Source organism: Phascolarctos cinereus, unplaced genomic scaffold (assembly GCF_003287225.1).
Source record: "Phascolarctos cinereus isolate Bilbo 61053 unplaced genomic scaffold, phaCin_HiC Scaffold_2;HRSCAF=192, whole genome shotgun sequence".
NCBI lineage: Eukaryota > Metazoa > Chordata > Mammalia > Diprotodontia > Phascolarctidae > Phascolarctos > Phascolarctos cinereus.
The window spans coordinates 140,952,387-141,465,035 of NW_027555625.1; the positions used below are offsets into that span (position 1 = coordinate 140,952,387).

Sequence of the window (512,649 nt, forward strand, 5' to 3'; positions counted from 1 at the left end):
GTACTCCCAGAGCTTAGCACCGTGCCTAGCACACAGTGCTTAATAAATGTTTGTTTATTGATTGAAGTACTTAATAAATGCTTGTTGTTTAATTAATGTCCTTCATTAGTCACTGGACAAGGAATCCACATTTAGAGTATCAACAACTAAATTAAAGTTTATAGATTGTCTAAAAACTAGCTAAATGTTTGCACCTTTTGCCCCTCTTTCCATTACTCTCCATTATTACTGCAGGAGCAAAATGAGACTGCATAGCACTGAGGGTCATTTTGAATTTTTTACAATTTTATAGATCTCCATAGCCAAAAGATTCACCATCAAGTGGCCAGCTTCCTAGTGATGAGCCTTTCTACACTTAAAGTTAGTCCTCAGAAAACACCTTCTATTTGTTGCTTGCACCATACTCATAGCCTTTTCGGCTGGGGAGAACCAGCCAAAAATGGCACTGGGCTTGCAAAGCTTTTGAGAAGCCACTGTCACCTCCACATTATGATGAAACGTTGGAGTAGGACGTTGTTGATTACCATGTAGTAGTGAGGGCCCATTTGAGATTAGATAGCAAATCTGTAGTGGACCTAGCATTCAACCAGCAGCATAAGAAAAGGATCAGAGAAAATAAATGGTGGGAGGTGACGGTGATGATGATAATGATGATGATGATGATGATGATAACCAGTGTTTATATGGTGCTTTAAGATTTTCAAAGCATTTTACATACATTATCTCATTTCATATGTACAACAATCCTATGAGGTAACTGCTATTATTAGACCCATTTTAAGGAAGAAAAAACTAAAGTTGAAAGGTTAAATGATTTGTGCAGGGTCACAGAGCTAGCAAGTGTCTAAGGCAGGATTTGAGCTCAGGTCTTGCTGATTTCAAGTCCAACAAGCTACTCTCTATGACATACTACCTAGGTATCCTAGGAGCAGTATCCTAACCATCACTTCACTTTTGGACTATTACAATACCCTGCTGGTTGATCTCCCTGCTACACACAGCTCTTCCCTACTCCAGTCCATCCTCCATTCATCTTCCAAACTGACCTTCCTAAATCACAGGTCTGACCATGTCACCCCACTATTTAGTAAACTCCAGTGGCTCTCTATTGCCTCAAGGATCAAATACAAAATCCTTTGTTTGGCTTTTAAAGACCTTCATGATATGGCCTTTTCCTACCTTTCTAGTCTTCTTATACTTTCCTCCCCTCTACATACTCTGCAGTCCAGTGACATTGGCCTCCTTGTTCTTCCTGAAACTGGACATGCCATTTCCTGATTCTGGCCATTTTCACTGGCTATGCTCCATGTCTTTGCCTTCTTACTTTCCTGGTTTCACTCAAGTCTCACCTAAAGCCCTACCTTCTGCAAGAAGCATTTCCTGATCTCCCTTAATGCTACTTAGTGCCTTCTTTCTGAGATTTTCTTTAATTAATCCTGTATATATCTTTTTGAACATAGTATTTGCATGTTGTCTCCCTCCTTAGACTACAAGCTCCTTGAGAACAGGGACTATCTGTCTCTTTGCTTTTCTTTGTATTCTAAGTGCTTAGCACGTGGCCTGGAACATAACAGGTGCTTAACAAATGCTTATTGACTGGGATAGCTAGGAGGCACAGTGGATAGAGCACCAGCCCTGAATTCAGAAGGACCTGAGTTCAAATCCGGCCTCAGACACATAACACTTACTAGCTGTGTGACCCTGGGCAAGTCACTTAACCCCATTGCCTAGCCAAAAAAACAAAACAAAAAAACAAATGCTTATTGACTAAGTCAGGATCCCAAAAGATTGTGACAGCTAGAGCACTGAGTTTTATCTAATATGGTATAATTCAAAAGGGATAATGGTGAAGTCTTACATTTGCATTCAGAAATTCCACGTCACAGGATGGGGAATGCAGATTTAGACGGTGGGGGTACAACAGATAGGGCATTGGGCCTGGAGTCAGGAAGAACTGAGTTCAATTTGGCTTCAGACACTAGCCTAGTGTGACCCTGGGTAAATCAGTTAATTTTTATTTGCTTCAGTTTCCTCATCTGTAAACTGAGGATAATAATAGCACCTACTTTCCAGAGTTGTGAGGATTTAACATGTGACATTTGTAAATGGCTAAGCACAGTACCTAGCACATAGCATGCACTTAATAAATGCTCATTCCCTTCTCCTTCCCCTTCTGAAAAAGATATTGAGGTTTTAGTGAACTCAGTATGAGTCAGTATTTCGATGCGACGGCAAAAAAAAAAAAAAAAGGTAATGCTACCAGGGGCTGTATTGAAAGGCATAGACAGCTTCCAGGAATTTCATTGTTTTAGTAGTTTTCAGTCATATCTGACTCTTCCTGACCCCATTTGAGGTTTTCTTGCCAAAGATACTGGAGTGGTCTGCCATTTCCTTCTCCAGGAATTAGGAAATGATAATACTTTTGTACTCTGTCAGATCACAATTGAAGTATTGTGTTTCATTCTGAGCACCACAGTTTAAGAAGACTATTGATAAACTAGAAAGTAATGAGAGGAGAACAACACACATACCAAAGTGCCTTGAGTTTCTGTCATCTGAGGATCAGTTGAAGGAATTGGGGGTGCTTAGCTTGGAAGACAGACCCAAGGAGAACATGATAGCTATCTTTAAATATCTGAAGGACATGTGGAAGAGGTTATTAGGCTTGTTCTGTCTGGGCCCAGAAGGCAGAACCAAGAAAAATGTATAGAAGTTGCAAAGACACAAATTTAAACTGCATATCAAGAAAAATGTTTTAAACATCAGTGCCTTCCAGATGTGGAATGGGCTGCCTGGAGGCTGCCTGTTCATTGGAGGTCTTCAGGCAGAGGGCAGATAAGAGAAAGGGCCAGGGTAGAGAGGAAGACCATAAGGCAGGTACTGAATGCCTAGAAGAAATGGAGAGTGACCTGAAGTCTGGTAGATAACAGTAATAGGGACTTGACAGGATAACAGAGACAGCTGGGACTCAAAGGAGGTGAGGCTGCTGAGTGATAGTGGCACAATAAGGGTCTGGAAGTGGTAATGAGGAGCAAAGAGTACACCTACTCTTCTTTCTGGACTACTATGTGGCATGCCTTCCATGCAGCAAATGTTCTGGGGCTACTCTCCCATACCTCTATTCACACTGGCAGGTTGGGCCCCTAAAGAGTAGCTGCTACTTGTTCCCTGAATGTTCTACGGAACACTGAGGCACTGAGAAGTCATTTTCTTTCTTCTTTATTTTTAATAGATTTTTACATCACCTATATTCCTCCCTGTAGCCTTCCCCCTCCTCTCTCTCAGAAAGTTATTCCTTATTTAAAAAGGAAGGAAGGAAAGAAAGAAGGAAGGAAGAAGAGAGAAAGAAGGAAGGAAAGGAGAAAGGAAGAAAGGCGGGAAAGAAGGAAGGAAAGAAAATAGGATGGAAGGAAAGAAAGAAGGAAGAAAAAATAAGAAGAGAAAAAAAATCAACAACCAATTAACACATCAAAACACATCAAAAAATCTAACACCTATCCAGTGTTCCATACCCATGGACTCCAACCTTTTTCAGAGGAGCAGGGGGAGGTGTCTTTTCATATCTTTTTTTGGGGTCAAGCTTGTTCTTTATAATTTTCACAACGTTCATTTTTTATTGTTTTCTAGTTACTATTTTTTCCATTTACACTGTTGTAGTTATTGTAATATATTATTCTCCTGACTCAGCTTAATTCACTTTGTATCAGTTAATATAGTTATTGTAGGATTTTCCCATATGCATTGTGTTTTTTGTTTCTTATGACAAAGTACTATACCATTACACAAATATCTCACAGTTTATTAGCCATTCCTCAGTCAATGGGCATCTACTTTGTTTCGAGTTCTTCACTATCACCAAAAAAATGCTGCTTTAAATTTTTTGATGTATTTGGAACCTTTCTTTTGAACTTCTTGGAGTCTTTTTCTAGCTGTGGAATCTTTAGGTCAAAGGGTATGAACATTTTTTTAAAAATTTTTTGTTTTCCACATTCACTTCTATAAGATTTTGAGTTTTAAATTTTCTCCCCCTCCTTCCTCTCCTTCCTCCCCAAGACAGTGTGCAATCTGATATAGGCTCTACTTATACATTCGTATTAAGCATATCTTCCCATTAGTCATGATGTGAAGAAGAATTAGAACTGATGGGAGGAACCAAGAGAATGAGGCAATAAAACAAAACAACAAAAGAAAACGAGAGCAAATAGTATGCTTCCATATGCATTCAGACTCCATAGTTCTTTCTCTGGATGTGGATAGCCATTTTCCATTGTGAGTCCTTTGGAGTTATCTTAGATCCTCACATTGCTGAGAAGAGCTAAGTCTATCAAAGTCAGTCATCATGCAATGTGACTGTTACTGTGTACAATGTTCTTCTGGTTCTGCTCATTTCATTCAGTATCAGCTTATATAAGTCTTTCCAGGTTTTCCTGAAGTCCACCTGCTCATCATTTCCTATAGCACAACAGTATTCCATTACATTCATATACCACAACTTGCTCAGCCATTCCCCAATCGATGGGCATCCCTTTAATTTCCAATTCTTTGCCACCACAAAAAGAGCTGCTATAAATATTTTTGTATGTGTGGATCCTTTTCACATTTGTATGATCTCTTTGTGACCTAGAAGTGCTATTGCTGGGTCAAATGGTATGCACAATTTTATAGCCCTTTGGACATTGTTCCAAATTGATCTCCAGAATGGCTGGATCAGTTCACAACTCCACCAACAATGCATTAGTGTTCCAATTTTCCCACATCTTCTCCAACATTTATCATTTTCCTGTTTTGTCATGTTAGCCAATCTGATAGGTATAATGTGGTACCTCAGGGTCATTTTGATTTGCATTTCTCTAATCAAGGTATGAACATTTTAGTTCCTTTATTTGAATAGTTCCAAATTGCTTTTTTTATTTTTTAAATTAATTTATTTTGAATTATCAGCAATCACTTCCATAGCTTTTGAGTTTTAAATTTTTCTCCCCTTCTCCCCCTACCTCCCTCCCCAAGACAGCATGCAATCTGATATAGGTTATACATATATATTCCTATTAAACATATTTTCACATTAGTGATGCTGTAAGTAAGAATTAGAACCAGTAGGAGGAACTACCAGAAAGAGGAAACAAAACACAACAGAAGAAAAAAAAATAGCAAATAGTATGCTTCGATCTGCATTCGAATTCCACAGTTCTTTCTTCTTTGTGGATAGCATTTTCCATCATGAGGCCTTTGGAGGTGTTTCAAATTGTTTTTGAGAAATTTTTTTTTTTTACCCAATCACAGCTCTACCAAAAACACTTTAGTGTGCCTGTCTTTTACAACCTCTCCAGCATCGACTATTCCTATTTTTTATCATCTTTACCAATTTGCTGGGTGTGAGGTGAAACCTTAGAATGTTTTTATTTGCATTTGTTTTAGCAGTAATTTGGAATATTCTTTCATAAGGTTGTTATGAATTTGCAATTACTCTTTTTAGAACTGTTTGTTTATGTCCTCTGACCATTTATCTACCGAAGAGCGGCTTTTGGCCCTTCCATATTCTGTTAATTGTCTAGTTGTCTTGGAAGCCAAAGGCTTATCAGAGATATTTGAATTTATTTACACACATACACACATCTCATTGCTTCTTTTCTTAGCCTGGACGCATTAATTTTGTTTGTACAAAAGTTTTTCAATTTCATGTAGTCAAAATTATTTTATCCTTTATCTTATTTTATCTTGACTATATCCCTTGTTTGGTTAAAAAGTCATTTCCTATTCATAGCTGGGAAAGGTAGATGATCTGCCCATCTTCTAATTTTTTATGGCATTATCTTTTAATTTTTATGTTATATATTCGGTTTTAATTTATTATGGAATATGGCATAGGATGTTGATCTAAGCATAATTTCTGCCAGCCTGCTTTCTAGTTTTCCCAATTCTTTTATTTAATTATTTGTCTTGACAAACATTTATTATTTCTCCTGCCACTGATACCTCCCTCCTATTAAGCAAGGAAAATGAAAAAGAAAATCCTAATAAATATGTATAGTACAGTAAAAAAATTCCCACATTGTCCTTGTTCAAACTGTATGTCTCATTTTGTATTTGAAGTTTCTCACCTTTCTGTTATGAAATAGGTAGCATTCCAATTTTCCCACATCTTCTCCAACATTTATCATTTTCCTGTTTTGTCATGTTAGCCAATCTGATAGGTGTAATGTGGTACCTCAGGGTCGTTTTGATTTGCATTTCTCTAACCAAGGTATGAACATTTTAGTTCCTTTATTTGAATAGTTCCAAATTGCTTTTTTTATTTTTTTAAATTAATTTATTTTGAATTATCAGCAATCACTTCCATAGCTTTTGAGTATAATCTTCAGTCCTCTAGAGTCATGGCTTAGCATTACTCTGATCAGAGTTCTTAAATCTTTCAAAGTTGTTTTTCTTTATAATATTATTGTCATGGTATAAATTGTTCTCTTAATTCTGTTCACTTCACTCTGCATCAGTTTCCTCTAAAACTGCCCATTTAAGTAATTTCTTATGGCACAATAATATTCCATCACATTCACATATCATAATTTATTTATTCCCCAATAGATGGGAACCCCCTTCAGTTTGGGGCTATTATGTAAAGAGCTGCTATACATATGTTTGTACGTATGAGTTCTTTTTTTCTCTTTGATTTCTTTCAAGGTACAGTCATTCAGTCAATATGCATTTATTAATAGCTTATTATATGTCAAATAGGGCAGCTGGGTGGCACAGCGGATAGAACACCAGACTTGAAGTCAGAAAGACTTACCTTCCTCAGTTCAAATCCAGCCTCAGACACTTGCTAGCTATGTGACCTTGGGTAAGTCTGTTGGCCTCAGTTTCCTCATCTGTAAAATAAGGTGGAGAAGGAAATGGCAAACCACTCCAATATCTGCCAAAAAAAAAAAACTCCAAATGAGGTCACAAAGAGTCAGACACAACTAAAATGACTGAACTACAACATGTCTCAGATGCTGTGCTAAGCACTGTGGATACCAAAAAAAAAAAAAAGGCAAAAATAGTTCCTGCTTTCAAAAAGTTCATGTTCTAAGTGGGGTAGAAAACAGGCAAACAACTATATACAAAACATATATACAGGGTAAAGGTATATACAGAATAGCACTCCAGACATAGTCTGACCATCTCAACTGTTGTAATTTCACTTTTCTCCCTTCTCATTCTGAACCCTAGAGTAAACCAGGTCTGCCATTAAATCCCTTACTCCTTTGTCCTGTTTTGTTCAGTCATTTTCAGTTGTGTCTGACTTCATGACTCCACTTGCGGTTTTCTTGGCAAAGGTACTGAAGTGGTTTGCCATTTCCTTCCCCAGCTCATTTTACAGATGAGGAACTGAGGCAAACCCTTTATCAATGCTTTATTCCTTGCCAAACCTCAATCCCAGATCACTCCCACCATCTGCCTCCTCCATTTCTACTCGTGTGCTATACAGAATATCATACAAGAAAGACAAACAGGTTCACTGTATATTTGTTATCTAATGTCAAGTGGACCTTCAATTCAATCAGATATTTCTTTTTCTACTCTTTCCTAACTGATCTCTTTGGGCAGCTAGAGTGCTAGGCTTGGAAGCAGGAAGACTCATCTTCCTGAGTTAAATCCAGCCTCAGACACTTACTAGATGTGTGACCCTGGGCAAGTCACTTAACCCTGTTTGCCCAAGTTTCCTCATCTATAAAATGAGCTGGAGACGGAAATGGCAAACCACTCTAGTATCTTTGTCAAGAAAATCCCAAATGGTGATGAAGAGTTGGACATGACTGAAAGGATTCAACAATTGATTCTCTCTTCTACTTCCCTTCAGAGGCTAATTCCAACGCTTGCCTATTTTCTTTAAGTCTCCTGTGCCTCCTAAATGTGCATATATGCTAGGATCTCTCTTAGGCCTGTCTTTCTTCTCTCTCTACCCACTTGATGATTTTATCAATTCATGTAAGCATTTCCAGTCCTAGTCTTCCTTCTGAGCTCTTGTCATCTATTCCCAACTGTGCATGAGACATTTCAAAATGGATATACCCTAACATCTCAAACTCAACAATTCCAAAACAAAACTCAACTCTCTTCTGAACCTCTCTGAGTCTGTCAAGATCATCACTATCCTTCTAGTTACCCAGGTTCAAAATTTCAGTATCATTCAAGACTCCTCACTCTTCTTCACCCCATATGTCCAGATTTTGCCATTTGTGTCTCTACAGCATCTCTCAAATCTTTTGTTTTCTCTATACATACAACTACAACCTTAGTTCAGGTCCTTATCACCTCTCAAAGCAGTAGTCAGACAAGTAGGTGAAAAACCAAGAGAGAGCAGTTCTTGGAAAACCCAAAGAGAAAAAAAAATTTCTAAGAGAGGGTGGTTAACCAATCAACAAACATTTATTAAGTACCTATTATGTGCCAGGCATTATGTTGGGCTGGAGATAGGAAGACAAAAATTTTATGTTCCCTGCCCTCAAATATAAGATGCCTTATCCATTGGGAATAAATTGTGGTACATTAACATACTGGAATAGTACTGTGCTATAAAAAATGATGAATATGAATACAGAGAAGCATGGAAATATTTACATGAACTAATGCAAAGTGAAGTAAGTAGAGCCAGGAAAACAATACACATAAAGATGTAAACTATGTTAATGGCAAGAACAACCAATACAAAACAATCAAAACTGAATGTTGTGAAATTATATAAAAGCTGGCTCCCAAGAAGAGCTATCAGAAGACATTTTTTCCAAACTCTTTTGTAGAGGTGGGGGTCCACAGATATGGAAAATTGGATTTCACATCAGTTTTTTTCAATGTTTGATTCGTTTTGCTGAGAACTTTTTTCTTCTTCCTCTTTAAAAAAAAGAGGTGGCTTTTTTTGGAGGGAGGAGAGGAGAGATAGCAGAAATGTAAGCAATGTAAAAACAAAAGATATCAAGAGAAAAATTTTAAAGAGTACTGGTAATTTTGGAGAGAGCAGTTTTCATCTGAGTGAAGAGATAGACTAAGACATAGCAGACAGCTAAAAAGTGAGTGAGGGGGAGGAAGTGGAGACAAGTTTTTTCTAGGAGCTTGGCTATGAAAGAGAAAAGACAGATGACAGCTTTAGGAGATGGTGGCATCTAGTGACAGTTTTTTAAGGGTGAGGGAGTTTTAAGCAGCGGGGAAGGAATCTGCAGATAGGGAGAAATTTAACATGAAAAAGGGAAGAAATAATTGTGGAGGCAATCTTCTAGAGAAGACTAAAGGGGCTAGGATCAAGAGTCCATGAAGGGGGGTTGGCCTTGTCAAGGAAAACGGGTCACCTCTTCACTAGAGACTGGATTAAAGAAGGGGAGAGGGAGGAGTTATCAAGGGGTGTGAGCTGAGGAGAGGAGGGGGCTCACAGTGGAGGGGTTCTATTTTCTCAGTAAAATATAAGGGGAAGTCTTGAGTTATCCAAGTTAGGAAGGATGAGGCATGGGATCAGTGGTTTCAGTGCAAGGTGAGAGGAGGAGTTAAAAGCAAAAAGATTTGGGGGATATAAAACTAATAATGCTTGGCAACTGATAGGATTTGGAATATGATAACAGAACAGCAAGGCATAAAACATGAAGTCACATTCACCAAAGTTGTTTGCCACTGTCATGAAGATGTCCAACGAAAAGTCCAAATTGGAGAGGGCATACCTTTTATTTATTTGTTGGAGGGAGGCAATCAGAGTTAAGTGACTTGCCCAGGGTCACACAGCTAGTAAGTATCTGAAGCCAGATTTGAACTTAAGTCCTCCTGACTCCAGGGCTGGTACTCTATCCACTATGCCACATAGCTGCCCCATGCATACTTTTTAGATGGCAAGATTCTCTGGGCCCTCCTGTTCTGGAACATCATTGTGCCAACTGCACCAAGCCCCGTTACGATGCAGAAAATCCTAAGTGATATCTGTAATCACTCATAAGACTATTGTAATAATAATAAACCCTAATTATTCCCATAGTAAAAACTTTGAACAGTATACATGGACAATAAGTTAGGCCCAGAATTGAACAGGAGAAGACTACCTTAAATAGCCTTTGAGAAATCACATAGGGCAGCTAGGTAGCACAGTGGATAGAACACCAGCCCTGGAGTCAGGAGAACCTGAGTTCAAATGTGGCCTCAGACACATAACACTGACTAACTGTATGACTCTGGGCAAGTCACTTAATCTCAATTGCCTCCCTGCCCCCCCCCCCAAAAAATCAATAATTCTTTTTTACAATCTGTGCCCCAAGGAGCCCTCCACCACAGGGAGCTCCAGCTCTGAGCCCAAATAGATTTGGATTCAGTCTAGGAGCGCCTGACCCCAAAGAAGGAGCTCAGGCTTTCTTTTTGTCCATTGGCTTGTTGCTGTCCCAGTAGACTGACTTGAAGAGAATCTCTAAAACTAAGCTCAGCTATGGCCCATGTCTAGGTTCTCCCCCTAAAATGGGTACAGTGTAGCCATGACATGCCACCCTTGCTCTCTGGGCTGACTCTCCCACACTGGCAGATCTGGGGTTCCCAGGCTAGGGCAACAGCCATACTGCTATAATTCAATATACTCCCCTGTCAGGATAGTAGGGATAATCCTGCTATGGGGTGGGGGGGATGCATTCCTCTTGCTCACCATTGTAGCTCCTGAGCTCCTACCAATGTGCTTCCCATGTACACAAAATCAATCCCCAAGATACCATTATTTCTTTAACATAAAATAGTTTCTATAAATCACAGATGCAAAAATAAGAATAATCATAATATTTATTCATCAGTAGGCAAAAGCAGGAATAATTTACTCCACAGAAGATAAATGCAAGAACAATCACACTATAACAATATACCCATACACCTGGGTCATACTCTTCCACTAATACATACCATGCTCATGAGGCAGAGTAAGCACACGTGCACTTATAGAAACTTAGCAGACACATGAGTGGGGAAACCCTTGTCCTCCAAGCAGCTCACAACTCTTGTCTGAAGGCCCTGTTGTTACTGGTCCTTTCAGGAAAAATCTGCACCATGGGGAGCTGCTTAGCTGCTCCCTTCAGGTCCTCACTACTCCCCTGCCGTACAAACCTCTCTCCTTCATTCTTGAGCCCATGAAACAGTGACAAGCTCTTTTTGCTCCTAGAAACCAACAAAGGGCACTAAGAAAAGTGTTAGTGCTTTCAGTGATAAGCATTTCCCTTCAGCTGGAGAACTGGCAAGCTCCTCTTGCAAGCTCTGCAAATAGCAGGGGATGCTGCTTTGTCCAATCAGCTCTAAGCCTCTTCTTGCAGCAAAGCACGACTCATAACAAAACCTATGCAATGCTTATCTTCCCCCCCCCTCCCCAATTCCCTCTCTTAAACCAGAAAGGGCAGAAGAGGCCAACACAAGCATTCCTGGGAGGTTTCCCCTCTCTCAGCTGCTTATGACACTTAGGCGAGCAATAAGCTCAATAGCTCTTCACACAGTGGCAAGATTCATCTCTTATCCAATGAGCTTGCAGCAGGCAGCTCTAGCTTTCCTCCAAATTAATTAACAAAGCAAAGCCTCTCTTCCAATCAGAAAATGCCCAGCAAAGCAGCAGAAGGGTGAGCCGTCTCAGCTGGAGTCCTCCTTCCTAATCTATCCTATAGCCTCTTCTCAAAGCTTGTCCTCCCGCTGGCTTCTCAGCAGCCTTTAATGCCTCAAATCAGAGCCTCTGGGTAGTCAGTGACTCATCTTTGCCTTATAAGATAAAACTCAAGAAAATCCTTCATTCTTTCAGCTATGAATCCAGCATTCCTCATGTAATCTCCCCAGAGTTACCAGAGAGTGACTTGGTTTGTAATTCTGTCAGTCACAAACTTTGAAACTCTAAGGGAGAGAGGGATAGAATTTGGAACTCAAAACTTTAAATAAAAATGTTTTAAAAATTGGAAAAAAAAATTAAAATGGTAGAGATAAAAAAAAAACCAATCACATGCAAGTGAGATGATGAACCACAGTATGCAGCCATTATTTTCTCTGTCTCTGCTCAGCGTTTAAATAGCTCTCCTCAGGACATTCATCTGAGGGACAATTCTCTAACTGGTTCTTAGAACAGTCTGTCTCTCTCCTCATTTTCTCTGGGGCTGTTTTTTTTTCCATCAGTTTTCCTTATATAAATGTTCTTTTCCTACCAAAGAGGTAGTACCTTGCATGGGTTAAGAGTCTCTGCTAGAAAAGGGACTCAATTTACAATATAAATATGAGATAGCCGTTTATTTCCTCCACTACAGAAAATGCTTAAGGCACAAAGGAGCTCATGTGCACATATTAACAATTGTTGTTGTTCAGGTGACCCCATTTGGGGTTTTCTTGGCAGAGATACTGAAGTGGTTTGTCATTTCCTTCTCCAGCTCATTTCACAGATAAAGAAACTGAGGGAAACAGGGTTAAATGACTTGCTCAGGGTCATACAGCTGGTAGTAAGTGTCTGGGGCTGGATTTGAGCTTGGAAAGATGAGTGTTCCTGACTCAAGGCAGGTACTCTATGCCACCTAGATGCCCAAGATATTAACAAATACAAAAACAAAAAATAAGTCATAAAATACCCTCACTATCCCAAGAGGTAAAAAACAATTTCATTGTACTCCCAAAAAAAGTCAGGACTATTTCACATTCACCTCACATCTGCATTATCCGAGGAAGTCACAAGATAACAGATTCTCCTGGTCAGTAAGGCATGGTTCTTGAATCTCACAGGTTTTAGGGTGATCCCTTCTAAGGTCATTTCTTTCTTTGAGAAGAATGCCAATACAGGAACCACCTTCTACTGGGCAGTTAACATCCAACTCCAGCTGCCAAGGCTGGAAATCTCCATTTCTCAAAATTGCTGTTCATTGACCTGTGGTCAAGGAGGGAAACAATTGCAGATGAAGCAAATGGCCTAGGACTCAGAAATATCTGGGCAAGCACATGTTCTCACTGCCCTGGTGTTTGGGGTCACCAGTGTTACAAAGAGAAATCTCTTCCCTCTTCCCTATGCTAGAATTCCAAGGGATAGAAAACACTGGGTGCATCCCAAATGGGGATATGTTTTTTTTTTCTCCCCAGCTTTTTTTATAGTCCATGGAAGGGGCAGCTCCTTTTAACTCATCTTTGGCACAATCCATCAGTTATAGGGACCAATGAGGTGTTACTACATCATTTTAACATGGTCCATGTTCTTCAGCAAGGGAAGAAAGCACATACCCATCTTCCTGGCCCTAGACCAGGAAATCAGAGGTTCCCTTGACCTCTTCCTGCTATAATCTAACGATCCTAAGCTTTTCACTGAAATAAAGGCTCATCTTTTCATCACAATATTCTTCTAGTGATGCCATATGGTTATGAGTCATGGAAAATTACAATCCTTTATAAAATTGAAGTTGGGGTTCACCCAAAGGGTAATGGAAAAGCATATGGTGGGGTGTGAGCAAGCTGTAACATTGCAAATAAGGATTTGTGCAGAAATGGTGGCAAAAGAAATATCATCAGAGAAAGGTATGACCATAAAAAAAAGATGAGCTAGTCATAGAGGCAGCTAGGTGGTACAGTGGATAGAATGCCAGACTTGTAGTCAAGAAAACCTGAGTTCAGATTCCAGCTTCAGATACTTTTTAACTGTGAGACCTTGGGCAAGTGAAATGACTTCTGTCTGCCTCAGTTTCTTCAGTATCTGTACAAAAGGGATAATAATAGACCTTTCCTCTGAGGGCTGTTGTGAAAATCAAATAAGATAATATTTGCAAAGTGCTTTTGCAAATCTTAAAGCCCTATATAAATGCTAGCTATTATTACATGGCAAAGTAGAGGGATAACTGATGACTACAAACTTCACTGGATCCAGAGCATATCGAAAGAGTTAGAGAAAGGCCCTCAGCACATCGTGGATTTAGGAGAGGGTATAGATAAGAGTTTCCAGAATGACCAGGCATGGAGGCATTGTAATCAAACTATCAAAGTTAACAGTCCTTATTATACTCTGGTTTCATCTATATGGGCATTCCCTCCACTATCAAAGATTGTAATCCTTCCCTACTTTAATAGATGTTCTTCATGTTGGTGGCCTAACATTCAGGTAGTAAGAATCATTATTATAAGACAAAGAAAATAAATAATTTTCAAAATGTTAATGGAAGAAAGAAATTCTTGCATTTATGTAAGGTGAATTTTAGTGCGTGTAAGGAGGATTTTGTTAATTCTTTTTAGATAATTGTTCCAAGATCCTAGATAATATTTCCCACAAATAAGGGTTGAAAACATCTCCACCACACTTGTGTGGTGACATACAGAGATGACATAACGTATGCCTGTGCTCTGCTAGGTCATGACGATACTGCTAAAGTTAACCTGTGAGCTTAATTTTGGCAAGACACCTTCTTTGTCTGTTGCCCTATAACGTAAGTGGACACTGGTCAGTAAGTGGGGAACCCATTTTGGGATTTGGGTAATGCATAGAGGAATGCATGTACCTGCCTTGATCGGCTCCCACCAAGGCCTGAGGGGATGTAGGGGAGTGCACAAGCTGGAATGCTGTGCCTGTCTCAATGGACCCCATGGAGACTTAGGGGTAGTTGCCCCCCCCTTCTCATTGGCCCCTTCAGGAAGGGTGATTAGGGAAAGCTATAGGAGTTGGTCTTTCCATTATCAGCAATCCTCTTTTGAGAAGACTAGACTAGAATAAAGTAAGCTTATTTAACTCCTCCAAAGCTGTCTTCCTGTATGACCAGATCAAAATTCTAAACCTGCGCTAGAGTGAACCTGTTACTATTAGGAACCCTCCTGTGTTCTCCTGCCCAACAAATGGTGTTACTTGTGTGTTTATCTGTGAAACAATTTATAAAGCACTTTAAGATTCACAAAACACTATAATACACACAGAGACACTGACACACATATGATATATACATGTCTATATCATATATACACATCAATCAATCAATCAAAAAGCATTTATTAAGAGCTTACTATTTTATACCCTAGGCACTATAGAAGGCACTGGGGATTCAAGTACAAAGAATGAAACAATCTCTATTCATGAGGAACTTATGTCCTAATGGGGCAGACAAGTCATCAAAATGTAAGATGTGTGGGCTCTCATCTACTGATGTGGCTCATGTGGGGCATGGAGAAATATCATCTGAAGTCTAGCTTGCCTCTAAGGAGAGGAGAGCTCTGGTAGTGTTGTTCAGCCATTTCCCAACTGATGGGCATCCCCTCAATTTCCAATTCTTTGCCACCACAGAAAGAGTTCTCTTAAGGGGAAGCGTAGCTCCAAGCTTACTACACCTGCTAGCTTGATTCCTTCCCACCAAATAGTAGTTATATAAAAGACCATCATAAATAGTGAATAGCAAGTAAGTCCACCGGCAAAACAGCAAACAGAAAATATGCAAGAATAAACAAGTCCTTTAGATGGGTACATGATATGATCTAAGCTCAACCCAGCTCATTCAAGACAGTGGGCTTGATCTCACCCAAGGAGAAGTTCCCTTTCCAAAATCTCTACGGAAGAAAACAAGACATCTTTTTCCATGAAGAAGACATTCCATTGCTGGCTCCAGACATTTTCCCTCGCTGTCTTCCAATCCTGAAAGCTCTCCCTCCTCATCTCTACTACTGGCTTCCTTGGCTTCTTTGAAGTCCCAACTGAAATCCTACCTTCTACAGGATGCCTCTTAATTTTGGTGTCTCCCTTCTCTTAACTATTTCCTATTTATCCTGTATACAGCTTGGGTTTTTATACATATTTGCTTCTGGTCTCCCCCATTAGATTATGAGGACAGGGACTGTCTTTTGCCTCTTTTTATATTACCAGAGCTTAGCCCAGTTCCTAGCACATAGTAGACACCTAACAGATGTTTATTGACTGACCTAGAGTAGATGGAAAGTAATCTGAGAAGAAAAAGCACTAGAAATGGGGGGTGAGGGGTGGGGACGTGGTGGGGCAGAGGGAGAATCAAGGAAAGCCTTCTGTAGACTATAGGACTTGAACTGAATTCTGAAGGAAGCCAAGGAAACAAACCTCCCTATCAAGTGGTTTTTTCTCTACTGATTTAAAAAATGCTCATTCTTAAAAAAACCTCCACTAGATTTTGCTATCCCCTCAAGCCATCATCCTACAACCCTTTGCCTACTCAGTAAATGGTTTCCCAAATACCTCCAGGATCAAATAAAATTCCTCTATATGGTATTTAACGCTCTTTGCAACCTGGCCTCTGCCTCTTCTCACACTTTCTGTCTCTTGGGACCCCATTTGGGGTTTTCTTGGCAAAGATACTAGAGTGGTTTGCCATTTCCTTCTCCGGCTCATTTTGTAGATGAGGAAACTGAGGCAAACAGGGTGAGTGACTGGCCCAGGGTCACACAGCCAGTAAGTTCACTTTAGAACTCACGAAGATGAGTCTTCCTGACTCCAGGTCCAGCACCCTATTCACTGTGCCACCCAGCTGTCCCTTCGGGTTTAACTCAAGAGCTGCCTCCTACTGAAGCCTTTCCTGATTTTTTATGATCAGCACTACTCGGCCAGTACAACTACGCTGATTTCATTTCGCACATGCTTCGTACATGCTTATAATTCTGGGGCGTTCCTTTCGTTGGTCACCTCCAGCTGATCCTGCCCACGTCTCGTTTGTACACGCTTGTTCGCACATTGTCTCCCACCTGTGAGGTCCTGGAGAGCAGGGACGGTCTTTTGCCTTTGTCTCCCCAGCACTTGGTGTATGTAGTGCCTGCCCCACAGTGGTGCTTAATAAATGCCTGCTGACTGATGGAGTAAGGTCTCTGGGGGAAGGAGTTGTTTCGCTCTGGTTTTCTCATCCCCATTTATTGCCTGGGAGTGAGAAGAGGACTCAACTAACAGCTCAAGACCCTCCTCTAGCCTGCCAAGTGAACTCCTTAGCTCCCTCAGCTCTAAAAAAACGGTTTGGCGCATGCGCGTGCAAAGCGCGGCCCTTCCACCACAGCGCCCCTCCCCCTGCACAGCCGCACTTCCGCCCTTTAAGAAGATGGCTACACCTAAACTTCGTACTAAGACGAGCCACGGCGGCCGTGGAGAGAAAAGAAGCAAAGGATACTTGCATTTTCACTCCAGCCCTTTACTAACATGGCGACGCCCATTCGGGCTTACCAACTTCCGCCCCTCGCCGCGGCGCCTCCATGACCTGCAGGGGAACGAGACGGAAGCGGCGGGCCGGACTGGTTTCCGCCCTTCCTCAAGGTGGCGGCCCCCAGGAGCCGCACGCCAAGTTCCGCCGTGTACTCAGGCGCTGTTGCAGCAATGGCGGCGGAGGCGAGGCTGGCGTGAGCGGTGGAGGTGCTGTGCCTTCTGGGCCGAAGTTTCTCAGCCACGTGGCTCTTGGTTGTGGGCACTCTCAGGATGTCGGAGGGCAGCTCGGCGGGGGAACCGGGCCCCTCCGGAGGGGGCCGTCCTTCTCTGCCCGGGGCCCGGGGACTGATCGGGCGGCGGCCCGCGGCCCCTCTAACCCCGGGCCGCCTCCCCTCCATCCGTTCCAGAGACCTCACTCTCGGGGGCGTCAAGAAGGTAAGAAAGGTAGTTACCGAGGGCTGCCCGCCCGGCTCGCACCAGCCTTCTTTTCCTGCCACACTCGTCCATCCCGTCCGCTCTGTGGTCCCTTCCCACTGTTCTCGGTGCCTTAGCCTTCATCTCCCGCCTCCGAGCCTTTGTGCAGTCGGTTTCCCCTTCGTACTTTTCGTGCCTGTGTCGCTTTCAAAACAGCTTGGCGGCCCTCAAGGCTGCACCCCGATGTTCGTTGCTATTGGAAGCATCCTCCAATCCTGCCGAAGTTGTTAGTGTTCTTTCCCAACTCAAATCATATTTATCTATTTATGTCGTTTATCTCGGCTCTTCCCGCTCCGAAATCGCAAGGGTTTTGGTTTGTATCCTCATAGCTGCATGTAGGGAATGCTTATTACGTTAGGTGGATCCCTTGCTGCAGGGACCCTGTGTGAGTACTCTCTTCACAGACTCTGAGCCCTGTGCTTAAGACTTACAATGCTTCAGTGAAAAGAAGTTTTAAATAAGACAAAATAAACCCACTGTGTGCCAGGCACTGTGCTAACATATCTTAATCTTTATAAATATTTCACTCATTTGATCCTCACAACTATAGTGGGAGGTAGGTGCTGTTATGATATCCTTTTTACAGATGAGGAAACTGAGGCAGACAGGTGAAATGATTTGCCCCAGGTCAGACAGCTAGTAAGCATCATCTGAGCTCCAATGTGGTCTTGGGTCTTCTGACTTCAGGCCAAGCATTCTGTTTCACCACCTAGCTGCCTAGTGGAAAGCACATGGAGTTGGTATGGTTGAAAAATGCCATCTCCTTGCTGCCAGCCTGGTGATGACGCTCTCTGTCCTTAGCCAATACTACCCTGGTCCTTGGACAGCAGTGGTCTGTACTGGACATTTTCCAACATGGCAGGACCTACAAGAGCTTGTGTTCCTCTGGCATCACAGTTGCTTCCTCCCCAAGATAAAGCATCAGAAAAGGATTTGAATGAAGAAAATTCATTCCACCAACATTTATTAAGTTACATGTCAGATACTGAAGAGGTACTGAAAATGGTACTGAAGAGGTACTGAAAATGGTACTGAAGAGGTACTGAAAATGAGTACGGTTGTTTCCCTTTGGTGTTTACATTCTTTGTCGGAGGAAACCACATACACAGACAAGTCAATGCCAAATATGAAGTAGAAAGAGTGCTGGGCTTGGAGTCAGGAAGACTATTCTTCCTGAATTCAAATCCATCCTCAGACACTTATTAGCTATATGACCTTGGGCAAGTCACTTAACCCTATTTGCCTCAGTTTTCTCGTCGGATAGATGACCTGAAGATGGACATGGCAAACCAGTCCAGTGTGAACCCAACAAGGAGTTAGAGGAGAGAAGAGCCCAAGGGGACTTCCATTATAACCAGTCTATATACAGCTTGGCCAGAAAGGTTGGCACTTGAACTGAGCCTTCGGGTGCTAGGGATTGCAAGAGGAGGTGAGGAAGGACAGCTTTCCAGGCACTGGATGCAAGCCTGTACAAAGGCATGGGAGTCGAGTAAGTATTCTAGTTTAGTTGGAACGTAAAGTATATGAGGGGAAGTAATCTGAAATAAGTCTGAAGAGATAAGTTGGAGTCAGATTGTGAAGGGCCTTAAATGTCAAGCAAGAGATTTTATTTAATTCAAGAGGCAGTAGGGAGCCGCTGACTTTTTTTTTTTGGTGGCAGAGGCAATTGGTGTTAAGTGACTTGCCCAGGGTTACACTGCTAGTAAGTGTCTGAGGCTGGATTTAAACTCAGAGCCTCCTGACTCCAGGACTGGTGCTGTATTCACCACCTGGTTGCCCCCCTCCTGACTTATTTTTGAGTGGGAGAAGTGACATAGACCTCTGCTTTAGGAATACTGATTTGGCAGATGTGTGAATGTTAGGTTGGAGAGGGGAGAAACTCATTAGAAGGCTGTTGCTGGATGAAGGTCTGGACTAGGGTGGTGGCTCTTTGAATGAAAGGCATATATACAAGAGATGTTTAGTGGTAGAATTGCAAAGACTCAGCAACTGATTGTCTGTAAAGGAGAGGGAGAAGTCGAGGACATGTAATAAGCAGTAATGACAATAGCAGTTCTCTAATCCTTAAAGGATTTGTGATTTCACTGATTCAGATCAAAGCTCTTCCTCTACCTAGTAGGCAGGCCACCTTCATGTGTTGCTGTGGCTTAAAAAAAAAGTCATCCAACTGTCAGCCTTTTGGTGATGAGAGTGATGACTGTGGCTCACTGGCATGTACTGTGTTACAAAATGCTGTCCTCAGCATCATCTGTGAGGTGGATAATGCAGTGTTATGCTCTCTATTTTTGAAGGAAGTTGGCCACAATTCACCAGACAAGATAGCAGCCCAAATCTTCTAACTTCTAACTCTTAAAGGCCAGTTCTTTCCCCACCCCCAGCTTCTGTGCTTTAGAAACTCAGCACCATGGTTCTTGGGTTGTTTTCCATATCCACCAAGAGCTACACCAGACCAAGAAGGCCCTGCTGGGCTGGGAGGGTTTCCAGTACAGACCTGTGAAAGGCAGTCTCTTTTGTCCAAGGACCAGCCTTAAGTATTACCATAAGAGAGAGCAACTCACATTTCTATAGCATTTTAAGGTTTACAAAACACTTTCTTACAACAGCCTTGGACAGTAGATAGTGCATAGTATTATTTTCTCCATTTTACAGTGACTTACTGGGGATCATAATTGCTGGGGCTCATATGGCTACTAAATGTTGGAGCTGGGAGTTCTCTCCAAGTGCAGTGTCTTTGCCATTATGCCACCCAGCCTTGCCAGGAATTCATTTCACAGACATTAATTAAAGGCCTTTGCTAGGTGCTGCTAGGTACAGCCTGCATCTGGGGCAGGCTTCTCATAGATCAGGTGGCCCCTGACCTGAGCCTTGAAGAGCAAGTAGAGATGTGGTGAGAGTTTTCCCCGTGTTTGGGAGTAACATGAAAAAGACGGCATCATAGAAGAGTTAGAGCTGGAAAAGACTTTAAGATCTTCCCATTTTATAGGCTGGAGCCCAAAATGACTTGCCTGAGGTGACGCCATTCATAAGTAGTCCTTCATAAAAAGGACTTCACAGAATCAGAATTTTAGAGGTGAAAGACCATACTGGCCACTCAGTCCAACCTGTCTCCGAAAAAGCATGCCCTACCTCCTCTGATCTGCTTGTTTTATCTTTCATTGTTTGAGGGAGTTTTTTGTCACCTCAGGCATAAATTTGCATCTCTGCAGGCACCTATTGTGAAGGGCAAAGCCTGTGTCTTTTATACAATACATCAGAATTAAAAGCCAGATTCTGAAGGCCTTAAATATCAGGCTTAAGGAATGATTTACTTTAAATGGGAATCACTGAAGGATCTTGAGCAATATGGGTCATGTCTGTGCTTGGGGAAGATTATTTTGGCAGTTTTGTAAAAGGATTGATTAGAGGGAGGAGAAACTAGAAGCTTGGGAGACTAATCTAGAGGCTAATTTACTGATGATCCTGGACAAATTATTCTATCTCTCTGGGCCCCAGTCTGCTCGTCTGTGTAATAAAGAGGGTGAATTGGGCAGTCTCTGAGGGCCCCTCTAGCTCTGACTTCTGGGTTTCTGTTACAGTAACTTAAGTGAGAGGTAATAATAACCTGAGATACAGGTTCCAGGGAGTCATGTAGCTTACCATACAGACTGAAGCTCAAGGGATTTGGGCCTTTCTGGAGCCCAGGCTTTCTGGTCTTTGGCTACGTCCGCTGTATATAGAGTGGTTATAGTGGAAGTCCTGCAGTAGCTGTCCTCCCCCCTCATTGCTGGCCATCACTTATCTCATGCAAGGCACAGCTGTTGGATGCAGAGCCATGCCAGGGGCTGCAGAGCATGGAGCAAAACTCAGAGGGTGTCCCTTCTGTTCCCCAAACTTATTGAACATTGAGGCAACTTTAAAGGGGAAAAGAAGTCATATAAATGAATAGTCTGAGGGAGGCATCTAGAAAACCGAGTTTTCCTTAGGTAATTATGGTAATAGGGGCTTGCAGGCTGATTGTGTGTTACACGCAAGTGGTCTTGGCGTTTTAAACTGAGGTAGAATGACTTATAAAGCATTTATTAAGCACCTAACTATGTGTGAGACACCATGCTAAGCACTGGGGATACAAATATGAAAAAGGACAATCCCTGCCCTAAAGGAGCTTACAGTCTGAGGGAAGGCAGCACACAAAAGGAAGCTGAAATGCAATGGGAGAAAGGTGTGGTGGGGTCATGGCAAAGAAGTCAGTGAAGTCTAAAATGAGTGCAGCCAGGTGAGAAATGAGGCATCAGAGTGCTTTGGAAACCTTAAAGTGCTATATGAATGCTTATTATCATTATTATAAGATACAGACTCTCCCCTCAAGAATAAGGTTTGTACATAAATAGGGTATAATTCAATAAAGGCAAAGAAAAGGACTAGACAAGGTATTATAAGAAATTTGAGATTTCATGTGGGGAATTAGGGAGGGCTTCATGAAGGAATCTAAATCGGCACTTCAAGTAAAAAATGGATTTTAACATGTGGAGATGCTGAGAGGAGTTGAGAAGAAAGGAGAAGGTAGGACAACAAATAATAATTGACATTTATCAGGACAACTAGGTGGTGCAGTGAATAGGGCACTAGCTCTGGAGTCAAGAGGACCTCAGTTCAAATCTGGCTTAAGACACTTGACACTAGCTGTGTGATCCTGGGCAAGTCACTTAACCCTATTGATTGCCTCCCCACCCCCACCCAAAAAAACAAGACATTTATCCAGAGCTGTAAGGTTAGTAAGCTTGTCATTTTATATACATTATCTCATTAAATCTTCATAACAGACATCTACAGATATTATTATCCTCATTTTGCCACTTTATAACCGAGGCTAGAGAGGGTGACTTCCGCACAGTAACATAAGTAGTAAGTGTCAGAATTCTATTCCAAACCCAGCTCTCTCCTCACATCTGGTCCAGTGTACTTTCCCCTATGCTTTAAGATTAGTTTTATTTGACTGGAGAGTAGAGTACATGGAGGTAATATTTCAAGCTGAGTCCAGGAAGATAGGTTAGAACCAGACTATAGAGAGCCATAAATACTGAATAAATAAGATATTTAGGCTATATTTGGTGAGGCAAAGGTTTTTTAAAAGTAGAAGAGTGATGAGATCAGAACAGTTTATTAGGAAGATGATTGGCAGCTTGTGAATGATGGGTTGGAGATGGGATAGGAATAAAAATATCTGATTAGATTTCAGATTATTTTTAACAGCAGTGCTGTGGCTAGAGCTGCCACCTCTCTCCCAGCCATCCCTTAAGTCACTAAGGATCCACGACCTCAATTTGATGAACTGCTTGGTGTGGTTATGGTCAGTAGAATCTGCCTTTGTAATGGAATCTTAATCAGCATAAGATATTGCCCCTTTCTTACAGGTCTTTTTTTTTTTAACCATAAAGGGGCATAAAAAGGATGTTCATGTGAAAAAAGCAGCTTGAGACAGTTCTGAGAACCTGAGAGTAAACTGCCTCTCGAATAAATATACTTAGGGGACTTTTTTGAAAGGTGCTCAAAATCACAAGTTCTGACTAAAGGTGGAGATGGTTGTAAGGCGTTGTTGTCCATAAGCTCATTTATATTTCCTCCTTTTCAGCGTTTTAAAGGATATGTCTGAAAAACTAAAAATTGAAGAACTGTTGGGGAACTATGGGAAAATTGTATATTTTTTATTAGATATAGATATTGATAGAACTGGGGATTTTGAGTTTGTGAGTTAGAAGTAGATTATTCTTTGTAGAAGGTCCTGTTTTGAAGCCTTAGAAACCAGAAGTGACCAGGCAAAGACAGAAGGTGAAAAGGCAGATGAGGAAACAATAGCTACCTGCCTGTGTTGTCCTTTGCTACCCTCTGTGCCTTAAAAGAGAACCACCTAGGGGGAGAGAAAGGCATTGTTATCTGTGTTGCTGTTAGCTGTGCAGCTTAGAGGAGGTTGTTGCTTTGCTGAGAGCTGATTGGAGATAACAGTTCTTAGCTGTTTGAAGAGCTGGCTGGGGAACATTGGCATTGCCCTATTTGCTGTCTACTGCTTGGGTAGGGGAAGCCCTCTCATAACTCATAGAGAACAGAGCACACCATTAGGTTAGCAGATTCCAGGGTTAAGGGAATTATTGCTTCATGGAGAGTGCAATGGCTGCAACTTTTCTAAAAGACTATAACTTTGGTTCAGCAACCTGAAAGTAGAGAAGTAGTTTCCTATATCAGGAGACTAGAGAGGCTCAGAAAGGAGCAGATGATGCATGATGGAGACCTTTGCTTAAAAGACACTGCTGACATTCAGGCTTGCAGTCCAGAGTCATGAGTTGCTTTATTCATGAGTTTCCTTAATCATTTGCCTCATTGCCAAGTTTCTCTAAGTGTGTGCCTTTTCTCCCCCACAGACATGATATTGTGTGACTCAAGTTTGGTGATAAATTGTTATATTTTTACTATTTCTGCTTTTGATTTCTGTTGAGTAAATGTTGTATTATGATCATTATTGCTTTGCCCCCTTTTTCAAGATTAAGAGTTGAGCATCATTAGAGACTAACTTATTTAAATGGGAAGTACATCACCTAGGGGCTCAGAAGCTACAGTGGTGAGCAGGAGAGTATACCTCCCACACTCCAGGTTACCCTTAGTACCCTTAGAAAATGAATTTTAGCAGTGTGGTCATATCCTTGGCCCACCCCCCACTCTGAGAAAGCACACACTGTCCCCAGACCTACCAGCTTGTGTCCAAGTTGGGGTGGGTAAGCTAGCCCAGCGAGAGGGGAGGGATTGCTGGACCCCATACCAGTGGGGAATGCTGCCAAGATGAATCTGTTAGTGTCAAATTATCAAGAATAAACCTTTTTCCCATCTATGTAAAGCTGCAGATTTGGAAGGAGCAGGAAGAGTGAGGGGGCAAAATGAGGCTGAGAGTCGGGAGTTCCATGGATGGGGCATTAGGTACTTTCTCTTCCTAGGCCAATTACCAGTTCTGTAAAACTTGAATCTCTCTTTAGTTCATGATATTGTATATTGATGAATGGTTGATGTGGTGTGTTCTATACTTTATGACTTGTATTATTTTACTTCCAGAAAACCTTCACTCCTAACATCATTAGCCGGAAGATCAAGGAAGAGTAAGTGGTTAGGCCTCTTGTGAGGCTTCCCCCCATTTAACTGTTTTAGGATCTTGGGACTCTGTGAAGCTATTAAGGTGGTCTGAAGCTCAAGCTCTGGTCTATTTAGGCAAAGAAAAACCGAAGACTTTATTTTGGAATATTTTTCATTCTAGCATCCCTGTAGTCACAGAAATCCATTCCTGAAACACCTTGTGTTAGGTAACCACCTTAAATTCTGTATTTTAATTGTTACTAGTTAGTAAAGTTAAAAATAATGAAAATCATACTATAAGGGATTGTGCAGAGGAAGAACAGAAGGAGGTGGACTCCAGTTTGAGTTTGACTTGCTTTACCCTTAGAAATGAAATAGAAGGCCCTATGATTACTGAACCACAAAACTAAGGGAATGTTCCCCAGATTAGAAGAGTCCATATTGTTAAAGTGGGGAGAATAAGGTACAGCTGCTCTTAGGCAAAGTGACTCTTTCTTTTCCCCAGGCCAAAGGAAGAAATATCAGTCAAGAAAGAGAAACGAGAGAGGGATCGAGATCGACAGCGAGATGGACATGGTCGAGGAAGGGGTCGTCCAGAAGTGATCCAGTCCCACTCCATCTTTGAGCAGGGTCCTGCAGAAATGATGAAGAAGAAAGGTATCAGAATGTTGGGGGTCAGAGTGGAAGAAATAGGTGGTGGGTTTGAATTAAATCTTTGGGTTGAGACCTAGGGATGCTAGAAGTGGCCAGCCTTTCGTGAAGAAGAATAAGGGGTGATGTTAATGTTCCCTTGTTGTATTCTCTTCTTCTTGGACTCTTCCTTATCCCAAATGAGCTGAATGATTTCCTACAGGCAACTGGGACAAGACAGTGGACGTGTCAGACTTTGGCCCATCTCATATTATCAACATTAAAAAGGAGAAGAGGGAAACAGATGAGGAAACTAAACAAATTCTGCGCATGCTGGAGAAGGATGATGTATGTATCAGGGATCCCAGGGAGAAGAGGGCATCTCTGTGGTACTGGGGGAGGGCCTCTGGGAAGGCGTGACTGAAGAAGAGTTCTTATGTCTTCCAAAAGGCTGGACAGCATCTGGTCTTGGGGATTTTTGCCATCTGCCCCCTTGGTTGGAAAAGGACAAGGTGGTGGGCACCATTGAATGTTGTGCATTTCCTTCTTGCCAAGTTATAAGAGTCCTCTGATTCTTCCTTCTGACAGTTCATAGATGACCCAGGGCTCAAGAATGATACACGAAACAAACCTGTACAGCTTCCTCTGGCGCACTCAGGGTGGCTTTTCAAAGAAGAGAGTGAGGAACCTGATGTTAAACCCTGGCTGGGGAGAGCCAAGGAAGAGAGCATGGAGGTGGATGTGCCGGCACGGAAAGGTACCCTCTTCCCTTCCAGCTTGTCTTACTTTCTCCTCCACAGGGGATCTCTCCACAGAGTCCCTTCCAGGGCTCTTCATTGACAAGTGTTTGCCCAAGCTGGGTACAGAGAAATAGGACCCTGTGCCAGGAGATTGCTCAGCTGCAGCCCTATGCTAGGCGGGGCCTGGCACCAGTAGTTCAGCTGTCCATAACCATCTGGCTGCTGGCCCACCGACATGCCTACCTGCAGAATGGGAGGATGCTCAGAAATGACATGCATCCTCTGAATTCTGACCTCAGTTCAAGGGGTACTTTTCATTGGAAGCCCATGAAGGATTAATGCACACATACTGCCATGTCTCAAGGCTGGTACAACATGTATTACGATATATGTTGTGATACATTCTTTTTATGACCTTACCCTGGAATTAGGGAATGCTTCCCAGCTCTAAAAATTTTGTCAGAGAGGTTTCTTGAGACTGTTTGCAGCTTCTTTTCTAGATGTTCATTTGGTCAGATCCATTTATGGCTCTCCCAGTTAGCACATTTCAGGGTCAAAGATCTTTAAAACATTAAAATTTCATGAATGTATAAGTACTTTCAAGTGAGTTTTGTAATTTTTTTTTGTAAGTGCAAAGATTTCCAAACTTCTACACACACACACACACACACACACACACGTTTCCCAGTAGACATCCCTTCATTTTTTTCCCTGGTGCAGTGAAAGAGGAACCACAAGATGAGGATGAGGCCAAGGCAGCGGCCCTCTCCCGGCCCAGCCGAACGGCGCCTGGACTTCCTCAAGATGTGTCCGTGGCAGACTTACTCAGGGAACTGAGCTTTGCCAAGGAGGAGGAGCTTTTGTTCCTGCAGCTGCCTGACACGCTTCCTGGTCAGCCTCCTACCCAGGACATCAAACCCATCAAGACGGAGGTTCAAGGAGAAGATGGGCAAGTGGTGCTCGTGAAGCCAGAGAAAGACCGGGTATGATCATGAAGAGTGTAAGTGGGGGAGAGAGGTCCGAGGGTCACAGGTGGAGGGAGCCCTGAGTGTGTATCATTCTCATTCTAGCCTGACTTTTGCCAGGAATACTCATTATTTTCTACCCCCTGACTCATTTGGGGGATTTTGGTACAGGAGGACTCTTTGACAAGCCAAGACTTCAGTCCCTTTGATTCCTTGCCTAATAGTACTGTTTATTGGGGTAGTTCAAGGTCTTAGGGAAGGGGGTAGCTCACTTCCTTGGCACAATTGAGAATGACTTCTCTCTTCTTTCTCTTTCCTATAGGAAGCTAAACTGGCAGAGAACCTGTGTACACTGACTGACCTGACAGAGGGTCAGGTGGGAAAACTGCTTATCCGAAAATCGGGAAAGGTGCAACTGCTTTTGGGCAAAGTGACTCTGGATGTAACAGTGGGTACTTCCTGCTCCTTTTTGCAGGTAATATTTGAAAGGCGTAACCAATAAATTTCTAAGGGCCTATGGGGTGAAATTCTTTGGGAGGGATCTTGGAGCCAGGTGCTGAGTCAGAGACCCAGAGGTGGTTGGGTTTCAGGAAAAATGAGACTGAGCGGCAATGAGATTATTCTTCCTTCACTTGTAGGAGCTGGTGTCTGTGGGCATTGGAGATAGCAGAACAGGTGATCTGACAGTGCTGGGCCATGTGAAACACAAGCTCGTGTGTTCCCCTGATTTCGAATCCCTCTTGGATCACAAACAGCGGTAGAATCAGACGACTAAGGGTGAAAGGGTACCATTTGCTCTTTGCCCTAAGACTTTCATTCCTGAACTTCTTTGGGATCCAGAAGACCATTCTAACCTGCAACTCCTGCCTCCGATAAATATCATGCCTCGCTGTCCAGAGATTATAAGGGTTCAATGACTTCTTCTTCCCAAGTGGTGATGAGCGGCTTGATAGCCTTTGGAGAGAACAGAAATAATATACAAATGCCTGCTGCTGTATTTATGGGTTTGTGCCTGCTGTATTTATACTGTATGTTTATGTCTCCCCCTTTTATACTGACTGTATCCATATGTGCTGAAGGGCAGTGGAGACCCAAATGGAGCCATGGAAAATAAGACTATTTGTTTTGGTTTTCCTTTTACTTGACTCTCTTGGAGGGAAGTATGGGTGTTTCCTGTGCCTCGACCTCCAGCTCCTTCCCCTAGTCCTTCTTTGTCAGCTTTATCTCAAAGGAAAAGGCTCCAGCTTTACTCCTCTCAAGCAGGAAACACAGGAAAATCGACTACTTTTAAAGGTCCTAAATCACAAAATTGTGCAAGATACCCTTTTTGCCATGGACTCTTAAGCCAACATTTTGCTAGAGTGTAGGCTCTGTTGGAAGGCATGAATAGAGAAACTTCTGTCAACACACTGTTCGTTCCTCTCCATGTGCTCTTGACTGATTTGGGGGGGCCCATCCCAAGCCTAACCACTGTAGTACTTTTCCTCTGCTAGAGAAGCTAGGTTCCCCTCAGAGACGGATAATTGTGGTAGCCCTGAGGTATTAAAAAGAGGAAAAACGCAATGGGAGGCCCGCTCAAACGCCTTGAGCTGGACAGACTCGCCTCCTATTCCCCACTCTCCCACCACCATAGAACATGCCCACCCTTCTTGGGTCACAGTCACAGCCCGGCTTTTCTTGTTTGGCCTGTGGTATTATTACCTTCAGTGTACAGATTGTCCTGGATCACCAGGCATTTTATCCCTCCAAGGGATAGCCCCTGGAAGAGAAGCTCGCCTCTCCTTTTCCTTCCTAGTAGAATCTGTGTACCTCCTGGTTCAGCTGTACTGAGTTTCCTTCAACATTAGTTACAGGCTATGATGATACAATGTCATCGTGCATGCTGCATACCTCAGTTTGCAGGAAGTAGGAGATGCAAGACTTCCAGATATCTTCTCAAAGCATTGCATTGTTCAAGGAGGGTGTAGTGTTGCAATTCTGCATGGATAGAGGGGAAAATATGTTCTCTCTGGTCTCCAAAGGCACAGTTGTAGCTGGCCCAAATATATCCGAGATGCAAAGTGGAGTCTGGCATTGCATCTGTAGGCTGTTACTAATGGTCCTCTCCCCAGAAATGATGTTAGTGTTTAGTGCATAATTTCTTCAGAGAAGAGAGTTCCATGGGTACTGAGAAACTTGTGCACAAGAAGCCCTTTGCTGTGGAAGTACGGTCACAGTAGGCTGTGATTTCATAGAGATGACCCTCTCCCTGCTTCTAAGTGGCCCTGGTGAGGAAATTCATTTCCTAAAGCAAACTCTTTTCCTTCATTCTGTTCCAGCACTCTGTCAGTCATGGGTGAGATTTTCCTCGGTCCCATCATCCACAAACCTTCTGGTCAGTAAGTCCATTTGGCTATTGCTCCATTTGCTCACGTCCTTAGTAAGTCAATGCAGCTCTGCTTTGTCCTGGAAAAGCTGCTTTTATCCTAGGAAAGAATTTGGGATAATGGCTAGAGAGCTAGCCTTGGAGGCAGGAGGTCCTGGGTTCAGGTCCTGCTTCTGACACTTAAAGGCCGTATGACCTTAGCTAAGTCACAACTTCTCAGTTCCTCAGAATTAAGTAACAGAACACTTGCTGATCTGTGTCAATAGGGGAAGATTCATCCCTGGGTATTCCCTGTGCCCTGAAATCAAAAATCTAGACAAGTTGGGTGACTGGAGAGGACAGGTTTCCTTGGAAGTTCATTGTCAGTTTAGGCAGGATTTCCACAGATTGAGTGGGAAGCTGAGCAGACAAGAATTGCTGATGAACCTGGCTTCCACTTGACTCTGTGGGTCACAATTATTTCTCCTATTCTTTTAAAGTGGCTGGTGGCACTGTGGATGGAGCACTGAGTCTGGAGTCAGGAAGACCTAAGTTCAAATCCAGCTTTAGACCCTTACCATCCAGGTGACCTTGGGCACATTACTGAACCTCTTTCAACCTCATTTTCTTTCTGTGTAAAATGGGAACAATAACAGCAACTACCTCCCAGGTTGTTATGAGGATAAAATGATTAGTATTGTACGTGCTATATAAATGCTAGCTGATATTACTCTTTGAGAACTGCTAATGACTTTTGTGCCAGTGGATTTCTGTGATAAACTCAGTGGTTTCTTTCTGATGAAGAATAAGGACATTTCAGCTCTGAAACTAAATTCAAAGGTGTTAGGTACCCTCCAGGATTTGCTGTCTCTGACCCTGACCCCTTGGAACTCCTGGGTGGGAATATGGGGTGCCTGTGTCAAATGGCTCAGCATGCCTCCCTTCAGTATATTTTAGGTTTTAAGTCATGATAAATCAGTCATCCTGCATCACTATCCTTTTCACTTCTCTCCATCCTCCTGATCCACAAATTAGATGTCATCAAGGATAAAGAGGAGGGAAAGCAACATTGTCTTCCAGTCTGAGCCTCTGGATCACATAGTTTAACTCACTCCTTTCCATGCAATTAATAGAACAGAAGAGTCTGTATAGACTTAACTGCAGTTGTGTATATATAGTTTATGAAAACATAACTCAAATACAAAGAGAAGGGTATTTGTAAAATGAAATGGACTCAGCCAAGATTTCTGTTGGAAAACTATGCAAAAATGAAAAGATTGCCACATCCTCTCTATAACTAGATCTTTGCCTACAAAGCTATGAGGAGCTACAGTGTGTACTAGATGGATAACATGATGGGGGTGGGGGTGGGGGTGGGGATGCGGATGCGGCTGTTTAAGCAAGTACAAATAAGACAACTAGAGATCCTAAAGAAAGAGGTCATTTAACTTTCCTATGAGGAGCATCTCCAGGAAGGGATCTCTGTGGGGCAAGGCCTTTTGTAAATGTTACTCATTTAGCACCTGTCAAAGCACCTTTCTGTACACAGTAAGTACGTAGCAAATGTAAGAAACAGAGCATATAAAACGAATGGGGAAAGATACCAAAGGCGAAGGCCCTATGCTGTAGGCCAAAGGTGGTGTGCCAGATGCAGATTAAAGTGTAATTGAGAAATTGTTAACAAAATAAAGATATAATAAAACATGGATAACATTACCTTTTAAAACTAAGTTAACATGGCCTGGAGGGATTAGTACCCTTTGTACTTCAGTCTGACACCACTACTGTAGGTGACAGCTTGGTATAATGGAGAGATTTGTTGCTCTTGGCATCTGGAGTGCAGAATTGGAGCCCCACTTCTGCCACTGTATAGAATGAACAAGTCAGAACCTGAGTCTTGGTTTCCTCATCCGTAAAATAGGAATAATAATCAGATCTTGACCTGCTCTCAGAATTGAAAGGGTCCTCAGAGGCTGTTGAGTCCAGACCACATATGAGTAATGACCTGACAGTTGAGCGTATAGCTTTCTATAGAACTTCAGTGAGAACATCCTTAGACAGCCCACTGTATAGTACTCAGTAAGTTTTCCCCTATATCAAGCCTACATTTGCCTACTTACAACTTCTACTCATTGGCCCTAGTGTGTTCTTGGGGCCAGTTAAATCCATGTAGGTTCCAGCTGTTAAAATCTTTAAAGAAAGATCATGTCTTCCCTAAGAATGAGCACTGCACTTACGGGCAGTGGTTTAAAACTTAAATTTAGTAGATATGCATTTATTAGGCACTTATTATGTGCCAGGCACTGTGTTAAGTACTGGGAATATACAAAGAAAATCTGTCCCCTTAAGGATCACCTGTTTTAATAGGAGAGATGTGTAAATAACTAGCAGGTTCCTCACCCCTGGACTAGGAACACACAAAATGTATAAAAGTAGACAGAAGGCAGTCTGAGAGGGGAAGATGTTTGGCAGCTAGGAGAACTAGGGAAGTTACACACTTGCAGAAAGTGGGCTTTGACCTGAATTTGGAAGGAACTCAATGGGCATAGAAGAGAGAGTAGAGTATTCTAGGCAGGGCCGACAGGCTGTGCAAAGATATTGAAGTAGGAGATGTTTGAGGAATTGCAAATAGGTCAGTGTAGCTGGATCCTAGAATGCCTTGAGGTGAGTAAGGTGGGGGAAAAATGACAATAGAAAAGGGTCATTATATAAGGAGTTTTGAGTGCCAAATGATGCTTTTTTTTTGTTTTGTCCTGGAAGTAATAGGAAGCCATTAGAACTCGTTGAGCAGAGAAGGGACAATATGATTAGTTAGTTGAGTACGGATGGACTGGAGTGAGAAGAGGCAGGGAGGCCAATTAGAAGGCTATTGCAATATGGGATTAAGATTCAGGTCTTCCTGTCTTTAGGACCTTTGCTTTAGCCACTGCAGCACCTAGCTGCCTTCTCTAAAATGAAATGGGGTTCTGTTAGATAGTGTCTGAGGTCCTCCAAGATATTTCTTGTTAATGTTTTGCCTAAGAAATAGCAGGGCCAAGGGTCAGAAATACTCAACTAAGATTTAGTGGTTTTTGGATCTAGTTTTAACCCTGATTTGCCCTATGATTTTGGGCAGTCACTTATTGTATACCTCAGTTTTCTTATATTATCAATGAGGAAAATAAACCTGTCCTATATCAGACTATGATGATGATAATAGTAGCTAATATATTTTAGTGCTTACTATGTGCCAGGCATTGTACTAAGTGCTTTGCAATTATTTGATCCTTACAACAACCCTGAGAGGTAGGTGCTATTATTATTCTCATTTTCCAGATAAGGAAACTGAGGGAAACAGGTTAAGGGACTTGACCAGGGTCACGCAGCTAGTGATTGCCAGAGGCCAACTTTGAACTCAGGTCTTCTTGACAGCAAGCCTGGCATTCTATCTACTGTGCCACTTAGCTTCTCATATGAAATGCAAGGGGTAAAAATAAACAGATACTGAGCACCTATTTGCAAACTCTATTACATGGGTTAACCTGGGGTCTATGAACTTGTTTTTTTAAAAATATTTTGAAATTAGTTTGATATAATTGGTTTAATTTATAATAATATATTTTTATTTTATGATTTATTCATTTAAACGTTATTCAGAGAAGGATCCATAGGTTTCATTAGACTACCAAAGGGGTCCGTGACACTTGAAAAAGATTAACATCAACTTTTTTTTGGTAAATAGTATTTTATTTTTTCCAAATACATGCAAAGATAGTTTTCAGTTTTTTATAAGATTTTAAGTTCCACATTTTTCTCCCTCCCCTCCACCTTCCCCAAAACATCAAGCAATCTGATATAGGTTATACATATGCAATCATGTTAAACATATATCCATATTAGTCATGTTGTGAAGAAGAAACAGAACAAAAGGGGAAAACCACAAAAACAAACAAACCAAAAAGTGAAAATAGTATGCTTCAATCTGCATCGACTCCATAGTTCTTTTTGTGGATGTAAATAGCATGTGCCATCATGAGTTTTTTGAAATTATCTTGGATCGTTGTATTGCTAAGAAGAGTCAAGTCAGTCATAGTTGATCATCGCACAATGTTCCTGTTACTATGTACAATGTTATCCTAGTTCTGCTCAATTCATGTCAGCATCAATTCATGTAACTCCAGGGTTTTCTGAAATCTGCCTGTTCATCATTTTTTTTGCACAATAGCATTCTATTCCATTCATAAACCACAACTTCTTCAGCCATTCCCCAATTGATGGGCATCCCCTCAATTTCCAATTCTTTGCCATCACAAAAAGATGCTTTAAATATTATTGTACATGTAGATCCTTTTCCCATTTGTATGATCTGATTGAGATACAAACCTGGTAGTGGTATTACTGGATCAAAGGGTATGCACAGTTTGATTGCCCTTTGGGCATAGAAGAACCTCTGCTCTTGAATCTCTTTCCCTAATAGTCTCATTTCAGGATGGTGGGACTATGATAACTAATTTGACTCTAAGCTGACAGCAGAGTTATACATACAATCTTAATTCAACCAATTTCAACTGTTTAGCTAGGTAATATCTGCAAAATACTTTGCATAGAGCCTAGCACATAATAGATGCTATATAAATGCTAGCTATTATTATGATTAATTATCATTATAATTCTAATACAAGCCATTGAAGCTTAAAACTGAACTAAGACTTTTGGGACTTCCTATATTTTGGTATGTTCTTGTCTGACAGCTAAAAATTTAGAATTGTGCTGAGGAACTTACTTTCTGTTTCAGAATAATGGTTAGATTTATCTTAATTTTTAACTTTTTTACTTAATTTTTCTTTTTTTCCTCTCTAATCTTCCCTTTGCTGAGAGACACTTTGATGGTAGACTGTGAATCTAGCTGTGCACTTCTCATCTATCCTGCCTCTTTTCATATGGCTGTAGTTTTCTTATCACTTTTCTTCCTTTTCTCAGAGGTGTTCTATTCTGCCTATCCAGTTTTCTTCCTATTTCACTTCAACATATTATTTGCACGCTATGTGCAGAGTGCTATGCTACATACTGGGAGAAATACAACCAGATATCTCCTACTCATATCCAGTTCCCTTTTGACATTTTCTCTTTCAACTTTAATTATTTCCCTCCCCCATTCCATTTTCCTCTGTGGCTTTCATTTTTGAAACCTCTTGCCCTATATCCTATCTCCCACTCTACTCTTCTGATTTCTCATTTTCCATCTTTTCAAAGCAGTAATCATCCAGAATAGAAAGTCTTTGTTCTTGATTGTCCATTCTTTGCTACAGGGGGGATTCAAAGGTATAGGTGTTCAGGCTAGAGCTGTGATTGGGGTAGGATAACTATAATTCAATCAATCCAATTGGCCCAGGGTGAAATTTATAGCTTCAATAGACCTGTGGTTTATAATTCTTGTGCATCTTTGGCCCTCTTTTAATACCATACTCCAGCACTCTGCATCCAAAGTACAAGATTCCCTCTCTGCCTGACAGGCCCTGAGTCACCATCCCCATCTCCAGTAGCCTCCTGCTGCATCTGCCACAAATTCTCACCACATCCTAGGGTTGAGGGGAAAGTCCATGGCTGCTCCTAGTACTGCCTTACTCCTCCACTCTGCTACTCTGCCTCCTCACATAAAGGCTTTACTACCTGACGAATAGGCCCCTTTACTGCGTGTCCTAACTGCAAATGGTTTACCATTAAAGCCACCTGAACAGTACAATGAAAGTGATGCCTGGTAGATTGAAAGTGGGCTCTCAGGGCATTGCTGGTGAGGTTTTGCCAGGCCCAGTCCTTATTCCCAGCCTGGCTTGCCTGAGATTCCAAAATCCCTAGTTAGAGCACTGTGACAGATGCCCTTTTTAATAAATGGCCCTCACATTTCTGAAAATGTGTTTTACATGTGTTGTAGCAGAAAACTTGTACATTGTTACTGTAACATTCTTAGAACTTGCTCGCCTGTGTAGTATCTTCTTATTCCACAGAAAGCACTTTGTGAAGCTAGAATCAAGAGGAACGCCCCAGTTCTAGATTCAGTGGGAGGTAGCCCAGAGGTGGGCGTAAAAGGGCAAGGAAGCTCATGACAGTTCCAGCCAGAAGTAGGAGTGTAAGCATTTGATTAGAAAAGCATTATGACACTGGACATATGCTTTTCGGCTCTCTTTTATGCGCAGATGTTTGCATTTGTGTTAAGTTGTCTAATAAGAAATTTCCTAACAATGAGGACTGTATTAAAGTGAAATAGCCTATATGTCAAGGTTTCCCTCTCAGTAAACGTAAGAAAAAGGATTTCTGTTCAGGTATGAGTTAGGCTAGTTGGCTTTTGAGATTCCTTCCAATGCTAAAATTCTATGATTCTGACAGTAATGAGGACCATGAAAATGAAAAGATCATTTCCAGTTGGGGCAGTGCAGGGATGAGTGGTGGAGAGATAAGGACTTGGCTGTAGAGCTAGGCCTGTATGGAAGGAAAGAAAAAAAGAACTGGGAATGGGAATCTATTTCAAGTAGAGGGGGCAGTGTGAATAAAGGCATGAAACCTAGAGAGGTCACAATCATAATGGAGTTTGTCTGGAGCGTGGAGTATATAAAAGGGAAAACCCATAGAGGAAGCTGAAAAAGTAGGTGGAACCCAGATCACAGAAAGTCTTGAGTGCCAGAATAAGTTTACACTTTATTCCTGAGACAAAGGAAAGACACATTGGTTAACTTCATTTGTTCTTTGTAGCAACGTTATGGCAGATATTGATATTATTGTTTCACACATGAGGAACTGACAACTCAAGGCCTGGCGCGACTTGGCAAAATAGGATTTCCAACCCGGGTCTCCTACCTCCAAGGCTAGGATAGAATGGAGAGGGGGAGGGAAGGAGGAGATGAAACTTCACCATTATTCTCTCTAAGGGAAAGATTTTTGTAACTAAAGATTAATTAACTAATTAAAGTGCCCTTAATCTTGCAATAAAATTGGGTTTATGAGTTGCCTCGTAGTGTCCTGGGTTCTATTTGTTGGGCTGGAAGAGCCATGGGCCTCATCACCACGGCCCTCCTAACCTGCCCTTACTCTACGTTATTAACACGCTCCGTAATGTCCATCCCTCTTCTGGGCAATTTCTCTGACCTTGCCCCACCCTCAGTGGGACCAACCAATTTTTACAAACGTCACTGAACAGAATTTAGGTGACTTTTACTGACATCTCCAACAAAAAAGGTTATATTTTCGAAAGCCATTGCATGTAAGTGTTATTCCAGTGTGGTCTGTACTGAGTTTCAAAGTTAGAAGCACTTCGAAACTCTTCCCCACTTTCACACCCTTTTGGTCTAACCCAGTTAACTCGCTGGGATAGGTGGGAAAGGACGGTAGCTTCCCTCAAAGAGGGGCCAATGAGAGGCCCAGGAGAAGTGAGTGGCGTGCGTCAAAACCAATGAATGGATTTGGTGCCCTAGTTGCAAACGTTAGCGCAGGAAGGGGGGGAAGGAGGGGCCGGAGGTGGGAGGAGAAACGGCTACTTCGGTAAAAGGAGTGAGCACCGGTAGAGAGCTCGAAGCGCGAAGCTCTCTACCGTGCAGGTCAGCCATTGTCCGGCCCAGTTGAGGGTCCCGAGAATCCGGCTTGTGTTGGCGAGACCCAACAGGTGTGGGAGAATGGCACCCGGGACTGGGACGGGGGGAGGGGGGAAAAGAGTTTAGGGGGGGGGCTAAACCCCTCCACGAGCACGTGGCTGCTCGGGGGCCCCGACCTCACTGCTCCGTCCCTTCGCCAGCACGGGGACGCCGTCCGCCCCTGCACCTCTGAGTCGCTCGACATCCCCCCCCACCCCGCTCCGATCCCCGTGGCTCCCTTTCTGCCTCACCCATTCTCCTTTACCTACGGGAGCCAAAAAGGGGAAGGGACTTCGAAGGGGTGAGAGAGCCCCTGCTGAGGGCGACCGGAGGACTAGGAGACTGAGGGGAAGGAGGTGGGTGAGGGGGAGAAGAAAAGAAGCCGTAGAGGAGAGACAGGGCTGGGGGAGGGGAGGGGCGCTGGCCCTGGGGAGGGGCGTGACCTGAGGCGCTCCGGTCAGGAGCGGTTGGCTTGCTGACCGAGATCAGATAGAGGACCATGGCTTGGGAGTTGGGGGAGGGGAGGGAGCTTCGAGATCATGTCTACCAACCTTCTCCCACAGATAAGGAAACTTGAGGATTTGGGAAGGGGAAAGAAACTTACACAGCGTCACAGCAGACATAGGAGGTCTCCTATAGAATGAGAAAGGAAAAAAAAATCCTGGGATAGAGGCTTGTTTTAGGAGTATTTGAACTACAAGACAACATCCACTTCATCTTGCTTTTTATACGGATTGGGAAATTTAGGTAAAGACTCTAGAGCTTTGATTTTGATGTGCTCAGATTACCACAGAGAATAAGTAGCCCAAGGGGAATAGGCATTCCAACCCAGGACTCTTAAGACTAAACCCTTATATGTACACCACCCAGAGCTTCTCAACACAGCTGGGATTTTGAGGGATCTAAAATGCTTTCTTGCAAGGTTGAGCCCAAGTCAGAATTGGGAAGTAAGTAATGTACGTCTTAGGTAATTTCTCTTTTTTTTTAAATGAATTTTTATTGCTGTCTTTTGTTTTTACATCATCACCATTTCCACATATAGCTCTCCTCTCTGCCCTGCCCAGTGAGCCATCTCTTATAACAAAGAATAAAAAAAGAAAGGAAAAAAGTGAAACTAAGCAACACACAACCAAATCTGACACTGAGCAGTGTTCCACACCTGTAGTCCCCCCAACCTCTGCAAAGAAAACAGGGAGGTGCATTTTCTCTCCGAATTAATATATTTTCAGTTTTATTCCTATGTCCAACACTTGGGCTTGGTCATTATAATTACACAGTGTTTAGGTTTTTTCTTTTCCATTTATATTGTTGTCATTGTGTAAATCGCTTTCCTACTGCTGCTCAGTCTGAATCAGTTTAAGTCCTCCTGCTTCTATGAATTCTTCCTAGTCATAAGTTATTAAGACACAGAATTCTATTGCAGTAATATGCCACAGTTCAGCCATTTCCAGACTGGTATTTACTTTGTTATCATTTCTTTGCCACCGAACAAAGTGTTGCTGTGAACAGTATTGCTATGAACTTTTTGGTGTCTGTGGAACATTTCTGTCTTTGACGTCCTTGGGTGATATGTCTATAAATAGGATTCCCAGGAATGGACATTTTAGTCATGTTCTTAGTGTAATTACAAATTGCTTTCCCGATTGGTTGGACCAATTCACAGCTTCACCAGCGTTGTATTACTATGCTGTCTTTCCTATAGTGCATCAAATGTTGATTATTTCCATCTTTTGTCTTCTTTGCCATTTTGCTGGGTATGACATTTGAAACCTAAATTATTTGAATTCACATTTTGCTTGTTAGTTGACTGGTAGAATCTTTCGTATGGTTCATAAGGCAGTGTGGTATACAGATAGAGAGCTGACCTTGGAAAATTTCAGGAAAACCTCAGTTCAGGTACTACCTCTGACTTATGTTGGCTTTGTGACCCTGGGCAAGTAACTTAACTTCGTGGTGTTTTTGGCCACTCTCTAAGGAGAGTCTTAAGTTGCTGAGAAGGTGGCCCATCAGTATTGGGAGAGGGAATTTCCTCACCCCAGGGTTCCTACCCCAGTAAAATCACTGTTCTAGACTCTACCCTACTTTTAATATGGTTAATAAGTTTGCATTTTAAGGGGAACTGTTAATATTCTTTAACTACTTATCCATCCATTGTTTCTCCTATTTGTTACAATCTTAGTCATCCAGATTACTCATATACTCTCCCTCTCTTATCTCCCCTCTACCATCCCCAAGATCTTTTCTCAGAGTCATTATCATGCTTCATGTATTTTCTTCTCTTCTCATTCCTCCCCCACCAAAAAACAGCAATAACAGTAGAAACTGCAAACAACCACTGACCTATTCTGTGCTTTATTCCCACAAGACTTTGTTCTTTGCTTGGTAACTACCAATCAAGATGAAGTCTAGTTAGGTTCCATTATGTTCTTCTTACATGTACATTTTAATAAGATCTTTCTGGAGATGATGTCTTAACCCAAATGAGTGTCTCCAGAAGCAGTAATGTTAGATACTATGGCAGGTATGGGAGATATTTTTGAGTAACTTTTTAGTGCTGTTCAAGTTTTTCCACTGACATATTACTAGACTCTGGAAAGAGTATTCTGCTTGTAGACCTAGGTTCACATCCTAGCTCTAGTCCTGTGGTGGGCAGTACGCTTAACCTTTCAGAGCCTGTTTTCTCATTGGTAAAATATAGATACTTGTCCTACGTTCCTAGTAGTAGTTCTGGCTGGTTGTGAGCCTTCAAAGAGCTGTATAAATTTGAACTACACTTTTGTATGTTTGGATTGGGAAGTAAGGGGCAGGGATTAACTGGGAAGTATTGGGGAATGAAGGGAGACCCAGAGATATTACTGGGGCAGCTAGGTGGTAAAGTAGACAAGATATTGGGCCTGGAATCAGGAAGACTCATCTTCCTGAGTTCAAATCTGACCTCAGAAACTTATTAGCTCTGTGACCCCTGGGCAAGTCACTTAACCCTGGTTGCCTTAGTTTCCTTATCTGTAAAATGAGCCAGAAAAGGAAAAAGCAAACCATTCCAGTGTCTTTGCCAGGAAAATGCAAAAGAAAATTGGGTCACAAAGAGTCAGACATGACTGAGCAACAGATATTAACAATTCCTGGAAACATATGTGACCCTAGTTGTTACAGATGTCAGAGAGAATAACTTAGGGTGGACTTCTGTTAAGGGATTTAAAAATTCTCTGTAGCTCACCAATAGTTTTATCAGCCTTACCATATTTACTAGTATCATGTAGCTAATGCATCTGATTTGGAAGGAAAGAGAAGTAGGCATAGTAGAAGTCTGAAATGAGCATGATGCCTTGTCTTTTTAAATTCAGATTATTTCCTACTTACGACCACCTTATCTCTACCCCAAGAGTTTTCTTCTTCATGGTAACTTGAATTTTTTAGGCTTCTTTAGACTTTTCACAGGCTATATACGCTTGTTATATTTTGCATGACTTTTTCCTGAATAACAGTACTAGATTCAAAGTTGAAACAGCTTCTTAACAGAGGACCTTTTGGACAATGTAGTTAGTTCTTCGAAGCTTTATAGAAGTTTTGTGAAAAGGAAAAAAAGGGGGGCCAAGAGTGAATCTTGGAGAAGACCCTCTAATTAGGAGGCATGATATGGATGATGAATAGGTAAAGGAAGTGAAGGAGAGGTCATATAGGTAGGAGAACCAGTGTCATGAAAAGCCAGAGAGAAGAGAATATTGCTGAGGAGAGGGTGCTCAGTAGTGTCAAGCTGAGAAGTCAGTTAAATCAGGAAGGATGAGGACTGAACAAAGAGCATCAGATTAGACAATTAAGAAATCATTGGTAACTTGGGAGAGAGCAGTTTCAGTTGAATAATGAGGTTGGAAACTATACTGCAAGGGTTGAGGAGTGAGGAAAGAGAGACAGTGAATATAGGCAACTTTTTCAATGAGTTTGGCTAAGAAAAGGAAGAAAGATACAGGATGATAGCTTGAGGGGAAGGTAGAGTCTAATGAACATTTCTTTTTTTAAGGATGGGAGACTTGAGCTTGTTTGAAGGCATTAGAAAAGGAATCAGTAAATAGGGGAAGTTGAAGATTTGGAGGTGGGGAGAGGATTGAGGTTGCTGTTTGCTACAGAAGACAGTAATGGACAGGATAAAGGATACATATAGAGGGGACTCCACATTCTGAGATTCAGAAAACTCCAGTGTTCCAATTCTCTGTTTAGCTTTTAAAACCCTTCACAACTCAGGGCCAGCCTGTCTAGCTTCTGCCATCTTCCATCTCTGTGCCTTTGGAGTGCCACATGCCTGTAATGCATTCCTTCCAATCTTTTGCCTCATTTGAATCTCTCTCTTCTTAAAGACAAATCTTTTGTACTGTCTTCTGCATGAAACCTTTTTCTGATCCCTCCAACTGCTAGTATTCCCCCTCCCAAAGCTACCTTTTATTTAACTACTTCATATTTATTTGTATTTATTCTGTACGTACTTATATATGCACTTGTTTTCCCTATTAGAGTGTAAGCTCTTTATAAGTAGGGATTATTTCATTCTTTGTATTTGTATCCCAAATGCCTAGCAAAGTACTTCACATAAAGTAAGTTTTTAATCTGTGCTTGTTGACTGACTGATATTTTGCTCCACTTATTTTAGAGCCACTCTTAGAATAAGAATGATGGGCGGCATGGAATTGGGGAGGAGTTTGGGGGAATTGCGGTATTTCTTATATTCTTATGAACTTGTTTTGAAGGTGTAGAATGAATTAGGAACCTTTGTTCCTCTTTAATTTGTTGACAGGTGATTAACCAAAACAGGATCAATGCCAATGTCCTCTACAGCCAACCAATGGATCCTATTCGTCCTCCATTCAGAGGAACTCCTCCTTTCCATTCACTTCTAAGCATACGGCTGCCAGGGTCTCGGCCACATGTTCCCAAACTTATGGACACAGCTGTGGGCAGAGTAGGACAGGCAGTCCAAGGCAGTTCATTGGGGAGAGCAAAGGAAGCAATCCTGCAATATGAGCAGTTGCAACAGGTAAGAACATAGGAAGCCCATTAATGATGTTCTTCTTGTCTAACTGTGAACATACTTTTTGTCCTGCTGTTTTTGAATTTCTGATTTTAGAATTTAGTCATGAACAGGAAAATGCTTCACAAATAGGACCCTGAGATTTGTACATAACCACTTCCCTTTGGTGCCTTTCCAGATTTTCTAAGTAGTTTTGGAGACAAATCAAGACATGACCGCTTGCTGCTTTCTTAGAATTCTTTTTTCCCTGTGGTGTTAGTAGTATAGTGATGGCAGCAGTTGTTTTATAGTGTGCCAACATTGTAGAGATCATAGTTGTCAGCTTAGTGGGTTTTTTGGTTGTTTATTATTTTGATAAGGCTCTTTGCCCTTAAGCCCTAAAGGAAAGGAGTATAATTCCTTTAGTTACTGCTACTATTCATTTGTTTATATTTTTTAGCCAAAGTTTATTTGTTTTATAAATACGTAGTATCTTTAAGCATGTGTATGATAACAGGAACAATATTTGCTTACAGAAATAAAACTCAAAGAACAAAAGGATTTAAAATATCAAGGGGGAATCCTAACTGAGCCATTAGCTAGCAGTGTGTAAAATGTACTGTTGTTTTGCAGGAACATAAATATTTTCCAGTAATATAAGATCATACTCAGATTGCTTAAGGCCTCTGTATTCATGTGGCATATGATATTGACATTATTGAAGTATGGTAAGTGTAACATGAGACAAGGAATCTGTAAGCGGCTATAGTAAAAACCTTGTAGCAATCGAGGAACAGTAAGAGAAATGAAATCTTTGCTCTTCTTAAAGAGTCAACTTTACTGAAAAGTTGACACCAAAGTCAGAACGTCATTTAGGCCATTTTCCCTCTCTTAATTTCTTCTGTTTCAGTAACTCAGAAAATTCATGAAACTTAAATAGATTTTTTAAAAAGCCATAATTTGTTGTATTCTGTACTTAATATATATGGCTCGTTTTACGTATTCCAGCCAAGAGTTATATAATTCTTCTCTTACTGAAATTATTTTGCACAGATATTTGGTCTGTCCTCTTTGAAGTATGTAAATTTTTTTTCTAGATGACACAAACTAAAATTCAGGGGTATGGAGTACAGTGGGAAGAACATTGATCTATGAGGAATCAGGAGATCTGTTTTCTAGTGTTGGCTCTGCTCTTTGCCATGTGACCTTAGACTAAACACCCTCACTAGGCCTAATTTTCCTAATTCAAAAATAGGGAGGTGGCTGGACTTAGATGACCTGAGGTACTTGCTAGCTCCAGAAGTTCCAATAGTTCTATGAAATGATATGCTGGAGTTATTTGTAGAACTGGAAATAAAATACAGGTCTTTTCAATAGCATCTATGCTATTCCATCTATGCTTAAATATTATTGTTGTTGTCATCTGATTTTGGGACGTCATTTGGGGTTTTCTTGGGAAAGATACTGGAGTGGTTTGCCATTTCCTGTTCCGGCTCATTTTACAGATGAGGAAACTGAGGCAAACAGGGTTAAGTGACTTGCCCAAGGTCACACAACTAGTACATGTCTGAGGTAGGAGTTGGACTCATGAAGATGAGTCTTCCTGACTCCAGGCCCAGCATTTTATCTGCTGTACCACCCTAGCTGCCAGTATAGTTGTGCTTAAATATAATTGATCCCTATGATAATTTTTGGATTTTTTTTCCCTTTCAGAGTAGCTACTGTTAAATTGTCTCCCCACAAAATATAACTATTGGACAGTTGTCCGATTAGGTAAATTGGTTATTTCCCAATAGTAATATTACAAAGAGGTTCAATTATGCTTTTATCCCTCAACCTACAATACTACCATGATTGAATTAAGAAGATAAAGGACCTTCATTTCTGCCAGAAGCTTGAGAAAATGACTAGTACTTTTGTTCTCGAAAATCCTCTCACTTGATAATTATTTATCGTTTGCACTTATACAGGAGTCTGTTGGTTTGTCATCAATGTTCCGTGGGCTGGGGTTTGAGACAGCAGCCCGCCCCCCTTTGAGAAGAGATATACCCCCCTTTGGTAAGTGGCAGGCTGATCAAAGATTCCAGAGTGGTTTGCTTCCTCTTTTCTCATCCTTGTGCCTTCTGTCTCCAAGAAATTGATCATTTAGAAAATTCTTTTCATCCTATAACTCTAGCCAATATCTGACCTTTTTTTATTAAGGTAGAGGCATTTTAGGCCGAGGCTTGAGTTTTGATATGGTGTCTAAAGGCCAAGAAGAGCTTCTGAATCAACCAACTTTCCCAGGCCCTTTGGTGTTGGCAGCTGGGGACAGCAAGATGGCATCAGTCTCCCTTGGTTGGAATAGGTGCGTGTTATTGAGTTCTCAGACAAACTTACAATTCAAAAAGCTGATTTAACGGATCTTGAGAACAAAAGAAAAATTTTTGAGAAGGCTTGGTCTGCATATCTTTATGAAATTGTTTTAGTTAACAGACCTTAGGCATTTTCTAGGAATAGCAGGCAATTGCATTCCCTTTTTCTCACTAAGAAGAGGGGAAACATGCCATTTCCTGATAAGACAATGAATATATCACCCCATCTCCCTCTTAGAAGGTCTGATTCTTGTTCTAAAATAATTGTTAAACTGAATGAGGTACACTCATGTTCCAGTTCTGATATAGGAAGTAATCTAGAAGGTCAGCACCAAAAGTAGTTGGTGGATGTGACCAATTTATTCTCCTTTCATAGTGTGTTCTATTTTATATCATTGTTTTCTGAGATTTATTTTCACAAAACCGCATTCAGTCTACTTTGTAGACTATTCTAGGAATAAAGTAGATTTAGAGATGATGAAAATGGAACATAGATAAAAGTACTGAATTTTTAAAAAATCTGTAATGTTTATGAATTCAGGAATCTTGGAAGAGGGAACTTTGAGGTTCCTTTGGGAAGACCAGCTTTTGGCTTAGGCAGAGCGATATGTAAAGCACCAAGTGAGTTATCATCTCCAGATATTCCATTGTTATCATCATCATCACTACCATCGCCCAAATCCTCATTCCCCCTCTATCAAGATCACCCTCCAGATAGTCCTGTTGAACAGATGGAGAAAAAGTAAGTGAGGAACAGTGTCTTTGTGGCTTACCATGGCTATGGAGGCTTTCTAGTTAATTTGTCTGTTTAGGCCTAGGGAACTGGTATAGCGCTTTTCATGAGACCAGAATCCCAGTAGGATGGGTAATAACATTTTTTGGTTATTGGAGAGGTTATGTGATTTGTAAAGAAGAGTCAAGGAATGATGAAAGTTATTGGATAACAATGCTAGGGAGTAGAGTTATGATTCACTGTTTCCCCTCCAGCTCAGATTTGACAGGACAGTTCCTTTTGTTAAATATTCACAGAGCTTAGTATTTTAATTAGCATAGGTATTCTCTCCACTGATGAATATTTCAACATATCCACATTTTTAGTAAGTAGCTTCATGAATTTTTGTGGCCTAAGAAATCATCATCTTCTGTTGATAATCCTCTCCAAACTTAACTAGTCCAGTTTTAGGATGACATATACACAGTCTCCAGGCCTGTCCTTGAAGTCGTTCTGGAATTTTAACCTAAGGTTACCACTACACCCAAAAGAAGCAGTGTAGTAGGACTTGTAGAAGAGGAATTCCTTATCATAATACCAAATTGGAGAAGGTAACTAGGAGAGGGAGGAGAACGTTACTGAAATCCTTTGTGCTTAAACCCAACTAAACCTAACCATAGTCCTCATAGGGCTAGGGAGTGAGACTGGATCTATTATTTCATTGATAATGTGGAGCTCTTAGATGAAGAAACTCCCTTAATCAGTGCAGATTTGTACCATCTCTGCATAGTCTTACTTGCCTGGAGCATTGACAGATTATGTGCCAGGGTCATACAGCCAGTTTGTGTTAGAGATTAGACTTGATTCCAGGTCTTCCTGACTTTCTGACTCTGAGGCCAAGTGTCTATTCATTGTGCCATGCTGCCTCCCTCTCAGACTTTGTTTTCCACTTCTCTAATGTACTTAGTGTATAACATTGTATATTATAGCTATTTGTAGATGTATTATCCCTTTGCTAGACTGTAAGCTCCATGAGGGCATGGAGTGTTTTGGTTTTTTTTAAACTTTGTATCCTTTAGAGCCTAGCATGGTGGTCCACTCAGAGAAAGCACTTAATAAATGCTTGTTGAATTGAATTTTCAAAACAGATTTTGCTAAGAATGTATCTTCTGATGTTTGTGGTTCAAAATTTGCATCTGCATGCTATGATTTCTTAGACATCTGGGCAGAATCATAACATATTCTTCCTTCCTCCAGCTTGTCTATTGTGTTGTTTTTTTGATGTGTGTATTTTTTCCCAGAGAGCCCCTTATGAAACAAGGATCAAAAGGAATCCCCCAACCTTTGGGATTGAACCTTGTCAAAATACACTGTCAGAATGAAGCTGTATATCAGTATCATGTGACTTTCAGGTAACAGCAAATTTTTTCTCTTTTCCTCCTTTTTTTCCCCTTTTGCTCCTTCTGAAACTGATAATAATGTGCAATTCCTCTAATCTCTCTCACGCTTTGAAGTGATATGGGGCAGTCAAATGATAGGCAATCAGAGATTATAGATTTTACTTTAACTCAGCCAATTTTTATCGACTATTTTCCCATTCTTACATCTTAGTAATTAATTAAATTGTTATTAGTTCTCTCAATATGTCTAGCTGTACGGTGAATTTTTTGACTTCCAGTTTCACGTGTGAAACAGTATAAGAAAAATAACTGATGCCTGGATGTGATGTTTTTTGTTTATATTACTCCTTTGCCCTGGATAGGTAGGAGACCAGCTCCAAAGTTATGGAGAAATAGGGTAACAAAAATGTGACCTGTTATATGGCACAGAGGGGAATTAAAGGGAGAGGACCTGTCAGTCTCCTGAGTTATCCCCCTGGGACAAGTATGGGTAACTTTGGGGACCTGCTTTTGGAAAAGAGGGGAAGAATGAAAAATTAGAGACAAGTGGAAGAAATGGAAAGAATCCTGAGATAATTGCTAATGTTGTCAACCTTGTTCTCAAGCTCGGAACATCTTGCTTTACCGTATGCATTTGTGTGTTTGTGTGTGCCTGATGTCACAGTAGTACAGACATTTCTTTTACTCTCTCAGAACTGAAATGATTAATCTCAGGTCAGCATACTGAGGTGCTGCTTCAATATATCACAGAAGATCAATCAAAGCTGGGCACAGCTTGTGTTTTGGGGGAGCTCTGTCCATACCATACCTGGACTTTGGTCAAACCTACAAAAGATTTAGCCACTAAATGGACAGGTACAGGAACCTGGGGCTGGATATGGGTTCCTTTCTGTGGTCTGGTATATTATCTGTTGCAAATACATTGCCACAGTATAAGCACCTTTCCCTGTTTGGCTTAATTGAGCTAGTATTAGTTACTAACCTAACAGTGTAGATTAATAACTTGGGTGGGATGCAAAGGTAGCCTCTTCCTTTAAATAGCTTCCAATGTTATTGGGAGAAATAAGACATGTACGCCCATGGTTCAGTTAAAGAGCAGGTCATTTATAATTCTCATTACTTGGTGCAACACGAGCACAAATCCGCCATCTACTAGAGCTAACAATCCTGAGCCATTTTCATCTCCGTCCAGACATTGAGACGATGGACTACTCAGTCAGCTGATTCATACTATCCAGTGTCTAATTTGGAGCATTCCAACTATTACAAATAATAAACTGCTTCCAATATGTCTGCTACGTACCACCTTCTGCAGAGCTCTTCATTTGTCACATGATCATTTATGATTAAATGCTCAAAAAGTGTGGTAGATACAGAAAGTGTGATGAGAGGTCAAGGGGAAGGGAGACATCAGTGTGCAGTTGTGAGGAAAAGCTTTGTTTAAAAGGGAAGGCTTGATGTGAAAGATATGTAAGATGTGAGTAAGCAGAGAGTGTGTAGGGGAAGGCACACCGAGCCCTTGAATACTAAACAACAAATAAAGATTCAGAAATAGGGATAGACAGATTTAGGGGACAGTGAAAAGGCCAACTGGGTCTGGAACAAAAGATTTCTGTTGAGAGGTGGGGTTGGGGGCAATAAGAGGTAATCTGACCTCACTCATCGAAAACATAAATATCCACCCTCCTTTACCTGACAACAGGAAACTCATTATATCAATATTTATCCAAATTCATTCCCTCAATGAAGATAAGCTTTCTATATCCACAGGAAATAAATATAATGGAGGAGAAATCTCTAAAACATTTTTTTGGGTAGGCACTTTATAATCCAGTAAAGATACTTAGGTCTTACCAGATCACCTGGACATCTCACAACCGTAAGAGTGATTTTCATTGTGTAAAAGTGATTTTCATTAGTAGATCTTTTCTCAGTCTTCAGTATTCAGTTCTCTCTTGCTGATAACAAACATTTTTTCTATATGGCAACTTTTAAAATTGGTGTCCTTGGTGTTCTAATATCAAGAAGCCTGTGCCTGTAAGGTTCTTAACTTGGGGTTAGATAAACAAAATCTATTTTCTTTTCCTCTCACAACCTCCTCCCCCCCTTTTTGGAGGAAAAAAAGGACCTTTGTAGTAAATACAATAAATATACAAGCAGAACAGATTCCCACATTGGCCGTGTCCCAAACAGTGACTCATTTTGCACCCCAACTCTTCTGCCTCATCATCAGTCCTCTGGCATTGTGAATGGTCGTTGTATTGATCAGAGCCTTTCAGAGTTGTTTGTCTTTACAGTGTTGTTTTTGTTGCATAAATTGTTCCCTTGGTTCTGCTCATTTCAGTCTGCAGCAATTCATACAAGTTTCTTTGAAACCGTCCTTTTTGTCATTTCTAATGGCACAAGAATATTCCATTACATTCATGAATCATGATTTGTTAAACCGTTCCAGTAATAGCCATTTTTAAAAACCAGCAAAAGAAAGAAATGAAACATATGTGTATACCACAAAATCTAGCATCAACTGACAGAAAACTATCTAAAGGTGAGAGAATCCATTCAACCCAGGTTCATCTGCTCAATGCCAAATGTTCTGAGTCAGGCTGGGTGTCAGTAGAAACATACCCATGTATGTCCATTGCTGTCACAAAATGAAACCGTGTTAAAATGATTATTCATCTCAAGTAATGCCCATGCCACTGTGTATGTGTTGTCTCCTCCATTGGAATGTAAGCTTCTCAGGGGCATGGACTATTTTCATGTTTGTCTTTTTATTCCTAGCACTTAGCACAGTGACTGGCGCACACATATTATTTGTTGATTGATTGAATTCATGTGTTCCACATGGCCTATTATTGTTGTCCATTAGTCTTGCTGCTTAAGAAACTCATCTCATTGTCTGCTTGTGTATATCTTTAAAGATATCTTATGTATGACTTTTAGGTCCCAATAATATTTCAGCCTGTTTATGCTCATCATATAATCTTTTTATTGGAATACTCACAACTTTAATACTTTGGAGACTGTGGGCTTTCATGATTTGTGACCACAGAGCATTTTCAAAGAAAAACTGGTGTTAGAAAGATAGGCTTTGGGGTTGGTTTGTTTGTTTTTGTTTTTGTTTTGGATTTTTGAGGGGGAAGGATAGGAAAGATGAGGTGCTTTTACTTGAAGAGTGGAAATCTGTAATTGTCAAAGGCACTGCACAGTTTCCTACTGTAATTCAGCCTGCTTTCTTCCTTCTTTTCAGTTCTGGGCTGCATTTATTGTCCATTTTCAGTGTCTGTCCAATACGTATGTAGTAATGGACTAGTTCCATGGGCTATCCATTCAGTTGCATGTCATTGCACAATAACCCTTCTGCATACATTTGATTTTTCCAGTATGGTTAAATTAAATGCTTTTGGGTGATTATGGATCCCATTTTAGGAAAATTACCTACTTTAGCAAATTATGTTAACTGGAAATATTGTGCCTCCTTCCAGTCTCTTTTATGGCTTTATATTTAAATATTTTTATTTTATGTAGTTATAAAAACCATGTAAGCTTTTCAAATTCTGCTTTATTCCTTCTGCATTGTTTTATAGTCTTCCTTTATCATTTTTAGCAGGAAAATAACTATTCCATTTTGGTATATCATTGCAATTTGTTCAGCCATTTTCTAGTTGAATTCAATTAAACATTTATTAAGTGTATGTACTATGTGCCAGCCACTGTGCTAAACACAGGATATAGAAATGAACAGCTCTTGAATTGATGAACTATCCTTGCCCCCAAGGAATTTACATTGTACAAAGGCTCATATAATGTGTACACAGACAATTATAATACAAGGTATATATGATGGGGGCAGAGGAGACTTCTAGACAGAGTGTTCTAAGAAAATTTGAGGAAAGAAAGAATGATTTCATCTGGGAGATCATTGAAAGTTTTCTTTTTGAATAATTGGCATCTGAGATGAACCTTGAAGGAAAAAAAAGATTCCGTTAAGTAGAGATGAGAGAATATATTCCATGCATGAAGGAATTCCTTCATGAATGAACAGAGGCAAGGAATGGCTTGTGGAGTGCAGAAACAGCTAGTATTCCAAACTGGTAGAATTAGTCATTGAAAGAAGGGTGAAAGATAATTGTGAAATAAGGATCTGGAGAGGTAGATTGGAGTTAGATTATAGAGGCTCTTAAATGCCCTGTGAAAGGAATTTTCTTTTTATCCTATTTGTATTAGGTAGCCAGCCATAGGTCCTTTTATTTAGGAGAGTGAACAGGGGGAGAGGTTTTGCTTACTATAGTATCCTTCTACTTTAAAAAGCAAAACAAAATTCTGCCAGGTTACTCTATTTCTTTATGTCTTTGGGTTTTTATACCACAGACATGTCCCAATGTCATCCTCTTATTCCATATAGAGTCTTTCCTTATCACAAAGAAACAAATTAAGCAAAACCGGTCAAAAAACAGAGACCATGTGTGATGGTGTATGCAGCATTTGACACCAGTAATATCCCACTTCTCAAGTGAGATGAGGAAGATGTGTTTCATCATTTGGCTTCTGGAACCAGTATTGGTCATTGCCTTTAATTCAAGTTCAGTGCATTAGTGTGTTTGTATTTCTAAAATAATTCCTATAACACTTTTACTTTTATTATCTTTGCCAATTTGATGGCTGTGAAATGAAACCTCAGTTTTTTTAATATGCATCTATTAATATTAATAATATTTCTCATAATATTGAGTATTTTTATGTTTTACAGCTCTTATTTTGAAAAACCTTCATATCCTTTTAACACTTACTGGGGAAAGTCTCTTAATATTTATTAGTTACCTCCATATCCAATATTTATTCGAGATGTTTGATGCAATGATTTTTTTCCCATTTGATTCCTATTTGATTTTTCCCAAATGATTTCCCCTTTGATAGTTTTTCTCATTTTAGTTGCATTGATCTTGTTCATGCAAAAGCTTTTAAATTTTATATGATTTCAGTTGTACTGCCTTGCATCTTTCCCACTCCCACCCTGATTTGCAGTTCCCCTTCTCTCAGCCTTCCTGGATATTAAGTTTTAATCCATATTTATGCATTCTGTCACCATGGTTCCCATCCATCAGGTGCTACAAACAAAATTTGTGAAACCCAGACTTGCTAGCCTTGTCAGTTTCTTTTATTTGGAGCTCTTAAGCAGAGGAATAGTGTGATAAACAATAATTGTGCAGTATAAGTTGGAGGAAGGACATACAGGATGTAAGGACTCACTGAGGAGACGGTTGTAGCAGTTCTCAAAGTGATAAGGGCCTCAGTGAAGACACTGTGAATTCTGAAGGAATAAATTTGGGACAAGGGAAATTGTTGAGGCTTGATGATTGATTAAGAGAAGTCAAAGATGACTTCCAAGATTCTAAGTCTGGATGAGTAGATACAATCTGAAGACTGCGGGGCTTGTAAGTCAGGTTTGCATTCCTCTCTCTGCTGCCCTTCTGACTCTCCAGACTTTCTCTACCAGGTCATAGAAACCTCTTCACTCTGGAGTTCTCCCATTGGAAGAACCCCCTGGGACCTTGATGTTCTGCCTCTGATTGGCTAGTTCCTTCCAGAACTACCATTTTAAGGAGGGTGTCCAAGCCAATCTTCATTTTTTCTTCAGGCTACTGTCCTGACCCTTGGAGCTTTTTCTAGTTGCTAGGTCATCAAAATTACCTTCTCAAAGACCAAGCCTTAAACCCAGTTCACTCTGGAGCTCATAGGTTGGACAACAAAAGGTCCTTGACCAAGCGCCACTTAATGGTTATTTTTTGGGCCCTCCTGGCTCTGAGTGAATATAAATAATAGCTTTCTCTTTTAGCCAGCAAAATTTTAATCCATACTTTCCCTCCAGTTTGATTTTTTTAGTTAAAGGGGCCATCCCTTGACTCTCTTCTTAAAGAGGCCTATTCACTGAATGGGCATTAGCTCACTCAAAGTGAAAACCTGAAAAGACCTTAGCTTGAAAAGGCCAGGGTCTCCCACTGCATCATGGGCCATCTCCAGTCACCCTGATGAATATCTGGCCAATGGACCCGGATGGCTCTGGAGGAGAAAGTAAGACTGGTGACCTTGCACAGGGCTCTTTCACTCAAAACAAAGTCAATTGCAAGTCACATCATCATCTCCCTGATGTCATGGTCCTCTTCCAGATGAAGGACAAACACAACAGCAACTTGCTGGGTGCTTTCATCTCTTTTCTCCCCCCATCTCCTTCATGTGTTGTCTTCCCACGTTAGAATGTAAATTCCTTGAGGTTGGGGACAGGGTCTGCCTTTCTCCTCGGATTTATTTACATTGCCAGCATTTAGCACAGTGCCTGACACATAGTGAGCACTTAATAAACTAGGATGATCAGTAATATTACGTAAAAGTATTTTTATCAAGGTTATCTTCTAAGAAGAATCTTTGTCAAATACTCTCTACAGGCATAGGGGTGGGACTGGAGATTGCTAGAGAGGAACAGTAAGTTTGGGAGCCCGGTCTTTCCTTCTGTCAGAAACTTGATGGATTCATGAGCATAAATGAAAAGATTAGGTTTAAAGAATGGGAGGAGCATCTTGTCCTGCAAGACAAGAAGGAAGGATTAAAGAATTGATGTAGCGCAGATTGAGTAGAAAAAAAATATGGCAAGGGCACTTAAACCAAAACGACCTGGATCTCTGTAAAGTAAAAGATAAATTCATCTGAGAATAAAGATTGGAAAGAATCAGAAAGCATTTGGAAATTTAAGAATAAATACTCATAACAGCAGCCACAGTGAGTATACTAGGAACTCAAGAAGAGAATAATAGAATTGCTGAGTATCTCTTTATAGTGGACTTATGAACTTGGTTGGGATACAAGACACTTTGTATATGCATTTTTTGGAGGGAAGTGACTTTTAGCCCCTTGATATAATCCTTCTGGTACATGAGATTTCAGTGTTGGGAAAAATCTGTTGAAGTTACCGGCTTTGAATTTCCTTTAGGATCTTACCTTCATATCCTTCAACGTGCTCCCTTTTTCAGCTTGGGATACTGGCAGGCCCATAGAATGCCCACCTTCTGCGTTCATAAGTCTAGAGCCTCAGAGGCCATCCAGTCTAGCCCCCTCATTTTGCAGATGAGGAAAATGAGGCTCTGGGAGGTTGTGACTTGTCCAAGGCCAGGCAGGTAGAAAGTATCAGAGGTGAGATATATTCTTTCCTTGTGTAATGCTGCCTTTCTTGTAGTATCCAGGGTGTAATCAAAGTTATTACATGCAATACTTTTGGTCCTAGAATTAAAAGAACCCCATAGCTATCTGCCTGGATTATTACAATAGCTTGTAATTCATCCTTCATACAACTGCCAGGTCATTCCTTCTTTGACACAGATCTAGTTATGTTATTCCTACACAAAAATCTTCAGTGGCTCCTCCTGCTTAAAGGACAGAATTCAAACACTTTAGCCTGACATTCAAGGATCTTCAAGTCCTGGGGCTTCCTTACTTTCTAGGCTCATCTTTCTCTCCTCCCTTTCACGAACTCTGTGCTTCAACCACACTGAACTACTTGTCATATTCACCCTTGTGCCTTTGTTCACACCATTCCCTATGCCTGGAATGCTTTTCCCCTCTTCCTCCAACTGTTTTTGAAATTCTACTCATTTGTCTTAAAACCCAGTTCAAATGCTGCCTCTTTCCTAAAATCGTCACTGATCTCCCTCATCAGAAATAAATCTCCCTTCTCTAGGCCTTACATAGCACTCTATACCATATTCTATTTTGCATTAGAGTATGTTTTATTATATTTCACATAAATAATAAATATGGCCTGCTGTCTCTTTGCTGTCATATTTCATTCCGTTTTTGTTCCCCCAAAGCCCACTTTTAAATTGGAAGGTACATTAGGGCAAGGATGGTTCTGAGGATGGGGCTGAAATTGTCATCTAGTTAAGAAGTGCTTCTCTTTGTCCTACTCTGTGACTCATCTCTTTGATTCTTCTCTTGCAACCTTGTCTTGTCCTTCTCTGACCACAGCCAATGGGAACATTGGCCTTCTGGCTTCCAGTCTCCCCCTCCACGTGGCTGCCACAGTAATCTGCTTAAAGCATTTGTCTGGCCCTGTCACTCTTGTTCAAGAATCTTCAGTGGGTCCCGACTGGCTTTTCATAGTTGACTCTAGCATACTTTTCTAGGTAAATTTCATATTACTCGTCTTCTCATGTTCCCTTTCGCTCCAGACTGGCTGACTTGTGGTTCTGTGAACTTGATAGTCCGTATTCAGTCTCCTTGCTGTTCCCCATTCCTTAAATATATTCTCTTCTTCCTAATATTTCATAGAATCCCTACCTTCCTTTAAGGTTCACCTCTGGTGTCACCCTATGGAATGCATTTCCTAACCCCCATAGTTGTAGTACCATCCTTGCAATTTTGCAAAGGCAATCCAGTCCAGTCTCTTCTTGTTCAACGGCAGACTCAACTCGTTGGATGACTGTCCTTTCATTCCCCCAGACTTGCATCATAGGTGTCATCTTGATTCTTCACTGTCTTTCATACCACTCTCTCCTCCTTCACCACCCCCCATCCAATCTGTAACCAAGGCCTGTCGATTTTACCTTTGTAGTATCTCTCAAACATGCCACCTCTCTGCTCCGATATTGCCACCACCCTGGTATTGGTCCTCATTTCCTTACATCTAGACTATTGGAATAGCCTGCTGTTTGGTCCCCACTGTCACAAATCTCTCCTTACTCTAGTCCATCTTCTGTTCAGCTATTAAAGGTGATTTTCCTAAAATCCTAAAATTTTCCAATCCACGTCACTGCCCTATTCGATAAACTGTAATCAGTGGCTCCCTATCACCTCCAGGATGAAATACAGAATCATCTGTTTGACATTCAGTGACCTGGCTCCTGCCTATCTTTCCAGTCTTTTTACATCTTCCCCACCCCTAAACACTACCATCACATAGTCTTCCATCCAACAACACCAGACTCTTGCTGTTGTGCAAACAAGACATCTCCATCTGTCAGCTCTGGGCATTTTCTTTCACTGTGCCACCATGCCTAGAATTCTCTCCTCATCTCTACCTTTTGGCTTCCTTAGCTTTCTTCAAGTCCTAGCTAAACTCCCACCTTCTGTAAGAAGTTTTTCCCAGTTTCTCTTAACTCTAGTGCTTTCCCTCTATTGGTTTCCTAGTTAACCTGCATATGGCTTGTTTGCACATAGTTGTCAGCAAATTGTCTCCCTGTTAGATTGTACGCTTGAGAGCAAGGACTGTCTTTGCCTTTCTTGGAATCCTTGCAAGTGCTTGGCACATAGTAGGTGCTTAATAAATGCCTATTGACTGACTTACTATTCTCCCATATTACTTTGTTTTATACATACACACACACACGCGCACACACACACACACACACACACACATATACATATAGTATTTGCTTTTCTGAGTATATGTTGTACTTTACCATCTCCTTGAGAGAAGGAACTGTTGGTTTTTTCTTTCAGTTTTTTATCCTTCAAGATACTTGATACAATATCTTACACTAGGAGGCACTTAAGTAAATGTTTATGGAATTAATTGTTTTAATTATCTTTGTATCTAACCCAGTGTTGGGCTTCACACATAGCTAAATGAATATCATTTGCTTGGTTTCTAATTTTCTTATGTAATTATGAATCTCACACTAAAGTTTATCACAGCTTTGTCATGAAGGTGGTTCAGACTTTTGTGTAGCCACTAGATGGGGCAGCAGTTATGAACATAACTGCTTCTTACTAGTGATAATGTAAGAATGCTGCTTTGTTCACTCGTGCTGAATTTGAACCTTTTGCTTGATTCCTAGCCCCAGTGTGGAATGCAAGAGTATGAGGTTTGGCATGTTGAAGGACCATCGATCTGTCACTGGAGATGTCACTGCTTTTGATGGATCCATCCTCTATCTGCCCATTAGACTTCAGCAAGTGAGACGTAGAGGCATTGTTCTTTAAATGGCAACCTAGGCATGATCATGTGGTTTGAATGATGGGAAAACCTGTAGTCTTTAAATATTTTATTTGTAAATTCTAAATAATTTTCGAGAAGGCTTTTACATGGAATAGATTAGAAGTTCTTGCATATGCAAGTACTTGCATGAATAGTAACTCCAGATGTACCTTCTTGTTCTAGAAAAGTGGTTGAAAATTTTTTCATCCAGGAATTGAGATTTATTTTGAATCCCTAACCCTAACATACTCCTGCTTTGGGAATATGGGTAATTTTTAAATGAACTCTCTTGGAGCTTAAGAATTTTTCAGATCCAATTATGATTTTGCCTAGTAGTGTTTGCCAAAATTCGAGTGTAAGACACAATTGCAATATGTTAAGGCTTGGGAACTTGCCATTTGTAATTTTCATTCGAGTTTTGTTTCTTGTTAGGCTGTTGAGTTGAAGAGTCAGAGGAAGACTGATGGTACTGAGATCAGCATCAAAATTCAAATGACCAAGATTTTGGAACCCAGCTCTGACTTGTGTATTCCTTTCTACAACGTTGTTTTCCGACGGTGAGAACCAGTTGGGGATAAAGTAGTACTCATTCTCCTAGAAGTATTAGGCTACCTGGACACTTTTGTTCTTTTAATTTATTTGTCTTCATTCTCCAATTTCAAGTTAATACTAATGTTCTTGAGGAGGATAGTTAGCATTACCTACAACCTGAGCTTAATTTAAAGTTTTAAACAATTAGAAAAGATAACACTGATTCTCTTAGTTAAGATTGTATTCTCAAGAAGCCCAATAAGGAGAGTTGGGTCTGTGAAAACAAGTTTTGGATTAGTTAAGGAAACATGGGTCTTTTGGGTTCCAGTAGGGACTCTTGAAATTAATATACATAAAACACCACATACACATATACATGACTCCCCGTGGAAATGGTATATAGAAATATCTGCCAAAATATTTCTCCTTAATTGTATTAATTTTTCCTGCAGATTTAAAAAAAATTTATTTTTATTGATATCCTTTATGAATGTATCCATTCTCTTCCCCTATCCATCAATGTATCCCTTGCAAAGATTTTTAAAAGGTTGGGGGGAAGTAATTCAGCCTATCATCTATGCCTTACACTATATTTTTTGGAGATTTTTAATGACTGCTCTTATTTGCTTTCTCTTCATTTTAAGAATGTATTTAAGGAGGGGAGCTAGGTGGTGAAGTGGATAGAGCACCGGCCCTGGTATCAGGAGGAGCTGAGTTCAAATCTGGCCTCAGACCAAACACTTGACACTTACTAGCTGTGTGACCCTGGGCAAGTCACTTAACCCTAATTGCCTCGACAAAAAAAAAAACGTATGTAACTTTCATAAGGCCATCCTACTGATATACAGCCTTTCTTCAGTTTGCTAGAATACCATTTCCATTTTCTTTTTGGGAAATGGGAAATTTTTTTCCTTTGTCAAGGAAAAAGGACTGATGGATTAATCACCTCAAAAGTGAATGCTCTTCCATTCTTTTCTAGTAATGATAGACAGTTATATTCCACAAAGTAGGGAAGTAGATTGAATTTTTTATGGCAAAGTACTAGCAATGAGGTTGCAACAAAATGTATGTCTCATTTTATTATGGCAAATTATTAGCCATGAAGTTACACCAAATATATATAATGTGGGTAATAAGTTATACCAAACATATATATAAAGTTAATTAGTTTTGTTGAACTGTTTTTTTCCTCTTTTAAAATCTTTATTATAAAGGATGGCGTCCTAGATAAGGGAATGGGGAAGGTTCTCAATAAAAATAAGATTTTATACATACACACAGACACATACATATGTAAGTGTGTTTGTGTATGTGTGTATGTGTGTGTACACACACTTCTGCCTCAAGATGAGTATATGAGTAACTTTCATTTATCTTTTGGAAGTCTGTTTCAGCTGTATAAAAGTTATTACTTACAGGACAAAGGAAGACCTGTTAGACTTGGAAATTAATTGTTCTCTGACAGAACACTTATCCTGGGGTTTTCTTTTGGCAGGGTAATGAAACTTTTAGATATGAAACGTGTAGGAAGAAATTTCTATGATCCTTCAAGTGCTATGATACTACAACAACATAGGTTGGTAACATATTTCTCATTTTTTGAGTGTTCTTCACAGATTCAGACTTTAGAATATTATAGTTTGTTGGTATAAAAACAGAATGAATAATGGAATGATATGATAAAAATTTATAAAATCTAATCAAATGCTTTCCTTTCAAATTTTTAAAGTAAAATCAAACAGGTATTAGATTTGACTCTGTTAATTACCAAATTCCATTGTATTGTTACAAGGGAACAGTAATCTCTGTCTAGTATCATTGTTTTAAATGTGAGGATAAAATCTTTTTCCAAGATACCTGGATTAAAGAGCACTTCTTTTGAGTTTTTTTTTGTTTTTTGTTTTTTTTTTCTCATTTAAGGTTGCAAATCTGGCCAGGCTATGCAGCTAGCATCAGACGGACAGATGGAGGACTATTCCTTCTGGCTGATGTCTCTCACAAAGTTATTCGAAATGACTCAGTGTTGGATGTCATGTGAGTGAATGAGATGGTGGGACTGAGAATTTAGCAGTTAAGAATTATTAACCCCAGTATTGTAATGGTGGTGAAGATAGAAGCCAGATGGCAAGGGGTAAAGGAATGGATTAGTAGGATGATATGGAGAAGCAGATAATGATGGAATAAAAGTTACTCTTTTCAGTTTGGCAGTGCTTGAATAAAAGTCTGATAGTCCAAGAATTATAAAGAATTCACACACATATCTATTGTAGTCTAAGACTGAGAACCATTCCCTGATAAGTCATCAAAGGACATAAACAGTTTTCAAAAGAAGGATTGTAAACCAGCAACAGTCATGTGAAAAAATATTCCAAAATAATGAAAGAAAAATGCATTAAATTAACTGAGCTTTCATTTCATACCCATCAAAGTGACAGAAGTGATTAAAAAAAAAGAAATAGTATTGGGACTGTTTGGGAAGATAGGCATACTGAGGCACTATTGGAGTTGGGAATTGATCCCAACCATTTTGGAAAATTATTTGGAATTATAAGAAAGAAGTTACTAAATTATTCAGATACTTTGATCTATTGATGCTTCTATTGGGCTGTCAAGGAGGTCAAAGACGAGGGGAAAAAAAAGTTTCCCTATATCAAAATATTTCAAGCAATACTTGTTATGGTAGCAAGATATTAGAAAGAAAGCAGGTGACCATTGATGGTGAATGGCTGAAGAAACTGGTGTGTGAATAGAAAATTACTGAACTGTAAAAAGTTACAAATATGAGGAATTCAAAGAAACATGGGAAGACATAGGAACTAATGCAAAGTACAGTAATCTAAACTAGGAGAATTATATGCAGTGACTACAGCAGTGTAAATGAGAACAACACTGAAAGGCAGCTGAACTCAAATGAGCAATATTGGTCCCAGAGGAATGCAACCTATTCATCCCTTCTTACCAAAGAGGTGGAGGACTGATGGTGTCAAATGTTGCTTGTGCACTATCAGTTGGTTTTGCTTAAGTATCTTTATGACAATGGAGTGATTTCTGTTGGAGGAGGGACAATATTGGGAATTATCTGGTGTAAACAAGCACCAATAAAACTTTTTAAAAAGAAAAGAACAGAAGTTTCCTAATGAAAGAGAGTTAGTACTCAAGGAATTAACGGGGTAAGGGAAAAGGGTTTTGTTGTTGTCTTGGTTTGTTTTTGTTTTTGTTTTTGTTTTTTCAAAGATAGGAGACTTGAACATTTTTAAAGTTAGGGTAAAGAGCAATTGGAGTGAGACAATAATCTGTTTCCTCAGGGCTTATCATAGTGCCTAGCATTCGGTAGGTGCTTAATAAATGCTTGTTGACTTACCTAAAGATTAGCTTTATTATGAAGGAACGTGTCTTCTGTTGAGGCAGGAGAGGATGGGTAAAGAGAAGTTTTGAGGTATGGAAAGATTTGAGTTTATTTTGTTGGCTGCCCTTGGTTTTTCAGTGAAGTGGGAGTTTTCATTTGAATAAGATAGGCTTTTGAGATGTGGGCTTGGAATAGTCTCTGGGGAATCTGATGAGTTAATAAAGGAGGTATAAAAAGGTTGTTAAGCAAAAGTTTATCTGAGATCATAGAGCATGAATTTGTAATGGCCTTAGTGGGGAATAGTTTCATGACTTGTAGAGCCTTTAACAGCCAGTTAGGTGTTGGAAGAGAGGGGTTATCCAGAATTGGAGATCAGTAAAGCAAGTGTGGTAGAATTTCAGAGGGGTAAAGGGATTCTAGGGTGCTAATGAAACTATAGTTAAAAGGTGTGATGGCACAGATTCACTAATTCCACTGGTCTTGGTTCTAGGTATCAATCAACAAGCATTTATTTGGCACCTGCTACGAGTCTGGCACAGTGCTAAGCCCTCTGGATACAAAGACAAAAGTAAAAGTCTTTTCTTTTAAGGAGTTCACATTTTAATGGGAAAAAAAATGTGTATATGTATGTATGTTTACCTAAGACGTACATAAATCAAAGTAGCCTTAGAGGAGAAGGCAATAATAGCTTATGGAAACAGGAAATGTCTTCCACAGCAGGTGAAAGGAAACTAAAAGGAAACCAGGGATTCCAGGAGGTAGAAGTGTGGAGGAAGAGCATTCTAGGTATGAAGGATGACCAATACAAATGCCTGCAGGTGGGAGATGGCGCATCCTATGTGAGGAACAGTATGGCTGGATTGTGGAGAGTATCTGCTCATCTCTTGCAGCTTGCTTTGACTCACTTAAATTGAAAACTCTGTGAGGAGGAGCTGTTACCAACTAAAGGAATGCCTGTTGTAGCTGTGAAGTGATTTGGAGGACAGGATATGGGTATACTGGGAGGGGGTGGGGGGAATGGGGAAAGATAGAATTTTCCCAAGGTATATGCCCTGTTGCTGGTGAGGGTACCCTGAGCAAAGTTAAAATTTCCCTGAGGGGCCCACTTTGGAGCAGGAGGGAGAAATCTAGGGGAGTGAGCAGAGTGGTGGAGGTTTAGATGACAGTGAGTGAAAGTATGGTTGCCTTGGAGACAAGCCCCATGATTGGCTTTTGAGGGAAGGCTGGGATGTGACTTCTCTTCCCACCTTCTGATTAGTTCACAGCTCCCCACACTGCCCCTCAACACTTCCAACCTTGGAAACCAATTCATTAATCCACAGACATTTATTAAGCACCTACTTAGGCCAAGTATTGTGTTTATCTCTGGTGATACAAGACAGAAGTGAAGTCCCTGATCTCAGGGTGCTTATAATCTAAAGGGAGGCAACATGGAAACAATTGTATACAGACTACATAAATAAATGCAGGGTAAATTAAAGATAAGCAATAGAGGGGAGTCATTAGCATTCAGGGGAATACAGAAAGCTTTCTTGTAGAAGGTGAAATTTTACCTGGGAAGGAAATGAGGAGGCAGAAAAGAGGAATGAGGAAGAAGAGCATTCCAGGCTTGGTTAGTAGGGGAGTGGTGCAGCCGGTGAAGAGGTGGCATGGAGCACAAAGGGCAGGGTCATTGGTTGGAAGAGTCCATAGGGTGATGAGTAAAGTATAAGAAGCCTGGAAAGGAAAGAGGGGACCAAGTTAAGGAGAGCTATGAGTGCTACTAGGAACAGTAGTGGAAAGCAGAGACTGGGACTGGAACAGCTCTGCCCCTGGGATTCATAGCACAGGGAATGAAGATGAGAAAAGATGGAAGCTTTTCTTAGTCCTGATGACCTCATTCTTGGTTATGACTTCCAACCCCTCCTGGAGAAGCTGGTGCTATGACATCCCTCTCCAACTCTGACTCTTAGTGCTGAGCCATCAGAGCTTCTCCTCTTTACCCAGACCTGTTTCTCACCTAGTCCAGCAAGTATCAGGGTGTGCAAAGGGCAGACATTACACTAACAACAGAAGGTGGAGGGGAGAAAGATCCGAGAATGCTTCCTGGAGGAAGTGATAGCTGAAAAGAGCCTTGAAGGACATAAAGGATTCTAGAAGGTGGAGCTGAGCAAGGAGTTCACATTTTGCTTGGGATGTCAGATGCATGCAGGAAAATAATGTGAAGTTAAGTTGGAAAGGTAGGTTTAAGCCAGATAGTGGTAGACAGCTGCCACATACAGTTTTAATATACATATATTCTAAAACCTCTTAATATCTTTGGAAGCCAACACATCCCTTCTGTAATTGGCGACTCACTTGCAACACATTGTAGGCTTCTTTATTTTAGATAATCTGTCTGTTTGAAAAAAGCTTTATTTTCTCTATAATATCTACTTCTTTATTTTGCAGTTATTCATATATTATGTCTTTTTGAGCACTTTATCATTTGGATTATCATTACATGATGCGTCCTTCTGAAGAAATGTTCTTTTTTTTTTAAGGTCCCAGATTTCCTGTAGGTTATTTACTTGTAGTACCTTAAAAAAAAATTAACGATCTCAACAAATAAAAACAAAATAAGGAATAAAATCACAAATAAAACCTGACCTCTTTTCAGAACCAGATAATCTCAGACTTGAAATGAACCAGAGAGGCCATATAACCACAAGGATCTTCTCTACAAGATCTCCAGCAAGTGTTTTTTCAGCTTTTCTTTACAGAGAGACCTGTAGTTAGTAGATCACACTACCTCCTGAGACAGCCTGTTGTGAGCATGAACCACAGTTGGAAGAAAGTTTTTCCTTCTATCAATCCTAAGTCTGCCTCTCTGCAGCTTCTACTCATTGTCCTTAATTATTTTGCCTTTGTACAAATCCAAGTACAATAAGTCTGATCCTTTTTCTCTACCAGATTCACTACCCCTTACACCAACTTAGTCTAACAGCCCTTCAGGTACTTGAAGACAGCTCTCATGTCCTCACCAGAGTTTTCTCTTCTCCAGGCTAATTATTCTGTCTGTCATTTCATGCTGTTTACTCATTGAGCTTACAATCCATGAAAACTCCCTAAGTCCTTTATCTAGTCACATCTTCCCCAGTCTGTACTTTTACAGTTGCTTTTATTTTTTTAACCCAAGTATAGAACTGTATGTTTCATCTTGGTAGTTTGGTCCTTCATTTTAGCTTAGTGAGATCTTCTTTGAGTCTGTCACCCATTTTTACTTATCTCTTTTAGCTTTGGTGCCATCTCCAGATTCCATATGAATGCCTTCTAAGACATTGGTAAATGCCCTGTGGCGGGGTCTGGACAGATCCCTAATTACATTACACATTACACTGGACAGCTCTTTCCAAGTTTTACATGAATCCAATAATGACTACTCTTTGGATTTGGTCATTCAGTCAATTCTGAATTTGTCCAACTATAGTTTCTTCAGCCTGCATCTCTTGCTTTCCCTTCCCCTCCTCCTTGTCTTTCTGTTCCCCCTCTTTCCTGGCCTCCTTTCACTCCTTCCTCTCTCTCCTTTGCATATAAGGTGAGAGACTTTGTTAAATGCTTTCCTGAAGTCCAAGTATACTATATCCATGATATCCTCCTGATTTACTCAAATGCATGTTTAGTTTCACACATATGGATGTTCCCTCCAATGCGGATCAAGCCCATCCTGTGCAGCTTAACCATGTCCTCCTCCAAAGAAGGTCCATCTAGCATATGGGAGGCAGGGGTCTGGCCTTTTTTTTTCTTCTGACATTTGAAGGATACTAGTAGACAGGGCATCCAAACAGTTAATCCTCACTCTTACCATTTGACTAATCTATCTTTTAAGGTCATATATTTCTTTATTAACCTCTGCTCACTCCCACCATGTCCCTCTCCATTGTTTTTTGAGTAGTAACTGAATTTTAGTTCTTTAAGGTCTGTAGTGCTCCCTGACTTTAAGTTGTATAACAACACTGGAAGAATTTTTTGAAGTTATTTTAAAGTTCTTGTTCTTGTTTTTTCTTTTTTTTTTTTTACAGCCCTGTCACTTCCCAGTGAGTGCCTCCTCCCCCCAAAAATAGAACACTGTCTTGTTGTAAATAAGCACAGTTAAGCAAAACAAATGAACGCATTGGTTATGTCTGAAATTGCGTATCTTATTCCACCAACTTGTAGAATATTGGTGTTAAAAAAAATGATAAGCCTTCTTTTCAAAAACAAGTTTAGGATTATTAAAGGAGTTATACACACAGGCAATCCAACCTACTGCCTTCCTTCTGTTTAATTCTGAGCCCCAGTCATTCATTTGCATTATGATGCCTGAGGTATAGCTGTCATGGACAAGCTGTACAGGTTGTTTATCTAACTGCAAGCCACAGCCTGGACAATATCATTTTTCATCCACTTATTTTTCCTATGTGGATGGTTAGGCCTAACTGTTTGAAATGGTTATGCATCTCATCCAGGAGGCTTTGTAGTGTTGCAAGGCTTGATGCAACATGCACAATGCCAGTTGCAAACAGCCACAACTAGAGGACCTCAACATCTATAGGGAATCACTTTTCAACTTGGACTCTGTACTGGATCTCCTCAATGAGGTGAACATATTTGGTGAACGTTGGTCTTGTTTTATACTTCACGTGATATCAATGATCCGAGGGTCACTGAACAAGATTGTCTCTGCTGTATCTTTCAAGGAATCCTGAGAAATTTTGATGTATACTTGGAAGATGCTTTGTTTTAAGAAAACCTTTTAAGGCACTGTTTTGCTTTATCAAATCGAAAACTTTTTTGTAGCCAACAAAGAGGCAGTATGATAGAGAGCTGGCCTTGAAGAAAGGAAGACCTGGGTTCAAATACTACCTTTGACACAGGCATCTCTTGAAACGATAAATTGCAAAACAGTTGCTAGTCTGCATTGGTAAAAGACGTTTCCTAACCAGAAATTCCTTATGAATAAAAAAAATGATAAAGCATTTATTAAATGTGTGTTACGTGTCAGGCTCTGTGCTAAACACTGGCTACTGATACACATCAGCAAGATGGTCCCTGTGCATTATGTGTTCCATCTCCCATCTTCACGTGTTGTCAGCTGCTCTCTATGCTAAGAATGTACTCTTCTCTCTTCTCTGACTCTTATGATCCCTAGCTTCCTTTAAAACTCAGCTCAAGGACCATTTTTTACCCCATCACCTTACATTACTTTATGTACGTATATATGATATATACTTATGTGTGTACATACCCCCATATCTCTGTCTCCCCAATAGAAGATAGACTTCTTGGGGGCAGGGACTGTTTTAGAATTTGTCTTTACATCCCCAGCTCCTAACCCAGGGCCAGCCGGCTACCTAGGAGACTGATAGTGGTAGCTGGTGGATTGATCACCTATATCCAGGCTAGGGAAAACTTTCCCATCCCCATAGTCATAGAAGAGGAGCATCTCACCAAGGGGATCCCTCATCAGCTCAAATCTGGGTGCACTACCATGTTCATTCCTGTCTGTAGTGTAAAGAGTACAGGACATGGAGTCAAAAGCCTTGGTTTCTTGTTTTGGTTCCTCCATTGACCAGCTTTATGAGCCTCAGTTTCTTCATCATGTAGGGATAATATTGCTTACTTTCATGAGGTGAGGTATGAGGGGATAGAGAGCCAGCCTCAGAGCCAGGAATCCCTAGATTCAAGTCCTGCTGATGGCGTATTCTGTTTTTGAGACCCCTGCCCAAGTCAGATAACCTTAGAGTGTGTCAGGCAACTCTCTGAAGTCTATAGGTGTTGGTTGAGCTGCATTGGCAGAGAATTCCTTATATTAGTGAAGTCACAGGTCTAAACCTTATGCTTATTTTATCCTTGTAGAATTATTGTGAGGAAACTCTTAACAGTAAATTGAACAGCAGCTAAGCACAAGCAGCAAGAAACTTAGATCAACTTTGTAATTCATGACGTGGAAACAGTACGAGAAATATTTAAGACAAAATAGGGGGAATTAAGTGCTAACTAGATGCTAAGCTCAGTTGTTTCTCCTGAAGGACTTAGGTATAGATAGATGTTTGTTCTCTGTAGGCAAAACCCAGGTTACCCAGTCCTGGTTATAGTTTTGATTAGAAAGCACTATTATTTATGCTGCTTTTCCTGGTAAATTTTTCACTGCTCATCTCTCAACCAGAGGAAGTACTTAGTCCATACTGATCAGGGAACTTAAATGCAAAACAACAACAAAGTAAAAATTCTTGTGCAGGCCCCTCAAAATGTAATTCATATCCAGTTATTGAAGCTTTGAGCTCGAATGAACCAGACTTGATGTTTTATTGTGTTTTAATGTATGTTTTGTTTTGATGTAATAGATACTTATCAACAAACTCCTTTAAAGAGTATATGCCCTAAAATAGTTAAATTATTATGTACAAAAAAGAGAGAGAGATTCTTTGACTTTGTCAATATGATAGTAACAGTGAACCATTATATTTGATAAGTTAGTTACCTTTCCATATTGACTTTATTTACAGTATTGTAGTCACATATGTGTATCTTCTACCTCTGCTTTTTTCACTTTGCATTACTTCTGGGTTCAGTCTTGAAGACTTCTCAATAAATTCCTCCATGGCTTGTGCCCCTGTTGCTGAAAGCAGCCAACATATCACTGTGTTAACATAGAGTGGGTTTATTAAATATATGTAAAGATGCAGGTGGCAGTGTATTAGTTATATCCTATTTTCAAGTGAGTGCCAGGCCTTCCTCCTTCCCTCCAGAAGATGAGTCACAGCCCCTGAAAGTGAACTCATATCACTGATAGGTGAAGTTTCAGTAACATGGGTGAAGTTGAGGACCACCAAATTGGTCCTGTAAACGTGAAGAGCAAAGGCAGAATCGAGGGGGAGGAGGATGAAGAACAGTTTAGACTGTCTGGATAGGAATTTCTCTAGTCTCTCCATGTAGGCTCATTTCATTTTTTAATACAACAAACACGAGATCAGATCAAGTCAACAAGCATTTATTAAGTGTTTACCATGTGATAGCACTAGAAATACAAGTAGGACACTTAACCCCATTGCCTCACCAAAAAGCCAAAAAAAAAATAGAAATACAAGTAGGCAGACAGTCCCTGCCTTCAACAAGCATTATAATGGCAGAAGATAACACATAAAAGGCAATTGAAAATGAGGGGTAGGAGATGAAGGCAGCATGGTAGGAGTGCAGCCTAGAGAGGAGGGAAAATATGATTGGCTTGGGTCTTTTAAAATGGAGGTTTGGGGAGGAACCAGCTAATTGGAAGGGAGAGGGGTGCCTTGCAGTGTGAGAAGTACCCGGGGGGAGTGGGCATCCAGGCTGAAGAGATTTCTGAGAGGGTTAGGAGTGCAGCCTGGAGAGGATTGACTCCAAACGGGGAGGAATGTGGCACTAAACAGATTTTTAAAATTTATGCTGATGTTTATTATTTTTCCTTTCTCCTCTCCCATCCCTCCTAGCCCCAAGGGTAGGACCCATATCCTGTCACAGCTGTGAGTTGTGGCAAATTTTATGATACAGAGGTAGTTAGGTGGCATAGTGTATACTTCGTTAGACTCAGAGTCAGGAAGACCTGAGTTCAAATTCTGCCCTCATCTGCTTCCTAACTTTGTGATCCTAGGCAAATCACTTAATCTTTCTCAGCCTCAATTTCCTCATCTGTAAAATGGAGATAATAAAATGGACTGTCATAAGGGTCAAATGAAGTAATATCTAAAGTGCTTACAAACTTTAAAGCACTATATAAATGCTCACTATTATAATAGAAATGTTCCTGATTTGGGAGAGTATGTAATGCAATGGGTGGGAAATCCTACCAAGTTAGGAGCTAGAATTTTCATATGAAAAAAGCAAAAATTTTTCTCCAGGTTATAGTGTAGAACCTGGTGCAGTTGCAGGGTCCACAGGAAGATCAGTAGAATCTAGGGGACTGGAGAAAACTGAAGCCCAGGCTAAGCTGCAGAGATTTCTTTATCAGAGGAGGCAACAAATATAAGAGTTTAGCAGAGACTTCTCTAAGTTTGCTATACTCACTGTCAGACTGTGGATGCATACAGATGGCTCTGCACTCCAGCTGCTGAAAAGCCTCAGCAGGATGGCTGAATTCTAGGGGCATCTAACCCTCTTCAGTGGTTTGCCTTGGCATTACTATTACCTTCCACCCTCTTTATATTCCACTTCTTTTCCTTGACTTTTTTTCCCTTAACTTAATTTCCATTTTAATTATAAATTATATGGGGGTGGGTAGGTGGTGCAGTGAATAGAGCACTGGGCCTGGAATCATTGAAAACCCAAGTTCAAATCCAGTGTCAGACGCTTAACTAAGTATGCGACCCTGGGCAAATCAGTGAACCTCTGTTTGCCTCAGTTTCCTCAACTGTAAAAGGGAGAGGGGGAAGTTATTCTAGCACCTGCTTCCCAGTGTTGTTGTGAGGATTAAATAGGATAATAAATTTGTAAAGTGCTTAGCACAGTGCATGCCATGCAGTAGGCACTATATAAGAGCTTATTCCTTTCTACCACATGAGATGTTTGCTGGACTCTTAAAAATCTCAAATTCTTTCCTCATTTGGTGGGAGTGGGGAGGGAGGGGAAGGATGCAGTGAGGAGGTGTGGAACCGGCTATAATCCCAGGGTGACGTTGTAATTCTGGACCAGTAGGCTAGGTCCCTGGGAAAGGTAGGGGCACATGATGGGGTAATGTTTTCTTGTCTACCCATAGGCTCGGATTCATGTCCTTTTTGGAATTCTTTGTTGTAGGAATTCTTGGTAGAACAGTCTAGTTCTTTGTTCCACACCTTTATTTATTTGGTACTAGCAAAGCATATATTCTCAGGGGAACCCTGTGTGAGGGACAGGAGTTGTAGAATAAAATGTGTAGTTAAAGCAGTCTCTCTGAATTTGAATTCCATCTCTCCTTTTAACAACCCTAGAGCCATGGCAGGCAAATCTGGGGAGACCCTGATTCAGGAGAAATTTGGTGGCTTGAAAGATTCTTTTGTCTTTGAAGTCATTTTAAAGTTTGGTGATGATAGATATGGGTAAGTTAGTTTTTAGCTTCTTATTTTTAGAGTTCTGTGGATTTTTCTGTTGGCAAAGTATCATTTGTTTTCCTTGATTCTGGAAAGTTCTTAAATAATTTTTTTACAATAAGTGATCAAAGGTTGACAGACATGAATCAATCAGTCATTCTAGATGTTTCTACCTGTCTTCTTTTCAAAAGTTAAAAACCAAGGGATGGATTTGACTTTTTGTCATTATGGTGGTGGGGGGGGGGTTAATGCAATTTAAAAAAAATTAATTAGAAAACGTTTTCATTAAAAAAGACTAATTCTAAAAATGAATTAATGTAATGGGAGTCTAAAGCTTATTTGGCTGATATATTCTCTCCATGTAGAGGACTCTGGGTAGATGGCTTCTGGGAGAATTGTGATGACATGTAAGAGACTATAGAGCATATACGGATAATTCTGTAACTGGTTCCACTTCATGTGATGGAGGAGAAGCTCTTTGATTGGCTGTTGAGGCAGAGAGTTTCAAAATGTCAGCAAGCAAGCCACAGAAATCCCAGAGTCAGACCAGGTATTGCAACCAGCTCAGTACTGATGTACCAAGGAGCAAAGAATGGTCTTTAGGTCCCTCCTCCCCTAATCTTCTAGTCCTCCTCACAGTGGAAACTGATATGAGGACCTGTCCAGCACCACTTACTGCCTTTGGATTTGAATGTGGTAGGACCACTGCTATGTTGGAACTGAGCTAAGATTTGAACCTCCTTTCCCAGAGGCTAAGGTGTTAATAGGCAGATGTGCCCTTGGAGGTATTGGGGTAAAGGGGGACACCTGTACTTGTTCTTGGTATATCTTTGAATATCCTTTTGTAAAAGTCAGTCATTGTTAAATGGTTAAATTGAATTGAGGTGCTAGTCACTGGCCCCTAACAATGGGGAGAGAAAATATCTGGCATAGACCATTAGAAGAAAAACATGCCAACCCTTCTGGAACCCTTAAAGGCAAATGTGGCAGCCCTGGCCAGGAGAGAGGGCCAGAACATGTGTTCCATTAAATTTTGAAATAGAGAAAAGCTTCTTTATAATAGTGTTTTTAAGCCAGTTTTCCTCAGAAATATTAGGCATAGGGTCCTGTTCTCTAAATTGGACTGTCAGGGTCATTTGTGGCTACTTTTTGATAACCCTTCCTTAATCCTGTTGCCTTTTTCCTGACAATCTTTCTGTCTCTTTCTTCTCTGTCCCTACTTAATTTCATTTCAATAGACATTTATTAAGTGCCAGCTTTGTGCTGGATACAGAGATAAAAATGAAAAAAAGTTCCTGCCCTGAAGGACTTTCCATTTCAGTGGAGGATTGTAACACACATTTATAAAAGTAAATACAAAGTAATTTGAAGAGGGAGAGAGCATTAACAACTAGAACGGCTGGGGTGGGGGTGTGGTGATGCCTGAGCTGAATGATGCCTGAGCTGAACCTTGGAAGAAGATAAGGATGCTGAAAGTGAGGTTTAAGGAGAAGTATGGGAAACAGCTGTGAGCACATGGACAGACAGGAGCTGAAATGTCAAGGACAAGAAATAGTTTAATGGAGTGCAGATGTAGGAATCATGGGAAATAAGTCTGAAAAGGGAGGGTGGAAGCCAGATGATTAAAGCCTTCAATTTCAGGTCAAGAAATTGGTATTTTATCCTAGAGGCAGAAGGAAGTCACTGAAATAGGAAGGCTATTCTTAATCGCTATATGGAAGCTGTATTGGACAAGGAAGAAAGTAGAAATTAAATTAGAAGACTGATATAATAGTGTGGGTGAGAGGTGATGAAGCTTTCAATTAGGATGATGGTTGTGTTAATGGAGTGGTATATATATGTGTACACATGTAGATGTAAAATATATATACATACATATTTCTCTGTTTTGTACGTGAGGCCTTACTGAAATCTAGAAATAATATAACATTTTCCTGAACTACCAGTCTACTAACTGAAATGAAATTTAAAATGATTTGTTCATAGGAAGTCTATGTTGGTTTCCAGTATTATTGTTTCCTGTCATATATAGACCATTTATTTAATAATCTCTTCTGTAATTTTTTTTTTGGCTAAGCCATGGGGTTAAGTGACTTACCCAGGGTCACAGAGCTAGTGTCAAATGTCTGAGGCCACATTTGAACTCAGGTCCTCCTGACTCAGGACTGGTGCTCTATCCACTGCGCGACCTAGCTGCCCCATCTTCTATAATTTTGCTGGAAATCAACAGTAAACCTTAATAATGAAAAATCTACCTCTTTGCCCTTCATGAAAATTATAGGCAAATCAAGGCAAGAATTTGTTACTTCTAATTTTAGTGGAATAAGATGTACAAGAGATCAGAAAATCACAGAATTTTGGAGTTGGAAAGGGTCTGTATGACCATCTAGCCTATCCTACATCTGAAAAGGAATCCATATGGTCACATGTCCAAAAAGGGCTCATCCAGCCTCTGCCTGAAGACTTCCACTGGGGGAGAATCCAGTACTTTTTGTGGCAACCCATTCTACTTTGGGGTACCTCTAATTACTAGGAAAGTTTTGTAGACACAGTGCTTAAATTTGCTTCATTGTGACTTCTACCAATGACTTTTGGCTCTGCCATCAGGGGCCAAACACAAGTGCAATCTCTCTTCCACATTGTAGCCTTTAATAAAGTGTTTTTATAGCATTTTGTGTACTGTGTTGGTGATTTTCAGTTTGGTTAATTCAGTAATACTCACATGAGAGAAGTGATTATCATTCCCATTTTGCAGATGAGAAACTTGAAGCCACAAGTAGTTGACATTGCTGAGAGACAGAAAAAAAAGACAGAGACAGGGATAAAAGGGGAGAGAGAAGGGGGGAGAGGGCAGGGAAGGGACAGATCACCTGCCCTGTTTCCTATTAAATTGCTCTGGCCCTTCCGTGTTTCATTTTGTTTTTTCTGTGTAGTAATGTAATCAAAACTCTTTGATTCGTTTTCCCCAAAGGCATGCCATATATCAGCAGAACAGTGAAAACTTCCAGGATGAATGTGCCAAGATGCTAGTTGGCAACATTGTTATAACCCGATACAACAATCGTACCTATCGTATTGATGACATTGACTGGAATAAGACTCCAAAAGATAGCTTCATAATGTCTGATGGGAAGGAGATTACATTCTTGGAATACTACAGGTAGGAAAGACTAAGTGTGGGCCCAGAGAAGGAAGAGGATGAAGGAACTTGCATCTCATTGTAGAGCATGCCTGTGTTTCCTCATCTGTAAAATGGGGATAATAATAGCAAGTGCCTCCCAGAGTTGCTGTGAGGATAAAATGAGAATTATTTGTAAAACACTTCACAAACCTTGAAGTGCCATATATTTAAATGGTCACTATTATTATAATTATTATTTTGGTATAGCTGGTTGGGTAAGGAGGCTGGATGAAGAGATCATTAAAATAACTGAGCTAATGATTTGTTCATATTTAGTCCTGTCTGGTTAACAAAGCCTTGAACCTGGTGGCAGTAGATTACAAACTCTTTGTAGATTAAATATTTTACCTTACCGCCACTTAATTTACATAGAAAATTGATTTTTTTTTGACACTATTGCTAAATGATGAGCTCTTCCCAATGGATTCCTGACAAGGACTGTTATGAAAATGTTATGCCACACAACTGCTTAAGAAGCTCAGTTAGTGGAACTTGTCACTTTAGGAACATAAATGTTCTGAACACTTCTTCTGCCTCTGCCTTTCTCTAGCAAAAACTATGGAATCACAGTCAAGGAAGAGCACCAGGCACTTCTGATCCACAGGCCCAGCGAAAGGCAGAATAACCAAGGGAGGGTGAGTGGGACTGACATCTACACTTCTCTGTTAAGTTCTTGGCTACTCTCAACCATCTCCAGAACAGTCTGATAACTTTCAAGAACCATGGATTACAGTGTAGTTGCAAAATTAGGTCCAGTATTTTTCATATGACATGAGTTCCTTAAGCTTTGCAATGACTGCCTACCTCATGAGGGTATGAGGAATATATTTTGGGGATTGTAAAATGCTGTATACATGTGAAGAATAATGTAGTCGGAGCAGCCCCTTGACACTTTCTCATAAATAGTGTCTGTAAAGAAGCATTAGAAAGCATCTTGAGGGATCCAAGTTAAATAAAAGGAAAAATTTCCTGAGCATGAATGATAAAATATCAGACCAGTTTAATTAGGGAAGTTGTAGAATCTCCTTTCTTTCGAGAAAGCAGTCTTAACCTTCTACATACACCCTCCAGATTGGCTTCATCACATGTCATCAGATGCAAACACTGAAGGCAGAAAAAAGTAGGAATGGAGGAGATGAGCTATGTGCCCCCCACACACATACTGGCTAGCCACACTGTTCACCACGGGATGGCTGTAGCTGTGTCTTGGGACTTAGAACTGAGACAAGTCTCTTTTCCTAGTTTTACCTTTTCTCTTGATAACATCAATATTGTACAGTCTACTGGTAACTACATGCTTTTTAAAATAACAGCTCAAGCTAAGAAAGTTTCTGATGTATTAAGGAACAAAATAAAATTACTGAGATTTAATGCTTTCTTATTCAGAACCTTGTAATGCTGGGTATAGCAAACCAAAGGATGTACCTGAAAACCATGATATATGCACAGCTAGGCATGTAGTCAACAGTCACCAAAAAGCAATGGGAATTGTATGGTTTCCCACCGTGTCTCTTCTTCATTATTTCCTCCTTTTACTTTTTTCTTCCCTCAGCTTTTAAAAGGAGAGATCTTACTACTTCCAGAGCTATCCTTCATGACTGGGATCCCAGAAAAAATGAAGAAAGACTTTAGAGCCATGAAGGTTAGAATCCTACAGTCTCTAGCACATTATTATCATGATGTAACAAGACAACTCTTGCTTTAAAGGAAGATCTTTAATAATTGAGCTGAGAAATTAGTGATGTGTATATACTGATCTCCATTATGACTTTAAGCAAGCCTCTTCATTATTTAATGCTTCAGTTTTTCCCCCTTGTAAATTAGGGCGAAATTATTTTCTTCCCAAGGATACAATGAATGTTTGAATTCATAGAAAACTACTATTTTAGAAGTGCAAGGAACTTGGAGATCATCTATTCCAACCTCCTTATTTTATTCCAAGAGGTAAAGCGATTTGCCCAGTGTCAGACAGGTAAGTAAGAGTGAAGGAATTTGAACCTAGTTTCTGTGATTCAAAGTCCTGTGCTCTTGTCACTGTCCCACACTGCTACTTGGCTCTTTGAAGAAAGATGTTGGAGAAATAGAAGGAGCCATAAATAATGTTGGTTTTGAGCAGTGAATTCTTCTAACCTTTGATTTCTGCCTTCATTTCCTTAATTTCTTTTAATATATTCTAGCCTAGAAGTCCTGCTAAGGACTTGACTTTTTGAAACTTTTAAAGGCTCAAACTGGATTAAAACCACATTTCCTCCAAATTCTATGCAAGCTGCCTATAGTCTTCTGCCTAGCCTATGTTAGCTTCACTTGTTTTCAAGTACTTGTCTCAGATGACAGTGGTTTGCTATCAGTACTATCATATAGGATGTAGAATGATGTCAGAGATCACTATCTAGTAAAAGGTTTCTTTCCTTTTCCTTCATGCCAAAGTTCAACCCTACCTACCGCTCCAGTTGCCAAATGAATTAACATCACAAAGCATTTTTATAGGAGTCACACACACATTGACACTGATAACTGCCTTGTAGGGTGTGGTAAATGTAAATTTATCAGTCTCACAGAATAAAAATAATTTACAAAGAAATTCATTCATGCTTTTTATACCTTCATATATAACTGCTGGCAGGAACCTGTCTCATGCTTAAAGCTGTCATTTGGTAAAGCTAAATAGCTTGTTAGACCTCTGAGCTGGAAGCTGTCTAGACGCATAATTTCTAGGTAGGGGTTCTTAACCTTTTTTTAATGTCTTGGATCCCTTTGGCAGTCTGTTGGAGACTGTGGGTCTTTTTTTTTTCTTTTTCTTTTTTGCAAGGCAGTTGGAGTTAAGTGACTTGCCCAGGGTCACACAGCTAGTGAGTATCAAGTGTCTAAGATTGGATTTGAACTCAGGTCTTCCTGACTCCAGGGCCAGTGCTCTATCCACTGCACCACCTAGTTGCCCCTATAGGTCCTTTTCTCAGAAAGTTTATAAATGCGTAAAGTAAAATACATTGCTTGCTGTCCTTTGTTCTTGAAGAGGACCAAAATGATATCACTATGTTAGAGTCAACTTACAGTGTGTTCAGCTGGCTGATCAGATCAGTATGAGCTTGGAATATTTTACCACAGGTTGGGCACAAATAGTCCATGTGAACATTCAGGGAGAATTCTCTAACTTTGTGCATCTAGAGTTTCTTTTGAGCTACTTCAATTCTGCTTTGCTCATAGAGCACAACACTTTATTTGATGAGGGCATGCCATGCTGGGTGGTCCTGTACCAGCATCTCCCATGTCACACAAGCAATTCCAGAATTCTTCAGAGAGACCTTGTATGCTTCTGACTTCCATGTGAGCACTTGCCTGTGTGAGTTCATCATAAAATAGTCTTTTAGGCAAGCCCATCAGAGTTGTGCTCTCTGCAATAGAGTTGGAATGCTTGGCAGTTCAGTTCAAGAAAGGACCTCAGTGCCTGGTACTTTATCTTGCCAGGTGATTTTCAGAATCTTCCTAAGACAATTTAAATGGAAGCGATTCAGTTTCCTGGCACGGTGCTGGTGTACTGTCTAGGTTTCACAGGCATATAACAATGAGGTCAGTACAATGGCTCTTAGACCTTCAGTTTGGTAGTCAGTCTAATACTTCTTCTCTCCCACACTTTCCTTTGGAGCCTCCCACATGCTGAGCTAACTCTGGCTAATCAACCTCATTATCAATGTGTACATCCCTGGAAAGTACACTGCCAAGGTAAGTGAACTTACCCACAGTATTCAAAACTTCTCTGTTTGCTGTAACTTAGGGTTCCGTGTATGAATAGTGTGGTGCTGGCTGGTGGAGCACCTGTGTTTTCTTGGTGTTAATTGTTAGGCCAGAATTAGCATAAGCAGTAGAGAATCGATCCATACTTTGTTGTATCTCAGCTTCCGAGGCTGCATTGAGTGCACAATTATCTGCAAATAAAAAATCATGCACCAACACTCCCTCCACTTTGGTCTTGGCTTATAGCCTTTCCAAGTTGAAGAATTTACCATCAGTGTGGTAGCTGACCTTGCTGCCATGTTCATCCTCATTGAAGGCATTTGACAACATGGCTGAAAACATCATGCTAAAAAAAAAGCATGGGAGGGAGCACACAGCCTTGTTTTGCTCCATTGGTGACGGGCAAAGCGCAGGAGCATTGTCCATTATCTAGAACTCAGGCAAGCATGCTGTCATGAAATTGACTTACAGTGTTGATGAACTTCTCCACGTAACCACATTTTGACGTAATTTTCCATAAGCCCTCGTGACTGACAGTATCAGAGGCCTTGGTCAGATCTACAGACATTGTGTACAGACCTCTGTTCTGCTCCTGGCATTTCTACTGGAGTTGTTAGGCAGCAAAAACCATATCAAGCATTCCTTGACCCTTTCTGAAGCCACATTGGCTCTCAGGTAGATGGTGAAGGATCAGCCTATTAAGGCTGCCTTACAGCTATTAAGGCCTATTAAGGAGGGCTCTGGCAAGAATCTTCTCAGCAATGACAGAGAGAGAGAGACCCCCTGTGATTGTCACAGGACAATCTATTTCTTTTACCTTTCTAAACATGGGCATTGGAGGCATCCTTGAATTCCTGGGAGATAATCTCCTCTTACCATATATGCCAGAAAATTTTAGTCAGCTTTTTTATGAACAATGGACCTCCCACCTTGTAAATCTGAGCTGGAATAGAGTAAGCACAAGGTGCTTTGCTGTAGGAGAGGAGACTAATGGCATTCAAAACCTCTTCTTCAGTTGGCAGTTTGTCTAGAGAAGGATTTACTGCAACCTGAGGTAAATGGTCAGTGGCTTCAGCATTGATTGATGATGGCCTGTTGAGAACACTATGGAAGTGTTCAGCCCACCTCTTTAGGATCATGTCCTTATCACTAATCAATGTGGCTCCATCAGCACTGAGTAGTTGAGATGCACCATATATCCTTAGCCCATAAATAACCTTCAGGACATCATAAAAACGCTTTGGATTGTTACTATTCTGCCTTCCATTAGTATTCTGCCTTCTTACTGACCCAAGAATCCTGCATCTCTCTAAGCTTCACACGTACTTTACTTTTGATGGAATGAAATGCTGCCATCTTAGAGATAAATGAATTATCCTGCTGGTAAACCCTGTGGAGTTCTCATTTTTCATTTAGCAGCTTCTGAATTTCCCCATCATTTTCATCAAACCAATCTTGATGTTTGCAAGTGTTCTGACCCAGATGAGCAAATGCAGTGCTGTACACCAACTCTCTGAAAGCTGCCCGCTCCTGTTCTGCTCCACTGTTGCCAACTGTGTGTTGGCTCAACTTTCCTTCCAAGTTAGCAGCAAACCGTTCCTGCTCAGAAAAGTGTTCTAATCTGTTGACATTAAGTCTTCTGGTAGTCATTTTGCCTTGGGGCCCCACTGCTTTTGTTGAATGTGAATATTTAGCTTAAAGAAGATAAGTCTACAATTAGTCTAGCACTCTCACACATTGCCTTCCTCACTCTCACATCCTGTCTGTCCCTTCTCCTTACATAGGTTTATGAAGGAAGTCAATTGTATTGAAATATAATTTTTAAGAACTTTTTTTTTTGCTTTTCAGTGAGGCAGTTGGGGTTAAGTGACTTGCCCAGGGTCACACAGTAAGTGTCAAGTGTCTGAGGTCAGATTTGAACTCAGGTCCTCCTGACTCCAAGGAGCTCTATCCACTGCACCACTTAGCTGCCCCTAAAAAACATTTTCAAACAAGTTCACAAACGACAGGTTAAGAACCCTTTCTTTAGATCTGGAAGTGCTAGGTATACTGGGTAATGATAGAACTTGTCTCTCTTACAGTTTATTACATGGGCATAATCAAATCCCCTGGCTAATGATTTATATCAAATAGAATTTAATATAGAGGCATCCAGGTGGTATAGTGCTTATAGTTCCTGGGCTTAGATCCAGGAAGACCTAAGTTTGAATTCTGCCTCAGATATTTACTTATTAGCTATGTGACTCTGGGTAAGTCACAGTTTTTGTAAAAGGGACTAATAACAGCTCCTGCCTCACAGGATTATTATGAAAATCAAATGAGATAATATCTGTAAAGCACTTCACAAACCTTAAAGTGCTATGTAAATATTGGCTATTATTATTGTTATGTGACAGACTTTAGATCTAGGAATTGAAAATGTACCTTTTCTGGAAATTATCTCATATGATTAAAGTAATATTTTTTTAAAATATTGTTAAAATCATTAACACTCTGCACTTTATTCACCTTTGTATTTTCAGGAGGGGTTTCCCCACACACACATATTGTTTTCAGATACTCTTAATAAATGTTTGTAGGACCAGCCCCTTCCTAAGAGAAAAAGAAAAAATTTTAGCACATTCTTTTTCTCTGTGTGTGTGTATGTATGTGTGTATGTTGGTTAGATCTTTTTTTCCTTGGAAAAGTTTTATTGGCACGTCTTTTTTTTTTTTTTTTGAAACATCATTTCCCCTTCCCAGTGACTAAGCCCACCTTGTAACAAATTAGTAGTTAAACAATACACTGGCATGTCACCAAATGTATGTCTCATGTTGGATCATTTCTGTGCTAAATAGTAGGAAGTATGCTTCCCCTGTGTTGCTCAGTGTACATCATTAATGTAGTCATTGTGTAAATGTTAAAGGGCATTTTATAAATCTTTGAGGCCCTTGTAAATCCTTGCTAATTTTATTGGGAAGGAGTTTTCACAAATCCACATTTTGAAAGCAGTGCTGTTATGTAGCCCTGAATTAGGAGAAACAATCCTCATGATGCTTTATTCTTCTTCCAATTTTATGTAGGATTTAACCCAACAGATCAACCTAAGCCCTGAACAGCACCACACTGCCCTGGGAAACCTCCTGCAGAAAATTTCAAAGAATGAGATGGCCAGCAATGAAATGATACGATGGGGGCTCTGTCTGGATACAGATGTGCATAAGGCAAGCTGGAAGAATGTGGGAGGGGAGTCAGAATCAGTACTAGAGATTTAGGGAGCATTAGGAAAGTGAAAGGCGCGATATCGGGATGTTAAATGCCTTTGATTTGTTCTTGAGCATCTTTTCTAGTTGTAATGTTTCTTTCTGGGTTTCCATCAAACTTGAATTTCCTTAATCTGATTTTTCAGTGTCTTTTATAATTTTTTTCTGGGTTTCCCAGGGATATAGGCTATATTTCATCAAACTAGAACTAAGGATGCCATTTGGCATTTGTTATATTTAAATGTTCTTTAAGGCTTTATATGACGTTTTTTGCTTCCAGGATTTCTGTGGGTCCTTTTTCTTCTCCTTCCTCTAAATATGGCTTTTTTTTTTTTAAATACAGACCATAGAATTTTCAGACTGTCCTCTTTTCTAATTCTGTTCTGATCTTTCTGTCCTAAATACTGTTTGGATCTGTACTTTACAATTTCTTTTTCTTTGACAATACTTACATTTGCCTTTTGTGGTCTTCTGTTCTACATCCTGTCCTTTCTTTTCATTCTTTATATATTAATTGTGGTTTTCTTGTAGTGCTCTTACCCTCAGAATCTCTGGATTGGAAGAGCCCTTAGAGACCAGTTAGTCTTACCTCTCCCTGGCCATGGCAGCTTATGCCACTTTAGGACAGCTCTGTTGGTTAGAATGCTTTTCTTTACATCAAGCCTGAGTGTACTTTCTATAACTTCTCTCTCGTAATCCAAGTTCTGTCTTCTGGAACTCAGCAGAACAAGTTTTTGCCATGAAAACCTTTCATATACTTGGAGATAACTGTAATGCCTCCCTCCACTGTAACAGCAAACAAACCCATCAACTTGTTTCTCCAGATTAAAAATTAGTTGTTTCTTCAGAAGATCCTCATGTCACATTATCTTTAGTGCCTTTGCTATCTTAGAAACACTTGAGTTTGTCAGTGTCCTTCCTAAGACATGACCCCCAGAATCCATGGAAGAAGGTCATATTCTAGATGGGGTCTGACCAGGGCAAAATGCAGTGGGACCCACTAGCTGCCTCATGCTGAAGACTGTGACTCAAGCTAGCACTTGTTTTGGCTGTCATGTCACACTGTTGACTAGTAATAAGCTTCCAGTCTACCGACACTGAGACTTTGTGCCCATGAATTATTGTCTGGTCATGCTTTCCCCAGCTTGTATTAAGCTTTTGACAGATAAAGAACTCCAGCAGATAGGCACATAGTTGAAGGTTCCATATTGGTACAGGTTTGTGATCTCTTTCCTGAACTTCTTTGTCTAATTCATGCTCATGTCCAGGTTGTATATAGTCTACTCTGCCCCCATGACAAGTTCTGTTTCTCCTGCCATGTGGTAATAGAGCAGAAAGAGCACTGGCTTTGGAGTCAGAAGGGCTGAGTTCAAATCTTCAGTTACTTACTATGTATCTCTCAAGTTCAACACATCTGAAACATTATCTTTCCCCTTAAAATCCTCTTGTGTTTTAAACTACTCTATTACTGTTGAGTGGACCACCATCCTCCCAGTCACCCAGACTTTCAGTCTAGGTGTCATGCTCAATTTCTCATTCACACTCACTCCACATAGCCAATCAGTTGCTAACATTTGATATTTCTACCTTCACAGCGTCTCTCATGTAGGTCCCTTCTTTCTCTTCATGTAGTTGCCATCTTAGTACAGTTCCTTATCAGCTCATGCCTGGACTATTTCAGTACCCTGCTAATTGGTCTCCCTGCCTCAAACCTGTCCCCACTCCAATCCATTTTCCACTTATCTGCCGAAGTGATGTTGCTAAAGCACAGGCCCTGACCATGCTCTTACTCAGTAAAGTCCAGTGGCTCCCTATTACCTTGAGGATCAAATATAAAATCCTCCTGCTTTTAAAACCCTTCACTAGCTGACTCCTTCTACCTTTTCCAGTCCTCTTATACTTTATTCCCCTTATAAGAACTTTATGATTTAGCTATGCCGCTTTGAACTTGAACTCAGCCTCTCATCTCCTAACTCCAGGCTTTTCCCCTGGCTGCCCTCCTTGCATGGAATGCTCTCCCTCCTCATCTCCACTTCCTGGCTTCTCTGGCTTCCTTCAAGTCCCAGCTCAGATCCCAGCTTCTGCAAGAGGCTTTTCCTGGTTTCCTCCACTGCCAGTGTCTTCCCTTGGAGATTCCTTTCCATTTACATTATATGCATTTTAGTTGTACATAGTTATAGCATACTGTCTCCCCCATTAGTATGGGAGTTCCTTAAGGACAGGGACTGTTTTTGCCTTTTTTGTGTGTGTCTCCAGTACTTAGCACAATGGCTGGCATGTAGTAAACATTTATTAAACACTTGTTGACTGATTCAATCTCTTGGGGCTCTAGTTTTTTCATTGGTAAAAGGAGAGTTTGGACCAGATAGCATATTAGGTCACTTCGAGCTTTAAATTTGTGACCCTATGGAATCCATTCAGATGATCAAATGCTCTTCACTATGTGTTCTTCCTTGAGTCCCTAGATTTTCATATACATCTTAATATTAAAAAAAATCTTGATCTAATTCATAAGAGTTTAGGCAAATTTATTTTTATGTACCTTGTTGGATATATTCCATTCTAGTCCAAGAGCTCTTCCTTCCTGTCTTTCTGTATCCCTTTTGTTCTTAGCTTGTATCTATTCCTTTTTGTTTACATTAGCTGTTTTTATTCTAGTATTTAGAGTGTGACCTTTGTTTAGCATTAGCCTTTAACTTCATAAAATATTGCCCTGAGACATACTCTTTTTCTCCTTTGCTTTTTTCTTTCATTCCAGTATTTATTCTTTGAAAGGCTTAATCTCTTTACCTTGAAGAAGCCCTTTGGAATCCAGTTGTTATATCCATATAAAGCACCAGTAGGTTCTAGTTAAAAAGATTTCTTTTCTCTTAGGTGGCTATAATACATAGTATGTGATACTTTTCATATTATCACATAACTTGAAAAATAAAGTATTCATCAGGTCTGAAGGAGAAAGGTTGTTAACTGAGTAGGGATCAGATAAAATTTCATGGAAGAAGTATCATGTGAAATAGGCTACAAATATTGTATAGGAATTCAGCAGGTGAAGAGGAGAAGGAGAGGCATTCAAAGCACAGAAGACAATGTGAGCAAAAGAAAAGGGGGTTGGAAAGTAGTGCTCCTTTGGATGGCAGGAAATAGTCCATTTTGCAATGTAGGATACATGGTGGGGGCAGCATGAGACAAGGCTAGGAAGTTAGGGTGGCACGGGTTGAGGGGCCTAGAATACCAGGCATAGGCATTTGAACTTCACTCAGGAGGCTCTGGGGAGTTCCAGAAGCTTTTGAACAGAGGGCTGGCATGAGAAAAGATTATTCTGGCAGCAGTAAGGATGTCTCTTGGGGGCATTGTTGGAAGTGGGGGGGGTGGGGGGAGATTTCCTAGAAATTTCACCTCCATTTGGAAGGTGATTATATGCCCAGGTCAGCATTAACACATTCCTTAACAGTTTCCTTATTTCTCCTGACTCAGTGACTGTGTTTATCCTGAAACTGCCAGTCTCAAAACCCCTAATGGGATCAGTACACTGTAATTGATCTGCCTACATCTCTATTGGGCAATGTCAGACTTACATTTAAGTGATTTCGGGTCATTTGTTCCTTAGAATTATTATTTTTTATTTAGATTTCAGGGCGTGTTCTACCAATGGAAAGAATAAACTTGAGAAACAGTTCATTCATCACATCTCAGGAATTAAACTGGACTAAGGAAGTAACCCGAGAAGCTTCCATTTTGACAGTAAGTAATTTGTTGAACTGACAAAGAAAACATTAGCATTCCTGAGGCTCTGACAGGCGAAGCAAGAAGATTTGGTAGCCATTTTTGTAAAGAGACTGCCAGCCAAATGGTAAATTGTGGATTCTGATTTTCCATCCCAAAGGACTCACCTCCTGTGCTAACTCGCTGGCTGGTAAGGCAGCAGAAGCAGCACTCTCACTGATTGCTGGCTCCTCAAAGTGAACAAGAGCCGTCCTGTGAGAGTTTTTGTTGGTCTGGCTGAAGGACAGTGCGTGCATTGTATTTATGCCTGACAGGGGAGTCCGTTGCCCTCTTTTACACTTTTTTTCCCCAAGGATATAAAAAAGGATCCACTAGAATCCAGAGTTCACCACCATATTACCGTGAAGTTTATCGGAGAAGACAGCAGGGAAGATATGCTCAATGCTTTGTTGGCTACCTGGTCTTAATAGCTGTGTCTCTGATAGAGTACAGCAGTTCTGTGGTAGCAGTTAGGTAAGGCAGGACCTAAGCACAGAAGCAAGGAATGTATACTCAGTGGACAAATCATAAACCTGAAAATGGCCCACAGACAGTCCGCTTGGACTGTTTGAGAGTCTTTTCTAGTGTCTGCTCAAACCTATTTTGCAGACTTCTGCTATACTTAAACATTTGTGGCTGTCCCCAGGTTCCTATGCATTTCTGGGCACTGTTTTACCCAAAGAGAGCTGTTGACCAAGCCCGAGAGTTGGTTGGTATGTTGGAGAAGATAGCTGGCCCCATTGGTATGCAAATGAGCCCACCTGCCTGGATTGAACTGAAGGATGACCGGATAGAGACCTACATTAGAACCATTAAATCCATGCTGAGAGTTGAGGTAAATAAGTTGGAGTTATAACTCTTTTAAAATTGTATTCATAATAGTCACGTATTCTAAAGTCACTTGCTTTTATTGGCCTTCAGTTAGTAATGCATGAGAGTTTTCTTGCTCATGTCTACTTGAAATATTATATACGTGCAAATATAGTTGGTCTTTTTGGCTTTTAGCTGTTGTCATCTTTCTTATTCCCTAACACTACTGCAGTCTTTCTTCCTTATGGACCTTAGCTTCAGGTGTTATAATTTAGTGTCCAAGAGAGAGCACCTGATATGGCTTCTGTTTATTATCTGAGAGATCAGCTGCGCTAAGAATTGTGGTGAGTGAAAGATGAAATGATGGAGGAAACAAAGGTTTGCTTTTCTGAGCATGTCGATTTACTAAGCAATGTATGCCAATCACCTAACAGGTCAGGACCTTCTTCAGGTTACGGCTGGACCTTCAATACCAGGAAAAACAGACTTTTATACATTGAAAACAGTCAAATAAGGCTAATTAATTAGAAAGAAACAGTAAAACATTCAGTAATTTGATTTCTAATGGGATGAAAGATTAGGGACTTTGCATATTGGGAGGGGGAGAGCAAACCCACGATTTCCTGAATTCAGAAAAAGAGGTCCCCCAAGTGTCTGTAAAAAAAGAAACATGGAAACATAACTGATTGATCAGTTCAGGGCCAGTTTTCAGATAAGACATATGGGTTTCTTGAGATACACAATTGTGAGAAAACTCGGGCATCAGTCTTTGGGTGTGACTGGGTTTCTTTTCAGCACGGTGTAGGTCCTTGGTTAAGGGTCTCTAAACAGTAGGCAGAGGTGGTGCAGCTTCCTAGCCATGCAGGGCTAGGTTCAAATAATATAGTAAGGTTTTCTTCTAGTTTCCACAATTGAATAAACTTTTCTCACAGGACAGAATTTGGACTAGACCCATAATTGAATGGAAAGGGAACTGAGCAAGCTCCAGAATTGAGTCACAAGATGGACTCAGTCTGGTTCACTCAATTCCCACAGTTAACCACTTGCTGTCCTAATCCCCTCAGTTCCCACAGAACAGAGCTGTTGGTCCCAGGAATCATTTTGTGATGTTCATTGCTTAGCTGTTACAGCCTGCCCCTGGGTCAGGATTCATATTGTGCCAGTCTAGACTCGTCCATCAGACAAGTACCCTGATTAGCTAGCAGTAAATAACTTTTGTAGTCGAGCAGGTCATGGCACACACAACTTCTTTGACTGGTTAAATAGTCAGTGAACTAGCTCTAGGGAAAGGAGAGAAAGGAGCAAGTTTTGAGAAGTGGATTTAAGTCTGATGGAGGGTAGTGATAAAAGTTGATTACCTTGATGCAAAGAGAGATCAGGTGATAGACTCACAATACAGATTGACATCTTTTTTTTTTTTTTGGACATAGCCAGTGCAGGAATTTGTTTTGGTCTACTATATATGTTTATAATAGGGGTTTTCTTTTTTTTTTTTCCCAGTGGGATTAGGTAGAAGGTGAGAGGAAAAGAAGGCAGATCTTCAAGAAGATAAAATAAAATTTAATTTACAGAAGAATGGCAGAGAATAGTACACTTGGGGTGGTGTGTAGAGTACACAGGGACAACATAGGATGAGGCTGGGGATTTAGAGTGGCAGTAGATTGAGAGGCCTTGAGTGGTAGGCAAAGGAGTTGGAACTTTACTTGGGAAGCTATAGGGATTTGCAAAAACTTTTGAACAGAGGAGTGTCCTAAAGAGATTTGTGCTTCAGGAAGATTGCTTTGGAAACAGGAAGGATGGATTGCAATGAGAGAAGACAGTAGAGCCAGAAAAACTTGCTAAGAAGCTGTTGTGCAATAATGGAGATGAGTAACAGGGAGAACCTCTACTGAGGCAAGCAGATGAGTGGTGAGGCAGTTCACAGAATTAGACAGGGATTGGCATCTGGCTATTCACGAGAAATGGGTAAGAAACTGCTGATTTGGGATAGGTTGGATTCAAGTGGGTGCCTTGTAGGCAGTGCGTGATTGGTGCCCAGAGCTGAAGACAAAGGTCACTACTTGACCTACAAATGAGAAAGAAGATAAGGAGGAAGAGGAGATGGGCAAGGGCAAACCTGCGTTCAGGGTGGAAAGATTATGGGAGACGTGATCGGTCTGGATGGTCTTTGACCCATGAGGCACCCTATGCAGAGAAGGAAGAACATGGAGTTAGGAGGCCAGGTTTAAGTTCTGCCCTGAACTAGCTCTGTGACAGTCTATGAGTCTGAATGGGGTGATGGAGACCTGGTTACAGGTACATGAAGAGACAGGAAGGAGGCATCAAGGATAAGAATTGTTTCAAGAAATTTAGCAGTGAAGGGGAAGGAGGAGATGAATGGTAGGCGTGCAAAGGGAAGGGTTTTTTTAGGATTAGGAAAACCTGAGAATCATGGTAAAGAGATGAGGAGCTAGTGAAGAGGGGAAGACTGAAGATGTATGCAAGAGACAGAATGTTGCTAGAATTAGGCTTTAGAGGGAAAGGAATCAGGGATATTGTTAGAATAATTAGCCTTAATGCAAAATAGCACCATTATCTATTCTGTGAGGTGAGAAGAGAATGGACTAAAGATACTAAGATGGTTTGATGAATGGAGGAAAGCTGAGGGAAACCCACATCACATGACCTCAGTCTTCTTAGTGAGATAGATTATAAAGGGAATAGTTTCTTACACTGTAACAAATTTCTAAGTGCCTACTCTGTGAAGAGTATTGTGCTAAGCCCTGAGAATATTGTTAGGGTATTCTTGACAGTATCAGAATTTACTCTGGGGTGTGGTACTCCTGGTTTCTCATCTATAGTATCCATTTAATTTTTTCTCTTTGAAGAGAGAACATTAAGTAACACCCATGCTAGCTGGAGAACAACTTTACCTAGCACAAGCTTTATTTAACTTACTTCACATTGGCCCTGTTGGTCTTTCTACCATTCCTTAGGGCAAGCAGATTCTAATTCTGCTGTATTTTCTGTCTGCATAACTAGAGAAGTATTCTGATATAGCATGGGGACATTTGTTCCCTGAGAAATAACTTCCTTCCCTCACTTCTATTAGTAGTAGTTATTTGTTAAGGAATCATTTTTTTTTGTAGGTGCAGATACCTTACTCTATAGTTTTAAGCGTTAAGATGTCGGGGATTCTGATAGGAAAAAAAAAACTATATTCCCTTTCTTAACAAAATTAAGAGTGAGGGTACTTATGGAGTTTCTCTTGAAATCTGGAATTTGGAAAGAGGCATTTACATATTTTAGAAATGGCTATTGAAGTCAATCTGGGGAGTGAATATTCCACTGGTGAATGGAGCTGAGACAGATGTATGTACCTATTTGAATTAAGTCTTCCTGAGAATCTCTACTAGCTATTTTCCTAGCCCTTCTTCACCCCCTCTTCCTGTAATGGGGCCCTTAGGATTATGTTCATAAGAGGCCATTTGTGGGTTCTAGATCAGAGGTTGAACGGTCCCAAGTAAGAATGGTTTTTATATTTTTAAATAAAGTTTTGTTGTATTTTAAAATGTAAAAACCATTCTTAGCTTACAGGCATATAAACACACACTGCTCCAGATTTCTGACCCTTACTTGAGGAAAGTGGTAGAAGATATTTCATATTACTCTTTGGTTTGATCCTTAAAGACCCAAAGTGACCATTCAGACATTTCAAGTGTAGATGGATGAATTTCCAGACCAGCACTCCCTCAAAGATCTGCTCCCAGTATCATCAGCTCCAGAAAATTTATCCTTGTAAATTCTGAGAGACTAAGGCAGTTCTGCTAAGATTGCCATTTTAATTCTTGACAGCTGTTGCTGAGATCTGAGTGCCTTCAGCACCACTCTGTCACTTACTACAGCTATTACAATGGCCTTCTAAGTAGGGTCTTAAAAATGTTTCTTGGCCAGTCTGGATTTCCATCAACACCTGCCTGAAGAGACAAAAAACAAACAAACAAAAAAAGACTTCATCTTCTCATCCTGGAGGATCTCTGGGATGATCCAGTGAACCTGAGATACTCAATTTATTGCTCACTGTTAAGGGCTCTTTTGTGTTAAAGAGCAGTAAATGCCCCAAATAAAGGTCCCAGGAAAGGCCCTGGTCTTCAGTACAGAATTCTGACATGTCTGTTTTGTCTTCCAAAGGGGAAAGTTCAGATGGTGGTTTGCATCGTCACAGGCACACGAGACGATCTGTATGGGGCCATCAAGAAGCTGTGCTGTGTGCAGTCTCCAGTGCCCTCACAAGTGAGCTGGGGTTAGCGTGGGAGAATCAAGAAGCTCAGGCCTCAGGTTTCTTGGGGATGTTGAGGAGATGGAGAAAAAAATATTTTGTAGGGTACAGTCAGAACTCAGATTGTATACTGGTCCCCGTTATTGTTCCTCTGATTAGAGGGGTCTAGATGAGCGGCATATATTCCTTCATGAATGCTCAGTTTTGCCCAAATTTAGTTAGTAATTTTGCCTCTTGAGAAGATAAACCTCTGATTGGTTTTACAAGGCTGATTCTTGAGAATGTGGACTTTGCTTTGAAAAAGAGAAGTGGTTTTTCTCCATCAGCTTTGCTCAGAACTATTTTCTCATTTTGCATGAGATCCTTTTGAAAGTTTATTTCCAGATAGAGCACCAGCCCTGAAGTCAGGAGGACCTGAGTTCAAATCCAGCCTCAGACCAAACACTTGACACTTACTAGCTGTGTGACCCTGGGCAAGTCACTTAACCACAATTGCCTAAAAAGAAAGAAAGAAAGAAAGAAAATTTCATTTGAAAACCCAGACTTGAGGTTGTTGATAAGATAATAGCATCTACCAACTATAGTATCTTGAATAAAAGTAGTAATCATTATTTTGTATTGATTTCTGATTGGATTAGTATAAAATGATGTTCTGGGTTTGTTTTTTTTATTTCTTTTGGTCTTAGGTAATCAATGCCCGAACTGTTGCACAGCCCACCAAGCTATGGAGTGTAGCCCAAAAAATTTTGCTACAGATTAATTGTAAATTAGGTGGAGAACTTTGGGGAGTGGACGTTCCATTGGTGAGTGGAACTTAGATACCCAGTTCCTGGATAAACATGAGATACTTGTACCCATTCATGTTAGTCTCCTTAAGGGTCCAAAATAGTTGTTTTAATAGTCCTAAGGTATCTTCTTAGCTTTCTTACTTCTACTTTTTGTTATTAGCATTGACCATTTACCTGAGTGACCTATTTCTTTATATAGGAAGTGTAAAAGGTAGGTAATAATTTATCCCATTCTTGCTTTAAAAATAACTCTTTAGTATATAAAAGATGCAAGGTGGGATGCTTTGGGGATCAGATATTAAATGAAGTGAAGAAGTGATAGGCTGTGCTTTTTCTCTCCCAGAAACAACTGATGGTGATTGGGATGGATGTTTACCATGACCCCAGAAGGGGGATGCGTTCTGTGGTTGGCTTTGTTGCAAGCATCAGTCTGTAAGTGCTCCTTATCGTTATTTCCTCTAACGCTTCACCTTATTTTGGTCATGTGTTATATGGGCAGCTATTATATGGACACAGTGATATGCCTTGTACTCTGTTTATTTGAGGAGCTAAGATCAACACATAGGAAAAAATTATTATGAGAACATATAAGACATTATATAATTAATGGGTGAGTCCTGTAACTCAGAAATGGGTGAGATCTCTCTGGACGGTAATACTCAGTAACAGAAGTAGTCATCTGTGAATTGGGCCCTGCAGAATAAGTAAGGACATCTCAGGCTAGAGCAGTAATCTGAAGCAGAGATGAAGATGTGGAAATCAGCAAGATACATTCCAGAAACAGTGAAGAGGCAGCACGATGTGGTAAGAGTAGCTTTGGAGTAGAGTCTAAGAACTTGAGTTTGAATCTAAGTGTCACCTCCGTGGCCTTGGGCAATCATTCACCCATTCCGGATCTCTGTGTAAAGTGAGAGGGGGGACTAGTGGATACCAAAATTCCCTTCTGTCTCCAAACCTATGGCCCCGTGAGGTGTTCGTAACTGGAGTGGACAGTGTGTGTTGTGGGAGAGTGGGTGAAAATTAGGTGAGTAGAGTGAAGGCAGATTTTGTGGAACCCTGGAAGCCGGTCAGGGGAGTTTAAAGTGGAGGTGGTAAACAGTACGTTACAATGTTAGGCTTTGAAATAGAGGAAGAGAATTATATTCTGGGAGCAATATTGAGGGAAGCCCAACTGTGGTATAGAAATAGGGAAATTAGATTAACTAGGGAGAGATTAGTCAGAAGGACCTATAAGGGTTCATCTTTTACAGCATGTAGGGGGCTATTGTAAAAATCAGTTATTGAAGGGGCAGCTAGGTGGCGCAGTGGATAGAGCACCGTCCCTGGATTCAGGAGGACCTGAGTTCAAATGCGGCCTCAGACACATAACACTTACTAGCTGTGTGACCCTGGACAAGTCACTTAACCCCATTGCCTAGCCTAAAACAAACCAAACAAAAAAATCAGCTATTGAAGTAGTGTGAGTCTGGACTAGGGTATTGCCAATGGGAATGGAGAAGAGACAGATGCAAAAGAAATCTTGAAGGAAGAACTCATGAAATTTAATAACAGTCTCAACGATCTCAATATAAGATAAGAAATATTAATTCAACAAATATTTTCTATAAGCCTGAAGTTTTGATGTTTCTGAGAATCACAGTATCCCTGAGTTAGGGACATCAGAGACCATTTAGTGGCCAACCCATGCCTGGCCAGTGAAACCCTCTACAAATACTTCTAATAAGTGGTCATCCAGTTGAATGTTTATATTGTCATTAACATTAGCTATTGTCCTAAGGGCTCTGTTTCTTTGTATAGGAAATAAAAGTCAGGTGGGTAATAATCTTCATTGAAGTTGTTGAGAGACAGGAACAAACACACCACCTACCAAGTGCATTCTACTTTGGGACAATTCCAGCTACTAGGAATTTTTTCTCTACATTAAACCTAAATTTTTCTTATGCATCTTTCCACTCAAGTGTTCCTAGTTCTGCTTTCTGGACCCATGGAAAACAAGTCATTCATCTTTTCCATGAAAACCTTTCAAATTCTTGAAGATGTATCATTCTCCCATAAATCTTCTCTAAGTTAAATATTCTTAGCTTCTTAAGCTGGGGCATGATCTCCACTCTACTTATCATCCTAGTCACCCTCTTTAAGACATAACCTACCTTGTCAATGTCCTTCCTAAAATGTTACCTCCAGATCCAAGCATAATCCAGAGGTGTTCTACCCAGGGCAAAAAAAGCAGGGCAATTAACTTTTTTTTTTTTGCAGTGGGGGTTAAGTGACTTGCCCAGGGTCACACAGCTAGTAAGGATCAAGTGTTTGGTCTAAGAATGGATTTGAACTCAGTTTTCCGGTGCTCTATCTACTGCGCCACTTAGCTGCCCCTGACAATTAACTCTTTTTTTTTTTTGTTTTTTTGGTTTTTGGTTTTAGGCAGTTGGGATTAAGTGACTTGTCTAGGGTCACACAGCTAGTAAGTGTCAAATGTTTGGAGGCCGGATTTGAACCCAGGTCCTCCTGACTTCAGGGCCGGTGCTCTATCCACTGGGCCACCTAGCTGCCCCGACAATTAACTCTTAATCCCAGAATACCTTCTTTATTAATGCAACCTAGGAAAGCATTTTTTTTATTGTCATTTCACACTATTGATTCATACTGTTCTTTCAGGCCGCTAAAGCCCTGAGACCTTTTTCACATGAACTGCCAAGCCTTCTCTATCTTGTACTAGAGAAGGTGATATGTAACCTAAATGTAGAACTTTACATTTTATTTTATTAGATTCAGTCTAAGTGGCTGCTAAGTAGTGAAGTGGATAAAGTGCTGAATTTGGAGTCTTGCCTAAGACACTCATTGAGCAGCAGCTCTGACCCTGGGAAGTTCTTTTACTTCTTTCCACCTGTTTCCTAAATTGCAAAATGGGGATAATGCTATTGTCTACCAGACCAAGGTTATTGTGAGGATCAAATGAGATAACATATGTGAAGCATTTTGTAAACTTTCATATGCTCTATACATGTAAGCTATTATTATTAAGATCATCTATCCTGGTGAGGCCATTTCATCCAATGCAATGAGTTCTTCCTCCCAGCCTCATGAGGGTTTGAGATAATGAATGTAAAGTACTTTATAGATTTAGCTGTTCTTTTCCACTTCTTGTTAATTGTTTTTGTCCTGTAGAGAGAGTACTGTTGCCAACTGGCAGATGAGGGATCTGGACAGGAAGTCAGTTTGGTTTTTTTTTAATTTTTTTTATTAATTTATTTTGATTTATCAACAGTCACTTCCATAATCTTTTGAGTTTTAAATTTTTCTTCACCTCCCTCTCCAACTCCCTCCCAAGATGGTGCACAATCTGATATAGGCTTTACATATACATTCCTATTAAACATTTTCACATTGGTCATGTTGTAAGGAAGAATTAGAACCAATAGGAGGAACCACCAGAAAGAAGAAACAAACAAAACAAAACAGAAGGAAAAAAAATAGCAAATAATGTGCTTCAATCTGCATTCAAACTCCATAGTTCTTTCTTTGGATGTGGATAGCATTTTCCATCATGAGACCTTTGGAGATATCTTAAATCCTTTCATTGCTGAGAAGCTCTAAGTCTATCAAAGTTAGTCATTGTACAATGTGACTGTTACTGCGTATAACGTTCTCTTGGTTCTGCTCACTTCACTCAGCATCAGTCCATACATGTCTTTCCAGGTTTTTCTGAAGTCTACCTACTCATCATTTCTTATAGCACAACAGTATTCCATTACATTCATATACCACAACTGGTTTAGCCATTCCCCAATTGATGGGCATCCCCTCAATTTCCAATTCTATGCCACCACAAAAAGGGCTGCTACAAATATTTTTGTACATGTGGGTCCTTTTCCCATTTGTATGATCTCTTTCTATTGCTAGGTCAAAGTACGCACATTTTTATAGCCCTTTGGGCATAGTTCCAAATTGCTCTTCAAAATGGTCGGATCATTTCACAACTCCACCAACAATGCAATAGTGTTGCATTTTTCCCACATCTTCTCCAGCATTTGTCATTTACTTGTTTTGTCATGTTGGCCAATCTGATAGGTGTGATGTGGTGGAAGTCAGTTTTCTAAAGAGGATAAAAAAAAAAAAGATAAATTGAATTTGAGGTAAAAGTATTACTTCCAAATGAAACTATAAGTAGTCAAAGATAGGGGCATTGAAACACTGATTAGAGAGTTGTGGAGGTATGTGACTTAATAAAATCTTGAAATTAAATGAGACCTTAAAGGTTATCTAATTTAACTTATGTCATTCAAAATCCCTCCCCCATCCCACTTAACATTCTTGGAAAGTAGTTATCCAGCTTTTGCTTTTAGATTTCTAGAAAGGGGAAAACTTATTACCTAGTGAATCAGCCTGTCCATTTTTGTACCACTCCAAATAAAATTCTTGTATTAAGCTAAAATTGTTCTTATAATTTCTTTCAAGTGCTTGATGGATCCATACAGGTTGAGTTAGTCTTTCTTCCAAATAGCATCACTTCAAATATTAGACACCAGTAATCTTGTTATGCCTAGGGGGTAACATGTTTTTTTTCTTTTTTTTTAAATTTTATTAATTTTTTTTGATTTATCAACAATCACTTCCATATGCTTTTGAGTTGAAAATTTTTCTCCCCCCTTCCTCCCCCCCACCCTCCCCAAAACGGCGCACAATCTGATATAGGCTTTACATTTACATACCCATTAAACATATTTTCACATTAGTGAAGTTGTAAGTAAAAATTAAAATCAATAGGAGGAACCATCAGAAAGAGGAAACAAAACTCAAGAGAAGGTAAAAATAAATGATAGCGATTCAATTTCCATAGATCTTTCTTTGGATATGGACAGCATTTTCTATCCCGAGGCCTCTGGAGATGTCTTAGATCCTTGTAATGCTGAGAAGGGTTCAGTTTAACAATATTAGTCATCGCATAACGTGGCTGTTATTGTGTACAAAGTCCTCTTGGTTCTGCTCACTTCACTCAGCATCAGACCATTTAAGTCTTTCCAGCTTTTTCTGAAGTCAGCCTGTTCATCATTTCTTATAGCACAATAGTATTCCATTACATTCATATACCACAACTGGTTCAGCCGTTCCCCAATTGATGAGCATCCTCTCAATTTCCAATTCTTTGCCAGCACAAAAAGAGCTGCTATGAATATTTGTGTACATGTGGTTCCTTTTCTAGAGGGTAACATGTTAATATCATCTAAGTTTTCTTTTATTCCTCCTTGTTTCCCTCATACAATAGGTACAGTCCTTGATCTAGGAGCTCTGAAATTTAGCTATGATATTCCTTAGGGTTTTCGTTTTGGGATCTCTTCCAGGAAGTGATCAGTAGATTCTTTCAGTTTCTATTTTGCCCTCTGGATCTAAGATATTGGTGCATTTTTCCTTTATAATTTCTTGAAATATGATGTTTATATTCTTTTTTTGATCATGGCTTTCACTAATTCTTAAATTAACCCTCCTTGATCTCTTTTCCAGGTCAGTTATTTTTCCAGTAAGGTATTTCACATTTTCTTCTCTGTTTTTCATTGTTTCATTTTTCATTTTTCATGGACAAGAAATGTCCATTTTTCCAGTTCTACTTTTTAAGGAGTCCTTCTCTTCAGTGAATTTTGTGCCTCTTTTACCATTTGGCTAATTCTGTGTTTTTTTCTTTTGTTTTGTTTTGTTTAGGCAATTGGGGTTAAGTGACTTGCCCAGGGTCACACAGCTAGTAAGTGTCAAGTGTTAGGTCTGAGTCCAGATTTGAATTCAGGTCCTCCTGACTTCAGGGCCAGTACTCTATCCACCGTGTCACCTAGCTGCCCCTAATTCTGTTTTTTAAGATGTTATTTTTTCAGTATTTTTTGTGCCTCTTTTACCAAGCCATTAGTTCTCTTTTTCGTAATTTTCTTGCATCACTCTCATTTCTTTCCCATTTTTACTCTACCACACTTATCGCTTCAGGAATTCATGTTGGACTTCCATACAATTTGCATTTTTCTTTGAGGCTTTGCTTGTAGCTGTTTTCACAGTGTTTTCTTCTGGGTTTGTGTCTTGACCTTCCCTGCCTCCATAGTAGCTTTTTATGGTCAGGTGTTTGTTTATTTGTTTGTTTGTTTCTTTGGGGGGTTTTTTGCTTATTTTTTAGCACTTTGAACTTTATGGGCTTTTTTTGTGATGCTGTTTTCAGAGTTAGTTCTGAAAGTCTTCAAGTGTTTGTTGCTTCCAAGATGGTATGCTCCAGAGAGAGGTTTGGTCACTGCTTTCCTGGTCTTCATTATGGTCTTTACAACCTGCTCCCCTGCAGCTACAAGTGCTAAGGCTCCTCCCTGCCCTGGAACTGCGACCAAGGCCACTGCTCCCTTGTGACTGACTACAAGTGGTCCTCTCTGTCCAGGAATTTTGGCCCAAAACTGAGGATGGCCAGTGGAGTTGCCAAAGAGCACCTGATCCTACACTGTGTCAGCTCAAGAGTCCCTTATGAAAAGGCTGTTTCTGACCAGTTGTCCAGTCCCCTTAACGTCTCAAAGCTAAGAGCTCTCAGAGCGGCTGCTGCCAAGAGGCGCCCCCTGAGCTAGGCCTCGCCCACTCCAGAGCTCGATTTAAAGGGTTGTCTTAAAGTTGTTAGGGAGGAGTTGTTGGGAGAGTTCAGCAGCACAGGAGGCTGTGCAGAGGGGCAAGACGAGATCCCAGGGCGCGAGAGCAAGTGCCCAGCTGTCAGTTTATTACTGACTCTTCGGTTCTTGGTCACAGCAGAAGGCAGGCTGGAGAAATGATCTGTACCCAAGAGCGGCATTCCTGAGTGGGCAGCAGCTGTGGGCCATGCACTACGCACTGAGCAAGGAGCAATAGGAGCAATGTGGCACTGACCCTTGGAGTGGAGCAGGGTCTCAGCTCTGACTTTTATCTCTGTCTGAAACCTGTAGAGGGATATTGAGAGCAGGGATCTAGACCGAAGGGAAGCTGTGGAAGGAGCTTGAGTTGAGTTTTGAAGGAAATGATTGCTTCTGAAAGGCAGGTAAGGACAGAGCATATTCTAGGCAGGGGAATCCCAGTGAAATTGATGGGGAGGGATGAAATGGAATCTAGGTAGTGTGGGGGAACATCAGGAAGGCATAAGTGGGCTGGAAAGGTAAGGGGGGACGAGGCTGTCAAGGGCTTTGAAGGCCAGAGAAGTTTCTATTTTACCATGAAAGTAATAGGCAGCATTGTAGCCTCATTACCTAGCACTGCATGTAGTAGGAGACTGATAAATTTTAGCTAAATTAAGGTGAGTTTCTCAAATTTACGGTGAAATCTTTGGGAATGAGAAACAAGAATTTTTTTTTGTCTCCCCCATAAAGCCTGGTACATAATAAATGTTGATTGGTTAATTACCAAACCTGCCTTTTAGTATCTGAGATTCAAACTTCTATTGATGTATTTTCTCTTCTCTGTCTTTCCTTTACCAGCTCCCTCACCAGATGGTATTCCCGAGTGGTGTTCCAGATGCCTCATCAGGAGATTGTGGACAGACTGAAACTGTGCCTGGAGGATTCCTTAAAGAAGTACTATGAGGTGAGGAAAGCCAGACTTTTGTAATTTCAGAATCTCTTCCTATTTGACCTCTGTAAATTGACAGGAAACATGATTTAGTAGAAGTAAACCCAAATCATATTTATTGGACTTATTAAGCAGGTTCAGAGTCCAACAGTCCTAAGTTCAACAGTTGAACAAGAAAGTTTCAACCTGTGATAGTGTGTATCAAACCGAGGGGAATAAGGTTGCAGTTTGGCATTATTGCTTTCCATGTTTTCGACCTTATGCCCCTATACCACTGCTGTTACCAGAGATTTAGTTTAAATAATTAGTATGGCATACAAATTTACCTGATTCTTATGAGTAGGTCATTGCCAGCTGAATCCTCTCATCTTTTCATAAGACAAATATAAAATTAGTCCTCCACCCCAATTCAGATATCCAAAGTATGCTGAGCCATGAGAATCGGCACGTAATTTCCATTAAGCTGATACTGGGCTGGAGAAGTGGGCAGAGAATGTTCTCAGCCCGTCATAGAGGTATTCAAAGTAAGCCTTGATCTATGTGGCTTGGGCTTCTTAAGGATGGATTTAGCCCTTGTGAAAAGTAAGCTATCAAAATTGTTGTTTAAGACTAAATCTGGTCCCTAGAATTGTTCCTTTCATGCATATAAAGAAGTTTTCTACTGCACCTCCCTGCAAACAAATTTTAATATCATTCTAAATAGCAGAAGTTAATGATCTGTAGTATGCTTTATTCTGTAAAGAGACCTATGAAGCACGCTATCATTTTAGAGCTGAAAAGGATTTCATTTTACAGATAAAGAAGGTAGTAGGGGCAGCTGGGTAGTGCAGTGAATAGAGCGCTGGCCCTGGAGTCAGGAGGAACTGAGTTCAAATCCGGCCTCAGACACATGATACTCACTTGCTGTGTGACCCTGGGCAAGTCACTTAACCCCGACTGCCTCGCAAGCGGGGGGAAAAAAAAAGGTGGTAAATGATTTGTTTCATGTCATACAGAGGCAGAGAGAGATAAACTAGAACCCAGGGCTCCTGAGTACAGGCCCCATTCTCTTTCTGTAACATCATGTGACCACAGTGTAGATGCAGGTACAAGTCTTCCTCTGTTTCTTGGCTTTGCTTCTTTCTTCTATTCTCAGAGTCACAGTCCAATTTCAGCTCCTAACCACCTCTTTAATTACTGCCTAGGACAGCAGCTGAATCCAACCATGTACTAAATTCAGAATGAACCTGTTATTTAGCTGAGTCTCAAAACAAGGCCAAACAGTAGTTTATCAGTTGTGGTTTTTCAGTGTGGAACCAAACCAAAACTTGGGGGAGAAAAATCCTACTTTGCCATCATGTCATATGGAAATTTAAAATATATTTCTAAAATTGTTGAACTAAAATAAACCTAGATTAAAAAATCTTTTCTGAATTCAGTGATTCCTTCCATTTGCCAAATCTACCTGCCTCCGACCTTTTGGCCTCCATTCTGTGTTATGCGTAGCTGGAAGGATCATTTTACTTAAATATATTTTGATATCTCCACTAAGTTTGACTCCATTGCCTCAGAATACAATTTATTTGTGGTCTGACCAAACTGGAAAGCCTTTGGTTATGAGTCTGGAATAGCCTATAGACCTGTTATCTGAGGGGAATCAGAGGACAGAGGCATCCCCTGAAGTTTGGCGACGGAGTGATGAATTTTTTATTCTGTACCACTCATGAAGATCATCCACTAAGGCAAAGAGGGGTTAGGATCTATGTTAGGGGGGAGGACCCATGCTGATCCTTAAAGTATTGAAGTATGTCTGTTTTTATCATGGGATTTAAAACTGAAGAGACTTTAAAATCTAATCACTAAGCCCAGCACCCCCATTTTACAGTTGAAGGAAACAGGCCCAGCAGGGTTGTGACTTGGCAGTCATCACACAGGTCATAAACAACTAATTTAGAATTTGAACCCAGGTTCTCTCATTTCAAATCTAGTGTTCTTCCCACTTCTCTACTGCTGCTCATGTCACTGAATGGCTCCCAAATAAAATTAAAACTCCTAATGATACATAGGTTTTAAAGTTCACAATCTTCTAGTTAGTCATACTTCTGTAATCTTAAATGCTGAGTTTCTGGTAAAGGAGAGAGATGAGTGATCAGTCTGGCTGGAGCATTAAAGAAAGCAAGACTGTTCATCCTGGATTTTCCAGTGTATTCCTTGTTTTAAGAAAGGAAAAAAAAAGGGACATTCTTTATCACACATACCATGTGCCCTGGTTTTCTAATTTACAGAATATGATCATCATAGGCATGGGCAATGGGGCAATGAGGATTACTTCATTGGGGCTCACAGAATCAATATCTCATTATCTTATAGTTGTACCTTATATTTAAGTAGAGTAGCATTTAGTAATATATTAGTTGTACTTAAATTTGCTTTTTTCATATCTATATTTCCACCTTAGATTATAAATTCTTTGAGGTTAGGAATTATGTCCTGCATTTTCTTTGTAACTAAAGTTTCTACAAGGCAGAAATCACACATTGTGTCCAGTAAAGGCTGCTAACTAACAAATGAGATATCTTACTCAATGGTCTATTTCTTACCTTCACCAAAGAAAGTTATGACTTCTTTGTGCCTCTGTTTCCCTGTCTCTGGCATAAAGAGAATAACAAGATCATAGGCTCAAGACCAGAAGGGACTTTGAAATCATCTCAGCTAATTCTTATCTTACATATATACAAACTCTGAGAGCCAGAGAAGTCTGACTATTTGCCCACAGTTACACAGGTAGTAATTGACAGGGTCAGGATTTGAACCCAGTTCTTTGGATTTCAAAGCCAATGCCCTTTCCAATGTACCCCTGTCTCAGGATGTGCAAATAAATTATGTAATTGTAAATTAAGTATATTGAGTTTCTCAGGAAAATGATATTATAGATATATATAAAAGTATGAAATATGATCTAGGTAATTATATTGCAAAAGCGTTCATTGCAAGGTTCCTTTGATTTCAAGCATATATATACTTTCAATTTAGGTACAATGTGTGTGACGCATTATGCAGAATAAAGTTCAGAAATTGTCCAGTTTTATCTGTTTGGGCCAAATGTACCTTCAGATGATAGGGAAATAATGAACTTTGAATTCAGCATCACTGAATAAGAACCAAAAATATCTTTTCCAATAAATTGTGAGCTAAACTATTTAAAAAAAAAAGACACACATATACAACAAAAACCTAGCGAACTAGCTCATACAGGAAAAGAACTTTAAATATTTTACTATTAAATAAGAACCTCAAAACATTCAACAAAGTGGGTAGTTATTTTATTTCATTTCATTTTTTCCAAGTTATTCTCTGGTGTGTTGTATAGTTACAATTTTAAAGAATTAAACATCTGTATTCCAAAAGAGATAAAAAAACAAAACAGAAAAGGACCTATATTTACAAAAATATTTATAGCAGTTCTTTTCTGGGGGTAAAGAATTAGAAGTTGAGGGGATGTCCATTAATTGGGGAGTGACTGAACAAGTTGTGGTATATGATTATGATGGAATACTATTGTACTGTAAGAAATGATGGAGTAGGATGCTCTCAGAAAAACCTGAAAAGACTTGCATGAGCTGATGGAAAGTGAAATGTGCCATGTACAAAGTAACAGCAATATTGTAAGACGATCAGCCATGAATAACTTAGCTATTCTCAGCAATACAATGATCCAAGACAGCTCTGAAGGACTTATGATGAAAAATGCTATCTATCCCGAAAAAGAACTGTTGGTGTCTGAATACAGATTGAAACATACTTTTTTTTTCTTGTCTGTGTTTTCTTTCACAATATGACTTATGAATATGTTTTGCATGACTACACATGTATGACCTCTATGGAATTGCTTACCTTCTCAATATGGGGGGGAGAGGAAGGGAGAGAATTTGGAACTCAGAAGTTAAAAATAAATGTTAATTGTTTTTACATGTAACTGAGGAAAAATAAAATACTAAATAAAAGCTAAAAAAAAAAAGAAATTAAACCTCCATAATATTTCAGGGTGACTAGTACAAGAATGTTTTATTTAGCTATATTTCATCACCTTTTGAGTCTCTGTCTTTGGGTATGCTTGCCACTTAGTAATCTGAGGGAAAGATAGGTTAAGGAAGCCAAACCCATCATAAACTGTTCTTTACTAGTGGTAGTTTACTTGGTATATCTATGCCAAAGAAGAGTTTTGTTTTATTCTATATGTGGATTAGGAATTTACTAGCTGCATGACCATAGGCAGGTCCTTAACCTCTGTTTGCCTCAGTTTCCTCATCTGTAAAATGGGGACAATAACAGTATCTACCTCCCAGGGTTGTTGTGAGGAACAAATGAAATGATACTTGCAAAGTTCTTGGCACAGTACCTGGCACACAACAGGCGTTATATAAATGTTAGCTAATATTATGATGATGATGATGATGATGAAGGCTTAATATAAATTCCAAGTTGACAGGCAGATGAATTGGGACCATCATTTTTCTGAACAGTCTTTCAACTTTTCCTACACATTTAAATCAGGAACCTCTCAGCTCTAAATCTGTAATCCTATAATCTGCTTGACTCAAGTTTGCTTATCTTTCTTTATGTACTGTTTGACGGCTCCTTTTGATATTCCTGACCTCTCATTATCCTGTGGAAATCTAGAAATGAACACGAACTTTTTTCAGCAAAACTAACTCTGTTTGGACCTGTCTGTCAAATATATCTGATGTCATATGCCCAAGAAATGCAAGTTTGAATCTTTCTCGCCAGTGAGTACTGTGTCTGGTGAGTTCCCTTTTCTCAGAGATAATAGAGAATTTGTATTATTTGGTGTTTCACTTCAGGTAAACCACTGCCTGCCAGAGAAAATTGTGGTGTACAGAGATGGAGTATCAGATGGTCAGCTGAAGACGGTCACCAGCTATGAGATCCCTCAGTTACAGAAGTGCTTTGAAGCTTTTGAAAACTACCAACCCAAGATGGTGGTGTTTGTGGTCCAGAAAAAAATTAGCACTAACCTGTACTCGGCTGCTACAGATAATTTTGTGACTCCCTCTCCAGGTACTGTAGTGGACCACACCATCACAAGCAGAGAGTGGTGAGTAAGCTGCCTTTCAGCTCATCTTTGGGGAAATATGGGAGATCAGCTTTTGGAGGACTCTTCTAGATTCAGGATGGAAGGGTTGTTCTTAGAGACTATGTGTATAGAAAACACTTTTTTTTTCTTCTTCTGCCTCCTGCCTATGGTGCTTGAGGGAATAAACTGGTGGGGGTAAAGAGGTTCTCCTAAGCTAACAAAACATCAGGCACAGACCTCCCTCTGTAATGGAGATGGAGATGATGCAAATGTCTACCAGCTCTCCAGGAAATAACACTGGACTAGGTTTCTCTTTTTTTCTTATCTGTAAAATGGGGTGGTTGAGCTAGATTTCCAAAATCCCTTCTAGCTCCAAAGATAAAAAATAGAGCCATCTGGGGCAGCAAGATGGTGCAGTGGATAGAATTCTGGCCTTGGAGTCAGGAGGACCTTAGTTCAAATCCAGCCTCAGACACTCGGCACTTACTACCTATGTGACCCTGGGCAAGTCACTTAACCCTGATTGCCTCACCAAAAAAAAAAAAAGAGCTATCCAAAAGTCTTCAGGGACTGCCTGAAGATGTAGTGAGTTCTTCATTTTTTAGAAGTCTTCAAGCTTCTAAGGAGATATTGTATGGAGAGTATTCCTGCTTGGGTATTGAATAAAATGCTTCCAGCTCTTGAGATTTTGTGATTCTGTAATACAATCCGTGTCACAAGTTTGATCGTTTTTCTTGCCAGGGTGGATTTCTACCTACTTGCCCATCACGTGCGGCAGGGCTGTGGCATTCCTACACATTATGTATGCGTTCTCAACACTGCAAATTTGAGCCCTGACCACATGCAGAGGTGAGCCCTTTCTTCCTGTAGGGCAGTAGTTCTCAAAATATGGGCTTGAGAACTGGAGACTTTCCTTGGAGTCCAGGAGGTCAAAACTATTATCATAATAATACTAAGACATTTTAATTTCCAGTACTGTAAATATTGGCAAATGTAATACGTATAACAAAAGATGATTGGGGGTTCTCATTAATTTTTAAGAGTGTAAAAGGGTCCTGGGACCCCAAAGTTTGAGAATTGTAGCTTTAGAAGGTAAGTCTGGAGCCAGCTAATTAAGATAGAGCCAACCACAGGAACAATTGCCAGTTGAGTTCCTTGAAATCTTTGACTAGTATTTTCAGGGGGTAAAAATATAGTTTGAATTTGGACAGTACAAAAATACTTAATTTTCTCAGCATAGTTGTAGTCTCTTTTTTTTTTTTGAAAACATTAAATTTGGCTGACTGGAAGAATTTACTCGTTTTTGGTAGAAAGTTTCCTTGATTTGGTGAACGGGAGAGCCAAGCTACAGGTAAATTAATTTGTCCAAGGCATTTGATTAAGTTAATGGTAATATCAGAAACATCTTCCCTGTTGGGAAATAATTAGGAAGGCTTCCAAGAACTTTTCAGCACATTTGAGGTTTTAGTTTGCTAAGAATAACTCAGGGAATGTGATGGTGTATGATAATTGGCGTTCCCAAGTGGACAGATGGATATTTTTAAGCACAAAGTAGTCCTGAGTGCATTGTTCTGTTCTTGGCCTTCAGGTTAACATTCAAGCTTTGCCACATGTACTGGAATTGGCCTGGCACCATCAGAGTCCCAGCTCCCTGCAAGTATGCCCACAAGCTAGCTTTCCTGTCTGGACAAGTCTTACATCATGAACCAGCCATCCAGTTGTGTGAGAAACTCTTCTTCCTGTAACCCAAAGTGTCAGCAAGCAAGTTGAGAAAAGGGAAAAATGAGTTTTCTGGATTTGTGTAGAAACCCGAGCTATGACTTCTCCAGTATCAACAGAGACAAAAAGTGGCATTTTTGAGTTGCTGTTTTCCCCTTCCTCAGCCCAGTAATATTTACTTCATTTTATTTTTTCAACTGCTACTACCAAGAAAACTGTAAGTCATTTCAGCCCTGTGTGACTTGAAAATTACCATTCCCCATTTGGGAAGGAGATAGAACATTGCCACTTTTGGAGGTCTAGGAAAAGTTTAAAAAAAAAACCAAACCAACTCGTAAGCCTCCAAGCCAGATAGAACTGTAAAAATCTATAATATCTCTGTTTTCCAAACCCCATCATCCTTTCTGGTGCCATAGGTGAGAAAATATGTGGTCTTTGCAAGTTCCTTAAGGAGACATCTGGACAACTGGGAAAGGCTAAACAGCTGTTTCTTTAAAACAGGCATTGCTCCTGCTGGCCTGGTGCTTAGCCTTTCCGTGGAATTGGGCTCAATTCAGCAAGCATTTCTCAATGACACTTCTGACATAAAAGCCTATTGTATTTTTTAATAAATTTTTATTAATATCTTTGTTTTACATCACCTAAATTTCCCACCGTTTAATCTTGTCCTTCCCTCCCACAGAGAGCCAGCCCTATAATAAATGATAAAACAGAAGGGGAACAAAGCAGTTTAGCAAAGCTAACCAAATAACCTTGAAAAAACTCTGATCTTCACCTCTAGTCCTCCACCTCTAAAAAGAATTGAGGGAGGTATGTTAAAACACTATTGTCAACCTTCACTTTAGATGTCTCTGGCACTCCAGATATTTCAAATGGACCCTTTCTGTGTTTTGTGTGCTTTCTAGCTCTCTTGGTTGGGCTTAGCAGCAGAGTTGCCAGCCTAGGGATTTAAATCCTTCTATTTTGAATTTTGCCTTCCAGCCCCAAATACTTCTGCCTTGTTTTGGTTATTAATATGTTAAATCCATTTCTTAAAGAAGAGATTCTTGAACTTAGAAAGGAGACATTTGGCATATGGGATACCTTTTTTAGGGATGTTCAAGTATAATACAATTTTCCCACAAGTCTGGTTAATTAAGTCTGTTATTTATATGTGGAAGGGAAATATTTAATTGCCTTGAACAGTGACCTCTTGTTGGCCATTCAGTTTCCTAGAAAGTTTTCTAAAGCTGGGACAAATTTTTTTAGCAACTCAGCTTTTAAAAATGTAGTACACACATGAAAGTCCAGATATCAAAATTTCCATACATAAAGAAGGCTGATATTTCTTCCCTCTTTAGAATTAGGAGCATGCCAATCTGTTTGCATGTACTCCTCTTTGTTTTGGAAGGGCCAATTTGGTCTCCCATTTAACCTTTCAGTCTCTCACCTATACTGTATTTTTTTTTCTGTTTAAAAGAGTTGATTTTATTTAATTCCTTCCTCTTTTCTTCTTGTCCTTTCTGTAAGGAAGGAAGGAGACATATATTTTATTTGTGAACTGTGAGAAAAAGAAACTTTAGCCAAAAACCCTTTAGAAAAACAAAATTAGGAAGTTGTTTTGGTTTACAGTAGAGTTCACAGGAGGTTGGTGAGATGGAAGCTCTTGGGTACATTTCTGTCTTTATTGAGATGTTGGGGGTGGGAGAAGAAAAGAAGCTAAGAATTTGGAATTTTAAGAACATTGAACTAAATGTGTTGAATCACTGGTCTATAACTTGACAGACAGCTTTCTGATCTGATTCTCTCTGCAACCATTTTGAATGTTTCTTTTGAGGTTGTATTTCTTAAGATCTTGTCTATCTGATATAGTCGGAAAAGTTAAAAACAATACCTGAGTGCAATGAAAATCTGCCTTCATTTTTTGTTTCCAGTTTCTAGCCTCATTTTTCAGTCTTGACATTGAGTAATTAGAAGTAGAAGGCAAAAAAATTGTATAATTTATTATTTAAGATTGATGAAACACGTAAATACTTTCCTAGTAGATGGTAGATTCATTAGCATTATTCCAGAATGTCAAGTAGCTCCTGGCTAAGGAGCCTGTGCTAGCATATGGTAGCGATTGTAAACCACTGGAGTTTTGTTTTGATTTTTACAACCGATGCTTCACCTTCTGGTGTTGGGACTGTGTTTTATCACAGTGCCAGATGAAACTGAGGCACTAGTTGTTTACTTATCAAGAACAATGTCACCTGCAAAACAAAACGACAAATAAGTTGATAAATAAACCCCTCTTATTATGGGTGCTTTGTCCTGATCACCAGCTGCATCATCAAGACTCTTTACTAGAGTACGTAAATAAAGCTTTTTTTCTCTACCTTAGTTACATCGCTACATAATACAGCCCTAGAGTCTTTCTCAGTGCTTCTGACCACATCATTATTTATAAGCCTGCAAGAGCAATATGAAATATTGATGCCATGGGCTCCCTGCCACTGTAGATCCCACGTTGTGTTGTGCCTCCACTGGACATTTTGATGTCATTTAGATCTTCCTCCTCAGCTTGTTCACCTTTTCAGATTATAAGAGTCTCTCCTCATCCTGCTCTTGGTTTGAGTGTGGGGGCCATGGCCAGCAGAGAAACTGCCCTGCATAGTCAAACTATTCACAAGCCATGATGAGTGAATGTTACTTCTCTTCTAATGTGTTTTTTATACTTCAGTCCCTCCCTTCAGTTCAGTAAGTTTAATTGAACACAACAAGGGTCTATCTATGTACTGATGAGCAAAAGACAAAGTCCAAGGGGAAGTCATTCTAGACTTTTTTCCTGATAGCCTCTGAATAAAGGGCCAGCCAGTTTCATTGTGCAGAATGTTTTATTTGAATAAGAGGCTAAATTTTATAATCCAATTATAAAAACTGAAGTAAAATTTTTGCATATATCTCTGAAAATACAGTATTTAACAGTTAAAATATAATTATGTTCATGCAGTAATGTGAGTATAATCCATGTGAAGTTGCTCCAGCTGACACCACTTTCTAACAGAATAATTAAAAATTATATAGCTGAACCCCCACTATGAAAACCCCCAGCTATGAAAAGCTGAAATAATGTAATTCATCTAATCATCTATTTATGATTTGGTTCAGTATGTATTTATTACGGCATGCAGGGGTATATGCTGAGTCTGCTAGTCTATCCTCTCTGGGCTACTAAATAGTTGGGGAGAAGAGTTATGATATATATAAATAATTAGCATATGAGAGACACATGAAAAAGATGTATAGTACTATGTGAGGTCCTAGAGAAAAGGCAGTAATCAAGGAAGAACATCGTGGTGTAGCAGAAGGAATACTGCACTTGCAGGTGGGAGATACCTGGTTTTTAAATGCTACCTCAGACACTACCTTGAGTGACCTCACTTACTCTTTCAGAGACACATAGTACTTAGCTCACAAGGCTGTTGCGAAGAGCAAATGTAGTAATGCATGTAAAACACTGCAAGGTGTATAAGTATCAGCTGCTGTCATTCCTGGAAGAGGTAGCATTTCAGATGACCTTTAAAAGATAGTTGGAAATACAACAGTTGGGTGACAGGGAGCATTTTAAGTACAAGGAATAACCTAAGCAAAGGCAGAAAAATATCATGTATACCAAGAACAATGAGTAGTGTAAATTGGCTAGAACTTCATTTACGTATAAGTATGAGAGAAGGCTAGAAAAATAGGGTTGGTGAAATTAAAGCAATTATTAGGAGTTATTTTGGCCAATTGTATGCCAATAAGTTTAACGATTTAAGTGAAATGGAAGAATATTTACAAAAATATGGACTGCCCAGAGTAATAGAAGAGAAAATAGAATATCTAAATAAAAACCTATTTTAGAAAAAGAAGTTAAACAGGCCATAAATGAGCTTCCTAAAAAGAAATCATGACCAAATGGATTTACAAGTGAATTCTACCAAACATTTAAAGACCAACTAATTTCAATATTAAATAACTATTTGGAATAATAGGCAAAGAAAGAGTCCTACCAAACTCCTTTTATGAAACAAATATGGTGCTGATGCCTAAACCAGGAAGAGCAAAAACAGAGAAAGAAAACTATAGACTAATTTCACTAATGAATATGGATGCGAAAATGCTAAATAAAATACTAGCTAGGAAACTACAACAATATATCACAAAGATTATACATTATGACCAATGGGATTTATACCAGGAATGCAGGGCTGGTTCAATATAAGGAAACTGATTAACATACTTGATTATATCAATTAACAAAAGTAACCAAAATCATATGATTATATCAATAGATGCAGAAAAAACTGTTGACAAAATACAACACTTAATTAAAAACACTTGAAAGTATAGGTATAAATGGATTTTTTCCTTAAAATGATAATAAGCAAACTAGCTAAAACCATCAGCAAGCATAAGAATAAGCTAGAAGCCTTCCCAGTGACATCAGGAGTATAACAAGCATGCCCATTATAGCCAGTTTTATTCAATATGGTACTAGAAATGCTAACGATAGCAATAAGAGAAGAAAAAGAAATTGAAGGAATCAGAATGGGCAGTGAGGTAATAAAGTTACCTGTTTTTGCAAACAATAGGATAGTATATTGGAAAATCTTGTAGATTCAACTAAAAAGCTAATTAAAACAATAATTTTAGCAAAGCAATAGGATATTAAATAAACCTAAATAAACCATCAGTATTTCTACATATCACCAACAAAGCCCTGCAGAAAGAGATAGTAAGAGATACTTCATTTAAAATAACTGTAGACAGTATGAAATACCTGAGAGTATACCTGCCAAGACAAACTCAGGAACTTACATAAAGATACTTATAAGACATTTTTATGCAAATAAAGTCAGTTTAAATAATTTGAGAAATATTGTTCACAAGAGGTGGAATTGTTCACTAGCCAAGCCAATATAATGAAAATTCTACCTAAATTCATCTACTTATTCAGTGCCATCCCAATTAATTTACAAAAAAAAATTATTTTATTGATCTATAAAAAAATAATAAAATTCATTTAGAAGAACAAAAGGTCAAGATTATCAAAGGATTTAATGAAAAAAAATGCAAAGGAAGGAGGTCTAGCTGCACCAGATCTTAAATTGTATTTTAAGGCTATAATTATCAAAACCATCTAGTCCTGGCTAAGAAACAGGATGGTGGATCAGTGGAATAGACTAGATAAACAATACATAGTAGCAAATGACTATAGTAACCTTGTATTGGATAAATGTAAAGATTTAAGCTTTGGGGATAAGAATTTACTATTTGGTAAAAATTGTTGGGAAAACTAGAATGCAATCTGACAGAAACTAGGTACAGACCAATATCTTACAAGATAAGGTCAAAATGGATACATGACTTAGACATAAAGGGAGGTATCATAAGGTAAATTAGAAGAACATGGAACATATTACCTATAAGATTTATGGATAGGAGAAGAATTTATGTATAAACAAAAGACAGAGAACAATGAGAGAGGTAAAAAGGATAATTTTGATTACATTAAATCTAAAAGGTTTATATAAATAAAACCAGTGTAGCCAAGATTAGAAAGAAAGCAGAAAATTGGGGGAAACCTTTTTATAGGCAGTTTCTCAGATAAAGGCCTCATATCTTAACTGTATAGAGAACTTTGTCAAATATATGGAAAACTTTGTCAAATTTATAAGAATGTGAGTCATTCCCCAGTTGATAAATGGTCAAAGGATATGTACAGGCAATTTTTGGATGAAGAAACCAAAGCTAAATATATTCATATGAAAAAAATGCTCTAAATCATTGCTGATTAGAGAAATACAAATTAAAATGACTTTGAGATAATATCTCACACCTATCAGATTGGCTAAAAATGTTAGAGAGGATGTGGAAAAATTGGGGCACTTAATACACTGTTGGTGGAATTGTGAACTGATTTAACCATTTTGAAGAGCAATCTGGAATTAGACCCAAAGAGTTATAAAACTGTGACCTGTCAACCCAGCAATACCACTGTTTTCTGTTTTGTCTTGTTTCCCAAGGTGATCAGGGAAGAAGGAAAAGAACCTATATGTTATGAAATGTTTATAACACCTCTTGGAAATCGAGGGTATGACCATCAGTTGGGGAATGGCTGAACAAGTTGTGGTATATGAATGTAATGGAATACTACTGTGCTGTAAGAAATAATGAGCAGGGTGATTTTAGAAAAACATAGAAAGACCTGCATGAAATAATGAAAAGAATGTTTTATACAGTAACAGCAATGCTATTTGAAGAGTAACTGTAAATGACTTAAGCTATTCTGAGTTGTATGACTATTCAGATCAGCTACAAAGGACTTATGAAAGAAGATGCTATCTACTTTCTGAGAAAGAACTGCTATACTGAAGTATATATTGTATGGTTTCACGTATGTGTATGTGTCAAATGTTAGCCTTCTCATGTGGGGTTGGGAGGCAAAAAGGGAAACAGCTTGGAACCCAAAATGTAACAAAAAAATAAATGCTAAAAAGAAAAAGAGGATGGGTCTAAGTTGTGGAAAGCCTTAAATCTCAGGCAAAGAAGTTTGTCCTTATTTAATAAGCAATAAGGAGCCAATGAAGGGTCTTGAGAAGAGCAGGATGTGGCCAGCAGTGTTCCTGTGCAGCTGCTTCCTTGATCGTTTCACTTAACGTTCAGCCAGTTGAGGTAGGGTATGCTTGTTGAGGTCATTGTACCTTGATGTATCTAAAAAGGGGGTTAAGAGGTTAATAATTATGACCACTTCAAAAATGCTTCATAAATGTTAAAGCACTATGTAAACGTGGGTAATTCTCCTGCAGTCAGGTAATCCCACTCCTACCTCTAAAAGCACAAGCCAGTGCACACAGAGCACCAGATCTAGCTATGCTTGCCCCACAGCAAAAAAAAAAAAAAAACATTTTTGCCATCACAGACCGAATGAAGGTTAGCCTTGATCAAGAACAACATGAACACACCGTGCCTTCTCTCAAGAGATCCAAATAAATCAACAGAAAGATTGCCTTTACAAAGCTTAGAAGCACTCACATTTTGCCCATTTCCTCTGAAAAGCTTGTTTGGAAGTAGTGTTTTGTAACCAAAAACTAGTAAGTGAATATGGCTCACCCTCAAATTGTTATAAAGAGAGAATAAAGCATAGTCATTAAAATATCTTAATGACCATGTTATTTCTAGTAAGTCCCAGTGTACTGTCCATACTCTTTGTTACTGTTTCATTGATACTTTCTATCAGTGTTGCTGTCCAGCCCCTTCTCCATTGTAATAAGTAAAGACCTTTGTGTTTCCCTTTACCTCATTAATAGTTGGCATTATGGAAGTTGTTCTAGTTCTGCTAGCTGTCCTTTGGATCAGCTCATAGACCAGTTCATAAGTTTTTCTAATTTTTTTTTTCATATGCCTCTTTTCTGAACAGCCCAGAAAGATTCCATCATGTTGATATGAAACAATTTGTTTTGGCATTCCTCAATCAGCGGGCAACCACTTTACTTCTAACTCTTTGCTACTACAAAAGTATGTGTATATACACACATATATGCACCACAGTGTATATAACAGTTATGTACATAGAGAGATTATATAGTTATATTGATAAATACCTCTGTGTGTGTATTTTTAATATGTACTACCATTCCCTCTGCTTTGACCTCCTTGTGGCATATGCCTAGTAATATATCCAGCATCTTCTGTTAATGTCCAAAATGAGGAAATTGATAGTCCCATTTTGCTGCCCGTATGAGTGGAGGGAGAAGGGGAGGAATACAAGACATTCTGCAGTTGATTGGTTATGTGAGGAAAAGATATAGGAAATGACTCTAAGGTTGTAAATTTGGTTGACCATACAGATAGACAGGGGAAATAGGAAAGTTTGGAATGAAGGTAGGGTTTGGGAGGGAAAACAATGAGTTCAGTTTCATACTTGTTAAATTTGAGATGCCTATGTCAATTTTGAAATGTTCAATAAGCAGTAATGTGGAATTGGACTGCAAGAGACACTAGAGATCTGTGTGTGTGTATGTGTATACTATATCTGGGCAGCTAGGTGGCACAGTGGATAGAGCTCTGGGCCTGGAGTCAAGAAGACCTGAGTTCAAATCTAGCCTCAGATACTTACTAGCTCTGTGACCCTGGGCAAGTTACTTGACCCTATTTGCCTTAGTTTCCTCACCTGTAAAATGAGTTGGAGAAGGAAATGGCAAATCCCTCCAATATCTTTGCCAAGAAAACCTCAAATGGGGTCACAAAGAGTTGGACATGAGTGAAATGGCTCGACAACAACAAAATAATCACGAGTGCACACGCGCGCTCACAAACACACACACACACACACACACACTCTGCTCTGGAAGTCATCTGCATAGAGATGATAATTCAACCTAGGGGAGCTGATGAGGTTACCCTAGAGAGAGAAGAGAGCCTAGGACACAGACCTGGAGAATAATCATAATTAAAGGGTAGGACACAGATGGTAAGCCAGCCAAAGAGACTAAGAATGAAAAGTCAAACAGAAGAACTAAGAGCAACGTCACAAAATTAGGAGAGAGTTTCCAGGAGGAAAAGGTACTCAACACAAACAAATGCTGCCAGAAAGTCAAAAAGGGCAGAATTGAGGAAAGGCCATTGGCTTTGGAAATTAAGAAATCACTGAGAAGTCTGGAGAAAGCAGTTTTCATTTGAGTGATGAAACTGAAAGCCAGATTGCAAGGGGTTGGGAAGGTGAGTAAAAAAAGTGGAGATGATGCCTATAGATAACTTTTCCTAAGACTTTGGCTCTAAAAGGAAGAAGAGATAAAGGATGTTAGTTTGAGGGGCTGATGGCATCAGGTGAGGATTTTTTAAAAACTGAGGAAACCTGGAAGAGTTTGCAGGCCTGCTCAGGGAAGGAAGCCAGGAGATAAGAGAGTTAAGATTAGAGAAGGGGGGAGGGGGGCAGTTTTCCAAAGGACACTGGAAGGGATGGGAACAGGGGTCCAAGTAGAGGCTTCTGCCCAGGATGCAGTGTCTAATACAGTTTGTGATGGGGAGGGGGAGAGGGAGCCAGGTCTCCATGAGTGCCAGCACAGTACAGTGAATATTAGATTTGGAAGGAGAACACCCTTAAGTTTGAATATTGGTTCTCCCTCTCCCTGTATGGCCTTGGGCAAGTTACTCAAACTTCTCTGGGCCTCAGTTGCCTCATTTGTAAAGTAAGTGTGGTGGTGGGGAACTAGATGATCCCTTAGGTCCCTTCCAGCTCCAAATCTGTGATCCTAAGATGGAAGAAACAAAGTAAGAGGTCTAAAATGAAGGGAAATTTAACAGGAATTCCCAAAGGCACAATGGAAGAAGCAGGAAGAGCTGGACTGGAACATGGGAAGGATAGGACTGAAGTAAATGGGGATAAGGAAATGGGAACTGGTGATAGTAGGGAAGAGAACAGTTTTCCTTAGGTACATGGGTATTCTGAATCTCAGGGACTGAAAGGGTAAGAGGTGAGAATTTACTGGCCATAGGACTTTTGTAGTACCTGTTAAGTAATTTGTATTTTGTGAAAACCTTGCTCAAGTCCAGGTATACTGTGTCATCAGCATTTCCCTCGTCTCTAAGTCTAGTCATTATGTCAAAAAAAGAAAGTGAGGTTAAGAAAAAGAAGAAAATTGGGTCTCTTTAAACCTATCCTAGCTCTTAGCAATCACTAATTTTTATTTCTAAATGTTCACAACCCATCGCTTTAATAAGGCAGTCTCTATAATTTTGTCAGAAGTTAAATTCAGTGGGAGATAAGCTGAAAGAGCTGCTGGACTTTATTTTTTTAGAGATCAAGACATGTTCATTTGTGTATTTCCGATCTTGCCTTTTCCACTTTGTTGTTCACCTGTTTTTTAGTCATGTTTGACTCTTCGGTTTAGAGGCAGCTAAGTGGTTTAATATATAGAATGCCAGACTTGGAGTCAGGAAGACCTGAGTTTAAATCCAGCTTAAGACATTTACTAACTGTGTGACCCTGAGCAAGTCATTTAACCCTGTTTGCCTTAGTTTCCTCATCTGTAAAATAGGACCTAAAATAATGTCTTGCCTCCTAGGGTGGTTGTGATTCTCAAATGAGAGAATAATTGTAAAGTGCTTAACCCAGTACTTGGCACAGAGTAGGCACCATATAAAGATTATTATTCTTTTCCACGATTTTTCAAAGTCCACAGATAGTGGCTCAGTAAGCACATCCACCTATGACTTGAACTCACTGAAGACAACTAGGTGCACTCACCATCTTGTTTATTTTGTTTCAACTCTATTTACTGTTTTTCTTCCCTTCAGCCCAAATGTCATCTACCTTCGCAAAAGAAATAGAAAGAGCTGAATAGCCCTGCTTTCATTCTGTTGACCATTATTCCATCTTCCCTAAGCAAGGTTCTGTTCCTTTTCTGGTTTTATTCATGCCTTCAATCAAAATTTTAAGAATATCTAGTAAGTGTCTAACTCTGGGCATCTTGTTATGCTCAGAGATATAGAGTTGACAAATTGTTTAGGTCCTACACACAGAGCACTCTCTTGTAGTCTACTGGGGAGAAAAAACATATGCATAATACAAGGTAAAATATGTTGAGGCAGAGAAGAGATTAAGACCGAGGAAATTTGGAAAGAGAATTTAGCACTTTCAACCGTGGGTATTAATGAAGATTTCATGGAGACTATACCTGCACTGTGCACTGAAAGAATGAAAGGATTTTAACAAGTAGAGGGAGATAGGAGAGAATACATTCCAGATCCAAGGGACAGCTTGCATCCATGCTCAGGGGTGGGTGATAAAAATAAAACATCAGACTAGAGAACCTCTAGGGGTCCAATTTGGCTAGGCTATAATGTAAATGAGTGAAAGTCATATGAAATAAGGATAGAAGGAAAGGTTAGAGCCAGATAGAGGAGGGCTAAGAAGGCATTGTTCATCCAATAGATGACAGTGAGCCAACAGAGTTTTGTGATCAAGGGTATAGTCAGACTTCTGTGTGTTAGATTATTTTGGCAGCTCTGTGATTGGAGAGGAGAGAAACTGGCATAATATCAGCTAGTTCATAAGAGGGGATGAAGGCCTGAAGAATGTGTGTGTAAGCCTTTTGTTGTGTCTAGCATTCACTGTTTATATCAGCTCATTCGGGTTTTAGCACTCTCAACACTCTTCTTATGGAATCATGTCACTGTTCTGTTCATCTTCTATTGTTCAGTCACATCTAACTCTTCGTGACCCTGTGGACCATAGCATGCCACTACTGTCCATGAGGTTTTCTTGGAAAAGATACTAGAGTGGTTTGCCATTTCCTTTTCCCATGGATGAAGGTAAACAGAGGTTAAATGATTTGCCCATGGCGGTGGTTGTGGTGGTTGTGGTGGGTGTTTGTCCTTCAGTTTTGAAGAGGACCGTGACATCAGGGAGGTGATGCCATGACATACAGATGAATTGGCTTTAAGTGAGGGAGGGCTGTGCAAAGTCACTGGCCCCACTTTTTCCTCCAGAGCCGTCTGGGTCCAGTGGCCAGATATAGACCAGGACAACTAAAGATGGCTTAGGATGCAGTGGGAGACCTTGACCTTTTCAAGCTAAGGTCTTTAACAGATCTCAGTTTGACTGAGGCAGCGCCCATTCAGTGATTCAGGCTTAATAAGAAATGAGGCATGATGAGCAGGCTGACTTCAAAAAAACCTGGAAAGACTTATATGAGCTGATGCTGAGTGAAATGAGCAGAACCAGGAGAACACTGCACACAGTAACAGCCATATTGTGTGATGACTGACTTTGATAGACTTAGCTCTTCTCACCAGTACAAAGATCTAAGACAACTCCAAAAGACTCATGATGGAAAAGGCTATCCACATCCAGAGAAAGAACTCTGGAGTCTAAATGCAGACTGAAACATACTATTTGCTCTGCTTTTCTTTAGTTGTTTTGTTTTATTTCTTCTTTTGCGTGGTTCCTCCCATTAGTTCTAATTCTGCTTTACAACATGACTAATGTGAGAATATGCTTATTATGAATGTATAAGTAGAGCCTATAGCAGATTACATGCTGGGGAGAGGGAGGAGGAAATTTAAAACTCAAAATCTTATGGAAGTGAATGTTGAAAACTAAAAATAAATTGTTTTTTTAAAATGAGGCAGATAATGGCCTCTTTACCTAATTTTTTAAAAATCATTATTCCTTCCTAGTTCTGGTTTCTTTCCAGAACTCATTAAACACTTTCTGTGGTTGAGTTAGCTATAGTATACTACCATATAATCTCTCATTTCTTTTTTTTAAAATTAGTGTTTTTCTTTATAAATGTTTTAGAGACACTTTTATCTCTTTTTTGTTTTCATATCACTCACTTTCCAGGGACCATGTTGTTGTTGTTGAGTCATTTTTCAATCTTGTCCAACTCTTCATGACCTCATTTAGGGTTTTCTTGGCAAAAATACTGGAGGGGTTTGCCATTTACTTCTCCATCTCATTTTTAAGGAAACTGAGGCAGACAGAGTTAATGACTTGCCCAGGGTCTTGCACAATGACTTGCACAAGTGTCTGAGGCCAGATGTGAACTCATTAAGATAAGTCTTCCTGACTCTAAGCCTAGCACTCTATCCACTGCTCCATCTAGCTGCCTTCTCTCCTCCCAAACCTCTTTTAATAAGCACAATCAAGCAAAACAAATCAATCCATTGGCTCTGTCTGGAATTGTATGCGTCATTCCTCACTTGACGTCTGTCACCTCTCTATGAAGAGCAGGAGGCTTCACCATCAGGTGCTTTAAAGACATGATTATTCACCATACTGATCCAAGTTCTATACTACTGACACTGATCCAAGTAGTATTTTCCTTTACATTACTGCAGTCATGTTGTTGACTATATTTCCTGGTGCTGCTATCTTCTCTCTATGTCAGTTCATATAAGTCCTCCCAAGTTCCTTTGAATTTTTCATATTTATAATTTCTTAACAGCACAATAATATTCTGTTGCATTCATATACCACAATTTGTTTTCTAGTCTGTGGGGACCTACTTTCCTCCCATTTCTTTATAATTATAGAAGTGGTGCTAGAAATATTTTTGTATGTGTCCTTATTCCTTTGACCTTCTTGTGGCTTTTTTGGCACATTTCCAAATTGCCATCTAGGATGAGTGAATCAGTTTACAGCTCTATCAATCAGTCGTACAGTAGTGTACCTCACTTTCCACAGCCCCTGAGGTATTTTTCACCCTTTGGCATTTTTGCTAACCTGATGAATATGAGGTGAAACTTCAGTCTTGTTTAAATTTATACTTCTTTTATTAGTAATAATTTGGAGTATTCTTATACATGATGATATCTTGAATTTCCTTTTTTCAAAACTTCCTGTCCATATCCTTTGACCACTTACCTGTTGGGGAATGATTTCCTGTACATCTTAAATAATAATAAGACATTTATCGAAGATAATTGGTACAAAAAATTATCCCAACTAACTGATTCTCCTCTAATTCTAGCTGTATAAATTTTGTCTTTACAAAAGCTTTTCAATTTTATTCAACCAAAATTGTCTATTTTATTGTCTGTGATCACCCCACTTATTTAGTAAAGAATTCTTCTCTGCCCACAGTTGTACGAGGTACCTCCTTCCATTCCTCTCCAAATCTTTTTAAATGATATGACCTTTGATATTTAGGTAATTTATCCATTTAGAACTTATTATTACTTCTCTGTTCCTATTCATCCTCATCCAAATGGTCTGTATGCTGGTTGGTGGATTTTTTCACAACTAATATATTTTTTTTCATTTTTTGAAATATACTTTCTTGTCATCCTTTGTTTATATCTCCAACATTTCCCAATATATCCCTTTTCCTTAAAAACATTTTAAGAAAGAATACTATTACTATTAAATTATTATTATTATTATTATTAAAACATTTAAATAAAGAATACTATTATTCCATACTTTTATTTATATAAAGCAGTGGTTCTCAAACTTTTTGACCTTTTATACTATTATAAATTATTGAGGACTCCCCAAGAAGCTTTTGTTTATGGAAATTATATCTACCAATATTGACTGTATTAGAAATTAAAATATCTTAGTATTATGATGAAAATAGTTTTGTCCATACAGACTCCCAGAAAGAGTCTTAGGGATTACGTTTTGAGAATTGTTGACCTAAGGTAAATAATTCAATAACTATATTCTAGCCTTGAGTCATTTCTTAACCAACTGTCACTCTTAATTTATGATGGCACATTTACCTTACATTAACATCTCTCCTTTTGTTTATTTTCTACATTTTGTGAATTTTATATAGATACCTGGCACCATATTGTTCGTAATTATGGTCTTTTTTCTGCGTTTTTTTTTCCTGGGTATTGTTCTCCTGATAATTACTAGTCCTCTCCACTGATATTCTTCCTATGTTGTACTTGGCTTTTCTTTCTTCATACAGTTCTGGCAAGGTGAATGTATATAAGCAGTTTCTTCCCTTGTTCTCCACATTTAGTTTGTAGCAGGTTCATGATTCTCCTGGCCAATTTTTTTAACCTGCTTTTATTATTGACATACTTGTATAGCCCTTGAAGCTTCACACAAAGTGTTTTCCTCGCAATACTTCTGTAGATAGTAAATACCATTATTATTCCCATTTTACAAGTGAAGAAACTGAAGAAAATTGAGAAGTCCATGGTCAAATAATCAGTAAATGGCAAAGCTGGAATCCAGACTTAGGTCTGACTCCCAAGTCAGCCATTCCTAGCCAACAATCCATCAATTCTCTATCTTAAGCTAAGGTCAAGAAGACAAGATCTTATTTGCAAATACCACCTTCCCAAATTAACCTTTCTGTTGTCAAGCCCCTACCTCCAATCAGCAACAATTGTGAAAATATTCCCTGTACATCTCATATTATTGGGTCTTTTCCCCTAGGACTTCATCATCTTTGTCTTCAAGGTTCCATTTATTGCAATCATGTCCCCATGTTGAATCACTGGAAGTGACTGGTGGCCATCAGGTTTAATAAGCCTCAGGACATTATTTTCTGACCCAGACCTGATGGGAAGAGTGTACCTCCCTACTGTTCATGTCAGAATGTCATCTTAGTTCTCTGAGCCCCTCTTACCGACAGTTGGCAGCCACCACTACTCAGCCATCTCTTCTGACCAGAATGGAACGGCCTTTCTCATAGAAGCCCTGGAGGATCACCATCTACGTTCCTGTGGAGCCTTTCTTCACCTCTAGGGAAGAAGCTTGGTGGTACCTGTTACAATGCTTCCAAAGTTTAGAGGGGGTCCTCCTTCTTACCTTCTTTGTGTCCTTCTACTTTCTAACTCCTAAGGAAGATTAGGATTCCCCTTCACTGCTTCCTATCCTTTCTTCCCAAGATTTTGTCTATTTTTTCTTATTTAAAAATGCATTTTATTGATAGCTATTTTTGTTTTCTCTCAAGTACTTTTTTTAAAGAGCACTTCTTCTCTCCCCTCTCTACCTGAAGTAGAGGCATCCTTCTAATTCTTTCACTGTCTCTGCTAAGCAGACTATGTTGTATTTTGTACATATGTGGCTTTTACTTGGTAATGTCAGAAACACAGTGTACTTTCTGCAGGTTACTAACTGGAACGGAAACAGTTCTCTATTACTCTTTGCCAACTCATGTGGCCAATATCCAGAGGCTGCTATGGGAGGTTCCTCAAGCTTTACAACTTCAGCAAGCTTTCCCAACTTTTTTCTGGGTCTTTCCCTGTCTTGCAGTGTGTCCCCTTGTTCATCAGCATTTAGGTTCTCGCCAAAGCCCTTTGACAAACAAAAGCTGCTTTCATTAGTTCTTATATTTAGAGCTGGAAGAGACTCGAGAGGTCATTTATAGATGAGGAACCTGACAGTTACAAAGTTAGCTAAAGGCAGAGCCTGGTCTCCCAATCCACTCTCATGTTGTCTCTACTAGAGAAATCAAGCTTTTAGCTACTTCTTGCTTCTTTCCTTCCCTTCTCTCTTCTCACCACTATTTCAGACATCTGGGGTATATGGGGTGTTCAAGGAAGCCTAGCACCTCTGGTATGAGGGCTTGCTGAGCCTTTTTATAGCTGTTCATCCACCTTTGGTGTCTGTCTGGCACTCAGCTCTCACCTGTGCCTCCAAGAAGCTGAAACATGTGCAGTGGTCACACCCTGGTGAACCATCTTGGCAGATGGGCTAAACCAGGTTGAGGGTAACCCACGGGCCTCAAACCCATCAGTGAGTTGAGGGGGGTGTCTTCCCCAGCTATGTGAAAATTTCCCCCGGCCAAATGGGCCGATGAGAACAATTTGTTCCAACAGCCATGAAACAGGCACTGTGAAGGGCGATCATATATTGACATGGTCATCCACTGAAGCCTGGGATGTCACCAGTAGTCCTGACTTTTGTCTCGCCACTAGACTTCAATGAGCCTAGAAAAGAGAGTGAGGCTGACTCTTTCTCCATTAAATCCAGTTCACCCAAGAGTTAAGATATCACCCTGTGTTGTAACTGATCCTTTTCAAAAACAAAGGACAAACAAGAACTATTATTTCAGACATCTACGTGAATTCTAGGGTTCTAAATGTGTCCTTTTAAAAAAAAATTTAGTAGAATTATGAAGTTTTTTTTTCTGGTTTTGGATTTACATCATTCTTTTCCTTTGGAGAACTCAAACACTCGATAAACTTATTTATTGATTGCCCTGCTTACCAGGGTGGGGCTTAAGCACTACCTAGCTGCCAGGTATCCTGCAAGCAGAGTAATGCATTTTCTTGGAAGGAGTCTCTGACTTCACGGGGGAAACAAAGGAGCGTATTTCTCACCTCTCTCCTCATCAAAACATTGTTTCCATCGTCCTTGGTGAGAGCCATTTACAGGGAGAGATTTAAAAAAAAACAACCCAACAACTGTTTGGCTGTCTTTACTTTTTCATCTATGGATCTCCAAGCACGTTACATTCCTTAAACATCTTTCAAGAGAAGTGTGGACCATGTGGCTCATGCATACTTCCTTAGAAAATGCCAACAACTTCATATTCCTTTAAATAAATTCCAGTCACTTAAAATCCTTCTTAAAGCAATATCATCAAGAAGGAATTCTAAGAAAAAAAACCATAGTATCACTCTTGGGATGAATCTGAGACAAACTGAGTATGGAGCTTATTTTGTTGGAATGTTGAATGGTTAGGGTTTTCACATTAGAAAACTTAAGTGTTGTTTTTGACTGAAAATTGATTTGGGATTATAGAGTGTGGGGGCAGAAGACGTCATTTCTAACAATAGCCACGTCCCTCACTTATTCTGGCTTTCACTATCACTGTTTCCCTTTATTTTTCCCTCTTCAAAATAAGCCTTATCTGGAGAGGAGAAAGGGGAGGTTAGTCTTAAGGAGTGAGCAAGTTCTGTCTAAAGCTTTTTGGAAAGGAGAGAAATAGGAAAATATTTCTAATGAGATAACTTTCTTCCTTTAATGGCCATTCACCTTTCCTAAATATACAGATTGTGGTCAGCAATCTGAGGAAATAAACAGTGCTCCTGGAGCCTCCGACAAGACTGGAAAGGCATAGATGGGCATGAAGAAAAGAGGGGAAGGAAGAAAAGTAAGTAGAAGGTTGAGAGAGAAAAGGAGGAATGATAGTGGTGTGTGGTTGCCGTGGCTAAGGGATTTCTCCCACAGCAGCCAACCTGATGAGCCTGCCTTTGCTTAAGCAGATTGGTCCTCAGACAAAGTCTGCCAAAGCCTTTCCAGCTTGGAACAGCTTGTAAGAGCTTTTGCTCCAGTGGCACAGACTTTGAAAAGCCAAGGTGCCACATCACGGTGAGGCTCTAGAAGGGGTATTGTAATCAGTCTTCAGTTGTAGTACTGACAAGGGATGCCAGAAAGCACCTGAGCCCTCTTCCAGTCTCGTTCTGGTTGTGAATGGTGGTGTTGGAAAAATAAAATATTCCGCATTCATTTTCTCTGAATCTTCTCAAACTGGTTTTACATGAGGTGACATTGGAACCCAAGTGGAGTAGAGGAGAAAGAGCTTCCTTTCCTAGAAACCCCCGTCTATTCATTTGGTATCTTGGGTGATAGTGATTCTTGCTATGCCCAGGTCAGCTTTGAGGAAGGACATTCACCAGAAAAGCTTTCTGCCTCATGTTACTGATGAGGGGCAAAAGGGCAACACTACCTATCCCTTGAAGATAAAAAATATGGCGGAGACCCTGATGTTGAGAGTCAGCCCCTTCCTAATCTCATCAAGACCAACTTCTCTCTTCTCTTTCCCTAGGCTACGAGTTCTTTTTCACTGGTTCTTGGCGCTGTTGGGCTAACTTGATGAAAGACCATGGGAGCTAAAGGAAACAGCAGCAACTCACATTTCAAATTTCTGTCTAGATATTACATAAAACCTGAACTTTGGGGGCATAGTGGTAGAACTGAGTCCCCAGAGCCGAGTCTGTATTCTTGGGAAGTAGGCAGACAGGCACAGCTTAGTGGGAGGGTAAGACTGGCTCACCTCTAAGGTTAAGGCCTCTAGGTATAAAGAATGAGTTTAAATGTTAGGGATTCTGGCCAAAAGTGGAATGAGCTACCTCTAGGGGGTGGCAAGTTCTCTCTCCTTGGAGGTCTTCAAGCAAAGGCTGGACAAGTAGAAGTTGGGTATTTATAGTATAGATTCCCTTCATGTAGGAGTTGAACTCTAGAGCCACTGAGTTCTCCTTTACACTCTCCAGTTCTGTGGTTCTGAGCCTTGTTAATGATTAACTGTATTCTCCTAATGGGTTACTGATAGGAGCTTATCTGCTTTTATTGGCTAGTGGTACACTGCCCATGTGGACTTTGGCAATCATAACCTGGGTCAGCTTGCAAACAACAAAGGAGCAAACAGTGAACAGTGGTAGGCCCATGCAGAAATCATTGGGCCATGCCCTGCCCTGTCTACCCTTATAGTTTGAGCAATCACTTTGGCAAGTGCTTCTTACTGCTACATTTGGGGTTGCCATGTTGGCTGGGAAGGCCACTCTTGCATTTTAGTTTTAAAGAACAGAGATGAATACTGCCTTGGAGTAGAGAAGTCTTCTAGGTCTCATGGTCCTGAGAGCTACACAGGATCCATATTGTAGACAGGTTTAAAGCATTTTCTTCTTCACCTCCTTTAGCTCTTTGCTTCTAGTCCTGGTCTTGATGTCGATTAACTGCCAGTAAACAAACTCCCTAAACCTATGCCAGTTATTTCAATGTATAGTCCTAGTTGCTTGGGACTGAGAAGGTAAGTAACCTACTTGGCTAGGGTTACATAGACCAGTATGTATCAGAGGGAGGCCCTGAACATCAGGTTGATACTTAGTGCAGCTCTATCCACTTGAGCATCCTGCCTTTTTCTGTACTGGGAGACTCTCTCTCTGTCCCCTTCTGTCTCCGTCTCTCTCTCTCTCTGTCTTTCTCCCCCTCTTCCTCTCTTCCCCTCTCTCCTTCTCCCTCCACTTTCATTTCTCCATAGAGTAAAAGGGAGCAGGGCAAGATTGGATCATTCCTGACCTGTCCATTTAAAGATGAAATTAGAACCCAGGAGTCCCAATTTTACTTGGGTGTTTCATTGAGTAAGACATTGTGCTAAGTTAAGGACTTTGAATCCTATTCCTAACTCTGACATAGAGTGTGACACTCTACTGTCCTGCTTCAGTTTCCCTTCTCTAGGTGGAGATGAATCCCTATACTTCTAAAACTTTAAAGTGCTCCATAAATTTATCAGTTATTATTGTACCCACTTTTCCCAAGATGCTGTGACTAAATAAAACAAAGTAAACTACTCGGCATTCCAAAGACAAAAGGAGTCAGCTATAAAGAACTATTATAAAGATGAAAGGGGTCCCCTGAAGGGGAATTCAGTTGGGTGACCCTGTTACTTTGAAATTACTTGGAAAACAGAAGGAATATAATCTTCCTCATCTGAGACACACCTTAATTATAGGGTGTGAGGAAAGCTGGAACTTTGAAAAACCAAGGTCTGCCCATCCCAAGAGCAAATAACAGTGGGAATAGCCTCTTTGCCCTTTTCTTTCTAGAATTAAACAATTTCAGATTGCTGAGCAGAATATGAGCTACTTCATCTCTTCTGGGGGTGGGTCAGGGTGGAGGAGAAGTGAAACTGAGGAACCCAAGAATCTAGACTCCAGAAGGTTCAGGCAAGTAGACTTGGTTAGAGGCAAGTTTGGTTTTTAATTGCATTTAAGAAAGAGGCTCTACCTTCCCTGATAGACCCAGAAGGTCCCCAACCCCATTCCAGCAAGGATGAGGCCTCCCTGAACGGCCTCCTCCCATCAGCTCTAGATTTGACTAAAGCTTATTCCCCTAGCTTCTGATTTTGTGTCTGATAACTTTGGGCCCCTCCTTCCTTCTGTGTTGGGGAGCAGAAGAGGAAAGACAACTGTGCCAGTTGTAAATTTAAAAAGCCAAGTTTCACAGGTATTAAAAAAAAGTGAGGCTAGGCTGCCTTTTACAAAATGAACATTTAATAAGTATTTTTTTATTTATAGAAAGTAAGGAGAAAACTGGGCCAGTGGAGCAAGCTTGGAGGGTGGGGTGTGGGGGCAGTTTCCCTGATGTCAGATTATAACCTGGCAAGAGTATTCCCTGGGTCCCTTATTTTTAAGTATCCCGAGCCACAACATTAGAAGAAAAAAAAAGAACTGGGAATAAATTTTTGCAGTAAGTTTCTCTGATAAAGGCCCCATTTCTCAAATATATAGGGAACTGAGCCAAACTGATAAAAATAAGAGCCATTCCCCAGTTGATAAATGGTCAAAGGATAAGAACAAGCAGTTTTCAGAAGAAATCAAAGCTATCAATAGTCACATGAAAACAATGCTCTAAATCACTACTGATCAGAGAAATATGAATTAACTCTGAGGTACCACCTCATTCATATTTATCAGATTGGCTAAAATGACAGAAAAGGAAAATGATAAATGATGGGGAGGGGGTGTAGAAAAATTAGGACACTAATGCACTGTTGGTGGAGTTGTAAACTAGTCCAACCATTCTGGAAAACAATTTGGCACTACGCTCAAGGGTTTATAACACCTCCAATACCCTTTGATCCCACAATACCCCTACTAGGTCTGCATCCCAAAGAGATTAAACAAAAGGGAAAAGGATCTATTTGTACAAAAATATTTACAGCAGCTCTTTTATGAGCAACGAAGTAGAAATTAAGGGGATGTATATCAATTGCAGAATGGCTGAATAAGTTGTGATATGTGATTGTGATGGAACACTACTGTCATAAGAAATGATGAGCAGTATGGTTTCAGGAAAAACCTGGAAAGACTTACATGAACTTATGCAAAGTGAAGTGAGCAGAGCCAAGAGAACATTTTACACAAAAACAGTAATACTCTAAGGATGATCAACTGAAAGATTTAGCTACTCTGATTAGGACCCATGATGAAAAATGCCATCCTCCAGCAACAGAATTGATGAACTCTGGGTGCACACTGAAGCATCCTTTTTTTTTAAACTTTATATTATATTTTGTTTGTGTTTTGTTTTGGTTTGGTTTTTTTGCAACATGGCTAACATGGAAATGTTTTCCATGGCCTCACAAGTATAATCTTAATCAAATTGTTTTTCTTCTCGAGGAGGGGAGAGGAAAGGGAGTGAGAGAATTTGGAACTCACAATTTTTTTCAAATGTAATTGGGAAACATTAAATGAAATAAAAATAATTTTAAGAAATATCCTGAGGCAGAAATAAACTTCCTGGAGGTCAAGCACCCACTCGGGCCTGAACCTGTGAGTCCAAAATTCCTGGTGCAGAAAGGCGTCTTGGGGAAAGGGAGGCACTGAAATCTGACTGGGGTATTCCCCCCCAAATAGAGCTGGGTCGAACTCTACCTGCTGGCATCATCTTCAGTGACAATCCAGGATGGTGCTGAAAGAAGGTAGGCTTGGGTTACCCAGCCTACTGTAGTTTTATTGAATGGTGCAGCTAAACCTCTCCTCCCCCGTTCCTGCCGGAGAAAAGAGCATCCCATATTTTGGGAGTAACCACGACACTCGCATCACCAAGAGACGGGGAAGTAACCCGGTGGCTCCTCGGTATTGCGGACATTCGCTCAAGACCTCCCAGGCTTACGTATTTTGTTGCCCACCTTCACGGACCACGAGTCTGCGGAGCTCACACATGGTTAACCCTTTCTTTGCCAGAGCAGCCCCTGTGCTACGGGCTGGGGGACAGACACGCGTCGCTCCTCTCCCGGTCAGTGCCGGGGCCGAAGCTCCGGGGCGCCGATGCCCCCATCCCGGCGGGAGGCCCCCAGAGCCCGGCGCGCGGCTCTCCAAGCCTCCGGGGCTCTCCCGGGCGCGCGGCGCGGGGCGGGGCCGGGAGGAGGGGCGGGGCCGGGCCGGGGCTCCGCGGTGGGTGGCCCCTTGCTGCTGACGCGCGGGGTATATAGTCGGGCATGCGCGCCGTGGCAGGAGACAGGCGGGGGGGGTCGGGGGCGGGGAAGGGGGGGCGTTCGAGCTTGCAGCCGGTCGAAGTGCGCAGATCTGCCGCCGCCGCCGCCGCCGCTTGTCATCCCCGCGGTCCCGGAGGGCCCAGCCGGTGCCAGCGCCGCGGAAGCTGCAGGTGAGCGAGCGAGCGGGCTGGCGGGCTGCGGGCTCGGCCCGGGAGACGGCGCGCGTGGCGGCCCCCTGGGGCTCCCCGCTGGAGGGGGGAGCATCGCGGCGGGAGGGGGAGCCGGGGAGCCGCTGCTCCGTTGTCCCGAGCCCTCCCCGCCGCGCGGAGACAGCCGGGCACCGCGTGAGCCAGGGACGCGCCCGTGACCCCGGGGGATGGGGAGATGCTGCAGGGGACTGGGCGGGGGGCAGCCCGTGGCCTGGAGCAGCCGCCTCACCTGTACACGCTGTACCCAGGTTGTCAGTGGACCCTGATGAATGTCGCAGGCAGGACTGGACGGTCCCCGTGGGCGCAGAGGGCAGAAGAGGAGGGAGAGACGGACACGTCTTCGTCCGTGGTAGGAAGTTCTCGGAGGTAGCTTCCTGAGGCTCTGATTTCCAACCTTGCCGCTGCCGCTGCTGCCCCTGCCTCCAGCCTCCTGCCTTCTTTGTGCCTGGGCCACCTCCCAGCCATGTGAGAATGCTGCTGCCCCCAAACCTTCCACCTCGGTCCTCGAGAGGACGGCCCGGGAGCCCAGGAAGCAGACCTCGGGCAGCCCACGGGGGCACAATGCAACTCAGTAAACGTTTATTAAGCGCCTACTGTGTGCCTGGCACTGCCCACCACCCCACCCCCTAGGATTTTGTGCACTGGGGATCAGGCTTCCAAGAAGGCCAGGGTTCCCATGCCTGGAATAGCTCTGCCTTTAAGAATCCTCTTTTCAAGGCTCCTCCATGTAGCCTTCCCTGGTTTCCCCCTCTCCCCAGTCACCTCCTCCCCAACTCCCCCCAGCTGAAAATGTTCTTTCTCATTCTTTTCTATAGCTTTTTGGAGTTCTCATTGGCCCACATTACACTCTACCTTGTATCCGGTCAAAGGGACAACGTGTTGGGTTTTCACTTCTCCCCCAGGCTATGGGTTCTTCGAATTTTGTGTAGAATATAAGCTTTCACACTTTTTAAATCTGTAAGTGCCTAGCAGATACTTGGCACATTAATATGAAATTAATATATGTTTGTTGGATGAGCTCTGGGACTGTCATTTTCCATGTTTGTAACCCCAGGACTTGGCACTTGGCCTTGAACTTAATAGGGGCTTAATAAAAATGTGTTGATGAATTGAATTAAGGAAAAGTTTCTCTTTCTCATCTTCTCCCAGAGCTGCTGGGCTCAAGCCTTAGGAGGAACTTGCCAATGAGGTGATAGGGTCCTGAGCAAGCAGAGTTGCCAGCTGATAGAGTTGCCTAGGTGACTTAGATAACTCTGGGTGTATGTTTTGGAGTGGAGACTATGAGCCCTCTTCTCTGGCCTTGGGGGTGGGGGAAGGGGCTGCAGAATTACAAGAATAGCTCTAGTCTGACTCTGCTGTGTGGAATACAGATTATAGGTAGCAAGCCCTCATTATGAGAAGTCATTTCTTTTCCCCTTCAAACAAGTGCTCTTTGTTTCTTCCTGGGCTGTTAGGGAAGTGAACCCATCCCTAGTCATTGGAAGGCAAGAGAGCTGGGTTCTAATTTTGGCTTTAGACGGTGTGGCCTACAGTGGAGAGAGTGCTAAATTAGAACAGGAGTAAGGGAACATGGATTAGAATCCTGATTGTGCTACTTGCTATCTGTATGGTCTTGGACAAGTCATGTAACTGTCCTGGGCTTGTGTTTCCTCCTCTGTAAAATTCCTGGGTTGTATAGATAGCCTCCAAAGTCCTTTTCAGCTCCGAATCTACAATCCCTTGATCTTTGATACCTCTCTGGACCTCAATTTCTCTTCATCTGAAAAAAATGAGGGAGTTACAGTGAGATTATCTCAGTGTCTAGCATAAGGCATGGCTACTTTATCAACATAGAGTGAATTGACTGATTTCTTACATACCTAAGATCCTTCAAAGGAATAAATCTTATTATTTATGATCATTTGAAATCAGAACAACCCCTGGAAATAAGATATGGGGTTAGGCTTAAGGGAACATTTCTTCTGAGTCAAGAAAGGAGAGACAGGGTGGAGTCATGTAGCAGTTAGTAACTAGAACCAGGAATTCTTGCTCCTAGTTGTGTGATCAGTTTCTTTGTCTAATGTTTTTGCCCATGGAAGTAAAGCTTCTCTTAAGCTGTGCTGGATGACTGGTAGTAAGAGACGTGGGTTAGGAGCTTCTCTTTTGGGAAAGGGATAAGAAAAGAGATTGCCAGCCCCTTCCTTTAGTCTGAGGTGATGGGGACAGAAAGTTCAGGATCTGGAGATTTTCTCTTCCTCCAAAAGATCGCTTCCTGCTCAGCCCAGCATGCTTTTGTCCCCCTTTCCCTGTTCCCAAGAGTGTGGCAAAATAAACAGAGGCAACAGGATAGAGCTGACTCAGGAGGGCAGCTAGAAGGTAAGGCAGCAGTGCACGTCCATGTGGGAGGACCAGGTCAGCAACTCCAGTCAGAGAGCATCAGTAGTGGGACTGCAGAAGGAAGCTCTCTCAGGAAGAGGGGAAGTGGTAACCCACCACCTCAGTGGCTTATGCTCATTTGTTTGTTCATTCAGAAGCTTTTTTTTTTTTACTTTTTAGGCAGTTGGGGTTAAGTGACTTGCCCAAGGTCACACAGCTAGTAAGTGTCAAGTGTTTGGTCTGAGGCCAGATTTGAACTCAGGTCCTCCTGACTTCAGGGCCGGTGCTCTATCCACTGTGCCACCTAGCCACTCCTGTTCATTCATTCAGTGTGGAAAAGCTTCTGTGTACTCTTGTGATGGGCAGTGAGAGAAGAAATTTACAATCTTTTGTTGGGGGTAGGGGAGAGAAAGGAGCAGGAAGAGGAGAGGAGGGAGACGTGAAGCACACATCTATATTTTAAGTACTTCTGGGATCTGTGACTTCTTCAGTGTGATTGCTCCCTTCACCAGGGCAGGTCTCAGAACCTTTGGGCAGTAGTAGATAGTATTCAATAAACATTTATTAAGTGCCTTCTATGTGCCAGGCACTGTGCTTGATATTAACAATCATAATTGGCATTTGGTTTGGAAAGTAAATGTAAAGACATTATCACATAAGTGTTTCATGACCACCCTGTAAGTTAGTCACTACAGGTTTTATTATTCCCATTTTACAGAGGAGGAAACAAACTGAGAGGGCGAGCAGTTTGCCTATGTTCACTCAGCTAGAAAGGGTTGGAGGTAGGATTTGAACCCAGGTTTTCCCTGCCCCAAGTCCACTGCTTTTTTGCTGCGCCATGGTGCCTGAAAAATTCCTCACCTTGTGGCCAACCTGAGAATGATTGTCTCCAAACTGATCTGTATTCTTAAGTTTTTTGAAGTTATTTGTCTTTACAATATTGTTTATTCTCCTGGTTCTGCTCACTTCATTCTTCGTTAATTCACAGAAGTCTTCGCAGGCTTCTCTGAAGTCATCCTTTGTGTCATTTCTTACAGTGCAATGATATTCCATTACATTCACGTGCCTTCATTTGTTGAGCCATTCTCCACTTGGTGGGCATGCCTTTAGTTTCCAGTTCTTTGCCACCTAAAAAGCTGCTTTAAGTAATTTAGTGCCTACAGGTTCTTTTCCTTTCTTTGATCTCTTTGGGGTATAGGCACCAGGCCTGTTCTGAAATCCTTTCCAACTTGGTAGGGCCTGCCTGAGCTTGCATAGTGGACCCAAGGTCACTCTCACATCAGACAAGGTGTACATACTTTCCATGTAGAGTAAAAGCTAAAAAGCAGGATTGGGCATCACAAGGGCAGTACAGGTCAAATACCCAATGAGTAATCCAGGCAGTGGTTAAGTGCCTGAGTGATTCAGAGGGGTTAGCATGGGTTGGGCCTTCAGGGAAGACTTTAGGGGAATTAGGACTTGAGCTTACCCAGAAAGGATGAGTAGGATGTGGACACTCAGAGAGGAGTGGGTGAGAGATGTGGAGAAGAGACTCAGAAGTAGAATGTTCTCATTTATGGGGAAGGGTAGGCTGCCTCCGCCTGCCTGCTTGGCCTCTTCTCTCACATATGTCCTGCAGAGTGTCCACAGCCTGGCCTTCCTCCCTGAGGATTTTGGTCATCTTTTCTTGGCTGATTCAGTGGTGACCCAAGGCAAATCATGCTCTGGTTTTAAGAACTTCCTCCCTGACCTTCACCCTAGCCCAAGGTCTCCAGAGAATCTGCCACAAATCTCTTGCCACCTTCTGATAAAGGATCTCTGAAGAAATAGATCAGAGCACATTCCCCTGTTTTCCTCCCTGTAGGAGGCTGGTTAGGAGTAGACCCATTGCTGTGTTACCCTGAACTTCCGTCATGCCTTTCTTTATCTCCTACACCCTCACTTCTGGAAGGATCAGGGTCACCTTAGGTGCTTTTGTGGGGTGAAGGTGGGGTATAAGCCCAGGCCTTGATAGAGGGGGAGCATTTAGATAGGAGGAGAGGAGGAGGGAGGACATTTCTGGTGGACGGACTGATACAGGAAAAGGGCAAGGGGCGATGTGGTAAAAGGTATTGCAGTAGAATGGACACTTTGGGGCATGGGTTCTTGTCCTAGTGTTCTCAGCATCTCACCAAGGGCCTAGCATGTAATAGATATTTAATAAAAACTTGATGAATTGAACGTATGTTCAGGGAATGGAGAATTAGTCCAGTTGGTCTAGAGCAGAAAGATTGCGTAGAGGATTTGTAAGTGGTACAGCAAGAAAGGTAAGGTAGGAGCCTGGCCTAATAATGGTTTGCTAGGTCCTGATTATTGATGGTTATGCATAGAGAAATGCTGTCTTTGCCTCAAGAGCTGTTGGGCTAGTGGTCAAGGACACCTTCCAGGTTGTCTGAGTCTATATTCCAAGATTTGGTCTCCAAATCTTTGGGTGCCTGAATCCCCAATCACCTTATCAGGGAGTGAATGGCACTGGAGAAAATGGTTCGTGCTGTTCTGACTTTCCTAAAAAACAGATTTACCTATACCAAAAAAGTCAATATTTTATGGAAGGAAAATGCCTTTTTTCCTTGGAAGGGGGCCGTCCAAGTAATCAAATTCTGCTTAGAAAGCATCCTGATAGCAACAACAGAATCTGAGCAGGAATAAAGTTTTGCTAGTTGCTTCCTGTCCTCTGCTCTGAAGCCTGTGCTGAGAGAGATGCCCACCTTTTCCCATTAGTCCTGGCTACGTATTCAAAGTCATTGTTCAGGGGATTTTGTGGTGTTGGGTTTTTTTGTTTTGTTTTTTTTTTAAGTGTCTCCTTAAGGTTCTGAAGATAACTCCAAGAATTGGAGCTGCAAAGATTTTGAGCTAGGGAACAATACAAAAGCGCTCAAAGAATCTCAGAAATGAAGAGGGGAACAGCTGCAGGCTAATAGGTCTCCTACCACCACCACTGATAAGTAAAGGTCCAACCTCCGCTGGAAGTCCCCACTCCCTCCCCTGAGGCAGTCTCTGCCCATTCAGATTTTGGACTAATCTACTCCTGGAAACTGGAAAGGTTCCTTGTGTGGAGCTGAGGTCTGCCTATCACACTTACTCGACCTATTGTTCTGCCCTCTGGGGCCACGTGGGACAAAATGTTTTATGTGCATTCTCAGCCTGTATGGACTGTGTGGAGGCTGCCCAGCATGGTCCTCTTCTCTGTACCTCCTTTAGTGCCCACCTTAGAGCCTTGAAGGTTGTAATTACTTCGGTTGTACTTGAATGCCTACAAGTGGGGACAGGCTTCTTGCGTCCTGTCAGGGGAGGTCTTCTAGTGATTGGAGACTGGATTAGTGTTTACTGAAGAGGGAATTCTTGATCTGGTTGAGGATGGGACTAAATCAGAAATTCTGGGATTCCCTGCAGTCTAAACCCTCTTCCACATAATAATAGCTAGAGTTTGTTAAAGCACTTTAAGGTTTACAAAGTGCTTTACAAAGATTATCTCTCTTGATCCTCACAACCACCCTGGAAAGTAGCTAAATGCTATTATTTCCACTTTTTACTGTTGAGAAAACTAAGGCAATCAATGGTTAAGTGACTTGCCCAGGGTCATATAGCTAGTAAGTGTCCAAGGTCTAATTTGAACTCAGGGCTTCTTGACTCTAGGTCCAGCCATCTGCCTGCTGAGCCACCTAGCTGACTAAGCCAAAACTTTAAACACTTGGATCTTTAAACTTGGAACTTTAAACACATCAGATATCAAAATGCTTTGACCGTCTGACCTGTTCATCTTAACCCTCTGGTGACTAGGAATCAACGTCCTGTACTATTCCTTCTACACGATATTCCATCTCTTGGCTGTGGGTATTTTCACTAGTCCCCCCATGTCTGGAACTCTCCCTTTTCATCTTTCCCTTCTGGCTTCCCTGGCTTACTTCAAGTCTCCAATAAACTCCCACCTCCTCCTGGAAGTCTTTCCCTATTCCCCCTTAGGGCAGCTAGGTTGCGCAGTGGATAAAGTGCCAGGCCTAGAGTCAGAAAGACTCATCTTTCTGAGTTCAAATCTGGCCCCAGAAATTTACTAGCTATGTGACCCTGGGCAAACTGTTTGCCTCAGTTTCTTCATCTGTAAAATGAGTTGGAGAAGGAAATGGCAAACCACTCCAGTATCTTTGCCAAGAAAACTCCCAATGGAGTCACCAAGAGTCAGTCACCACTGGACAACATCCTCATTAATGTCCCAGTGCCTTCCCTCTGTTGATTATCACCAATTTTTCCAGTGTACGTCTTACTTATCCCTACTTGCTTGCATGATGTCTCTCCCATTAGACCATGAGTTCCATGAGAATAGGACTTTTTTTTTTTGGCCTGTCTTTGTATCCCCAGTGATCAAGATAATGCCTAGCGCATAATAGACACTAAACTGGTGACTCCCCATCTCTTTCCACTAACTTCTGTGCATCCATGACTGTACACCACCTGGACTAGATCTGCCAACCATTTCACCCCTCTCAAACCTCTTAGATTCACCAGAACAGCCTGGTTTGTGCTTTCAAACCAATTGCCTTCCTCTCCACCTTAAATACAAGCCCACCTCCTTCAAGTCTTCCAGGAAGCCTCCTTGTATTAACTGCACTCAGCTCCATCCCTAGCCGGGAGCTGTACTCACCATGTTAATCTGTACATCAGATTACATAAATGCTTTTCTTGGCTACCCTACTAGACTGAGGTCTTTGAGGGTACAGTTGAAGACTGATTCCAAGAACCAGCATCAGTGCATTACAAGCTCTCTGTCAATAGTGTTTGATGACTGGGCACCATTGATATTTATATATTCCTTCTCCTCCTTTCCCCACCAACTACATTTATTTAAAACAACAGTCTTGTCCCACTTGGCTTCAGAATTCTTGAGGCCAGAGGGGAGACAAAGGGAACCTTGAAATTAGTTCTATAGATATCAAGAGCAACTAATCTATTGAACTGAATTTGAATCCACAATATTTTTACTCTGTGTTAGATCATATAATGCATATTGGCCTTGGAGTACAAGTCCAGTGCTCTGGTGCTAATGAGCTTTGTGAATTTAGGCAAGCTCTTCTCTCTGTACTTTTATATGAAGAGGTTGGGGTAAATGAACTCTAAGACTGCCTAGCTCTAACATTCAGTGGTTTAATAAGATGTTTGATAATGTAGATGAGCACACTGTGAATCCATGCTCTGCATGGGGCATCAAAACTCCTCAATAAACAAATAAATGAGCAAATAAGTAGATGGGGGGGAGGGGAAAGAACAGCTAATGTACCTCTCAGCCTACCCTTTGGTAGATTTCTGAGGTAATAATTATGGGATTGTGAAAAGTAGCCCTGAACTTGGGAGCCCGAGACACTCCCAACTCAGTCTTCTCACTGGCCTTGTCCCATCACTGGAGTTCTTTCCTTTATCTCCCCTTTCTGGCTTTCCTCAGGTCCCCAGTTAACACTCCACCTTTTCTACAAAGAGTCTTTCCTGATCCCCCTCACTGCCAGTGCCTTCCTTCTGTGATTATCTCCAATTTAACCTTTATTTAGCCTGTTTAAACATAGCTGTTTGCATATGGTCTTCCCCATTAGACTGTGAGCTCCTCGAGGGCAGGGGTTGTCTTCTGCCCTTCTTTGTATCTCTAGCACTTAGCACAGTGCTTGGTTTGTGTTTAATGATGATGATGATAACAATAATATGAATTGTGATTATGACAATAAACACAAATTATTATAATTAATACTAATGGACAATCAAGGATATATTATAAAAAATATATATTTAAATTATATTAATATTAAATTGTTGATTAATTATTGGATACCATGTTAACATTATAGTCTGTTGATTTAAATTATAAATAATAAAATAAACTAATAAATACTTATTATTGGAGTTTAATCAATATAAGTTAATGATGATATGAATAATAATTTGATGTTATTATTGTAGTAGCTAACATGTATATAGCATTTACTATATGCCAGGTACTATGCTAAGCACTTGACAATTATCATCTCATTTGAACCTCAAAGCAACCCTGGGAGGTATTGATTTAACTGGAGACTTGGTTTCTCACCATTGACTTGAACCCACCTGCCATGGGGCCATTTTGAAGACTAAATAAGATGGTGCCTTATTTTACAGATGAAGAGGCTGAGTCCCAGAGTCTTTAAGGGATTTGCTCAAGTTCACACAAGTAATAAGGAGCAGAGCTTTCTTATGTCTCCTTGAACTCCAAATCTCTTTACTTTTTTCTCTGTGCCCTGCTGGAGCCCTGGAAAGGAGAGGGCTCAGTTCACCTGCCTCTCCCATGCCAGTGTTTGAAAGCATTTTGACAAAGAAGGGCCTTGTAATCCCAATGAAATTTTTGCCACTTCATAAGAGAGCTTACATTCTCCTTCTCTCTGTAACTTCAGCAAGGGTTTACTCCCTATTTCCTCTGCAGGGAAAGTAAACTTCTTGAAGGAAAGCGACTGTTTTCACTTTTGTCTTCACATGAGAAATGCTTGTTAATTGATGCTCACTGACCCCCTTTTTCTCTTTTCTCCGTTCCTCTTAAGTTCAGTCACCCATATACTGTCTCACTTGTAGACATGAGAGCTAGCCATGTGTACAACTGGTTTCCGCTCCAACTTGGAACAGAGGCAACAGATATTTGTTGAACACCTATCACGGGTAGTGTAGGGCTTTAGTATCTTGATTTCCACTTCTGGAATCTCTTGGTTGCTAGAACTTGGTATTGGCTTCTTGGCTTCAGGTAATAGGATGCTTTTTAGTCGGCTAGGACCTGAACACACACACACACACACACACACACACACACACACACACACATACACACAGAGTTTAATCGATAGCTTTTGTTGTCATATCACCTTCCTTTTCCAAATTTATTCTTCCCCTCCTTAGAGATTCATCTCTTGTAACAAAATTAGAAAGAGAAACGAATGTGACAGGGTTTGATACCCCTTCCATATCCTCCCCCTAAAACAGAAAGGGAGGTACATTTTCTCCTCTTCTTCAGGGTCAGGCTTGATCATTATAATTAGGCAGCATGTTCATTTCTTTATTTGCTTATTTAGTTAGTTTTTTCTATTTACATTTTGTATATTGCTTTCCTGGTTCTTCTTCCCTAAGTTCGCATAAGGTTCATTCATGGAAGTCTTCCCAAGCTTCTCTGTCTTCATAGACTTGTTTTTTTCTGTTCCCTTCCCTCCCTGAATCACAGTTTGGTTAGTCATTCCTTCTGCTGATGGACATTTGTTTGGCTACTACACAAAGTGCTGATGTAAACATTCTGGCTTCTTAGGTGGAGCTTTGTCTTTGACCTTTCTGGGGTATTTTCCTAGCCTAGGATCTCTGGGCCAAAGGACAGGGATACTTTAGTTACTCTCTTTGCATTTGTTCAGTCGTTTCAGTTGTATCCAACTCCTCATGACCCCATTTGGGGTTTTCTTGGCAAACACATGGAGTCGTTTGCCATTTCTTTCTCTAGTTCATTTTACAGTGAGGAAACTGAGGCAAACAGGGTTAAGTGACTTGCCCAGGGTCACATAGCTAGTAAGTGTCTGAGGCCACACTCAAACTCAGATCTTCCTGACTGTGTGCTCCTAACAGTCTATCCACTGTACCACCTAACTACCCCTCTTTCTTTGCATACTTCCAGATTTTGAATACTTGGCCCTTCCAGAACGGCTGGACCAATGATCATCTCCACTAACAATGTGTCTGTTTTTTCTATAGCACATAGAATCATAAAATATGGAATATCGGAGCTAAAAAGGACTTGGAAAGTCATTTAGCTTTACCTTTGCATTTATAAAGGGGGAAACTGAGGCCCAGAGAGAAGCAACTGAGGGTCGTAGGGTAAGAGCAGAAGGGATCCTAGAGGTCGTCTAGTCCAAACCTTTTGTTTTACAGCTGAGGAACCCGGGGTCTCAAGTTAAGTGACTTGCCCCAAATCATGGAGGAAGTAAGTGGGGATTTAGAAACACATCCGTTGACTCCATATACAGCATTTTTTCTCACTGTATCAGAGATAATATTCATATAGTGCTTGGTACACAGTAGGCACTTAATAAATGCTTATTATCTTCCCCTCTTCCACTCTGTGATAGTACTTTACCACTTTCACCTTGTCATTGTCCCTCTAGTTCTGGCCTCAGGGACAAGTCACATGTTTGACTGTTCTGGTCGATCTGAATTGGCCAAAGCCCAGGTGTGCCCTCTGTCATTCAGGGATCTAGCCATCAAGGTCATACTGTCCTTGACATTATCCTTCCCCTTGTAGCAAATCACTGCTGTCAGCACCTTCCCCTTAGGGAGGGTGGGAAACGGGGAGAAAAGAGTTGCAGAAAGCCATGGAATTTTGCAAGTAGGTCTAGAAAAAAGACTGCCAGGGAAAAGAGATAATAAAGTAAGTCCTTGGCTCCAGCTGCAGGGACCACGTGTCAGAATCAAGTATCTCCCTCTCCACCCTCACCCATTGGCTAGTATGTTGAAGGTGCTGGGAATTAGCATTGATTTAGTTCTTTCCCAATTAGAAAACCGGCTTCTTCTCCAGCTCCCCTGTGGTGGTTTTTCCTCACCTATCTTCACTCTACTATCATTTCTTCTAATGCTTAAAGTGACCTTTCCCTAGTTCCAAGTCCTGACTATTCCTTTTCCCCTAGTCAAATATATAGTCAGTACCACTCCAGATACTTCATTGGTCCTTTGTGGGAAGGGAGAACCTTATTGACTGCTATATCTCAGGCTTGGCATAATGAATTGCACCTTTCTATAAAGTTTTATTGATCCTTTTTGTTTTAACAAAACAGTCATTTCCAGATAAATCCCTCCCCCTTGGCTCTTCTTCCCCAACCTCTGCCTTGTGAACTTTCCTTAGGATCAAAGACCAAAAAATGAAACAAAACAAAACACCAGTGAAACAAAACCAACTAAACTGCATGTTGATATTGTATTTGACATTACTACCCATTGTCTCCCACCTCTCCAACAAAAGAATGGTAGGTAGTACATTTTCCTATTTCTTTTTTTTTATTATTTTGATTTATCAACAATCACTTCCATAAGCTTTTGAGTTTAAAATTTTTCTGCCCCTCCCTCCCAACCTCTCTTCCCAAGACAGTCTGAAATCTGATATAGGCTATACATATACATTCTTATTAAACATATTTTCATATTAGTGATGTTGTAAGGAAGAATTAGGACCAATAGGAGGAATCACTAGAAGGAGGAAACAAAACACAACAGAAGAAAAAAACAATAGCAAATAATATGCTTCGATCGGCCTTCAAATTCCATAGTTCTTTCCATTTTCCTATTCTCTCCCTCCAGGATTAGCTATTACTGCTATATAGCACACACACACTTGGTTTTTTTAAAATCCTTTCCATTTGCATTATTGCTGTCATTGGGGAAGCATATTAAAAATCTCCTTTTTCCTTTCTTTTGAAATAGATATAGATTAATGATAAATAAAAACACTTTTTGGCAGACTGGTGCCTAAATTCAGAAAACAGTTTTATTATTAATATTTTCTTCTTCAATATTTTTATTATTAATATTTTCTTCTTCAATATTAATATTTTTCCTTCTGTATATATTTTTTCTCCTTTACATCAGTTCCCATGTTTCTCTGAATTTCTCATATTTGTTATTTTTCATAACACTATTTGATTGCATTCATATGTATTCATTCATTCATTCAATAAGCATTTTATTAAACACTATGGGACAGGCTCTATGCTAAGCCCTGGGGATACAAATAGAGATAAAATACAGTCCTTGCCCTGATGGAGCTTCTAATATAATGGGGGAGTCAATGTGCAAACAAATATGTACAAAGCTATATGTAGGAAAAATAAGAAATAATTAAAGAGGAAGGGCACTGTAATTAAGAGAGTTTGGAGAAGGCTTCCTGTAGAAGGTGGGATTTTAGTTGGGATTTAAAGGAAGCCAGGGAGGTCAGTAGTTAGAGCGGAAGAAAGTGAGCGTTCCAGGCATTTGGGACAGGCAGAGAATGGAGTGTCTGGTTGGTGGAACAGCCAGGAGGCCAGTGCCACCGAGTAGAAAAGCACCTTTTTTGGAGTAGGGTGTAAGAAGACTGGGAAGGTGGGAGGGGGCTAGGTTATGAAAGGTTTTGAATGCCAAACAGAGCATTTTGTATTTGCTCCTGGAAGCAATAGAGAGCCACTGGAGTTTATTGAGTGTTGGGGGTGGGGTGGAGAGGGGTTTGATATAGTTGCAGTTGTGCTTTAGGAAGATCACTTTAGTGGCTGAATGGAGGATGGATTGAAGTGGGGAGAGACTTGAGGCAGGCAGGCATACCCACCAGCAGGCTATTGCAGTAGTCCAAGTGTGAGGTGATAAGGACCTGTACCAAAGTAGTGTCGATGTCAGAGGAGAGAAGGGGGTGTATTTGAGAGATGTTGCAAAGGTGAAATCTACAGGTTTTGGAAACAGCTTGAATATGGGGGATGAGAGATAGTGAGGAATCCAGGTGACTCCTGAGTTGTGAGCCTGAGGGACTGGATGGTGTTGCCCTTTACAGTAATAGGGAAAGTAGGAGTGGGGGTGGATTTAGGGAGAAAGGTATTGAGTTGTGTTTTGGACATGATGAGTTTAAGGTGTCTACTAGAAATCCAGTTCAACATGCCTGAAAGACAGTTGGAGATGGCAGATTGGAGATCAACAGAAAGATTGGGGCAGGTCAGAAAGATTGGAGAGTCATCAGCATAAAGATGGTAATTAACTCCATGGATGCTGTTCAGATCACCAAGTGAAGTAGTACAGAGAGGAGAGAAGATGGACCAGGACTGAGCCCCGAGGGACACGTAGGGATAGAGGGCTTGAGCTGGAGGAGGATACAGCGCAGGAGACAGAAAAGGAGCAGTTAGGTAGGAGTAGCACCAGGAGAGAGTGGTATTCCAAAAAACCTAGAGAGAAGAGAGTGATCCACAGTGTCAAAGGCTGCAGAGAGGTCAAAGGGGATGCGGGCTGAGAAAAGGTCATTGGATTTGGCAATTAGGAGATCACTAATAACTTTGGAGAGAGCAGTTTCAGTGTAATGACAAACATCAGTTTGTTTATTCCTCAATCAGTGGGTTCCCACTTCATATCTAGTTCTTCACTATCACAAAAACTAACTTGTGGTATACATTTCACCTTGGAACTCCTCAGGGTATATGCCCAGCAGTGGCATCTCTGGGTCAAAGGGTGTGAATGATTTAGTCACTTTCTTCTCTTATACAGTTTTTTGGTAGAGTACTTCTTCCACTAACACTTACATGACTTATTAGGTGGTTTAGGGTAGTTGCTGTGGCCAAAAAATTCATCACCCTATAGTCAACCTAGTTATCAACCTCCCCAGATTTATCTAAGCTCGGCCTTGGAAGATAGTCATGCAGTCTTTCTCAGGCTTTTTGCATAAAATAGATACTCAATAAGTATGTTTAATTGAAACAAATTGAATTTTGTTTAACCCTTATTTATAAGTACTTTCTGTCTAAAGTCCTGACCTAATTCCCCTGATTTTCACCAAACTAGAGCCTGTGGATTGAAATGGATATATGGGAGTGGGGTTGCCTGTGAATTGAAATGACCTGTCCTCCACCCACCCTCAATTGTTACTGAGAACTAAGGGAGAATTGGCTGTAAGTATACATCTAGGTAGAGTTAAAGACTGACAGATTCTGATACAGAGAGGCCAAAATGTCTGGAGAAGTTATCTTGTATAAACTTTCTGGTCCACGTTGCCAGAAGGTTCCTTTTTAGGACAGGACAGGCAAAAAGTAACCAAGTTCCAGTGAGCCCAAGATACCCCCCAGGCTGCGTGCTCTTAGCAGAATGCTATTCCTAAGAGTAGAAGCCCCAAGTCAAGAGACTCCTTTGGCCATAGGCCTTGGATTCTGAGCATTCAAGTTATGTTTAAATTCCAGACCATCAACTAATATTTTGCAATAGCAACTAGTGTCAACTTCAACTTTTCTAAGTATACTTCTATATATTATTCATTCTTCAACAAATTGTCTTATTCCACTAAAATCCTCCTCCTGTGCATCATAATAGCAAGAGTGACCCCTGTGTTTCAAAGGCTATAGCAAACTGATGGAACTTTTCAATCGTGGTTCCCAGACTGGAGGGAAAAGTATGAGCCCAAGGACAGGTTGTATGTTTTCCAAGGATTTAGTTGCTTATCAGCAGGCTGACCACAAGATAATGAAATATTAGGTCATAGCAACTCTTTAAGACCATCCGATTCAGAGTTTGGAATCTAATTTCACTGGCTGTCCCTCCTGCCTGGAATTCTCTCCTTCCTCATTTCTGCCTCCTAGCATTCCTGGCCAAGTCAAGTCAACTAGCATTTATTAAGTCCATGGCTTTCTTCAAGTCTCAGCTAAAAGCTCACCTTCTATGAAAAGCCTCTTGTGTCTGCCCTCAAGGAACTCACATTCTAATGGGGGAGACAACTGTGTACAATATAGGATATATAGAGTAGAGGCAGGTGAATCTCAGAGGGAAGTCCCTAGCGATGTGGGGAACCTGGAAAGACCTGCAGAATGTGAAATTTGAGCTGCATCTTGGAGGAAGCTAGAAAGGCTAAGAAGGGGAGGTGAGGAGGGGGAGCATATCAGGTATGGGGACAGTGAGGACAAATTCATGGAGTTACCATATAGAGTGGTATGTGGGAGCAACAGTAAATAGACCAGTGGAGCTGTTGCTAGAGTTTGTGAAAGGGATAGAGGTGAAAGAAGACTGGAAAGGTAGGAAGGGGACAGGTTGTGAAGGGCTTTAAATACCAACAGAAGATTTTATAGTTGATCCTGGAAATAAGAGGGAGCCACTGGAGTTTATTGCTTGGGAGAGTGGCATGGTGAGACTGAAGTTTAGGAAGACCACGTTATCAACTGAGCAGATTATGGATGGAGTGGGGAGAACCTTAAGGCAAGGTGACCAATTAGAAGTCTTATGCAACAGTTTGGGTAGCTGGAGTGGCTCCTAAATACTTCATAACCTGGCCCCTTCCTAGCTCTCCAGTTATCCCACACCTTCCTCCCATCCATATACTCTACAGACTTAGTGATGCTGGCCTCCTCATTATTCCGATCTCCAACACTCCATCTTCAGACTGGCTGACCATATCTGGTATTCTCTCCCTCTTTATCTCCGTGCCGCCCCCCCCCCCGGCTTACCTGGCTTCCTTCAAGTCTCACCATCTGTAGAAAGCCTTTCTGTCTGATTATCTCCATTCCATTCTGCTATTATTGTTATTATTATTATCATCATCATTATTATATTTGGCAATTGGGGTTAAGTGACTTTCCTAGGGTTACATAGCTAGTAGGTGTCAAGTATTTGGATTCTGGATTTGAACTCAGGTCCTCCTGACTTCAGGGGCCGTTGCTCTATCCACTGTGCCACCCAGCTGCCCGCCATTCTGTTATTATCTTGTTTGTTGAGTATTTGCATGTTTTTGTCCCCCATTAGAATGTGAGCTCCTTAAAGATAGGAACTTTTTTTTTTGCCTTTCTTTGTATCTAAAGTTCTTAGCACAATGGCTAACACATTTTATTATTGTTGTTATTCAGTCCTGTCTGAGTCTTTGTGACCCCATTTAGGGTTTTCTTGGCAAAAATACTGGAGTGGTTTGCCATTTCCTTCTCCAGCTCACTTGATAGATGAGGAAACTGAGACAGTCGATGTTAAGTAACTTGCTCAGGGTTCCACAGCTACCTGAGGCCAGATTTGAACTCAGGGAGGTGAATCTTCCTGACTCAAGGCCTGGCACTCTATCCACTGTGCCAGCTAGCTGCCCCACCTGGCATATAGTAGGTCCGTAAATAAGTGCTTGTTGATTGATTCATACATAGGCTAAAAAAATTTAAAAAATAAAGTTACTGCCTTTCTAGGCTTTCTAGGGATAGGAAAAACTTAGTCAAGTAGTGGCTATTTTTCATTTGAAGGCTGAAAATGATCATTCAGCTCCTTGAGGGCAGGGACTATTTCCCCCCCATCTATGTATACCCATCCATCTATGCATAGTAGGCGCCTAATAGATAGTTGTTGGCTTTCACTGCGGGGAGCCAAAAAAACTGATCACTGGTGAAAAGAGCCTGATGATTGCTCAGATCATGGTGAGTCAGGTGGGAATGGGAAGAGCAGCCAAGCTCACCATGCTCGATCTCTCTGCAGGGAAGGAGGCTGGGCTGGGCTTCCAGGCATTTGGGATGTTTCAGCTCTGGGCCATGGGTCTGTTGTGAAGCTAAGTTTGCTATTCTGCATTCTCCTGGCCTGGACCTGGGCCTGATCTTGGTCTTGGACCAACAAAGCCTAAAGGAAAAGAAGATTCTCTCTCCCATCGCTGCTCCCCTCTCCCCAGCCCCAATCCTTGGCTTCTTTTGGTGCTGAGCTCCAAAGAGCTCCTAAGAGGCTTGATGACTTTTCTTGTTGCCAGGATTCTGCGCAGAATCTCCCGCATCAGTGGTTCTTTCTTCCCTCCCTTAGTGCCACTCTCCCTTTTCTCCTTTCCCTGTCCCTATCTAAATTGTCTGTGTACTTGCAAGGGTGGTTCTCCCCAACCCCCCATCTTCCTGACCCTGCAAAGCCCCTGGGCTGGTTAACAAACCTGCCTGACCACACTGTGGCTTCTCTTGGCTCTATGTACCACCATCTCTTCACCCTTTCTCTCTCAGCCCCCTCTTCCCCCACCACTTGTGTGTAGTTGGCAGGTAAAGGGCTGTGAGCAATGAGTGGTAGGGACTGAAACTCATAGTTTCCATGAGCAGTGAGGATTTCTGGAAACTGCTTGTATGGTCTGGAGTTTTTCACTTTCCTCTTCGGCAACCAGGACAATTAAAGCACCATTTTAAGCAGGAACATTGAGTGACTAAAAATACCCTATGCTTCAAGGCCAGAAAATGGGCCAGCAACTCCAGCATCCCCCTTTTCAGTTATTTCCCTTTGGACCATCTCCTTCCCCCACCTCTCACCCATTGACTTGTTCTAATTCCTAGCCTAGAGCCTCTAGGAGTGATTCCATTTACCCCCACCTCCACTGAATTTCATAACTTGGGGACTGGGAGGCAGGCTCAGTATATTATCCCATTACTAGACAGGAACAAGCCAGGAGTCAGGGAACGGGCTGGAATCCAGATTTTTCAGCTCCCAGCAGAGACTGGGTAACTCCTTCTTTCCCAAAGCACAAGGACCTCCCCCCCCCCCACCGTAGGTCTCCTCTGTACAATTTTAACCAACTAAATGCCATCTTATTAGAGAGATTAAAATAAACTCCAATTCCCAGAAAATTATTCAAGGGAACATAAACTGGTATGTGATGACTTAATGTATATTGTAATCCTGGAAAAAATCAAAGGAAGGGGATTCTGATTCATGGAGGCTTAAAAGCTTTTAGTTTCCTCCCATAATAATAATTATAATAATAGCTGGTATTTACTTTGTGCCAGACTATGTGTCTCATCTGATCCTCACCACAACCCTGGGAGGTGGGTTCTATTATCATCCTCATTTTACAGATGAGGAAACTGAGGCAAACAGAAGTTAAGTGACTTGCTCAGAGTCAAGCAGCCAGTAAATGTCTGGGGCCAGATCTGAACTCAGGTCTTCCTGACTCCGGGACTGGTGCTCTACCCACTGCACCACCTGGCTGCCTATATCCCATCTCCAAGTCAGGTGCTAAGTCCTGTCTATTCTAATTCTGTCTATTACATCTGTCCCCTTTTGACTACTCTAGTTTATACCCTCATTATCTCTTGCCTGGACTACTGTAATAGCTGTCCTCATCTTCCACCATATAAGTCAGTTCTCTATACATTCTTCCTCTGCTCAGAATTCTTCAATGGTTCCCTTCTGCCTGCAGGATAAAATGCATATTGTACGGATTGGTATTCAGGACCCTCGACAGTTTGTTTCTAGCCTCCTCTCACATTATTCTTCCTTTACTCTGCCAGCCTGGGCTAGTCACTGTATTTTAGCTCATTTCATCCATTCCTTCTTCTGGCTATTTCTCCTTTGATTTTTCTTCTTCCCCTTCCTCACCCAAAGCTGGAATTTCTCTTTCAGATATCTCTGTCCTTTGTACCTTTCCTATGTTTTTATCATGTTGTTGTTTGTTCGTTTTTTATGTTATGTTATCATGTTGTTGTTATTCAGTCAGATCCCACTCTTCATGACCCCATTTGGGGTTTTCTTGGCAAAGATACTGGAATGGTTTGCCATTTCTTTCTCTTGCTCATTTGACAGATAAGGAATGAAGCAAACAGGGTTAAGTGACTTGCCCAGGGTCACACAGCTCCTAAGTGTCTGAGGAAAGATTTGAATTCAAGTCTTCCTAACTCCAGGCTGGGCACTATATCCACTTCGTCACCTAGCCGCCCATGTTATCATCGTGCGCCATTATTATTTTCCAACTGACACTGGAGTTAGCTAGGAAGTGCAGTAGATAAAGCACTGGACTTGGAGTCAGCATGGCCCGAGTTCAAAATCTACCTCAGATGCTTACTAGCTCAGTGCCTCAATTTCCTTCTGTAAAATGGTGACTAATACTAGAACCTACTTCACAGAGTTGTTGTATAAATCAAATAAGATGTGTGTGTGTGAGTGTGTGTGTATCACTTTGCAAACCTTAAAGGTCTCTATAAATGCTACTATTATTACAATATGAAAAGCTCTTTGCAAACCTTAAAGTGCTATATAAGTGTTAGCTTTAAATAGTAATGGTAAAAAGGGCACTGAATGGAGCCTGAGTTATATCCCATTCCAGTCTAACAAGTATTAAGCACCTGCTGTATGCAAGGCAGTGTGCTAGACTTTGGAGATACAAAGGCAATCAGTCCCAACTCTGGTATTTATGCTATGAGAATCAAATGAGGTAATAATTGTAAAGCACTTAGCACAGTGCCTGACACATAGTAAGTACCATGTAGATGTTAGCTATTACTATTATTATCATAGTTGGACATTTTTTTTTTGGCTACCTTCTAGAGTGCTTGCAGTATATAAACCCTAGATTATTTTCAGACATTCTGCTAACTGTGCCTCTCCCAACTTCATACTTATGAAGTCGATTTTTTTTTAACCCAAGTGTTGACATTTATCCCTATTGAATTTTCCATTTATCAGATTCAGGCCAGTAGTTTCCAGCCTGTCAAAATCTTTTTGGATACAGGCATCAGCTAGTTTGTTAGCTCTGCTTACCAGCTTTCTGTCAGCTGCAGATTTGATAAACATGCCATTTGTGCCTTTATCCAGATAATTTATTTTTTAAAATGTTAAACAGCACAGGAGCCCTGGAGCACTCCACCTTCTTCCAAGATGACATTGGGTCATTAATTGATTTTTGATACTCAAACAATGCTGAATCCTTCTAATTTTGTCTAGCCCCCATTTCTCCATTTTTTTCCCCACAAGAATAGTATGAGATACTTTATCAAGCCCTTTCCTAAAGTCTAGATTGACTATGTCTGCAGCAATCTCTATAGTCTACTCATTTAGTAATCTTACATTCACCGAAGGAAATAAGGTTAGTCCAGAATGACCGTTGAAAAAGCCATGCTAGGTATTTGCTATTACTTTATGTTCATTAATTATCTTTTTAATGATATGCTCTCTAATTTTGCCAGGATTTGAAGTCAAGTTCACTGACCTATAGTTTGACTTTGTTTTAGTATTTTTTGTTGTCTCGTAGAGTCATTAACTTCATTTGGTCCTAACTTTCAAGCAATCTATAGTTTTTAGGTAAGGTTTTATACCTTGTATGCCAAGTTGTTTATCATTCACTTTCCATTTTTTTCCTTCATAGCTCTCATTTCTTTTCCAGTTCTTTCCTCTAATACTCACTTTCATATAAAATAATTTTTAACACTAAAAAAAAACTCTTCTAATTTCTTCTAGGAATTCTAGTTGAATTGAGTCCAGGCTGTGTTTTTCTCTGAGGCTTTGCTTGCAGATGTTTTGGGGTCATTCTCTTCTTTAGGGTTTATGTCCTAAGCCTCCATGTCCCTATAAGAGTTTCTTTTCTTTTTTGTTTTCTTATTCTTCTAGCCTTATTTCCTAACTTTGGACTTCACACAAGGGCTAGGATCTGCACACTTTTGAAGGGGATGTCTGTATTTAGTCCTATTTTTTGTTCTCTTGGGTTCTCCGGCTGCTTTCTCAGGATACTGAGTGTTGTATTACTTAAGGAACTCAAGGATAGCTCAGGCCTGGGACCTGCAGGCTTTCAGCGTGCCCAAAATAGTCTGATGCCAGTCTGAGCACTGCGAATTTCATGATCTAGGTTTGGGTCTGAAACCTAAACACAGACCTTGGTCGGCTTTCTAGTAGACTGGAGCTGCTGGACTCAGTCCCTGTCAGCCCCCTGGAAAACTCCATAGGTTCAGGATGATTCTGAACTGCAGTCTCTTTTTTGACCTGGGCTTGCTGCCCTGGTTATTCTGCTGCAGGCGTTACACAGTTCTGAGAGCTGGATCTGAGGCCCCCCCTCCTCTGCTGGTCAGAGCCACTCAGCTGCTGCTGGCGCTTCTGCACTTGGTCCTTGCTCCACGTGCAATCTAAGTCCCTAACTCCTCTATTTCTCCTTGTGCTGGACCCCCACTCATAGGGATTGGTTCTATGACAGCTGTTTGCCCTAGTTCTCCACCCCGAGATGCATGTCCCCTCCTCAGTCCACACGAGATCTCTGGAGTGTGAGTGATAGAGTTGTCCGTTGGCATCTGTCCCTTCTCCCTGTACCAGAACAGGCCTCTCTCTGCCAGATCTGGGATTTCTTCTTGCCCTGGTGCATATCCACAGGAAGGAGCTCCTTTAGTCCCTGCATTGGAATGTTCCCTGGGGTCTGCTTCTGCTCCCTAGACCATTCTGTCTGTCTCCCTGTGATGACTCGGGGTGCAAAAATGACTCTATGGGTTTTTCTCCCTGTATTTCCCAGTCAGAAGTTGGTATGATACCTTTTCTAGATCTTAGTGGAGTAGTTGCTGGGGAGAGAGCTGGGCTGTATTGCTTCCTACTCTTCTGCCATCTTGGTCTCATTGGCCCTTTAGTTTACAGAATCCATTCCTTTCTTTCTTTTTTTTATACAGAGACTTTTGCCCTTTTCTCTTCCTAAGGCTGCCTCATTTATAGGCTGCCATCATTCAGTCATGGAGATTAAGTGATAAAGCACCTCAAAGTACTTTCAGAGATAACACTTACTGTTGCCTGCAGCACATTTCCTATGAGAGTGTGGAAATCTAGGTTAGGAGTCAACTTGTGTTAACTCGCCATCAGGAGCCCTCCTAGGCAAGCATTCCAGATTCCAGCATCCCCCCCACCCCCAGGAATAAAGGAGCTAGGGAAACGCTAAGCCTTTAAGACTGGCTAGAATGTCGATCCTTTTTTAATGGGCAAACATTTGGTACTAAAGGTGGGGGGGCCCTGGTTAGGAAGAAAAGAACACGTGGAAATGAATTCTATTGTTCCCACTGGGCAGTGGCTCAATTCAGTTCTACAGACATTTATATTAAGTGCCTAGAATGTATATCATCCCTGGATATACCTGAAGGCATCTATAACTTGTTGGCATCCATATTCTGTTGCTCATAATCCTCCATTTCAGGCATGTGCTGGAACCAGTTAGATAGCTCACCAGTAGCTCACCATAGCTTACCAATCATTAAATTCTCAGTGTGAACATTTGTAGCTTGGAAATCAGCAAATGCTATAAATCAGGGTTTAATTTATTGGTTTGTTGATTGTCTCTATTATAGCCTAAATGTTAGTGATGCAGATTAAATTTAAGTGTGTCCTGCGTAAATTTTATTTTTTGGAGAGTCAGTTATTAAATATTTACCAGCACATCTGTACCCCATTTTCCCTCTGAATCTTGACTAGCCAGAGTGTCTGTCTGTATCTCTCTCTCTCTCTCTTTCTCTCTCTCTCTCTCTCTCTCTCTCTCTCTCTCTCTCTCTCTCACACACACACACACACACACACACACACACACACACGCACGCACACACATACACACGCTTCATAGTAATGCAAAAGAACATCTAATAGAATTAGAAATCCAAGACAAAAAAATAAGAAAATTAAATAAATAGCAGTCATTCATTATCTGTTCTCTAGTCATTATCATCCCTTACCCCCAACCCACTTACCCATCTCTGAGATGTAAGTCTAGCCTTCCCTGTGCTCTTCTCACTCTCCGGAGTGAGCTCACACTACCGAGGCAATGACTTATCAATTGTATGAACACTGAAGTTACTGGGTCTCATTACCTGAGATGCTGTGATCTCTTGCACTAGACTGGCTTCAGGATTCTGTAGCTGCTATTTCTTGTCACAGAAGAAGCTACAGCCCTTCTGTGTCAAGTCCATAAATGTTTGTTAAGCACCTACTATAACAAGATACAAGGGCTGTCTCCCACATGTAGCATGGGGGTATCGTGCGGGCTTGAAGAGGGGCAGAATAGACATCTCCAACCTCTTCTTCCCTCCCCCTATCTCCAAGAGAGACTTTGATTCCTACCAAGAGGGAAAGTAGGAGGTGGAGGACAGATACTTGACCACTCTGCTCTCCTCAGAGAGAAGAGGTACACAACTAGAGTTATATCTGTCTTCTCCCTTAAATATTATGAGTCTAGAGGATGTAGTTTTCAGGTTTAAGCTAACTTATGATCACTGTTTCATTATTAGGGAAAACAGGAGACGCAGGCTTTATATCCAAGACTTGACACCCTTCCTACCGAATACCGGTTCCAAAATGAACATACACACATAGGAATTACCAAAGAAACTTTTTAATCCAATTCTATAGCAAAATAGAAATCAGAGGAAGTATACCTAGGAAAATACATGTCAGACACTAGTGAGTGAGAGAGTCCTCCATTGTGAGAGAGGAAACTTAGTTCAACAGAGCGAGTCTCAGATCTCACCCAAAGGGAAGTTCCTTGAAGTCTCGACTGTAGCAAGCTGGGGACAGGGACATGATGGAGGCCACCAGCTCCTTTCATGTCACCTTCTTCCCAGAGTTTTTTCCTTTAATGACCCGAAGTGGGGTTGTCCTCTTACATCTTCTCTCTCAAAGCTGGGAGCCAGAAGCTCCCAAAGTCCAAAGAGACTCACCGAGTCTCTAAGAGAGTCTCTAAGAGAAACTGAAGAGAGTTTGGAACTTGAAGAAAACTCAAGGTACCTGAAGAGGCTTTCAAGGCCAAAGAACACTGATGAGAGTGAAGAAACTGGAACTCTCCTGCTCTCCCCAACTCCACCCTGTCCCTCCCTCAGGCTCGGACATTGATCTCTACCAATAAGGAAAGAATCCCATACCCTTGCACTTTGCAGACTCCAGTTACACGGAGTTTTCTAGAACAGTGGTGTGAAACTCAGATCGAAGTTGGGCTGCTAATCTGTACATAAAGATCTCTGCGGATCACGTATTGACTTAGTTTTAATAACAACAACAACAACAATAATAATAATAATAACACTTGCATGGCACTTACTTTGTGCCAGGTGCTGTGCTAAGCTCTGCACAATGATTATATCATTAGATCCTCACATCAGCACTGGGAGGAAGGTGATATTATTATCCCTTTTTACAGATAAGAAAACTGAGGCAGACAGGTTAAATGACTTGCCCAGGGTCACACAGCTAGTCAGTGTCTGAGGCCAGATTTGAACTCAGATCTTGACCAGGCCTGACACTCTACTGCACTATCTTGCTGCCCATTTAAAAATGTAATATCTATGTTTTATTGTATTTTTTATTTGGTTAAATATTTCTCAATTGCATTTTAATCTGGTTCAGACTGCACTCAGGAATATTGTGGGCTGCATGTTTGATACCTCTATTCTAGAACTTAGAGTATATGAAGAGAAAAGTAATGTGAAATAGCACTGGAAAGTTGTTTAGTGTAAGATTTTAGATGGCTTCAAATGCCAGGGTGAGGAGTTTGTACTTAACCCCAGAAGCATTTTGAGCAGGGGATTGACATGGCCAGATCTGTGTGTTTGGGTAGATTGGAGAGAGAAGAAATTACAAGCAGAGAGACTAATCAGGAGACTGTTAAAATAGTCCAGGTGAGAGTCGATGAGTGGCCATGTGAGTGGAGAGAACGGAACATGCTGTGGAGACAGAATCCACAAGAATCAGCAGGAGATTGAATTGTCAAAGGAGAGGAGAGACAGAGGAAAGAGTCCAAGCTGACCCAGGTTGTGAAACCTGGGTACCTGGGAGGATGCTGTTAACAGAAGTGGGAAAATGTGGGAGAAGGGTCAGTTTAGGGGGAAAGGTGATGAGTCGTCTTGGTGTGTGAAGTTTGAAAGGCTGAAGTCCAAAAGCCACTTGGAGCCACAAGACTGGAGCTTGGGAAGAAGATGAGGTCTGGATGTGTAGATCTGAGAGTCTTCTTCCTGGAGATAGTTGAACTTGTGGGAGGTGATTTCACCAACAGAGAAGATAGAATGAGAAGAGATGAGTGGTTGAAGGAAATGCATGTTGAGAGGGTGGGAGATAGATGATGAACCTGTAAAGGAAATTGAAGAGGAGCAGTCAGACAGGGATGGGGAGAACCAGACAAAAGTAGAGCCATGGAAGGTGAGACAGAAGAAAGTCTCCAGGAGGAAGAGATGGTCAGCAGTGGCAGAGGCTGCAATAGACAGCAAGGAGGATGAAGCCTGACAAAAGGCCTCTGGATTTAGCTCCTTTTGGAACATAACAGGCTAGCATCTATACAGTGCTTCTGTTAAGTCATTTTGCCACCTTTCTATGAATGGGATACTCCTGGTTAGATGAGACCTCTTTGGGCTTCATTTTTCTCTATTGAGTCAAATGCTTTTTTAAAAAAATAGGCAAAAATACCATGGGATCACGTATTGTCTGTACCTTTTTGTCAATTTTGAGAGTGTAAAACTGTGATCTACTATAGAGTACTGTTTACAAAGCCTCTTTGTTCCCTTAACCTATTTTCCTCAAATATGACCTCAAGATCATTCTCATAAAGATTCTGTAGAAATGAGAAAATAGGTATACCAGCAGGTCAGTAGTTATTCATTTTCTCTACATGACTTAGATATAAAAAGTCATATTATAAACAAATTAGAGGAGCAGAGAAAAAATAATTCTTAGAGCTATAGATAAGGAAAGAGTTCATTACTAAATAAGTGATAAAGAGGATCATACAAGATAGGATGGATAATTTTAATTACATAAAATTTAAATTTCTGCACAAATAAATCTAATGTAGTAAAACTTAGAAGGTGAGGCAGATAACTGGGAAAAATCTTTGCAACAAGTTTCCCTGATGAAAGTCTCATTTCTAAGATATATAAGGAACTGATTCAAATTTATAAGGCTAAGAATCCTTCAGATAGATAAATGGTCAAAGGATAGGAATAGCGATTTTTAAAAAAAATTTTATTAATTTATTTTGATTTATCAACGATCACTTCCATATGCTTTTGAGTTGAAAATTTTTCTCCTCCTTCCTCCCCGCCACCCTCCTCAAGACGGCACACAATCTGATATAGGCTTTACATTTACATTCCTATTAAACATATTTTCACATTAGTGAAGTTGTAAGTAAAAATTAAAACCAATAGGAGGAACTATCAGAAAGAGGAAACAAAACTCAACAGAAGGTAAAAATAAGCGATAGCGATTCGACTTCCATAGTTCTTTCTTTGGATGTGGACAGCATTTTCCATCCCGAGGCCTCTGGAGATGTCTTAGATCCTCGTAATGCTGAGAAGGGTTCAGTTTAACAATCTTAGTCATTGCATAATGTGGCTGTTATTGTGTACAAAGTCCTCTTGGTTCTGCTCACTTCACTCAGCATCAGACCATGTATGTCTTCCCAGGTTTTTCTGAAGTCAGCCTGTTCATCATTTCTTATAGCACAATAGTATTCCATTACATTCATATACCACAACTTGCTCAGCTGTTCTCCAGTTGATGGGCATCCTCTCAATTTCCAATTCTTTGCCACCACAAAAAGAGCTGCTATGAATATTTTTGTACACGTGGGTCCTTTTCCCATTTGTTTGATCTCTTTGGGATATAGCCCTAGAAGTGCTATTGCTGGATCAGAGGGTATGCACATTTTTGTAGCCCTTTGGGCATAGTTACAAATTGTTCTCCAAAATGGTTGGATCATTTCACAACTCTAACAACAATGTATTAGTGTTCCAATTTTCCCACATCTTCTCCAACATTTATCATTTTCCTGTTTTGTCACGTTGGCCAAACTGATAGGTGTGATGTGGTACCTCAGAGTTGTTTTGATTTGCATTTCTCTAATCAATAACGATTTAGAGCATTTTTTCATGTGACTCCAGATGGCTTTAATTTCTTCATCCGAGAACTGTCTGTTCATATCCTTTGACCATTTATCAGTTGGGGAATGGCTCGTGTTCTTATAAATTTGTCTTAATTCTCTACATATTTTAAAAATGAGGCCTTTATCAGTGAGACTGGTTGTAAAAATTCGTTCCCAATTTTCTACCTTCCTTCTAATCTTGGTTGCACTGGCTTTGTTTGTGCAAAAACTTTTCAGTTTAATGTAATCAAAATGATCCATTTTGCTTTTCATAATGACCTCTATCTCCTGTTTGGTCATGAATTCTTCTGTTCTCCGTAGATCTGAGAGGTAAACTATGAATAGCGATTTTCAAAGGAATAAATCCAAACTATCAACAATCCCATGAAAAAATGCTCTAAGTTGCTAATAATTAGAGAAAAATATGTGAAAGAATCTTTGATGCTCCTCTTCATACCTATCAGATTAACAGAAATGACAAAAGAGGGAAATGGCAAACATTGGAGGGGTTATAAGAAAACATGTGGTACCCACTACTGCAGTTTTGGTGAAACTGTGAATTAGTCCAACCATTCTAGAGAGCAGTTTAGAACTACACCCTAAGGGCTATAAACCTATGCATGCCCTTTGACCCAGCTTTGTCTCTATTTGGCCTATATGCCAAAGATATCAGAGAAAGAGAAAAGGACCTATGTGCATAAAAATAGTTGTAGCAGCTCTCTTCACGGGCCAGAAATTGGGGAAAAACTAAAAATTATGGCGTATAAATGCAGTGGCATATTGTTGTGCTGTAAAAATGATGAAATCGACAATTTCAGAGACAACTAGAAAGAATTTTGAACGGATGCATAGTGAAAGTGAGAAGAACTAATTGAACAATTTACGCATGATAACATTATAGAGAAAAACAACTTTGGAAGAGTTTTAGAATTCTGATCAACACAATAATAAATCACAAGTCTAAAAGAATGATGATGAAACACACCTGACAGAGAGGTGATGAGCTTAAAACTCAGAAGGAAACATACATTTTTTGACATGGCTAATGTGGGAAGTTATTTTGTCTGATTATGTAGATATATTTCAAGGGATTTTTAAAAAATTTGTTAATGGGGGGATAGGTGGGACTGGGCAGAACACATTAATTTAAAAACACTTGTTATTTAAAAAGTCAAAAACAATTTAAGAAAATAAAAAGCCAAACATGGGTTTTTGTTAAACTTTAAAATCTAGTAAAGGAGGCAAAAAAAAAAAGTTAACAGTGTTTCAGTCATCTTTTTTTCATTAGTAATACCATCTACAATTTTTTCCTTCAATGCTTCATTTCTCTCAGATTTCTTGAAACTCTGTCCCTCTATATCTTCAAAATTTTGTTATTTGAACCTGAACCTCTTTTGTGTATGCTGGGTCTCATCTGGCTCCTTCTCCTGCCTTTGCCCTTTTTTTTTTTTTATCGCTTCTTCCTCATGTGATACACTGGGGACTATGATGTTAGAGTCCAACTGTGGTTCTGTTTTCCTTGACAGACAAAATCAGTGTTTACAGATCTTTTCCATTCATTGTCTGCCATCTTTCCACTTCAGTGCTCTTGGAATGATCTGGTTTAATTGGGTTTTTATGCCAAGCTTTCTACGAATTTGTTTTCCTCTCCACTACCCTTTGCTGTGTTTATGAGATGATGCTGCTGCTCGTTGGCCTCCGCCATCCTCCTCTGAAAGATTCTGTAAGTGAATTTGTATTCTAATCCAGTGTAACCCTTGGTTGCCATTCGTCTCCACATGGGAAGAAGACCAAGTGTTTACAGGTGCTGTCTGAGGTGGTTTCTAGTCTATTCGTCTATATTGGTTAAACTTGTATAGGAAATTCTGTTAGTCTGAGTCAATGTATTTTCCTTCATCTATTTTTCAACATCAGTGGCTTATTTAAATATTAGTCCAAGTTTGAGTTATTTTTAACAGTGTACTGTCTGTTCTCTTTAATCTTTATCCTGTTCGGTATCTGTTTAGATCCTTGTTCTAACAAGTTGACATTCTGCTTGTATATTGACAGCTGATTTGGGAAATGATTCCCACATGGGTAAACAATCATTTCCTGTAAATATGTAGTCATTTAATTTTTTCCTGATTTAGGTGCTTCTCATGACCACATACCTTCCAACTTTATTCTTTGGGGGGGGGGGGGCACTTATTTATTTATTTAATTTATTTATTTTTACTTTTCAACATTCACTTCCATAAAATTTTGAGTTCTAAATTTTCTCCTCCTCCCCAAGATGCTGTGCAATCTGATACAGGCTCTACATATATATTCATATTAAACATATGTTCACATTATTATATTGCAAAGAAGAATTAGAATGAATGGGAGGAAGCATGAGAAAGAAGAAACCAAAAGAAAAAAAAAAGAGAGAGAGAGAGAGAGCAAATAGAATGTTTCGATCTGCATTCAGACTCCACAGTTCTTTTTCTGGATCCAGCTTTATTCTTGAAGAAATTATTCATGATGTAAAGAAACGAGGCATCCACATCCATTTCTTTTGTTTCTAAACCCTCAGCCGTATTCTCCAACATATTTTTCATTGCTCTCTGTAGTGTGCCTACTGTTGCATTGAAGTCACTCAGTGTTAAAGTATATGTTGATCTAATTTGGAGCATCTCGTCAGTTTCTTCGCAAGAAGACGACCAAGTGCCCCATGAAGTGATTTTTATTTTATTGCTTTTGGATGTGTGATAAAACCTGCTCCAACACATCCATTTGGTTTTCCAAGGGGAAATCTGTGGGTTGCAACATCTTCATCAAGGATTCTTAACCTTTTATTGTGTGTCATAGACCCCCTATAGCAGTCTAGTAATGAAGCTTCTGGACACCTTCTCAAAACAATGTTTTTAAATGCATAAGATTAAATACCTAAGATTACAAAGGAAACCAATTAACACCAAAATCTAATTGCCAAATTTATTTTTTCTTTTTGGTGAGGCAATTGGGGTTAAGTGCCTTGCCCAGGGTCACACAGCTAGTAAATGTTAAGTGTCTGAGGCTGGATTTGAACTCAGGTCCTCCTGACTCCAAGGCCAGAGCTCTATTTACTGCATCACCTAGCTGCCCCCAAAATATTTTTTTAAATAAGTTCATATACCCCAAATTAAGAACCCCTGATCTGGCTGTAGCCTTCCTATATTAGTCGGTTAGCATTTATTAAGCATCTATTATGCACCAGGAATTGTAAAGGAGATCGAAAAAAAAGGCCAAAATGGTTCAAGGAGCTTAAGTTCCAATGGGGTAAATCATGTGGACATAACCAGGTACATACAAGATAGCTACAGAAGAGATAGAAGGTAATCTGAGAGGGACAGGCAGTAGCAACTGTAAGTGAGGGGAAGACAGGGAAAGACTTCCTCCTTCACTTATGAAAATTTGTGTGTCTGTTTGTTATTTTTTAGTTCTTTCTGTAATTCCACAACTCTTTGAACTAGGATATTTATTCCATTTAGATGATCAACAATTCAGACATTGTAGATGATCTGGAAGCCGTATGATTCCTTTTTGGGGTGGAGGGTGATTTTTGTGGGTTTATTTGATAACCAGATACTTTTACTAAAGTTATTGTTTTAATTTTAGTTGAATTTTTAAGGTTGTCTAAGTAAACCATCATATCATCTGCCAACAGTGATCATTTTGTTTCCTTTTTTAAAAATTCTTTTTTATTTCATTTTCAATTCCGAATTATCGCTCTTTCCCTCCTCTAACCTCCCCCCTCACCCATTGAGAAGGCAAGAAAAACAAGACCCATTATAAATATTTATAGTTGTGAAAAATAATGCTGAAAGTGAACAGCATCTTAAAGGAAGAGATGTGGAGGTGAGGAGAAAGTGTTGTTGTTCAGTTAGAAGTGTTGTTTAGTCATTTCAGTCTGACTCTGTGAGCCCATTTGAGGTTTTCTTGGCAAATATACCAGAGTGGTTTGCCATTTCCTTCTCCAGCTCATTTTACAGATGAGGAAACTGAGGCAAACAATTGAGTGACTTGCCCAGGGTCACACAGTGTCTAAATCTGGATTTGAACTCAGGGAGACGGGTCATCCTAACTCCAGGCCTGGCGCTCTGTGCACTGTGGTGCCACCTAGCTTCCCATGAGGAGGAAATACGTTCCAGTTTATATTAGAATAGTCATTGGAGTTTATTGAGTCTATTCGTGATTTATGGAAGAAGAAACTAGAGCCTCAGGAGGCTGAATGACCTGCCCCTAGTCATGGGGATGTAAGGGGCAGAGCTAGGGATTGAATTGGAGTCCTGTTGACTCCCATGGATTCAAACTGCAGAGAGGCAGATTTTAAGTCAATATGAGGAAACATTTCCTGTCAATTAAAGCTGTGCAGAATGGGAATGGGGGGTGGCTCTGGAAGTATTGAGGTCCTCTCACTGGAGGTCTTCGTGCAAAGACTGAATGACCACTTGTTTGGAATATTGTTGAAGAGATTCTTGCTCACGTTTGGCTTGGACTAAATCTGAGATTTGGGACCGTCCCCCTGGCTCTACCACTGGCTCCTGTGACACTGGGCTGTAGTTTTTTATTTCCATATCTGTAAAATAAAAGGGTTGGACGAAAAGAGTTGGAAGGCCGCTCTCAGTTCCTTGTGAGTCTGTGATTCCAGATGGAAATGACTGGCCTTTGGTAGAGAGCTGCCTGTGGTCCTTATGAAGGGCATGTGAAGATTTCTTCTCTTCCAGCCCGAAGACAGAGAGGTATGGGAGTGAGCCAGGGCCAGAAACACAACAGACTTTTGGGAGAGGAGGCATGTAGGCCTGCTCTACCTGCTCAGTAGAGGTGCCAGGAGCTAGAAATTCATTGGTTTACAAATGACTACTCAGTTTTCCTATACCCAAAGGGGATTGAACAGACTCCTCCTACCAACCGGATTAAGAAACTGCTGAAGAATTCAGAGTTCAAAAATGAGGTTTTCATATAGCAAGTCAAAGTATTTTTTTCAGGGTAGGTAGATGTCCAGAAGGGCCCCCTGTTGGTTTTCTTTAAGTAATAGAGCAGGACAAACAGAAATGTTAGCAGCCCATTAGGAAAGGGCAGTCCTTGAGAACTTTCTGGCAAAGACTTTGAAAGCCAGTAACTAGGTAGATAGATAAAGCATAATTCCAGGAGGAGTGCTCTATCTGCTGAGCCAATTACCTGCTTCTGAGGAGGGGGCAAACCTAGGCCCCACTTTAGCCAAAAAGCTTAGTGGTTGTATTTCTCCTCCCAGCTCTTTTTGGGATGAGCTGACCCCTTATCACAGATTAATTTAGGGTCTTACTTTATTTAGAACCCTGGAATCTGAGTTGGAAAGGGCTACGGAAGACATCCAGTCCATTCCCTAGTGTGTTCTCTGCTCATAGGCACACCCTCCCCACCCCTAACCAGCTCCCCTACCTTGGCAGAGAACTTGCACAAGCATTCCACTCTGGGACAGCTCTGATTGTTAGGAAGCCCATCCTGTGGGCCTCCCCTGAAACTTCCATCCATTCCTTGTCCCTCAGGGACAGAAGAAAAGAGCAGCCCAATCCCCTCTCTTGGCCACAGCCCTTTGAATCCTCTTCCTCTCCTCCTTCCACACCCTCACATTGTCTTTTCTTCAGATAAAACAGTGTAGCCACTTCCTAAATTTCAGATAAATTGGCCTGAAACTGGAGTGTGATGAGAAGAGAGGGGATTTAAGGAGAAATGTTGGGCACCAGAGCCAGCAGAGGGAGGGTCAGTTTGGTGGATAGTCTTAGAGGAAGGTCACCCACCGAGTCTGTCTGTGTCCCTGGGACATTCCATAAACTGTTCATAGACATGGGAACACAGAATCGGAGCTAGAAGGGACCTTAGAAGTCAACTAGTCCAACTGTCATTTTAAATATGAGGAGACTGAGTCGGAGAGAGGGTAATCGACTTCCCTAAAGTTATACAGATACTGAGTGACAGAGGTGGGATTCGAACCTGGGTCCTTTGACTCCAAATCTATAGCTCTTTCAACCCTGTGCCGAAGGAAATATGTTGATGCAGAACTGGCTTTCTAATTCTAATTCAACAAATTCAGTAGCACCTAGAGGAAGGAAAGATCACTGGTGGCCATAACAGAGGGGGAAGATTTCATGGAGAGGCTAGAATTTCAGAGCTGGAAGGATTTATAAGGTGGCGAAATGGATAGAGCGGTGGACCTGAAGTCAGGAGGACCTGAATTCAAATCTGACCTCAGGTACTTACTAACTATATGACCCTGGACAAGTCACTTCACCTCTCTGCCTGTTTCAGTTTCCTCAACTGTAAATTGAGGAGAATGATAGCACCCACCTCTCAGGGTTGTTGTGAGGATCGAATGAGATAATATTTGTCAAGTACATAATGCAGCGTCTAGCACATAATGGGAGTATATAAATGCTAGCTGTTATTGTTATTATGGTTGTCCTCTCTTCCTTTTGCAGACTTGAACTAGGCCCTGAGAGATGGGGAGTGATAGGACAGTGGGGAGAACAACATGGTAAAGTAATAACTTACTCTTACGTAGTGCTTTATAACGAGAGCCATAACTAGGGCATGGTAACCTGTCCCCTGGAGGCAGTTAGATGGTTTGGTAGATAGAGCATAGGGCCTGGAGTCAGGAGGCCCTGAGCTCAAATCCAACCTCAGATACTTACTAGCTGTGTGACCCTGGGCAAGTCACTTACCTCTGTTTGCCTTAATCTACTAGAGAAGGAAATGGCAAAACACTCCAGTGTCTTTGCCAAGAAAACCCCACAGACAACATTGGTGTGCTTCGTTCTACAGGGTCATGAAGAGTCAGACATGACTGAACAACAGCAGCTTGACCATTGTCCCAAGGGAACAAAAATTTAATACATGTGCTCCTTCAGCAGAAATAACTGAATTTAGTACTTACTTAGTATTTCATTCCCTTAACTTAATTTTTCTTAAAAGCTTCTTATATTGTTTTTATATCTTGAATTCCAGAGTTGAATGGAAGGGTCTTGCTGCTCGTCCCTATGCATAGCTGTTTGCTGTTTGTAAGGATCACTTGCTCTCTGTATCCTACAAGGATGAGACTGATAGAAGTTTGATTTCACTGGTGCAAGGAACTTCCTCTGCCGTTGGAGGTCAGCACCTTCTCTTAGAGGTCACACTGCTTCATCGTTATTCTTCTGCAATTGTGATGGGTCATTTCATTTTTCAGAGTTCTTAAGTCTTTTAAAGTTGTTTTTCCTTATATTGTTGTTATTCAGTGAATCGTTCTCCTGGACTGCTTGCTTTTCTCTGCATCAGTTCAAACAAGCCTTCCTAGGTTTCTCTGAAATTGTCCCTTTCATACTTCTTAGGGTGCTTCAGTGTTCTTTCCACAATACCATGCTGCCTCCCTCTATCATCTCAGCTAAAAAGCTGAGGCAGAGGCTCCATCTGTTCTAAGTATCCTGGAATTAGCTGTTGGGAATAGTTTGTGGTTTCAAGAAATACTGCAAGGCCTTTTTCTCTCTAGGGAATAGCACTCCTTTGTCCCATATGGCCTGGGCAGAATTGGGGTTCATTTGCAGTCCATCTGGCCCTAAAATGAGTCCCAAGAATGTTACCTGGCCCTGATGAAAATCCCATTTCTCCTAATTACTATTTAAACTGTGATATCATAGCTCGATTAGAGACTTTTTGGTGTGGCCTTGCTTGTGGCACCATAAAACACCTAGATTTGTTGCAAAAGCATTCTGATTGTCTCTCTACACATTTGCCTAAATGACTTTTCTAAAGTATAGGTCTGATCACGTCACCCTCGTCACCTAACCCTCCTCTCCCTACGCCATAAACTCAGGTGGCTCCATATTACATACTCCAGGATCAACTATATAAAGCCCATTGTTTGGTATTTAAAGCTCTTTACAACCTGACTCCTTCCCACCTTTCTAGTCTTCTCAGATTTTCTTCCCCTCCAAATACAAAGGCCCAGAGATGTGAGATGGCATTTGTAGGAGGCCAATTAGACTGGATTGTAGAGTTTGTGGAGTTGAGTCATCTTTAATAGGGCTGGAAAGGTGATTTGGGGCCAGGTTAAAGAGCTCTAAATGCTAGAGAAATTTATATATTTGAACCTAGAGATGGTAGAGAGGTTGCTATTGCTGTTGAGTCATGCCTGACTCTTTTGGGACCCTGTGGACCATGGCACATCAGTATTTTTCATAGGGTTTTCTTGGCAAAGATACTGGAGTGGTTTGCCATTTCCTTCTCTAGTGGATTAAAGCAAAGAGAGGTTAAGTGACTTGCCCAGGGGTCACACAGCTAGCAAGTATCTGAGGCTGATTTGAACTCAGGTCTTCCTGACTCCAGGCCTAGTGCTGTATCTACTCAGCTGCCCCAGTAGGGAGGTACCAGAGTTCATTGAGTAGGGGATTGATGCAGTTAGATCTGTGCTTTTGTAGCTATGTGAAAAACGAATTAGAATGGGGAGAAATTTGAGGCAGAAAAGGCACGTAGGAGACCACTGCAGTTGTTCAGAAGAGAAGTGTTGGGGGCCTGAGCTAGGCTGGGGGCTTTGTGAGAGAAGAGCAGACTTCTCTAAGAGGTGCTGTGAAGGTAGAAATAGCCAGATTGGGCAGCTGAAGTGGATCAGTGGATGACAGAAATTCCTTTGTGAGTAGATGTGCTAGGCCAGCTGCTCTTTGTGGTGGTCTGGTCCCAGGAAGAAAAGCGGCCCTCTTCCATTTGTACCCCAGGAGGAAGGCACTGAAGAGACAGTTATTTCTTTCCTTTCTTGCCACGGTTCACTTCTTTGGAGTCAGAAATCTTCCTCCTTCCCGATGTTGGGTTTGCTTTGGAAGCCCTGGCCAGAGAATTCTGGAGTCAGACTGTTGGCTCTTTGCTTTGTCGACATGCTGGAGTCAGACTGGAGATGGGGAACCCACACACAGAAAGACTCCACTCCCTTTTCCCTCTATGTCTGGCTTCAGCCTTCTCTGCACTTGGTCTCACTCTCAAGAGGCTCAGTGTTCTAAATAAGTAGTCACTTGTGTGTCTTTCCCGCCTCCTGAGAGCAATGACCCCTGTCTCTTTACTCTGCAAACCTTCCTCTGGACAGACAGGCACACTGTGGGCGCTGGGTAAATATTGGTTGATGATGAAGAGAAAACTGCTGGTTCTAATCTTGTCTCCCTTCAGGGTTGTTTTGTTTTGACTTTGCTCGCTATATTTCCACCCCCATTCCCTCTCCCTGGGAATGTCAGGCTTCATAAGCAGAGGAAGCAGATCCAGGTCTCTTAGCTCTGCTCCCTGGCTGCTCTGGGTGGAGGGGGGAGTGGCCCATTTCAGACCTTGGTTCCCGCTGGGCAGACTTTGGAAATCTCTTTACTTTGGGTGGCCCCTTATTCTGCTAAGGGCATGAGGCAGAGATCCAGGGAGGGAGGGATGACAGGATCTCTTTAGGTTAATGTGAGCTGATAAGGTAGGGTAGATCAGAGCAGAAATTCTTAACACTTTTTGTGCATGTCTTGGACCCCCTACGCAGTCTGATGTAGACTTATGGACTCCTTCTCAAGATAATGTTTTAAAATGCATAAGATAAAATACCGAGGATTACAAAGGAAACCAGTTATATTGGAAAGCATTTTTAAAATTCATGTACCCCAGTTTAAGAAACCTAGGAAGGAGGAATGTTGTTATTCAGTCCTTTTCATTGTGTCCTACTCTTCATGACCCCATTTGGGATTTTCTGGGCAGAGATACTGCAGTAGTTTGCCATTTCTTTCTCCAGCTCATTTGACAGATGAAGAAACTGAAGCAAACAGGGTTAAATGACTTGCCCAGGGTCACACAGCTATTACGTGTCTGAGGCTGAATTTAAACTCAGGTCTTCCTGACTCCAGGCCTGGTGCTCTATCCACTGCGCCTAATATGTGCCTTTAAAGAAGGTTGGTCAGTTGGTAATGAAGCCTGGGGTATGATCCAGAGTTAGTCACTAAGAGTAATAGTTATAATAGCTAGCAAAATCCTCACAATAAGCCTGTGAGGTAGATGCTGTTATTACCTGAAATATAAAGGTTATATTTTACAGTTGAGGAAACTGAGGCTGACAAAGGTTAATCTACTTCCCCAGGTTACACAGCTAGAAAGTGTCTGAAGAGGGATTTGAAATTAGGTCTTTCTGACTCCAACTCCAGTATAAAGTCTACCTCATCACTCATTCCTTTAGTTGGATTTACACGGTTGTGTTTCTGTTGGAAGCACTGGCTGGGGTGGGGTAAGGGTGGGAAATTCTGGAGGAAAAGGGGGCAGGGGAGGACGAAATTGTGTAGTTTTTCTTAAGCTTGCTTCCAAACGCAGAGAGAACTCTTGGAGCCCTATTTGCAGCTGGCTTGACCATGAGAAGTAAAGACCGATTTTGTGTGTGTGTGTGTGTGTGTGTGTGTGTGTGTGTGTGTGTGTGTGTGTTTACTAAACATACCAGGATTTATCCACCCCTAGGAATATTGTCTTCCAAAGTAGTCACCTTGGGAGCTGGCAGTCCTGTGGCTCTAAGCTTCAAGTACTTCTGGCACTAGCTGTTCTCTAAGAATCTCTTTCTGTGCCAGTTTATGAGTCACTGGGGGGAAAAAAAAGACCTCCCCTTTTCTTGGCTTTATAATGACAGTTCTGTTTGGACCCACAGTGGCATCACCCAGCTTGGTCGCTCATTTTCATTACTAGGCTTAGTAAAACAAAGTGTAGACGCCGGCTGACTGAGTGGAAAGATTGCTGACTTTGGAGCCAGAAGAACCAAGTTTAAATCCCAGCTCTGTCATTTCCTAACTCCATGATCCAGCTAGTCATGTTACCTCCTTGAACTTCAGTTTTCTCATCTGTAAAGTGGGGATAAAAATAATACTATCTACCTTACAGGGCTGTTGCAGAAAAGTGCTTTATTAGAACTTAGATTGTTATATAAAGGTGAGCTACAGTTAAAAGTTTTTCAACAGGGACCTTAGCACCTGATGGTGCTTGACTGAGCATCTCCTCTCACCCCTTCATTCAACAGAATGGACTTGCCCAGGGTCACATTGAGAATCAGAGCTGTCCTCTAAGAATGAATATTTCTCAGGACTGAGTAAATTCAAAAGAAGGTGTTGATTCTGAAGAAGAATTAAAGGGTTAAGGCGGAGCCAAGATGGCAGCATGAAAGCAGTGACTTGCTTGAGCTCTCCCCCAAACCCCTCCAAATACCCATAAAAAAATGGCTCTAAACAAATTCTAAAGCAGCAAAACCCACAAAAACACAGAGTAAAACAAATTTGCAGCCCAAGACAGCCTGGATGGTTGATCGGAAAGGCATATCGTGCCACACGGTGAGAAGAGCGCAGTTCGGTGTGGGCACGCAGGCCCCAGCAAGCCTAGAGCAGGCCTCAGAGGACTGAATCACGGGCAGCTGTGGCGTCTTCCAGGCTTCTCAATCCATGAATGCCAAAGACAGCTTAGAAGGTCAGTGGGAAAAGTCTGTTTTTGCGGTGAGAGAAGAGCTAGGTCAGAGCCAGTTCCAGAGTGCAAAGCACAGAGTACTGGCGCCGGGGTGGTGGCTGCTTCCCGAGCTTCCGGCCCACAGACTGAGGGGGAATCAAGTGGCTGATCAGAGAGGGACCGCAGGGATCTCTTTCCCAGTGCTGAGGCAGGAATCTCTTGCTTTGCCCGTGCTTGGATCTGGGTCACAGTTCTGGGTGGTGGTTCTGGGGTGAGGAGGAGCACTGGCCTGGTGGAGCTTGTAGTGGTGGTAGAGAGGAAACCCTCCTCACAGTTCCAAGAGAGAAAAGACTGCTTGTGGCCGGCCACTCAAAGACCCGAGCTCAGGCCAGGAAAAGAGTAAACACCTCGACCCTTATCATACCACCTTGGAAGAACTGAAAATTTACAGGTCCCTAGAAGTATCTCTGAAAACAGCTATACAAACCCCCGAAGCTTAGGACAGTACATTCTCCACATTGGAAGCAGGCTTTTACCTTAACAAAGAGTTTAAAACTAAAGTAATTGGCTGGGATCATGAGCAAGCAGCGCAAAAAGAGTCAGACTATATTACCTTACTTTGGTGACAAAGAAGATGAAAACACACAACCAGAAGAAGACAACAAAGTCAAAGCTCCCACATCCAAAGCCTCCAAGAAAAATATGAATTAGTCCCAGGCCTGAGAAGAGCCCAAAAGGGATTTTGAGAAGCAGGTAAGAGAAGTAGAGGAAAAACTGGGAAGAGAAATGAAAGTAATGCAAGAAAATCATGAAAAACAAGTCAACAGCTTGCTAAAGGAGACCCAAAAAAATACTGAAGAAAATAACACCTTAAAAAATAGCCTAACCCAAATGGCAAAAGAGGTCCAAAAAGCCAATGAGGAGAAGAATGCCCTAAAAAGCAAAATTGGCCAAATGGAAAAGGAAGTCCAAAAGATTACTGAAGAAAATACTTCCTTAAAAATTAGAATAGAGCAATTGGAAGATAGTGACTTTATGAGAAATCACGACACAGTAGAACAAATCCAAAAGAATGAAAAAATTAGAAAACAATGTGAAATATCTCATTGGAAAAACAACTGACCTGGAAAATAGATCCAGGAGAGAGAATTTAAAAATTATTGGACTATCTGAAAGCCATGATCAAAAAAAGAGCCTAGACATCATCTTTCAAGAAATTATCAAGGAAAACTGCCCTGATATATTAGAACCAGAGGGCAAAATAGAAATTGAAAGAATCCACCGATCTCCCCCGAAAGAGATCCCCAAAGGAAAACTCCTAGGAATATTGTAGCCAAATTCCAGAGTTCCCAGGTCAAGGAGAAAATATTGCAAGCAGCCAGAAAGAAACAATTCAAGTATGGTGGAAACACAATCAGGATAACACAAGATTTAGCAGCTTCTACATTGAGGGACCGGAGGGCATGGAATATAATATTCTGGAGGGCAAAGGAGATAGGATTACAACCAACAATCACCTACCCAGTGGGTAGGAGATAGGATTACAACCAACAATCACCTACCCAGAAAAACTGAGTATAATCCTTCAGGGGAAAAAATGGTAATTCAGTGAAATAGAGGACTTTCAACCATTCTTGATGAAAAGACCAGAGCTGAATAGAAAATTTGACTTTCAAATACAAGACTCAAGTGGAACATGAAGAGGTAAACAGGAAAGAGAAATCATAAGAGACTTATTAAGGCTGAACTGTTCACATTCCTGCATGGAAAGATGATATTTATAATTCATGAGACCTTTGTCAGTATTAGGGTAGTGGGAGGGGGAAAATTATATGTATGTATAGATAGATAGATAGATAGATAGATAGATAGATAGATAGATAGATAGATAGAGGGCACAGGGTGAGTTGAAGATGAAGGGGTGATATCTGGAGAATAAAATTAAGGGGTGAGAGAGGATTATACTAGGAGAAGGAAAAAGGGACAGGTAGAATGGGGTACATTATCTTGCACAAAACAGACAAGAAAAGGTTGTTACAGTGGAGGGGAAACAGGAAGGTGAGAGGAAATGAGGGAATCTTCTTCTCATAGGATTTGGCTTAAGGAGGGAATAATATACACACTCAATTGGGTATGGAAATCTGTCTTACCCTACAGGAAAATAGGGGAGGAAGGGGACAAGAGAGCAGGGGGATGATGGAGAGAACGGCAGATTGGGACACGGGTAATTAGAAGGAAGTACTTTTGAGGAGGGACAGGGTCAAAAGAAAGAACAGAATAAATGAGGGGGGCAAGACAGAATTAAGGGAAATAGAGTTAGTTTTTCACAACATGTCTACTATGGAAGTGTTTTGCATAACTGTACATGTATGGCCTGTATTGACTTGCTTGCCTTTTCAGTGAGGGTGGGTGGGGTGGGAGGAAGGGAGAAAATTTGGAACCCAAAGTTCTAAAAACACATGTTTAAAAAACAAAATGTTTCCACATGCAAGTGGGAAATAAGAAATACAGGAAATGAGGTACAGAAATATATCCTGCCCTACAGGAAAATAGAAGGGGAAGGGGATAAGAGAAGGGTGGGGAGAGATAGAAGGGAGGGCAGACTAGGGGAAGGGGTATTCAGAAGGCATGCCATCTTGGGGTGGGGGGAGAGGCAAGATGGGGTGAAAATGTGGAATTCAAAATCTTGTGGAAGTGAATGTTGAAAACTAAGAATAAATAAATTTATATTAAAAAAAAGAGTTAAAGGGTTAATTAAAGGAATAAAAGGGTTTTTGTTAAGAATAATTGTAGAACTTTCTCCCACAATCCCTTCAGAGATGGTGGCATTCTATGATCTTCAATCACGTAGTATCACTGGGAGAATATTGGTATTTAAAAATAACAGGGTTTTATTTCAGGGAATAACTTAGGGTCCTTGGGAGCTCTGAAAAGTATTCCAAATATAATTTAGCCTATCCTCTTTTTTTCATTAATTAATTTACTTTTAGTTTTCAATATTCACTTTTAGAAGATTTTGAGTTCTAAATTTTCCCCCTCCCTTCCTTCCCCCCTTCCCAAGACAACATGCAATCTGATATAGGCTATACCAGTACAATCATCTTAAACATATTTCCACATTAGTCATGGTGTGAAAGAAGAATCAGAACAAAAGGGAAGAACCACAAGAAAGAAAGAACAAAAAACATTAAAAAAATAAAAGTGTGCTTTGCTCTGCATTCAGACTCCATACTTATTTCTCTGGATGTGGATAGCATTTTCCATCATGAGTCTTTTGGGATTGTCTTAGATCACTGCAGTGCTGAGAAAAGCTAAGTCTGTCAAAGTGACCTACCTTCTTTTTCCTATTAAACTCTGGGCTCATTCGTCCCTTTGACCATCTGTAGTTTTCTATCCAAGATGCATTCACCAACAGATTAGTTCCATGGGTTCTCCACCCACCTGAATGTTAGAGTCTAGACAGTAGGTATTCTTCATCCACTAGGTTTTATCTGTGTAGATTGTTAGGCCCGAATCTTTTTTTCTTTCTTTTTACTTCATAAAATTAAATTTTGCTTTATTTTCAAATGGCCCAACTGTTTTGTGTGGTTATGAGCGAGTCACTTAATCCTGTTTGCCTCCGTTTTCTCATCTGTAAAATGAGCTGGGGAAGGAAATGGCAAATCACTCTAGTATCTTTGCCAAGAAAACCCCAAATGGGGTCACAGAGAGTTGGGCACTACTTGAAAAACAACGGCAAACAACGAGTAGTATTCCGGGCTTGATGTAATCAGTACAATGTCATTTGCAAACAGAAGCGTCTGGAGAACTCCATCATCTGTAGGGGACTCCTCTTCCGTTTGGACTTTGCATTCGACGCCCTCTGTGATTGTGCACAAATGCCTTTCGCAAGCATGTGCCTCCCTGTTTTAGAGCCCACTTCATGTTAATAAGCACAGTTATCTCTCATGTTTTTGTACCCACAAATCTTTTACATACATAGGAGACACGTTTGGGGGGGAGCCTGGAAGATGTCTTGCACAATTTTTTTCATAATCAACAAGCAGTAAGTAAAAGTGGGCATTCTTACATTCGTCATATCTTTCAGTCAGTCGTGTGACTGTGACGTTGTGACCTGATACATAATCTTGTTTATAAAATTTTACCTGCCTATTCCTTTCTTGTACCATCATCTCAGCATTGTACGTGGCACTGCCTGGTTTCTTCTCCACCTTTTTGTCCTGCAACATCCTACTTTCCTGGCAATAATACTGTTTCCTCCACCTGTCTTCCTTCTCAGTCTCCCTCCATTAGGATGCTAGAAATCATGTTATGAAGTAGTGGGAAATAATAGGTAAGGTAGGACCCATTATAAAGGATTTGATTTTATTTTGGAGGTGAAGTGACTGGCCCAGGGTCACACAGCTAGTAAGTGTTTGAGTCTAGTGAGTGTCTGAGGCCAGATTTGAACTCAGGTCCTCCTGACTCCAGGGCTGGTGCTCTATCCTGGGTGCCACTATAAAGCACTTTAACAACTAGGCAGAAGAGTTTGGAACTGTTAGAGTAATAGGTAAGCATGCAGGAGCTAAAGGACATCTATAGCGGAGAATTGATGGGACTTGCTGACTCTATATTAGGGATGAAAGAGTAGGAAAAATCAAAGGCGATGAGTGGGATGGAATACTAATGATGGGGGCAGCTAGGCGGCGCAGTGGGTAGAGCACCAGCCCTGAAGTCAGGAGGACCTGAGTTCGAATCTGGCCTCAGACCAAAGATTTGTCATGTCACTAGCTGTGTGACCCTGGGCAAGTCACTTCACCCCAATTGCCTAAGGAAAAACAAAACAACAACAAAAAAAGAAATGATGAAAAGAATAGTTTCAGAGACACCTGGGAAATCTTGGACTAACTTATGCAGAACAAAGTTAACAGAACCAGGAAAATAATTTACACAGTAACAACATTGTAAAGACAAACAGCGTTGAGAGACCTAAGAATGATGACCCACCATGATCCAGAGGACCAGTGATGAAGATGGGAGTAAAGATGCACCGTGAGACCCCTGTTCTTGAACACGGCTGATGTGGGAATTTATTGTGCTTGGCTATGTTTATTTGTTAAGTGGGATTCTTTTTCTGTTTTCTTTTCCTCTAATAAGGGGTTGGGGTAGGGAGGAGAGAAAATAAATGTTTATTCATTGAAAACAATTACTTTAAAAAAATAAAAGAGTCAGAGATGATATCCAGATTTTGAACCTGTGTGAGAATGATGGCAGGAATGAAGAAATTGGAAGGGGAGCTGGTTTGTTGGCATGTGGAAGGCTGAGGCTCATTATAACTTGGCTCTTCTTTCTCGTAGCCTCATCTGGTCACCATGAAGCTTCACCAAGCCCCACAGAGCCTCCTGTTAACGCTGCTGTGCTTCCTGGGCGTTGCTTCCGGAGCAAGTGGCTCGTCTCTCGGGCCACCAGCCATCACTGCCGCCTCCTTCCTCGAAGACCTCATGCATCGCTATGGTGAAGCAGACACCCTCACCCTGCAGCAGCTGAAGGCCCTGCTCAACCGCCTCGACGTGGGAGTCGGACGGGACAACATCACCCAGCCAGAGCTGGAACAGAGGAATCTTTCCAGGGTAAATGTGCTTTCTGTCTCATCGAGCACAGGAAGGAGTAGCTGGCAAATAGGCTAATTCTTCATCTGTTTGTCTGTAACATAGAACTATTGGGTCTCCAGTGTTAGCTTAATAATAATAGTAATTCACATTTCTCATTTAAAGTTTGCAAAGGATTATTCTCACAACAACTCTGTATCAGAAAGGGCATTCTTGTACAATAATCTTGTACAAAACAATAAGTTTTAAGCTCTCAGAGCTTAGTATCTGAATTTTATAAACGAGGAAGCTGAAGTTTAGAAAAGCTCATAGCATCAGAGCTGGAAGAGATCTCAGATCATCTGGTCTGGGGATTCCTAACCATTTTTGTGTCAAGGACCCCTCTGGTAAAGCCTATGGACTCCTCTGCAGAATCGTGTTTATAAAGGCATAAAACAAAAAATTCATTGGATGAAAAGAAAACCAATTATATTGAAATGCAGTTATTAGACTTTAAGAGAACAAAACAAAACAAAACAAGTTTATGGACCTCAGGTTAAGAATCTCTGATCTGGTCCATTTTACAGCTGAGGCAGTTGAGGTCCTAGGCCACAAAGCACTTTGCTCCAGGTGACACAGCTAATGAATGGCAGCCCTGTACCTAGTACAAAGGAGGTAGAAGAGAGTGAGAGTGTTTGCAAAGCATTTACAATGGCCTAGGCACTACATTACATGCTGGGCATTCAAATACCAGGAAGCAGAATAGTCCCCACCCTTAAAAAGTATATATCTTACTGTGGGAAGACAGCGTATAAAGGCAAGCTGGAAAGTAGGAGGATGAGTACATGCCATTTGGCAAGGAGGACAAGAAAGAGTGGTCTGGAGACTTGAGTTGTTAGCAGTGGGTAGCATGTGAGGCACCCAGCCACCCCTGATGTAGTGGTATGAGCAGACAGTCACCAGTCAGGAAAGCAGGGCCTCACCTGGAGAAATCTCCAGGATGGGAGGGCTGCTCATAAGGAAAAGGAGGACCAGAAATCCAGAGAAGTAAGGTGAGTGAGAAGAGTCATGATCCAGTACTCAAGGAGGAACCTAGGCCGGCTGGGAGGGGAGACTGAACCACAGGACAACTGGAGAACAGCACAAGGTAGCAGACACTTTAGTGCTAAATGAGATAGTTTAGAGGAAAAGGAAGTCACTGAGGGTTGAGTAGTTGGAGCAGGAATCGACCTGGACCTTCAGAGGGGGCCAGGATTTGGCTAGGAACAAGGGAAGCCATTCTAGGCCAGGGGAATGCGGAAGGCACTGAAGTAATGCAGATGATACCAGGGATTGATATGGCACATGGCACTTTGAGAATCTGGGGAGACCTGGCTGGGAGACCTGGCTTTAAGTCATACCTCTGATACATCCTGGTTTCATGCCAGGAGAAACCTTTTCCCTTCTTGCTATCCCAGCTAACTCTTTAAGACTATAAATTACAGTTGAGTTGCTGATCTGTATTCCTGGAGGCAGTTTACACATTGGGAGTCTCCTGCTCCCTAAAATCAGAGGCCTGAACTCCCAAAAAAAGTCTGCACAACACTTTCCCTTGTATGATGTCATTTGATCCTCATAGAAACCCCTTCAGATAGGTTTTACAGATACTCATTTTACAGATAAGGAAACTTAAAATCAGAGAGGGTAAGAAACCTAGGGCCAGAGAGCTAGAGAGATGTAAGGTGGTATTCTAACACAGGTCACTCCTGACTACAATTCTAATAAGTTTTCCACTGTGCTTTACTGTTGTACAACACATGATGTATTCCTGGGGGAAAGGAGGGAGAAGAATCTGAAAACATGACAGTGTGACCACTGTAGGTCAGCCCTACTGTGCGCATGAAAAGGAATAGGCCACCCCCTTGTGCCAAGGCTGCACACCTCCTCATCTCTACCCATTGAAATTCTCCTTTCCTTTCAAGAGGAGGGCAGTTAAGGGGGTGATGGGGCTTGAGACCATGCCATAGTGAGGATCAGTTTTGAATCCAGAGCTCAGGGGAGCGTGATAGGTATCCCCCGCAGGTGAGGGGCTGTCAGGTGGAAGAGGGGTTAGGCCCATTCTCTTAGTCTGCAGAGGGCAGATCTGGTTAGCACTGGGTTCTAGGCGGGGGCTGGGTGCCTCTTCCTTGTATAACTGGAGAGCTCCTTGTCAGGTATGTTGGAGTGTGGGTTAGATGAGGTCCTTTCTGCTAAGGTCCCTTCTGACTCTCCAGTTCTGTGACTTAAGGTTTCTTTTGGTATTGCCTTTGCTGTGAAGTCTTCCCTGATTTGGAGTATTTGTATGTACTCCACTCCCACTCCCAGCACAGGGTGTCTTCTCCCTTCTCAAAGTGACTTGAGATCCCTCCTTATTTGGTTCTTTACTTTGCCTCCATCATGCTCCCCTCCCCCCCTTCTTTAACGTGTGTTTTTCTCTCTGTATGCTATATCCCTCTAGAACTACAGAATGTGAGCTTCAGGAAGCTAGGGAGTATAGTGGATAGATAGTGTGGGGATCAGTCAGGAGGACATGACTTTAAATCTTGCTTCAAACATTTATTAGTTGTGTGACCCTGGGAAAATTACTTAGCTTCTCCCAGCCTCAGTTTCCCTATCTGTAAATTGGAGATAATAATAGCACCTACCTCACAGGGTTGTTGTGACAAAATGAGATAACACCTGAAGTGCTTTGTAAAGCTTAAAGTGATATCATTATTATTATTATCAGGGATTGTATAGTTTTTCATTTTTGTCTCCCTAGTGCTTTGTAAATAGTAGGCACTTATGTTTATGGAATTGAATCATAGTAGAGGATTCATATTCCTGAGTAAAAATGAACAAAAAAGTCAGATACAGTCAGTTTGCTATATATAATTCAGCATAATGTGTTCCCAGAAAGCACCGTGCTATGCAAAATCTCGAAATGAAATCCACAGGGCTTATGGGGAAAATGGTATTAGAGATACAACACTCAAAAACTTTTATCATGAACAGATGAAAAAGCATTAGAAACTAATATAAAAATGACAGCACACTCTTTGTACAGGTCAGATAGTTGAGATATATATATATATATATATATATATATATATATATATATATATATATATATATCTATATAGATAGATAGATATATATATGTATGTATGTATATATATATCTATATATCTATATAGATAGATATATATATATATGTATGTATGTATCACATACGCACACTGCAATAGCTGTTGCTTAGCCTACTCCCCAGTTTCCAGGGGCTAGGCTGGGGGCCTTGACCATGGTGGAAGTTGGGAGTGGGCACAAGGTCAGACCAGCCCTCCTCTACTCACAGCTCCCACTGTACCAGAAGATAGACAATTAGTGTGGCACTTGACCTTGACAAAACTCTGACGTTTATAGAAGTGTGTGTTTAGAAGGGTTGTAACTTGTGAGTTATAATGAAGCATGCTGCAATTTTCTGTGTTCTCAGTTGTTTCTCAAAATCAAACATATGCAAACTTAACATTCAAATAATGTCCAAAATGCTGCTAATGTATCAATTACGTTGGAACAAATTTAGGTTTTAACAAGTGTTATAGCAGAAATGGTTGTTCCTAGGTGGGGCCAAGTCATGGTGAGCCTTGACCCATCCTGGCTGCTTTTTAAGGAAGAAGCTAGAAGAGGTGTGGAGAAGGTGGGAAATGGGGTGGGGGACCAATTCATAGCTGGCATTAACCTGGATGTAATTGGCCTTTTGAAGGGAAGAGAGTTATGGGCTTTCAAAGCAGCTTCATCACAAAAGAAATTAGAAATTTGTAAGCTTCCAGGAATATGGGAAACTGTTCTTATCTTTTTGAAAGACAAAGCAAAGCTTTTGGACTCACAGGGACCTTTGATTTGTCCTTCCTCCCAACCCCACTTTTCTCACCAGTGTTTTAGCTCTGCAGACCTCTTTGCTGCCCACAATTTCAGTGACCAGTCGAGGCTTGGCAGGTCTGAGTTCCAGGAATTCTGTCCCACAATCCTGCAGCAGCTGGACTCTCGAGCCTGCACCTTGGAGAACCAGGAGAACGAGGAGGACGAGCAGACGGAGGAAGGGAAACCAAGTGCAGTAGAAGGTAAGCAATTGGTGGGAGGCGTTGGTGTCTGAGGACCATGCTGCTCCCCTCTCTGGGCTTCCTCAGCGTTCCGGGTGTGCCACCAGAGGTGGCCTGGTGAGCTAGCACTGTTGGGGCTCCTGATGGTGCTGGTCTCTCCCCTTCCTAGTGCCTTTCTAACCCAGGGTACAGTGAGGGGAGAGCAACAACTATGCCATCAGTATTCTATTTCTGATTCTGACCCAACCAGGTGTTGAACTCACATGTTAGGCCTGACTTAAGTTTATCCTAATTTCCTGAGAGTTGAATACCCCTATCTGGCCAGACTTTAAAAATGAACCACAAAATAATGGTTGTGTAGTGACCTAAGCTCTCCTTCAAGGCCCTCCACAATCTGGCCCCATTCTACCTTTCCAGACTCATCTCCTGTGACTGTGATACACAGACGCTCCCTCCCCACCAAGCTGCTCATTGTCCCCTGGTAACACATTGGATTTCTGTTGCCTCCCCCCCCCACTTTGATCGTGCCCATTGTCTGTTCTTGGAATGTCCTCTCTGTTAATCTAAATCCTGCCCAGTTCAAGTCTTCCTCTCCCCGCTCCAGCCAATCTTGTCCCTCACTGACCACTCTAGCTCACATCAATCTTTCCCTCTTCTAAAATCATAGTAATTATCAGGCCTACTCACTTGACAATGAATCACATACTGTCTTGTGATATCTCCCATATGGTCTGTTATTGTCTTCTAACTCACTGCTCAGGTACAAATTGTAAGCAGCAACCTAGGATTTATCTCCCAAGTTGTAGGCTGCTTCGGTGGAGAGAGTTCTCATACTGGGAGCTCCCCCACAGTGACAGATTCTCAGCCCTTCTGTTTGAGTGTTATTGTTGAACTTTTTGTGTATTTATGTCTTTAGTTTCTAAGTAGATTGTAAACTCCTGAAGAGTAGAGCCACCAAGTCTTTGACTTCTTTGCCTCGCCCACAGGGCTAAAGTCAGAGCAGGTATTACCGAAGTGTTGGTTGGTTGGCTCCAAGAACGTGTGGGCACTGGACAAGGCCCTCCTCCCCAGGAGAAGCCCCTCGAGTCCTCTGCCACCCTCTGGTAACCAGGGCTGCTGTCTGTTCTTATTCCTCCACAGTGTGGGGCTTTGGTTTCCTCAGTGTGTCCCTGATTAACCTGGCCTCTCTCCTGGGAGTTGTCGTCCTGCCCTGCACCAAGAAGACCTTTTTCAGCCGGGTCCTCACTTATTTCATCGCCTTGTCCATTGGAACGCTGCTCTCTAATGCGCTCTTCCAGCTGATCCCAGAGGTGTGGTAGACCAGAAAAAAAAAACAAAAACACAGTTTTCTTTTTGCGTCGACAGCTGGGATTTCCATCAGCTGACCTTTCTCCCCCCATTTCATCCCATTCACTCACCCAGTCGCCATCCAGAAAATAAAATTTCTTTTGTGCTGAGCCTCGACACCAAAGATGCTTCTTCCTGTTGGATCTCTAGGACCTTCTCTTACTTTTCCACCATCCCAGAAAGCTCTCAGATTTGTCTCTGGTCTCTTCAGGCAATGTCAGGTGCAAGGTTCTTCCCTATTCCTTCCTTCCCCTTCCTCTATTTAGAGTTCCCATGTACGTTGCTTTATCTTTTTTTTTTTTAATCCATACATGTGATTTCATCAACCTGGAGAAGTTCAGTTGTGGAATTTCCCTCCACTAGTACAAACCTGTAACTCCTCTGCAAATTATAGCCTTCAAAGTTGCCTTTAAGGCACTTAAATCTATCAAGAGGCAAGATGCGTACTGAGGCTTTCCTGACTTTGAGGCTGGCCCATTATCCTTTTCCTGGGACCTACTATTCCTCATAGTCTCTCATTATGATAACTAAAAGGGCAGCTTGTACTTCTGGGAACTTCCTGCCTTGGGTAAATGTAACCCATTAAGGGCATGTGTTCCCTTGGGTCCTTAGTAACTTCCCTTAACTCATGATCCTGGTGAGAAGTTAAGCATGACCACAGGGAAGAATCCTAAAAGATGACATGGGGATCTGGGAAGGAAGGAAGATCATTCACAATATGGCTGATAGAATTAGCATGAGTGTTTCTGGTTGTGGTCTTCAATTGAAGCATTCAGAGAGCCATACAGAAAACAAAGGCAGAAGAGAATAAACACAGGAAAATTGGGTAGAGTTATTTTAGTAGTGCCTGACCAACTAACTGTCTAGACCTTGCATCTTGATACTTTCCTGATAGAGCTGGTTTCCTGATGACTTGTTGGGGCTTTTGTGAATTATGAAGCATTCATTAATTTTGTTTTTTAATTATGTGATTCAAGAGCTGCAAAGATGACACCCAATTTGATGGAAGGAAAGTCTGCCCAGAGAGTAAGTTCTTAATTAATGCTTGCTTACTGTTGACTGACTGCCTTGGCCCCCTACCTGCCCTTTGTAACCAGTAAGTAAAACAAAACAACAGAACCTCATGCCCTGGCCAAACAGAATTTGGAAATCTCTGGACTTCTGCACTATTCCTTTTAGGAATGAGGTCTGCAATCAGATGAATTTTTCCTTGGGTTAATCCCTCAGCAGCAATTCCAGGAAACTCAGCTAGTTTTGAGTCAAGGGCAGGTGAACTTTTGACCCTTTTCTCAGGGAAAAAATTAAAAGCTGCCCGGCCTCTGAAGTCCCTCTTATCTCTTTGCCTGAGCAAAGTCTAGGCCTTTTGTACATTACTTACCCTTCCAACCTCCCATTCAAAGTTCCTATTCCTATAGGGGAGAAATGACAGAAAGACATAGACTGGCATCTCACATAAACCCACCCAAGATACTTACAAAGCCAAATGAGGCTTCTCTGTTTGACCTAAGGTTTGGCAGCTTTGGCCAATGCCAGTTGAAAAGACCTCATCAAATATTTCCCTCTCCACCCCCCACTCTGACCCAGGGCAATCCTCATCTTCTTGGGTTATTGTTTTTACAGCTCTAGAAGTATGATTTTGTTTTCTTATTTGACATGAAATGCCTTTTTTGCCTAATTGAGTGGAAATGAAATGATTATACACATACTCCACCCCTGTCATGGTTCACAGGTGCCATTTTCTGGGATCCTGATAGCAACCAGTATTTGACACAGCCTGATTCAAGATGATGGCTGTGGCTCAGGGTCTGTGAAGGAACTGGGACATGGAGTGTGTGACACTGTGAAATGCTGAAAGAGAAATTATACAATGATCAGGGCGGTCCTAGAGCTCTGTCTTCTAAATTTGGGTCTCCCAAAAAAGAGAACTAGGCAAGTCTAGAATAGAAGACCCTGAAGGATATGGGAAGAGGCCCTAATTCCTTGTCTACCCTTCTTATCCCTCCATCTTACCATGCCCACAAATTTTGTATTTACCTTCCATTACTGATCCAAATAGTAGTAGTATGTGTGTGAATACATACTAGAGATTGGATTTACCAGGCAAAAGTACCAGATGGAATTCTGCCTGCTGCCATCTGCCTTTGCTTCTGCAGAAGCAAGAGGCTTTAGGTCCAAAAACTTTCGTGGTCATAGAGAGGACTCATGAGATGTGTAACCACACTGCTTATCATTCAGAAGTTGGCAGATATGACTGCAACAGCTTTTGGGAGAATCACTTGGAAGGAAACAGGAACCCAAGCTGCAGGGCTCGAAGGCCGTCTTAAAACTGCTCATTGCGATCTGAATCAATTCATTAAAATTTTTTCCAACTCAAATCACTAACAAATGTTCTGTTTTCTCTCTCCCTCCCTATTTCTCCCCATCTCTGATTCTCCTTTTTTTTCCCCCTGTAAATCCCCTCTGCCCCTCCCTGGACACCAAACAAACCCTTTCCCCTTCTCTTCCCGTTTACAATCTTCTGAAACCTATGGGTTGATCTTTTGGGGTCTTTTCCCCTTCTCTTTCCCCTTTGGGTGGGGTTGGCCTCCCGACTGCAGTGTGGGGTTACGGTCTCCTCTGTGTGACCGTCATTTCCCTCTGCTCCCTCGTCGGGGCCAGTGTGGTGCCTTTCATGAAGAAGACTTTTTACAAGAGGCTGCTGCTCTACTTCATAGCTCTGGCGATTGGAACCCTCTACTCCAATGCCCTCTTCCAGCTCATCCCTGAGGTATGCCGAGGACCTTCCCCCATGGGAGGAGGTCTGGTCTCGGGGGGATGGGTGGGCTCTAGTGGGGAACCTTCCATTTTTATGGAAGGTGTGGAGAGAACTCTTGAGTCCTGCTTTTAGCTTGAATTAGGACTCAATCTGATAGAATCAGATTACGTGGTGCTCTCCTTTCATCCCCTACTTGAGCTTTGGGCTCTCTCTTAACCACAAGTAATGAGTTCCTAATAATGTAGGCTCAACTCAAAGGTCTGTTTGGTTTCTGAAGTAAAGAAGTGAGAAAAATCACCAGAATTTGGATCTCACTTAGCAACTTGATTCTCCTTTGTTTGGAAGGGTGGATGTAGGGCAGTGGTGACCCAGATGAGGTCATTTTGTGGTCAGAATTTGCATGTGTTCGTGGCACCTTTGCTCCCTTGCACAGCTGAACTGGCATGTTCTCCACAGTGGGGAACAGTGTGCAAATATTTAGAAAGTTTGGTAATCAGCTTCTGAGATTCTTAATTTGACTGTGGTGTAACCAGAGTTATTTACTGCCTCTCCAGCTCATGAGATTTTTTCAGTCAGTTGTCTCTGGCAGATCTGGCCTAGCTGTAACTGAGACAGACACAGAATAATACAACTCCATGTTTGTATTTGTTCTGCAAAAGTGTTTTCATGCCTGTTTTCTCAACATGATTTTTATAACAACCTCATGATAGATAAGGCAGGTAATTTTCTCCTCGTTTTAGTTAAGAAAGATAAGTGATTTACCCAAGTTAGTGGCACAGGGGAAAGCAGGGGCTAGATACATAGACTCCTTCCAGGTGCAGTGACTACAGACCACAGCCTATTGGTGTTGAAGGAGAGAGATTAGTTGCCTGTATCTTATTCAGCATGTCTTTGAGGTGATTTGGCTCTCATAGGTGACATGACAGTTTATTCTATCCACAACTATTCTGTACATCCAGATGGCCTACTGATTGTTTAGGCTTATTAGCATATAATGATGTTATTGGAAAAAGTCTGGGAGTTGCTCAAGCCTTTTAGGGAAACTCAGATACAGGGGTGGGTCTCCTGAGATCCTCCCGTAAGTCAACGGATGAACCTAAGGTTCACGTCTCCTGACTTCTAGTCTTGTCATGCTTCCTTAGTGTAAATGGGGAAGTGCAGGAAGAACCTAGAACAAAAATTGAAATGGGATGGAGTTGGTAGTCTGCTTTCTCATCTGTCTGCTGTGTGCATTTGTGCCCAGGAAGGGACTACAAGTCTTCTGGCATAATGAGGAAATGGCTTTCCTCTTACAGATAGTCTGATTTACTTCATTTCCCTTTGTGCTCCCATATAGTTCAGACAGGGACATTCTCTAAGTAAGAGGAAAAGATAGCACATTGACATTCTAGTCAAATAGAGTTGATTGCTTAATTGAAGGAGCTTAATGATGAAGGATGTACTTTGAGAGAAAAAAAAATTAAGAGATTCAGAAAAAGCACGTTTTGCCAAACTGGAGGTAGGTGCCCATGGTGGTGTTATGCCCAAGGTCACATCCCTACAGTTTCTCTGTTCTCTTATTTAGAAACAAGCTATAGGTTTAGGAGAACTTTTCTCGTAAAGCATCTCTGAACAGGCTGAAGAGTCCTGTATCAATGAAACTTCCATGATTGAAGAATTCTTGACTTGTTAAATCACTATAGTAGTCTAGGATGTTGGTGCTTATGTTCCTAGAGCCAGAGAGCCCCAGTGATGGTTTTATGTTGCTGTAAACTCATCCTGTTGTTCTGGGTCCACAGGCTTTTGGATTCAACCCACTAGAAGATTATTATGTCTCAAAATCAGCAGTGGTATTTGGAGGCTTTTACCTCTTCTTCTTCACAGAGAAGATTTTGAAAATGCTTCTCAAACAGAAAGACGAGGTGAGGCTGAAGGGGCTGGCAAAGGAATCTCTCCTAACAAGGTTCTCTTCTCAAATAATTTTTATATATTTTATGTTATTACCATAAGTCCACCGCCTTGAACTTTCACATTCTTCTCATGGTGTTATAAAGTGTGTTTGCATTTCACCTCATGGGTAGACCAGTGGGAAGGAGATGCAGATTAAGTAGTGATTGACCCAGGATGACAGCTCTAGTCCAATAACATGACTATATTAATATCCATTTGGTCTTATTCATTCAGCTCTTTTCTCAGGGTTTTATCCACAGGGGGTGAAATAGAGAACAATAATTGTTTTTGAAATATGACAATAAAATGATGTCTTCTGGTGTCACTTGTTAATTGACCATATTTAACCAAAAAAACTGTTCTAGAAGAAGAGTTCTAAGAATGTTTTGAGTAACGTCAGTCTTGTTAAAATTAGGTGTACATACGTATAGCTTCCTAAGATGGAGTGGAGGGACTGTGGTGTTCAAGGCTCTTTTGGATGTTATAAGTTTGGATATATTTGTTTAAAAAAAAATACAGGTTCATTTTATAGTCATATTTCATACCACCTCATGACCTCTTTTGTTGTTATCTTGTACGATAAATCATATTTACACCTTTTGTTATTATTTAACTTTGCAAGTATATTACCTTATCTCTCCCATCTAGATTGTAAGTACTTAAGGCTGAGCTCCACGTCTTATATTTCTTGATATCTCCCCATGGTACCAAGCAAAATTTTCTCATGCATAGCTAATACTTAATAGATGCATGTTAATTTTATGGACGATAAGGAGAACAAATTCCTCACTGTTAGTTGATCACTGCCATGCATCTTTCATCTTCCTGTCCCTCTAGCATCACCATGGGCATAGCCATTACGTTTCTGAGACTGTCCCTTCTAAGAAGGACCAGGAAGAGGGAGTGACTGAGAAGTTGCAGAACGGAGACCTGGATCACATGATACCACAGCACCTGAATAGGGATCTGGAAAGCAAGGCCCCAGGGATGGATGAGAAGGTCATTGTAGGCTCTCTGTCTGTCCAGGTATGTGGGTCTTCATTTGTTGAATGTCAGGGAACTGTATAATTAGTGGTGGAACTCTGGGGGTATGGTTCTCCAACCCTCTGCAGGAAAAGCTCTCTTTCCTCTCTAATATTCTTATTGGTTGGGGGTTGGGGGGAAATTGGCTCTCTTATAGGACCTGCAGGCATCCCAGAGTGCATGTTACTGGATAAAAGGTGTCCACTACTCTGACATTGGCACGTTGGCCTGGATGATCACCCTGAGTGATGGCCTCCACAACTTCATTGATGGCTTAGCCATTGGCGCCTCATTCACCGTGTCTGTTTTCCAAGGCATCAGCACCTCAGTGGCCATTCTCTGTGAGGAGTTTCCACATGAGTTGGGTATGAAGGGGCCTTCTTGTTCTGACTGTACTGCTCACACTTATACCCTTTATGGGACCTATGCATTCCTACTTCCAATTCCACGAAAATAAATTTTATAATCATTTGTAGAATGTAAGGTCCTTGAGGGCAGGGATTGTTTTGGTTTCATTTTTATATCCCCTGTACCATCCATAGTACTTTACACATAGTAAGTGACTAATAAATGTTTTAATTGAACTAAATTGAATTGAATTAAAACCTAATCTGGTTTGAAATTTAGCCACTGCCTCTTGCAAGAGATATTTGCCAGCTTTGAATAGAAGCCACATAAGATTTTCTTTCTCCTTATTCTCCTGTATAATATGATTATGAAAGATAAGCCTCTGTTCTATTGCTCATTGTGGCATAGAGGTGACCCTCATTCTTGAAGATTTTACCCATGGAGTGTAAGCTTTGACAGGTCTCACCAAACTGGAATAGGCCCAGCCATGGGCTGCCTGTCAGTTAGTATAGGCCCAGGCCCAATAAATGCAGAGAGAGTCATCACCTGAAAGTTGACCATCAGATGACTGAATTTTTTTCACCTTCACAGCTGCTTATGAAAACTAACTACCAAGGCAAGAAGGGATTGTTATCTTTGTCAGTGCACCCACTATCCGCACTGATGAAATTATGTATCTTTCTAATATTAACATGGCATTTTAAAAGAGATGTTATGTGTCCTATGCCCATTCTCTCCCTGACTTAGACCATTAAAAAGCTGTCAGAAGTCTAAATTGGAGCTTCTGTAAAGCCAGTTAGCTGCTAAAATGTGAGCCAGAAAAAGGAAATGAGGATTGTGATGAACTTACACATTTTACTTCTCCATCAGAAAGACAGAAATCAAAGCCAATCCTAGTCTTTATGTCTTTATTAATTCATGTGAATTAGTTTCTGCCATTGGGCTTTGGGTATTTGGCCAGTTTTCCCAATCATAGGCAACTCCAAAGCCTGTGGATGGATTTGCTTTTACTCTCATTTGTTTTAGGATAACTTTTGGGTAAGCCCTGGTTATCCATAAACTTTGTCTTTGAAATTTGTCCCTTCAAATTTTTTCCATCTTCCATAACCTGTGTTATCCTTCATATCTTCATCTTATTTTTTCCTCCTTCCTTCACTCACCTTTTTAGGAGACTTTGTCATTCTGCTGAATGCTGGAATGAGTATCCAACAGGCTATATTCTTCAACTTCCTCTCTGCCTGCTGCTGCTACCTGGGTTTGGCCTTCGGGATTTTGGCTGGCAGTCACTTTTCTGCCAATTGGATCTTTGCTCTGGCTGGGGGAATGTTCCTCTATATTGCCCTGGCTGATATGGTAAGTCTTCAAAAGTTAATGCCAGTTGGGAAGAGCTGAACTTGGTCCTTACATTCTTTGCATGAGAAGGCCTCTCAAGAAGATATTATGTTCCGTAGGGAAGTGTTGTGAGCACCTTATCATATGAAATAATATGTGTACAGCACTTTGCAAACCTTAAAGTGCTCTGTAAATGCTAGTATTTAATTATCATTTTTCATCAGGGCCCTGACTTAATGATACTTAAAGATTATAGGACAGTTTTCACAAGAGATGATAAATTTGTCGACCATCCTGGTCCATTATCACTTTATGGAATGCCCCAGGCTCTTTTGGATCTTCAAACATATATGGCATCCTTAAATTTGCTAACTGGTTAGACCGTCTTGCTATGTTTCCAGCACAAAGCATTCCTAAAGACTGTGGTTGGCCTCAGTTGGCTCATTCCCCACCAATAGTGTGAGGCTTAGGGTACAAGCTAGTGAAAACCCAGCTTCCTTTCTCCAAGCCACAAATGGCCATGGGCACAAGTGTATACTTGTTATATATGGCTGGCTTCAATAGCTGCTGTAGCCCACACCATTGCTGACTGCATTCTGGAGGCAGATCAAGTCATAGCTATACTGCATACTGCATATATAATAAAATGGTTGCTTCTGTTTGTGAAAGGCTTATTTTCAGCCAGAGTTTAAAAGCTAGTCGGGACAGGACCTTGTTTCCTGTTACTCCAAAGTTGTAATTGCCATGGAGAAAAGCTGGGCTTAACGTGACTATTAAATTCTACCTGCTGCTGCTGTTGCCTTCTCTTCTTTCACGTGGAAATCGTAGCAGCCTTCAGAACTTGCTGGGACGTGTGCTGGGTTAGTGGAAAGATATATAAGGACAGAACTTTAACTCTCTCATTCTCGGTGGTTGTTTTTTTTCCCCAGTTCCCAGAGATGAATGAAGTTTGTCGCGAAGATGAAAGGAGCGGCAGCATCCTAATTCCCTTTGTCATCCAGAATCTTGGCCTGCTCACAGGCTTTACCATCATGCTAGTTCTCACTATCTACTCAGGGCAAATCCAAATAGGATAGTGCCATGCCATCAATAGTGAGGCTGGCAGTGAAACACACTGGGGTACCCTGTCAACAGGTAGCACTGGCTTGAGGACTTAATTTCAACAAAGCACAACAGAAGAGGCGTTTCTGTTAAAGGCTATTCTGTGGACTGCATTCCCTCATCTAAATGTCAGCTGTCTTAAAAATACTGAATCCTAGAATAAACTGCCCTAGTAACTGGTTGCTAGGTAGTGCTTCCCACCCCTCTGCCTGCTCTCTTTTCCCAAAGTGACTCTGGACGCTGAAAATAACATGGAAGACAGACGACCCAGCTTCTCTCTTTGACCACTTTCTGGTATTTCTCTGTGGACAAGCCCTGCTGGCAGTGGTACCATCAAACTCCAGAACCTGTTTCCTTTCTGATTCAGCACATATCCCAGACTCTAGAACACAGAACTGTAACTAGTTGTCATTACTTGATATTAGGAGATGCATTTGGACCTGACCATGTCCCCTTTTGAGAAAAGTTCACCTCACATGTAGAGAAAAGATCCATCTCATCCCTTCAGAGTTTCTTTAGTTGCCTCATGCTTTTCAAAGGGAATGGGGCTAAGGATGTTTTATGAGAAGGATCTATTGAATGGGGAGAATGAAGGCAAAAATGAGAAGAAAGACAAAGCCATGTTTCTTCTGCATTGATGACAGCCTCTCCTTCCTGAGGGACTGTTATGTGTTGAGTTCCCACAGGCATCCCCAGCATGTCGTGACTTTTCCTCTCTTCCAAACTAGTTAAACAATAGACATGACTACTGCTGTTTTAGCCTCCTCTTTCCTCCAGAGTAACACTGAGAATGGAGGAAAGGGATTCCTGCTGCTTCCAGGATGCTCTTCTCACCTTTTTAGAAGCATCTCCCTGGAGTATTCAGGGTGCTCTAGAGAGGAGATTGTACACATCTCCCCAAGTCGACCTCTATCATAGAGGCAAGTCGAGGGGGAGACGGATGGAAGAAGAGTGGAGCTGGCCAAGATTCAGAATGTGCTAAGGGGAAAACAGTGCTGTGACTGGACATGGTGCAGTGTGAGGTCAGAAGACCTTGGTTTGAGCAGCGTAGAGGACTTAATGATTGCACTGTGAATTAGCTTACAATGCCACTGCCTATTGTAATGCTTTCCAAGAAAAACAAAATAGAGATAGTAGTGGGATTGGTCCTTGATAATACCAACTTTCTAAAGAAGATGGATATGCCTGTTGAAGCTAGAGCCCAGCCCTAGGGAGTGATAGTGTGGTCAGAACTTTGGCTTCAAGGGATAGCTGTTCCCCAAGTTCACTAGGTGAATTGATTTATTATTATCATATTGATAATGTCTAATTCTTCAGCCACTTGGGCAGTGAAGACCCCTGGAAGCCATTTAGGCAATGCCTCACTGTTGCAACCCAGGGGCTGTCTTGACTAATACTCATTTACTTAATTGGGAAGGTTGGTAATTTACTGCTAGCATCTATGAAGTTTTTCTTTTCTTCTCATGTCTGCAAGTGAGCATAGGGCTGATCTGTAAGAAAAGGTACTGCAACACCCTCCATCATGTACTAATTAAAAACAGCATCTTTTTTTTGGGGGGGGGGAGGGCAGTCCTCTGGAAAACTTTCCTCCTGCCACTATCCTGTAGGAAAAAAAGTGAGGGAATTGCTGCCGGTTCACTCACTGACAAGAGTTTTCCTCTTTATTTTGCTTGTTGGCTTACATAGGCTGAGGGGCTAAGTGAAGAGAACTTTTGGCATTAAGGATTGTGGGATGTACAACTTTCATCAGAATTAAGGTCCACTTCTACCAAAGAGCTGTTTCCTTGGATTTTGGAACCTTTCTCATTTTAAATCAACCCTTTTGCTTCTTTTTTCCCCCAGAAATGCTTTCAGAGCTGGAGAAACTGAATCTATAGATCATTCTCCTGTACAGGAGAACCAGCAGAAAACCTTTATTTTTCTTAATTCACATTTATATTAAAATGTATAAAGTCTCTTCTAAAGGATTCTGTCTTTCCAAAATAATATCAAACTCTTGGCCTTAGAAGAGAATCATTTTAGGGTCAATGGCTTCCTGATATAGGAGAGTTAGTTGTTTGGTGGTATAAAAATTATTTGAAATTACTTAAAAATCTGAAACATTTTAAAATATGGCATTTTATTCTTTCTTGCATACATAGTAACTTAAGAACTTTCTTTCCCTTCTCCCATAGCTGCCCCAAGGAAGTTCACATTACAATGCAAAATGGTGAAGAGGTCAGTTATAGCAAAGGGAAGGAACTCCATCCAATATTATTGCTATAGATTGAAAGCTGCCATTAGTAACAGAGATGCCTCATAGGCTGAAAATATGGTGGTTATGTATAGGTGGAAAACTCAATGACATTTTAATAAGCATTCCCCCCCCCAGTTTTAACTGTTGAATGTACAGTTTTAGAGCGATTTGATATATAGATGTCTACAGATTATACTATATCTCTACTATCTGCACCCCCACTTTTACTGCCTTTGTGGGCTAGCTCTATTTTACTCTCTGAAATAGGGGAGGATTGAGATGGGGGAAGAGGAGAAAAAGTGGTAGAAGTTTAGTGCATCATCCCCAGGGAAGGAGAGAACACAAAGGTAGGTTATGATACTATTCCCTACCACTTTTGGGGGAGGCAGCCTTCCTTTCTGTTCCTAGACCACAGGGTTATTCTCAGCCTTTGCAGAGTTAGGAGCTGGGTTGAGGTGAAAACGTTTGGAGAAGTTACCACTTGAATGCCCAGTGTTGGCACATTCTTCAACCTTTATTGGACCTTCATCCTGAGTTTGTAAGAAGCCCTTCAGTCGGCTTTCCCAGTGGTCTGTTCTTAAATGAGCCATCTGCTCACACAGTGGTCTCAAGATTATTTGAAGAGGTGCTCTATTATTTCATTTAGCAGTACACATTGCATTGAGAGTATGCAAAAGGGGAAATCAATTGAATTGAGTTTTTATCGTTCATTTCTTTTTGCAGTTCTACAATTCCATCACAGTGTTCTTTTAAAAAAAAACTCAGGTGTTATAAGAAAAAAAACAAAACCCAAAAATGTACTGTCATGTGGACTGTAACCATTTTATTTGTAAGATTCTATAAATAAATTTATATTCTGTAATGACTGAGAATCCTAAGCGTGTCTCTTGCCAAACTACAGGATTAAGCCAGTCTATGGGGTAATGAAAGTTTTTAAACACAAGATGGCACAAGTGTACACAGCTTTTTTCCAGGGAGTGGGATGGAGTTAATTCAAACTCAGTCCTGTTCCTGGGTGATTTCTTCTTGCCCATTGTGAAAATGGGCATTTTTTGAAAGTAGTTTCACTGTTAGATAACTCCTGGTGTCATTGATGTTGGCAGTAGAGAGTTTGGTAAGATTTTCTAGAGAAATCGTATTGCTGTCTTTTTTCCCACCCCAAATCAAAAAGTTGTTGGATTAGCCTAGTTCATTAAAGTCACATTTCCAGGGGCAGGAGGAGAGGGGGAGGGAATATGGGATGGAATTCCCTCTTCTGTCTGGAGAGCCATCCTGTATAACAAAGAATTTTTTTAAAATAAAAAGCAAAAAAATCAGCAAAACCAATCAACCTATCTGATGTTATTAAATACAGTGTTCCACACCTAAAGACCTTCCTTCCAAAGGGAGTGGGAGGTACCTTCTCTTACCTCTTCTTTGGGGCCAAGTTCCAAAAGTGTTTTAAAATCAGAACCTGAACCTATCCATATGTTGATTTGTCATCATGATACATTCATGCAGGGCAAGGTTCTGAAAGAGGAAGAGGACACATCTATACAAAAATACTTATCACAGCTCTTTCTGTAATGTCAACTGGAAACAACAGGAGTACCCATCAGTTGGGGAATGGCTGAGTAAATCATGGTAGTAGTACATGAATATAATGGAATATTATTTTGACAAAAGAGACAGAGAAACTTAGGAAGATGCAAAGTAAACTAATAGAGAATAAAGTGAGCAGAACCAGGTGTACAACATCATAAAGATGAATAACTTTGCAAACCTATAGAACTGATCAAAGCAATGACCAACCAGGATTCCAAAGGACAGATGATGAAGTATGCCACCCAACTTGTGACAGAGATGTGATGGATTCAAAATGTAGAATGAGACATACATTTTTGGACATGGCTAGTGTGGGAATTTGTTTAATTGCATGTTTGTGAGGGAGTTTGGGGTTTTTTTCCCTTGATAACAGGGAGAGAAAATATATTTTTAATTGAAAAAGTTAATTTTATAAAACAAGATTGCAGCACAAAAGTAAACCAAGAAACAAACCTATATTAGAAGAGTTTCCATCCTACTTTTGCCTCTCCTTCACCAAAAAAAAATTATTATTATTATAATAAATTGAAGAGCAATGAGTCCTGTTTTGGTCCACTTACATATGCCATACCAGTTGTAAATTTTTCCAAATGACAAAACTTTTGGTGTTCCCAGAACCAAATATCTGCTTATAGTGTGCTATATTTTGTCTGTAAGAATACTGGCTGTCCTATCAGCTGAATTCTGAGTTATTTTCCTAAGAGTGATAGATTTACTCATAAATTGTTCCATTCCCATCAGTCATTCAAAAGTATTTATTAAGCCTTAGTTATCTGGGGGGTATTGTGCTGAGCAGTGGAGATACAAAGAAAGGCAAAAACAGTTCCTCCTCTCAGGGATCTTACAATCTAACCAAGAGGCAACATTCAAATAACTGTATACATACAAAGTATATATCAGGTGAATTGGAGATAATCTTTGAGGGAGGTGGGGAGGGAGGGAATGGACCTGGAAAGGCCTCTTCCACAAGGTGTGATGTGAGCTGAGTCCTAGAAATCCAGAAGGCAGAAACAAAGAGTATTCCAATCATAGTGGCCATCACGGGGATGGAATGTCACATGCAAGGACTGCAAGAAGGCCAATGTTCTTGGATTATCTCTTCATTCCTCTCCAGGCTGTACTCCTGACTATCCCAGACTCTCTCTACAATGCTCCAGAAACCTCTTCACCCTAGAAGATGACTTCGCACAATGAAAATGACCTCTGCCCCTTCAGCCTCGGCCTCTGGCTGGTTCTTCCCATAACTTCCATTTTATTATGGGCCTGGCACATAAAAAGAATTTAAATGCTTGTTAACTTGACTTAACTTGGATTGTAAATTATGCAGAAAGGAGTGAAGTGTAAGAAGACTAGAAAGGTAGGAAGGGGCCTGGTAGTGAAGAGCTTTGAATGTGCCATAGACTAAGTGGGTTTGATTTGTGACCATGATAGAATCCAGCTGTGCAAAATGAAGGGCTAATAGGATGATTCACACTTTAGATATTGGTCATGTTAGCACCTGGCTCTAACCAATCAGCCTAACTCTACAAAGTTTAAGAAGGTATTATAAGTTGCAGCTAAGTGGTACAGTGGATAGAGCACTGGACCTGAGTTCAAATCTGGCCTCAGATATTTACTAGCTGTGTGATATCTAGTAAGTCATTTAACCCCGATTACCTAAAAAAAAGGTATTATGTTAGGTAAAATGTTAATTGCCAGAAGTTGTTGATTTTATTCCATATGCTACAAAGATGTAATGGTCAAGACTTGCAAATCAAAATTCTCTAATTTTATATCCCAGATCCTCTTCTTTCTAGTCTATATTTTTTTTAATCTACAAAGAAATGTCTTAATGCCTACTATGTGCCAGGCATTATGCTAAACAGTAGAAATATGAAGAAATGCAAAATATAGTCCCTCCTCTCAAGTCACAGACTAAATTGGGGGGTAAGGTGGGGAAACACATGCAGTTATCTAGAAACAATAAATTAAAGATAATCAACAGAAGGAAGTCACAAGCATTAAGGTGGAAATGAAGAAAGGCTTCTTGTAGAAAGTAGAATTTTAGCTGAGACTCAAAGGAAGTCAGGTAAGACCGGAGGCAGAAAATTCCAGGCATGGGAGAAAGACAGTGAAAACACCAACAGGAGATGGAGTTTTTCTTCTGTGAATAACAGCAGTGAAATTAGTGTCACTCAATGAATGGGTAATTGAGGGAGGGAGAGAGTAAGGTGTAAGAACACCGAACGTGTAAGAAAGATCCAGGTTATGGAGGACTTTAAAAGACAGATTTTATATTTGATCCTGGAAGTTACAGGTAGCCACTGGAGTTGATTGAATAAGGAAAGGAAAGGAATAAGCATTTATTAAGCACCTACTATGTATCAGGAACTGTGCTATAAGCATCTCACTGTGCTCTACATATATCTCATTTGGTCTTTACAACAACCTTGTGAGGTAAGTGCTATGATATCCATTTTACAGTTGAAGAAACTAAGGCAGAGGTTAAATGGTTGTCCAAGGTCACATAGGTAGTGTCTGATGTTGGATTTAAACTCAGGTCTTTTTCTCTCCAAGGCCAGTATTCTATTCACTGTGGCACCTATCAAGGGAGGTGGGGGTGGGAGGCAGGGGGTGACAGGATCAGATTTATACTTTAGGAAAATCAGTTTGACAGCTGAGAAGAAGACAGGTTGGAGTGAGGCAAGACCAACTGGCAGGCTATTTGCTGGTAGTTTCACATAGAAGCCATTTCAGAAACAAAGGCAATGCACCAATGTAGAATATTCTGAGTCAAGGAAAAAGTGTGGCCCATACTATTTTCAGGAGGCTACTCTCTGCTCTTAATCAACTCATATAAAATAATTAGATTTCTTGGAGTCTTGGTAATATCTTAAATTAATTTTATGTAAATATAATTATACCCCAAAACCAACTTCAAAATGTTTTTAAATTATGCATAAAAATTCTAAACCACCTAGAATTTAAGGTTAATGTATACATTTAATTTCTTTTAACAAAATAATGTCTTATTTACTTCTGTGGCCCTATCCAAGCTCTTCTTCTTCTGTGAATTTTCTTAGATTTTGTTGCTTTTGTTTATGTGTATATTATTTAAAATCTTTCTTTGCTGTATTACTTTCTCTTTCCCTATTTATATTCTTCATGTTTCTTGCTTTTTAGTTAAGCTTTCTGTTTTTTTCAATAAGTATAAATCCACTTTCTCTCCCTCCTACCAACCTCTCTAGTCAAGAAAGAAAGAAAAACAAAACCCCTGTTACAAACAGGCATAATCAAATTAAACAAATTTTCCTACTGGCCACATCCATAAAAAAGTGTCTCAATCCGTAGTGTGAGTCTTTTACCTCTCTATCAGGTGCTAAATAGTATGTTTCATCACAAGTCCTCTGGAATCATGACTGGTCATTATATTCATCAGAGTTCCTAAATCTTTCAAAGTTGTTTGTCTTTACAATATTGTTGTCATTGTATAAATTGTAGTCCTGGTTCTGTTCACTTCATTCTGCATCAGTTTATACAAATCTCATGTTTCTCTGAAACTATCCCCCTCCATTATTTTTTATAACACAGTAATATTCCATCGTATATAGCATAACTTGTTTCCCAATTTGTGGGCACCCTATTGGTTTCCAATTCTTTGCCACTGCAAAAAAAAAAAAAGAGCTGCAAGCATTTCTGTACATCTTTTGATTTTGTTTAGGCCTAATTCCTTATTTAATCTAGTCTTTCTATAATTTCCCTTCTTCCTTCTCCCCTTTCCCTGTTGAACTAAATGTATTCTGTACCCATGTCTGTGTGTGTATTCTTCCTTCCTCTGACCAGTTAAAATGAGATTAAGTGTCTGCTGTTCCCTTCACCTTTTCTCCTTGTTTTTATAGACTTCTACTTGAGCACCCCAATTATGTGAATTAATTTTCCCTAACTTCTCTCCCTTCCCCCCTCCAGTGTATTCTTCTTCCCCTCCTATTCCATTCTTCTTTTCAGATCATCTAGACAACTGAACTACTCCCAGATCTTTTGTCTTAGACTGCCTCTATGAACCTTGATAATGACTGAGTTCAGAGAGGATACGGGTATCATCTCTCTATTAGAATATAACCAGTTATCCTTGTTTAGTCACTTGTGATTATTCATTCATGTTTATCTTTTTATATTTGTCTTGACTCCTGTGTTTGCATTTTAAAATTTCCACCTAGCTTTTTTATCAGAAATGCTTGAAAGTCCTCTATTTCATTAAAAATCACTTTGCTGGGTAAGTTATTTTTGCTTGTATGCCTATATCTTTTTCTTCCCTTTATTCCAACCTGTGTTCCTCTATAGTGGTGGGTACTAAATTGTGTGCATTTCTGACTGTAGCTCCTTGGTACTTGAATTTTTTATTGCTGGCTGCTTGAAGTATTTTTTTTCCTTCGATCTGGAAACTCTGGATTTTGGCTCTAATGTTCCTGGGAGTTTTCATTTTAGAATTTCTTTTAGGACGTGACCAGTGAATTCTATTTCTGTTTTGTGTTTTCTTCTTTTTTAAAAAAAAATTTGTTTTAATCTCTCTTGTCTCATAGAGTTATTAGCTTCTATTTGGTCCATTCTACTTTTCAGGAGTTTGCCCCTTGGGTATATATAATCTGGTACTTCTTGTTCCAACCTGTTAATTCCCTTCCCAATTCTTTCTTCCCTAGTTCACATTTCTTTTCCATTTTTTTTTTAAGTGAGGCAATCGGGGTTAAGTGACTTGCCCAGAGTCACACAGCTAGTGAGTGTTATGTGTTTGAGTCCAGATTTGAACTCAGGTCCTCCTGACTTCAGGGCCGGTGCACTGCGCCACCTAGCTGCCCCCATTTTTTTTTTCTTCAAGCACTTATATTTCATTTTAAAAACCTTTTAAACTCTTTTTTCAACTCTTCACCTCTTTTAGGAATTCTAGTTGAACTTGTGCCCAAGCTGTTTTCTTTGAGATTTTGCTTGCAGATATTTTTGGAGTAATATGCTTCTGAGTTTGTATCTTGAGCATTCCTGTCACCATAACAGCTTTTTATGGTAGAATTATTTTTTTTTTGTTTGCTCATTCTTCCAGACTACTTCCTAACTTCAGACTTTGTCCTAGGGCCAGGTTCTGCACACTTCTGGAGAAATGTCTGGGCTGGTCCTGATGCTGCTTTCAAAGCAGTACTCCCAGAGCAGTCTAAACCGGGGCAAAGTCTGATCACTAGCCCCCTGATCTGAACTCTGCAGTTTTCTGACCAGGATTGAGTTTTGAGCAACAGGGCTGTGGACTTACTCCATTTCTAGTTTGAGTAGACTGCTGCTAGATTCAGCTACTAATAGCCAGCTGGTTAAGTTCTGCTGGTTCTGACTGACAGAACTCCAGGCTTCCCTTTGGTCTGGGACTGGGATTCTTTTTATTCTTTTACAGGCTTCTTACTGGGCTTTAAACTGGATCTATGACCCTTGTCTACTCTAGTGGTCAGAGCTCACAGTTATTGCTTGCTGCTGAATTTGCTGCGTGTTCAGGACACAGGCCGGGGTAAAGAGATGGGTCTGTACCCTGAAATGCCACCCCTAACTGCAGGTCCTCTCCTCCGGATGCCCTGAATCAGCGACCCAGAGCTAGGTGGTGAGCAGCACAAGTGCCATTTGGCACCTGCTGCTGCATCCTGCACAAATTCAGATACCTCTGTGCCGGACCTGGGACCTCGTCTTCGCATGGTGGGTGTACTGTATCTTCCTGCTCTGGAATGCTGTGTGCAGTCATGCTCCTGGCCAGACTCTGTCCCCAGTGTCAGTCTCCCTATGCTGACTTGGTCTGGGAAAATCACAGTGATTTTTTTCCCCCTTGAGTTTCTCAATTAGAATTTGGTCTGGTGTGTTTTCTAGGTGTTTGGAGGTTGGGTTTGGGGAAGCTCGCTGTACTTCTTGCTATTCCACCATCTTGGCTCTTCCCCATATTTGTCACTTTCTGATGTCATAACATTCTATCAATTGTTCAGCCATTTCCCAATCACTGGAAATATGAGTTGCTTCTAGTTTCTGTTTTGCTTGCTATTACAAATAAATGTACTATGAATATTTTTATGCAGATAGCTATTTTTTTCTCTTTAATAACATCCTTAGGGGAAAACTCCAGGAGTGGGATCACTAGGTCAAAACAAGAGCAGTTTTTAAGTTGTTCTTGTATATGACCACACTACTTTCTAAAAAGACCCAATTAGTTCACATCTCCAGCAGCAGCTTAATTGTTTGCCCATTTGGGTAGCTAGGATAGAGAACCGACCTTGGAGTCAGGAGGACCTGAGTTCAAATTTGATCTCGGATACTTACTAGCTATGTGACCCTGGCAAATCACTTAACCCTGATTGCCTCCCCACCAAAAATAATTTGCAGTAGTTTGCCTATTTCCCTATACATCCACAATTTGTGTTCAGAGAGAACACATATATTATCTCTCTCTACTAGAATATAACCTGTTATCCTTGTTTAGTCACTTGTGATTATTCATTCATGTTTATCTTTTCATATTTGTCTTGACTCCTGCGTTTGCATTTTGTCGTTTTAAAAATATTTGCCGAAAAAAAATATTTGCTGGGGGCAGGTAGGTGGCACAGTGGATAGAACACTGGCCCTGGAGTCAGGAGGACCTGAGTTCAAATCTGACCTCAGACACATAATACTAGCTGTGTGACTCTGGGCAAATCACTTACCCCTAAATGCCTCAAAAAAAATTTTTTTTTTTTGCCAATCTGAGTGGGGTGGTACTCAGTTATTTTAATCACAGTTTCTGTGATTATAGAAACTTTGAGTGGTTGTTCAGGTGGTTATTGAAAATTTTTGTCCTTGTTCCTAATGGAGAGGTGAGAAAATGCATCCTTCTCCCTTCTTCTGGGTGTAGAAAATCTATGTATACTGTCAGACTCAATTGATGTGCTGGTAGTTGTGCTGAACTGTATTCTTTTTTTTTTCTATTTTTAGTTACAAAGTTAAGGGAGTGGGGAAGAATTGGACATTGGAAATGGAGAGATGTCAATGTAAATGCATTAATTTTAATAAAGTGACTTAAAAAGTTATATTTCTTCAGGCTAACAGTAAACATTTATTCATTATCCCTTTTACTCCTTACAGTGTGCTGTGTTCTGGGGATACAAAGACAAAAATTGAACAGTCTCTGCCCTCAATGAGTTTATATTCTATTGCAGGAAACAGCATGTACACATATGGGTATACAAAATAGATATAAGCTAATTTTGGGGCAGAAAGCTTTAGCAGCTGGGGGAGAGGTAGAATCAGAAAAGGCTTCTTATAGAAGGTGGTGCTTGAACTGCATCTTGAAGCAAACTAGGAATTCTAAGAGATGAACAGGATGAAGGATTGCATTCCAGGCGTGGGGCAGCTAGTGCAAAAGCAAGGAGGTGGGAAATGGTTTGGGGAATGAAGAAACATAAGAAGGCACTTAGGCTGGATTTCAGAATGTACAAAAATAAGTCACAAGGCTGAAAAGGTAGGTTGGGGCTCTCTTGTGAAGATCTTCAAATGACAGAAGTTTATATATGACCTCAGAGGTGAAAGTGAGGCACTGTAGTTTATGGGGAATGGGGGAAAGGAGGCTGAAAAGGGGTGACAGACTTGTACTTTAGAAAAATCACTTTGGTAGCTGTTTGGAAGATGGGTTAGAGTGGGGAGAGATTTGAGTCAGAGAAACAAATTAGGAGATTATTATAATAATCTACATAACAGGCTCTGAACAAGAATGGTGGTTGTGTGTTAGAGAGAAAAGGACAAATTCGAGAGCTGTTTTGGAGGCAGAATCAATAGGACTTTGTATATGGAGTTACTGGGCGTAAGGAGTTGAGAATAATACCAGGGTTACAAACTTGGGTGGTTGGAAAGATTAGTGTCCTTGACAGACATAAAGAGGTTGTATGACCTAGATATAAATGGTCATATCATAAACAAAGGAAACTACCTTATCTATCTATGTTTAGTAGAAGCACTCACTGAACAAGGGACAGAGAGGATCACAGAAAATAAAACAGAGAATTTTGATTACATAAAATTAAAAACTTTTTGTATAAAAAAATCAATGTAGCCAAGATTAGAAGGGAAGCAATTAACTTAGAAAAATCTTTTCAGAAAATTTCTCTGATAAAGGTCTCATTTCCAAGATATAAAAAGAACTATTTCAAATGTATAATAATTAAGATCCATTTCCCAAATGATAAATGGTCAAAGGATTATGAACAGGCACTTTTTAAGGGAAGAAATAAAAATATGTCTTAGCCATATTAAGAAATGTTGTAAATCACTAATAACTAGGGGAAATGCAAATTCACAGTCATCAGATTGGTTCATAATTAATGCACTGTTCGTGGAACTCTGACTTGGTCATTCTGGAAAGGCCATGCCAGGAAACAATTTGGAACTATGGTCAAAAAGTTACTAATCTGTATGATGTCTTTTGAACCAACCATACTACTACTGGGCCTATATACCAAAGAGATCAAAGAAAGAAGAAAATGTCTTATACATATTAAAATATTTATAGCAGCTCCTTTTGTAGTGGCAGAAAACTGGAAACTAGAGAGTGCTCTTCAAATGCAGAATGGATGAAAAAATTATGATGTATGAATGTAATAGAATACTTTTATACTATAAGAAAATTTTTAAAAAGATAGTTTAACCTGGTAGAACTTGTATCAATTGATGCAAATTGAAATGATCAGAACCAGAAAATTTTATGCTATATTATCAGTAACGTAAAAATGAACAATTATGAAAGATTTAAGAACTCTGATCACTGCAATGATCAACCATGATTCTAGAGGGCTAATGATTAAAAATGCTGCCCACTGCATGATAGGGTGATTATCCAATACGCAGAATAAGGTGCACATCTTTGAAAGTGGCCAATGTAAGAATTTGTTTTGATTGCATGACTTTAAATAGAATCCTCTTTTTATGTTCTGCTATGCATATGGAAATACTCTTTTGAGGTGTTTAAGTTAAAAGTAAAATTTAAATGAAAGTTACCGACACAATTAATAGCTTCAGCAAACTTGAAAGATACAAAATAAACAAGTGAAAATCATATTTATAAAGCAACATTTTTGTAAAGCACTAACAAAATCCAAGTAGAAATAACAGAAAGGGAAGTGTGACTCAAAATAATCATAAAACATGATATATCTGGGAGTCAATCTACCAAGACATATTCAAGATGTATATAAATACAATTATAAAATACTCTAATGAAATAGAGAATGATTTAAGTAAGTAGAGGGCTATCCAATACTCATGATAGGACCACACTAATATAATAAATGACAATACTATATAATTTAAAGATTTAGTTCTATTCCAAGGGGATACTTTACAGAGCAAGACAAAATAATCTCAGAATTCATTTGGAGCAACAAAAGACCTAGACTCTCAAGAGAAATAATGAAACAAGTAAAAATGAAGGGAGAATAGTACTTCTAAGTCTAAGATTATACTATAAAGCAGTAAAAATCAAAATTATTTTGTATTGGTTAAAAAATGGAAAAATAGAATATTGAAAAAGAAACAATTAAACTCAATAACTCAGCATTTAATAAACCCAAGAACATAAATCATTTGGAAAAAAACTCCTTATCTTATAATAACTTTTAGAGAAACTGGAAAGCAATATGGCAGAAGTCATGTTTAAATTATATTTAAATATATAAATATATAAAATACATATTTAAATTAAATTATAGTTTCTTAACCTTTTAAATGTCACAAACTTCTAAGAATTAAGGTTTCAAGTGCATAAAATACATAGGATTACAAGGGAAGTCAATTATATTGAACTATGGTTACAAAAAAAAAAATCACAGACTTCAGGTTAAGAACTGTTTTTTATCCATTTAAGAAATACCATACTTCGCTATTAACAACTTCATTTTGCAGATGGTTTAAAACAAGGAAGTCTGTGAAGCATTGTGCTTGGCTTATTTTGCATCAAATAAAAATAAGTGGAGCACCTGGAATTAGGCTTATGGTAACACTTCCCTCTGCTGTGGAGAACAAGCCTCATCCCTAGCCTACTGCATATTATTTCTTTCCCCACCATGGATTTAGAGATGAAGAAATGAAAGAGATGACCAATTTTATTTATTTATTTTTTAGGCAATTGGGGTTAAGTGACTTGCCCAGGGTCACACAGCTAGTAAGCATCAAGTGTTTGGTCTGAGGCTACATTTGAACGCAGGTCCTCCTGTTTTCAGGGCCAGTGCTTTATCCACTGCACCACCTAGCTTCCCTGAGATGATCAATTTTAAACTGCTTATTTTATAGATAAACTGATTCACAGAGGGAAAATGACTTGCCATGGTCACATGAATAATTAGTAATGGCCCAATAGTTTTACATTACCTGTTACTTTCAATTAGCTTCTCTACTAGAGGGCATGCCCAGACAGTCTGGGGCACAAAGGGTCTCTAGGACTGTGGTTTAAGCCTGCATCATAGTTCTCACTTTTGTTGTGAGTGCCAGGGTAAGACAGATGGAATACCTGTTACCCATAAGTTTAGTGAACAAAATGGGACAAAAATGATTAATCGGGCTACACAAGTTTCATCAGCATAGTTGTTTATATAGAATGTTGTTTTGGACTGCATAATTCTGTTTTTTACTTTAATCCTAACTACTCTCAGACTAACTTATTTTAGGCACTAAATGCTTGTTTACTCCCAGAAAAATTTAAAGAAATATTTAAAACACAGTATTATATTTAAAGAAAGTATATATTCCACTCAACAAGTATTTATTAAGTTGATCCTATATACAAGACACTGGAATGTAGTATATAGTATATAATGTAGTATATTATTACTGTATCTTAAACATGTGTGTGTATATGATACACACCATTGATTTTTAAATCATTTTATAGCTTTTTAATAAATTTATATTTTAATTTAGTTTTAGTTTTTAAATGCAATGCTATATTCTTTTGTCTATATATAATGCATAATGACATACAGATTTGAAGTTAGGCTAGATTACTATGAAGACTAGAAACAGATTTCCTGAAATTTTTGGGAAATGAAAAGCTGCCTTAATTAGCACCTCTCTCAGAGGGACTGATCATTAATCACCATTTATTAAGTGTTCAGAAACTTTTATGAGTTAATACACCAAGGCTATTAGCCTTATGACTCTAGCCTGGATTTGAACAAATTAATAAAAATGTTACCTGCCTAAGAAATTTCATATGTTGTCTGACCATTGCTGAGGCCATATGGCCAGACAGGTATATAAGTTGACACAGATACTTAGCTAGTCAGAGCTGCTAAATATTCACATTGTAAAGGGTTTTTTTTGTTGTTTCTTTTTTAAATTAAAAGTGCAACACATTTGTTTGGAACAAATACCCCTCACAGGGGTCCAATACAATAACAAACAACATTTTATCAGAGAATTTCAACAAGAAATACCTGTATGAACACAATTATAGACAGCATGACATTCAGTTGTGTCTGATTCTTTGTGATTCCTTTTGGGGTTTTCTTGGCAAAAATACTGGAATGGTTTGCCATTTTCTTCTCCAGCTCATTTAACAGATGAGGAACTGAGGCAACCAGGGTTAAATGACTTGCCCAGGGACACAGCCAGTAAGGGTCTGAGGCCAGATTTGAACTCAGGAAGATGAGTCTTCTAACTCCAGGCCTGGCACTCTATTCACTGAGTCACCTAGCCTCCCATTCTACACATAATAGGTACTTAATAAATGTTGATTTGAACTCATCACTGTTCAGTGCCCACCACTCAGGGAGAGACGATTGGTTGTATGCACCTCTTCAAGAGCTGAGGGAAGTTTTTGTTGTTGTCTTTTAAAAAAATGGTCTACCCTTTCCCCAACTTCTCTTTTCCCTGCCCTGTGTCTATCCAATGAGAACGTAATTTATTCAACTTGATTCTTGTACCAAGATGTTTCTTGTATACTGCTGTTGTTTTAAATGTAAGGCCAAGGTTATATGGAAATACGAAAAAATTTAAATTAGGGCAGAGAGCCAAATTTCTGTCTGAATGTTAGGAATTTTCCTGAGAGCTCTCAGCTACTGTAATTGCACTTGTAACTTTTCATTTTATATACTCCATAAAACAGCAGAGAAAAGGACCAAATATAACAGAGAACCATTATATTGCCTCTAGGCTTTAAGGAAGAAAAAAAAAAGGAAACTAATTTTGTCACAGGCTTTTCGAATCTCCAGAGAGAAAAGGGTGAAAATTACTCTTTACCACTCCCCTGGAAGATGGGCCTGGGAAGAATTTAGCTCCACCCCTATCCATGGATGAGGGATCAGAAAAGATCAGTGGGCCAATTCTAACCTCCACAGCAACCACAGATGTTACAGTTTCACCTTCTACATGAAGCCTTTCGAATTCCTCCCCCTGGGCTAGTGCACTCCTTCCTTTCCAAAACTACCTTTTTATTCTGTATGTTGTGTTCCCCTAATAAAATGCAATGTCATTGAAGGCAAGAGCTATTCTATGCTTGTGTTTATATCCCTAACAGGTTGACCAGTTCCTGGCATATAGAAGACACTTAATAAATGCTTACTAACTAGTTTCTACAATCCAGAAAGGTTCCTGTACCCTCTGGTATAGACTCATTATTCCTGGAGTCTGAATGCACAGCCCTGTACTAGAGTCACATAGTAGTAGCACAGTTTCTTTCCTAAAGAAATTTACAATGTAGAAGTAGTAGTTAAAGAGCCCTTGAGAAAAGTTGAGAAAACACAGCTCCTTTTCCTTCCCTGAAGAGATGCTGGTTTGGAGGATGGGGAACATACACAATAAGCATATGAAATGTGGTTATCTACTGTATGGAGTAGTTGTATTGGTTGGTTTTGCTGAATTGCTTTTTTCTCTTTCTTTTTAAATGTTATAATGTATGGCTTACTGGTTTCAGGGAAGAGAAATTCAGAAAATAATGTAATAACAGAAGGTATCAATAAGATATTTTAAAGAATAGAAGACCAACTCTAAGGTGAGGAAGACCTGAGTTCAAATATAACCTCAGACACTTACTAGCTATGTGACCCCCATTTGCCTCCAAAAAAAAAAAAGAGGAATGTCAGAATTGGAGTGGAACTAATAGATCATTTAGTTCAAACTTTTTATTTTACAGATGAGGAATCTGAAACCCTGAAAAGTTAAATGAGTTGAAGATTACAATTAAAAAAAATATATATCTGTGACATATTCTTAGGTGACTGAAGAAATGGTTTAAGGAGTTTGAACCTCTGGTAAGTGTTTCAAAGCTTGAGACACGGATCATTCAGACTTTGTAGTGGCAACATGACTTAAGCAGGGTTTCAGAGAATCAAAAACTGGCCATTTTGTGATGTGTGCCATTATGCCACCTCAGAAAACTGTAGACTGAATGCTTCTAGAGAAAAATGATCATATTATGCATATACCATGCTAATTACAGCAGGAATAAAATGTCAGTGTTTTTTTCACTCAAACCCAAACTTTTCCATACCAATAAAATATCTGAATTCTCAGAACTTTCTGTGCTCTCCTCTTAGTGAGGCTCAATAGCTGGGGTGGAAGAAGCAAGAAGCTGGAAATAGAGAATAGTCAGTTTTCTAAATAGCATAGGCTTTAATGAGGACTGTATTGATTGTTACAGATTGGTAAAAATTTGCCCCAAAATATTGACCAGGAAATATTGACCTAACCTATCTCCCTCAGGCTGGCTGGATAGAGTGGAGGTGGGACATTGGAGAACTCCCTAATCCTCTACCTTTTAAAGAGGGCAATCGGGATTTGCCTCATCATTTTCCACCCCGTTGACTTCCTGGATGTCATGATCTCCAGAAACTAACCATTCTGCAAAATGAATTCATCTCTGTAACTAATATCTCCTCAGATCACTTCCAACAAACTTTAGAACTTCTTTATTCTTGCTCTAAGCCATGTCCTGCCTCCCTCCACCCTCAACCCTCATCCCACTCTATCTTCTGTGTTGTTTGCCTCATTAGATAATTAGCTCCATGAGGGCAGGAGCTGTCTTATGCACAGTACCTGGCACACCTAATCCATCTTTCACCCTCCACAACTCCCCACGTAGGGTTTTTACCTAGTGTGCACTGTTTTTGGTGCAAAGGCAAAAATGAAACAGCAGCTGCCTATTTCACTTCAGCCACATCCCCAATGTTAAAAAAAAATCCATTGGCAGGTTGAAGTCATTATTAACTGTCCATAGTGGGTGGGCATGGGTGCCTTAGGGGTCAAAAGCCCAAAAAGCAGATGGGTCTTCTGTCTCTAAAGTAAGTGAGAATCTCAGCCTAGGATTTAAGGCCCTACAACACCTGGCTTCCGTCTTATTTCACAGTATCATCCTTCATAAATTCTGCTTCCCAGTAAAACTGAACTGCTACCTGTTCCTTAAATCTGAAAGGCATCAATGCAACCATCCCCACATCCCACCCTGCGATACGTTCGCCCGTCTATGCTGGTCAGGCAGCAGGCATTCATGAAGGGCCTACTACGTGCCAGGCATCGTTCAGACTTTCTGGGATCAGGAAGCCCTCCGGCCGTTCTTCCCCCCCCCCCTTAAATTAGAAGCTCCCGGAGCTGTCTTTTTTCAGCATAGCTTCCTCAGTGCCTAGGATGCGGGCCGACTCTGCCCGGAGCAAGTGAGTTGACAGCTCCCCGAGGCCACAGCCCCGGGTGGGTGGAGGGGGCTGCGAGGACAAAGAACACAGGGGCGGCCTTGCGCGCGTAGAGGGGCGGGCAATAGAGAATCTGGAGATGACCAACTGAGAAAGGCGAGGATAGAGGCCCCAGCAGGCCCCCCCTCCAAAATGGCTGCGGGGGCCCCCGCGCTCGAGAAGCCGCGTCCCCTCCAGGGTCTCTCTCCCTCGAGGGAGGGATGTCCCAGAACCGTGGGCGTGGGGGCGAAAGGAGAAGTCTCGCGTAGGGTAAGAGAAAACAGTAAAGGAGGAAAGCCCGGAGAATGGGAGGGGCGTATAGATGCGCGTGCGTACGAAAACAAGAGTCTCGGGCGCTTGCGCGGCAGCTGCGGGAAGGGCCTCTGGGGTGGTGCGGGGCGGGGGGAGGGGAGGAGGAACTTGAGGAATCGGGCGGCGCGTTGGAGCAGCCACCGGGCGGCGGGGGCGCGCGGGGCGGAGGGGAAGTTGCGGCTCTGGGGAAGGCTTTTGGGAACGACGAGCGGGGGAGGAGGGGCGCGCGCCACGAGGGGTGGCGCGCGTGCGCGCTGAACTGGGACGGGTCGCGAGAAGCTGCCGCTGGCACTGTTGCCGCGGCCGCTGCTTGGGACTTGGGGCCGCTGGCCGCTGCGGCTTGAAAAAAAGGGGGTCGCGCGGAACGGGATTCGGTCAGGCGAACGCGAGCCGGGAGCCGGGGGGCTTACTCTGCCTCCTCGGGCCTAAGCCGCCCTGAAGAGCCCGAGACGGGGAAGAGCGGGCCGGCCGGCCCTGGGGGAAGCGGAGACCTTTGGGGAAGGAGGCGGCGGCCCAGGGCCTGGCCGCCGCCCGGAACGAGGAGGAGGAGGGAGAGGAGGGGACCATGTCCTCGAGGGCCCGCGACAAACTCTCTACCACCGACCGCGTCATCAAAGGTACCGGCCCAGCACCCAGGGAACGGCCTCCGGGCTCTGCGGCTGGCGAGGGCGAGGGAAAGGGCAGAGCCGGGGGGTCTTCTGGGCCGAAGCGGGGAGTCCCGAGCTGCTGCTCCGATTCGGAGGGCCCCGGCAGGCGGCGGCCGGCTGTGGGGCTAGCACGGAGGGTCCTTGGTCGGCTGGGCATCTGGGAGCCCAACGCCCGTCGTGCTTGGGAATGTGCCTGTGCCGGCTGATCCGATCTCCCGGGGATGGGGTGTGGATTTCCTCTCTCGTCTTGTCTCCAGGACGAAGGATCTCACTGATTCCTCTGGGGGTACGAAGTGATTCTCAGGTCTGACCCCACCCCCTCTCCTCCTTTTCTACTTTGGGATTTGCTTTTATTCTTCTGCTTTTTCGACCTCTTGGCCCTTTTTCTGAGTTCCTCCCGATATATCCCCCCTAGTTACCTTCTAGTAACTCCTTGCTTGAAAATTGAGTCTCAAAATAACAAGTCATCCCAACTGTCTAGTTTCTTTCCATTTGTCGCCCCCTCATCCTAAGTCTGGTGCATTTCTGCATTAAAGTCCTCCTGAAACATGGTGAAATAAGCCTTCAAAGAAATCGCTTTAAGGGATTTACTTATTTCCTAAAAAGATGCTTTAGTCAAAGCCCGAGAGCGATATTTTTCGATCTAGATGTTCATTTTAGGAAGATTAGCTATTAACTGAGTTAGTATAGGGTTTGTGCTTTGTTAAACTAGCAAGATCTGTCAAACAAGTATTCTCTTTAGTATGTCTTTTATTCAGACTTCATGTCACACCCTTTGCTGGCGTTCCTGTGTAACAGAACTTAGTTTCAAAACACTAATGTGTGCCTGCATAATCCTGAGAACAGACCTTCACTTTGATTTGGAGGGATTGGTTAGAGGAAGAGATTCAAACTTTTCTTTTCATTTTGGTGTTAGAAAAAGAAAGGAATAAATAGTGACGGATGTCAGGAGTGAGAAGGGTCTCTAAGGTCCCTTCTACGTTCCCCAGTTTTGAGGGAAAAAAAAACTGAACACTTGTTTTTTGTTTATAAGAGACCAGCTTTATGACGTTGTTGATTGAATATGTGTTTAATAAATATTCTAGTTCAAGTGGAGATTAAGTGGTGGTACAGTGGAGTACTGGCTCTGAGTTAAGATGACAATCTGAGGTTCAAATCCCACATGTAACAATACTGTGTAACCTTGTGCAAATTACTTAACCTCCCTGACCCCAGTGTCTTCCCCTGTAAAATGAGAGGCTTGGACTACATGGCTTCCGAGGTCCTTTTCAGCCCTAAGTCTATTATCTAATGATGGTTATCTGGCACCATCAGGGTATGAGGTATTTATATTTTACAAATAATTTGAACTTACTCTTTTTAGTACTGAAACTTAAAAATTAAACCATTGTGATTGTAAAGATTTCTAAAAATCTATCATATTCTTCCCTGTCTTAAGGTAAACTGAGCATAGCGTATTATTTTTTGATGACTCGGAATCATAATTGTGAATAAGTCATTGTGTTGGACCTTTAAAATCGTTTGTTATAAGTAGGGGTGTGAAACTTGAATTGAGTGGAGGAAGTAGCCATACAAATCACTGATTATTCAAAAGTACCCAAGTAAAATAGTACAAAGAACACTGGACTCTTGATGGGGATTTGAGTTTGAGTTCTGGCCCTGCCATTGATTTGCTGAAAATGCCTTTGAGCAAAGGATTTCACTTTTCTGTTTTTGTGTGAGTGTGTGTGTGTGTGTGTGTCGTTAAATTGTGGATAATAATACCTAGTCAGTCTTCCTCACAGATTTAATGTTAAAATCAAATGGCAGTAAATGTGAAAGGCTTAAAACACTACCTAAGTACAACGTAGTTCAGTAATGAGATGGTGATAATGATAAATTTAGATCATTCTTGGAGTCTTAGGTGATAGGAGCCACTGACCATGGAATTTTGCTCAGAAAGTTTAATAAGCATTGTGAAAATTGAAGAGGCCGTGTGATATAGTGAATGGAGTGCTGTTTTAAGCCAGAAAGTCCTCCCTCTGATGCACACTGCTTGTATGACCCTAGGCAAATCATTTATCATCTCATTATGAGGTGATCACCTGCATTGGTAAAGAAAATGTCCTTATCCAGAAGTATCCTATACCAGTGAAATCACAGGTCCGGTCTCTTTTTGTCTTTGACATTACAGTGCGCACCAGAATTAAAATAGTCAGTTTTTTAAAAATGTACATAGCTTATCCAGAACAAGCAGCTGCTTTTTTTTTTTAAGCTAGGCAATGGGGTTAAGTGACTTGCCCAGGGTCATACAACTAGTAAGTGTTATGTGTCTGAGACATTTGAACTCAGGTCCTCCTGAATCCAGGGCCGGTGCTCTAGCCACTGCGCCACCTCGCTGCCCCAACAAGCAGCTTTACAGAGACTAATACAGCTATTTTTTCTAGTTTTGTGGCTTCTTAGTTTTTCTGTTGACCATGTTGATATGAATATAACAAATGTACTAATATAGAATGTTTATCATTTAACAAGTTGATTGAATTTTTATAATATAATGTATTCAATTCACTCCAATATTTGTTGAATGCATACTTTGTGCAGTTGTGGGTTCTGGTTTGACATTTTGGTTCCTGGTACTAACTTCCTCCCAATGTGTGGAAGGCTTTTGTAACATGAAAAACGATAGATATCAAGGTAGTGTGGTCCAGTGGAAAGAGTACTGACTCTTGAGTCATAGGATCTGAGTTCACGTTCTGCTTTGATATTTAATTATGTGGGCAAGTCATTTTACCTCCCTGGGCCTCAGTTTCCACATCCATAAAATAGGAAGATTGGGCTAGATGACTTCTGAGGTCACTTCTAGCTCTTAGATCCTATTATGTAAAAGTGATCTGCTTAAAAAAAATCTTTTCTTTAATTTATTGTAATGATTCAGATTCATTATGTCACTGCTTCTGATACCTAGGTTGAAGAACTAGAGACCCAAATGCTTGAATCCGCATGGATGATTCATTTTCAACTTAATTGATGAAATTCTGAACTGTGTATTTTATTTGGTTTAGGAATGTTGCTTTTCTTTGACAGAATTTTTTTAAAAGTATTTATAACTTCAGATTGAATCATTTCTAGAAATAAGGAAGTTTGCTTTAGAAATATACACTCATATGTCTGTATATGATCTAAATCTATAGCTACATCTGTATAGATATAGATATAGATACGTATCACCCATATATCCATGTGGCATAGTGCAGAGGTGTCAGACTCAATGCCAGGTTGCAGACCACTGGACTACAAAACTATGGATGAGACTAGAAACAGATTAGGATGTACTTGAGAAATGTTTAATAAAATAAATAAATACAATGCAATGTAGATAATGGTAATTTGTGGTTTTCTGAGTCAGTGTGCAGCCTGCTAGTTCACAGGCTTAGTAGGTAGGGAGTTGCCCTGGAAGCCAAGAAGACTTGGATTCAAGTCCTGCCTCTGGTAGGTACTCTGTGTGTGACCCTTAGTATCTCACTTACCCTCTCAATGCTCTTAGAGCTCTCAAAGACTGTAAGTTTCAGAGAATATGGCAACCTGCATTGGAAGGAGTTGAATTACTCAGGAGTTCCATATACAGGTGAAATTACAGGTGCTGTCCCTACTGCTTTCCGTGTGTGTGTGTGTGTGTGTGTGTGTGTGTGTGTGTGTATACACACACATATACATACATACACACACACATACGTACATATACATACATATATGTACACATGCATCAGTTATAAAGAGTCTGTAAAAATTCATTTTCAAAGTAGGTACACCTTAGAAGTTAGACTTCTTGTTTTGTTGGAACAAAGCACTCTCATTCTGATGGAAGTAGTTATAATAGCTAGTTTTTATATAAAGCCTTAAGGCTTGCAAAGTATTTTACATATATTTTGATATTTGATCCTCATAACAACCCTGTGAGGTAGGTCCTATTATTACCCCATTTTCCAGGTGATGATAATAGAGACTGTCAGGATTTAAGTGATTTGCTCAGGGTTATACAACTAGATAAGTATCCAAAGCAGGATGTAAACTTGGACCTTTTTGACCCCAAAGCCAGTGCTTCATCCACTCTGTTGCCTAAATATATTGTGTAGAGAGTTACATGAGCTAAAGGCTATGAAGTACTGAACCATAGGAGATTACTTTCCCTGGATACATGTTATGAGTTCACTTTTTCTCTTAATGGTATCCTGATCCTCCAGTCACTCATGTTAGAAATCTCCATCATCCTCAGTTTCCTCCTGATTTCTAGTCAGTTGCCAAGTATTGTTGATTCTTCCTGTCATATAGCCAGTTTATCTTTCTCACTTAGACTATTGCAGTAGCTTCTCAATTGGTCCCCTGTACTCTGATCTTTCCTCTCTCCAGTCCATCTTCTACACAGTTACCAAGTGATTTTCCTAAAGCACAGATTGGACAGTGCCATTCCCTGTTGTCTCTAGAGTTCAATACAAATTTTTTTATTTGGCATTAACCCTTCATGTTCTGGTTCTAACTTACCTTTCAAGATATACTTCATGCTGCTTGTCTTCATTCCCTCACTTTACAATCTTGTCCAAATTGGTCTACTTATTTTTTTACTCGGCATCCCATCACCTGTCTCTGGATGTTTACACAGACTGACCCCTTGCCTGTTCTTCTTCCTCACCTTTACCTCTCAGAATGCTTAGCTTGTTTCAGAGCTCTGCTCAAGCATCACCACTTATAAGGTCTTTCCTGATCTCCATAAATATTAATACTCCCTGAATTACCTTGTCCTTATTTTGTATATATTTTGAATCTGTTTATATGTGTAATGCTATTTTCCTGAATAGAAGGTAAATTTCATGAGTAGGGACTGTTAGGTTTTCATCTTTGTTATCCTCATGTTTTGTATGGTGTCTTAAACATAGAAAACAATTAATAAATTATTTGACTTGTTGATTATGTTCATAGTTTTTATATTCATGGATTTTTTTAAACATTGCTGTCACTTTTCCATAACTCCTAAGTGGTCACTTCCTTCTAGCCCTTTAAAGACAACTCTCCCTTGTAACAAAGAAATGTAGTTTTTAATATTTTTAATCTTATTTTTCATGCCATCTTTTGCTTTTACAGCATCTTCATTTCCAAATATTTCATTCTTTCCCCTCCTGTCTGCTGAGCCATCCTTTGTAGCAAATATTTAAAAAGAAAGAAAGAAGAAGCAGGTCAGCAAAATGACCCATCACATCAGCTGTTTCTGAGAGTGTGTGCAGTAGTGCACATTTGTAATATACCACCTCTGCTAGGAAGAGAAAGAGGTATGTTTTTTAAATTCTTTTCTAAGACAGATTCTTGCCTGCTGTGAGACAGACTATGAAGTGCCTCTCATGTTACAATATCACTATCTCCCACAAGGTTAAACCTCAGGGGAGGATCTTGAACAGTATATCCCTTCCTCAAGAGACGTCTGCCCTGCTCCTGATACACTGACTGGACTTATTCCTCAGTGGTTATCATACTCCCCATCCAAGTGATTCTGAAACCCTGGTTGCTGATGTACTCTTATTCTCCATCCCCATCGCTAACTGTATTCTTACTTAATCCAGTCTGCTTGAATCCAAGCCCCTCAAGGTCCCCTTCCAGATCTGTGCATTCTTTTCACTGTGCATTTTGGAATTCCTGTGCCATCAGACTTTCTTTCATATTACATTTTTTCCTTCCTTACACTTTCTCACATTTCTGGCATATACCTAACTCCTTCTTGATGACACTGTTATCATCAACATTGCACCCCTCAAATGGTAGTGTTGCTCCCCATTGCTACTTCCAGACTTTCCTTCTGACACCATCACTCAAGAATATCTCCTTTTGAGGTCTCTGCCATCCAAATTCATCATCTGTTTCAGATCTTGATGACCATTATCTATGAATACTCTTTTCTCTCTCCCTAGCCCCACATTATTTTGAGAGTTCAGCACCTTGACTACAGTGTTTCTTTTCATTTTGATTTCTGCTCTCATACTAGGAGACTTTTTGGTGTTCGCTCAGTTACTCAACTTCCTAATTCCTCAATCTGCTGATTATCATGCATAGCAATACATAGAGATAATCATACCCTTGATCTTGCCATCACCCACAAGTTTTCCACAGAATTCATGAACTCTGAAATTCCTTTATCTTATTATAATCTATCATTCCATTTTTTCCCTTTGTCTTATGACCTCTAAACTTGTTCTTTTTTATGCTTTTATTTTACTTTTAAAAAAATTAACAAGCTTTTATTTTCTCTTCCTCTCACTATTCCCTCCACCATGACCTCCATTCACTCTACCCTCAGTTCTTTAGTCATCATGCTTGACTGTACTGGATACACTTTTCTCCTGTCCCTTTCTGTCCCTTTTGGTGAATCAGTTCAGTTCTGTTATTCTCTACTCTTGAATCCTTCCTCTTGTTGCATCTTGCTAAACCCCAATTTTTGATTACTTTCACTGTCAGTCTCCTTCCTTCTTATTCATGTGCTATTTAATGGTAGTGGAGAAAATCTCAAAATCTTACTGATTAGGTCTATTATGAATTTAATCTAAACTGGACCTTCATTGCTACATGGCCTTTTATTCCTCCTGATCCCTCCCAGAGTACAGCCCTTGTTAACCACAAATTTTTTTAAAGAGGAAGAAGAAAGGGAAAAATGTGGCCAAATAGATCAACACATCAAAAAAATCTGTTGTCAAATGTACTGTTCCACATTCCTAGATTCTCCCACCTCTGCAGAACAGCAGAGAGAAGTGTTTATATCTTTTCTTTGAAGCCGAGGTTATTCCTTACTCTTAACAATATCTAAAGAAGTTTAAAAAGCCTGTTAGATGTCATCTGGAGTATTGTGTTCATTTCTGGCCGCTATGAGGACATTTATAAGTGGAAATTTAATTAAAACAAATTTAGACTTGGTATCAGGAAGTGTTTCCTAATGAATAGAGCTGTTTTAAAGTGAAATGGGCTGCCTCAAGACTGATTCCACCTCCTTGGAGGCCTTCAAGCAAGAGACTGGATGACCACTTGCCAGGCATTTTTTAGCAGAGATTCTGTGTATATATGGGTTGGACTAGGTGGCTACTAAGATTCCTTCAAAGTCTTAAATTTTGTGATTCTCTGAAAGACTGTCATGGAGAGAGAGAAGGGAAGAGAGAGGGAGTTCTTTGATGTTTTTGTATTTCTAGTGCCTAGCACAATACATTGTACAGAGTAGGTGCTTAATAAATGATTGTTTTATTGGATCATATTGGGACATAACATGTAAGTAAATTCAGACATATATATGCAAGTAAACTCAAAGTATATTCAGAGTAAATGAAAGTGGAGAGAGTGCTAGTAATTGAGGTGTTAAGAAAGGCCTCCTATAGAAAGTGATAAAGCAGCTAGGTGGGGCAGTGCATAGAGTGCTGGGCCTGGAGTCAGGAAGACTCATCTTCCTGAGTTTAAATCCAGCCTCAGACACTTACTAGCTGGGTAAATCACTTAACCCTATTTACCTCAATCCTCATCTATAAAATGAGCTGGAGAAGGAAATGGCAAATCCCTCTAATATCTCTGTCAAGAAAACCCCAGATGGGGTCATGAAGAGTCGGACACAACTGAAACGACTAAACAACAAAGAAGGTGGCACTTGAGCTGTCCTTTAAAAGAACCTAGGGGTTCTATGAAGCAGTTGAGGAACTGCTACATCTACACGTGGGGAACCACCTGTGCAATGGCACCTAAGCTTTTGATGTGTATTGTTGTGTATAGTGTTGTGTCTAGAAAACATCTGGCAGGTCAGTTTGACTGTAATAGAGAACACATGAAGTGAAATAATATGAAATAAGCCTGGAGAGCTAGATGGGAACAAGACTGTGAAGGGCCTTAGATGTCAGACTGAGGAGTTTGTATTTTATCTTAGAGTCAGTGAGGAGCCTTTGAAGATATTTGTGAGGGGAAGAGGAGGTGTATGAGAAAGAGAAATGGAGAGGTTTGTGTTTTAGGAGTGTTTGGCATTTGATTGGAAAGATGTATGGGAGAGGTAAGACCAATTAGGACCGTTGTGGGGTCTGGAACTGGAGTAGAGGCTCTCTGTGTGTCAAGAAGTGAACAGTTAGCAGAGATATATAGAGTGTTGACAAGGAGTGGCAACTGATTGGATGTTGAGGTTAAGGGAAAAGGAGAAGTTAAGGACGACTCAAAGGTTACAAATGAAGATAACTGAAAGAATGATGCTATCCTTAACAAAAACAGGGAAGTTTGGGAAGAAAGGGAGTTGTTTTGGATATGTTGAGTTTTAGGTGTCTTTGGGACATGAATGTAGAGATTACTGACTCTTCAATGGACATAGAGAAATTCAGGAAAGATATTAGGACAGTCAGCAAGCATTTATTAAACTCTTATTCAGTAACCGTAATGAGCATTGGGGATACAAAGAAAGGCAAATGTGGTATCTGCTGTCAAGATGTCTACATTATAATTAGGGAAACAACAGGGTAAGTGAGAGGAAATCTGAAAGGAACAAGGAAAGTCTTCTTGCAGAATGTGGGATTCTAATTGAGATTTGAAGGAAGCCAGGAGGCAACATGAAGAATGAAAATTCCAGACAGGAACAGCAGCTAGTGAAAATGCATGAGGTTGGGAGATGGAGTATCTTACATGAGGAACAGCAAGGCTGCCAGTGTTGCTAGATTGCATATTACAAGGAGAGGAAATAAGATTGGAAAGGCAAGAAGGGGCCAGATTATGAGGGGCTTTAAAAGCCAAACAGAAGTTTTTATATTTGATCCTGAAGCCACTGTATTTTATTGAATAGAGAGAGGGTAACTTGGTCAGACCTGGACTTTAGGAAAATCATATTGGTAGCTGAATGGAGGATGGACTGGCACAGGAAGAGATTTGAGGCAAGACCAGTCTGTTGCAGTGTCCAGGTGTGAGGCAATAAAGGTCTGCACCAGGGTTTTGGCAGTGTTAGAGGAGAGACTGGAGCATATATGAAAAATTTTATAAAGGTAGAGTCAGCAAGATTTGGTGACATATTGGACATGAGGGGTGAGTAGTTGAAGGTGATACTTCTGTACTTATCCTGTGTACCTGGGAGAGTGGTGATCCCTTCAAAAATAACAGGGAAATTAAGGAGAGGAGAGAGTTTTGGGGGAGAGATATGTTCAGTTTTGCTTATGCTGAATTTAAAATGTCTTTGAGATGTCCAATTTATTGATATCTTTTGTCTTCACATCGCCAGGTTTCTCTCATATCTCTTCCATTATGAGAGGATTTTTTAAAAAAAGAAAGAAAAAGTGGAAGAGGAGGAAAAAAATGAACAAAACCAACAACATAACACCGTTCCTCATCTGTGGCTCTACCCTGCCCTCCCTCTGCCAAGGAGTGGGGGAGGTGTCTTCTCATAACTTTTCTTCAGGGATAAACCTATCCTTTGTAATTTTGCACTATTCATTTTCAATTGGTTTGTAGTTATTCCCTCCATTTACATTGCTGTAGTTAGTCCCATTCCTGGCTTTGCTCACTTCATCATGTCATGTAAGTCTGTTCATGCTTCTCTGTATTCACATACTCATTCTCTGTCATAGCACAGCAGTGTTTGATTGAATTTGAGCATCACAATTTGCCTGGCCATTCCCCAATTGATGGATATTTATTGTTTCCTGTTCTTTACTACCACAAAAGGTTCTGCTCTAAATATTTTGGAGCATATTGAATCCTTTTTTATCAATGACCTCTTTGGGGTATGTGCCTAGTACTGGGTCAAAGCATATAGACATTTTAGCTGCTTTGTTTTCGTGATTCCAAATTGTTTTCCAGAATAGTTGTACCAGTTCACAGTTCCACCAACAATCCATTCTCTTTCCTGTCTTTCTAAAATCCTCCCACATTATTATGACTGTTTGTCATCCTTGTTACTATCCAGGGTAAACCCATGATCCCAGTCACTCAGCTCACATCTAGGTATTCTCAATTCCTGAGTCTTTTCACCCCCTTGTCCCCACCCCATCCAGTCTGTTGCCAGGTCCTGTTGATTTTACTTTTGTATCATCTTTGTTATATTCCCTCTTTTCTATTTTGATATTGCCACCATCTTAGTGCAGACCATCATCACCTCCCTACCTGGACTATTGCAGTAGCCTGTCAGTTGGCCTCCCTGCCTCAAGTCTCTCCCTGTTCTAGTCCGTCCTTTGCTCAGCTGCCAAAATGATTTTCCTAAAGCACGGATCTGACCATGCTACCTACTATTCAATAAGCTGCAATGGCTCCATCATCTCTAGGATCAAATGTAAAATCCTATGGCATTTAAAGCCCTTCACAACTTGACCCCCTCCTACCTTTCCAATTTTCTTACACCTTACATACATGTACTTTTCAGTTCAGGGACACTGACCTCCTTGCTGTTCCTAGAACAAGGCATTCCATCTCCTAACTTCAGGCATTTTCATTGTCTGTTTGCCATGCCAGGAATGCTCTCTTTCTTCGTCTCCATCTTCTGGCCTCCTGACTTCTTTCAAGTCTCAGCTAAAATCCTGTCTTCTACAAGAAGCCTTTCCTGATCCCCCTTAATGTTAGTGTCTTTCCTCTGTTTATTAACTCCAATTTGTACACAGTTATTTTCATGTCATCTCTTCCATTAGACTGTGAGTTCCTTGGGAGCAGGGACTGTCTTTTACCTTTCTTTGTATCCCTTATACTTGACACAATGCTTGGCATATAGTAGGTGCTTAATAAATGCTTATTGACAGTTGTTGGCTTTGATTTACATTTCTTTTATTGTTAGTACTTTGGAGCATTCTTTCATATGATTCTTAATAGTTTGTAATTCTCTTGAGGACTGTTTGTTCATATTCTTTAATCACTTGCCAGTTGGAGAATGACTTTGGCCCTACATTTCTGTTAGTTGTCTATATATCTTGGATACCAAACCTTCATCTAAGAAATTTAATAAAAGACTTCTTTTCCATTCGACTGCCTCCCTTCTCATTCTGGATGCATTAACCTCATCTGCACAAAAGCCTTTCAATTGCATGTAATCAAAATTAATCCACTTTAATTGTTTCCATTGCTGGTCTGATTAAGAACTTATCTCCTACCACATTTTAAGAAGCTTAATAAATTTTTATTGACTGACTGACATGACCCCTAAGCAAGTCACTTAACTTCACACGCCTCTAGACAGCTCTCTAAGACTACCATTTGTTGATTTGCATTGATAGGTGTTTCCTTACTATACTATTAAATCATTGGCCTACACCAAAAAACTTTTGAGCATAAATATAGCCAAATATGCATATTTATGTTTATATAATGTTAGCAGTTTTGGACAAAAAAATTGTATGTTTTCCTTCAGTGTAAGAGTTTTGTATTGGTTTACCTTTTGGACTGCGTGTGTTTAATAATTTATCAGTGTAATGAGCTTTTAGTAGAGAGAAATGTTGGAAGTCTGGGTGGATCATCTTTCTCCTGGGTATATATAAGAGAATTCCCTGGAGAAGAAATAGCTATTTTCCTTAGTATTTTTGCACTGGTGGTAGTCTGCTGGCAGGCTAAACAAATTTTTTTTTAATATATAAGCTTTAAATCATAAGCATTATCCAAGAAGTGATTGAACAGATTTTTTCCTAATGTCACTCAGACATTTGGTACCAAAGTTGTTTCTTTTTCCCATAAAATATGTGCCACTTTTATCTAAAAGGATAAAAATTAAAAGGAATGCAGTTAAGAAAAACCTCCTAGGAAAAATATTATGAACATCTTTCCATTTGGTAGGAACAGAAATATGGTATTCAGAAAAAGCTTCGGGCTTATGAACTCATGACTTGAAGTAGATTTAAGGAACAATAAAGAAACAAAGGAACATTTGATATGAAAAATTCAAGATAGGTAGGGCTGATTATTTTAAACTTGAGGTTATTTCAAAGAATTGAATACTTTGCTGGTGATTTTTTAAAGGTAAAGAATAATGTCAGTGGATTTGCATTTTGATTCTACGTATGTAGGAATATAACTAGGAGACCCCCACCTGTTCAGGTATTGTTATTTGATCTCTTTTTTGGGCAATATCCTTTGCTGAAACACGTACATGTGTACATATGTACGGGTGTATAGGACTAGGTAAATAATGTGTGTGTGTGTGTGTGTAACAGATGACAAAGCATGAACAGAAGTTGTGGAGCTTTCTTTCTTTGATTCCTCTTCTGTTCTTACAGGAGTTTGACACTATTATTTATTCTATTTTTTATATTAAATTTATATTTTTAATATTAAATTTTAATATCTAATTTTTAGCACTTTCGTACTTTTACTTAAGAAAACTGTTTTAAAGATTAGATTTGAAAGTTTCAATCCTGCCTGCTTTCATCTGCTTAAAGCACACGTTTGTTCAGATGTATATGTGTATATTAGAATGGCTTGCTAGTGAACTTAGCTTTTGGTGCGAAATCTTTCAGTTACTCTTTGCATATTGCTGTTAAAGGATTTAAGCTTGGTAGCCAGGCTGTCTGGAAAAGAAGATCAGAAATTATATACAAAGTATATGCACCTGACCAAGAAAATATTTATCATTATTATTACTATCATTTTTAACATTTAATATTTTCCCCCATTAACGTGAAAAGGCAACTTTTAACATTTGTTTTTTAAAGTTTTGAGTTCCAAATTCTCTCTCTCCTTCCCCCTTCCCTTCATTGAGAAGGCAAGCCATTTGATATAGATTTTACATATCATCATCATCATCATCATCATCATTATCTTAACATTTATTGAATGTTTGCAGTGTGTGGTGTTCAGGGATTAAAAGTCTAAATTAGGTAAACACTAGAAGCTTAATATATACTTGAGGAAAAGCAGCCATGTACTAGGTCTTTGAGTGCCCATGATCACTTTGAGAGGTCATAGGATCATAAATTTGGAGATGTAAAGGATTTTTGAGGTCATCTAATACAGCCCTTTCATTTTACAGTGTACATTTTACAGGCCTAGAGAGGTTAAATGAGTCATCCAAAGTCACACAGCCAAAAAGTGATGCAGATTGACACTTACTAGCTGTGTGACCCTGGGCAAGTCACTTAATCCCAATTGCCTAAAAACAAACAAAAAGTGATACAGAATTTGAATTTAAGTCTTCTGACTGCAACACTGTCACTTTTTTTGCTATATTCAGTGAAGTAGGTTGTGACAAAGGGAAATTGTTTCAGATGTTAGGCCTTACTTGAAAGAAAACTTAAAAATTAAGGGAAGGTAACAGTGAAATCCTAAAGAATGAGTGGGTCAAAGAACTAACCGTAGAAACAATAGCTATGTAAAAGAAAATTAAAGTGATGAAACGACATCAGAATTTCTGGGATGCAGCTAAAGTTCTCCTTAGGGAAAAACATATCCTCATAATCTTATATTACCAAAATAGAAAAAGAGAAGGAATGAATGAATATGTGCATTTAAAAAAAAATTAGAAAGCCAACAGATAAACCTAAAATATGCACAAAAGGAGATTTTAAAAATTAAGGGGGAAAGATAAATTGGAAATAGAATTCTAGAAATGATAAAACTAAAAGCAGGTTCTTTGGGAAGACTAATAAAGTTGATGAACCCCTTAGCTAATCTGATTGAAAAGAAGAGAGCTTAAAATCAAATCAGTAAAATAGCAAATAAGCAAGATGAAATGACAGCAAAACCAGAAGAAATAAGAATGATCAGAACGCATTATGCACAGTTACGTGAACAAAACTGAGAATACAAAAGAAATAGAGGAATAACTTCAAAAATATAAATTACCCAAACTATGAGAAGACTAAATAAAAATCTTAACTCATTCTCAGAAAAGGAAATAGATCTAGTCATAAAGGAACTACCAAAGGAAAAAAACTCCTAGTCCTCATAGATTCAAAGGAGAATTCTGTCAAACTTTTAAAGAATAGTTGGTACCTGTACTTCCCAAATTATTCTCAAAAATTGAGAAAGAAAGCACTCTACCAGAATCTTTTATGAGACAAATATAGTCCTGCTATGTAGAGTAGAGAAAAATAAAACACAAGCAAAAAACTGTAGACCAATATCATTAGTGAACATTGACTCAAAAATTTTAAACAAAGTCCTGTCGGACTACAACAATTTATCTGAGAAATCATTCATTATGACTGTGGGAATTATACCAAGAAGGATGCTTCAAATATGGAAAAATCAATGCAATTAATCATATTAAAAACCAAAGCATCTAAAATTATGTGATCATTTTGATAAATGAAAAAAAAAAGCTTTTAACAAAGTACAACATCTTTTGTGCTAACCTTTTAAAAATGTTATGAAAAGCATCAATTTAAAACCAAAAGCAAGCATCGCATGCAATGGGAGTTTACTAGAAACTTTTCTAGTAAATACGAGAGTGAAGCAAGTTCCCCACTGTCTGCATTCATTTCTTCTCATTCTGGAAATACTGTCAATAGCAGTAAGAGAAGTTAAAGGCATGAAAATAGATGAAGAGAGGGTAAAACTATCCCTGTTTCCTGATGATATGATGGCTTACTTAGCAAATCCTAGGGAATCAGCAAAGATACTATTAGTTGAGTCAGCTAATAGCTTCAGAAAAATTGCAGGCTACCTTACCCCTATCAGATTGGCTAATATGACAAAAAAAAGGAAAATGAAAGATGTTGGAGAGGATGTGGGAAAATTGGGACACTGATGCACTGTTGATTGAGTTGTGAACTGATCCATTCTGGAGAGCAATTTGGAACTGTGCCTAAAGGGCAACCAAACTGTCATTACTAGGTCCATCCCAAAGAGAATATAAAAAAGGGAAAATGTATGCAAAAATATTTATAGCAACCCTTTTCATGGTGACAAAATATTGGAAATTGAGGGAATGCCCATCAGTTGGGCAATGGGTGAACAAACTGCTGTATGACAGTAATGGAATACTATTGTGCAATAAGAAATGAATAGGCAGATTTCAGAAGAACCTGGAAAGAATAGTATGAACTGATGCAAAGTGAAATGAGCTTGTGCACAGTATCAGCAACATTGTGTGATGATCAGCTATGATAGACTTAGCTCTTCTCAGCAATACATTGATCCAAGACAAGTAGAAAAGGAGTCATGAAGCAAAGTGTTGTCCACATCCAGATAAATAACTGATGGACTCTGAATATAGAACAAAGCATATTTTTTCACTTTATTCTTTTTTTCCTTTTGATCTGTTTCTTCTTTCACAACTGTGACTAATACGGAAATATGTTTTACATGATAGCACATGTATAACCTATATCAAATTGCCTACCATTTTAGGAAGAGAGGAGGGGAGAAAGCGAGGGAGAAGAATTTGGAACTCAAAATCTTGTAAAAATGAATGCTAAAAATTGTCTTGACATGTAATTGGGGGAAAAATAAAATATTAAAAAAGAAAAATTGCAGGCTATGAAATAAATCATCAAAACTCAACAGCATTTCTATATAATAAAAACAAAACACAGAAAATACAATAGAAATGGAAATTCCATTCCAGATAACTACGGGAATCAATATACCAAAGCAATTAAAAGACTTTTATAGATTAAATTACAAAGCATTCCTCAAAGAAATAAAGAACAACCTAGCTAGAAAAATGCTCAGTGCTACTGGCTAGGCTGTACCAATATAATAAAAGTGACAATACTACCAAAATTAGTTTACACTTTTAATGCTATATAAATCCAATTACCAAGAGGATGCAGTACTTTATAGAACTTGATGAAATAATAACACAGTTCATTTGGGGAAAAAAGGATCTATAATATCAAGAAAAATAAAAAGCAGAGATGAAAGAAGAAAAGCACTTCCAGACCCCAACTATATTATAAAGCAACAGTTACCAAATCCATCTGGTATTGATTTTTTTTAAAGAGTGATTAGTGGAACAGAGTAGACAAGGGAGAATCATAAATAATAGAACTCAGTAACCAAATATGGAAAATAAAAATTACCTAGGAAAAAATTCCTTATTTGATTTTTAAAAGAACTGCTGGGAAAATTGGAAAGCGTTCTGGCAAAAATTAGGCTTAGACCAGTACTTTGTACTGTATTCCACAGTGCATTCTAAATGGATTTGGCATTAATATTAAAGCTCATATTATTATAAAATTAGAAGAGAAACAGCTCATGTACCTCTCACAGCTGTGGGGAGGGAAGATGTATTCTTGGCCAAACAAGAGATAAAATAGATAAAATAGATAACATGGAATACTTGAAACTGAAAAGCATCTGCACAGAAAGAAGTAATGTAGAAGTGAAGAAGGGAAATGTTCAAATGGGGAAAAAAAATCTTGGTATAAAATTTCTTTGAAAAGAGTTTAGCATCCAGGATACATAAATAATAAATATATGTATGTGTGTATAGATAGATAAAAGGCCAAAAGTTATGGAAGTTTTCAAAAGAATTCCAAAGTATTCTCAACCACATGAAAGAATATGCTAAATCATTAATAACAGAAATGCAAATCAAAACATCCCTGAGATTTTACCTTACACTCTGCAGATTGGCAAAAATGGCAAAAACTGGCAATCAGTGTTGGAGGGGTTGTGGAATGATAGGCACGGTAATAATACATTTTTTGTGGAGCTGTGAAATGGTGCCATCATTCTGGAAAGTGATTTGTAATTATGCAGATACAGTGACTAAAATACCCATATCCTTTGAACCTGAAATTCCGTTACTGGACTTATACCCCAAGGAAGCCATTGAGAAGAAAATCCTTATGTACTCCAAAATATTTTAGCAGTACTTTTTGTGATAGCTAAGAATTAGAAATAAAGTTAGGCAGCTGCCCATCAATTAGGGAATGGCTAACCAAATTGTGGTACGTGAATGTAAGAAATGTGTGTGATGAAGGCAAAGAAACATGGAAAGATCTACATAAACTAATGCAGAGTGAACTAAGAATAGCTAAGAAAACAATAAGCACAACTACAGCAATGTGAGTGGAAAGAAAAACACACCAAAAAAAACCAAAGGAAATATAACAAAATTATAATGATCAAGCAGGACTCAGATGAAGAGATCTGAGAGGACATCCTCAGTCTTACCCCTCCATGGAAGTGGGAGGTCCATAGGTGGCACACATTGTGCATTTTTCAGATATTTTCAATGTATTAATTAGTTGTGCTGATTTTTCTTTCTCTTTAAAAAGAAATACTATTTGTCATATGGGATGGCTCTCTGGGTGGATTAGGAGAGGGATACTTGGGATAACTGTGAGGACATAAGAAAAATAAAATGGCAATAAAGATGCTTTTAAAAAGAGAGAGAGAAAGCTAAGGAAAAAGATATGCTTAGAAGTAAGTGTTAGAGAAAGAAGAATTGGAGAACTATTGGAAGGACCTGGAGTGGTTCTTTGGTTGTGAGAGTAACATTATTTTCGTTGAATCATCCCAATAGAATGAAAGTTCCTCCAGGATAGACACGGTTTCATTTTGGTTTTGTGTCCCTGGTGCTTAACACAGTGGTTTGTACACAAAATAATAAATACATAGTACTTACTAAATTGAATTATAGCTACATTGTGAATTGCCTGGAGAAAGGTGAGTGGGAATTTCAAATGTGGCAAGTGGGAAAAGCATGAATAAAAACTATAGTACAGGAAGTTAACTGAGGAAAGGATTTCTTGTCAGTGAGATCTGAATGGATGTTTGTTTTCCCTCTGTAGGCTACTTAGAGGTGGAGGGAAATCGGAAAAGGTAAAATTAATGATTTGAGAGTATTATGGTACATTGTATGTAATATTTAACAATTGACAGGTATTTTTAAATTGAAAGATAAAATAGCCCAGAAAATGAAATTCACATCAGTCAACTCATTTTAAGAGCTTACTTTAGACAAAGCCCTATGCAAGTGTCTGTGATGTATAAAAAGAAGTATAAGACCAGATTATTAATCTCAAGGCATTTATGTTATCTGTGGCATAAGCTTAATTTTCACATGGAATTATTTTATACATTAAAATATCTTTAGGTATTTGGATGGTGCTTTTCATAAAATAAATCATATGCATTGTGGACTTGGAATATTCTGTTATATTTGGATAGGATAGCTGTCTTTGTTAGGTTACGCTTCTATGCTTTTATTGTATTTTGAATAGAACTTATACTGTGTATTATATAATCTCCAAAAAGTAACAAGCTGTGGAACAACCTGTGACTAATACCATTTGGAAGAACAGAAAACAATACTGTAGCTATCTCTTGAATGTCTGCTTTGCCTTTTATATTAGTAACAGCTCTGTAAACAATCTTTAATGCTTCAACTAATAAGTGATCTTGAGAAGTAAGATTGACTGTTGCACATTTACTGCAACTCCATATTTATTTAAGGCTTGTTCTCTTTCAAATTTTTGAGTGAAATTCATGTGTAAAATCATGATTTCCTTTAAAAAAATTGTGTTGTCCTGGCTTTGTGAATTTTTTTTTAAAAAGGATTATTCTAATAAATGCCTGAAGTGATAAAATGGAAATACAGTTTATAACTATGACAATGGCAAAACCTGTTTGTGGAAGCTAAGACCAGATATAGGGATTTTGTGTTAATAGAGCATCAACAATAGTTATTGGGCATATAAATATACAAATAACTAAGGAATTTGGTGATAGTAATGAAAATCTAGTAGGGGTGAAGGAATAGATAGAACTAGATGGCTTCTGTTCTTTGGTGTTATAGAACTGATGGAGATAGCTGTTTCTTGGCAGTTGTAAATAGTGAATACTGAAATATTTTATGTATAATTATTTAAGTGTTTATAATGGAATTTTACTTTTTTAATTAAAAATATATCTTCTCTCCTTCTGCCCCTCTCTCACAATTGAGAGAAGAAAAAGAGAAAAACATCCCTTCTAACAAATATGTATGAAAAAGAAAATTGCTATATTAGCAATATCCGTGTGTGTGTGTGTATATTTTTCATTCTGAATCTTTGCAGAATCTTCCTTTCTTTGTCAAGAGTTAGCATGTTTTATCATTGGACCTCTGGAATCATGATTGGTCATTTCATTGATCAAAATTTCTTAAGTCTTTCAAAATTGTTAATTTTTACAGTGTTACCGTATAAATTATTCTTCTGTTGCTCACTTACTTCACTCTGCATCAGTTCATATAAGTCTTTCCAAGATTCTCTGAAACTTTTTTTTTTAAGGCAGAATAGTGTTTCATTACATTCATACACCATAATTTGTTCAGCCATTCCACAATTGATGGGCCCCGTTTAGTTTCCAGTTCTTTGTTACTACAAAAAAAAATACTGCTGTAAATATTTTTGTACATATAAAACCTTTTCTGTATGATATCAATGAGTCAAAAGGTATGCATAATTCAGTAACTTTTGGAATATGGTTCCAAATTGCTTTCTAGAATGGTTATGCCAATTCATAAACTCTGCTAATAATGCATTAATGTGCCTATTTCCCCAGAGCCTAACACTTCTTTTTTTTCTTTTTAATTCACCTTTGCCAATTTGATGGACTTGAGGTGGAACCTCAGAATTGCTTTAATTTTCATATCCCTGATTGTTAGTGATTTAGAGGATCTTTTCATGTGACTATTGATAGCTTGGATTTCTTCCTTAGAAAACTGCCAGTTCATATCTTTTGACAGTTTGTCATTTGGGAAATTGCTCTTATTCTCATAGATTTGAATAACCTCCTTAATACAGAGTATCTCAAAAGTTTTAGTGCAGTTTCGAGCTATTAAAGTTTAAAGTTAACCTACCACTTTTGGGACACCCTGTATATTTTGGAAATGAGACCCTTATCTGAGAAACTCTGCAAAGGTTTTTTTTCTGCTCATTTACCTGTTTCCTTAATAATTTTTGCTGCATTGGTTTTATTTATGCAAAATGTTTTAATTTTTTTTGCAATCAAAATTATCCATTTTAATTTGATACTCCTTAATTCCTCTTTAGTCACAAACTCTTCCCTTATCTGAACATCTGAGTGGTTATTTCTTTCTTGTTCCTTTAATTTGTTTATGTCATACAGGTGGGGAACCCAAGGCCACAGATTGCTCACTCCTGGTTTATTATTTCATCCTTTAAGTCTATGTCATATATAGGTGGAACCTATCTTGGGTATATGGTATGGTCTGTGCCTGGTTTTAAACTGAAATGTTTTTGTTTTCCCAACAGATTTTGTCTAATAGTGTGCTTTTGTCCCAGTAGCTGTGGTCTTTGGGTTTATCATACAGTAGGATACTGTGTTCATTTACTTTTGTGTGTTGTATACCAATTATTTCACTGATCACCTATTTCTTAACCAGTACCAAATTGTTTTGATGATTAGATAGCTGTATAATATAGTTGGAGATCTCGTTGTGTTAAGCCTCCTTCCCACTTTTGCTTGTTTCTCTTAATATCCTTGACTTTTTCTTCCTCTAGATGAATTTCATTATTTTCTGTAGTTCTCTAATATATTGGTAGTTTTATTGGTATGGCATTAAATAAGTAAACTGATTTAGGTAGCATTATCATTTTTATTATATTGATTTGACCTATCTGTAAGCAATTAATATTTTTTCAGTTATTTAGGGCTGTTGTTATTTCCATAAAGATTGTCTTGAAATTGTTGTCATATAGTTCTTTTGTTGTCTTGGTAGATTCCAATTATTTTATATATTCTATAGTTATTTTAAATTTAATTTTTCTCTTTTATTACTGTTTTTTTGTGGGGTAATATACACAAATGCTGATGATTTATGTGGACTTAATTCATATCCTATATATCCATCACTTTTCTGAAGTTACTAGCTCTTTAAATTGATTTTAATTGACATGAGAGTTATAAAAGTAAACTGTCATCTGTGAAATTATTTTTTGCAAATGATAAGATAATTTACTTAGTCATTTTAAGTGTTAAATTACTTGGGTATAATTGATGAAAAAGGTTTTAAAATTAATATATCAGATCATTGAAATAAAATTGTTTTCCTAATTCATTTTGCTTTAAGTTTGTTTTTTTTTTTATAGTGGCAAAGAATTAGAATTGAGGGGGTGCCCATCAATTGGACGAATTGTGATATAAGATTGTAATAAAATATTACTATGCTATAAAAAATGATGAGTAGGCAGGTTTCAGAAAAACATGGAAAGATTTATCTGAACTGATGCAGAGTGAAGTGTGCAGAACCAGGGGAACATTGTACACAGTAACAGCAAGACTGTACAATGATCAACAGTGAATGACTTAGCTATTCTCAGAAATACAGTGATCCAAGACAGTTCCAAAGGACTCATGATGAAAATTCTATCCATCTCCAGAGAAAGTGCTGATGGAGTCTGAGTGCAGATCGAAACATACTGTTTTTCATTTTCTGTATTTTTTTTTTGCATTCCCCCCCCCCCCCTTTGGGTCGGTGTCTTCTTTCACAGCATGACTTATATGGTAATGTGCTTTGTATGATTGAACATATGTAACCTATATCAAATTGGTTCCTGTCTCTGGGAGGGGAGAACTAAAATTTGGTACTAAAATTTTCTTAAATGAATTGTTAAAAATTGTCTTTACATGTAACTGGGGAAATATTATTCGTTTTGCTTTAAATAAAAGTGGAATGCTACTTTTAACAATATAGGTAAAGTAACCTTTACAATGCTTGGCTGATTTATGATTGTTCATAATTATAAACTGGTTTATACTTCAAGAGTATTATTAAGTCATCACATTGAAACAGGGAATTTGGTGCCTGACATAGAGGTGAAAAGCTAGGTTAAAATGAATAAAATCAATTTATTTAAAACCTTATCAGATGGATATAGACAGCTTGTGATATGGGTTTGTTATACTCTTTGGTTTTACTGTACAAACAAGTTACATATTTTCCGAAGATTGCTTTAAACTATAATGTCAGGGAGATACTGACTCAAGGTATGGAATGTAAAGTTTAGGGAACAACAAATAGACCATTTTGGTTAGATTGTAGAGTGTGTGAAATAAAGCAGTGTGAAACAAACCTGGAAAAGTAAACTGGAGCTAAATTGAGAAGGGCTTTGATTGCCTAAGTTTGTATTTTATCCTAGAAGTAGAAGGCAGCATTTTGGCACTGTTATGTGTGATGAACTGAAGAAGGGAGAGACTACAACCTGTTTGGAGGTTGTTAGTATAGTCCAGGCAAGAAATAAAAAGAGCATAGATTTGAGAGTTGGGGTAGTTAGAATGGACCAGACTTTTGACAATTGATTGGGTGTGATTGGGTGGAGGGAGTGAGAAGAAAGGAGTCCAAAGTCAAAAGAGGATGACAAAGGAGGATAGATGGTGCTGCTGCCTACAAAACTAATGGAATTTGAGAGCAGTCACCCTGGAGGGGAAGAAGAATTCATTTGGTACATTAGTAATTAGGAGAACATTTTGTGGGGCCACAAATGCTTTGGCATTTTGAAGATTCTTTTTTGTGTAGGTTTGTGCTTTAAGTACATGAAAAGCGTTTTTTAAAAGCATGCTAGAGTGGAAATAGACTGGACTTGGGAGTTAGGAGAAACCTAGGTTTCAGTATTAGCTTTGTTTGATGCAGGTTGTGTAACCATATGCAAATCTCTTAACCTCTCTGAGCTTCAGTTTATTCATTTGTAAAATGATGATAATACTTTATCTAGCTCCTTTCCAGGATTATTGTGAGAAATATGCTTTGTGAACTTTGAAGTACTTTTAATATGACTCCCTTTTCTTTTTTGGGGGGGGGGCTGGGCTATTGGGGTTAAGTGACTTGCCCGGAGTCACACAGCTAGTAAGTGTGTTATGTGTCTGAGGCCAGATTTAAACTTAGGTCCTCCTGACTCCAGAGCCAGCACTCTATCCACTGCACTACCTAGCTGCCCTTCCCTATTTCTACTATAGGAGTATTTTACTTGAATTTTTTTCCAACTTCATGTCTTTGATGTAGAGATTGTTCTAATTGTAGTCATCAAATGATTTCATACTTTTTAAAAGGCAGCATATATAATCAAGCAAAGTAGTTGAGATGGTAAGGAGTAAACTTTCTTTTATTATTGTGAAAAAAATCGGGTTGTCTTTCACAAGAAATTGTAGGGTTTTACATATTGAAGCAGATATAAGAAATTTGGAGGTTTTTGCCTGCACTTTTACATTTTTCTTACTTATGGCATCTGTATAAATTATAGTTCTTGTATTTTGAACTTGAAAACTTTAGTATCTTATAATGCTATCACAGGATTATAGTAATTCTATACTTAATAATAGCTAGCATTTTTATAGCACTTACTTGTGTGCCAGGCACTGTGCTAAAACACTTTGCAATTATAATCTCATTTAGCTTGTTTTATGCTACTGGTTGATTTATTTTTATTGGTTATTTGCTAAAAGCATACAACTAGTCAAAATGATGATTCCAGTTAGAGATTCTGAGAACTGAGAGATGCTAAATAGAATTGTATAGCTACTTGTTCTTTTTGATAGTTTCTTAGAAGACATGCGATGTTAGCACTAGAGATTTTGTTTTATGAAATAACTTGTATTAGCTAAAAAGTCAGGGTTTGACTGAAGTCAAGCAACTGAAAGAGGCAAAAAAAAAAGTTGCTTTACTGAACCATATATGTATATATTTGCCTATGCATTCTGTTGGGAAATCCCAAAGAAGTAAATAAATACAGAACCATTTCTTTGGAAACTTGAAGGAAATAATTTTTTAGGTAGGGCTAGGGTCTGGAGCTGTGATTTCTGTGATAAAGAGAACTCATGAAAAAAACATTTTACTGTACCAATATAAGGCAACCCCTTCTCTGCAGGTTTATAGTTTTAGAAGGTTGTGTACAGAGACCACTGAGAAATTAAGGGACTCATCCAGTTCTTCCTGGCTCTCTCCAAGGACCAGCCTAGTTGAATACAGATTAACTCATCACCAGACAGTTGGTCTATGATTGTTGAGCTTTTTTGGTTACAACTGTCCATGAAACAAACACAATAACTGCTTAATAGTTAATTTTGATTGCTTAATTAAAAAATGGTGTCTAAAAAAATTCTGAGAAGGTTCCATAAGTTTCAGCAGACTGCCAAATGGGGGTTCATGACATAAAAAAGATTAACTTGTAAACTAGAAGGACTGAATCATTTTCATAGGGATGTATTCACACTAAAAATAATCAGAAGTCATAAAGAAATTGCACCTAAAGGGAAGAATAGATAGCTCACAAGTTCTCCTTAGACAAAGGAGTGGTAGGAGTTTCATCATGTGCCTAAAGACAACAATAAACATCATTTCAGAGGGTCGTGTCATCTTGATCATATGATCACTGTGAAGATAATGGCAACTTATGCATTATCATCTATTGCAGTAAATGAATAAGAGGGAAATTCTGTGAAGAATTTGACAAAATCTCCAAATTAAATCATCATTCATCTTAATATTCAGTGACTTCAACATAAAGGTTGGGTCAGGGACCTAGGCAGGTTGATTGGAAATAGATTCAGAAAAAAGAAACTAAAGTTATATACACTTCTCCAAATCTTCACCTTTGTATAAATAAAAAGTTGATTCAAGAAAAGTCAGAGACAGCAAAAACAAGCAAAAGAAAAAATATCTGGTTGAGAATAATTTATGACAAATATAAAAACTTTAAAAACCAAAAACTTTATATCTGAAATATAAAAGGAAATGATAGAAAGTCAGTGGTAACTTTAAGTCCACAGTAGATAAAATATTTCCTTTAAAAGAAACAATAAAAATTTTCAAACATGTTAAAAAAAGTTACAGCTTCACTAATTTTAAAAAATAATTAAAATCATTTTGATATTTTGACAGAAATGGCCGAAATAAATTATTAAAATTTAGTACTGTCAGGCTAATAGAGAATTTTGGTAGAACTGTAACTATGTAGAATTTTTTTAAAAAAACAATCTGGCAGTGTGCAATAAATGTTGCAAAAATAATTATACCTTTTGATTTAATAATTCTATTACTGGGAATATACCTTATTGTTGTAATCAAAAACAAAGAAGAGCTATTTGTTTTAAGGTTTTTTTACTTGTATCAGATGTAATTGCAAAAAGTTGGAAGTAACCTAAATGTTCAACAGGAGAGTATGGTTAAACAAATTGTGAATCACTAATGTAATGGAACATTCTAGTGTAACTTAAATAGTCAATAATGAGAAATAAAAAAAAATCTAAAATGATCTTTCTGAAATAATGCAAAGAAAAAAACAAAAATGGAGTAAATACTAAATGCACTCTTAGGAGGAAAATTAGTGAGCAAAAATGAACAGGAATGAATAGATAAAGAATCCTGATGGAGGGACTAAGAAAAAAGCACTGAACGACTCTCAACACTTGAAGTTAATTAATTTAAATTGAAATAGTAATTAAACAAGGATAGTTGTTGATGCTTAATTTGTAATAAAATAGTTAAATTTTTTAAAGGTGGGGGAGAGGTTTGCAAGATGTGGCAAATATCCCCCAAATGAACTTACTATATCTTTTTAAAAAAATTTATTTCTATTTAGTATTTTATTTTTCCCCAGTTACATGGAAAAACAATTTTTAACATTTGTTTTTAAAACTTTTGAGTTCCAAATTCTCTTTGTTCCTTCCCCCCAATTAAGAAGGCAAGCAATTCTTTATAGGTTATACTTGTGTAGTCATGCAAAACATATCCATAATAGTCATGTTGTAAAAGAAAACAGAAAAAAAAAAAGTTTTAAAAAAGTATACTTCAGACATTTGTATTCAGACACCATCAGTTCTTTCTCTGGGGATGAATAGCATTTTTCATTATAAGTCCTTCAGAGTTGTCTTGCTGAGAATAGCTGAGTCATTCACAGCTAATCATCTTAAAATATTGCTGTTACTTTGTACACAGTACATTTCACTTAGCGTCAACCTATGTAGAACTTTTTGTATTTTAATGTATAGGAAACAACTCAATTGTCACTATAAGAATAATTTTCAAAATCAGCTTTCAGAATTCAGTTAGATGATTAACTGGATAGAACAAAGATTAAAATCAATGTCAGTGTCATATTAGCCAAATTTAGAAAATAAAAATGAGGAAATGGCACTTGTGTGATTAAGGTAGCTTCATCCCAACTCTTCGATTTTATTTCTGTTGCCTTATGATTTTATATCACATTTACCTCTGACTACATCCTACTCCATCTCCTCTACCTAGCAAACTTTCACTCATTACAAAAAAATTTAAAAAACAGCAGAACCAGGTATCGTGTTAATCTTGTCTGATAGTCTTACATACCAATAATCTCCCACCTCTGCAAATGAAGGAAGGAAAATGCAGAATCTTTTCTGAGATCAAGATTGGTCATTATTAATTATACATCTGTCCATTTCTTTTGTTATTTTTTTTTATTTACATTGTTGTGAGTACTGTTAAACTGTTTTACTGAATCTGATGACCTCATTTTGCATCAGTTCATAAGTCTTACCATAAGCGGTTAAATTCTTCCTGTTTGTTTTTTCTTTTGGGACAGTAGTGTTCCATTATATTCAGGTGCCACAATTTCTTTAGCCCAGCCAATGGGAACCTACTCAGTTGACAATTCCTTGCTTCTGTGAAAGATGCTGGGGCTCTTATGTTTGTATTTTAAAGTTCCTATTCAGTTCCAGTCTTTTAATTTTAAAGGCTTGGAAGCCCTCTTTATTAAAGGTTTTCTTTCCCCATATATGATTATATTAACTTTTGTTTAGGATAAGTTATTTTTGTCTGTAAGCCTTTGTTTTTTGCTTTTTACAATATTGTATTCTAGTATCTTGGGCACCTAGGTGATCAATGGCTACAGTGCCAGGCCTAGAGTCAGGAAGATTCATCTTCCTGAGTTCAAATCTGTGCTCAGACACTTATTAGCTGTGTGACCCTGAGCAAGTCACTTAACTGTTTGCCTCAGTTTCCTCATCTGTAAAAAATGAGTTGGAAAAGGAAATGGCAGACCACTCAAGTATCTTTGCCAAGAACACCCCAAATGGGGTTACAAAGAGTTGGACATGACTGCAAATTAAACAAAGAACCCTCTCCCCCATTTCCTCTTACTGACTGATTCCAAGATCACATTTTTAGTAGAAGCTGCTAGGTCTTTTGTGATCCTACTCGTGTGAACTTGAACTGCTTCTTTGTGGATGTCAGTGATATTTTTTTCTTTGACATGAGAGCTCTGAATTTTGTCTTTGACATATCTGAGACTTTTACTCTTGGAGTTCCTTGCAGGAGGTGCTTTAGGAAACGTTGAGCTAAAGATGTTTAGCAGATAACCAATTTGAGATGTCCAGTAGTCAGTGGGAGATATGAGACTGGAGAGATTAGGTCTAGATAAATAGATCTGAGAATCATCAGCATAGAGATAATAATGAGGAAGAGTAGGTCACTGAAATTGAATAGGTCGAGGAACTCAGAATTTTGGGTATTTCTAGGGGAGCATTGATCTGTATGTTGAAGATCCCTAGTGTGGAGAGGGTTGTAGTTGGAGGAGTTGGGGTGTAGAGATTGTGAGATAGACACTGAACTTATTGAAAATGGGGGGAGAATGACCTGGGAGTTAGTACCTAATGGCCATAAGGATCTTGATTTTGTGATATATTTGGTTAACTTGAAACTTAAAATAGAAGTAGTTGGTAAGTGATGGTGGAAGAAAGAGAAAATGGGGAGCAAGTAGTATTTTGACTCTCTCACTGTGCAGATGAGTGAATTGGGGAGATATTCAAGAAAGTGTAGCCAATATCGGAAAGGGTGGCCAGCAGGGGAATATCTTCAGAAGGGAGCATAGTCTCAGTGAATACCACAACATGGAAGGACCAAAAAAGATAAAGGTTAAGATTAAAGGAAGTTAGTTGATTATGAAGTGGACTTTTTAAAAAGGTTTATTTGATGTCTTTTGCTTTTACATTATGCCCATTTTTGACTATGCCCCTTCTTCCTCTTCTAACCAGTAAGTCTTTGCCTTTATAAACAAAGATTTTAAAAAATCAGCAAAACCAGCATTGACCTTTTTCTTTACTTTTCAAGGAATGAAATAATAAAAAATATCTCTATCACTGTTTCTTAGAGAAGTGTGTCCAATTTAATAGAGTTACCACAGATATGAAATCAAAAGAACCCAAAACCATAGCCAGGAAACATTTGATCTCCTTGGTGACATGGCAGCCAAATACAACACTAGTTTGGTATTCCAGCTCATGTATAAGATATTATTGAAGAGGAGTATAAGATTTTTGATTTGAATTGTCTGGAAAATGTAAAAAAAAAAAAAACAAAACAAAACAGTGGAGGGAAATTGAATTTACTTAAGTCAGATTATCCCAAAAGCATTAGTCAATGAAAACGAAAGTAGAACAAATACACCTGAAATGAAAAATAATTCTTGTTGGTTTTGTGATCATGTATTTTTCAATGAAATGTTTTATTAAAAACTTAATATGAACATCATTGAAGTGCAGTGAAAAAAAAGGTAGGATTTTGGATTCAGTTGACCTGGTTTTGAATCTTAGTTGTAAAAGTCGCTTGAGCTTTCTGGACCCATTTTCTCATCTGTAAAATGAGGAGATTTTACTTTAAATGCCCTATGGCCCTAAATCTGTGATTTGGCCTCGTAACTATATTTAAAGTTTGTTTAAAAGCATAAAATATAACTTTTCTGTTATTCCCTTTAATTTATGGTGATATGTATTCATCAGCAACAATAGTGAAAGTACTGCATTTTACTCTAACATCTCAGATGTATTGTATGAAGAAATAGGGCAGCTAGGTGGCGCAATGGATAGAGCACCGGCCCTGAAGTCAGGAGGACCTGAATTCAAATCTGTCCTCAGACCAAACATTTGACACTTACTAGCTGTGTGACCCTGGGCAAGTCACTTAACCCCAATTGCAAAAAAGAAAAAAAAGAAAAAAGAAAAAGAAAAAAAAGAAACAATATTTGAGAAGATGAAGTTGGAAATAGTAACTGTACCTAACCAAATATATAAAGAAATTTGTAATGTAGGCTATATAATTTTTAAAACATTCAGAATTTAACCTTGAAGATATGTCTAATTGAGGAGGATTCATAAGTATGGAAAGAGTTATATATGGTACTATTATGAAAATAAAGTGACAAAGAAAACTTCAGGCATTTCTGATCCATTTGTTTATTTTTCATCTTTGTAAGAGCCTTTATGAGAATGTACACATTGGAAGTATACTTTGTGAAAGTATTTGAAAGTAACAAGCCTTCACAAACTTTTCAGTAGTAAACCAGGTCTTCACAATCATACTGTGACTGAAGTATAAGGAATGTATGGTACTGCTGTGTGTTTCAGTTATGAAAAAAAGTATTTGACTCAGTTTAACAAAATTCAGCCTTTTTTTTTCCCTGTTAGCTATTGTCTTATAACTTTCCTTCTCTTCTTAATAACTGGCGTTTATATAATAGCATTTTAAAGTTTATAAAGTGCTTTACATATAATAATTAATTTGATCTTCACAGCCTTTTGAAGTATTAAAATTTCCTCATTTTACAGATGAGGAAACAGGCTGAGAGAGGTTAAGAGCCTTGCTCAGAGTTACACAACTAGTGTCTGATAACAGAATTTGAACTCATATCTTCCTGACTCCCAAGCCCTATGCTGTATTTATTGTAACATAGATGCCCCTAGCTAAAGTTTTTGAGAAAGCCATCTACACTAGATGATTCCACTTCCTTTTCTCTCATTTACTTCTAAATCATTTGTAATCTGACTTCATCATTCAAATTAAACTGATCTCTCTAGGGTCACCAGTGATTCTTAATTGCCAACTCTCAATCTTCATTCTAATTGACTTTTCTGTAACTTTTGAAACTGCCGATTGATCACTCTCTTCTCCTAGATTCTCTCTTGATTTTTGTGACACTTCTCTCCTGATTCTCTTCCTACATGACTAACCATTCTTTCACGTTCCCTTTGCTGAATCTTCAGGACATACCCTCTAACCATTAATGGTCCCCAAGGTTCTGTCATAGGCCCTCTTTTTCTTCTCTCTTTATACTGTCTCACTTGAAAATCTCGTTAGATTCAGTTATCATCTATGCAGATGATTCTGAAATCTATATATCCAGTCCTAGTCTTTCACTTTAGCTCTAGGTCTACATCACCTACTACCTATTGTACATCTCAAATTCAGCAGGTATAAAACAACTCATAATTTCCCTTCAAACACTCTCTTTTTCCCAAGTTTCACTGTTGAGAGTACCATCATTTTCCTAAGGCTTACAACCTTAGCATCATCCACAGCTCTTCACTCAAACCTCACATATTCAGTCTATCCAGTCAAATCTTATCATTTTACCTTTCACAAAATCTTTCATATATGTCCCCTTCTCTTTACTCACACATCCATTACCCTGGTTCAGGCCCCCTCTCCTCACATCTCAAATATTTCAGTAACCTTCAGGTTGTTCTTCCTGCCTCAAATCGTATCACACTCCAGTCCATCCTCCACTCACCTGCCAAGTTCATTTTCCTAAAGCTTAAATCTAACCATATTATATCCCTCCCTTTCCCCACACACTCAGTAAACTTCAGTGGCTCCTTGTTATATTTAGGATCAAATATAAAACTCTCTTTAAATTCCTTCAAAATCTGGTCCCTTGCTTCCTTTTTAGTCTTCTTAAACTTTACTCTCATTCTTTTATGCTATGTTCCAGCTCTAATGGACTACTTGTCATTCCTTGTACTTGACACTCCATCTACCAGTTCCATAGCTTTTCATTGGCTTTGTTCCTCATGCCTAATATGCTGTCTCTCCACATCTCCTATTCCTAGCTTCCCTGACTTCCTTTAAGATGTGGTGCAGATCCCATCTTCTACAGGAGGCCTTTCCAGTTGCCCCTCCCCAACCCCTCACAACTAATGTGTTCTGAGATTACCTTCCCTTCACACCTTGTTTATGTTGTATCTACTTAGTCATTCTCTGTTGTCTTCTTCATTCAAAAATGAGCTTGAGTTCAGGGACCATGTTTTGACCTTTCTTTGCATCTCTAGCACTTCTCTAGTATTTAACACATAGTAAGTGTCCATAAATGCTTGTTGATTGACTAATGTGTCCAGTGTCTTTGATCCCAAACTGTATCCTGTTGGGAAAGTCCTTGTTTTTAATACCACTACATTCCTGATGATACATATTGTCATAAATTATTATGAAACCATCCCCAGCCCCTAGTCTCAGAAGTCATTGTTATTGGTGACATAACAGGTATTGGAAAGAATCTATATGTTGGGTTCAGGCATATTGATTCATGTGAGAATTTGCATCAAAGACCTATATGACTGGGGGGAAAAGGAAGAAAGGAAACAAACATTTATTCATTTATTTATTTTTTGATGAGGCAATTAGAGTTAAGTGACTTGTGCAGAGTCACACAGCTGATAAGTGTTATGGGTCTGAGGTCAAATTTGAACTCAGGTCCTCCTGACTCCCACTGCGCCACCTAGCTGCCCCTGAAACTTGCAAGCACTTATTAAGAGCCCCCTATGTACCAGGCCCTCTAAGTGCTTTGCACATATTTCATTCAGTCCTTACAGCAACCCTAGAAAGTAGATTCTTTTGTGATCCCCATTTTACGGTTGAGGAAACTGAGAAATACAGAAGCTAAATGACTTACCCAGGGTCACACAACTAGTACGTGTCTGAAGTCAAATTTGAACTTAGATCTTCGTGACTAAAGATCCAGCACCCTCCCCACTTTGCCATTTAGCTGAGGTAGTTGGATCATAAGGTACCTATGTACAAGTTTAGAACTCTAGTGTAATGAATGACTCAGAGACTAAGATTTCAGATATATGATCTGTTTAATAAAAACATAGTCAAGTGGTCTCAGGTTAAATTCAGTTTCTGAAGGTGGTTTAAAAAAAGTTCAGAATGGTGAAAGTAGATAAAACCACAGCAAGGAATTTAAAAACAGTCAGCAAAAAGGTTTCCTGTGGTCTCAGGAGCTTTTCACCAAAGATCTATAAACTGCTTTTAAGATCTTCTTGTCCCAGCAGCCAGCAGTTGGGTCCCAGATCAATATACCGAGGGGCACAGTTAAACCAAATTAGCTCATGTCTGCACCACAACTTGCCGGATCACAAACAGGTGGGGCTGCTAGTGTAAGAATGTGGGGGGAGGGGTTATGTCATGCCTCCCAAATTCCTATGTCCTAGCCTACAACAAAAGGAAAATAGGTGAACACCCTAACTGTTGTACTGTTGTGCAAAAAATATTTTTTAAATCAGAAGACTTCTATATGAGGTAGACTATCTTTGGAGGAATTTTGAATTACAGCTCTGCCACTTAACTATCAACATAACTTTGGGCCTCAATTTCCTCATTTGTAAATGATGAGGGGGTTGGCCAGATGACCTTTATAGCCCCTTCCAACTTTAGATCTATAATCCATTTATCCAGGTTATTATTCTAACTTTTATAGGTAAATGTGAACTAGAATTACACCAGAGAGACCAGATCAGTTATTCTCTATACTGTTAAAAGATTGTCCTTATGCCTATGAGGTTATTTATCTGTTGAACTTTAAGGAGCGTTAATGTTGGTTGATTGGTTATTAATAGAAGTATATTTCAATTGTTTAAGGGGCCTGGAGATAAGTTTGATTTGAAAGCCAATAAAACTTTCAAATAAGTCTGAAAGTTAGCCACAGAATTTCCTGTGGTCTCCCAGAGACTTTTCACAGTTTATAATTACAAATTAGATTTTAGATATGGTTTTTTAAGTGATGTAGCTAGAAGGCAGTTTTGGGAATGGCTCTGTTGAATTGCCAGGGAATGTTCAAATTACTGAACATTGTGCACATTTTACATGCCAGCAAGGTTATGCATAAGATTCTGCATTCTAGGCTTCAGCAAATGTGAACTGAGAATTACCATAAGAGCAGGCTGGTTTTCAAAGAGGCAGAGGGACTAAAGACCAAATTGCCAACATTTATTGGATTATGGAGAAATCAAGGGAGTTCCAGAAAAACTTCTACTTCTGCTTCATTGACAACACTAAAGCCTTTGACTGTGTGGATCACAACAAAATGTGGCAAGTCCTCAAAGAGATGGGAATACCACATCGTCTTACTTGTCACCTTAGGAACTGTATGCGGGCCAAAAAGCAAAAGTTAGAAACGTGCGTAGAACTACTGATTGGCTTAAGATTAGAAATACTATATTCTTATTGGTTAACAGGGTGAAAGTACTTACCAATGGGATTCAGTTATCATTTTACTCTTATTAGTATCCTTAAAAATCATGTTTTCAAATTATCTCTGTAGTTTAAATTTATATTCAATGCTTGTGACAAAAAGCTCACAAATTAGAATATCAAATAATAGCTTTAACTGTGGATTAGTTTCTTTTGGGGGAGAGGATATGTTCTAAAGTTAGCATGTCTACTTTTCTGCTGTTCCCTAAGGACTACTGAGCCTTGCCATCTGTTGTGCAGCCAAATTATTCTGCATATGTTATTTTCCTCATTAGAATGTGTGTTCCTCAAAAGCAAGGACTGTCTTACTTTTCTATTTGTATCCATAATACTTAGCACAGTACTTTATATGTAGCAGACTTTTAATAAATACTTTTTCATTTATTCATGTAAGGAGAAAAGTCCTGCATAGCACTATAGGATAAAATATCTGAAAATCCTTGAATTGTTGCTCACCTATAATATATAGTTGCTTATCTATAATATTTTATATATACATACACATATATTTTATATATATATATATATACATACACATATGTAATATAGATATCTCTTTTAAATTAAATTTTCTTGAAATGATCAAGTATTTATTCTGGGGAGTAAGAAGGACCTTATAACAAATAAGCATAGTGAAGTATAACATGTCTAAAGATTATATAAAGTGTTAAACAATTTAAATAGTTTTTGTTGGAAAGGGCCTAGGTTCTCTCTCTTTTTTTTTTTCATTTTGGTGAGGCGATGAGGTTAAGTGACTTGCCCAGGGTCACACAACTAATAAGTGTAAAGTGTCTGAGGCTGGATTTGAGCTCAGGTCCTCCTGACTCCAAGGCCAGATCTCTGTTCACTGTGCCACCTAGCTGCCCTTTTAGGTTCTCTTTAAAAGGAGTCAATCTGTATAGGAACAGATGGACCTGAGATGGTGGTGATGGAAACGGTTAAATGTAAATTTTATTTTTTAATATAGCCAACATCTAAACTTTACGTCAGGGAAGAGAAACTAGGACTTTAATTTTTCTCAAATTCAAAGAAAAAAACATAGGTAAGGAAATCAAATAAAAAAGGCCAAACTTTTGAAAGGACTTCACACAAAAGTGTGATTTTATTAGAGGTCACACCACCCCCATAGCATTGTCTTCTTGCTTCATCTTGAGACTGCTGCAAAAGATACAAGGAAGTCAAAGGCAACATGAGAAGGGCTTGCTACTAGGCTAGGAATGCTTAGAAGACCGATTGAAGTTGTTAGACTGCAAATATGTTAAAGAGCAGATTCCAGAATCATGCATTTACAGTGGAATGCTCAGACTATGAGAGGCTCACTGTAACTGAGATAGACTGAATGAATAGGAGATTCATTCTGGGGCTTGTGCTGTCCTTTGTGAGAGGAATGACAAAGGAGGGAGCACCAATGACATCTGCTGTCTCACGACTGAAGTCGATATACTCTGCTTCAGATGGTTAAATGGCAACCCATTGTTGTGTTTATGTAGAGCTTTAAGATTTGCAACCATTTTATATACGTTATCTATATTTACCCTCACAATCCTGTGTAAAGTGTTTTTATTATCTTCGTTTTACATTTTGGGAAACTGAGCTTCAGAGAGATTGTGATTTCCCCATAGTCACACAACTAATAAATGTCATCAGAGCAGCTCAGAGTCTGGGACCAGAAGTTAGGAAGACCTGAGTCAAATTAAACTTCAGACATTTAACTAGCTATGAGCTTGCCTTGGGTAAGTCATTGGACCTCCATTTGCCTCAGTTTTCTCCTCTGTAAAATGGATCAAAATGGCACCTACCTTTCAGAGTTGTTGAATAAGATAATATTTATAAAGTGCTTTACAAACCTTAAAGTATTATATAAATGCTATTTGTTTATTAATTTATTATTATGTCTCAGGTGAGATTCAAACTTAGCCAGGCAGCATGTACTAGATAGGCCAAATCATTGCCACCAGCTCACCTGCCCTCTTCCCTCAGACTCCTTTGTGGGCACCCAGGACCCACTGCCCAAGAGTTCCTGTAATAGAAGTCAGCCCCTGCAGCCGTCATCCAGGGGAGTAAGCCCTGTACTGATGGGATTGGGCAGTTGCCTTTGTAAGTGCTACAGTAATTGCCTGCCTAGTGGCCCTGTCTCCTAAAGACCCAGGAAATAAAGCTTTACTCCCCAAAGTCCTTGGCAATATCAAATAGTTGAACATCAGAAACTGGAGGTTTTGATAAAAGTGACACTAACAATATATTATATTTACCTTAGTGTTGCCCCCTAAAGGACACTGAAATTTCCATCTACCTTGCTGAATTTTTCTGTATGTTGTTTCCCTCTATTAAAATGGGAGCTCCTTGAGATCAAGGACCTTTAGATCAAGGATCTCATTTTTTTAGTTTGTATCCCCAGTGCTTTGCACATACTAAGTATTTAATAAGTGCTTTTTTATCCATTCATTCATGGAAAATGACGAAGCACTACAGTACTAATGAAACTATCCATATTATCATTTTCTACCTGTTTTTATACTTTTAACCTATCTCTTTATTAAAAATAAAAATGATGTAGCTAGCACCTGGCAAATTTGAGGGCATATATAGGACCCTAAATTATTCTAAAATACTTGGAAATTCATCAGATTTATTGCTGATATAGTTGAACAGTTTCGCTTATTTAGTAATAACTTAGAAAATCTAAATGGGGGATTAGCACAAGTGATAGACCGCTTGCTCAGCATTCGAGGGTAATGGGATAAATGCCTTCATCCTCCAGTGAGTTTGGGGTATGAGGGTGTTCAGGAGGACTAGCACCTCTTGTATGAAGCCTTGTCAAGCCCTTTTTAGGGCTGCTCATCTACCTTTGGTGTCCACCTAATCCAGCTCTCACCTGTGGCTCCAAGAAACTGTAGCATGCACAACAGCCATACCCTGGTAAAATAGTCTTGGCAAATGGGCTAAACCAGGTTGACGGTAACCGACAGGCCTCAGAACCCATCAGTGAGTTAGGGGGATGTCTATTCCAAGGAAAAGAAGACTTCCCCTGGTGGAATGGGCAGATAAGAACAGCTTGTTTCAATAGCCATGACGATAGCTGAAGCTCCTGTGGAGTGTTTAGAGATTGATCAGACATGGAAGACACTAAGGTCATCCACTGCATCTTGGGTCATCACCGCTTGTCTTGATTTTTGTCTTGCTACTGGTCTTTGATGACTCTGGAAGAGACAGTGAGGCTGACAACTTTGTGCAACTCTGCCTTACTTAAATCCAGTCCACTTGCTAGTCAAGATATCACCCTGTGATGTCGTCGGTCCTCTTCAAAAACTCTTTGACCCAGCAATACCACTATGTGGTCTATTTCCAAAGATGATTAGGGAAAAAGGAAAAGAACCTGTATGTTCTAAAATATTTATAACACCTCTCTTTGTGGTAGCAAAGAACTGGAAATTGAAAAGATGCCCATCAGTTGGGGAATAGCTGAGCAAGTTGTGGTGTATGATTGTGATGGAATACTACTGTGTTATAATGAGCTCAGTGGTTTTAGAAAAACGTGAAAAGATTTGCACAAAATTGAAGAGTGAAACGAGCAGAACCAAGAGAACACTGTATACAGTAATAGCAATATTGGGCTTTTTTTTTTTCTAGGTGAGGCAGGTTGGGGTTAAGTGACTTGCCCAGAGTCACACAGCTAGGAAGTATTAAGTGTCTGAGACCGGATTTGAACTCAGGTCTGAGTTCAAATAGTTCAAATTGAGTTCAAATTGCCCCAATAGCAATGTTATTTTAAGAATGACTTTGAGGGGGCAACTAGATGTCACAGTAGATATAGAGCAGTGGCCCTGGAGTCAGGGGGACCTGAGATCAAATGCAGCCTCAGACACTTGACACTTATTAGCTGTGTGACTCTGGGCAAGTCACTTAACCCTGATTGCCTCACAAAAAAAAAAAATCACTTTGAGTGAATAAATCATTTTTTATTATAAATACCCAAATTAACTATAAAGGACATAGGAAGGAAAAACATTATCTGCATCTAGAGAAAGAATGGATAAATAGAAGTATGTATAAGAATAATTTTACACATATATACCTATTTGTGTCTAATGGTAGCCATCTTTAGGCTGAGGAGGGGGGAAGAAAAAAATTTACATGATAATTTTGTTGTATATTTGAAAGGAATAGCAAGTTGGGCATAGCAGATTTGTAGTTTGTGTACAATTGCCTTTTTATCGTACTGTGTTATAGAAATACTTGTTTTATTCCATAAATTAAAAATAAAATTCTAAAAATTTTATGAAAGCATGAATAATAGCTTAGAAAATTTAGAGCAGCATACTTAAAATGTGTTTTGATTTGAAAGTGTGCTAGTAGTTTTGATGATTTGGATTTCCATGTTATAGCAGATGACTACAGCTGTTTTGTTGCTGTTTGCCACTTTCTTTGTATCCTGAGGCAAACAAGAAGGCTCCAGGCAGGGTCCTATACATCTTGGGTTTCGGAATGGAAGCTAGTTATGGCATATTCCTTCCTTAGCATCGTTTTCCTCTTCCTCTCTTCTCCTCACTCTCCGCCCCCCCCCCCAACTTCTTGGCTTCACGAGATATTTGACTTACCTTCTGTCTCCCTTGATATCCAGAAAGTCCCTTGTGTATTTGTTGAAAGTTCCTAGAGAGCCAAACTTGTTTAATTTTTTGCCCTTTTAAGCTGTAGCACTTAGCACAGTGCTTGGGGGCATGGGTGGTGCTTAATAAATGCTTGTTGATCAACAAATTTTAATAAACTGTGTGGGACCTATTTCTGATTTCAGTTATATCGTAGACTGCTGAGACTGCTTAGAGATTCCTTCTTGCCAATCTGAAGTCGAGAGATCCTACTTGGCTTGGTCTAATAATGATATTCTATTTTTGGCACATCTGCCCTAGGAGACTTATGCCATAGATCCTGTATTAACCACTGTACCTCCTATTCAACTTAACTCCATTTATTGTTTCTGGTTTGTCCTTGTCCTGTTTCTCTCACCTCCCCTAACCCTAACCTAGTTTAGACTTACTTTTACTTGCTTTCTTTTGTCCTATTTAAGAAAGAAAGCAAGGAAGAAAAGAAATAATTGCTACTAGATAACTGGAGAAAGAGTAAAGTTAAACAGTGTAAATTACCCATTCTGATTTTCTTTATCTTCAGATCGCTTCCACTTAGATTACTTTTCATGTTAGGTGAGAAATCTGAATTTTGCTTACTTTCTGTCTGACAATATCTCATTCAGGGAAGGAAGAGTTTCTCCTCTGTTCTCTTACCTTAGAGGTTAGCAAAAACATAGGATTTATTCCAGCAGAACACTGAAAAGTTGGCTGCCAGGTAGTAATGTTTTATCCATAGCAACTCAAACAACAACAATAACAAAAAACCCAACCACAAAGTACAGCTGGGTTATGATGGAACAAATATCTCATCAATGAAACTTTATATTTTTCAAAAAATATTGGAATAAACAATGACAAAAATAGGTTAAAGTATTAACACACATTATTATAATACATTTATTATTATTAACACATTTTTACAAGAGGACCACCTGTTCTTTGCCATAGCGTCTTCATCTCAAAACTTCAAGTTCTACCTCAATTTTAGATATCACTTTGAGAAATAAAAATTTTAAAATAGGACAGGCTGTAATTTAGGCTTTCCATAGGTAACTTGTCCATTTCTTGATTATCAGAGGAGAAAGATGGGGTGATTTGATTTGGATTCGACTAAGTTGAGATAGGTAACGAGACATAAAAGAGAGATTAAGTATGAAACTTCACTTTGTTCTTTGGGTCTTTTATCATAAGAGACTGGTGATTTTCTAGGAAGACAGCCTCAAGAAATCTTGTTTAGGTGACTTGTGTTTCTCCTTTGTCCCTTGAGACACTTTACTTTCCCCTGCTTTGTGGCCCTTCTGCAGCCAAGGTTCACTGTCCTCATTTCTTTGTGTAACCTTTTGTGAAGACAGACCAGACCATGTTCTCCCAGTTTAGATACATTTTGAGCAAATTTATTCTTGACTTTTCATTGTCGATCTCTTCCTGCTACAGTAGAAATTCATCAGCTAAGTAAAATATTAGCCACTCTTTTGTTTGTTTTTTAATTGAATTGTCATTTTAAATGAAATTTTGCTTGTCTGTCTGGATTGTGAAAATAGCACTTCATGACTGCAAAGATCCATTATTTCCTTGGTGTGATTACTCTCTCTACAAAAATACATTGCTACCCCTCTACAACTGTTGGTAGATACTCTGCAATAGTTTCTGTTGTTGAAAATTTCCTCACCTTGAAGCCTACCTGGGATGAGGGTTTAACGTGGCAAGTTCTTGGACAACATGCATATAATCAGTCCATCACTGAACCTTTACTTGAAGGCTTTCTAGCTTAGTAGGACTTGTTAGATCTTTTTACTCTGTGATGAAGCCTTTGAGCACTCATTCTTTACCATGATGAGACCTTGAAGATGGGGAGGATGTTAGTGGAGTAATGTAAATCCAAGACTAAGAATTTTGACATCTATACAAAGTGGTGCTCTCTTATTTTACCGTTTTAATAGCTACTGTAATTTCTACAGTAGTTTCTTAGTAGTTAAGGAATGGAATTCGTGAGGAAGCTTGTCATAAGGAAAGTATTTTGAACTTCTAAAATCATGCAAAATATGACTAGAATAAGCCATTTTATTCCTGCTACCTATTTGGGTCTCTCTTAACCCTTTCATAGTACAGGAAGTATCACTTTAAAGATACTTGTATTTAGTTGAGATCCTTTTTTGGGGGGGGGGGAAACTTGTGACTTTGAGGTTGTCACTTAAGGAATATGAAATAAAGTAGGCTGTATTTGTCAGTATATTTGACATTAAATTAAACTATTTAATTTTAGAATGTTAAATGTTTTTCCTAGCAAGATTATTTATTAATTGTACTGTCATAAATCCTTCACTTCACACATATAATTGAGACAAATTGTCCACTTTTCAGTTGTATGATCAGAGAGGGGTTGAGTTGCCTCTCAGATCTGCCAAAGTCAAAGTGGGCAACAAGATGGAAAAGGGATGATTAAATATGAAACCTCTCTCTTTGGCATGCTTGGTCCTTAAGAAACAGAGCTATCCCTTTTATATTTACTCTTTTCAAGCTTATGTTTATTGGAACAACAATTTATACCACCAGATCAGTGATATTCTTGATAATAATAAAATACACCACTCTCCAGAGAACTCTGTAATCTTTTTAGGCGTAGGGTAGTAACTTGAACATAAGTGTTTAATAATGCTTGTTAAAATAAATAAAATGTATGTTATGTAATTTTATACTTTGTCCACTTGCCCTAGAATTTATGGCATCATAGGATTTTCAGTCTGGAAAGGACTTTAGTACTTATGTAGTCTAATTGTCTTATTTTAGCTGTCCAAAGTTAGTAAATGGCATAGTAAATGACCAGTGTCCTTTGACTCTAGATCCATTGCTCTGCCTACTAAACTAAATTGAACGGAATTGTGCAAGCATATGATTTCATTGGGACAGCTCTATGGACATCATCTTTGAGCATTGAAACTTTTCGTTTTTAATCTTTTTTTTTTAATTTTTAGGCAATTGGGGTTAAGTGATTTGCCCAGGGTTACACAGCTAGTAAGTATCTAGTGTTTGGTCTGAGGCCGGATTTGAACTCAGGTCCTCCTGACTTCAGGGCTGGTGCTCTATCCACTGTGCCACCTAGCTGCCCCTTTTTTAATCTTCTTAAATGAAGAATTTTATAGTTTGAAGTCGCTTTTTCTAATCCCTTGGTAGAATGTAAATTCCTTGACTGTTTTGTTTTTTATGCTTTTTCTGCAGAACATAAAGCACAATCAGTGCCTTGAACATAGTGGGCACTTAGTAAATATTTCTTGTTTTTGGATTATATTTCTCTTTTCAGCTAAAGATGCATCTATGTAGGAAAGTCTTCTTATATTTTACTTGTTTAAATCAGCTTCAAATTCAGAAAACATTTTAGTTGCCTACTGTATGCTAGGTAAAAATCTTTTATGACCAAATATGAGGCATATTACTTTTGTAATAAGTTGTTTCAAAACTGGCTTTGGATTTACCTGCAGCCTTTCTCAAAAACAATAAATGGTAAGATTTAATACACAGGATCTTAATACACAGAAATTTTTCATTATACAATTTTAGTGTTATGGATATAGAATCAGCACTGTGTTAAATACCACAGAGAGCATACATTTGTAATTATAATATTGACACATTCTCTAAACATAAGTATTTTTATTCTTTTGTCTGTTTCTAGCTGTTCCTTTTCCTCCAACTCATAGGCTCACAATAAAAGAAGTATTTGAAGATGGAAAACCTAGACTTGATATCTTGAAAAGCCATTTGGTGAAGGAAGGTAGACTAGAAGAGGATGCAGCCTTAAAGATAATCAATGATGGAGCTGCCATTCTGAAAAATGAAAAGACTATGATAGAATTGGAGGCACCTATCACAGGTCTGAGAAGCACTTCCATGATGACATATATGGGGCAATTTTAAAGCACTAATACAAGTATTGGGTATTGTTGTAGAAGAAATATGCTATGCTAATTGTTTTGGTATGGTGAAATATTGTTAGCATTACTACAGTATTTTCTTGTTCATTAAAAAAAGTCTGAAATATCTATAGAAGAGCATTTCACTATGCCAAATTGAATATAATTTTGTAAAATACTGGTCATAATAATAATTCCTCTTGTTATAATAACTTTTTTCTTCTGAAATTGTAAATATTATTCCCTGTATGCTCTCTTCTTTTATCTAGTGTGTGGTGACATTCATGGGCAATTCTTTGACTTGATGAAATTGTTTGAAGTTGGGGGATCACCTGCTAACACACGCTACCTCTTCCTGGGAGACTATGTGGACAGAGGTTACTTCAGTATAGAGGTAAAAATTAAACTGGAAAAATAAATAAAACAGATTTGTAAAAGATTTGGACACAGAATTATGACATAAAAGACAAAGACTTTTTTTTTTGATTTAGTGAAGTAATTGAAATGAGAAATTAGCAGCATTTTAGGTCTTGTTACTTTTTGTAAGTAAATGGATAGAAAAAAAGACTTTAATAATATTAGGCAGAAATTATTTCTTATGTAACAACAGGACTCACATAAAGGATTAAATTAATTCAATATTGCAAATAATTTTTTAAACTAATCTGCCTTCCCTGTACCTAACATACAATTAGTAAATAAATGGCCTAAGTTATTATTTGTCATGAGCCATGACTCAATTAATTATTCTCGTGATTATCTTTGACTTATCCTTTTCCTTCACTTTATATTTGATCAGTTAACAAAGCCAATGATTTCTTTTTTATATAAATAGTTTTTATTTTTCCAATTACATGTAAAGATAATTTTCAACACTTATTTTTTATAAGATTGGGTTTTTTTTTTTTGGAGTGAGACAGTTGGGGTTAAATGACTTGCCCAGGGTCACACAGCTAGTAAGTATCAATGTCAAGTGTCTGGTCTGAGATTGGATTTGAACTCAGATCCTCCTGACTCTGGGGCCAGTGCTTTATCCACTGTGCCACCTAGCTGCCCCAATGTTTTACAAGATTTTGAGTTTCAAATTTTTTCCCTTCTCCTTCCCCAAGAAGGCAAGCAATCTGATATGTTATGCGTATGCAATCATGTTGAATATATTTCCACATTAGTCGTGTTGTAAAAGAAGAATCAGAACAAAAGGGAAAAGCCATGAAAAAGGGAAAAAAACAAAAACAAGTGAAAACAATATGCTTTGATCTGCATTCAGACTCCATAGTTCTTTCTCTGGATATGGATAGTATTTTCCATCATGAGTCTTTTGGAATTATCTTGGATCGTTGTGTTACATTACAGTAATGTTGCTGTTACTGTATACAGTGTTCTCCTGGTTCTACTAACTTTACTCAGCATCAGTTCATATAAGTCTTTCTAATTTTTTTCTGAAATCTGCCTGCTCATTATTTCTTATAGCATAATAGAATTCCATTACATTCATAACCACAACTTCTTCAGCCATTCCCCAGTTGATGGGCATCCCTTCAATTTCCAAATCTTTGCCACCACAAAAAGAGCTGCAGTAAATATTTTTGTACATGTAGGTCCTTTTCCCTTTTTTATGATCTCTTTGAGCTACAGACCTAGTAGTGGTATTGCTGGATCAAAGGGTATGCACAGTTTTGATAGCCCTTTGGGGATAATTCCAGATTGCTCTCCAGAAAGGTCAGATCAGTTCACAACTCCATCAACAATGCATTAGTGTCCCATTTTCCCCATATCTTCTCCAATATGTATCATTTTTCTTTTCTGTCATATTAGCCAATCTGATATGTGAGATGGTACCCAAATCTGTTAATTTTACCTGAAAATGTTTTGCATCCATTACCTCTTTTCTATTCCTATTGTCCTACCTTCGTTCAGTGCCCCCACTTACTCCCCTCCACCACACACATTTTTACATGTCTTCTTGTCTCCACTCAAATAATCTTATGTGTAGACCTAGTCATATCATTGCTGTACTGAGATATCTTTACCTGTTTCATCTTCTTGACCAAATCAAGCTCAGAATTTTGCCATTTGCCAAGGGCATCCACAATTTTGAACTGCCTTGACTTTTTGTCTTTGTGTCATGTTACCTGCTACCCCTTCTTACTCTCCTTACTCTCCTTACTCCTTACTAATTCAACAACTTTCTTTCCCTAGTCCTCTAAAAAGACTTTGCTGCCTCCAGCTCCCCATTTGTTAATTATATTTCCCTATAGACCTCACATGGCACATTGTTCTGTACCATTTAATACATTTATCTTGTAATATTTTATATTATACTGATTTCTGTTGCTTGGTATCTTATCTTGGTACCATCTAGACATAAAGTGAAAGGTCTCTTATCTTATCCAATTTATGATTCCTCCAGCACCTAAAATGATACTTCCACACAGTCACATAATAAAATTTTGTTGATAGTGGTTGATGATTTGGTTAAGGAAACCAGAAAAGAACTATATCACAGAAACCAGGAGAAAATATAATAAAACAGGAGGAAGTGGTTAGCGGTATCAAATGCAACAGAAAGATAAAGGAAGTTGAGAACTAAGAAAAGACCATTGAATTTGGTAATTAAGAGGTCTTTCTGCATTTCAGTAGAATGATAGGGTGATGAGGGAGTAGAAGCAGCTAGAAGTTTAGAAGTAGAAGGGACAAGGAGATGTTGTTAGTTTAAGGACATTGCAGGGTCAAGGAATGGATTTTGTGTCATCTTATGATAAGGGGAAACTGAACATGTTTTTATCAAAGGGTAAAAGGACCATGGGAACAGGAGAGATTGAAAGTAAGGAAAAAACTTAATTTCTTCCAGGCTACTATCCAGTTTTCCCAGCAGTTTTTGTCAATTATTGAGTCCTTGCCCACAGTAGCTGGAGTTAAGGAATTTTATTAAACACTCTACTATTGTGTCTACTCTATCAGTTGACTTTTTTTTTGTAAAACCAGTAAAAAATCATTTTAGTGATTAATACATTCCTAAGTATAACTTCTGTAATTATTTTGAATGGAGTTTCTCTTTCTACCTCTTTTTACTGTGTTTTGTTGGTTGTTGTTGTTCAGTTGTTTTTCAGTCATGTCCAACCCCATTGGGGGTTTTGTTGGCAAAGATACTGGAGTGGTTTGCCATTTCCTTCTCCAGCTCATTTTATAGATGAGGAAACTGAGGCAAACAGGGTTAAGTGACTTGCCTAGGGTCACACAGTAAGTGTCAGAGGCCAGATTTGAACTCAGGAAGGTGGGTCTTCCTGACTCCAGGTCCAACACTCTACATTCTGAGCCGCCTAGCTGCCCTCTTTTGTTAGTTATATATGAGAAAGCTGACAATTTATGTGTATTTGCCTTATATCCTGCAACCTTGCTGATGTTACTATTTCATTTAATTTTTAATTTACTCTCTAGAATTCTCTAAGCACACCATCGTATCATCTGCAGGAAGCATTCATTTTGTTGACTCTTTGTCTATGCTCATTCCTTCAATTTCTTTTTCTTGCCTTATTGATATAGCTAGTATTTATTGCACTAAGTAGTTAAATAGTAATCGTTTAGATAATAGGCATACTTGCTTTACCCTTGATCTTACTGGAAAGGCCTCTAACTTTTTTCCATTGAATATAGTGTTTGCTCTTAGATCTAGATAAATACTATTTACTATGCAGTCCTTTTGTTCCTATGGATCATTCTTGCATTTCTGGAATAAACCCAATCTGGTCATAGTATATGATCTTTCTAATAATTTGTTTTAAGCTACTTACTAATACTTCATTTAAAGTTTTATGTCAGTGTTCATTAGGAATATGAGTCTGTAGTTTTCTTTTTCTGCTTTGTCTCTTATTTAGGTATCAAGACCATTTTTTGTTGTAGAAAGAGATTGGAAAAGTATCTTCTTTTCTTACTACAAACAATTTAGATGGCATTAGAGTTAATTTAATTTTAGTGTTTAATAGAGTTTACTTTTTATCCATCTTTTTTGCGGCTTAAAACAAAAATTTTATTTATGTAATAAGGGATAAGAAGACGAATAAACTCAAATATAGACTAAATATTTTCCATGCTATTTCTTGAAGTCCTGGAATAATTTACTTGCTCTAACACTAACTGAAACAATTTAATACTACATTTGGCATGGTTTTCAGTTGCTTAATATCCATGAAGGTTGTAGAGATTCAGAATATTTTGCTGTCGCTTAATAAGCTATTATTGAAAAATCACAATCATTTAGCCTCCTCAAGCAAAAACAGACATTCTGTCCAAGTTATGTAATAGTCCCAACCGGTAATGGAATGATTTCATGTTAGTAAATTACTTCATTTTAGGAACGTTGCTATAAAGTACTAGGACTTCCTTTTCATATGTCACAGTTCATTCCAATGGATATAACCAGGCCTGTGTTGTATAGTCATTTTAAAAATCAGTATCACAAGGAGGATTATAACAAATACCCAGACCAGTGTGAATATAAGGAACCAGTTCCATAGTGCTTTTTCTTCCAATGTCAGTGCCACCATGATCAAAAAGAATAATGTAAAAATCCAAGTGAGCAAAATTTTCAGAGCTAGGGGTGTTTTAGTGAAGCAGCTTAGAGGAGTTGCTCCAGACAGCTGAAAAAAAGCAAACACACCAATACCCCTTGAGCACTGCTACTAGCCATAAAACAGAGGGGATGCCTAAATCAGGGATTCGTAAGGTTGTATCCCCAAGAACTTCACAATCATTTTTCCCCATTAAATTCAGAATTTGTCACATGATAATTAATGGGGACAATAAAACCCATATCCTTTTGTTCTGGATCCTAGATGCCAGGTTAAGATTTCAGTCAGTCTCTTCCTTAGGCGTTGCAACATCCAGGGTATGAGAAAAAAAGGCATGATCAGTGAAGCAAGGTTTTGGAGACACTGAGATTCACAGCACAAGTAGAGGGTCTAGTCCTGATAAGAAATTGGACTTGATCCTCTGAAATTAGAGAGAATTGTAAGAGGATGGGTGAACACAGATCTTTTGATATGTGCAGCATTGGTATCATGCATAAAGGGATCCCTGCAGTACATATTGACTTAGAAAACTACAAATTAATATTATATGATGCATTGTTACATTCATTTTGTTAAGCATTTCCCAATTATATGTTAACCTGGTTCTGGTGTGCTCAGAAGTTTTTGCAAACTGATTGCACCTGATACCTCTGGTATAGAGGATTGAAGATGAATGAGCTGAAAGTGAATGACTTCACTTTTCTCACAAATAAGAAGCAAGAGAAGTTGGGAGTGGGGTTGAGAAATTGAGGGAAAGATTTGGAACAGCTTCTTTAAAGTATGTGAAAACCAAAGAGATGAACAGTAGAATTACAGTGTATTGATAGGATGTTATAGTTAAATGTTTGATGAATGAATGACTAGTAAGATAGTGGGAGCTATAAATATGTCTTCAAAACCATTTTGAAATGTTAATTCATTAGAGAAATATGGTACCTGTTGAAGACAGATATTAAAAGTTTTTAAATTATAAAAACTATTAATAGACTGTAGTAATGCCCTGAATAACTTTACCCTGACCAATGTTATTTTTTCAATAACATTACTAACAATGACAGAAACTGGGCATGGACCAACATCTTATACCCTATACCAAGATAAAGTCAAAATGGGTACAGGATTTAGATATAAAGACTGATACTATAAGCAAACTAGGAGAGCAAAGAATAGTCTACCTTCTAGAGCTGTGGAGAAAGGAAGAATTTATGACCATACAAGAGATAGAGAACATTATGAAATGCAAAATGGATAATTTTGATTACATGAAATTGAAAAGTTGCACAAACAAAGCCAATGCGTCCAAGATTAGAAGGGAAGTAGAAAACTGGGAAGGAATTTTTACAACCAGCGTCTCTGATAAAGGCCTCGTTTCTTTTTTCTTTTTTTTCTCCAGTCTTTTTTTAAAATTTATTTTGATTTATCAACAATCACTTCCATATGCTTTTGAGTTGAAAATTTTTCTCCCCCTTCCTCCCCCCTACCCTCCCCAAGACGGCACACAATCTGATATAGGCTTTACATTTCCATACCCATTAAACATATTTTCACATTAGTGAAGTTGTAAGTAAAAATTAAAACCAATAGGAGGAACCATCAGAAAGAGGAAACAAAACTCAACAGAAGGTAAAAATAAGCGATAGCGATTCAACTTCCATAGTTCTTTCTTTGGATATGGACAGCATTTTCCATCCCGAGGCCTCTGGAGATGTCTTAGATCCTCGTAATGCTGAGAAGGGTTCAGTTTAACAATCTTAGTCATTGCATAACGTGGCTGGTCATTGTGTACAAAGTCCTCTTGGTTCTGCTCACTTCACTCAGCATCAGACCATACAGGTCTTCCCAGGTTTTTCTGAAGTCAGCCTGTTCATCATTTCTTATAGCACAATAGTATTCCATTACATTCATATACCACAACTTGCTCAGCCATTCCCCAATTGATGGGCATCCTCTCAGTTTCCAATTCTTTGCCACCACAAAAAGAGCTGCTATGAATATTTTTGTACATGTGGGTCCTTTTCCCATTTGTTTGATTTCTTTGGGATATAGCCCTAGAAGTGCTATTGCTGGATCAAAGGGTATGCACATTTTTGTAGCCCTTTGGGCATAGTTCCAAATTGTTCTCCAAAATGGTTGGATCATTTCACAACTCCACCAACAACGTATTAGTGTTCCAATTTTCCCACATCTTCTCCAACATTTATCATTTTCCTGTTTTGTCACGTTGGCCAACCTATTAGGTGTGATGTGGTACCTCAGAGTTGTTTTGATTTGCATTTCTCTAATCAATAATGATCTAGAGCATTTTTTCATATGACTATAGAGAGCTTTAATTTCTTCATCTGAGAACTGTCTGTTTATATCCTTTGACCATTTATCAATTGGGGAATGACTTGTGTTCTTATAAATTTGTCTTAATTTCTAAAAGACATAGAGAACTGAATCAAATATTTAAGAATACAAGTCATTCCCCAACTGATAAATGGTCAAAGGATATGAACAGGCAGTTTTCAGAGGAAGAAACCAAAGCTATCTATAGTTATATGAAAAAATGCTCTAAATCACTATTGATAAGAGAAATGCAAATCAAAACAGCTCTGAGGTACCACATCACACCTATCAGGTTGGCCAACGTGACAAAACAGGACAATGATAAATGTTGGAGAAGCTGTGGAAAATTGGAACACTAATGCGTTGTTGGTGGAGTTGTGAAATGATCCAACCATTTTGGAGAGCAATTTGAAACTATGCCCAAAGGGCTATAAAATTGTGTATATCCTTTGATCCAGCAATAGCACTTCTAGGGCTGCATCCCAAAGAGATCATAAAAACGGGAAAAGGATCCACATGTACAAAAATATTTTATAGCAGCTCTTTTTGTGCTGGCAAAGAATTGGAAATTGAGGGGATACCTATCAATTGGGGAATGGCTGAGCAAGTTGTGGTATATGAATGTAATGGAATACTATTGTGCTATAAGAAATGATGAGCAGGTGGACTTCAGAAAAACCTGGAAAGACATATATGAATTGATGCTGAGTGAAATGAGCAGAACCAAAAGAACATTGTATACAGTTACAGTCACGCTGTGCAATGACTAACTTTGATAGACTTGGCTTTTCTCAACAATGCAAGGATCTAAGACAACTCCAAAAGACTCATGATGGAAGCATACTGTTTGCTCCCCTTTTCCTTTGTTGTTTTGTTTTATTGCTTCATTCTCATGGTGCCTCCCATTAGTTCTAGTTGTTCTTTACATCATGACTAATGGGAAAATATGCTTAATATGAATGTATAAGTAGATCCTATATCAGATTGCATGCCATCTTGGGGAGGAGGAGAAAATTTAAAACTCAAAATATTATTGAAGTGAATGTTGAAAATTAAAAATAAATTAATTATTTACCAAAAAAAAAAGAAAAGAAAAATCACTGTGGTGAATAGAAAAGTGAATCAATTAGGGAGGTGGCTAAATTATATTTCAAAAATTTCTGATTTTAGGGGGCAGCTAGGTGGTGCAGTGGATAGAGCATTGGCTCTGGATTCAGGAGTACCTGAGTTCAAATTTGGCCTCAGACACATAACACTTGCTAACTGTATGACCCTGGGCAAGTCACTTAACCCCACTGCCTAGTCCCCACCCCCCAAAAAATTCTGATTTTATCCGGGGAACGGGTGTTTCCTTTAACAACACGAATAGTGATGTGTATTAGGTTGGCAGAATGAAGTTCAAAAGTTTACTGTTAAAAACAAAACAAAAAACAATAATATTACCAGCACATTATAGCAAATCTGCCTGATCAGCTCTAGATTCTGATCACTGATTTGGTTCTCCTCATTGTTTGCATGAAAGTTCAGCTCTCTGTGACATTATTTTATTTTGTTTTGTTTTGTTTTTAAGTCATGGAACCAGTTAATAAGAGACTTTGTTAGTAAACCTTCTAATATAGCTACATGAGAATTTATTCTTCTTCAAGACACAGATGAGTGTCTTATGGTACACAGAGCACTCACAGATCATGTTGTAAATATACTAGAATTTGGAATTTGTAAGGAATTATGGGAGAAACAGATTCAGTCTCTGACATAAAGATATTATAGTCAGTCAGATGAGATAGCAAGGAACAAAAGCAACTTACCTACCAATCTCTTTAGATTTAATAAGTATTAAAGGCTGATCACGTATTCATTCATATTTGAATCTATGATCGTCGCTCTCAATCAGAGCACAGGCTAGAGCATAGGTTTATTGAAAACAAAATTCTTTGATTCCATACTCACTCTTTCTATCTTTTTTCCAAAGTAAAAGGAACGTGAGCTTTTCACGTAGAGTTTTTGGCTTTCCAGTCCCTGCTATTTGTGGTCCCATGTAGTCCCATACAAAATAAATGGTCCATCTGTTGTCCATTATCCTAGCTCAGTATATATCTGTACAAAAACACCTACCTTCAGTATGTCTATTTTAATATATCTATTAGGTATATCTATATATATTTAACATATCTATTAGGTAGTACAGTGGATAGAGCACTGGGTATAGAGTCAAGAAGACTTGAGTTCAGATTTTGCCTCAAACACTTACTAGTACTGTCTGACCACTGGGCAGTTCACTTAACCTATTTGCCTTAGTTTATTTATGTTAAATTTTCTACTTCCCAGGTTGTTGTCAGTAGTCAGTCAGTAAACATTTTTCAGGTGCCTATTACTTGCAAGGAACTATGCCTAGAGGTCTAGGGATACGAAGAGGTAAAAGATAATCCTTGCCCTCAAAGACCTTGCTATCTAATGGAGGAGATCACGAGTAAACAAATGTATAAACAAGCTATACTTTCCAGTATAATAGATAGATATAATATATAATAGATAGAGGGAAGGCCCTAGAATTAAAAGGGATTGGGAAAGTCTTCCTGTAGAAGATGAGATTTTAGTTGGGATTATGAGGGAGAAGCATTCCAAGCATGGGCAACAGCCAGAGAAAATGACCAGAACCAAGAGATGGAGTATCTTGATCATGGAATGTCCAGGAGGCGAGTGTCACTGGATCAAAGAGTATATGTCAGGGAGTGAGGTATAAGAGGACTGGAAAGGTAGGAGGGGGCTAGGTTCTGAATGCCAAACAGCATTTTGTATTTGCTCCTGGAGATTTCTTAAGTGTGTGTGGTAGGGGTGGGGAGATGGGGTTTGACATGATTGGACCATCACTTTAGTGGCTGAATGGAAGATGGATTGGAGTAGGATTGAGGCAGGTAGTTGTGAGGATCAAAGGAGAAAACATTTGTAAAACATTTAGCACAGTATCCTGTTTCCTCAAGGCTTGTTGAATTCCCCATTTGTTATGCAACCCCACAGAGATTTTTATATATCTTCTTTCCTTTGCAAACTGAAAAAAGGCAGCATAGTAAATAGAATGCCAGGAAGACTTGGGTTCAAATTCTGCTTCTGTCACTTTTTAGCTATGTAACCATAAGCAACCTCTCTGGATTTAGTTTCTTGACTTTTAAATGAAGCTGATAATAATACCTGTACCTACCTTACAGTTTTGTGAGACTCACATGTTTTAATATGTATGAAAGTGTTTTGGAAACTTTAAAGCACTATGCAAAGTGTGTGTTATTATTCTACTTGGTAGCTTCTCTGCTAATTTGGTTGTGATATTATCCTTCTGATTCGCCGACTTTTACAGAAAGTCTGTGAAGTTAAGTATTTTTTGCACTGATCTTTATGGAAATCTAATTAGAACATAATAAATACCCTCCAGAAGTATCCTAATTAGAATATATAAAGTTAATATGATAGAGAACAGTCTCATTCAGATCAGAATTATTAATAGTGAGACATGCTAACAGAAATTGAAAGTGTTGTTATTAGACTTGTTCCAGGAGGCATTTTTATTGTTCTTTTAGTAAATTAACAAGCTTATTTAAAGGAACAGATAGATAATTTGTAAGTAGATATTTGGAATAGTTAGATGTTCAGGGTGGGGAGGATCTTTTTACCAACAAATTTGTGCTTTTTACAAGCTTCATTTCCTTTACCATCTTATTTCTTGTGATTTTTTTTTCCCCAAGGGAATGAGCCAAGTCTGTGAACAAGTAGTTGTATGAGAGACAGAATACTTAATGTTTACTTCTTTACATGTTTGGATATGTTGGTTATTTTATGTAGATCAGAGCAGTGTTTTGAGGATGAACACAAATTAACATGGAAACAAAAAAATGGAGCAACTTAATTTTTTTCTCTCACAGTTTTGCAGTTAAATGAATAAAATCCTATAGTATAAGGATGCTGCTGTATGCTGGTTTAACTACCAAATTAAGAAATATTATTTATATTATGGAAGTAAACTATCATTTGTAACAGTCTGTAGAAACTGCAGTATTTCATTGTTCCATATAGAGCCTGGAATATCACTAAGTTCAGAGAAGCACTTGTATAATGCATGATTATCATGATTAATATGAATGTGTTTTTTTGTCTGGCTGTTTGAAAGTGATGTACCTGAGGCAACTGGTGGCATAAGTGCTGGACCTAGAGTTAAGAAAACCTTAGTTCAAATCCAGCTTCAGACATTTACTGTGCTACCTTGGACAGTTTATTTATAAACCCTGCTTACCTCAGTTTCCTCATCTGTAAAACGGGCACCTACCTCCCAAAGTTGTTGTGAGGATCAGATGAAATAATTTTCGTATATCATGCTTAACACAGTGTTGGGCACAGCGTAGGTGCAATGTAAATGCTTGTTCCCTTCTCTAGCTGGTCATGGAGCCCTTTTATCACTTTAATTTCTCTCCCTCTACCTTGAAAACTCCCTTTTCTTGAGTTTATAGGAATGATTAAGCTGTGTTGGATTATTTTTAAACAGCATAAGCATTGATCTTTTGTGAAGAAGCAGTTGCTTTGATCAATCCAAATGTCACTGATAAAATAGAATGGAAATGATTCCTTTTACCTTTTATTTAACAGTGTGCTTTATTTCTTTAATTCCTACTACAAAATGCTGTCTGACTTTTGAGAGGTATATTTCCTTAATGAAGTGGAACAATGCTAATTTCATGGTGAAATGGTAATAGAACATCCTTCACAGAAGAAATGTAGGTTTTTGCTAACATACCCTCTGGAAAAGCTGCGGAGTGAAAAAAACACAAAAACAAAAAGAGCTCTGGGTGGCAGGGCCACACAACAGCATTGCTATCTTTGAACATTTAGATACAAGGTATAATCATTCACTTTACTCCTGGTTTCATTTTTTAAAAGTGAGCAATATTAGTGTATGCAGAATCTTTTCACTTGTCATGGCAGTGTTTCCTTTGAGTATTCTTTGTATTTCAAGACATGCTTGGTCCTTCACAGATCCAAAGAAACAGCTATGGTCATAGCTGAGGATGAGCATCTCAGGAACCTTGCCTCTGTTCTTCTGGTCTTATCCTTTGTCCACAGATTTTTTTTTTTTCCCTGGATGTTGTTGATCTTGGGTTAAGATGACTCACTTGTCAGTCTTATTCCTTCTGTTATTGATTCTAATCATTTTGTGTATTAATACCTCTGAGTTGTTGGTGATAAACCCACATCCCTTCCTAGCAAAATAAATAAATGATGGATTGTGAGATAGTCTATCGGTGGTGCAGCGGACAGAATGCTGGATTTAGAGTGGCCTTGGACAAGGCACTTAACTTCTGTGGGCGTCAGTTTCTTCATTTGTTAAGTGAAAGGGTTGGACTAGACAACCTTGAGATCTCGCCTAGCTCCAAATCTGTGAAATGGGGCTCGTGCAATTAGAGAATACTAGTTGCTGCACAATGCTAAAGAAAAAGATTCTTTGGTTGCAGTAAATACTGGTGTTTTAGTGTTCCTCACCCTAGCCCAGTGGTTAGGCTTTCAGGATGGTGAGCCAGAACTTCAGCTGAAAAGACCTCACCGTACAAACTAATTCATCAAATACCGGACAACTAAAATCAGGGTGCACTTATCTGGGTCAAAATATCTGGCTTTGTTAAATCATGACTTAAGATGTCTTAGAAGCTGAAAGATCTCTTGGAAGTCATGTAGTCCAGCTTCCTCTTTTTTTTTTTTTTTGAGAATAAGAAACAGGCCCAAAGAAGTTCAGTGATTTGCCCAAGTTTATATATGTAGTAAATGGCAGAACTGGTATTCAGCACTCTCCCAAAGAGAGGTCATTGGGAATCCAGATTCTTCTTTTTTTTTAATTAATTAATTAATTTTTAGTTTTCAACAATCACTTCCATAAGCTTTTGAGTTTTAAATTTTCTCTCCCTCCCCACCTTCTTCCCTAAGACAGCATGCAATCTATATAAGCTCTACATATGCATTCCTGTTAAACATATTTTCACATTAGTTATGTTGTAAAGAAGAATTAGAATCAATAAGAGGAACCACAAGAAAGAGAAAACAAGACAAAACAGAAGGAAAAAAAAGCAAATAGTATGCTTCAATCTGCATTCAAACTCCATCATTCTTTCTTGAATGTGGATAGCATTTTCCATCATGAGGCTTTTGGAAATGTCTTAGATCCTTGCGTTTCTGAGAAGAGCTAAGTCTGTCAAAGTTAGTGGCTGTTAACTGCATACAACGTTCTCCTGGTTCTGCTCACTTCACTCAGCATTGGTCCATACAAGTCTTTCCAGGTTTTTCTGAAGTCTACTTGCTCATCATTTCTTATAGCACAATAGTGGGAATCTAATGTAACACTGTTATACATGACTAATTAAATGAGTGAACCACCTCCTTTTCTAGTCATTGGTGATATTTTGTGTCACTTCTCACATGAAAGTGTTAAAACCAAAAAAAATCACAAGTCCATGAGACGTGTTACAACAGGATTTATTACAAGAGAAATGAATGTGGAACTCCAATACAGGTAGAAGGAGTTCAGCGACACAGGGAAAGCCTTGGATACTTAATTTACCAGGAAAAGGGGAAGTCATAGGAGACAGAAAAGGACTAATTACCTCCAGAAGGGGAAGAGAAAGACAGTGGCAAAAGCAGCATTCTGTTCCCTTGGGAACTGCTAGACCATGAAGATAGGATGGTCTACTTATCTACAAGGGTCCCAGCTCCACAGTTTCTCACTCTAGTGCAGAATGATTGGAGCCTGTCCTTGTAGCTAAGTTTGACTTCCAAGGACACACAGAGAGTCCAGCTTGGGGTGCAAGCAACAAATTATGTCAGCTCAGGGAAGGCTTCGTCCTTGATACATTCAGGGCCTCCTATATGCTCTAGGGTCAATGTTTCTGGAAAATATGGCAATTCAACAAGACAAGTTGAGGGAGTCCCTTAACAGAAGTCATTATTGGTAACATAATGCATTCTACTTATACTATACATACATCTTTCCACTGCCCTTTGGATCACCTATAATTTTAACACCTGAGACTATGGTATTCCATAATTTGTAGCAGTACAGTACCCCCAGGAAAATAGGGGTATTATATTTGAAGACGGGCTTTTACAACAACCTGCAGGTTAAGATCAAAGACACTGACTGTTTCCCAAATGTAATCCAGCCCAATTTCCTGTTCGTTTTTGGGCCTACTTGACTATATATAGTGTGTCACTAAGCTATACAAACTGATAGGCTTTAATGGATCACCAGACCATCTTCATTTAATAATCAGGGCAATGTAGATATGCTTTGTTTTTCAGATATGGGTGGGTGACTAGGCTAATCTCTTTTGAGCCGTGATATATCACACTGAGAAAGTCCTATAGTGTTGTAATGCTTGATGCAATCAAAACAACGTTGTTCTCAAATAAGAGAATCTTTAGAAATTTTCTATTGATGGGTAATTCCTCTCCAGTTTTGACTTCATATAGGATAGCCTTCATGACATCAATGAATATCTTCATCGGGCATTATGTTTCCCTGTTTGGTACCTTTCCAGAGTTTCATCCAGCAGGGCCTGTGTTTCCATTGCCACTCCAAAAGTCAGGCAGTTTGCCCCAGCTACACAGCATTATGACCTAGGAGGTATTAACCTCAGTTAATAACCTCAGTTAACCTCAGTGAAGATAGTTACAATAGTGATGGACTAGAGATTATGAGGTTTGGAGCAGCTCACATGTTTGAAGCATCCCCTTACCCAAGCTGGTCTAATCATTCTACTAACAGTACTCACACAAGCCATTTTCCCTCATCCAGAAAGACTTCCTTTAAGTGGGGGATGAAATGCAGCGCAACAAATGTTTATTACATGCCTGCATTGTACAAAAACATTTTGTAGTATGTCTACCCATATGTGTCTCATCCTGGCAGATCGTGGGTAAAAGCAGTCTTGGGGCAGCATAGTTTTAAATAAATGACTTTAGTCATATTTTAGTGAACTCTGAAGAACGCTTGTTCTTGATCTTCTGTTGTTATCCCTGCATATTACTAATCTTGGATTATGGATTATTCTTTTTACCCTCTTCACAATTTCTAATGACCCTGGCCTGTTTGTGAACTTAACTTTTGGATTGCCCTTGGTATGCTTTATCAGATAAGGCAAAACTTCCATGAATTAAGTGGAAGGGAAGTTATTGAATGTCTATACAGAACTACTAATAATCATGACGTTTTAATTGAATGCAATAGGAGATAATTGTATAATTGCATCCTGATACAGAGTCAATAAGTAGAACTTGAAATTGAGGACAGAAAAGGTATAAAAACTAAATTACATTGTGGCATATGCATATGCATTGCCTTTTGATTTGATTTGCTGCTTTCAAATAGTAGTAAAATGTAAAAATGAGATCTTAGGATTTTCAAACAGATCAGCCAATTAAATATAACAAAAGTTAACATTTTTCTTATCAAACACAAGAGTTAATTAGAAAGTTGCTGAATCTCTCACCCACATAACTAAATCATATGAAGACAATGATGAAAGCCTCTTAAGGAGCTGTCTTATTTGGGAGTGTACAGTAATCTGCAGCATACTTTGATTATAGAGCACAATAGGAGGAGCGTGGGACTTACTGTACTCAGGAATGAACTGGATAAATCTAACAGAAAGATAAAAAGGAAAGCAACTGAATATATTCTGCACCGTGCATACAAAAGCCCTGAATTAAAAGAAAAAAAAAAGATGTTTATTTATTTTCAATTAACAAGCATTTATTTTTTCGACCTTCCACACCCCCCCAAAAAAAACTGGAGGAGGGGAGAAGAAAGAAAAAAACTCTCATCATAAATATGCATCGTCATGCTGAATAAATTCTTATGTTGTCCATATCAAAAATATTTTCATTCTTCATCTTGAGTTCATCACCTCTTTGTCAACAGGTCAGTAGTATACTTCTTCTCTGGAATTGTGGTTGACCATTGCGTTGATTAGAGCTCTTACATGTTTCAAAGTTGTTTTGTCAGCTTTACTCTACATCATATTATCTAAGTCTTCCTAGGTTTCTCTGGAACACCACCCTTTATCATTTCTTAAGATTCGGTGAAACTGTATTACATTCATAAACCATAATTTGTTCAGTCATTCCCCAATTGATAGGCATCTCCTTTGTTTCCGTTTCTTTGCCCCTTTTTATAGGGGCAAAAAGATGATTAAAATTTTTTTTTTGTAAATAACGGATCTTCTTCCTCTTTTTTCAAAGTCTTTGGTGTATAGTCCTAGTATTGCCACATCAAAGGCAACATACAATTAAGTGACTTTTTTGAGCATTGTTCCAAATTGATTTTCAGAATGTTTGAACCAGTTCATTACATTCACACTCTACCAATAGTGCATTAATGTTACTGTTTTCCTGTCTCCCCCAATCTGATGAGTATGGTGTGTAACTTCAGTTGCTTCCATTTGCATTTCTCTTAATTACTAGTGATTTGGAGCTTTTTTTTTTCTTATGTCTGTGGATAGCTTGGATTTCTTCCTTTAAAAGCTACCTGTTCAGGGGCAGCTAGGTGGCACTGTGGATAGAGCACTGGTCCCGAAGTCAGAAGGACCTGAGTTCAAATCCGGCCTCAAACATATAATTATAACTCACTAATTGTGTGACTCCAGGCAAGTCACTTAACCCCAATTGCCTCACTAAAAAAAAAAAAGTAATAATAATTTAGGATTTATAATCCTTATCAGTAGGGGATTACTCATATTAAATAAAATATTCTTTAAGTATAACATAATTAGGATTCTTATTGGGTATTCAGGGTCTCATATTGGTTTTGGCTTCTCCCAGGAGTGGGAGGAAGTGTCTGTAATCAAGAGCTCTAGGTGGAGCTATGTGCCTTGGTTTTCTCTTTCTATTGCTGACTGATGTGAACCACCGTTAATATGTCTTATTCTCCTCAAGCTTGTTACCTGTGCCCTCAAAAAAAAAATATGAGTCACTAGGCATGAGTGAATTACAGAATCTCTTATTTATTTGATGAGTTCCACAGTGAAAAAAAAAGGTGAGAGTATAACTGAGGAATCTCAGAATAAGATGATAAAATGCAAGAGTTTAGTAAAATATCCATAGAGAATATAAACATAACAGTGGATTCAGTGAAAAATAGAAAGTAGAAATATTTTATCAGAGGACAGAATGTCAGGAACAACAATGAAAGCATACACTTAGAAATGTATTTTTTTATTTTCCCCACAATGTCCCAAAGTACATTTCACCCTTTGTATAATCCCATGCTTCCTCTCCCTTCCTTCTCCCATTAAAAAGTTGCCACTACCACTAAAAGAAAAATGTAGTGGCTACTGCTTCCCCATACTACTCCAGCCATTCCTCATATTTCTAAATCTCTAGTTATCCAGACCTCCCAGCTCTACTTGAAATGTTATATAAGGGCCAGGTCCCTTTTATCCCAAAGTCCTCCTAGTTTTAGTGAAAAAAGGCTTCTATGTTAAACCCTGTGGAACTTGTGCCTTCCTCTTTCTCCTTCTGTCCTCTCAATTATATCAACAGTAGGCAAAAATAGATCAAACATGTTAAAACATTTTTCAGTAGGAGGTATTAAATAAATTCATGTAATTTTTTTTGTAATCTGAATTGGCTCTAATAATTGATTTTAATTATGGAATGTATTACCATAGGACCATAATATGCTGTTATTTTATCCGATTCATTTAAGTAGCAAAATTGACACTGATACTAAGCCAAAAAAGTTGACCAAAAAAAATACACACACACACATACACATACATGCGCGCGCGCACGCACACACCCCTCATCCCCCCCCATATATATTAGTTCTGACTTCTAGGCATGTTTTGGGGTAATTAAGTTTCCATAAATTTTAATCTCCATCTTCATTTATTCAAGAAACATTTCATTAAGTACCATGAAATACAAAGATAAATAAGACCTGTGAATTATTCCATTTGTTCTAAAGACAATTTGAAATTTTTTTTAAGTTACCAACTTGTGTGCCCTTTGATCCACCAATATTACAACTAGGCATATATTCCAAGATGGTCAAAAACAGAGGGAAAGATCCTGTGTTAACAAAAATATTTATAATGCTTTTTGTCAGTCAAAAGCCTTTGTGTGTACTTACTATGGGTCAGGCACTGTGCTAAGCAGTGGGGATAAAAGAAAAGGGGAAAAAAACTGACCCTGTTCTCAAGGAGCTCATAGTCTATCTAAATACTAAATATATATAACATATATACAGAGTAGATAGAAAGTAATCTCAGAGGGGAAGGCACTATTAAGGTAAAGGGAAATGGAAAGGCTCTTTGTAGTAGGTGGGATATGATCTGAGTTTTGAAGACAATTAGGGAAGCTAAGATGTGGAGGTGAGAAGGGAGAGTATTCCAGGCACGGGAGACAGCTAGCATAAATGCATCGAGTCTTCAGATATAGTGTCCTGTGTGAGGAGCAGCAAGGAGGCCCGTGTAGCTGAATGGCAGAGTAAGGAGAGAGAAGTCAAGTCTAAAGTTCTTAAGGTAGGAAGAGGCTATTAGATGCCGGTCAGAGGATTTTGTATTTAGAAGTAGTAAAGAACTGCTCGAGTCTGTTGGCTGGTGAGGGGGAGAAATGCAGTGTTTAGTGGGACCAAACCTATGCTTTAGCATTTTGACTGCTGAGTGAAGTGAGAAGATACTCAAAGCAAGGGGACCAATTATAAGGCAGGCAAGTCCAAGCAGGGGAGTAATAAGGATATCTATTTTGGTTGTGGCTATGTAAGTAGAAAGAATAAACATGTACAAGATATTTTGTGATGGTAGAAACAAGATTTGACAATATATTGGGTTTGAGCAAGTGAGGCATCAAGGAGGACACAGAAATTGTTGTCCTGATTGAATGGGAGGATGGTGGTGTCCCTAGCAGTAATAGGAAACTTGGGAAGAGGGCGTGGTTTGGGGAAAAGATAATGAGTAGGACACAGTGCACACACTGAGTTTAAGATGTCAAAAAAGAAATTGGTGGCTCAAGAAGGAACGTCAAGGAGAAAGCCCTAGGACACAATATGTAGATATGAGAATCCTCTGAACAGAGATGTTGATTGAACTCAAAGAGCTGCTGAGATCACTAAGTGAGATACTATGGAGGAGGAATAAGAGGAGGTCCACAGCAGTGTCGAGGGACATATTTGTGGTAGCAAAGAGCTAGAAGGAAAATAGGTGCCCATTCATTTGGGGAATGGCTGGACAAATTGTAAAATAGAATTTAATGCAATATTGTTACATCATAAAAACAACCAACATAAATAATTCAGAGAAATAAGGAAAATTTATATGAATTGACTCAGTGACAAGCAGAACCAGGAGGACAGTTTACACTGTGAGTGCAGTAATGTGAAGGAAGATAACCTTGAAACATTTCAGATCTCCGGCCAATGCAGTGGCTAATCATAATTTCAGAAGACAAATTATAAAGTCCTCTCTTTCAACAAAGAGGTGATGGATCAGGGGTGCAGAACAAGGCAAAAGTTTTTGCTTCACTACACTTGTTTCTTATATGGGAGAGCTTTATTAGGGATGTAGGGGAGACAGTGGGAAGGAACAATAATTTTTTTAAAAAAGAGAGCTTCATTCAAATCTAGCATCAGATGCTTGACACGTTCTAGCTGTGTGACCCTGGGCAAATCACTTAACCCCTATTGCCTTACCAAAAAAAAAGAGAGAGAGCGCTCTTCAACATTAACCTTGTTGAAAAAGATTGGGGAACTTTGATTTTCTAAGTAGGAGGCAGGGTAATCTACTGAGATAATGTATATGTGTGACAGGCCTCATCATGTCACTCCCCTGTTTAAGAAGCTCCAGGAGTTCCCTGTAGCCTTTGGGAGCAAATATAAACTTCTCTAGCACTTTGAACTCCTCCCAAATCTGGCTTCAGCCTGCTTTTCAAGATGCATTATGCATTACTCCCCTTTGCACATTAAATGGTCTGTCTAAATCAGTCTTCTTCCTGTTCTTTAAACACACTATTCTGCAGTCCTTCTGTTGTGCCTTTGCACAGGCTGACCATAATTCCTGGAATGGTCTCTTCTCTCACTTCTGCCCCCTTAGAATCTGTAGCTTTCTTCAAAGCTCAGCTCCAGATACAATCTAAATACCTTAAAATCAAGGATTGTTTTATTTTTGTCTTGGTATCTCCAGGACCTAGGACAGAGAAGTCACTTAATAAACGCCCATCAGTAGGTTACAAAGGGCTTTAAATGCCAAACAGAGTATTTTGTGTTTAATCCTGAAGGTGATAGGGAGTCACTGGAGTTTCTTGAGTAAGGGGATGATGTGGTAAGATCTGCCCTATAGGAAAACCACTTCATCGATTGAATGGAGGATCAGTTGAAATAGAGAGAGACTAGAGGCAGGTCTTAGGGCCTATACTAGTGGTAACAGTGTCAGAGGAGAGATGTTGCAGAGGTGAAATTGACAGGCCTTGGCCTAACTAAACTAACTCTCACAAAGTGAAGAAATGGCTTGAAAAGATTTCTGCAAAGCAATGTGCATATTGGAGATAATACTATTTCAAGCAGAAGTGGACAAACAAATGGCAGAGCTCATATATTTCTACTGTATGAGCTTATTATCAACTATGTTGAAAGGTAAGAATGATGACCTAATAAGATCTGACTAGAAATTAGCCAAAAAGAAAAAAGGTGACTTTTTAATAATAAGAAAGTACCTACTTTTCAAAAAAGAAACTTTTTCTATGAAATGGACGTTTTGAAAAATGAATGTTTGGAAATGTTTCCATAATTTTGCGATTTCGTTGGTAAAATGATATAACTATGTCATCTATAAAACTTTCCTATCTGCATATTTAAACTTAGAATCAAAATTTTCTAACATAGTTCAGAATCTTCCAAACAAAGACTTACAGTGAATTTTTTAACCCATTTACTCATTTGGTTAATATTTATAAGTATAACATTTTCTGAATAGTTTGTAAAAAGAATGAATGATGTTAGGAAAGATGGAAATATACTAGATACATTTCACCAAAAACTTTTGTGTAATTGATGGATGGGATTTAAAAACTAAAATGATGATTTCTAAACACAGCTAATGATGCAATTCTCCCATTTGGATCTTCTCTTTGAGAACTGCTCTATGATGGGCATTAAATCCAAATCTTAAAATACACTGAACTTAGAACTAGGCCTTTGAACTGCTTTATTATAAAGTGTTATTCCGAGTTTTCTAGAATGATGAAGTCTATTCAATCACATTGTCTTCATTAAAAATAGTATTAATTATCATTTTAGAGGTTTATTGATTTCATCTTTATCTCATCCTTGGTTTCTGTTTTTGTGTGCTTTAGAATGTATAGTATATGTATATGTATATATTACAATAGTATGTGTATTTCATTTATATGCATGCTCCCAAATCTTTTTATTGATGAGTTGTGCAGTCAGAAAGTTTGGAGGTCACTGCCTTTGTTGAGGGAAAAAAATACCTCTCTTACCTACCTCTCCAGATTGTTAGGAGGATCAAATGAGATACTAAGCATGAGAGGAATGTTTATATAGTGCTATTTTCTTTTTTTTTAAGTGCTTTTTTCTTGAAAAGAAAAGACTTAATCTTAACTGTACTACTTATTGTTAAAAATTGGATTATTCAGATTTTTCTTTAGCAAGACTGGTAAATCAGTGATTAGGTATTAATATATCCTAGAAGTTTTAAATTGTTTTAAAATAGAAGTTTTAAATTCTTTTCAAGAAAAAGGCATTATGTAAGCGTGACATCTTTCTCTAGGATAGGATGATGGATTTGTTTTCCCATTTCTTATTTTACATAGATTTGGTGCCTCTGTTATTGTTTTTTATGGGGTTCTGTTGGAATATATTTATATGGCTCACAGTCAAACTTGAATTCATTTTCCTATGTAGGACCTAGAGTCAGAAGGACCTGAGTTCAGATCCAGTCTCAGACACTTACTATGTGACCGTAGCCAATTCACTTGACCTCAGTAGGTCTCTGTTTTATCATCTGTAAAATGGGGATAATAATAGCACCTACCTGACAGGGTTGTATTTGTGAGTATTGAGTATAACGGTAAAGGAAATGATATCGAGTGATTTAACTATGTAAAGTACTCTGTAAATCTTAAAGCACTACATAAATTAAAGCTATTGTTGTTGTTATTAATCCTCAGTTGTGAAAATCAATCAATAAGCATTTTATTAAGTACTGCCAGTGGGGAAAAAAATGAAATATGCAACACCCAAGCACAGTTTTTCCACTCCCTTTTGTGACACTGACTCATTTGAGCCATGTTTTCTTTAGCTGATTTATTCTTTATAATCACCTTGGTCGCGTATAGTTGTTCCTCTTTAGATGTCAGTGTAACCAGTTTGTTCCTCGTTGCTACAAATTGGCTCTTGATAGTCTCAGTTTCTATGATATAAATTTAAGGATTTTTTGGAAAATTAAAACCATGACAGACCTTTTGTTATTTCTCTTTTTAAAATGTGTGTTTGATGTGGTGTGGCCTTTAAAAAATTGATCCCAGCTCTTCCCTTGACCCTTCCTAGGTAATCGTTTAAAATGGTGAGGTACTTTCTTGATCCAGAGAACCCCAAAAAATCATGCAAGTCAAGGGGTTCAAATCTCCGGGTCCACTTCACACCCGTGAAACAGCCCAAGCTATCAAGGGCATACATATCCAAAAAGCTACCAAGTATTTGGAAGATGTCACATTGAAGAAACAATGTGTGCCCTTCAGGCGATATAATGGTGCAGTTGGCAGGTGTGCCCAGGCTAAGCAGTGGGGTTGGACGCAGGGTCATTGGCCCAAAAAGAGTGCTGAATTCTTGCTGCATATACTTAAAAATGCAGAGAATAATGCAGAACTAAAGGGTTTGGATGTGAATTCTCTTGTCATTGATCATATCCAAGTTAACAAGGCTCCCAAAATGTGACAGCGTACTTACAGGGCTCATGGGCGGATCAACCCATACAAGAGTTCTCCTTGCCATATTGAGATGCTACTTACTGAAAAGGAACAAATTGTTCCTAAACCAGAAGAGGAGGTTGCTCAAAAGAAAAAGAATCTCAGAAGAAACTGAAGAAACAAAAGCTTATGGCACGGGAGTAAATATAACATTAGAATGCAAATAAAAGTGAAATGAAAGCAAAAAAAAATTGATCCCATTTAAAATGATGCGTAATAGTTTGTAGTCATGGGGAAAAAACATAATGGTGATTATGGATGACGAAACTTCAACAGGAGTCTTAATATATAAATTCCTGAGGAAACTAACAGCAAAAGTTCTTTTGTTCCTAAAGTTAAGACCCACTATTTTATTCATCTTTGATATGTGTACTTAACAAAGAAATATGTGAGAGATCTGTAGGTAGAATAAATGTGGGTGGTAATAAATTTTAAAGAGCTTGGTCATTGATGTGTGAAAAGATGAATAGTAAAGGAAGCCTGGTATTTGCTTACAGGACGTACACCACAGCATTTAAATAAAATAGGGAACTTGTGTTTGTTTTTAACATTAGTTTTGTCCTATACCTGATTAGTACCTTGCACTTTTGGAAATTCCAAATAAAACTTTTAGAATAGAAACCTACTATTCCAGTTTTATTTGCTTTCTTCCCTTTAAACTTATGTAAAACTAGGAAGCTGCCTTAAAAATGGGTAATTTTGCTTTTTATGCTATTGAAGGAGGGCAGATATCTACTCTACCATGACTATAAGACTAGTTTCAGTTGGAGGTGATAGTATCTGCCAGTTATTTGAAGTGACTGCTAAAATATAGATTTTTTTAATATATTTCTTCTATTGTTTTAGAAGAACTCAAAAAGGATAAATTGTATTGCTATGAATTCTAGAACTGGTAGTTAAGAAATCTAGGATTTCATTCTAGCTTAGACTTTGAGCTTCATTATTAGGTTTTGAACTATTTACCTAGTCTTTAACACTTTAGTTGTCTAGTTTGTAAATTAGACTTAGTATTCAATGCTCATTTCCTTAGAATATTGTGAAACATATTAATAGGAATTTTTGGAACTCTCCTCAGCATTTCTAATATTTCCTATGGACTTTTCTCCCTCATAAATAATTTATTGAATGTCATTCTATCCTTGAATTTATCTTATAGTGTGTGCTGTACTTATGGAGTTTAAAGATTCATCATCCCAGAACGTTATTTCTGCTTCGAGGCAACCATGAATGCAGGCATCTCACAGAATACTTCACCTTTAGACAGGAATGTAAGTTTAATTTGTTTTCTTTAGAAGAACCTTTGTAAATAGTTGGGCCCACAATTAAAAGTATATAGAAAAATAAAATGGTTATAATGTTCTTGGTTTATAAGGAGTGTGTGTGTGTTTTTAGCTTAAGGTTAAAATATGAGAAAGCAGCAAACAGGCCATGAATGCAATATCTCAGAAGGTTTTCTTACGTTATCTTTACCTCTGATTGTGACACCTTAGATTTGCTCTAGTTCAAATTTTTCTTAAAGGAAAAATTATCTAACGAACTTTCAAAACTATATTCACCTACTGGGGTTGGTTAACTTTTTATAATTCCTTGCTTGAAAAAAGACTGAAACATGGGCAGAGGACTGTCCAAAAAAAAAAAATCATATTACTCTGAACATAGGGCATAGTCCCCCTGCCAATATAATCTAGTTTATATAATTTACATTTCTCTTGTGCTTTAAGATTCACAAAGCCATTTTCTTTGCAACAGCCTTATGAGGTAGAAAATGAAAAACATCACTACTCCTATTTGCATGTAAGGAAAATTAAACCCAGAGAGGTTAAAAAACTTGACTATGGTCACACATCACTCCTGTTGCTGCTGGAGCCAAGACTCAAACCTAAGATTTCAGGTTTGCTTTCCACCACATTCATTATGAAGCACTAGTGTAGCCTGTAATTTTGCTCTTAATACCACAGATTGCTTAAGCCTGGGTGGTCTCCCTAATAGCAGAAGCAGTACCACTGACATCCTCACAGGCCCACACATGTGCTAGAGGAACCAATACCCCCACTGCTAGTGTTGCAAGGTAAGCCAATCCACTTGCAGCCTCTGAGGAATTGCCTGCATCCCTGGCTGTGTCTTTCTTGAGGATGAGCATTTCATTGCAAAACCTATCTATACTCCCTCGCCTTCCTTGTTACCCCTGTCAACTCCCCACCTCCTTTCCTGAGGGTGGAGAAGAACCTTTAGGAATGAGATGTGAGAATGAATCCCTGTAAGTTCCCCTTCCTAAAGAGTTGGCATCTTATCTTCTGGCTCTGATGATGTTTCCCACTTGTAGATAGGTGACCATAAAGCAGTTGCTAGCAGTAGACTTGAGTCTATGAAGCTTATACAACAGAGCAGAGGAAAAACATGTCAGGAGTTATGGATGGATAGATCCCATAGAAATAGTGGAGTTTTCAAACTTTGTAGCTTTGTGAGGGGCTATTCTATGAGCAGAGTGAAGTTTTAAAAAGGGAGGAGGGTCATGGAGTAAGAGAAGACAAGTGAGTGTTCCATCTAGTTAGATTTTAAATGACTGAGAAAATGACTAATGTCTGTTTACCATCCTCAACACCCCCATTTCCCTGAGTTCCATTTAACTTGCTATGAGACTACATTTTGTGATTATTTACCTGTAGAGAAAAAAAGTTCTACCATATTTTGTAGGCAGTAATTTTATATAATTTTTCATTGTATTCCATTTTTTTCCGTTCAAAGAGATCTTATTGGGGGCAGCTAGGTGGCAAAGTGGATAGAACATTGACCCTGGAGTCAGGAGGACCTAAGTTCAAATCCGGCCTCAGACACATAACACTCACTAGCTGTGTGACCCTGGGCAAGTCACTTAACCCCACTGCCTAGCCAAAAAAAAGAGAGAGAGAGAGATCTTATTGTGGGAGAGAGGGATTGGCTGCATCAGTTTAGGGTAATTTGATAATCAGATATTTATTTTATTCATGTTAATTAAAGTATTGATGACTTCTACTTAAAATCGTTACAGCAATAGTTACTCTACCTTCGCTTCTTTTTGTTGGTGGTAATGGTGGTTTCATTCAGTTTACGTTTAACCATGGGAGGAGGTGAAGGTGGACCTGAAAAAATTTCGGGAACTCCTTCCCCTGCCACCATGAAGATGTTTGCTGGCATAAGTTGGTAAACTCTTTTTCTTGAAACTACAAGATCAAATTTAACAATCATCTTAAACAATCTACTTAGTTTGAAACATTCAACATATTGTTGCTAGTACTTAATTTCTCCTTTTAAGCATTATTAGACTGTAGGTCAGTAGTGAGGAAAGCTAGGTGTATTAATCAGAATTAGAATGCATTTTGCTCTTTTCAGTGAAAATTTACCCCAGGTCACCCTGTTACTCCTAAGTTCTTGTTGACCATTAAAATGATCCTTTTTTAGGAAGATGTGGGAGAAATACAGAACAGGGGTGGGGAACCTGGGGCCTCGAGGCCTCAAGTGTGGCCTTTTGACTAAATCCAAACTTCACAGAACAAATCCATTTGGGTGGTTTTGAATTTGGCAGGAAGTAAAGGTGGTTATTCAAGAACTTTTTAACCAAGATTTTATTGGCAAAATTAAAGATGTAGCATTTTTCAAGATCCATAAAAATTTGAGCTAATTAAATCAGAATACAATATTTATAATGGAGATGGATGCCTCAAAGTGACTTTAGAGTGTGAAAAATCCATTTGTTCTGTGAAGTTTGGAGTCAGTCAAAGGGGGCCACAGGTGAGGACCTAGAGGGCCACATGTGGCCTTGAGGCCAAAGGTTCCCCACCCCTGATACAGAGAGACATCTTAAGTGTCTTCTGTGTGGGATTTTCCATCTCTGGAGTTTTATTTGCTTTTTACATGATTTTGCCACAATGATAAGTAGTTTGTACAAAGCAAAATGGTTTTAGGAGAAAACTCCTCTCTGGTTTCCTTCCCTTTTTAAATGTCTATTTGTTTTCCTTTAGTTCCTGTATAGCATTGAGTCTGAACTGTGAAAAAAATTCACCTCAGTGCAATTACAGGGTTTTTAAAAATTTTTGTTTGTTTTTGCTTTATTCCTGCATAAGGGATATCTGTATGCTGTTCTGCAAAGCTGTTTTCATGGACAGGCTGATCTCTCTTAAAGGGCCACCCTGAATTTTAGAATCAGTACCCTGTAATTACTAGCAAGTGATGTTTAGTTCCAGATTGTGCAGCTGGGTCTTTTTACAGTTGGAAGAAAATAATTGGCTTTATTCCTCTGTTAAGGTGCCTAAACTGGGGGAAATCTACATTTCAGTAACTTTTATTAGTTAGAAACAATTCCCACCCTCTGTTTTTTCAAACACCAGATTGGAATTTTTAGTTTTGTTTTAGAGAAAAGCAAAAGGTAAAATTTTAGTTTGCTTACTGAGTCTCCTCACACTAAAATTATCTTTTTGCCATTATGTAATTAAAAACCTAGTGCTTTTACAGTTGATATGATATATAAAAATCAAAGATCTTAAAATTTAGAACAGCTCATGCAAACTGGTTCTTTATTTCTAAATTTGATCATTTTTGGATACATAGTTAAACAATAACATAGGAGAAAGCCAATTTCTGGATTTTGCTAACAAAAGCAGCATTGTTATTAGAATAAATTGAAAAAAGTGGTAATTTGGACAAGACAGTGACTTTTTTCTTTGGTGTCTGGTCCCTATCCCTAATGTTCTTAAAGAATACTACAGCTTTGGGATTTTGAAAATGTGAGTTACTGGAGAGGATTCTGGGATGATGGTGGAATAAGATAGGAAATTACGTGGTTCTCCCAAATTCCCCAAGAAATAATTTAAAATAGTGCCTCCAAGTGACTTTAGAGAGCCAGAAATAATTAGAAGTTGGGGTAAAGCAGTTGTCCAACCTAAAACAACTTGGAGAACATTAGGAAAGACCTGACCTCCCAGGATGATGGTATGGCCTGATTGAAGTGCAGATACCTGGAGCAGATCCCAGCAAATCCACAAACAACAAGCCCTGGGGGCAGCTATGTTTGCAGCAGCCTCAGATTCAGGAACTTATGTCCCATGGACAGTGTAGAGGTCAGACAGCTGATCAGGGGAAGATTGCAGGGCCCTCTGCTGGTGCTTGACGCTGGTCCCAGGTATACTGACCAGATAGGTCTCTGGTGGTTGCTGTAGGCAAGGAGGAGGAAGGATACCTCAGTGAGTGGTCAAAGAGGAGAGGAGCCCTGCTGGCTGTATTCACTCACAGGAGAGCAGAGTCCCTGGTTTTGGTTCCAGGACAGAGGGGTGAGCTGAAGCTTGCAGCAGCAGGAGGAACTACAAGGAATAAGAGCATTTGAGATGACAGCATTGCTAAGAAAGAGGGATAAGGTAAAAAGAGAGGGAGAGAAGGATAAACAATGAGGAAAAATAGGGTGGAGGGAAATACACAGCTAGTGATTATAACTTTGAATGTAAATGGGATGAACTTGGCTATAAAATGGAAACAGATAGCAGAAGGGGTTAAAAACCAGATTCTGACTGTTTATAAGAAACAAATTTTAAAATGAGAGATACACATAGAGTAAAAATAAAAAACTGGAGTAAAATTTATTATGGTTCATTTGATGCAGAAAAAGAAAGGAGGGATAGCAATCATTATCTCAGACAAAATTAAAGCTAAAATAGATTTAATTGAAAGAGATAAACAAGGAAACTACATTATTATAAAAGGTATCATAGATAATGAAGTAATACCAATGCTGTACCTATATGTATCAAATGTTGTTGCATCCAGATTTTTAAAGGAAAAGCTAAATGAATTACAGGTGGAAATAGATAGCAGAACTATTAATAGTGGAGTACTTCAACCTTCCCTTCTCAGAACTAGATAAATCTAACGAAAAGATAAGAAAGAAGTCAGAGTTGGATAGAATCTTAGATAAGCTAGATATGATAGATACCTGGAGAAAATTGAATGGGAATAAAAAGGAATATACCTTTTTCTCAGTGGTATCTTTTACAAAAATTGACCATATATTAGAGCATAAAACTTTGTAGTTAGATGTAGAAAAGCAGAAATACTAAATGCATCCTTTTCTGGTCATAACGTAATAAAAAATACATTTGATAAGAGACCATGAAAACACAGATTAAAAATTAATAGAAGACTAAATAACCTAATCTTAAAGAATGAGTGAGTTAGTTTACATTCCTGCATGAAAAGATGATATTTATAACTCATGAGACCTTTGTCAGTATTAGGGTAGTTGGAGGGAAAAAATTATATGTATGTATGGGTGGGTAGATAGATAGATAGATAGATAGATAGATAGATAGATAGATAGATAGATAGAGGACACAGGGTGAGTTGAAAATGAAGGGGTCATATCTGGAGAATAAAATTAAGGTATGAGAGAGGATTATACTGGGAGGAGAAAAGGAGAGGTAGAACAGGGTAAATTATCTCACAAAAAAAAAAGAAAAGGCTGTTACAGTGGAGGGGAAACAGAGGAAGGTGAGAGGGAATGAGTGAATCTTATTCTCATAGGATTTGGTTTAAGGAGGGAATAACATACACACTCAATAGAGTATGGAAATCTGTCTTACCCTACTGGAAAATAGGGGGGGAAGGGGACAAGAGAGCAGGGAGATGATAGAGAGGAGGGCAGATTGGGAAAGGGGGTAATCAGAAGCAAATACTTCTGAGGAGAGACAGGGTCAAAAGAAAGAATAGAATAAATGGGGGGCAGGATAGGATTAAGGGAAATAGAGTTAGTATTTCACAACATGTCTACTATGGAAGTGTTTTGAATAACTGCGCACTATATTGAGTTACTTCCCTCTTCAATGAGGGTGGGTGGGGAGGGAGGAAGGGAGAAAATTTGGAACCCAAAATTTTAAAAACGCATGTTTAAAAAAAAATGTTTTCACATGCAACTGGGAAATAAGAAATACAGGAAGTGGGGTACAGAAATCTATCCTGCCCTACAGGAAAACAGAAGGGGAAGGGGATAAGAGATGGGGGGAGAGATAGAAGAGAAGGCAGACTAGGGGAAGGGGTATTCAGAATGCATGCCATCTTGGGGTGGGGGAAGGGGCGAGATGGGGTGAAAATTTGGAACTCAAAATCTTGTGAAAGTAAATGTTGAAAACTAAAAATAAATTTATAAAAAAGAATGAGTTAAAGAACAAATCATAAGTAAATTAGAAGAACATAGAATATATTACCTATCAGACTTAACAGATAGCAGAAGAACTTATGAATAAACAAGGTAGAGAGCAGAATGACATGTAAAATGGCTAATTTTGATTACGGTAAATTTTAAAGTTTTTGTACAAATAAAGCCAATGTAGCCAATATTAGAAGGAAAACAAAATTGGGAGAAAATATGTTGAGACAGCTTCTTAGATAAAGGTCTCATATCTCAAAACTTTGTCAGATTTTTAAGAATACTAGTCATTCTCCAATTGATAAATTGTCAGAGGATATGAACAGGCAGTTTTTTGATGAAGAAATCAAAACTATATAGTCTTATGAAAAAATACTTGAAATCACTATTGATTAGAGAAATGCAAATTAAAGCCACTTTGAGATAATTATCTCATACGGGAGGGGATATGAAAAATTGGGACACTAATAATACAGTATTGATGGAACAGTGAACTAATCCAGCCATTTTGGAGAACAACTTGGAATTAGTCCCCAATAGTTATAAAACTGTATATAACCTTTGATACAGCAATACCACGATTAAATCCGTTTCCCAAGGTGATCAGGTTAAAAGGAAAAAAACCTATACTAAAATATTTATAGCCACTCTCTTTGTGGAGGCAAAGAACTGAAAATTAAAGGGATGTCCATCAATTGGGGAATGGCAAAACAAGGTGTGGTATATGAATGTGATGGAATGCTATTGTACTGTAAGAAATGATGAGCAGATTGAGTTAGGAAAACATGGGAAAATTTGCATGAAATAATGAAGAGTGAAATGAGCAGAACGAAGAAAACATTATATACAGTAACCGCAATATTGTTCAGAGAATAGCTGTGAATAACTGTATTCTAAGTAATATAAACATTCAAATCAATTATGAAAGACCTGTGAAGAAAGATGCTGTCTATCTCCAGAGAAATAACTGATAAATAGAAGTATGCATAGTATAGTATTATATATTTATGTATGTATGTGTATATATGTATATACACACAAACTTCTGCATCAGGTGGTGTCATTCTCTAGTGCAGGGTGTGGAGGGAGGGAGACAGTTCATAAATTAAAGTATAGCAAAAATAAGAAAACGTGAGTTGCTGAATGTCATTTTGTTAGCCATTCTGATCAGGCCTGTCTTGAAACTATTTTCAGAGGCATCCTGACGAAACTGAATTAAGCTTTATCCTTTCAAGAAAGTGACAGATGACTTTCAGCAAAAATCTATCCTCAGACTATGATTACAGTGGGGTTGAGTTTTTTGTTGTGGTTTTTAATAATACTGGAGTTACCAAGAATATTAATCTTTTGTCTTCCCTTTTCTAGTTTGTCTATTTAGCAACTCTGCCAAAATCCTGGCATGTTTTCTTTTAATGAACCTAAAACAACAAGCAGGTTTAAAACTGTTTTGCATACTTCTGATTAGTCTATTTAGCCTGTATGGTAAAGTTTTGTACTCTTTTCTCTTTCCGTTTTGTTGTAACTCTATATTCCTTTTCCATTAGGTCGAATCAAATATTCAGAGCAGATATATGATGCATGCATGGATACATTCGATTGTCTTCCTCTTGCTGCACTCTTAAACCAGCAGTTTCTGTGTGTACATGGAGGATTGTCTCCGGAAATCAGTTCTCTAGATGACATTAGGAGAGTAAGTAGTCATTCCTCTATATTATCTACTAGTCTTATCTATTAAATCATGAATGGGTGGCCATCATTTCAATTTGTGCTGATGGAGGGAGTATCCATGCTGAGAGTACCAGACACTGAAGTCATCACAGATCATTTGCATGTTAATTTAAGTAAGATTATTGTCATTATTTTGCCACTATTTTATTGTTGTTATTATATCACTTATACTGTGAGGTATACAGGATGTTCAGGGAAGACTAGTACCTCTGGTATGGGGGCTGCCAAGCGCTTTTTCAGGGCTGCTTTCCACCTTTGGTGTCCACCTGCCACCCAGCTTTCACCTGTGGGTCTAAGAAACGATAGCATTCTTTCATGGCTGTTGGAACAAATTGTTCTCATCTGTCTGTTCTGCTGGGGGAGTCTTCCCATGCTTGGGGTACACATCCTTCTAACTCACCGATGGGGCCAGTCGGTTACCTTCAGCCTCATTTAGCCTATCTGCCAAAATGGTTTTACCGAGGTATGGGCCACTGCACATGCTGTAGTCTCCTGGAGCCACAAGCGATAGCTGGGTGCCAGAGGCCTTGTGTCCTTAATAGTCTCTTCTCTCTAAATTTATGTGAGACTGCTCTCTCTTGGTTTCCTTCCTGTCTATCTGACTACTCCTTAATCTTCTTTGCTATTTTCATTCAGGGTAGCCATGGGTATCCCATAGAATTCTGCCTTAGTCTTTCTTCTCTTCCTCTATGCTGTTTTTCTTAGTGATCTCATTATGGATTTAATTATCATTTTCTGTGCTGATGATTCTCAAATTGATTTATCTAGCCCTAGCTTCTCTATTGACCTCCTCTGTTGACCTTTCTATTGATCTCCTCTAATAGGCATCTCCAGTTACCTATTAGACATCTTGAACTGGATGTTCAGTAGACATCTTAAACTCAGCCTATCCAAAACTGAACTCATTATCTTTCCTCCCAAACCCTCCCATCTTCCTGATTTCCCTAATACTTTCAGGGCATCACCATCCTCCCAGTGACACAGGCTCAAAACCTAGGTATCATCCTCTTACCCACCTATTCCCATATCTAGTCTGTTGCTAAGGCCGACCAGTGTTACTTTTTAACGTATTTTGTAATATGCCTCCTTCTCTTCTCTGACACTGCCCCCACCCTAGTGAAGGCCCTCATCACCTCATGCCAGGACTATTGCAGTAGTCTGCTAGTTGGTCTCCCTGCTACTCCCTCCCTTCCTACACTAGTCCATCCTCCATTCACCTGCCACAGTTGTTTTTCTAAAGCACAGGTCTAACCATGTTACCAACTCAGTACACTCCAGTGGCTCCCTACCAAATATAAAATCCTCTGCTTGGTATTGAAAGTCCTTCATAACCTGTGTCACACACCCCTCTTTCTAGTCTTTTTATACCTTGCACTCTTCCCCCCATGTATGCTTTGATTCCATCTTGCTGGCCTCCTTCCTCTAAAAAAACACTCCATCTCCAGACTCTGGGTGTTTTTATTGGCAGATAAAAATGCGTGCCTGGAATTTTCTCCCTCTTCATTTCCTCCTTGTGGCTTCCTTTGAGTCCTAGCTAAAATCTCACTTTCCACAGAAAGTCTTTCCCATCCCCCTTAATTCTAGGGCCTTCCTTCCATTGATTATTTCCATTTTATTGATAAAAAGCCTGTTTGTACATAGTTTTTTGCATGTTGTCACCTCCATTAGAATGTGAGCTCTTTAGGGCAGGGACTGGCTTTTGTCTTTCTTTGTATCCGTAGCACTTAGCACAGTGCTTAGCACATAGAAGGGCTTAAACATTTATTGACTGATTGAATAAAGAGCCCAACAGTGCTTAGGGTACCATGAAAGGGGAGGGGCTGGAATGTTAGAGGGCATTAATATAAGATGTTCTTTGCCTCAGTTTTCTCACCTACAGGTGAGTGATGGGATTAGACTGTTATAACTAAAACAGCAGTCACCAAAAAAAACCTAAGTTGCTGCAACTTGCATTAAAATACCTCGTCTAAGTAAAGAGAGAACTCCATGCACCCAGCATTTTTCAAATGGAGTAAAAAGAAGGATCAGGAGGGAATAACCATGAAAGATAATAGATGTGGATTATTATGTGCCCCTAGAAAGTTGTAATTTCATCATCCTTAATAAGAAAACAGAGCTAGCTTTCATTTTTTGTGCTCTTTTTACATGTGAATCTTATTGGAAGTTGCTATTTACTTTTCTTACACTAAATAAGGGGAAGTAGAATAATTGCTTGACCTACAAAATACCAAAAATCATTCTGTTTTCATGGTTTTCTTTGCCTTTTATGTGCCTTCTAGTTAGACAGGTTTAGGGAACCTCCAGCTTTTGGACCAATGTGTGACCTGCTTTGGTCTGATCCCTTGGAGGAGTATGGCAGTGAGAAGACCATGGAGCACTTTAGCCACAACACTGTCCGAGGGTGCTCCTTCTTTTACAGGTAAACATTTTTTAAGTTACAAAGTAGGGTTGGTAAGCCAGAATGCTTTTTGTATTCAGATTTTGCAAAAAGTAAATTAAGTCTAGAGATTCATTTTCAAATTTAATATATTACATTTAATATGTTATGTTATTTAGAGTTTAAGTTGTCAACCTTAACCATAAGTCAACTTCTCTTTTTCCTTTTTTCTAAACTCTTCTAATGTAGTTTTCTGGTTAACTAAGCATTATCCAGATAATTCTTGTTTCAGCTTCCTGTCTAAGTACATAGGTTGAATCTAATTGAGAATCCTTCATTGTCTCATGACAATCCAAATCTGTGATCATTTTCTGGTACTATAGATGCAGGTGTGGGGGGTTAGTTAGATATTTATTAAACTCAGGACATTGGGAGTTATTATTATTGGTGGTTTTCACTAAATCTATGGTTTAATCATAGTTGTTTGGTATTGTCTTGGAAAAAACAGTGGAAAAGGTAGCATGGAATTTAAAAAACAAAAAATAACCTACAATTATATTCAACTCAGTAATGCACATCTTAATAAAATTCTCTTGTCTTTATATAATTAGGCGAGAATGAAACATTGATAAAAATCTGTAGATAAGCCAGAAGCTTAATTTTAAGCAACATTTTGAACATTGTTCTCCCTTTTTTTTTTTTAAAGAATCAGGATTTTTTTTTGTTTGTTTATTTTGGTTTTCAACATTCACGTCCATAAGATTTTGAGTTCCAAATTTTCTCCCCGTCTCTCCCCTCCCCCCACCCCAAGATGGTGTGCAATTTGATGCAGGCTCTACACATACATTCATATTGAACCTGTTTTCACATTAGTCATGTTGTAAAGAAGGATTAGAACCAATGGGAGAAGCCACGAGAAAGAAGAAACAAAAGAAAAAGAAAAAAGAAAGCAAATAATATCCTTTGATCTGCATTCGGACTCTGTAGTTCTTTTTCTGGATGTGGACAGCATTTTCCATCATGAGTCCTTTGGAGTTGTCTTGGGTCCTTGCATTGCTGAGAAGAGATAAGTCTATCAAAGTTAGTCATCGCACAATGTGGCTGTTACTGTGTGCAGTGTTCTCCTGGTTCTGCTCACTTCACTCAGCATCAATTCATTCAAGTCTTTCCAGGTTGTTCTGAAGTCTGCCTTTTCATCATTTCTTATAGCACAATAATCTTCCATTACATTCATATGCCACAACTTGTTCAGCCATTCCCTGGCTGATGGGCATCTCTTCAATTTCCAATTCTTTTGCCACCGCAAAAAAGGCTGCTACAGATATTTTTGTACATGTGAGTCCTTTTCCCATTTTTGTGGTCTCTTTGGGATACAGCACTAGAAGTGTTATTGCTGGGTCAAGAGTATGCACAGTTTTATAGCCCTTTGGGCATACCAACAACCTTTTTTTTTTTTACTGATTGCTTATAAATGACAAAATGGAATTATTTCCATTTTCTTTGGTTGATTTCCACTTTCTTTCTCCACCCCATGCTCTTATCTAGTGAAAATGCTAACATTGCCCAGAGGATGAGCAATTTACCCACTAAATAATTAAACCCCAAGTAACCTCAGATTGATTGTATTTCTGTTCTGCTTCTCAAGCCCCAGCTATTTCTCCTAGAAAAATTTGACACCTGAAGATACCCATTTTAAAGTTATTGCCCTTCAGAAGGCTAGTATGAGCTTTTTTATGTTTGTTCCTAGAGTACACAGCTTTAAAGGCCATGTTCTGATGCTGCTACTTGCCGTGTGGTTTTTAAGTGCTTCTTTTATTTTTTAGTCTTTTGATCTTTATTCTTTTAACAGAATGGAAATGAACTTTGCAAGGTTATTGTGAGAGAAATGATCTGTAAACTTTAGGGTGCTAAATAAATATGAAGATTTGTTGTTCAGTTTAAGTATTTATCCATTGACATGCTTCTGTTTAAGCATTGTGCTATCTGCGGTGTATGGGTCTTGAATGAGTCCAGATCTATCATTCTGACTATATATAAGCATTGGAAATAGAAAAATAAAATGACACAGTTTCTGCCCTTAAAGTGTTTACAGTATAATAAAATAGAAGACATAAATAATTGTAAGACAGAATCTTGTAAGTGCAGAGGAAAGGTCAATTAGAGAGACATAATTTAGGTGAGAGAGAGAAAGATCATTTCTTGTGGTAGATGTGGGGGTGTGAGAAAAAAATAAGAAGGAAATTGGCATGAAAGTCAGGTTTAAGGCATTTGTGTGCCCCAGGAAAGGCTTGAAAACTGTACTTCTAGGGGTTTGCAAAATTAATTTATCATTATACATATGTACATATACACATACATATTGGTGAGTAGTCTTCTGGTATCAGATGTTTGTACATTTATAAAAAGTTATATTAAGAATTGTCTCACATCATATCTCCCCAAGTAACCTAATTGATTTGTCTCTGGGTGGCACCTGAGCTGGACCTGGGAGCGAAGGAAGAACTTCAACCCATGTTGAGGTGGAGGGAGCCTTTTCACAAATGTAAATTGTTGGGAGAAGACTAAACAAGCAATTAACAAAAATTAGTACCTGTGATATAGCACTGTTTTAGATAACAGAGAGAAGAAAATATGAAATAGTCTGCTCTCAAAGAGATTATGTTTAAACATGACACAGCATTAATAAATAGAAGCAAAATACTGATAATGAAATAAATACAGTCTTCTTATACCTTATTGCCCCCTACATACTCTGCAATCCACTGACACTGGCCTCCTGACTGTTCCTTGCACAAGATACTGCTTCTCTCAACTCTGAGCATTTTTTTCCGGCTCTCCCCCAGTGCTTGACATTCTCTCCCTCTTCATCTGTTTCCTTACTTCCCTGACTTTCTTAAGTCCCAGCTAAAATCCCATCTTCTGCAAGAAGTCTTTCTGAATCCCCCTTAATAATAATGCCTTCCTTCTATTGATTATCTCCAGTTTATCCTTTACATATCTTATTTGCCTACTCTCTCCACCAATAGACCATAAGCTTTTAGAGAGCAGGGACTGTTTGGAGGTGTAGTTGTTTTGTTTGTTTTTTCCTTTTCTTTGTATCCCCAGCATTTAGTAAGGTGTCTAGCACATATTAGGCTTTTTGACTGACTACAAATTTCTGGTTATATAGATACATGAAACGTTCTACAAATCTCCCACTTTTACTTCACCAGTGATCTTAAAAAGAACACAAAATTGAACAGTGACCAAGAATCCACTAAACTCCTTCATCCAGTTCAAGTTTGAAGAGAAAAGACAGCTAGAAGCTATGAATACTAGATGAGAGGTCCTGCCAGAGAAATTAGCATGAGTGCAGGTAAACAGGGAAGTCCCCAGGAGGGATTGAAGAGAATCGCAACATCCTGAGTAGGGAAACCCCAGCAGGGACAGAAAACTGCCAAAGCATCCTGACTAGAAACAACCAGACACAGAGTTCTGAGCACATACACCTAGGAAAGTGGAAGCTGATGGCAGGAATCCAAGAAAACAAGGCCATGATGAAAAAGGTCCTCTCCACCCCATTCAGTAATGTGTGAATGAGTGGAGCTTAATCTTTGCACAAAGTCCCAAATCAGGAACTGAATTTGAAACATGAATAAACAAAAGATGACACAGAACACTATCAAATATTATGAGTCAGTGACCCAGAGATAAACCTGCAGGAAGAAAACAATTCCATAACAACTACAAGTGGAACCTCAGCGGGGGAAATGGCTTTAACACAAGGACTATGGAAGTACCTGGAAGAAATAAATCAAGAGATTTTTTAAATGGAATTATAGGTGAAATAAGAGCTTTGGACAAAAGAATTAGAAGGAGAATAAATAGTTTAGAAGAGAAAGTAGAAAAACCTTACCTGGGGGCAGCTAGGTGGCGCAGTGGATAGAGTACCTCTTCTGGAGTCAGGAGGACCCGAGTTCAAATGTGGCCTCAGACACATAATATAAATAGATGTGCAACTCTGGGCAAGTCACTTAACCTCAATTGCCTCACCAAAAAAAAAAAAAAAGAAAAAAAAAGGAAGAAAGAAAAAGAAAAACTTTACCCAAGTGTCAGAGACTCCCTGAAATTTTGAATGGATCAAATAAAACTGAATGACTTCAGGAGAAAAGAGATATTGAAACAAAATTAATATTGGGGGAAAAAACAACAAGAAAATACAATGTATCTACTATCAAAAAGTATTAACCTATAAAACAGTTCAAGGAGAGACAATTTAAGAATCATCAGACTCTATTCAAACCACAACTTAACCTTCCTCTTTCCCACCCTGAGCCCCAACACTTCCTCCCCCAAAAAATAGGTCTGGATCTCACATTTTCAGAAATCATAAATATTGCACAGATTCTGTGAAAATCAGAGGGCAAAATGAAAACAGCAAGAATCCACTGGCCACCTTCTGAAGGAATCTCCAAAATGAAAACACCCCAAAATGTCCTAACAAAAATCCAGAGCTTATAGGTCAAAGAAAAAGTACTGTAAGCAGCTAGAAAGAAAGCTTATGTACTAAGGAACTATAGGCAAGATCCTGTAAAACCCAGCAAATTGCTAAAGGCATGAAAATCTTGGAATGTGATACTTGAAAAGGCAAAAAATAGAAGTTAACAACCAGAAATAACTTATCCTGCAAGACTGAGTACAGTCCTGGAGGGAGAAAAAAAAATTCAGATCATTAATGAAGTAGATGACATTTAAGCATACCTGATGAGAAGAACAGAGCTGAGTATAAGTTTCAGATGCAAATATAAAAGTCGAGAGAAACATAACAAAATAAATACATTTGAGCAATTTGAAGGGACTAAATAATGATGAAGTCCTTCTAATGGTGGAAGAAAGATACGTGTCCCTTCAGAATCTTAATGACTTCAAGGGTCATAAAGGGAATTAAATAAGATGAACAGAGGGACTACAGACTGTTAGTGTCTGTTTTCTTGGTTTTAAAAGAGGAAAGAAAAGGTAATATGCTAGAAAAGAAATGAAGGAGAAATGGGCAGAACTTATTTATCATAATTGGAACTTGAGATGAAAAGTGTACAAAAATGGAGGAAAGATGGAGGATTAGGTGCCATATGAACGTAACTCATCTTAACCAAACGAGGGACAATTAAATAATAATAAAATGCCTTTGAGGAAAGGATTCAAACTTGAATGGTGACTAAATAACTTAATTTTAAAGAATTAGGTCAAAGAACAAATCAGAAAAAATAGATAACTTCTTCAAAGAAAATGACAAAAAGGAAACAGTATACCAGAACCTTTAGAATGCTGCTAAAGCATTTCATAGGGGAAATTTTATGTATTTAAATATTGCTTTCATCAACAAAAGAATAGTTCAATAAATTAAAGAACAGATTTTAAAAAACGAAGGCAAAAACCAGTTGATATGATAAATACAACAAGGGAGCTGGGGTTTTTTTTGAGGAACTAATGAAATAGATCAATAAACATTTATTAGTGTTTATTATTATTTATTATTATTAAATGCCTTCTTTGTGGTAGGCACTGTGCTGAGTGCTAAAAGAATAGATGAATCATTACTCAGTCTGACTGAAGAAAAAGAAAGAGGAAAACCAAATTGCCAGTATCAAAAATGAAAAAGGATGGGCAGCTAGGTGGCGCAGTGGATAGAACACCAGCCCTGAAGTCAGGAGGACCTGAGTTCAAATGCAGCCTCAGACCAAACACTTAACACTTACTGGCTGTGTGACCCTGGGCAAGCCACTTAACCCCAATTGCCTAAAAGAAAAAAAAGAAAAAGGAGAATTGACAACAAATGAAGTAAAGGGAATTATTGGAAACTATTTTGTCCAGTTTTGACTAACAAATTTAATAAATTCAATGAAATAGACATTTACAAACATAAAATACTCAGATTGACAGAATGAGAAATAGAAAAAAAATAAGCCATAAGTGAACTCCAAGGAAAAAAAAAAGCCCAGGTCTAGATGGATTTCTAAGTGAATTATATATTTTTTTAAAAGTGTATCATATCAGACATTCAAAGGACAATTCCAGTACTGTGTAAGCTGTTTGCAGAAATAGAAAAAGAATTTTATCAAACTCCTTTTATATTGCAGGTGTATAATCTTGATATACAAACTAGGGGAAAACAAATTAGAGAAAAGTATAGATCAATATCCCTAATGTATATTGATACATAAATAATGATTAACCTATTAGCAGAAAAGCCACAATAACATACTAAAAACAGTTTTATCCTATGACTAGGTTTTTATACCAAGAATGTATGTTTCACTGTTAAGAGAGGATAAATATAATACACCACATGAATTGTGAAAACAATATGAATCATGATTATATCAGTAAATAGAAATTTTTTTCACAAAATATGATGCCCATTTCCATTAAAAATCATAGAAATGAATGGACCTTTTCTTGATACGATAAGTTGTTGTTGAGTTGTTTCAATCATTTCCAAATCTTCATGATCCCGTTTGGGGTTTTCTTGGCAAAGTTAATGGAATGGTTTGCCATTTCCTTCTCCAGTTTACTTTACAGATGAAGAAACTGAGGCAGACAGAGGCTAACTTGCTCAGGTCACACAGTTATTAAGTATCTGAGGCTGGATTTGAACTCAGCTCTCCAGGCCCAGTGCTCTATCTGCTGCACTGTCTAGCTACCCATGATACTATAAGTATTATCTATCTAAATAAAACCTGGAGTCAGCATTATTTATAATTGTGAAATGCAAGAGACCTGTCCAGTAAATATGAGGGTAAAGCAAGAATGCCCATTATCATTACTATTATTTGATACGGTGCTAGAAATATTAGCTAAAGAAATAAGACAAAAAGAAATTAAGGGAATAAGCAAAAAACAAACGAAATTAACACTTTTTGCAATGGCCTAGCCTAGTTAAAGAAGTCAAGATTCAATTAAAAAATTAACAAAATAACAAGATATAAATAAACCTACACATACTATTAAAAAGTTAGATTATATACCTCTCATAGCTATGAGATAGAACAAGAGATAGAAGCAATTATAAAAGATAAAATAGATCATGTTGGTTACATGAAACTGGAAAGCTTCTGCACAGAAAAAAAAATGCACTTAAGATAAGAAGGGAGGCTGCCAAATGGGTGAGAAAATCTTTATCATATTTTTCTGATAAGAGTTTGGAATCCAAGATACATAAAAAATAAATATATATGACTAACCAGCCATTCCCCAATAGATATATGGTCAAAGGATATAAACAAATAGTTCTCAAAAAAAAGAGCTGCAAAGTATTCACACCACATGAAAGAATGCTCCAAAACACTAATACTAGAAATACAAATCAAAACAACCTTGACGCTTCACCTCACAATTCTGCAAAATGGAAAAGATGACAAAAAATGGCATTAGTCAATGTTGGAAGAGTTGTGGAATGATCAGCACATTAATAATGCATTGTTGATAGAGCTGTGAAATGGTACAGCCATTTTGGAAAGCAACTTGGAATTATGGAAATAAAACAACTAAAAAGTTAAGAAGCCTTCAACCAGAGGCTCCCATTATTCAGCTTATATACCCCTAAGAAAATCCACATATATGCCAAAAGTATTTATACTGGCACTTTTTATAGTAACAAAAAATTGGAAACAAAGTAGAGGCCCATCAGTTGGGGAATGACTAAACAAATTGTGGTATGTTAATGGAATGGAATGTTACTGTGCTGTAGGAAATTATGTGTATGATAAATATAGAAAAACATAGAAAGATCTGCATGAACTAATACAGGGTGAAGTAAGCAGAGCCAAGAAAACAACATGCACAATAACTACAGCGATGTACATGGAAAGAACACGACACAACAAAAATCAGAAGTGATTATTAACAAAATTATCAAGATCAAGCGGTACTTAAAAGAAGAGATTTGAGAAGATACCTCCAATTTACTTCTTCATGGAGGTAGTTAGGTCCATAGGTGTTACACATTGGACATATTTTTGGATTTTTTCAATATATTGATCAGTTGTGCTGTTTTTTATTTTTCTTTTTAAAAGTAAGATGAACACAGAAATTTATAGCCTATATAATACCAGCAAAACTCAACAGAAAGAGATAGGAATGGAAATTGTATTTAAAAATTCTATAGAATGTATTATGAAGACTTAAGAAAAATCATTAAATTTGTCATTTAAGAGATCATTAGTGACTTTGGAAAGGGCAGTTTGAGTTAACTGATGTGGTCTGAAATCAGATTGCAGAGTGTTAAGGAGTTAGTGAGAGAAGAGAAAAGGGGACTGAAGAGGGATATTGTAAAGGTTTTTTTTTCTTTTTAAAAAAAATAGAACATAAGGAACCCTTCTAATTTATATATTTTATTTGGAATGATCATACCAAATGGCCAAAATATAAATTGATTACATACAAAGATCTTGTTGAAGTTCTACAACTCTTGGTTCATTACATGTTTAAAATCGAAACAGATTGACTTAAACTCTGTGGACCTCAGTTTGTAGAATAAAGAGGTTGTACTCCCTGACAGAGATGATAGACTAAGTATAAAATGAAATAATTATTTTTTTAAATTTAATTATTTTTATTTTTGCTTTTTTAGGCAATTGGGGTTAAGTGACTTGCCCAGGGTCACACAGCTAGTAAGTGTCAAGTGTTTGGTTTGAGGCCGGATTTGAACTCAGGTCCTCCTGACTTCAGGGCCGGTGCTCTATCCACTGCGCCATCTAGCTGCCCCGAAATAATTATTTTTAAAGTATGGCAGATGGTGAGATTTTTCTTGCTTGACTATGTATATTTTAAAGGTTTTTCCCCGGAGGGGGGAAGAAATTTGATTTTTGTTTATTGGAAAAAAAAAGTTTAAAGAAATAAAATTAAGAGGCTGGATTAGATAGCCTTTAAGATCCCTTATGCTTCTAAATCTATGCTATGATTTTTATCCCATCCCACCTTACCCTGAAAAGAATTGTTTTAGCTCAGAATTAACATATTTTCTAAAAACTTTTTTTTCCAGTTATCCTGCAGTTTGTGACTTTTTGCAAAGCAATAGTTTGTTATCAATAATCAGAGCCCATGAAGCTCAGGATTCCGGGTAAGTGATACTAGAACTGCATCAAGTGTCACTGGAGAGTTTTTCCTTTTCACAACAGGACAGACAAGCTGTCATTTCTTTTCCAGGTATCGAATGTATAGGAAGAGCCAGACAACAGGCTTTCCATCACTCATTACAATTTTCTCTGCCCCAAATTACCTAGATGTCTATAACAACAAAGGTAAAGAACTGTGACAGGGTTTGGATTTGAGTTTGATTGGTAAATGTGAATAGCTAACTTAATACTGTATGGGAATAACCTATTCCAGGGATCTAGGGTGATGTTAATTACTCAGCTGTATTTCATTACCCTCAGAACTTGGTTGGAACCTCAGGACAGGACATGAGTAATGAAAGTAGATCTCATTTGTGTTCCAGAGGCAAAATGCAAGAAGAGTCTATGACTTGGATTTAGAAAGCTTAGTGTTACATGTCTTTGTGCTTGTTGGCTCTCTCGGATTGCTCAGCGTAATTTATTATTTTCAGTCTAATGTCATCTATTTTTAAAGCATTACCTCACTCAGAATAAGTCATCTCTTAGTTTTTTAATACTTCTGAATCGCCGAGTTCTTCTCGCTGTTTTGAAATTTCCAGAAGTGGCATTGTATAGGTTCTGTTATGCTGATCTCAGTTCTAGTCCCAGCTACATCACTGGCTGACTGTGTGACCTTGAGATGGCCTTTATTTTCTTCATCTCTAAAAATATAGGGTTTGGACTGGTTGATCTGGGAGATCCATTCCCCTCTGAAAATCCTGTAATTCTGAATTTCACATGTGTTTTATCAGGATAAGGGTAGCTAGGTGGTACAGTGGGTAGAGCACCAGGGGCCTCATCTTCCTGAATTCAAATCTGGCCTTGGATGCTTGCTCCCTGTGTGACCCTGGGCAAGTCACTTCACCCTGTTTGCCTCAGTTTCTTCATCTGTAAAAGGAGCTGGAGAAGAAAATGGCAAACCACTCCAGTATCTTAGAAAGAAGACCCCAAATGGGGTCGCAAAGAGTCAGACACGACCGAACAACAAAACTTATCAGGACACGTGACATCTTGGTATAGTGAATAGAAATTGGTCTTGAAGAGCCCTAAATTAGATCTAGGTTCAACTTCAAGTCTGATACTTACTGGGTATGTGACCTTTGGTAGGCTCTCAACCTCTCAAAGCCTTGAACAACTCTCCTGATTGTGGAAACTGTAGAGAAGGTACCAACCTGCTTTAGTGTAGGGAATTCCCTCATCCAGGCATTCCTGCATCGGTGAAATCAAAAATCTTTCCCCTGTCTTCTTGTTCTATTTCTTTCAGGGCAGAGACTCCTCCTCTGAGCTCTAGATCTTTCTGAGTACTTCAGTTGTGTACAAAGTCATATAACAAATAGGCCAGAATTTATAACTCCACATAAGTGTCGTTTTCTTCAAAATTGTCAAATTAGGAAGTTACACACTTTAGTAATGCTGTCATTGCTCCAAACATTTCTGGAATTGCCCTCAGGGCCCTGAACACATTCTTTGTGAATATCCTCAGTCCTGGGAAATTTTCCCCTTTGAGGATGGATTTGATTTTTGGAAATAGACAAAAGTGATTCACAGGCAAGTCTGGTGAATAAGCCAAGGAGTTCTGTTTGAAAATACAGATCAAAAAGGAAATCTAACTTTAAGGCAGTGAAACTGATTTTCTTGTGGGGTTTTTTTAAGCTGACTTTGGGGAAGTTTCCAGAAATTATTTGAGCAGCGCAGCATTGTTGGAATAAATGTATAGAAAAGTATAATGGTGTCATGGACTGAGCATTGGTTTAGAATTTAGAAGTCTGGGGTACAAATTTAGGCTGGGTTCTGCCGATTATTCATGTGACTTAAAGCATGTATTTTTGTCCTTTTTGAACCTTAGTTCTTCCATCTTTACTTAACCCTGGCCATCTTTTCCAGTGCTGGGGGGATCCTTCTTCACCCAGCCACCATTACCTACCTTGATTCCTTTTCATTTATCGCCTCTCCCATCCTTCGTTTTCTTTGTCACCGTCTTCTTCTAGCCTCTAGGGTGTTTCTCTTTCCATTATCAAAGAAGTCAATGTTTGCCCAGCCAGTTGAGATTTAATAACCTAAATCAATGGTAGGCCTGTTTAGAAGTTCCATGGCTTTTTTCAGTGTGGCCTTCAGCTGCAAAAATTTAAGTTGAAATGGAGAAGGAAAGTGGCAAGGGTAACCAGGTTGTACTTGACAGGTACAGAGCGGTAGTGGGAAAAGAGGGGAGAGGATTAAAGGATAAATGATGGCATATAATTGAGCTAGCTAATTATAAAATTCAGACTGGAAAGGGAGAAGAGCGAGGCCAGAGTAGGGTGGTGGACTGATAAGACAGAGAGAGTGACTGGAGGTAATAGCCATGAGGAGGAAGAGTAAGTTTAGGAGGAATAAAGCAGAGGGGCAAGTGGAAGAGAGAGAGTTATGAACAGAGAGAGAGGGATTTAGAGTTCTGATTTATCAGAGTTATGGTTGAAATCTAAGATTAATCATCCTAGTGGGTAGCCAAAGTGGAGTGAAGATCTTGGTAATAGGAGTTAAGGAGATGGATGAATTGACAGGCCAGATTATTTAAGGCTTCTCCGCCTTAATCCTTGGCCTCAAGCTAAAGTCTTCAGTTCACACAAAATGACTTCAGTTGGCTGAATTTGATATCCATTTCTCAGTCTTCATCTTGTTTGACATCTCTAGCTAGTTGTCTGCAGGCATCTTAAATTCATTGTGTCTCAAATAGAACTTTGTGTATTCTCTCTAAACCTATCCTTCTTCCAAACTTCCCCATTTCTATTGATTGTACCACACCATCCTTTGAGCCATTCTTTGTTCTTCCCTACCCCCTGACCAGCATCCCCTTTTTTCTACCTGCATAGCTTCTACCCTACTATCACCCCTGGCCTAGGTTATCAAAGTAGCCTCCTAATTGGTCTCTCTCTTCACTATCTTCCATCCAGCTGTCAAACTGATATGCTTGGAATGCAGATCTGACCATCTCATATCCCAAATCAGAAATCTTCAGTGACTAGTCTAGGATAACCCCTCAGGGTTCTGTAACCTAGCTGCAACCTAGTCCTTCTCTCCTCTTCCCTAGTCATACACGCTGTACTGATCAAGCTGGCCTACTAGCTGTTCCCTATATGGGCCATTCTATCTCCACTCATTTGGTCCTGCAGACCTGGAGCATGCTTCTTTTTCACTTCCACCTCTTAGAATCTCTGGCTTTCTTTAAAACACAATTCCTTACCTTCCTCTTCTCCAACCCTGTAATTAGTATTCTCTCCTTCCTGAAATTATTGATCTGTGTACATGTCTCTTTGTTGCTAGCTACCTAAAGGGAGGGATTATTTGGTTTTTGCCTTTGTAATCCCAGCACCTAGCACAGTGTTCACACACAGTTAAGTGCTCGATAAATGTAGTTAGAATTTAATTCTATGTTACTATTCTCTACTAGTTCTTTTATTTTTCTGTCTGTTCCTTCTCAGTTTATTTTGCTGGATCATCTTTCATCTTCAGCCACCAAGCTATAAGTGGCCCCCCAAGTTTTGTCTCTAGCATAGTTTTCCAAACTGGAGGTGGGGAAGCCTGAGACCCTCTAGGCCATGGCATGGAGGAGTAGTCAAAATTACTGAGCATCTTCAAGTACAATTCCCACACGACCACATCTTTAAAAATGGAAACAAAGTTCAAATCAAAGGTAGCAAAAGCAAGATTGACACCACCAATTTACTCTAGCTGACAGTAAATGCCCAGAATGACTATTTGATATGGTTGTACACAAATAGGATCTAGCTTACATCTGCCCGGAATGAATGCTTCCTTGGGCATATCCTCTGTTGTCACTGTCAGTCTTTGTAAATTGTTTTATGAAAAGTAGAGGACTGGGCTACTAGAATTGTTTTTATAGAAAGGGAGAGTATCACTAGGAAATTTAGAAATGTGTGCCCTGTAGTCTCTCTTGGTGATCACATCAGGTCCTAGCAGTTTAGTCATTGCTTTTGTGTAGATAAACTCTCAGACTTATATAATCCTAATCTTACTCCTGAATCCTGAGTCACATATTCTTGCTGTATATCTCCTCCTGGATGTCTTATTGAATCTCAGACTCAACACATCCAATCCATTCTCTTCTCTCCAGAAACTTCTTTTGAAAGCTTCACTATCCTCACACTCAGGTCCACAACCTTGGAGTTATCCTTGACTTCCAGTTATCGTCTATTGCCAGCTGCGATCAATTCTACCTCCGCAGGTAGAATTCCCACATAGCCACTCTCCCTTGTTTGCGCACGCCCCCCCCCCCAATCACCTCTCATTTGCAGTACTGTAGCAGCTTATTCTTTGGTCTCTCTATTCTTATTCCATCTTCCACATAGCTACCAAATTAACATTTCTAAAATAGAAACCATAACTGAGTTATTAGTCCCCACCTTTTTCATGGCTCTATATTACCTCCAGGATAAAATGCAAACTCATCAGCCTGGTATTTAAATAGCTTTACCAGCCTGGCTTTTCACATATCTTCCCAGACTTACTTCATATTACTCCCCTTCGCACATTTGGCATTACAGCCAAACTGGCCTACTAGCTTTTCAGTCAGTCAGTTTTTATCAATGACCTGCTATGTTCCATAATTTATTAAGTATTTTGTATGTACAAAGCACTGTGCTAAGTGCTGAGTGTGCCAGTAGAAGGGTGAAATGGTCCATGTTCTCAAGAAACGTAAACTCTAATTGAGGGAAACCACGCGTATGAAAAGGTTAAGCTATAGGGTAGATAAAAAGGCCCAGGGTTGTCAGGTCTAAAGCTCATTGCATGTGCCATTTCTAAGTTGAGGCCTTGAGGCCTTTCCTCACTTCCCTGTCTGTCTGTGTGTGTCTGTCTGTCTGTCTTCTTTTCTATATCTGTCTTTCACACACACGCAAGAAGGTGTGCACACTTTTTCCTCAAATTAATTTCTGTTTCCTTAATGGTAATAACTAACATTTATGTGATTCTTTATATGATCTCCCTTAATCCTCCAAAGCATCAAGGGTAAGTGCTGTAGATATTATTTCTATTTTATAGATTTGCCCAGACACGTCATCATATTCCATCCCTCCTGTAGAATGTAAGTTTCTTGAGGATATGGGAACTTTTTTTCCTTCTTATCCTCAGTGCCTAACATAATGCCTCGAACATGAAAGGTACTTTATAAAGTGTTTGTTGAATTATGTTGAGTAAAGTAGTACCTATCATTATTATTTTTAAAAGGCAATATTCGTTTAGATGTGTGGGTTTTTTCCAGCCTGGTCTCATTTTTAATCACTTCTCATTTGCCAATGGGAGAAGTCAATTTTTCTTTTCATAAATTGAGCATAGCAACTTTTCAAACTTAAATTCTTTGATATTGAGCCACATATATAACTTAGTTAAGTACTAGAACACTTTTTTGGAAGGAGCTCCTCTTTATTCAGTGACTCATTATCTCACAGTCTTTGCTGGGCTTTTAAAAAATATCAGTCATTGAAAGAAATATAATCACTTTATAAAGGTTGGAAAGAGGCAACATGTCACAGTAGTGTCTAGAAAGCTGACCTCAGAATCAGAAATAGCTGGGTTCAAGTCCCACCTTTGATATGCTGGCTTTGTGGTCCTGGACAGGTGGCTTAACCACTCAGGGCCCCAGAGGCTCTCTAAGATTGTAAGATGCAAACCTACATTGGTAGGAGTGTTTTTCATCAGGAGCTTCCTTTTCAGATGAAATCCCAGGTCTTTATCCAAAATAAATAAGCATACAAATATATAAAATGTACAGATAATTCTGTATTGGAAGTTTAGAGCCAGTGCATAGGGGCTTCAAGTGACAAGTAGAGGAGTCTGTATTTTGTCATTCACTCACTGCTCACTTGATTGAGCACTAGATAGCACACTGTCTCTGCCTACTCTTGTTGCTTACAGTCCAACCTCTCAAGTCTACTTTTGCTCTGTATATTTGGTATTCCTGTCATCAAGCAGTCTATGCCGAGGACTCTGGTAAACTCCTTAAGACAGTTTTTCCACTTGTCAGTAAATGCTTTCTATTTTTCTTTACTGCTTCCTAAGCATCTCTTAGGAAAAGCTGAGTGGACACTAAAACACTGGTTGGTAGCATTCTCCCATTTCCCCCTAAGCATTTCCTTCTGTCTCTTCCAACCTTTCTTCCCCCTGTTTTCCCCTTCCCCAGACTATTCCTTAAGCCTGACAATGGAATATACACATTTATTTTTAGTCCCACTGGTTGCCCTTTGAAAGCTAAAAGATTGTCGTCAGCCCCTATTTTAATGGTTACTTTTCTACATCCTTCCCTGATTTGTTATACCAAATGGACACCAAGGCTTTCTTGCTGCTTCTCTCAGCATTTTCCCATTATAGTCCTCTGTTCCTGTGGCCCAGTTCCCAGATTTGTCTCCTACATAGCTTAAGGGTGCATGCCCTATATGAAATACTTTTTTAAAAATAATCATGCATATTATAAGGTGAGAGCATTGTTGAAGTGTAAAAAGGATAAATTAGATTATTTTAAGTTAAAATTTTTTTGTATAAATAAAACCTATATAGCCAAGAATAAAAGGAATGCAGAAAATTGGTGGGGGGGGAGACGACTTTCATGGACAAACTGTCAGAGGATGTGATTGGGTTGGAATATTGCTGTGGTGTAGGAATTGGTGAGCCGGTTGATTTAGAAAAACATGGAAAAACTTGGATTTATGAAGGAAGATGCTATCCACCTTCAAAGAAACAGATGATAGGAGGAAATAAACATAGTATACTCTTACGTATATGTGTGTGAGTGTATATGTGTATATTTATAGATATCTGTGTATATGTATGTATATATATTCACGCTTAATTGTAGCCTTTTGGAGAGGCGGGGAAGGTGGGAAAGGGAGGGAAAAAATAAAGCAAAAAGTGCACAGCAGAAAACAAAAGAAAAACAGCAGGGAAGCAAAGAAAAGCTGGGCAACTTTGAAAACAATGTATAGTATTTATTATATAGGTTTTCTTGAAATGGACATTTATTGTTTTATATTGCATCCTCTCTTATGGTCTGCTGTGTACATGGCAATTTTTTTTTCTCATTTTGTATTTAAGTTTAAAAAAATTTACCAAGAAAAATCATGCATTAAAAAAATGGGAAATATTCTCTACAGTGCCTAATATTTCATAGGTACTTATTAACTCTTAAATATTGAGGTTACTATGTCACTAGGAGTAATTTCACATTAACAAAAATAAGCGCTAAATAATCAGCTTTTCTGTACTTTATAAGAAATCATTTTACCTTTTTAGTATGGCAGTGGTAGCAAGTAGTAACTAAATGAAGACAGATTGGCATTTTAATATTTTAACTTATCACTAAAATGTGTGCAACTACATTTCTTGCACAGCAGCAATATACTGGCTGGGGGGAAGGATGGGGCAGAGAGATATCTTTGCCCCTGTTGTGAGAGAAATGACTTGAGTCATTGATTCCAAGTTACTCCACACAGTATGACAGTTTGCATCCACTAATGTGAATTAGTAATTGTCCAGTTATAACCCTCCAAAGAACCACATCTTTTCCCATGGAGACTGAACAGTAAAATTGGCTTACTTATATAATGTAAGGCCTTCCAGGGGTAGTTATAACTTCAACCAGTTGACCTGTAAAGTTACTGTAATGTCCTTTTGAAGTCTTAAAGATCTGCCTACAATGCTTTGTAATTTTATTATTCTGAACTCTGCACGTAGCGTAGGTAACTGAGAAGATGAACTGTCATAAGTTACTGTGAGCCTCCTTTTCAATCACAAGTCCTGAACTTTACAAACAAAATAGCCTGAATTATAGGTAGTGTAAGTGTTTAAAGTTATATAAAGAGAAACAGTTACTGTAGCATTTTATGAGTGTGACCAGATTCTCTTGATTTATTCTCTTTCAGCTGCTGTACTGAAATATGAAAACAATATCATGAACATCAGGCAGTTTAACTGCTCTCCACACCCCTACTGGCTTCCAAACTTTATGGATGTCTTCACGTGGTCTTTGCCTTTTGTCGGGGAGAAAGGTAGGAGAAATAAGTCATCCAGACCTCCCTGTGCCTAAATCAGTGATTAATCACAAGATGATGTGTATTCATACCCCCTGGCTTATGTAGAAGTGTACAAATAATTCATTATTGGAAATTGGGGTTTTTTTATTTGTTTACTGTATATTTTGGCTATATATAGTATGTTTTAGTTGATTCTTAGTCATAATTATAATGGATTATATTTGATTTATTTAAAATAGCTATTTAAAGGAGTAACTCCAATTTGATCAAGTATTAAAAATAATACAGTCCCTACATACATTGAACTTGGGAGTCAGTATACCTAGGTTCAGATTTTCTTTGCATGCCTCAGGAGCTACATGGCCTTGCACATCATTTACCCTTAACTTCAATTTCCTCATCTCTAAAATGGAGATTATAATAGTAGTAATTACTAACATTTGTAGAGCACTTTTGAGTTTTGCAAAGTATAATTCCTTCACAGGGTTGTTGTGATGAAAAAAATCACTGTCAACTGTAAGGTGCCATAGAAATATAACAATATAATTGTTGTTGTATTTTTAGAATTGTGTTGTTGTATTTGATGTAACTACACAAGCATAGTCCTTTTGGCAGGTTGATTGTGAAATGAAATTTTTTCTCTATGTGTAGATTAGTGTAAGGTATTTTGAAAAGTTAACTAGCAAATTATTGAATAATTGGTAGATTCTTGGAGAATTCTGTAATGAATTAAATGAGATATTTGACCTTTAATTATAAAGGTTTGCTTTATAATTAAATATGTGTAAATATATAAATAATATATGTATATAACAGATTACTGGAGCATCTGCATGAGATACTCAGTTTTAGGGTTTCCGTCACATTAGGTTAAAATAGAAATAACTTTGCTGAAATAACAGACAATAAGTTAAAGAAATATAAGAAGACAACTCTCCCCACTCCTTTACAAAAGTGCAGGGTCTGCAGTGTGGAAAATTGCATACAATGTGAAATTTTTTACAATACATTGATGAATTTTACTAATTTTAAGAAATATTTTTATAAAGGATAGCATTTTGGGAAAGGCAAAGGAAGGAATACAGGACAGGAATACAAAACCAAAATTTGTCAATTAAATCTATTGAATAGAAAAATAATTCTGTTCCATGTTTTTGTATATACACATGTTCTTTTAGAGAAAATATATTTTTAAATGTTTACATTTTCCTTTCCTTTTTTATCCCTTCACCTAGTCACAGAGATGCTGGTTAACATTCTCAACATATGCTCTGATGATGAGTTGATTTCAGATGGTGATGAAGCATTGGAAGGTAAACTTGGATTGTCTTTAACAGGAGCCAAGGTGGGAGAGATTGGATTTTAAAACTAGGTTAAGGTTCCTGCCCAGTGCTCATGATCTGATTCTGACAAGTTAGCCCCTGAAGATTTGAGTACTTATAGTGAGTCTTATTTATTGAGCTGCTATTCTCTTTAGGTCCTCTTGAAATCACAGTGAAGTTCAATAACATCTTGTAGTGTCTATGTAAAGAGAAATGAGAAATTGCTTCATGTTGTTAAGAAGTGTGCTACCCTTTATAGAGAGAGAACATAGAGGACCTGCTGTTTGTTATATGAGTGCTTCACATTGTTTTTCAGTAGTGGAGATGGATTGCATGGAGCTATCTGTACCCCTTCCAGACACACATTTTTGTGCATTTGGGTTAAACTTAGGAGGGACCACAGAACTGGGTTTTACATTGTGCAAAACTCACTCGTTCAGCCTGGTAGAGAGATTTTGACTTTGGTCTTAATAGTTTGGTGTTTCAACTAATTTAAGCAAACTGGTTGAGACTTGATTGTGAAAGCACCTAGGGTGCGTGTGTTTAGTTTAGCTCTCTTCACTTTCCCTAGTTCTAAGCATGTGACTTTCAGAACGAGTCCAGATTATAGTCTTTGCTGCTGCTTCTCACTACTGCATATACTTTAAATTTATGAACATTAAGCTTATCTACTCTTTGCCCCCTCCTCTGCTCATTACCAACATTATTCAAGAAATAACATCCTTCTGGGATTTCATTTAGTAATGTTATTTTAATGTTGTGTGGATGTAGAAAGCTTATTGGACGATCTCAGACCGATTTACATAAAACTAGAAAGTCTTAAAGGGAAATACTAACTGGCAAAGCACATGTAACTATGAAATCTGAAATTTGCTATCTTACCACATTACAAGAAAATGTCTCTTGTGAGCTGCTTGTCCCATTGCCCTTGTCCCATTTCCTCTTGACATTTTTTTCTCCCTCCCATGAAAACTTAAACTTCTCTTCTCATATTTCTATCTTCATTCCTTGTTTCTTGGTGTCTCTTCTCCCTGAAGATCACTACATTTCAAGCTATCAGAAAGGTACCCAAATAGAATGTGCTAATAGCTTTTACATGCTGCCTGTACCACTAGAACCCATGGATAGATTTTTTTTTAATAGTTGATAGCTGAATAATTGAAGCAGACTCTCCATCCTTTTTCATCCCTTTTTTATTTTAACATAAATGCTTTGTATGTGTGAATCCTGCTGTGGTTCTTTAGGATATCGAAAGCTGCAAGGGTGATATCACATTTCTGTTTCTGACTTCTGAATGCGGTAACCTGCTGCATGCCTGGACCTTCAGTGCATGCTACATCTGAAGTTTGGCTTGTAATGCGTGAGTTATTTCATGAACCTCAGATGACAGAAGAACAAAAGGCCTTGTGCTCTTTTTTTTTTTTTTGCTTCAAAAAATATCCTCCACATATTCCACTCTTCTCCCACAGTTTTGTCTGTATGGTTGTCAGTAGTGTAAAAGATCTCACCAGTTCACTTGTAAATAGGGATTAAAGAAATAAAGGCACTCCCACCAAGTTCAGGATAGCCATACATTTTGTTTACATGCAGAAGAACTTGGCTTGAATGATCACTTGCCATTTGGCAGGCACAATCCTGCATCCCAAGATGTCCGTCAGCAATCAGACAGGAGAACTTTGTTTCACCAACTGTCTTTGTGTTTTTTTGAGGTGTGTGCTTACATATGTAAATGTGTGTTACATTGTTTTATTGTGTGGTATCCTTTGCCTGTTAAGTTTCACCAAGAGGATCTTACCTGAGACAAGCCCATCCAGTCTTTCTTTTATTTTTCTTTCTGCCCTCTTTTTAAAAATCTCATCCTTTCCTGTTATTTTGTTTCTTGCTCTTTCAGATTCTGATTTCCTTAGCACTCCCCAGGATTTTATATGTTCAAATAACTTAAGATTTAATTTCTCTTTTTATTTTTAAATTTAAGGCAAGATTCTTCACACTGACCTGTTATTTTTTTGAAGCAACCTGTTGGCCCTAAAAAAAAATATCTTTTAACTCAGTTGATCTTTCTGTTCTCAGTAGGTACATCAGTTCGTAAGGAGATCATCAGAAATAAAATCAGGGCTATTGGAAAGATGGCACGAGTGTTTTCAATTCTTCGGTAAGACCTCAACTGTGACATGTAGTAGAAAGAGGAGTTCAAATTTAATTAGTAAATCCAAACAAACTGAGTTGGGCCATTTTTATTTCTTTTTTACATTTTGTAAAATAAAGTTTTCATTGCATTCATGGTTATAATGATATAGCAGTATTTACCCCCTTGGGTATATAATTGCTTTGGAACTAGTAAAATATACCTGCCACATTTATTACCACAATTCCTGTCCCCTAGTTTCTTTAAAAATATATTATAAAACTTATGTTTTCTGAAATAACAAATACCTCAAATATTTCTTTTCTATAACGTAGTTGCCATTTTTAATGAAATTTGGCTTTAATATGGCAATTTTGATTTTTTTCCAAGAGCCTTAAAATGGAATTCTATATATAATATCCTCAAAATAATACCACAGTAGATTGTGAATCCATGTTTCATATTTTATGGGACTGTTGTTCATGTGTATGAAATTGTGTTTTTTGGGTTATTTCCTAGCTTTCACAAACACAAAAGCTGGGGGTGGGAGTGGAGTGGGGTGGGGTGGTACAGTTTGTTATAAGAAAATTTAGAAATCAATTTTGGAATTACCTTTTTTGAGCTAGAGGTTAGCATCAAAATAGAATCCTTCGGTGGTCTAGGTCTCTAATTTAGATCAGACCCACCTAATGAATTAAGTAAAAGCATACTAACATATATATTTATATAGCCCTCATCAAATGTCTTTATTTGTATTATATGGACTTGGTATTGGTTAATTAACTGTAAAATGTTTTACTGAAACATACTGTTTTTAGGAAATGAAGGAGGGGAAGAAACTGCTTCCTCCATTCCTTTTTAGGGAATGAAGATAGAGGAGGAAATATTTCTCTCTTCGGTGCTACCCTCATATTTTTCTCTGATATGCTGAACAGGATATTCCCAAAAGTTAACCAAATGTTTTTATTCTTTTCTAGAGAAGAGAGGGAAAGTGTGCTGACTCTCAAAGGGCTGACTCCTACAGGTACACTACCTCTGGGTGTCCTCTCAGGAGGAAAGCAGACCATCCAGTTAGGTGAGTGTAGGAGAAGTAAACGTCCCTTCCAGGAAGGATAGAATCCTATTCCCAACTGTTACCATGTAAAACAAAAGCATCTGGATTTCTCAGCCTGGAAGTTATAAACCTTTTCCATAATCTGTTTCCTGATGTCCTACTGAAGAGTTATTTCATCTTCTGGCAGCCAGATTCTTCTCTGTGGCTAAGAATGTTTCTTTTGCCACGGCACCAGTTCTGAAGATCTAGGGGAGGCATCCTCTAAGGAGAGTTGCTGTGTGAGGTCTTGGAATAAAAAGGTTGAGACTTGGTAGAAGTAAATAAATCTAGACTAGAGAGGGAGGAAGACATCTGCTAATATTATTGGATGTCTGTGAGACGTGAGAACTGACACTGAATAGGGTCCTGCCTTGGACATACACATAGCTACATGTTTTTACCAGGCCTTAGTTTTTTATTCAAACTTTTCCATTAAAGATTTGCTCACTAAAAAAAAAAAAAAAGATTTGCTCATCTTAACTGCCTCCTATATGCAACCTTTACCACAGAAGTTCCATTATAATGGCTAGTAGGAATTGTTGGCCCCTTTATAACTATCTGAAATTTTTTTTAATGTAGAATTGAATTCTTCATCCTTAAATATGATAATGGTATGCCATAGCTTAGATATGTGAGTCTTTTTTGAGCATCTACAGTTTGCTTAATTTGAAAATTGGTTTGAAATGCCCAATAAAACTTTTTTCCCCTCTAAACAACTGCATAATTTTTCATTGAACAGATTTGTAGGATTTAAAGACTGAAAGGTCTTTAGACATCCTCTTATCCACCCCCTCATTTTTCATATAAGTAAACTGAGACCTAGAGAGGTGAAAGGACTTATCCAGGTCACTTAACACATTTTTTAAGGAGCTAGGATTTGAAACCAGGTCCTTTTACTGGAAATCCAGTGCTCTTTGCTCTACCCAGAGCATCTCCAGTAAGGATTTTGTTTTGTTTTGTTTTGTTTACATTTGGAGTACAAAGAAATTAATTTAGTGATGAAAAAGATAAGCAGGGGTAAAAAAAAGAACAATTACAAGCATCCTTGCAGAAAAAAAGATTGGGAATTTAGTAGCCTATGAAGCTTTTCTTGAGTATTTTTTGTTTTGGTTTCAAACAAATCAAGTCTCCTTTAGACAATATACATAAAATAAGATTTTCTTTTCTACTGAGTAAAGAAGCGTGACCATCTCTGAGTCTAGATTTTAATGGCAAATACCATTTTGTGGTCTTATTATTTTGCTAGTTTCTTTATCTGCCATATGTTTGTAGCCTCAGATGCGCCCCCTTCCTAGAGATTGCTTTTTAGATAAACACTGGGCTGCCTGAGTTGATGTGAGCCTTGAGGAAATTGTAGAAAAAAGATTTATTGTATAGGAAAATAATACTGTAGTTAAAGCTAGGGCATTTGAAGAACTTATTACTCTCTCTGTAATTAGCTAGCCAGAGTCTTTTTTCTCTACCAGCTCAAGCCATTTACAAACTTTGGTATCACCAATTAGAGCTTGTCATTTTTATCATATCCTTATCTGAGCAGCTTGAACAAACAGCACCCTACTTTAACACATAGCACTATTTACCCACCACTTTAATCAGACCAGCCCCATGTGGATTCAGACAGTGTGGAAAAAGACTACAGCAGAGGGCTACTTTCTATAATACCACTTCCACTTCGTAACAGAAATAGGAAGTTGTAACTGTATTGCACTGTCAGTGGGGACACATATTTTTAAATTTTAAGAGACCAGAGAAGTTAAGACATTCCTGTATTTAAGAGCTAAGATTTTAAGAGCTTGTGCCTGTGTGTTTTTGGTAATTGGTATAAGCATTTAATAAACTTTGATAAGCAAGTACCATGCATTTTATTCATTTCAATGTGGATTTTCACATTGCTTTAAAAAGGAATATTAATTTTCCCCATTTGTCTTGTTTTATTGATTCTGAGATCATTAGGTGCTGTGGGATGTTAATTAACTTATTTTCCCCTTCTTACATATGTAATAAATAAAAGGCCCAATTTTCCTTATATGCTATATCCCCTAGCACATCCCAACAACCTTTAGTGGTTCACAGTTGTTACTTCCTCCATGAACTCCAGTTTGTTAATGCTGAATTTTAAATTATCCCCCTTTTCCATCACAATGAGGGAGCAAAAGGCTTTCTTGGCAATTAGTCAGCCCTCTTCCACAATGATTAGAAACCACGTGGGTTTGAAATGTCAGCTTCTGTTATGCTTCAAACCCAAAGCATACCAAGAATTTACATCACCACCTGACTAGGCAGACAGAGCAGCTCCTATTGGTAACTCGCTTCTTTCCTTCCAAATGCTGCTCTGTTATTTGAGGGCAAGCCTGTTTGAGTGAGAAAAGAACAATTAGATTTTCTACAGGTGACTTGGTGCAGTCTTTCCCAGGCCTTGGGTGCAACAGTACTCCATTTGTTGAATTGGAACACAAGGGTTCATTTAACTTCAGGTGAACTATACACATTGAGACATTTATGACATTTCTAGATTATTTCAAAATAATTTCAGGCATTTACTTGACAGACCTCAAGAAACAAATGCACAGTTTCTTTTCCTTAGAGTCTTCAAAGTGAGGTGATGACCCTGTTTTTTATTTCTTGTATTCTCGTTATCAGTATTTCAGACCCAGTAGCTTAATTATAAGGAATGTTGGTGATAAAAGTTTCCAAAAAGTTTTAAATAATTAAGAAAATTACAGCTAACCGAATTCTAGCTCATCCACTTAGTATTCTTTTCACTTCTTTTTCCAATTGGTCTTTATTATTGACAGGAAAGGATGGGATGGATGGATGGATGGATGGATGGTCAGATGGATGGATAGATTGAAGGATGGAAGATGGGAACCTGGGGTTTCAACATTGGCAGCAAAGCTGTCAGCTTACTCACTCTTTTTCTGTCTTCATTTTTGCATGCCACTGCCCTTGCTGTTTTACAGCCACAATAGAAGCTGTAGAGGCACAGGAAGGTATGGCTAGAATCATCCAAGAGCCGTGATCATTTGTTTGTCTTCTAATTTTAAAAAGCTTTTTTGATGTTTAAGATACTGTGCTGTTGCATCACCAGAACTGGAATAGTGAGGAAAGGAGCAGAGGCTTCTCTAGAAAAGCTCATAAAGTGAATCTTCTTTGGTGGCCTGCATCTATAGTAATTGAATATAATCCTCAAAAGAGATGTAGTCTTACTGGGCTCTTTATCAGTATTATGTAATTGAAGAAGCTTGAGTGTCTGGGCAGCTTTTTTCTGCAAGTGAAATCTCTAATAGTTTGTTCTAGTGTCTCTATTATCCCTAGGCCATGTGTTTAGTACTATTATGCTCTGAATGGCTTCTGGGAAATTCTTTTACATGAACCCTTTAACTCTATATCTCTTAAGACTTTTAGGAGCAAAGGTAAAATAAATAGAAAATATACAGATTGATTCATGAAATTTCCCCAGCATTCAAGATAATCTTTCTCAGTGTCAAAGAAAATAAACTAAATTGAATTGAAAGTATTAAGTAAAAGTATATAATTTTAGATAGATTTTTAAAAAATCCTTTAACTTGGAAATTTTTTTGTTGAAAATTTGTTAAACTCAAATGATCATTTGATTTGATGGTTAAGGAACTAAGAGGTTGAGTTAGAAATAGAGCTCCTATATACATTTCCATGTACAATTTTCTGCCTGACTTTTATAACAGTTAAGCTAAAAGAAATATAAAGAAGCCATTTTGTCGTCTCTTAATCATCTCATTTAAGTTGCCAAAATTGTGTTCGGCTCCTGGTTGTGAAAGGTAAAATCACTTTTCTGATCCAAAATTAGCTCTTTTCTTACCTTTGTATCATCATGTGTGCTGTTTGTGTTTTAAAGTAGTCACCCTATGTTTAACTTGTCCTTACCATTTTTTAAGAACATTGAGCACATTTCTGGCCTATGAGCAACCCTTTCCCAGACATATTACAGGCAAAAAAATTTGTCAACCTTTCACCAGATTTGTGACTGCCACTGATTAATTCATTCAAATTTTTAGAAAAATTTTTTTCACAGTTCAAACACCTTTGGGCCTTTAAGGATGCTTCTAACAAGGCAAATAAAGCTGGCCCACTTCCTCATGCCATTTTTCCCCTCCACCAGACATGTGCTCAGGAGTTCCTTGTGTGTTGTTCTTTAGGAGAGTTTAGTGTGTGGCCAGGAGGCTGTTTTTCAAGCCCCCACATTGTTGCAGACTAAAATTACTGTTCCTGTTCTCTCTAGCCATCCGAGGATTTTCACCCCCACACAAGATCCGAAGCTTTGAGGAAGCTCGGGGCCTGGACCGGATTAATGAGCGCATGCCCCCCCGCAGAGATAAGTCCTACCCTGATGGGCCGGTGGCAGTGCCGATGAGTTTGGTGTCGACCACAACCCGCTCGGTGAACAAGGGTGACGCAGCCAAGAAAAGCCAGTAATGGCTCCGAGCAGCTGCTGTGCTACCACTAATGGATCCAGAACTCAAAAACATATTTTATTTATTTATTATTGGAAAACAAAAAACAAACTGAAACCTGGAGGCACATTCATGATGCAGTCTGCATTTATTCTGTAAGAAAGGTGACCATTTTGTACGTTTTTTTAATTTATGTTCAATATAAAAAGTCCCATCTTTTTTTTTCTTTTCTTTGTAAACGTTTTTAGAAATTGGTCTGATTGATGGTATACACATGAAGTATTGTGCTGTAAAGGTGATACCTGTCCACTACTCCTCCATCCTTTGTATAAGAGGGCCTTTGGAAACTACAACCCTGAGTTTCTGATTTGAACCAGTCAGCTAGTCCTCTCATTTTTGAAAGGGACATCTTTCATTTAAGCTCAACTACTTTTTGCCTAGGTGCATCTAATTCTTGGGAAGGTCTGATAGATTATGGTAAGCTAAACCTGTTTCTCTGATTGTGGAAAACTTGATTGGGGTTTAACTTTAAAGTAGATAACTCCAATCCTAGGAATAGCTTAAGGTCCAAAGGGTATGTTTACCATAATGGCCTACTTTCTTCTGGACTCTTCCTTTTAATGTAATCCTGTGGAGCAAAAATAATCATCATCATCATAATAAAGGATACTGTTAGGATTACTTAAACTTGTCAATTGAAGTAGAGGAGTGATTGGTTTAAGACGTCCTTTTAAGATTTGGGGAGGGAGAAGTTTCTAGAAAATCTCATGTAACTACCTGTCACTGAATACTTTCAGACATCTGCTTCCATTTTTATGCTCCACATGAGCTGCTCTGCTCCTTCAGCGAAGAAACAGTACTTCTAAATGTTTTCTAAATGCCCTCTTCAAAACATTTTTACAACTAAAATCCTTTTCTCTATTCTATCACTGTCCTTTTCTTCTCTATCCCCCTTCTGGGCATCCTCCTTTATTTGTTTCTAACATTTTTTTATATTTCTGATGAAAACTGGGACAGTGGAAATTTAATCTAGGATTGCAGGATCCCCCCCTATGAAATGTAAACTTGGACAAACAACTTTGGTTTGGTGAAGTTCAGAGATTTTACCAGACTCTGAATTGACCACCTGACCCTTGATGAGTTGAATTCTGTGTGATCGTTAATATTTATTGGAACCCAAGGGCAAGAGTTAATATCATAAGCAGACAGCTTTTTCCATCTGTCTGTACTCGTGTGACTTTCGAGTTCATCATCAACTGGTAAACATATTTTGCAGGATCCTTCAAGTTTCTATTTTTGGCTAAAAGAATGGTCTCTGGTGTCTTGCTTTAATAGCTATTACTTAGCCTTGCTGATGGATACATTCTCATCAGTACTTAAAAAACAAAAATTTCAGAAATTCCTTGATCTGGTACGTTAAGTCAGTGTCACCTTAACATGGATGCAAGTATCTTAAACAATAGTAACATGATATGTTGGCAGTTTTGAGGATTTCAAGGGCAGGTGGGAGAATACAAGGAAATTCATTACTTTCGTTAGACAATGCCATTTCCCCCTAATATTTGTACTGATTATATCCAGTTTTCTCCTTTATGACAATCAAAGATCATCAGGATGTATTTGACAGTTTAAATGCTGTGGCATGGATTTTTCTGCTGGTGTGAACATGATAGAAGTAGCGTAAAAAGGGAGATAAAGAGTCTCTCTGTCTCTGATTTAGAATTTTGTTAAGGAATTGGGGGAGGACACTTGAAAGCAATATTTTTTTTAAATCCTTTGAGAAAGTTGATCAACTGGACAATCTTCATACCTTTTTTCACAATGTTGGAAAGGATCATTGTCTTTGGGAGAGCTCAGCTAATAAAGTTGGAAAGTACAATGAGAGATAATATGTATTTGAAAATGAAAATCATTCACCCTTCCTCTCTAGTTCATCAGGATCATAGCCACAGGAAATTCACGCCCCAAAAAAGAGTGAGGGATGTAAGTCATTGGGTAATAGTTACTGCAAATACTGCACCTGCCCTTTTTGAAGAGGGTACCATGAATTGGGTGTCATTCTGTTGCCAGCTTTCATTGATAGAGCTTAGTGGTACTGATCTCTACTCAGATGTCTGATCCATTCTCTGGTTAACAGCAAGGTGAACATGTGAGAAAAAGATCTGAGTGAGTTTTTCAGCTGTTTTGGAAATTATTGTGGCTTCTGAATGAAGAGATATGTGAACTTGATAGAATATTGAAGGTAATTTCTTTTGTGGTATACTCTGAAGACTGTATGGCAGAACCAGGGTGAGGTTGGGGATAGGGTTTCTTTTTTTAAAGTAGTACAAGTAGTTTTCTTTAAAGTAGGAATCTCAGATAATTCATGTGCTGGTACACGCAATTTCACTTTTAACCATAACAAGAGTTGTAGACCAATAACTTGGGGAAATTTTTAGTGACTCCACATTTTACTCGGGATGAAAATACGTTTAAAATGTCCATCTAAAAAGTTGCTCCCAAACAGACCAAATGGTTTTTTGCTTTGATTTTTCTCATACTATCAGTTTATTTCTTGAACTAGTATTCCAGCAATCCAGAAATATGGCTCCATCACTCTCCTCAGGGTGGTAGCATTGTTCTCCTGTTTTGTGACTGTACCGAGAATGCTTCCCTAGCAGACTCCAGAAGAGGTGAACAGACTTCTCTTTGACTTCTCTCGCCCTGGAAGAAAAGCTATTAGCCTCATCTCTCCAGCCAGGCAAGGTCTCCTTTCTTTTTCTGAATTATGTGCTTTTAAAGCTGAAATATCATATGGATCAAATTCTCCTTTCGGTTCTGTTCACAGTCTGTGAAAGATCAAGTTTGGAACAAATAGATGCTTTTTAAATAGAGTTGTATGCCAGGATAAGAACAGCCTGATTTTTTCTGAAAATGTGATAAAGATGATAGCTCCTCTTCCAGGTGGACACATAGGGCAGCTAACTATGTGGTAACCAGAAGGCATCTTTTAAAAGGGGGGGAAAAGGTGTCAGATGTTTATGGCTTTGGAGGCCTGGTGTCAGTGAATATCAGTATCTTCCATAACTCCCATATGTGTGTGTGTGTGTGTGTGTGTATACACACACACACACATCACACGTCACACATCACACATTATTTGATCTGTTCTAATTGTGAGCCATTGAGACAGTGCCAGTGTGTTTCTCTAGCTTGGATAGTCTTTCTTCATCCTAAAAGTTAATGTCCTAGCATTTTTCAAAACAGGAAAAGAAAAGCATTTGTTTTGACAAATGTCACTTTATATATGCCTAAGAAGGAGACTTTTTAAATAACAGGATAACTTTGGAACTTGTCAACTTTGGAAGTGCCCTTACCATCTCCCTCCTCTCCAAATGAGTTCAGAAACACTAAGATCAAAGCCCCTGTAGCTCTAATGAGCTACATAGACTAATGAACCTCAAAAGGCTACAACAAAAAAATATAAACTTCACTTAGTGTAGAGGTGAGTATATATGAATCTAGTGGTAGTTACCTATCAGCCTCTATTATCTCTCAGGGTGTAGTAAGTATATATGGAATCTGTCCCCTCTGACCCATCTTTATTTTATGTAAAATTACAATTTATGTCCAAGGTTTCTGACTGGTTACTGTTTAGACTTTTAATTATTAACTACCCCCTTGAACAGGAGAAACCAGCATACCATTAGGTAGGACTTAAGTGGACACTAGTCATCAGACTTACTTAGGAAGCAAGGGCTTTCACTCAGAAGACATCATTTGAATGCTAGTACTAACCTGACATGCTGCCCAGAGCCGGAAGGGTGACGAATTCATAGATTTCCTATGTGCTAATTATCAGGTGTTTCCCTCTCTTCTCTGTGATGGAAATTTATTCACTATTCCGCATAGGCCTATTGAGATAATATCCTGGTATTTCCCAACATTAGTTCTAGTTGCTATGGTAACACTAAAACCTAAGTTCCTTCTCTTTCAAAACATTCTTTACCCCACCCAAATTAGACAGGGTTTCAGAGGGAGGGATGAGCTATGGGACCTGGAGTAGTAGGTATGAGGGTAAATTTAGCCTTAGTAAATTTAACCTTAGTAAAATTTTACTAATATCAGTAGCAGTAACCAAGAAGCCCTGCTTTGTCTGAAAGTCAGGTATACCCCGAATCTAGAGTTCCTGCTGTAAAACGGAATGTGGATACATGTCTTTAGAACAAAGAACAGCCCAGGAAAGACAACTATCCCATTCTCTTTGTATTTACTAGCTGTTTACACACACACGCACACACTCTCTCTCTCTCTCTCTCTCTCTCTCTCTCTCTCTCTCTCTCTCTCTTTCTCAGAATAAGGAGAGAAGTTTTCCATAGCAACTTAGAGAATAATATTGAAGCATTCTGCTGTTTGTTAGCCCCTTCATTAACTCTCTGTAAACTCCCCCAGAGGAAGCCAAGGAAAGAAGGAATGGGCTGTGCAGAGAATTTCGGGTTATTGGGTAACAATAGAGAACTTTATTGACTGTAGGTTATTGGGCCATTGACAGTATATGTAAAAAGCAGCCTGCCGATATCGTTTCTTGAGAATTGTGACCAACCTGTATCTAGCCAGCAAGAGAGAATAAGGGGATAGTCTGTTCATTTAAGAAAAATAAGCACTGTCCACCTTTCATACCCAATTACAAAAGTTACATGGTTAATGCCTGCCTGCACTGGGTACAAGATTCTTCATCAGACAAGCTCAAAGCTTTGTGTCTCTCCACAGCCTGGACAAAGAGGACTTTTTGTCAAACTTTGTTGAGAGTGGTTCTGGGGTTCCCTCCTTCAAACCCTCAGGAGAGTCTTCTTGGCTTAAGTGATTTATTTATACCTACAGGCAACCTCACCATTGCCAACAAATGACACTTTAAAGTCCGTCCCTTTCCTCCTCAGTCACTCTCAAAGTTACCTAAATCTTTCTTTTTTGCATGTTACAGCAAAGTGCATGTAATAGGGAGGGAGCTTGCAATGGGGCTTGGGGAACAAAGGTACATTTTTATCTTCTACCAGAGAACCTTTACAGTGATGCCATCCTGAACACCTTTCTCATCCCTTCCCTGTGCACTATGATTTTTTTCTAATAGACTTTTCAGCCAGCTCCATCCCAAGGGGATCATGAACTTACCTGCCTGAATGACTTGGTTAGAACACACGAGACTAGGTAGTGATACAAGTATTTTTTTAGGTTCTCCTGAATAATGAATTATGTGCCTGTTCCCTTGGAGATTGCCGCCTTTTTCCTGCTTTTTTGTTATTATTAATGACAGTGGTGGGAAAATGTCATTTATTGGCAGAAATATTTAACAGTTTCTTTTCTGTGAACCAGGAATGAATTTGTTAGAACTGGCTTACTGTAAATTGGAAGTCATCTTAAAGGGGAAAAAGAAAGACAAAAAAAATTCCCATCCTTAAGATTAAACAACTTTATTGGCTTCCAGTGTCTTTATTTTTTTTTTTTCATCCCATGGTTCAGGCCCTGAAGTTTGGCTTCTTATCCAATTTATCATTCAGGAAGTTGAAAGAAAGCCTAACCTTTGAAGTCTGAAAAGCTGATCTGGTGGCACTTCCAAGGAATTCCCTTGCACAGGGCAGAGAGTCCAGCAGTGCTCCTGGATCAGAAATGCCCTGGGGCTTTGCGTGGCTTCCCCAGCTGTCCTACAGTGACTTTTCCATCACAGTCCAAAGTCCCTTCTTCCTTTACCGGGCTCTTTATTTGTAAACTCCTCTGGCTCTAACAGTGCCCTTTTCTTCTCCTCTGACTTCCACCCCCTCCCCATCCACCAATGGATCACATTATATAACATGTGTCCTCTGATGTGCCTTCACCAGCAGAGGCCACTATTATAAAAGAATCATAGGATCTTAGGCTTTCCTGATAGAGGTGAAAAGGATTCTTATGTTTGAAGATCAATGAAAAACAATGTGTGTGATCCCTTTTAGGAATGGATGTTTAAAGTGACCAGATTTTAGACACACTAATGCAGAACAAGACCTGTACCTACATCCTGGAAAGAAACCAGATTAGAGATTCACGTTAACTGATCTGAAGAGGTAGCCAGGACCAACTTTTGAACTTCCTCTAAAAAGTAAAAATAGGGTTGTCATTGTAGCAAGAATGGTGTCCCCTGAGTGAAAAAGAGGAGGGGGGACTACTAGGATTATTGAGCAGGGGCTTTCTTGGCAGGTGCTATATTAAGGATGGCATTGCAGGTAACAGAACCTCAGTCCTTATGTAAAATAGAACTATTAAGAGTAGTAATAATAGCTAGCATTTATATAGTGCTTACTGTGTGCCTGCCAAGTGCTACACAATATTATCTCCTTTGATCCTCACAAAAAGCCTGGGAGTTAGGTGCTATTAGTATTCTCATTTTACTGATGAAGAAACTGAGTCAGACAGAGTTTAAGTAATTTGCCCAGGGTCACATAGCTAGTAACCATCTAAGGTTGAATTTTAACCCAGGTCTTCCTCAGTCTAGGATCAGTGTTCATGCTCTACCTCATTTCTTGTTAAGCCTTAATCACTGAATGGGCTCTGCCTCAGTCATACTGAGACCTCGGAAAGACCTTAGCTTGAAAAGGCCAAGGTCTCCCACTGCATCCTGGGCCATCTCCAGTCATCCTGATCTGTATCTGGCCACTGGACTCAGATGGCTCCAGGGGAGAGAGCAAGGCTGGTGACTTTGCACAGCTCTCCCTCACTTAATTCCAATTCACTTGCAATTCATGGCGTCACTTCCCTGATGTCATAGTCCTCTTCCAGAATGAAGGACAAGCAACAATCTTATCTACTTTATCACCACCCAGCTGCCTGTAATATAAATAATAATTTTATTTGCCTAGACCCTTCCATTTCCCGTTGTTATAAACTAGTAAAGACAATTATAAAGGCAGAAACCACAAATGCAAATTCCACTTTCCCCTGTTCCCTTTAATATTGAATCAAACCCCACCTTGGCTATGACTGTATTCTGTATGCTGTTCCTTGCAGCTTGCTGTGTTGAAAAAGACAGGACGTCTGTGTAATTCTGATTATAGGGCATTAGGAATTATAAATTAGGTTGGTATACGTTGATGTGGTTGAAGAGGAGTTTTGTTAGCATCTAAGGGGGTGAGAAGACAGGATTGATTACTTTTGGAGGGCCAAGGTACTATATCATGCCACTGATCAACAGAGGTGCTCTTCGTCTTCGCTCCTGTTCATGTTGCCAGGAGAGTAGACCTCAGGTCAGAGCTGAGGATAGGCCATGGAGTGAATAGAAGGCAGAACTCAGAGTCAAAGGACCCGAGTTTTAATGCTGACAAGAATCACATACTCTCTGTGTGATGTTGGGCAAGTCACTTAATTATTTGGAGCCACAATTTTCTCATCTGCAAAATGGTGTTAGACTATATGACCTCTGAGGTCCTTCCAAGCCCTGGATCTGCCCTCTTCAGAATAGTTCCCATTCCCTGCCCTGAAGTAGCTTATATTCTATTTGGGGGGAAAAGGTACGTACAAATACCATCGTGAAAAATAGAATACAGTGAACTACACAGTAATGTGAAAGATCCACTTCAGCATTAATTAAACATGTGTGGTGGATTCTGGCTCTGGGAAGGAGAAGTGTTGTCAATTGGATAGAGCAGGTATGGCCTCATTGAAGCTGAGCCCTGAAGAATAAGTAGAATTTCAACACAGATAATAGGGGGAAGAATTGAGCAAATGTGTAAAGTCAAGAAAGTAAAATGATTACTAAAAACAGTAAAGAGTACAGCTTGGCAGGATTGTAGAGCTGTGAAGGGGGAGTAGTATGAGAAAAGGCTGAGAAGGAAGGTTGGTGCCAGATTTAACTTTTTCATTTGCCAAACCACCTGTCTTCTCTGTGTCTGAGATATTTTGGATGGGTTTTCCTTTCTGATTATCACTGATGTCCTCATTTGTCCTTTAACATTTGTTGTAAAAATCTATTATTTTTATTGATGTAGGTAATCTTTCTAACAAAATGCAGATTGAAACCTATCATTGCCTGCACATGAATGAGTAGGGTTGATGATGTAACCTCCTTGCATGAGAGTGGAGCCACTTCCAGCTGTTCTCTCAGGGTGTCTCTGAGAATTTGATTTCTCTTGGGTCTTTCTTTCCAACCACTTCTTTTCTGTCACTACTAACCTTTTGTCCCCAAGTGGAAGTAGTCTTCAGGACTCTGTTCTTGACCCCTTTCTGATTTCATTTGCCATCGTAGGTTCAGTTATCACCTCTGTGCAGATGACTCAACTTTATATGCCTTGCTCCAGTTTCAGTCTCACATATATTAACTTTTGGCTGGTCACATCACTGGAATTTCTTGTTGTCATCTTGAACTCAACGTGTCTCCCCCCTCCCAATTTCCCTATTTTCTGTTGATGGTGCTATCATCCAATCACCCAGGTCCAAAATCTGTCATTTTTCTTACTTAAGAATTAAGAATTTGTCCTAAACAGTTGCCAAGTGTTGAATCTACTTCCTCAATTTTTATTTGTTTATTGTTCCCTTCTCTTTGCTCTTATTACCACCATCCTAACGTTGGTCTTCATCATGTTCTGCCTGGACTATTGGCCTGGCTTTCCAACTAGTCTCCCTGCCTCTCATCTTTTCCCATCTTCAGTACATCCTACAAAGGCTTCCAAATAATTTCCCTGAGACAGAAGCCTTACCATTACATTCCCCACCTCAAGAGGCTCTCTGTAACCTTTGAAATAAAATGAAGTTGCCACTTAAAGCTAGCATAAATTTGTCTGCAGATTTGTTCCAGATTTACTTCACATTATTCTTTTAAGCCGTACTGCCTCTTTAGCAGCAGATCAGCTAAGTAATTGCCATGGAGATGCATTTGTGGCCCCCACTCTCTGTTACAAGCTGTACTACATACTGGTTGTTTTCTGATCTCATCCTGTTGTCTTCCACTTTGGGGGAGGTGATCCTCCTTTGTTGTGTCCCCTCAGAGATTAGCCCAATGAGCCACTTTTTCCATAAAGCCTTCACTAACTCTCCCCCCACCCCCACCATTGAAAGCGTTCTCTCTCTCTTCAGATTTTCCTGGCACGCATCATATCTCCTGCTTCCATCACACTCTATCACACACATGTACCTATATATGCATTTTGTATGTCTCCTCCTCTCAGGCCTCCCAAGCAGATTATAAGCTTGGAGGCAGCAGGGAATTTGTCATTTTTCATCTTTGTTCCCTGCTTCCAACACAGGGTCTTGCACATATAAGCACTTAATAAATATTCAGTTGAATCAGTGCATAGTGCTAGATGAGTATACCATGTTTGGGGAATTTAGGCCTCCTAGATCTAGATCACTATAATTCAAAATTTCCAACCAATACACACCTAGGAGGGCCTTTCAAGACCCTTGAAATGGGTTAGTCACCCTCATTTGTTGCTTCTATTCCCATAGGCAGCTGGCATAGAGTTGGGCCATCACTGGGATTTGGCAAGTAATATAAACTTATACTGGATGAGAAGGGACCCGAGGGAAAGGGATGAGAGCCCAGAAAACTAAAAGGGAAAAGGAATGATTGGTGCCAGTGTGTCCTGTGTGATCTGATTTCTCTTGCTGACCATTGTGTCATTGTGGTCTTGCGCTCCACAGCAATCCAAACCACTGAAAAAAAATGTTCTATCATAGAGAAAAGAAGGTAGAACAGATGATGTGTAGGGATAAGGAGCAAAATATCCTTTTTTCCAAATATAAAAATAAGGCATGGAGCAAGTTTCTTTGTAATCTCAGAGTGGATTCTAGCAGAATGACTTTCTTTCTCTCAGCTTGTAACAGGAGGAGAAGATGCTTCTTCCTCTAAGAAATGAATGAAGATCTGGGCTCCTGGCTCTTGGGGTTCCCTCATACTTTTCCATTCCAAGAAAAAAGTTATAAGTTCCATCCCTCTCACACTTGTCCCACCCTTCACTTGTAATGAAAGCCTGCCCGGTCTGTCCTTTTTCCTTACTTGTCTTGGTGACCAAGATGGGTTTTCAGAGTGACCTGTTATTCCTGTACATGCAGCCACATACCTCTGCTCCCCACTCCCTCCCTCTGTCAGTATGAACAAACTCCCCTGCCGGTAGCCACAGATTCCTCGCCATGGCAGTCTCTTGGCTGAGCCATCTCCTACCAACTAGGGAGGCAATGTGATCTAATGGAAAGCTTCTTGGACTTGGAGTCAGGAATGCTTGGGTTTAGATACTACCTCTGATGCTTACTAGCTGGAAAAGAGGGTTCCAAGCCTCAGAGTCCTCATCTGTAAGAATACCTGTAGCCCTCGTCACTAAATAGCCCTCAAGCCTGCCTTGTCAGAGCCTGCCTCTGACACATGTTGGCTGCATATATCACGGTGGGCCCCTCAGGCAACTCTGACTTGTCAGTTACAGACCAGTTGCAGATGTTTATCATGGAGGGGAGCACCCCCCTTCCTCCCCGCTCCTCTCTTCTCTCTCTCTCTTCTCTCTCTCTCTCTCTCTCTCTCTCTCTCTCTCTCTCTCTCTCTCTCTCTCTCTCTCTCTCATCTACCTGACAGGTTCCTGAGGCTTCAGTGACATAATGTGTGTAAAGTGATTTGCTAACCTTCAAGTGCTATTATATATACGTCAGCTGTTATAATAGGTGTGGAGTATGGATAGATTTCTATTTACACATGTTATATAACATGCAAAATATCAGAAAACACAGCAAAGGAGGTGGCAGGGCGGGATAGATTTTGAGGGCTGGAAGCAAAGAACACCCGTGACTGCTACATCGGGTGGCTGGGGAAAGAACCGTTGTGGTGCTGGTATCTCTAAGAGAGTGCTGGGGAAATGGAACAGCAGGAGCAAGCTCCCTCAAAGCAGATGGGCTCCCTACCCCCCCATCCCTCCTGGAGGGGAGGGGAGAGAAAGAGAGACGGCCTGATGAAATGAGCCACAACAGTCGCAGCCTGAACCAGATGGAGGAGCTGAGAAACCTGAGGCTGGGGGTTTCCAGACGCAAGAGCTTATCCCATCCTCGTCAAAAAGACAGGAATCTGTAGGTTTCTCCTGTTCCATACTCTGGGAAGCTTTGAGTATTTCCCTCATGCCCTTGACTTCTCTCGAGGCAGGATGGGGAGTGATGGAGGGCATTATTTTCACAGTTCCCTTCCTTTTTTTTTTTTTTTTTGGCTAGGCAATGGGGTTAAGTGATTTGCCCAGGGTCACACAGCTAGTATGTGTTATGTGTCTGAGGGCAGATTTGAACTCAGGTCCTGAATCCAGGGCCGGTGCTCTATCCACTGTGCCATCCAGCTGCCCCCACAGTTCCCTTCCAACGGCTAAGACTGCGCAGCCAGCCTTCCTCATGGTTAGAGGAGAAAAAAAGGAAAAAAGAAACAGGAAGAGAAAGTGATGGTGTCTGATGACACAAATGTCACATGACATCTTTTACTTTTGCCTGCTCCATAGCATTTAATAAGTGCAGTTGAGCTTAGGGCCTTGGGTTGGCAGGCCAAATTTCATTTACCTAGGAATCAAGAAGGCAGAAGAGGGTAGGCCCATTTAGCCCCCAACCACCTCCCCCCAACACTATCAATCCACTTACTCAAAAGCCTATTCCCATAGTGATGAATGAGACTGGTAGGCCATCCTCAAGTCCCTTAACCCTCCCTCATGACAAACAGGAAGTTGGGACATTAGTCAGCTCAGCCACAACCTCTGTGTTAAATATTTATCTTGGAGTCAAAGCTAGCGTCCTGGAGAATAAGGGGACTTTGTTACTGGCAAGAGGACAGTCTGGCCAGAATCACAGGCAGTCAAGGATGTCCAGCCCCATCACTGGAGAACAAGGAACAAGAAGGCAATGCTCCTTCCCTACACAGGCCTAGGAGCCTTTTTGGCAGGTGGCCCCCAGGTGGGGATAGTGTTGAGGGGGGAAGGAGTTGGGTAGGCCATTTCATTAAAGGGAGGGAGATTGGGGTGCATAGTTCCCAAGGAAGGGTTAAGTTTCAGGCTTGTTTAGAAGAGGATCATTGCTTAGCCCTCTTTAGTTCCTCTTTTCAGCAAACCCACACACAATGCCCACCTGCTCCATCCCCTAATTTTTCATTGCCAAACAAGAAAAGGAGGTAAACCCCAAACAATTTTTTTTATTAAGTTGCTGCAGGAAAGTTAGTGATATTAGTCACCAATGTTCATGTTCTTTGGGACTGATCCCTCTCCATCCCTATTCCGGCTCAGCTCCTTCATAAAATATCTCATGTTGGATCAACTAGGGGCCTCAGAGGAGTTTTACCCTATCAGTGTGCTGTGACCTAAAAAGGGAAAAAGACCTACCCTAGACTGGGCTCCTGGGCTAGCTCTGTTGCTACTAACCTCAGGGTTGAATGAGTTGCCCAAGAGTTCTTTATGCTAGGGTGCCCTCTTCCGAAGTCCTGAAGCCTACCTCCTGATCATGATTGGTGTGAAGACAGCAAGTGCTTCATTTGGTACAATGAGTGGGTCAGGTGTTTCCATTCCTATTTTATAGATAAAGAAACAGGCCTGGCAAAGAATGGAACCTGGGTCTCCTAATTCCCAGTTGAGAACTCAGCACTGTACTGTGTATGTCATCCCATGAAACTTGGCAACACTGTTTCTTTTAGAAGCTGGACTGGTGCCTGTGTCCTTTGGAACAGAGGGGAAATGGAGGAGGGTATGGGGTTTTAGGAGTGGCCTCTTTTTCTGGGGCCCCCTTGGGATTAGAGCTGTTTCTAAGGTTCAGAGGACAGTGTGAGACATTGCAACCTGGACTTAGTGTCTCTGGGGCATGTTCCCCTGGGATGGGCAAGGTCAACCTGGTTGTCTGAGCTCAGCTTACAAACAAGTTGTGTTTTCTCCCTTTCCCCAGGCCGAAAGCTCTTTAAATCCTCCCTGCCGAGATCAGGGGACAGAGCATCACCATGCTTTGTCCAGCTGCCCCTCCAGCATCCCTGTATCCTCCCATTCTCTTAACAACTGTGGTCAGGGAGATCCTCCCCTATTCCTTTCTGTCCCTAAACTTCAACTGGGCCTATTTAGAGGATCAGACAGAACCCGAGTCACGGGTGAAGACAGCAAGGAGACCAGTGAAGAATGTCAGCAGCAGCACAGGTTAAGGGGAGTGGAGTGAGTCCAGAGAGTCAATGGGCGTAGGTTCTTAGGAGCAGAGCCAGGAGCAGCGGGAACATCGGAAAGACAACAAGATCAAAATGTGTTGTCCGCTGCCTGGGAACATGGAGACCACCCCACTACCATCAGGGGTGGGCCTCCACCCTCATCCGCCCTCCCAGGCTGGCTCAGCCCAGCCCCTCCCCAGTACCATTTCCTTAGGAGAAGATCCTTCTCATGCTGCCTTCCTCCGTGTGTCCCCCACCCCCCTCAATTGGCCCATTGCGTGTGTATGTATATGTGTAAACATATGTGTTTCCCCACATCTGTGTAGATATGTATAAATTTCACCCCTTCACACCTCTTTTATCCCTCCAACTCTGCAGCAGCTGTACCCAGGGTCACTCTTCCCTGCTTGTGTCAGTCTCTTTGCTTCATTGTCTCTCATTTCTATCTCTGGGTCTCTCAGTTTCCATCCCTGTGTCCCTCTCACTGCGTCTGTCTCATTTATCATTCCTGTACTAAGGGCAGGCTCCAGGACCAAAGGAGCTCCCCCTCCCACATGCTGGAAATGTTGCTGGAAACTCTGAGTGGCCCCTCTCTGGTGCCAAAGGCTCCACAGGGCACAGAGGGAAAGCTGCTGGGAAAGTCTCTTGTGGTCCCCTGGGACCCCAGGACTCCTCCTCCCATAAACATGCTCCACCCTGAGCACTGGGACCATACTCCCTGCCTCTCCTCTGCCTGGATCTCACCCTTGCAATGAGAGTAGCTCTCCCATCCCTGGGAGACAGGCATTTGCTTGCCTATAGCTTCCTAACCAAATTACACCCCCCCCTTCCAGTTTTTCCCCAACCCCCACAACACACATAAACACATAACATGAGGAGGGAGGGGAAAGAGCTACAGACAAAAAGTATGACTTTTCCCTACACCCCACCCCGCTGCAAAGAGGCCAGAGATTGGAAACTCTCTGCTTGGTTCCCTCCCTTCTTCCTCTCTTCCCTCCCTTCCTCCCTCTCTCTGGCTTACAGACTCCCTTCCTGCTGATTTGGCTTTTTCTCTTTTTTATCTCTCTGTCCTCTCTATCTCACACCCACACTCCAGTTCCCCATTTTCTCCGTGACTCTGACTCTCTGTCTCACTGCCTCTCCTTCCTCCCCTCCCACCCACCCACCCTGTAAAAGACTTATTCTGCCCCAGTCACGAGGGAGAGAGAACACACCCCAGACTTCTCCCCTTCCTTTCCCTTCCTGGCAGCCTCCCCAGAGGCCCACAGCTGTGGGCTCAAAGTGGAGGCTGGAGGGAATGCTTTCTCCCTCACGGACTGTCCATCTTCTCCACCAGCTCTCCTGCAGGTAGGTGCCAAGGAGGAAGAGGGGACAAGGGAAGAGAGGCTGAGGTCAGGGGAGGGAGGGATCAAGGAGGGAAGACCAGGCAATCCCTCAAACCAGATGAAGGGAAGGCAGACTGGCTCCTCCCCTTGTAGTCCACAGAAAATCAGCTGGGCCGCCTTCCTATGCTCAGGGAAACTGAGGTATAGAGAAGTGAAATTGGGAAGAGGACTTGGGTCATCCTGCTCCCAGCCCCTTGCTCTTCGAAGAAAATACAAGCTTTCCTGGGAAGGCTTATCTTCTCCTCTTGCCGGGAAATGGGGAAGAGGGAAGAAGCCAAGAATAACCACCACCCCCCCCATTTATTTTCCCATGTCGATGTCCTGGACAAGGACAAGAAAAACTCCAAGTGGTACCACGTTGGTTGCTGTGTTCCCAGAGTCAAGGCTTTAAATTAGTTAGGATCTTGCCCAAAGGGATGGAGAATTCTCTCAAGCTCATAGGAAGCAGATGGAGCTCTGATTTGGGAATCAGACCTGGTCTACTTCTGATCCCACTCCTACGTCATCTGGTGGCATGGATGCAGATCAAGGCCCTTTGCTTACAATTCCTCCTAAATGAAGTACCTCTCCCCTCTCTGTTTCCACTTTACCCTTACCTCTAATTCCTAGGAATACTGGTTTCAAGAATGTAGAGGCCTGGATGGGCAAGGTACATGCAAAGTCTTATTACCTTAAGGGGCTGGGGTAACTGGACCCATTCATATCCCCCTCCCCACTGGGGGAGTGAGGCAGGATGGGAGAGGAAACATTGAGAACATTGTTGGGGGAAAGGGGATCATTGGAAAACAGACAGCACCCTGCCCCCTGAAAACAACCTAGTGACTAGGACAGGGATGGAGACTAGACATGGAGCTACCAGATAAGAAAATTCCTTCTCCCAATGGATGTTCTCACCTTCTCTGTAACTAAGAATCATACAGAGAACCATGGGGTTGAGTGACTAGCCCTGGGTTGCACAGACAGTGTATGTCAAGAGTTAGGACTGGAACTTTCCTGGCTCCCAGGCCAGCTTCGCTACACTGGAAAACAAGCGAATTGCCCAGCCTGCTCAGAGGGAAGTTATCCACTCTGAATCCCTCCTAGTGATCAAGGAAGTCAGGGTAGGTCAAGAGAAAGAAGAATCTGGGGTCAATGGATGATGATGATGATGATGATGATATAAGTCAAAGCACTGAGGAGTTAGGGCCTGGTACTTCTGGGCTGTCAGCTCTAAACCAGGCTCTCTTGAATCATGCCTCAGTTTCCCCTGCACAGTGTTTAGGAAAGAGAATTGCAAAGACCTTTGGAGTGAGTCTGAGCTGCTGATGTGGCATAGCTCTTAGTCTTAATTGAATCCAGCTTGTGAATGCCTTCACTTCCCACTCCACCCCCCCCCAGCAGTCAGATGGGCACAGAAAAGCAACAGGCACTGTCCTTTCAGTGCCCCAGCAAGTACAAGAAGCTCACAATAGGGGGTCTGCTTCCCTGACCTCCCTGACTCCCGGTACATCATTACAAGTGAACAAGAGAGTGACAAGTTTCCCACTCCCACCCCCACCCCAGCACATTGCCCATGGGACATCTCCACTCTGGCCGTGGGCATGCACCTTCCCAACGTGCAGGACTCCTCCTTCTCCCAAAGAAATTTCCCCCTCCCCCTTTTCCCAATGCTGCCTTTTGTGAGTGTGGAGGCCACCCACCAATGGCTTGGACTTAACTCAGGAGATACCAGTGTGACCCAGGCAAGTCCTGTGACTCTAGTTGGGAGTGGGGTAGGGTGGAAGGAAGTCCCATTTCAGTCCATGATCTCAGCCTACACAATTTTCAAGAAGAGTCCTGGTCTGACATCGCCCTCACCCAGCACAGGGACCACCTGCTGTTCCTCCCATCTTCTACCTGCTTCCCCTTCCCTTGGCCTCATGCCTCTCCCTATTCTTCCTCCTCCCCACTGGCATTTCCCATCTCCAAGTCTTACACCCTGTCTTGCTGCCCACTCCTGTGGGGGCTTTGGACTTTCTCCTCATCGAGCTGGTCACCTCCCCTACACCCACTGCTGATTCCCAAGGACAAACCTTTCTCTGCTACGGCCTCCTTCCATGGAGCAACAAGCACAGGTCTGGAAGAGAGACAGAGAGACCGTGTAAGGAAGGAGAAAGAGAGACAGAAACAGGAAGGAGAGCAGAGGGAGAAACTTGTACAAATGAGTCAGGAGAAAAACAGAAAGGAGAAGAAAACAGAAGGAAAGCAGAGAGAATGAGAGAGACCAAGGGAGAGAGAGAGAGAGAGAGAGAGAGAGAGAGAGAGAGAGAGAGAGAGAGAAAGAGAGAGAGGAGACAGACAGAAGGAGAGCAGAGAGGCAGACGAGAAGGGGGAGGGGAGGAAGGGAGGGAGGCAGACGAGAAGGGGGAGGGGAGGAAGGGAGGGAGGCAGACAAGAGCACCCAGAGCCCAAGACTTGAAGGCAGGCCAACCCCATTGGCATTCTGAACTCCCCGGAGTCCCTGGGAAGGAAAGCTGAAACAGAAAAGGCTATGACCATTTCATGCTTAACTCCTGACTCAGGAAAGATGATTTCTACCCCTCACCCGAGAGGCACAGCCTGGTCTTGGTACTAAGGGGAGGGACCCTGGCTGTCCTCACTTGGGACACATAGTCAAGCTAGACTAGTTTCTCTCCTTCCTTCCTGTGTTGCTGTGCCCAACAGCTGTTTCCATTTCTCTTTTGGGGGAGGAAGTCCTAAAGTGCTTTGAGATCCCTGTAGGGTATGCCTGGATGACTGGGTGACCGAGGCATTTCCCATCGTTCCCTCCTTCTTGCCATCCCTCTCCTCTCTTATCCTCTCCCTCACCCTGGTCCTCCACACCCCCCTTCCCCCCACCCCTGCAGTTCCTGGGTCACTCAAACAAGCAGTTCATTGTGCCTGATCCGGCAGCTGAGGCGGCGCCAGGAGCAGGAGCAGGGACGGAGCTGATGGCTGGTGCCCAGGGGAGGAGTCTGCCTCTTGGGGCATCGGGAGCCCAGGTGACAGTCCAGACACCCTTCCCCGCACCTCAACCCCGATCCAGACCCAGAAGGCATTGGGGCTTCCCAAGCCAATCCTAGTTCTCTCTTGTCCTTTCCCCAAGGGAGAGCTGGTCCCCTCTGGGTCTGTGGGTCCTGGCCACACCATGCAGTCCCCATCCTACAGCCTCCCCTTGGGGCTCAGCCTCAGTGATTTCATCCCAGGCCACCTCCAGGCACAGACATTGCCACACCGTCAAAGGACCCAGGTGAGTGAGTCCACTCTGAGGCAAGGGTTGAGAGAGGGAGCATTGCCTGACCTGGGGAGGTGGATATTTTGAGGGCAGGGATTTGGTGGAAGGGATTGGGGAGGCAGAAATCATTTGGCTCTGTTTCTTGATTCCTGATGCCTTCACCTGCTGGATTTTTGTTAGGCCCTAGCGGGACGTCCCCCATATGTTCTGTGAACTGACCCCTCCTCCCTGCTGTATCTTGAGCTTCCCTCCTTGCCCTCCCCCCAATCCCAACAGGTGTCTGTGCTCCGGAACGGTGGCTCCAACACGCTCAACTTCCAGTTCCATGATCCAGCCCCCAGGACCGTGTGCAATGGGCACTCGGCCCCCAGGAGAGTCGCCCCAGGTTCGCTCTGCCCGCATTGTCCATCCTTCTCCCTTGGCTTAAATGCTTTGCTTCTTCCTTTGCTCCTTCAGGAGTCAGGCTCTTCCTGAAAAGCTGGTTAGGCAGTATGGTGGAAAGTAGAAGATATTCCCCCCAGCAGTGATAGTAACCCCATCTTTCTCCATCCAAATGTCAGGGCTGGGGTGAGGGTGGAGGGGGTCCTGGTTCTGGCACAGGGCTCTGCCACCACCCCAGGCTCCCTTTTCCTCAGAACCAGCTCCTGCAATTGCCTAGGTTGGTACTGGCTTCTTTCTGCCTTTGATACAAACATCCGCATATATATATATGCATATTCAAAATCTCATACACATATATGTATGTGTATATGTGTGTATATGTACACACGTATATACATATAGGAGATGATCAAGGCATGTCACATCATCTCCAGTGTATGTGTGTTCATATGTTTATAGATACGGATGTAAATATATAGAGCTCTGTGAGACCATTCTGAGGGCAAAGTTTGAGAGAGGATGATGATATTTTGAGGTGAGGGAGGTGGAGGGGACAAGAGAGGCAGAAATTATTTGAATCTTTTTGCTGCAGGAGGATACCTCTGATTCCTGGTGCCCTCCCGTACTGTATATTTTCCTGGGCTGTGGTGCTCTGTGAACTAACCCCCTCCTCAATATTGCATCTTGTGAACTTCTTTCCTTTTATATACTACTGACTTGCACACACACATGAGGGGCAAGACACTTTCTTTCACTGTGGGCCTGTGTCACCAAAGTGATCGAAGACTCCCATGAAAGAGAAAACTTCCAGGCTGACACAGCTCTATGGAGGAGCACCACTGTTGCCCTTTGCCAAAGCTGGCCCAGCTATAACCAAGCCCCTAGGGATGGAGGCCAAGTCTGAAATCCCGCCCCACCCCCATACTCCTAATTGTACACGGAGGACCTCAAGGCAGGCCAAGCCAGAGCTTGGTTGCTGGGGAGAATGGAAGTGGAGAGGGATGAAGGTCGAAGACCCCAAGGTCAACCCCTGAAGTGACTGGCACTTCCCAACCTGGGATAGGACTTTGAGGGCTATCCTGAATATCTTTGGAAAATGGCTGGATTTCATGGGAGTCTATGGGCTAGGGAAAAGGGAGTGAGGCCTGTAGCCCAGGAAATCCAAGTATTTGAGTTAAGGAGGATAAAGTAGGATCCTAACTCAGGGAGGGTGGGGGTGGGGGGGGAGGGAAAGGAAGGGGACACAAGATCTGATTAGGAAATCCCATTTCCACAAATTATATTAGTTTGGGTAATCCTCCCCCACTTTAAAGCAGTGATTCTCCCCTGGGGGAGGAAGGCTGTACTGAGAACTAACTCATAGGGCATCTCCAGTCATCTTAAAGGTTAGATCCTGACATTCTCAGAAGGTAATTGGTTTGGATTCACTTTAAAAAAACAACAACAAATAAACATGTATTATATGTTCCCTTTATCTGGAGGGAACAGGGTTCACTTGCGTGTGTGTTTAAGTCACAAAATCAAACAAACAGAATGTCACAACTCAGAAAAGGTCAGGGGTTACTGTCCTGGAAACCTAACAGGTGAGTGGAGTATGTGGATGGGGTGGAGGTCGGGGTAAACTCACTGACTCATCCTTACTGTTCTTTTCTCTTCTGCCTCTCAAATGCTACCTACAGATCCTTCTTGGTACCAAACCTGGCCCGTTTCTGAGAGCCAGGTCCCTGGAGGCACGAAGCAACCCGTGTCCCAGGGTGGCCCAAACTGGTCAGCTACATGGACCAAAGGCGGCAAGCCGAGGGACAAGTGCTGGGTCAAATATGAGGGCATCGGGCCAGTGGACGAGAGCGGGATGCCCATTGCTCCTCGATCCGTGAGTGCTTGGGGAACCGCAGAGGGAGAAAAGAGGATGGGAGGACAGGCAGAGATAGACCCTGAGCTCAGGACAGTCAGTTGTTTCAGTCACGTCCAACTCCTCGTGATGCCGTTTGGGAATTTTCTTGGCAGAGATACTACAGTAGTTTGCTGTTTCCTTCTTCAGCTCATGTTTCAGATGAGGAAACTGAAGCAAACAGGATCAAGTGACTTGCCCAGGGTAAGACAGCTAGTAAATATCTGAGGCTGGATTTGAATTCAGGTCTTCCTGACTCTAAGCCCGGTCCTCTGTCCACTGCACCACTCAAGCTGCCTGAGTTCAGGGATGCCTCATGTATTAAGATTCCATTATCTCACATTGATGTGTGCTGCTCGTATGGAAAGAGTGCTGAATCTGAAGTCAGGAGAGGTCTGGATTCTGATCCTTACCATGACCCTGGGTACTCCATCTCTAAGAACCTCAGTTTCTCTATGCATAAAGTGGGAATAATAAGAGGAAGAGAGAGAGAGAGAGAGAGAGGAAGAGAGAGAGAGAGGAAGAGAGAGAGAGAGAGAGAGAGAGTGAGAGAGAGAGATAGTAAAGATATTAAATGCCTTGAGGATGCCCAGACACATATGTGTCTGAGGCAATATTCAAACTCAGAGTTTCTTGAATCCAAGGCTCCAAGGCACTCTGTCCACTACACCACCTAGCTGCCTTGGTTAGAGAGTTGACCTCAGAGCCAGAAAGACCTGGGTTCATATCTTACCTCTGACACTTAGTGACTCTGACTTTGAAGGAGTTACTCAGTCTCAGTGCCCCAGGTAACTCTAAAACTATACTTTGAAGAGCAGGTGTTGAGCTGCTTCCAACATGAGTTACTATTTTTTCCTGTAACATCAGCTCAGCAGAGCCCCTCTGGGACTGGATTTCCTTTTCTTTTCTTATTTTTTTTTGGTGGTGGTGGGGCAGTCCAGGTTAAGTGACTTGCTCAAGGTCACATAGCTAGTAAATGTCTGAGGCCGGATTTGAATTGAGGTCCTCCTGACCCCAGGGTGGGTGCTGCCCCTAGGGATGGATTTCAAGAAAGAAGGTCTGGAGGTAGGGAAAGGAGGATAGCCTGACTTAACTTTCTCTATTCCCAGAGTGTAGGCAGCCCACGGGACTGGTACCGGAAAATGTTCCATCAGATCCACCGAAAACTTCCAGGTGAGACTCAGTCTTGTCGTGGCTGGGGAATGAGGAGAGAAGGATTCTAAGGGATTTGAGGAAGAGGGAGAAGATGAGGAAAGTCTTCCTCTAAGAGAAGCACATGGATCTGAGTCTTGATGGAAGCTTCTCAGAGTTAGAAGGAAGGAGGGACCGGCCTATGCAAAGACCCGGTGATAGGAAACAAAATGGCTGGAACATAGCATGTGTGTCAGGAGTAATGTGCAGGAAGGGTTAGAGAAAGCCTAAAAATGTAAGCTGGAGCCACATTGGGAAAGAGTTTAAATACCAAGCAGAGGAGAGGCATAGGGAGCTGTTGAAGGTTCTTGATCAGGGGACTTGTGCTTTCAGAAGTTTATTTTGGAAGCTTCATGGAGGATGGGTTGGAGCCAGTTAGGAAACTGTGACAATAGTTTGGCTGAATTAGAGCGGCAATGGTGTGAGTGGAGAGAAAGGGGACAGGTTGAGATAGGGAGGTAAAATCAACAAGATTCGGCAAGTGAGGAGGAGGGAGGACTCAGGACGGCGTTTGATGGTATCACTGAACTTGTAGACCTGGGGAATGCTTTGGAGAGCGTTTCTCTAGATTTTAGCAAAGTGCTTGATAGAACCTCTCGTGAAGAAAAGATGAAGAGATGTGGGCGAGACCAGGGAGGTCTGAATGGTACCTAAGGATCTCTTGTTAGCCTACAAAACCATATATTAACATCGTCTGTTCTTTTGTATTTTTATTATTTTGTTAAACATTTCTCAATTACATTTTAATCAGGACTAAGGAGTCCAGACGTGTACTAAGGAGTGTTGTGGACTATACAGAGCTGCAGTGTTTGACAGACAGTATGATTAGATGAATCTAGGGCTGATTGGATGGCCAGACCGAGAGACTAGAAATGAATAGTTCAACACAGTGCTGGACACTAGAAAGATCTCTGGATTTAGAGTTAGATGAACTGGGTTCAAATCCTACATCAGATACTTACTAGCCATATATGACCCTGGGCAAGTCCCTTAACTGTGGCCTGCCTCAGTTTCCCCTTCTGTAACGTGGAGATGATAACAGTACCTACTTCCTTGGATTATCTCGAGGATAAAATGACATGGTATATGAAATTCATTTATTGTTGGGTCGTTTCAGTTGTGTTTGACTCTTGGTGACCCCATTTGGGGTTTTCTTCGCAAAGATACTGGAGTGGTTTGTTGTTTCCTTCTCCAGCCTGTTTTACAGATGAGGAAACTGAGGCGAACAGGGTTAAGTGACTTGCCCAGGGTCACACAGCTAGTAAGTGTCTGAGGCCACATTTGAACTCAGGTCTTCCTGACTTCAGGCCTCTGGCGCTCTATCCACTGTGCCACCTAGCCTCTGTGAAATGCATTGCAAAACTTAAAAATGCTATGTAAATGTTAGGTTTTATTATTATTATTACAAGGAGCTGTCCAGTGGAGTTCCCCAGTGATCCCAGTTTGGCCCTGTGCTATTTATTTAACATTTTTCTTTGTGATTTGGTTAAAGAGATAGGTAATTAAAAATATCTGGAATCTAGCGAAATGAATAATAACAATAGAAGTCAGTGTAAAAGTCTTAGCCTTTGCTTCTAAAAAGTCAGCTTCTTCAATACAAGAGTGCAAGCCCCATATGCATCCATAGGGTGAGATTGCAACCAAGAAAGCTAATGTAATCTTAGCTGGTGTTAAGAGAAGCCCGGTGTCAGGGATGGAGGGATGATGATGGCCCCTCTACTTTGCCCTGATGACATTACCTCTGCTGTGGTGCACTTTCTTCCAGGGGTCATATTTTAGGAAGGAAACTGATAAACCAAAGAGCATCCAGAAGTAGGCAGCCTGGACGGCTCGTGCCATAAAAAGATTGGCTGAAGGCACCTGGGAGATAGATATAGATATAGAGATAGAGCTACAGATATAGAGATACAGATATAGATGTACACAGGTTGGAGAAGAAAAGAGCACATGATAGCTGCCTTCAAGTATTCAAAGGACTATCGGGCAGCCAAAAAGCATGTATTAAGTGCCTGCTGTGTGCCAGGGACTGTGCTAAGCTTTGTATCCATAGGGATACAAAGGAACGCAAAATAAGACAGTCTCTGCTCTGGAGGAGCTCAGAGTCTAATGGGTTACGTCTGGTTGAAGAAAGAATATACACTTAGTCTGCTTGGCCCTGGAGAATAAAACTAGGTGTGGGTGGAATTTGCAAAATTAGGCTAATTGAGGCAATGAAGCATCTAGGTAGTAGAGTGTAAAGCTTGTTAGGCCTGGAGTCAGTAATACCTGAGTTCAGATCTGGTCTCACACACTTCTTAGCTGTGTTACCTAGCAAGTTGTTTAACATCTTTCTCTGCCTCAGTTTCCTCAACTGTAAAATGGAGATAACAATAGCCCCTACTTCCCCAGGTTGTTATGAGGATGTAATATTATGTTCAAAAAGGATTCAGCATAATGCCTGGCACATAGTAGGCACTATATAAAAACTAGCTATTATTATTTATTACTAATTAATTAACACATAGATTTTGGATAACCACTAGTTCCCGTATATTGTAGGGAGACTAGATGGCCTTTGGTATCCCTTCCAATTCTCAGATTCTGTGATTCTTTAAGGTTTGAGTGGAGACCCAAGCTCTATCTTGAAATACATGTGTCAAGGAAATAATGACTCTTATTCCTTGGAGAAGTACCCATAGCTGCATCTTAATTTGTAGTAGTTTCTTCTGCTTCTTTTTTTTTTCTTTGTAAGGCAATTGGGGTTTAAGTGACTTGCCTAGGGTCACACAGCTAGTAAGTGTCAAGTGTTTGGTCTGAGGTCACATTTGAACTCAGGTCCTCCTGACTCCATGGCAGGTGCTCTATCCACTGTGCCTCTAGCTGCCCCAATTTGTAGTAGTTTCAAGGACTTAGAGGCAGGTGGAATAGGTGCCTGGAATTTCATCATTTGTTATTTATTTCTTTGTGGTAAAACTAGCTCTGTCTCTACTGTCCTCATTTAAAATTAAAATATCGGAAGTAGCCTTGGAGGTCACTAACTCATTAGTGGTGCCTGAATTTTCTCTGATGCTTTTCTCCCAGGCAGGAGGGACCCAAGGGGTCATAAACAAGAAAGATGGATTTCCCTGACTCCCAGCTAGTTTTAAAAGTGTAGGTGGCTGGGTCTGAGCAGAGAGGTGGGAAATCTCCGGTTGCCTGGAGGCACTCCAGAGTCACTGAATACCCAAAAGCATTTTCAGACCTCCTAGGAGCAGCTCTCCTAATTCTTTCCCTCCCTAGACATTCTTCTGGGCCTGACTCATTCCCCCACCTCCTAAGGGGGAGGGGAAGGCCACTGGCACGGGAGTAGGGTTGAGGCAAGGGTTAGGGAGCGGTGACCTGCTTCCTCTCTCTTTTTCCAGAGCTGCAGCTGGACTGGGCTTTTGAGGAGCAAGGCAAAGGTGAGAGAGCTGCCCTAAGAACTGGTCCTGGAGGCTGGCCCCTGCTCCAGGAAACAGAACTCACTATCACCTGTGTTTTAACACCCCAAATCTCTCTCCCACTTCAAGTCAACAAGCGTTTAATGTGTCTTTCTCTGACGGCAGAATCTTTTCAGGGCCTGGGAAACGACCCTGTTGGGGTTCAGTTCCCCAGTTGCCTGGTTTCCCCATCCTTTTCCTTCCACTCCCTATCCTTTCTAGAGTCCAGGCATCTTGGACCGCTATTGAGAACTGCCTCTCGGAGTCCCTCATCTCTCCACAGCAGGTGAGGGAGTGCTGGGATTGGGGGGAGGGAGCTCTGGTGTCTCATAGCTTCGCTTTAGGGGGTGTACAGCTAAGAAAGCTCTTCATTCTCCACTCCCCCTCCTCCCCCAGCGCATTCCTGAGCCAGAGGAGGTCAGAGCATTGGTGATGGGGCCAATCCCAGAATGGGTGGTCCATCCCTGTAGTGAACTGGCTCCCTCTGGTGGTCAAGTCGGGGAGCCAAGCACTCAACAGCCAGGCCCAAGATGTGTGCCCTGCGTTGGGCTGGAAGAGTTGCAAAGTTTAGATAAGGCACTCTCTGACATAGGTCAAAACTGAAAAGGACCTTAGAGGCCATCGGATTCAGCCGCCTCATTTTAGGATGAAACAAACAGAGAGGTTAAGTGATTTGCCCAGGGCCATACAGCTAGGAAGTATCTGAAACAGAATTTGAACCTAGGACATCAGGACCTCAAGTCTAGCACTCTATTTGTTGCTTTCCTGATGCAGCTCACAGTCTCACCAAAGGGTGAGACACATACATGGATAACTGTAATACAAAATGTCTCCTCTGCCAACTGCAGTCAAGTGTTGGCCATTCTGAGCTCTCCTCCGTACTAACCTCAGAGCAGAAAGGCTGGAAGCAGCCTTCTCTCAGTGCCTGGATTGACTGACAGAATACAGTTGGGCTTGTTTCTGACAAAGCCAGGCCAAGTGACAGAACTCACCTCACCGGTCCCTGGAACCATGGCACACCTGCCTTGTCATCCTGGGTCACCCCTAAGCAAGACCTAAGTTCCTTGTTTTCTTTGAATGGGACTCTGAAGGTTCCTACTTTAACCTCACCTCTCTCCCTTCAAATTGGAAGCCTCATTTCTAAGTGGAGCCTCCACAAAAGATTCAGAACGTGCTGTGCCTGATGGGAAGTTATGGGGTAGCAATGTAAGGGAGGAGGTTAAAAATTAAATTCCTAGTCTTACCTTTGGACAAAACCAGGCTGCAAGTCAGTGGAGAGTCTCAGTCTGACTATTCATCTAAGCAGAGGCTCCCCACCCCACCCCAACCCACTCCAAACAAATAAAATCAATGCATTTATTATTCATTGGTCTGGATTATTTTTAATCCCTTTTATTGTAAGTATCCTCATCTGGGACACATCATAGAGTTTCCATAGGTGTGGCTTCTTGTTATGATTTTCAGTTGGTATTGGACTGCTAAAGTCATATTGATGTGTGGCTAGAGAGCTAATAATAGGCCAGCAAATTCTGGTGGACTGCCACCCACTTTGCTATCTGATCAAACTTCTGATTCAGCAGAACCTGTCTGGTGTTGATGGCCCGTTTGGAAGGAGCATCCCAGAAACTCTCTAGTTCTAATAATGGCTTTGTGTTACCTTGGGTCAGTCACTTCCCCTTTTCTCAGGTTTCCCATGTGTAAAACGAGGGGCCTGGACTCATTGATTTCTAGAGTGCCTTCTAGTTCTGACATTCTGTGGTTCTAGAAAAACTGGCAAATATGGGGTTCTGGCCAAGATACTAAAGGAAATGTCAGAACTGAGGCTCACCCAAGTCAAGTCCCCTCCACAGAAGAGGTGCCTTCTAGAATTCTGGAATGTCAGAGCTAGGAGGAACTTTAGAGGGTGTCTAGTTCAGCCCTCATTTTCCATATGGAAAAACTGAATTAGAGAGAGGGAGTGGCAGGTACAGGATGATAGATTTTGAGCCAGGAAGGTTCTTGGTGGCCATCTGCTAAATGAAAAAACATCTGTTAAGCACTTCATATGTGCTAGGTACAGTATGAAGCACTGGGGATTCAAATGGCAAAGAAAGACACCCTTGTGTTACAGATAAGCTTAAATGATTTGCCCAGGTATTGACTGACAGAGCCAGGATTCGAATCCAGCTTCTTGAATCCAGCCCTCTTTCCACTGAACTGCCTAACTTTCCAAATTCAAATTGCAAAGCTCTTTATACTTTATCATGTTCACTCTCTAACAAAACTGGGTGGGGTTTTTTTTGGGGGGGGGTTTGGCCTTGGTATCAGACATTTGTCATATCAGGATATTTTCATCCCAACAGTAAATGAAAACTAAATTTGGCTGATTTATTTTATATTTGATTTATTTTTAAAAAATACAGAGCAATGATAAGAGCAAATGTATAAGGTCCCCTGCCTAGGACAGAAAAGCATAGGCAGAGAAACTTTTAGGCAATAGAGGAAGTGACCCATGGCCCTGTGGTGGGTAGGAGCTAGTATGTCAGGCAGGCAGGAAGGAAGCAAGCATTTATCAGGCACCGGCTGTGTGCCTGGCATAGTACTAAGCACTTTACAAACATGATCTCACTTGATCCTCACAACATCCTTGGGAGGTAGATACTGTTGTTATTCCCATTTTACAATTGAAGCAACTGAGGCAGACAGAGTTTAAGGGACTTTGCGTAGGAGAAAGCCCTGGGATTGGAATAAGGAAGACTTGAGTTCAAATCCCGCCTCAGACATTTCCTAGCAGTGTGACCTTTGCAAGTATGGGATGGCCCCAGTACAGTTCCTGCTGCAAAGTAGGCCTTAATAAAATGCTTGTTATCTTTCCCTCACACCATCCATTGCATCACATGGCTGATGGTCTTCTGAGCCCTGGATAAGAAACATGGGGGCTGGAGAGAAAATGGTTACACGTAGGGAAAGGAGCACAAATCAAACTGAGGCTATGGAGAAGAGAAAGCAGCTCCCTCTCCCAGGCCCAACCTCCCTCTATGCCCCAGTCTCGACAGTATTCCAGGAAAGCAATGATTATCTTCCCTTTGTCTAGGAGGAGCCACAAGGACCCTAAAGAAGGGGCTGGAGACATCTTCAGCTATAAGCCTGGAACCTCCCCTCTCCTGAAGACAAGACCCCAGGTACACGCACACACACACACACAAACACACACACACACACACACACCCCTCTCAGGCTCCAGCCCATCCCCCTCACTACCTCCTGCCCTTGCTCACCAGAGATCCCTGAAATAGACGTGTGTGGCCACTGATAGGCTTTTAGGTCTCATGCTCAGAGAAGGCACTGGACAAACCAGGCCGTCTAAGGGACAAATGGCTTTCTTCAGATGACAAAATTCTGTGCCCAGGCCACTCCATTTGAGTTCATATCCACTGTTTCATCACCCAGGTGGTCAGGTACCAGAAGAAAGCTGAAGATACCTGGACTGAGGACTCCTGGAACCAGTTTCTACAAGAACTAGAGACAGGGCAGAGGGTAAGGGGACATCAACTGGGGTGGAAAGCTAAAAGTTGGGGCTGCCCTTAGCCAGGGCTGCTCAGCCAAAGACTAGGCAATCTTCAAAAGAAGCCCCAAAGGGAAAGAGCCTGGGAACTGTCCCACTCCCATTTCCCCTGATCTGACCTAACCATCCCTCAGCCTAAGAAGCCACTGGTGGATGAACCTGTTGAGAAGCCCTCTTTGCCAATTGAGGTGAGTGCCAGTGTGGTCTGGGCATGGTTTGGATGCTGGGGTTGGGTGGGGATGGGAAAAGGCAAAAGATGGCAAAAGACTTGAGCAAGACTTGCCTCCTGAGACCCAAAGGTATGAATTCTGGGTCACCATGTGTAGTTTTACAAATGGGGTCTTCCTCCAGCCCACAGAGCAATCCACAAGGATTTACTGAACGCCTATTATGTGCCCAGCATGGTAGTAGACACTAATTGGGATACAAATGAGAAAACAGGGCTTTTACCTCAAAGAGTTCAAAGTCTAGTTGGGCAAGCAATGAGAAAAAACCTGAGAAAAGCTGTGAACATGTTACTCAGTCAAGAAATTTGCACTTGGGAGTCAGAGGACAGGATTACCAGCTCTGCTGCTTACTCCCTGTGTGGGCGTGGGCAAGTCTCTCACCCTTTCTGGACCTCAACTCCTTCTAGCTCTGTGTCTATGATCCTGTGACTTATGAGCTAATTGTTTTTCAATGGAAATGTCACAGGAAATCAGAAAAGAGAGAAATTGAAGTTAGCAAATTTTAAAGTCCTATAGAAATGTCTGTTATTATTATTTTGTTACAGCAGCTAGGTGGTCCAGCAAATAGAGTGCTGGGCCTGGAGTCTGGGAGACCTAAGTTCAAATCCAGCCTTAAATACTTACTAGCTGTGTGACCCTGGACAAATCACTTAACCTTGTTTGCCTCAGTTTCCTCATCTGTAAAATGAGCTGAAGAAGGAAATGGCAAACCACTCCAATATCTTTGCCAAGAAAACTCCAAATGGGGTCATGAAGAGTTGGACACAACTAAACAACGTTACTTTTTTATTTGTTTTTATATTATTTATAATAAAATTATATTAAATAATGTATTTATAATAAAAATACTATTTATTCTATCATTACAGTGGAGAAAATGGTATTCCAGGTAAGAAGGACAACACAAGCAATGAGGCTGGTAGTGTGACCTTGGGCAAGTCACTTTTCTCTGGGCCAGAGTTTTCTTATCTGAAAAATAAGAGGGTTGTACTAGATTAGAAGTTCTTAAACTTCTTGTGTCTTGGACCTCTTTGGAAGTTTGATGGATGCCATGGGTCCCTTCTCAGGAAAAAAAAAAGTTTGAAATGTATAAAATAAAATACATAGGATTGCAAAGGAAACAGATTATATTGAAATGCCAGGTATCAAAATGTTTTAAAAGCAGGTTCCCAGACCGCAGGTTAAGAACCCTCTAAATGAGATGATTTCTAGTTGCCTGAGTGATCATGGGTCAGTGAAACTTCCCTGAGTAAAGCAGAAGGTGCATATTGGGGAGTATGTGGAGTTCCGTTAGAAACGAAGTACCCCTGTCATTCTTTGAAACCATCCCTGCTGCCGGGGTGGGCAAATTGGCTTTACTTGGACATACCTCAGTTTCCAGGTATGCTTTCAGTTTTGGGCGGCAAGCAAATGCTTGCATGTGTATGGATGGCTTCCTGTATGATAGGAGGGAGTAGGACAGAGAGCAGATTGTAGATGCTGCAAAAGGCAGACTCAGGACTTTAGATGTGGTGTGGTAGACAGTGAGGAGTTCTCAAGCTGGAGAGTGACTTGCTCAAAGTAAGGGTTTGGAGAAGATAATAACAATAATCTGGTTGGGGTATGTTCAGTCATGTCTTCAGTTGACTTTTTTTTTTGGGTGAGGGGATTGGGGTTAAGTGAGTTGCCCAGAGTCACACAACTAGGAAATATTATGTGTCTGAGCCCCAATTTGAACTCAGGTCCTTCTGGCTCCAGGGCCGGTGCTCTATCCACTGTGCCACCTAGCTGCCCCTTTGTGATCATTCTTGCTTTTAGAATTGGGGAGGAGAGAGTGCTGATATTGGGGGTGGGGCCTACTGTGTCTTCTGGGGACCCCAGCCCCTTTGCCCCATCAGATCTTACTGGAGAGGGAACTGGCCAGGCTGAACGAGGAGCTGGACAAAGACATGCGAGCCATTGAGATGAAGCTGCCCCCGGACAAGGTACCCCTCACTCCTGGGCCCATCACCCTGTCACATGCCAGAACGAGGGGCGTAGAGGGGAACAATGTCAGAGCAGGATTCCCGAGGTGAGAAGGCGCTGCCTAGAGACCGGGTGCCCAGTCTAGCCCTGTAGGTGTACGGTGGGTTGTGGAAAGCAGGCTACAACAAGTGGAGAGGCAGTTGGTCTTTATGGGAAGAGCTGGCCCTTTGCCCATTTTTTCCACTGGTGATGTTGGGAAAGTCACCTCTGTTCTCTGGGCCTCAGTTCCTCAGTTTGGAAAATAAGGAGGTTGGATCAGACGGCCCCCACGGTTCCTTCTTCCTGTTTGTAAGCCTGGACGAGGTGTCCTGGTGCCCTCGGGTGGCCCTGTCCCCTGGACACCCTCACTCAGGGCGTGTCCCTTCAGCTGGAGGCTGGGATGGCCTGCTCATCTCCTTCCTTCTTTCCTCCCTTACACTGTCTCTGCTCCTTTTCTTTTTCCCTGCCTTCCTTCTTTGCGTCCCGTCTTGCGCGGGGCTGGTGTTGTCCGGGCTCGGCTTCAACTCCCCTGTCGCGTCTCCTCTCGCAAGGCAACCCGAGGAGAGACTCTAGGACCCTGCGTTCATCCCGCCCCTCCCCCCTCTGATCCTACTTCCCCAGCCCCAAACTTTCCCAGCTGTAGTGGAGGGGGCGGTCGAGGTCGAGTCCGGGCTGAGTCCCGCCCCCGCCCTCCCTCCTCTCCCCACCCAGGGCTCGGTAAAGGCTAGCCGCCCCCGGGACAGAGGACCCTTGGCTCGGTGAGTGCCCCGAGATGCCCGGGAGGTGGGAGGAGAAGGGGCTCAACCGGGGGGGTGGGGCTGGGGCTGGGGCGGGACGGAGGACGGAGGAGGGAAGAGGACCGCGATCCCGCCCGGGAGGAGGAGAAGGAGGAGGAGGAGGAGAGAATCGCTGATGTGGAAAGGGCAGATCAGCCCGGGAGCCTGGGACAGAGGAGGGAGGGACTTGGAGAGAGGAAAACAAGGTGGAGGTGAAGGCAGTGAGATCCTGAAGGGCAGGGCAAGGGGAGAGGACAGAACTGGGACGGGACTCTGAGAGGGGGCCACATGGGGAGGGAGAACAACTTAGGGGATGCGTTTGCCGTTTCCGCGGGCGCAGGGAAACTTTTGGCTTTGGAGTCCTTTGGTATCCCTGGAGACCGGCTAGGCGGAGTGGGAAGAGGAGCTTTTCCAGGGAAGGGCAGTGGGAGGGTGAGGTCCCTTTCCCTTGCACACCTCCTCAACATAGCCCAGGCTTCCTTCTCCTTCTCAGGGTCTCCCCCTTTCCATGGCCTCACCCCTTCCTGGCTTGGGGCGGGAGGGAAAGGAAGTCGGATATCCTGCTGAGATCCAAGGATCAGGGAGTAGAGGTGGTCTCTTGAATGGCATTTCTAGAAGGATAAGGGAGAATTCTGGAGGTGGTGGAGGGTGTAAGTCCCCAAAGGAGTAAACTGTGTCTGCACCTCCCTTCCCCCACCCCCATCCTCACCCCATTCTACCAGCTTGTCTCCAGCCCAGGCTTCCAGCCCATCCCAAGCACTTTACCATAGCACCTCACGGGCCCTGAGCCCCCACAGAATGGAAGATGGAGGGAGCCCCTTCCTGGGTCGGAGAGACTTTCTCTACCCACCCCCCACCCAAGGTAAGACTCAGATCCCTCTCCCGGCCCCTTCTAGATTCGAATCCATTAATCTAGCTCCTCTTTTTCATATTTCCCTGTGCCTTATTTGAGTGAGCTAGTGGGCATCCACGGGGATCTTAACTCCCAATCCTTCCACTTGGTCTAACTCTACGGGGGCCCTGGTTTGGTCTGCTGAGTTTTTGGTTCTCTACAGATCCAAATGGGGCAGAGCCTGGGGATGGCCTGGCAAAGAAAGAAGAGAAGAAGGTAAGAGGTAGCTTAGGGGCAGGATGTAATCAGGCATTGTCCCAGGATGTGGGACTCGATTATCCAGTGGGTGGGATACACTGGTATCATTTATAACTCTTGGAGGGATAGAAGTTTGGCTAGGAGTAAATTCTGTTCTTTCTCTCCTTCTGCTCAGATGAAGGCTGCACGGCTCAAATTTGACTTCCAGGCTCAGTCACCTAAGTAAGTGTCCCTTCTTTCTCTTTCCTCTGCCTTTGGGGAAGGAGTATCTCTGAAGCCCCATTCAAGTACCCTACCTTTCTCTCTGTATTCCAGTGGGATAGGAGTTCAGAAGCTTGTACGAGGTATCTCCTATTGCCCCATGAAGAAAAGCCATAACCAAGATTGGGCAAACAGGGCTTTGTCTCAAGTGCCCTGTCAAATTTAGAGCCCAAAAGCTAAAATCCACTATACCTCTTATAGATATAGAGCAGTTGTGTGCCAACAAATAGGAGGGTGATACTGACACTTCCCATTCCTCTAGCAAACAATCTGCTTGGCATAGAGCTGACCTGACTTGAGTAGCCCCCACCCCTCCACAAGGCCTGAGGAAGTCAGACCCAGGCATACTCCCTTTGTAAAGGTCCACTATGGCTCTAACAGCCTGAACTCACCTATTTGAGGTTGAGGAGGAGGGTTGGGGAGCATGGTGGGGAGAAGGTTGGGGAGAATGGGTAACTCTCAATCTTTACACACCTATGCTAGGGAATGTGATGGGTACTTGCATGTGTACCACAGTGGAAAGGGAAAAGTGAGGTTACTCATCTATTTTTGAGAAGAGCCTCAGCTGTCCATCAACCTGACTCTCCTGGGCTTGACCCATCTTACTTCAGCTCAAGGGTTGAAGGAAGGTTCAGACTAGGGCATCATGGAAGGGGGCATCCCAAAAGCATTGGAGATAACAATGTCATAAACTCCTGCCCAGCTTTCCACCACTCCAGCATTGTGAGACTTCTTGCCTTCCCAATACTCCCTAGCCAGTCTTCTTTGAAAATCTGAAGGAAGAGTCTGGAAGACTCCAAAGAGTAATGTACATGGTGGAGTATGACAGTCCATGCCACATCTTCCCAGAACCATATAAATTCTTTTTTTTTTTTGTAAATAGTACTTTATTTTTTCCAAGTACATGTAAAGATAGTTTTCAATATTCATTTTAATAAGTTTTTGAGTTCCAAATTCTCCCTTCCTCCCCACTCCCCAGGACAACAAGCAATTTGATATAGGTTATACATGTGCAATAATGTTAAACAGACCATATAAATTCTACATAAGATATATGCCACCTCTTCCAATCACCTGTCAAGAATAATGAGTTAAAATAGGAAGCTACTAGGTGATCTACAGGGGGTAAACTCTTTCCCTAACCTCACACCAGTTTCCTGGGGTGATCTGTCTTCAACTTTCAACCAAGGCTTCCTTTCCTGCCTCTTGACCCAGGGGCAAAGTTCCGAGTGATGACTCTGTCCACAAAAGAGTAATGCTCCCTGGGGAGAACTTGGGACCTAGGTTTGAAGAAGGAAGTAAAAAGGACTCTTGTAGTTTTTGGATAGCCCCAAGGACATAGTCCCCTTTTCCATGACCTTCCCCTACCACCTTTTGATTTTGAGGGACCTTTAAGTGACTTTTTGTGCACGGCCACCAGGGAATTGACCCTGCAGAAGGGAGACATCGTGTACATCCACAAAGAGGTGGACAAAAACTGGCTGGAGGGAGAACATCATGGGCGGCTTGGCATCTTTCCAACTAACTATGTAGAGGTGAGTGAGGGGCTTCCTTGGTGGGGTAGAAATTTGGGTTCCTCTCTCTCTCCTCTACACAGAACCCTGTTGTGTTCAGTCTGTCACCAAGCTCTGCTGTTTCTTCCTTGATAATACCTCACAGGTTCATGCCTTCATCTACATATCAGACCCAGCAATTGTGAATAACTCTCACCACCTAGTTTGTGCCAGGCATAACAACAACAATGATAACAATAATAACTAACTTTATATAGTGCTTTGTGCACCTTTCCATTCATTTTCATTAGGTCCTCACAATAACACTATAACATAGGGAGTAATAATTTTTCTTAAATAAAAGAAGACAGATGGTTTATTATAAAAGAGTACCACAAAACAAATAAACAAACAAAAAATAATCAATGTAGAATGTCAAGAGGGCCCATGGCTTATAACTAAATGAAGTGATTTGGGTCCAGTAGACCTGTCATTAAAACATGGAATGTCCTGTGTCAGGGAGTATTCCAGTGGTGCTAAAGACCTGTGTCAGATGGTAGAGATAAAGGTTGGGGAAATCAACAAGTTAGTACTGCGATCAAGAGGGTAGTGTACTTATTAGGCCCATTTAACAGATTGGGGAAGTGAGGCTTAGATGCTCCTTGTAACACAGCTAGCAAGAGACAGAGGCTCTTCTGACTTTGAATATAGTGTCCTTTCCACTATATCTCATCTGCCAATCAGAATGATCTAATTAATTTATTAAAGTGCTTGCTCTGTAAGCCTAAAATTGTTTTATAAATGTGAGTCATTTTCATCATCCCTTTGGCTCCCAGCAAAGGTGACCTTATACTGATTTGTGGGGCTGATTATCTCTTCCTTCCCCTACTGTGGCTGTCCAAAGGGTCCATTTTTGATCCCTGAAATTTTACAATTAGCACTCATTTCTTTGGATTAAAATTTTGTCTAGTAGAATGTAAACTTGAAGGTAGGAAACAGTCTTTATTTTTTTGTCTTTCTATCTTCGGCATCTCTGTCTCTATAGTGACTCTTTATCATCAGTTTCCTTTTTTGTTTATTAATTCTTCTAGCCCTAATTCCTGAATTAATGTATTTGCTTATTGTCTTCCCCCATTAGATTGTAAACTCCTTGAGGGCAGGGAATGTCTCCCTTTTCTTTGTATGTTCAGTGCTTAGCACAGTGCCTGGCACATAGTAGGAGCTTAATAAATACATATTGGCCGACTCATTAAATTGGGACTTTTTATCTCAGGGCCAGGTTCTGTGCAGTTTGGGAGGCAACGTTAGGTCCTTGTATTGTCCTGATCTGTATATTGGGGGTCCTGCCTCTCCATTCTCTGGGTTTTGGGGGCTGTGTTCTTCAAGGAACTCAGGAACAGCTTGACCTCATAGATACTAAGTGAATGTTTTGGGTTGTTGCTGATCACCTGTTACAGTGAGATTTTAATCCTATATTTTAATTTTATTAATTTTTTTATTCCTCATTTTAATCCTAATCCTCTTTTGGATTAGGTATTCAGTTCAACTGAGCAAACACTTATTAAGCACTTACAGTGGTTTGTGCCAGGCATTGTGCTCAGTGCTGAGGATACAAAGGTGAAAGTGAAACAGCTGTCCTCAAGGAGCTTCCATTCTGGTCGGGAGTTACCGATGTGTACACTATATAAATAAATACAAGGAACTCTGAGGGTCTTCCCCTCCCGGTTTGATTTTTTTTTTAATTAAAGGGGCCATCCCTTGACTCACTTCTTAAAGAGGCCTATTCACTGAATGGGTATTGCCTCACTCAAAGTGAGAACTTGGAAAGATCTTTGCTTAAAAGGGCCAAGGTCTTCCACTGCATATTCTGGGCCATTTCCAGTCATCCTGATCATTATCTGGCCACTGGACCCAGATGGGTCTGGAGGGGAAAGTGAGGCTGGTGACCTTGCACAGGGCTCCCTCACTCAAATCAAAGTCAATTGCAAGTCATGTCGTCATCTTCCTGATGTCATGGTCCTCTTCAAGACAAGCCACACAGAACATAATGTAATAACTTAGGTAGGAGGTGTTACCTGAGTTGAGCTTTGTAGGAAGTTAAGGATTCTAAGAAATGAAATTGAGGAGAGAAAGCATTCCCGGCGCAAGTGACAGAAGTATACTGTCATGTATAAGGAGAGCTAAGTCCCTATCAGTCACACATGCAGCTGATATATGTCCCTCCTTCCTGGAAAGGAAGAGACCTTGAAAACTGGGGCACCTGAGGGAGTGAGAAGGGAGGGCACTGGGGAAGATAAACCACCTAATTAAAGATTTTTCCTAAGGCTGGCAGCTTCTAGTTGAATTGAAAACTCTTAATTCTGTACTTGAAGGCCTTCCACTAATCTGATCTCACGCTCTTCTACCCTCACCCAGACAAATAACATATTCACACTCTCCCTCCCACCCCCACTCGTTCCCCTCCAGGCTCCCCTTGGCCTTCTACACTGCAATTCAAGCCTCATTCCAGAGACTCTGCCTCTCCCACCCACACCCACCTTGTTACCACTTCCAGATTTTTGCGCATACCTTTCTCCACCTGGAATGCACATACCTTCTCTTCCAAATAACTCCTTAAGACTTAGTATTTGCTGGCTGTGTCTCTTACCCATTTGTCACTGATGTCTGTGAAATTTAGGCTTTTTAAATGAGCATTTCTTATGTATTTGTTCTTTCCTGCCCATTCATTTTTTTAAAAAATGCCTTTTGCCTGAGAAATTCAACATACTTTGTTTACAATTAAGTAAGTTAGCATCACATTTTGAGACAAGATTGAAGTGAAAAGAATACTAGATTTGGAATCAGAGAATCTGGTTCTAAAGTCCGTCTGACCACAGCCAAATTACTTAAACCCTCTGGGCCTCATTTTCTTAATCTGCAAAATGAGGGGATTTGAGTAGATTACTCAAATTATATCTCAGATCTGTAAATTCTTTGCTTAAGGGCTGACCCAGGAGTGTGCTGGTAAGTGTTTTACAGCCAGCTAGGGTGGGGTGGAAAATGTTTGTAGTACACACTTAAAGTTTAATTTGCACTATTCACATTTTCTCACTTTCTTAGACATTCAACCAAGCAATAAATGAAGCTCTAATTTGTATCGATTTCCGAGGTATAAATAAATGCTCGTACTAAAAATTTAACTGTTAGCTGTTAAGGTAGGAACTGGTCCCAGCCCACCATTGGCCAGGTTCCAGGTTGTCTTCTTCCAAGAGATGCTAGATTAGAAGTCAGCAAGGTCTGGGCTTGAATAGTGTCTCAATTAGATGCTAGCTATCTGATACTGGCCGCGTCACAACTATGATCAGCCTCAGTTTCTTCACTTGTGAAAGGGGGATAATACCTGTGCCACAGGATTTTGTGGGGATCCAAGGAGATGATGCCCATGAAGTACTTAACAAACTTTCTGGTACGAGGTAAATGATGATCTTATGAAGTGTGTAACTACTTGCTATGAGTCCCCAAGTGCATGTTCAATAAATGTTGTTTAGTTGTTTTTGATACTGTCCTACTCTTTGTGAGCCTTTTGGGGGTTTTCTTGATACTGGAGTGGTTTGCCATTTCCTTCTCCAGCTTATTTTACAGTTGAGAAAATTGAGGCAAACAGGGTTAAGCGACTTGCTGAGGGTCACACAAGCTATTAAGTATTTAAGGCTGGATTTGAGCTCTGGTCTCCCAGACTCAGGCCTGGCACTCTATCCATTGGGCTACCTTATACAGTGGGTGGCTGATCCAGGAGTCTTTGATCCTTCTTCCCTTTTATCTCTTCCAGGTGCTGCCCCCAAATGAGATCCCAAAGCCCATCAAACCCCCAACCTACCAGGTACTGGAATATGGAGAGGCTGTGGCCCAGTACAACTTCAAGGGGGACCTGGAGGTGGAGTTATCCTTCCGAAAGGTGAGTGAGCCTCTTGTTCAGAGGGAGAAGGGGTGATGGGGCAGGGGAAGTTTTAGCTGAATATCAGAATTGGGAGGAAAAAGGGAGAAAATAATAGTCAAATAACTCCCCCACATATCTGGAACTTTTCCTTTCCTGACTTGTTTGGATAAAATATTTTCCTTCCCTCTTGTGGCTGGCTTCTTCAGGACCACATTTCCTATGAGCTGTAAGTGCCTGGAGGGCAAAAACTGTGGATCTTTCTGGATCAATTTTTATAGTGTAAAATGTGACCATAAACAACAAATATCATTTTCTGTTTGGGCAAAGGAGAGGTGGGGTGGGAGGAGGTAGGAGGCCAGAAGAGGAGGGAGAGAAAAAAGAATAGAAGAACAACAAGAAAGGGACCTGGAAACTGAGGGGAGAAGGAGAGAGGAAGGGAAATAGGAGGGAGAAAGAGGGAAAAGGAACCTCCCAGTCCCTGTCCCTTTGCCTCTCCACTTTAAACAATCTGCATGTGTTGAAAACTTGCTATGAGGTGGATTTTAGGGAAGAGACAAAGGGCTGTAAGTTTCTAAATGTGTGCTTTAAAAAAATTTTTTTTTCTTTTTGGAGGTAGTTGGGGTTAAGTGACTTGCCCAGGGTCACATGACTAACTCTGGGCCTCCTGGCTCCAGAGCCCATGCACTATCCACTGAGCCACCTACCAGCCTCTAATCAGTCTCTTTTCAAATAAAAAAAGTTTACCCACAACAAACTCACTTAATCTGGTTGGGTAGATAAGACTAAGGGGACTAAGGGGATAAGATAACAATTTGGACTGGGATTGGGGAAGGTACTCCAGATAGGTGAACGGTCTGAGGTGGGGAAGGGATGGAAAGTTTTGGGTATGGTTAGTGTATCTGCCTGTCTGGGGGAGGAGGGGTCATGATGGGAACACCTGGTTGAGAGCTCCATTTTCTTCCTCCTCTCTTCCCTCTTAGGGTGAGAGGATCTGCCTCATAAGGAAGGTGGATGAAAACTGGTACGAGGGGCGCATCTCAGGGACTGGACGACAGGGCATCTTCCCTGCCAACTATGTCCAAGTCTCCAAAGAACCCAGGCTCAAGGTCTTTGAAGATGGCCCTCCCCCCACCCACCTGACCCTGGCTGGCTCCCAAGTCCCTGGGTCCCCACGCCTGGGCACCTCTCGCCTAGCAAGGCCATCTGGTTCCCCCTCTGCACCCCAAAGCACAGCTGACACCACCGACTGGGGGGGCCGAACCTCTCCCTATCGCACTGGTTTTGCGTTTCGTTCCAGCACCCAGGAACCTTCCCCACGGACCTCTCCATCCAGACCTCAGAGCCAGGTGACTCCGAACTTCCCATCAAGAAAATGAGGCATCCTGAGTCAGCGAGAAATCCCCTCTTTAGACATAAGAAATCTGCCTCTTCCCGTTTCTGTAGCTGATAGAGGAAAATGGGACATTTATCCCAGTGCAGCGGGAGATATTGCCTTTGAGCAGGGCAATGAAAGCCAGTCTATGTCTGTTGGAGTTTGGAATGTGGTAATGTGGTCCCGAAAGCATACAGGGCACTTTGGCAAATTGAAATCTTTTTGTGGGGCAGTGATGGTGGCTATTAAGCACAAAGGTCCCTGCCCTCCACAAATACTATATTATCTTAGCCTTGAGCACTGTATTTATGTTGAGCTGCATTTCAATTAAGATTTTCTGGTCCTTTTATGTCATACTATATTTACATATGAATAAACAGGCATTTTAATTACTCTAAATATAGTCAAACCTACCAACAGGAACAGGATAACTTGGGACCTTGCGTCCTGCCCCACCTTCCTTTGTTTGCCTGTAGTCTGTGGTAGAGCCTGAACTGGAGGAAGGAGAGATCACTGAAGGCAGTAGTCAGGAATGCCAACTGTAAGGGAGCCTTGGTCCTAGGACTTGGGTCTCATCTGTGTACCCTAGGTAGTGCAGTGGTTAGAGTGCTGGGCCTAGAGTCAGGAAGACTCATCTTCCCGAGTTCAAATTTGGCCTCAGAGACTTACTAGCTGTGAGATCCTGAGCAAGTCACTTTACCCTATTTGCCTCAGTTCCCTCATCTGTAAAATGAGCTGGAGAAGGCAATGGCAAACCACTCCAATATCTTTGCCACGAAAACCCCAAATGGGGTCATGAAGAGTCAGACATGATTGAAACGACTCAACGATAACAGAACAACTAAACCTGTTCCATTCCATGTTAGAGCAGCCTCCAGGAATCACTGGATAAAATGGGATGCCAGTTACTATGTCATTTCTTAAAAATCCAAGAATTTTAAATCTTCATGCCTCAGTTACCCATATGTAAAATAGGGATAATAAAACCCTACATACTTTCTGAGGTCGTGGTTTGAATAAAATGAGCCAATGTATGGAACCATGTTGAAAAGGGTTTAAGATGCAGTTATTATTCTCTTTAGCCCATAGTACCCGTTGAAAATTTGAGTCTTGTCTACCTACATTACACAGGCACTTCAAAATAACCCATCCTTTTCTCATTATTCACCTGTAGGGTTTTGGTGCCTCCAGGACATTGCCGTCCCACCACTGGGGTGCCAGCCCTCACCAAGACTCTTCTTCCTCTTTGGATCCTCTAATATTCACTGGACTCCGTGAGTATGAGTTGAGGAGTAGTCAGATGGGGATGGGAGATATTATAGGGCATGTAGCCTAATGAGTAAAGACTTTCACAGTCAGCACCACTAAGGAAACTAAAGACAATTTAATTCAATAAGCAAACCCAGCCCTATGGGTTGGGAGACTCGGAAGACAATAGAAGTGTAGGAGATAATCTCTGTTCTTTCAGGAATATTTTAATCTAGATTTGGGGTTAGCAAACTATGGCTTCTGGGCCAAATTCAGCAGTCAAAAAAATGTAAAAGCCATTCTTAGCTCCCATGCCAGACAAAGACAGGTGAAGGCCACATTTGGCCCATGGGCCATAATATGCCAATCCCTGACCTAGATGGAAAAGTGAAGAGACAGATGAATTGATGTGCTATGTACATGTGAATTTATTATTGACATTATTGCTATTGGTTGTGGATGCTAACATAGGAGATTCCTGGCTCTTCTCTCCACAAATCCCATTTACTCTCTGGGCCTTCGTTTATCTATAAAATTAGAGGTTGGATTGAATGATCTCTAAGGTCTCTTCCAGCTCTGAACATAGTTGTCTTGAAATGATTGACATAGATTTCCGAGAAAGGAGAGAGAAAGAGGGGTCATTGTGGCTCAGGGGCACAGAAGAAGGCTTCCTGGAAGAGATGAGGCTTGAAGGATGGGTTGGGTTTGGAAGGGAAAGAGCAGTGTGGTGGGAGAACAGAGTTCTCTGCGAAGGAGAGTGTACAGAGATGAAAAAGGTTTGCTGAGTGATGGTGAGGCGGGGGATGGTTTGGTCTGGAGACGTAGCTGATTTGGAATGGGCTAGGCTGGGGAGAGGTAAAGATGCTTATGGTTACCGCAGCAGTATCTTCCTTCAGGTACCGGGCAGTATATCGATATTGGCCTCAGAATGAAGACGAATTGGAGCTTCGGGAAGGAGACCAGGTGGATGTCATGCAGCAGTGTGACGATGGCTGGTTTGTGGGTATGATGAGCCCTGGGGGATGGGGAGGACTGTTGTAAGTGTCAGCAGTCCGGAGTAGGCTTTTGAGATTGGGCCACCCTCCATTTACATCAGCTGCTGCCAACACTTAGAGGCCAGGGCTATTCACTACCAGGCAGGTGACAGGAAAGATCTTGATTTCTGTAACATCTGTCTTTTCTTTTTTGTTTTTTGTTTTTAATTTTCAGTTCCAAATTCTCTCCCTCCCCTACCCCATTGAGAAGGCAAGAAATATGATACTCGTTATATGTAGCATCTTTCAAAACATTCCTTTCATTCCATTTAATCCTCACAATACACTTTAGCTAGGTAGAGGAAACAGGTACAGAAGCATGATTGGGCTTCTCCACTTCTGCCTCTTGGAGCTACTAAGGAAGTGATCCCTACTCGAGCTTATATTCTGATGCATACTTACTGACTGTGGGACCAGAGCAAATCATGTAACTCCTCAGTACCCCAGGGAGCTCTCTTTAAAACCAGAGCACAATTCAGCCTGGATCAGTAGAGGTAGTATCCTTAATGGGGGTCAACTTTTTCTGATGAAAGCAGTGGCCCACTCCCCCGTCCCTGAAATAGGTATTAATATTATTAGCACTCACCTCACAAGCTTGTTATGTATTTAAATTGCTTTGTAAATTTTATATGATTGGCAGAGTTATTATTGTTATTTATTAATTAATAAGTAAAGTTAAATGAATATTGGTTGAATTAATATTGATTTAATTTATAATGATGGGTTAATTGTTATTGTTATTTATTGTGTGACTCTGGGCAGGTCCCAACCTCTCTATAAAATAGGAATAGTAGCACTTACCTTAAAAGGTTCAAAGGATTAAACAAGAACACACACACACACACATGCTTCATAAACCTTAACTTGCTACGTAAATGTTGGTCTTTGTTATAATTATTAATCTTCGTTGTTATATACCATGCTGACTTTCCATGGAAAAACATTTAGTTTTTAGCCCATTAACAAGTATTGAGTACCTCCTGTGCCCAACCCTGGGCTTGGCTGAGAGCAGGTTTTAGAAAAGAATAAAATACAGTCATTAAACTTAAGAATCTCATGTTCTGGCTGAGGAAGTATGACTCCCTTGGCTGGCATGTAGAAAAAACTTTATCAATACCTGTTGATTGATTAATATCACTGAAGGGAGACAACATATGAACAGATAGGTATTGACAAGATAATTTGATGAAGAAGAGAGTACTAACAATTAAGGAGAAAAGAAAAGGCTTCCTATAGGAGGTAAGGCATGATCTGAACCATGAAGGAAACTAGGAATTCTAGGAGGTAGAAGTAAAAGAGAAATATATTGCAGGTATGGGGAATGGCGTTTGCAAAGGCTTAGAGGTGAGATCAGAGAGTAGCAAGTCAGCCACTCCAGCTGGAATGTGAAGTGTGCAGGGGAGTGCTCCATCATAATCCTGAAAGCTAAATTATTCGTTCTAGAAGTGATAGGGAGCCACTGAAGAATCTTGAGTAGGAGAATGAAATGGTCAGATGTGCTTTAGGAAGGTTATGTTGGCAGCTATGTGGAGGATGGCCTGGAGAGAGCCTGGAAGCAGAATCTGATCAGGAGGCCGTTTCAGTGATCTAGCTGAGAGGCAATGAAGGCCTGAACAGAGTAGGGGAAAGAAGGACACGTGAAATATATTGTGGAGGGGGAATCGGCCAGTCTTGGAAATGGATTAAATGTGAGGAATCGGGGAGAGGGAAGAGTCAAGGATAACTCTTGAGGTTGTGAACCTGACTGTGATAGTGATGTCCTCAAAAGATAGAAAGTCTGATGAGGAGTGGGGTTTAGGGATTAAAGTAAGTTCCTGTGTGGACATGTGGAACTGAAATATCCACTTGGAGTTCAGTTAGAGATGTCTAACCAGTAATTGGTGATGTGGAAGGGGAGTTTAGGGGAGAGCTTAGAGCTGAATATATAGAATTGGGCTTCATTTGCATAGAAATGGCTATTGAATCCATAGGAATGAATAAGATCACCAAGAGAGGAGATGTTGAGAAAGAAGAAAAGAGGGTCTAGCGCAGAGCCTTTGGTAACGCCCAGGGTTAGGGAGTGAGACACAGATGAGAATCTAACTTGACAGAGAAGGAGTAGAGGGCGAATCAGGAGAGAGTAGTGTCACAAAACGCTGGGGAAGAGACAGTGTCCTGGAAGAAGTGGTATCAGTGTCAAATAATGCAGAAGAGACACGGAGAAAAAGCTACTACTGAATTTAGAAATTAAGAGAGAAATCTTGGTGAGAGCTGTTTCATTGAATTATGAGGTCAGAAACCACATTCCTAAGGGCTTGAGAAGCGAGTAGGAAGTGAATAAGAGGCAATCAATGTAGAAGTATTTTTAGGAGCTTAATTGAGAAAGGAAGGAAAGCTGTAGGGTGGTAGCTTGAGAGAGTGGCAGGGTCCCATGAAGGTTTCTTGTTAAAGATTTGGACGAATTTGCAGGTAGAAGCAAAGGAGCCACTTAATTTGGAGAGCTTGAAAAATAAAAGATGGCAAAGAGATGGCTGAAGAGGAATGGTGCGGGAGGAGATGAGAGGTGATGGCATCAAGGGTGTAAGTAGAGGGGTTGACTTTGTCAAGAAGGGCCTCTGGGGCAGCTAGGGGGGCACTGGCCCTAGAGACAGGAGGACCTGATTTCAAATGTGGCCTCAGATATTTTCTAGTTATGTGACCAATGCTGTTGATCACACACACACAAAAAAAAGACCACCTCTTTGTCAGAGACAAGCAGGTGAGAATGGCAAATGATGTTAAGAGGTTTTGAGGTTTAGAATTGGGGAGAAAAGGGCTTTCACATTAGATGGCCTATATTTTCTCAGTAAGATAAGAGCTTTTGCTGAAAAGGAAGGGAGACAGGCTGGAGTAGAACAGTGGTGTCAAACTCAGATAGAAACAGATTCCTGCCCCCTTTATGTTGACTTAAAAACCAAAAATTAATGTTATCTATGTTGTATGTTTATTTTGTTAAATGTTTCCCAATCACCTTTTAATTGGTCCTGAAAGAGTTGCCTTGCTGTGAGTTTGACACCTCTGGAAAGAGCTTGAAAAGGTTCAGAGCAGCTGCTATTGGGAATTTGATAGTAAATCGATTAAGTAAAAATACCAAGATTGCCATAGACCAGTGAGAATCTAGTTGAGATAAGGTTACATTCATTGGTAGCAGTTTGCAAAGCACAGCTGTTTGACTTCCTTCATTAATATTTAGCAGTAGATGGGTAGGAATGATAAAGATAACTTATAGGGGTAGCCCTATTAGTTTGGGTTTGGCAAAGCATAAGCAGTGATTAGACCAGGGGACAAGAGATTTGAGAGAAGACATTGAACTGATTAGCTAGCTATAAGGTCAGAGTTATGAATGGGTAGGGGGACATGAGGCCAGAGAAGGGATGATGGCTCGGGAGAGATAAAATAACTGGAGGTCGTAGTGACAGATATAGAAGAGTGAGGTGAAGGAAGAGATAGGAAAGTAGAGATTGTGATCAGGTCATGGCGTTAGAACACTGTTAGTGTGTTTAAGGATATGACCCGCCCTGTCTCTGGCTAGGGTAGAATGAAGGAGGATCATGGGAGTGAGGGAGACTGATTTTGAGGGCACATACATGTGGATATCAAGATCCTCAAGTATAAGGACAGGGATTGTGTTGGAGAGGAGGTCTCTGAGGCAGGTGCTGAGCTCCTGGACTAAAGAGGGAAGACAGCCCACAACTGGATAGCATGATATTAGCAGAGGTGGTGAACCTCAACGGAGAATTGTACAGGTTAATGTTTAACAGCCATTTGCATGGCACACTTATAAGTTTAATTGCATCATTAATATTTTCTCCATCATTTCCTGAAGTTTAGACAATGAACAAAACATAAGTCAAGCCTGATTTGTAGGTTTGACGATATCTGAGGCGTAAATGCTCAAACTGAAATTTCACCAATTGGCTTCCTCCAACACACCCCTATTCCTGAGGATGGTAGTAGAGAGAGGGTCTTGTGGAGGGGCAGAGGAGCAGGGGGTGTATGTGCCTTCTCTTTTTCCTGGCCCAGTGTGTAGAAGAGCAGGAGAGAAGGGACAGCCCCTCCTGAAGAGAGTGGCCAGGCTCGGGGTGGGAAGGGGTAGGGAAAGGGGAGAAGATGGAAGTCATGTGAGAGAAAGGGGGTCCAGTGGTAAGAGAAGGAAGACTAGGTTAAGGACTTGTAAAGGGTAAGGTTGAGGTGGATGGTATTGAGAGAGCAGGGAGTGATACTGGAAAAAAAAAAGGTTTTCACATAGGCAATTCTAAACTCCTTAATAATGACAATAATAAAAGCTAACATTTATGTGGCTTGTTAAGATTTGTAAGGTCTTTACATATGCTATAAAGTTGACTTATAAATTTAATTTTAACATTTAATAACATTTAAAAATATTAAATATCTTTTATATTTACACATTTGTATTGTTTGTTCTTGAACAGGCATTTTCAGTTGTGTCCAACTCCTTGTGACCTCTTTTGGGGTTTCCTGAGCAAAGATACTGGAGTGGTTTGCCATTTTCTTTTCCAGCTCATTTTACAGATGCAGAAACTGAGGCAAACAGGGTGAAGTGACTTGCCTAGGGTCCTACAGCTAGTAGGTGTCTGAAGCTAGAAGGTGTCAGGTCTTCTTGACACCAGGCCCTGTACCTATCCACTGTGCCATCTGGTTCTGTGCACGTGCACATATGTATATGTGTGTATATATGTGTATGTGTGTGTGTGTGTGTATACACATACATATATGCATATATACACATGTTATATATGTATATATATTCTATAGCTTTCTTTTTCTTTCTTTTTTTTTTTGGTGAGGCAATGAGAATTAAGTGACTTGCCCAGGGTCACACAGCTAGTACGTGTTATGTGTCTGAGGCCGGATTTGAACTCAGGTCCTCCTGACTCCAGGGCTGGTGCTCTATCCACTGTACCACCTAGCTGCCCCTCTATAGCTTTCTTTTTAAAAGATTAATTTTTTTAAAATTAATGCTTTTCTTTTTATATCAGAATCATATATACATACATACATACATATATATATATATATATACCCTTTTATCTAGTAAGGCTTCTTTTGTAATAAGGGGAAAAAAAGGTTAAAAAAACTAATTGATTTAGAGATCTTGTTTTATAACATTCTGGACCCTTGGTGCTCTTCCTCTCATGGGATCATAGATTAGAGATGGAAGGGACCTTAAGAGGCCTTTAAGACTGCCTTCATTGTTTTAGAGATGAGGAAACTGAAGCCCAGAGAGGTTAAGTCACAAACGGTCACAAAGCTAATAATTATCCGAGGCAGACTTTGAATCCAGGTCTTCCTGACTCTAGGGTCAGTGCTTTGTCCGTCACCCTGCTGCCTCTTACTGTCCCATGTTGCCACCAATGAAGGGAGGGAGGTGACTGAATATCCTTCCTAAAATTCAGTGCTGAGTGCCCGGCACTGGCTCCCACTTCCTCATTACTGGAAGCTCTACTCTAAAACCTGCAGATCTTTTTATGGATGTGTGTGTGTGTGTGAGAGAGAGAGAGAGAGAGAGAGAGAGAGAGAGAGAGAGAGAGAGAGAGAGAGAGAGAGAGAGAGAGAGAGAGAGAGAGAGAGAGAGAGAGAGAGAACACAAGTGAGCGCTACAGAATGTTTAGAGGTCATCAGTCAGGATGGTCTATGGCTTGTGGAGATGAGATAGAGAAACTGGGGGATTTTTAGCTGGAGAAGAGAGGATTCAACAAGGCTGTGATGGCTGTCTTCAAAGAAGACAAGATTAGACACAAAGAAGAATGATTAGAATTGTTCTATTTGACTGTAGAGTACATAACTAAAAGGAATGAATAGAAGTTGCAAAAATAGGTAAATTAGGCTTGATGTCTAGAAAAACTTTCCCACAGCCAGTTATCCAAAGAAGGAATGGGCTGCTTGGTGAGCTAGTGGGTTCCTCCTCTTTGGAGGTCTTCAGATTGAGCACTCATAGGGTATGTTTCAGAAAGGATGCACTTTCAGATGGTTGCTGAAATTCTGTGATTCCAGTAATGTTCGTTAGCCTATATCATCCCTCAAAGGAAGATGTTTATATCTGAGTCGAACTGCTTTCCCACAGGCAAAGTGATTTGATTTGGCAGTGTGAGACCTAAACCTTAGAAGGGTGGTGTGAGACTGGATGCTTTGAAGTGGACTTAACACCTAGAATTATAGAATGTGACAGCTATAAGGAATCTTTGAGGTCATTTAGCACAACCCTTTCATTTTATAGACCTGGAAGTTGAGGGATAGAGAGGGAAAGGGACCTGCCCAAAGTCACACAGAAAATAAATGACCAAGTCAGAACCGGAGCCCTGATCTCTGGTCTTGAGTGCCCTCCACCCTCCTTAAAAGCTATTTCTTCTAAACTACCCTGCCTCTGTATGTGATGCATAAGGACCTTCTGGGAGGAAGGGATGGGTGGGGTTATTCCTTTATTCCTGAAGGAGCACATCTCTTTGTATTCCCTTTGACACCTTTGCATTGCATATACAATCTATTCTGAATAAACACTTGTTTGTTCTGAGGGGTATTGATGCTGAGGTGTGTGGATTAGTGGAGAGTGTCAGGTTGTGAGGACCTGAGTTCAGATTTTATCTCTAATACTTATTGCAAAACCTTGTGGAAGGTTCTTAACCTTTCTGGGCCTCTGTGACTCATTGATAAGACAAGGGAGTTGAATGGGAGGAACTCTGAGGTCCTCACCAGTTAACATAAATGCTGTGAGTCAGCTGATTGCTTCTTGCCCTTCTAGGTTTCTGCCACCAGGGGGTAGGAGTTAGAGGCTGCCATGGACATAAGTGGGCTAGAGCAGTTTTTCTGGTCACTGGTCTCTTGAGATCCGTTTGTTTATTTGTTTGTTTTTCCCCTAGCATCTCCTCCACTTCCATAACATTTTTTAAAAAAGATAAAATTGTATTGGTAATTTTCTTTCCACATCACTGCTGTTTTCCTGGATCCCTCCTCGCCTCTGAGAGCCACTCCCCATAACAAAGAATTTTAAGCAAAACCAACACATCAAAAATGTGTGATGCCAGTGTTCCGCACCCGTGGTCCCTATCACTGTTAAGGCATGCGCCTCCCCATGTTTCATATTTCCATTCCTTCCCTTGCAGGTGTCTCCCGGAGGACCCAGAAGTTCGGAACATTTCCAGGAAACTATGTGGCCCCCGTATGAGTGGGCACTTTGGCAGCCTGGAGCAAGCCCAGAGCTCCGCCGTAGGAAGGCCCAGCTGGGGGGTGGGGAGAAGGGGTGAGGGTGGAGGAGGCGCTGCATTTAGGGCACTGAGGCCGAGGGCTCACTCTGTAACCTCCCCTTCCTCAGCTAACCCCCCACTGCCCACAGACAGCTGCTTTGGTGTGGTGTTTCTCTAAGACTCGAGGGAGGATGGGGGTGGGGCATCTGCAGGATGCTACAGCTTCTTTGAGGCCCCATCCTGTGTCAGACACAGCCGCCAGCCCTCTGCCTCCGCTTCCCACCCTGCCTGCCTTAGGCGACCTGGTAGAACTCTGAACTCAGACTCACAGACATTCCTCTAACAGCCCCTTCCTTCGCTGTAGAGCTCTCTTCTACCAAGGACTAGTTCCCAGCCTTATTGAGACCAGACATCCTCCCTTTCTCTCCACCCTTCCCCCCTCCCTCATCTCCATTGAGTGGCGTGTCCTGTAACAAGGACCAACCTCTTAACTTAATGGGGACCAAATGCTTCCACCTGGAAGGACTTTCTTCCCCAAATTCCATCTGGCCTTCCACTTCACATGCCTTCTCTGCAGCCTCCTCCTCCTTTGCTAGCTGAGTTGGGAAAGGGGGGAGGTGGGGAGGAAGTAGCGAGGGACTATTTTCCTGCTCTCCTCAGAGCTCCCGGTAGGGTTGAGCCTTTAAAGCTAGTGTTCTGATCCTGTGGTCCTGGGAGACTCAGGCTGCACGTTCTGCTGCCAATGACACCCTTGTTCTCCCCTTGGACAGACTGTATAATAAACCTGGACACACCTTTCTTGACTCTGAGACTTTTTTTGTTGGGGCTGACCATTGTTCTTTTCTCTAAGAGAGGAAGAGGTTTGCCGCCATGAACTTTAGCCTGCTGTGGAACTGCCATGAGGCTCATCTCCACGGTCACCCACGCCTCTGTCTTCAGGGAATGAGGCCCAATTTGATGGGGACAGTGCAAAGATAACTTCCATGTGTGACTGGGGAATGTGGAGAAGAGTGGATGACTGGGGAAGAAGCCAGAGATTGTGGAAGGAGAAGGGAAGGCCACCCTCGTGGATTCTGGGGCACAGACTCGCCTAGATGAGATGACATTGATAATTACTCTGCTGGTAATGTTTTTTCTCTGTGTTGTGTGTGTGTGTGTGTGTGTGTGTGTGTGTGTGTGTGTTGTAGCTGCAGAGATTAGAGTCATGGCAGGGTTAGAAGGTAGCCCAGCCCATGGTCTGATGTAGCATGTCTACCATTTGTACCTCTGTCTACATATCTAAGCCAGAGGCCTTCTCGTACCCCTGTTGTAGCAGAGAAGGGCTGTTCAGGAAGGGGTTTTAGCTCTCAGGTGCCTTTATAGCCTTATCCCTTCTGTAGTAGGCCAGGCCTGACTCAAGCCAATCTGGTACATCAGGTTCAAGAGCAGAACAAAGTGAGACAGGAACTTTGGATTTAAGATTAGAAGAAAATGAAAAAAAGATTTAATTAGTCATAGGCAGGGAAGGATACTTAGACCAAGGGAAATATATTTTTAAACATTTTTATTTAAAGTTTTGAGTTCCAAATTTTATCCATCCCGCCCCTGTCCTCTCCTCTCCTCTCCCTGACACAGTAAGCAATCAGATATAGGTTATTCATGTGCAATTATGTAAAACATTTCAGGGAAAATATTTTAATTGAGGCTATGCCATTGATTCAGCACAAGTGTCAGATTTGGCTGTGATGATCCATGGGTCATAAGCCAAAGGGAGGAGTCAAGTGGCTATACCTGCTCTGGTTTTTGTATTTATGACGCCAGGAAACCACTTCAACTGTCCAAGCCTTTAATGCTCTGAGCCAATTAAGGCTCCAGGACAGTTTCAATACCTTTTAAGTGAAAACTAGCCTAACCTGCTTGGGGCTGGACCTTAGGATATTGGTCCCACCACACCCTCCCTGAAGCTAAATCTCAAAGGTTTTATGGAGCTGTCAGTACCTTTGGAATCCCCAGGCTTCAGGTGGATTGGGAGGAGCAGTATTTAATTTGGAAAGTGAATGAATCAGGTGGTACCCAGTTGGGCCTGGACAGATTTGGGAGGGCTTTGAATGACAGAAATGAGTCCTTGGGACCCTAACATCGTGGTAGGAATCTGTGTGTGTGTGTGTGTGTGTGTGTTTTCACATGCTTGTACCTTTGAGGAGGATTGAAGAATGAAATCAACCCCTCAGTAGCTTATATCTATCTTGCCATGACTCCAACAATGATGTGATCCCTCTTCCTTAACCATTTACTGTTTCCCAACCCAAGTGTACAGTCTCTGTCTCTTCTCACATAACCCAATGTGCATAGAAAAGAAGTAATATATGAGATTTCCTTTTGCTTGGGGCAGATATCAAATTCCTGTTGGGGCTTAAACAGCAACAAACAAACCAGTGGTGCCCCCTGGGCTGGGCCTGGGCTGGAGGTAGGGAGCCTCCAGGGACACGGCACAGTAAAATGAGGAGTGCTTTTTAGTATGTTGGGGTTTTTTTTAATAAGAGCACATTTTTGGTGCTGGGAAATGTGGCTCTCCATGGCCCAGAGGTATTTATTTTGAGACTGAGTCAATCATGCAACAGAGAAGCTTCTGGTGGATACATACCTTGTATACGCACACACCGCAGTGAAGGAAAACAGGGCTCTTGAAGCTATTTGCATATAATAATATTATTTATGTAGCCATATAAGGTTTGCAAAATTTTTTACAAATATTCTCATTTTTAACCTTCCAATCCTGTGAAATAGGTGCTATTATTATCTCCATTTTACAGATGGGAAAATTGAAGCAGAAAGAGGTTAAGTGACTTACCCAGGGTCAGACAGCTAGTAAGTGTCTGAGGCAGGATTCTAGAGTCTAAAGTCTAGGGCTTTATCCACTGGGGCCACATAGATACCTTATATCAACCCATTTAGCCTATCACAAATAAGGTGACCCAAATCCTCCTGTGAATTCTACCTGTGAGGTATTTTGCATATTGAAAGCAAAAAGAAGCCCAAGAGTTTAGGGGTTGTGGAATGTATGTTCATGGAGTACAATTCTTTTTTTAAAATTAATTTATTTTAATTTATCAACAATCACTTCCATATGCTTTTGAGTTTAATATTTTTCTCCCCTCCCTTCCTATCACCCTCCCCAAGACTGTGCACAATCTGATACAGGCTATACATATACATTCCTATTAAACATATTTTCACATTAGTGATATTGTAAGTAAGAATTAGAACCAATTAGAACCAATAGGAGGAACCACAAGAAAGAGGAAACAAAACTCAGCAGAAGAAAGAAAAATAGCAAATAGTATACTTCGATATGCATTCAGATTCCATAGTTTTTTCTTTGGATGTGGATAGCATTTTCCATCACGAGGCCTTTGGAGATGTCTTAGATCCTTGTATTGCTGAGAAGGTTAAGTTTATCCATATTAGTGATCGCACAACGTGGCTGTTATTGCGTACCATGTTCTCCTGGTTCTGCTCACTTTACTCAGCATCAGACCATACAAGTCTTTCCAGGTTTTTCTAAAGTCAGCCTGTTCATCATTTCTTATAGCACAATAGTATTCCATTACATTCATATAGCACAACTTGCTCAGCCATTCCCCAATTGATGGGTATCCTCTCAATTTCCAATTCTTTGCCACCACAAAAAGAGCTGCTATAAATATTTTTGTACATGTGGGTCCTTTTCCCATTTGTATGATCTCTTTGGGATATAGCCCTAGAAGTGCTGTTGCTGGGTCAAAGGGTATGCACATTTTTGTAGCCCTTTGGGCATAGTTCCAAATTGCTCTCCAGAATGGTTGGATCATTTCACAACTCCACCAACAATGCATTAGTGTTCCAATTTTCCCACATCTTCTCCAACATTTATCATTTTCTTGTTTTGTCATCTTGGCCAATTTGATAGGTGTGATGTGGCACCTCAGAATTGTTTGATTTGCATTTCTCTAATCCATAGTTATTTAAAGCATTTTTTCATGTGACTATAGATGGCTTTAATTTCTTCATCTGAGAACTGCCTGTTCATATCCTTTGACCATTTATCAATTGGAGAATGGCTTGTATTCTTATAGATTTGACTTAATTCTCCATATATTTTAGAAATGAGGCCCTTATCAGAGATATTGGTTGTAAAAATTCTTTCCCAATTTTCTACTTTCCTTCTAATCTTGGTTGCATTGGATTTGTTTGTGCAAAAACTTTTCAATTTAATGCAATCAAAATCATTCATTTTGCTTTTCGTAATGTTCTCTATCTCCTGTTTGGTCATGAATTCTTCTGTTCATAGAGCACAGTTCTTGAGCCACCTATTGGATACCTTTTCATTTTGATGATGTAATTCCTGACCTCACAGCCTAGCAGGGAAATGTTGATTTTTCAGCACCTTTACAGCTTCCCTATTGAGAAGTACCTGGGTTCTGGACTACTCTTAAACATCTTCTAAGAGGTAGATCATAGCCAGACTTGGAATAATAATCATAACAGCAAGAGCAAGACAGCTTGACATGATTAGAAGTCTGGTCTTCAGGGTGCTAGACAGGTCCAAGTCCTATAATAACTATATGGCTATGGGCAGGTCTCTTAACTCCTTGGTATCCCAGTCTGTTGCTCTAAGACTGTAAGTTACAGATCAGGACCCATATCTGAATTAGTCTGCACTGGGATTTGGCAAACTTTCTCTGTTAAGATAGAAATACTTTAGGCTTTTGGGACTGAAAAGCAAAATCAAGAATATTATGTAGGTATTTATTATATAACAAGAGAGGAAACACATTTCCAAAATTTCTTGATGAAATTCAAAACATGTTAATAATTGAGTACACTTTTTTTGTAATACAGGTCTCCTAATGAGAAGAATAGAACTCTTTTGGGAAGAACAACATTTCATTTAATCAGGGTTTGAAGTTAGCTTCCCTATCATCAAAATCAGTTACACATGCTCATCTGTAAAGTGATTTTATGTATTTCATCTTTGAAAATGCTTTCTCACACAGTTAGGTATGGCCAAATGCTGACATTCCTCCCCAAGCGTATGATTTTAATTGAATGTATTCATCCGTTGAAAGCATTTATAGTTTTTATTAAAACCTCTTGATGTTTGCCCTTTACCATGTCATCACGTTGCAGATTAATCACTTGCAGTTGAAGATTTGGTGGAAGCTCCTTGATTGCTCAGTCAAATAGACTTTGAAATACAGAGATTGCTTTCACACTTGCACTGAGGTCTGAAAAAAATACTACTAGAACTGTAGTTCGAGCTCAGAAAATATATCTGCTGCAAATTTGTGTGGGAATGAAGATCTCACTTCTTGTTTCAGCCTTTGACAGCATAGGAAGTATATAAAGCAGCTTAATATTACTTGTGATTCAAACAACATTTTGTTCTTTAGTCGTTTCAGTCATGATCCTTCATCACCCCATTTGGGGTTTTCTCGACAAAGATACTGGAGTGGTTTGCCGTTTCCTTCTCCAGCTCATTTTTACAGATGAGGAACTGAGGCAAACAGGGTTAAATGACTTGCCCAGGGTCACACAGCTAGTAAGTGTCTGAGGTCAGGTTTAAACTTAGGAAGATGAGTCTTCCTCACTTCATTCCTGTCACTTTATGCACTGCTACACCTAGCTGTCCCCAAATAACATTAGTTGTTGTCAAACTGACTTTGCTAAAGTATAGGTTTCACATATCACTGTTTCACTTTGTAATTTTAGGTTGAAATCCTTAACATTATCAAGTCTACAGCAAAAGCTAATGCCAAAAACTATTCAGAGCCCTACCATAGTGGTTGAGGGAGGTTCCTCTTCTTCAGAAAAATTTCAATCTTGGCTCTGAACAACAACAAGAAAAAGTAATAACAAAAACTTTTTTTCTTTTTCTTCTTTTCTTGTTTTGACATGATAGGCATGCACTGGCAATTAAAAAAATGTTGTGGTATGACAATATGTCTGGCACTGGAAACACTATTGTATTATAACTCTATCACTGCTATCTTTAGTATGTGGAAGAGCTGTTGGGATGTGATGAGAGTGCCACATACTGTCAGCTCTTGATCTACACTGATGAATTCACAGGTCCATACCCAACCCAAATAGTAACAACCACTGATGTTGAATTCCTGCTTTAGAATTTACACATATCATCTCATCTAATTCTCCCAATGACCCAGAAGGAGAGGTGGCTTACTATTGTCTTCATTTTCCAGGTGAGGAAACTGGGACTCTAGGAGACAAAATAATTTGCCTGTGATCATACAGCTTATGAATGTTGGGGAAGATTTGAACCCAGGTCTTCTTCACTCCGAGACCAATATTCTATCCGCTATAGGATAGGAGAGATGATTCTTAAACCTTGCCCACAGCCCACAGACATCTTGGTTCTGCTCTGCCTAGATAAGCTATCCCCTCTGTGTCTTCTATGTATGTAGAATCTAGAGTTGGTTGCGAAGGCCGTTTAGTCTAGCCTTCTATCTGCAGGGAGGCAAGCTATCTCAGTTTTACAGATATAACGACTAATCAAGAGTGGTGAAGTAATTTACCCAAAGTCACACAGCGCATAGCTGCCTGCCTCTCTCCTATAACACGCTTCCTTTTGCTCTAGGGTTGCTGGCCTCCATCTTGGTTGTGCTTTGATCTTTGGAGGTCTTGTTTCATTTGAGGATGTAGTTGGGGGGTAAGGGGGAACAACAGAACAAATGACCTTAGGGAGACAGTATGATGTAACAATAGTTAGTATTTAAATAGCATTTTAATGTTTGCAAAATGCTTTACAAATATTATCTAAATTGGTCCTCATGGCAAATAATAATAATGGTAACTTATTATTCCCATTTTACAGATGAGGAAACTGAGTCACAGAAAAGTTAAATGACTTGCTGAAGATCACACAGTTAGTAATGTCTGAGACCAGATGTAAACTCAGGTCTTCCTGATTCTAACTCCAATATTCTATCTACTGTACCACCTAGCTGCCTGTAGCAGGGTGGTAGAAAGAGCATTGAACTGGGAGTCAGGAGGATTGAGTTACTTTATTTTCATTTTTCATTGTTCAAATTTTGATATACACCAGATAAATGGATATTTCCATAAACGCAGTGGAGCAAAAAATGCAGATTGTATATAAAACTGTAAATCTCTTATGCAGTTTGTTTTTCTTTCAAAATAAGTAATAAATTTAACATCTAACTCTCAAAGCTGTTTTGCTTATATGTGATTCTTTGTGTCTTTTCCTTTCGTTCTGTGCATATTTTTTTAAAAAATCTTCTCTATATCCTTTTTTTATCTTTTGGAGGGGGTGCCCCTATCCCTCTCCCTACTTCCTATTCTCCCTGATAAAAAGAAAAAAGAAAAACAAATATGTATTCTCACTTTAGCCATTTGTCTCATTCTGTACCCTAAGTCCATCATCTTTATCAGGAAGCAAGTAACAGTTTCATTATCAGTCTTCTGGTGTTGAGATAGGTTATTTACTATATTGATCAAAGCTCTTAAATCTTTCCAATTGTTTTTCTTTACAACACTGTTGTATAAATTGTTTGGAGGGTTGGGTTCCAGTTCTGTCTCTGCCAGAAACTGGTTGTGTGATCTTGGATAAGTCAATCTCCCTCAAGACTTTAGTTTCCTGCTCTGTAAAATTAGGAGGTTGGATTAGATATCTGAAGTCTCTTCTAGCTCTGACATTCAATTGATCTCTGACATCAGCCAAATATTTATATGTCTACGGTGTTCAAGGCTTTAATCTAGGTCATGTGGGAAAGGAAGCCTACAGCTGGGTCTCTGCCCATTAGGAGATTTCAATCTAGCTGCTGAGATAAGCCGCATTCTCTAGGGAGGCAATGGGCCTTGAGCTAGGCCTCGGAGGCTCAGCAGGATTCAGATACACCAGGAGGAGGGGAAGGGCAATCTTGCTGGGGAGATGCAGAAGCCGGGATGAGCAAAGTGGGCAGTGAAGAAGACCAGTCTGGCTGCAGAGAAGCATGTTATGGGAAAGAGGCACGCTTTATGCATGGATTTAGTGGAGAACAAAGCTGGAAAGGCAGACTGGCAATTTTCCTGCCTATATGTTAGGGCCCTGGGGAGCCATGATACTTCCCTGTAATCTAAACTCTTCACAGCTTTGTCCAGAGTATAAAAAATTGTAGAATTTGAGAGACAGATGGGACTTCACCATCTGGTACAACCCGTGCGAGGAGAGAATCCCCAGTACCAAACAAATGGTTGTTCACACTTTGCTTGAAGGCCTTCAAGGAAGATTCACTGCCTCTTGAGGCAGTCCCTTCCACTTTGGAGTAGCTCTAAGAGTTAGGAAATTTTTCCTATCAAACTTAAATTTGTGTCTTTGCCATTTCTACCCCATTGTTCCTGGTTCAACCCTCTTGGTCAGTCAGCCAGCATTTATTTAGTGCCCACTATGTGACAGGCACTGTGTCAAGTTCTGGGGATGCAAAGAAAGGCAAAGGACAGGGCCTGCTCTCAAAGAGCTAACAATCTAATTGGTCCTCCTCTGGGGCCAAACTGTTCGTCTAATATCTCTTGCACATGACCTCTTTTTTTTTTTTTTTTTGCAATCAGGATTAAGTGACTTCCCCAGGTTCACTTGTAAGTGTTTGAGGCTGGATTTGAAATCAGATTCTCCTGACTCCAGAGCTGGTGATCAATCCACTGTGCCACCTAGCCACCTCATAACAGCCTTTCAAATCCTGGAAGACAACTATTGTGTGTCCCCCTTCTCTTCCCAAATCTTTTCTTGAATACGCCCAGGTCCTTCAGCTAATTCTCATGAGATGTGGACTCAGAGTCCTTCCTCACCGTGGTTGCTTCCCTGGACAATCTCCAACTTATTAATGTCCTTCTTAAACTGTGGCTCCCAGAACTGAAGAAAATATCCCAGATAAAATTTCATGAGGGCAGAGCACAGTGGGGTTATCACATCCTTATTGTGTACAACTATATTTCTCTTGGTGCAATTCTAGATCTCATCAGTATTTTTGGCTGCAGCATCCTTCTGCTGACTCAGATTGAGCTTGTAGTCCACTAAAACCCCCAGATCTTTGTCAGAAACAGCTACCACAAATAACTGTTTCTTAACAATTACTCCGTTCCTCCCCTATCATATACCTGATAGCTTATTTTTTGTACCCAAATGCAAGACTTCACATTTATGCCTAATGAATTTCATTTTATTAAACTCAGCTCAGTGCTCTCTGCCTGTTAAGATTGCTCTTAGATCCTGATTCTGTCATGCAGTTAGTTCTGTTTGCTGTCACTTGCATAATGAACCTACATCCTATGCCTTTATCCAAGTCACTGTTAACAATATTAAACAGCTGAGGGCCAAGAACAGATCCCTGGGGCACTCTACTGTAGACCTCTTTGTCACTTGACATGGAATCATTAACAACTACTCTTTGAGAATCCATCTGATTGTGTTAACCTCTACTCCATAATATCTCCACCTTCTCCACAAGAACAGTATGATAGGAGAGGGCAGCACCAGAGCAGTAAAACCCTAAGCTGTACCCAGGATTCCCCTGTTTTTGCTGAGTGTCTGACTTATTTCCAAAACTGCTTTCTTTCACTGACTGCTCTGCCTATAGCTGTACACTTAGATCTCAGGGAGCCCCCACCACCCTATAAACTCAACCAAATTAACAGGTACAGAGGTACCCACCCAGCTCCCCTATTTCTTTCACCCTTTCACTGCAGGACATCACTGCCTACCCTAATGCCCTCCATGGGGTCACTAAAGGGAGAATGGGTGTGGCTGGGAAAAGGTATCTCCACAGTGGAAGGTAGAAGTGTGAGTGGTTGTCTCCTGTGGCAGGGTAGGGCTTGGTCAGGTGTCAGCAGTAAAGGGGTGGGGGTGTATTATTGGGCATTCTGGCAGGAGGTATAGAGGGAGGTATCGTTGGAGAGCCAGATGTCAGAAGGTCTCAACAGATTGGGGTGAGGATACAAGTGGAGGGATGGGCTATGAGTGTCCCAAGTAGAAAGGCAAGGGTGTGAGGGCCTCCAGTGGAAAGTTGTGGGTGTATTTCTAGTTGAGGGGTGGGTATATGAATAGTTGTCATCAGTGAGTGGGTGTCTCCAGTGGAGAGGTAAAAGTGTGAGTGTGTGCCTCCAGTGGAAAGGTGTGGGCTTGATTCCAGCTGAGGGGTGAAAATGAGTGGCAGTCACCAGTAGAGAGGTGGTGTGTGAGTGGATATCTCTAATGGAGGCCTGTGGAGGGGCATCTTCAGCGAAAGAATGAGTACATAGGTAGCACAATCGGGACTGACTATGTGTAGGATCCTCAAAGGGACAGAGAAATTCATGTTCCTCATAATTCACATTGGCTCACATTTCTATGAGTGTACAAAAGACTTTCCTACCACAATCCTGTGAGGTATGAAGTGTCAAGTATTTCTATTTTGCAGATGAGGGAACTGAGACTCAGAGAGATTAAGTGACTTGATGAAAGTCACAAGTTTTTGAGGGGTGGGGATGGGGTAGCTGGAATGAACCCAGGTCTCTGTTCTCATCAGACTTCAAGTCCCTACCTGTTTCCTCTATATCACGAGGCTTTTTCCCTCCCCAGCCAACTGTCCAATCATTGGCGTTAGAGGGGCCATTGACAATTGACAGACAGTAGGAAGTGGGGAGCGTTAGCAAGAGCTGTCATTCATATCGTGTTTTAAAATTTGAAAAAAAAATTCATTTTATCTGAGTAAGCGCTTGATCCTCCCAACAATAATAATACCTACCTGTGAGGTAGGTATTATTTTTCTTTCTGTAATTGAGGAAACTGAGGCTCAGAGGCGTTTAAGTCACTCGCCCACGGTCACACAACCATTAAATGTCAGAGGTGGAACTGGAATGCGGCAGGTCTTTGCAGACTCCAAGCCCAAGTCTTTTCCAACACGTCAAACCCTTCATTTTGAGATCTGGCCAGTGCCTGAACTAACAATGGTCTGTAACCTAGACCCACGGGGGCCCAGTCATAGCCCACTCACAGCCCACTTCCTTCTCAGACGGTCATAGGGACAGAAGATTAGACCTTGACGGCCTCAGTTTTAGGGGCACTGGGGTGAGAGGAAGCGAAGGTGAGCTGGGAAGGAGTGGGACGCACAACGCAGGGCTGGGGAAAGGAGGCCTTTGAAACCTCAGGTTTTCTTAGAAGGTTGGGGTCTTTATTCCAAGAGCAGCAGCCTTTTGAGGGCGCCGGAGGTGGGCTTAAACCCAGGCGTGGGCGTCCTCTGAAGACGTTTGATTCGCCTCCTGGAGAACAGCCCCTGAGGCCGAGGACTAGTTAGAATGGCTGTCCAAGAGAAGTCCCTAGGCAGAGGTGGGATGGGGGGGCGTGGCTGCCCCTCTGCCCCGCCCCGCAGACCCGGGCACAGCCCCGAGGGCAACGACCCCGGCGCTTTGGCTAGTCCCGGAGGAGGCTCCCGGGCGCAGCTCAGCACTACAGGGGCGGCTCCGAATCACATGGGCGGAGGCACCTCCCGGAGCCCCAGGCGGGCTCTCCCTAGAGCCGACGAGCTGCAGCAGCGGTGAGAGCAACAACTGCCCACTCTTCCTTCTACTTGCGCTCCACATCCTGTACCAGGGGGACTGGCGGCCCCGGCGTCCCGAGCCAGTCAGGTGAAGACGGCCCAGCCCGCACAGGTTAGGGTGCCAGCACCTGCCCCTTTCCCCTTCCTCCTCCTCGCCTCCGAGGCTCCCTGGGCCTCCTTTCCACAGCGTCCCCAGTCTTCTGGCCCCCTCATCTCCCCGCTCCTGCACCCTTTCTCTCTTTCCTGTAACCCTGGCTGCGCTCTCTCGCACCCTGCGTCTCCCAGCTGCCAAAACCCATCTGCCCTCTCCAGCCTCTAGCTGCGCACTCCTGCTTCACTTTCCCCACTTCTTGCCTCCATCCTTCTTCTGCCCCTGACTCCCCGCTCCTGTCCCCGACTCCCGCTCCTGCCCCCACTCCCTCTCCTGCTCCTGTCTCCCCATTTTATTCTCCTATCTCCTCACTCCTGTTCTCTTTTTATCCTTTCCCCCCTCCGTCTTTCATCCCTGCATTCCATCTAGGCTGTCCTCATTTCCCTTCCACAGCCCCCAGACTCCACTCCTCGTTCTGCCCATCTCCATCCTCCTTTACTGGTCTCTCTCCTATTCCTCCCCTTCTTTCCCCAAATCCCTCAGCCCACGGCACCCTGTTGCACCTTCCTTGGGGTGGGTAGAAGCCTCCATCCTACTAAAACAGCGCAGTTCCAACTTGCCAGGTACTTTGGCCCTAGGACTAGGGAAGTTATCCTAATTGAGGAAAGCCGGGAGGGTAATCGGAAGCTAGGCTTGGCTCCTCCGATCAAAGCCAAGGAGCCAGAGTCCACTCAGCTCAAAGGTCTGAAGACCAGCTGAGAGCCTTCCCATATCTCACAGCTGCTTTAAGAGTACTGTCATCATGAGGCTGACTGGCTTTGGTTTCTTGGCAAGATTATGAGGCCTAGATGGAGTGTGGTGGAAAAGTCAGAAAGTCAGATTCTGGGGTCCTGAGAGAGGGGGTCAAGGGCCAAAGAGGAGCAGGGAGCGGGAGAAATGTGCTTGAGATTGGGGGTGGGGGGTAAGAGAGGAAGTTGTTCTAAGAAAAGAGTAAGGCAGGACTCCTTTCTTCTTGGGTGTCTTATATTGGTGTTCTCAAAAGAACTGAAGCACTCTGGGGTTCATGGGGTGAATTATAGGGGTCAGGGATTGCACTGGTTGTGTCTGCTACTGTCTCTTCTTGTCCAGCTCTGCTTCTGGCAGGGTCTGGGGCTCCAGCCGGGATGGAAAGGATGCAAGGAAGGGTGCCTAGGACCTGTCTGGCTGGTTATGTGTCAGGGTGGTATCCCCAGACTGGCATACACATTTCCTGCCCAGTCCCAGCTTGGGGACTGAAGGCTCAAGAAAGTCTCTGAAGGGCAGGACTGCTGGAAAAGTTTCCTTGCCCAATGAAAAGGAAGAGGAAGGAAAGGATGCCCATCCCTTGTCCTGCCAGCCACCACCCCAGAGCACCCAGAGCCCCACCATCAGGCCTGTCTGCTGATTCCAAGAGCAGGTTGCTTCCCATAGCTTGGCTAGCACTAAACATTGAGTGTTTTTGGCATGTCAAAGGACTAACCAGGGCTTTTTTTTTTTAAACCATTGCATAGCTTCTGTAAAGGCAACCAACCCCACCTTCACCCCCTCCCCTCCCCTGAGAGTGACATGGGTCAGTAAGTGGTGGTGGCACGTCCTCTTTCATCTGAGAAATGCTGGCCCTTCCTGATCTTCTTACTCAGTCACCATCAACATCATCTTTAGGTCTTGCTTGTGATCCCATCCCTGCTGAGTATGGGATCCATAGAATGCATGCAGGGACATATGCATGAGCCTGCACACATTAGTACGCACAAATATGCCCTTTTTGGCCTTTTAGGGCTTCTGTCTCCCAGTTCTGGGTTCTCTCACTACCTCTTCCTCTTCCCCTACCTCCTGAAGTGTGGGAGTGGCAGGAGAAAATAGTTTATATTGTAGGTTTTAGAGACCAGAAGCCAGATTCTTGTAGGGCATGACCACGCTGCATGATGGGGTTCTGAAAGAGAGGGGAAACCATGGTGGTTCCCACCACTCACAACCTACTCTCCAAGACATGCCAGCCCACTTACCTTAGGCAGCTGATTTCCTGGGATACAATGAGAGAGAAATTCAATCACCTCCTCCTACAGTAGGGGGGAAGTGAAACAGTTCCTCTGCAGTGGGTTTAGTCACTTCCTCTCCCCTTACCCCACAACCTCCGTGTGATTGTTTCCCGTGGCTGGGCCATTACTGTCGCTTCCCCCAGCTCCCATCTTGTTTATTTTTTTCTGGTTTCAGACATGGCACTGACTGTGGACGTAACAGGGCCTGCACCCTGGGGCTTCCGCATCACTGGGGGCAGAGACTTTCACATGCCCATAGTGGTGTCCAAGGTAAGGAAGGGTGGTTCCTAGGGGGCAAGAATTGGGGGCAGATTGGCATCAAGATCAAATGAGATATTTTGGGTAAAGTGTTTGGCAAACTTTAAAGCGCTATATAAACGTTAGCTATTATTATCAAGAACAAACACCTGAGTGCCATTTTCCCCTCATTCCTAACTACTTATCTACTTTTTAAAAAATGCATATCTGGGAATGACTGAGGGGGAGGGATAGTATTGCTATGGGAATAAAGGGTGTGTGTGTGTGTGTGTGTGTGTGTGTGTGTGTGTGTGGTATGTGTGTGTGTTTTGGTCCAGACTACCGGGGAATTACAAGTGTCTAACTATAGCGCCTGTTCCTCTCCTTCCTTTCCCCCTAATCATTGGTAACCATGTGGAGTGATTATTACAGTGAGAGGCCTAGAGATCAGGGCTAATCCTATACAAACTCCTATGCCATCCTCTCCCACCCCCTCCCCAATCTGGGTGCAAGGGTGAGTGGTCCTATTTGTGAGTCATTCAGGGGGCTATTGGCCAAAACTACCACTGTGCCTGAAATTTCACCATTAGAAATTAGGTCCTTTGGGGCCTTGAAGGATTTTCCAATGTTGGGAGCCCCATGTAGAAATGTAACTATCCCTTATCAGTGGAAGTTTATATGTGGGAGTGGAGGTGGGGAATTTCTTGAAGGTCAGCTGAGAACAAGGCCTTAAGAAATAGGACATAGAATGGATACCTAGAAAGGATAAGAAGTTCAGAATGTGGTGGTGGAGGATGTCAGGGATACATTTTTACAGTTTCGGTTCGGGGGGAAGGAATACCTCCCCACCCTAAACAGAGCTACTTCTGACCCATGGTTCCTCATCCTCTGAAGGTGACTGAGCGAGGAAAAGCTGAAGCTGCTGACCTCCGACCTGGGGATGTCATTGTGGCCATCAATGGGGAGAATGCAGGAAGCATGCTTCACGCTGAGGCCCAGAGTAAGATCAAGATGAGCCCATCCCCTCTGCGGTTGCAGCTGGACAGGTAGTTTATGGGCCCCTCTTTACCTAATAATTAGTGTCTTCCTCTTATGCAACTACCACTGGCCTGGTCCCCAGGGCTCCCATGAGGCTTGGAGTTGGATGCCTCATGAGGCATTAGGAGTGAGATTTTGGGCAGAGGCAGTACTGGGACCCCAGGCTGTCCTTTGGTCAGAGGGTGAAGGAGGTAGGGAAGCAGGGTGGGCACATCTGTTTCTGTAAGCTCACTGGAAGGTAGGTGCTCCTGATCTAGGTGTGCAGCTATGGGCAGGGCAGAGCGGGTTGGCATCAGGCACCTGGTTGCCCAGGTTTGACTGGTTCCTAGGAGTGTGCAGGGCGTGAGCATGGGCGGGACATGTGGGCTCCTCAGGGGTGAGGGGAAAGCAGCTGTGGTTTAGTGTCTCTCCTGAGCTGGGATCCTCCTTGGCATCTCTAAGATGGAGCAGTACCACCTTAGCAGGGTGTAGGGTGGGGCATCTGAATTGTAAAGGTTTTACTCCTGCCCTAGCTCCCTCTTTTACCTTTGCTCCTTTGCCATTTCTAGTCTCTTTTCTCTCTTACCAAAATGACTTTGGTGTTAGCACCTTCCAAGTTCAAGTCAGTGGGTATGGTGGGGTGTTGAGCCTGAGGCAAGGGTTATGGGGGAAACAGGTGGCTCTCTGGGCTTGGGTGTCCTAGTGACTCAGAAACCAGGAATGTAGAGACATCCCCAAGCCAGGAGATACCTCTGGGAGGAGCTCCCTTTGGCCTGAGTCATGGTCTCCATCGTATTGTCTCCTCGGGCTTTTCTCATTTGGAGAGGGCACAGCCCTCTATGCCTCCACTTCTCACAGTGCTAGAAGCCACCATGATCTCCAGGGGACATTGGTGCCCTGGGTCAAGACTGACATTGGGTGGCCAAATTTGGTAGACCCAGTGCCCTTCTCCTGCTGCCATCCTTGGCCTCCTCTAGCCACTCCTTCATGCCTTTCTGGGCTGTGAGTGTTTACAGAAGTGGTTCCTGAGGAGGGGAAGGGCCTCATGGCATCTGGGAATAGGACCAAAATCCACAGCAGGCAACAGGCTGAGTAGGGGTGGGGGAGTTGAGAACATGATCTAGCCTCCCCCTCCAGTCCCCACCAGGGTTGGTAAAGCTGCAGCCAAGTCCCTCAGGACTCCAACGCAGCACCTGGCAGGTCAAGGCCTCGATGGCAAATTCCCCCTTTCTTGCTGAATGCAGTTCTCTGCCCTTCTGACCCATCCCCACCCTGTCCTTTGTCTTGGGGTTCACTTCTGTGGGATTCAGAAACTCTGAGGCAGAGAAAGGGCAGAGGGAATATTCTCTGTTGGGCCCGGTGCCCTGAACTCCCCTTTCCTGATTCTCCCTTCTCCTTCTTCCCTTGAGTGGCTAAAGGCTAGAATGTGGAGTGGTAAATGAGGTTTCTTTTAACTTTCCCACAGAGCGGCCAGACATCTAAGAAATTATGGTGGTGCCTAGGACAAGGAAGTAGTGGTAGGGGAGGGTCACTCCTTCCTCCTCCCACCTCTTCCTAGTCTCCTCTCGGACCCCCCACCCCCATCCCTTATCCTTGGCCGGGCTCCTGGCCTCTTAATGACTTCCAGTTTTCAGTTCAAAACTAGTTCCTAAACCCAAGGAAGGCTCTAGAAGGGGTATCCAGAAGGGATGAGGTAAGGGAAGTGGTATTACCTAGTGGCTGGCATGCCCTGTGGAACTTCCCAAATATAGGAAGCATTGGAGACTTTAGTGGCTGTTTTTGCATGCATATAGAGGCAGCCAGGTAGCACAGTGGGTAGAGAGCTGTACTTGGAGTCAGAAAGACCCAAGTTAAAACCCTGCATCAGACACTTATCAGCTGTGTGACCCTGGGAAAGTCATTTGGCCTTTGTCTGCCTCAGTTTCCTCATCTTTAAAATGGGGATAATGACAGCACCTACCTCCCAGGGTTGTTTTAAGGATCAAATGAGATAATATATATAAAGTGCTTTGCAAGCCATAAGGCATTCTGGTAATGCTGTAGCTATCGTCACTATTATTATGTTGTCTTATTCTACACTCAGAATCAGCACAGGAACCTCACCTGATGGGTTCTAGCACCCCTGTTTTACAGATAAGGATGACAGGAGGTTCTGGGGTGTCCCCCACCCTGGCAAGCCTACTTCCTTTGAAATCCCACTCCTGGGATTGAGGGCTTGGGACTTGGTCACACGATGAGTTGGGTCAGAAATTGGGTGAAGTCTTCTTCTATTTAGGACAGGGCTATAAATGGGAGGGGAAGGAAAGATGGTCAAACTGGAATGGGAAAGACTTGGGCTCCTCCCAGCCCTGTCACTAACTGGCTGTGTGACCTTGGGAAAGTCCCTTTTAGTTTCTGGATCTCAGTTTCCTCATCAATAAAAGCACGAGTGCACATTTCAAATTCAACAAACATTTGTTCAGCCCTGTACTATGCTGGAGACCCTACAGGGCTGGAAAAAAAGAGATAGGTGAATAAAACTCAACTCTTGCTCTCAAAAAGCTTACTAAGGAAGCTGAATGTGAAAGTGCAGAGACACAGAAACCAACTGCTTTGGCCTCTGGCCAAGGGTCAGACAAATGGTGGGGCACAATGTGAAATGGTAGGAAAGGCACTGGATGTGAAATAAGAGGGTTTCAACCTCAGCTCTTCTTGCATGACCTTAAGCAAATAATTTCACTGTTTTGGGTCTCAGTTTCCTCATCTGTAAAATGAGGGGGTTGGACTTCACCTCTAAGGTTCCCTTCCCAGGTATGTGACCTTTAAGAACCTCTCTGGGGGCAGCTAGGTAGCACAATGGATAGAGTACCTGCCCTGGAGTCAGGAGGACCCGAGTTCAAATCCAGCCTCAGACACTTACCAGCTGTGTGACCCTGGGCAAGTCACTTAATTCCAATCACCTAAAAAAAAAAACAAGGAAAAAAACCCCCCAAAACACTCTGGCTTTGGTATTGTAAGATCCTCCCCATAATTCTCTTTGTTCCTCCATTCCCCAGGTCTCAGGCATCTTCTCCTGGCCAAACCAATGGTGGGAGTTCCCTGGAACTGGCTTCCTGTTTGCAGGTAAGACATTCCACTCCCCATCCCTGGCCTGCTAATAGAAGACTTGTTTCCTGGAATACTTGTCCCTCATGGAATCTTTTCTCCCTTCAGAACCCCATGAGGACTAGAACTGACAGCCAGACCTCACTGAGGTCCTCTTACTCCAGCCCAGCTTCCCTCAGCCCTCCACCGTCCCGAAGCTCTTTTTCCACCCCACCCCCTGCCAGCTCCCACATCCTGCCAGGAGAGTTGGTGAATAGCAGCAGGTGAGAGCTGGGACGTGGGGCCACCTGGGTCCAATTTCACATTTAATTGGCTGGAAACCTCTGTTGTTTTAGTCCAGGGGCGGGGAACCTGTAGCCTCAAGACCACATGTGGCCCCCTAGGTCCTCAAGTGCTGCCATTTGAAAAGGCTTGAGGCCGCAGTCCCCAGCCCTGTAATTTAGTTGCTAGTAGACACCCCTGTTTCCAGGCCCTGCTCCTATAATTCTTGTAGGGGGTGTGGGTGGCCATTGTCTTTACTTAACTTGTGCCTGGGACAAGGAAACCAGGGTCAAACATTTCTCTTTTTTCTGTTTCAGTTTCCAGAGCTTATCATATTCCCCATCTTCGGTCTATGCTGAACACCTGAACTCTCGGGGCCATCTTAGCAGCCGGCAGGTAAGGAGGAGATGGGGTTGGGCAGGAGGCTGGGAAAAAAGAGTCCTGGGCTGCCTCAGTGCCACCTGGGCCTGTCTAGCGGTGGGACCCTGGGGGCTGGGGCAGAAAGGGATGCTCTCCTGCTGCCGCTCTCGTCTCCTGGTGACAGCTGCTCACTTCCCAGGTGGAGGGATGCTTATCGTTTCCCGGCAGTTTTGCCCCCACGGGACTGGTGCTTGTGTGCCAGTGCTGTTCAGTACCTCCCCTCGGTTCTTCTCAATTCCCGAAAGCCTCAGCCCCCACACTTGCTGGCTTCCTCCCTCCTTTAGTGTTTCTCTTGGGCTGAGAGTGAAATAGTTTTGCGGCTGTTGTTGGGAGGCTTCCCTTTGGCTCCCACTCCATCCCCTGAGAAATTCCTCCTCTGTTCCAAGTTGTATCCCCCTCCCCCCCCAGCACTCCCCAGCCCCTGCTGCAGGGCTTGTTTTTCCTCATTTTTACCTGGCTTCCCTATTTTTTTAGTAGTTCAGACAGCTCCTGGCATTGTCCTGTCCCTCCTGGGATGGGGCCGCATCCTGACTCCATGTATGCTCCTCACATATGCATTCCATCCATTCACCTCTCCCACCGCCCTACTCTTGCCTGGTCGTGGCCTAATCCCTCTTAAGGGGAGGGCAAGAGTGCTATTGGGATGGTCTCCAGCTGTTGGGGGTGAGACATATAGTATCCAGCTGCTGGGGTGAGGGGGATAGTGTCTAGCTGCTAGCCCCCAGAGCTGGCCTCCCATGGGGCAGAGGGTTTCTGGGGATGGAGGGTGAGGCAGGAGGGCCAGGCTTTTGTGAGAAAAGTTTGATTAGTCAAAGTTTGATTGGTCTAATGGTTGATTACTGACTATACCTACCATGATGAAGGAGGAATATAGCAGAAAGATGCGGTCTCTCTTTTCAAGCTTTTTATATCAAGTTTAATAAAGGTTCAGGGAAGCAAGAGCTCACTGTGGGAAGCCAGGAGAGGCTTCATGGAAGATAGGACTTAACCTAAGCCTCGAAGAGAAGTAGGAAGACATTTTGGACTAGGGTGGTGGAAAGTGAGGGACAGCAGGAATTAATGTGGCAGTGAAGCTTATAGATTGGGAAATGATGAGCAAGCCAACCTGGGAGGAGTTAGAGGCTGTGCCTTAGGGAGAATGGAAGCCGAGGCTGGAGACGTGAGATGGGGCCAGGCGGTCGATTCGATGGAGAAGGTTGCCCTAGACAGTCATGAGGCTCTAGGAGAGATGCCTTTGCTTCCCCTCTTCCGTCAAAGTTTCCGCTGGAGCCTTGGAGTCCTACAGAGACTTCAGCTAAGATGAGGGGAGCAGAGCTTTGTCCTAGAGCAGCAGATTGAGAGAATAACACTGGCAGTGCCTTGGCAATACAGAAATCATAAAGCTTAGCACCTAGTTACCAAGAATAATTAGTAAAAATAGAAAAATTTCTCATGGTGGGCTGGGGTGAACTTCTCTCCTGTCCCATCCTGCTCTTCAGCACAGCCTTGGAATTGGTGTCTTGGGTGGGATCTCCCTCTGCCCCCATAGGGCAATATCCTCTCTCTTCTCTCCAATAGAGGAGGGTGTCTACTTGTCCCAGGAACAGTTTGTAGTGGCATTGTGGATAGAGGACTGGGCCTGGAGTCAGGAAGACCTGAGTTCAAACCCTGCTGTAGACACTTACTAGCTCTGTGGCTCTGGACAAGTCACGTGTCTGCCTCAGTTTCCTAACCTGTAAAAATGGGGATGATAATGGCATCTGCCTCCCAGGGTTGTTATGAGGATCAAATGAGCTATTTGTAAAGCACTTTGAAAATATTAAAGTGCTGTATAAATGCTAGCATTTATCAATAATAATAATAAATAATAATTATTGTTATTATTGTCCTAGTGAAGGCTCTGGGTCCTGGTGTCTTATAAGAAACAAGTTTCTAAAGTTAAAGTCTGTGGTGGAAGAATTAGAACCAATAGGAGGAACCACAAGAAAGAGGAAACAAAACAAAACAGAAGAAAAAAATAGCAAATAGTATGCTTCGATCTGCATCCAAACTCCATAGTTCTTTCTTTGGAGGTGGATGAGACTTTTGGAGATGTCTTAGATCCTTGCATTGCTGAGAAGGGTTAAGTTTATCAATATTAGTCATTGCATGATGTGGCTGTTACTGTGTACAGTGTTCTCCTGGTTCTGCTCACTTCACTCAGCATCAGTTCATATAAGTCTTTCTGAAATCTGTCTGCTTGTCATTTCTTATAGCACAATAATATTCCATTACATTCATATGCCATAACTTGTTCAGCCATTCCCCAATTGATGGGCATCCTCTCAATTTCCAGTTCTTTGCCACCACAGAAAAAGCTGCTATAAATATTTTTGTATGTGTGGGTCCCTTTCCCATTTTTATGATCTCTTTGGGACACAGACCTACGAGATGCCCCATATAACCTTGAACTAATCTCCTCCCCTCTCTGGGTTTGTTTCCTTATATGGAAATTGAGGACCAGACTAGATCTTTAAGGGAACTTCCATTTATGCTCAGAGACACTCAATCTATAGGGAAATTTGTGCTGGGTGGCTAAGGGAGAGAAGGGGACTTTTTGGTGTCCTTACTCTCTCCCCATCCCACCTGTTGAAAGCAAGCTTCTGCTTTGGCATCATACAGATCCAGGGCTTAGAAAGGCCAGCATAAGGGAGCCAAGCAGCCCTCTTCTAGGTACTGCTGCTGACGTAAAATGGGAGGAAAGAGAAGGAAACATGCGTTTATTAAGCACCTACTATATGCCAGGCACTGCATTAAGCATTTTACAAATATTCATTTCATCCTCCCAACAATCCTGGGAGGTAAATGCCGTTATTATCCCCATTTCACAAATAAGGAAATTGAGGCAGTGAGAAGTTAAGTGACCAGGGTCACACAGATAACAAGTATCTGAGGCTGGATTTGAACTTGGGTCTTCCTGACTCCACATCCACCTAGCAGATTCAGAAATGTTAAATTTCAGTTGTAGAAGAGATCTCAGAGGATCATAGACTTGGAGACAGAAGGAGCCTTAGAATTGAGTCCAGCCCCTCCCACTCCTGCCTCTGCCCCCATTTTACAGATGAGGAGATTGAGGTAGCCAGAAGTTAAGTGACTAGTTCAGGGTCCCATTGCTAGCAAGTGTCTGTGGTTAAATTTGAACTCAGGTCTTCCTAACTCCAAGTCTAGAGCTCTATTCCCACAGTACCCCACTGCCTTAAGTCATCTCGAGAACAGCTCGGGTGTGCAGGTGTCCCAGACTGAAGTGGCCTTGTCAGTAGTGGCTGTGACCAAAGCCATTCTATTGTCTGAAGGGCTGACCTGAGGCATCCCCTCTCCCTTTTTGCCTTGGCCCTTCCAAATCAGGCAGGTCGTAAGCCCAAAATATCTTTTTTTCACTTCCAGGAAATCTTTCTTGTCTCTCCCTATTCTCCTTCGAAATACCATGAGAGTTTCCTCCTTCAAATGCTGCCCATCCATCCCTTCAAGCCCCCTGCAGCCTGCCTGATCACCTGATCCAGCCCAATCCAAATCTTTCTCTTTTAATAATGATTATCATTTATATAATGATTTATGGTTTGTGAAAATGATCTCATTTTCACCTGGAAAGACTTATATGGTCTGAAGCTGAGCTGAGTGAACAGAACCAGGAGGATGTTGTACACGGTAACAGCTACATTGCGCGATGACTAGGTATTATTATGCCCATTTTACAGATGAGGAAACTGAGGCCAGAACAATTAAGTAACTTGCCTATGGCCACTTAACTATATGTGTTCCAGAGGCAGTATTTTTTTCCATGACATTACACTGCCTCTGTAAACAACCAGGTCCTTTTCAATCTTGGCTTTTCCCTTAGCGAACCGGAGCAGCTTCTTGATGGGCTGGCAGCCCTAAAACAACTAGGTTACCAATGAGTTACCATCCCGGATCCTTGCCTTCATCTGAGAGGCAGTTTATGGCCACGGATGAGCCTTGGCCTAAGAGTCAGGCTCTAGACCAGCTTCTAATCCTGGCTCTGCGGTATTATTTGTGAAATTATGGGGCTGGACAAAGCCGTCCCTTTGAACTTTGCCCTTCCAGGATGCTGATAACAGCTGGTACACTATCTGCCAGTTTCACCGGGGATAAGCAGGCACTGATTTGCCCCACAGCCTATGGAGTAAGCCTGACCTACAGATATTGTAAGGGAGAAAGCATTATCGGGGACTGCTACCTCAGCCCTTGGGCATATATCACATTCAGGTGTTAAAGCCTTCAGCCTCACTAAACCTTGGGATGCAGTGCAAGGAGCTCTGGTGCTGAGATCAGAGACCCAGGTTCAGATCCCCACCTCTGAACGCTCACCACCTCTGTGACTCTGGCCAAGCCATTTCTTCATTTCTCCAGATCTCACCAGGAAGGTGGACTAGGTGGTCCCAAAGTCCCTTCCGGCTTGAGAACAAAAGTGAGGGGCCTTTTCGGAGCTGTTGAGAGTGAGTGTGTAGAGAGGTGGAAAGAGTCTAGGAAGGAGAGTCAGGAGACCCGGGTGAACTCTTATTCATTGTGAGCCTGAGGAAGGAAGGAGGGAAGGAATGAAGGAGAGAGGAAGGAAGAAAAAAGGAGGGAAAGCAGGAAGGAGGGAGAAAGGGAGGGAGCTAGAGAATGAAGGAGGGAGGGGAGAAAGGAAGAGAAGGAAGGAGGAAAAGGAGGGAAAGAAGGAAGGAGGGAGAAAGGGAGGGAGCTAGAGAATGAGGAGGGAAGGAGGGAAGGATGAAAGGAGAAAAGGAGGGGGGGAATGAAAGAGGGAGGAAGAGAAGGAAGGAGGAAGAAAGGAGGGAAAGAAGGAAGGAGAAAGGGAGGAAGCTAGAGAATGAGGGAGGGGGGAGGAAAGGAGGAAAAGAAGGAAGAAAAAGGGAGGGAAAGAAGGAAGGAAATCAATATTTATTAAATACTTGCTATATGCCAGGCACTGTGGTAAGCGCTTTACTATTATTATCTCATTTGATCCTCACAACAACTCTGGGAGATAGGGGTATTATTTTCTCCATTTTACAATTGAGGAAACTGAGGCAGATTGAAGTTAAATGATTTGCCCAGGGTCACACATCTAGTAAATATCTGAGACTGAATTTGAACTCAGATCTTTCTACTTCAGGTACAGTGCTCTATCCACTGCTCCCCTAGCTCATTTTCTTTATCTGGGCCTCAGTTACCCCCTCAAGCTCGGACATTCTGAGAGTCTCTTTTTCTAAGGTCATCCCTCCCTGCACCTGGAGAATGTGTCAGTTTCCTTGGTCAATGAGAAAGACAGGCCCTCTAGTGTTTAGCCGGAGAACCAGCTGGCTGAATAGGAGAAAGGGGTGTGTTCTGCCCTGGCTGACCCATCCTCTTCCTGCTCCTCCCTCACCTCCTTCTCCTTTTCTTCCTCCAGGCTGGGCTTGGTCGAGTTGGCGACTCTGCCATTTGGGTGCTGCCGCCTTCCCCAGGGGGGTTCCGAGGCTCCCAATCCTCCAGCCCCAAACGATCCTCTAGCCCTAAGCGCAGGTATGGGGGGGTGAGCCTTGGAAAGGATTGTATCTGGGGCTTAGGGGCTGAAGCTTGGCCTGAAAACAGCCAGCAGCTGGGAGAGGGAGACTAGACCCTAGGGATCCCGGGGTAGGATTGGGAGGAGGAGGGGTGGGGTAGAGGTTTGCACTTTGAGCAGCTTTCCTTGAAGAAGCTTGTGGGCCTTGGGGCCTTTGATGGCCCCAGGCAACCACTCCAGCCTTTAGATCCCTTGACACCCCCCCTCCCCAATTTCCTCCCTATCTCCATCCCTTCTTGACATAAGCGCTCCTCTGATTCCTGCCTCATTCTCTGCAGTGTGGACTTTGAAGGGGGAGGGCCTTACCTAGAGGAAGATTCTGAGGTCTTCAAGATGTTACAGGAGAATCTGGAGGCTCGGACTGCCCCAAGGCAGTCCAGTTCCTTCAGGATGCTACAGGAGGCATTGGAAGCAGAGGAGAAAGGTAAGGGCAGAGCAAGGCCTCACATTTGGGAAGGGGAGGCCCCAGCTACCAGAGGCACACAAGGAGGATACAAAGCGGTATAAAACACAATATCTGACTCACTTTGCTATTCATATCTACCATTCGGTCAAAATCCTGGAAGCTCTTTTCTGCAGACATCCAGGTCACTCTTTTTCCTTCCTCAATGAGTTTTGTATCTAGCTCAGAGTTTTTCTCTCATCCCCAACTCTTGGCCTCCTACTAGGGGTCTTCAGAGTACATATTGACTCTCCCTCAAACACCCTAACAACTCAGTTCTTCAACTTACTCACTTCCTATGACCTACTCCTCCACCCTAATTCAGACACACACAAAGATAGACATACCCTTGATCTTGCTATCACCCACAAACTGGACCCAGATGGCTCCAGAGGATAGAGTGAGGCTGGTGACTTTGCACAGCCCTGCCTCACTTAAATTTGATTCACTTACAAGTCAAGATATCACCTTCCTGATGTCATGATCCTCTTTGAGAACCGAGGACAAACAACCCAAACGCACCACCTCCATGTTTAAGAATTGAGAAATCCCCTCATCTGAACGTAATCGTTTGACTTTCCATCTCTCCCTCTGCCTTCCCTTACCAGCCCCTTACTCTTTGTACACAATCCTGGACCTACAATCCCTTGAGTCCTCAGTTTTCTCCCAGGCCTTCAATCTCCACTAGCCATTCTCTCCTCTTCTTCCATCTTGACCCCTTGTTGAATTAATTCAACTCTGCTTTCTACTTTGAGTCCCTGACCCCTTATCATATTGATGATTTCATTTTGCTAAGCCTCAGCCTTAGATCACCCTACCATCTACTGCCTTCATACCTACACACATGTGTTACTTAATGAAGGTGGAGAAAATCATGCAACAGTGTCCACTCCAGATCTGTGTTATAAAAGCTCAACTGGACCCTTACTGCTACTTGGCAGTCCTACTGTGCATCCTTCATCAACTATCTCATTCTTCTTAGTGGCTCTTCCAAACCTTTTCATCCCACCCAAGCCTACCATGGCTTCCAATTCCCTCACCATCTTAGCTGAGAACCTTGCCTTATATTTTACAGAAAAATTGGAGGCCATTCTCCATGAAGTCCCTGTTCTCTCTTCTTCATCTCATCACGCATGTGCCTTTTTCACAGGAAGAAGCAGCTTTTACCAAGGCTAACCCTTCTATTAATACAAGGGATCCCATCTCCTTCAATATCCCCAACTGTATAATTTATCTTCAGTCTCACTCTGTCTACTGACTTCTTCCTTACTCCTTACAAACATGCCCATGTCTCCCCAAGCTCAAAAAATCCCCATTGGATCCTTCTGTTTCTTCTGATTGTTGTCCTGTTTCTCTTCTGCTCTTTATGGCCAAAGTAATTGAAGAGGCCATCTACAAGAGGTGCTTCCATTTTCTTTGCTCTCACTCAATGCTTAATCCTTTATAGCCCAGCTTCTAACCACATCATTCCACTGAAACTGCTCTCCTCAAAGTTACTAATGATCTCCTAATTGCCACAGCTGACAGCCTTTTCTCAATCCTCCTTCTTCTTGACATCTCTGTAGCCTTTGACACTAGGGATCACCCTCTTCTCCTTAATATTCCCTTTTCTCTAGGTTTTTGGAACACCATTCTCTCCTGGTTCTCCTCTACCTATCAGACCACTCCTCCTTTGCTGGATCCTTCTCCAGGTCACGCCTTCTGACTGTAGGTGTCCTATAGCTCTGTCCTGAGCCCTATTCTCTTCTTCCCTTTATATTATACTTAATGATCTAATCAACTTCTCTTCTTCCCTCTATACTATACTAAATGATCTAATCAACTTTGTGGATTTAATTATGGTCTCTATGCTAATGATGCTCAAATATACCTTTCCTGCCTTGACCTCTCACTGACCTTCATTCCTGCATCTCCAATTGCCTCTCAGATATCTCAAACTGGATGTCCAGTCGACATCTTAAACTCAATATTTCCAAAATTGAACTCATTATCTTTCTTCTACATCCGCCCTCCATTACTGTAGAGGGCATCACTGTCTTTCCAGTCCCTCCAGCTCACAACTCTACTTGTCCATTTTACCTTTGCAACATATTTCGAATACCCCCCCCTTGTGTCCTCTGACACTGCACCACTCTGGGGCAGGCCTAATTAGCTCACGCCTGGATTACTGCAATAGCCTACTGGTGGGTCGGCCTGCTTCAAGTTTCTCCCCATTCCACCCCATCCTCCACTTAACTGCTGAGGTGATTTTCCTAAAGTACAGGTCCAACCCTGGCATCTCCTTTACTCAATGAACTTCAGTAGCTCCCTAGCTCCCTGTCACCTCCAGGGTCAAAGACAAAATCTGTTGTTCAAAGCTCTTCATAGCCCAGCTCCTTCCCTTTCCAGTCATCTTACACCTTCTTACTCTTTGATCCAGTGACACTGTTCTCCTCTCTGTTTCTTTTTCTGGTGAGGCAATCGGGGTTAAGTGACTTGCCCAGGGTCACACAGCCAGTAAGTATCTGAGGCTGGATTTGAACTCAGGTCCTCCTGACTCCAGGGCCAGAGCTCTATTCACTGCACCACCCAGCTGCCCCCTCCTGACTGTTTCACAAACAACACATTCCAGTCCTCAGCTCTGGGCATTTCATCTGGTTGTTCTCCATGTCTGCAATGCTCTCCCTTCTTATCTTTACCTACTGGCTTTTTAAAGTCCCAACTAAAATCCAGTCTTCTACAGGAACATTTCCCAACCCTTCTCAATTCTCTTGCCTTCCTCTGTTAATTATTTCCTATTTATTCTGTAGAGAGCTTGTTTGTACATAATTTGTTTGTTGTCACATGCATTAGATTGTGAGCTTCTTGAGGGCAAAGACTGTCTTTTACCTCTTGTGTATCACTAGCACGTAGTATAGTGCCTGGCACATAGTAAATGCTTAATAAATATTGACTGATCTCTGACATAATAGTAATAATAAATAATAATGATGATGATGATAATAGCTAACATTTATATAGCATTTACTATGTGTTAGTGCCTTACAAAAAAAAAGGCACTTTTCTTATCTGATGCTCACAACAACCTTTAGAGGCAGGTGGCTATAATTATCCCCATTTTGCAGATGAGGAAACTGAGACAGCAGAGGTTAAGTGACTTGCCCAGGGTCACACTGCTAGTAAGTGTCTGAGGCAAGGTTTGAACTCAGGTCTTCCTGACTTTAGACCCAGAACTCTAACCACTGTACCACCTAACTGCCTATAACTGATGGTGTGACCCTGGGAAAGTCACTTAACTTCTCAGTGCTCTAAGCAACTCTCTAAGAGCATCATATACCAACATAATCATAGCTCCAGTCCATATTCCCATCTCTATCCACCTGTATGTAACCTGAAACCTTGTTTTCAAGATAAAGCAAATACGCACACAGAGTTAATTGTATATGCTAAGCGCCAAATAAGGGCTCCAGACAGCAGGTGCTATAAGATGTCAGAGGCAGAGGAGTTTGCTTGGGGCTGGGGTGATTAGGGCGAGATTCAAGTAATAGGTAGGACTAGAGGAGAGGACATCTAGGTGGCAGCCATGTCAAGAGGTAGGAAGGTAAAAGGGAACAGGGAATCCTATGGGGCCTGGCCAGAATGAAGGGTTCCACATAAAGGGGCAGTAGATGTGACTTGAAATGTAGACTGTGGTGGGATTATAGAGGGCCTTGAGTGCAAAGTAGAGACATTCAGGAGGCCAAGGAAGACACATGAAGTAATTAGCAAAAGGCAGTACATATGTATGATTTAATGTTCAAATGAATGAACTTTGGGAGGTGGGTTTGGGACATTAGAAAAGGAAGGGAAATTCTCTGGTGCAGGGGGTGAGTGTGGCACTGTCTGTCTTTCTTCTGTAGATGGCACTTCTGCTTACCTGCCCAGCTCACTGAGTCCACTGGCCTCCCGGCCAGCTGGTACTGCCCAGACCACACCACCCAGACTTCACATCTGTGAGAAATGCAACACCAATATCACGTGAGTGTGGCTGCTGGGAAGTGGAGGTGGGGGAACTGGATGGTGGTCCTGGGATAGGGCAGACACTTATCCGGGAGTCAGGGTGCCATTCGGATCTCTTAAAAATGGGCACTGATGTCCCCAGCCTTGGAACTTGAGAGTAAAGCTAGAAGAAAGACCTACTTGTTTTGGGAGCACAATTTTTAGCCCCGAAAATTTCAGTTCTGAAAGAACATCTTTATTACTTTGTCTTCTCCTCTCTTTCCTTCTCTTCTCCATCTCCTTCAGAGGGGTAGATTAATCAGTCTAAAATTAGCAAGCATGTACCAAAGTGTTGAGCACTATTGTAAGCCCTGGGGATCCAAAGAAGAGAAAAAACATAGCCCTTTTTCTCAAGGAGTGCACAGTCTAATGGGGGAGATAATAGCTACCTAAGTGAATGCAGACAGTAAATGGTAACCTTAGCGGCCCTTGCAGCTGGGGAAACTCAGAAAGGCCTCCCGAAGTGGGTGGCATTGAGCCAGGTCTTGAAGAAAGCCAGGAATTCTAAGAGATGGCCATGAGGAAGGATAGCAATCCCAGGCGTGGGGTGTCAGTAGAAAACCAAAGGAGTGGAGGAGGCCGGTGTCACTAGATCAGGGGGTCTGTGGAGGGAGTCAAGAACACTGGAAGGTAGAACGGGACCAGGTTAGGAAGAGGGTAATAGGGAGCCGCTGGCATTTGAGGAAGGGTGTGACATGGTCAGACCTGCACTTCAGTGGCTGAGTGGATGATGCTGGCTGGGTGTGTGGAGAGGGGAAGGGCACTAGCCCCTGGGGGGGATCACGACAGCTTTTTTGTGTGAGGTGGTAGCCCTTGAGCTGAGTTTCCAAGGAAACCAGGGATTCACTCTAAGAGTAAATGCATTCCAGGCATGAGAAACTACCAGTGTGAAGCCACAGAGATGAGAGAGAGATGGAGTATTATGTGTGAGTGACAGCAAGAAAGCCATCTTAGTTGGACTGTAGAATTTGGGAATGGAAATAATGTATGAGAAGTTTGGGTACGTAGATTGGGGCCATGTCGGATTTAAAAGGCAAACCGAGGAGGGAATAATAGCTGTGAAAATAACTTGAATAGTCTAAGTCCATAGTGCTTTACATGCAAGGTAATTAGTATTTGTTTTTTCTTCAAAGGTCTTTATGTCTGAATTCTTTTTCTCCTCCCTCAGAATACTTCTCACAGCTATTCCTTTCTACTGGGCTCTCTGTCCTTCTTTATATCCTTCTCAAGTGGGGTAGATTCAGTGGATTCAGTAAGCCAGAAGACCATTCCAGTCCCCATCTCAAGTTCTGCTCAATCCTTTTGGGAAGGATGACTCCTTTTCATTTCTTTGAAGTCTCAAGATCACTAGGGGGGGTATGTGGGTGTGTGCCAGTGTGTATGTTTGTATGTGTTTCGAGGGCAGGTTTTGTGCCCCTGAATGGACCAGGGTGATATTGCTGCTTGTCCTCCATTGTGAGTCCTAGAAAGTTTTGGAGAGGGAGGCAACGATCGATTTTGAGATGTACCAATAGATATGGGTTTCCCTGTTGGACACTACTGTCAGTAGGTAGACATGATGATCCCTTTGGGTAAAGGAACCAGGTCTCCACTCTTTCCTTCTGTGATTTTTTTTTTGCTCCCCTTCCTCCCCACCTCATTGTTGGATTGATCCCTAGAAGACTAAGTTCCTGGTACCTCACCCTTATCCAGCTTACTGACTCCTACATTATTGGTGTTACTGGTTCGTAACACTTCCTCCCTCCCCCTGCAGGAACCAGGCTGTACGGATACAGGATGGGCGGTATCGACACCCTGGCTGCTATACCTGTTTGGACTGTGGGCTAAGCCTGAAGATGCGGGGCCACTTCTGGGTGGGGGATGAGTTGTATTGTGAGAAACATGCCCGACAGCGCTACTCAGCCCGCCATGCCCTGAGCTCCCACTCCTGAAGGGCTCTCCCGGATCTCTCTTTCCTCTGCCCTGCTCCCACACCTTTCATCTGAGGAACTCTGCTGGGGGGGGGGGTCTTTGCCAATGGGAAGCTTGTATGGAAGAAGAGGTGGTGGGTAGCAGGATCCTGGGAGCTCTTGGGGGATTGAGTTTGGGGACCATTTGAAGGGTTGGAATATTTTTCTTTTCTGCCAGGCCCTCTCTGTCTCCTGATGTAGGCAGTAAGGGCAGGCTCGTAAGCCCCATTTTAGAGACTTACAGGGCTGTTTTCCCTGACCAGGTGGGGACCGTGCCCCAAGGTGAGGTGGGCTGTGCACCAGGTACTGAGCTCTAGGTCATACACAGGGTGAGGGTGGAAGTGGGTTACAGTGCAAGGTAAAAATGATTTGCTTTGAAAGCCATTGTGTATAATGATATGAAAATATATATACACATATGAATAAAGTAGATGATGCTGCATCTCCCTCTTGGTCATGTTCCCTCCCAGTATCCTCCCTCAGTTTGATCTCATACCACCTGGCAAGGGTACTTCATGTTCCTTAGTACGAAGAGGTCACTTCTGACACCAGGACCTAAGGCAGATGTGAGCACTGGGTGCCAGTGGAGAGGAGAGAGCATTCAGGGTGCAGGGAGAGTTGGGAGGGTCTACAGACAAACTGTGCCGGTGCCAATTCTGCATTTGGTGAACCAGGCTCAGGGTATGTATCAATTAATGTACAATTAATGTATCAATTAATAGTCTTAAAAATAATACATCTTCACATAATACTTTGAAGTTTTATAACTTCCTTGTAAAATTAGTAGTACAAGGCTTACTGTCATCATTTTACAAATGGAGGCTCAGCTTGGAGATGCCATAGCCATGGAAACTAGCAAATGGAGGACCTGGAATTAGAACCCATGTCCCTTAACTCCAAGTCAAGTGTTTCTGCCACTGTGTCATATTGCCTCTGCATTTTATATGGTCTCAATTTGGCATAAAGTGCTCTGACTGTGGTCTCGTAAACTTTAGTGAAGACAGGCCATGGTGTTGTCTTTGTGTGTGTGTGTATGCATGCATGCATATTATCTGTCTGTCTATGCATCCATTCATTCATCCATACTTTAGTAACTTAGTATTTTTAAGTGAACAGGCAGCTGGGTGGCACAGTGGATACAGCAGTGGGCTTGGAACCAGGAAGATTCCTCTTTGTGAGTTCAAATCTGGCCTCAGACACTTATTAGCTGTGTGACCCTGGGCAAGTCACTTAATCCTGTTTGCCTCAGTTTCTCATCTGTAAAATGGGTTAGAGAAGAAATGGCAAACCACTCCAGTATCTTTGCCAAGAAAATCCCAAATGGGATCAACAAGAGTTAGGTACGACTGAAACAACTGAACAAACTTTTAAGTGAAAGAGAAACTGAGATTGCTAGTCAGCCCACTGATTTACAAGCTTAACATTTATATGCTACATGTATAAGATTCAACATATATCTATATGCACAACAAATATTTAGCAAATATAAGCTTAACCTATGTAACACATACATACAAAGAGATGACAGTATGGCCAGTCTTCATTAAAGTTGATTAACACTTGTTTGTTTTTGTCCAGATCTATGATTTCATCAGATTGAGAAATTCCCAGTGTGGAAACTCCCTCCACTAATGCAGATGAGAAAACCATCTGTAATTTATGGTCTCAGAGAGTTGCCCACCATGAAGAAATTAAATCACTCAGAGTTATACAGCTAGTACCTATCGCAGGTAGGAATCTTTAAGATTCCAAAGCCACCTATACCTGGCTACCTTGCGCGTGCATGCGTGTGTGTGTGTGTGTGTGTGTGTGTGTGTATGAATGAATTCAGTAAATCTGATTTGGAACGGTATGAACTACAGAAGTATAAACAGAGTTGGAGAAACCACAGTCTGTGTAGAACTTCTATATTCTGACTCTGGCATGAACCATTTGCTTGGAATTGTGTAGACTAATTGGTCCAGACTCAGATCTAATCCATAAGAGGCATCATTCTCATTCCTTTGCTGTGGTGACCAAAGTACCCCCGCCAGGTAACCACTCTGGCCCTGGCCCAAGCCAGCAGACAGGCTGGAACGAAAAACCTTGAACATGAGGCTCACCTTGGGTTTTTGGGTAGCAGGACAGGGCCCTTGTCAGAGGGTAGCTCCAGCTCAAATAGTCAAGGTAAAAATAGCTCAGGTTGGCCCAGATTTGGGCCCAGGACTGGTCTGATTTATGTTTCCATTAAGGTTAACAATGGCTTCTTTGGCCCATTCATTATTTATTGACTCAAAGATATTATAATCTAGATGTACAATACATATGATCATAAATTTAGAGCTGGGAGACTTAGACATCAGAAATACTTTGGTCCAACCCATATGGGTTTTTTTTCCCAATTAACAAGCATTTGTTTTCTCTCTTCCATCTCCTCCCAACTAAAAAGAATGAAAAACAACATCCTTGTAACAAATATGCATAGTCAAGCAAAACAGTGCCATTTAGCTACGTCCAAAAATGTGTCTCTCCTTCTACATATTTAGCCCATCAGCTCTGTTAGGAGTGGGGGTAGCATTCTTCATTGTCTGGAATCTTGTTTGATCATTTCATTGGTAACAGTCCTTAAGACTTTCAAAGCTGTTCATTTTTACATCGTTGTTACAGAATAAATCATTCTGCTGGTTTTGCCTGCTTCACTCTGCATCAGTTTATACAGTCCTCCCAGCTTTCTCTAAAACAGTTCCTTTCATCATTTCTTATAGCAAATGTGTTCTGTTCCATTCGTAGAACATAACTTATGTAGTCATTCCCCAATTTATGGATAACCCATTAGCTTCTAATGCCTTGCCATCTCAAAAAAAAAATCTGCTATAAATGTTTTTGTATACAGTACATGTTTTTGTACCTACGTATTTCATTCACAATATGTCGTAAATCCTTTTTTATCTTTTTTGGGATGTTGGCCTAGCAATGGTATAGCTGAGTCAAAGGGTACATGCAGTTTAGTAACTTAGGGGCATAGTTCCACATTGGTTTCCAAAATAGCTGGACCAGTTCCCAGCCCTACCAACAGTACTTCAACATGCCTGTTTTCCTGTTGTCCCTCCCAATATTTGTCATTTTCCATTTTGGGGGGGGTCAATTTTGCTAATCCAGAGGAGGAAATTGAGGTCCAGAGAGATTAAGTAATTTGCCCAAGGTACACAGAGTCAGATCCAGGTTCTAGTGTTCTTTGCAACTACATAACTACGGGGCCACCCTCTGGACTCAAATTTTGCTGAGTGGAATCTCAGATCTTACTCTGACCTTAAAATAGCGCCTGGGGCTTGGGAGCAGGTAGGTCTGAACGCAGCAGGGTATGGCCTATGGTAAGCAGCAGGCTCCCATGACATCAGCTGCCCACAGAATAACAGCACCAACTTTCCAGGTGACTGGTATTGTAGAGATGCAAGGACCAGGCAGAGAAGTAAGTGGCATGGGGGAACAGCTTGAGGATGGGAGGAGTGCTTTTTTTTGAGGGGAGCATGATTTTCTTTCCAGGATGACCCCCTCGTTTCCTTCCTAAGGTCTCACCATCATCAGGCTTCTCCATAGGGTCCTGTCTTCTCCTTCCCTATCTGCTTGCAGATTTAGGTTGTTACTGGGCCCAACTTCTTCCCATCCAACTGCTGTTGTCCCAGATGAAATGGTTCTTGGTTGTGACTCTGGGATCAGGGCTAGAAAAAGCTCCAGAGGGCTGCAGCCAGGGCTAGCAGGGCCAGAGAGCCTTTGCCCCCTTTTTGGCTGGAGTCTAGGGTGATGGTGTTGTGGGCTTTGCCCGGGTTGCCTGTGTGGGGAGGGCTGTTGGCACTGACATCTGCTCTTTTTTGTGGGGATTCTTTCGTCTGTTGTTGAAGTAGGTGCTCATGAATTGGGCTTTACCTTTACATAAAAGTATTATGGTTTTATTGGTTGAATTTGAATTTGTAACCTGGTGCAAATCTGGCTTCTGGTACTTCTTACCTCTGTGATCTTGGAGCAAGTCACTAAACTTCCCTGTTCCTCACCTGTAAAATGCTGGTCTAGACAAGGACCTCTGAGACCTCTTCCAGCTCAAATCTGACCTTGGTTTCAGATGTGCCCATCTGTCGCCACCTGGTGGCAGATTAGTAGTATGGTGGGAGAGAAGGGAAAGAGAAAAAAAGGCCTTTTAATTAGTGGACAAGTGCATGATAATAACAGCTGATGCTTTTATATTGCTTCGCAGGTTTCAAAATGCTTTCCCTACAATATCCTCGGGCGGTAGGTACTATTCTTTTTTAACATATGGCCTCAGGGAGGTTAAACGATTTTTTCCATGGTTGCCCAGCTTCCTTTGATAGGGAAGGACAGAAGTCATGGTCTCCTGCCTCTCCATTGCCTACAGAATAAAGTCCCGAGACCTCATTCCGATATTTAAAGCTTTGTATAATACAGTCTCAGTGTATCATGATTATTGGTTTAGAGGTAAGTGGGACCAAAGAGACCATTTAGCTTAAACCCCTCATTTCACAGGTGAGGAGCCTGAGGTCCAGAGGTGAATGGCAGAGAGCTGGGAACCCAGGTCCTAAGAGCCTGCTTTCCTAGGCACCATGCAGATACAACAAAGACCCTGTCCTCGAAGGAGCTTATAGATTGATACAGGGGAAAGACACCTCTGGCAAGAGCTGTGACACAAGGGAGAGTGAGGTCCTTTGAAAGGAGAGTTACTGGCCAGGTGCCCCAGGAACTGAGGATGGAGAGGTCATTTTCACCTGGGGGTTGGGGAGGGGATCATCACAAAACTTAAGAGAGGGAAGGGACCTTAGTGCTCGTTCAGCCTAGACCTCCATTTTACAAATGAAGAAACTAAGGCAGGAGGAGGGAAATGTCTTGTCCACGGCAGCACAGCTATTAAGTGGCAGAGCTGGGATTTGAACCCAGGTTCTTGACTTTGATACCCATGCTCAAGTAATTTCTTTGTATTTTCTTTCTCCCCTTTCCCCTCCCCCCAACAACTTCCCAGAAGATTGTAAAGCTGGAAAAGACTTTTGCTTGTCACCTATCCAGTGCTTAGTAAATGCTTTTTCATTCATTCATTATTTAATGATAATTCATTATCCCCTCCCCTCTTACTCCTTTCCCCCTCCTTCACAGGGGCTGCTAGGTGGCACAATGGATACAGCACTGGGCTTAGAATCAGGAACTCATTTTCATGAGTTCAAATCCGGCCTCAGACACTTACTAGCTGTGGGACCCTGGGTTAAACCCTGTCTGCCTCAGTTTCTCATCGGTAAAATGAATTGGAGAAGGAAATGGCAAACCACTCCAGTATCTTTGTCAAGAAAACCCCAGATGGGGTCACAAAGAATGAGACAACTGAAATAACTAAACCACAACGTGTCTATTATGTGACTGGCATTGTGCTAGGCACTGTAGATTCAAAGACAAAAATGAAACAACCCTTCCCTTCAGGGAGCTTCCATTCTACCAGCCAGTCTGAGAGGGACCTGAGTAGTCTTCCCTGGGTAACCTTTAACAAAGCAGTGAGAAAGCCCTTGAAGCCAAAGAGGAAACAGAATGCAATTGCTCTGGAAAGGCATGAGTTTTTAAACCTGGCTTTGCTAAGTAAGGCTCAAATTTAGGTTCCATTATGATTTTATTAGGTAGCAATGTACACAAATCTGTCCTTAAGTAAAAGATGTGTGAATATATTCTCCACCCAGCTCCAACCCTTCACAGCTGGGCTGTATCTCAGATCCTGCAGTGGTGGCATGTGACGTATTGGCAAACTCTTATCATTAGATGACCCCTACCTTTAAATTGTACCCAAGGAAGAAACTCTTGGAACTCTATCCAAGACCTCTTGCCCCCATATGGTACTGCATATCATTCACGATTTGAGGCCCTCACCATGGGAATGGATCACCAAAAGTATAAAATGCCTGGCACACAGTAGGTGCTTAAATAAATGCTAATCGATGGACTGATTGAAGAGTCCATCCCACACTTGGGCAGGACTTCTGTCTTAGATAAAAGTCCTCTGGTATTGTAGGACTAATTATCACCTGAGGCAGGCCAGCTTACTTTTTGGATAGTTGTAATTCTTAGGGAGCTTTCCTGTAGATTTCCTCTCCACATTCCAATTGCACCAATCCTGTGTCCATGAGGCCAAGCAGAGCAATTCTAGGAGTGGAGGAGGGGGTAGGTTGTGACTGAGGAGAATGAGGGAGATCCTGCTGACATATTGGCCTTACAATCTTACAAAACCCGAGGTCTCAAATTCAAAGCCAAGGGTTTCCATGGCTTCTGGAGAGTAATGACTTCATTATGAATCTGAAGAAAGATGCTGCAGTCAGAAAATACTACATGATTATCCAGATCTGAACTGGTAACCTCAATTAAACTGGAATTGTTTTTCCTGCCCTCCAAATTTAGGAAAAGGAGACAAATCCCAATAGAATACGCTCCCAGGGATTTATTAAAAAATGAAAACAACAACATCTTTCAGAGTTTGCCTTTAAGCCTATATTGGTATCAATCCTTCCTATTATAGTCAGCACAGTGGATAAAGCATTGGTCCTGGAGTCAGGGATAGACCCGAGTTCAAATCCAGCCTCAAACACTAGCTCTTTGTGACCCTAGGCAAGTCACTTAACCTGTTTGCCTTGTTTCCTCGCCTGTAAAATGGGGGTTATAATAACCTCCCAGGGTTGTTGTGAGCATAAAAATGAGATATTTGTAAAGTGCTTTTAAACCTTAAAGTTATTATTATTAAAGCTGTTATTATTAAATCTGTGATTCTGTGAACTGGGAGAGGTTGGACAACTTCAGGTGCCAGGTTTTAGGAAGGATGTTGACACCCTCCAGAGGAGGGTGATGAGGGTGGTAAAGGGACTATAAGCTTTGTCATATAAGTACCAATTAAAGGATCTGGGTATTTTTAGTCTAGAGGAAAAAAGCCTTAGATAGGACATAATAATCATGATAGCTAGCATTTATATAATGCTTTAAAAATACATTTATTCTTTTCATTTCACTCTCACAACCACCTTGGGAGTTAGGTGCTATTATCATCCCTATTTTACAGATAAGGAAAATGAGGCAGAGTGACTTGTCTAGGGTCACACAGCCAGGAGGTGTCTGAGACTGGATTTGCACTCCGGTCTTTGGGATTCCATTCCACTGCACCAGTGAGGAAGCATGAAGCCACCAACTCAAGTATTTGAAGGATTATCATATGGAAGAAGAATCTGATTAGACTTCTTAGGCTTTGTCTCACAGGGCTTAACTAGGAGCAGTTAAGACAGGCAGATCTTGATTTGACTTAAGGAAAAAGTTCCAAATAATTGGAGGTCTCCGAGAGTGAATGTCTTAGGGATTTGGTTGGAGAATATCTAAGAGAAAAATAGTCCTGCTCTTTTCATCAGAAGAGATTAGGCAGTGGGGTATCCTGCTAAGAGCTGGCCTTGGGAGGCCTTAAGACCTGGGTTCAAATTTTAATGACTATATGACCCTGGGCAAGTCATTTGATCACTCAATTTACAATAAGTAAAAGGCAGGGTTTTTCTCACTAAGGGTTTCCCATACCAAAAAAATCTTTAACACTGTGCGCAGAACCACGTATGACATACATCTCTACATGAATTGTCTAAAATTCAGCTTAAGGGCAGCATGAATAGATATCTCTGGAACCTGGTTTACCCTTTTCCAAGGGAGACTGTGATTTCCCCCAAGGAGAGCTGGGGTTGGGTGTTCTATTATCCAGTGTCCGGAGGAGCGTACTAGACTAGAATGAAATCTATTTGCTCCAAATGGGGCTGGCCTAAGGGTATAATAGTTTCAAAACAAAAGTCCCTGGTTGCTCTTAAAGTGGAGGTCTCTGTCAAACTTATACCCAACAGTTTGGTCCGTTCCCATCAAATGCTGGTTACATAAAAGACCATCACAAATAGTGAACAGTGAGTAAACCCATTTATTCCAGCTAAACAGCTAGCAGAAATTGAAGAAGTTATTAAAATATACCAGAAAAATACAAGAGTGACTGAGCTGTTTGGCTGGGAGAGAAATAAGATCTGAACTCCAACTAAAAGAGTGACCAAGATCTTACTCAAAGGGAAATTTTTTCTGTAAAGTCTCTTGGGACACAAGCTGGAAAACAGAGACACATTGAGAAACCGGCTTTCTCTACGTGTCTCCAGTTTCCAAAGCCTTTTTTCCTTTACCGTACTCCCCCAGAGTATGTCTAGAACCACACGTGTCCATCTCTTCAAGATAATGTCCTGAAAAGTCTAGAATCATGAGTGCCTTTTTTTTGGGGGGGGCAATTGGGGTTAAGTGACTTGCCCAGGGTCACACAGCTAGTAAGTGTCAAGTGTTTGGTCTGAGGCTGGATTTGAACTCAGGTCCTCCTGACTTCAGGGCTGGTACTTTGCCACCTAGCTGCCCCTGAGTGTCCCTTCTTTTGAAGAATCTCTCTTCTTCCAAAAGCTCTTGAACTATCTCTGCCCCTCACAGGGCATCAAATCAGCTTTACCTCCACCAATTAGAAGTCTCATTTTGCTTATGGAGGGAGATGAAACTATCTTGGGTTTAGAAGCCCAGGTTACAGCTACATGAAATATAGCTAAGTTAAAACATTAGTTCCAGGTAGTATCACAGATCTTAAAACAAAAAGGGATCACAGAGTTTTAGAGCTAGAAAGAGTCTTCAAAACTTTAATCCAATTCCATTTTTTTTTTTACCACTGAGAGATCCAGAAAGACCTGACATGCAATCGGTGGTAGATGTGAGATTAGAACCCAGGTCCTCTAGTGTTCTTTCCACTAAAGTAGGCTCTCTCCACACCTCAAAAGATCATCTGATTTTTCTTTTTCACTTCAGGCAGGAATGGTTTAATCATTCTCATTTTATATAGATATGAAGCAGCTAGGTGGTACAGTGGATAAAGCTTTGGGACTGGAATCAGGAGGACCCGAGTTCAAATTTGGCCTCAGACACTTACTAGCTGTATGACCCTGGGTGAGTCACTTAACCCTGTTTGCCTCAAAAAAAAAAAAAGGGGAGGGGGGAATACTTCAATTATTTGAACATAGGTTAGCAAGATACCCCATTACAATGGAATGTGCAGATCAGGTTTCTGAATAGGGTGAATGATGGATGATTTGAAAAAAATAACTTGTTTCAGTCTATGTGAAGAAAGGTTCTGTTCAGGAGCTCTTTCTGCCAATAAATCTCTAGGTCCTGGGGTGAGGAAGATAGAGGTTAAATTTCCAGGCATTAGAGGTGGAATTTGAACCCAGATCTTCCTGAATTCAGGCCCAACATTTTACCAACAAGTCAAAGCAGCCTCTAATCCAGGGCTTGTTCCAGAAATTGAGACAGGTAGCATTTTAAAACTGAGTTATCCTGGAATGATCATAACACAATTACATTCAACATGCTCGTCGTAGAAGGAGAAATAAAGACATCTATCATTCAGTTACTCAGTTTGATAAAAGGTTTTTTGAAAAATTAAAAATTTTAAAAAGAAAAAAAATTTTTTAAATTAAAAAAATAGGGAAAAGGCTCAGCTAGGTGGCACAGTGGATAGAGCACTGGCCCTAGATTCAGGAGGACCTGAGTTCAAATCCAGCTTCAGGCACATAACACTTACTAGCTGTGTGACCCTGGGCAAGTCACTTAACCCCATTGCCCCTCCCCCAAATAAATAAAATAGGGAAAAAAAGAAAAATTGAAACTTTTTTGGGACAAATTTCAAACATTACAGTAATACCTCTGTTAGAGAAGAAGTTTAACAATGTACTTTGCTCATTACCACAAGTAGAAATAATAAAGCAAGCAGGCTACAGGGACAGTTTTAGGAGGTAGAGGAAAAAAAGGGGGGGGGAGTGTGGAAGGGGAGGACTTGTCACACTGTATAATTAATACTTAAAGCACCATTCCAGGAACATGAAACATGCATGTGGGGAGCTCTATGCCTTTTAAGCAATACCAGAGAATACATCATAGGATCCCTTTCCTTATGTAGCTTACAATCTTTTTGAGGAGAAAAGACAATGAAGTAGAGAACAATATAAGATATGCAGTCTATCCAGATGACCCGTGATCTCATTAATGTGGACATCCCCTCCAGTGATACAGATAACCACTCACCTGTGCGTCTCCATTCTGTGCAGTTTCATCTAAGTTCTTCCCATAAGCTCTGTTTCAGTGAGGGGTGAAGGGGATGGGGAGGGGAAGATATAGAGGGAGGGAGAAGGCCTGCTAGGCAGGTAGGCTTCAGGCTTATCTGCAGTTTTCACCCTACTCCCCACTCCCCTTTTGTCCCCACCAAAGCAGCTATGGGAGCTAGCCTTCCTTCAGGGAAAGCAGAGTCAACCCCTAATCTCCTCACTGAGGCTGGGATCCATTTGAAGAGGGACAGACCAAAGATGATCCCTGAAGGACTGCCCCCCTCACCCCTCATCTCTACATATATCCTCAATATAATCAATCAGGGCTGGCCTTAGAGTGACATGTCATGTATCTTCTATTCCTTCCTCTCCCCACCCCCCATCCTTGATTAAAAAAAATGTGTATCTATATCTATAGCTATATATCTATATCTCACTCAATCCTCCTTTTTGCTGTCTGAATTTCTAGCTAACTAGTAGATACCAATGCCAGGACTTCAACTCTTGTCTTCTCGACTCTAAGGTCGGCCTACCATTCTTCCTTTCAATTTAAATTAGATGGGCCAAAAAGGAGTTTGAGTAATAATCTCTCCAACAGACTCCAAAAGCATTAAGGTGTTGTGGGTTTGGTTTTTTTTTTTTAATGAATCTAAGGATAGAGGCCAAGTGGTGAACCTGTGGGGCTACCAAGCTGATGAAACAATGACTTCAATGAATGAGATTAAATAAATTATCCTTTCCTGAAAAAGGAGGCCCTCTTCCAAGTTTTCTCTTAAAAAAGACTGGATGTATGCCATCAGCTCATGACTAATGTACCTGCTGTTCGAGGCCTACTTCCAGTTCACTAAGCATTTATTGATCACCCCGGCTCTATGCCTTTTAAGCAATACCAAAAAAAAAAAAATGATAGGATCCCTTTCCTTATGTAGCTTACAATCTTTTTGAGGAGAAAAAACAATGAAGTAGAGAACAATTTAAGATATAGTCTATCCAGATGACCTGTGATCTCATTAATGTGGACATTCTCTCTAGTGACCTGTGCCTCTCCATCCTGCGCAGTTTTTATCTATGGTCTTCCATAAGCTCTGTATTGGGAGTTCCAATGGAGCACCACCCAAGGTGCTAGGGGCCCTCCTTGAGTCTCGAAGGAGCATTCCACTTCTTGCCTCTGTCTTTACATAGGCTGTGTCCTCCATTCCTGAAATACACTCTTTCTTCTCTTCCATCTCTTAAGACTCTTCCTTCAAAATTCTGCTCAAGTACCACCCTCATACAGAATGATTTTCCTAATTCCCCCTAGCTGCTAGGGCCTGTCCCCAGAAATTACCTAATACTCATCTTGTATATATTTTGTTTATACTTATACAGGGTGTCCTAAAAGTCTTAAACTTCAATAGCTTAAACTAACCAAGGCTTGAGACACCCCACCTCTGTGTCAGCTGTTTCCCCAGATGGAATTTAAAATCCTTGAGAGCAAGAATGATTTCATTTTTGTCTTTTTTATCCAGTGTGTGTCACATATGGTAATAAATGTTTTAATAAATGTTTGTTAAACTGGAGAAGGAAATGGCAAATCACTCCTGTATTGTTACCAAGAAAACTTAAATGGGGTCATAAAGAGTCGGAAACAACTGGAAAATGCCTGAATATTATAGATACATACATACATATATATATATATATATATATATATATATATATATATATATATACACATACATACATATATACATGGATATATGCTCAAGACTTGCTCAAGGTCATCATACAGCCAGCATGTATCATAAAAGTAGGACTTGAATCCAGGTCTTTGTAAATCCAGGTGCTCTCCATTACACAGTACTGCCTCTCCTATATGTTTGTGATTATATCTATATATGTATATAATCTTTCATCTATGTATATGTGTATACATTTATGGATGTATTTATTATCTCAAGCACCGTCCTTGGGTTGGAGGACCTAGGTTCAAATCCCACTTGTGATCTTGGGCATGATGCTGTATTTAAAAAAAAATTTTTTTTTTTGCTTTTTTGGTGAGGCAATCAGGATTAAGTGACTTGCCAGGGTCATACAGCTAGTAAGTGTCAAGTGTCTAAGGCCAAATTCGAACTCAGGTCCTTCTGACTCCAAGGCTGGAGCTCTTGGAACTGTGCCACCTAGCTGCCCCTTGATGCTCTATTTTTCACTCCAGACTTCTTTCCAGACTGTCCCCCATGCCTGGAACTCTGCCCCTCCTATCCTGGCTTCTCTGGTTTCCCTCTGGTCTCAGCTAAAGTCTCATTTGACAGGGCTGGACCCCTCCCTGCCCCTTCCTTTTCTTTTATTTTTTAGGCAATTGGGGTTGTGACTTACCCAGGGTCACACAGCTAGTAAGTGCTATGTATCTGAGGCCACATTTGAACTCAGGTCCTCCTGAATCCAGGGCCAGTGCTCCATCCACTGTGCCACCTAGCCGCCCCAATCCCTGCCCCTTCCAAAAGTCATTATGCAGACTGTGCTTCTGTTTCTGAGTTGTTATAGTAGTAGATCATACATGTCTTCACAAGTCAGCAAGCATTTATTAAGTCCTAAGGAAATGACAAACCACTATAGTATCTTTGCCAAGAAAACCCCCAACGGGGACACGGAGAGTGCGACGGGACTGACGATGTCAGAAGAACAGCAAAAAACGTGCTGGGCACTGTCTAAATGGCGAAAATACACAGGAGGCAAAACCATGGCTCCTGCCCACAAGGAGCCTATGTTCTCACAAGAGTCAACACGCAAATAACCGTACAGACAAAATGTACACAGTGTAAACAGCAGGTAATCTCAGAGGGAACTCACTAGCAGTGAGGGGCACTGGGAAAGGTCTCCCGCAGAAGGTGAGATTTAAACTGAGTTGTGAAGGAAGTCAAGGAAGCTAGGAGGTGGGGGTGAGGAGGAAGAGCATTCCACGCATGCGAGCAGTCACTGGAAGCTGGGAGTAGGGAAACAGTATTCTGCAGGAGGAGCAGCAAGACCAGTGCTGCTCTAGCATAAATTATTTGGGCCACTAGGTGGCGCCATAGTGCACAGAGCGCTGTGCCTGGAGTCGGGAAGACTCATCTTCCCTAGTTCAAATCTCACCTCAGACCTTTACCAGCTTTGGGACCCTGAGCAAATCCCTTAACCCTTTTTACCTCAGTTCTCTTATATATACGCCCTTCTCTCCTCTGACACTGGCCCCAGTCTGGTGCAGGCCTTCATCACCTCACACCTGGACTGTTGCAACAGCCTCCTGGTGGGTCTGCCTGCCACAGGTCTCTCCCCACTCCAGTCCATCCTTCATTCAGCTACCAAATTCCTATAGCACGGAGCTGATCATGTCACCTCCCTACTCGATACACTCCAGTAGCTCCTTACTACCTGCAGGATCAAATCTAACATCATCTGGCATCTCAATAACTTGACCACTTCCTACTTTTGCACTATACTTTGTTGCTGTTATCCAGTAGTGCCCAACTCTGCATGACCCCGTTTGAGATTTTCTTGGCAAAGATACTGGAATGATTTGCCATTTCCTTCTTCAGCTCATTTTACAGGTGAGGAAACTGAGGCAAACAGGGTTAAGTGACTTGCCCAAGGTCACATAGCTTATAAGTGTCTGAGGCTGAATTTGATCTCAGGAAGAGGAGCCTTCCTGACTCCAGGCCAGGCCCTCTATCCACTCTGACACCTTGCCCTCAAGGAGCTTGCATTCTAGATCAGTGGCTATGTAAGGGAGTTTTGGACTGGAGATTCTCATGACTTGTGAATGGAGCCACAGGACAGTCAACCACCATGCCCTTTCCACCAGCAAAGGACTATGGATTCTGTTACTGTTCTCAGAGCAGGAACAAGGTCTTGGTTTATCGAGGGACGGCTGGATGAGATGGGTGAAGCAAAGTTCGGGGAGATCTAGGTATGTCCCTGGAATGTTCAGGGGGTCTTGACCTTTAAGCATCGAAGAAGTATGGGCATGCCTTGAAGCTTCTGATTTGGGCATCGTTAGGAACCATTCCTAGGTTAAGAAGGTAAGTAAGGACTGGCTGGGGGCGTGGAGGGTTTGGTTTGGGAGAAGGAAGTGAATTAAGGGGTAAGGCCAATCAAACAGACTCCCAAGGGTCCCAAAGAAGAGGTCTCCTCTTTTTCCTTAGCTTCCTGAGGAGCCGTGGTTGTAGTAAGGGTAGAGGAATCTGGTCTTTTTTCACTTCTGGGGAAGTTAGGGAGGGGCTTGGGCAGGTTAGAGGAAGCCTGTCTGAGGCACACACAAAGCCTGTGCCTAAGACTTGCATTCCTGCAGGCCCTGAGCTTCCTGTTCTCGGCTGGCCACATTCCTGACCCACAGTCACCACAGAGACAGCTGGGCCCCTCTAGGAATCTATCCTCACATTCCCCAGATTCAGGGCAGGCATCTTACAGTCCCATTCCCTCCCTTATCTACTTCTGAGGGATTTTCTTTTTTTTTTTCTTCCTTTCTTGAGAGAGGAGGGAGTGAACTCTGTTCTTGACTTAGGTATCTCCTCTCTCTCACCCACTCCAACAATCTGCTTCTTGGAATGGGAAAGGGAATGGGTGGAGAGGGAATAAAAGTGAGACTTGAGGGAGGTCTCTCTGTAGCTTTACCCCTAATTTATAGCTACAGATTGGGGTGCTGGTCCCCCTTTAGCCCTTCTGGCTTTAGACTGGATCAATGCCAGCACTGCCTGGAAAAGACATTTCTTCTCTCCTTAGTAGGATCTATTTCTCCCAAAATCTATATTTTCCAAGGGGAAAAGGAATAGAGTGGAGTTTTGACTTGGCCTAAAAATAAGAATAATGCTTTGCATATGTGTATCGATCTCAATTAATGCTTACCACATTCCTCTAAGGGAGTACAGGCCCGTGTTGTCATTATCTCCATTTTACAGTGTTAGGTCATTCCATACCTGGGTAGATCCGAGACCGGCAGGTCTTCTGACTCTGAAGAATGACATTAAGACATTTATTCAGGTCATTTAGTAAATGCCTATTTTCTGCAAACGCCAGTGCTGAGGCTGGAAGGAAATATGTGTTACCACACTCTACCCTCCTGGAGGTCACAACCTTTCCTCTACAACCACAAGGAACTATAGGCTTCCTTCTCTTTACATAGATCCCATCTCTTCCCCCGTATATTTAACTTGGAACTGTAATCTAGAGGGGGGACAGAACAGCCTAGCACTCCTGTTTTACAGCTTAGGACACTGAGGCCCAGGGAGAGGATAGTGGATAGGGAAGTATGATTGGTAGGCTCCCCTCCCCTACCAGACTGCCTCCCACCCCCCACTTTGGGTCTGGTTTTCTGAGTTCCAATTTCAGTCCCGCTTTCATCTTTGTAAGCTTTCTGGCTAGCTGAGGGAGTGGGAAACCAAACTGTCGGAATGCCCTTATCTCCTTTCCCAGCCAGGATTAGTCAAGAGGGCTGGAGGGGAGAACCAGAGGGTTTAATGCCGAGTCCACCTCGCTCTTCCCTCCTCTGGTTCATTCATCCACAGGCACCCCACCCCACCCCCTCACCCCAGTTGCTTAGGGCTCACATTTCCCCCACCTGTCCCCAATCCTCCCCTTAAGCCAGAGGGGACCTCAGCAGTCCCACTGCAGTTCATCGCATTCGCCTCGCCCTCCTTTCCCCCAATCCTGGCCTCCTCCTTCTCTTCCCCACCTTCTCCCCCCTCCCCTTCCCCCCAGCCCTCCTAGGCTAGGAGTGTCCCAGAGCCGCGCCCTGTCCGGGCTGCGGGGCTGGGAGGGGAGTGGGGGCTCCGGGCCGGTGCAGGGCTCTCTGTCCTCCTCCAGGGCTGCAGCTGCTCCTTCAGACGCTCGGAGCCAGGCCATGCTGGGGAGGCGGCGGGTCTTCACCCTACAGCCGCTTGGCCGCCAGGGTGAGTTACGAACCTGCCCCAGCCCCAGGGCGGGGAGTCCGAGCCGGCGCTGGGATTCTCCCCTAGATGTCTGCGCCCCGGAGAGTTCCTGGAGCACTCCTGGGGCGTTCCAGGAGCGCTCCTGGGGCTGGGGGCTAGGGGGCGGAGGCGGTCCCCTCACCTCCCGATTTAACGTCTGATGATCCCATCTGTCCTGCTCCTGTCTTCCCTTCGGATGAGACTTTCTCCCCGGGCACGTCAGGTACCCTGCCCCCTTCCCCCGGACCACGGTTACGCGCTTCCCTTCGCCCAGGGCGCATTCCCGAGGAACCCTGTGCCCCGCCCCAGAACCCCTGGTCTCGAGACTCCCACCATATTGTGGACCCAGTTTCAGATTAGACCTATCTAGATTTATGGAGCTAGCCCTCTCCCCCCTTTTCATCCCACCTTTATCCACCCCCACCCCGCTCTAAGTTTAAATTCTGCTTACCTGCCCCAAGCGAACATTTCCGAACGGAATTTCCTCTGACCCCACCTTAACTTGGTGTTAATTAGAAAAATAAACAACTCTGCGAGCTGCGGACTAAAAACCCACCCACCCCTCTTCTCTTGGAAGGGCTTCTTTTACTTTGCAGGGCTAGGAATGTATGCTTCCTCAGTGCTCTGCGCTACTCCCCGCTCCCCTCCCCCTTGGCTGCCGCCCTTGGCCTTGGGACCATGTGGGCTGGGTGGGAGCTCCAGGGTTCTTCACTTGTCTTAATTGCTCTCATTCATAATCGCGCTTGATTGTGTGCCAAAGCTTTCGTTCGGCTTTCGTGCCGACCTCCCCTCACAGCTTGGGACAGAAAGCATCTTTTGCAGCGAGCGCCCTTTTCACCATCCTGGCAGCCCAGACCTTCCAACCAGGGTGAGCAAACCCTGTCCTCTTCCCTCTCCGCCCCCAAACCCACCAAGCATTCCGAAACCGTAAGGGAAGACAGGAAATATAAACAACATATTTTAGAAGCGATGGTAAGGGGATAATTGTATGTACAGTATACAGACTGGGGATTGAGAATGGTGGGGGGAGGGGGGAATGTCCAATGATTCATGCTTTGGTCTTACCCAGCGGTAATGTTTGTAATGAGATTTTGTCTATAGTTATGTTTCCGGAGAATGCATAAATGTATTTGCAAACCTCTCTTGGTGTCTAGTGTGATGCGGTAGAAGCAGTGCTGGATTTAGTCACAGGACCTGGGTTCAAATCTAAGCTCTGCCCTTTCCTACTTATGGGACCTTGGACAAATCATTTTGTGGCTCTAAGCCTCAGTTTTCTCATCTGTAAAATGAGGGGGTTCACTAGGTGACTTTTAAGGTCCGCTCCAAATCTATGATGATTCGATGGGTGTATAATATATACTATATGTATGATGTCGTATGTATCATACTATATAGCGTACTATAGTATATATCATACTAGAATGATAGTCATATGGCCATCAGGCATCACAGAGGATAGAGCACTGGTCCTGAAGTCAGGAAGAGCTGAATTCAAGTTGTGCCTTAAGACAACTTACTCAGCAATGTGACTCTGACTAGGTCACTTAACCTCTGCCTCAGTTTGCTCATCTGTAAAACGTGGATAATAATGATCCCCTACCTCCCAGGGGATAAAATGATATAATATTTATAAAATGATTTGCATTCCTTAAAATGCTGTATAAAGAGCTTTTTGTTTTTTGGTGTCTGACTTTTCATGACCCCATTTGGGGTTTTCTTTGCAAAGATACTGGAGTGGTTTGCCATTTCCTCCTCTAGCTCTTATAAATGCTATTTATTATTATAATTATATTCTGATACCTGATCTTGGTGTAGGGGTGACCCTTGAACTAGGAACTCTGTCATCTGAGGACCAGCCCGGTTAAGTGTTGATCACCAATTGAATTCTTTGGCCCCAGCAACACATGAAGACAGTCCTATGTATAAAGGGGTTTCAATTTGTGTTCATTCAAGGGAATAAGTGCATCTTTGAAGTATTAAAATATGCATTCATTTACTCCAGGGTCACACAGCTAGTAAGTGTCTGAGGCTACGTTTGAACTCAGGTCCTCTTGACTCCAGGACTGCTGCTCTATCCACCGTGCCACCTAACTGTCCTGGGCATACTCTTAATTTAAAGAGGGACACCTTAGCATGGTGAAGTGGATAGAGGGCCAGCTTTGAAGTTGGAAGTCCCGGGCTTAAGTTCTGCCACCACCAACACACTTGTAGTAACTGACTTCTCAGATTCTCCCCGGCAGTTCTCTATGGCTATCAGTCATAGATCTGGACAAAAATATTTTTTAAGAAAACAGGCATCGTCTCAGTGGTGTCTAACTGAAAGTAGTGATAGTCTTCTCATTAGCTTGGATGATTTTTTTTTCATGGTAGGCAGTATAGGTAGTCAAAGGGTACTTTGTCCTACAAAATGGTCCAGAGACAGAGAAATTTGTGAGCCAGTGCCTTAGACTGTGCCAGTTGTCTGTAAAGGAATTCAAGTGAGGAGATCTGGGATCCTCAAATCAGCACCCATGGACCTGAGGGTAGGACTGGTTGGCCTCTTTCTCCTCAGTTCTGTACGGTGCTGGTGAGAATCTGGTGAAGGGGCTTTCTAGCTGATCAGGATAGGGCTATCCAAGTTCACAAAATCTATTCTCAGACTCCTTTGGGGATCTGTGGACCCCAGGTTAAGAACCTGTGATTTAAAGCTCTGGCTGAAAAGGCCAATGGAGTTTCTTCTTCTGCTAGGATAAGCCCTGGACTCTACAATCTCTCTTTCTCCCCCTCTCATCCCTGTGGATAAAAGCACTTTAGCTACAATCCTGATCTGCTCAGCTACTAACATCTCCCTCCCCCAAATTGGGGCATCGAGGTGGTTAGGTGGATAGAACACAAGGCCTGGAGGCAGGAAGATTTGAGTTAAAATGTAGCCTGAGACACTCACTAGCTATGTGACCCTGGGCAAGTCACTTAACTCTGCCTCAGTTTCCTCATCTGTAAAATGAGCTGGAGAAGGAAATGGCAAACTACTCCAATGTCTTTGCCAAGAAAACCCCAAACGTGGTTGTGGAGAGTCAGAAATGAATGAACAGCAGCCCCAAATCACCTTCTATCTATTTAGAATCTATTTTGCATATATTCATATGTACATGTTAGTGCCTCCAATAGAATATAAGCTCATTGAGGGCAGGGACTGTTTCGTCTTTTGTCTTTGCATCCCCAGAGTTTAGCACAGTGCCCTGCAGGTAGTAAATCCTTAAAAAGTGTTTGTTCGTTGATGTAATCCAGTCTGATCCAGCAAGCATTTATTAAGGGTGGCAAACGAACAAAGCACCATGATTAGGAGCTGAGAATATAAAGACAAAACAAAAAACAGATCCTGCCCGCAAGGAGCTCCCATTCCACTGGGGACAACAGTGTGTGAGGGGGGGTGTGTGTGTGAATGGGGGGGGGAAGAGGGATTGGAACTGGGAACAATGAAGGGAAAGGTAGTGAGTTCCCCATGACTGGTGGTCTTCTGGTTGAGGCTGGTCAGTCACCTGTGAGAGATGTTGTAGAGGTACTTCCTGTCCACACATCTTCTTGACTTAATGACCTCTGAAGTCCCTACCAGTTCTGAGACGCTGTGATCTCACCTGACTTCTTCCTAGTATCGCCCTGAGCAGTTCCTCCCTCGCCCACTCCTCTGGGGACACACCTTCCTACGGGAATGTTGTTTGGTCCTGGAGTCTCGGGGGTGGGAGCGCGTATGGTCTCTGATGCCATCTTTCCTTGGCAGATGGTGGTTGTGAGGAGCCTCTGGGTGGCTGTGTGGTGCTTGGCGCTAAGAGCATCTATCTTCGTGTTCATGACATGCCCAGGGTAGCCTCTGCTGAGCCCCAGGATGATGACTGCATGGTGAGAGGCTCCAGGGAACAGGCTTCAAGGGACTCTGGGGTGGAAATGGGGGGAGGGGAAAGTCCTCCTACCACCCCTCCTGGCTTTGATCTTGGCTCTTCAAGCTTGGAGCTGAGTGGGAGGCCCAAGCTGGCCTCTGTCACTATGGAACCCCCTGCAGACCTAGACCGGTTCCTGGCCAGCCAGAAACTAGAGCAAGTGGTGGCGAGGTCCCTCTGGCCTCGATCTTCATCTACTACGGTACCCAAGTATCGGAAGCATCGGAAGCGGAGTGAGCAGGGCCCTGAGGCGTCTCCAGAAATCAGCGGAGATCAGAGTGGCGCCGCGGAGGCAGAGGTTGGCTCCCAGCTGAGCCCAGCAGAGTCTCTGGTGAGTACCAGAAGAAGGAGATGTCAGGGGAGAGTTGCCAATGGAGGAGGGTATGCAGGAGACCCCCCCTCCCCCCATGGCCTTCTTAATTCCCACCTTCTTCTCTCTGAAACTTTCTTGCGGTGGAGCTTGCTCTCAGGCATTTCCTGATCCTAATTGGTAGGTGCTGGCATAGCTTCATGACTCGACAGGTAGCTGGGGTTGTTTGCAACCTCCCCAAAGAGTGGGTGGGCAGGGGCACAGGTTCCTCCTGATATTGGCTCAGGCTGGGGTGGTGGAATGGGGGTGGGGAATGCTGTTTGGCAGGAGTCTTTTATCCAAGGCTTGGCTCCCCACACTCTCATTCTCCCTTCCTTTCCCTGAAAGCTTCCTTCCCTCTAACTGGGGGCCCAAGGAGAGGAAAGTGGATCTAATCACCACATCCTGCTATGTCCTACAGGTAGTGGGTTCTGAGTCTGATGCCTGGGCTTGCCTCCCAGGGCAGGGGCTTCGATACTTGGAGCACCTGTGCTTGATGCTGGAGCGAATGGCCCTGCTCCAACAGTTTCATCTACAGCTCCAAGAGCAGTGCCAGCAGATGCCAACTGTGAGTGACGACTGAGAAAAACAGGCACTGGGGGATGCCACAGGACCCTGAGGCCTGGTGTGGCAGGGCACGTTTCAGGGAGGGAGGTAGAGGAGCATGTCAGGAATGGGGCCAACTCTAGTTCTGGATAGCAACCTACATTGTATTGGAAAGAGCAGTAGGTTCAGAGTCAAGAAGTCCTGGGTTTTAATCCTGCTCCTGCTACTGATTAGATCTGTGGCCTTGGGAAAGTCATTGAATTTTGTTGAGCCTCTGTTACCTTTTCTGTAAAATGGGGATAATCATACCACTTGTCCTTACCTAATAGGGTTGCTAAGGGGGTCAGATGAGTTAATGTATGTACGAGCCATCAAGTGCTGTATAAATGCCAGTTCTTCATTGGACGGGCAAGTAGGGATTTGTCTGGCTGTGCAGTGTTGGACTGAGTCCCCTCGCCGATGAGGTCACAGGTCTCTGTCTCTCCCTGGTGCAGGGCCAAGAAGAGAAGAATGAGAACTCAGGGCTTGTTCCTTTTCACCCTCGATCCTCTTCCATGCTGGGGCTTCAGGAATTTCAGAATCCAGTGGAAAAGACAGGTAAATGACAACTTGCTGGACGTTTTTTTTCCTTCCTGGTTCCCTGAAACTTCATTTGCCATTCATCTGTTCTACGGCACACAGCCGGTCTTTTTGGCTTCAAACACCCATAACCCTGCCCTCAGGTGCCTTGATTATTAATCCAGTGGCTTCCTCTTCCCTGCCCAGGTTAACCCAAGTCCCTTTCTTCACAGTGGAAGAGTCAGCCCTGCCTCGACGGGCAGAGGTGCATAGTGTGAGCACACCAAATTTGCTAGAGGCACCAGCGGGGGCTGCCCACACAATCCCATCCTACCGAGGGCACAGGGTAGGTGCTCCATATTGCTAGGAGCAAACCAACGGGACTGGAGGGCCTCAGGGCGGGAAGGTCAATATTAGAAACTCCTTGTAAAAGGAGTATCAGGAATGGGAGGTCCTGTGGGGCAAAGGACTTAAGGAGATAGAATGTTGGTAAGGTTCTAGATTTGGGGAGGGTGGGTCCTCACTGACCATGGTAAGGGTCAACTTTACCACTATAGCTGAGTGGGTCTTCATGCCTCACCTTTTCTCCTATTTAGAATACTCTATCTCATTGGAACAAAGTCAAAGCTTTGATCAACAGGATCCGATGGAAGAGCCCTCATGCCTCTGAATCTTCTGTTGCTCAAGATCCCCCCTTCCCCCAGGTAAGTCTTGAAATGGGGACAGGGATCAGTTGGACAATGGAGGTTAGAAAGGAGAACAGAAAAGAAAGAGACTAGAGAAGCTAGGGTCCCTGGAGTCTGTAGCCAATTGCTTCTTTCCAGAGCATGTTGTAGCTAGAAGGGACCTTACAAATTGTCTGAGGTAGTCCGGCCTAGTGACCTGTGCACTGGTCTCAGAATTAGGATGGCCTGGGTTTGCATCCTGGCTCACATACCTAACTAGCTGTGTGACTCTGGACTACTCTGTGAGCCTTAGTTTCTTAATGTATAAAATGAGGATTGAGTAAATGAGTAAGCCCCTTACTGAAGATCAAACGTGAGTCCATCTTACAGATGAGGAAACAGGGTCAGAGAATGTTGGTGATGATGATAATGATGACGATTTGTGGTTGTTGTTCAATGATTTCAGTCATGTCCAACTCTCAGTGACATCTTTTTCTTTGCGGGGGGTGGGGTGGGGGGGTGGGGGGGTTGTTGGCAAAGATATTGAAGTGATTTGCCATTTCTTTCTTTAGCTCATTTTACAGATGAGAAAACTGAGGCAAACAGGGTGGCTTTCTATCCACTGTGCTACCTAGATGCCTTATGATGATGGTGATCTGAATAATAAACATAAAGAATGATAGTAGGATATCAACTTATCTTTAGACTGTCTAAACTCCATTGAATGTAAGATGAGAAGAGTGATAAGATTAAGAATAAAGATAATGATGTGGCAACAAGGTGATGCAGTGGTTAGAGCTCTGGGCCTGGAAGGAAGGAAGACCTGAGTTCAAATCCAGCCTCAGACACTTAGCAGCTGTGTGACCCTGGGGCAAGTCAGTCAACCTCTGTTTGCCTCAGTTTCCTAATTTGTAAAATGGGGCTCATCAAAGCACCAACCTTGCAGGGTTGCTTTGAAAATCAAATGAGATAATAATTGTAAGAAGTGCTTTGCACAGTGCCTGACACATAGTAAGCTCTGTAGAAATGTTAGCTATGATGATTGATGACGATGATGATGAGAGACGTTTTAAAGTTTATATACATCATTGAATTTAAGGCTCACGACAGCTCTGTGAAATGGCTTCTAAAGTGAAGTAAGTATCCTTACTAGCTGTGTGACCTTGGGCAAGTCATTTAACCCCAATTACCTAAAAAAACAAAAACAAAAACAACAAAAAAGTGAAATATCATAATATGATCCCCCTTTTACAGGTGAGGAAACCGGAGCTCACAGAGTATCACGGTCACATGGCTGGTTTCACGGGAAGGTTTTGAATCCATTTGTTTCTGATTCTAAGTCCAGTTCTTTCTATGACTCTCCTGAGCTGAGCTAAGACTAGAATCCAGGTCTCTTGATGCTCACTCCAGTATTTATTCTATTATAAAATGATATCACTCAGAATGACCCTCAATTTATCAGCCCGTGCCTCAGTTTCCCTTTCTTGACAATAAGATAGGGACTAGGCATTCCTTTGCCCCATCGCTTAAGTGACATGCTGAACACATGCGCCTGGGTGAAAGTATTGCAGTTGTGCCTTTCTCACTTGACACCCACCTCCTTTCTTTACAGGAGAGATTCAGAGGAACTCCCAGAAGGTCCCCTGCATTACCCTCAACGGAGGGCCTTTATGCCAAGTTTGGTGGCAAAGAAGCATCGAGCCAAGAACTTCTCAGTCTGTTGAACCGTCCTACATGCCAAAGTCCTTTCTTCTCCGTGCCTGGCACATCATGGGTAGGGCAGCATCCCTTCAATGCAACAGCCTTTACCTGGGCTTACGCTGTTCCTTGCCATGACTAGTAGCTTGGAGTGGGCTCCGTGATGTGAGAGCTGGATCTCTCCCCTTCAAGATCTCTGGAATGTGGAGCTTTTGGATACCTCAGGGAGCCATAATTCATTCCGTCAATCCTCCACTGATCAAAACCCTTCTATAACTTGATATACCCTCTTCCTTGAGTTGCTGCAGTTGAAAAATTCCATTGCCCTGTGACCAAGGTGTTGATGAGTTTCTTTGACCTTGGACGACAGACACACAGTCCATCACTAGGCCTGTCCTTGAAGCCTTTCTAGCTTGCTAAGACTGACCAGATCTTGGGCTCCACTTCCAGTCTTCAAGAGTCAAGGGTCAAGGCTCAAGGTCATGATGAAGGGCTGGAGGAGGACTGCAGTAGAGGTGGGGTTCTTTGGACTGAAGTGTCTCCTGCCAAAGTGCTTTCTGTCCTAGCTCTTGCCCATTGTCAGAAATCCTTAGGATTGTATGATGTGAACTAACTTATTTGTTGTGCCTTTGTGTGAAGCATGTGTGGTGCTGTGACCCCACAGGCCCTGTGCATCCTGTTGTAGATGTATATTATGTGTTTATAATATATACAGGCGTCAGTGTGAGCTGGCTGTTGTATCAGCCCCTGCCTTCCCATGGGGGCTGATTAGACTTTTGATCTTTGAGGTGGGAGAAGAAAGGGAGCATTCCTTCACTGTTCTGGAGAGATCATACCTCAATTCAGCTCACCATACATGTATTAAGTGCTCACTCTGTGGAACCTTGGATCCTTGACCTGTCCTGTTCAGGTGGTGATCTTCACGCAGCACAGCATCTCCAGGTTGGGAGGACCCTTCAAGTCAGGGCATCACAGCTTTCTTTGGATCTCATGTTAGTTGAAGATACTTCCAAGAGGCTCACTTCAGAATGGGGAGGAAACGTGGATAGAAAGGCACAGCAGAGGCAGTGTGGTACAGTTGGAATTGGAGGTTGAGTACTTGGGTTCATTTATTACCATTTTGATCATGGACAAATCACATGGACAAGACCCTCTCTGGGTATCATTTTACTTATCTTTAACATGAGGGGGATTGAACTAGGTTTCACAGAACAAATCCCTTTAATAAAAGGATTTGTTCTGTGAAGTTTGGATTCAAAGGGCCATACTTGAGGACCTAGAGGGCCACATGTGGCCTCCAGGCCCCACCCCTGAACTAGATAATTTCAGAGATTCCTTTCATTTCTAGATTTATAAACCTAATAAAGGGAGAGGTGTGTCGTGGATGTGGGAACTCTGGAAGTGAGAGGAATATGTGTGACTGAGAAGGATGATGGGACTGCCTGGGGTGGAAGAGGGGCAGTAATGTTTTCATGTGTTTGGTAGTGTGTTACAGCTTGCAAAGTGAGGGTTAGACAGCTGTGTGTGCTAGGATGGGGTGGTGGTGGATAGATAGGACCGTGCTTGAAGGGAGGTCAGAGGTTTTGGTGTTGGGGCGGCACATGGTAGGGAAAGGCCATTGAATTGGGAATTGTGGAGACTTAGATCTGAGACACTTCCTGGCCATATATGCCCCAAGGCAAGTCACTTCCCCTCTGGCAGCCTCAGTTTCCCATCTGGGGGATGAACATAACAATGCTCACTGTACTGTGAGGATAGTCTTTGTTAACTAACTGTAGGACATTGTAGGAAAGGGGAGCAAGAGTTACGGTGACTTTGGTTGAGGACACTCCGAAACTGACTTTGGGGAGCTTCGGGGTGTGTAGCTCTTGGAAATCGAATAGGCGGCAGCAGTGCTCTCTGAGGCGTCTTCCAGGATGGTAGGAGGAAAATAGCGGGCTTGCTTTGGGGTTAGGGAGCTTCTTTTACCTAGGAACTAGTTCTTCGGAGTCTCACGTTGTCGCCGGACATTTATAACGTGAGCACCGAGGCAACCACCCCCGCCGATTCCAGTAGGGGGAGGTACACTTCCGTTTCTAGGCTGTTGAGGGCTAGCGGGCGGACCAAGGGGACGATATCCGGCAGGGAAGAGGCTTCCGAGCAGTGGTCGCGCTTCCGGTGAAGCGCTTCCGGTGGCGGTAGTGGCGGCGGCGGTGGTTCCGGGTGCCTTTGTCCCCCCGGTGTCGCGACCCCGGGCCCACAGGTGGGTTCAGGGCCCTTCTCCTCCGCTCCCTCCGCCCGTGGTGAGGGGTCGCGGGCCCCTGCACCGGGCATCCCGGACCCGGGCCACAGCTCGTAAACTTCCCTCCCCCGGTTTCCGTGGTAACGGGCTAGGGCTCCGGGGAAGGGGGGGAGTGGAAGCCGCGCCCCTCCCCCCTTTCTTTGCCCTCTGCCCCTCCTCCAGCGGTCCCCGGCTGCATCGGCCGGGGCAGGCGGAGGCGGGAAAGCTAGTGTCTGGGGCTGCGGTCAGTCTGCGCTTGGAGAGGGCCTCCGGGAGCGGGGACAGCCCGGCAGCAGCGCCCTCCACCCTCGGCCCCAGTCCCCGCATCTCTCCTTTCCCCCGCCGCCCTCCCAGCTCCTCCTCGTCACCTCCCTCTCCCCGCTCTCCATTATCTCCCATCATCCTATCCCTATATTCCATCATCATCCCTCTCCTACTGCGTGATCCCTCCTGTTCCCCTCTGCTCCCCATGAGCATTGTCCGTATCACTGCCCCCTCATCCTCCATTCCTCAACAGCCCCTCTTCTCCTTCCACATAATTTGTTTTACCCCCTTCCCCTTGTCTCTTTTCCATATCCTTACCACATTGTTGCAACCTTATCCTTTCATTGCCTTTTCTCCCCCCCCATTTCCATCCTACCTCCCTTTTCCTTTCTTCCTATTTCCCCTCTCCTAGACTATTAAGGACTCTTGCTTTCATATGAAGTCGATAACATTTCGCCTTTCATCAAAGGTTTTTCCCAAGACCCAGTAAAAGACACCAGCATTCTCAATGTCTCAGTTCAAGCGCCAGCGGGTCAACCCACTACCAGGAGGACGAAACTTCTCAGGTTAGGCCCTATGCCCATAGCTGATACTGTATTGGGAAATGCCTGCTTTGTCTTCCTTAGAGTTAGACTTCCTTCAGTTTTCCCTATTGAGGTTTCTCTAGCACATAGTGAATTTTATTTTTCATGCTGCATCATTAAGGATAAACAGCTACAAACTTAAGCCTTTCTGCCCCTACCCCAATATCCCTGAGGTGATGTTAATTTCTAATGGGGGCTGTAGGCAGTGGGAGAAGAACCATTTGCTGAGATTGCCTTGAGAGTGAGAGAGCTGCAGTGTGGTGCTGATAGCAGTATGTACCAGAGGTGTTTGGAAGCTCTGTGGTCTGTGGGTTATTGATTCAGAACTAGAAGGGATTTTAGTGGTCATTTAGTCCAACCCTCCCCCCCCCCTTTTTACAGATGAGGAAACAGGATCTCAGAAATGTGACTTACTCAGGGTTGAAAAGGATTTGAATGCAGGTCTTCTGACTCCAAATTCATTGTGGTTTCTACTTTACCAAGATACTTTATACAACCCTTTCCTGATCCTAGGGTCTAGATTGGGCTAAGGCAGTATGCCAACTCTGCTTTTGCTTTTATTCTCATAGGCTCTGCATCCACATCTCTCCTGGGCCCACCACCAGGTTTGCTCACCCCTCCTGTAGCCACAGAATTGTCTCAGAATGCCAGGCACCTTCAGGTAGGCGTTTATTCAAGTATACTTTGTCCATTGAGGTCTTGCCTTAATGTGTGAATTCTGATGACTCTTTGATCTTTATGTTATGGGTCATTCTCTTCTACCTTTTCCCATCTTGGGAGAATGGCTAGTCAACTCTTTGACTAGGAATCATACACCTTGGGCTTGAGGATTATTTAGCTTTTCTTTATCCAAGAAGAAGCTAGAGTACTTATAGGTTGGTGGCTCAGAAACCAATCTGATTTTCATCCATGACTGGGTTACATCTATTTTTAGTCTCCTACAGATTGAGATTTTCTGGCAAAGAGGACTTTAACTGTCCTTTCACTGATGACTCAGACTGTTGAGGGTGTTGGGTAGGGATGAGAAGGTAGTTTGAAAGTAGGTCTTTTGTGTTGATGGCGTTATGAGAGATACTCATTTGTTTCCAGCCATTTTCCTCCTTATTTTGATTACTACCCTTTTACTCTGCAGGGTGGAGAAAAGCAACGTGTCTTTACTGGCATTGTCACCAGCTTGCATGACTACTTTGGGGTAGTTGATGAGGAGGTCTTCTTTCAGTTGAGGTAGGCTGAAAGCTCTGATGATCTCCCCAAAGGGTGAGGATGCTTTGACAGAAAAAATTTAATGGGTTAAAGTTCATCATCATGATGGTGTAGAAATCTCTGAGGCTGCTATTTACATTGAGTCCCAGGGGATTTTGGTACTGACAGGCAGGAATATATGGGGGGAAGACCTTTTTTACCGGGAGATCTTCTGGGGAAGGGGAGGACATGGTATTTTTGAGGTGACCAGGGCGCCTGGTCAGGCCCCTCTCCTCAATGGGCACTCTTGGATTTTGTGCTGGCAGTGTGGTGAAGGGCAGGCTGCCCCAATTGGGTGAGAAGGTGCTGGTAAAGGCTGCATACAATCCTGGCCAGGCAGTGCCCTGGAATGCTGTCAAGGTTCAGACACTCTCCAATCAGGTACTCAGTCCTTGTCAGTATGTGCATTGGGGAAGGGAACCCATGTGACCTGAAAGCCAAGGAGGAGTCATACTTCTTGGGACGGGGGTGTCTTGCTTTAGGGTGTGTGAACTCAGTATTAAGAGTCTCCTGAGTTCCTGATTTTCACTCCTCAGCCCCTGCTGAAGTCCCCAGCCCCTCCCCTTTTACATGTGGCAGCACTGGGTCAGAAACAAGGCATTCTGGGGGCTCAGCCCCAGCTGATCTTTCAGCCTCATCGGATTCCCCCACTCTTCCCTCAGAAGCGTGAGTATGGTTGATAAAGAGGGTGAGACAGAATGGTTATGATTCGAACTAATGGGCTTCCTGTTCGAATCAGAACTGTGGGAGTAAAGCTTGAGAGGTGGAGATGTGAAGATGGGCAGAGAGAGTTCTTGAGTCTTTGAGTTATGTATTTTCTCTCCTTAGCACTGAGTCTCTTCCAAACATCCCCTACATTGCATCTGAGCCACCTGAGCAGGTTTCCTGCTCGGGGTCCTCATGGCCGACTGGATCAGGGTCGAAGGTAAGAAAACAGGACGAGGGAAATTGTTGTTTGTGTGCTTCTTCTTTTTCATGGTATTGACCCACTGTCATTGATACTGTCTCTGCAACTGGTAACTTTGCCTTATTATATATTTTCACATAAATGACCTGTGTCTGTTTTAGCAGACAGGTACATGATGTGAATTGGTCTTCCAAAGTACATCAGATACTAGACTTTTTATACAACTAAAATGATCATATAAGACTGAACATTCCAATGTTCATTAAAATGACATTGCATCTACATTTTAAAAAGTTATTGATTTAAATTGTGTGTACTCATAAATGTGTAGCAAAAGTTCTTTAGATTTATATAGTGCCTTGAAATCAAGGAAAGCAAAGGTCTTAGGTTGTTTAGTGTGGAGCAGGTGTGTTGAATTGGACCTTTGGGATATTTTTACTATGTCTTGTGTGCTATATGAATAATGTGTTATGCAAAGAGTATGTTATTTCTTTTCTTGCTACCCTCTGCTGTTTTTTCTCTCCTTAAAGGTTTTCACTTTGTTCCCTGAGATCTAACTTACTTTTACCTTAGAATTGTAATATCAGAGGTGGAATGGATCTTAGAAGCCTTTTGATCTGATCTCTACCTGAGCAAGAATACTTTTTTTGTATCCCTTAACACGTAGATGCCTAGCTGTTACTGGATGTGATAGGATACTCATTACTTCTCAAAGCAATTCATTCCATTGTTGGACAGCTCTAACTGAAAAAGGTTTTCCTTTTCATCTCACCAAAATTTACCTCTCTGAAACCTCTATCTCTTTTTGCCCTTAAGGACCAAGTGAAATAGTCATACTACCTTTTCCACATGATAACTTTTCAGATATTTGAAAACTGTCATCATGATCCCCCTAAATCTTTTTCAGCAGTTCCTTTCCCTGTTCCTTCAACTGATCTCTTGTTATGGCATGATCTTGAAGTCATTCACCATCTTGTTTTCAGTCTCCTGGATATGCTCCATCCTGTCAATGTCCTTTCTAAAATATAGTGTCCCAAACTAAACACAGTACTCCAGATGTAGCCTGACAAGGGCAGGGAACAGTGGGACAAAATCTCCTTTGTTTGAATGCTATGTTTCTGTTAATGCAACCTCAGATCAAATTAGCTTTTGTGCCTGCCATATCACAAACAGACTATGGTTTGTTTTGTGTGTGTGTGTATGTGTGTGTGTGTGTGTGTGTGTGTGTGTGTGTATGTTTTAAGCTTTGATCAAGCTCTCTTTTGAAATGAAAATCAAAGAGGGATAAAAAACCTCATATCCTAAATGTCAGCAGGATTGTAAGCAATAAGGAAGCCATCCAGAATCCTGAAAAGGAACTCTACAAAACTTGGGGCAAAGTTTTACAGTGATATGGCCAGCAACAGGCCAGGTTGTAGAGTTAGTATTTATTTTCTTAGGAATAAGTCTTTCTTGAATTCCAGACTAAAAGATAAGCCTAGTGCCTTCATGGTTGCTTATCTAGAGGCTTCTGTTTATGCTTCCTTTGATTTTTCTCAATCTCATGGTGTTAGAGCATATGTTTAAGGGCAAGTCACATATACAAACCTTTTACTTCTAACTCTATGGGCTTCATTGTCTTCATTTATAAAATGGAGGGATTAAATTAGTATGATAACTAAAGGTTCCTTCCAGCTTTCATATTCTGTGTAGTGATCTTATTATTGAACTCTTAAGTATCATCTAAAGCAGGGGGGAAATACATATTATTAAGTTTTTTGTTTCCAGATTATAAAATGTAGGTCAGTTATGGAGTCACCAATATTTTTTGAATCTTTGCATGTCAGATCAGTTGCATTTGGGGTACTGCGTGTGATTTTGGCCCTAGCTTTACAGTGATCTAGTTTACAGTGATCTAGAGTGGAAGGAAATAATTGAGGATGACTGTTTTTTAGTTGAGAATAATATGTGGGGTAGGAAAGGAGGTGGTAGAAATTAGGTGCTTTCAGGGGATGCTCAGTTTCAAGAGGCATCGGTAACATCAATAACTTTGCTGGAAGGTATGGTTTTCTTGACTCCACATTTAGGAAAGACAATAAACTGGTGAGTGTCCAGAGGAGGGCAGCTAGGATGGTGAATTATTGAATTCATGTCATGTTTTCAGTTGTTTTTCAGTCATGTCTGACTCTTTGTAACCCTGTTTGGGGTTTTCTTGGCAAAGATACTAGAGTAGTTTGCCATTTCCTTCTCCAGCTCATTTTACAAATGAGGAACTGAGGCAAACAGGTTAAGTGACTTGTCTAAGTTCACATAGCTACTAAGTGTCTGAGGCCAGATCTGAACTCAGGAAGATGAGTCTTCTTGACTCAGGCCAGCAGGCTAGCCACTGTGCCACCTCGCCACCTTATGTCATGAGTTTGTGTCACATGGGGATATATCTATTAGTTGAAGGAACTGGGGGTATTTCGCCTGGAGAACAGAAGACTCAAGTGACATTATATTTGGCTTCAACTATTTGGCAGACTCTCATATGGAAGATAATTAGGCTTGTTCTATTTGGCTCCAAACAATAGACGATTAGTAATACTAAGCAGTTGTAAAGAGACAAACTTAGCCTTGATGTCAAGAAATGTTTCCTGACAATTAGAGCTGTCTGGAAGTGGAATGAACTACATCAGGAGATAGTGGGTTCCCCCTTCTTCAGACGAAGGCTAGATGGCCTGCTTTTTGGATATAGGTTAGACTAGATGGCCACTTAACTCCCTTGCAACCCTGAACTTCTGTGATTCAGTGATGACAGCTTCTCTTTTGGGGATCCAGCGCATGGTATCCCACTGGACTTTAGTGTCATTCTTCATGGGGCTTTGAGGCGGGGCATGTTTCTGCTGATGGTTTCCTGTTACTGAAGTTTGCTTTTTTTTTAACTGGTAATGAATTATAACCAAGTCCTGATTATTCATAGTATTAGGGGAAACCTGTCTCAGATTATTCTAAACCACAGGGATTTAGTAGACTGTACAGTGTAGCTAAAAAGTTACATTTACTAAAATCTACTTAAACTACTAGTCTAGCTGTGTATAGTTGTCCAAATGATTTCAAAGCTGTATCATAGAAACATTGAAATTCTTATAGAGACATAGGTGAGAGAAGGTATTCTCCCTGTCTTTAGTTAAATAGCCCCCAAAATGGTTCAAGAATTAGCACTTGAAGCTCTGATTTTGAAGGTCAATGAGAGGAGAAGGAAGCAGGTCTGGTACAAATACGGCTGACACTCAGTTATTCTGGAGTGAGCAATTTACTCCTGAATAATTGAGAATTAGTTATGTTTGTACCAGGAGATGGGGTTTTCCTGTCTAGGACAGTCTGAGAATGTATGTTACTAGAAGACAGTGATTGTTTTTGTTTAACTCACTTAATGATATCACCTAATACTTATGGGTATTTAATACTCCAATGATAATGTTTCAACCTCCAGTGATGACTATGACTCCAAGAAACGCAAGCAGAGGGCAGGTGGGGAGCCTTGGGGTGTTAAGAAGCCAAGACATGACTTACCACCTTATCGGGTCCATCTTACTCCCTATACTGTGGACAGGTGAGCATACAGAGCTGTGAAGTAGAAGGGAACTTTCTGGGGGCTAAGCGTGAGAGTTTGATGATAAGAGATAGGCTGTGACCCTGTTTTCTTTGCTTTTGGCCTGCAGCCCCACCTGTGACTTCTTGGAACTCCAGCGCCGGTATCGAAGTCTCTTAGTACCCCCAGACTTCTTAGTTGTGCATCTGAGCTGGCTGTCAGCCTTCCCCCTGAGCCAGCCCTTCTCTCTACATCATCCAAGCCGAATTCAGGTACCATCAGAGAAGGAACAGAGCCCAAGTGCTGACCCTGAGTCCACTCCACCAGACTCTGACATGACTTACAGTGCTAAGGTGAGAGTTGGTAGCATCTTGTTACCTTTCTTATGGTTTAGGAGAATCTCCACAGTATCTCTTTGTTACTCTTTTCTTGCTGCCTCTGCTTAGGTACTTTTGCTCTCCTCCCCGGGACTAGAAGAATTATATCGTTGCTGCCTGCAGTTTGTAGAAGACATGGCTGAGCCAAGAGAGAGTCCAGAACACCCTTTGAAGCAAATTAAGGTAGGAGTTGGAATGATTCTGGGATCTGTGAAGCAAGATCTCAAAATTTTTATACTTTTCCTTCCTCTAAGACCTGTTCATTGATATTGTCCCGCTCCACCAAAGGTCTGGCTGCAGTATCACTAGATTTCCCTCTGTTGCAAGCCTGCCCTTCTCTTTTCTGTCATTCCTTTGCCTACTTCACATTCTTAGAATTATCGGTGAATTGTAGTTCTGTTACTCAGTCAACATTAATTCAGCACTTCCTGTGTGCCACGTATAGTGCTAAGCACGGAGGAGGACTCTTGGTTTCATGAGCGTGTAGCTTGTTTCAGCTTCTTACTCCTTGCCTCAAGAATAGTGCTCTGCAAGCGGTAAAGCACTTAGTTGTACTTGAATTGAATTGAAGAATCTCGGAGCTGAAAGAGACCTTGAGGTGATGTAGTGAGTATGCAGATGAGAAAGCTAAGGGCTGAAAAGCCCACAGCTCTGCCACTTTATACAGCTCATATAACTTCTGGCAAAGCTGGGACTAGAACCTTTGTCTTTACCCACTTTTCACTCTGTATCTAGCTCCTTCCTGCCTAATATTGTGTGTACGTTTGTTGAGGGGGCAGGTGGAGTGGGGGAGGACCGCTTAAGCTTTAAAAATTCTTCTTTCATAGTTCTTGCTGAGAAGGAAGGAGGATGAGGCTGTGATGGTTGGGGGTGAGTGGTCACCCTCTCTAGATGGTCCTGACCCGAAGGCTGATGCCCAGGTATTGGTCCGAACTGCTATCCGCTGTGCCCGAGCTCAGACAGGCATTGATTTGAGCAGTTGCACAAAGTGGTGAGTATCCTTTCTGCAGTTTTTATTTGGGGACATTTAGTGTAGTTGGTGAGGAGATAGTACTTAAACCAAGATAACAGATTCAAGCTCCATATCGACTTGCCAGCTTCCTAGTCTTCTGTGACCACAGAATACACCTTTGACCCCAGCCTTACAGATGGGTGGTATGGACTACAAGTAGGGGTTTGGTGACTGTGTTTGTGTGTGGGTACTGGTACCTGTCCATCACCTTCCTGGCTCCACAGTAGTGGAGCTATGTGTGTGCATTTGGTGAAGGGAAGGGTCATAGTTAAAAAACTGAGGGAGCTTGTGATAGATATGGGGGTTGCCTGGTCATTTGGTTTGCAGGGTTCATCAGAGGGTAGTGTCTCAATGCCCCCTTTTGCTGGGAGCAGGTGGCGTATTGCTGAGTTCCAGTACATACAGCTGGGACCCCCTCGGCGGCAGCGAACAGTAGTGGTGTATCTGCCAGACATCTGGACCCTTATGCCTTCCCTGGAGGAGTGGGAGGCCCTGTGTCAGCAGAAGGCCACTGAGGCAGCTGCCCCACTCCAGGAGGCTCCAGTGGTAAGTCTGAACCCTGGGAGGGAAAGGGTCTGAAACATTTGGACTAACAGGCGATGACCATTTTGTTTGCTTCCTAGGAAGCAGAGGCTTCTGTAGAGGAAACAGACACATCTGAGCTTGCAACAGCAGAGGCTTCTGAACAAGACACAGAGAATCCTGAACTCAGTCTGCAGCAGGAAATGGACCCTTCTCTCCCAGAAGCCCCTCCCCCTCCCTTGGAGCCTGTTATAATAGCCCAGCCTGGCTGTACCAACCTTTCCCTCCATGCCATTGTGGAGGATCGGAGGCCAAGAGAAAAGATCTCATTTGAGGTAGATGTGGAAGGTGGTCTGGGTATGTGCTTGGTGTAGCGGAATTTAGAGGAATCATTTCTTGGTATTCATGCACCCTCAATTCTGCATTAACAGGTAACGGTGTTGGCAGTACTGTTTCAGGAGATGCTGCAGCGAGACTTTGGATACAAAATCTATAAGATGTTGCTGAGCCTGCCTGAAAAAGAGGTGCCCCCACCAGAGCCGGAAAAGGAGGAAGCGGCCAAGGATGAGGCAGTCAAGGAAGAAGTGGCCAAAGAGTCTAAGGATGAAACACAGAATGAGGGAACATCTGCTGAGCCAGATACCTTGTTGGTGAGTGCCAGGGCCAGAGAGGGTAAGGGTAAGAGAGCTTCATGTAACAAGGACCTGAATGCTGGGAGGCCAGGCAAGTGTGTAAGTGCCTGGATGTGACTGGCGCTGGGGGCCTGGGGGAGAAAAGGAAACAACATGTATTGACGATGAGTGGACAGTGAGTGTAGTAGGAGAGACAACAAGGACATGTACCCCCATATGGTGATTGTGCTTAAGCTGCATCTTAAAGGAAAAGAGGAACTCTTTTCGGCACAGGTAAAGAAGGAGCACATTTCATGCATGATCAGTGCAAAGGCATGGAGAGTTTGTGAGGGACAGAGAAAAGGAGATGAGTGATGTCTAATGAGATTGGAAAGGGAGGGTTTGTGCAGGGCTTTAAGAACTAAATAGAGGAGTTTCTTTTTTATCCTAGAGGCAACAGGAAGTCAGTAGAGCTGGTTGAGTAAAGGGGTCACATGGTTGGGTCTGTGCTTAAGGAGAATCACATTGGTAGCAGTGTGTAGGATGGACCGGAGTGGGGAGGGACTTGAGGAAGGGAGGCTAGTTAGGAGGTGGTTGCAATAATCTTGGCAAGAGGTGATGCAATCCTGCACCAAGGTGGTAGCTGGGTGGAGAGAGAAAAGGGCCACGTGAGAGAGACTGTGGAGGTGGAAATGCCTCTCTTTGGCAGTCGATTGGGTCTGTGGAGTGAGAGAGAGTGAAGAGCCCAGGAGAATGCTGAGATCGTGAGCCTGTAAGGCCAGAACGACAGTGGGGCCTTTGACCGAAATGGGGAAGTTAGGAGGAGGGGAGGCTTTAGGGGAAAGATAATGAGTTCAGCTTCTGACAGGTTGAGTGTAAGATGCCTCTGGGACATCCAGTTTGAAATATCCAGTAGGCAGTTGGTGTGGGGCTGAAACTTGGGGTGAAAAGGATTGGTTCTTTGCAGTCATCTGCAAAGAGGTGATTAAAGCCTTGGGAGCTGATGAGATTACTAAGAAGAGAATAGAGAGGGAGAAGAGGGCCTAGCACAGGACCTGGGGGAGCACCCACTGTTTAGGAAATGGTGATATAGATGATGAGCCAAAAAAGACCAAGAAGAAAGAGAAAGGTGGGAAGGGCCCAAACCGGGACAGAACATTTTTCTGGACATAAGAGGTAAAGGAAGCATAGTCGGTAAATCAGAGAGCATGGAAAAATGTCAACCAGGTTGCTTAGGAAATAGGGTATCTAGGTCATTATTCTGATTAGCTGAAGGTTAGCCAGAAATCTTTGTTTTAACCTTTGTCGAAATACTTTTCTAAAATTAGTGAACCTGTTTTCCTGCTGGATATGGTTTAGTGAACATGATTTCACTTCTCTGGTATTTGAGGACCTTCTTTGGAGGTCATGGTGTCATATGACTCAGTTATGTATAGCATCATTGGGAGAATATTAGTGTAAAGAAAAAAGATTTTTTGTGCATGTGTTAGGGAGCAGTTTGACATTGTTGAAAATAGTGCATTTTTCTGAATACAATACAGATTACTTTCCTCCTGATTGAATTCTGGGCCAGGTTCGTTGCCTATCTGAAGTGTATCCAAGATGTGCACTTGTGGACTAGCTCACTGGGGTACCCATCCGTAGCATCTCATTGTCAGGGCAGTAGGTGTTTTTCATTTCAACTTGACAAACATTTTTCTAAGTGCTACTGTGTTTAAGTCACTGAAGGAGGTGCTGAAGATTCCAAGAAATCCTTGCTCTTAAAGAGCTAACTTTCTATATTCCTTATTACCTTGTTTTTCCACTTTGTAAATAAACTGTTACATTGAATTCTTTTGAGTGTTTGTAGATGTTATTGAGGAGGCCATATGAGATTCTGGTGCTTGATGTAATTACCACAGTGTGACTTGCAAACAGGGTCATCTGGAGAACTTCACCATCTATATGGAGTTCTATTATTTAGACTGCACAGAGCATCTTTCATGATACTAATGAACACTTTTTGTGGGTGTTTTATGCCTTATTTCATATTTATAATTGGATGATTTTTAAACAAATTGATCTCTGGTCATGTCTAATTAAGGAATTTTATATTTACATTTGCAGGGGAGACACCTATTTGAGGTTTGATTTCTGGAATCAAATTTTTTTTGTAATAAAGAAACAGGATTTCATTTTTTATATGTGATTTTTATGGCTTTGAAGAAGAGGTCTGCGAAAACTTGTCTCTCCCTCTTTATATTTTCAGCTTCTAAAAATTTTAAATAGATGAGAAACTGGACATCTGAGTTGGTAGTTCCTGATGTCTTCTCAGACAGCTCTCTCTTTTTTGGTAATACCATTGCTGTTTTTGGGCTTCCATTCACTCTTGAGATATCTTGAAAATTGATCCTTAGTACTTTCAAATCATGTTGTCTCCTGCACAGATGTCTTATATGTATACTTGATTTGATCTAGTCACTTTGTGACTTCATCTTGTGACTTTCTAGTTTCTCCAGTGGTACATTTGGTCCTGAGGTGTTAGAATCCAGATGGATTTCCACTGTTATCAGTGATAATAGATTGTTTTTAAAACACACCCCCATACACACATATGCACGTACAGATGTTCCATTCTGCACTTGTATGTTTTCCTTAACAGTTTCATGTAAATGCTTTTAGCTTAGTTGGAGCTCATGTCAAGCTTTTTCTGCAAACTTGTTTGGCTCTGTATTTTGACTATTACCTTGCGCAGTGGTCTGCAGGTGAGAACACCTTCGAATGTGTGTCTCCGTGGGCACGAACTCTAAACCACCGTTGCTTCTGGCTGCTGTTTCCCTTCCTCACAAGGAGATAAAGTATTTGCTGGTTGAAGTGGTTTCTGAGCCCTTTTGGCTTTCCCTTCCTTGTGGTGGTGGCTACTTTCATGAGTTAAACTTCTCTAAGAATTGGTGATAATCTGAATCAATATTTTTTTATTTTTCAGAGTCAATAGGTGGTTTGGGAATGATTTATAATAATTTAACAGTTTTCTTATCTTTATCCTTCTGATATTAATGTTTATTTTGATCCTTGCTTAACACATTTTCCAGAATATTTTTCTCTCTCCTTCCCTCCTCTAACCTTCATATTGAAGGTAGAGAAAATTGTTAGTGGAAGGAGCATTAGGTTCAAATCCTAACCCTGATACCCAATCTCAATATGACTTTGGACAAATCATTTTAAATTTCCCTGGAGCTGTTTTCTCACCTGTAAAATGAGGGGGCTGGATGAGATAAATTTCAGAGATTCTTTCCAGGTCTAGAGTGAGAAAACTGTACTGATCCAAGGACAAAAAGGCAACTTGGAATTTGCTTAAAAAAAAAATCCCCCAAATCGGTTTCTCTTGTAAGTTGCCTCCTCTTCTCCTAAGAGTCAAATATAGGGCAGAGTATAGGGTCAGGTACAGGCGAAGTAGGTAAAGAGGAAGAATAGGCAGGAGGACCAGGAAATGAAGGTGGATCATCATATGTGCCCTAATCAGTGTGGCCTGGAGGGATGAAACCAGGTGTTAGTTCCAGGCCTTGAAACAGGCCGCATACTTGTCTCTGCTTAGTTTATGAGGCTGTATTGGGAAAAGGGAGTTGTTGCACTGATGGGAGGGCAATGTTTCTTTGGGCTGTGGAAATTCCTTAACCTTCCACATATTGCTGTGGGACTGACATGAATGTTCCATAACAAATATCTGGAATTTCCCAAGGGTACCTTGAACCCCAGTTAACGTATGTAAAATGTTTTGCAAATGCAAAATTACTATATAAATGTGAGCTAATTGTTATGACTCTTCTGCCCCTCACAGAAGGAGGATGGGCTTTTGCCCAAGCCTGCAGCTTCTGGCGAAGAGGAGGAGGAAAAGGGCCGGGGTGAAGCATCGGAGGACCTTTGTGAGCTGAGCTTGGATGCAGAACTGCTACTGTTGAGGGAAGATGTGGAGGAGGATTTTAGTATGTTGGGAGCCTAAGAGAAGAGGGAGGGAATGTTGGTATGGGCTGGGTTGTTCAGTGGTTTGGGTCTGAGGCTGCTTCTTCAATGTATTTTGCTGGGTTTCTTCAGCAGGGACAAAACTAGAAGATGCTGAGGTACGGTCTGTTGCCTCAAACCAATCAGAGATGGAATTCTCCTCACTTCAGGACATGGTGAGGATCCCTATTTTCCCCACCTTTTGCTCACTAAGTAGGGTTAGTTATCACAGTTGGGGAAGCCTCTGATCTGAGCAGCACTTTTAGCACTTCTTGGCCCTTGGCTTCTTGCTCTTTCTGGAGAATACACACTTAGGGAGAAAATTTTCATGTGTACAGACAGCCAATAGAATTCAGTGTCTAAGAATATATTTAACCTCCACTTGATACTCATCTGTACGGCAAAGCCCCTTAGGGTTCTTCTGATAACGTTCACACTTGAACTTCCTAGAGCTAGTTTCAGAACTGAGACACTCTGCACAGAAATCTAGTAACTGGAATTCCTTTACTTCGCCTGACAGAGCTCAGATTCAATGACTTTTCCAGCTTACTAGCCTCAGTGAAGCAAGTATCCAGCAATTCAGTTTGGCCATAAATGGCTATGTTTGTAAACACTAAGCCAGTTGGAAATTTTTCTTCACTTTCCCTGGTTCTCTCTCAGCCCAAGGAGCTAGACCCCTCGGCTGTGTTGCCCCTGGACTGTCTTCTCGCTTTTGTGTTCTTTGATGCCAACTGGTGTGGCTACCTTCACCGACGGGACCTAGAGAGGATCCTGCTCACTCTTGGACTTCGGCTCACTGCAGAGCAGGTATCTTTTCTCTCCTTGATTGCCACCTTGCCCTGGGATGAGATATTTTGTTTGCATGTGCTCTCTGCCCCCCCACTTCCCCAACACAGGACTCAAGCCAGGTATTCAGTAGCCTCGATTCTTGTGTTAGACAGCTCTTTCTGATCCTTGTGCAGTGATGGGTTGCGTTTGTCTGTAGGCCAAAAAGCTGGTGAGCCGAGTGGTGAGCCAGAACATTTGTCAGTACCGGAGCCTACAGTACAGTCGTCAAGAAGGCTTGGATGTTGGGCTCCCCGAGGAGGCACTCTTTGGTAAGCAGGAGATCTCTGTGTCATTTAACTTTGAAAGGTGAGGGCCTTGGCTTTCTTCCTCCGATCTTCTTCTAATCTCTTCTTTGTCTTTTCAAGGAAACTTGGATCTGCTGCCGTCTTCCTCTGGGGAAAGCCCAAAGCCAAGCTCCCCTCAGGTGGAACACAGGGGCCTGGTGTCTCATAATGGCAGCCTGATTCACGTGGGAAACCTGCTGCAGCGGGCAGAGCAACAAGACAGTGGGCGGCTTTACCTAGAGAACAAGATCCACACACTGGAACTGAAGCTGGGTGAGAGGCCTGCAGCCCCACATCCTTGCTCGTGTTTCAGTGTCCCAGAGGCTGTGTATACCTTGGTGAACCACTAGGTGCTGCACTCCTTTTATCCTTATTTGTCTTGAAGTTGCAGGTGGGAAGCAAGATTTCTGGTGTTTTCTTTCTAGAGGAGACCCACAGCCGCTTCTCCACCACAGAGGCTACCAATAAGACGCTGACAGCAGACATGCAGGAACTGCGGACACGGCTAGCAGAGGCTGAAGAAATGGCCCGAACAGCTGAGAGGCAGAAGAATCAGCTGCAGCGTCTGCTTCAGGAGTTTCGAAGGCGTTTGACTCCCTTACAGCAGGAGATGCAGCGCATGGCAGAGAAGGTGGGGGATAGGATTGGGAGGGCTCTGGTTACTTTGGAAATGAAAGCCACACACGGTTGCTGTTGGGAGAAGACAGCTAAAGTGACAGCTTCCTTCCTTCTTATTCATTAATTCCTTGGGCCCATTTGTAGAGACTTTCTCAAAGTAGCTGGTCTTTTCCTAATCCTCTATTGCTAGAGTACACATACCTGTGTTTCTTTTTCTCCCTCCCTCTCTCTCTGCTCTGTACAACTGCCCCACCTCCCCCCTTCCCTAGGGTCCTAATCTTTGACACCTGTGTTTCAGGCTGACAGCTGGGGAGAGAAGGAGGAACCAGCATCTAGCAACTGAGGCCAAAGGGCACTGCACAGCAACTGCCACCCAGGGGGCTCAGCGATGGAGTCTGATGAAGTTAGACCCTCTCAGCACCAGAAAGCAGCTGGAGCAGGGCCTGGAAACACAGGCAGGGGGGCTGATGGTGCTCGCATCTCCAAGGCAAATGGAGGGGGAGGGGCCTGGGTTGTGAGGGGAAGAACAAGAACTGGTTCTCAGGCTATTGGCAGGGAGGGACTCAATTTACACCTACCACTAATAGAGCATCTTTTCTTCTCACTCCTGAAATACCGTATCTCCCTCTACCGTGGCTCTTCCTGGAGCCCTTTTAATCTTGTGCTTCCTCATATACTCCCAGTTTAGAATGAGGCAAAGGAAGGGAGGGGAAGACAGCTTGAGAACCTGTAACCAGGCCTAGCACCAACAGACTTTCTGGAGAAAGGGTCAGGGAGTCCAGTTGTGGGCAGTGGATCCTTGATCTGGTCAAGCTGCTGAGCTGTAAAGGCAGATCCTTGAGGAAAGGGGCTCCCGGTTCCTGCACAAGGAGTAGAGCCAACAGCAGGGGCCAGTCTGTGTCTCGGGCTATTTGTCTGTAGTCCTGCACTCCACCAACCCCAGAGGAGATCCCTTGCCAGATGAAAGCCGCTCCTTTCTCTTCTGCTCTTTGTTCAGAATGTGGTAATGGCTTGGGCCTGGTAGGTCAAGCCTTTCTCTGTTACCTTTTTAATTCTCACCTCTTTCCATAACCCACGGTTCCAGTTTGACTTTGTATATAAACAGTTGTCCTTTTTTTGGCTTTTTGTTTTTTAAATAAACCAAAGTCAAAAACACACTGTGTGCCTGCAATCCTAGAGGGCCCCCTCCCCTGCTGTTTGCTTAGTCCTTCTGGTTTGTAACCTACTTGTGTCATAGGGCCCCGAGTCTTCTTGCCTTTCAGACTTCCCTGCACTCCTCTACCCTTCCCCTAACCCCTGAAAATGTAGGCTAGATTGTACTCATCCAGGTAAGGTAGTGAGTTGTCTCAGTTTCTTCCTGTTAAACAAATGTCAGACCTTAGAAGTCAGTTAGCTATAACCCCCAAAAGTAGACTTTCCTTGAAAAAGAAAAGCTTGTTGGGGACTACCAGGCATTAGGCAAAGAGTGCTGTTATCATAGTGTAGTCCTCCAGAGGGCAGCACCACATTGTTCAGAGGACATCATGTATCCTTGGAAGCAAGGCTTGTTGGTTTTAAGTCTGACCCCTACCCCATTACTGACAGAACCAGCAATATGTGTAGGCTTTATTTTAAGTTTCCTTGAAAAAATAAAATCCCCAGTATTGAAGTCAGGGGAGCCCAGACTTTTTGCCCTTTCCATGGGGCTCCTGAGTTACGGATGAATAGAAAAACAGCATTAAATTTACATTTTAAACTAGTTTCCAGACCCCAGAAGGTTATCTGCGGTGGAAAACTTAGAACTCCTCACTTGGTTGAGGCACAGGACACAGACTGGAAAGAAGACAGACTAGCTTTTTCTTAACACGTGGAAACTGGGGCAAGTTCCCTTGTCCTTGCCATGGCATATCAGGGAAGACAGCAATTTTGATTTGTCCCCTCAAGTTATCTGCCCTACCTCTAACGCAGACAAAATGACTTCTGAGGTGGAAGGTTCACCACCAGAAGCAAGGCAGGAGTACTGAAGCAATACAATAAAGCAGATCAGCATACTACATGGCCTAAGGGCCAAAAACTCCATGACTTCAAGTTCAAGACTCCAGTGTTCTAGCTCAGCTTGAGTTGACTTGCTTACACACCTGCTGCTTCTGCACTTAAGTTACCCACTGCTCTAGGCTGGGGCAGGAAACAGTTCTTGTTGGACTGGTTATTTTGGAAATAAAAGCCCTCATGCCTGTTCCTTTTACACTAATTATCTGGTTTCACTGTCCACTAGTGTTCCTCTCCTGAGAAGGCATTAGCTTGCTTAGAGCCAGACATTCTGTGGCATGGCACTAAAATGAGACCACCTGTAAGCTGAGGGCGTGAGGGGGAGTCGCTCTCCAACAAGAGGGTTCTGTTTGGTCTAAGGGCCAGTGAAAGGCAGCAGATGATGCCCTTGCTCCCTTTGCCATTGGGTCATGGCAAAGTTTTATAGTAGCTACTGCTCTTCACCACAGAGTTGGCTTTACTGGGTCTGAGAGTGTATGTGGCATGAGGAGCTCTGCCCCAGGGGGGATTCCGTGTAGAGTTCAGTCATCAGCCACGATGGAGAGGGCTCGGAGCTCGCTCAGCTTGGTTTCATTCTCCTGCTCCCTCTGCTCATCTGTATGACCAGGCTGGTCCAGCTGTTGGGTTAAGTCTCTGAAGATCTTGTGCATCTCAGTGTAGTACACAACCTAGGGTCAGGTGGGAAAAGAAAGGAAGAGAGAGGCTGGCAAGATCTGGACTCACTGGATAGTAATTATATTCCCCACAATCCTCTTAGGGACCAAAAGCCCCACAGTTACAGTACAGTATGCTGGCAAAGTCAGTCAGTAAGCTTTTAAATGCTTACTATGTTCCAGGTCCTGTGCTATGGTGGGGAAGATATGAAGGCCATACCCAGGATTAAGGTTCAAAATGGGGAGAAAAGAGGGTTAAACTTGGTTTTGGCTCTGCTTCCCAACAGGGTGGCAGTAAGAACGCTGAAAGGGGTGAGTCGCAGAGTTTACTGAGTCTAATTCTACAAGAGAAATGCTTGGGCTTTTTTTCCCTTTGGAGAGAAAACCTGTGGTAGGCTGGTGCCCCATGAAGCCCAGAACCCTGGGAAGTTAATACTGAAGAAAACCACAACCAGCTAACTAGAATCTGCCTTTTGGCTTTCAGTCTCCCCACCTTAGTAGTGGGTCAAGAAAATGGTACAGGGCTAGCATGCCACTTTTCCTCTTGAAAGTACAGACAGAGGACACTAGGGCATGGGCAGAGAAATTGATATTTTGGGGTTACCACCCTCATATGGAACCATCAATGTCAACAAAAACAATGTACAGCCGTTTAAGTGGAATAGCCCTGAAATTGTTTTAAGGGACCTTAAAAAGGCTGGTTTTTCCAATACTGGAAGGTGTAATAAGGAGATTGCTATACCTCAACACTGATTCCTGATACTACAGCCTTATATTACAGCATTTCATATAGGTCCCTCTATCTGCCTTCCCTCCCACACCGTTTAGACACTTGAAGATAAGTGAGCCCTAAAGCATGGGTCTCCTCACATGAGTATGGTCATAGTAACCTTGTCTAACTGGCACTCTGTCCTACAGGGGTCTGGAGTTGAGGACAGATCCTAAGAAAATCCTGTTCCTTTATTCCTTATAGGGGCCCAGAAAATAGGAGTCAAATCTGGAAGTTTCCAACTCCCACTATCAGCTCATCACATCTCTAGCAACCTTGCCGCAGCCTTGCAGGAAAATAGGGGACCTTGTGGGCAGCCTAAGCAGGCTAGTGGGTGGACGGGGGTGGAGGATGGTTCCCACCCCCCCCCAAGCCGCACTGCACTGGGTGAGTCACCAGGAATGCTCACTTTTACTATGACTAATGGTATCAGAATTCAGGCAGGGGGAGGGCTAGAAGCCAGTGTGAAGGAGGTGCTAAACACCCAACACCCCCCACCTTACCCACCCCCACCCCCCCACTCCAATCAAAGGTTCTCAAGAAGCTAGACTCCCAGGTCTGGGAGCCCTAAGGATTCCTTTCCTTACAACACTAATCTAATGAGAAATCAACTTGAAATGGGATGGGATGGGAGGGATAACTATGGAGGGAACAAAGTATGATTCCCAGGTAGCAGAAGCTTACAATCTAGCTGTGCTTTAGTTCTACCCTCCAACTCCTCCTGATCCATCCCTGCATAGACTCCGACAGACAGAGCTGGCTGTGAGGCTGGGCTCATGGTGCCAAGCCATCAGGAGACTATGGCAGCAGCAGCTATCACCCCTGTGGACTTTACTCCTCCCCACTACCCTGAGACCCACTGGGAGATCTGCTGCCACAAGTTCTATATCCAAGTGTATACCTAGGATGTCAGGGTCAGTAGGTATGTTTAGTGGCAGGATTCTCCTAGGGCACTGATGGTCTCTAGTCATTCCTTCCACAGTTGTACCTGGAAGCAGCAGCAGGGCCAAGGACTGCAAATACTAGGGTTCTCTCCACATACTTACCACCTACCTCAGGGTTCCTGAAAGGAGCCTCCTACCTCTCCTATCTCTAGACTCTTGGTTACCAGGCCATCCTTAGCTTTAGTATATGCCTAAGCCAGCCAGCAGGTTGAAAAGTGAATCAGGTTCCCACCTGTTATGGAACCTGTAATGTACCATGTTGTCCACTAGAGGGCAAAAGATGCCCAGGCCACAAAAGAGCAACCCCCTAAATAGAAAGATGGTTAACCTCATGAATAGGAAGACGGTTAACCCCCAAACCTAGCCTGTCTGGTTCCCATCCCCAAATCAAATTTTCCACAGCCTCTGAATGGCCTGAGGTCTGGTTGACGAAAGCTGGGCTACTCACTATTCTTTCCAGAGACTGACTTTCCCTTCTATACAATGAGAAGAAGAACTGCCTCCAGACTTGCTACGGCAAGTTGAAGGGCCTGAGAGGATCAAAAGAGTTAATATACAGTTGGGAAGAGGCCAAGTCCCTCCAGATGCCTAGTACTGATGAATTCACTTCAACTTAATGCTACTTTTTCCATTCCCTCATCAGGTGGGAGAAGGGACTGTGGCTGAGGGGCTTGAAGGCCAGAAGGTAGTAGCAACAATGTAGTCATCCCATTAAGCTGGGGGTGGTGGGGGGTGGGGGGGTGGTTGAGAGCACAGGGAACTCTTTTGTTCAGTCCTCATTTTGGCAAGAGCTGAGACCACCTTAGAGTCTATCTCTCTTCTTCCCTAAAAAGAGTTCTGACTGGGTCCTCTGAAGATGCTGCTATCACACTGATTTCTTTTGGTGGTCCCATCAGTTCACATATGTTCAATTCTCTCTGTGCAGATGATTTCCAAGTCTGTATATTACTCTTTCATTTCTTGGAACTCCAGTTCCATTGCCAGCTGCCCACTGGACATCTCCACCTGGACAGTCAACTGTCGCCTCAAATTCAATATATCTCAAAGAGAACTGCTTATCTTTCCCTTCAAATCTATTCTTCCTCCAAATTTCCTTATTTATGCTGAGGGTGCCCACAGACTTCTAGTCTATCAGGTTTGAGCCCTAAGAGTCATTCTTTTCTCTCTTATCCAATCCAACATCCCATCTCTGCTCATTAGGACCACCACCCTAGTTAAGGCTTTACCACCGCTCATCTCGACTACTACAAGAGCCTCCTAAATTGGTCTCTCTGCTTCCAGTTGTTCCTCTCTTCAATCCATCTAGCAGACAACTGCCAAATTTATGTTCCTAAAACCATGTCTGATCATGTTAGTCCCCTCCTCAAAAATATGGACTAATACTTATTGCCTCTAAGATGAAATGCAAATTCCCCAGGCTGGCATTTAAAGACCTTTACAATCTGTCTCCTGCTTACCACACCAGGCTAATTTCATATTAGTCCCTTTCACATTGTTCAGGCCAAATTGGCTTACTAGTTCTCCTTAAACTACTAGCTATACCCTAAACTTAACTTGCCATCTCTTGCCTCCATTCCCCATGTTTGGGATGCATTTCTTCTTCCTTTCTGCCTTTTAGAATCTCTAGCTTCCCTCAAGGCTTGGATCAGGCACTGGCCCCTAAACAAGGGTCTTTCCTGATTGCCCCCATCCCCATCCGTCAGTGCTGTCTCTTTCCCCTAAAATGACTTTGTATTTACTTATATCTCCCTGGTAGAACAGAAGGTACTTAAAGATAGGGCGTCCCTTTGAACTCCCAGAGCCCAGTGCATGCTGCAGGCAAAGCAGCCATGGAAAGACTGAGGCTCCAATTCAAGCACCAACACTTCCTACCTGTGCAGTCACACACAAGTCACTTGGACTTTCTGAGTCACTGTTTCTTCTCTGTAAAATGCGGACAACCCTGATCATGGCAGTACAGGGTAGTAGATGAACCACAGGCAAATCACTTAACAATCAGAAGTGACCAACTGAGCTGCTTGTCTAGATCTGTGGAGGGAGCTGCCCCATGCTGATGAAATCACAGAATGGACAGAAAGAAAACATACTATCTACCTCACAGTTGTGAAGAAACCTTAAAGTGTGACATAAATGTTACCATCCTCGTTATCCCATTATCTCTAGGCCTCCAGGTCCTAGTTCCCAGGCAGCTTCTTTAGGGTCACACAAAACAAGTATATGTCTGGGAATGCTACTGGCTCTATCAGGTTTGGAGAAAGGGGTACTTCTCTCTAGTTCTGGCCTCTATTCTTCAGCCATGAAGCAAAACTGAAATCCAAATAGAAATCATCCCAAACCATGCCAATCTGGGCTCCTCTTAGATGGTTCTAGGATGCTGAGAGCTGAATTCCCTAGCTTGGAGTCACATAGATGTCCTTGCTCTCATTCAGTTGCTTATTCTTCCAGTGGGGAGTCCAGGGGACTGCTAGAATTCAACCATGAGCTCAGAAAGCTCAGTCTTACCTGGGCCCGGATCAGTGACTCAAAACTTGGCTGGAAGTAGTCAAGTCGGCTGCTGTAGAAACGAGGCATCTCCTCTAGGAGCTGTCTGTTCTTGGCTTCAAAGTCGTCCTTCACAGGCCGAAGCTCTTCTCGTACCTGTCCATTGTGGGCTCAGTCAGGGTCCCAGCCCAAGCAGTGGGGGCGGAAGTGGGGGAAGCAGACCTGCATCTATACCACCCTTTCTCCTCAGAGAGCCTAATTTCCAGGTGAGGGTGGAGAACCCACCTGGGGAGCTCCTCCACCAACTGTGTTTTGGCTAGCCCCTTTTCTCACCTCCCAAACCACTGGCCCTGGATTTTGTTTTGTTTGTTTGTTTGGGCAGTTCTAGTACCTGGTGAAGTTTGGCCAGGACTGGCCCTGTCTTTTCCTTTTCTTCATACTTTTCCACCTTGGACTGCAGCCGTTTGTAGTCCTGCAGGGCCTGTTCCCGCCTCTTCACTGCCATGTTGAGGCTGGGGAAGACACTACCAAACCTGCCAGAAACAGGGTAGGAAGATGAGTAGAAGTTGCCTGGGGAAAAGAGTAACATTTCTCCTGCCTGGATACTACCAGGAGGGGAGAAGAGAAACAGCACAGGTTATACAAACTCTAGAAAAGGCCTTAGAGATCACCTAGTGTAACCAATCCCCTCACTGTACAGATGAGGAATCTGAGGGTCAGAGAAGTTGTGCATTCTGCCCAGGGTCACCCAAGCAGTAAGTAGCTGCATGCAGACTAACTCCAAATTCCATGTGCTTTTCCACTAGACTTCAGTGTCCTGGCATGAAACCTCAATGAAAAAGGAAGGGCTAAAGGCATCAGCACTCCACTGGTCTTAAAGCAGCACCTTACAAGAGGATGAACAAGTATGATACTTTGTACTTGCTAGGCTGGTCAGTGTGTTCAAAGTACTTTTACACTCATTATCTCATTTGAGTCTAACAATGACTTATGAGCTGGGTAGGGCAGGCTTTATAACATATCCACTAGGCTGCAGAATTACACATGAGATGAGGATCACAGAACTGTAAGGGCCCTTGGAGGTGATCTAGGACAAATTCCCTCATTTCACAGAAGTGGAAACTTTAGCCCAGACAGGAAAAGTGATTGGCTTGAGGTCAGACCACTTGGTCATAACAGCAGTGGCACAGTGGCAAAGAGTTCTGGAGTTCTGAGCAGAAGGCCTGGGTCTGAATTTCCATTCTACTCTCCTTTGTGACTGGGGGCACATTTACTTATCTCTGGGCCTTTTCCACTACTCAAACTTAGGGAAAATGGGATCCATGACCAACCAGACTCTAGAATATAAACCTAATGGATCTGACTTTCTAGAGAAGTCACCCATTGATCTCTAGGACTTCCTGCCTCTTAGACATCAACTGTGAGGGCTTTGGGACCATTTGATAAGCTATCAATAATTCTGCCATTTCAAAATAAAGGAACCACTTATTTACCAATTGTTCTGAGCTGAAAACCTTAAAGTTGGTAGCACACAGCTGTTGTTCAGAAGACCCCTGGAGCATTTTAAATGCCCCTCAGATATTTATGTTGAAAGACTGTAGAGATAGAGGCAGAAATGAATTTTTTTCCTTGGGAAATCCAGAAAGGCAGTTCTTGAGGTCTTCACTCTTTCACTAAGACCCCACACGAGTTCTGGATACCAAATACTATCATCTATATGGATCCAACCAAACATATGATAATGCTTGCAATAATCATGCTGCTGAAGTTTTCCCCAAACTTGGAACATGATCACCATTCAAACAAAAAATTAACAAAACATTGTACTAGAGTTAAAGAATTATTCAATGATGCCTGAAACCTGGGCAAAGGAAGAAGAAAATATGAAGCTGACCAGAGATGGAAATCATCAACTTGCTCACATGGGGCTTTTCTGTAAGCAAAGAAAATCTTTTGAATAAACCATGTTCCTCCACTGAAGTCTTTCTCAGATGCTTCACCATGGGGTGTGTGTGTGTGTTAGACAGACAGCAGACAGACCCTGACTATGCCAGCAGAGGAGGACAAGGTCTGGCAGGACCTGTCCAGCTGGAGAAGTTTCTGAACAGGCACAGTAAGAAACTGCATATCGGGTAGCCAAAGGGCAGCCCAGCTAAGTAGAGAGAGGCTTTTCACTTTGTGGGTGGCCACAACTCTTGAAGACCATCCCCTAAGTTACAGAGGGATCATAAGCAGTGTTGCTGGAGAGAGTACCCACACCAACAAAATGACAGATTCTTTAAGTATGGAAGTAAGTAAACCACAGCTGGGGCTTGTCCCAAAAGCATGGCATTTGAAGTTTCACTGTCTTTAAATCAATAGCTGCTGCCCTGAACGAGCTTTCCTCACTAAACTGGGAATGCCAAAGGTGTAGTGCTGTCAGTCAGTACCACTGGAGTCTAGTGTAACATGGTGACTCTAAAAACCATGGGGTACAATCTAGAGGGGGGCTGATTGCAAGGGACTCATTTCAAAACTTCTGAACTGGCACTTTGGGTTGTTACTATGAGGCAGTCTGAGAGAGATTTCTGTCCCACCCCTTCTCTCCCTCTCTCTGAGAGGACTATGACAGACAACTGATAAATCACATGGTTCACAGAAGGCGGTGTAGGCAGAGCTGTGAATTCGCCAAGGTGCTCCCACTGGGGAGTAAGCCATTCCAGCCCCACTGGAAAGGTCTTAGTTCTGGGGCTTTCATCAGTTCCAGGGCCTCTGACCTCTGACTTGTCACAGGAAAGGAAAACAATAAGAATTTGACACAGGTGAGTGAACTCTCCAGTGGTTTCTCCTGTGCTCTCCTTGATAGCCTACTTTCCATCCTACTACTTTAGGAAAAAGAAGGCATCCCTTTGAAGAGATAATGCAACATGAAAACACTCTGAAGGCAGAAGGCACTCGGTAAAGTCTCAGTTATCAGGAGAGGTGTTGCGGTGGAGTGGAAAGGGCACTTGCTGGACCTGGAGTCCAGGGAAAACCTAGGTTAAATCCTAGCTATCAAGACTTAGCCCTGTGATCCTGGGTAAGGCAGGCCTAGCCCTGTGATTCAAGTCAGTCACCTGACCTTTCGGACCTTTGTTTTTATAAAACTGCACTAGCTGCCTCCCAGATTTATAAACCTTTAATCCCTGTAGAAATGTGAGTTGTTCTTATCCAGAAAGAAAAGACCAATCCAGTAAGGAAATAGTTAATGGTCCTTCCTTAGGGAGCACCAGCTCCCTGGCCCACCAGTACATCCCCCCCTCCCCTCTACAATTTATCTTATAGCTTGCACTTTCCAAAGCCATGGTCACACAACCCCAGGGAGTGACTTGGCAAGTATCCAGTGGTCTAGGGGCATAACAGCCATTTTTAGGCAGAGAGAGCCTAAGTACCCTAACAAACCCATTAAGTTCTCATCTTGGAAATTAGTCCAGCCTCCTCCACAGAAGTCAATTCACTATTCTGGCAGCCATTTCTTTTTCATGGATTCTTGTTTTGCCCCCTGATGCTGATGTCCCTATGCCAAACCAGGATGCCAGAGGTGGGGCAGGTGGGTACAAAGCCAAGATGGCAGCCAGGACATTACCCTGGGAATCTAGGATAAAATGAGTAGGGAATGTAGACTTTGCTCCCAGTGTGGCCAAGCAATAGTAGACCTCGGCAATTCTTTCACGAGAACCTTTATGATGGGATATTTAGCTCACTGTTAGGCAGAAAGGAATGACCAATACTTCTGGGACTCTTCCCAGTTCTTCCTTTCTCTGACATTTTCCATGGCTTAATGTAGGTTAATCACTAATAAATTTCCATTCATATGGATTCACTCAACTTTGGTGTTCCCCTTGGAGACTGATTTCATGTCTTCCTTGGAGTGGAGAAACTGAGGCAGAGCTTGGGGAGAGGGCACAGCTTAAACCAAAGCTTCTGATAAGTCAGTGGTGGGACCAGGAATCAAGAATTCCTGGCTCTCAGTACTGGCCCACTCAGCCCCCACCTCTCTACTCTCTATTTATAGGAGATGGAACAGCCTTCACCAACTCCCAAGTTGTGGGCAATATAAATAACCACGGTGTTGCAAAAGGAGTTGGTTTGAAAGCAGGAAACCTCAGAAATGGCCTACTGCAGTTTGGAAGAACACCGGTTTGGGGGGTAGTGTGGTACAATGGAAAGCACACTGGATATGGAGTCAGAGAATCTGGGTTTGAATTTTGACTCTGTTACTTAATACCCTGGTGGGGGGTGGGGTGGGGGGGCACATCATTTAACCTCTCTGTCTAAATTTCCTCACCTGTAAAATAAGAGAATTGGATTAGATAACCCCCAAACCCCAAACTGAGGCTCCTAAGATGGGACCAGGCTAGCTGCAAACACCTGAGCACCATCTCAGCGATGGTCCAAGGCAGGACATTCATACTGGCTTCTCTCCCAGGAAAGACAGCTTTAAAGTCCCTGTGACTAGAAGCCAGGTCTTCTGACTGACTCCCGGTGCTCTTTCTACTATCCCATGCTGCCTCACATGGGTCTTTATGTTGGGTTAGTTTTTCATCTTTAATATATTTTATTTTCTCTACTAGAGTGTGACTCCTGGATAACACTGAACCATAGCAGTTAAGGATCTGATTCTTTATTTTGCCCATCTCTTGCCTGTCCCAGGGCTGCCTAACAAACTCCCTCTCCTGGGTAAGGGGGAAAGGAGGGAGAGAGAGGCCGGCTGGGAGGTGGGTTGGGAGCAGCCGGCCCTGGTGGGGAATGCCTGCCATTCCTCAATCTGTGCCCACACAACCGGGATCTTCCACCCACCAGGAAAGGGAAATTAAAAGCATCCCAATCCAACTAGAGCCCGGAGGAGCAGAACACCCAGCTCAGAGAATGGGGGATTAGAGGCCGAGCCCCCTGGAGGCGGGAAGGAGGCTGTGAGGGGGCAGCCATGTGGCCATGTTCTTCATTAGGGGAGGACAGGAAAGCTGCTGTTTCCTGCTTCCGGTCCTGGGGTCCCCAGGAGGCTCCCCACTACCAAGACGGAAGCAGGAGGGGAGGGTGGAGAGGGGGTGCAGGCAGCACTAGTTTGATGTGGTCAAGGAGATTGCATGTCGCCTGGGGTGGGGTGAGGAGCTAGTCTACAGGCTCATGGGGAGGTCAACGGATCTGCCCAGGGAGATCTCAGCTTCCACTCCCTGCCACTCGCCCACCTTCCTGGCAGGTGGTGGGCTGCCATGGTGGTGGGAAGCAGCCGGGATTTCTCTCAGCTGGGCACCAGCTACAAAAGCCAGGGTCAGGGATTGGATTTCAAGGCTGCTTGGTGCGTGTGAAATTGAGTCAGAAGCTCCCAGGACTGGCTTTTCTTGCCTAGATTTGTCAGGCCCCGAGTGCCTAAGCCCTGTCCTTCTGTCCTTTTTAACCTGCCACATGCCAGCTCAGATACCTTGTGCAGGTTAACACGAACTACGTTGTCCTTAATGGAGCATGATCTCCAGGCTATGGCTTCTGACGTCCAGAAGACTACACAAGGACAGGGACTGCTCTGCTGCCCACTTGCCTTCCTGGCTTTCTGTGAAGTCTTATCTCAGGAGGCTGGGGTGCCAAACCACAGAGCTGCCTGATTTATTTAGATCCTGGCTTCCTGACCAGTACAGCTGCTTGTCTCTTGTCATCTCATGAGCCTCTCTCCACAATAGATCCAAACAATATACCTCATTTCTCTTCTTATCCTGGTATTTTGGGTTGAGGGGTGACTGGGGGAGGGACAGTGATTAACTTTGATAGTAGGAGAGAAACTGCTCTGAGTTATAGGCCACTGCCTTGAGTTACACTTAAGTCTTTCAATCATTTCCTGGAAAAGCTGGTGATTAGGAAAGGTGAGAAAGAACCCCTTCCAGAGGTTAGGAGAACTACCTCCTAACTCCACCCCCCTGGACCTGGGCAGGGGTGGATAGTTTATGACTCCCTAAATACAAAGGGCTAGACTGAGGATCAAAAACTGTTCTCACTTGTCTAAGTTTGGGGACCCTGATCTAGCCCTCATGATAATTTAGCAGATCCTGCTTATCCAGGTCCCAGATGAGTCAACTGCAAGAGACCACCATAGAAGAAGTAATAATGCGCAGCTGTTGAACTGGAGCCTGAATCCTTTCTAGGTCAAAGCCAGTTTGGGAGAGGCCAGAGAAGAAGATGAAGTGAGGTGGGAGCTTCAAGGGAGCTTTCCTGTCTCCTGCCACCCCCACACCTACTTTTTCCCCTCAACTTAGGGGACCTAGGGAGCAAGTCTGTCTCTCTGATCATCAGCTGGAGACACTCCCAACAGAGCAGATGGATCCCACTGCAGAATTTATGAGCCTGATGGGTCATGAATTATGAGGCCTTTTTGGTCAAACAATCCTGCTGGTGCTCCCCCCACCCCATCCCCCCTGCCCAGCCGCTCCCTTATTTCAGAAGTTGAATACTCCAGACAGCTGTTCTTCCACTCCTGACCAGAGATGAAAGGGCTCCCGCACCTCCACTGTGGGCCAGCCAAGATCTCTGCTAGCTTAATTTGGCAAGTTCAGGCCCTACTGGGTCTTGGGCAGACAGCAAAAGGAAAAGAGCCAAATGACCATGCTTGGAATGGCAGGTAGAGGTTTGGCTGCCTCAGGGTTCTACAAGGACAAGAAGCTGCATGACAGGGACCACAACTTTGGGGGAATCACAGGTCCTGTGGCCTTTCTGGATTGTCCCTTAGCAGTCCAGCTTGGTCCTCAAGCTGCTGCCAGCCTGCTCGGCTCATCCCTTGCCCACTGCCAACCCCACTTGGGTTTTCCCCTTTGTAAAGTGAACGCCTTCGGCAAAGCACTTTACAAACGTCAACCCTCAGGGATGGCTGCTACGCACTTTTTCAGGGGCTCCATCACGGTCTTTTGGATCTGGTTCACCTGTCAAAGATAAAACACAGTGGGGTCAAATTCCGGGCGGCAATGTAGTTGTTCAGGCATTCACGTTCCACTTCCTCTGACCAAACTACGAAGCTGGTTTGTAATAGAAGGTCTCAAGAGGGAGACGAGGTTCTTTACCCTCTCCCATGATCACACACCAATCCGTCCTCGACGGCCTGCCACTCCCCAGGACAGATGACATGGACATCTTTAAGGGCAGGGAATGTAGTTTTGCGTCTGTGTCCCCAGGATCTGACACAGTGCCTTTTATATAATAAGTGCTTAACAAATACTGTTGAACTGAATGAAAAGAAAGTGCTAGTCATATATGAGACTACAGCAAGTCTATGTGGATAGCCATAGAGATCCACTGAGCTCAGGCAAAGACTTCCCACCTATCACTGGAGAAGAGTCAAAAGTGGCACTGCGAATGCCACCAGTCACGGTTTACATGGTGTTACAACTATTAATGTCAGCCTCAACACTGATCTGGCACCTCAAATAGTTATCAGCTCACTGGCCTCAGAGGCTGAGAGAGCTGCAGGAGGAATCCCGGTAGGGCTAAGCCAGACAACTACGAGGAGACACTTTAGCTTGGGCAATCACACAATACAGAAGTATCTTGAGAGGAGAGGATGAACTGGAAATGAAAACTGGGGACTGCTGTGGATTCTAAAAGAACTGCCCAGTGGTTTGAAAGAAGACATGAGAAGAGGGAAAAAGGAACACCCTTGGCTGCAGAAGACTTCATCACCTTTTCCTGGTTAAAGGCATCCATCCGTTTCATGGCTGTATCTAGCGCAGTCACCATGTTTAAAAATTCCTGGTCTTGCTCACAAAGTGGGTTGGAGAGGAGATCAGAAGAGATCTTCACAGCTGATTTGGACATGGCTGTGGGAAGAGAAAACTCAGAAGTTGAATGGAAGGCCAGAGAACAAGGTTATTTAAGTCTCTATCCTTCTACAATCTAGATAACAAAAACCACTTTCACATTAACACTTCAAATTTTGCTGCTAACTTGCCACCATGAGAAGGGCAAGGAGGGGGAGAATAGCAGGCCAGAGCTTGAGAATTAGATACTAATGGCTACCTAGTGCTTTTCATATAACAAAGTAACTTAGGTCTTTGGATCCTGACAACAACCCCAAGAAATAGGTGGCGCAGGTACTACTATTTTCATTTTAGAAATGAAGAAACAGTCTGGGAGAGATTAACTGACTTGCCCCACATGACACAGCTAATAAGTGACACGGATAAGACTCAAACCAATATCTTTCATCATCCCCACATTCTGTGATGGTCTTGGAGGAAAGCTGGCACAGCACAGGTCATTTGGCTCCTCCCAGCATGGGCCAAAATTCCATTGAGACACATTTCCCTTATGTTCTCCTTTATAAGGATCATGGATTCTCAGTCAAAAGATTCTTAAATGATAATAGACAGCACGTCTGATAAATGGTTACTAGTACTCTATCTTTGCTTTATACAGCAACCCCTTCTACTTAAATTATACCACTGGTCCATATGAAGCAACAAAAGATAAGTCCAAATAATTCATCTTGCATTTGTTTATGCTAAAATACAGCTCTTACTATCTCTTTCATTTTCTTCTCCAAACTAAGCGTCCCCAGTTCTTTCAATTGCTACTCCTATGACATGGCTTTAAGGATCCAAGCCATCCACTTCTTCCTAAAATGTGGTGCTTAGAACAAAATACATTATTCCTCATAGAAGTGAATAGTTGTTAAAATGGTGACCATTTCAGGCTGCCATTTAAAAGTGAGTGGAACTAGGAATTAAAGAGATCTAGCCTTTGGTCCCAGTCCTGACCTTGGGAAACTACCTGCAAAATAACAGCACATTATCCACCTCAGGATCACAATATCAAGTGAAATAAGTGATGTGAATGAACTTGGAAAATATATTGCCACATACCATATTAAGTTTTATCATATAATACTGTCTTCAGTGACTAAATTTAAAGAATTTCCTTTGGGGATTTTAAGGAATGGGATGGTTATCCACTTGGTATGATATAGTTATGATTGGGTCTAGAGGCAAAGGTCTAAGTTTTTTCAGTTCAATGAATCTGTGATAAGATTCTACGAAAGGACAGAATGTCCGTATTCTTTATTAAAAAAAGCCAGAAACGGTGCTGGGGAAAGAACACTTACAGGTCCTCATCCTTTACTGGTTTTAAAATCTATTATAAAGATTTTAAAAACAAATTCTGTAAGTGACAAACAGGATGGGCTAGAGTCATGTTATGCAACAGAGAATGGGCATAAAACTTCCAGCTAGTGTTTGTTACACAGTCCCTGGCGTAGGGTCTAAGTATTTCTCAGAAAAAAACAAGAGTAATTCTGTAGTATATCTTCTTAGTAAATCATTCAAAGTACTTTTAAGATATGCCCTCTCTAAGAAGCAGTGAGTTCATCTCTCCAACTCATAGATGGTGGAAAAAATCCAAGTCACATGAGCCTGTACTCAAGTCAAAAATGGAATCCATGAGTTGATCACTCTAAATCTAACCCTACTACCACTTTGTGTTTCCCTTCTCTCTGGAACTAGGGATACCTACAGAAAGGAGCTATTTTTACACAAAACAATACAAAGTATGGTAGGAGACAGGGATGTAAAATTCCTAGAAATGCTGAAGACATGGAGAAACATCTCAAACAAAAGGGAAATACGTGTGTGCATAAAACATAATTTATTTGGGGGAATAACACATAATATGCATTTTTAGTACCTTTTATGATCTTTAAAGTCATTTTGTTAGTTTAGAAACAGTGCTTAGCACAGTTCATGGCACACAGTTAAGCACTTAATAAATGTTTATTGATTGATTATAATCTAGTTTGCTAGTAAAATAGACAGGAGAAAAGACCTGAGGGAGGGGAACTGTTTCATTAAGAACAAAAAAGTCCTCACAAAATTTTTTCTTCCAATTTTCCACCCCCATCCCCTGATTCCTCTTTTTCCACATTTTTAGGGGGGAGATAAATTTCTTCTTTGCCAAAATTATAGGCTATTGTGTGGCAAAGTCTTTGGAGTCATTACTTTTGCTTAGGCAATTAGCCACTGGGAAAAGCTGAGCCAGGCATCTGCTTATAATGTCACCATCTTATGAAGTTTTCCTTGGTGGGATCTAAAGCCAACTTGCTAGGCTGCTCAGAACAGGGTGCTAACCAAGCCAGGTCACAGATTCCATTTCCATAAGAGTTAATTAGCTATGCTCCACAGCCACAGACTACATCTTTTAACTTTCAAAGATATGGTGTTAAGAGAAAGGGCATGGACTAGGTGATAGTTTATGGCTGATCAGGGCAAATATATTGCTATTATTTGAAAAATTATTTAGAAATAATTCCTTTCTGAGAGTGGGTTACTTTTATATACAGTGGATGACAACACTTAAAAGAATTCCTTGTGTTTACTGAACCTGGCTTTTTTGATGAAAAAATTCCTCACTCCAGTTCCTGGCCAGGGAAAGTGAGATAAGAGAGGCTGTAAAGAAAAAGGTGTCATGCAGGATGTACCATGTTAAGAAAGATCATGAACCCTTTAAGATTAGGCGTTAACACACACTGGAGAGACATCTAGGGCACAAAGGTAGGGGTAGCCTTTTCACTGCACAGAAGAGGAAAGTGAAGGTCCATTCTTCACAGAGCCCAGGGTTAGATCACCTGGGGTCTTGTTTGCTATTGTGCAGTTTCTCCAGTCTAAAGTCGGGCAAAGATCCAGTCTTGACTGATAATTACACACAGTAACCTTTCTGTGAGATGGGGGATCAAATTTTCAGGTTTTTCTCAGCTGAGCTGAAGGGAACCCAGGGGGCATCAAGAAAGGGATAGGTAGGATCCATCAAAGCCTGGCCTTTGGAGTCAGTGAAGGAACATCACTTTAAGACTGGAGACAGCTAAGAGCAAATAACAGGCTTCTTTACCTTTATTGTCTTCAAGTTCTCTGGGGCTAGTAATTCACTTCTGGGATTCTGGAGTTATCTCTATGACCCTGCTATCAGTGTGGCTAACGCAAGGACACCAACAACACTGTTGAAGCCTACAGTTTATATAGTCAAAGGGAATGATTTATTAGCAATTGTAAGCAAAAGCTTGAATACCACTACTTAAAGAGGTGGACCACTTCCTTCATTTTTAAGGTTCTTTATTTGAGGAATAAAGAGTCTTAATTCCAGCTATAAAAGTTCAGTTAACATCCCAGAAGGAACAGAAGCACTGAATCACAGATCCAGTGAAAGAAGTAACCTTAGCTAGCCATCACTTCATCAGATTCCATCCAATCCCTACATGATTATAATATAGCCTGGCATTTGTATGGTGTTTCACAAACTATTTGCAAAGCAATTTCTCAAACATAACAAGGGTCCATGTTTATTTAGCACTTTAATGCTCACAAAGTGATTTTTCACAATAGTTTGAGGAAGACGGAAAGTATTGTCATCTCCATTTATAGATAAGAAAATTGAGACTCAGAGAAGTGACATTATTTGCCCAAGTCACAAGGGAAATGAGCAGGAGAGTCAGGCTTAGAAACGGTACTATGTTCCTTCTACTGTACTGGGATTCCTCTATAAGGGATAATTCTCCAGACCTTCCCTTTGTCCCCAAACCCCTACCTCCCCTCTACTTCCTAACCCTCAGTGTTGAAAAGGTGAAGAAAAAGGGAAATGAGAAAAAGAAAAAGTTAGTTACAACTAAGTTGAATTATTTTAAAAATCCAGGATTTTCTTTAAGTGCCATTTTTTCCCCGGTTGGAACCAAAAATAGAGGTTAAGAATGAGTTATGAGTCAAGTGTGGGCCAACTCAAATAATATGGATTAATGTGGTGTGAATTTCCCTGGCTTAAACCAAGGGGTTTAGCTATAGATGGGGCCAGTTTATATCAGGACTTCTGTTTATATTATTTATATTCAGGCCACTGTTTTAGGGAAAACAGCATCTTATTTTTTGCAGCTCATTATGACCAAACGAGATATATTATAAAGTGCTTTGCAAATCTTAAAACACTATATAAATGTTAGATATTACTGATTAATGTTATTATTGTTATTATTATTATTACTACCCTTAATAGGATATGGATCCTCTTTGCATAAGTAATTGTTCCTTAGCTCTTACAATGAATGCTAAAAAGCCTGTGACAGAAAACATATACAAGGGTATTCCAAAAGTCTTAATACAGTTTTAAACTATTAAAATACACTCTGTATTCCACTCAGATTCAAACCAAAAGGGCAAACGCTACCAAGGTCATATTGAGAGTATCTGATACTTCAGAACAGAAATACATTATTATGCAAATACTCCCTTTGTGGGGAGGACGGGGTGGGATCTATAGAGTGGCAAAGGTAATCCACACTGCCCTTGAAAAGGAGAAGGAAAATGATGAACACTGCACTAACCCAGTGTTGGTTCTGGTCTGCTTTTTTCAGGAATGTCTGGAGCTGGCAGTCTGTAGAAGGTAGGCTCCTCCACCCTAAATTCTAGGGACCCTTATGGGAATGCCTGGAGAGCTGCCTAAAACCCCAAAGGACATATCTTACATGGGTGGAGTGGGCCCAACTGAGCAGCTGCCACTGACCACTCCCTACAGACTCCCAGCATGCTCTTCTCTGTTCCATGAAAAATGGTCTCACAATACTAATTAATTATTTACTAAGTGTGGCCTGAGGAGTAAGGCAAGCCTGGATTTCTAATTCTCTCTGCTTCCTGTAGGGGCTTATATGAATTACTTCCTCTCTTGTGTTTCATGATGTGGATGGAGGTGCAATAAGGGCAGTCTAAGCTGGAACACTCAATCAGTTAATGGCTAATAAGGGCCTCCAACTAGGCAGCCTGGGTGCTATTTCAGAAAATGCCACCAAGGAGCCATGAGAATATCATCATGGCCCACCAAAAAGTAGACTTACTCTTGATCAACTTTCACTTTCTCTGAAATCTTCTGGTCACAAAATGATAGGGCTAAAGAATGTTAGAGTGAGAAAGCATCTGAGAGATCATTTAGTCCAAGCCCATCATTTTACTGAATGGGAAACCAGTCTCTCTAGGTGTTTCTCCTGCCATTTCTGCAAGGACTCCTTGGGAGAGGAGCCTCAATGAAGAGCTACACAATTCTGACATGTTCTTCTGTTCCAAGAAGAAGGCTAGTGTAATTAGCATGACAATACTAATTATCTACAAGTTTTTGGTTTTTTTCCCCCCTTCATTCAAGAGTGACTCTTGGTAAGAGATTTACATCGATTTTTGGCTTGCCTGTTTATTTTTACACACACACACACACACACACACACACACACACACACACACACACACACGAGAGACCCTCTCAGACCTTTCAGGATCTTTAGTAAATGAACTAATACAGGGTAGTGCTAAAGCATTCTTAAACCAGTCTGTCATAGAACTACATGTTTTAGTCCACATGACTTTCTTCCTCTGCCCTTCTCAAATCCATTTTCTGAGATAGCTCTTTGCTCCTGAAAAGCAAATCACCTACTTCCTGGGGGATCTACTGTAATTTTTGTCAAAGTTCATATCTGCAAGGGCCTGAAAGGAGGACAGAAGACAGCAGCCTAAATTCCAGTATGCCAGAGACACTTTGAGCTTAAAGTCCAAGTTAACTGTGATGGTATTCCTATCCTCCTTGCTTCAAGCTCATCAAACTTAGTACCAAATCCGACAGGACCCAGAAGTACAAAGAGGGCCTCCTGAGAAGTAAGGGAAGAAGGAGAGTTTGGGTAAGAATAGTAAGTCTGCTCTGATGAGAGATGGTTAACCTAGGGCCAACTGTCAGTCAATATTTTTTGAGGAGTCATCCCAAAGCTAGTCCCCACAACAAATGAACTTGGGGTTCTGTGGGAGAGAAACCTATTTATTCTCTGTCATTTGCTCCCTCCAATTCTTGGGCCCTAGCAATGTGGGGTGGGACCACCTACCCAGATCGGCATCGGTGCTCTTTTTCAGGTCCTTCTGCAGCTTCTTGGTCTGATCCTCCAGCCTGAAAGGGAGACAAAGAGGACTGGATTTCTGGCTCCTCTGAGCTTCTTTTGGTTCCTAAGTCCAACCTTCTCCTCTAGGATGCTGCTAGAGAACAGGGGTGCATTTGCTATGGAGATTTTCAATCTAACCTAAAAGATAACTCATTCCACAGGATTCCCTAGACAAACCTTATCAATGAAGACTGAGGAACATGGGGATCTGGCAGTATAATGAACTGCCCTGACAGTGTACTAATGGGGGTGTTCTCCAAGTCACTAACAGAGCATCAGACAAATGTTACAACTAGAGAAATTAAACAAAATAGAGCTCTCGCTCTCTCTCCCACTTTGGAGTCCTTCCACCTCCTCTCCTGGAGTTGATCACTTACTGCTGGAGTTTTCCATATTCCCTTTCAAAGTCTCTTTCCACCTGTAATGAAAGACAACTCAATCATCAAAGAAATGACAACGTTGGAAAAAAATCAGCCCTTATTTAAACAATATAAGATCATCCCCCACCTAAGCCTCCAGGAAGCAACACTGTTTAGTTCATACAAGTACTGACAGTTCTCCAATGACAAGTTCTCTTTGTGTTCCTTGACTAATTAATTGCTTGATTCAGGGATAAAACTCCTCTCCTATATGGGCCTTCTAGGCAAGTATCAGCAGATTGTGACCTTATTCTCCCACCAAAGGGGCATGGGCACAAATTCATTCCCCTCTACTCTCAGAGTAGTGAAAGAAGAAAGTTACTGAAACTATCTGGCTGAGGAGATAACTTCAAATTTTTGCTTACTTAGCACATTTTTCATACACCAAGGAGAACTGGTTCTATTTGTATGTTGGTAGTTCAGCTACCTACATGCCAGATGAAGTTAAAAGTCCTTCTCTGTTTTCTTGTGAATCAGTTTCCTCATCAAGAAAATGAAAACAATAGCCTGACTTCACTGTGAGCTTTCTACAGGCAATACTCAGCTTATCTGGGATGTTAGATGAAACAAATAATGTCTGAAAGGTAACAGGAAGTCCTAAAAGAAAGCAGCTAGAAGCATATATTTTTACTCTAACCACTTTCATGTGGAGGAGATAAATGGATGTTCCTGGTCAGAAAAGTAAATGTCATAGACATGACTTGGTGAACTTTCATACAGGCTCTCTTGAATAAGATGATTCATGTACACTTCTCTCTTATCAAACCTGCTCACCTAGCATTCCTTTTTGGGAGGATGTGCTCAGTGATGGGAGTCAAGATTTTGCTTGGTTTTTAACAAAACTGCCCTCATCTGCCTCAAGGCAGAAAAATCTCAATTCTCACCCTTCCTTGACTTGGCATTTGATAGTCACTGAGAAGAAAACCACCAGAATGTCAGGGGTCATTAGAGGAAGGAGGGCATGTACCTGCCAAACTGACAGGGACCTTTAAAACCCCTTTGCAGAGGAACCTGTCTTTTACCTACTTCCTTAAATGAAGATCAGTCTCATTAAGCATTATCCTAAAGCCACACCAATCTTACTACACAGGCTGGGTTATGTATTGATGCAGATTCAAGGTAAAGCTCAATATAAATTATTCAGCCATAGAATGTCAGAGCTTTCTGGTCAAATCCCTCACTTACAGATGAGGAAACTCAGGCCCAGAGAGAGCGAAAAGTGACTTAATCTAAGGTCACAGAGCCAGTCAGTGGCAAAGTCAGGCTTAGAATACAGGTCTCCTGTTTCCTTATGCTTCTCCTTTGATAACTGTCAACTTGCCTTACCTCTTCTATGCTGATCAGCTTAGAGGACAGAGACGTTTCCTCATTTTACAGACTGGCAACTAGAACCTGTGCCAGACCCTGCCAAAACTGTAAAGTTGGCTAAGTTTTGTCTTTGGTGATCCTAGTCTTCCAGTTCTGCATTCTTTTCCTTCTGCAGTGAGGTCCCTCACTTTCCTCTATCAAGTGCCCAATAAATGTCCTTATACTTTCTTCCCTTCCCTGTTTCTCCCCCTAAGAAAATCTGTTCTCAAGGAAATGAGCTAAAATTTATTAAGGTATAAATAACTAATAATAGCTTAAATAGTTTTGTCCCTCTCAGGGGAATATGCATTTTTAAAAACCTGGATCAAATGAGATAATGGATACACAAGTGCTGTGTAAACTATACAGTGCTTTATGAAATATAATGTGTTGTTATCACTGTTCCAGTAGGAAGTCTTAAGCTAAAGTAATGATGCTCCTGTGATGGAATTTTTGGCATCAGTGAGTCAGTAGGAAAGATGTTGGGGGGTGGGGGTGGGTAGCGAGGTCTTACCTATGCTCCTGAAATCACAAAACATACATAGTTACCTACTTAGAAAGGTACTATGATAGAGTTCAGAGAGACTTGGGTTCAAAGCCCACCTCCATCAGCTAATAGTTAATATAATAGCTAGCATTCATATAAGTGCTTTAAGATTTGCAAAGAGCTTTATATACATTATCTCATTTGATCCTCACAACAATCCCTGAGAGGTAGCTACTGTTATTACCTCCATTTTACTGATGAAAAAACTGAGGCAGAGAGAAGTGAAGTATCTGAGGCAGGATTCATGAAGCCCTGAGCTCAGGTCTTCTACACCACAGGCCCAATGCTTTATGCATTCAGTGGTCTCTAACTTGACCAAGTTTTGTGACCATGAGCACAGAACTGCCTAGGGCAGTCTTAGACATTTAGCAAAATGCCGTTAAGGGATTTTGCACGACACTAACGCTATTTTTAAAAAGGGAGAACAAGAATTTTGAGGGTGAGTGGCATACCCCAAATTACCCAGGACGCTGGTGGCTAGGGTTATGTTTGGAATCTCGTGCCATGCTTTGAGTCAAGTCACCAGGAGGTGGCAGGTGTGTAGTGTGTCATATGTTAGGTCTACAGATGAATTTTAGCATTTTAACTCTGCCAGAACCAATCCCTGAGAGGGTGAGAGCAGTGTGCAGGTGGTTTCTTGGAGGGGAGGCAAAAGAGTTTGCTGAACTCCTAGAGCTGTGACCTCTGGCTTCCACTCTTCTCTTTTGCAATCCCACCAAGTGTGCTGGTGTGTGGGATGTCAAAGAACACCTGGCTTCTCTGGACTGAGATTGCTTGGACTTGTACAGAGTAGGACTCTAAGCTTCTAACTAGGTTGGTTCATCCTAGGATGCACATGATCCTGGGCTTGCACAGGGGCTGGAAGCTGAGAAGGGCGGTCAGGGGTGGGAACTGATACCTACACATCAAATGCCAAGAAAGGATGCTCTAAAGCCTATGAAACGCTGGAAGAAACCATGCTATCCCTGGGTCTCTAGTAGTCAAGTGCTGGGCCACTTCCATACCTCATCAACTAAAAGGGCTCTCCAACTTCCACAAGGGAAAACTCTCAAGGAGGTCCTGGGGAATTTCAGTCCCTCAGACAGGGCACAAAAAGGTATTTTTATTTCCGTATTCTGAGGGAAAGATTTAACCAGGAAAGATCAGAATCCATTTAAATGCTTGTTCTCTCTGCTCAAAGAGCAACTGGATCTCAGTCAACAATGCTAGACATGCATGGACAATAGGGGATGTGAAAGGGCTGGGCCAGGCTGATGAAGTGGACTGTCGAGCTGGAGGCCAATGACCAACAGTGGCTGGCTGCTCCCAACATTCTCAAGGTTTGGGGCTAGTACCCATGCGACCTCTTGTTAAAGAGACTAGAAAGATTCTGGCAAGGGTAGGAGGTTGAAGAAGATGGCTGCTGAGAGGTCATTCCTGCTCTAGGATGCCAGGATTCTTAATGAGAAAGAAGGTACAAGGTCTGATGGGGCTCATGCTGCAATAAAAAGGCCAGAGTGCCAGAAAGGGCTGCACACTCCCACCCCTCCCAGGAAGCTAGGGTTCAAGTGGCATATTCTCCTGAGCTTGATACTGCAGGGCTGCATTACAGAACTGGGTAAACACTCAGAAGGAATGCAGACAAGGCACCATCTACTTTGCATGTAAGAATCTTTCATTAGCACAGGTCCAACCTGACAGGGTTTTTTCCTTGCCTTAACCATGGAGATGGGGATCCCTTTAACTTACAGACTCAAGTGAGTCTAGGGGATAGGGGGATAAGTGAGTCATAGAGGAGGAAGCTTTGGACTAAAATTCCTTCTATTTTCCCTTGAAGTACAAGGGCTCTCCATTCTTTCCTCAGGGGGATGGCTCTAGCCACTTTGTGTGCTTCTGGGGATTGTGAGAAGACCAAACAAAATGACAGCATTTGATAAGGATTTTTTCCTTAAATTTCAGTTTCAGTTGTCAGCTCCTATGGAGAACATGCCATTCCAGCAAAAGTCCCAGAACTTTCACGAATAACCTGGGTGCAGGAGAACAATGAGGGCAAAGACACAATGCCCTCTTTGTGTCTGATAGTCGGGTGCCTTGAGCCAAAAATCTCCTGAAACTCCCTGAAGATAACATGAGCATTTATTCCCATGACAGCACCTCTGTGACTTCCAATAACCTAGCTATCCACATCTGCTCCCCTCCCAGAAAGCGCTCAGGCAAGAAAAACAGTGTGCGTCACTAGTGTTCAGATGGCAGCTGCCAGAGATGCTGAGACAACTGTACAGCCTGGGCCTGTCTGGAGAGTTGGGGTGAAGGTGGTAGCAGGGGTGAAGGGCAGTGAAGAGGAAGAGTTGGTAAATGCCAAGACTCCTAAAGAGTTCTGGGGAGGGAGTATGGACATCAAGGAAATAAATCCAGTGATGTTTCTTAACCCAAACTGAGGGCTGTTTGGATTCCTTCATTAAGGATCAAAGACTCTGATCATAATCTCACTAGGCTGGGATTCTAACTGCTTTGTATGGGCTTATTTCTTGGGAGTTTATAAGGAGAAACCAACTATCTCTAGGTTTCCCTTCTGCTTCAGTGAAAGTAAGGCTCTTTGTGGCAGTTAAGAGTGTTGGAGATTAAGAGGAAAGAAATTCTGTCCCAAATGAAGCAGGCCCAAAGAGAACTGAGAACTAAATGAGGGAGATCAACCCAGGCTGGTGTGGCTCAAGGGGTTTTCTAAGCTCTACTCACCTGCCTGTCCCATAATCTTGGCTGCCCAGGGAGTCATTCTGCCACTCTAAGTAGTCTGTCAGGCCCAGGGGGTCTTTCCAGCCAAGAGTTCTACAAACAAGCTGGATCTTAGCCCTGTACCTTTCCAGGGAGCAGCATGTTCCAGAAGGAACGAAATTCATTTCAGTAAAGGCAGGAGTAGTTTTGTTTTGTTTTTTAATATCAATGATAGGAATATAAGACCCTTCCCAAAACCACTTCTCTTTCTGATCTGCCCTGGATTAAGCCCTGGAAACCTGAGGCCACACCTTCCCACTTCCTGTAGCCGGCCAGAGCCCAACATCTGCACACCCAGATTCTTTGAGCTCTGGCTCAAAGTCAGACTGTACAGATGGATGGCCTCATTTAAGTTTTGAGGTTTCCAGCATCCTGACTCTCAATGACAAAGTGGGAAAACTCTTTTTAGGATCTAGGAGTGGTTTGTACCCCTGGCCTCCTCCCCCCAAGCCCTTCTTTTATAAGTGACTAGGCTTTGGATTTCCTACTGATAGAGTTGTTTCAATGTTTGCTCTGAACTTCATGATGGTTGGTAGAGATGTTTTGCTTTTGATTTAGTTACCTCAGTCAAAGAGAGCAGAACCTATTACGCAAAGAGGGCACAAAGGGGCTTTAGCATACAATCACACTTGAGAGGCTTGGATTCCCAAAATCATAGAATTTCGGAGTTGGAAGGGCCCTCAGCTGCTAGTCCAATTCATACCTGAAAGATTCTTCATGGCTTTCAAACTAAATTCAAATGACTTACTCAGATGGGGAAGCCAGAAGGGCCTCTTTCTTACAGGGTTTCCAAAAATCTTGCAAAGTGCATATGACCTCTTTCTCTGGGAGTGGGAGACAGAGGCCTCAAAACGGAGGCAGGATCTAACTTCTGCTAGAAGTATCTTTATAATCAGAGGCTACTGAACTGGATGGGACAATCAGGGAACAAATTTCCTGCAGGGCTGTAAAGTCTGAAGCTTGCTTCTCTGGAGCTGAATATTCCCTAGATGTTAAATTGGCTTAGAGCCTTATCCAAAGTAAAGGACATACTTGTATATGTAGCTGGTAGGGGGAGGAGGACAGGATGGGACAGGAACTGGTGGGGAAAGGCAGGGTCCCCCTGTGAAGTCAAGACAATAGGAAACCATCTTAGTAGACAATTAATCGATGCACAGCTGCAGTGGCCACTGAATAAGAGAAGTGGTAAGGGCCTAAAACTGCTGGCTTCAGCTTAACACAGGAACTCTCTACAAGAGTACAAACTTTATTTTGATCTTCCAAACAGGTTGTTGGCATGTTAACTTTTTCTCTTAGGAAAATGCATAGAAGCTAGAGGGAAAGTTATCAGGCAGTAACAAAGAATGGCTACTCTGGAGAGATTATATTAGTAAGAACTTCTGGATTTTCTGCATCAAATTAGATTTAGATGATTAAATTCTACCCTATTTCTGGAGATGGGTTCGTTTAGAGCTAGTAATTTTCCCAGGTCCTTTGCAATTCCCCCTATTCATCTGCTCTTGAGAGGGGCAAAATAGGTTGATCCAAGGAAAGAAAAGATGTCAGGACTGGAGGACCTTTGGGGCCTTAGCCTGAGCCACATTTTAGATCTACAAAAGTGGGAATAGAGTCAAAGGCTGCTTTTCTCTTCTACCCCTAAGATGTGTTGGGTCAAAGTCATGGCTCCACTACAAGGCCATGTGTGGCAAGATTGGCTCTTGGGGAAGAAATTAGGTTACTCACTGTCTTGGGGACAATCTGTTTCTTGGGCTGCCCAATCTTGAATGGAATCCTACAAGAGATAAAGAGAAAAGTTACAGGAAACAGGGAAGAAAGTAATACTGTAAGGAAGGGGATAAAGTGGATTGTTGAAATCTAGATAACTATCTTTTACCATGCAAGGAGAACTGGATTTAGAATTAGAGGATACAGGTTTGGATATAAGCTCTACCGCTGGCTGTGTGACCATAAACAAATCACTTACTTCTGTGGACCTCAGTTTCCTTATCTGTAAAACGACATGGTTGGGATAGATTAGAACTCTTCTAGTTCTAAATACCCTATTTCAGGGGTATAAAGAAAGAGAGCAGGTAGATTACCACCTAAGATGCTATTTCCATCTCATATCCTTGTGGCTACTTATAGTTAGGCTTAGTTTTAGGGCGATGTTCTTCTAAACAGTGCTTTTTCAAATCCAGGTTCTTGAGAGCATTCTCCTGTCCCTATCTTTGCTGATAGTCACTATGGTATTAAATAAATATAAAGGGAGTGGGGAAAGGGAACTGTTTCATGAAGAATGAAACCGTCATGAGCCCCCAGACCTATGAGAACTTTCAAAGACAGTAGTTTCAGGCTAATAATCATAATACTTAAAAATCCTTATATTATTAAAAAACAAACCAACTCGTATTGACTATCTTTGATGCCTGATGACTCTAATGCATCCATGGATCTAAAGTGTTCTTTTTCCTGGCCAGATAGAAGTGACAGATCTCAGGTACACTTGGAAGACTGGTTAAACTAAGTTCCCAGTAGAAACTGATAAGATCCAAATGAAGCTCAAAATAGAATCTGGGATTCAATCTTAAATCTGTCTTTAAGTCAAGTCAACAAGCATTCTTTAAAGTGCTTACTATATGTCAAGCACTATAGATACAAATAAAAGCAAAAAGAAAATCACTGTCCTCAAGGAGCTTATATAATAATGGGTGAAGACAACATTATGACACACAAATGGGAGCTGAAAAGTGGGAAGGAGGGTGCAAGGTAGGTATTCACTTGGGGGCCTGGTGGTGAAATTTGGAAAAGTCACAAGCAGAGCTGGGAGAGAAGTGAAGGATGGCTGGTCCTGTGTCCTTCCTCGAAATTGAGGTCCTTTGAGGAACTCACCAATGAAAGAAAGGGGTTGCAGGAGAGGATGTTCTAGGGACTTGTTTTGGACCTACTAAGACGTTCTGTATCTCAGGTTCTCTACCTGAAAACAAGGAATATTCCTACTGAGAAGTGACAAGGTATAGTCAGTGGAAAAGAACATTAGATCATGAGTGACTTTAACCTTTCCAAGGCCTCAGTTTTCTCACCTGTAAGATGAGGACCCTATTACCTACCTTGCTTATCTCACAGAGGTGTTGGGAGGAGCAAATCAGAAAGGATATAAAAGTACTTTGAAAACTGTGAAGTGTTATATAATGGCAGACATCGTCATCATCATCATCATCATCATTATTATTAATATGTACATATTCTACATATTATTTGTATATTCTACATACACACATAAATTCACAAACACACATATCACACCAGATGGACAAGAGAATCAGTGCAAAAGCTAGAACCCAGGCTTAGGCTGGGAGGCAAAAGACACTTCCTGGTACAATTGTTGAAACTGTAGATATGTTTTTAACATCAGATAGGCTAGGGAGTCACTGGGATCAGCCCTAATCGATGAGCAAATTCAAGAGAGCCCTGGAGGCATGAGAATGAACTAATGACTTCTTACCACTCAGTTCTACTTTGCTTTATTGAGTATACCCATTTCCTCTAATGCAAACTTCTTGCTTCAAATGTTGCAACTTATCTGTTCACTCACTGATTCTACCACCCCCCTCATACTTCTTTTCCTCTGTACCTAGTTCTATTTGGTCCAAACTGACCAACATTGCTTCTAAACCCAACAGTGTAATTAACCACCGATAATAACCCCAGACGTCGATCCGGTGGAGAGGTTGGGCCAGCCTGAGTCACAGCGGTTAAATTTAATTTCTGGAGGACATCCTGTTTATTGTTAACCCAGCCCAGTAATTTGGGAGGGTTAACCCTTTGGGGACTGGCTGGCCCTCGCAGCAGCCAAAATTCACGTGGCTTTTATAAACAAATAATCCTCAACTGTATAATTACTGAGGAAAAGATCAGGCTGAGGGATAAAGAAGGGAAGAGAATTAGAACCTGCTTCCCTTTCTCAGACTGGCTATGAGGGACAACAGCTAGGTGAGAAAATCCCCTGAGACTCTTCTCTAATTTCGAACTATTCTTTCTAAAGGGTGAGGATTAAAGTCCACATATTGGTTTTAGATAGCTGGCCACTACCTTTAAAGCTATCTTTAAGGACCCCTTCTGTGACACTGCAAATAAGGTCCTCAGAGGGGCAACATTATGAGATCAGCCACTATTTTTCTTGAGACCTGTGGTGCGGAAAAGATGCCATGCTAGCAATCAGAAGACTTGGGTTCTAGCTCCCAGCTTTGAGACTGATAACTGTGTGACTCCTGGCACTTCTCTTCATCTCTCTGAAATGGTTTCCTCATCTATTTAAAACAAAATGAGGGGCTGGGGTGGATATTGAACTAGAAGTCTTTGTACAGACTCTACATAATTTTAATCTGAGAACCCAGCGGAAAAGTAAGACAAGAAGCAAAGCTGGGTCATTGAATTTCAAGGTGGTTTTCAAATGGATTTGTACTTAGAGAAGCAGTGCTCCTGACAAGGGAGTTAGGAATCTGGGTTCTATTCTTTATCATCTCTATCACTGATAGCTGGATTAGAATTATAATCATAAAAGTTTTAGATTTTAGAAGGCCATCTGAAGATCATCCAGTCTGACTGCTTTATTTCACAAATGAGAAAACAGTCCTAAAGAGTCTAAATGATTTGTCTAACCCACACAGTTAATGACAAAATGACTAGAATCCAAGTCTCTTAGGTTGGAAAGCTTTAATGATCTGGATTCTGACTTAAAATGTATTTGTCACTATTTTTAAAAATAGGGTAGAGGCAGCTCGGTGGCACAGTGGATAGAGCACCAGCCCAGGACTCAGGAGGACCTGAGTTCAAATCCAGCCTCAGGCACTTAACACTTACTAACTGTGTGACCTTGGGCAAGTCACTTAACCCCACTGCCTCTAGACAAAAAAAAGAAAAAAAAACAGGGTAGGAAAAGTCACCTAGTCAAATGTTTAACACAAGGATTTGGGAAGAAGTTAAGGTTACCATGGGTAGAAGGCACTGCTGAAAGTTATCATCAACCAGGGAAAAGATTTCTTGGTAGCAGAGATGTTGCAGGGTGCAATGTCTACGTATAAAGGAAAAGTCATATGCATAACAACATATCCAACTCTTCTGCCTCACTACTGAATTTCAGGCCTGCAATAACTGCAATGGCCTGATGTTGTTTTCATATTTTTATTGATCCTGCTCCACGTTACCATATTAAACATCCTAAAAAACTACCTGTGTCATGCCACTCCCCTGTCCAGAAAACGGGTCTCCCACTGCATGCAGGATAAAGTCCACTCCATGATCCTTTTTAAAAAATACAATAACAGCAATATTGTTTTAATAACAACTCTGAGTGACTAAGTCGTTTTGACTATTATAAATACATGATTTAACTATAAGGGCCCTATGACGGAAGATGCTATCTGCATCCAGAGAAAGAATTGATAAACAGAAATAGGTATAAAATTATTTTATACACACACACACACACACACACATATATGCATGTGCATATACATATGTGTGTGTATGTGTATGTGTGTGTCTAATGGTAGTCACTCTGGGGTGAGGTAGAGAAGAAAAAAAGAAAGTTACATGATAATTTTATTTTATATTTAAAAGGAATAGCAAGTTGTACATAATAAATTTGCAGTTTCATGTTCTATTATGTTATTGAAATGATTGTTTTATTTCTTAAATTAAAAATAAAATAAATATATTTTTAAAGAGGGACTCTGCTATAAACCTTCTGCCAATAAAAGATGCATTTATAAAGTGCATATCACATACAAAATATTATTTTGGGTGCTAGGATCATAAATTTAGAGTCCTAAGGAACATTAGAGACTTACATTTAACCTTTTCATTAAGTTTTTATTGATATCTTCTGTTTCGTACATCATCATAGTTATCCCAAGTATCACTTCTTCTCCTACTAAAGAGCTATCTCATATAACAAATATTGTTTTTAGACAGGAAATCAGATAATCTTATCAACAGAATGAAAAATGAAATGAAATGAAACGAAAAACACTTACAATGTGTAATACCTATGGACCTCCCACCACCACTGAAAGGTGGGGTTCATATCATGCTCCTTAAATTGTCATTTAAGGTTTCAATAGTCTAGGTAGGGCTCCTAACCTGAAGTAACATCTCTGTTTACAGTGTAGAGGCCTGGCAGGGATCAGATTTAAGACAGAGTGAGGTGCTGCAGAAAAAGCCCTGGCTTAAGAGTCAGGAGACCTGGGTTTGAGACGTGGCTTGCTACTGCCTCACCATGACTTTGGGCACAGCTAGTGGATGGCACTAAATTACCTCTATGGTCTTGTCCAGCTATAATATTCTTTGATTCTTAGCCTATTTCTCACTGTTCTTCAGTGAAAAGCTTCTGTTCTAACCATGCTGACCCAGTTACTCACAGGAACCTCCTGCTCCCTCAGAATGCCTTCCCATCTCTTTTCTGTCCACCCAAAACCCACGCTGCATAATCTTTCTCAAGTCACAACTCTCTTATCACATCAACCTCAGTGATTCCCTCCCTCTGTTTACTCCTAAGAACTGCCTATACTACTCACCTGGCATTTATCACATGACTCGCTTGGTTTTTGAAATACACATATCTCATCTCCTTAATTATGAGACTAAGTATCTCAAGGGCAGGATTCAGGTATTATGCTTGTTTTTATTTTCCAGAGTCTCATATAGTACTGGGCAAATACCGAGTAGCCATTCCAAAAAAATGTTAAGTGAATGAGATTCTCCACAGGAACTACTTATGTAGTTTCCTAAGTCATTCCATGCTTATAAAGAACTGCTGCTCCCAGATGAAGTAAAAATGATGCAACAACACTGCATTTTGGGTCTTAAGAGAAGTAGGAGCAACAAATACTCAGAAAAGATGGCTCTCTTGGGATCTGAAGACCAAGCACTCGGCTGCTACTCAGGGCAGGGGGCTAGCTTTCAGTCTGAAAAATGAGAGCTGGTAAAATCATCAGAGTAAGACAAGGGAAAACACATAAAAAGATTCAAGAGAGGAAATATCAAATAAAGGAACATTCTTGATTCATTTAGAAGCTGCCAAATAGAAGATATATACACATACTCTGTCATAGGACTGGCCTGAAAATGGGAATATACACCTTACTGTAGAGAAACTGGAAATCTTTTGCTAGAGAAATTGAGATAAAGACCCCACTGGTAGTACTGGTGGTGTGTCAAAAGAAGGAAGGAGGAAAGAACAACTATAGATTCAATATAACCTTCTATAATTTCCTCAATCTATCTCTGTGGTTTCCATGGTGTTTGAAGTGAAGTTTTGACTCTGCTCCCCTTTGGGAATGCAAAGTCTTCCTGATGAATAACAGCTGCTCTGGAAAAAGTGAGGCCAGGGTAACAACATCCCAGGATTCTGGGGAAGAATGACCATGCTTGACACAGCTAGAACACATAGAACTTATGTGCTCATGGTAGGCTTTGAAGGAACTCTTACTCCAGTGTATGGAGAAGCTCATAGTAATTCAAGGGGGACATTATTTATTAATCCTCATAGCACTCAAGGAAAACACAAAAGGTACATGGATTTAATTAGATTTAATTCAACAAACATTTATTAATTTCCCAACATGGATAAGTACTGGGAATTTTTTTTTATAAGTCCCTGCCTTTAAGAAATTTACATTCTACTTGGATTTTCCTCTTCGTATTACAGAAGAGGAAACAGAGGCTCAGGAAGAGGACAGTTTGCTATTACCTAGAGAACTTCATTGGACTGAGAGAAATCAAGAGCTTACAAATGAGTGTGGAGTGAAATTCCCCACTCTGCCTTGCTCTCCAGTTCATAAATGTGGGTTCCAGAGGGCAGGAGCAGCTGCCCAACAGGGAAAAACATTTTTCACAACTATTTCTTACATCCCCACCCCCTTACCTAAAACAAAACCAAAAAACCCAACTTCTATGTGTGCAAAGAGGGAAAAGGAAAAAAGAGATTCTATTTTCTTTCAAAACAAAGAAAAGTCAACAGGATGTTCTCCAAAGCTACAAATATACTTTTTCAAACAGTAAATATCTTTATTAGCAGCATGATGCCAGTTGGCTAATTTTGTCTGTCTCGGTAAAACCTTTCCAAAAAAACTGCTCTTGTGTAATATCTATTTACAAAAACAGCTCTTTTGCATTTTCAACTTGCGGGGTTTCTCAATCTTTTTGCTTGTCCCCTCCTCTTTCTTCTCTATTGCAGAGGCAAGGACAAAAGAGATGCTCAGACAGCACAGAGTTCCCTGATTTCAATCTGATTTCTTGACACCTATTTTCTTTGGAAAATTCTCCTTTTTCTTCATCAAGTGTATTAATAAGTTAATTAAATCCTAACCATCTTCTCCCAGCTTCTATCAGCTTTTGTTGGCCACTGAGCATGAAGTGTCCCTAAGTTTGGACTGGGAGTAGGGAGTCCCCTAAAATTATTTTTCATAAAGAAGTACATGATTCAGTCTATCTCATCCCATGAACTTTTGCTGTCCCTGGCTGGACAAGTGGTACAATTTGACCTCTAATGAGTAGGGGGCTAGAGCTGAGCAAAGAGCATGAGGCAGTCCATAATGGCTGAAGACTGGTTATTCCTGGGGAGTGATCTGGGCTTACTTACTATCTCGCCAGGAGCAGGAAAGTAGGTAAGAAATAGGTTGAAGAATTAGGTTTTTGCTGTCTGGACAGAATTTCTACCCCTTCTTCTACCCACCTCCATCAATGTCCTTCCCTGCTTCTCCCAAAACAAAACTAAACAAACCTCAGGGTCACTCTTATCTTCAGGTTTACTATCTCTGGTTCATAACTTACTCTACCAGAGATACCTTCTCACTGGCAAATGGATGGCAAAAAAACAAACAACTTCTCTGGTAGCCTTAGGGTTACTTAAGAAATATCTAGAACCACAGTAACAGCTCTCTATTAAGTTCCAGCTTCCCTGTTTGAAAGCATTGGCTGGTCAGACTGCCAAAGGAACAAGAAAAGTCCAGCCACCCCTAAGTCGGAAAAGTTTTGGCTGGAATTAAATAGTATCATGCTCTGTGTCAGTGTCCATGGCAACAGTACCTACAGCCCACCTCAGCTCCCCTCCCCCAAACAACCACCAGCATGACAGATACCCATTGCAAAAGGGAACATTAGCAGTATTTACCAAATGGAGGTAGAATATGTTGACATGTACTTTTGGGATTGCAAAGCACTTTATAAATATTAGCTAATTTGATTCTTACAACAATCCAATTACATCATCAAATCAGCACTATAGATATTAGTTCCATTTTATAGATGAGAAAGCTGAGGCTCTCAAGATCACGCAACTCTTTTCACTACATCATGGAGCCTGGAGCTGGAAGAGGCCTTAGTAATCATCTAATGCAGGGGTTCTTAATCTTTTTCCTGTTATGATACCTTTTAGCAATCTGATGAAATTCATGAACCCTTTCTCAGAGTAATGTTTTTAAATGCATAAAATCAAATACACAGGATGACAAAGGAAATCAACTTATATTAAAATAGCTTAAAAAAAGGACTCCAGTTTAAGAGCCCTTGATTTAATCCAACTTGTCTCTCCCTTTCTCCCTCTTTGGGGAGGCTGGAATGGAGGTCCAAACAGCTTTAATGACTTGTTCAGCTACTCAGTGGAAGACCTGGACTCCCTGACTCCCAGTCTGGAGCTCTTTCTGTAGTGCTAAAGGTGAGTTGTGTCCAAGACACACGGGATTGTCAACAGGTCAACAAGTTCTTACTACGGATCTGGCATGGTGCATATTTTCTTGTTTCACAGGTAAATACTTGTCCCAAAATTCACTTTTGCCTGGACCAAGCTAACAGTTTGAAACAGAATGGAGATTGTTTCCTAGGTAGTCAGGTTAATTTAATTCACATTATAACAAGGCACTACGCTACACATAGGGCAGAGAAAAGATATAAAGGTGAGAAAGATAGTACTTACCCTCATAGAGAGCACAGTTTAGTAGATGAGAAAAAGCACATATACACATAAGGAAAAAACAATGCGACTCTATCTGAAGGAGGCTCAAAGGAGGTTTTCAGGAAAGACAGCACCTGAACTGGTGCTTGAAGAGAAAGAGCATAAGTTAGGTTATGGAATAAAGAGCACAAATGCCTAGAGGTGATAGAGCACTCTAATAGAAGCCCAGTTTGGTCATGTAGAGTATGTGACATGGAGCAGTGTGAAATAAAGATGCAAAGGCAGGATGGAATCTGACTATGAAGGATGCTGAATGACAGGCTATGAAGGCTATATTATATTTAGTAGTCAACAAGGTGGCTACTAAAATAGACTAAAGCAAAGCGGTAATGAAGGCCTGAATTAAAATGGTGACAGTAGGAAGTACTGGAGAGAGACAGAAGAGGGAAACAACAGGACTTGGCAACTGACTATGTTAGGAGTGAGGGATCACTCAAAGAGGACTCAGAAGTTCTGAGTCTGGGTAATTGGGAGAATGGTGGTGGCAGCAACATGCTTAATGAAACACAGAAACTGGAAGAAAGGGAAGATTTGGGGTGCAGAGTAGACGAACGGTGATGAATTCAGTTTTGGACAGATTGAGTATGGGGTAATATTCAGTTGAGGATATTCAACAGGAAGTTGGAAATTAGGGATTGGAACTCAGGGAAAAGGCCAGAGGTAAAGCTAGAGCTTTCGGAGTCATCTTCACAGAGTTGGCCATTAAAGCTATAGAAGTACATATAGGGCTTTGTCGAAAGAGACACTATAGAGAAAGAAAATACCCAATGACAAAATTTTTGCTGCTGGAATTACCAAGTGAGAAAATCAAGAAGTAAAGAAAATGAAGGAAGATGAAGATGGCAGATCACTAAAAAAAGAAAAAAAAAGGCAATCTGTGTTTTCTTGTAGTTGTCTTGAGAAAGTCATAGATATTATGGTGTAGTGCAGAAATGTCAAAAATGCAGCCTGCAAAACTCCCAAGTGCAGCCGAACCAGATTAAAATGTAATTAGGAAACAATTAACAAAATAAACAAAAATACAATAAAACACGCATAATTTTATATTTTAAAATTAGGTCAATAGGTGTCCCCCAAGGATCCTTATGTGTGGTTTAGGGGCCCCCGTTTCTATTTGAGTTTGACACCACTGGTGTAGTAGATACAGTCCTGGTTTTGGAGTCAGGAAGACCTAGGTTCAAATACTCTCAGACACACAGTAGTTGTGTGACCCCGGACAAGTCACTTAATCTCTCTGGGCCTCAGTTTCCTCATCTGCAAAGTGAAGGGGTTTGAGTCACTGACCTCTCAGATTCCTTCCAGCCCTAAATCTATGATCCTATGGTTTTATAGATATGATCACATTTATTCTCACAACTCTAAGAAACAGTATGTATAAGGGAAATGATCTTTTATAGAGAAATTTACTTTACAGAAGGGGAAACTGAAATAGAAATGAACTAGTTCACTTGGCAAGTCAATAGTTGAGCAAGGGATCAGATCTAGCTGGCCTGACTCCTTTTATACTCTAAGGACTCCAGAAAGAATCATGCAGCTTTTAGTTCTGGTACTACGATCTGTTCTCACTCCTCCCAACTAGGCGGTATCCCCAGTAGCTACGAGTAGAGGTAGAGTAGCCAGTAGAGGTAGAAAGGATGGGCTCCTATTGTAGAGCCAGTTCTAGAAGCATGCTTGTGGCACATGCTGCAGGTACAACACCTTTACCTTATCCCTGATTCTGGAAACTGTGTTTGGTTCAGCCAGGGTTGACCTATGGGACCAGAAGCCAGCTCAGAGTGCTAAGAGTCAAATCTACACCAGCCATGGGAGGCTGAAGCTTTCTTCCAGTTGCAATAAACAAGACATTCTGGCCAAGAATGTTGCTTCAGTGAAACTGGAAGACAGTCATCAGAGATGGTGTTGCCAAGGCTGTGCTTGACCAGTTTCCAAACCCACAGTACAGGTTTCCATAAACAACATGGACATAACCTCTTGGTTGCCTGGTTCTTTCTTCTCTCCATCATTATAAATTTTTAAAAATAAAAACAATTCCCCCTGCCACCATATGTTCATTTAGTTGGTATCAAAGAAAGCTTGTAGTCTAGTCTAGCCTCCTAAGTGGTCTGCCTATTTCCACTCACAGTATAATCCATCATACACATACTCCCAGATTACAAATGAATGAAAAGCATTTATTATGAACTTATCATGTGCTTCAATACACAGTTTGTATCATATCCATCCCATCCTAAAAAACCTTCAATGGCATTCCAACATGTATAGGATGAAGTCCCAAAGAATCCTGGCATTTGAGACCCTTGATAATTTGACCCCAATGTATCTTTCTAATGTTATCTTCCACTTCTCCATTCAAATTGTTTTCTGCCCAAGCTAGACTGGAGAGGCTATGTGGTAGAGCAGAAAGGCTACTGGATTTGGAATCAGAAGAATTAGGTTCATATTCTTGCTCTGCTACTTACTACCTGTGTGACCTGGGGCTGACATTTATATAATGCTTTAAGGTATGAAAAAAACTTTACCAACATTATTTCTTTTGATCTTCACAATAATCCTGTGAGATAAGTAAGTACTGCTATTCCTCCATCAGGAAACTGAGGCTGAGAGAGATTAACTGGCTTGGTTATGGTCACACAACTAATAAGTACAGGAGGCAGGATTTGAACATACATCTCAAGTGATAGCACGTTTACTGCTGTTTCCTTTATAATGTACTGCCTTTCCATCTGGCTTGAGCAGAGATAGATATGGGTAAGGTAGCAAGCCACTTAATTTCTCTGGACATCAGAATGAATTGGAATAAGGTAGAAGTCACTGTACTCTAGATGTCAGTTTTCTTATCTGTAAAGTGAGGAGATAAGAACAGGTGATCTCCAATGTTCCTTACAATTCTAAATATAACTCCTCACTCTCCCTGATATTTCTTGCATATTTCTAGTCTCCCCTGCCAGAATGTCCTTCTTTCACCTCTCTCCTTACATAAATACTTCTTGTTGTTCAATCATTTCAGTCATGTCTGACTCTTTATGACCCATTTGGAGTTTTCTTGGCAAAGATACTGGAGTGATTTGCCACTTCCTTCTTCAGCTCACTTTTACAGATGAGGAACTGAGGCAAACAGGGTAAAGTGACTTGCCCAGGGTCACACAGCTAGTAAATATCTGAGGCCACATTTGAACTCGAGAAGATGAGACTTCCTGACTCCAGGCCCAGCACTCTATTTTGAAGTTAGCTGATTAGATAAATTGGCTGGAGAAGCATCAGGTACAATGGGAAGTACTGGATTTAGATGCAGGGGACATGGGTTTGAATTATAACTCTCCTACTTATAGGATGATAGATTTAGATCTGGAAGGGATCCCAGAAACCATCTAGTCTGAATTTATCATTTTATAGATGAAGAATGGAGGCCGAGAGAGAGGCAGCTAGGTAGCATAAGTGGATAGAGTGCTGGGCCTGGAATCAGTCAACAAGCACTTATTAAGGGCTTACCATATGCCAAGCACTGTGCTAAGCAGCTGAGGATACAAAGAAAGCAAAAAACAGTCTCTACCCTTAAGGAGCTCACAATCAGGAAAACTTGGGTTTGAATCTAGTCTCTATTAGCTGTGTGACACTGAGTAAATCACTTGACCTCTGTCTGCCTCAGTTTCCTCAATTGTAAAATGAGGATAATAATAGCACTGTCCTTGCAGAGTTGTTGTGAAGATCAAATGAGATTATATTTGTAAAGTGCTTAGCACATGTCGGGCATAAAGTAGGCATTTAAATAAATGTTTATTGATTACTGATTAACACTAAGACTCAAATACTTTGGTTCCCCCTCCATCCCCATTCACCCCAGGGCCATAACCTAGAAAACGTCCTTTCACCTTTGGTTACAAATAAAGCAGAAAAAACTACACTATATTGGGATCCCTAGGTGGGGAGACCCCAAAGGCCAGAGAAGAGTGCTGCAAAATTACTGGATATGGACAAAGCTGTTCTCTTCCCTACTTTAACTTCCCAAATAGTAACAGTATTCATCATTCACAAATATTTATCGTGCACCAGATGGATCCATGCCACGGCAGTTGGCTTTAGAATGACAGACTGAGGGTAACCTTATGAAAGGACTTTAGGTCATCTAGCCCATTTCATCTCTGGTAAATCACCATGGAATCAGTGCATGGAACTACAGAATATAAAAGTTGGAAGGCAGCTCAGAATTCACTTAATCTAATCCACACCTGAGCAACATTCCTGGCAAGTGGCCCTCCATTCTCCTCTAGAAAAATGACTACTTTCTGAGGGAGCAACCATTGAGCTAAAATCGGCCTCTGCAACTCCCATCGACTGATTCTAGTTCTGCAATCTGGTGCCAAATAAAACAAGTCTAACACTCTCCACAACACAACCTTCCAAAAACCTAAAGACCTATCATGTTCCCTCTAAGTCTTCTCCAGGTTAAACACACCCAGTGTCTTTAACTGGACCCTGAGTGGGTCCTGAATCTCTTCGATGTCCTGGTCACTCTTCTCTATATGCTCCCCAGGTCATCAATGTCCTTCCTAAAATGTGGCACTCAGAACCTAACACAATACTTCAGATGTGTTCTGAGAAGCAACAAAAACATCAGGATGATAAACCTTCCTTGTTCTGGATCCTATACTTCAGTTAATGTGGCCTAGGATCACATTAGCTTTGTTGGCAGGCACAGCACATTGAACATGCTGTCCAACTAAAAACTTCCCTTTTCACACAAACTTTTTTAGCCACCCCTTCCACACTTTGAACTTGTTCACTCAAGTTTTTAACCCAAGCATGGAACTTCATATTTATTCCTACTAAATTTCTTTAGTTCATTTTTGCAACCCTGTTGCAATCTTTCTGGATCCTGATTCTGTTATCTAACATACTAGCCATCCCTCCCACTTTCGTGTCCTCTTAAAACTTGCTAAGCATGCTATCTCTGCCTTCATCCTTGCCACTGATAAAAACACTGAACATAAAGGCCAAGGCCAGAGCTCTGAGTCACCCTCCCAGAGCCCTCCCCCAGGCTGACATCAAACCATTAACTACTATTCTTTGGGTCAAGTAGCTTAGTCAGGTCTGAATCCACCTAACCATGCCCAGTCCACAGCTTTCCCTCCAGTCTAAAAGGATATCAGGAGAAACGTGCCAAATGCCTTGCTGAAAATCCAGGTATATTTATGTCTACAGCATTCTATTCATCTATCTTTCTGGCAGCTCTGTCAAAAAGGAAGTACAGTTGGTCTGATTCAGATCACTATAGCAAAAAGCAGAATGTGATAAATGCCACAAGAGATGGGTGAAATGCCATAGGAGGAGTTCAGAGAAGGGTGAGACCACATTTAGTGAGAGGAGAGGAGAATAAAGGAAAAGCTTCATGATATAGGTATCATTTGAATCTTTATCACGAGATGAGGGAATGAGCAGTTCCACTTGGTAAACGCAGGGTGTTAGGTATCACGATGGCATCTGTACAGCTTCTTCCTTTTGAACCTTAGCTTGGGGGCAAGGGGGTCATGCCTATACTCTTAACTTCTACCCAGTCCTATAGTAGAGCCATAGCGAGAGAGCTAATAATAGCCATTTACATACCAATTCCACAGCACTTTCAGGTTTGCTAAGTGTTTTATATATACTATTTTGTTTGATCTTCACAACAACCCTGCGAGGAAAGTCCTATTATCTCCATTTTACAGATGAGAAAACTGAGGCTGACAGGGTAAGTGACTTGCCCAGGATCATACAGCTAAGTGTCTCAATCAGGATTTAAACTTCATAATTCCAAGTCCAGCACTCTATCCATTGTGCTACCTAGTTGCCTAACGTAACTGAGCCTCAGCTCTTAGACATGAATATTTGGTATTTAGATTTTTCCCTTTTTTTCAATCAATCTGTCATTTTAAATAGGTACACTTGGAAAAAGCCACTAGCAATTACCAGTATTAGGATTAATCTAATCAAATGATATTCCTCTAAGAAATTAAAAGCATGCAGATGTAGTCTTGTTTATTCTCACAAACTGCATATGTGGTAGAGTCAGTCAATCAATATTTATTAAGTGTTTACTATGTGCCAGGTACCATGATAAGTGTCGGCAGAAAGGCAAAAAACAGTTTCTGCTCTTAAGCTGAGTATAAAGTCAGGTTCACTTGGCCAAGGACCCACAATTAGCAACTAAACCAGGGCTTGAGCTCATGCCTCCTATTTCCCAGGGTTAAAGTACTTCACTCACACTACACTAACACTTTCTTTTGAGTTAACCTTCCAGGGCATCCATAAACCTTTGTACAGGACAAGTCTGACTGTCTCTCCTCCAAGGTTTCTTTCTCCTAATCTTATCTGTGATCTTTAAGGTTTCAGAGAAAGGTGTCATGGTAAACTCAATTACAAAACTTAATTCTACTTAATTTTAACTCACTCCTTAGGGAAGAAGGTATTTACTCTGTATCAGAGACAAGGAAATAGACAGAGAATCTGGTTTGGGGCTACATGGTGAATAACGGAGTGAAGACTTGAGTCCCCAGTGTCTTCCTCTTAGCTAGATGCTCAGACTCCTGGGCCATCTTGATTAGAAATGGATGGTCTTTGAAGGAGGGCACACACCAACTAAACAAACAGGGGGGTGGGCGGGCCGCCTGCATAGAGGAAGTTGGGAACAAAGGCCATTAGATCTTTATGCTAAACCCAGTGTGCAAAGGGCACTAATGTTGGACATTTTTCACCATGACATTTTGAAATCGCAGCTTGGCCCAGAACAATGGCTTCCCTCAGGGAGCCATGCTCACAATGCCCTATATCTCACTCACTAATGGCTGGCACATCCCCTGAGCTTGGTGAACTTGACCTTGGGCTAATGCCTCCCATGGTGGCTGTACGTCACTCTGGCCATTTTTCCCACCCCTGGAATTCCAGGCTTTGGTGAATGAAGAGATTGATTCCAGGAGCAGGAAAACAGTTCCATGCATGAATCAGATAGAGCAAACCCTGGCTCCCTGTGCCAGCCATTGAGCCAGGAAACTGAATGTGATTGTATGCCTGGTCACCAGAGCTGTTCCCCTTTCAGGGGGAAAGGGTCAAGGTCCACGCAAGAGATGACGTGAGCTAAGTCTAAAGGGAAGAGAGACAAATCTCAGCTTTGGGAGACAAAGCTGCTCTCTTTAGCACAGTCTTATAAGGCAGGGTACAAGAGGTGGCTTGAAAATGTGGTAGTATAGGCCTATGACAGCATTCTTTTCTGTGCCTACAGCAGCACTTACTCACACACTGTCCTCTTCTCCTAAAAGACCTCAAAAACCCGGGGCTACAGCCTCACTTTTACAGAATGTTCTTCTTAGTGAGAAAGATAAAAACAACTTCCTTGAGAACTTCCCCAAAGAACCTCTCTCACTCAGTAATCTTCTCCCAGGTAGAGAAGTAAAGATGAGTTCTGTTTGATTTGTAAATTATACTCTGAGCACTACAAGGCAACTGCCCTTTCTGGTTCTAACCTTGAGAAAACAGGAAATTCATAATGTGCTAAGTAGGGATGAACTATCCATAGAAGGAAGATGAGGCTACACTCTAAGAAACTGATTCCGCTGAGGAAGAATATCCCTGTCCTATCACTGTCTGTCTGACAGGCAGGCAGAAGAGGCTGTGATTTGGTTCTAACAGGACTGGAACATTAACTTTTCTAGGTAAAGGCCTGCAATTGGCCTCTAGCAGGAAAGGACATTAGAAAAAGAAGCAATTCCTGGAGGGGCTTATTAGGTTATTACTTGGGGCTCTACCGAATCTGCTTTGGGCTGTCAGTTCAGTATCTGCACACACATCATAACACAGCAAGGAGAAAGGTAATCAAAAGTGGTTTGGATTTCATACTACAAATCTGTTCCTGATGTTTGTTAGTACATCAGCTGCTTCTAGGAAGAGTTCAGTTTCAAATGTCCAGGCAGAGAAATAGTCTATAACTAGCCCTTAAAAGAATGTACATTCAAACCTCTCTATGGCTAATGAACTTATCTAAAATGCTTTATGGACAGTTCTCCTACTCTTATACTCTAGGCACAAAGGTCTTGGCCAAAGGCAAGGCTCAGTAAAGCTGACAACTAGGCAGGAAGGTTCCTGAAAGTCTCAATAAAATATAAGAGGGTAAGGAGGGGTAAAAGGTCTCTCTTCCAAGAACAAAAGTCTTGTTCCAAGAACAAAAATTAATCCAGCATACAAAGAACAACCTGCTTTGCCCAAATGGAGTCCCAAAGTCAATCAATCATCAAAGGCTTACTATGTATAAAACATTATCAAATGAAGTAGCAAATAAGGGCTAGAAGTACTGCAGAATAGGGACCTTAACAGTTATTCAGACCTCTGACACTTTGTTCATATAGTATGTATGTGTTTATATATATGTGTTTATATATTTATATGGGTTTTACTATATTTTTGAGAATAAATACAAAGATCTAGACGGTACTAGAATAACAGTGCTATACATTTAAGACTACTGCTGTACAGCTCTAGGGTTGTGAGATTCTCTTTAAACTCCTTTTCTAAATGATTAGTCTGCTTAGGAAGGGTGAATTTTGGAGGCCTGGTTACATGAAAAAGGGCCTAGGACCTGGAGTCAAGAAATGATGGCCTCAGTCCTGACAATTACCAGCAGTGTGTCTTTGGACAAGTTATTTCCTAGGGGCCTCAGTCTCTTCATCTGAAAAATGGGGATATCAACACAGACCCTATGTACCTCACCAGCTTCTCTCCATACAAAAGACAGGGTGGTACAATGGAAAGAGCATTGGCTCTGTAGTAGGATGACAGTTTAATTAATACTTGTGTGACCTTCAGGCAAGTCACTTAAAATGCCATTTAACCTCCTTTGGCCTTAGCTTCCTCCTCTGTAAAATGACAGGGTTGGATTAGGTGGCTTCCGAGGTTTCTTCTGGTTCTAGAGAGATGATTTCATGATGGACTTCGTAAAAGGTTATTAAAATTATTCTTAGCGGTCTGGGCAAAGTGTGGTTTGGGACCCAAGAGGTGACAAGGTCCAACTCAGCCCCCACCCCGCTAGGGCCAAGCCATTCACAGGACATAAGATCACAGAAATGGAAGGGGGCTCGGGGATCATCTTATCGATCGGGTCTTATCCCTCTACAAGGTTCCTGGCTCGCAGCTACCCAGCCTCCGGGGACGGGGTAGCTCCTTTCACCAAATCCGTTTCCTGCACTTCTCGGGGAAACTTCGCAGAAGCGCCAGAGGCCTGCTCCCGGACGGGGCCAGCCTACCGCCGGCCGGCGGGGAGAAGCTCGGTCGGGAGACCCCGGAAGGGGGGCGGGGCATCCCAGCCGGGGGTAGGGGACATTCGGGGACTCAGAGGCGAAGTGCGGCATGAGGCACGAGGGGAAGCCTAAGGAAGCTCGAGGTGGAATCCACTGGGTCTCACTCACCAGCTCATGGCGGCGGCCCCGGTGTCTGAGCCGCGCGTTGCGGCCCCGGCCCAGGCCTCAGCCCTCAGCCCGCTTTGCCACGGCCACTTCCGGATTCGGGCCGTCTCCAGGAAGTGACGAATGAGACACTCCCGGAAGAGAGGCGGTGCGCATGGCGCGGCGGGGGGGGTCGGTACCGGGGCACGTAAGGGGTGGAACCTAACGTGGTTACCTAGTAACCCTTTCGCTGCGGAATCTATCGTCTACATCTCTGCGATCCTGCCCTGTCCTAGTGCAGGCTCCCGCTGGCTCCTTTAAGCTGTCCCTGTACACGCTCTCATGCCTCTTCCTTGCCTCAGGTTCTCCAGCTGCAGAAATGAATGCGACAATGCAGTAAAGCACAACACGCATTTATTAAGCGCTTACTGTATGCAGTGCAAAAAAAAAAAGAAGAGGAGGAGGAAGAGGAAGGCAACCCTGGTTTCTGCGGAGCTTCGGAGGTAGAGGTTGAGCCCGAGTTAGAAGAGAGGGCGATAGGAAGGGACAGCGAGGGGTCGCAGGCTGGACCTAGAGTCAAGAAGACCTAAAGTCCAAATTCTGCGTAGCTGTGTGACCTTGGACAAGTCATTAGACCTCTCATCTGTAAAATGAGGATAATAATAGCCCCTACTTTACGAGGTTGTTGTGAGGATCAAATGACTTAACATGTGTAAAGCACTTTTACAGACCTTTAGGTAAAAGAGTTAGTCATTATTATTGTCATCCTTCATATCGGGGTTCAGGGATCATTTTCCAGGTTCACTGATAAAGTCGAATAGAGTGCCATGGAAAGTGGGGAATTGGAGGGTTAAGGGATTGTTAGGTTATTGCAGAAGTTGGAGCAATGGATTGCACACAATTATCTTTATTACTTTGTTGTTTTCATTAAGTAATCATTTATTAAGTGCCTGCAAAATGCCAGGCACTGTGCTATGCACTAGAAACATATAAAGGACATAACCTCTGCCTGAAAAAGAAGCTTACATCTACTGGGGGGGGGGGAGGCAACATGGACACAGATAAGTAAATAGATAATATTAATTAATTAGTAGATAACAGTGATAGATAATAAGTAAAACTCATTTTGGTGAGGGAGAACACTGATAATCCATGACTTCCCTGTGGGGGAAGGTGAGCAGATGAGTCTCAGATGCTGCAGAGAGAGTAAAAGGCTGAACATTGAGAAAAGGCTATCATTTTGCAATGAAGGGGTCTCTGGTAACTTTGAAGAAAGCAATTTCAAAAGAATAATGAGGTCTCCTGCAGGAAATGGTGTTTCAGTCAAATCCTTCAACAAGAACTTATTAAGGGCATACTACTACGTTCCAAGCAATGTACTGGGGAGACAGAGACAACATAATGCAGTCCCCAACTGAAGGAGTTTCTAATCTATCAGGGGAAACATACTCATTTAAGTCTACAGAAAATATCTGGAAAGTAAATTACAGGGTATATAACAGCTGGGAGGATCAGGAAAGGTCTTTCGTGGGAGGTAGCACTTGAGCTGTGCTTTGTAACAAGCAAGGGGTTTTAAGATGTGGGCATGAGGAGGGAGAGCATTCCAGGCAAGCAGAAGAACCTGTGCATGAGATGGAATGGAATGTCATGTCAGAGCAACAGCAATGAAGGCTGAGATAGGGTCATGGCAGCTAGGGGGTGCAGTGGAGAGTTAGGAAGATGGGAGTTCAAATCCAGCCTCAGACACTTACTAACTGTGTGACCTTGGGCAAGTCATTTAACCACTGCCTGCCTCAGTTTTCTTCATCTGTACAATGGGGGTGATAATAGCACTTACCTCCCATGGTTGTTGTGAGGATCAGGTGAGATAGTAATTGTAAAGTGCTTAGCCCAGTGCCTGGCACATAGTAAGCACTATGTAAATTTAGCTATAATACTAATAATTGTTGTTGTTATTATTACCTCCCAGGGTTGCTGTGAGAATTAAATGACATCATAATTATAAAGCACTTAGCTCTAAACAAATGTTACTTATTAGTGGATGCTTGGAAGTAGAGCAGGGGCAGATTTCAGAGATGTTGTGGAGGTAGCAAGATTTAACATATCAATGGACATGTGGTTAGGGAGAGTGAGGAGCCAGGCATGATTCAGATTAGGAACCTGGGTGCCTGGAAAGATGGTGGTACCCTTTATAGAAAGAGAGAAGTTGATGTCCAAAACAGAGCTTTATTTTCTCCATATTGAATTTGAGATACCTAGGGGACATCCGTTAGAAATTTCTAATAGGCAGAGGATTCAGAACTGGAGCCAGATATGTAGACTTGAGAGCCATCTGCATCCAGTGGAAATTAATGAAGTCACCAAAGAGAGAAAATGGAGAGAGAGAGGGAGAAGAGAAGGCCCCGGACAGAGCAAAGGAGACTGGAAAGGAACCCAGGAGCCAAGAGAAAACAGTGTCACAAAAGCCCAGAGAGAAAGGGGATCCGAGAAGAAAGGGTAGTCAGAAATGTCGAAAGCTGTAGGGAAGTAAAGAAGGATGAGAAGGAAGAAAAGGCTCACACAGTCAGTGATTAAGGGATCACGGACAACTCTGAAAACAATTTCAGGGAAGGGTGAGCTTAGGCGTCAGATGTAAGAGGCTGAGGAAGTGGATGCAATGAGTGTATACCGTTTTTGGGAGGAGAGATATAGAATAATATTTGAAATTGATGGTAAGGTCTACTGAGGGTTTTTCAGGTTTTAAGGAGGTTTGGATATTGCAAAGATGTTTGTAAGCAGGTGATAAGGAACCAGTAGATGGGGAGAGACTGAAGGTAGGCAGGGAGAGAGCCAAACCTCCGAAGATGCTATAGAATTTTAGATGCAGAGGTGAGGAGGAAATGCATTTCATCCATGTGGGAAGCTCAATGAGAGCTTGGATAATGCCAATGGCCTGGGGGCCTCACTTTTCCTCACCCCACATATCCAGTTATTTGCCAGATCTTTTTATTTCTACTTCCAAGGCATCTCTTGCATCTGACCCCTTCTCTTCACTCATACAATTACCACTTTGGTTGAGCCACTCATCACCTTTTTTTATTTTTTGGTGAGGCAATTGGGGTTAACTGACTTTGCCTAGAGTCACACAGGTAGTGAGTGTTATGTGTCTGAGGTTGGATTTGAACTCAGGTCTTCCCGACTCCAGGGCCAGTGCTCTATCCACTAGCACCATCTAGCTGCCCCTTCCTCATCACTTTTTGCCTAGATTATTGCAATAGCCTCCTAATTGGTCTCCTTGCCTCAAGACTCTCATCACTTCAGGCCTTCCTACACACAGCTGCCGAAGTAATTTTCCTTAAGCGCAGATCTGACCATGTGACTCTCCTACTCAGTCTACTCTACTGCCTTCCTACTGCCTTTAGGATGAAGTATAAACTCCTCTGTTTAGCCTTTGAAGTCATAAACAACCTGACCCCATCCCATCTTTCCAGCATCACTGGACATCACTTCCCCCTTTCCCTCCAACTCTTTGATCCAACCAAATAGGCCTTCTCCCTGTTTCTCTCACATAATAGTACATTTCTAACTCCCTACCTTTGCACTGGGCTTTCCTCAGGCCTGGAATGAGTTGCCTCAGCATCACAGAGACCCTTTTTTTCTCTAAGATGAAGCTTAGGCACCCCCTTCTGCATGAGACCTTTCCTGATCCCCCATCTGCTAGCGTCTTCCAAAAGTTCTTGTATTTTAACTTCTGTGTACAAAAATATACATTTTTGTACTTATTAACCTTATATTCATGCTATATACTACATATAGAGCAAGTATATTTAACAATATATACATATATATAGAGAGAAAGAGAGACAGAGACAGACAGAGAAAGAGAGACAGAAAGAGACAGTTAAATAGACTTGCTTCCCCCTTTGGAATGTAAGCCCCTTGAAAGTAAGGATTGTTTTATTCTTTGTACTTGTGTCTCTAGCACTTGGCAAAAGGTATATAGTAGGAGCTTAATAAATACTTGTCGCTTGACTAGTCATGCATATGTGTGTATATAAGTGTATATTACAAATGTATGTTACTATTTCTTGCCCATAGATTATCCCTAGGACATACTTTGAAGGCTGCTTATTACCTCCATGGATCTTTCCTCTCCCCTGTGGAACACCTGTACCTTTGATTCTATGAAAATTGTGGTTTTCCAAGATTCAAAGCTAAAAACATCATTGGGAGAATATTCATGTTAACAAGATGTGCAGAGGAGCTGCTTGATGTCATTGAAAGCATTACCCAGTTTCCCAAGCTCAATCCAGCATACTCTCTTCCCCCTATTCACCTGGGGGCCCAACTCACCGTCCACTTTTAGCACGGCCCAGATGTAGGTGCTGATGCACTAATTCAACAGATTGTCCATCCCAATACATGTCATAATCTACACAATTGGCACTTTTCTTCCATTTAGTTTTTCCTGTATAGACTTAATCTCTTTTGCATAATTTTGGATCTCACGAGGAAACCTGACAGAGTCAGCATGACCTTTACTCTAACTTGAGTAGATGGTCTTACTGCACACAGACAGCTGATTTCTGGCTCCAGCAGTAATCAGTGGCTACCTCTATTACCCAGCAGTATCCTATATTTGTTGGGGGGGGCCCAACTCCATTGGTTGTATCTTAGCGAGGGCAAAAAGGAGCAAATTTATTTGTTGATTATATTTATATAAACTTGCACCTGCCATTATCATAACAATAGGTCACATTTACATGGAGCTTTAGAGTTATGAAAATTTTCTGCACATATGGTCTTATCTGATATCTTCATGGTATACAAAACTGGCAGAAAACTCTATTAGCGGTCATCTAATCCAACTCCCTCAATCTAATAAATGATCCTTACAATAACTTAGCAAAATAGGTAGTACGAACATTATCTCCATTTAACAGATGAAGAAAGTGGGGCCCAGACAGATGGAGACAGACCCAGGGTCCCACAGTAAGTCTGTGTTACAGCTAAGGCTAGGACCCCCTTGGTGATGTATAAAGCATCATGCTCAGCCCCAGGGGAGATGGAGATGCGATTCGGGTCTGATCCTTACCCTCAGTTTCCCTGGGCTGCGTCATCTTTTATTCTCTGCCCTGGAGAGCTCCCTCTACTCATGAATCCTCAGAGCAATAGGTGCTGCTTACGTACAAGTATGAGCTGTATTGTCTGTGGTAAAAGCTTCCTAGGGGGCTTGGAGCAGGTAGGGAGAGGGACACAGTTCAGAAGAGTCTGGGGAGTATCTGTCTGGTTCCATTCCTGAACATCAGTCTGATGGGAGCTGTGTTTGACAGGACCATCCTGAGGTGAATCTAGTCATCAAGCAATCATGTTCTTGTGTACTTCTCTCTTCCATGAGTTCATTCAAGTCAATCCCAATATCTGTGAAGGAGAAGAAAGGGAAGGGTCATCACAAAAAGCCACATGTAGTCTGGAAGCAGTGTCAACATTGTGTCACCCAGATAGATTCTCTGGCTATGCCTTGGTGAGGGAGGAAAAATGTGCTGGAAAAATGTTGCTCAGGGATATGCACACCAGGGATTTTGGACCATCTGAGCCACTACTATCTACCATCCCAGTCATTGTCCAACTACTTGGTACCCACAGTGTTCTTGTTTGTTTGTTTACTGCTTTTATTTAGTATCTCTGATGTTCTAGGGCAATTTCTCCCATTTTACCACAGCTGCAGATTTTCTTTATTTTCCTCACCTATGATCAGTATAAGATCCCTTGCTGCAAGAGACCCTAGAAATTATCTAGTCATAATGTCAAATTATCATAGGTTTATGGCTGGAAGGGACCTTGAAGAAAATTCAATCCAATTCCCTCATTTTACAGATGAGGAAACTGAGGCCCAAAGACTTGCCCCATATCACATGGGTCCTCTGATTATAGATCTGGTGATTTTCCCATTATACAACACCACTTCCCAATCAAAGCCTCATTCAAAGTAGCATAAGTACCAGGCCCCACAACAATAACAAAACCAGGGTAGCATCTCTTTTTAAAGTAGATATCAACACAGAAAATCCAGGTCATATGGTAATTATCCTAGGAGCCCCCTAGAAGCATATCCAGTAGGACCTCGGGGGACCTAGGAGGAGCACAGTAGAAGCTGGTTGATGTCTCCAAGGTTAGGGGAAAGTTGGGGGAAGAGGCTGGTGTTATTACAGTCAGGGAGCCAGAGCACTGAACTATGGGGGCAGCATCTGTAACCAATAGACCTAATCATCTCTCATCCCACCCCAAAGTTGGCAGCTAGCAATAGATAAACCAGGGCTACTCAACCTTGGGGCTGGTGTTTGTTCCAGGTTAGCTCACCATAATCTGGTTGTATAACTAATCATCCTTGGGGAAGAAATAGATGGAAAGCCAGCATCAACCAGCACGCCAGGTGAGACCTCTTCAAGGCTCAGCAGTGCCAGGGGCTCTGTGGTTCCTTTGTGGCTTTCCTTCCGTATCTCTCTGTTTCCTTGAGTTGTGTTTTCTGTGCTGGGTGGTTCATTGAGGAGTCTGACATTAGCATAGTGCCTAGCGCATAACAGGTACTTAAAGTTCATTGATTGACTAAGGTTTTTATGGTCACAAAGAACAGTAAAGGGATGTGTGATGGTGGCTTTGTGCCTATCACAAGATCACTAACCACACCCCTCCCCCATCCCTGACAATATTTTCTAACAGTTCTTCCCTATGTTTCCAATAGGTGTTTAGAATTCAAATAGGTCAGAAGTGGAGGAACCTTGATAACTAATGATGGGAAGAGGAGATGCTCCCTAAGACCATTGGGAATGTGAAAGCATAGAGAAGCTACCACCTCAGGGACCAAACTCAAATCCATTTTCCCTAGGGCTGCAAAGTGCTGACTGTGCTCTGCATTCCTTTACCCACCTGTGGGTTGTGAAGTCTGCCTGCATGTGTCTCATACACACCATCTGCATGTCTGACCCAATTCAGCTAACTTTCATTGGCTGCAAGGGGAATTGGGTCAGAAAGAAAGGGGCCACATCAGGGTGAGCCCTTCCTCATTATTGAGAATAACTTAAGTTGCAGGCTCTCTTGACATTGTGTCAGTAGCAATAACACCAGGATCAAAAGAGATCATGTTTATAAAGCACTTGGCAAGTACCTGGCACATAGCAGGTGCTTTAAAATGTTCCCTCCCCAACCCCCTTTGAACCAGGATGTCAGCACATTAATGTTAGATGGGGGATACTAAAGGAGCTGTAGAGATACATATAGTCCCCAGATAGAATCTGGAAGTGGGGGAACATTCATCCTGAGGCAAAGGGAATGGCTCAGAGAGGATTCTCTACAATGACTGTGCCTCTGATGTTTGGAAGAAGGGAACCATTTCAGTTTTGCTTTTATTCCTTCCTGCCCCCACTTTGTACCTGAGCATTAAGGTGCATCAGAACGTCAATGGCTGTAAATAGTTGAGAAATGTAGGTAAGGAGCAAGGAATCAAAAACATAAAAACCAAGAGTATGCCAGTCTTGCAGGTCTCTCCTGGGCATGACCAGCCATCATGCTGGTCAAAGAACTCAGAAGCATATAGGAATCAAGTGGTATTAGAAACCATCTGCCTGGTGAGAACCAGAGGGATGCTGGGTGGTACAGGAAGACCCTCAGAGGGCACCAATAAAGGATAGGTGGGTGTGAATCCTGACTCTGGCACTTACTGAAGCCAGCTTCCCTGGCTTCAAGGCTGAGATCTGTCCTGCCTTCTGCAGGAAGCCTTTCTGGGTGCCTCTGGCTGCTCTGAAATCACCTTCCATCCAGTCTGTATAGCTTGTATAAACTAATTATTGATATGAGGTCCTCCATTAGAATGTGAGCTCCTTGAGGGAAGGGACAGTTTTTGCCTTTCTTTCTATCCCTAGCACTTAGCAGAGTGCCTTGTACACAGTAAGCACCTAATAGGTGCTTGCTGACTAACCATTGGGTTCGAATCCTACCTCTGATGCTTTGAGTAAGTCATTTGACCCCTCTGGGATTCCCATTTCTCATCTGCTAGACGAGTGGGCTAGATGGCCTCTGAAATTCTTTCTAGCTTAACAGCTATAATTCAATAGCCATATAAGGCAAAGGGGCCAAAGTTTCAGGTGATATAGTTACCATTGCAGACCACCAGCGGCAAGACCTCTGCTTCAGCCAGGTGACTTTAACCCTGGCTTTTATTTTCTCATTAGAGTAGGACCCACATCCAAAGCATGGACTTTCTTAGGACAAGATGTTGGACACAGGTTGAGAGTACCTGGTTGGAGGGGGTGGTGCATAGGTCTGGAGGAAGAATTAGATCCCAACACAAAACTTTCAGGGAAAGAATCTGTCCTGGTTTTCAGAATTGAGTAGAGAGGACAGACAGAAAAGCTAACAACCACAGGTGGTCCAGAGGATTGGAGGAATAGATTGACCACAGTGGTCTCTGGTGCTCTGTGTCCTGAAGACCCCTGATGCTGCCTGAGCTCTGGCTGCTTCTTGTAGGATTCCTGGCTTCCATTTTATGTTGCTTGCGCTCTCTCTCTCTCTCTCTCTCTCTCTCTCTCTCTCTCTCTCTCTCTCTCTCTCTCTCTCTCTCTCTGTGGTTTTTTTCCTCTGGAGAATGACTAACTTTAAGGACTAAAAAAAAAGTGTTTTGATTACACTGCCTTTTTACCAACTGGGAGCATTAGTCACTGTGGATTGCTGCAGATAACGGGTAGAGCTTACAGCAGTCCCCCTCCTCCTCTCTGACTTGCTTGCAGCACCCAGTGAGAAGGCAGCAAAAGAGAGGGGGAGAGAAAGGAAAGAGAAAGAGACCTCAGATTGGAGTTGGGGGGAGACTCCATGGATCGGCATTGTCAGAGGTGCCCTGACAGGGTCATTGCAGAATTTTCCTGTTTACTAAGGCTTGAACCCTCAGTGGGAAGACTCTATTGGGGAAGGTCCTCTAGGAAAGATCGATGGAGTCTTTTTAGAGTCCTTTTTTGGGGATTTTGGACCATGAGCAGTTTATAAGGGACGATGTTTTTTCTTCCAAAGTTCTTTACATCATTCAGTCATTGAATAAAACTGGGGAAAGAATATTTGGTCACTGCTTGTCTGCATAGAGGTGTAAGAGAAACAAGAAGACCCCCTCAAAGGATGCCACATCTCTGCTATCCATTGGAAAGGGGGGTGTTCACAGGCTAAAGGTATGAAGTGGCCAGATGACTGTGGGATGATGGCTGTGCCCCAAAAATAAGGATCCAAAAGTAATGGGTTTGGGCTGGTCCCCATAGCCTGGGGCTTAGGGGGAAGCTTCTGAGTCCTACTCTTTGATCTCTGATCTTTAACTTCTATCCAGAGACTAGTGTTTGCTTTCATAGTGTCCTGGGCATCCCATCCTAGAGGTGATCTGCATCTAATAACAATGTTGGGTCCATAGAGAAAGATGCTGCTAATATTGACCCGCTGTCTAGCAGTCTGAATTGCCTTTCAATAGTGGGGAGGGACTTAAATGGGCATATTTACTCTGGAACATAGCCCTGTATTTCTGGAGGTAGATATAAGCTTTCTTGAGAAACAGACTGAAGTCCATGGATCAGCCCAGGAGGAGACAGAGCTGGATTCCCACAGATGAAACCCTTCATTCCAGACCTCTCAGCCCTGCTTTTCTTTGGCTTCTGCATCTTTAAGTGTCCCACCCTCAAAAGAATTCATTTTTTGAGGGGCCCTTAGAGGGTACCAGTAAAGAACAGGATAGGATGAATCCTGTTTTCTTATGGGTTTATAGCTGGGAGGGCAAAATTAGGGGTCAGAAGGAGAGTAGGGGAACATAAAGGACCAAACCATAACTTTGCCTATTAGAGGTAGCATGGCATAATGGATAGGGGTGCTGGGCTAAGAGTGAGGAAGCCCTCAGATATTTACTGGTTGTATGGCCCTGGGTAAGTCATTAAGTTCTATCTGTCTCAGTTTCCTCATCTACAAATGAGAGAGTTGGTCTTGATGACCCCTAAAGGCCCTTCTAGCTCTTAATGTATAATCCCATCAAAGTTCCTCCCTCCATTCTGAATCTCCAGAGGGAGATCATGTCAAGCTGTCATTCTTCTCCCAGAATCTTCAGTGTGTTTGTGTTATCTGCTAATTGAAGTTCAAGCTCCCTTTGCCAGGCATTCCAAGACCGCTACAATCTGGTGCCAACATACTTACTCTTCCCAATATATTGCATACTTTAGCCAGTTGTTCTTTCTACCTCCATATCTTCCTTTTTTTTTTTTAAATGCAATTTGGGTTAAGTGACTTGCCCATGGTCACACAGTTAGTAAGTGTCAAGTATCTGGTCTGGGGTCACATTTGAACTCAAGTCCTCCTGACTCCAAGGCTGGTACTCTATCCACTGTGCCACCTAGCTGCCTTCCATATCTTCACTTTTGCTGTTAAGTCCATACCAGGCTTTGTGCCTGGAACAAAGCTTATAAAGATGAGAAAGGATTCAGTCCCTGCATGGAAAGCCCTTTTTTTTTTACTGGTTGAATTCCTACCCATCATTTAAACCCCAACTCAAGTGCTACCTCCTTGAAGGTCTGTTCTTGTTTTAAGATCTAAATCCTCCCTTGCCCTCCACTTCTTGTTCCATGACCACCTCCCCTCCCCACCCTTGACCCTATGTAGCACCTTAATTTGGTACCTCTCTATTGCATTAAGTATTACTGTGCAACATAATTACATATATGTATAGATATATATATGTGTATATTATATATATACATATATAATATACATACATATATAATCTCACTGCTAGACTATGAGCTCCCTGAGGGCAGAGATCATGTCTTGGCTAATGTGTTTTCCCAATGGTTAGCACAGTTCTTTACACATAATAGACATATCTTTAACAGTTTCCTCCAGAAAAAGCCTAATTGTTTCCAGGGTAAGGCCTATATGGTCCTTGGCTTGAGGGGGGGTGGGGAGGGAGACTGGCTTTTCTAGCCAGACAGTCCCTCCCTATCCTTCCAAAGAGGAGACAGCCCCAGACACTAGGCTGTGGCGATGTACTGGAGCAGGTAATTACCTCTGAGCTCTGATTATACCACAATGTTGAGCTGGGAGGCCTCACATAGGCCAGCAGCTGCCTTAGAGGCATCAATCAGCCCTGTTCCAGAGAAGGGAGATAGGAAGTGGAAAGAGGAAGAGGTTGGTTTCCTGCTAGAGATTCCAAGCTGACACCCCAAACCTCTGGGTGACTGGACGCTGGAACTCAGACTCATTCTTCTTGGGGGCATTGGAAATTGGAGGCTGCTTGGTCCAGAATCAATAAAGAAATATAGTGATCAATTAAATAAACATTTATTAAGTACTTATTTCTTAAGTAAAATGCACTGCGGAAATAGAGATTTTAAAATGATACTGTTCCTGCACTCAAAGAAGCTGCCCTTCTCCTCCGCACCCAGGCTTGGTGTGCCCTGCCCAGGGATGGCTGTGGGGGACTCTCCAAGACAGATTGGGGGAGGCTGTATAGCACAGTGAAAGGTATACTAGAGTCAGAAGATCTGGGTTCAAATGTCACCTGTGAATGTTTACTACCCATATGAACCTAGGCAAATCTCTTAACATCCACAGGCCTCAGTTTCTTCATCTGAAAAAGGAGAGGATGGCCTTTAAGGTCTCTTCTAGCTCTAAATGGATGATCTAAGGGTCAGATAAGGCAAGGGCTAGAGGACTGAAAAAAATGAGGCTTCTGGAGAAGTAAAGTAAATCTGCTCCTAGCAAATTCTTCAGCCTGCCACAGGGCTATATTCCTTAACTCCTCTTACTGTTTTTTTTTTTTTGGTCTGTCAGCAAGCATTTATTAAGTGTCTACTGTATACCAGGTCCTGGATACAAAGAAAAGCAAAAGACAGTCTCTGTCCTCGAAGAGCTCACAGCCTAATGAGAGAGATAACATGTAAACAACTGTATACAAACAAACTGCATACAGGATAAACTGCAAGTAACCAGCAGAGGGAAGGCATGAGAATTAAGTGGGATTGGGCAAGACTCCCTTGTAGAAGGTGGAATTTTAGCTGGGACTTGAAGGAAGCCTGGAAGGCCAGGAGGCAGAGAGGAGGAGGGAGGGCATTCGAGGCATGGGGGGACAATCCACCCCTCTCACTGTTTTCATCATCCGTTCTGGGGACCCTTATCCTAGAGCAGGCTGGTCAGATCAGGCAGGGCAAGGTTCTGGCCCTTTGTGTACTATTGCCTATAGTAGGAATGTGGATATAGAAATAGAGATAGAGAGAGGAATGTAGAAAGGGAGGAAGAGGAGAAGGTGGAAGATATACGGGCTGGGAAGGTGGGAGAGTAAGGGTAATTGTTAGTCTAAACATGGTACAGTACAAATAGCCCTGAGCTGTAAGTAGGGACGCCTAATTTAGAATACCAGTCTCAGCCTTAGTTTCTCCATTTATAAAAGAAGGGACTACAACAGGGGTTCCTAACTTTTTTTGTGTGTCACGGATCCCTTTGGCAGTACTGTCGAAGCCCATGGACCCATTCTCAGAATCATGTTTTTAAATGCATAAAATACATAGGACCATAAGGAAATTATTCATATTGAAATGTAGTTATCAAAAATATAAAAAAAGCTCATAGTTATGAATGCTCCTGAAATCTAACATAGCCCCACTTACAAGGGTCCATAGACTAGATGGTCTTTTAGGGCCCCCCCTCAGCTCAACAATTTAAACTCTGAAAAGTGAGATCAGAGTGGGGCTGAGGAGCCTCTTACATTTGAGGTTGGGGTAGGGTCCCAGTTAGTGCAACAGGAGGAAGGACTTCTTCCTTTCTTGGGAGCTTTCCAACTCTCTTGCTTCTTGATTCCCAGTGGATCCTCTTAGGAACTTGCTCTTTGCCATAATGAGGAGGAATGTCTGGGAAATTATATGGAATGGAAGAAGTCATTGGATTTTAAAAATTGGAGGGAAACATTTCTCCCTTGACCCATTTCTCCTCTCCTGTAAGCAAAAGCATATCTATGTTTGGGTCGCTCTAATTTGTTACCATAATTTCCCCCATATGTCAGAAAGCAGAGGGAGTTTTCTGAACAAGCTAAGGGCAGGGGTGCCACTGGCCTGATACGTGAACTGGGAAGCCATTGATGTGCAAGCATCTGAACAGAGGAGTGTTGGTCCCCCAAATCTTTCCAACATGGAGAACAATGACATTTTGTGGGTGGGAAGGTAATTCGGGGAGAAACTGGATTTAATTTAAAACACCAGGGTTCCCTGACAGATGTCACTTGTTCAAGGAAAAAGGCAAGGACGTAAGGTTTGTCATGTCCTTACTTCTTTTCTTCTCAAATCTCAGCCTCCAGGCTTGCCACACGCAGACACACATACCTGGGCTCAGATATAATCAATCTCTCTCTCTCTCTCTCTCTCTCTCTCTCTCTCTCTCTCTCTCTCTCTCTCTCTCTCTCTCTCTCTCCTCTTTCTCCTTCTCTCTCTCCCTCTCCCCCTTCCTTCCCCTCCCCCCCAAGCTGGCAACAGATGGTTCTAGGCCCCCTATTAGTCAGCCAGTACAGGGACAGAGAATGACTCCTCCAGTCAGTGGTACGGTGGCTCCCTGCCACCATACCCAGTAAGTTTGCTTATAGAGAAAAGGCAGTGGGAGGAAATGATAGTTTCAGAGTTATTTTCAGAAAGGAAACAGAAAAATTTTTTAAAGGGTGAGTGTCCTGTGTTTTGGTACAAAAATCAGGAAGTTTGAGGAAAAGCACCTGAAATCTTTCCTTTTCTTCCAGCCCTCATCAGTCAGCAATAAGGGATTGACCTGACTGGTGATGGCAGTTTCTTTGCTTCTCAATACTTTTTTTTGTTTTTAATAGGGAGGGTGTATGTGTGTGTGTTGGACTGGGGTGGCTGGGCAGAGAATATAAGGCAAGAGGAGGTTAGAAAGAAAGCTGGAAAACCTTCCAAGACCCTTCCCACAAAGGCAGCTGCACCCAGGTCTGGAAAATCTGCGATATCTTTGCCTTGCTAGTCAGAGCTGGTTCCTCCCTTTGGGGGTGTGGAGGGGTCAGAGGAATTGAGTGGGAAAACCATGGAATTCTTGAGTTGTTGCTTACATGCACAGTCTATGTAGGATTGGCCAGGATGGGAGGGTGTGTGCAGGGCTCTGAGGAACACAGCTAGAGAGAGAGGGAGAGGGGGAGGGAAAGAGAGAGAGAGAGAGAACGTTGGGGTGTGTGTGAGTGTGTGTGTGCGCGCGCATGTGTGCCTGCTTGTAGGAGAAATGTTGTAGGGCTGCTAAATGTGATTGTGTGGAAAGATGAGTATATGTGTAACCAGGGCTCTGTTTTGAAGAGATAGCTAAAGTTGCTTCTCTTTAAATTTCTAGGAAATCAGACTATAGGGTCATTGATATAAGGCTGAAAGGGACCTTAAAGGCCATCCCAGAGATTCTGTAATTTAGCCCAACCCCCTCATTTTATGGATGCAGAGTCTGAGGCCTAGAGACAGGAAGCTACTTGCCCAAGGTCACAAAGTAAACAGTGGAGCCAGGATTGGACCTTAGTACCTCTACCACACATCCAGCTGTCTTTCCACTACACAGGCCCAGGCTCCCCCTCCTACAAAGGACATGGGGCATTCACAAGTTGACTTCTAGGGTTCTTGGAATATTTTGGAATATTTAAGAGAGAGTAGTGATGGCCTTTAGCCCCTGGAAACATCTGCTTGGGGATATAATGTAATGGGAAATTGCCTGGCCTTGCTTAGTTGAGATCATCAGGATTTGCTAGGATCTCCTAGATAAGAAAGTGTGAAGACGAATGGAGTGGGGGGGGGGAGGAAGGGAAAGTGAGAGAGGAGTGAGGATGAGAAAGAGAGAAAAAAGCCATGGTGGACATTAGTAGAAAGAGAAGGCAGAGAAAACTGTTGTTATTTTTCATCCTTTGTACTTGGAAGAGGACCACTGACATTACAATGTTGGGGTCAAAGTACAGTGTTTTTGATTGTGGCCGACCAGTCCAACATGAGCTCAGAATGCTCTGCCACAGGTCAGGCACAAATAGTCAGTATGACTTATCTGAGCACTTTTGTAGGAGGGAACCTTGTCACCCAGTTTTGGGAAGATGGTAGATATAAGTCATACCTAAACTTGATTTTAGAGATTTACCTGAAGTTTTAGTTCAATAGGAAGACAGAATTGGAGAGAGAATCTGATGCTCCAATGGGATCAAGTCCCCCAGAATGACCCTGTGAGCTCATTCTCCCTTGGGAACCACCTCTGTCAAAGGTGACAGGATGACAAATAGCCATCCATTTGAGATGGAGATGTCTCTAGATTTGAGTATCTTTCATTTCTTTTGTGCTACTGAGAATCTGCTTTGCTCATAGAGCACAGCTCCTTCTTTGATGTGGGCATGCCTTGCTGGGTGGTCCTGTCCCATGTCTCAGAATAGATATTAAAGTTCTTCAGAGAGATCTTGAGAGTGTCTTTGTAATACTTCTTCTGATCTCCATGTAAGCACTTGCCGTATGTGAGTTCTCCTTAAAATAGTCTTTTAGGTAAATGTAACTTTGGCATTTGGGCTATGTGGCCAGCCCATTAGAGTTGTATGCTGTGCAGTATAGTTCGAATGCTTGGCAGTTGAGCTCAAGAAAGGACCTCAATTTCTGGTACCTTTTCTTGCTAGGTGATCTTCAGAATTTTCCTAAGACAATTCAAATGGAAGCGATTCAGTTTCCTGGCATGGCGCTAATAGACTGGGCAGGTTTCACAGGCATACAGCAATGAGGTCAGCACAACAGCTCTGTAGACCTTCAGTCTGGTAGGCGGTCTAATACCTCTTCTCTCCCACACTTTCCTTTGGAGCTTCCCAAACACTGAGCTAGTTCTGGCAATGTGTGTGTGTCAACCTCATCATCTATGTGGATATCCCTGGAAAGTATACTGCCAAGGTAAGTGAACTTATCCACAGCTTCAAAATCTCTCCAATTACTGTAACCAACGCTTCCATGTATGGATGGTGCAGCACTAGCTGGTGGAGAACATCTATTTTCTTTGTGTTGATTGTCAGGCCAAAATTAGCACAAGTAGCAGAGAATGGATCCATGTTCTGTTGCATCTCAGCCTCAGAGGCTGCATAGAAAAGAGAAGGAAGAAGTTCTGGGTCAGAACTAATGCTTCTACTGCTCACTTTCAGGGCAGTTGTATAGTAAGTAGTTTCAAGTAAGACAGAAAAAAAAAGAGACAGGAATGAGAATTGTAATCAAGGTAATTAGGAGGACCTCAGTTTGATGAATTCCTCCAATTCACTTGATGAAATTACAGGGCATGGACCTTTGCCAGAAGGAGGAATCTCCCTTGGAGCTGGGCAAGTGGACCCCTTACTGGGTGGACATAGTGAACTCCTGACTGGATCCCAGGGACTGGGGCTATGTTAAAGAGAATTGGTGCTTGAGGCACAGAAAGGTGGACTCTTGTTGGGAGGAACTATGCCCCCCCCATCCAACCCCATCCCTCTGCCCCCACTGTAAATGAGCAAGTAGTAGAAGAATCCCTGGGATTCTTTTCTATCACTTTCTTTCCCCTGGACTTCCAGTGGGATGGAGAGGACTTCTTTCTTCCCTTCAATTGCAATGGTGGATTGCAGTAGAAGGACATGGCACTGGCTAGAAATCCTGAAAGACAAGGACATTTCCTACCTTGGCAGCTACCTCATGAGCAACAAGCAAAGAATTACTGAGTTGGGGATTCAGGCCAACCAGTGGAGATTTCTACAAGAGCATGAATCTAGGAGAATGAAACACTGCCAGGATCACTCTGTACCTAAAGGACTAAAGAAAGCCATGCCACCCAGGGGAGCTCAACCTTGTGAACTGCTCAGACCATGCAGTGCAGTCAAAGTGAACTATCTATTCATCAGTCCCTCCAAATTGTCTTTGTCTTTCCAGGGAGTGAATGATAAGACATAATGAGTGTAATGGGCCAGGTGAGTGTTTGATGAGAACAAAAATTTATTTCTTCATGTTAGCCTTTTGAGTTCTTTGTGTTTTATATAATTTTTGTGGTAGAAGAAATAAAACTATAGTTCTATACCTGAGCACTTTCGTAGGAGGGAACCTTGTCATCCAGTTTTGGGAATATGGTAGACACAAATCATACCTAAACTTTATTTTAGAGATTTACCTGGAGTTTTAGTTTAGTTGGAGGACGAGTTGGAGAGAGAATCTGATGCTCCAATGGGGTCAGATCCCCCCAGAATGACCCTAAGTCTCTGTGATCTCATTCCTCCTTGGGAACCACCTCTATGTCAAAGGTGACAGAGTCATAGCTCTGGTAGCTGGAAGGGCCCTTAAGAGATCTTTGTTTTTAATCTCCGATATCATTTTACGATATCCAATATCCAATATCATTTTACAGACAGATTAACTGAATCCTAGAGAATCATAGCATCCCAGTGTGGAAAGGACCTTAGGGGTTATCTAGTCTAAACCTTTCCCAATGCATGAATCCCTTCTATAACATCTTTCAAAAGATTCCTGGTTCTGCTGCATTCAACCTCTGCCTGGAGAGTTCCAGTGATTGGGAATTAACTACCTTCACTTCACCCCCTCCAGGACTCACTTTATCTTTGGACAGTTCTAATTTCTTTATATTGAGCTGAAGTCTTCATCCCTGTAATCTCCATCCATCATTCCTGGTCGTGCATTTTGGGATCAAAAAGAACAAATCAAATCCCTCTTTACCATGATTATCCTTCAAATATTTCAAGACACCTATCATGACTCCCTAAATTTTCTTATCTAGGCTAGTATCAACTTATCTAGCTAAGCATCCACAATTATTTCAATCAATCATTGCTTGGTTTCAAGTCTTCTCACCATCTTGGTCACCCTCTTGGCCATAATCCCAGCTTATCAATGTTCTTTCCAATATGTCATACTTAGAACTGGATACAGTACTCTAGATGGGGACTGCCCAGGGCAGAGCACAGAAGGACTATCACTTCCTTTCCTCTGGACTTTTACTTTTATTAATGCAACCCAAGATCGCATAAACTTTTTTTGACTGCCACATCACACTTCTGACTCATTTTGAGATTTCAGTCCACTAAAACCTTCAAGTCTTTTTTTCTTCACACAAACCACCCCCGTTACTAGCTGTGTGACTTGCTCAGGGTCATACAGCTGCTAAGTGGTGGTGGTGGAGTGGTGTCCTAGAACTCAGGTTTTCTGTTTCTTATTGCAGTTTTTCCCAAGGGACTAAGAAATTAAGGAAATGTGGGAGTACTCAGTAAGGTTAGGGAGAATAGCAATTTAAGTGAGAAAAAAATTGGACTGAAGTCAGGAAAATTCTGATATTGATGAGGGCCATGAGGCAGAGCCAACCCATCCTCCTTCCTCCATTACCCAAAATGAAATAAGGGAAGTCCTCTTTTTCTATTAAACCTGAACAAGCCCTGGAGATCTGGGAGGGTAAGGGGAGGAGATGGAGATGATGACTCAACATATCAAACAGATCCTCAAATGGGGAGGAGGAGCCACACCCTCACAGAGGGTAGATTGGGTAACTGAAGCTGGAGTTGATTGAGGGATGGAATAAATTGGTGTTCAAAAAGACAAGAGAGAAAGGGAGTGATGAGAGGGAGTGAGGAATTTGTTCCCTGTACCTTGGCCTTGCGGGGAGGGAAGGGAAGGATAAGTAAGTTGTGAGAAGGATATTTTTATCTCTGGGCAGGGGCTCAGGAGAAGGAAAATGGTCATTTTACAGGATGAAGCCACAGTCTTTGCTATAAAGGAGTGGCAGGTATAAAAGAAAATGGTGGGTTTGCCAATGGAGTTAAGATCCAACTCTTGAGAGACACCCTGGCTGAGGCTGCAGAGGCCTCTTCTGGGTTTAAGTCTTTCTACCAAACAGGCAGGACGAACTTACAGGCTGCCAGGGCATTAGGTAGCACCACCATGACTTGCAGATCACTGGAGTAATGCTTAGGTATCCTCTGAGATAATCTAATGACTTCTACCTTAAATCTAAACAGAAATGAGGCTGCTTAAAGCTATTCCAAAGATGTCAGTGCACACAGGAACTGGAAAACTGTCAGCAGAGAAGAGGGATGTCTTGAGGAGATGAACTATGCTGAAATCTAGAGGGAATCTCAGAACTGAGACCCTGGACAGTTTGGGGGATATACACTATAGTAACAGCTTGAATAACCTGTCTTCTACTACTATGGGGGAAAATGGTATTTTGTTTCTCTTTTTCTCATCATTAAACAATTAGGGTTTCAGACAAAAAGAGCCCATACAGGTTTGTAGGATAGCACTGCACTTCCCAAAAAGAATGCTCTAGGGCTTGAATGACATTGGTGAGACCCATAAATGCTAGTCTAGGGGTGTGAGGGTCTAGAATCCCCTCAGAGATAGAGGTAGTTCAAGGAAATTAGACTGAAATTAAGCCTTTTGTTTTTTTACAACAATACATAAGTATTTTTTATGTTTGAATAATTCAATACTTAATACTTCAAAGGAGAAAATATCCCTATTTACATTTTGTCATTGACTTTTATCCATATAATATAGAAGATTGGGAAACACTGACCAAAAAAAAAAAAGCCAAGGGAGTTTTAAGCAGTAAACAAGAATGGAGACAGAGGAAGTCTTCTGTCTCAGCACAGCTGAGAGGAAACATTATCTTGAAGTTTCAGCAAAAGGAATCAAAGCACAAATTTTTAAGAATAAGCTCTATTCCTCAATGGATAAATGGTCAAAGGATATGAACAGGCAGTTCTCAGAGGAAGAAACACAAATTATCAAGAATGACTTGAAAAAATTATTTGGAAAGAACAATGAGAGAATGCAACCCCCCAAAAACCACCAAACCCTAACTCTGAGGTACTATCTTATACTCATTAAACCATCAAAGATAGTTAAAATTATAAAATTCAATGTGGGAGTGGTTTTGGAAGAATAGCCATACTACTAACACACTGCAGGCAGGGCTGTGAATTAGGGTGTTTGGAAAGCAATATGGCAATTAAAAAAGAGAGGGAGAGCTATGAAATTATTCATATCCCTTTGACCAGGGGTCCTACTACTGGAGCAGTGCCCTAAATATGACATAAAAGAGAAAAGGACTTATTTATCTGTACAAAAATATTCATAGCAGCTTTATTTTTAATAGCAAAAAGCTTCCCATATGTCCAACAATTGGAGAATGGCTGAACAAACTGTGATATATTAACATAATGGGATATTATTGCTTTATAAGAAATACAGATAGGAGTATAGAGAAATATGGAAGGACGTGTATTAAATGATGCAGAGTGAAGAAAGAAGCATTTGAATAATAAATACACTATGATTATGCAAAATAATAATGATATCAGCATTGAAATCTAAAAAATATACATAGAAGAAAGAGTGATCAGAGGGGAATGTGGAATCAAATAGTATTTTTTTTTAAATTAAGCTCTTTGTAAACCTTATGTAAATGTCACCTTAGAAATTCAGGAAACTGCAATATTCCGGGACCTGATATAGTCAGTCAAATGTCATCCACAAACAAGAACATCTAGGAGACCTTCGCATCAACAGAAAATCCTTCTTCTATTTGAACTCTATGCTGGGCATTCTCCACGGATGGTGGCACATGCCTTTGGCTAGTATGTACCTTCCAATTTTATGACTCGTTTGACATTGACAATGAGAAGGTCAGTGGCCAAAGTTAGCTCTGTTGTTATATCTTTCAAATACCCCTGTATGATTCTGACACATGCCTGAGAGACGACATGTTGGAGGACAGCCTTTAAGATTGCACTTTGCTCTACTGAAGTAAATTTTATTTTATAGTCAACAAACCATAAGCACAGTGGGATCTTGTATTCTATATACCTTTTGGTCTACAGTGTCAATGAATGTCAGCTCTGATGATTATTATTTTGAGGAATTAAAATTATAAATAATTTAGAGTTTGTAGTTTTATGTATACCCATTAAAGTGTGTTTTATTTATTTGAATGTGTTATTGCTGATGGTTGCTAAGTTTAGTTTAGAATTAAGAAATCCCTCTCTCTTCCCTGCCCCACCCCCAAGAGTCAAAATCCAAAGTTCTCTTCTGAATTCTACCCTTCAGTTCTGCCATCTGTGAGTTGGTAGTAATAATTCTCATTGTATAGATTTTCATTTCATTTTCATTTCAGACTCTTTGTGACCCATTTCGGGGTCTTCTTGGCAAAGATAATGGAGTGGCTTGCCATTTCCCTCTCCAGCTCATTTTACTGATGAGTCACTAGGGCAAACAGGTGATTTGTAAGTGACCTGTCCAAGGTCACACAGCTAGTAAGTGTCTGAGGCTGGAGTTGAACTCAGGAAGATGAGCCTTCCTGATTCCAAGCCCAGTGCTCTATCCACTGTACCGCTCAGCTGCTTCTCACTGTATATAGCGCATGACAGTCCATATTGTGGCTATAGGTTCTGGAACAATGTGAATTTTCCCTGGGACCAGCCAATGGGATGTGCCCTCAGATGGATAGATTGCAGATCCTGATTGGGGTTGATTATCTTGGACCTTGTTGGCCTTGAATCCACTTGAATCAACAAATTCCACATTTCTGCAAACATATATTAGGCACCTACAATGGGCAAGGCGCATCCTAAATGTTCCTTCTGATCTAGCCTAATAAGAGATCTAGTTTGGAGGTGACAGTGCTCAGTAATCATGGCTTCTTCCCAATGCCCTTCCAAGAAAAACTGATGTACAGTTATTATTACATCACACATGTGATGGTTTTGATGTGGAAAATAAAGGAACCTGAATAGCAGTGCTTCTCACCCCTAGGGTGAGCAAAAGAAGAAGAAAGAGGAGGAGTGGAGTTGGAAGTTGGACCCTGAAGATGTTTCCGTGTGCTTAGAACAAGGGGGACCAAACTAAAGCTGATCAAACGCTATCTCTCATTTACACAGCTTCATTTGTCCCCCTAACCAACCTGGACCTCATGGCCTACCATTTTTATGATGCTATGGCTAGCACCCAAGATCACCCTGTCATCTTGATCTGACACCATTCTCATTTTGTTAGTCTCTGATCTCTACTATCTACTCTCTCCACTCTTGCTCCCTGGTTGCTGAACATTGCCGGAGAAAGATCACATAAGGTTACCTGTTGGCTCCACAACAAATTCAGGTCATCTAATGTCAGCAGGACTCTTAAGGCAGGTCAAGCAGGTCCTTGAACTCATATCTTATTGGCCCCTATCACATTCTCTATAACAATCGCTGCAAACGTCTACTTTTATCAGAACTCATCCCCAGTCCTCTCATTCTTAGATGACAGACGTGAACTCCTTCACCTTCTCTTCTTTGCACATCAAAATGTCTCAGTATCTTGATTCATCATGTCCTTTCCCCCTCCTGTCTCAAAGGAAAGAGAGATCATCCTCCTTGTCCAGGTTAAGCTCTCTACCTGTGCCTTTGGTGCCATATTTTCTATTCCAGGACCTTGCTCCTTCAACATTCCTTCTCTCGGTCACATCTTTAATCTCTCCCTGTCCACTGGTGTCTCTGTCTATGCTTACAAATGTTCTCAGCTATCCTCTCGCCTTAAAAAGGCCCTCATTTGACCCTGCTATCCCGTCTGGTGTTCACACCAGACATCTTTTCCCTTCCTTTCTCTGACATACTTTTCGAAAGTCTGTATTTGATGCCTCAACTTCCTAATTGCCTTTCCTACTCTCAACCCTTGAAATCCGATTTCTAGACTCACCACCTGAATGAAGCTTTCTCAAGGGTCACTAGTTATCTCCTAATGGCCTACCTAACCTCCATATAGGATTAAACACCACAGCTTGCTTCTTCATTCTTAAAGCTCTGAGCTTTTGGCTTTTTGTGACACCACCCTCCCCTGGCTTACTCTTACTTGACTTTTTTTCTCCTTCCCTACTATTTTCTCCCCTCTTAAACATAGTAAATTCCCCAAGGTTCTGTCCTTGGCCCTCTTTTCTTCCTTCCCTACACTCTGTCCCATAGAGATTTCATCCACTCCCACAGCTTCAACTATCATTTAGTCGTAATTCCAGAATTCATATATCTAGTTCTGTCCTCTTTCTAGAGTTCTAGGCTTGAGTCTCTAACAACCTCAGGTGATGTCTCTACCTGGATTCATCACAGGCATTTTGAACTCAACAGACAAACTAAACTCATAGTATTTCCCTTTAAATCTGCCTAAACCTCCAAGCTTAGCTCCTAAGGACCTACTATGAAGAACACTCTGTTAACTTACAGTCTAGTAAGCAATCAACAAGCGTTCATTAAGCACTTTCGATGTGACAGGCACATTCCTCCCCCCCCGCCCCATTTTTTTAAGAAAAAAGGGAGTTCATTATAAAATGTGATGAAGCAAGCCATGATTTCTGCTGAGTTTCTGCTTCATGGTCCTATATACATGGGCATAACGTGACCGAATGAATTTATAAAGGCGAAAATAAAAACAATGGCCCCATTATGTAGACTTTGCCACTTTAAAATCTGCTCTTGATAATTTCTGGTTTCCAACTGACTGGAGCACCGAGGATTCAAAGACAAAAAACAAAATGAGAGGATATCTGCTCTTGGTGAGCTTCTGTTCTATCAGGGGAGACAATATGCATATGTGTAATTACATTCAGAATAAGAACCAATATAAAATTAATACAAAGTAGTCAGGGGAAGGAGGCTTCTAACAGTTGGGGGAAGGGGAAAGGAAGGCATTATGTAGAAAATGGTGCTTGAACTGTGTCTTGGAGGAAGTGAAAGATTCTATGAGGAAGGAGTTCATCTTGTGCAAGGAAGAACAGAAGGAAGGCCAGCTTGGCTAGACTGTGGAGTTCAACAAGAAGAGTGATATACAATAAAGCTGGAAAGACAGGCTGGAGCCAAGCCATGAAGGTCTTTAAAAACCGAGCAGAAGAGTTTGTTTCATCCTAGAGGAATAGGGAACCACTGGAATTTAATGAATAGAGGAATAACCAACATAAAGTCGGGTTGGAAAAATAAGTGCACAGGAGAGGTCAGATAATGAGCTGAGATTCATGGAGGGAAGGATCATTTCTAACTGAGTGATCAAGGAAGGCATCATTGAGGAGGTGGTACTATGGCAGAGCATAGGCAATGGCCAGGGATGCTCAGATGCCCCCTTGATATTCCCATTTCTGTTTATGGCACCATCATTCTCTCAGTTATTTAGACTGAAGACTTTGGTTATTTTTCAGCGTCCCCTGTCTCTCACATCCTACATCCAAGTCTAGTTAATTCCACTTCATCAGTCTCTCTTGAATCCATCCCCTCATAGCCACTCCCACTATTACCACCCTAGATCAATTCACTTCTCCCTTAGATTCGCCTCTGAACTGGTCTTCCTATCTGTAGTTTCTATCCTATCCATTAGGTACATAACCATCCAAGTAATCTACGTCATGCACAGCTTTGATCCCTTCATTCTCTCACTCCAAAATCTTCCACGATTCTAAATTGCTTATATAATAAAGCCCAAACTTCTTGGTCTGGCATTCAAAGTCTTTTCTGACCTGACTCCAAACTATCTTAGCTCATATTTCCATTTCCATATACCCTGTGTGCCAGCCAAAATGAACTGCTTGGCATTCTCTGGGCTTGCCCAGTGCCTCCTTGTCTTTGCTTACCCTGGTTCCTCCAACCAGGGTGCCCTTCTCTTCCTTCTCTATCTGTTACAGGCAAACACCATAAACCCTCCCTGACCTCCCTTCTCCCTAGCCCAGAATGATCTCTTCCTCCCCTGAAATCTCACAGCAGTTTGTGTATTATTGCACAGTAGAAAAAGTGCTGGAGTTGGAATGAGAGGATCTGTCTCTGTTACTTACTATGTGACCCTGGAGAAATCCCTTAACCTCTCTGAGCCTTTGTTTCCTCATCTATAAAATGAGGGGGTGGACAAGATGGCCTCTGTAGATAGTTCTAGCTTCCCGTCATCCTAGCACTTACCACATTCTGCCCTGTACTAGAACTATTTGTATACTTGTCACAATGATAAGAATAGCTGATATGTAAATGGAGTTTAAGGTCTGCCAAACAGTTCCCATACATTATTTCACAAACTCTCTAAGGGTAGGGACTTTTATTTTTGGTTTTGTGTCTCCAGCACTAGCACGGTGCCTGGCACATGGTAGGCACTCAGAAGAGGCCTGTTGACTTGTTTGATTGGGCTGAGCCTCACAAGAGTTCTGTGAGTTAAGTACCCTGGGTGCATTTTTATAGACGAGGAAACTGGGGATCATAGGTTCATAGAATTGAAGACACAGAGCTGGAATGGACTACAGAAGTCATTCTCAGACCAATCTCACTTATCTTACAGAGGAGTGAAACTGAGGCCCAGAAAGGTGAAATGCTCATCTTGCCCAGTCATGTCTAATAAGTGTCCAAAGTGGGAGTCAAGTCCAGGTGTCTCCAGACTTTAAATCTAGTACTTTGTCCACTAGGCTGTGGGCTCCAGTATGATTCATCTTTATACACCCAGATCCACAACCAACAGAGGGAAATGCACATAGTAGGCATTAGATAAATGCTGGTAGAATTGAATAATATGTCCTTTCCTTAGCTCTTTCCTAGCCTAAGAACTGCACAAATATGAGCCTAACCTGTAAAATGAAGTGGTCGGATTTTTTTGGTTCAATCATTTTCAGCCCCATCTGACCCTTTGTGACTCCATTTGGGGTTTTCTTGGCAAAGATACTAGAATGCCTTGCCATTTCCTTTTCTAGCTCATTTTACAGATAAAGAACTAGGACAAATAGGATAAAGTGACTTGCTCAGGGTCACACAGCTAGTAAGTGTCTGATGCTGGATTTGAACTCATGAAGATGAGTCATGCTGATTCCAAGCCCAGTGCTCTATGCACTGTGCCACCCAGTGCCTGGGGTTTGATTAGATTACCTTTAAGGACCCTAGTATCCAAAGTCTATGAACTGTGAGCTCCCATAACTTATAGGAATGGATACAGCCTATTCAGAAGGTACACAGGAAGCAGATGAAGCAGGCACTACAACTTAAATCCAAATGCTGCTCTCTCCTCTCCACCTCAAAAACAGGTAGGGAAGGAGGGAGGAGTAGGTAGGCAGAAAATAACACAGCTAGTGTCATCAGGTTAGGATACCTTCATCAAGAAAGGTGGTGTTTTGTTTCTTCTTTCTTGTGGTTCCTCCTATTGGTTCTAATTCTTCTTTACAACATGACTAATGTGAAAATATGTTTAATAGGGAATGTATATGTATAGCCTATATCAGATTGTACGCTGTCTTGGGGAGGGAGAGGGAGAAAATTTAAAAACTCAAAATCTTATGAAAGTGATTGTTGAAAACTAAAAATAAATTAATTAAGAGTAAAAAAAATTAATAAATGGGAAAAAAAGAAAAAGAGAGTTGGACAAATTCCTACTATGCCAGGTCAGTGAGCAGGGGCTGGGACTTGCTGCTTCCCACTCTCCTGGAAGAATACTCCCAAAAAGACACAAAAATAGGCTTTAGGGATGGAAAAGTCCTTAGAGATCATTTAGTCCAACCTTCTCATTGCACAGAGGAGAAAACCCTGGCCCTGAGAAGCTTGAGGAACTTACCCAAGGTCACACAGATAATAAGGATAAACAGGATTTTAATTCAGGTCCTTGGATTCCAAATCCAGGGCCCTTTCAAATTCAAAGTGTTTTTAACTCTTTCTAAGTCTGAGGGGCCCTGAGGAATGCCACATGGTAAACTGAGTCAGCAAGACACTGAAAATGGGAACTGGTAGAGTTTGGGCTCAGAGAAGGATGAAGCCATGTGAGAGTTGATTTGGGGATGAGATTTTGTACCCGTCAGAGGGAGTACAAGTTGGCCCCTCCCCATTTTGGCTAGATGCCAGCTTTGCCTTTGGGAAGGACTTCTGATCTATAATTCAGACTACTATTCCGTTCCTTCCCAAGTAACCAGAAACAGAGAAGGGGACACTAAGCTCTTACTGGAGCAGGGGGCCAGTGGTTGCTGGCTGCTTTTGGCTGTATTGAGACACTGCACAGCGAAGACAGAGTTAAGATGGAACCTGGAGGGCTTTAGTGGGCAAAGCCAGAAGAGATCAAGGCATTGGGGTGGTAAGAGGTCAAGATGGTCTGCTAAGGTGCAATGAAAGCTCAGTATCTGGTGAGATCAGGCTGCCACACTTGGCCCAAATCTCTGAGGCTTTCTCTGAGTTTTCTTTTATTTCTTGAGCATCCAGTTAGTAGAAGGGAAAGTCTTAGACACGCCATTCTCCTATTCCTTCTCCTTGTACTCCAGGGAACAGTGAGGGTGGATGAAGGATTGGTGGGAGGCAAATGGCTCAGAGCACACTTCACAAGCATCTTAATGATCTTCTTGTATGCTGAAATGTGCAAGGCCATAGGGTAGACTGCTTGTATACTATGGAGAGGCTTGGTTGCATTGAAGGTAATTTCTTAGACCTAGACAAACAGGAGTGGGAATTAGCACCAAACAGAGATGTCCATAATTCTCATGTTTCAGAGTGGTATCTATTTATTTTATTTACACTCTTAGATCAGGACCAAATGGGCCCATTGTCAACATCTCCTGCTGTATGGAGAGCCATGAGAGGTCCTGGTGGGGGAAAGGGGACTTTTCTAAGAACTTGTAGGCTACCTCCCTCTGCTGAGCAGTGAGAATACTACAGCCTTGAGGGAAACAAGAACATGGGCACTGGGTAGCTTCAGATAAAACCACCTGGCTAATGGCCTAATTATGTACTATCTACCTTTAATGCTTAATTGATCAATCAATTAATTAATTGGCAGCCTGTTTTTCTGTAGGCTTGTGGAAAGCAGGGAACAAGCCACATGTGGGTGGCTACTGCTATTGAAGCACCTTGAGTGTCTGTTACCTGGACACCTGCCAAATACGTTGATAACTCAAACCACCATCACAGATGTAAAATACAGGAAGTCCTATAATTCTGGACAGTTACAAAGGAAGAACTGGGGAAAACAAGAGATTAGTCTGAGGTTTCTGAAACACAGGATTGTAGAATCATACATTAAGGGCTGGAAGGGACCTTGGAGGTGATCTATTCTAACCACTTCATTTTTATAGATGAGGAATCCTCAGAAGTCAAGTGACTTGCCCAAGGTCACAAAGCTAATAAGTGAGTGACAAAGGCAGGGTTGGAACTCAGATTTTTTTTGACTCCAGAGCCAGCACTCCTTTGACTGGACTTCACTGCTTTTCTAAGAAGAGGGAAAATGTACTTCTTAGGAAAGGGAAGTAAATTTGAGGAATATAGCTAGGTGGTACAATGGATGGTGTGCTTCGCCTGGAGTCAGGAAGACCTGAGTTCAAATCCAATCTCAGATGCTTATTAGCTGTGTGACTCTTGGCAAGTTATTTAACCTCTGTTTGCCTCAGTTTTCTCAATGGTAAAACAGGGATGATAGCACTAACTAGAAGGTTTGGTATGAGAACCAAATGAGATAATAATTGCAAAGCTCAGCATACTGCCTGGCGTATATAATAAGTGCTTAATAAATGCTTATTCCTTTTCCCCTTCCCTTCCTATATATTCTTCTCTTTCTTTGCTAAGGTACAGGACATTGTAATTTTGGTTCAAAAATGTATTAAATTCTTGCTGTGCTACAAACTGCTAGGTGCTTGGTGTAAAAAGACAAAAGCAAAATCATTCCTATTCTCAAAGAATTTACATTCTACTGGGTGGATGGGAGGCAGAGAGGGCAGGATACAATATGTACATAAGCCAGTAAATACAAGTAATACAAAGGCAAATGGGAAAATTTCAAGAGTGAGACTGTTAACAACAAGGGGGATCAGGAGAGGCCTCCCAAAGGAACAGCCACCTCAGCTATGCCTACATGGAAGTTAAGAATTTAACACAGGTGGGGCAGAGGTGAAGAAGGAGTATAGATAGACCCAGGGGACCATGAGACCTAGGCACTGAGAAAAATTCTGTGCTAATGCACTTTAATTCAATTGAACACATATTCATTACCTCCTCTGGGTAGAATACCATGCTAAATTCTGGGGCAGATATCAAGATAAGCAATGACTTAATCCTTGCCTCTAAGGACTTAGTGATTAATACTAAGTATTACATAATTAGTGATTAGTAATAATGACTGACATTTACAGAGCACTTTAAAATTCATAAAGTGCTCTACATACATTACTTCATTTAATAGTCAATCTGAATCATCCTGAGATCAGTGTTATTATTATGCCCATTTTACAGATGAGGAGACTGAGGCTATTAGAAGTTAAGGGGCTTACCAGAGATCACAATCAGTATTGTATCCTATGTCTCACCTGCCTCTCCCAGATCTAGGGCTCTTTCCACTGCACCACATTGCCTCTCTAATAATGAGATAGGCCCACCAATAACTATACTACATATCATGGAGCGGGCAATCCTATAGCAGCTATTCTGACTTGGCTAGAGATACTCGGATATTGGATAATGATGGATAAATATATATCTAAGATCAAAAGAGATGTCTGGGAGTATCCCCTTGATGTACCTGCAAGTTTTACTTATATTGGTCACACTGATAAAGAAATGGTCTAATGACATGTTTTTTAACTTTGTAGATGGGCCAGCCAAACTCCATGCTTCATACTGACACTCAATTAATAGTATTACAGATGGAAATTCATGTTCTAGAGATATGTGTCTGTCTGTGTAATGGTGGTGATGGTAGTAGTGGAGGTGTTGATTTCAGCCTATGGCTAATCAATGGGAAATAGAAATTTGTAAAGTAGCAAGGGATGAGAGAATACTGGCTGAATTTGGGCCCAAACCTATCACATATAACAAGGACTCTTTTCTTTTTTGAGGTGATAACGCATGGAAGAGGAGAGGGTTGAGGTGGGGTGGGATACTGATTGATGGTCCAGAAGAATTGAGTTGAATATCAGTGGAATTAGCCTTAGAATTGCCTGTATCTTCTACCCATTCCTTCTCTCCTAAGGCACAGATGCCCAAAGACCCTGGGTAGAGAAAGATTCTGTAAAACAATTAGGAAGGGCAAAGTGTGCACTACACTTGGATAAAGAAGACTTGGGGTCACCTTGGCTCTCCTACTGTGTGACTCTGAGTAGGTTCTGTTACCTCTGTGAGCTTCCATTTACACAGCTGTAAAATGAAGCTATGCTTGTACCACCTTCCTCATAGTACTGTGAGAAAAGTGCTTTTTAAACTATAAAATGTAATGTAAATGTGAATCGTTATTTATATTATTTAGCACAGTGCTTGGCATTTAGTAAGTGATTAATAAATCCTTGTTGCCTGCCTATTATTTATTATTGTGGTTGCTGTTTTTGATTGGGGGGAGACAGGCACCGAGAGACCAGTTGGAGTAACAAGTGTTCAGAAGAAGGGTGGCATCACGTGAGGTTGAACAGAACCTTGGAGTCAAATTGGACCCTAAAAATTTTAGGTTTCCTAAGCCCAGATTTAGTTATTTTTCTAAGCAAATTAAATAATAGCGCAAACGAGACAGGGTTAAATGGGAAACTCTGTCATGACCCATCTAGGAAATATGAAGAATGAAGGCAAGTTCCAGGAGGTTGAGAAGGATGTATTGGTCCTCTAAATTTTGTGTGACGGGTCAGAATCCCCTCCTTACTTGGTAGAGTTGGTTTTTGTGTTACTTTTAAATTATGCTTAAAGTATTCAGAGTTTGTAAAAATGCAATGACAGATGTCCAGTCCAGAACCACAAGCATGATCCAGGACTAGACCCAAAGAGAATACTTGGAAGAAGGTCCTGAGAAAAACGGAGGATTCCATTAATTTCCAGAAGTCTTGACAACCCATTCCAACTCAGGCTAGAATCACTGTATCTTTACTTAGCATCCAGACAAATCCAGACACTTGGAATCTGTAACTCTTCTTATTAGTTGGGTTTTTAAATTCCTTGGTATCTCCACAAATGCCTCATAACAGTATCAATAATCCAGTTTGTTGTAGAGGAAAGAATGCTGGCTTTGGAGTCAGATAACTTGGGTTCAAATCCTCTCTCTTTCACTTGCTACCTGTGTGATCCTCTCAGGGCCTCGGTTTCTTCATATGTAAAATGAAGGCATTGTACTAGACATCCCTCTTAGCTCTAGATCTATGATCTTTTGACCCTGGGTTCTTGAAGACTATGCCAATGGATAGCAAGCACTGGCAGGTCCTAGCAAGTTGGAAAGGCTTTAAGTATGGGCTGGCAACAGACTTTTGTCTGTCATCCAAGAACCAGCTTAGCTGAGTTCAGAGAGGCTCCTCACCAGAAGGTTAGCCACCAGATGATGAATATTTTTTGGCCAGTGCAACTTATAATACTAAGGCATGTGGCAGGAGGGGGACTTGCAATCTTTGCTGGTGTAAGGATCATCCATAGCAATAAATTGTGCCTTTTTTTGGGGAAACCTTTGAAGTGGGATCCTTTATAAAATGAATTATTACAAAATTAAGCCAGTTGTGGGCTTTGTCAAGGGAAAGCAGCTGGTGTTTCTCCTTAAGGTCTACATAGAAAGGGTAAGAGTACTCTCCTAGTGTCCGAGTGTGATGATGGCAGTTATCATATCAGCTCCAAACCCTGGGGAGAGTCAGTAGAAGTGGTTACAGAGAGTGAGGACAGAGTTAGGACCAGCTAGGGACACTGGCTCTTTTTGATTTGCATTACAGGTTAATGAAGCAAGGTCTAAATTTTCTTTTTGTTTAATTGTCTAAAACTGTCTCTTCATACCCTTCTGCTAAAAATATAATTAAAAAAATTTTTAATTCAAATAAACAAAACTTACTTTGTAAATTAACAAGGGTCTTTTTTCTCCCTAAGAGGTGAACTCCAAAGTTAAAAAGTGGCAGGCATTAAATGGACTTAGATCATGGAATTACAGAGGGAAGGGACTTCGGAGGTCAGGCCATGCCTAAATAGGAATCCCTCCTATCATATACCTGACAAGCAATCATCTAGCTTTCACTTGAAGATCTCCAGTAAGAGAAACTCACTTCTCAAGGAACACATCATTTCACTTTTGGACAGCTTTAACTGTTAAGAAATTGTTTCCTTAAATTGGGCTTAAATATGTCTCTCTTGTGCTTTCCATCCATTGCTCCTAATTTTGTCCTCTAGGGCCATGAAGAACAAGTCTAATCCCTCTGCCATGTGACAGCCTTTCAATTACCTTGGGCTATAATGACTCTTCATGAGTTTTTTCATCTCCAGGTAAAAAATCCTCAGTTCCTTTAACCAATCCTCATGTTGGCATGGTTTTCAGTTCTTTCACCGTCTTATGTACTTTTTTTCTGGACAGGCTCTAATCTTCTTTAAAATATGATGCCAAGAGCTGAACACAACATTCAAGATGTGTATATATCATCTGATCAGGGCAGAGGACAAGAGGCCACCCCCCTGCTTGAAGACATTATATGTGATTAATTCAGTCTAAGATTGTTAGGGTTTTTTTTTTTTACACCCATGTTGCACTGTTGACTCACATTGAGTTGGCAGTCCACTGAAAATCCCAGAGCATTTTCATATGAACTATCTGTCTAGCCCTGTCTTCCCCATCTCATATGTGTGAGGCTGATTTTTTGAACCTAATTAACATTTACAAACCAAGTTACATTAATCCCTATTATATCTCCTCTTATCAGGTTCACCCATTGTTCTAGAATGTTGAGATCTTTTTGCTTCCTCACTCCGTCATGTAATGTACTGGCTATCACTCTTCATTCTGTGTCATCCACACATTTGATAAGTGTGCCATCTGTGCCTTCACCCAAGTCAGTGTTAAAAATGCTGAAGAGAGCAGGACCAAGGACAAGATACAAATCCCTTCGACACAATACTAGAGACCTCTTCCAGGCTGACATTGATCCAATAATCACACTCTTTAGGGAGCAGTCATTCAGCCCTTCAGAATCTGCCTAACTATATGATTTTCTAGTTCACATATCTCCATCTTCCTCACAAAGATACCATGAGAAATTTCATAAAATATGTCAAGGAAATCCAGACCGATATGTCTACAATATTCTTATGGTCTATTAGTCTAGCGATCCTATCCAAAAAAGAAAATTAGGTTACGTCTGGCATAGCTTGTTTTTGGTGAACCTGTGTTATCTCTTGTTGATTACTCCTCTTTTCAAGTGCTTACAAACTATAACATGAATAATCGGATATAGTTTATTTTTAGTGATCTAAGTAAAGCTCAGTGCCACATAATTTGGAGAATTCACTTTCTTCCTCTTTTTGAAAATCAGGACAACATTTATCTCTCTTCAGTACTGCAACCACAACCCTATTCCCCAAGATTTTTCAAACATCATCAATAACCACAGCCTCAATATCAAGGGATGTAGTTCAACCAAGTCTGGCGACTTCAAGTCCTTGAGAGTGGTCAGGTGTTTTTTTTTTTTAATCATCTCATTTCTAATATCTTAAGTATTAATTCTCTGTTAACTAACTTTGTTCATTTCCAGTGTGAAAATTGTTCTCCTTGTTTTTTCTCTGACATCCATTATTATATCGCCTCATTCATTCCGTGCAGCAGACATGTCACTTTTTTTCCTTCCAATATAGCTTTAAAAGGTCCATTTGTTGTTGTTGGCATTTATCACCGGCTCCAATTTGTTCTCAATATTTCTGTTTCTAATAGTATCCATATAGGACCATGCCACTCTTCTGTATTCAATATCAATTTACCTGCTTCTTGTTTTCAGCATCTTAAAAATCTAAATAGGTTGATGAATTTCCCATGTATCTACGCCAGTCTTTTGAGTTTGTTTTTATTGTTGTTTAGTCGTTTCAGTCATGGAACCCATTTGGGGTTTTCTTGGCAAAGATACTGGAGTGGTTTGCCATTTCTTTTTCCAGTATTTTTAGAGAGCTTCTTATTTCCTTCCTTATAAAATCATTTGTGTTTATGTCATCAGAATTTCATTCTCGAGAACTTTCCACTTCTGTTGGGCTAACTTTCTTATATAATTTTAAGCCACAGGAACTTATTGATCCTTTCATTCAACCCTTTGAAACCTTATCTTCCAAAATCTAGGGAGCTTGTCAAACTATGAGGAATCTTCCATATTTATCTATCATAAACTCTGAGAAAGAGTTGTCATTCCCTCCCAAGGTTTCCATCATGTCTCTTCGAGCAACTAGTTTTTCCATGTTAGCTAGAATTATATCCAGAAATATAAGTTCTCTGTATTGGTACCTCTGACTTTTGAGGAATGAAAGTATTAAGGCAAATAAAGAATGCATTAGTTGTTCTGCTTTTAGCCAAGAGAGAATTCCAGCAAATGTCTCCATAGTTGAAGACCACCATTATTATTATATCATGCTTCTATGCTAGGTTTGTAATCTGTTTCCCAAACTCACCATCCATTTCTTTCTTCTGCTAGGTGGTCTGCAGTACACTCCTACCACAATATCGCTTCTTTCTCTCTCTATTGATCCTCCCCATAACATCTTCAACTGTGCTTCACTCTTCTAGTTCATGTATATCCCCACATTAGTATATGTTCTTAATAGGCAATGGTACTTCATTACCCCTTTATCTAATCTGCTCCATTTGAATTAGGTAGGGTCATAGGATCATAGAGCCACCTAGTACAACTTCCTCACTCGCCATAGCCATGTTCCAAATGAGTTACATACCACCAAGCCTCAATAAAGCATCTGGAGTTGATTTTGCCCTCTTGTGTTAAGAGCATGAATTCACCTTGTTAATTACTCATTCTGTGTATTTTTGTGTGTATATGTAGACATCTACAACTATTTATTTTATTGCTATATATCTTCTGGTCCACTACACTGATAGAATTCTTCTTTTGTTGTATCTCCTCCACAGATATCCCACTTTGATGCCTCATTCTGACACGGAAGTAACCCTAAGTTTTGAAAACTGGGTCAGCAGAGTTCAAATTCTGGTGCATTCTACTTACGTGGAAAGGTTTCAAGTATAATCTTGGTGATAGATATATTGGCTATCCAATAACCAGCCCAGCCCAGTATGGAGAAGGTCATTGTCAGGTGTTTTATTTGTAGATCATGATGGCCCATGAAACAAATAAAAATAAAATACAAATAAGAAATGGCCTTTAGTTCTGTCTGCTTTGTTGTAACTGTCCCAGAGTTGCAGGATAGGGGCTAGAGGATCCTAAGAATAATACCGTTTTTGGATCTTTTACAAACATTAATTCAATTATTGCTTTTCTTAATGTGGGGTCTCAGTCCAATGACTATGCCACTGATAACTGGAGGAATGGAACTAAATATATGCTGACTTTCTTGGTAATAAATAAAACTGGAAGACATAAAGAAGTTGTGGTTAAATGGAAGGAGGGCTCAAGGGGTTCTCCTCAAAGAAGAAAATAATGAACTTGTAGGAGCTGCTTTGTAGGAGCAAAACAAAACAAAACAACATTTCACAGAATACCTGGTCATCTCAATTTACACTGCTCATAATGGACATAAGCAAAGGAACTACCATGAAGACTGGTACAGTTTATTGCACCAACATCTATGGCAGAGGGTGAAGAGATGAAGGAATGCTATGACAAACTTAACAAGCTCTTTCCATTGTCAGTGTATATATGGGCTACATATGTATGTGCCTATATGTTTTATATATGTATAAATGTGGATATATATATATATATATACACACACACACACACACACACACACACACATACACATCTGATACTTGGTGACTTCAGTGTAAAGACAGGAAAAGGTTAGTAAGATGAAAAACATTTGAAAATGTTTTGAGATTAAGAAATCAAAGTGACCAACAGCTTGAAAATCATGAATGCAGACTACAGAAAACATTTGTATATCATGAATACTTTTTCACAAAGAGAGTCAAAAAGGGCTTGGTATGGCAAGAACTGAGCATCCCAAAAACTGAAATTGAATATACTTTAATAGAGAGGGAATTATCAGTTTCTGGTGTGTTAGTTCCTTTAGAATCAGGTGACTGTATAGTTAGATCATATACTGGTTATATCAATTTTCAAGGATCGACACAAAATTAGAAGAAAATTTTTGAAAAAGAGAGAAACCATCACATCCAATGACAATATCTTTAGGTGCAGAGAGCCACCAGGTTGCCTAAATTGTGGTTAAGTGGCCAAATTAGGAAAAAGAGAACAGGTTAAAACTTCCATGCCAACCAGTATTGGTATTAGGCCAAATGAGTGGCTGGTGCACTTCCAGCTTAGGTGAGAGGGGGACAAAGAATTAAAAAAATAACCCAACAACAACATCCCAAACCAATGGAGGGGAAAACAATCTGAAGAAAGCTTGGTATTAGGCCCAACTTAGCCTGACTGTCCCTAGAGCATTTAAGAATGGAAGAACAACAAAGAGATATAAAATGGACAAGGTCTGCCAGCATTTAATAGCAACCTATTCTATCATCAATGACAGTGACCAATTGATATTTAAGTCATGTAGATCATCCTGAGAATATGTGTTGATGAAAATAGAGGGAGGAGAACAAACAGATGTGAAATGTAATAGGTCTGCCAGCCTCTTTATAATTATCTAGGCTTATCATTACTGACTCTGGAAGGACCACATCTGGGCTCTATAACCTTACACCTTATAGGCCATGGGAAGAAGTAGAAATGACCCAGAAGAAGATGAAATCAGAAAGAGTGTCTGGGCCTGACTGTGCTAAGCAGGACTGGAATTTTAAGTAATAGGGACAAAAATCTCACATCAGGTTGATCTAATCAATAGATCTATTGTTGATATAATTAGTTAATATGATGAGTAGAATTGATGACAACACACCAAAAAAAAAAGATGTAAGATGTGCCCACCTGCTTTACTGCCATTCCAGGGGATCCCTTCTCTGTCCTGGTTTGGGGAGATGAACCTACGCACATATTACAATCTAGGCACCCTTACCTCAGTCCAGGCCACCAACTTGTTGTGGGCTGTAGGTTTTATAGTGATTCTGGTGCATAGTTAAAGGTACCAGCCTCCTGGAGTTAACAAGAATCCTACACCTGCTTGGGCATACCAATTATATTCCAAATTGGGGGAAAAACACATTCAGGGGTGAGTACAGTTGCAGACTAGTTGTATTTCTTTCTCACTCTTCTCCAGGGAGAAAGAAAAGGCTGAATCTGAAGCAATCTGGTTAACTGACCACACATAGAAGAAATACACAGTGTCCCCCCAATCTCTACTATCTTGGTGCAGTTTTAAGTATTAGTAGTTAAAACTGAGCTAAGACTTGTGGGACATCATACATACGCTGAATTTTAATGAATTTTAATTTTAATGGCAATCAGGGATTGATATTTAAGGTATCTCCAACAGACATCCAAAAGAAATGAGAAATCATAGAATGGTGGGCTGTTTTTTTTTTAACCAACAAAAAGGATATCAGCAACTCCTTACACACATCTACTTGATTATGTCTACAAAATCTTTACGCAAATGGTCTAAGCCGAGGTTGAGAACCATATGGTTGAGGCCACATATATATAGCTCTCTAGGTCCTCAAGTGCAGCCCTTTGACTGAATCCAAACTTCACAGAACAATCCCCCTTAAAAAAAGGATTTGTTTTGTAAAACCTGGACTCAGTCAAAAGGCTGCACCCAAGCTTAGACTAAGTTCACACAACGTGGGTGTCCTCGATGAAAACATCATAAAGGTACAGGTAAGCTTTTGAAGACAATTTTCTATAGCAGGCCATATTTTCACAGTCACATAATTGCATGAGAAGTATAGCAAATATAAGAATCCATTGTGCTCAATTGCTTTTGACTGCATTTTCCTTGAGTGGTAACCATCAAGATGTCTCCCATGCATATAAAGTCATATAAGATTCTATGACAGATGTAACCATAGAAATTATTTCAATGGTATTTGAGTACCAGTATCATAAAACAGGGATAAATATTCCTGAGACAGCAAACACCACTGGTATCCAACTCAAAATTGAGATGGATCCCTGCTGGTGTATAGTGACTTAGAAAGCTACAAATCAGCATTTTCTATGTTGTATTGTATTTTTATTTATTATGTTAAACATTTTCCAAAAATCTGGTTGGCTGCATTCAGGAGTTTTTGCAGGCTAATTGCAGCCTTTGGCTCTGAGTTTGACACCTCTAGTATACAATACTGCCATGGAGACTGTCTTAAGCAAAGACCAAGTAAAAGAGGGATTCCTTCTAGATGACGGATTTCTCTAGAATGTTCCTTTCTGCTGACTCCACCAAATCCTGGAAAACCATGGGATCTCCTCATTGCAAACCACAATTCATTAAAGGAGAATGGCCTAGCAAACTACATAGGAAAAAAACTAAGCAGATAAAGAACGCCTGATGCTCAGATTATGTGATGCAGTTGGATTGAATTAATTGAATTAGTTTATCAATATTTAAATATTGAACTGTAAGTGGATAAAGAACTAGGTCCAGAATTGAATAGGAGGAAGAGATTGGGATAGATTGCATTTGGGACATTGCAAAGCGCTTCCAGTGACCTCAAGCTGCTCACTGTTGCTTCAGCCCATCTTTTTTAATACCAACATCCTCTTGGTAATACTATATGGCTGTAATAATGGAAGAGCATGTTCCAGGTGTCTTAAACTTCACCCCCTTATACAAACTCTATAATCCAGCCACACTGGCCTCACACATGAAACTCTGTTTTCTGATTCAATTCCATGCATGTTCTCTGGCTGTCCCCCACAGCCTGGAATGCTCGTCTTCCTCACCTCCAACATCGCCTAGCTTCCCTGGCTTCCGTTAAGACTCAGTTCAAATCTCTCCTTCTACAGAAGGCCTTCCCCTGTTTCCTCCGTGACTAGTTCCTTCTCCCTGAAATTAGCATCCATTTGCATTGTATGTTTCTTATAGGTATGTAGTTATTTGCATGTTGATTCCTCTGTTAGAACTATGCTCCTTGAGAACAAAGACCATGTTTTTACCTTTCTTTGTATTCTCAGACATATAATAAGTGCTCAATAAATGCCTGTTGGCTGGCCGACAACATAAATTGAATAAAAATTATAGGTGATCCAAAGAAAAACGGAAAGACATGTTGCTGTTCTGTGACTTGCCCGGGTTCACTTAGCTAGTAAGTGTCTGAACTCAGAAAGAGGAGTCTTCCTGACTCCAGGCCTGATGCTCTATCCACTGCACCACCCAGCTGCTCCAGAGAGACACATTCATCAATAGACTGTAGCACATTACCAATCAGAACAAATTTGGCTCCTGGGACAAGATTCACAAAATTTGCCCAAATCCAATTCAATCCAATAAGTATTTATTAAGCACCTGCTGTGTGCCAGGCACTGTGCTAGGTGCTGCATATACAAAAGCAACCTGAGAAAACAAAAGTCTATGATCTGTAGGTGCTTATTACTAGGGGATGGGTGAGAATATAGCATGTAAACAGAACTATACGCGAAGGGAGTACTAACAGCTAAAGGATTAGGGGAGGCTTCTTGTAGGAGATGGCACACTGGCTGATTTTTGAAGGAATGGATGCTAAGAGGCAGTGTATTCCAGGTATGTGAGACAGGATATGCAAAGGGACAAAGGCAGCAGAGATGGAACGTTCCGTTTGGAGAACAGCAAATAAACCAATTGGCCAAAGTATAAAATACATGAAGGGGAATGATAAAAAAAAAAGTGTGTAAAGATAAGCTGCAGCCAGATTATGAAAGGCTGTAAATACCAACTTGAAGAGTTCGCATTTTACCCAAGAGACAATAATCACTAAAAGTTCTTAAGCAAAAGAGTGACAGGGTCATCTGTGCTTTAGGGACATTATTTGGCAGTTGTATGGAGGTTGTTTTGGAGAGGTGAGAAGCTTGAGGCTGGGAGTCCAATTAGGATACTATTGCAGTAGTCTGGGCAAGAGGTGAGAAGGGCCTGAATTAGGGTGCTAGGCATGTAACCATAGAGGAGGGGATGTATGTGGTAAAGGTAGGATTGGCAAGACTTGATAACTGAATGGATATAAGATGTGAGGGAGAGGAAAGAGTCCAAGGTTGCAAACCTGGGCAACTGGGAGTATAGTTGTATAGAAACAGTGAAGTCAGAAGGAGGGGTGGATTTGAAGAAGGGAAGGAGGGAAAAGATAATGTTTTGTTTTTGACATTTTGAGTTAGAGAATTCTTGTTGGAGATATACATCAGGTGGTTGGAAATACAGGACTAGACCATTAGGAGAGAGATTAGGGATGGACAGAGAGATTAGGGAGTCATCTGCACAGAAAGTGACTGATAATCAGACCCATAGAAACTAATGAGGTAGCCAAAGGAGTGAATATAGAGAAGAGGGCATAGGACACTGCCTTGGGGTAGTTAGAGGCCATGACACAGATTATGACTCAGTAAAGGAGACCAAGGAGAAGTCAGACAGGTAGGAGGAGAACCAAAAAGAAAAAAAGCAATTTCATGAAAATGCAGAGGACAGCGTAGTCAACCATGTCAAAGGTCTCTACTGAGAAGTCTTATTTGGCAATTAAGAGTTCATGTTAACCTTAAGCAGTTTCAGTTGAGTGGTGAGGTCAGAAGCCAGATTGTAAAGGGTTGAGAAGTGAGTGGGAGGTGAGGTGTAGGGATAAAGGAGTACGGATGGCTGTTTCTAGAAGTTTGGTTGTGAAACAACAGAGAGATCTAAGAGGATAGCTTGAGGAAACGGAAGTCAATTGAAGAGGTGAGGGACATCTGGGCATGGTCTTAAGCAGTGAGGAAAGAGCCAGTAGGGAGGGAGAGATTAAAGACAGCCTATGTGATGGTGCAAATTCCCAGAGACAGAAAGACCAAGGACGGAAGTCCAGAGGTTGACTTTGGCCAGGAGGAGGGACACCTCCTTGTCAGATACTGGAACAGGGTAGGAAAGAATAAGGGATGGTGTAGAGGACTTCTGAAGTACATTTAAAGTTGGGGAGAAAAGGTAACTCACATTAGATGAACTTATTTTCTCAATAAATAGAGAAGGCAGTGAGAAGAAATGGTGTAGAAGACTTGAGGAAAGACAAGTAGGTTTGAGACAGCCACTAGATGGAGTGTGATAATCAGTCAGGGAAAAATAAAAAGATCGCTGTGCAGTGGTGAGTGTCCATCTGAGACTTGACTGTTGCTTATTTTCATGAGATCTCCAATTATCAGATTCCTGCTAGAACCCCAATGCAAACAGAAGCTGCCCTTACCCTTTGTCTGTTAGAATGTTTTGTGCAGAAATATACCTTCCAGTTATTTTTTCCTTTCTCTTCTCTCCTCAGCTCAGACTTTAGATGCCTTCTGCTTCCCGTCCTTCTCCCCGCCCCATTAGCTTTCTATGTCTTGTTATCGAAAAGAGTGATCTTCACAAAGAAGACCTGATTTTGTTGAAGTTGGCACTAAGTCTTACAAGCTCTTGCTCCACAATGAGGGCTGGTTGGTGGAAATTAATGGCTTTTCATTGAAGCTGCTCAGAGGTATCTGTGAACTGTCTCCAGTGACCAATCGACCCACATGCTTCTGGCATTAGCTCAAGGGCTTTGGAAAGGCCTCTTCCTCCTTTCTTCACTGACTCCATTTCTCTCTCCTCAATCCCCAGTGATGAATTTCCAAATGAGGACCCCTTGTATAAGAGATTACAAACGCCTTTTTAAACCTCATGTTCCCTTTTAGAGAGCCATTTCCTTCTAGTCTTTAAGGTACCTGCAATATAGTTTCTAATCTATAAGACACACAGAAACCTCCTACTTGAAATTCAAATTGTTGGGTTTTTTTTTTTGAGTGAGGCAATTGGGGTTAAGTGACTTGCCCAGAGTCACACAGCTCGTAAGCATTATATGTCTGGGGCCGGATTTGAACTCAGGTCCTCCTGACTTCAGGACCAGTGTTCAAATTGTTATTTTAAAATAAGGAGAGGAAAGCCAATCATGAG

General features: G+C 41.3%; 9 protein-coding genes and 2 long non-coding RNA genes across 23 annotated transcripts; 8 read left to right on the top strand and 3 right to left on the bottom strand.

Moving 5' to 3' along the window:
* Window positions 1-3,053: 3,053 nt before the first annotated feature.
* On the bottom strand, window positions 3,054-17,075 carry LOC144455811 (uncharacterized). The gene is made up of 3 exons (XR_013484603.1): window positions 16,672-17,075; window positions 6,788-6,866; window positions 3,054-3,295 (listed from the first exon to the last, which is right to left on the bottom strand). It is a non-coding gene; the product is annotated as an uncharacterized LOC144455811 (long non-coding RNA).
* Window positions 17,076-17,194: 119 nt separating this feature from the next.
* Window positions 17,195-28,131, top strand: POLR3D (RNA polymerase III subunit D). Its single transcript, XM_020975745.2, has 8 exons — window positions 17,195-17,551; window positions 24,665-24,708; window positions 25,188-25,339; window positions 25,536-25,660; window positions 25,901-26,069; window positions 26,773-27,035; window positions 27,340-27,492; window positions 27,656-28,131. Exons 1-8 carry the CDS (start codon window positions 17,387-17,389, stop codon window positions 27,776-27,778), a joined length of 1,194 nt encoding a protein of 397 aa, XP_020831404.1. The 5' UTR covers window positions 17,195-17,386; the 3' UTR covers window positions 27,779-28,131.
* Window positions 28,132-28,515: 384 nt separating this feature from the next.
* On the top strand, window positions 28,516-104,060 carry PIWIL2 (piwi like RNA-mediated gene silencing 2). 4 transcript variants are annotated; one of them, XM_078149640.1, is made up of 24 exons: window positions 28,516-29,391; window positions 29,862-29,946; window positions 41,749-41,988; window positions 43,932-44,019; window positions 44,164-44,308; window positions 44,857-45,057; window positions 46,329-46,439; window positions 56,255-56,372; window positions 56,827-56,951; window positions 58,421-58,501; window positions 58,846-58,959; window positions 72,281-72,469; window positions 73,041-73,125; window positions 74,043-74,132; window positions 79,285-79,425; window positions 83,092-83,205; window positions 83,873-84,061; window positions 88,207-88,308; window positions 88,981-89,097; window positions 89,426-89,514; window positions 96,537-96,642; window positions 101,469-101,722; window positions 102,443-102,550; window positions 103,290-104,060. In XM_078149640.1, exons 3-24 carry the CDS (start codon window positions 41,797-41,799, stop codon window positions 103,444-103,446), a joined length of 2,916 nt encoding a protein of 971 aa, XP_078005766.1. In that variant the 5' UTR covers window positions 28,516-29,391; window positions 29,862-29,946; window positions 41,749-41,796; the 3' UTR covers window positions 103,447-104,060. The 4 variants fall into 4 exon arrangements, with proteins under 4 accessions (XP_078005766.1, XP_078005767.1, XP_020831397.1 ...); XM_020975738.2 differs by lacking the exons at window positions 28,516-29,391; window positions 29,862-29,946 and adding an exon at window positions 36,833-36,994; XM_020975739.2 differs by lacking the exons at window positions 28,516-29,391; window positions 29,862-29,946 and adding an exon at window positions 37,126-37,318.
* Window positions 104,061-125,873: 21,813 nt separating this feature from the next.
* On the top strand, window positions 125,874-186,760 carry SLC39A14 (solute carrier family 39 member 14). 3 transcript variants are annotated; one of them, XM_020975705.2, is made up of 10 exons: window positions 125,926-126,008; window positions 126,296-126,396; window positions 169,500-169,772; window positions 173,662-173,848; window positions 174,968-175,137; window positions 179,708-179,830; window positions 180,696-180,884; window positions 181,039-181,246; window positions 182,398-182,582; window positions 183,491-186,760. In XM_020975705.2, the coding sequence occupies exons 2-10, from the start codon at window positions 126,313-126,315 to the stop codon at window positions 183,635-183,637; spliced, it is 1,566 nt and encodes a 521-aa protein (XP_020831364.1). In that variant the 5' UTR covers window positions 125,926-126,008; window positions 126,296-126,312; the 3' UTR covers window positions 183,638-186,760. The 3 variants fall into 3 exon arrangements, with proteins under 3 accessions (XP_078005768.1, XP_020831364.1, XP_020831365.1); XM_020975706.2 differs by lacking the exon at window positions 174,968-175,137 and adding an exon at window positions 177,772-177,941; XM_078149642.1 differs by lacking the exons at window positions 126,296-126,396; window positions 174,968-175,137 and adding an exon at window positions 177,772-177,941 and having other exon boundaries at window positions 125,874-126,008.
* Window positions 186,761-202,902: 16,142 nt separating this feature from the next.
* PPP3CC (protein phosphatase 3 catalytic subunit gamma) lies at window positions 202,903-307,009 on the top strand. 6 transcript variants are annotated; one of them, XM_020975694.2, is made up of 14 exons: window positions 202,903-203,089; window positions 244,606-244,778; window positions 245,088-245,212; window positions 268,882-268,993; window positions 276,438-276,583; window positions 278,901-279,040; window positions 288,018-288,095; window positions 288,182-288,276; window positions 296,040-296,165; window positions 297,386-297,463; window positions 299,543-299,624; window positions 300,575-300,672; window positions 303,651-303,680; window positions 304,949-307,009. In XM_020975694.2, the coding sequence occupies exons 2-14, from the start codon at window positions 244,751-244,753 to the stop codon at window positions 305,140-305,142; spliced, it is 1,332 nt and encodes a 443-aa protein (XP_020831353.1). In that variant the 5' UTR covers window positions 202,903-203,089; window positions 244,606-244,750; the 3' UTR covers window positions 305,143-307,009. The 6 variants fall into 6 exon arrangements, with proteins under 6 accessions (XP_020831353.1, XP_020831348.1, XP_020831349.1 ...); XM_020975689.2 differs by having other exon boundaries at window positions 202,950-203,089; window positions 244,581-244,778; XM_020975690.2 differs by having other exon boundaries at window positions 202,950-203,089; window positions 244,581-244,778; window positions 299,546-299,624.
* Window positions 307,010-319,427: 12,418 nt separating this feature from the next.
* SORBS3 (sorbin and SH3 domain containing 3) lies at window positions 319,428-354,013 on the top strand. Its single transcript, XM_078149643.1, is given in 23 exon segments — window positions 319,428-319,596; window positions 322,499-322,633; window positions 322,738-322,881; window positions 323,143-323,251; window positions 324,927-325,120; window positions 326,248-326,311; window positions 329,710-329,748; window positions 329,989-330,052; window positions 332,840-332,927; window positions 333,196-333,282; window positions 333,445-333,498; window positions 335,415-335,501; window positions 336,232-336,278; window positions 337,019-337,158; window positions 337,352-337,404; window positions 337,562-337,608; window positions 339,068-339,182; window positions 342,949-343,074; window positions 344,037-344,402; window positions 345,603-345,672; window positions 345,675-345,702; window positions 346,573-346,679; window positions 353,850-354,013. Coding segments are annotated over 22 exon segments (2,142 nt in total). The 5' UTR covers window positions 319,428-319,596; window positions 322,499-322,582; the 3' UTR covers window positions 353,912-354,013.
* An 11,323-nt stretch (window positions 354,014-365,336) lies between these two features.
* On the top strand, window positions 365,337-387,295 carry PDLIM2 (PDZ and LIM domain 2). The gene is made up of 10 exons (XM_020975769.2): window positions 365,337-365,591; window positions 367,803-367,897; window positions 368,759-368,910; window positions 371,917-371,983; window positions 372,074-372,228; window positions 372,544-372,622; window positions 378,057-378,169; window positions 378,488-378,633; window positions 382,530-382,647; window positions 384,422-387,295. The coding sequence occupies exons 2-10, from the start codon at window positions 367,805-367,807 to the stop codon at window positions 384,597-384,599; spliced, it is 1,101 nt and encodes a 366-aa protein (XP_020831428.1). The 5' UTR covers window positions 365,337-365,591; window positions 367,803-367,804; the 3' UTR covers window positions 384,600-387,295.
* Window positions 387,296-387,390: 95 nt separating this feature from the next.
* On the bottom strand, window positions 387,391-401,289 carry LOC110200430 (uncharacterized). Its single transcript, XR_002322251.2, has 3 exons — window positions 401,144-401,289; window positions 399,632-399,736; window positions 387,391-388,733 (listed from the first exon to the last, which is right to left on the bottom strand). It is a non-coding gene; the product is annotated as an uncharacterized LOC110200430 (long non-coding RNA).
* On the top strand, window positions 400,552-409,807 carry CUNH8orf58 (chromosome unknown C8orf58 homolog). The gene is made up of 7 exons (XM_078149646.1): window positions 400,552-400,674; window positions 404,450-404,937; window positions 405,377-405,523; window positions 405,996-406,098; window positions 406,293-406,405; window positions 406,656-406,767; window positions 408,342-409,807. Exons 1-7 carry the CDS (start codon window positions 400,626-400,628, stop codon window positions 408,446-408,448), a joined length of 1,119 nt encoding a protein of 372 aa, XP_078005772.1. The 5' UTR covers window positions 400,552-400,625; the 3' UTR covers window positions 408,449-409,807.
* A 688-nt stretch (window positions 409,808-410,495) lies between these two features.
* On the top strand, window positions 410,496-426,617 carry CCAR2 (cell cycle and apoptosis regulator 2). Its single transcript, XM_020975757.2, has 21 exons — window positions 410,496-410,664; window positions 411,416-411,512; window positions 412,100-412,191; window positions 412,663-412,754; window positions 413,039-413,153; window positions 413,309-413,438; window positions 413,601-413,697; window positions 417,134-417,253; window positions 417,363-417,585; window positions 417,679-417,792; window positions 418,437-418,600; window positions 418,996-419,167; window positions 419,245-419,478; window positions 419,575-419,793; window positions 423,572-423,716; window positions 423,826-423,908; window positions 424,393-424,539; window positions 424,718-424,829; window positions 424,926-425,117; window positions 425,270-425,475; window positions 425,761-426,617. Exons 2-21 carry the CDS (start codon window positions 411,455-411,457, stop codon window positions 425,803-425,805), a joined length of 2,760 nt encoding a protein of 919 aa, XP_020831416.1. The 5' UTR covers window positions 410,496-410,664; window positions 411,416-411,454; the 3' UTR covers window positions 425,806-426,617.
* Window positions 426,618-427,052: 435 nt separating this feature from the next.
* On the bottom strand, window positions 427,053-470,883 carry BIN3 (bridging integrator 3). Of its 3 annotated transcripts, XM_020975771.2 has the most exons (9): window positions 470,763-470,883; window positions 453,063-453,111; window positions 446,654-446,694; window positions 446,223-446,284; window positions 440,015-440,151; window positions 439,220-439,260; window positions 432,729-432,870; window positions 432,359-432,493; window positions 427,053-428,158 (listed from the first exon to the last, which is right to left on the bottom strand). In XM_020975771.2, the coding sequence occupies exons 1-9, from the start codon at window positions 470,768-470,770 to the stop codon at window positions 428,012-428,014; spliced, it is 762 nt and encodes a 253-aa protein (XP_020831430.1). In that variant the 5' UTR covers window positions 470,771-470,883; the 3' UTR covers window positions 427,053-428,011. The 3 variants fall into 3 exon arrangements, with proteins under 3 accessions (XP_020831430.1, XP_078005770.1, XP_078005771.1); XM_078149644.1 differs by lacking the exon at window positions 453,063-453,111 and having other exon boundaries at window positions 470,763-470,880; XM_078149645.1 differs by lacking the exons at window positions 446,223-446,284; window positions 446,654-446,694; window positions 453,063-453,111 and having other exon boundaries at window positions 470,763-470,881.
* Window positions 470,884-512,649: the final 41,766 nt, after the last annotated feature.

What these genes read in the sequence shown, in the direction of transcription:
- PPP3CC (XM_020975689.2), top strand. Translation starts at nt 203,038, where the DNA reads ATGTCCTCGAGGGCCCGCGACAAACTCTCTACCACCGACCGCGTCATC. An exon ending in CTCTAGATGACATTAGGAGA is followed by an intron (nt 276,584 to 278,900) that starts GTAAGTAGTCAT and finishes TGTGCCTTCTAG; the next exon opens with TTAGACAGGTTTAGGGAACC. An exon ending in GCCTTTTGTCGGGGAGAAAG is followed by an intron (nt 296,166 to 297,385) that starts GTAGGAGAAATA and finishes CCCTTCACCTAG; the next exon opens with TCACAGAGATGCTGGTTAAC.
- POLR3D (XM_020975745.2), top strand. Translation starts at nt 17,387, where the DNA reads ATGTCGGAGGGCAGCTCGGCGGGGGAACCGGGCCCCTCCGGAGGGGGC. An exon ending in AGAAATGATGAAGAAGAAAG is followed by an intron (nt 25,340 to 25,535) that starts GTATCAGAATGT and finishes GATTTCCTACAG; the next exon opens with GCAACTGGGACAAGACAGTG. An exon ending in GGATGTGCCGGCACGGAAAG is followed by an intron (nt 26,070 to 26,772) that starts GTACCCTCTTCC and finishes TCCCTGGTGCAG; the next exon opens with TGAAAGAGGAACCACAAGAT.
- SLC39A14 (XM_020975705.2), top strand. Translation starts at nt 126,313, where the DNA reads ATGAATGTCGCAGGCAGGACTGGACGGTCCCCGTGGGCGCAGAGGGCA. An exon ending in AACAGAGGAATCTTTCCAGG is followed by an intron (nt 169,773 to 173,661) that starts GTAAATGTGCTT and finishes TTTTCTCACCAG; the next exon opens with TGTTTTAGCTCTGCAGACCT. An exon ending in TTCTCAAACAGAAAGACGAG is followed by an intron (nt 179,831 to 180,695) that starts GTGAGGCTGAAG and finishes CTGTCCCTCTAG; the next exon opens with CATCACCATGGGCATAGCCA.
- PDLIM2 (XM_020975769.2), top strand. Translation starts at nt 367,805, where the DNA reads ATGGCACTGACTGTGGACGTAACAGGGCCTGCACCCTGGGGCTTCCGC. An exon ending in GCCATCTTAGCAGCCGGCAG is followed by an intron (nt 372,623 to 378,056) that starts GTAAGGAGGAGA and finishes TTCTTCCTCCAG; the next exon opens with GCTGGGCTTGGTCGAGTTGG. An exon ending in AAATGCAACACCAATATCAC is followed by an intron (nt 382,648 to 384,421) that starts GTGAGTGTGGCT and finishes CTCCCCCTGCAG; the next exon opens with GAACCAGGCTGTACGGATAC.
- CCAR2 (XM_020975757.2), top strand. Translation starts at nt 411,455, where the DNA reads ATGTCTCAGTTCAAGCGCCAGCGGGTCAACCCACTACCAGGAGGACGA. An exon ending in TTGAGCAGTTGCACAAAGTG is followed by an intron (nt 418,601 to 418,995) that starts GTGAGTATCCTT and finishes TGCTGGGAGCAG; the next exon opens with GTGGCGTATTGCTGAGTTCC. An exon ending in CACACTGGAACTGAAGCTGG is followed by an intron (nt 425,118 to 425,269) that starts GTGAGAGGCCTG and finishes TTTTCTTTCTAG; the next exon opens with AGGAGACCCACAGCCGCTTC.
- CUNH8orf58 (XM_078149646.1), top strand. Translation starts at nt 400,626, where the DNA reads ATGCTGGGGAGGCGGCGGGTCTTCACCCTACAGCCGCTTGGCCGCCAG. An exon ending in AGTGCCAGCAGATGCCAACT is followed by an intron (nt 405,524 to 405,995) that starts GTGAGTGACGAC and finishes TCCCTGGTGCAG; the next exon opens with GGCCAAGAAGAGAAGAATGA. An exon ending in CATCCTACCGAGGGCACAGG is followed by an intron (nt 406,406 to 406,655) that starts GTAGGTGCTCCA and finishes TCTCCTATTTAG; the next exon opens with AATACTCTATCTCATTGGAA.
- BIN3 (XM_020975771.2), bottom strand. An exon ending in AACAGATTGTCCCCAAGACA is followed by an intron (nt 446,695 to 453,062) that starts GTGAGTAACCTA and finishes CTTTCATTACAG; the next exon opens with GTGGAAAGAGACTTTGAAAG. An exon ending in AGTCACTGATCCGGGCCCAG is followed by an intron (nt 428,159 to 432,358) that starts GTAAGACTGAGC and finishes ACCTGACCCTAG; the next exon opens with GTTGTGTACTACACTGAGAT.
- PIWIL2 (XM_078149640.1), top strand. Translation starts at nt 41,797, where the DNA reads ATGGATCCTATTCGTCCTCCATTCAGAGGAACTCCTCCTTTCCATTCA. An exon ending in TGCCCATTAGACTTCAGCAA is followed by an intron (nt 56,373 to 56,826) that starts GTGAGACGTAGA and finishes GTTTCTTGTTAG; the next exon opens with GCTGTTGAGTTGAAGAGTCA. An exon ending in ATGATACTACAACAACATAG is followed by an intron (nt 58,502 to 58,845) that starts GTTGGTAACATA and finishes TTCTCATTTAAG; the next exon opens with GTTGCAAATCTGGCCAGGCT.